This window comes from Diabrotica virgifera, chromosome 4 (assembly GCF_917563875.1).
Source record: "Diabrotica virgifera virgifera chromosome 4, PGI_DIABVI_V3a".
Classification (NCBI taxonomy): domain Eukaryota; kingdom Metazoa; phylum Arthropoda; class Insecta; order Coleoptera; family Chrysomelidae; genus Diabrotica; species Diabrotica virgifera.
In genome coordinates, this window is record NC_065446.1 from 118,584,059 (window position 1) to 119,160,774 (window position 576,716).

The 576,716-nt window shown below is 33.2% G+C and overlaps 4 protein-coding genes and 1 long non-coding RNA gene across 11 annotated transcripts in view; 2 read left to right on the top strand and 3 right to left on the bottom strand.

Moving 5' to 3' along the window:
- Nucleotides 1-13,635: 13,635 nt before the first annotated feature.
- Nucleotides 13,636-478,965, bottom strand: LOC126883135 (acetyl-CoA carboxylase). Of its 5 annotated transcripts, none has more exons than XM_050648387.1 (36): nucleotides 478,727-478,965; nucleotides 301,945-302,073; nucleotides 280,543-280,608; nucleotides 263,623-263,767; nucleotides 174,377-174,494; nucleotides 166,974-167,222; nucleotides 155,413-155,593; nucleotides 134,356-134,558; nucleotides 121,574-121,783; nucleotides 121,344-121,514; nucleotides 108,153-108,315; nucleotides 107,590-108,070; nucleotides 105,446-105,549; nucleotides 104,182-104,393; nucleotides 93,894-94,140; nucleotides 77,135-77,358; nucleotides 76,359-76,459; nucleotides 74,526-74,943; nucleotides 68,788-69,058; nucleotides 64,721-64,964; nucleotides 62,939-63,148; nucleotides 51,882-52,032; nucleotides 46,186-46,422; nucleotides 44,711-45,116; nucleotides 42,553-42,782; nucleotides 36,127-36,394; nucleotides 33,147-33,355; nucleotides 32,947-33,090; nucleotides 31,230-31,350; nucleotides 30,806-30,999; nucleotides 29,371-29,506; nucleotides 29,137-29,314; nucleotides 24,316-24,664; nucleotides 23,646-23,816; nucleotides 20,479-20,622; nucleotides 13,636-17,089 (listed from the first exon to the last, which is right to left on the bottom strand). In XM_050648387.1, the coding sequence occupies exons 2-36, from the start codon at nucleotides 301,982-301,984 to the stop codon at nucleotides 16,970-16,972; spliced, it is 7,116 nt and encodes a 2,371-aa protein (XP_050504344.1). In that variant the 5' UTR covers nucleotides 301,985-302,073; nucleotides 478,727-478,965; the 3' UTR covers nucleotides 13,636-16,969. The 5 variants fall into 5 exon arrangements, with proteins under 5 accessions (XP_050504344.1, XP_050504341.1, XP_050504345.1 ...); XM_050648384.1 differs by lacking the exon at nucleotides 478,727-478,965 and adding an exon at nucleotides 330,159-330,460; XM_050648388.1 differs by lacking the exon at nucleotides 478,727-478,965 and adding an exon at nucleotides 330,059-330,077.
- On the bottom strand, nucleotides 54,638-61,629 carry LOC126883139 (uncharacterized). The gene is made up of 2 exons (XR_007697515.1): nucleotides 58,743-61,629; nucleotides 54,638-58,623 (listed from the first exon to the last, which is right to left on the bottom strand). It is a non-coding gene; the product is annotated as an uncharacterized LOC126883139 (long non-coding RNA).
- Nucleotides 330,620-412,546, top strand: LOC114343388 (uncharacterized). Of its 2 annotated transcripts, none has more exons than XM_028294204.2 (5): nucleotides 330,620-331,060; nucleotides 359,117-359,234; nucleotides 382,404-382,622; nucleotides 395,197-395,381; nucleotides 412,185-412,546. In XM_028294204.2, the coding sequence occupies exons 1-5, from the start codon at nucleotides 330,981-330,983 to the stop codon at nucleotides 412,477-412,479; spliced, it is 897 nt and encodes a 298-aa protein (XP_028150005.2). In that variant the 5' UTR covers nucleotides 330,620-330,980; the 3' UTR covers nucleotides 412,480-412,546. The 2 variants fall into 2 exon arrangements, with proteins under 2 accessions (XP_028150005.2, XP_028150006.2); XM_028294205.2 differs by lacking the exon at nucleotides 330,620-331,060 and adding an exon at nucleotides 358,665-358,876.
- LOC126883137 (putative beta-carotene-binding protein) lies at nucleotides 435,800-458,795 on the top strand. 2 transcript variants are annotated; one of them, XM_050648390.1, is made up of 5 exons: nucleotides 435,807-436,001; nucleotides 439,081-439,330; nucleotides 444,178-444,311; nucleotides 451,035-451,187; nucleotides 458,591-458,795. In XM_050648390.1, exons 1-5 carry the CDS (start codon nucleotides 435,944-435,946, stop codon nucleotides 458,740-458,742), a joined length of 747 nt encoding a protein of 248 aa, XP_050504347.1. In that variant the 5' UTR covers nucleotides 435,807-435,943; the 3' UTR covers nucleotides 458,743-458,795. The 2 variants fall into 2 exon arrangements, with proteins under 2 accessions (XP_050504348.1, XP_050504347.1); XM_050648391.1 differs by lacking the exon at nucleotides 451,035-451,187 and having other exon boundaries at nucleotides 435,800-436,001.
- Nucleotides 478,966-513,023: 34,058 nt separating the features above from the next.
- The window catches only part of LOC126883140 (DNA excision repair protein ERCC-6-like), a 75,596-nt gene continuing 11,903 nt past the window's right edge, over nucleotides 513,024-576,716 (bottom strand). The window contains exons 3-14 of the mRNA XM_050648393.1: nucleotides 567,536-567,824; nucleotides 567,330-567,482; nucleotides 565,235-565,362; nucleotides 555,675-556,030; nucleotides 549,395-549,568; nucleotides 548,438-548,599; nucleotides 543,928-544,173; nucleotides 540,790-540,993; nucleotides 532,313-532,474; nucleotides 531,650-531,974; nucleotides 518,387-518,686; nucleotides 513,024-513,252 (exon numbers count right to left, since the gene is read on the bottom strand). Coding sequence (XP_050504350.1) covers nucleotides 513,107-513,252; nucleotides 518,387-518,686; nucleotides 531,650-531,974; nucleotides 532,313-532,474; nucleotides 540,790-540,993; nucleotides 543,928-544,173; nucleotides 548,438-548,599; nucleotides 549,395-549,568; nucleotides 555,675-556,030; nucleotides 565,235-565,362; nucleotides 567,330-567,482; nucleotides 567,536-567,824 — 2,645 coding nt within the window. The 3' untranslated portion in view covers nucleotides 513,024-513,106. The remainder of the gene's footprint in view (nucleotides 513,253-518,386; nucleotides 518,687-531,649; nucleotides 531,975-532,312; nucleotides 532,475-540,789; nucleotides 540,994-543,927; nucleotides 544,174-548,437; nucleotides 548,600-549,394; nucleotides 549,569-555,674; nucleotides 556,031-565,234; nucleotides 565,363-567,329; nucleotides 567,483-567,535; nucleotides 567,825-576,716) is intronic.

Genomic DNA, 576,716 nt, shown 5'->3' on the forward strand with positions numbered 1-576,716 from the left:
TAACCTTTATTCAATTCACTAACCTCGTCGTTTCTCCTGATTCTCCAAGTGCCGTCTTCCTCTTGCACCGGGCCATATACTTTTTTTAGTATTTTTCTCTCAAATGTCCCGAGGGCTTCATCCCTTTTCGTCATTACCCACGTTTCACAACCATAAGTTACTATGGGTCTAATTAATGTTCTGTAAATAGTTATTTTGGTTCTTTTCTCTGATAATTTCGATAACGACATCATTGATATATCCTAATTATACAGGGTGTCCCGAAAAGAATGGTCATAAATTATACTACAGATTTTGGGGTCAAAAATAGGTTGATTGAACCTCACTTACCTATCTATATACAATAGTCCACACAGAGAAAGTTACAGTTCTTTGAAGTTACAAAATGAAAATCGATTTTTTTTTCATATATCGAAAACTCTTAAAAATTTTTTATTGAAAATGGACATGTGGCTTTCTTATGGTAGGAACATCTTAAAAAAAACAACAGTGAAATTTGTACACGCCATAAAAATTTTTGGGGTTTTGTTCCCTTAAACCGCCCCAAACTTTTATGTACGTTCCAATTAAATTATTATTGTGGTACCATTAGTTAAACGTAAACTTTTTTGCCTCTTAGTATTTTTTCGATAAGCCAGTTTTTATCGAAATGCGGCTTCTTTTTTAATATGTTTACATAAAAATTTTATGGGGGTTCGTTCCTTTAAACCTCCTAAATGTTTGTGTACGTTCCAATTAAACTATTATTGCGGTAACATTAATTAAACACAGTGTTTTTAAAACTTTTATGCCTCTTAGTATTTTTTCGATAAGGCATCTTTTATCGAGATGTGGCTTCTTGTTTAATATGGTTCAAAATATACTTAAAAATGTAGGGGAGAGATGGCTATAACAGGATAGTCTGGTAAAACGGGATACCAACGATAATTTAAAAATATGCGGCGCCATCTAATGACCGGGTATGTTAATCACTATGGATACCGTCTATTTGAATGTAGCAGGGGGTAGGGGGTTACTCTGATTAATGGTTAATCTGTGGCTTGTGGCAAATGCTAGTTTGAAAAAGTAAGGTTATGCTAATTAGTTTCATCCGTAGTTAGTTAAGAATTATTAAGTTTAAATCAACAAAATAAATACGGGTGAGTATTTTTTATGTTTCTCTATGTAATATGAGTGTGTTTTGAGATATTTGTGATTATGATAACTGTTTTTTTTTTTGTTGAAAAATTTCAAAACATTATTCAGTGTTTAGTTGGGTAAAATGGGATATCGAGTGGTTGGGTAAAACTTGATACTATCCCGTTTTATCCAACCAAAACATATAGGTTTTTTAACAGGCATATTTAATGTAATTTTTTTAGGGTTATTAAAAGATGGAAAAATATAAAAGAAAAAGTGATCGGCAGTCTTGGAATGAGGAAAGTATGCGCCAAGCATTGAAAGAGGTTATTGACGGAAGAATGGGATATCTTAAGGCTTCTAAAAAATTTGGGGTACATCGAACAACTATTAAAAACCGAGTAAAAAAAATAAAAATGGAACTGTTGAACGAGAAAATTCAGCAAAGAAATGACTAGGGCGTCACAGACCGGTTTTCACAGAGGAACAAGAGGAGGAGTTGGTGGAACACATTTTGTTAATGGAATCACTATTTGGTTTTACTTTGAATGACTTTTGAAGTTTGGCTTCTGAGTTAGCTCAACGCAATGGATTAGGATTAGATAATCCATTTAATAGAGACAAAAAAATGGTCGGTAAAGCTTGGTGATACAGCTTTCTAAAAAGACATCCAACCGTTAAACTTCGTACCCCTGAGCCAACATCTCTAGCTAGAGCCATGGGTTTTAATAGGCCTGTCGTAAAATAGCTATTTGTATAACAAGGGAGGAAAGTGCTACTTTTCCTCCCGAGAATGAAGTTTACTGCCCGACGCGTAGCGGAGGGCAGTAATCATTCAAGGGAGGAAAAGGCACTTTACTCCCATGTTATACATATGGTTTTTCCACCTTCCTCAAATAACAAGTAATTTTTTCATTTTTACTTAATTTATTTATGTAACTAACCAACAAAAATTATTAGAACTAAAACTAACAAGTACGTACAATATAACTGTCAACTGTCAAATATAAGTCAAAATAATAATGTAAACATTGTTAAATCAAAATAAAAATTTACGGTTTTTTACCATTCTGCAAAATACAGAGTGTTTTATAAATAAACGTTAAAATGTATAGAAACTTACGTAATAGAAAATAGATATTGTACAGGGCGTCAATAAGTTACATTTCATGAATGAAATACCATGACGTCACTTTTACTTTTCCTCCCTAGGGAGGAAAAATATTTTCCTCCCTAGGGAGGAAAAGTACAACTTTGCTCCCTACAATCAGGTCCGGGAAAGTATACTTTCGGTAGAGGTAGGTGGAAATAGCTATTTGTATAACAAGGGAGGAAAGTGCTACTTTTCCTCCCGAGAATGAAGTTTACTGCCCGACGCGTAGCGGAGGGCAGTAATCATTCAAGGGAGGAAAAGGCACTTTACTCCCATGTTATACATATGGTTTTTCCACCTTCCTCAAATTAATAACAAGTCATTTTTCATTTTTACTTAATTTATTTATGTAACTAACCAACAAAATTTATTAAAACTAAAACTAGCAAGTAGGTACAATATAACTGTCAACTGTCAAATATAAGTCAAATTATTAATGTAAACATTGTTAAATCAAAATAACAATTTACTGTTTTTTACCATTTTGCAAAATACTGGGTGTTTTATAAATAAACGTTAAAATGTATAGATACTTACGTAATAGAAAATAGGTATTGTACAGGGCGTCAATAAGTTATATTTCATAAATGACGTCACTTTTACTTTTCCTCCCTAGGGAGGAAAAATATTTTCCTCCCTAGGGAGGAAAAGTATAACTTTGCTCCCTACAATCAGGTCCGGAAAAGTATACTTTCGGTAGAGGTAGGTGGAAAAATTATTTTCCACCTATCTCTACCGAAAGTATACTTTTCCGAACCTGATTGTAGGGAGCAAAGTTGTACTTTTCCTCCCTAGGGAGGAAAATATTTTTCCTCCCTAGGGAGGAAAAGTAAAAGTGACGTCATGGTATTTCATTCATGAAATATAACTTATTGACGCCCTGTACCTATTTTCTATTACGTAAGTATCTATACATTTTAACGTTTATTTAAAAACACTCTGATTTAACAATATTTACATTAATAATTTGACTTATATTTGACAGTTGACAGTTATATTGTACCTACTTGTTAGTTTCAGTTCTAATAAATTTTGTTGGTTAGTTACATAAATAAATTAAGTAAAAATGAAAAAATGACTTGTTATTTGAGGAAGGTGGAAAAACCATATGTATAACATGGGAGTAAAGTGCCTTTTCCTCCCTTGAATGATTACTGCCCTCCGCTACGTCGGGCAGTAAACTTCATTCTCGGGAGGAAAAGTAGCACTTTCCTCCCTTGTTATACAAATAGCTATTTTCCTTGCTTACTGGCGTGCTTGAAAAATATAAAATAACACCTGAACGATTTACAACGTTGACGAAACGGGTATAATGAATGTGCCAAATAAAAGATCGAAATGTTTGTCATTGCGTGGAAAAAGGCAAGTTGGGTAGATATCTTCAGCTGAAATTACTATGGAAATTTGCATGTGTGCTTCTGGTGTATTTACGCCGCCTACCTTCCACCTGGCAGTAAAGCTTTCTATCATTCGTCAGAATGGACGCAAAAAGAAATTTTTTCTAATTGGTTTAGTCATTTTATTGAGTTTTCAAAACCCTACAAAGAACATCCTGTTCTTTTACTTTTGGACGGACATACGACCCACACAAACACAAAAAATATTGACCTCATAGAGAAAGCTAGAGATATTGGTGTTGCAATGTTGTGCTTCCTTCCGCATACCACGCATCGATTGCAGCCTCTAGACGTCAGTTTCATGTCACCACTCAGTACTTGTTATACGTCAGAAGTTCAAAAATGGATGCAGCAACATCCAGGTCGACCAATCACAGTCTCCCAAATAGGAAAACTTTTCGGAAACGCATATATGAAAGCTGCTAGCGTCCAAACTGCTGTGAATGGGTTTAGAAAGACTGGCATTCAACATCTGAAGCCGGAACTTTTTGAAGACTGGAAGTTTGAACAAGCTGAAACCACAGAAACACCGATGGGATGATTGGTCCCGTTTTAGAAAATAATCAACGCTCTCCACCTCGTACACCACCATTATCACAAAACCAAGTTTATGGTGATGCAGAAAATGAGAATTATCCAAATGCATTGCCTTCAGATACTTTTACACCACAAAAATCTTCTTAGGTGCTTAAAAATAAGGAAAATTGTCATATTACTCCTCCTCCTCTTTCTTGCAAAAAGTTCTATGCTAATGCGATACCCTCTTGTTCGTACTCTGTCAATAAATTTCAAGTCAATTCCAAAGAACTAGTTGCCCTTCCTCACGCAGAAAGAAAAATTAACCCTAATGATAAAAGGGGAGGAAAGACATCTGTGTTTACCTCAACACCTTATAAAGAAGAGCTGGAGAGGTATATAGGTAAAAAGCCCATCAAGAAACCAAAACTAAATTTGGAAGAAAAACAAAATTGGAAAGGCAGAGGAAAAAATAAGAAATATGTTCCAAAACCAAGAAAAGAAAAAGAGAAAGAAACAAAAGGGGTAGCAGTTCAGATGATAAAGACGAAGCCGAAGTTTCCATTTATTGCTCGGAACGGTATTCCAAATAAAAATCAGATTTGGGCTCACGAAGCTTGCGCCGGGGTAGAGAATGATGTGAGCCATACTCATGCAACTTTTGTCGGTTTTAAACTATAAATTTATTTAATATTAATGTTAAGTATATGAATAACGTTTTATTTTTCAAGTCAATATATAACTTCAATATCGTCTTTATTCACATTCAAAAACCATCCCGTTTTGCCTTACCCGACCAGGTGGACAAAACGGGATACTTTGCCATTTTTTTAAAAATTGACTTTTTCAATGTTATCTTCAAACTATTTAGGCGTAACTATACTTAAACGTAGGAAGTGATCAATGAAGAAGTTACAGTTAAAAAGAAGTAGATGTAAATGGCATAGTCAAAGAGTTATGAGTCACATATAACGTTAGCTATCCCGTTTTGTCCAACCCTCCCCTATATTATAAATAAATTTTCATATTTCTCTATATAGTACATTCAGTCAAGCAATTCTCCTCGCAATTCTAAAGGACTTCATGGAATTGTTTGAAATTTTAACAGTAGCTCAAAAATGATGCAAATAACAAACCTGACTTGGTGCCAATGCTTCCACCCCGGGGGTGAATGCCACCCTTTCTCGGGGGTGGAAATTTAAAATTTCAAAATGACACCGGGAATCGATAGAGAATTGAATTTTATGAGGAAAATGTAGAATACAATTTTTTACTTAACTTAATAATTTCTGAGTTATTCGCGATTGAAGATTCCAAAAAAACACGTGTTTCAATAGTTCTTCGCGAATGACTCGAAAATTACGCATTTTCAGAAAAAAATCGTTCTTATTGAAATTGTAGATTATAAAGAAAACAAAGAAACTAGCCAGTTTTAATTAAATTTTTTAGATAATATTAAGCAACTAATGAGTCATTGAAAACGAATTTTTTGTTTTTCGTAAATTTATGCAAAGATTTGAGCTCAAATAACGGAAAAATGATTAATTCCTTATAGAAAATGCAAATAAAAATTTTGAACAAACATTTTTAGACCTTCAAAATAAGCTTTGATCGAAGCCTCTAGCATGAAAACTAAGCAAATTATGACGAAAATTAGTCAAATACCTCGAATTTATAAAATAAAAAATGACGGTAAAATGTATGCCGTGTGCGCAAAATTAATATTAATCGTAGCCCATGTAAAATTAACTTTATTTGTGTTCCGAAAACACGTTCCAAAAGTTTAAATTATTTAAAACAATTACATTTTGAAAAAACTTGTTTTAAGTCAATTTCTTTTTTTTTAGATTTTTCAAAATATACGTTATTTTTTCAATATTATTATATCTCAAAAACTATTGAATTTATAAAAAAAAGTGTTCTGACTAAAAATTTAGCTTTTTTACCGATAATTTTGCTTTTTTGATATTTTGCAATTAAAAAGGATTTAGCTCAATTTTTATGGCATACAAATTTTATAAATCTATATCATTATATCATAAGCAAAAATTCATTTTCATTTTCTTAACGAATTCCACTGGCGAAGCGTCCATGTAACCACTGTTAGCATTGGTAACAGTTAAAAATCTTGCAAATAAATATGTATTTTATGACGATGAATAATTCCATTTATTATTTTATTTTATTTTTACCAATAGAAATATATTATTATATTATGTGTTAATAGTACCTAATTCAGTAAATAGCCAGACACACGAAAATATTGGCGAGTTTATGTGACTCAGTTGCACTTTATTATATTCTGTTACCAGTCTCATTTGTAGTGACAATGAATGGTTATTTCGCTGTCGCTCGGGCGGCTCGGGACCGGCTAGTGTGAAAATTTTGAAGGAGCGATGGGCGTAAGCGCGCTGTGTATATCAGTAGGGCTGTTACCAGATTTAAATTTGCTAACAGTACCTATAATAAAAAGTGTGCGTGCAGTTCACCATGGATGAGTGTCGCTGCGTAATCGATCAACTACTTGAAAAGTAATTCTGATTGAAAAATAAAATGAGATTATTGAAAATGAAAGACCTATTTTAAACAATTTAAAAAATTGTTTATTTAAAAATTGATATTTTAAATTTAGTTGGTACAGTGAAAATCCTTGGTTATGTGGTTGCAAGAAAAATAGACTGTATTGTTGGCCATGTCTTCTGGTTTTTACAGAAAAATGGGTGGACCAGGTTCACGATTTAAATAGTTTTAGAGTTTTAAAAAAGAGACATGAAATTTCTCCGTTACCTACATGTAAGATGTATACCCAATTTGATTCAGTTTGGCAAAACAAAAATCAAAAGTTCTCTTAACCAAGCATTTAAAGCAATTATTGCTAAACATAATGAGTTTGTTAAAAAAATAGATAGGTACTCGTATATCCTTAGCTCACTTAGAATAGATATGTACCGTATGTTTTTTGGCCGAACAAGAATTAGCGTTTCGTGGTCATTTTGAGGGCGACGACTCTGACATTCGAGGCAATTACAGGGAATTGTTAACATTATTGCCAAAAAAGATCAAAAATTTTGCCAACATCTAGAAACATCAACTGTTTTTTCGAGAGTTTCAAGTGATATACAAAATGATATTATTGAAGCTATATGTATATACATTTAGCCATATCTTCATTTTTTTAAATAAGATTTTTTGCATCTGGTTTTGGTAACACTTTAGAAAAAGTCACGCGTCGCCACTGACGAATTCCATTACTTCAAGCTTTTAAAAAGATTTTTTCCCTAATTTTTATGATAAGGGGTAGTTTTTAGGGGTTGAATCAAATTAAAAACTTGTATGTATCAGGTTTTTTATATTTAAATCATATATATACACTCGCGATCATAAAAAACGGGTCACTCGATGAATTATTCAAGTTGGATGTCTCGAATTTTCTAAACCTGTTGTTCGATTTGAGTGATTTTTTTAGTACGTTATAGCCTTAGTCTTTAAAAATATCGCTATATTAATATTGTTGCTAGACAGGTAAATTTTCATTGTATACCGGGTGTAACAATCATACTGTGTTTATTCCTCAAAGTTTGAAACACCCCGTGGAATGTTTTAGCATAGATAAAATATTGAAATTAAAACTCGATTGTAGCCTTAGGCTTTCTTAACCTTTTCTTTTTTGGTTTATTTGTTTATGTTGGATAATAAAAAAGTTAGGCACCTTAACAACTAACCATGTTCTTCATCAATACAGGGTGTTTCTGAATAAGCGGTACAAACTTTAAGGGGCAATTCTGAATGAAAAAATAATGACCGTTTGCTTTATAAACGTATGACCGCAAATTCTTCGGTTTCGAGATACGGGATGTTGAATTTTTTCTTACAAACTGACGATTTATTTATTGCTCTAAAACGGGTTGAGACATGCAAATGAAATTTGGTAGATGTTAAGAGTTAGTTATGGCGCATTTTTTGACATACAATTAAGAATTTTATATTCACCATTGGCGTGCATACGGGATGTATCTAAAATGTTTATACCCGTATGCACGCCAATGGTGAATATAGAATTATTAATTGTATGTCAAAAAATCCACAATAACTGCTTCTTAAAACCTACCAAATTTCATTTGCATATCTCTATTGGTTTTAGAGAAATTAATAAATCGTCAGTTTGTAAGGAAAATTTCAACATCCCGTATCTCGGAAACGAAGCATTTGCGGACATATGTTTATAAAGAAAACTGTCATTATTTTTCATACAGAATTACCCCTTAAAGTTTGTCGCACTTATTTAGAAACACCCTGTATTGATGAAGAACATGGCTACTTATTAACGTGCTTAATTTTTTTATTGTCCAACATAAACAAATAAATCAAAAAAAAAAAACAAATGTTAAGAGAGCCTAAGGCTACAATTGAGTTTTAATTTCAATATTTTATCTACGCAAAAACATTCCACAGGGTGTTCCGAACTTTTAGGAATAAACACAGTATGATTTTTACACCCGGTATACAATGACAATTTACCGGACTAACAGCAATATTATTATAGCGATATTTCTGAAGAATAAGGCTATAACATACTAAAAAAATCACTCAAATCGGACAATAGGTTTAGAAAATTCAAGACATCAAACTTGAATAACTCATTGAGTGACCCGCTTTTTATGATCGCGAGTGTATTTTTTCTATTTAAAATCGAAAATAAAATGATTTCACAATCTCAGCCATTTTTTTAATAACTGTGTGAGGGGTAGTTTTTAAGGGTAGTTACATATAAAAATATCGAACTATTAGTTACATTGTAAAAAAACAACAAAAATTTAACACGTTTAAACATATTGATGTCTATAATTGCTTCCATTTATTAATTTTCATACCTACACCCGAGAGGGTAGAAGGTCTAAAGATTATATATATATTAATTTTCAATTTTTTTCTCAGTTTCATTCTTAAGGGTAGTTTTTGGTGGTTGCATTATTAAAAAAATTAAGTGTCAGATTTCTTGTACTTGAAGGAAAGAACTTCTCCTATTACGATCCAAAATAAAAAAATTGCATGTTTCTTGACCATATTTTTTGAATATTCTTTGTATGAGGGGTTGTTTTTAAGGGTTGCTGAGCTGTAAAATATCAAAATATTGTTGATTCAAAACAATCATTAAAACTTTAATTCATTAGTTTTCAATTTATTGGAGTAAGGGGTAGTTTTCACCCCTTAAAAATAAAAAGCATACTTTCCAACCAAGTCAGGTTTGAAGAGGAGGGTAAAATGAACTTAATTCCAAATTTTCAAGAAGATCGATGGAGGCAATTAGAATTGCGAGGTATGGATCCATTTTAAGCTTTAATGATTGTACTAATAATCGTACTTAACCATATACAAATATGTGGTAGATATGACAAACATTCAAAATATCTCAATAAAAACTGGATTTTCGAGAAAGTACTAAGAGGCAAAATAGTTTTAATTGTGATTAAATTGTGTAATATGAAGGTTTTATAAGAGGACGTAAGTTTTTCACTCATTTTTTATATAAAAAAATCTTATCTTAAATACGTCCTTTTAGGAAGCTCTGATGATGGCACGTTATGTGTCGAAAGTACTTAGCTGATAATAAAATATTTTTTACACACTATCAAAAGTTTTTTGAAAACATACACCTGTTTGCCGTTTTGACCAGTTTTAATTGTGTTTAACTAATAGTACTACAATAATAATTTAATAGGAACGTACACAAAAGTTTAGGGGGGTTTAAGGGAACAAAACCCAATAAAATTCTTATGGGGTGCACTATAATTTTTTTAAGATGTTCCTGCCATAAGAATGCCACGTGTCCATTTTTAATAAAATATCTCTATGTTGATTTTTTAACCAAGAGGAGTAAACTAAAAAGACAAATTCACACCCAAGAAAGTTACTAGAAAAGTCACCAAATTCATCTTCTTTTTTCGTTGATCATATCACCTTTCGATGATAATCCATACATATTATATTATACTAACACATCGCTAAAGAGTTCTAAAAACAACTGTTTTTATATAAAAGTAGACTAAAAATCCAAAAATTAAAGGAATAATGCAGAAACACAAAAAATCGCCGATATATTTAATTAACCTATAAAATGACGGAAGTGCCAAAATTTCATAAATTTCATTAGTGTCAAAATTTAATAACAGTGGAGTAAACTTGCCTGCGGTTGGACCAATTAGAAACAAGCATTACGGCGCGGTAAATTTTAATCACTCCTCTTGGTTAAAAAACAAACAATAATAGTTTTCGATAATATATTGGAAACATTGATTTTCATTTTGTAACTTCAAAGGGCTGTAACTTTTTTTATGTGCACATTTGTACTGAGGTAAGTTAGGTTCAATCAACCTATTTTTGACCCCAAAATCTCTGGTATGATTTATGACTATGACCAATCTTTTCGGGACCTTTTCAGGGTATATACCAATGACGTAGATGCTAGTCAATGAGAGCAAGAACTATTTGGATATTACCTCCAAATTCTATCCTACTGCATGGATTTTAATGACATTTTGGGAATAGCCTCTACTTATCTCCTAATTCAAAGTGTACCCTATATACTATGGCGATTTTATCTTGGGGGCGGTTCCTACCCCTTCTCGGGAGTGGAAAATTTTTTGGTTACAATAACCACGGAAGTGGAGAACCCAATTCTAAGTAAAAACTATTGTATAATTTTTTTTGAAAACTCAATACTTTTTGAGATATTCGTGGTTGAAAATTGGTCATTTTCATTGAGACATAACACCTTTTCGAACGATTTTTGCGAATACCTTAAAAACTATGCACCTAACTAAAAAAGCTATATAAAATATTTTTGTAGCTTATAAAAAACAAAGAGATTCGTTTCTTCATAAATCTTCTAGTTATAATACAAAAAGAGATATGGTAGGTGAAAACAGTTTGTTATTTTGGTGCATGCTCAAATCGGTGTATTCAACTTGAAATAACAGAGGAACGGTCGATTTTAGGTGTATAATGCTACCAATACCTTTTGTAGTGCTTGAAAAGACCTTAAAAATGAGCAACATTAAATGTCGATTACATTCAAACTAAGAGAGATATACTGCAAAAAAAATTGATGACTAATGTATTTTAAGAAAAAATGAAAAATATATAAATTTAACCCCTCATCCACCAGAATTTAAATGCATCGTTTTCTTTCTACAATACCTTTAATTATAGTGTTATTTCTATGTTCAAAAAGTTGGACGGGTTTAAAATGATTGGTTTTTGAAAAAATAAGATCAAATAATATAGAGCGCATTTTTAAATTTTCTTAAAAATCTTCCTTTTTCTCCAAGTAACTCGAAAATTATAAGAGATACAGTAATCAAAAACAAAACAAATTTTTTATCTAAAAAACGCTACATTTTTGTACGATATCTTTTTTTCGTCGATCGGACGGCCAAGTTGGCTGAGGCGCAGTCGATCGACAAGTTTAGTGGATTTGCGATCGTGATTCGAGCCCCAGCCAGGTCATTTGAAATTAATAAAAAGCTAATGTCGTAGTATAAAATTCAATAGAATCTACGACTTGGTGTGGAATAAACTGGCGTCTGGCCTATGGAGGAGCGGTAAGGCAAGGGCTAAGGGCTTGCGGCTTGGTGATACTCCTCCATAGATCCCTACCGAAGGTCGTTGACGCCTAATAACGGTGTATATATCTTTTTTTCGTATGTCTTATTATTTTCGACTTACATGGAGAAAAAGGAAGATTTTTAAGCAATTTTAAAAATGCGCTCTATAATTTGATCTTATTTTTTTTAAAACCATTCATTTTAAACCCGTCCAACTTTTTGGGCATAGAACTAACACTATATTAAAAGATATTGTACAAGAAAAACGAGGCATTTAAATTTTGGTGGATGAGGGGTTAAATATACTTCTCATTTTTTATTAAAATACATTAGTCATCTTTTTTCTGCAGCATATCTCTCTTAGTTTGAATGTAATCGACATTTAATGTTGCTCATTTTCAAGGTATTTTCAAGCACTACAAAAGGTATTGGTAGCATTATACACCTAAAATCGAACGTTTCTCTGTTAGTTCAAGTTGAATACACCGATTTGAGCATTCACCAAAGAAACAGTTTTCACCTACCATATCTCTTTTTGCATTATAACTAGAAGATCTATGAAGAAACGAATCTCTTTGATTTTTCATAAGCTACAAAAATGTTGTTACTTTTATACTTTTTTAATTAGATGCATAGTTTTTAAGGAATTCGCAAAAAAACCGTCCGAAAAGGTGTCATTTTTCAATGAAAATGGCTAATTTTCAACCACGAATAACTCAAAAAAATTGAGTTTTCAAAAAAACATTATAGAACAGTTTTGCTTAAAGTTAGGTTCTCTAGCCACCTCCATGGTTATTTTAACCAAAAAATTGTCCACCCCCTTGAAGGGGTGGGAACCGGCACCAAGATAAAAGCGCCATAGTATATAGGGTAGACTTTCTTTCTTGAGCTATTCCCTACTTACTGTGAAAATATCAAGTAAATCGATGTAGTAGGATGGAATTCGGAGCCAAATACCCTCATTGACTGCCCTAGTATCACGTAAATATATTATTAATCATACGTCAAGGGTACGAAAAAAAGGAAAGCGATGAATAGCCCTATTCTATAACTTTATTCCTTATCATTTTGACCATAAATGCTGTACCATTTTCCCTTGCTGCTTGTTTACTCCCGAGTAGAATATTGTGTATTTTTTTTTTCTTTTTAATATTTCCTTCTCCCTTCCATCTTATTTCTTGTAGTTCTAGAATGTCGATTCTGTATCTTAGCATTTCTCTTACTATCAACCTTTTCCATTTTCGCTGGTCTCGACAATGTTTGAGCATTCCAGGTTCCTAGTTTTACTGTTTGTTCTTGATTTTTCATTTTCTATATCTGTTTAGCATACTTACAAGGAGGCAGTGGATAAAATTAAGATATCTATGATGGTAGCCAATATGAAAGGACATGGTACATGAAGAACATATATTTTTCTTATGTTTGATTCATTGTCCTCTTTCAGTGCTAGTTTCGTCATCACGTTTCCATCATCGTTTACTTCAGATTTATTTACAGTCTCTTTAAATCCCATAGATGCATTTTCCATATGCGTTAGGTAGGTTGTTTTAGTGATAAGAGTATGTAGTTTGCTCTTTTCTATGTCCCACTTTTACATTGGATCCCAGTTTCTTGGTCTTCGCACCGTATTTTTCTTTTGGCTTACTTGCTCCAATTTGCCAGTTTTGTATAGGGTTCTTACATTCCATGTTCCTATAAATATGTCCTCTCTTGTGTTTATCTTCCGTTTTCGCTCTTGTCTTTTTTTAACCCCATCGCATCAGCCATTTTTATTTAGAAACTGTGGATGATGTTTGCAGTTTTTGTTGATACTTTGTATAAAAAAGAACGGGTACATAAAACTAAACATATTAAAATACTTTATTAACAAATAAAATATTAACAAATATTAACAACAAAATTGACAAAATTGAGGGAAATAAATAAACAAACACTACTTTGAAGTTACTTACAGCATTCTAACCAAAAATAACAGGTCTAAAATTGTACAAAAATAATTGTTATACAAAAATAATTGCTTCATATCCAAATATTTACATAATCGAGCAGAACATGGTTTTATACAGGAAAATGTGAGTAAGAAACAAAATGTACAACAAAATCATCATTCACTATTTTTAAATATTTCAATATTTAAAACCCACTTTTCACCAATATGTATATTACGAAAATCAATGTGTTCAATCCAAACAAACAAATATAAATTTAACGAAGTTGTTACAGTAATATAATTAAGACCAAAAGACAATAAAGAACTTTTATCAATAAAAAACAAAAAAAAATAATAGCATAAGACCGTTCGTGATTTAGAAACAATTTTATGAGAAGTGATTCTTCACTTGTCATCGACATATTATTACTGCTCTCCGGCATGTTGGATCCGTGACACTCGAGGTCTTTTGAGAAAGATATTACTATTATTTTGCATTTTGTGCCAAGAGCTGGATTGGAGGACAAACAGGGCCGGACCTTCGAGAAACGAACATACATCTTGCAATAGTGCAAAGTATTCAAAGCGTCTTTCTAACACAGTTTATAGTCCGAGAGCTAGACTAGAAGTATATTATGAGTATGTATTTGAACAGTATGAAAATATTATGTAATCCCCATTCAGGAATGAATACAAATTCGAATACCTGGCATATCGTGGAGAAGAGTTTTGGCTTTATTGTCCCTTGAATTTTTTAAGTTCTATTATTTAGGTAGTTCTTGAGGTATTTTAATATCTTCTAATTTAACCACTACTCTCTTATCTCGTAAATATATCTCGTTCATTTCTGTTCGTTCTTTTTGCATCCATTTGTGAACAGTCGTTCGCTTGATGTTATCAGTACGTCTGGTTTGTGGTCTGCACCTACTTCTCTTATTTTCTCTTGGTCCCAATTCAACAATTCGCTTCGTCCAACGGTTATCTTCCATTCTTCCTATGTGACCTGCCATAACTAGCCGATGCCGCAGCATCGGCTACTGTATTACGTGACATAAAATAGCGCTGTTGTCGATAAACGATAAAACTTCTGTATGTACCATTATTTAAAAAATAGGTATTCAATCCCTTGTTAACAATCCCAGTCTATAATAATGTATACTTAAATTTACAATTTGGTATACAGCTTGGTTGATACACGTTGATACGTGCATGATGCATTGATGCCTGATTGTGGAAAAAAAGATATTTTTAAGTTTCTGCACTGTATTTTCTTAAACATTTAATAAAATATTAAAAATTCTGAAACTATTTTAGTGTATTAGGTATTAAGTTTTAATATTAGGTATAAAAATCCACTTAGAGTGGCCATATTGCTGGCACTATGTTGGTAATATGGCCAACAGCAGTATTTTTTAAATTATATCATAAATATCGTATTTTTATAATTTTTTAAAAATCATAAAATAAATATATCTTTAGATAATCTATATAACTGTAATATCAGTTACTCTTTAAAAAAAATTGAATTTGGCATCAAATACAGACAAAAGATTTTAAGGTACCTGCACATATTATTAAGAATTCTGCTCTTTACTTATGTATATATTACCTTTGGAAAAATCTCCTCACGTGTGGCTACCCACTTTACAACAACTATCAAAAATAAGACAAATTAAAAAAAACCTATCGCCCGCCAGGTAACCACAAGAGATTCTTATAAAAATATACATTTTAATATCAAAACTAGCACCTCTATTCTTATAAGCTTGTTACTTAAAAGATCTAACTACTCTTTCATTTTGTTAACCGATAGTGCAAATAAATTAAGATATTGTTCGAACGAAACTTGCTAAAGTATATTCCAATAATAAAAGAAAAGACTGTTGAATTATTCTTTATATAACTGAAGTCTTAATAATTGCCATATAATTTATCAGCTTAACTGTCGATTGAAAAAGTGGAATATATTGCTGATTGTGACCCACGGAGACTCCTTATCATCTAACTCCGAATTCAATACAGTACAGTCGGTATAAATTGTGGTTATTTTCGTGCCGTTTCTCATAGAGGACTCTCGAAAAATATTCAAACTGAATTTTTTTGTGTACGGAACTACACAAAGCTGTCATTAAAGTGACAAAAAAGACAAAAGATAATCCACGTAGAGATTTTCTAAAACTCTTTGAAGGGCATAAAATATTTTGATATTGGAAGTAGTTCTCTATTAATTTGTTTTCTTTTATAAAAGTATTTTCAGAATTTATCGTAACTGCTTTGCTGTATTTATTCACTGAATATCTTAAGTTTAACAAAGATAAACATTATAATAATCGGTAAACAAATATTTATTGGTAAAATAAATTAAGATAAATAATGTGCCTTGAGATAGATGCAATGACAGATGACAGTTAAGATTTTCAAGATAACCAACTGAAACAATGACGTCACATGAATATATTCCTTCTGCAATCTACGACCAGATTAATATCTCCCTGTATTTACTACGGCAATGGAACTACAGCAACCATTGACATATTAAGCGTAGACTCGGCATACTCACCAAAAAAGCGTAATTCGGAAACAGCATGGAAACAGTCGATAGGTGGCCTATCTATATCTTTTAACCAAATAATCCCGCGCATGTGACAGACAAAGATGGCTAGACCACTCAATCCTATGTCGGCGTTACACCTCAATGCATTGAGTGGGATATCCCTAGCCAAGTATATCCTTAACATGTCTCTGACAGCAACAGGGCTTTTCATTCACAGTCAGTTGTTTCGAGCTTCTATCATAATATGTCGTATAATCCGTTTATATTAATATTATACAAAGATTATACAACACATTGTGACAGAAGCTCGAAACAAATGACAATCGATGAAAAGCCCTATAAGTGAACTATGATGTACATTGACATTCGTTTTACGTTTAGGGTTTTGTCTACTCTTCGCTGTTATAGCGCCACCTACACCTAACCAACAATCTAAAAATCTTTAGGATGGCGTAGCTAACTTCAGTTTTATACTTGCTAAACTCGACTTTAAATCAATTGTTAAAAACTCAGTTTTCCCGTCTATTCTTTGTTTGGTGTAACCTTATTGGCAAACCTTGAAATCTATTGATAATATCAAATGAAAAATGAAACTAACTACATAGTTTTGGTTTTGCTTACTTGTTGCCGTATTATTAAATAAAAATTCCCTGAAGTATAAAATTCTAAGAAAATATCAGTCCTATTTTGTACAATCTAATCTATATTTTCTAGCGAACCTAATTGGGATAGTGTTCGTATCACTTCTGCTTTTTGGTTGTCACTTAGTTTTTCTATTATAGCTACGACCGCATCTAATGCGACATCTGGACAATCCTATAAAAAAAATTAAACATTAGTTAAAAGTAAACAAAAGTAAATATTGGAATATACTATTCAACAAGTGGCGCAAGGGTTATTGTCGCGTTCTTAAGTTGGTAAGCGCAAAAGGACACCTCACACATCTTATGGAAAATATAATGTCACTCAAATGAAATAAAATTTACATGAATAGATGCATCCTGAAATTTCAATAATTTGATACCATTGCGCCAACTCTGTATTTTGATTAACAATGACAAGAGCGTAAATTGATCAAAATAAGTCTAAAATCAAATAGGAATGTACGTGTGTCAAAGAGAGAAAGAAGATCTTGTGATTTGCGTACTCCATAAATCTTTTTGAAGGATTAAGGCAGATGCTTACTCTTATATTTTCCTATTATTATTGATAATAAAGTAGGTATAATTTGGTTAGTTGTACCGCCTCTAATCAGCTTAAGCTAGTGTTGAATAGACTGTATTAAATAGCCACTAGACTAATATTATTTATGAATGCCAGTTTAATGGACTTCAAAATGTGATATCGATAAACTTTAATTACAATTAACGCCCTAATTAAACAAAATTCAGAGTTGGCGCAATACTATAAAATTATTGAAATTTCAGGACGCATCTATTCATGTAAATTTTATTTCATTTGAGTGACATTATATTTTCCATAAGATGTGTGCGGTGTCCTTTGCTTGCAATGCTTTTTAAATGCATACATTTTTTCGAATCCTGAGAAAACTGTTATAATAAAATGACGTTTACTAAACGTCATTCAATGTTTACATATCAAAACCGTGCGTGACTTGTCCCAGTAGAATTTTATAAGATTGGATTCTTCAACAGATCTCTTACGAATTTTATGTTAGGCTGATAGTTATATCTATTATAATTGAAAAACAAGTGCTCACTATAAATAAAATTCGTTAAGAGATTTGTTGAAAAATTTTACTATAAAGGAGGCAAAGAAAGTATTTTCCTTGGATTTTTTTAATTGTCCGTTCTTCTTGTTCTAATGTAGCAGCCAAGAAAGACAATAAATTCTTCCAAATCCTCATAGGCCATTTTTCTTTTCACGCTGTGGTTATCGAAAAACTGTTAGCCCAATCGGGTTAGCATTTCACCTTGCATTACGAGCTGCCCCAAATTTTATTTTTCTAATCTTTAGGGGGGTCAATAGTAGTGTAAATTTGAAATCTTGACTGAAATCCGCCGTTGCGTTAGCCACCATCTTGATTTTAAACAAGAACCGTTTTTGCTCAATATCTCCGCCATTTTCTACTTTTCCACAAAAATTATACCAACTAAAATTGTTGAAAATGTGAATTTCTATAATTTCTTTTATTACAATTTTTTCGTGCGGTCAATATTTTCCGAGTTATGGCGGAAAATAGTGACAGTTAGAGCATAATTATTGAATTATCTCGTTTATTATTAGTTTTACGACGAAATGTACCTATACAAAAATAGAGAGAATTACATTTTACACAATTTTGATATCTTTAATTGTTTTTGCTAAAATAAATATTTAAGGTAGTACAACGGAAGTATGTACGCGGTAAAGGAGCGAGCGTAAGACCGGATTGGTTTCATAGCAATTCTTTTTATTCAATATCTTCGCAATTTTCAACTTTTCGACAAAAAGTGTAAGGGCTGAAATTGTTGCAATAGCGATATACTACAATTTTTCGAGAGAACCAGTGGCAGGTATACGAGGGGGTGAGGGGATGGGGAAATTCCCACAATAGGGTCCAAAATTAAAAAAAAATTGTTAACATCAAAATATCGACAGACACATTCAACCAATAAACCGGCTAGTTAATAAAATTAAGTGAACTTAATGCATATAAGTAATTTTTATGTCTTATGTAGTTTGGTTAGTGTTTCATTGAAAGATTCAAAAATTGTATAAAATATAATTCTCTTTATTTTTGTTAATGTACAGTTATGTCGTAAAGTTAATAATAAAGGAGAAAATTCAATAATTATGTTTCTACTCCACTACCAATATTTTCCCCCTTAACTCGGAAAATATTGATCTTATAAAAAAATTGTGCAAAAGAAATTGTCAGATTCAATTGTCATTTCCAACAATTTTAGTTCCTACCATTTTTGTCGAAAAGTTGAAAATGGCTGAGATATTAAGCAACAACGGTTCTCCTTTAAAATCAATATGGCTGCTAACGCAACGGCCGAATTCAGTCGAGATTTTAAATTTACACTATTATTGACTCCCCCTAAAGCTTGGAAAAATAAGATTTGGGGCAACTCAGAAACAACATTTAATTCAATAATTATGCTCCCCCATCCCCTTTTTACTATTTTCCCGCTTAACTCGCAAAATATCAATCGCACGAAATAAATTGTAGGAAATTATAATTGCAACAATTTTAGTTTCAGCCATTTTTGTCGAAAAATTGAAAATGGCGTAGATATTAAACAAAAACAATTGTAAAACCATACGGGTCTTACGCTCGCGCCTTTACCTCATACGTACTACCTTACATATTGATTTTAACAAGAAAATGATAGTAAGTATCTCTATTTTTGTATTTTTGTCGTAAAACTAACAATAAACGAGATAATTCAATAATTATGCTCCGTCACTATTTTTCGCCATAACTCGGAAAATATCGACAGCACGAAAAAATTATAATAACAGAAATTATAGAAAATGACATTTTCAACACTTTTAGTTCTTATATTTTTTGTCGAAAAGTTGAAAATGGCGGAGAGATTGAGCAAAAACGGTTCTCGTTTAAAATCAAGATGGCGGCTAACGCAACGGCGGAATTCAGTCGAGATTTTAAATTTACATTACTATTGACCTCCCCTCTGATACTACTAAAGATTAAAAAATAAAATTTGGGGCAGCTCGTAATGCAAGGTTAGACCTGTTATTCGTCTAACCAACTGGACTATGTGAACTTCTACGTAGACTGCGATGAGTCCGGGACTCCAAGTGCGAATACGAGACTGAGACTGCCTTGTTCGCGACGAGTCTCGTCCTCGACTCTCTAATACATTTTGGCCTTAAATAATTAGAAATAAAAATACATCATCTTCGATATGCTAGAAGAAATATGCCCAATTCTAGGTAGCAAATAACCCGAATCAAAAAATTACGTTCAAATTATCTTGACCGCTATCCAACCTGGAAAAATGCATATGGCAACAGAGGACGGTTAGATATAAGAATCAGAAATGTTTACTATCTCATATGACTTTCTTTGCTATTTAAAAAAAATTGATGGTCAATATTGTCACCTGAAGGTGGCAGCCACACGTGTCCGGGCAATTTGGTTTTAACGTTAAAATAAACTAGTTGACAGGGAAAAAAGACTATCCTTTCACTGTATTAAACACTTCTAGAAATAAAAAAATTCGAAATCTTACCTCTAAAGTAGATTTAATATTATTGAGAACTGCGTCTTTCTTTACAGCATGTATATTGTGGCTAATAATGGATTCGTGTGAGGGTTTCTGTAACTGCTCTTCGATCCATTGAACTACTACTTCATTCTTGTCCCATTTGTATCCCTAAAAATACAGACAATCTATTCATTGGTCCTCACTTTCTCCCCGTTAATTGTGGCATTTGCGAATAGGATAATTATAAACGTACCCTTTCCTTAATGGCTCGTATAAATAAAAATGAGAATGTAGTTTATACTCCAAATGTTGGAGTAGGTACATACTCCACGTGGTAAGAATAAAAATCAGAAGTAGATACTCAGCTTGAGTCGGTACTCTTATGTACAGTTTGTTTTGAGAATACAGATACTCATTTTTGATATGAAAAAAAAATGTCTTTATGCTCTTTATGATGAGAATATACTCAGTAAATTTGGAGTCTAATAATTACCAGACTTCAGTTTGATGGTGGCAAAGCTATGGAGAGTTCATGTAAGTTGCGTTCAAAAAAATATTATAAACCAAGAAGTACAAGAAGAACCTCAAGTAGCACCGAACGGGTTAATTAAGTCTTTTAAGGATGCTTTAAAACTGTAGAATAAAACTAAAATTAAAACCATTTGGTTTTTAAGTAAACCTTAAGGTTGCAATAAAACCGCTTTCAGCATAAAAGGGCCCACTCTGAAAGAGGTCAATAAAACCACAAATAAAAACCTTTTTAAAACTTTGTTTTCTTAAGCAACTGGTTTTAAAGCTGCTGTGAAGGTGCTTTTAAAACTATGTTAAAAGACACTTTTTTAAGTGCAGGCAGTTTTATAGCAAACCCAAAAAGGTTTTTTTAAATGGAGACTTTTAAAGACAATTTACCATATTAAATGATCCTTTAAACCCATATACTCCATATAGGCCAACAAATTTTTACATGTGTTATGATAGGTAGATACGTATTTGTAACCATAAAATAATAAAAAGTACCTACTTTGTTATTTCGGACTGTCAAGGTAGAAAAGCACTTGCGCGCCCAACTTTATTGATAATGTTAACAAAAAGAGGTCTAAATAACTCACGCGCCCTAACATTTTTGACTACTGGCGATTAAAAAATAAAAATAATAAAAAAATTTAAATCCGAAAAATATTAATTTGAAAGAAAAATAATGTTATCTACAATTTTAATGTTTTAATGTTAAAATAAGTCGAATTTATGTTTCTAAGTCGCTTGTTTATAATTTTTATGTAAGCCTTATATTGTAACCTATCATGGCTTTCAGCATCTCCAGAAAGCAATATGGCCGAAATCCAAATAAAACTATTTGGTCTATCGACAGAGAATTGTTAAGATCACATGGTTTTATTTTATACCTTTCCAGGAGCATACATCCTACATAAAAGCAAGGTTGCCTTGGAATTAAAACCGTTTAGTTTTAATGCTGCTGTCAATAATGCCACTCGGTTTTAATGTGAATCTAACCTAAAATCAAGGCGTCGTAGTGCTGTGTGTGTGTTGTATCTTTCTTTTAAAATGACCAGTTCGTTTATATTTTAAGTAAGTACTTGCGACTTATTTCTTCCATACTAAATGTACTTCCACTTTTTACAACACATTACACCATTGTTTCCTCTAAAACAAATGACCGACCATTTTGGACATGAAAGAAGAGGGGATGAGTTTAGTTTTATTGTTTCTAACAAGAAGCATAGTTTAGTCTTTACGATAACCACATTGATTCAGTTAAGAGCGTTTGGTTTTAATATAGCCTACTAATTGCTTTTAAGAAAGCAACTTTAAAGAAAACTAAAAACATAGTTTTAAGGCATATGTTTTACTGACATAATAGTCTTGAGGTCAAGTAGTTTTAATAATAGGTTTTATTACTCATATTAGGAGAATCTTTAAAACTGCAATAAAACTAAAAAGTAACAAACTAGAATCTAATAAAACCAAACAGTCCGGAAGTTCTTCATAAAACTGATTAGTTTTAAAGTGAACTGAGAATAAACCATTTTAAAACTACAATAGACAAATTATCTATTAAGGTTAATTAGTCTTATTTGATACTCTTATTAGATACTTTAAAACTAGTGACAAATGCTTAACAGTTTTGAAGTTCTGGCAGTATATCTACAAGGTAACTTTAAAACCATATCTTCTTAGTTACCACAATAAAACCTTTATAAACCTTAAATAAAACTAAAATGTTTTTATTGTGCTACTTGGGTACTTGTGATCGTGACTTTAAAGTATTATATCGATTTAATAAAGAAAATGTTGAGTGGTTTTAGGATAATTTTTTTAGTGAAGAATCGGAATAAACAAGATATGGGGCTATACGTAACTTTGATAAAATGAATACATATTTTTAAGACATGTAGGTGATCCAGGATTTCGAACAGGAGTGGGAGAATATATGTGTGTTCATCAAACTACCGTGTGTAAGGTTGTGACACAAGTGGTTGACCAGATGATAGAAAAATGCGCATGTTCGATAAAATTTCTTCATGGTCCGGCGGATTTAATAGAAGCTAAGCTAAAGCAAGATGAAACAAAGTACATATTTTCATGAGAAGTGGGTGAGATCGATAGCACCCACATAAAAATAAAAAAACACCTCTTCATGGTGATGAATATATCAATCGCAAAGGATATCACAGTATCAACGTTCAAGCCACTTGCAATGAAGATGAGTGGTTTACAGGCATGGACGCATGATGGCCAGGATCCGTCCATGATTCACGGATATGGAGCAACTCACAAATTTATAACATTGTTTTAAATGAGTTTAGGAAGTCAAAGGCAATAATTTTATGAGATGAAGGTTATGGCGTAGTACCGTGGTTAATGTTGCCCTTTAGAAATCCAGATACTCCTGCAGAGCTTGCTTATAACAAATTATTTACAAAGGAGCGTGTATTAATTGAAAGATGTTTTGGACAACTAAAACAATGATTTCTAACGATTTAGAAATTAAATAGAGAGTATCTACTCTTATGTACTGTGAGTAAAAGCTCATTACATCACAATATTTTTATTCAGATGAAATGGAGTGTAAGTTTAAACTTACAGTTTACGCTCTTTATGCTCATACTCATGAGAATATACTCGGAGATTATACTCCGTTTTTATGCATACCACCCAATGAGTGAACTTACCTCAGCAGCACCTTTGTCTTCCACAAACCACCTCCTGAGCATTGCTTCACCTTGTCCTACTGCCAATTCAGGTTGGACTTCCATAAGTGCTTTGATTACTCTTTCTTCTAGTAGACGTCTCCTCAGTCGCCAATAGATTATTTTCCTAGATTTTCTCCACGGTACAATTTCCTAAAATATATTTTTATACAGAAACTTTGCTTTAACTCAGTACAAGATTTATGTACAGTTGTGGTCATTGAATAGTTTAAATTGTGGCCCTTTAATATCGAACGAAAAATTTTTTGAATTTTGATCCCGTTTAAATACGCCTTTTACGTTAAAGTGACGTTACCAGTGGCGGACACAGAATAATTTGATTAGAATTAAAGAACCAAAATAAAATAAATCTATTCTGCAAAATGTAATAATGTAAATTATTGAGTTTGGCAATTGCTGTTGGTTTTACGCATCATTCAAGTACCTATATGAATCTAATAATAGCTTTTTTTTAATTTTTCAATACGCGCCAAAGTTTTGAAAAGCGATTTGACATTTAGTAAATCCATACGGCACTGCGATTCTAGAGTCTTATATTACAACTTTACTACACCTTACAGAATAGAACAACTGAATCAAAGTCAAAATTTAATTTTATACATCGAATGATTTTGATTAAAAGTGTACTTACACTGATAGCCCCTTTCTCTAACATCCTCTCAGGAGTATCGTGTAGATCTGCGAAATGTACAGACACTTGATGGTACATGGGTAAAAGGAAGTTTTCTCTTTGTTTGATTTTCTTTTCTAGCTCAACTACTTCTGGAGGTTTCGGCCTTTCGACGGTGGCAGTGATGCTGGCAGATCGTTCACGAGGTTGTGTAATGCTAGCAGAACGATCTCGAGGAATTTCCCTCATTATTTGGTTGACTTGCTCGTCTAATTCTTTGATGGTTGGATCTACGCGGTGGATAGCTTTGATGAGATCCTTTTTACGGAATTTAATTTCGACTATACCTTCGGGTTCCAAAATACCACCCCTAAAACAGTAAAATGTAGAGTATACTCCATAACTTTTGGAAACTGTATTCATTTCAAAGATGAGCGCGTATAATAGGGACTTTGCACATTTTATAATTCAATAATGTTCAATTTCGTTTAAAAATAAGCTTTCCAAAATTTCACCCCTCAAAAACTCATAATAACTTGTCAATACAAATTTAAAATCTGCTTATTTAAATAATTTCAAACGATCGAAAAAGAACGAGAATAATAGGGAACTTGCACATTTTTTTATTACATAATAATGTTCAGTTTTGTTTAAAAATGAGATTTCCAAAATTTCACGCTTCAAAAACTCGTAACAACTTAAAAATACAAATTTAAAGTCTTCTGCGGTATAAAATAGTTCAAACGGCTGTGACGTCACATAGTTTTATTATATAGTTATGATTATGGTTATATTTAGGTATATTCTTCTTCTCCTTCTTTAGTTTATTGGCCTCCACCTACTTGGGTATTTGGCCAGCTCATCGTCGCGGAATAAGGGAAACATATTTATATTCTAATGACATTTATCGTATGTCATTGTAATAATATATACCAGTTTGTTGAGATTGGAGTTTGATACAGTTTTTGAAGGAAAGGAAAGAAGGTTTACTACGGAAAATAAAACCATTTTGTAAAAGTACAAGTTTTCTATGAATAGTTCAAACGATCAAAAACACTTGTGAGTCACATAACTTATTTTCTACTGACGTTTGTAATGTGTAATTTAATTAAAATTTTATACAATTTTGTTTACTTTGTTGGTGCAGAATGTAAACATATAACCGGATGATGTCAAGGCGCGTTTTGGGCTGACTGGTATAATTTGAATGTTTAATCATCTTTAGGGGCCAAACGAAAGCCAAGCAAAACTTTTTTATCTTTGATACATGTTTTAAATTATGTTCTGTTGTGATTTATAACATTTTTTCCAATTTAAAATTTTATGCAAGTTCCCTATTGTGATCAGACAGACAGATCCTGTCTTGTATGAAAGTATAAAGCATTTTGTTTACATTGATGTTTTGATACAGTTTTTGAAGAGGTAGTATTGAATAGGGAACTTGCACATTTTTTTTATTACATAATAATGTTCAGTTTTGTTTAAAAATGAGATTTCCAAAATTTCACGCTTCAAAAACTCGTAATAACTTAGAAATACATATTTAAAGTCTTCTGCGGTATAAAATAGTTCAAACGACCCGTGACGTCACATAGTTTTACATTAGTTATTATTATGGTTATATTTCGCTGTGTCTAGGTACACGCTAACGTGTACGGAAATAAAAAAGTTAGGTACACGCGAATTAAACTTCATCAAGCCAGTGACGTCATTATTTAGCGTGCGCAGGGACTGTATATTTTGGTACATGCTATTTTGATATGTTTAGTGTTTGTTTGATAGAAAAATATTTGTTAAGGGAAGGGAAGCAGAACTATTCGGATGTTTCAAACTTAATTATAATAAATCAATGTATATATAAAAGTATATATTTAGGTTAGCAAAATAAATATATGTATTTAGTTGACATGACACGTACAAAATATTGTTAAAATAATTTTTATACGTAAGTTAATTATTATAATCAACTATTCTAAATGGGAAATAAGCCACAATTTAACTAAAAAATGATTTTATTAACGTTTCGACGTCCAAATTGGATGTCATTGTCAAAATACAAAAATTAGTCAGATTAAATAAATTATTAGAAAAAATTTTTACTAAGCAACAACATTTTTGTTTAATTTAATAATATTTTGTATTTTGACAACGACGTCCGATTTAGACGTCGAAACGTTAATAAAATCATTTTTTAGTTAAATTGTGGCTTAGTTCCCATTTAGAATAGTTGATTACAAAAATGCAACAAGGAAATAGCTTCAGAACAAGTTAATTATTATTGTGAAAGCTTTACGTCTTCCTTTTATTTTAATTTTGGACGGTAATACTATTTCACTTATAACTAAAAAAATATATATTAATTTATAGTCTCTTAACTTTTTCATACTGTTTTAAAATGTTGTTAAACTCATTAAAACAACTAAATAATTGTCCACACTGCATAGTTAATTGAAAAACAAACACTAAACAAATAAAAAATAAGAAATCTCTTTACTAATCAATATTAAAATTAAAGTGTAAACACAACACGATTAAACAAATTCCAACACTCTGACACTCTAACTTTTTTATTTGCGTACACGTTAGCGTGTACCTAAACACAGCGTTATATTTAGGTATATTCTTCTTCTCCTTCTTTAGTTTATTGGCCTCCATCTACTTGGGTATTTGGCCAGCTCGTCGTCGGGAATAAAGGAAAACTATTTATATTATAATGGCATTTATCGTATGTCGTTGTAATAATATATACCAGTTTGTTGATATTGGAGTTTGATACAGTTTTTGAAGGAAAGGAAAGAAGGTTTACTATTGAAAATAAAACCATTTTGTAAAAGTACAAATTTTCTATGAATAGTTCAAACGATCAAAAACACTTTTAACTAAGTCTAATCGTTCGCTTCAATTTTTCGGCCAGACAATTGTATGACTTTAATTTTGAAATTATACTGAATTTTTTAAGAACTCCGACATTAACAAGCAGGTGTTATTAACATTTAATTATAAATTATTAAAGCTATTGAATAAATACTGATTTTAAAATTAATCAGTCCTTATTTACCACATTGGAACGATCCAATTATTAATCACCAGAAAAATCCAGGTCCGGATTAACAAAAAAACATAAGGTAACTGTGATCTTGAAACAACACCCTGTATATTGAAATTTTCAAAATTTGTTTGCACATTTGAAAAGAACACAAAAATTTGAGTTTATCGGTTTGCTTTCATTTTTTGTGAAGGGAATTTAATGACTTTAATTTTGAAATTAAATATATTGATTGATACTTTTAAGAACACTGAAATTAAAAAGCAGATTTTTAAAGCACTTTTAACAATAAATTATTAAAGTTATTAAATAAATACCCATTTTAAAAATAATCAATATTTATTTACGAAATTCGAACGACCCACTTACAAATCACAACAAAAATCCAGGTCCGGATTAACCAAACAATATAAAGTAATAATTGTAACCTTGAAACAACATCCTGTATATTGAAATTTACAAAATCCGTTTGCACATAGCTATGAAAAGAGCCAGAGTTTTTGGCCAGACAATTTAATGAATTTAATTTTGAAATTATGTCGAAATTTTTAAGAACTCTGGGAACTCATAATAAAAATTTCGATATAATTTCAAAAGTAATGCCATTTAATTGTTTGCATAAAAAATTAAAGCGGGACATTCTGTTTTTCGTGCTCTCTTCAGGTGTGCAAACGTATTTTAAAAATTTCAATATACAGGGTGTTTTTTCAACGTCACAATTACTTTGTATTTTGTTGTTAATACGGACCTGGATTTTTCTTGTGATTAGTAAGTGAGTCCTTCTAACGCAGTAAATAATATCTGATTATTTTTAAAATTAGAGTTTATTCATTAACTTGAATGATTTATTATTAAAAGTGCTTTAAAACCTGCTTAATAATTTCAGGGTTCTTTACAATTTGAATATATTTAATTTTAAAATTAAAGTTAATCAATGTTTGCACAAAAAATCAAAGTGAACCGATAAACTCGGATTTTTGTGGTCTTTTCAAATGTGCAAACAAATTTTGAAAATGTCAATATACAGGGTGTTGTTTCAAGGTCACAATTACTTTATGTTTTTTTTTTGTTAATCCGGACCTGGATTTTTCTTGTGATTAATAATTGGGTCTTTCCAATGAGGTAAATAAGTATAGATTCATTTTAAAATGAGTATTTATTCAATAACTTTAATAATTTATAATTCAAAGTTAATAATACCTGCTTTTTAACTCATTTGATCCCACGACATTTATTTTTTGATAATACAAAATTTTTTTGAATGCACTTGTTGAACCTGGGTTAAATAGTAAAAATTCATTGTTATTTGACATAAAAAAATTTAATTTTTAGCAACAAGTAGGTGTACTCATACGAGTACAACGGGCTGATCGGGAGTCAAAATATAAAACATTGTATAAAAATGAAAATGTTTTATTTTCTTACAGTGTAAGGTACATACGTACTTTGGGATATCATGTATTATAATCTAACCAGCATGAAATTGTACAAAACAATCACGTTTCAAACACATAGTCACTCCACACTTTATACTATAAGTCCAACGCACTTTGGTGGCATAGGCTACATCTAAGTTGTTTGTCTATTTTCTTTGGAAATCATCACTTTTATAATTTTTAAAACATTAATTGTCATTAATGTAACTGAATGTATTTTTTCGTAGCAACGAAGGGCATCTGACGTAATATACTTGACGACGGGAAATTATCAAAAATTATCAGTTTAATTTAGATTTCTGTAGCTTTCTATTGGTCAGAATCTCCTATGAATGAAATAATCATTGAAATCCAACTTACCTGCTATCATTATCTGCAAACATCTCCATATACCTAGAATTAATAGTTGGATCTACGACGGCCCAAGCTCCTCCTCGAAGTTCACCGTTAGGTGGAATATATATAATAATTGGTTGTTTGTATTCCCTTAATCCGTCCACGATATAAGCACCAAATTTGACAATCTGTTCGTACATATCTGAAAAGTACCAAAAAATCAGTATTTAATATCAATTCACTGTAACTTAAATATACCTTTCATTCCTCCACTGAAACCTCTCCAATTGGCGAAGATTATTAATGGCAGATCTTCTCTAGAAAAGTCTTTAATAGCTTGAGATGTTTTGTAAGCAGAGTCTGGGAACCAAACTTGACCAGCTTGAGACACGGTCTGAAACAATGTAAATATTAATACATATGTAATATAATTAATGTGTTTCATGTAATATATCAATGTAATATTAGTATAGTCGTAAATATGACAATTTTGAGCGATTAAAATGAGCAGTAGCCATAATTACAAACACTTGGGGCTTGATTTTAGAGCAACATATTGCTATGAATAGATAATGTGAAGTCACATCCAAACAACCAATGCATTTTTTATATCTTACTCTAAGCTCTAGGATTTTCTTTTTAACGTTTATTTTATTTCCTCTCCTTGCTTTGGTCCGATTGTTGATTTGATATAAGGAATTCTAGAGGTTATAATGAGACCTTCATAATTATTTCCAACTGAAATATGTGCGATATCATCGTCGAATGTAGTAAGAGTATCCTAATTTAGTTCGGAGGAATCTCCGATGTATAAAATACATAGAATTGGTCCAAGGACACTTCCTCGTTGGACACCAGCAGCAAAGTATCATAAAACAAAGCATTTTCCTTCTGGATTCTGAAATACCTGTCGGATATATACAGGGTGTCCACAAACTCTCCCAATAAACAACGGCCGGAGATTCCTCAGATAATTTGAAGATAATTTAACATTATTCATCTAGTCCGAAAATGCTTGCTAAAGGAACCAGAACTCTTTAAATATGGCGTCTTGTAATTAGTTTTTTTTTAAATAGCTACAGAACGGTTATATTTAGAAAAACGAAAACTGCTAGATGAATTGGGTTAAATTATCTTAAAATCATCTGAGGAATATCCTGTCTTCGTTTGTGGAGAGAGTTTCTGGACACCCTTTATAATTCTAGGAATAGCAAGTACGGTTTTGGTAAGTAGAATAATAGCGTAGTATATGTATTAACCCTTTGATGCCACAACTTGGGATACATCCAGCAAGACAGTGGTGCCAACTTACAATATAATTTGTGAATTATTATCTTATGAATAAACATATCTGCCAGTAGTGAAGAGTTCTCTTCTTAAAGTTAGTCAAAATTTTATTCAAGATCCACAAATGGGCGATATTGGTTTGGAGAAGACCAACAAATGTACTGCATAACGCTGATTTAAGAAAATAACCCTACAAAGTATTTTAATCTCGAAAAGCACCTCGTACATATTTAGTAAATACGGAAGGACACCTATGTGTAATTTGAATCCTCTAGAGGGCGAAATATAGGTTTCGCCTAGGATGTAATAAGCCAAATGGATGCAGTATGGGACGGTAATAACAGATGGATGAAAATTATATGACGTTGAATAATAGGTATCCAGAAAAAAGTATTGAATAGCTTACCCTTGATTCAGAATCCAAATTGGCGGGATCAGCAGGTAGCGTCAGTTCTACAGTCCTAGTTTCTACTGCAATAACTCCCACAGGTATGCCTCCCAATCTAGCTCTACCAGCAACCACGGTCTGGGCCCACGGCTGCATTATTTCCGCCCAGGAACCTTTATCGAAGAATCCACTCTCCCAAATGTTACCGTCGTCTAAAATATAAAATGTATTTAGAACTATTTATTGCCGCATAGGCTCACCAGCCCTTTATGTTTCGTGAGTGTATATGAGTGTATATGTACAGTAAAAGAACATTTTCCGCATATATCCGAATGACTGCATTATCTCAGGAGAGTACCGGTCAGACGGGGGTCACAAGGTCACAAGAATTCTATAACATTCTATAAAAATAATTATGTAGATAAAAATACTTTGTACTTACTGGGAGACTGTCTTCCTTCCAGCATCCACCTTGGATCGTAAGGTGTCTTTGTTGGAGTGAAAATAACTTCCCTGTCGATTGGATCCACTGGACTAACTATTGGTACGGGAGACATTTTGTCCTAAAAACAAACATTGTTTATAGACTTCTACTATGGGTTAATTTATATTGAATGCTATATTCAACACATTTACTTTTTGTTCGATTAAAAACTTTAACGATAGAAAGAATATGCTCTAAAGTCTGTATATTTCAAAAATAATTTAAATAGAAACTATAACCTAAAAAATGATAAGATGTCGAATGAAAGCCCCCGATGGTGTATTTCCGTTTTCGTGTTCATTTTACGACAGCGTCGTTTTGAAATAGACAGGGAAACGGCAAGACATATTTGGTTTCAAACAAGTGTTGATTTGAGAGAACCATCCCCGAACTACGTACGGGTTTGTATTGTACCGAAACATGCGGCTTTGAAATTCTACATACCAGTGCGCAGTCCCACGGGCAATGCTATGTCTATTCGTTTCAAGTGTTGTTTATTAAAATTACTTTTACATATATATATTTGTGTTTTATACAACTTCAAAATTCAAAAAATTTTATCATTTATATATAACTCTACTACCAATATTTCCTATCTACCAATTTTGCGCAAAATGACATATTTAACGAAAACATTTTTATTCGTTGGATCTGCGGAAACAAAACATAATTTCGTAATATCAAAGTTTCCTTCTTTTTTCTTTATATTTTTTTAAAACTCAAAGTAGTACTAAAATATCCTATCTTAAAAAAACTATTATGATAACTATACATTTTTTTTGTAATGCACAATAGCACTTTACTGTTCTATTAAAACCACGTACATAAAATCACAAATATGTGTTAAATTAGCACCTATCTGCATCACAAATTGTTCAGCTGAAACTAAAATACGTTTTTAATAGAACAATAAGTATTTTTGTGCATTGCAAAAAATGTCTATAATTAAATTAAGTACATATCATAATAGTTACTTGATAGTATTTTGGTACTACTTTATGTTTTGTTTCCACAACTCCAACGAATGAAAATTGATATATAAATGATAAAATTTTTTGAATTTTGAAGTAGTAGAAAACACAAATACATTTATTGGAAAGCGCTTTTTTTACAAATGCAAGTTGATAAACAACACATGAAACGAATAGATGTAGTAGTACGCACTAGTATGTCGCATCCCAACGCCGCACGTTTCGGTACAAACCCGTGTGTAGTTCGGAGGTAGCTCTTTTAAATCAACACCTGTTTGGAACCAAATATGTCTTGCCGTTTCCGTGTCTATTTCAAAACCGCTCTGTCGTAAATGAACACGTAAACGGAACTACGCCCCCGATCACAGGACTAATTTCGGCATATCATAATTTTATTAGTGATCTTTGGCCTAGATAATCGAAAAAAAGCAATTAGATCATTGACCAACAAAAATAATATAAAACATACACATTTACATACTATTATCTACTATGAGAAAGCATTTGACACTGTTAAACATGAGAAATTAATTTATTTTGAATAACATAAGTCTATCTGGATGGGAAATTCGAATAGGCAATAGCATCTTGGAATCAGTCAGCTAATATCAGAAGAAGTTCCTGTTAAGAATGGAGTTTGACAGGGATATGTACCTCTATATCTTATGAAATAAGCGACTTTCTACAGAATGTTCTATGCTTACCTTTGGAATATATGAAAGCCATCTACATATTGTGAAAATGCCCTCTAAATCGGTTTGGTCCGTTTTGTGAGTGACACCGTTGTTGTACATTATTTGAATTCCTCCAAGTTGATTATTTGAGGCATACACTTCTCGTCCCAGCAACTAAAAAAATTCAATAAAATATCCGTATCTAAGATTGTAATCTTAAAATTTTTTACTTTATTCAAAGCAGCATATCCGGTGAGAATAATAGGAGAATTTTCGATTTGAATAGTTCTCTGTCCTAGACGAACTAAGTAGGAACCAATACCAATAGCTCTGCAAGTTACCATCGAGATAGTAACCACTTCTTCATAAGCTGCAGATGTTTCACCGGCTATCATACCGGCGTATTTCAAGTTTTCAACACCTAATCCATCCTCTTTGCCTAAAAATATATGGAAAACATTAACAACAACATTTACATACATAGTAACATATTTACATAGTAACAATATTTACACAGTAACAATATTTACATAGTAACATAACTATACGTTCATATTAAGTATCGCTCTATAGCTAAGAAAAGTAATGGCAAAAATAAATACTCATATTACCCTCAATAATATCTTATAGTGCAGCTATGTGTACGCTTTTACAGTGATAACACATTCAAAAGCTCTCTATTACTTACAAATGAGATCATTTTGAAAAAACTTTTTCTGCAGCCGTCCCGAAAATAAAACTTTCGGTATGATTTATTAAATCGAAAGTACCATTTTACACAACTCGTACCGAAAGTAGCTACTTTCGGGACTAATTTTTTCACTTTCGGGACGCTTTTTTCACTTTCGGGACGATTTTGGGTAGCTAGGTAACGGCTTTGACAATAACATCAACTTTGTATTTTATTATGACAATGCTTGTGATTTAAGATTTGTGTGTGTTTTCGCTCAGTTTTTCAAATTAATAACTCAAAAAATAGTAAAAGTACTGACACGTCTAACACTAATTTCAATACTGCCAGTTCTGTTAATATTTCTAACAATATCAATGTAAATAATTGTTATAATTAATTAATTAATTAAATAATTGTTATAACAGTTAGTAAAGTTACATAAGTAAAGTTTATCCATGTATTATTTTTTAACATACAAAACGGCTGCAGAAAAAATATTGTACGTAACACGATCCAAAAGTGATTTTACGAGACTCCAGGGATTCCAGGGCGAGCCGTAGGCGAGTCTCGTAAAAACTTCCTACTCGTCTCGTAAAATATCACTTTTGGAACCTGTTACGTAAATTACTATTACAGTGGTTTTTCAAAATGATGGATGTTTTTCAAAACAGTGGTTTTCACTGTTTCGGGCTCAATGGATAAATACATGTTTTACCATGTGTTCATTTGAATTGAATTTTACCACATAGTTTTACATTGATAATATAATATGTGTGATTTTCAAACTATTAGGAGTCTAATTTAAATAAATCTTTTGCTTAAACAAACTATACATTTCCATTTTTAAGGCTTCTTACAGAACAGATAATAAACTGCTAATAAACCTCCATTTCTTTGAACAATGTTACTCCAATTTCAAATATATACCTCAAAAGTATATATGTACTTTTGTAAATTCCTGTTTCACATCATTTAACACAAATCAATGACGTAGGATGTGTATGGCAGTCTCTTTCTCCATTTCGCACTTTCTGCGCCATGGTTCATTCACCTTACCTAGTTTGTATAGGTGATTTCTTAAACGGCAATGTTCAGTCACCATTTCAGTGACCGTTTTCATCTCTCGTTTATTGAGGTTCATCAAATTGTTCGAGAATTTCTTATCAATATTCTTGATTGTCTGGATTTGTCCTTACGCGCTTCTCCATTTCTTTTGATGTTTCCTTATTAGCCACTGCTGAACCTCGTTTTTCCTAGCATCTTTAGTGACGCCACAGAAAGGTTCTGAGTCTAAGGTTTCTCTCGAACCTTGTTTTGCCAACAGATCTGCTCGTTCATTGCATTGCCAACAGATCTACTCGTCCATGCACCCTTTTATCACCCGGCATCCAGAATAATGAATAATGACACTTTACTGTCTTTTGCCAGGTTGTTGAGGAGATCTTTGCAGTTCCTCATCAGTTTTGATTTGGATGAATCTTGGACCTAAACATCCCGTTAGTTAGCATAGTAATTCAAGAAAGAGCCAACAGACACCACGAGAAATTGGAAGGCCACCCCAACCAATTAATATTACCACTACTGCAGCCACCAAACAACAGAAGATTACGAAGATTATGGCCCATAGATCTTCGCTGAAACTGAGGTGAAACCGCTGGGTGATGTACCTCATAACGCCATTTTATTGTACAATACTATAGTTGATATAAGTTATTGTACTTGTTAACAAATTAACTCATAGAATATGTAATTCTGATTGTTAATAAATGCTTACAAAAAAAAATATTTGTATATGGTTAAGTACGATTATAGAGACCTGTTAATAATCTGAAAATTTATCTGTAATTTACATTTTCAGGTATATTTTAAAAAAGAAGCAACATCTCGATAAAAGGTGACTTATCAAAAAAAGACTAAGAGGCAAAAAAGTTTTAAAAACACTGTGTTTAACTAATGGTACCACAATAATAGTTTAATTGGAACGTACACAAACATTTGGGGGGTTTAAACCGCATCTCGATAAAAACTGGCTTATCGAAAAAATACGGAGGCAAAAAAGTTTTAAAAACGTTGTGTTTAACTGACGGTACTACAATAATGAATTACTTGGAACGTACACATAAGTTTGGGGGGATTTAAGGGAACAAAACCCCCATAAAATTTTTATGGGGCGGACAAATTTCACTATAATTTTGTTTTAAGATGTTCCTGCGATAAAAATGATACGTGTCCATTTTCAATAAAAAATCTTTAATAGATTTCGATATATTGAAAAAAATCGATTTTCATTTTGTAATTTCAAACGGCTGTAACTTTTTTTATGAACACATTTTTGTACTAAGGTAAGTTAGGTTCAATCGAACTATTTTTGACCCCAGAATGTGTGGTATAATTTATGATCAATCTTTTCGGGACAGCCTGTATATGAGTAAAAAACTATTTTATATTATAAATAACTTTACTTATCAGTAGAGCCATTGACACCTTTCGGTGTTGGGCCTAATATTGTAAATAAAAGAGTTTATATTATATCTTACCTATAATATCCGTAATTTTGTATCGAGATTCTCCCTCATCTTCAATTAAAACAGCCCTTACCGAATTCGTGGAGCTTACTTTGGCATAATCTTCGGGAGTCAGGTATAAATATCTGAAGCCTCTATCCGGCTCCTTATTATCTTCCCATGCAACCCTGAATATGGCCTTTACTTCTTCTGCTAATCCGATTCTGGCACCACTGTTAGCCGAAAGATAAATTCTTGGAATCTTTAATTTCCTTGCTATCTCACTCGCCAATCCATATACCTAAAACATAAAAGTGCAATGTTAAATAGATCAAAAATCAACAACTCGGGAGTGGTGAACTCATTTCGTTTGTAAGGGGTATAATTTTAGAGATAAAATTGTGCATGTGATTAAAACACCCGTATACTGGTGTCAACATATTATGACATCAACGTTAATGGCAACAAGTTATACCACCTCAGAATCGCTGATGACATCGTGATTATAACGAGACCATTCAAAGAACTACAAACTATGGTGTAACAACTCACAGACCGCTCCCAATACGTCGGCTTAAAAATGGATATGACAAAAACAAAAACAATGAAAAACACAGACGACTACAGACGTATAAGTGTAAATAGCGATGAGATAGAACAAGTCCAAGAATATATCTCGAGAATCTGCACACTACTCGGCTTCTCGTCCTTGGCACTCTTTCGTTGGGTCTAGTAAGCTATATAAATATTATCTTATTTGATTTGTTAATGCCCTTCTCCTTTAACACAGTTCAGTTTTGGTTTAGTTTATTAATTTTTTCTATTGTCACTACAAAATGAGCTCCTACTGTTCGTGACCCGTCAAAATAGCCCGGTGAAAACAGCCCCGTCAAAAAAGCCCCGTCAAAATAGCCCGAACACAAAATAGCCTCGACAAAATAGCCCGCCAACAAAATAGCCCCGACAAAACAGATCGCACACAAAATAGCCCCGGTCAAAACAGCCCTGGCTAAAACAGCCCCGGGCAAAACAGCCTCTTATAAACAATTACATAATTAAAAAATGAATAACCATTTTCAATTTCGTTGCAAAACGAAAATACAGCCGAACCATATTCCAGTCCAATCAGAGAGTGCTGCAAGCACCTCTACCGGTTTCGAAACTTATTAGTCTCTCATCAGGAGGCACATATGCTGCTCTCCCTGATACAACCAAAACAAACCCCAGCGTGCAGTCCCGAATTGCAACGAACGAAATGGCATAGATGCCCTAGCGGCAACTGCTAGCAAAAGATAAGTTTTCACTCTAATGGCATATAGCATATCCCACCAGAATGAAAACAATGGGAACCTTCTCTGGTTACACCTCCGAGGCTTCTACAATTTGCAAGCCATACGGATGCTGAGACTAAGGAAGATGAGGGAATTCTACAATTTACAATTCACGTCCCATCTGCTCAGCGCGGTAAAGTTCCAACGAGACTGGTTCCCTTCATACTCCACACAGAGTAAATGTAAATAAAAAATGAATAACCATTTTCAATTTCGTTGCAAAACGAAAATACAGCCGAACCATATTCCAGTCCAATCAGAGAGTGCTGCAAGTACCTCTACCGGTTTCGAAACTTATTAGTCTCTCACCAGGAGGCACATATGCTGCTCTCCCTGATCCAACCAAAACAAACCCCAGCGTGCAGTCCCGAATTGCAACGAACGAAATGGCATAGATGCCCTAGCGGCAACTGCTAGCAAAAGATAAGTTTTCACTCTAATGGCATATAGCATATCCCACCAGAATGAAGGGAACCAGTCTCGTTGGAACTTTACCGCGCTGAGCAGATGGGACGTGAATTGTAAATTGTAGAATTCCCTCATCTTCCTTAGTCTCAGCATCCGTATGGCTTGCAAATTGTAGAAGCCTCGGAGGTGTAACCAGAGAAGGTTCCCATTGTTTTCATTCTGGTGGGATATGCTATATGCCATTAGAGTGAAAACTTATCTTTTTTCAATTACATAATTATTTATACAAGGTGTCCAAAAACTTTTTTTTAAATTTAAATTATTTGACGAAAAGGAAGAATGTATTTAATTTATTTAATTTAAAATGCATTTTACTGTTGCCCGAAAACAGAAAAAAATATTTATATCATAAATAAACATTGATTTTCGCTTAACTTAAATGTTCAAACTTCCAAGAGGCAGGGAAGACAGGACTCGAGTTCTCTGAAAAGACCATGTTTATTTCATGTGGTTAAGATAAACATCTGAACAGAGGATAATTACCATTTCCGAAAAAATGTATTTTTAAGGAATTATTTCATGATGAATTCTGAAGGGAGCTGTTTTGTCGGGGCTATTTTGTCGGGGCTATTTTGTCGGCGGAATATTATTCCGCGGCTATTTTGTCTGAATGCTATTTTGTCGGAGCTATTTTGTGTGCGGGATATTATGTCGGAGCTATTTTGTCGGAGCTTTTTTGACGGGGCTATTTTGACGGGGTACCCCTACTGTTACCTTATTAATACGTAAATTTAATAGTAAATATTACTTCTCATTTGGGTCTTTTCTCAAAGGTCTACCTTTGTGGTGGACTTTTTGTAATCGGTTGTATAATCGTGATAAGATCCTTTTTTGTCTAAAAATGTTATTTATTTTCTGTTGTATATTGTAATATTCTGTTTTTGACAAAATAAACCTTTTGTATTTGTATATCGTATTTGTATTCTGTATTTGATATGTAATCTGCCTAGGCCAAATTCTGAAACTTATCAAAGAGAACTGAAGTGGAAATCACTGGAAGAGCAAGATTGGCATGAGCTGGAAAATTGGGATTGATACAGTTCACCAAATATAGCTGAAAGTCTGAAAATAACCACGCCCATGATGCGCATTCGTCATCCGACGGATCTCGCACTGAGCGTCCACTTAATATCTACCGTTTGTGACGTGAACAAGTCGGTACAGTCTGCGAAACATTTTTTGTAAGTACGAACCGCAAAGGAGAGTAATTTCCAAATTTGTAAATCTGTGTTGTTGTACCTATATTAAACATGGAGTTTAAATCGAATCTGAAGGGAAAAGTTTTAAATAATCAGACACGGGAAGTGATAGCAAATGTGATTCATTTTATGAGAAAGGAAGCCAAAGACAATGAACTGTGTAGAGATTTGAAAAAAGTGCAGGACCGTGTGGTATTGGCAACAGGTGTTAGTTTACGCAGCGTTCAAAAAATTGCTCGGGAAATGCAATTAATTAAAGACGGCGAATGTTCCTCATTTGTAACTCAAAACAAAAAGAGGATAAAAAGCGCTTCAAAAACGTGCTTGGACAATTTTGATATAGGTCGTCTTCGACGTTATATAATGGATTTTTGTATAACACAAAAACAAGTGCCAACTGTAAGACGCATACACAGAACATTTGCAGAGGAGTACAACTACTCAGCTTACATAGAAAGCCTACGAACAGTAATTAGAAAGATGGGATTTCGTTGGCGAAAAAGCAGAACTAATAGAAAATTATTAATGGAAAAGCCCAATACTCAACATCTTAGACTGAATTTCTTACGTAATATGAAACGTTACAGGAACGCAAATCGCCCAATTATATACATGAATGAAACATACGTCTATTCATCTCGTACCTACCAAAAGAGCTGGTCTGATAGTTCAAACAAGGGCCTACAAAAACCAGTATCTAAAGGACAGATGCTTGTGATAGTGCATGCTGGAGGTGAAAGTGGTTTTGTTAAAAACGCTTATCTGCGCTACAAACCTACTATAAAAAAAGGAGATTATCATGATGCAATGAACTACGACAATTACAAAAAGTGGCTTCAGGATAAGCTGATACCAAATTTGCTCTCGAACAGCGTTTTAGTGATTGATAATGCACCGTATCACAACGTACAAACTGAGAAATGTGAAACTATGTCTTCAAGAAAAGCAGAAATGCAGCAGTGGCTGACAACTCGAAATATTTCGTTTACAGATTAATTATTTAGTTTACAGATAAATTGACCTGTTCTCATAGTTTACACTTTTTTCATACTTTGGGTAAATATTCAAAGATAAAGGCCGCTTTTAACAAAAGGTACTGTACAAAGACACCATATTTATGCTTCACTTGAACCGAACATCTAATTTCTATTAGTATTGCATTAGACGATTTTATTACTACTTTATTACCCTACTGCTTACGCCCTTTTTCTCCGAAACCTTTTGGTCAATGTAATGGTAATATAAAGTACCTATAAATGGTCAATATAAAAATATAATTTTTGGTTTATAATGCCATAATTTATAGCAACACAAGCGGTTTTTGTTGGATCTATTTTATTACATCTCACTTTGTAGAACAAATACCACAAATATACTGAAGAAAAGTAATGACAGTAATAATAATTGTGTACGGGACCTATTAAAAACTATTCAAGCTTTACGTTTCTATATTTGTGTCTCCGATTGTACCTATATTTTAAAGTTCACCCGCGCGTACAGGCTATCTTTTTCCTTCCGAGTGCGTTCTCACTTCATTGTTCGCGCAGGCAGTTAGAATTTCAGACTTTCAGCTATTTTTGATGAACTATACTTACGAACCGTTAAATACCTCAATACTTAAGTAGCAAATTGTTCAACCAGTGCATCCTTCCTACCATGACATATGGATGTCAAACATGGACGCTAACCAAGGCAAATATGAAAAAACTAGCCACAACAGAAGGGGTAATGGAAAGATCAATATTAGTTATAAATATGACTGTCAGGTCAACTGGGTAAGATTAAAAATAAAACGAGGATATCACGACAAAAATTGCCAAACTCAAATGAACCGTCGCAAGCCACACAAGCCATAAAAGGACCAATGTTAAAACGCCTCAATACAATATTGAAGACTGAAGACCTTAAAAAAGTAGACGACCAAGAGCAAGGCTACAGAAAAGATGGGTTTATGATATTAAAAAAATAGCCAGGACAAATTATTGGAAGTATGCTGCTCAGTATAGAGGTCGATGGAAGAAGTTAAGACAGACCTACGTTCAAAAATGGAAGATTTAAGACTAAGAAGAAGACACAAAATTCACAATAAAAAACCAACAGGTATAGGCCAACCCTGTACACAACTCAATCACATATTACCAATCGATGAATAAATACTAATAACTGTAAGCATTGTAATCGTGAAGTACGAGTTTTCGATAAAAAAAAGCTTTACCAAAGCCATCAAAATAAAAAAAAATAATAAACACTATAATTATAATATGTACCTGATGTATGCATTTATATTTAAGTACGTAATTAGCATGATGTTGAAAAATGGATATAATTTCGGAGTCATTAATGTAAATGCAGCAAAAATATAAGAAAATAGTGAATAAACTCTCACTCCAATGACAGGTTATTGGCCAAGAAGAAAAAGAAAAAGTGAAATACTTAACCATTCTTCTTGATCATTTCACGTAGTTGATTCAAGTCGATACTAAGAAGCGTAGGAAATACTTATCAAAGATGATGTCTCTAAATATAATTTTTAAAGATATCAAAAGAGCCTAGTTCCTGTTTTAACACATTTTTAGTTAACATGGATTTTTTCGGTGTCGGAAAGTTGGTCGAGATCACTTGGTCGACGGAAAATTAGTCGACAACATTTGGCCGACAAACATTTGGTCGACAAACAGTTGGTCGAATGCACAATTATTCATCGAATGTACAATTCGTCGACGAACATTTGATCGAATGGATTTTTCGTCGACAAACTCCAAAGGGAATAATACATGGCGGAAACACGCCAATATATAAAGTTAGTTTCTTTGTACCATATAAAAAAAAATTATTTTATAGATGGCCAGTCCTTTGGATAAAGTGTGAAGGGAAGTTTATTCTCACGATTTCTTTACTTTTTTATTGATATTGACTGATTATTGCAGTCGAAAACATTGTACGGAAATGCTTCGATTCCCTAACAATTTATTTACCTCAGCATCTTGCATATTTCGTCTTGTCCGCAAGTGCCCCCAAATTTGACTTGTCCGGAAATGCTCCGTTCGCAAGTGCGCCGACACCAAAAAGAATGATACAGCATCACTAATTAAAATACCGGTTTATATTTGCTGTCTACTTTCCCACCGCAGCCAATTTTTTCATTAAATTTAAAAATAATTTAGAAAAAAAAATTAACAAAACCCCAAAAAAAAATAAAATCAGATATATATAATACAATATTCCAGTTAACAAAATAAAAACCAATAATCCGACGTTTGTCACCATTAATCACTTTATCCTAAAGATAAATAACAGTTTATCGACGAAAAATCCATTCGAACAAATGTTCGTCGACGAATTGTACATTCTATGAATTGTGCATTCGACCAACTGTTTGTCGACCAAATGTTGTAGACTAATTTTCCGTCGACGAAGTGTTCTCGACCAACTTTCCTAGACCCGGATTTTTTAATAATCACCTTATCTTCACGCGGCCCAAAAGATCCAATCAAGTAGGTAACGTCATTGGAAATAACGATAATGTCTCTACCGGTTGGATATTCAGGTGTATACAGAGTGAGTCTCCACGCTACCATGCCTACGTTATTTTCTCCCGGCACTCTCTTTTGTTCGATCAGTCTACTTTCAGTTTCTGGGTCCAGAATGAGTTCCACGATGTCCATCAACTTGTCTGGAATTGTGATGTTTTCTGAAACAGATAAAATCGTGTAACATAAGTTAACAAGGCAACAGAAGGCAACAAAATCACGTATTACAGTCAGCAATATGGACTTAATATAAACGTAAAGAAAACAAAGCTTATGATCGTCAGCAAGAAAAAGATAACAGAAGGTCAACTCTATATCAACCAAACCCCTGTAGAAAGAGTGAGGCACTACAACTACCTCGGCACCATAATAAATGAAGAATGGACCAATAACCAAGAAATAAGAGCGCGCATCGGAAAAGCTAGATCAATCTTCAACCGTATGGGGGCGTTTTTTAAGAGTCACAATCTTTCTCTTGGTATAAAAGTAAGAATGCTGAGATGTTACGTCTTCTCTGTCCTTTTTTATGGTGTTAACTCATGGACCTTGAACGAGGATATGTGCCGAAAGTTGGAAGCATTTGAGATGTGGCTATATCGGAGAATTCTTAAAATCCCATGGACTGATAGGGTCACAAATGAGGAGGTTCTTAGAAGAATGGGGAAGAACCGAGAAATACTAACCACCATCAAATCTCGAAAGTTGGAATACTTTGGACACATTATGCGAAATGAATCCAGATATGCCCTCCTACAAGCCATCCTGCAAGGAAAAATATTTGGAAAGCGAGGTCCAGGAAGAAGAAGAACATCCTGGTTAAAAAACCTCAGAACCTGGTTCAACACAACATCTGTGCAGCTTTTCCGCGTTGCTGCAGATAAGGTGAAGATTGCCATGATGATCGCCAACATTCGTCACGGATAGGCACATCAAGAAGAAGAAGAAGAAGAAGAAGAAGGCAACACGACATAAAAACATCCACATAGAGCAGTAGAGAGAACAACATTACCACGATATATAAGAGGCAGAGGACTCATGGACATAGGTGAGCAACTGGATAAACGGGTTTCTAATCCAAGGACTTATTTTCAGGCGCAGGCTGAGACATCTACTGTACATCGCGCAATAGATCACACAACACCGCTTAAACTGAATAAACAAGAAATGCACATAAACCACCTGTCTAAGCAAAAAAAAAACAGAATAAAACCAATAGTACAAGATAACGACGAAGTAGAAATTCTCACAGAAGAAGAAGTACAATAAGAAATTAAGAACCTATGAAACTGAAAAGCAGGAAAAGAAGATGAAATAGCAGTGGAATTAAAATACGGAGGAAGAGAATTATGTAAAGAAAGAAACCAGCTAATACAACAAATATGGACACAAAACAGACTACCAGACGATTGGAACAGAGGTATACTATGTATACAGTGATGAGCGAGCTAATAACCGGCAAAATAGCACAAAAGATGGAGAACGTATTAAGTTTTTTAAGATTAAGTTAAGAGTTGGGAAATTTAGCGACATTAACCTATAAATTTACATTATATTGATTGTTTCCCACCTTTAGACGTATCGCACGAATTTGGAAATTACCACTGCCACAGTGAAATTTTTAGTTGACATACTCCTCTGATACGTGTAAAGTTGGGAAACAATCAATATAATGTAAATTTATTGGTTAATATCGCTAAATTTCCCAACTAGACTAGTTTCATTTCTTTTTATCTCACAACTTAATGCATAGGACATATACAGAGATGCCTACAATCAGATATGTTGAGAAGGATAACTAACTGGACACTATTATGGCCCAGGTGTAGAGGAAGACCTAGAAGATGGCTGGATGAAGTGCAAGAATAGGAAGAAATGGAAAAGAGTCACGACGGCAGCAAAGACACACAGACAGAGGAGTAAGAATAGGATTTTGAACGCCATGGCGTTAGCTATAATCCCTAGGCATTGTAATGCTTAATGAATGAATGAAATAAGCCTAACCAAACTTTACATTGACAATGTAAAATATCACGATTTTTTTAGTTGCTGTATATAATACCTTTACATGTTAATATAAAATATAACTTACCATTCAATCTTGCTTGCGTGAATTGCTTCCACTGTAAATCCACCACTTGTCTGAACATATCGGGGAAATCGTAAACATATGTGGTTCCGATAGACTGAGCTTGGAATCGTTTCTGTTGGAGATAGTCTTTGGGAATGTATGGGGTCGAAATGGGTAAGCCGTGCATTGGTCCTTGCTTATCTCCGTAAGCTTGGAACTTGATAATACCCGTTTCGGCATCAGGTACCTCGGTATACATACTAATATCTAAATAATAACCACTGTCGTTTGCTATACACAATCGAATTTTGGACGTGTTTGCGTTAGGCGACGGCCTAATTGTTAAGTTTATTTCAGCTTGCAATACCCTAAGTTTCCATAAACGAGGTCCGTAGCGCATTACGAGATTTGTAACAGCTTCTTCAATCTGTAATTCAAATACAAATTTATATAGAGTAGAATTTTAATAAAATTAATTGAAATCATGTTTTATACAAATTACATAAATTCAAACTGTCTTCTTTAAGCTTTTTACTTTCTTATACATGATACTGTAATTGTGTTTCACAACACTGTAATTTTTTCAGATGTTAAAGTACTATATATCTAACTTACGACTACATGTTGATCTTTACAGAAATGTTACCAGTATCCATATCTACACGCAATTTTAACAAATGAAAGCTTAAAAATGGAAAAGCATAAAAAAACTGAAACACAAATTACCTAGACATACTTTACCATTATTCAGATAAAAGGTATGATTTAAAATTAGGAAAAGCATTTATAATTGAAAACTTGAAAACAGGATATAATGTGGTTGTGTTGTGTTACAAAATGAAAATCAGCTGTTCTCTTCACTGGACATCTGAATTGTCTGCCAGATCTACAACTATTGTTTCTCCTCGTCGTATGTGGTTAACTTTGTTCAATTATCATTTTTTCTATGTGCTTTACATAATTAGCCCAAATTTCAGATGTTGCTACACTTAGAGCAAGATCGTTCAATAGTTTTTTGACTGCTGTATCTCCGTGTCCATTTTCTCCGATCATAGTACTATTTGCAATTCCGCAAATTAACTCTATCGGATTGTATTGACAGTGATAAATATGGAGGTGGTCTTAATATCCAATGCCCATTTAATTTCAGCAGTTCGTTTATAACGTACTTGGCGTTTTGTGGCTAAACAACAAACACTTAATAGCTCTGTTTTGCAGAGATATTTTTTAAAATTGAAATTTTTTACTTTTGACCACTCCTTTACCTAGGATTTTGTCCGAGATCAATTTTTCTACCAGAAAAATATATACTAACAGAGATATTAGAACAATAATTAAAATAATTGATCCAGTAAGAGACCATAGTGTTGTAAGACACGTCACGTATAAGTAAAAGTAAAAATGTTTTCATAAAAACAGTTTTAATTAGTTTATTTTATAAAAATTGTTTATAAGAATACACCAAAAATTTAAAAACAAATGACAAATAATCCTACCTTGGCTGGATCCATAATAACAGTTGGAATAAAATTAAGGAAAATGTGGTTGCAATCAGTTCTTTTCGATTGTGGATGCGAGAAAGCGATTTCCAATTCATCCATAGCCTCTAAAATTACTCGTTCACCTTCGTTTTGTAGATATTCAAAAGATGCTTCTTTGGTAATAAGATCTGAATGTCTGATAATAGATCGAATAAAGAATCGGTAATCTGTTATTTCTTTTCCACCAGCTCCCTAAAAATTAAAAAATTAGTATCTTTAATAAGCTTTAATATAAATAGACTAAACACAAACACATTCTGTCACATTAAAAAAAGAATATATTAAACAAAAACTGTCGTTAAGATGACACGCTTGTTATAGATTAAATATTAACTCCCAAAGTTGATTGTAGCTTTAAAATTAGTTATCGTTAATTGGAGATTATAGTTCTTCTACTCTAACTTTTCCCATGCATGACATTATTCACGAATTACTTTTTATACTAGGTATATTGTTTACTCACAGAAACTAGTATCGCCAAATTAAGTCGATTGTCCATAGACACCGCAATAAGTTAAACGAGGATAAACAACATGACATGTCTTTGATACCTTTTTTAATATGAATTTTGACGTTTATAATTTTCAATGACAGTGACATTAGTGTATTTGTCGTGTGTATTGTATATTGGCATTCATTATTTATTTGGTTTTATATTAATAAGAAAATAAATATAATATTTCAGTTAAATAAAGGAAGAGTTGCAATGCTGCCTTTTGGGTTTTCCAAAGACGAGTATTATTACCTAATAGCGTGGTGTTGACAACTCAATTTCTGAAAAATTTGCACTTGTATCACTGTTTCCCCAAAGGTGCGGTATATTAAAAATATTAATTGTTTTTTATGTAACTCACTCGATAGTTTTGTATTTCTCAACCTTAGGCAATATTAAATCTTCTTAACAACTTTTTGGTTGTGACTTTTTTTATTTATTTATTGCCGTTCTATATTTATCTTTATAGGTTAGTAATAGTCGGTATGATGTTCAAGATGTTTAAAGTTGAGTCCATCAATCTCCTCAAGAGTGAAAAAAGATTAAACACTGCAATAAAATAACTTTTGACATACATATGTCCATAAAGTAACGCATAAATTCATTATTCCAGTTTGGCCATTACATTTAAGTCAAAATCAATGTTTGTTTTTTAAATAAATTTTTTTATGTTTTCTGACAGCAGTAAAATGTATTTAGAATTAAACATACATTACATGCATTCATTTTTTTCTGTCAGTTAATTAAATTTAAAAAAACATTTTGGGCACCTTGTATAAATAAAAATGTTAATGTGTGTATTAGTGAATAGAGAATTAAATACCCTTTTAAATGAGCTATCACATAACCCCTATTCTCATTTAAAAAAATCATCGACTACGTCATCACGCCCAGATGGATGACGTCACTAGTATAACATATATACCAAAAAATCGTAATTTAAAAATAAAAATCTACCTGTTTCGGGATTTTTCCTTAAAGTGGCCGGTTTACGAAATAATTTTTTGCGTTACTTTATGGACGCACTGTATATACATAGATAACGTACATTGACAGTAAGATAGTAATTATCATATAGCAAAGTATGTATCAATGATATTACACATCGACTATATACAGTATGTCCCTGTAAGTTGTATCCATATGGAAAACTTTTTTATTATTAATTTTACGAAAAAAAGTCATTCTTCATAAAAAGCTCTGCATGGTCCAAAACCTAAGATTCAACCATCAGATATAAAATTTTATGAATATTATACGAGGTATGTCAAAAAGTTTGAATTTCACTCAAGAGTAAAGTAGCTTTATTTTTCACAATATTGAAAATTGCTATTATAAAAAGTTGTTTGGAATTAAAAACTATATTCTAATATGCAATTACATCCTTCTAATTGAAAATTTTTTTTGTGAAAAATTATGGATAACTAACATTTTTTTCAGTTATTTCAATTCTGATAACTCTTTTATTATTAATTTTACGAAAAAAAGAGATTCTTAATAAAAAGTTATGCATGGTCTAAAACCTAAAATACAATCATCTTATGTCAAATTTTATCAATTTTATACAAGGTATGTCAAAAAATATGAATCTGGCTCAAGAGTAAAATACCTTTATTTTGCACAATATCGAAAATTGTTATTATGAAAAGTTATTAAGAATTAAAAACCATGTTTCAGTATGTAATTACATCCTTCTTATTCAAATATTTTGAACTATAAAGGTACTTTAATTTTGATCTAAATTAATTTTTTTTACACACCTCGTATAAAATTGACATAAGATGGTTGTATTTTAGGTTTTAGAGTATTTTAGACCATGCAAAACTTTTTATTACGAATCACTTTTTTCGTAAAATTAATAATAAAAGAGTTATTAGAATTAAAATTACTGAAAATAATGTTATTTATCCATAATTTAAAAAAAAAAAAAAATTCAGTTAGAAGGATGTAATTGCATATTAGAATATAGTTTTTAATTCCAAACAACTTTTCATAATAGCAATTTTCAATATTGTGAAAAATAAAGCTACTTTACTCTTGAGTGAAATTCAAACTTTTTGACATACCTCGTATAATATTCATAAAATTTGATATCTGATGGTTGAATCTTAGGTTTTGGACCATGCAGAGCTTTTTATGAAGAATAACTTTTTTTCGTAAAATTAATATTAAAAAAGTTTTCCATATGGATACAACTTACAGGGACATACTGTATATACAGGGTGTCCCAGACTAATTTACCAACGCTATATCTCTTAAACGAATAGAGATTTTCGAATGGGACAAAAAGTGGTATATTCTACTTGTAATACACTTTAATATGGCGTAGAAAAAAATCATCCACTAAATATTCATCCCTTAGTTACAACCCCTAACTTTAATTTTTTTAATAGCACCCTGTATATTTTTTTATAGTTTTGGAGGTGGTCTTCTATCGTCTATTCAACACATTTTTTGAAAATAAAATCGGTTTGTAAATAACCCAGAAAATATCAGTTTAGTTTTGTTAATTATGTGTCCCAGACTAATTTATCCAGGCTATATTTCTTAAACGAATAGAGATTTTCGAATGGGGTAAAACTGATCTATTACATTTGTAATACACTTTAATATGGCGTAGAAAAAAAAATTATCAGCTAAATATTCATCCCTTAGTTACAACCCTAATTTTATTTTTTTAATAGCACCCTGTAAGTTAGGGATGAATATTTAGGGAATGAATTTTTTCTACACCATATGAAAGTGTATTACAAATGTAATAGATCAGTTTTTGTCCCATTCGAAAATCTGTATTTGTTTAAGAAATATAGCCTGGAAAAATTAGTCTGGGACACATAATTAACAAAACTAAACTGCTATTTTCTTGGTTATTTACCAACCGATTTTATTTTCAAAAAATGTGTTGAATAGACGATAGAAGACCACATCCAAAACTATAAAAAAATATACAGGGTGCTATTAAAAAAATTAAAATTAGGGGTTGTAACTAAGGGATGAATATTTAGGGGATGATTTTTTTCTACGCCATATTAAAGTGTATTACAAGTAGAATATACCACTTTTGGTCCCATTCGAAAATCTCTATTCGTTTAAGAAATATAGCGTGGGTAAATTAGTCTGGGACACCCTGTATATTTACTATATATTTTTTTTTCTCAGGTAGCTGTAGCTCCTTAGTGTGGCTGTGTTGGTTATAGCCCTGAATCCAACGGGGTCTTCTAGCATTTTTGCCACAATTGGGCACTTGCTCCTGTAGTGATCCTCGGCTATATCGTACTGATGACGACTAACGAGTCAGAAACACGTGTCTGCGATTGCATTACATCATCTCATATATTTTGTGTATTCTTTATACCATGTTGCGAGCTTTGCCAATATTTTTCCTTATCTATGTATATTTTTATATATAGTAAATATAGTATATATAGAAAAACTATATATATTTTTATTATTCTTTGGCCAATTTTCTTTTAAAAACTGGTTGTTAATACATTTGAACACTACCTATAGTATTAAAACTGTACGTTTCTAATTGAGTAAAAGAAAAGAATAAACACATGGCTTATTTTTGCAAATATCACCATGTTCCTAATAGTTTTTCTGTTTTTACGTTCACCAATGAACTCAAAATACATTCCAATGCACTAATATGAAAACAAACTTTTATTGTTAAAAATACTTAATTTCGTTTTTGTCCAAAGTAAACACTTCCATTTTGATCAACATTTTGAAAAAAAAAGCATTTTCTAGAACGTTATTGTTAATCTTTTCCATGTGCTCGCAATTTTAATAACCATGTTGTTATCTTCAAAGTAAACAATTTAAAATATTTACAACAAATGTAAGCAAAAACACAAACTCTGTGTTTTAGCCGAAATTGCAATAAAATACCTATTTAATTCCATAATATCTCACAGTTTGCTCAATACAATTTCAGCTGTCAGATTTCTCTGGAATGCCATTTAATAATTCTCGATATGGTCAAAACACACCAATACGTGGTAACTAAGGGAAGACAGCGAAAAAGGCATACAATATTATTATTTTATAACATTAATGACTACTGATTTAACAGCTAACGGTTCGATATTAATATTATTTAATACAAATAAAAATGTATACCATTTTTATTCAGTTGCAATGCGAAGGCAAAACAATATTATTTTCACTCAGAATACGGAGCGCAGTCCAGCACTCTGAATCGACGATTTTCGACTCTTATTTGAGTGTCATCGGAGAGACGTAGGCCTGCTGCTCCATAATCGAAGTGATCAACCATGAAAGCTTACCCCCTTAAAAGCTTAAATGGGGGTTGTGAATTGCATAGTGTAGAATTCCTTCCCTTTTGTCTTCACTGCAGCATCCATCTAGCTTGCATATTGTAGAAGCCTTGGAGGCGTCACCAGGGAAATGGACCAATAAGTTTTCAATTTAAAAATCTTTTAGTAATATTTTTAATATTTTTCAATATTATTAATGTTGCTATTAGGATCGAAAACTTTAACTTTCAATTGCCAGATGACGCTAGTCACCTAATCCATACACGGCAGTTGCAATGTGGGGGTAAGCTTTCATGGTTGATCACTTCGAGTATGGAGCAGCAGGCCTACGTCTCTCCTATGAGACTCCAATAAGAGTCGAAAATCGTCGATTCAGAGTGCTGGACTGCGCTCCGTATTCTAAGTGAAAAATAAGATTGTTTAGCCTTCGCATTGCAACTGAATAAAAATGGTATACATTTTTATTTTTATTTTATATTAGTATTACACCTATAGAGTAACTAGGTCCATTATCCGTTGGAACTTTACCAAGCTGCAGACGGGAGTTGTGAATTGCATAGTGTAGAATTCCTTCCCTTTTGTCTCCACTGCAGCATCCATCTGGCTTCCATATTGTAGAAGCCTTGGAGGTGTCACTAGGGAAATGGACCAATAAGTTTTCAATTTAAAAATATTTTAGTAATATTTTTAATATTTTTCAATATTATTAATGTTGCTATTAGGATTGAAAACTTTAACTTTTAATATTATTTATTTCATATGTATTTCATCCGATACACTAAAAAAAACGTTGTCCACTGCTGATATTTTGTCACGTCATGAAACGATAGTTTTTGTGTAGGAGAGTAGTAGTAATAATAATTGTCAACGTCACTTACTCTTGCTTTGCCAAGATACAAATGCATCTTTTGGTTGGAAGTTGGTAAAGCCTCTAAGCTGTAGGATCTCATTCTGTTCATCTCTAACTGGAAGGCACAGGCTGGTTCCAAATGGCGATAAATTCTGTCTTCCACGAAACCTTCTCTAGCTCTAGAAGGTAAATATATTGTAGATTAATGTTAAATATCAATAAAAAAATATAAAAAAAATTTTTTTAGGAAACGCTTTTCTTTAGTTACGAGTGACTAAAATTAAAAATATTATAAAAAAATCAACTAAAAAGCAAGAAATAAAAAAAATTCAAACACATTCGTTAAGGCTATGGGTACATAATTCGCAAATATTTTACGTGTATCCCTACTTTTTCTGTCTTTACACGGCAAATTACGTGTAGTAAAATTCACACTGGTGTGGATATGTAAACATTACTAGAATGTCATTCTACTTGAAAATGTCATAATTAATTTAAAGAGATGGCTTTTGAATGTTCTTGGATAACTGTTATTTTTATAATTGCAAATTATTAATTCAGTTAATAAATGTGATAATTTTTTCACTAACTATGTTTTCAGTGATTGTAATAATTTATTTGTACAACAAAAACTAATAATCAATCGAGAAAAGAGGAAAAGTGTTAAAGTGATTTTTTAATAATATGTTGTTATTTTGGAACGCTTACAATTTTGAACATCTCTAACAACAAAATACTTGGATCACAGGATATATCTGATGTATTCTCTGCTTGGATCTTTCACAAATAATACACAATAAATAACTTTTTATTAAGTTCACGTCTTAAATCAATTATTATTTATCAAATACACTATATATCAATAATATTTAATCAATTTCTCAAAATATTCCCGATGCAATGTCAAATATTTAAAATTGTCACTGATTGTCAGTGTCTGACTGACAATATATGCTGACAATATTATATTCGGTTGAGTGCGTTGTAAGACAAAGACAGATTTGGAAAATATTACCACGGCATTGTGTTCATTTTTTTCAAATCCTGAAAAAACCAATAAATATTTTTGAAAAATTTAAACGCAGAATGAAAGACTAAATTATTACCGAGGGCCGAAAGTCCCTTAGAATAAATAAAAAGTTTATTTTGAATGAGATATTGGAATTTAAAAATCACACTAAATTTTCTCTTAGTTTTTTCACCCCTGTAACTTATTAAAATAAACATTGTAGAAGTTCTCAGGGACTTTCGGCCCTCGCTAATAACTAGAGTCTGTAGCACCAAACAAAAAGAAATTTCGCAAGGCTATGATTGGCTACAAAATCCCGGCTTGCGATTGGTTAGAAAGCTCAGTGTGAACATAATATAACCAAAGAATACTCCATCCAACATATAACCTAAAATTTAAATTTTATTTAGTTGACAGTTGTTTGTTGTTTTAATGTCTGTGCAATATCCCAAAATATAGAACAATAATAATAATAATTATAATGATTTCCTAAAGAAATATATGCTTTAGAAAGATGTGTTATAACCACAGCACACAAACAGTAATTACTAACACAGAATGAAATGATGTCTGAACCTAGCATGGATAATTGAAAAGCACAAATAATCTGAACATAGATTATTAAGGAAGCCGACCCGCATAGGGATAAGGCAAAGATAATGATGAATTTGATAAATTTTTTAACTGCAGATCATACAGGTCTCTATGCAGATGATTCAACAATTACTGTTCAACTGAAGTAGGAACTCATATCCAAAATGAACTTGGTAGCACAGGAATTTACAACCTGGTGTAAAATGAACTCTTTAATGGTATATGTATATGCAAAGAAAACTATTTGTATGCAGTGCTACTCGTGCAGTAAGCCATCCCATGATTATAAGATCACAGTTAGTTCTGAGGAAATACCTTTTAGTGATACAACAGTATTTCTTGGTAGCATTCTAGAAAGTAATATGACATGGGATGAAAACATTGGGTGCGTTCGGACGACCATAGCGGCTGGCTGTCAGCAGAAATTGGCTGAGTGGATGTATCCAGCCGTGATAGGGAAAACTTAGTAAATCTCTCAGCGGCTGGCTTCCAGCGGTGACGTCTGACAGCTACTGCTGGCTCAGCTGTCCAGCCGCTGTGGTCGTCCGAACGCACCCATTACTAAAGTCTGCAAAAAAATGAATAAGGGTTAGTATGCGATCCTTCAGTTGAAAACTCTATTTAATACCAATCAATTGATAAGTGTGTACTATGCATTGGTTTACTCATATAATATATGAGTCATATTATAGCCTATAATGTTGTCTTGTAGGGAAACTCTTCTAGAGTTTTTGTAACTAAAAAGAGAATTCTTAGATTGATATTTAATATCTACTATCGATAATAGACAATCATGTCGTAAATATTTTATTGAACAAAGACTGACTTTCCATGCTTTATACATTTATAAGTGCATTATTCATGTTAAAACTAAATTTCAAAATTTTACTCTCAACTCTATCATAATTACACGACAAGGCACGGGAGGTTGATAAGCGTGTGTGTAAACATTTCACAACTCTTTTTGATACTAGTCCTGATTTTACAGGATCTAAATTTTACAATTGTTTGCCACTTGATATGAGAAATGAAAATAATATTCAAAAATAAATTAAAATCATGCTTGATCAAATTATGTGTTTACAACCTAAATGATTACTTTGACTTAATAAAAGACTACAAGGAATGAGGACCGCTGGGTTCAGAGACGCTCTGTATTGCATAATATCTTTTTTTATTAATTTATAGTTTGTTGATTATGTTTTATATAATTGTCCTGTATGACTTGTTGATTATGTTCTATGTAACTACATATATGGCTTGTCCTATACTACTGTGCTTAGAGAAAACACTGTATCTGCAAAAATTAAATTTTTACTTCTTTCTAACCCAAATGTGCATATATATCTTATTTGCTTACTAAAAATGACGTAAGTTAAACCAAAACACATTAAACACACTGCATCTTATGCCGTATCTTGTGTAAATGTATACAAATACTTAAACAAAAATCGATTTTACTCAAATGTGATGTCTATGCAGATATGGTGTTTTCGCTAATCATGGCAGTAGGTATATCACACTGTCATCTGAATGAATTAATAAATATATTCTATTCTATAAACAGTATTACATTTGCTTTTGTTCATTGTAACACAAATTTATTTTGTAGGAACCAATCTTTAGTTTTCGTAAACAAATATTTAAAATTTTCTATTGCTTTCTAGTTACGTTTCTTTATGAGTGTTTCCATGTTTTCTGTAGGTATCTGGTCTTATAGCATCTTCAAAGTATTTTAATTGTTGGACCTGGTGGTTTGTTAAATTTGAGTTTGATCACCAGTCTGACTTAATTTTCAAGTATATCAGGTTGTTTTCTGTTTTGTTAGGGGTTTAGTGAATGAGTTCCTAGAGTTGATCATCTTTATATAGATCCCTGCTTCTCTATTTGTTCTCAGTATTCCTGTGTATTCTCCAATAGATATGCTCTTTCATTCTCTACTCATTCTATGTAATATTTCAAAATATACTTGAGATGTACTTTTTGTAAATTTTGTAAAATAAAATAAATTTCTTTTAGATAAGTATGTGCTTTTATTTCATAAAACTTATACATAAAATAATATTTTTAACTATGGAAAATAGTGCTTTAATACTTACACATATTATTATAATCTACAAGCTACAGAAAACCCCTGGTCATATTATATTATTTTAATATGTTATTAGTTGGAAATTATAATATTTATTCAAAACATGAGAACAGCTAGTACTGCCACAATTATTGTAATTCTGTATGTATGAAATACATTAATAGCTGCCAAATATACAAAATGAAGTATGTACTGCGACAAATCTACATGAAGCTTTTAATTTAATAAAGTTTATGTAGTGGAAGATAGCTGTCAACCATGACAAACTTCAATTCGTTTGGTTCAAGAAAAGAATAAACATGTTGGAAGAACAACCTGTCCTTAATCTTTAACTCATAAATAGAGTGGAAAAATAGCTACAGGTCACTCTAGATCTAGACAAAGTGTGTGTATGTGTGTGCAGAACACTAAGAATTTGACTAAATATTACATTTGGCATTTTTCAAATTAAAAGAGATACATCAGATAGTAGTCATGTCTTGAAAAAATTGTGTCTTCTATGAAAATAATTGAATCCCATACTGGAACAATGTTTGCGTAACCACAATATTTGTATGTTGGTTTTCCAGGAACAAAGTTCTATATGTGCAAAATAATGTACTGCCGAGCATTGGGAATATTAAAAGACTTTACTTGATGCATCCTATAGTCTATCATGTTATCCTCATAAAGTTCCTTTTTTCAAATCATTACTACTTGCATATTTTTCTCAAGTTGTCGACAAAATCTGATTTGGCATTTACAACATTGTTCCTGCATAGGATTCAATAATAAAATAAAAATTTGAAATTGAACTATTTTGGTAACACTTGTTATATTTAATGTTTTGTCTTACTATATTATACAAGAGGAAATATCTGCATCTAATAATAACAATAAAGGTCTGCATTTTTTTGTTCAAATTCAAACAATACACAAAATATAACATGATAAAATATATTCATATATCGTCGGCCTCAGTGCCAAATCTTGTACATATGTGCATGTTGTGAGATTTTTCAGGAAATGAAAAAAACTCATATATTTTTTATCTTTATCAGAATTAACATCATTTTGCTGAAATGTGTTAAAAAGTACTATACTCTTTAAATTTAGAAATAATATTAAGAAGATTATATCAGTACAGTAGAACCTCGATTATCCGTCAGGGCACCGGACCAATGGTATGACGGATAATCGAAAAGACGGTTAACAGAATATTAAAAAAAATTAAAAATTCACAGTACAACTCTCAAATTTCATTTGTATGGTTTGTTTGACAATATAAGACGGATTTGTGTTCGTACAATCAAATCGATTTAAGATATTCTGAAATTTTTGTTTGTTTTACTGTTGCTTCACATTTTGCGACGGCTGAATTTCTTAATCGGCATAAGATCATGCAATCTACTTTATTGGCTTCTTGTTGAGAATACCACTCGATGAATTATTGCATATTCGATGCAGCTTCTCTAGATTATTTATGCAAATCTTTGTCAGTTACAATAAGTTCATCAACATAGCTACAGTCAAATTCCAAGTCTGCGTCAGCTTCTGAATCTGTTTGGTCCGCCTTTGTTGCCATTTCAACGATTTCTTTATCTGTCAGCAATGGATAGCCGTTTGTGTCCTCATCACAAATCAAATTAATTTTTTTTTGTTTTTTTACATTAAAAGTTTTGCTTATGTAGTCGATACAACTTCTGTATGTACCCTGACAGTTAACAGAGGTGACGGTTAATGGAGAGACGGATAATCGAGGTTCGACTGTATTATGTTTTAATTATAAATAAAAAAATAGTGGATTTTGTCAATAATGTACATATGAGGTTTGGCTCTGACGATGACGATATACCTCTATGCACAAAATACTAAGAAAAAAATGCTGAAGATCAGTTGGTACCGATTTCAAGAAATCAGCACCTAGACTTTTCATCTTAAGCAAGAGAAAAAAAGCACAAATTGATCATTTTTAGATTAATACATCAATAAAAGTAGCAACATTAAATCTTCAGATTAACAAGGGTCTACACAACCTACCTGTATATTTGGCTAAATATCGTTACATAATTTGTAGCATCATCCCATAAGCACAATGTAAATATGAATGAAAAGATTGCGTTTATCTCAAAACTTCGTTTTTTTGGTGTTAGGCCACTGTTGCTCTGTGCCTCTTATGTCAGTTCTATAAACAGTGATGAGTGTAATAAATTAAGTTGTGAGATAAAAAGAAATAAAACTAGTGTAGGTGGAAAATTTAGCGATACAAACCTATACATTTATATTATATTTATTGTTTTCCACCTTTAGATGTATCGGACGAGTTTGGCAACTGCCACTGTGACAGTTTTAGTTGAAATACTCATCTGATACGTCTGAAGGTGGGAAACAATAAGTAAAATGTAAACTTATAAGTTTTTATCGCTAAATCTCCCACCTCCACTAGTTTCATTTCTGTTTATCTCACAACTTAATGTTTCCCACTTTTGCGTTATTTTGCCGGTTATTAGGGCGCTCATCACTGTATAACTTTTTTAAAAAGATATGTTGGTAGTGAGTTTTTGATAATTTTGTGGAACAGACAAGCAGCATGTAGAAATCTTCTCTTTTCCATGCTCAACCATTTTACATGTTTTAAATTTGTGACAAATAGGCTGGTGTCTTTTGAACCCCCCGAATTCTTCCTCTGTCATCTGATCGAATACAATGTCCATTCCACGAATATACGTCTGTTCTAGACCATCGTGACAACGAATATGTTAGTGTGCAACATAAGAAGTACGAAACTAAATTGCAAATTACATTCTTGTTTATTGTAATAATTTTTAGAGCCATTTACTTTCGTACTTCTTATGTTGCACACTAAAATATTTGTTGTCACGATGGTCTAGAACAGACGTATATTCGTGGAATGGCCCATACACAACATCACCATAGTTAAATTTTGATAGGACTAAACTTTCGCAGTTTACTTTTTACTTTGTATGACTGACGGCAGCGATTATGATTGTTCGATTCAGCAAAATTCTTCTTAAACATCCCCAACTTTTGATGAACTATCTTCTCATATTCAGTGATATTTTATTCATTGTCTTTCTAAAAATAGTATATCTGATTAGAAAATTAACATTTCTGTAGCAATTTCTGTATTTCAAGCAATTATTTTTTAATGTGACTATAAATCCTTTATACCTCTAAAATATTTCATTACTTACCAGTAAAATGTTATCTATCTATGCCCTCAGTTTCATTTATTTTGCTTTCAGACATATGCAGCTCTTGGGTTCTCAAGATTTTACATCTCATTTTCTATTTAAATATGTTACATCTTTCTAAAGCATATATTTCTTTAGGAAATCATAAATCATTATAATTATTATTATTATTGTTCTATATTTTGTTTATTTTGTTGAATATTGTACAGACATTAAAACAACTGTCAAATAAAATTTAAATTCTAGGTTATATTATCTTAAATCTTATCATCACAGTCAGCTTTCTAACCAATCGCAAGCCGGGATTTTGTGGCCAATCATAGCCTTGCGAAATTTCTTTTTGTTTGGTGCTACAGACTCTAGTTCGCTAATAACGTAATCTTTCATTCTGCGTTTAAATTTTTCCAAAATACTTATTAGTTTTCTCAGGATTTGAAAAAAATGAATCCCCATTTGAATAGCATTGCAGCCGAAAATACGTTCCGATCCTCTTAAAGAAAAGCGTGGGGCGAAAACCGTTTATTCGATGAAGATGCGCCCTACGCTTTTCTTTAACGAATGTGTTTGAATTTTTTTTATTTCTTGCTTTTTAGTTGATTTTTTTATAATATTTTTAATTTTAGTCACTCGTAACTAAAGAAAAGCGTTTCCTAAAAAATTTTTTTTTATATTTTTTTATTTTTTACTTTTTAGTCTAACAGTTTTCAAACATTAAAATATATCATGTTTATTAAAATATATGTATAAAATATAACATGATTAACAAACATGAAAATTAGTCGGAATCGGCCAAAAAATTTAATCTCTATTGTTTATTTATGAAGCATAATGTAAACAATTAACGTAAAAAGTGAAATTATGTATAGTTCATATAACTAGCTACAATCTCTAAAACTTTCAAGTTTCTTCATTGTAAAAAACTAGGGAATTTAAGCATTTTCCATTCAAATCGTGTCTTTTTATTTAAACAATTAATAAACATAAAATTTTTTTATTGACTATTCGTGTATTGTTCCTGCGAATGCATATGTCTGCAAATTTTCATTCATTTTCATTGAAGAAAAGGCAGTCAAATTAACGTCTAAATATTTGACACAAACGATTGAACTAAAGAAAAGTGCTTAATAATAAATTACATTCAATCTACTGAATAAAGAATTGAATGACCGTTCAAATGGGCTATCGCATGTCCCCTATTCTCATTTAAAAAATCATCGATTACGTCATCGCGCCCAGATGGATGACGTCACTAGTATGACATATATGCCAAAATATCGTAATTTAAAGTCGCCTTTTTACGAAATAACGAATTTATTCTTTTCATTTGCATCGTACTGTATAAACAAATATATGAGTGTTCAAAATTTAAAACTTTATTGTTTATTTATGACGCATAACGTAAACAATTAACGTAAAAAGTGAAATTATGTATAGGTTATATCATTAGCTACAATCCGTAAAAGCTTCAAGTTTCTACATTGTAAAAAACAAGAGAATTTAGGCCTTTTTCCATTAAAATCGTTTTTTTTATTTAAACAATTAATAAACATAAACAAAAATTTTTTGTTGTCTATTCGTGTATTGTCACCGCGAATGCATATGTCTGCAAATTTTCATTCATTTGCAAATACGTTCCGATCCTCTTAAAGAAAAGCGTGGGGCGAAAACCGTTTATTCGATGAAGATGCGCCCTACGCTTTTCTTTAACGAATGTGTTTGAATTTTTTTTATTTCTTGCTTTTTAGTTGATTTTTTTATAATATTTTTAATTTTAGTCACTCGTAACTAAAGAAAAGCGTTTCCTAAAAAATTTTTTTTTATATTTTTTTATTTTTTACTTTTTAGTCTAACAGTTTTCAAACATTAAAATATATCATGTTTATTAAAATATATGTATAAAATATAACATGATTAACAAACATGAAAATTAGTCGGAATCGGCCAAAAAATTTAATCTCTATTGTTTATTTATGAAGCATAATGTAAACAATTAACGTAAAAAGTGAAATTATGTATAGTTCATATAACTAGCTACAATCTCTAAAACTTTCAAGTTTCTTCATTGTAAAAAACTAGGGAATTTAAGCATTTTCCATTCAAATCGTGTCTTTTTATTTAAACAATTAATAAACATAAAATTTTTTTATTGACTATTCGTGTATTGTTCCTGCGAATGCATATGTCTGCAAATTTTCATTCATTTTCATTGAAGAAAAGGCAGTCAAATTAACGTCTAAATATTTGACACAAACGATTGAACTAAAGAAAAGTGCTTAATAATAAATTACATTCAATCTACTGAATAAAGAATTGAATGACCGTTCAAATGGGCTATCGCATGTCCCCTATTCTCATTTAAAAAATCATCGATTACGTCATCGCGCCCAGATGGATGACGTCACTAGTATGACATATATGCCAAAATATCGTAATTTAAAGTCGCCTTTTTACGAAATAACGAATTTATTCTTTTCATTTGCATCGTACTGTATAAACAAATATATGAGTGTTCAAAATTTAAAACTTTATTGTTTATTTATGACGCATAACGTAAACAATTAACGTAAAAAGTGAAATTATGTATAGGTTATATCATTAGCTACAATCCGTAAAAGCTTCAAGTTTCTGCATTGTAAAAAACAAGTGAATTTAGGCCTTTTTCCATTAAAATCGTTTTTTTTTTATTTAAACAATTAATAAACATTAACAAACATTTTTTGTTGTCTATTCGTGTATTGTTCCCGCGAATGCATATGTCTGCAAATTTTCATTCATTTGCATGGAAGAAAAGGTAGTCAAATTAACATCCAAAGATTTGACGCAATCTATTGAAATAAATAAAAGCGTTTAAAAAAAGAAGAATGTGTGTAACTTATTAAATTTAAATTAAAATACATTTTACTGCTGTCAGAAACCAGACAAAAATGTTTATATCACAAATAATCATTGCTTTTCGCGTAAATTAAATGTTAAAATTTCCAAGAGGTAGGTGGCTGGCGGAAGCTGGCTTGAATATTTAATTTAATCGAAAAGCAATGTTTATTTCTGAAATACACATTTTTTTCTGTTTACGGGCAACTGTAAAATGTATTCTGAGTTAAATAAATTACATACATTCTTCTTTTTTGTCAAATAATTTAATTAAAAAATTGTTTTTGGACACCCTGTACAAATAATTATATTAATTTTTATATTACTGAATAAAGAATTGAATGACCTTTCAAATGAGCTATCGCATGTCCCCTATTCTCATTTAAAAAAATCATCGATTACTTCATCGCGCCCAGAAGGATGACGTCACTAGTATGACATATATGCCAAAATATCGTAATTTAAAAATAAAATCGACCTCTTTTGGGATTTTTCCTTAACCCTGGATTGCTACACTTATTTTCTAAACTCAATCTGCTACATCGAGGTACAGTGGTACCCCAAATAAAATCGACCTAAAATATTTATATATGTATGTTTTAAGAACTTATGACAAAAACAATCTTAAGATAACATGCTAAGAATTTATTTTGTATACAAAAATATTTTATTATATTATTATTCACAAGTTTATTTTCATATTTTCTACACCTACTCCTGCAAATTGGTGTAACTTACAAACAAGGTTGGGGTACAAGTGTACCCCAGGTAGCATTCCAGGGTTCAAGTCGCCTTTTTACGAAATAACGAATTTATTCCTTTCACTTGCATCGTACTGTATAAACAAATATAGGAGTGTTCAAAATTTAAAACTTTATTGTTTATTTATGGCGCATAACGTAAACAATTAACGTAAAAAGTGAAATTATGTATAGGTTATATCATTAGCTACCATCCGTAAAAGTTTCAAGTTTCTACATTGTAAAAAACAAGAGAATTTAGGCCTTTTTCCATTAAAATCGTTTTTTTTATTTAAACAATTAATAAACATAAACAAAAATTTTTTGTTGTCTATTCGTGTATTGTCACCGCGAATGCATATGTCTGCAAATTTTCATTCATTTGCATGGTAGAAAAGGTAGTCAAATTAACATCCAAAGATTTGACGCAATCTAATGAACTAAATAAAAGCGTTTAATAATAAGAGTATATTATATAGATGAAGAAAATTGTTATGGACTAGGTGTTTAAATATAGACGGAATGTAAAAAATGAAAAAAATGTAAGTGTTAGCATGAAGCATACTATTTAGTTTACGTACATACCTGTAGGTGAAGAATTTGGGTGACTGCTTGTGTTTAAGGGGCGAAAAGGTAATCCTTCGAATGTGTCGAGCGAGCAGTTCGTCCTTATGTCTTGCACAGAATGCAGCAAACATTTTACTCATAGTCGAATCGTCTTTATCCCCATCGTCTTTGATGCAAACCATCAGAATATGGTTTGGTTCTTCGATGACATGTTCATCCGTACTAGGCCTAAAACAACACATTAAAAATTAGATTAATAAGCACAAAACTCTTAACTTAACTCTAAGTAACAACGGTTGATGATTTAGCAGATTGTTGTAACTTTCTAGCAACTCTTATTTATTTAGGGAGAAATACTATATTTTCTATCTTTCCATTTTCATCGTCCTATCCAGTTTTATTTAAATCGACATTACCCGAGTGGATTGATATAAAACTAGCCTTTGATAGAAAAAAAACTGTTTTTGGGATTAAATCGATTTATTTCTTAACATAGTTCCCTTTTAGCTCGATGCGTAGTAAGACGATGTTCCAATTTTTTTATCCCATCCGAATAGTACTTTTGCTCGAGCTCTTGAAAATAGGCCGAAGTTTCAGCGACGACTTCATCGTTTGTTGCGGAACGGCGTCTTCCGAGCTATTTTTAGGTTTGGAAACAGGAAAAAGTCGCTGGCGACAAGATCTGGGGAATACGGTGGGTGTTCGCCCAATTCGTGTAATTTTGGCATGGCGAAGGCCGCTCGGTGAGCCGGTGCGTTGTCTTGGTGAAAGAGCACTTTTTTGCGTGCCAAACCGGGACGTTTTCGACACAATTCGGCATCGAATCGATCCAATAATGCTGTGTAGTACTCGCCATTGATTGTTTTTTCCTTTCTCCAAGTAGTCGATGTGGATGATACCTTCCGCATCCCAGAAAACAGTCGCCATCACTTTGACGGCCGAATATGCACTTTTTACCTTCTTCGGCGGGCCTTCGCCGCGTTTGCGCCATTGATTCGACTGTTCCTTAGTTTCCGGTGTGTAACAATTCACTCAGGTTTTATTAAACGTGATATATCAGCGAAAAAAATCCTTCAGATCGAGTCGTATCATCGACAAAAGCGTCTCCGAAGTGGCCACACGTTTTCGCATTTGGTCGATTGTCAGCAAACGCGGCACCCATCGCGTGGATAGATTTTTCATGTCCAAATGATGATAAATAAATGTTGTGTATGCGTTCGTAGGAAATGTTTTGGGCCTCTACTAACTCGCGGAGCTTGATTCGACGATCTGTCATAATCATGTCATGTCATAACCTGTCATAATCAAACTTTATTGATCTTTTCCGGCGTGGTGACTCATTTGGCCTCCCGAGACACTCATCATTAAAAACACTCGTACGACCACGAACAAATTCAGCTTTCCAAAATTTTACTATTGCTAACGAAGGTGGCAGCTTCACCATATATTTCGTCCAGGGTTTGCACATTCGTTTTGTCCTCTTTGTGGAGGAATTTAATCACCGAACGATACTCAACTTCTCCGTTTTTCCGAAAACATAAAAGTTGTTTGCTTCTGACGGCTGTCAAAACCGAACTAATAGTTTCTTTTGGCTTAAAATTTTAACAGACGTCCTGTCATGATTGGCAAATGTCAAAACCGAGAGCAATTCAGTATCAAGTAATCAAAGGCTAGTTTTATATCAATCTCTCCTTGTATGCAGTAGGTATTTAATAGGAATTCTTTAACAGAATGAGACAAAGCAATTTGGAAAAATCAGTGATGAATAAATAAAATACTTTAGGTTTTCATTTCTATTACCTTCTAACTTCCAAAGACAAACTGACGTTAATGGAAGTGCTATTTCCCCTAGATTCTGAGCCGCTTTCCACCGCATTTAAGTCTTTAGCTGAAATTGCAGCAGGGCTTGCAAAATCTTCAATCAAATCCAAAATTTCATCAGCACTTTGCTCAAAATGTTGCAAGTTGTCGAAAGCAGCCATGCAACCGGTTCTATGAAAAGTGTCGACAATCTTTACTTCGTTGGGGTCTGGTTCAACCGGTTCTGAAAATAATGTATGTTAAAATTAAGCATATATTAAAGAAAATATGAAAAGTCCCAGATGCAAAATTCATTATTAAAATAATAAATATTAATTTAAATCTGAAACTTTTCGTGGAAACCACTTTCTGGTAACATCCTTAATCTCTGACTTTTACAATGTATAAGGCACGAGACGACGAATAAAGAAAGCGAAAAGGGCTCTACAATATGCAGTCACGTTCCGCCTTACTCGTCTAGGAAAGATGGTTCCAAGTACTCAAAATCTGAGAAAAGATAAAAGTGAAAGACAGTTTAGGTTTCAATTCGGTTTAGAGGTGATGCACCATCCCATACGGCCGTTTATGTCTCTTATGACGTCTTCAGTGGGGCTACATGAACACCTCTGAATCGAAACGAAACCAAACTTTTTTTTATTAACAAAATCGCATCAGCCAAAATTGGCTATTAGCGAAACAATAGTAGCCAACAATAATTTTCATTAAATTTGTATGTTTAAACATTGTATGAAATGTTATGTAGCTTGGCCGATGACACTTTCCACTTCTTTCCACATATAGCGCACTTTACGTTTGACCGCCGCTTTCACATCCGCACTCGTAAATGTTTCCGTACACTCCGCACTATCACTAGTTGCAGCTTCTTTTGCAGCGTTGTCTGCCTCTTCATTTCCTTGGATTCCAATATGGGATGGTATCCAGAGGAATATGATAATTGTTCCATTCAGTTGAGCGGTATGAACTTCTTGTTTTATTTTGATGACCAAAGGATTAGATGGGTAGACATATTGGATTGACTGTACAGAACTTTGTTGTCATATCATACTCACAGACTGTACAGAGTCTGTGAGTATGATATATTTGGTATTACTGGATGCGTTGACAGCAAGGGTGGCCTGGTATAGAGCGTATAATTCAGCAGAGTAAATGAAGTACTCTGAAGGGAGTTTGTATTTATTTGTTGATGTTGGGGTTATGACTGCAGCACCAGTGCCTTCATTTGATTTAGATGCATCGGTGTATTGTGTATACTCCTTGTAGTTGTGAAGTATATCATTGAAGGCGGATTTGATTAACTGTGGGTTTGTTGAATGTTTATCGAAAAAAATGCGGTGTTAGGCACTGAGGGTTCTTTTCCTGAAGACAAATTATATCTGGATTGTGTCTGGACAGAATTATTTGGAGCATCGGAAGGTTATTGTAGAAACCGTTAAGAAGAAACAGTAGCGATCAACAGGTAGCGAAAACGCGTTCCAAGATTGCGGTTGTAATTTTGAATATTTTTTCGAGATATTTGGCACACTTATTCGTAATATAATAAAGAATGGCGGTACAGAGCCCATTTTGAAAAATATATTAGTATGTGGAAATTACTCTGTAATTAAATACGATATTAAAAAAACGAACCTGTACCGCCATTAAGAAGAACAAAAAAATACACTTTCTTCAAATAAACTTTTTTATCCGATGCCTAGATTTTGTGTCATTTTGGAACTACTAAAATTTTTTATTTCATTAGTAGTTCCAAAATGACAGAAAATCTAGGCATCGGATAAAAATGTTTATTTGAAGAAAGTGTATTTTTTTGTTCTTCTTAATGGCGGTACAGGCTCGTTTTTTTAATATTGTATTTAATTACAGAGTAATTTCCACATATTATTATATTTTTCAAATTGGGCGCTGTACCGCCATTCTTTATTATATTACGAAAACGTGTGTCAAATATCTCAAAAAAATATTCAAAATTACAGCCGCAATCTTGGAACGCGTTTTGGCTACCTGTTGATCGCTACTGTATCACCTTAATGTTCCATTGCAAAATTGATGAGAAGCCCATTTATAATAAATAAAACTGAAATTTGGGATTGTTACAGAAGTTCACGATTCTATTCTTGAGAAAACTCACTTTCAGTCTCTGATGCCTCAGTATCCGAGTAAGTCATCTCTAAATGTTGCAGTAGTTTCTTTCTTATTTTTGTACATCTAACTTTAATGGATCTTTGTTTGAAATACGGGTATATTGCTGTTAGCATTTCCACTGAAGCTTCAAATTCGCTAGTGTAGTTTTTTATGATGCTGACTGGGTCCTGTGCACCATAAACATTTTCAAATAGATCGGATATTTGATTAAAATCAAGAACAAATGAAGCTCTGAGATGAATGCCTTGGTCGGTTCCATGAGTACGTGAGTTGGAGTCTTTCCCTTACTTTTCTTTGGTTTTTTAGCTGGAGCATCATTAGGTTTAACAAACGGCTCAAGACTTGGGTTTTCTGAATTAGCATCTTGCGCTAGAGGAGGTGTAACAATGTCATCCAAACTGCGTTTTGAGCTATTGTGCGTAGACTGGGTTGTATCTATATTGATAATTGGTTGTGAGGTTGGAGTTTTTGAGGGGTTGGTTGAAAGTATTTGGGAAGGTGTGGGTTGCGAAGATGATTGGGAGTGGGGGTTTTGGTTATAATTTTCAGAAACTGATTCTTGGATTGTTTTGCAATTTGCTGCGGTATGGCCTGGCCTTTTACATGAAAAACAGATCAAGGAATCTTGTGTCAAAAAAATCCTGTAGTTGGTGTTATCATAATTAATTAATATGGATTCAGGTATAGGGGCAAGCGGTGGTGTGATAAAAATTTGTCGTCTAAAACTATAAACGTGGTTAAATTCCGGCAAACCAGCGCTTATCTTGAGAAATGACATAGGAGACATGGTTTGAAGGCCCAATTTTTCAATTTCTTGAGTTAATACAGTACGTGGAATGGTGGGACAGGCGTTTGACAGAATTAGTCTTTCTGCTGGAGTGATTAGTTTGCGTGCTTAAACTTTTTGGTTGTTGATTTCTATAGACCCTCCATAATTATTCATGAAATGTTCAACAACATTTTTGTTTGCAAGGTACATGCACACTCTGTTGTTAGAAAGCCTTGATGAAAATAGGATATTTTTGGGCTCGATCAACGTTCCTAGTGAAATCAGGTAATCTTGAAGTTTAAGGTTTTCAATGGATGGGAATATAATGGCTTGCTCTTTCGTTGGGAATTGTTGTTCAATCAAAGCAGTAGAATAAGTTTTAGTAGTGTTTTCCATTTGAGCGCTCCTGTAGTCAGAAGTCCCGGCAGTCGGATTTGACATATTTTCTTTATTATTCAAAACTAAGTAAAACGTGAAATACGGACCTGTCTTACAACAGGTGATTTTATCATGTCGTTATAGATAACGAATAGACGTGTTTAGGGTTTTTTTGTATCAAACCGACTTCTGATAAATAATAAATTCCAGTGGAATGACTTGGTTTTATATAATTTTAAAGAGTACTTACGTACAATAGTTGAACGCACTCATACACTTATATATGCGAAAATAAAAATTTTTACTCATTAGATACTATCTAAATAACTGTTTTTGTTTGGAGCTGACAAGTACGCACCAACTAGTATACTTGCCAGGACCGAACTCCTCGTCTCTTGCCTTATAAATTGTAAAAGTAAGAGATTAAAGATGTTACGAAAGTGGTTTCCACGAGAAGTTTCAGATTTAAATTATTATTTATTATTTTAATAATGAATTTTGCATCTGAGACTTTTCATCTTTTTAACAGATGTCGCTACAGCGTCCTATAAGCGAATTATAATGATATTTTTATAATTCAGCTTAAATACACAGTTTGGTTTCGTTTCGATTCAGAGGTGTTCATGTAGTACCACTGAAGATGTCTGGAGAGACAGAAACGGTCGTATGGGGATGGTTGACCACCTCTGAATCGAAAGAAAACATACATTGTCTTTCACTTAAGCATCTATGTTATTAATAATAAACGATTTTGACATACCTTCTGAAGATTCCATAGCGGCGCTCAATTTAATTAACCTATTGGGATGTGAAGGGGGTAAGGTAAATGTGAAATGAACTACTGGTACTTCACCACTAAGTTCCAAATGCTGCAGACAGCTAATGTCATAACTTGTAAAAGCTCTTCTGACATATACCTCGAGGGCAGCATTACAGACGGCTCTGTTGGTATGGTAAAAGAAATCGTGGAGAATGTCGAAGATTGAAGTTTCGGATACGATCAATTTTTGAAGGTTTTCAGGGTGGAATTCCTAAAATTTAAGTAAAAATGTTAGTAAAATAAGAGAATATGGCTAAAGCAATTTCAATCAACGTACTTTCTAATGTTTATATACGAGATTAATGAACTTGTGTATGGAGAGGGTAATGGACTACAGATCACAAAATTGGTTTTGAAAACTCTAGAACTATATTAGCACCATCTGTTTATATAAAATAAGGATTATCCGAGACCCATCGAGATCAAAAACACCCTGATTGGCACAATAGAAGAGATGATGGCAACGAGTTACCATCAACATATATCTCCCTCCAATCACCCAGCAATCCAGGTAACGCCGTCAACAATTTTCGCCCCACATCCCACCCATATACCATCTCGACGAACCATGTCACTATTAATGGTATAAAAGGACCATTTCAAAATATGGAGAAGTGGCAGTAGAGCAGTAAATAGTGAATTGTATCATGTCTGTTAGCCCGATCAAAGAACAATCTGACCAAAAAAAATAAAGGAAGGATGAAAATTTGGGAATAGGTACAGTTGAGTCCGGGAATCTTTACCCGTGCGTCATCATTTAAAGCATACGAAATAAGTCGAGCAAAAACAAGTCTTAACAAATTTCAATTTCCGACTTATCATCGACATATTTCGTATGCTTTAAATGATGACGCACGGGTAAAGATTCCCGGACTAAACTGTAGTTGAAATTGTCTATTATTATATAAGAAAAAGTTTACAATCCTCCATTTTACAAAAATGGAGGGGAACACCCCATCTCGAAGGTGAAAAATATGCATTCAAAATAAGACCGGAATTGGATAAAATGACTAATTCTAAACAACTTTTGTTCTATAGAGTTTTTTCGATAAGTCAATACTTTTCGAGTTATTTGCGAGTGAATATGTTAATTTTTAACAAAAAAAAACATGTTCTTGGACGGTTTTTCGGAGATAACTCAAAAAGTAAGTATTTTATTGAAAAAATATTCTTAGCAAAAATATAGCTTATAAAAAATTGAAATAAAAATGGTGTATGCACGAGGTCTGTAGACCCAGTAGAAGCAGAGTTGTAGCTAATGAAAAGTAGGTTCTTCTTCGTCAAATTCCAAATCGAATATTTCAATGTAAAATAACCCAAAAACGGAGCACTTTTCTGGGAAAATTCATTTTAACTTTTTTAAAGTGTTTAAAAAAAGGTTTATTTTTGTTTAAAAAAAAAACTTCTAACATTAAAAGTAAGTGAGTTACGCTCAAAATATTGTTGGTCCCTTTTATTTTTTCATAAAAAAAATCGCGAAAATCACCCCCTAATTAGCATCACAAATAAGTTTTATCATTACCACTTGACAAGTTACTTTGCTTATGTATTATTTATATGATCTGTAAGTTTCATTGGTTCAAAGTGCTCATTTTCGAAAAAGCTGTAGTTAAAATGGCTTGAACGAGTTACTAATCACGAGATAAGGCAAAAAATCAAAAATACATATTCAGAAAAGCAAAACGAACATTTTATTACCTACTCTTTGAGATTTTTGGTGTTACTAATAATTTTTAAGTTAATTCCATAAAAATTCCATTTTTTTTTCAAAATTAACAAAAAATGTTTTATTTTAAACACATTTTTTTTTTCAAAAATAAGCACTTGGAACCAATGAAACTTATAGATAATAATAAACAATACATAAGTAAAGTAACTTGTGAAGCAATAACGATTAATTTCATTTAGGAAGCTAGGGGATGATTTTAGCGATTTTTTTTAGCAAAACATAAAAAAGACCAGCAATATTAGACCAGCACTTACATTTAATGTTAGAAGTTTTTTTAAAAAACAAAAATAAACTTTTTTTTATACACTTTAAAAAAGTTGTAATGAATTTTCCCCAAAAAGAGCTCCGTTTTAGGTTATTTCAAATTGAAATATTCGGTTTGGAATTTTACGAAAAGAACGCCCTTTTCATTAGCTACACCTCTGCTTCTACTGGGTCTGCAGACCTCATGTATACACCATTTTTTTTTTTCAGTTTTTTATAGGCTATATTTTCGCGAAAATACTTACTTTATAAGTTATCTGTGAAAAACCGTCCAAAAACATGTTTTTTATTTGTAAAAATGAACATATTCACTCGCAAATAACTCGAAAAGTATTAACTTAGTGAAAAGACTCTATAGAACAAAAGTTACTTAGAATTAGTCACTTTATACAATTTCGGACTTATTTTAAACGTATATTTTTTCACCCCCGAGAAAATATTTTTCACCCCGTATTTCCCAATTTTTGTAAAAGGGAGGGGATGTAGAATTGTAAACTTTTTCTTATATCGTAATAGACAATTTCAACTACCTATTCCCAAATTTTCATCCTTCCTTTAATTTTTTGGAGGTTTTCGTAAAATTTTGTGTTCCCTGATCGGGCTATGTGTACTATACTGAAATTTAATAACCACGTCGTCACCAGCAAAATAGAGATGGCTATTTCCTTAAGTTTTTGAATATTCTTGGACAATCGTTACTTGCATAATCGCATAAAATTGTTCATTAATTTAATTAATAGATTATTTCATTCATAGAGATTTTGATCAATAGAATGCTACAAAAATAAACATTTCAGCGATTATTTCATTCATAGAGATTCTGACCAATATACTTTCAATCGTCAAATATTTATAAAAACTTTGTGTTTAAATGTACTAATTTGTACTTACATAAATAAATTACAATAAAATTTTGGTGTTGAACAGTTTTATTCATGAAATAATCGCAACAAATTGCACTCGATCTCTAAAATTAATATAGAATTTTAGAGCTCTTGTGCAATTACTACTGATACTTCCTCGTCGTTAAGTATTACGTCAGATGCTCTTCGTTGCTATGCAAAAATGAACATTCAGTGACATTAATGACAATTAATTTTTTACAACTTGTCAAATAGAAGACTATAAACAGATTTAGCCTATATTCAGGCGAAGATATCAATAAAATATTAGTTAAAATGATCTAAAAAACAGTTTTAATCACCTTACCTAATTACATTCGAACTCTTAAAAATTACCGATTTGTTTTGCCCTCGTGACACTTTGGCATAATTTCACGACCCGAAGGGAAGTGAAATTAAAACTGTCATAGCGTCAATCGGGATACAAATCGATAATTTTAGAACTCTCGTGTAATTACTATCTACTGATAATTTTTTTGATTATTTCATTCATAGGAGATTCTGACCAATAGAAGGCTACAGAAATAAAAATTAAAGTGATAATTTTTGATACTATCCCGTCGTCAAGTATATTACGTCAGATGCCCTTCGTTGCTACGAAAAAATACATTCAGTGACATTAATGACAATTAATGTTTTAAAAATTATAAAAGTGATGACTTTCAACCGTCAAATATTTATAACAACTGTGTGTTTAATTGTACTAATTTGTACTTACATAAATAAATTACAATAAAATTTTGGTTTTGAACGGTTTTATTCATAAAATAATCGCAGCAAATTGCACTCGATCTCTAAAATTATTATTGAATTGTTGCCCTCGTGACAGTTTGACATAATTTCACTCCCCTTCAGGTCGTGAAATTAAAACTGTCAAAGTGTCACTCGGGAAAAATTCGATAATTTCAGAGCTTTTGTGCAATTACTACTGATTATTTCATTCATAGGAGATCCTGACCAATAGAAAGCTACAGAAATAAAAATTAAACTGATAATTTTTGATAATTTCCCGTCGTCAAGTATATTACGTCAGATGTCCTTCGTTGCCATGAAAAAATACATTCAGTGACATTAATGACAATTAATGTTTTAAAAATTATTATAAAAGTGATGACTTTCAACCGTCAAATATTTATAACAACTGTGTGTTTAATTGTACTAATTTGTACTTACATAAATAAATTACAATAAAATTTTGGTTTGAACAGTTTTATTCATGAAATAATCGCAGCAAATTGCACTCGATCTCTAAAATTATTATCGAATTGTTGGCCCTCGTAACAGTTTGACATACTTTAAACTGTCAAAGTGTAACTCGGGAAAAATTCGATAATTTTAGTGCTCTTGTGCAATTACTACTGATAATTTCTCATCGTCAAGTAGCGCGACACATGTCCTTCGTTGTTACGCAAATTTAAAATTTAATAAAAATTCAGTGACATTAATCACAATTAACGTTTTACGACTTGTCAAAAAAAAACACCACGAGCAGGTTTAGCAAATATTCAGGCAAAGATATCAATAAAATATTAGTTAAAATGATTTAAAAATACAGTTTCATTCGTGAAATAATCTTACCGAATTACACTCGAGCTCTCGATTTGTATCACCCTTCACGACAATTTGACAAAACTGTCACTTACGACACAAATAGATAATTTTTTCACCAGCTATGTATTCAGCGATTTCAACAATTTATATACTATGCAATAAAAACTAATAATTGAGAAAAGATAAAAATTGATAATGATTTTAATAATATACTGTTACTATGGAATGAGTAGGTAGATAAATTTTGAACATCTTTACCAATTAAAATACAACTACTATATCATTGTATATGCGCCCTGCATCGCTTATTGAAATTTAGTTTAGTAAAGTGATATGGAGACACAGGAGTCTCAAAGTCCGATTTATGAAGACTCCAAAGATGGAGTCGAAAACAAAATCACACGTGTACAACGGGAAACTAAATAACTCTTGATATTAGTTTTTCTTTTTTAATATTTTAATTTCAGTTGTAGTCAGTTAGTAAGAGGGCGTAAACTACAAACTGGATCTCGTCCCCAAAACGGTACGTCCCAATGGCTAATAGGGACTAGGGAGTGTCATATGTATACAGAGTGGCCCAAAAGTCTGGAAACGGCCAATTATCTCGTAAATTGTAACATTTTACATTACAATTACATTTACAATAAGTAACATTTCGTAACGATCTGACGTTAAATTTCCTTCGATAAAAAATGGCCCAATTAACTGAGTACCTACTATACCTGACCATACATTTAATTTGTGTGGCCTCCGAGTATGGTTTTCATGCATCCAGTGTGGATTTACGTCACTCCAGTACCTTAAATTGTACCCATTTACACTTCCGCACAGTGAAAAGGTTGCTTCATCGGAAAAACATATTCTGTTAACGAAACGGCAAATCTGGCAACATTGCAAATATCAAATATGGAATCTCCGTATTCCAAAATAGGTGTACCTCAAATTTTGTACAATTATGTCTAGCAATTTACGAGATAATTGGCCGTTTCCAGACTTTTGGGCCACTCTGTATATAGGACAATAAGACAGACAGAAAGGGAGCCCAAGGACTATCTTGAGAAGAAAGAACATTAACATCGAATATTACACAGCATTATTGGAGTATTTGAAGGAAGAAATTTTGAAAAAAACGGCCACAAATATAATGTGAATCTGTTGATGAGTACAATCGAATTTTGTCTAAAAGCTATTGTTTTATCAGTTAGTGTCATGAGATCAAAAATGTGAATTACCTGTCCATACATATCTACAGCCGATAAGAAAATGCTCTCCATTTGGTTGTGTCTCAACTCATAGGCAGGTTGATGAGCAGCGATTAGCACTTGTCTAGCCCTCAGTGCCACTCTGGAATGTTCGCTTCTATTTAGAGACGTCAGTTCTGTAAGACAGCTGGCTAATTCGTCCGTTAATCCGGGTTCGTTGCTCCATAGATGATCGATGAGCATCGTGACGAGGAGATTCTTTTTCGAGACTTGACTGTGCGAGAAGATCGTTGCTGTTACGGCGGACATATCGTCTTTGTGTTTGTCGCGTAAGAGTGAAACGCATTTGTCGTAGGAACTGTGTTGGAATTGACTTTCGACTTCGTAATATTGTTTGAGCAGTTCTTGGACGGCATGCTTCATGCGGCCACGAATGCCATTTCGATACCTAAAAAATGTTACAACAAAATGAAGAAGTGGTTTTTTGAACTATCTAAATTTCTCTTATTTTCTTATTTATAATTTTTCGAAGAAAATTGTTACAAATCCAATTACTGAATATCTAATTTCACTTTATGTTTTAGTTAAAAGGTAAAATAAAAGATCACGTATTGACAGATAGTTGAAAATATTAGAGTACTAAATCGTCAACATCGTATCTGGATCACATACTTTGAAATGATAAATAATACTCTGCTACATGTCACCATGGAAGGAAGAGTAGAGGAAAAAAGGGCTACGAAAGAAAGAAGAAATCTTGGCTGGGGAATATCAGAGATTCGACTAACCTTAGCGTTGAACAGATAATTCACGTTGTAAAGGACAGAGAAGCGTTTAAAGAAGACGGCACCTTTGTTAGAAGATGGGACAAGAAGAAGAAGAAATCGTCAAACAAGCATATTATATTCCTATCTTGTATACTACTATATTCTATCTTGTATTTCTAACTTGTATGTGGATATAAGTGTGAAGGCATAATTTCGATGTTAAATTCAAATTCGAGTGACATAATATTAATATACGACGCTTACTTCAAAGTAGCAAAATTTCAGAGTCCTAATAATCAATTATTGATACATCAATTTCTCCCTGATATTTTATTATCACACCGATATCACACCGTGAACAGCCGTAGCGCAACGGTATGACAACTGGTCTCATAAGCCAGAGCGCCTGGGTTCGAGCCCCAGCACAGACAATGCATTTTTCATTCCTAAAAATGAGCTGTTCACCGTGCCTCGGGGAGTACGTTAAGCCGTCGGTCCCCCTGGGCTAGTGTAACATCGACACTAGTTACTTGAAACAGGGTTAAAGATGTAAATGGCTCTGGAACCTGTCCGAAAGGATCTCCCCGGCAATAATGCCATACGATATTATTATTATCATCACACCGATATTTTTAAATGAGCTCTTATAATTTACTAAGGCCCGGTTTCACCAACAACAAATAAATCAATGAATAGTTATTCGTCGAATAAAATTTATGAGACGTTTATATTTTTATTTTGTTTCAATATCATTTTGATAATTTAAAGTTAAACTGACGAATTTACCTTCTTATAAATATTTGCAGTGAGATTAACTTACTAATTTATGCGGAGAGTAAATATTTATTTGATAAATAAAATAAATCTTATTTGACGATAATGGGGAAATGTCAGTTTATTGGTCGAATAATTTTATTCATAGAATAAACTACTATTTGTCGTTGATGAAGCCGGCCCTAAAAAATATTACATTGACAATGTGAAGTCATAAATTTCACGTCATGCAGCATAGTGATTACGCTGTTATCAAGAGCTCTTTGTGTTTTTTTTTCTGTAACTATATACTATTGAAAAAAAATTATTATTGAATACTCACCTTTGAACAAGTTGTATGATTCCTTCGGTGGCTAAGAAGAAGGCATCTCTTTCGGTTCTCTTAGTCATACTTGCTGCATGAGTGTCAATAACACTAGCAATCTAAAAAAAAATAAACAATAATAAGTACCACGAGAAGCACAATAAAAAGGAAGTTTACTCTTTTGTTGTAAGTTATTATCATTTAATATATCACAGAACATATTAACCGAATTGAAGTACATTTTTTTAATTTTATTGTTCTCTATGTTCCCTATTATACGAAAAATACGACAATGCCGTGGTGACAATGTCATATTGGACAACTAATACATGATGTACAACGGACTTCGCAAGAATGTAAACAATACATAAAACATTGCATTTTAAAGCCCCAACATTTTAAAGTTAAAATTTATCAGAAAAATTTAACATAGCTATTTTAAACCGTAGGAAGTGGGAGAAACATGTTTTAAAGGGCATAGTGATATTAGGTGCCCGAAATTTAATAGTGGAAGTAACTCAACGGAAGAGGTTCAAAATTGTTGTCAATCTTATTGTTTTTATTGACCTGTCGTCTTTTTTAGCATTTGAAAAAGTAAATCGAATTTGGAGTAATTGGTTTAAATGGCAGTTTACCATTTTTATTGGGTATAAGCCACAATTTTACTTCAAAATTTTTTATTCTAATGTTTTGACGATTCAGAAATTGTTTTCAAAATACAAAAAAATTAATTAACAAAATTTATTATGATTTCAATAGTCCAGATATATGCTCATTTGTAAATATACACTTACTTGTTGACTAGGGAATTGGGCCAAAACGGACGTGATATTTCTTTCATACAAAGCCATCAGTCTTCTAATTTTCTTTTCGACGGCTGCGGGAATACGACCGGAAATAGATGCCATCACTTCTTGAAGTTCCAACAGAGGAAGGCTAGGATCCCTCAATGATGACATAAACTTCTCAATAACTTCTCTCAAGCGTGGAGCGTTGTATGGATCAGGTAAGCAATAACCTAAAAAATGAAAGAAAAATGGTAAACTAGACGATCATACATTAACTAATCACCCAATCTCGGGTCTTAATTTTCAAGTTAATTTCAACGAATTTAATAATTTCTAATAAATAATTATTAGCCCAATAAATAACCGTTTTGGAGTGTAATTTTCAGGGGCAACTCCGAATTACATGAAAATTTGGATTTAGGTTCTACTTACCCTGCACTTCAAAGATGAATTTGTGCCGTTGGTTGCTTTTACTTGGGGGATGAAAAAATATATGTTTGAGATAGGCCCGGAAATGAATAAATTAACTGATTATAAGCAACTTTCGTAGTAGAGTTTTTTATGCAAGTCAATACTTTTCGAGTTCGAGTTTAATGTTTATTTTTCGACAAAAACTACGTTTTCAGACGGTAGCTTATAAAAATACTAAAAAACTGGTGTATCAGTAAAGTCCATAAACCGAGTAAAAGCAAAGTTGTAGCTCATGAAAAATACGTTCTTATTCGTCTAACTCCAAATCGGATATTTCAACGCGAAATCACCGAAACATTAAGCAATTTTCGGGAAAAACTTATTGACATTTTTTTAAGTGTTTTAAAATAGCTTTATTTTTATTTGTTACAAAAGTTTCTAGCATCAAAAATAAACAAGTTACGCTGAAAAAAAGTTGGCCCCTTCTTTTGGTAAAAAAATCGTAAAAATCTCATTGTATTTAGCACCCTAAATAAGATTAATCGTTACCGCTTTACCATTTACTTTAAATCTATGTATATTGTTCATATTATTTGTAAGTTTGACCGGTTTGAAGTGGCTGAGAGCCAATCATGCTCTTACGCCATCTTACATGCATAGAATCCGCTCGTCAGATACTCCTAATTGTACTTGTGGCAAAATCGGAGATCTAGCACATATCATATTAGAATGTCATTTACAAATAAATAATATAAACGACCTTTATAAGGAATTAAAAGATTTAAAAAGTTTTTTCCCAATAAATCTTAATACTTTTATTTACAAATGATATGGAAATTATCCATCTCATTTATAAACATGTTAAATTATGTAAATACAAGTTGTAAATGTAATATGTACTGTTATATTTCTATTTGATATGAAAATTAAATTTTGATAATTATAAACAGAATTCAATTTAATATAAAATATTTTCAATTTTCTCAACCACGGGCATATAAATTTAGAACAACCTGTATACAACAAATTGTTATATTTAATTTTAAGAAGTGATTAAACGAAACTCGGGACAATGCGCTTAGAATAAACAAAGTGAATGGCGCGTACCATTATCGTTGTTCGCGGAAGGTTCGATCATTAGCCTATGCTAAATAAAACTCAAGTGAAATCGATAATAGGTCATTATCGTTGTTCGCGGAAGGTTCGATCATTAGTCTATGCTAAATAAGACTCAGTTGAAGTAGATAATAGGTCATTAAATTTTGTAAATAGTAGAAAGTAATTTTAGAATGGGAATTAACTATTTTTTTTTGAAATCCATTAAGCATATTTAGAAAGATTAAAAATTGGTTTTGAGGAATACTGCGAATGAGAGTTGGTGGTGGAAGGTTGATTTGTGAATCTGGAAGGGATATTTAGAAAGTAGGGGAATGAATGACAAATAGAGAGCAGAATGTTTTGAGCTGTCGAGAAGTGAAGTCCAGTAGTAGACGGTAGTGTACGGAGAGTGAGAAAGCCGGTGTAGTTCCGTGAGTGTGGAGTATCTATCGTGGAACGAGAGGTAGGCCAGGTCGAGAGTAAAGAACCTCCTTGAGCCAAGAGTGTCCCGGTAGCTGATTGAAGTTTCGAAAAAGGTAGAAACACGGCATCACGACAGAAGCAGGAACGAGAGCTATACGAGCTAGTTTTCAAAGGAGAACATTACTGGAAGCCAGGACGAGGTTTTGATCGCAGCCAAGGATAGCAGGAAATGGGTCTTATGTGAAGACATTCTCAGTTCACCAGAAAAAGGTCAGTCTCATTTGTTTGGACATGAATGTATGGGTTTTTCGTATTAAATACCACATTTAAAATTGAAGAACAAAATCAATAATATCAGAAAAGCTTCATCAAACTTAAATAGAATTGTTGCTAATAAATCCTAATAGTTAAATGTTAATAAAAACTTTCAATTGGAAACCAAAAGGAAATAAGATTCCCATGTGTAAATGTTATTTTTAAGAATAATAAGATATAGCAAATATTAAGCAGTGATTGCCATTTAAATAAAATAAACAATATTTTGATTATAATTGTAACCCATATGTGTGTATTATTTTACTCTTTTCTTTCCTATCCCGATTAGGAACCATTGAGAAATACTTGGAAGCCACGAGAGTAAGTAATTAATTTTATAATTCGCCCTGAGATTGAAAACATATTGATATGTGATCTGGTAAATTAATTAGATTATGATTAATACATTGATTAAATTAAATGACATATAAGAATATTATCTCATATCAATAATCAAGATCACATCAACTGTCGTCCAACGTGGAAAGCATGGAAAAATATTTCTAGTGGCAAATTTGAAGGATAGAAAGAGTAAAGCCGGTATTTGAAAATTTATATGCCTGTGGTAAAAAGTGAGATACTTACATTTGATAACATAAAATTTTAGATCTCTTTAGGTACAAATTTACATAACTGATTTAATATTTTATTTTTACGATATTTACATTTGATATATTTATTGACAATTTATAATATTTGGGTGAGAAAAAGTCGTCTTGGTAACATACTAGTAAAATTTCATATTTGGCGGGGACAGTACTTCTTGAAAACAAATGTCTGTGACAAGAAGCCAAAGCAAAGACAACAAAAAACAAAAAGAACATTCAAATCAAGAGAATAATTCAGACCAAGAAGATATTTTAGACACGACAATCATGGCATCAGAACAGCAAGTATTATCAGGAATAGATAAATTATTACAAATGATGCAACTCCAGTCACAAAGAATGGAACAGAAAATGGATGAAACACAACAAAAACTGGATGACAATCAAAGAGAAACAAAACAAGCAATGGATGAAGCATCAAAGAAAATGGATAAAGTGGATCAAAAAATGGATGAAACACAACAAAAAATGGATGAAACACAACTAAAAATGGATGAAACACAACAAAAAATGGATGAAACACAACAAAAATTGGATCAAAAAATGGATGAAACAAAAAGAATAATGCAAGAAAATCAGAAGGAAACAAAACAAGCCATAGAAAAGAACAACAAGAAAATGGAGGAACGCATAGAAAAGTATGAAATGAAAATTCAAGATAAAATAAAGGAACTAGAAAATTTGGAAAATAAGTTGGAAAATGCTATTCAAGTAGACAGAGAAGAAGTGGAAAAAAGAATCACAGAAATAGAAAAACAAGTCACCGAAAATCGGACGCAACAAAATGTAGGAGAAAGAAGAGAAATGGTTATACATAGCACAGATGACGTGAAGATAAGGTTTGGCGGGGATGTAAGAAGATTACACCCAGTGCCGTTCATAAATAGCCTGAAAAAGAAAATACAACACATCGGAAATTTCGAAACAGCAAAAGAAACTATCAGAAACCATCTCAAATATGAAGCAAGCCTATGGTTCGATAGTAAAGAAGAAGAATTCGGCAATTGGCAACAATTTGAACAAAAATTTTTGAATTATTTCTGGGGAAAGGTCCAACAATTGGAAATTAACAAAGAATTGCAAAATGGGAAATACAATGATAGGATGGGTGTATCAGAAAGGACATATGCTTTGCAAATTTATAATAATGCAAAACATTTACAATATAATTACTCATCGGAACAATTAGTCGAACTGATTGCAAGACATTTCGAGGAAACGCTGGAAGACCATATCACATTGCAAAATTACAAAGACATAGATAGTTTATGCCAATTCCTACAAATAAGAGAATCACGTCTAAGAGAAAGAAAATCAAGAAGGTCGCGAGAAGATTACAGGCCCCGAGAAACACAAGATTACAGAGATAGAAATCAAAATAGGAGGGACTATACAAGACGAGATTTTAATCCCAGAAGGGAAAACGAAAATAGAGACAACGGAAGAGGAAATTATGAACAAAGAAATAGGCAATGGAATGAGGACAGAAATCGAGAATACCAGAATAGAAACACCACACGCTCAAATCAAGAAAACAGAAATAATGGTAAACAAAATGAACAGGGATATCGAGAAAACCGAAAATACCAGAATAGAAACACCACACGCTCAAATCAAGAAAACAGAAATAATGGTAGACAAAATGAACAGGGATATCGAGAAAACCGAAACAGATCCGACAGACCAAGAGAAAATAGAAGAGAAGTAAATAATACCCAGACAGATGAATATGACGGAGAGAGACATTATGACGAAAATATAAACAACGATGAGCAACCGGCGTCTTTTCACGACGGCGCTCACTAAAAACCAAAAATCAAACAGGAATCTTTTGTCACCCCAAGGAGTTTATTAAATTGGCAGGAAACAACGAAAAGAAAAATGGAGTTAATTTAAAATTTGTGGATGGATTTATCAATGAGAAACCAATTAAAATTATGATAAACACTGGATCTGAAATAACATTGGTCAACAGAAAACTAATAGAAGAAGTTAACTTAACAAATTTAATTTACAAAATACCTAGGGTAAATTTAGTGGGCGCAAACAAACGGACATTGGCAACTATAAATGAAGGCATACGAGTAATGGTACGACTGGGTAAGAATATGTATGCACTACAATGTGTAATAATGCCAAACATGTCACATGACATGATAGTAGGAGTTGACGAATTGGCAGAAAAACATGTAGTGATAGATTTTAAAAATAATACGATGAAACTAACAGAAGAAAGAGAAAAAGAACAGGACAAGGAACATGAGAAACAAAATACGGACGAATCAGGTAAAGAACAAACAGTGGAAATGAATTTGGCAGCGAAGCAAGGACAAAGAAAAAAAAGGAGAAAAGGTCAGAAAAAGATAAAAGAAAATGAAACCTGTGGATCCTCAAAAGAAGAGTTGAGCCCAGAAGAAGAAAATTTGAGAGTATCAGAAACAAAGGAAACCTGGGATTCCTCAAAAGAAGAGACGAGCTCAGGAGAAGAAGAAATAAAGCAAAAAAATGAAAGTGAAAAGAATATGATTGAAACAGTGGTATTTGAAGAGGAGGTATATGCAAACGAGGATGCAGAATGCACGGTAAACATGTATGAAGAATCTGAGAAAGAAGACAGAAAATTAATATGTGGAGAAGGGAAAGAAAAAGAATTGCGGTTGATGTTAAGAAACTACGAAAATTTGATCAATGAGGAAAACAGAGTGGCTAAAAAGTACGAACATTCATTTGAGGTGAAAAACTTGGGAAATTTTCGATCAAAGACTTACCCGATTCCATACAAGTATCGACAAGAGGTGAAAGAAGAAATAAATAAAATGTTGGAAGATCAAATCATCGAAAGATGTGATTCACCGTATGTTAACCCGATTGTGATAGTAAAGAAAAGCAATGGAGAATTGAGATTATGTTTAGATGCCAGGAATATCAACCAGCACACTGTATCACAATATGAATCACCTCTAAACATCGAGGCCATTTTTGGAAGAATCACCGGGTCACACATATTTTCGAAAATTGACTTAAAACACAGTTTTTGGTTGATACCGTTAGCTGAAAAGTGTAGAAACTACACCGCTTTTTCTATTGATGGTATTGTCTACCGGTTTAAGGTAGTGCCATTTGGATTGCAGAGTGCTTGTGCTGCACTCGTCCGAGCTCTACATACCATTTTGAATCGCCATGAAGATTTCATAGTTCATTATATCGATGATTTATTAATTTTTTCACAAGATACTCAGAGTCATCTGGAACACATAGAAATAATTCTGAAAGAATTGGACACAGCGGGATTGAAATTAAACATTGAAAAATGTCAATTTTTTCAAAAAGAAGTCATTTATTTGGGTTTTCAATTGGACACCAAAACAGTAAGATTAGCCGAAGACAGAGTCAAGCTCATAGATGAATACCCAAGACCAACGAATTTGAAAACATTGAGAGGTTTTCTTGGCACGATAAATTATTTTAAAAAGCTGATTCCCGATTTGAGCCAAAAGGAAATCCCTCTGATAAAATTGCTTAAAAAAGGAATAAAATGGAATTGGAAAAAAGAACAGGAGGAAGCTTTCGAAACATTAAAACGAGAATTCGCAAAAGGAACGAAAATATACCACCCCATTTACAATTTACCTTTTATACTCCGAACTGATGCGTCCATACAAAAATTTGCAGGAGTTCTGTCTCAAATACAAAACGACCAAGAAGTGCCGATATGTTTTATATCTCGAGTGACTAAAACACATGAGAGAAAATATAGTGTTACAGAATTGGAGTTTGCCAGTGTACTATATTGCGTAAACAAATTGAGGTTTTACTTATTGGGAGCAAAATTCACAATCGAAACAGACCATGCAGCTTTAGTACATATCATGAAGAATAGATCAGTAAATAATAGAATACATAGAGGCATTCTATTATTACAGGAGTATGATTTTGAGTTCCGATATACAGGGTGTCCCGAAAAGATTGGTCATAAATTATACCACAAATTCGGGGGTCAAAAATAGGTTGATTGAACCTCACTTACCTATATACAATAGTGCACACAAAAAAAGTTACAGCCCTTTGAAGTTACAAAATGAAAATCGATTTTTTTTCATATATCGAAAACTCCTAGAGGTTTTTTATTGAAAATGCACATGAGGAATTTTTATCGCAGCAACATATTAAAAAAAAAATATAGTGAAATTTGTGCACCCCATAAAAATTTTATGGGGGTTTTGTTCCCTTAAACCCCCCCAAACTTTTATGTACGTTCCAATTAAATTATTATTGTGGCACCATTAGTTAAACACAATATTTTTAAAACTTTCTTGTCTGTTAGTACTTTTTTGATAAGCCAGTGTTTATCGAGATATTTTGAATATTTGTCGTATCCACCACATATTTGTATATGGTTAAGAATGATTATAGACACCTGTTAATAATCTGAAAATTTATTTATAACTTAAATTTTTTGGTATATTTTGAAAAAGAAGCCATATCTCGATAAAAGTTGACTTATCAAAAAAAGACTAAGAGGCAAAAAAGTTTTAAAAACACTGTGTTTAACTAATAATACCACAATAATAGCTTAATTGGAACGTACACAAACATTTGGGGGGTTTAAAGGAACAAAACCCCCATAAATTTTTTATGTAAATATAGTAAAAAAGAAGCCGCATCTCGATAAAAACTGGCTTATTGAAAAAATACTAAGAGGCAAAAAATTTTTAAAAACGTTGTGTTCAACTAATGGTACCACAATAATGAATTAATTGGAACGTACACAAAAGTTTGGGGGGGTTTAAGGGAACAAAATCCCCATAAATTTTTTATGGGGTGGACAAATTTCACTATAATTTTGTTTTAAGGTGGTCCTGCCATAAGAATGATACATGCCCGTTTTCAATAAAAAATCTCTGAGAGTTTTCGATATATTGAAAAAAATCGATTTTCATTTTGTAACTTCGGAGGACTGTAACTTTTTTTATGAGCACATTTGTACTAAGGTAAGTTAGGTTCAACCGAACTATTTTTGACCCCAGAATGTGTGGTATAATTTATGACCATTCTTTTCGGGACACCCTGTATAAAAGGGAAAGACAACATAATAGCCGACGCTCTAACACGGGATGAGGACACCGGAAAAAAGGAAACAATTACTCTACAGGTGGGACTAAATAGATTAATACAAGAAGAAGGGATATATTCGTTAAATGAGATAAGGACAAACCAGGAAGACCTAGAGGAAAGAGAAAAAAGAAGAGCGGAAGTAGAAAATAACATATATTTTAAGAGAATAGACGGAAAGGAACTATATTTAGTGACACAGACATTGGCCGAAAAGATAATAAAGAAATTACATGAGGACAATGGGCATATCGGTAGCAGAAAAGTTTGGCTCGTTTTTAGGGAAAATTACATCAGCCGACAGGATTACCGCATTGCAAAGGAAATTACCCAGAAGTGCGATGTATGTCAAAAATATAAGAGTCGGAATTTCAAAAACGAAAATGTTGCCAAAAATATTGAAGCCCGAAACAAACTAGACATTGTAGCAATAGATATGTTAAGCGATCTAATTATGACCACTAAAAGGAACAAACATATTCTGGTAATGGTGGATGTGTTTTCAAAATACGTAAAATTATATAGTTGCCGCACCACAAAGGGGGAAGAAATATTAAGAAAAATCGACAATTTTATAGCCATAGTAGGAACACCAAAAAAGATTCTACTGGACAATGCAACGTATTTCCGAAATGATAGTTTCAAGGGACAACTTCGAGAACGAGGAATAGAGACAAATTTTGTCAGCATCAGGCATCCACAGAGTAATCCTTCGGAACGATTCATACAGGAAGTGACGAAATTTCTTCGCATTGCAACAGATGGTCAACATCGCCACTGGGACAGGAAAATGGTGGAAATAGAAAGGTATCTAAATACAATTCCGAGCACAGTAACAAAAGAGACCCCAGAATACATCATGAAGGGTGTACTGCCGATAAGGCCATGGGAAGACCAAGATCCAAAAGAATATCAACAGGTGATTGAAACCGTACAGAGAAGATTACGGCGAAGCAACGAAAAATATATCCAAAGACAGGAACAAAATAGAAAAAGAAGACCAGTGACTTTCCAAAAGGGTGAAAAAGTACTCGTGAGGGCATTACGAGTATCAAATCTTCCTGGGGGCATTTGCGCAAAATTGATGCCTGTTTTCGAAGGCCCGTACATTGTGAATAATGAAAATGGGATAAATAGTTATGAGTTGAGGCACAGGAACTCGGAAAAGATCCGAGGAATTTATAATATTCACGATGTATACAAATATCACGAATAAAAGACAGATACATGAAGTAGATAGTAAGTTAGGATATAAGACGTAGATTAAAGTAAGGAAATATACAGAGAGTTGGTTTTGCCTCGAGAAAATTTATTTAAAAATGCAGATAAATTTTATCGAATACAAGGCGGGGATTTGTTATATTTCTATTTGATATGAAAATTAAATTTTGATAATTATAAACAGAATTCAATTTAATATAAAATATTTTCAATTTTCTCAACCACGGGCATATAAATTTAGAACAACCTGTATACAACAAATTGTTATATTTAATTTTAAGAAGTGATTAAACGAAACTCGGGACAATGCGCTTAGAATAAACAAAGTGAATGGCGCGTACCATTATCGTTGTTCGCGGAAGGTTCGATCATTAGCCTATGCTAAATAAAACTCAAGTGAAATCAATAATAGGTCATTATCGTTGTTCGCGGAAGGTTCGATCATTAGTCTATGCTAAATAAGACTCAGTTGAAGTAGATAATAGGTCATTAAATTTTGTAAATAGTAGAAAGTAATTTTAGAATGGGAATTAACTATTTTTTTTTGAAATCCATTAAGCATATTTAGAAAGATTAAAAATTGGTTTTGAGGAATACTGCGAATGAGAGTTGGTGGTGGAAGGTTGATTTGTGAATCTGGAAGGGATATTTAGAAAGTAGGGGAATAAATGACAAATAGAGAGCAGAATGTTTTGAGCTGTCGAGAAGTGAAGTCCAGTAGTAGACGGTAGTGTACGGAGAGTGAGAAAGCCGGTGTAGTTCCGTGAGTGTGGAGTATCTATCGCGGAACGAGAGGTAGGCCAGGTCGAGAGTAAAGAACCTCCTTGAGCCAAGAGTGTCCCGGTAGCTGATTGAAGTTTCGAAAAAGGTAGAAACACGGCATCACGACAGAAGCAGGAACGGGAGCTATACGAGCTAGTTTTCAAAGGAGAACATTACTGGAAGCCAGGACGAGGTTTTGATCGCAGCCAAGGATAGCAGGAAATGGGTCTTATGTGAAGACATTCTCAGTTCACCAGAAAAAGGTCAGTCTCATTTGTTTGGACATGAATGTATGGGTTTTTCGTATTAAATACCACATTTAAAATTGAAGAACAAAATCAATAATATCAGAAAAGCTTCATCAAACTTAAATAGAATTGTTGCTAATAAATCCTAATAGTTAAATGTTAATAAAAACTTTCAATTGGAAACCAAAAGGAAATAAGATTCCCATGTGTAAATGTTATTTTTAAGAATAATAAGATATAGCAAATATTAAGCAGTGATTGCCATTTAAATAAAATAAACAATATTTTGATTATAATTGTAACCCATATGTGTGTATTATTTTACTCTTTTCTTTCCTATCCCGATTAGGAACCATTGAGAAATACTTGGAAGCCACGAGAGTAAGTAATTAATTTTATAATTCGCCCTGAGATTGAAAACATATTGATATCTGATCTGGTAAATTAATTAGATTATGATTAATACATTGATTAAATTAAATGACATATAAGAATATTATCTCATATCAATAATCAAGATCACATCAGTACCTACTAACTAGGCATAATTTGTTAATGTGGCTTGAAAAAATTAAAAAGAAGAAAAAATAATATATAAAAAACACATAGTAAAATAATCATAACAAAAAAAAATAAATAAAAAAATGAAACAAAAATAAAAAAGAAAAGAAAAATAAAAAAGAAAGTAAAAAAGTGTTTAGCACAAATTAAAATATATTAAAAAACACAGTAAAATAATTATAAGAAAAACAAAATAAAAAGCAACACAATGTACCTATGTATCTAAAAATAAAATTGTAGTATGTACTTATGTTATGAAATAAGAAATTTATGACTATGAATCTGCAATCAATCACAAACAAGTCTGACTAATTGGCTTTGCCAAAGCCATTTTTCAGAAAAAAAGTGTTTATTTCCGAAAAAATTGGTTTTACTTAAAAAAAAATTCTAAAAATTTTGGAAATTTTTTTTTTTAAAATAACTTAAAAATTATTAGTGATACGAAAAATCTTAAAGGGTAAAAAAATTATATTTTGGTGTAATGAATAGATAGTTTCATTTTGTTTTTCTGCAAGACAAAAAATTTGTTAAGCTATGGCTGTTCAAGTTTGCATACACTCGTGTTTGGTGACTCGTACAAGCCCTTTCAACTATAACCCTTTCAAAAATAAGCATTTCAAACCGGTGAAACTGACAGATAATATAAAAAATAGATAAGTAACGTAAATTGTTTGTAAAGCGGTAACGATTAATTTCATTTGAGGAGCTAAACACAGGGAGATTTTCATGACTTTTTACCAAAAAAAAGGGGGCCAACTTTATTTTGAGCGTAACTCGCTTTTAATGCTAGAAGCTTTAGTAAACAATTAAAAATAAACCTTTTAAAAACTTAAAAAAGTTTAAACATGTTTTTCCCGAAAAGTGCTTTATTTTTTGGTAATTTCACGATGGATTCGATTTGGAATTGGACGAATAACAACGTATTTTTCATGAGCTACAAATTTGCTGCTGCTGAATCTATAGACCTCATGAGTACACAACTCTTTTAGTTTTTTTCTAAGCTACATTTTTGCTAAAAATATTTTTTTTAAATAAAATATTTACTTTTTTTGCTATTTGCGAAAAACCGTCTGAAATGTACATTTTTGTCGAAAAATAAACATTTTCAATCGCAAATAACTCTAAAAGTATTGCCTGCATAAAAAACTCTATAGTGCGAAAGTTTCTTATAATCAGTCAATTTATCCATTTCCGGGCTTATCTTGAACGTATGTTTTTCACCCCCCGAGAAGGGGTGACTGTCACCCCCCAAGTAAAAGCAACCAACGGCACAAATTCAACTTTGAAGTGGAGGGTAAGTAGAACCGAAATCCAAATTTTCATGCAATTCGGAGTTGCCCCTGAAAATTACACGGTATCGCCGTATTTCCCATTAATTTACTGGGCTATATGTCGTTGTGAACCGAAACAAGAGCCGTTTTATTTTAGTTAGTTCAGAGAGCGCCAAAAGCACTATAACTAGTTTCACTCCTTCTTAGGGTAAGAACAGAACAAGTGGGTCGCGGTGGAGGTGGAGGTCGCGGTCGATGTCGATATCCATGTAAAACAAACACATTGTAGTGAATGGAAGAGACCAGAGCAGGTAAGTCGCGGTGGAGGTTTAGCGCGATGCCATCCAGGAGGTTTACATCGATGCTTTTGAAAATAAAATGAGTTTGTTTTACAATTATGTCTACTGCGCGGCCTACAAGGATGCTTCCCTGTGATTGGTCCGTTCGAAGCCAAGTTGTCATTACCTGCGCTATCTGAGTTGATACTTTTTATATAATCCCTTTTTTTGTATTCAGTTTATTTTTGAATTTCTAAAGTCATTAAATTCAGTAAATTTTTGAAATATGGAGGATCTGATTATTTACAGCTGACATTTCATCACTATCATCACTTGACTGACACAACATCGCAAAAGCAGTCTTTTTGTCATTCAAATTTCATTAAACTACTTTACTTGATAGTGGTTCTAGCTCGACTGACAGCGCAGGTGACCTGCTTGCTATGTGCTGTCGACATCAACCGCGACCTACACCTCCACCTCGACCCACTTGTTCTGTTCTTACCCTTAGGGTTTCTTCAGAAAGCGCATATTTGATTCTCTCTGAACCACTAAAATTGGGGCCGCTGGCCTCGGTTCGCAAACGAAATAACATGATGACATGGATGTCGTGGCGGCATCTGCTAAATACAACGCTCATGCTAACAATGAAATAATTATTTATTATTTTTATAGTTCTACTCCTAACTGGGTATTGGGAACTAATCTTTGTTGGAATTTTATCGTGCTGGACAGGCGAAAAGTGAGATGCAACCTGATAGATCTTCCTCGACCTTCTTAGCTCCGGCAATTCGTTGGCTTGCAAATTTTAGAAGCCACGAATGGTGGAACCAGAAGACTAGTTCTAATAAAGTTTTATTTTTAATATTGTTAATAATAAAAGTAAAACTTTCGTTCGTATTTAGCAGATGCCGGCCTGGCATCCATGCCATCATGTTATTTCGTTTGTGAACCGAGGCCAGCGGCCCGAATTTTAGTGGTTCAGAGAAAATCAAATATGCGCTCTCTGAAGAAACCCTAAGAAGGGTCGAAATTAGTTATGAGTGCTTTTGGCGCTTTCTGAACTAACTAAAATAAGACAGCTCTTGTTTCGGTTCACAACGAAATTATTATTTATTATTTTTATAATTCTATTCCTAACTAAGTATTGGAAACTAATCTTTGTTGGAATTTTACCGTGCTGGACAGGCGGGAAGTGAGATGCAACTTGATAGATCTCCCTCGGCCTTCTTAGCTCCGGCAATTCGTTGGCTTGCAAATTTTAGAAGCTACGAATGGTGTAACCAGAAGATTAGTTTTAATAAAGTTTTATTTAAAGAAACAGGATTATGCCTCGGAACAGGAATGATTTCATTACGACGACCAACGCGAGAAAAAGGGCAAAGAATTTATGGAAAAAGAAAAATATACTTCGCATCGGTACTTGGAATATAAAGTCTCTAAACACAAGAGAGCAGGAAATGACAAAAGAGCTTGTAGAAAAACATATACACATATGTGCACTACAAGAGACCAAGAAAAAAGGAAAGGATCAAATTATGCTGGATGACTATCTGATGATTTACAGTGGTGTTGCAAAGGATACAAAAACCAAGGAAGGAGTCGCACTGCTAGTTGACAGAAAATTTGTACACCAAGTACAAGAGTGCCGATATATCTCCGAAAGAATAGTTAGTGTAAAAGTCAAACTGGATGTCAAACCTCTGAACATGATAGCGATCTATACACCTGAGAACAACAGGGATGCCACCATAAGAGAAAACTTCTATGAACACCTTCAGACTGTAATAAACGAGATCCCAAATGATGAATATATAATCATTATGGGTGACATTAATGCCCGTGTTGGCAATGACACAGTTCCGGGAATAAAACAGCGATATAATGAAAATATCCGAAATGAAAACGGAGACCTTCTGACGGACCTCTGCAGCATAAATGAAATACGAATTAACAATACATTTTTCCCTCACAAAGAACAATACAAATACACTTTTGAAAACACTAGAGGACAAAGATCTATGATAGACTATATTCTGTCGAATAGAGAGTTACACCCGTCTCTAATCTTGGATGTAAGAGCACTAACATCAGCAGAAATAGGAAGCTATCATAAATTGGTATTGTGCAAAATCAGAATGAAAACATATATGTGATACCAAAACAGCAGAATACACCATCAAAATTAAAGTCGAAAGCTTACAGAACGACTCCACAAGATACCTATTCCAAAAAAGACTAACGGAAAAAAGCAGCAACATGTATATCACAGAAAGTGACGGAGTCGAAGAAAGCTGGGCAAAAATTAAGTCTAATATCTTAGCCTTAGCCAAGGAAGTTCTTGATGAAAGAAACATTAATAAAAATAAATCGCTTCCAAGACGAAGAACTCCATGGTTTCGTACAGAAGTGAAGGAAAAATGTAAAAAGAAGAAAAAATCTTACCTAAAATACATGTCAACTAAAACACAAGAGGCATACGATAATTATAAGACTATAAGAAACGAAACACATTCAGTAGTAAGACGAATAAAAAATGATCACTGGGAACGTTTTTCGAAAGAAATGAAACATGATTTTTATGGTCTCCCAAAAGGAAATATGTCGCTTTATAAGAGGTCAAAGAACGGAGGTAAAGGAACTAATAGAACCAAAATACATAGAAAAGGATACATGGATTGACTATCTAAAAAAGCTCTATGCAGAGGAAGAACAAATGATGCTAGAACCGGAAACACCAGAAATTACTACAAATGAAGATGTTAATATAAGTCCACAGGAAGTACGAAAAACACTCGAAAAGCTGAATAACAGAAAAGCTGCAGGATGGAATACCAAACGAATTACTGAAATATTGTGGAGCAGCAATGACAGAACAATTAACAACATTAATTAACAAAATCATAAAACACAATAAAATATCGGAAGAATGGAGAACGAGCGAACTAATTCTACTATTCAAAAAAGGAGATAAAAAGCAGCCAGAAAACTACAGAGGTATCAACTAGGGTATTTAAAAAAACTTACAACTAAAATCTTACAAGACGTAATGAATCAGAGGATAAGTTTAGCAGATGAACAACAGGGTTTTCGTACTGGAAGATCGTGTACAGATGCAATATTCGTCATAAAGCAAATTACTGAGAAATCACTAGAGTATAATAGACCAGCATTTCTATGCCTGATTGATTTAAAGAAAGCATTTGACAGAGTAAAACTCAAAGATGTAATCCATCTTCTGTATAATAGAGAAATCCCTCTAGATTCTAGATATCATAAAAACTATTGAGAACATCTACCAAAACAACAAAATGGAAGTCAGAATAGATAGACAACTTACAGAACCCATAGATATAGGCAGCGGAATAAGACAGGGGGACTCATTGAGTCCTATGCTTTTCAATTTAATCATGGATGAAATCATCAAAAACGTCAACAAAGGAAGAGGATATAGAATGGGAAACAAAGAAGTAAAAATACTCTGCTACGCAGACGACGCAATATTGATAGCCCAAGATGAAGATAGTATGCAAAAATTAGTCCACAGATTTAACATAAGAGCAAAAGAATTCAATATGACAATTTCATCTCAGAAAACCAAAACAATAGTAATCAGTACAGAACCAATCAGATGCAAAATAGAAATTGATGGTATCAGTATTGAACAAGTAATGGAAGTAAAATACCTTGGAATTACATTGTCAAGTTACGGAGACCTAGACAAAAAAGTGAGAAATCAAGTACAAAAAGCAAATATCAAGGGCACCTTTAAGACAGGATGCCTTAATAACACTATATGGCGAAACCGACATATTAACACTGAGATTAAGTCAAGAATTTATAAAGCCAGTGTAAGACCAATAATGACATATGCATCAGAAACAAGACCCGATACAGCCACAACACAATGACTACTGGAAACGGCAGAGATGAGAGTACTGAGAAGAATTACAGGAAATACACTGAGAGATCGAAAGAGGAGCGAAGATATTAGAAGACAATGTAACGTACAGTGTATAAACGAATGGACACTAAATAGAAAAAAAGAATGGAACAACCACATAACCAGAATGGGGGAGACACGTGTGGTCAAAATAACAGGAGATAAATCACCAATCGGAAGAAGAAGTATCGGCCGACCGCGCAAAAGATGGAGTGACAACCTTCCATAGAGGTATCAATCCGTAAATGAACAAGCAGAATTGCTTATAAAGAGGAAGAAGAAGAAGAAGAAGAAGAAGAACGTTTTATTTTTAATATTGTTAATATTGAAAATAAAACTTTCGTTCTTAATAATTTCTGTTCAGAGATAGTCATATATGCACTTTCTAATGAGAATAGAACAAGTTTCGAAACCAGTTAAGGTGCTTATGGCGCTCTCTGAACGAACTGAAATATAAGACGGCTCTTGTTTCGTTTTACAACGAAATGATGATTTATTAAAAATTTCTATTTACCTCCAAGAGTATTTTCCAAAGCAGTCCTGAAACTGCTATGAATACGATTGAGTTTTTCTGGAACGACAGGAGATACATCCAAATCTGAGAAGGGCCCCTTGTATAGGACGGCTTTGGTTACGAGACTAGGATCGTCCAATTCTAGAGATGCAATAATGGAACCTGCGTCTAGGACAGCTCCTGCACGCTTGACGTAGCTCACTATACCTGATTCGTTGGCTGTTAAGGTCATAACCATTTTCATAACCTAAAATGTAAAATGAAGTCATTATCCATACAAAAACTACGATTTTCTTCCTATACACTATTTACCACTTCGTTACTTTCAGCATTATTAATAATTTAAAATGATTAACCGATATAGTCTAACAGTAGACAATTGAACCAGCTGTGGGATTACGAACACTCGATACGAATCGTATCCGCCATGTTTTACCGTAAGGCGCTACGTATCGATTCGTAACGAGTATCGAGTGTTCGTAAGCCCACGACGGTGTTTTTGACTAAACGTATGAGATTTGACAGGGTTGGGCTCAAGTGAAGATTTGGACTTAAAAGAATTTGTCAAAATTTATGTCGATCGTCGACAGAAAAGGCACTTGAAGAAGGAAATATTTTAATCCTACATCCGAATGAGCCATTATTGTTTCTATGCATATTAAAGTTTTGGTTATAATATTCTCCGAACTTCTTCTAATGGTACCTATCCGATCCGGAGGTAGGTGATCCACGGCTCGTAAGATTTACAATCATATAATCTTCGGATTTTATACATTCGTTTTTTTTTTAAGAATTTATTTATAGAAATTGATTATTTTGGATAGTTGACTGATGACGTATAACAATTGACGTATGACGTTTGACAGTTAGCGATTGATGGATGAAATTTTACGTTTTGAGGAGTTAAATTAAAAGAAGATCACCTGTCTTACCTATCACACCTGGCGATTCATCAAAGCATGCCGCTTTTTCCCACGATCGTCAGTATTTTACGATTTTTTAAATACAAACCGTGGTCACGGGAGTCATTTGAATCGCCTTTGCAACGATGCAATTATTTGAATATTTATTTTCAAATGGTTAATCCAAACTATTGGCAATTAACTTATAATACATGTTTAGTTGATAGAGAAAATGATATGTGTTATACATACTGTTTAGTTTTCAATTAGATATACGCACGATAAATGGCAACACTGCTTTCCCGCTACTGCCGATTCTACTGTCGCACCGATTCATTCAGTCATTCGTCATTCTACAGTGGCAATGCAACTCATTCTCATACACAATGTTGTCGATTTTATCGTTTCCTTCATTGGGAATATCTAATAAAGCACTAAACAGTGTCTATAAGTAAATATTTAAAAAGGTTCTGAAATTATTTTTTTTTAACCTTTCGAACTCTTTCTGAAACTTTTTCTGGTAGCTTGTCTAGGAGTTACATATTGTGTTTATTGGGACCGTGCAAGTTCGGCAGAGCGACACCTGGTTTCATAGCTCAGCGACATTTCTAGCACTTTTAATTATATTGGCCAATTATATTAGTCCTGGTTGCTGGATAATTGTCTCAAGGCCATAGCCCAAAAAAAAAGAATAAGAAGAAAAAGTAAGATTGAGGCTCCTCGGTCAAATAAAATACCAAACGTCAGACCGCGTATTTTAAATTTAAGAAATATTTTCCAAAAATTTAATATTTCTAAACTAGACATTATGCTTTCGAGGTGTGAACAGTTTCTGTTTTGCAGCAGTTAAAGTTTGCCACTAGTTTAGGGTCTAAACCTAGCTAACAACCGCCGGTGTTGTTGCTTAAGTGTTTGCATATAGGTAAGTTGAGCATTTTTGCTTATATATTTTTTTTTTCAAGCGGCTTTCTTTTATGCTATTTTGCTTGCTCTTTTTATTTCTTTTTGCTTTCTAGTTATTAATACTTCATTCACTGGTTATTTCTTACAATGAGTGAGGAGAAGGGGGGCTCAGTCCCCCTTATCCTGATACTTCTTCTCCGGCTAAAATTGCAATGACTAATATTTCCGAAAAAAATCAAAATCAAACTTCCGACAATAATTCTCAGGAAGAAAAGAGGTTAATACATACTCCGAAAAAGATCATGGACCTTTTGTAGTATATCTTGAATCTACAAATATACCGAATATAAAAATTGGCACATTCAATACAATTAAAATAGCTCGAGATATATTCAACCTCAAACTTAATGACGTTAAAAAAATAGATAGTAAAGGGCTCAATAGAGTTTCAGTTGAATTTGCCAATTTTCACTCGGCTAACATGCTACTTAAGAACACTCAACTTCTAAATCAGGGATACCTTTTAACTTCGTAACCTGCAAAGGTATCGTCAGACGGATTGATACAGATATTGATGAAAAAGAACTTCTTCGGTGTTGCGATACAGGAAATGACATTGAAATTTTACATATAAAAAGATTAAATAGAAGAGTAATTAAAGATGGAGTAAGTTCTTATGAACCCACAGGTACGACCCTATTTACATTTCGAGGCGTTCTTATGCCCAAAACTGTGTTTTTTATGGCATACCAAGACTAGTGGACACATATATTGCCCCAGTGACACAATGCTATAACTGCCTTAGATTTGGCCACACAAAAACAAACTGTAAAGGGAAAGAACGATGTTTTAATTTCGGGGAAAACAAACATAAAGACGTATGCATGACAAAATGTTTTTACTGCAAGGACTCTCACAAATCTATTGACAAGAGCTGCCCAGAATATACCAGAAAAAGAATATTAAAGAACTCATGGCGTATGAAAATTTGACATTTTTTGAGGCAAGTGAAGCCATTCCAAAATCATACATCTCAAACAATAAATTTATTTATAACCCGAGAGATTTTTCAAATTTTAAAAATAACAGCAGACCATTAGAAAATACTCCTAGTACCAGTACAAATAATTCTAACAACATAGAACCATCGCAACGTAGAACAAACAATTTTAGATCATCTACAGTAAAACGTTCCTTTCAACAGGTGGTTCTGAACTCCGACAACAAACGGAGAGTCGTGCAAAAACGTCAAGATAAGCAACCAAATGAAAAGAGTACATATACACAGCAATTAAGACCAGAAAAGCCAACTTCTACCCCCACTAGCTCATTTTCTCGTTCAGAACCTTTCAAATCAAGAACCTTAGCTAATTTATCACAAAACTCCAATCAAGTCTGGCAATCCAGTGCATCGCAAAACTTTCAAAATATTGATACCTTTTCTTCAAATGACTTTTTAAACTCATGCCTAAATTTTATTAGTAATACATCATCAGAAAACTTAAATTTACTTAAAAACCATTTATTTTCCCGATTAAACGTAGAGTCATATATGGACCAAGAGGATAAATCTGATTCTGATTTTAATTAATTAAACATACAGTCGGAAAAATGAAAGAATACCCATGAACGAACATATAAAACACGCTGTATTTTCCTGTCACCGTGTCACAAAGAAAATTGTCCAGCGCAAGTACATGTAATAATAATTATTACATGTACTTGCGCTGGCCAATTTTTTGTATGACACGGTGACAGGAAAATACAGCGTGTTTTATATGTTCGTTCATGGGTATTCTTTCATTTTTCCTACTGTATATCAAATCACATAATCATGAATTCAAAAAAGAAATTAAAAATTATTCAGTGGAATATTAGAAGTATCAAATCAAACAGGGAAAACATAACGAACTTAATTTTTAAAGAAGACCCTGACATAATTGCTATTAATGAAACTTGGCTTAAACAAGATTTTAATTTTTCTTTGAAGTATTATAATGTTGTCAGACAGGACAGAGATGACGGTTATGGTGAAGTAGCTACTTGTATCAAGAAATCTATTATTTTTTCTACAATTCAGAAGTGCAACTCAGACCAAATCCAATACATAACAACAAAAATTGGTAACTTATACACAATTAACATTTACTCCAATACAAATAATGCCATAACTCTTCCTTTCTTGAGCTCAACAATAGAAAATATACCTACAGACAACTTAATTATACTAGGTGATCTGAACTCTCACCATCCCCTATGGGATAAATGTCCTACCAATAAGGGAGGAAAAAATATTTATGATTTTATTTTTGATAAAGAACTAATTATCCTAAATGATGGGTCAGCAACATTGTTTCAACCTCCTAATAATAATCTTAGCGCTGTAGATCTAGCCATAGCAAGTAATAATATGGCTCTATGTTCTACTTGGGGTGTCATACAAGATTGTGGAAATAGCAACCATTTCCCCACCTTTGTCATAATAAACAATGAGTTTAACAAAAATGATAGCATCTATACACAAACATACAAAATGAGAAATATCAAAAGAGCAGACTGGTATACATTCCACACTGGAATGATAACAGGAATGCTTGATTTACCGGTAAACTCTAATTACAATGAGTTTTTGAAGGTAGTTAATCAAGTCGCAGATAACTCAATTCCCTATAAAAACTGTAGAACACAGGGTAAACCTTCAAATCCGTGGTGGGATGAAGAATGTTCACTTTGGATTAAAAGCCGCAAACAGGCAATTCAAAACTTTAAACAATCTGTTTCCTTAGAGAACTATATAAACGCTGAACGTATAATCGCCCAAACTACACGAAACCTCAGAATTAAAAAAAGAAATAAATTCATAAACTTCTGTGAATCATTAAATAAGGAATCTAACACTACCTATGTTTGGAATAAAGTTAAAAAATTCTCAAATAACAAAAATTACGGCCAGACATTTCATAACCCCGCAGATAACATTAAAACAGAAATTCTACAGAACATGTCTGCAGTTTTTATTGATCCAAATTTTGAGCTTGACGATATAAACGAGCAAGTTTCCCCTTTTACAATGTGGGAACTTAACAATGCTGTAAATAATAAAAAAAATTCGGCACCAGGTATGGACGACATTCCTTACCTTATGATAAAACATCTACCACTACAAGCTAAACATTTTCTGTTGAACATCTACAATAATTGTCTAAATGGTGACAACCTGCCTGAAGATGGGAAAAACCATAATGTTATAAATATCTTAAAGCCACACAAAAATCCACTCTTAGCCAGTAGTTTCAGACCAATAGTTTTATCCTCATGTGTGCTTAAAACATTAGAAATATTAATCAAGAATCGCCTAGATTGGTCCTTAGAACATAACTATTCATTCACCAACCATCAGACAGGTTTTAGAAAAGGTAGAGGCACTGCTGACAACTTGACCCTCCTTCATTCCACAATTGTGGAAGCCCTTGAATTCTCCCAATCGGTTTTGGCCATCTTTCTTGATATTAAAGCAGCATATGATAATGTCAATATATATACAAACTTTATAGCAAACTAAAACTTCGAAATATTCCATCTGCAATAAATAATATTGTGTTCAAAATTTTACAGAACAGACTTTTATATTCAAGATCTAATGATGGTGACTTTTTGGGACCTTTCATGGCAACTAAGGGGCTACCTCAAGGTTCTCCCTTAAGTACCATTTTGTTTAATATTTATATAGCAGAATTGTTTTGTATTATCAATAATGAAGTTAAAATATGTGGATATGCAGACGACTTGGTTTTGTATATTAAGGGATATGATATCCAAAGCATGGTAAGTAAAATAAACAAAGAATTGAAAAACACATTATACTGGCTTGCAGAACATGACTTGTCCTTGTCCAAAGACAAATGTGAAGCTGTATGGTTCACAAAGGGTAGGCGAAGAGATAATCTAACAGAAATCAAAATCAACAACACAACCATTTCTCTAAAAAATGAAGTGAAATTTCTAGGCATAATTTTTCATAAGCATCTATCATGGGACTTACATGTTGACAATATTATACTCAAGGAAAAGAAAAATATTAACATCCTACGTGCAATATGTAGAGTCTGGTGGGAAGCTGACCCACGAACACTCGTAATGGTTTTTAATGCCTTGATCAGATCTCACCTCGATTATGGTTCCTTCCTATTCAACCCAATATCACAAAAATGCAACAACAAACTCAATAAAGTATTTTTTGAGGGACTTAAGATATGTTTGGGGTGCATGAAGTCTACACCAAATTTGGTAATTTTGGCAGAGTCTACCCAAATGGACCTAGAACATAGAAGATTATTGTTAGCCTCTAAATTTTTAAGTAAAATCATCATTATTGAGAATCATCCCATAATCTTACTCCTCATTGAAATACGTAAAAGACTCATAAACAAACCTAATTTTTATACAAGGCATAATGTTCCATACTTAGTTTCGGCATTAGAATATTTTTTTCCATATTTTAAAAAAATATACAAAAGCACAAATTTTCCATGCTATAAATTAGACTATGATACACTAATGAATCCACTTCCAATTCTAAATTGTAATATCAAAAAATATGACCCGATGATTAAAGAAAAATTCCTTATGACTACTGAACAATATGGGAAAGACCATACCTTTATATATACTGATGCCTCAAAAAACAAAGAAAGGGTAGGTTTTGGGATATGCATCCCGAGTATTGAATATAATTTCTCCTCAAGACTTCCTGGAGCTCTAAGCATAAGCAAAGCAGAGAGTATAGCAATACATCAAGCGGTGGAAGTCGCAACTACAAAACATCTAAAGAAAGCTATAATATTTTCTGATTCGCTCAATGCAATAACCAATGTTAAAACATGTAACATATCTGCTTCAGCAGATATAAGGGCCCTAAAAACAAAGAAACTTATATCTTCAGCCAATGAGAATGGCACCAAAATTCTCCTTTCCTGGATACCTGGACACTCTAATATATTTGGTAACACCCAGGCTGACATACTGGCAAAAATAGGAAGAGACCTGAATGTACCAATGGAAGTACAACTGGATTTCCAGGATGCCCTATCAGTCATCAGAGGAAAAATTACAAAAGAGTACCAAGAAAAATGGAAATCTTTAGTCCAGAAGAAGACTTCGCAATACAAAACAATTCAAGACTTCTTTCCCACAAAACCTTGGTATTCAAATTTTCCATATAGAAATAGAAGACACACTACCACCATCATTAGAATGCGCACAGGCCATTGTTTAACAAAACAACATCTGTATAAAATGAATATAAAAGATAATCCTTTTTGTGAATGTGGTCGCCTCGAGGATCTAAACCACATCTTTTTTGAATGCCCGATTAATGTGATTTATGCCTATTCTGTAACTCATTTCGATTATAGAAGTCAGGAAAATTGAATAGAAGTGGCCAAGTCGAATAGAAATAGTCAAAATCGGTATTCCATAACTCCCTCGGAATCTCTACAATCGGAATAGTGAATAGAAATGACTTCGACACCATTTACCCTGTCGAAATTAGATTTCGATAATCGGAATTGTGTTTGACGCAAGCGCATTGTATTTTGTTTTGACGTTTATATTTTATATCTACTAAAAATCATTTATTACTAATTATTTATCATTATTTATAGTATTTTTACCTTTTGTATCTGCTTAATTTTTAGTCTGTGGTGGTATTTACCTAGGGAATTGTACATTTAATTTAAACATGTACGAGTATGCATCAAACCTAACCTTAAAATTGATTTGGCATCCGAAATTCAGATTCTGAATGCTGGATCTGAATGTTTGCCAGCCACAGTGTTGCCAAACATTTTTTGTTAATTTCTTGTACAATTTCAATCAATGGCATAATGTACAAGAATAGATTGTACAAGAACGTTTAAAATATAAAGATAGACTTATAGCGTTGATTGATAAATATATTATACCAGTTTACTTGTATTTGTATTAATTAACGCTTATAGAAAAGAAAATAATTATATAAAAGACGCCGTTTTTGGGAAAAGTTGTTTATCAGTTATTTTAGCTGGAATCAAATCTTAAGATTGTATATATTAGTAATATCTTACATTATACATCTTAGCTTCATTTATCTTTTTTATTTATCAGTTTATCTTCTTTTTTATAACAATTTTAATTGACTTTGATTTAAAACCATTTGTCATCTTTTGAGGTTTTTGTGCCCAATATTTACACTAACATTTTATTGTTTACTTTTAAAAACTTTTCTTTTTTGTCATTTCAAAACTATTTTTAAAAAAGCAACTTTATGTAATGTGATACTATGAAAAATTGAAGATATGGCAACGGTGTCTTATTTCAAATTTAGAACCAGTAACAAACGGATCACAGAACACTAATTTCGCTTGACAATGCGGGGTTGCCACCCCCGCTTGACCGCGTGAAATAGAAATTGCCGATTTCGATTTAACTTACTTACGATGTGAGTTACAGAATACCAATCCAAACACGAAAATGACGCGATAGATATCAAACATTACGATTTAGGGTAATTACGATTCGACTTTGTCATTTCTATTCGATTTGTTAAAAGTTACAGAATAGGGCGATTGTATGTATTAAATAAATTTAATTATTAAAATGCAGTATTACAATTAACATACCCACAATTAATTAAATTCACTTTAATAATTGCATACCATATCAATATTGTGGAGCAATTTTTATGCAGTAGAGACCTTAGTTTGCAACTCAAAATCCGAATACTACGTTCATGTGTTTTCGGTGCTGCTGTACGGGGTGGAGGCCTGGACCTTAAAGAAAGAAATAAGCGATCGACTTGAAGCATTCGAGATGTGGACCCATCGAAGAATATTAAAAATAAGTTGGGTAGATAGAATAACAAATTTTGAGGTCCTCAGAAAGGTGAAAAAGGATAAGAAAATTATGAATACGATTAAGGCTATGGGTACATAATTCGCAAATATTTTACGTGTATCCTTACTTTTTCTGCCTTTACACGGCAAATTACGTGTAGTAAAATTCACACTGGTGTGGATATGTAAACATTACTAGAATGTCATTCTACTTGAAAATGTCATAATTAATTTAAAGAGATGGCTTTTGAATGTTCTTGGATGACTGTTATTTTTATAATTGCAAATGATTAATTCAGTTAATAAATGTGATAATTTTTTCACTAACTATGTTTTCAGTGATTGTAATAATTTATTTGTACAACAAAAACTAATAATCAATCGAGAAAAGAGGAAAAGTGTTAAAGTGATTTTTTAATAATAATATGTTGTTATTTTGGAACGCTTACAATTTTGAACATCTCTAACAACAAAATACTTGGATCACAGGATATATCTGATGTATTCTCTGCTTGGATCTTCCACAAATAATACACAATAAATAACTTTTTATTAAGTTCACGTCTTAAATCAATTATTTATCAAATACACTATATATCAATAATATTTAATCAATTTCTCAAAATATTCCCGATGCAATGTCAAATATTTAAAATTGTCACTGATTGTCAGTGTCTGACTGACAATATATGCTGACAATATTATATTCGGTTGAGTGCGTTGTAAGACAAAGACAGATTTGGAAAATATTACCACGGCATTGTGTTCATTTTTTTCAAATCCTGAAAAAACCAATAAATATTTTTGAAAAATTTAAACGCAGAATGAAAGACTAAATTATTACCGAGGGCCGAAAGTCCCTTAGAATAAATAAAAAGTTTATTTTGAATGAGATATTTGAAATTAAATATCACACTAAATGTTCTCTTAGTTTTTTCACCCCTGTAACTTATTAAAATAAACATTATAGAAGTTCTCAGGGACTTTCGGCCCTCGCTAATAACGTAATCTTTCATTCTGCGTTTAAATTTTTCAAAAATACTTATTAGTTTTCTCAGGATTTGAAAAAAATGAATCCCCATTTGAATAGCATTGCAGCCGAAAATACGTACCGATCCTCTTAAGATAAGAAAGTTACAGTATCTCGGACACGTTATGAGAGCGGACAAATATGTGTTACTACAAAACTACAATGCAGGGAAAAATACAGGGAAAACGAAGTATTGGAAGAAGACAAATCTCCTGGCTCAACAATCTGAGAAAGTGGTAGAATTGCTGTTCCGTCGACTTATTCAGAGCTGCAATCTCAAAAGGGAAAATAGCTGTGATGATTACCAACCTCCTTAGAGGAGACGGTATCTAAAGAAGAAGAAGAATGTTAATGCCCGATTTCATAATGACAGTAGGTATGAAATATGTCAATGTGACAATTTCAATTGACAATATGAATTATTTAAGAAATATGCTAGGAAAGTTATAAGATTTCTCCGCTACTAGCGCACGATCGTTTCTCGTATCCCCTCCAAGTACTTGCACACAGCGAATAGGGCCTAGGGCATGTAGGCAATACGCCAATTGTGTCTTAAACCAATGTAAACTCGTTCTTCTTACCTCGATTTCTGCATACGCTTGCCCTTTGTTGACATGACCTCCATCCTCTATTACAAAACCAATAAGTTTACCAGCTGAGGGAGATCTTAGGATAGTAGGATCGTTTTCTTTGTCGAAAATGCAAGTTTGGTTACCAATCACTATACGATAGCGGTCTACTTCTTCTTTCATGTAAGTTGTGAAGGAAGCACCATCCACAGATAATAAAATTCCTAAAAAAATGAATATCATAAATCTAAATTCTACCAAATGTTACTATAAGTAGTACTAGAACAATACACTGCGACAAAAAAACTTTTTAAATAATATTGGGAAACTCTACATGTTTCGTAATAAGTTTGGTCATTATATATTTAGAATGAACTTCTTAACACGTTAAGCACCAGGGCAAACATTGACATTCAGCTGTGCAAACCAGTTTGTAAATTTTGTTTTTATTTTGCTGGTGGTTTTTGAGTAATAAAATTTGGTTGCAATAACTATTTTTTCAGACCTATTTTTATTTTGCTGAATTATTTTATATGTATCCCATTACATAAATATTTAGTTGAACTTTTAAATTGTTCTATTTTGTGGTAAATAAATATTATCAGAAATAACCCAATGTCATTTTTGTGTTCAAAATTGCCACAACGCACGGTGAAATAAAATAGTTAACCAGCATCTGGCATCAGTTAAAACTGAAAATTGTAATCACTTACGGCGGTCACTGATGACCGCTACAGACTTATTGGTAGGTTAAGTGTCGGTCACTGATGACCGCCCTGGCAGTTAACGTGTTAAGGGATTTTCAGGATAGAGTCCTAAATGAAAAAAAAAAAACCGGAAATGGTACAAAGTTTGTATGGAAGTTGCTCTTTATTGGCTCGGCGAAGCATAATATTGCCTACAGCACGACCAAATTCACTTTGAATTTGAGATTTGGATGCGCACTGTTGTTGACGTTTGGCTTTTCCACATTTTCTGAATTTCTAAGGAATAACTGACAAAAGAAATCGGACCCAGTGTACGAGTTTGCCCATTTTATATAAAAGGTCTAAGCAGAGCAAACAATCTAGTGGAGGAGTGCCCGGTCAGATCCTACGATGACAATTCGTCAGATTTTTTAATGGCTACCAATAAGCTGAGTGAATATATCGGTCAATCGAATTTTTTTTTTGTAAACATTAATTATTATTTACTATGTATTATCCTCTTTATTTATTCACAAAAACTGTGATGTTGCCATAAGCTAAATAAATAATACATATAAAAAAGTACCTACCACCATCATTTAGACGATGAATTTCGATTTCCTTAAACGATCCGTTCATTTGCAGAAAATAGGTATTGGCCCCACTTTTCGTTGCTTGTACTTTGTATTTATTGCTAAAAATTAAAAGGAATTTAAAGTAAACTGATGAAAATTTATGACGTTGATCGCAAAATGGGCAACCAAAAATATATGATGAAATATACGAAGAGATACAATAGCAATACAAGAAAACTACGAATTATGCTCAATTGCCCAATTAGTGCAGTCACTGAAGGTGGATATGAGCTATTACCTCCGATTTCGTTGAACCTCCATCGATTTGCATGAAAATTGGTGAGTGGTTAGATGATATCTCAAGGAACAAAGGTGACATGGTGCCAACTTGCGCTTTTACCCTGGGGGTGAAAATTATTTTATTAAACATAACCCCACAATTCGATAGAGGGACAAGTTATAAGCAAAATTTGTTATATAAAGTTATTAAAATAAATCAAAACCTTTTGAGTTATTAAAGATCAAAGATTTTAATTTTTCGTGAGAAAATGCATGTTTTTAACCGATTTTTTATAAATAACTCAAAAACTATAGGTTTTTACAAAAAAGTTATTATTATTAAAATTGAGGCTAATAGAAAATCAAATAAACTCCTTACTAGAAAAATCTTTCAATGTTAACTAAAAGTGAGTTATAGGTAATTGAATGTATATTTCTTTCGTCGAGTACCCAAATCTAAGTATTCAAGCTTAAATATCGGGAAAATTATGAATTTTATAACATAAACTTATTAAACATTTGTCAAAGTTCTTAGAAATATCTATTAAATAAGCCCTCGAACAAGTTAATAGCATTAACATTTATGCACCAAAAATGTTTTAAAATTTATCTTTTAAAAATTTTTCCAAAAAATGTTATTGTTTTTTTGTAAATAACTCCGTTGATTTTTAAGATATCAGGTTCACCTAAAAACTAATTAAAAGTTGATTTCAAGAGCTATTAAAAAACGTCAAATTTAGTCTTTTAAACCTCTTACTTTTTTTAAAAATAAAAGGTTAAATAGCCCCGGTTACATGGTTCTCGCAGCGAAATTGAAATTTTAAACGTTTCTATCTCGGTTATTTTTTACTCTACAGAAATAGTAAAATGGGTAAAGTATTTGGAACAGAAAAAAACTAAAATTTAGTTATATATCATTTTTTACGTATATTGAATATTTTTTGAGTTATTATCAAAAGAACATGAAAAGTACGATAATTTTAAAAATTCTGATTTTTTTAAATTACATCTTTTTTTCAAAAATATGCATTCTAAACCGGTCAAAATTGTTGAAATCATTAACTATGTTAACCTAAAGAAATTCTTGTGAGGATTACAACCAATTTTAATTTTTGTGGAAATGGCGTATGCTTTATTTTTCAGTTTTTCCTAAAAAAATCGAAAGGGTTCTCTTATTTTCATCATAACTTGCTTAATTTTGATGCTATTAACTTCTACTGGAGCTCATTTGATAGGTATTCCGAAGTACTTTGACAAGTGTTTAACAAGTATATTCTATAAAATGCATCGTTTTCCCGTTATGTAAGCTTGAATACTTGGATTTGAATACTCGTCGAAAAAAATATACATTCAATTACCCGTAACTCACTTTGAAATAACATTAGTTTAGTTCTTTAAGTGGGGAGTGTATTAAATTTTTCATTATCTTTAATTTTGGTAATAATAACTTTTTTACAAAAACTTATAGTTTTTGAGCAATTCGTGAAAAACAGCTTTAAAACATGCATTTTTTTTAAGAAAAAATAAAATCTTTGATATTTAATAACTCAAAAAGTATTGATTTATGTTAATAACTTTATAAAACAAATTTTGTTTAGAAGTTGCCCCTCTATCGATTTCTGGTATTATTTTTAATAAAAAAAGTTTCACCCCCCGAGAAGGGGTGGCATCCATCCCCAGGGTAAAACCGCAAGTTGGCATAATATCACCTTTATTCCTGGTAGTATCTTCTAACTACTCACCAATTTTCATGAAAATCGATGAAGGTTCAACGAAATCTAAGGTGAAAACCTTCAGTGACTCCACTAAATGTTGAAATTCCGACACTATAGATTAAAATTTAATATTTAATATTATTACTGTATTTTAAATAGACATACCCATCATTAATCAGTTCAACATCCATCACATTAGTTAAAGTATTGGAACCTGAGATTTGTCCTTTTTCTAAAGAGGTCTGGAACTCTTGGAATGCATTGGTGATGGAAATATCAGCGATGAGAAGAGCACCACAAATGACCCCTAACATAATATCTGGTTTTTCTGATTGCATTCTTTCAGATATCAGAATATCCAACCATGCTGTATCAATGGTGTTTTCCTGGAAGCTCTTGGTTTCCAAAAGTGTAATCAAGTACTCAACAGTCGTTCTGAAGTCTCCTCTGATTGACAGCTCTTTGAGGGCGATAACCAAATTCTCTCTGGCTTGTTCTCTGTTTTCTCCCCAAGAGAAACAATGACCGAACTGGGAGTCGGCAAATTCGTGCAGACCTCCTGAAGCAGCTACGGAGAAATAACCCCAAACGTTCTTTGACGAACGGAAATTAAGTTCTTGAACGGTACCAGAGCTGGGTTTGAAACCTGAAATATTTATACTTAAGACGTCATTCTTATTTAAGATATTTAAACAGTTGAAATAGTGGGAATATTCCTTAGCTCTTACCTTCATCGGGGTTTTCTGAGGTAATTCTGGCAGCGATGACATGTCCCCAGGGTTGTGGTTTGTGTCTGGGTTGATCAAAATCGATTTCACTCATTCCCCACGGCGATTCTCCGTACATTAATCTGATATCCTTAATATAATGTAGTGGTAAACCCATGGCAATCTAAAAAACATATACAAAGGTTTTTATAAATAAAAGTTAAACTGAATATGACAAAGATTGCATGATTTGTCAGTCTTTGTGTGCTTGAATTGGTAAGCAACATACTTTGGCGTCATTTCGACCTCGTTTAGTCTCATCCGGGTAGATAAATACAAACTGAAACACGAAGCCCAACATCTCTAGAACATATACTGTTCTCTACAACATGTACTGGCTAAAATACATCCAAGCCACAAAAAGTTTTTCTGGAAGATGTAAATTTTTGCATATTTAGTGTAGCGAAAAGTACAGAAAAGATAACTAGTAATTTGTTTTCGTTCATGCGAAAACTACTATCTACAGTGAGTAAAGTCATGACAAGGATGATACTACAAAGGATAAAAGAAACTATAGACCAGTTGTTAAGACCAAACAAAGCGGGCTTCAGAAGTAATAAAGCATGCACAGATTATATCAACACATTAAGAAATATTGTAGAACAAACAATGTTAAGACCAAACAAAGCGGGCATCAGAAGTAATAAAGCATGCACAGATCATATCAACACATTAAGAAATATTGTAGAACAAACAATAGAATGGCAGAGCAAGATCTATATAAATTTCATTGACTTTAGACAAGTCTTTGACCGGATTAACAGAGAAAAAATGTGGGAAATATTAAAGAGATATGGAATTCCATTAAAATATATAAGAATCATCAAAATGTTCTACGAAAATTATCCCGCGCAAATCATGCACAATAGGAAACTCACAGAACCAATCAACATAGACAGTGGGGTCAGACAAGGGTATATTTTATCTCCAACCATATTTTTGATCTTAATCGACTGGGTCATGAAGAAAGCAACGAAAAATAATACATGAATTAGATGAAATGCTTTCGGTCAGCCTGAAGATCTAGACTCTGCGGATGATATATGTCTGGTGTCCGAAAAAGGCAACATATGCAGAAAAAAAAAACAGAAAAGGTAACAAAAGAAGCAAGAAAATAGGATTAGAGACTAACACAAGAAAAACCAAACTTATGAAGATAAATACGGAAAGAGAAGTGGGGATATTCATTGAAGGAGAAGAAGTAGAAAATGTACAGAAGTTTTACTATCTGGGAAGCATAATTGACGCTAGCGGTGGAACAGTAAAAGAAATTAATGGAAGGATAACTAAATCCTAGAATGCATTCTATATGCTGAAGAAAACATGGGAGTCCAATAAATTAACAACCAAAAAAATCAGGATATTTAATACAAATGTAAAGAGCATTTTGCTATATGCAGCAGAAACTTGGAAATTAGATCATAGATTATAGACTATTAGAAAACAGATGCCTCAGACGAATATTGAAAATATATTGGCCAAATCGGATAAGTAACAAGGACTTTTGAAAAAAAACTAATCAAGAGCCGATAGTCAAAACGATGAATAGAAGCAAATGGAAGTTTATTGGACACACATTAAGAAAAAATGAAGATGATATAACCAAACAAGCCCTGGATTACCAACCAACTGGAAAAAGAAAACAGGTAGACCAATGACATCCTAGAAAACAAATATTACCAGAGAACTAGAAGACAACGGACTAGAAGGGACCAAGAGGAGTAAAGTAGTAAGCAGTTTCGTTCATGGCCATCAGAGTAGATGGCACTTTTGTACGCCATACTTAGGTGGGAAAATTCTAGAGAAATGGTTACTAGTCTAGTAAAATAAAATTACACTACATGTAAATCAAAATGTTAATTCGTACAGGTTGAAACAAATTTTATATCAAAGTTTAGGTGGGTACAAAAGATATTTTCAAGAAAGTATCCAAATCATACAAGGGGATCATTGGTTAAATAATTAAAAACGGGTCATTTTTGCAAAAAAATTACTTTTTAACTGCTGAGGTCATTTCAATTACTAATGAAGGTCTATAGGATTGTTTTCTGCAAAGTTGAAGGGTAATATTTCACATAAGACTTACAAAATTAAATTTAACCCCCTATTTATTTAAATAATTATACATAAAATTTTAAAAACAAATTTGCAAAAAATTATATTTAGCGTTTATAATAAGCACTATAAAATATCTTATTTTACAGGAGAAGTTGCGCTATGTTATCAGTATTAATAAAAAAAAATGGTTCAAAAATATTTAATATTTTTTGAGATATTGAATTTGTTTATTAAATGTTACTCCATTTTCAATTGCAAAAACGCGGTTGTTGCCAAAGAAATATTCACCTGTAGTAAATCTTATTATTTTTATGTTTATGTATATTTTCGATAAATGTATTGATAAATTCAAATTTCAATTAAACTTCCCCCTAAAATGGCATTTGAAAATTATTTAAATTTGTTTATAATTTGTTTTTTTAATAACGTCGCGGGGATTAAATATTTTGAAATGCCGTTTCGATAATTGGGTTCCTGGGAATTTTTCACTAATTAACAAATTGTTTTGTCATTTTTTCCTCTTTTTTTTCCTTGGAGTTACTATTACTACGGTCCCTTCTAGGGTTAAGTTTCATTAAGAATGTCGAATCTCTAAGTTGTAGATTCTAGACCTAAAAATATTAAGATTGGTCCAAAATCACTTAAATAAAATGTGGCTACTTACTGAGTTTTGTTTAAAAATTTAAAAATTATTTTTACCAAGTACTTCCAAACTATTTGACGTATCCTTATCATACTTGGCAGAAAGTGTGAGTACTATACAGTCTACTAAATTGTGATAAATAAAAGTTTCTAGCTACTACCAGAGGCATACGACAGGGAATAGTTAATGGTTGACCCTTCCCAAATTCTACGCCACTGAGGGAATTACTATTTTAGCGAAATTTTTCGATTCTCCAATACTTTCTATGTAAATAATATACTCTTTACTGGTAACGATTAAGTCATTCGTTTTCGAGATATTGGACGTTAAAAATGAAACGGCATAGTTATTTTGATTCATTCATTTATTCATTTTAAACTTCCAATATCTCTCAAACTGATGACTTTATCGATACCAATAAAGGTATTTACATACAAAGTATTGGAGAATCGAAAAATTTCGCTAAAATAGTAATTCACTCAGTGGCGTACAATTTGGGAAGGGTCAATCATTCACTATCCCCTGTCGTACGCCTGTGGCACTAGCTAGAAACGTTTGTTAATCACAATTTAGTAGGGTGTATAATAACCACACTTTCTGCCAAGTATCATAAGGATACGTCAAATAGTTTTAAAGTACTTGGTAACAATAATTTTTAAATTTTTAAATAAAACACCCTGTAACTCAGTAAGTAGCCACATTTTATTTAAGAGATTTTAGTTAAATCTTAATATTTTTAGGTCTAGAATCTACAACTCAGAGATTCGACACTCTTAATAAAATTTAACCCTTAGAGGGCCCGTAGTAATAAAACTCCAAGAAAAAAAAAAGAAGAAGAAAAAACGACATAAAATTTTGTTAATTAGTAAAAAATTCCCAGGAACCCAATTATCGAAACGGCATTTCAAAATACTTAATGCCCGCGACGTTATTAAAAAAACAAATTATAAACAAATTTGAATAATTTTCAAATGCCATTTTAGGGGGGGGGGGTTTAATTGAAATTTGAATTTATCAATACATTTATCGAAAATATACATAAAAATAAAAATAATGAGATCTTAAGCAGGTGAATATTTCTTTGGCAACAACCGCGTTTTTGAAATTGAAAATATAGTAACATTTAATAAACAAATTCAATATCTCAAAAAATATTAAATATTTTTCTACCAATTTTTTTTTGCTTAATACTGGTAACATAGCGCAACTTATTCTGTAAAATAAGGTATTTTATAGTGCTTATTTAAAACGCTAAAAATAATTTTTTGCAAATTTGTTTTTAAAATTTTATGTATAATTATTTAAATAAATAGGGGGTCAAATTTAATTAAGTAAGTCTTATGTGAAAGACTTTCCCTTCAACTTTGCAGAAAAAAATCCCATAGACCTTCATTAATAAGGGAATTACCTCAGCAGTTAAAAAAGTAAATATTGTGCAAAAATGACCCCTTTTTAATTATTTAAACAATGATCCCCTTGTATGATTTGGATACTTTCTTGAAAATATCTTTTGTACCCACCTAAACTTTGATATAAAATTTGTTTTAACCTGTACGAATTTACATTTTGACTTTTTTTTATTTTATTAGGCTATACCTCGAAATCATATTAATAGGAGCATTCACAGATGTCTATCATCTATCTCTCGTTAAATCTAAATCTCAATCTCATCGCCCAAAACTTTTTTCTCAGGTGGGAAAAAATTCTAGAGAAATGGTTACCGCGAAATCATATCATCGCCCAAAACTATTTTTCTTTGTATCAAAGGTGTCACTGATAAAACAGGTGAAATAGGTCAAACATATCCAAGAATTCAAAACAGAATCCATGAACATTCCACTTCAGTTCACAGTTTTGATTTATTTTCAACCCTAGACCAATATCACCTCTAAACAAGTTACAACATCGATTTTGAAAATTCCCGAACTAAACTTACGTGAAGAGAAATCGGCCTACTTAAAAATTTGGTCATTTTTGATGTCTCATATTTCCTAAACCTGTTGGTCGATTTAAGTGATTTTTTAAACATGTTATAGGCTGATTCTTTAACAATACTACTCTAATAATATTGTTGCTAAACAGGTAAATTTTTATTGTATATCGGGTGTACCAATCAAACTGTGTTTTTTTCTCAAAGTTCGCACCACCCTGTGGAATATTCTAGTATTTATAAAATACTGAATTAAAACCCAACTATAGCCTCAGGTTTTCTTAACAATCTGTTTTTTGATTCATTCGCTTATAATAAAAAAGTTAGGTACTTTAACAACTAGACATGTTCTTCATCAATACACGATGTTTCTAAATAAGTGCGACAAACTTTAAGGGGTAATTCTACATGAAAAAATAATGACAGTTGGCTTTGTAAGCGTATGTCCGCAAATGTTTCGTTTTCGAGATACGGGATGTTGAATTTTTTCTTACAAACTGACGATTTATTTTATTGCTTTAAAACCAGTTGAGTTATGCCAATGAAATTTGGTAAGTTTTAAGACGTAGTTATTGCACATCTTTTGACACACAATTAAGAATTTAATATTTACCATTAGCGCGCATACGTGTAATATGATCGATCATATTACCCGTATGCACGCTAATGGTGAATATGAAATTCTTAATTTTATGTCAAACAATCCGCAATAACTATCTCTTAAAACCTTCCAAATTTCATTTGCAAATCTCAACTGGTTTTAAAGCAATAAATAAATCGTCAGTTTGTAAGAAAAAAATCAGCATCCCGTATCTCGGAAACGAAACATTTGCGGATATACTTTTATACAGCCAACTGTCATTATTTTTTCATGTCGAATTACCCCTTAAAGTTTGTCGCACTTATTTAGAAACACCGTGTATTGATGAAGAACATGTCTTGTTGTTAAAGTACACTTCGCGTCAAAAAAAAAAACTGGTACAACTCTTATAACCGAAAATCGTGTTTTTCAAGTTGTGTAAGTTGATCTTGTCACAAGTGTCATTCTAATTTCTAGGGCAACGTTGCTAGTTCAACGAAAATATTATATCAAACTAGGTAAAAACGGGGCTAAGTGACAGACCGCATTTTTTAATATACTAAAAACTAAAACAATGGTAATTTTCCGTCATCTCAATTAAGTATCCATACATTGATTCGTGTTTTATTATAATTTATGAAAATATTTCAATTCAAAAAAAATTTTTTCTCTCTGATTCTGGCCTTGGTTTGGAACTAGAACCTTTAGCGACGTAATTGTATAACTTATCACTAACTCAGGTGTAATGTGTAGTGTGTGTGTTGAGTAAGTGTCTTGTTATTTTGCAAAGTCGACGTCATTGTCTTTGCAAAGAGACGCTAATTGTATCCGAACGTCTGCGTTCCCTCCGGTGAGTACCGATCCCACAATTCAAAAATAATGATAGATATAAATCTTGACATAACTTTAAATTATTATGTTTAATGTCAAATCGAGAGTGTGATTGGTTTCTCGTAAATTGTAGGACAAAACTGCATTAAGTTGTGTAGAATAAATAAAACACACTGGAAAAATTAAAAATTTAATTTGAAATTAATACAAAATGAATAACTTTTACAATGAACAAGTATGGAATTTAAATATAAATATGTATTACAATTCGAAATATACATTTTAAACGTTATTTTTTTGTATTTAGATTTAGTGCAATTCCGTTATTTGTGATGGCAACAACGAAGTGATTCACGAACAATAATTGTCAGTCTGAACACAGGTTTACATTGGGAAAAAAAAGTGTACCAGTTTTATATGACGCGAAGTGTACCTAACTTTTTTATTATCTAACATAAACGAATGAATCAAAAAACAAAATATTAACAAAACCTGAGGCTATAGTTGGGTTTTAATTTCAGTATTTTATAAATGCTAGAATATTCCACAGGGTGATGCGAACTTTGAGAAAAAACACAGTTTGATTGGTACACCCGGTATACAATGGAAATTTACCTGTTTAGCAACAATATTATTACAATGGTATTGGTAAAGAATCAGACTATAACATGTTCAAAAAATGACTTAAATCTGACAACAGGTTTAGGAAATATGAGACATCAAAAATGATCAAATTTTTAAGTGGGCCGATTTCTATGCACGTTAGTTTATATCCACTATTTGTTTCTATAAACCAAAAATTATCCGAGAAGCCATTAAGTTTGAAAAGCGACCTAATTGTCTTAATAGAAGAGATAACAGCATGAGCATTGTCCGCTCAATCTACCAATCCAGCCCCATAGACTATTCCAGACTAGAACCAGCAGTAGTGCAGTGAGGAGTGAACTACAGAAGACAGTATGTCTCTTGAACTTCTGGTAACAGCGCAGGACTTGTATTAATTTATGATTCACGCATAGAAGAAAGTATCTTCGGATCCGCTGAGAAGTTATCCTGTTATTAGGATAAGTTCGTATACTCTATGTAGTTTATGAGTTTTGCATAAAAAGTAAGAGGTTTCGTTACATATGATGCTAAAACTTCAGTAAATATGAAAATTGTTTGTTAACAAACCCAACATAGAAATTCACAAGAAATATCCTCTTCTATAAAAGCGAACTGCGAATCTGCTTGCAGACGATGCAATACTAATATCTCAAGCAGGGGTGGGCAAATACTTTTAAGCGCGGGCCAAAATGAAATTTTCAAAATGTCTCCGGGGCCGAAGGACTATACCCAGTATGTACGCTAATGTTTTTGGTGGAGGTTTTTCTCTGCCCAAGAAATTTTTTTGACAAAAATACTGTAAGTATCATTTTAAAGCATTTGGAGAAAGACATTTGACTGTTAATAATAATAAATTGTCTTTCTGGTGTGTACATGCGAACAATTTGTTACCAGTACAATTACGAAATTTTTAATATGGTCCATTATATTAAGCCATAACAAGGATCCAGATAAAAATGAAATTCGATCAAGAATAGAGTAATCAAGAGCAGCCTTTTTGAAGATGAGGAAATTTCTGAGTAACCAAAGATTCAATCTCCAAATCTAATATCGGATGGTAAAATGTTATGTCAAGTCAACTATCATAGACGAAATTCAAAGGAGACAACTGATCTGGTATGGTCATGTACGACGACAATGGACGACGACAGGCTGCCAAAACAAATTTTAAAATGGACGCCAAGGGAAAGAAGGAAGAGAGGAACGCCGAAACAATCCTGGCTAGGCGGCATTCAGAAGACAATATCGGAAAGGAACCTTCACCCTGACGAATGCAACGACGGACGAAGCTGGAAACTGGCAACCGGAAGACGGATAACGCTATAAAAAAACCGGGATAATAATAAAAATTATGTCCACTATCTTCTTCTTTATTGGATTGTTAATGCTGACTTAATGAAAAAGCTGCAAGCTTTTGAGATGCGGCTTTTTAGGGGAATTATGAAAATACCATGGACCAATAATATTACGAACGAAATGGTGTTGCACAGAATGGAAAAGGAACAGAGAACTTTTGACCATCATTAAAAGGAGAAAGACTGAAATTTTGAAATTAAAAATCACACTAAATTTTCTCTTTTTTTCACCTCTGTGATAAACATTATAGAAGTTTTCAGGGACTTTCGGCCCTCGGTAATAATGTAATATTTCATTCTGCGTTTAAATTTTAAAAAAATACTTATTAGTTTTCTCAGGATTCGAAAAAAATTAATGCATTACGCTTTTAAAACAAATTGCTTGCGGGATTTCTCAATGGGCCGGATAAAATAAGCAAAAGGGCCGGATCCGGCCCGCGGGCCGGCTTTTGCCCACCCCTGTCTCAAAGTGAAGGTGATTTACAACGTATGCTGCACCAATTTAACATTTTTAACCGCCAGAAAATTTAACATGTTTATTTCCCCAAACAAGACAAAATGCATGGTCATCATCATCATCATCAGCCCATAGTCGTCCACTGCTGAACATAGGCCTCCTCGAAAAACTTCCATTCAGATCTATCCTACGCTGCTGCAATCCAGTTGCTACAAATCCTCTTTATGTCGTCAGTCCATCTTGTGGGTGGTCTTCCCGGGTTTCGTCTATCCGCTCTCGGTCTCCATTCCAAGATTTTTTTGGTCCACCTATCATCTCTCATTCTAGCGACGTGTCCTGCCCACTTCCATTTAATTTTGGCTATGTGTTTTATTATGTCTTCTACACCACTTCTACGAATTTCTTCGTTTCTTACCCTATCTCTTAACGTTATGCCCAACAATGATCTTTCCATTCTACTTTGCGTCACTTGTAGTTTTCGTGCAGATGTCCTTGTTAGGGTAAGTGTCTCTGCGCCATATGTAAGAATAGGCAGGACACATTGATTAAAGGCTCTTCTTTTTAAGCTGATAGGTATATCACCTTTAAAAATATCACGTAGTCTATTATGCTGCCCATCCCAGAGTTATACTTCTTAGCAGCTCAGCAGTTTGATTGTCTCTGCTAATTTTTACCGTATGACCAAGGTATATGTAGCTGTCAACAACTTCAATTTCGACGTCTTCTACCTTTAAAGGATGGCTCGGAACTAAATTCGTCATCATTTTGGTCTTTTGGTAATTAATATTTAGACCTACTTTACGTGCTGCATCGCGGAGTTCATTCAGCATATCATTGGCAGTTTTTAGGTCATCTGAAATCAGAACAATATCATCTGCGAATCGTAGATGACTAAGCATCTCACCATCGATATTTATTCCTTTATTTTCCCATTCCAGTGATTTCAAAGCATGTTCAAGTATAGTAATGAACAACTTAGGCGACATAGTATCTCCCTGTCGAAAACCTCTCCTGATATATATCTTATTGGTATGACAGTGCAGATTTATAGTTGTTGTAGCATTTCTGTATATATTTTCTATAATATTAGTGTACAGCTGGTTCCTAAAAAAACTGATACGACTCTTAGTAAGATTTGATCATTTTGAGCAGTGTATGATTGGTCTGACATTATATTATATTTATTATGACAGACAAATAATAAAATAAACAAACAAACAAACAGCCATTTTTTGAGGTTGAAGTTATCTGACAAATTTGAAGATTTGGCAGTGACAGTAACAGTATGTAAATAATAAGTATTTATCCTTCAAAATATAATAAATTAAATATAATTAAAGTCATATTCATTATATCACACCTCATCAAAAGCTTTTTACAAGAACATAGTCAGCGATTTTGATATGGCTTAGAGCCAGACTACATCAAGATCGCCTATAAATCGTGCTGGTAATTGCCTTGCAGCGAGACCAAAAACAAAAAGAAGAAGAAGAAGAAAGTACACTGCTCAATTTTCTACAAAATACGCTTTAAGAGTCGTATCAGTTTTTTTTGGAACCAGCTGTATGTATGTTTTTTTTGGAACCAGCTGTACCTATGATCAATTCGACACTCTTCCAATGCATTAAGTAGTACGGGCAGTTCGATAGTATCAAACGCTTTATTGAAGTCTATAAACGTTAAAACTAGAGGTCTATTGTATTCAATTGATTTTTCAATCAACACTTTGATGCACTGTAGGTGGTCATTTGTACCGTAGTTGGGGCGAAAACCAGCCTGTTCTTTTGGTTGGTACAGCTGAAATTTTGCTTCCAATCGATTGGTTATTTTTCTGGTGTATAGTTTGTATAAATGGTTGAGTAGAGAAATTGGCCTGTAATTCTCTAGGTTCATGTTGCACCCTTTTTATGCAGAAGAATTGTAATTGAGTTATTCCAAGCTATAGGAATTTTTTGACTATACAAGCAGAGATTGAAGAGGTCTTGTATTTTTTTCAGAAGAGAAGTTCCGCCAAGTTTTATAGCTTCTGTAACTATTCCATCATCTCCCGGAGCCTTGTTGTTTTTCATTTTTTGGAGTGCATATTGTATCTCATCTTGAGTAATTTCTGGAATATCCTCAGATCCCTGGCTTTGTACCTTGTGTCTATTTTCTGGATTTATGACATTGTTAACTTGGTTTGTGTATAATATAGTGTAGAACTCTTCGACTATTCCTAGTATTTTCTGTCTGTCTGTTGTTATCTCACCATTTTTATCCCTAAGCTGGAAAATTTCTTTTCTACTTGTCGCCATTTTTCGTCTCATTACCTTCATGCTCCGGTTTTGCTCTATAGTATGTACTATTTTTCATGTTTAAATTTCCTAATATCTCTTCTCACAGCTTTCGATATGTCTTTATTGAGTGCCCTAATGGTTTGTGGATCAATGTCCCTTTCACTTTTTAACTGTCTTTTGGTCTTTGGGCAAAAACGTGCTTGTGCCAGTTTAAGCGTATCAACTATTTGTTTGTTCAACTAATCGACATCGTTTGATATTATGGTGTGATCAAGAGTGTTATTGATGTAGTCTCCAAATGCTGTTTCGTCGTGTGGGCGTGTCCAGTGAAAGTATTTCTTTTTTAATATATTTATGGCTTCTATCTAAATGAATTGGTATCTCAATGGTAGCTCTAACCATCCCATGGTCAGTGTTTGTCGAGAATCTATTAAGAACGGTCACATCTTTAAATATATATTTTTTATATGTAATAAAGTAATCTATTTCGTTGCGGGTATTACCGTCTGGGCTCCTCCATGTCCAGCGTCTGTGTAGCTTTTTGAAGAAAAAGGTATTCATTTGATAAAGATTATTCTCTAGTAGAAATGACAAAAGCATTTCACCTCTCTCATTTCTACACGGACTTCCGAAATTTCCCAGAGATATTTCCGATGCATCTAACTGTGTTCCCATTTTTGCGCTGAAATCACCACACAATCATGACAGTGTAGTGGGCATTATTCTCTCTTATGGCTTCTAATATATCTTCGTAAAATTGTTCTACCTCTTCGTCACGATGGGTTGATGTTGGTGCATAGACTTGTATGAATTTCAGAATGAATTTCTCAGATATTGCTTTTACTAACACCACATTTTTGGAGAGTTTCTTGTGTATTATGATGCCTACTCCTCCTACAGAGATGTGTTCACTTCCCATATAATAAAGTAGGTGACCAGAGTTTAGTTTCGAGAGACTCTCCTCGTCTTCTTACCTCACTGAGTCCGACTACGTCCCATTTAATGTTCTGTAGTTCGTTTTCTAATTCCAGTAATCTGTCTTCCGACTCTAACGTTAAGCGTTGCAACTTTCATCGTAAATCGCTTTGTGATTTTCTCAGGTTGTGTCAGAACTTTGTCCCCCCCCCCCCCCAGAATCCGTGGGACAGACTGATAGATCAGTGTGAGACTCTAGGTTTTGAACCCTACTCACCTGGGGTAATCTTCCTTTATTATCTGACATTTCATTCTTCGAGGGAAAATGGCAATTTAAACCGCCGCGCTTGCCAGCTTGCCATGCGTGTTGGCGAGTTTAAGAGGAAAGAATAGATAATGTGAATAAAATAGTGACCCGTCTGCCCTCGGAAACCTAACAGCCATTCGGGGTCGGAAGAAAACATTTCACATAGATCAAAGAACATTTCACTTAAGACCAGTTGAAGAAGAGTGAAATGTGAAGGCACCCATGACTCGCCAGGTGCGATTCATGAGCGTATGAGTATTTATGCATATTGTGTTCCCGCTCATACATCGGGGTAGTGACTACAGACTGTATGGCTCGTCCAGCATGCCATAGCATGTACAACTGGGGGCACGACATACTGCGCTGCAAACCTTGTACCCCCCGAAGTCCATGGCCTGACCTATATGCTAAATGCATGGTAATAACAGCAAATCCAATAAGATGTCAATTGGAGCTGGGTCAGATAATAGAACAAGTGATGGAGTTTAAATATCTAGGCATCACACTATCTAGCCACGGAAGGCTTGAAACAGAAGTGGAAGATCAAGTGAATAGAGCAAATAGAGCTGCAGGTTGCCTGAATGACACAATATTGAGAAATAAAAATATCGGAAAAGAAATGAAAGGCAGAATTTACAAAACCGTCATCAAACCAATGACATACACGGCAGAAACACGACCCGACACAGAGAGGACAAAAAGATTGCTCGAAACAGCGGAGATGAAAACACTTCGGAAAATCGATGGTAAGACTATATGGGACAGAGCTAGAAGTACAGATATACGACGGAGATGCAAGGTGGACAACATTAATAACCGGGTAAGAAACAGAAGAATATAATGGAATGACCACATAAGCCGAATGACAACAAATAGGACAGCGAGACACGGTTCCCCAATAGGAAGACGATAAGTGGGAAGACCACGAAAACGATGGAATGACAACTTACTAGAGGCACATTGAAAAAACAGAGTCATGTCTATACAAAAAAAGAAGATAGAAGCGAACGGTAAAGACCTACTCTGTACATCCCTCTACCCTGCACACGATATTCTCTTCTGAGAACAAAAGATAATATCCTATTATAAGTCTAGCAAAAATATTCGTAAACATACATAAACAGCTTCGTTTTTATGAAATGCCCACACAAAGTATCGAAAATGACAACAACTGGACAACAATTCTTGACTTACCTGAAGTTGAGCAGCTGGCAAATTAACATCAGACACCATCTCTGTACAAGGATGCTCTACTTGCAATCTAGGATTCAGCTCCAGGAAGTAGTATTGACCAGAGGGATCGTACAAATATTCTACGGTACCTGCTGAGACGTAACCGACCATTTTTGCTAATCTTACAGCCGCCTAGAAAAAATTTGTGTAAAATAATAGAATAAAACAATATTATTTCTTAATTTACTTACTTTTTCCATAGCCTCAAAAACTGACGGTTCGGCTATAACAGCTGGAGCTTCTTCAATGATTTTCTGATGCCTTCTTTGGATGGAGCAATCACGTCCGAATAGAGAGATAGCATTGCCGTACATATCAGCAATCAATTGTACTTCCAAATGCCTTGCGCATTTGGCCAATTTCATCACAAAAATGGGAGAACCTGGAATTTCTGTTTGTACCTAAAATAGAAAAGTTTTTCAGACTCATATTAGTGCGGCCGATAAGTGAAACAATTGTGCATTTAATGATATAAGCATACACATAGTTTCAAAAGTTATGCATCACCCCTCGTATTCACGATGTTTACGCTTTTATAAATCCGTATCTTTATCACATATTTAATGAGATATTTTTATAAAAAATATACCATTTTTGGTTTTTTATTTTATTGGATTACCTACCCATTTAATTGACCTGGTTTTGCCAAGGTGTAAATATTTGAAAAATTTATTCTGGTGAAATTTTTGAAAACGTGATTAAAAATGAATCGTTCTTTAATTTCTGAGTTGGACCGTATATGAATAATCGATTTAGTTGAAGAAGGCAATTCACAGGGGTTCGTGGCGGAAAGAGTGGGTGTTTCTCAGAGTGATGTCTCACGGATATGGAATAGGTTCCTGGAGACAAACTCGATACGGGATAGAGTTCGGTCTGGTAGTCCAGAGTTAGAAATGATCGACAGAATAGATATATCAGAATTTCCATCTGTAGAAATTCTTCTATGCCTGTACCAGCCCTCCAAAGAGAATTCAGGCATGCTACAGGAGTCAGAGTATGGTTGTCTACAATAAGAAGAAGAATTTTAGACTCAGGTTTGAGGCGTCGACCAATAAGAGTTCCTCAGCTACAACCTAGACATGTTTTGGACCGCATCCAGTGGGCTCAAGAACACATACAGCTCCCCCAACAGTTTTGGAATTTTGTGCTTTTTCAGACGAGACCATAATCTGTTTAAATAGTGATAACCGGCGAATTTGTGTGTGGCTAGTTGTGCAGCTCTTGTTGGCTCTCGCCACACACGAATTCGCCCGTTATCACTATTTAAACAGATTCTGGTCTCGTCTGAAAAAAACACAAAATTCCAAAACTGTTGGTGGAGCTGTATGTGTTCTTGAACCCACTGGAGGCGGTCCAAAACATATCTAGGTTGTAGCTGAGGAACTCTTATTGGTCGACAACTCCTCAAACCTGAGTCTAAAATTCTTCTTCTTATTGTAGACAACGATACTCTGACTCCTGTAGCATGCCTGAATTCCCTTTGGAGGGCTGGTACAGACATAGAAGAATTTCTACGGATGGAAATTCTGATATATCTATTCTGTCGATCATCGGTAACTCGGGGTCTACCAGGCCGAGCTCTATTCCGTATAGAGTTTGTCTCCAGGAACCTATTCCATATCCGTGAGGCATCACTCTGAGAAACACCCACTCTTTCCTCCACGAATCGCTGTGAATGGCATTCTTCAACTAAATCGATAATTCTTATAAGGTCCAACTCAGAAATTAAAGTACGATTCATTTTTAATCACGTTTTCAAAAATTTCACAAGAATAAATTTTTCAAATGTTTACACCTTGGCAAAACCAGGTCAATTAAATGGGTATTCAAATAAAATAAAAAACCAAAAAAGGTATATTTTTTATAAAAAAGGTCCATTAAATATGTGATAAAGATACGGATTTATAAAAGCGTAAACATCGTGAATACGAGAGGTGATGCATAACTTTTGAAACTATGTGTATAATTTGGACCACATAATATACTACACGTATAAAGGTTCAAATTTAGATATGTAGTACATTCTTTCACGGTTTTTGCTGTAAATTTTAAAGAACCGCTTGGATTGACATGAAATTTGGCACACGCATAGCTAACATGTCAAAGAAAAAAGTGATATGGTGCCGATGTGTGCTTTTGCCCCGGTGGGTGAATTTCACCCCATCTCGGGGGTGAAAAAATATATGTCCAAGATAAGTCCCGAAATGGATAAACGGACTAATTTTAAGCAACTTTTGTTCTATAGAGTTTTTTCACCAAATCAATACTTTTCGAGTTATTTTCAAGTGAATATGTTCATTTTTCAACAAAATAAATACAAAATAAAAAATATAGTAATGAAACACAGACCTACTCACAATCATTTAATTATACTTTGACGACCGGTTTCGATCTCTACAATATACAGATCATCTTCAGGTCGGCGTTACAAGTAGTTAAATGCTACAATAAGAGAAAACTTGTGTTAGAACAGTGTCTGATTGAAGAGAAGTTAACAGAAAGCAAAATTTAAAAATTTTAAAAATTTATTAAAATTTTTTTGAAATAAATTTGATGATTTTTTTATAAATTTTTATAAATTTTTAAAATTTTTAAATTTTGCTTTCTGTTAACTTCTCTTCAATCAGACACTGTTCTAACACAAGTTTTCTCTTATTGTAGCATTTAACTACTTGTAACGCCGACCTGAAGATGATCTGTATATTGTAGAGATCGAAACCGGTCGTCAAAGTATAATTAAATGATTGTGAGTAGGTCTGTGTTTCATTACTATATTTAATATGGACTCACATATGCAACCCATTCAATATTTACAAAATAAAAAATAAAAACGTGGTTACGTTTTTAGACGGTTTTTTCGCAAATAACTCAAAACGTAAGCATTTTGTCGAAAAAAATATTCTTAGAAAAACTATAGCCTATCAAAAAGTGAAAAAACTGTGTATATATTAGGTCTCTATACCTAGCAAAAGCAGAGTTATAGCTAATGAAAAATACGTTCATATTCGAAAAATTCCAAATAGAATGTGAAATATCCAAATAATGAAGCATTCTTTGGGAAAACACATTACAACTTTTTTAAAATGTTTAAAAAAAGCTTTATTACTGTTTTTATAAAAAAATTTCTAACATCAAATGTAAGCAAGTTACGCTCACAATAAAGTTGGTCCCTTTTGTTTTGGCAAAAAAAAAATCAGGAAGATCACCCCCCAATTAGCAACTTAAATGAAATTAATCGTTACCGCTTCACAAGTTACTTTACTTCTGTTGTGTTTATATGATTTGTAAGTTTCATCGATTCAAAGTGCTTACTTTTGAAAAAATTTGGTTTTAAAGTAAAATTTTTTTAAATAACTTAAAAATTGTTAGAGATACCAAACATCTTAAACAATAAAAAAAGTCAGCTTTACTTTTCTGAATATTTTGTATTTTTTTGTTTTTCTGTAAGACAAACATTGGTTAAAATTCGGTGATTCTAAATTTGCATACACTCGTGATAAGTGACTCGTTCAAGCCCTTTTAACTACAGCTCTTTCAAAAATAAGCACTTTGAACCGATGAAATAATCAATACGTACGCGAGTAAAAAACTTGTGAAGTGGTAACAATTAAGTTCATTTGAAATGCTAATTAGGGGGTGATTTTCCCGATTTCTTACCAAAAAAAAGGGACCAACTTTATTTTGAGCGTAACTTGTTTACTTTTGAGGCTAAAATTTTTTTTTTAATAAAAATAAGCATTTTTTAAACACTCTAAAAAAGTTAAAATGAGTTTTCCCCAAAAAAGTGCTTCGTTTTTTGGTTATGGCGCGTTAAAATATTCGATTTGGAATTTGACGAATATGAACCTATTTTTCATTAGCTATAACTCTGCTTCTACTAGGTATAGTGACCTAATATATACACCATGTCTTTCACTTTTTTACGTGCTATATTTTTGATAAGAATTTTTTTCTCGACCAAATACTTACTTTTTGAGTTATTTGCGAAAACCCGTCTGAAAATGTGGTTATTTTGTAGAAAAATTAACATATTCACTCGCAAATAACTCAAAAAGTATTATTTTGGTGAAAAAACTTTATAGAACAAAAGTTGCTTCGAATTAGTCATTTTATCCATTTCCGGACTTATTTCGAATATATATTTTTCACCCCCAAAAGGGGGTGAAAGTCACCCCTAGGGCAAAAGCACACATCGGTACAATATCACTTTTTTTCTTTGACTTGTTAGCTATGTGTATGCCAAATTTCATGTCAATCCAAGCGGTTCTTTAAAATTTAGAGGTTTTGCAATATTTTTCCTTTAAAGAACGTACTAATGGCCATCTCAGATTTTGAATTTTACAAAAATGGTAGGCATTCAAAATGGCGGCTATACGTATGTGCCTAATAGCACGATAACTTTCGAACCAAAAGTCCGATTTTAACCAAATTTGATATATAGATTTCTTTTTTGATTTATAAGATCGAGTTTGTGAACCGGAAGAATCGGCTTACCGGAAGTTATGGTTTTCCTTGTTTTTTATGTAAAAATAAGTTTTTTCAAAACGATCATACCACCATTGAAAAGAGCGTAAACATATTCTTTTTGAACTTACATGCTTCTTATGAGCATATTTTCCTGTAAACATACACATTTTAAAGCAAGTCGAATTTGGGTAAATATTTGTATTGGAAATTATAGATTATTATGGGCCGATGGGAAGTCATATAATAATTCATAGGAGGGGAGTCGGTGAGGCAATTATTTCAACAGACGCAAAATGCGTTATCGTAAAATGGGGTGTAGTTGACCGTTTTTCAACTTCAACTAAAGATATTTTCTAGATAACAAAATAAAATGTATTATATATATTTTTGCATAATATGTGTATAGGTCTTAACTTTAATTTCAGTATAAAAAACAACTGGTATTTTAAAAAACCAAACTTAGAAAAATTAAATTGCTTCTTTGGTCTATGGTTTTACTTAATAAAAATGATTTTTAGTTAACTGGGGTGAAGATAAACACACTAAAATGATTTTAAATTATAATAAACATTTTAATCAACTTTTTATTACATAAAGAAAGTTACTTATTTAAAATTATATGCAACCAAGTCCAAAACAAAACACAACTCGCCTCTTCGGCAAATTTTTGGCGCATTTAATACTTTTATTATGTTACTTAGAGGAACATTGTCTTCGTCAAGAATATCAGGCCATATAAATTTTCCCAATTTTGAGAGTTTTAGGGCCGGTTGTTCGAACGCTAATCAACAATGATCATTATCAAATAATTAATTACTGTCAATGCCAGTTGTTAAAACATAATTAATTACAATTCTGAGACTATAATCAATTAATATAACAATAATTATTAACATAATTAATAATAAATCTCATAATTGTAATTAATTATGTTTTCAGCAACCCAAACAAAGTTGACATTGACAGTAATTAAATATTTAATAATGATCATTGTTGATTAGCGTTCGAACAACCGGCCCTTAGGAAATTAACATTAGCTTCATCATCTTTAATCGCTGAAATTTGTCCTGCAAAATGTTTAATATTCTTCTTAGTTTGATATTCTATTACAACCCATGAATTTGCTTGTATATTATTAATGTGAAAGTATTCTGTTTCCTCAGCAATATTACTTTGAATATCTGCAAGTTCATGGTCTTCTTATCCTTATGTGAGCTCCACACTCTCGCCGAAGTCGATCGAGGTTCAACAAGTACGAGAGTGTAGACGGCCACCTTGTGCAACTTTGTCTCGCTTCGTTCTACTTCCGTTCTTTGTCGGTCTGGCGCGTCCGAGTCAAAGGGACCTTTGTCGGTATCGCACCGCTTGAATGTGTTCCTCGCGAAGTAGAACTACGAGTGTGTAGAGAGGTACTTCGGACTTCGGTCAACTTTGGCGAAGTAACTTCGCTGAGAGTGTGGAGCCCGCGTTATGCTTATACATACTCGGCATTTTACAAATCTATTGTCGATAAGTAGGTAATTATCTTTAAAAATATTTTACGCGTCAGCTCCCGTCCGCGTTTCAAACTACGAAACAATAAAGCAGCGTCGATTCAATGTAGGTCCTGCAAGTTTTGACCTGATGGACATCTTCACCCCGGCGGTCAACTTCGCCCCAAATTTAAGCGAAAAGTGCATAAGTTGACAAATTTGAAGATTGTAACGAAACTTAAAAATTCATTCAAAATTAGTAACTGGTATTTTTATCTACAGTTAATGATTCGTTGAAATATTACCAACAGTTGCCAATAATATTTTTAGTATAATGATTTTTATAACAAAGTTTAAGAATATTCATTTTCTTACAAATTAAGTTAATAATTTCGAGGCCGCGTTTTTGGTATATACAAGAAAAAACTCTTAAATTTTACATAAAATATGTTCAACATACATTTACAATGAACAGAATTAGCATAAAATTTACTAATATTAATAACAAAAAAAAATAAGCATGTTTGGAATCATTTTCAAACTTTTCAGTCAAATTCTCCCCAGCGGTCAACTACACCCCATTTTACGGTACACTAAAGTAGTGTAAAAGAAGCCTAAATGTAGTGTAATGTGCCTAAAGGAGTTTCATGTTTTAGTGTAAAGGTCATGCATAAATGAATCTTCAAAAATAATAGTGAAAATAAACTAGACGCAGGTTCCTCGGTCGGTGTAATTAAAAGAAGTAATTTGATCATAATGCATGTATTTATAATACTATACTTATAACAAACTATGCTGAAAGCTACAATGTATAATGATGCTATTCAAGGTAATATATTATTAAAAACAAATATCGCCATAAGCACAAAGTGCGGTACAAAAGGTACGATTCCGACATCGACGGCAGCCGGCAACTGCAAACGGCAGTTACAGTTGTTACCATGACATACGTATTGTTACATATATTTGTTACCATGACATACGTACAAATTAATAGTGCAAAGTAAATACGTATGTCACGGTAACAACTATAACTGCCGTCTGCCGTCGATGTCGGATTCGTACCTTAAGACAGCCTTCCTACACTGCCGTGCTAAGCCCAAAGGCGGTAACTGATTTTTTATCGAAAATGAGATTTTTGTATTTCTAGGTAGGTTTCATTATATTATGATGCTTCTACAACTCCAAAGACTTTGTAAATATATTCTAGATGCCCATTACAGTGGAACCTCGATTATCCGTCTCTCCATTAACCGTCACCTCTGTTAACCGTCAGGGTCTGTATATAAGTTGTATTGAGTACATAAGAAAAAATTTGAGTCATCAATTCATTTTTTTAGCACTTCGATAAGTCAAACGAAATTCGCTGAAATGTACAATGCGGTAAAACCATAAAATGAAGTTATGGCTGAATTAACTGTTTGGTTTTCGTTGCCTAAAGATGACATAAACGAATGGTTAATTTGTGATGAGGACGCAAACGGCTATCGATTGCTGACAGTTGATGAAATCGTTGAAATGGCAAAACAGAGGCTGACGAAACAGGTTCAGAAGCTGACACAAACTTGGAATTTGACGGTACCGATGTCGATGATGCTTTTGCAACTACTGACAAAGATTTGATTAAAGATGCTAGAGAAGCTGCATCGCACATGCAACCATTCATCGAGTGGTATTCTCGGTAAGAAGAATCCAATAAAGTAGATTGAATGATCTTACGCCGATTAAGAAATTCAGCCCTTGTAAAATGTGAATCATCAGTAAAGCAAACAAAGATTTCAGAATATTTTAAACCAAATTCGACAATATTAACACGAACACAAATTCCTCTTACATTATCAAACAAAACATACAAATTAAATTTGAGAGTTGTATTATCAATTTTTAACTTTTTTAATGTTCTGTTAACCGTCTTTTCGATTATCCGTCATACCCTTGGTCCGGTGCCCTGACGGATAATCGAGGTTCTACTGTATAATACTTCTGCAACTCCAAGAACTTTTTAAATATATTCTAAATACCCTGTTCTACCCTAGAAATACAACAATCTCATTTTCGATAAAAAATCAGTTACCGCCTTTGGGCTTAGCACGGCAGTACAGCGATCACACAGTCGTGTGCAGCCTTTCTTGAAGCCACACCGAATTAGTTCTCTGCATTCTTGAGAAGCCTCTGATAATGTATTATACAACATATTTCCAATCCACCTTCAACTTATTTCTTCCAGCCCCAATGCACCGGTGACGAGATCACTGGGGCTGCGACCATCACTCAGGCCCAGCAGAAACTAGCTTGGTAGGTCGCGTTTTTTGTGTGCTGAATGAGAGCATCTTGTGTCTGAGGAAGATTGTCGATAGCTCTACATTTCTGGCTGAACAGGTGTTTTTGCGTTTCATTAACCGACTCATGAATGCTAGAACGATCATATTATAACAATACTACAAACATCTCTAATCATAACCAACATCATTTGGCTCTACAACTCTATGTGAGTCTTGGCCGCGTTTACTATTTCCCTCCATTGTTGTCGGTCCTGAGCAGCTATTTCCCATTGCTGTACTCCCATTTTGCGTAGATCACTGGCTATTGTGTCCTTCCAACTCTTTCTTGGGTGACCAATTGACCTTTTACCATCGGGCCCTTTCCAAAATGTGGCGTTCAGAAGACTTTCGGTCACTCGATCTTAGCACGTGGCCCGTCCATCTTATTCGGTTGGCTTTAATGTAGCGTACTTTTCATCTCCATGTCTCCATATACTGTATGGAGTTCATCATTGTGTCTTCTTCTCCATTCTCCTGTTGTATCTTCTCTGCAAGGCCCATAGATAGTCCGCAGTATCTTTTTTTCAAGTACCAGTAATTTTGTCGTTTCCCGCTGGTTCAGAGTCCATGTCTCGCTTCCATACGTTGTTGTGGGACGAATTTTTGATTTTGATTTAAGTACGGTCATTAATAAGTAATATGCCCTGTTTCCTGCAATGATCCTGGCTGCCACGTCCTTTTCATATTTATTTTCAGATGTTATGATCGCTCCCAGGTACTTGAATCCTTTGACGACTTAAAGTTGTATTCATTAATTGTTACGTTTTGTCTAACCCTTGGTGTTGGGTTCTTCGTAACCATCATGTACTTGGTCTTGTCCTCGTTGACCTTAAGACGAACTGCATTGGCTCCGTTCTCGAATAGGGTGAAAACTTCTTTCGCATATCTGGCGGATTGTGCAATTGTGTCCACGTCATCCGTAAAGGCCAATAGTATTTTTGATCTCTCTACTCTCTAAACCTCTCTAATAATGGTTTCAATAAATCTTGTATAGTTTGCTGAGTAGGTCTGTCAGACAATGCACAAAACGTTGTGGTAATGTCTGGATATGCATTCCAAGTGTCCCATTGTACCCTCTTTAACAACAGAGTGAAGGGCTACACATTGAACGGCACTGAGCTCGGGCTTCAGTCGGTTAGAGGTGTATTGGTCGGGGTTCTAGGGCTCAAATATAAGAGATCAGAGGGTGAGGTACGAGAGAGAAAGAGAAGAGGAGAAGATAAGAAAAGAGAAGAGAATTTTGGGCGCCACCTATCGCTGGATAGGAATTATGAGGAATAGGGAAAGTTAAACGGTACTAAAACGACAAGAAAAGATAATACATATGAGGCGAAGGAGATAGGATATGAATAATAATACGCGGTTGCAAAATATACTTTAGAGAATAGCGGGTATTTATGTCGCGCGGTAATCACTAGATATCAAAAACACATATACACACGTACATATAAAAAAATAAAAAACAACATAATACCTGAAAGAGAAACAGAAATATACATGCAACAAAATAAATAATCAGATAGATATGACGAAATAAAAATAAGTAAATATTTGAGTTAAAAATTATATTGTGATGTTCAAAGTATATATAAAACAAGTAAAAAAAAACAATGATTAATGGTTCTGTCGTAATTTCTATTGAATAATTATCTTTCCGCAACGTAATAATATTCAAATTGATATTCTCAAGACAGGTGAGAAACTTAAAAAAAAATATATATAGTTATGTTTATGGCGATTTTCGAACGAAAATAGGAGAAACGAGTGATTATTGAGTCTTGAGAATACGTTAAAAAAAGTTTGATAGTGATCACTATACGTATATATAACATCTATAGAAAAAAATAGTCTACCTGTGATAAATCGATTGGTATTATATCGTATGTATATTTAACTATTCCGTACAAATGATATTCTCAATTATTGTCTGTTTGGTCAAAGCCACAATAAACAAGTTATAAATGAACCAAAAGGCACTAAGCTTCCGAGTCAATAACCCACTTTTAATAGGGGTCTTAGGTAAATCCACAATGAACGAATAGTGTTAAATCATAAATCTCTGCTGGTGTATTGTATGAGGTAAGTACTTACAATATCGGCTCGTGCCAAACCAGGAAGATCGGCTTTATTGCCAAACAAATCGCAGCTCAAATGGTTCCAGTGATGATTACGGTATTTACCAGGTAAAGGGATGATGAAATACTCGTACAAAACTCAGCAGAGAATGATGCCGTAAACAGCTAACACAACCAGCAACGAAATAGGTACAGGTGTCAGTGAACAACGCATCAGAAAACAGTACGACTAAACCCAGGATTACGTAGCAAACAGAATTGACTGGGTCTGTAAGAACAGAAGAGAATTTCTTTTAGAATATGCTCTAATAGTTGGAGATCAAAGGGGAATCAAGAAATGCAATAAATTAATTGTACTTACCGCTACTTTTTTGGACGTACTTCTCTCACACGAAGACACAAGGAAAATGAATTTGTAAGTGACTCTGAGGGCTAGATTCAATTTTTAGGGATGAACGCGAAAGAAGGGGTATTAGGCAAATAAAGTCCGTATGGCATCTGGAAGAAGTGACGTTTAGGAATCTCACAACTTTCTCTTGCTAAGCGAACATTCTTTTATCAGCTAACGGCTCCTTAATAGTTCGTAGAAATTTTAGTTTGAGAGAACAAAAAAAAAGACAAATTCATTGTTAGGACAATGAGAATATGCGAGTACAAAAATAGGAAGTTGCCTCCTACGGATTTTATGGGAGTATTTCTGCAGAAGACACATACCACCTAGAGATTTCGAAATTAGAGCATATGAACAAGGTTGATTCTTTACCATAGGCGTAGCTAGAAAAATTTTGAGATGATTTATGATTTATAAAGAGAGATTTCACACATGCTACACCATGCAGTATTTTTCCCTTTGCCTTCCAAAGAATGATACGATATACAATAACCAGTAATAGCGTGAAATAATGGCAAGGCAGTACAGTGATCACGACCCAAAGATCTTGCCAAGTCATGCGCAGCGAAGATCCGGTAGTTCAGCGTATTTCAGCATTAGTATATCCTTGCAGCACAGCATCACTTAAATGCAGTATGATCTAGTGTCTGCTTCTTCGTGTGTGCAAGGAGCTAGTCTCAAGACATCTTGACGATTTAGTTAGAACGTCACTACCGATTGTAGTAATTACCTGCTTGCCGGTATAAATATCTGCTATATATTTAGCTAAAAATATAAAAAATGCAGCCTTATTGTCGTCAACTCTGAGAAACTCCTCGCAGTTTTTGGGAAGTGGACTTTTAGGTTGAACACGCTTCCGAAAACCTTTTCCTCATTTGCTTCTTGTTTCTCTCTTCAAGCTGTCGGGCATGTATACATCCCATACGAGATCTATTATTTTTACACTTTGAAGAAGAGATTTGATATAAGGTACAAATACACTATTAGCATAATCCTCAAAGGTTTTTGTTAATCGTGGTCGCAGCAAGTAATTGCAGCATTGTCAATGATTGTTATTTCAACAGCTGGTTTTCTATTTTTAGTAGGCGAAAAGAAGCCAACAAGTCAGATTTTGTTCCAGTTCTTAGAGTGCCCAAATTAGAGAGTGTTGGAGGATAAGCGTGGTTCTCGTATTTAATAATTCGTCCAAGTCTCCATTACGTGTTTGTGATGCAATATACAATCTCGAAAATAAAGAGAAGTCATTCTTCATTGATATCATCTGTAACAGTTTATTTGATTTCTCACGAGGTGGCTGACGGCTGAAGAGGTTCAGATTGTTACGTTTTATCGGCTCTGATATTGGTTTGGTTTTATCGATAAGCTTCTCGCTCATATAATTCATACTACTTAATTCCAATTGTTTCAATATTTAATAATGTGTCTGCAACTGTCATATGTACAATATTTCTGCTGTAAAGTACCAGTACATCAGAGCCATTTTCACTGAATGGGTTTCCTAGATCTTGCATTACACGAGTTAGTAGTTAATACACTCGCAGTTGATATCTTTCGCAAAAGCCATATGCGGATGCTTTTCAGCTTCATGGTGACGTTGATCTTTTTAGACTTGCTTTAAAATATGTAGTTTTACAGAAATATATGCTCATAAGAAGCCGTGTTAAGTTTCGCCCATAAGAAGCCATGTGTCTGAAATTGTGTCCTGAAGAAATACATGTAGATATGGGTTATGCATTTATTACTTAAATGGTAATTAACGTAAATAAAAAGTTCCAAAAATTTTCCAAAGAAAATTTTAACGCTTTTTTCAATGGCGGTATTACCTTTTTGAAAAAATATTTACAGGGTGAAAAAATTTAAAAAATGTTTTTACCTAAAAAACAGGGAAAACACAACTTCCAGTAAACCGATTCTTCCGGTTTACATTTCTTATAAATAAAAAAAAGTAACCTATATATCAAATTTGGTCGAAATTGGACTTTTCGTTCGAAAGTTATCATGCTATTAGCCACATATGTATAGCCGCCATTTTGAATGCCCGCTATTTTTGTAAAAGACAAAATCTGAGATGGCCTCATATCTAAGTTTGCACCTTTATATGTATAGTATATGTGGTCCAAATTATATGCTTCTATCATTAAATGCACAATTCTTATAATATTTGCACGAATCTGCCGCACTATATTCTTCGAAAATTCTTTATTTGCCGCAACCCAGTTGTTAATAACAATAAACTTGTCTTTTTACCTGTCTAAAAGCTGCAGCAAAATCGTCAGCATGTTCTACTTTTCTGATACCTTTACCACCACCACCTTCTGAAGCCTTGATCATAACAGGAAAACCGATTTTGTGAGCTGCTGCTAGACCTTCTTCAGCAGTTGATACGCAACCTCGAGCGAAGAGCTCTGATGAAATCTTTATTTTCTTTCCACTATACTGGGCAGTTAAACCTAAAAGCATAAGAAACATTTAGAATACTAAAATAATTTGAGTTCTGTACAATTTTTATAGGTTTATTTATTTAGACTTACGAGTTAATTCGTTCCAAAGAAGACTAAGAGTACAATCTTAAGTGTCTTTTTTACATCTGTTATAGATTTATTTGCCTATACATTTTGTTTTTTTAAATATTTTTATCGACTTTGTCTTTCTTGTTTTTATTATGAGCATTCTATTTATGTTTTTTTTTTCGAGTATTTAAAAACAGTAGCGCCAATTTTTTTGTATACTAGTGTTCTCTTCCATTTCTTTTTTTTGCTTGCTGTTTATCTTTGGCGTGTTCCCTACTTCTCTCGCAACCCCGCCCATTATCTCTAACGACTGAGCAACGGTGCCTTCGAGACAAAAAGTAAAGTAGTATCCTGATCCTCCCGATTACGAATAGTTTGGTTCACTGTTTCTGTTCCAATATTGTATGGGAACATCCATAAACTACGTCGTAAAAAATTTGGACTTTTAATACCCTCTCCCCCAACCGTCGTAAAGCGTCGTTTACAGACCAGCCCCCCCATGGCGACGTCGTCATTGCAATTCACCCCCTTTCAGTGATTTAAAAAAAGTTCAATGTTATGTCTGTTTTTTTAAATCAACTGAAACTTTATTTACGAATGTATCATAACAAGAAAAATTAAGGGGGTAGGCGCAAAATCTTGATCCAATGCTGTTTAAATGCATTAATTTTTTCCAATCCTAAGAAAACTAATAAGTATTTTTGACAAATTTAAACGCAGAATGAAAGATTCCGCTATTACCAAGGGCCCAAAGTTCTTTAGAACAGTGGTTTTCAATGTTTTTGAACAATGTACCACCAAAATTCTTATAATTATTTTTTGGTACCACCTAACTGAAGTATCTATGGAGATAGATAATCTAATTAACTACAAATATGCTGAATTTTGCTGTGGTTTTGCGTTTTGTGTACCACCGCGCCTAATGAAATGTACCACCAGTGGTACATGTACCACAGATTGAGAACCCCTGACTTTAGAATAAACAAAAAGTTTTTTTTAAAACTTACTAACGACTTACTAACTAAATAGAAAACAATATTTTATTTCCATTCGTTCGTTTAGAACGATTGTTTCACACACAGTATGCAACACATAAATGAAGTAACAGTTTAGTACTTTTTGCTTTCAGACGTTCTGCATAGAAGTGCTTGTAAACCCAAAGAACAATGTTTTATCGTTTGTTGTCCTGTACAAAAATGCTACCTAATATTATTTAACAATGTGACTGACAAAAACGAAATGAAAAGTATGCGATAAAAGTATCTATAATAGAATTCTTTTTAATTTTAACAAAGGTATATGTATTCGTTGTAGTTTGTTTTATTTTCAATTTCATTTCAAAAACTATACGTTTATATGAATATCTGATACTTTAATGCTGGTAGAAGCTATTATAGTAAAAATTATATTTATAGAGACAATAGCAACAAATTTAAACATACCAATATATTAAACGACGTCGCATTTTCACCCAAACCCTATCCCCCCTGTCGTATACCAAGCCCCCTCCCTCTTATTAACGACGTAGTTTATGGATGTTATAGTGGAAATATAGTGGCAGCTTACGAGTACCTGGGCACGCTTATAATATCAATCTATTTAAAATAGAACAAAAACAATCGAGAATATGTACTATGCAATAAATAATATGATCATGGGAAAAGCAACTGACCAACAGTTGAGAAAAAAAAGAAAAATAAAAACCGAACTGGTTTGGACACATAACTAGAATGGACGAGGTATTAATAAATAAAATGATTCACAAAAAGGCAAAAAGACAGAATAAGAAGGGGGTGTCGTAAAAGTGGAATCTATTGAATAAATCCAGGAAATCGGTATTAATTAATGAAACATTGCAACAAATGAAAGAAATCCGGGAGACCTGAAGAGCTGGTGGAAGAAATGAGTAAAAGATGAAAACACCCGATAGTCTCAGAGGGTGTGAGGAATGCGAGAAGCAAATGATTTTAGAAACAATGTAGTGAATACAATCTATTTGCACTCATGGTTTTGCACAATTTATTTTTAACAGGTTTTGTCACAGAGAAAGTAATAGGAAAAAACCCAAAAACCCAGACACAAAGACAAAAAAAAATACTTAAAAAATGGTTTATGGAGAAGATGAAATAACAAATTTGATCTGACAAAAAAGTATAAATACTAAAAAAGTTTTGAATTATATCACTCTAAGAATCCTCTTCGATGTGGATAAAAGTAGAAAGCGACAAAATGTACTCCAGAAACAACACTTTACTCCAATGAAGGGAATTTGTGTACACCCTGTATTAAATAATTATATAGCAAAATCAAATTCCTGTTACAATTATTTTTTGTCACATTAAATATTTATTACTTTTTTTGTAGGAATATAATCCAACCTTTAGCCTGTTCCATTAAAATGGTTGTCTAATTTAATTATTTAAAGTTTTACAATTATGCGGAATATACATATAGTTAGGGAGCTGATCTAACTAGATCTAGGAGTACAACAATAGGGAAAATAAATTTTTAAATATTAAAATGATATTCAAAAACATAAGATAACATGATCTTAAAACGCTTGCATGCGAAAAAAACAAATATTTTTAACCCGTACGCTAATTACGACGCTTTGAAAATGCTATAAAATTCAAATATCTTAGGAGGCTCTTGAACGTCCTTCTATTGGTTCGACGTCACGGGCCACGGTCAACCGGGCCTAGCAGTCGGAAACAACGCGATGGTAGGTATCACGGGTATATAACATTTTAATCGTCTTTAATGGAAAATTCCTAGGAATTATTTATGTTCATCTTATACATTGTAATAAGTAGTTTCCCAATGAGCTTAGTTTTAAACTGAAATTGATTAAGTTGAGTGCTACTTTGTAAAGAGTTTAAAACGCATAATATGACGGACGAGGGTTTTTCAAAAGGTCAATCTGACTAACTTACCTACCGTTGATGTCTTCATGGTGGCAACTTTTATAAAAAGTAGTGCAAGCTATTCTATTGGAGAAATGCGAGGTGTCAAGGCAAATAAGTAAGAGTTATTAATAAGCATGTTTAAACCGTTTATAACAATAGTTTGGTACCATTATATTATAGTATACGGTTTACCCCGTGGGTTTGATCTACCTACCTCTAATCGAAGGATTTCGTATATCCTGGAAAAGATTGTGTAATTTGCATTATAATAAAGATTATATTTTATTGTAATGTTTATTAGTACCTACTGGAGCCTTTCATTATTGTGTTCAAAGCCTTCTGAGAAAAGATTATGGTGATTAGCAGACGTACCGATAGAACGTGTACATAGCCAACAAAATCCTTCTTTACAAAGTTAATAATACGCATAAATAAGAAGAATCATTATTGTAATTTTACAAGGTAATATCTTTATCATCTCAGCTTATACTTACACCGCACCCCTCGGTAGACCGCATACTATAGTAGCACCAATACTTTTTAGTTACTCTTACTTTTATTACTAAAAGTTTTGTTTATTTTTAAGTTACTCGTTTCTTCTTTGTTCTTCAACACAAGAAACGACAAAAGTAATTTCATAAAAAAGAACTTTTTGATACATGTCAACAGAGATAAAATGTTAATATTTTGCCTCTCATAGAAAAAAATCATTTTTGCCACAGAGTAAAACAAGATATTTCAACTATATTAGTTATCTATGGGCAAACTGCATTAAATGCAATAGCCCACCGAACGGGCAAACGATACAAATGGCCTGTGACGTCAGAGCCCAGCTCTCGCTTTTGAAGCTGTTTGAAACGGAAATTTTAGGCGCGGAACTTTGACCATATGTTGTACGTACACTATTCATTGTTAAGACGTAATATTTTGAATATAACATTTTAAAACATAAATTAACAATTTTATACAAAACAATTTTTTAGTGCAAGTTCCCTATTGTACACCATCGTTGAAAACATATTGTATATCTGTAGAAGTGATATTATGTAACATCGGATAAATAAAATGTAAGCTTGGGTAGGCAGTATTTGGTGTTTAAATAGTAATTCTTTATCATTTTTGCACATTCTGATATTAGAGCAGATACGTTAGCTAGACGCTGACACGATATGTTTAATGTATCTTATGATACATCAACGACAAATGACGCAAATGACTATGACGACTATGATAGGAAACCGCCATTCACTTGCCGGTGAATTACAAACCGCTTACATTCAGACCGCCGGTGTCCCATTTAGGCGTTGTGTTTATAAAAATGCTCAACTGGGACACTGACGTCAAGGGCACTCTTGAAAGGATAAGAAGACGAGCTAATCGCCTAGCAGCTCAATGTGTTAAACACGGTTAAACTAAGGAACACCAAGCCGTGTAGTCTTCTGCAAAACTATATCAAACGCCATCAAACACCAGATAAACACCGTATTGGTTGTCGAATGAAAAATTTTGACCAATATCCCAACAATGCAAAGTCCGATCCATTCTCTCAGTACGAGATACGTTCTAAGAACCATCCAAGGGCCCAAACCCGAGCAAAAGAGGTCCTTGAAACTCCCTGCCATTACCAGGGCAAGTGCTCTCCATGTTTCCCAAGCAAAAAGTTCCATTCCCGCCAGCTAAGTTTCTCAACTTAGCAGAAAACAAACCTCCTGATGAGTAATTTAGCGCCCTAGAAGCTATCCCCTACAATACCGTAGATAAACTGTAAATCCAAAAATGTTGAATCCAATCAGTTCCCATTGTGCATTTGGTAACACAGTGAAATCCCTCTCTCCAGAATAAACATGCAGTGCCGCCCAAAATTAACAATTATTTGTTGTAACCAGTGGCGCACCCGGGGGGGGGGGGTTTGAGGGTGAAAACCCCTTCCAGGGCATATGAAAAATATATAAAGGATAGTAAGAAAGTGTAACTTTCACAAACAATACAAAAAAAATTCGGTGCCCAAGCCAACACCTCCAGAAGAAAATACTAGGTGCGCTACTGATTGTAACCACACAAAAATAACTAAAAATTCTCACACATTCAACAGGAAAATAAAGTAAGTTAAAATAATTGAATAAAAATAAATCTTTGGTGTAACAACAAAAATAACAACTAAAGATATAGGTAAACATGAAATAACTATTTTATAAAAAATTAACTTTTCGCGCCTTCAGTTCAGAAAATCTTTTTATAATATGATGAATATCAATTTTTATTTAATACTGAAGACTCTATCGAGATGATATATAAATTTTCTATAAAAATTTATAAACATTTTTATAAAAACTTATAATTTTTTTTACAAGTTTCAATTTAGAAAATGATCGTTCAGCAGTGGCATCAGATATGGGCAGAGTGGGCAGAATGCGAAGAGCTATTAGAAAATTGTGTAAATTCGTTTAAAAATATAAATTTTAAAATTTTACAAACATCACTATTTAATTCTTTTAACAAAGGCAGACGCTATAATATAATTTCTTTACACAAATCGTTTCCCGCTATATCTAGATAATCATTAAATCTCATTTTTTTACAAATTTCTACAAGAAAAGTTTTAATTTTGAGTTTTCTGTAATGTTGTTCAAATTATATAAAAATTTGAAAGAATCAATATAATTTTCCAATAGGGAAAATCTTTCATTTACTGATATCAATGCTGGGTCGAGAACACAATAAAAGAAATGAACTTTGTATGATATTTTAGGATCCAAAATCAGTTCGCCTTTATGTTTTGTAATCGAACCGTCTGATTTTATTCCGACGCCGTAGCTGTGGCTGGTTGAAAACTAGGCTCCACGTCCAGTTTCTCTGCAGTTTCATTTGCTGTGGTAATAACAAAATTAAATCGTATAAGTTAACTGTGTAAGTTAACTTTCATCAGAACTTCATACCATATCATATTATGTAGACTGAGCTTATGAATATAAATGTTGATATTTTATCTCCTAAACATCTAGCTTGATACTTTGAATCAAGATCAAATTTATCCGAATGTGTTATATTACACAAAACATCATAAATGTCTGCCAAATTTTTGTACAATAGCTTTAAAGGAAAAATTCTGCTGGACCGGTGCCTTGGTGCCTGCATATCTGTAGGTACAGGAGTTTTTTGTTTATGCAGATTGTATAAATCAATACGTAATGTGCCTACCTTTGAAGTTGAGTTATACAGGGTGGCAAGGTCGGTAAATGGGTAAGAGTTATTTTGACCGGCGTAAAATTTTTGTAAAAACTCTAGTGGCGCCCCCTAATTGCTGGCATCTGTGTGCGCCGCACACATTGCACACATTGCACACGTGGACGGCGCGGCCGTGCTAACCTGTACCTTGCTATTTTCTCTTTATCTTGTTTCTGGCAATTGAAGCCACTTCAGGAAACTAACGTCATTCGAACCCACAGTTCTGACTCTTGTTAAAAAAAAGGAGCAGCCATTATTTAAAGAGGCGTAATGTCTAAGCGAGATTATAATAACTTCAACCAATTCTGCGAAAAAAGTGTAAAAGATAGTTATCATTTAATTTTTTGCGAGCCTCCTTAGTGTTATCTTATTTAATCTATTTATTTGTAATGCACGGATCTTTTTTTAAAAGATCATAATCTTTTTATAAAAAGATTTTTCTGTTACGAATTGAAACTACCTTCTTCTTCTTTAACGTCGTCTCCAAATCGCAGGTTGGATATCATCATAACTATCTTTATTCTATTTACCGCTGTTCTATGAAGAGTTCTATAGAACTGCATTTAAACCAGTCCCATAAATTCTTCAAACATGGCACTCTTCTTCTTCCTGTACTCCTTCCTCCTCTTATCTTTCCCTGTATTATCAGTCTAAGGGTAAGAACAGAACAAGTGGGTCGCGGTGGAGGTGAAGGTCGCGGTCGATGTCGATATCCATGTAAAACAAACACATTGTAGTGAATAGAAGAGAACAGAGAAGATAAGTCGCGGTGGAGGTTTAGCGCGATGCCATCCAGGAGGTTTACATCGATGCTTTTGAAAATAAAATGAGTTTGTTTTACATGGATGTCTACTGCGCGGCCTACAAGGATGCTTCCCTGTGATTGGTCCGTTCGACGCTAAGTTGTCATTACCTGCGCTATCTGAGTTGATACTTTTTATATAATCCCTTTTTTGTATTCAGTTTATTTTTGAATTTCTAAAGTAATTAAATACAGTACATTTTTGAAATATGAAGGAGGATCTGATTATTTACAGCTGACATTTCATCACTATCATCACTTGACTGACACAACATCGCAAAAGCACAGTCTTTTTGTCATTCAAATTTCATTAAACTACATCACTTGATAGTGGTTCTAGCTCGACTGACAGCGCAGGTGACCTCCTTGCTATGTGCTGTCCACATCGACCGCGACTTAACTAGCAGCATCCACTGAGACCTAAACCTCCACCTCGACCCACTTGTTCTGTTCTTACCCTTAGCATTTCATATCGCTGTCCCCTCATTACGTGTCCCAGATATTGTAACTTTCTTGTGTTCATTATTTCGTATTATTTGCCCATTTCTCGCAATTTTCGTGTTCGTTTTCTTCTGATGTTGAATCTCATGATACACCCTTATCACGACAGTGAAATTAGTTCTTCCCCTATTAAGGTACTAGTACACTTTAGAAGACCAAAAAATAAGCATTTTTTCAAGATTTTTTTTCTCAGAACCTTTATTCAAAATGAACATAAAACTTTTTACATATTAATATGTAACTCTTACAGAATACAAAAAATATATCTTTTTTCATTTATGCACGTACACTAATATTGTAGAGGGCGCCAAAGTCGAGGCCTCGAAAAAAATTAGTTCCGATGGCGGACAGTTAATCTCAGGATTGGGATCTCTGAAACAAAAAAATCGTACAGCGTTTGAAAAAAGAAGGTTTCTTACGTGACAATTTACCACCGTTAGTGAAAAATTCCGCAAAAAGAAGATTTTACGGAAATCTGAATTTTTTTTTTGAAAAAATCGCCCATTTTTCTTTAGTTTTTCATGGTTAAAAAATATTTATTTTTATTTTTTGGTAAATTGTGGTAAATTGTCACGTAAGAAACCTTCGTTTTTCAAATGCAGTACGATTTTTTTGTTTCAGGTATCCGAATCCTGAGATTAACTGTCCGCCATCATTTTTTGAGGCCTCGACTTTTGCGCCCTCTACAATATTAGTGAACGTGCATAAATGAAAAAAGATATATTTTTTTGTACTCTCTAAGAGTTAGATATTAATATGTAAAAAGTTTTATGTCCATTTCTAATAAAGGTTCTGAGAAAAAAATTCTTGAAAAAAATTATTATTTTAGATCTTCTAAATTGTAATAGTGGGGATTGGCAACGTAGCGCTAAGTGTGTGAATATTAATTGTATTTTGCTCCTGCATTAAACCCGTTTTTCGCGAAATGCAGAGTAAATCAATTATAGCAAACGCATAAAGTGTGAAATTAAGGGAGTAATCTTTGCGCAGAACGAAAAATAATAAACTAAATATCGAAATTGTGCTCCAAATCGGCAAAAATAAAAGGTAAGTGTAACACATAAACAAATACAACGTCATCGATATTACGATATTCGAAGTGGAATCTCGTTCGATTGGAACGCGGTGTTGCCAAGTCGACAGGTAAGTCCTGTAACTAGGGAGGATCGAAATAGTATATACTGCTCAATATAATTTTATCAAAAAAAAAAAAGAAAAAAGTAAGACGTTACACTGAGAAAGGTTAAGTTTCTGAGGAGATAGTCCGAACGAGACCTTTATCGCAGTGAAACGAACCATTTGTAATGAGCAGAGAAGATAAAAAATACGAAGAGCTATTTCGAATTGAAAGTGACGGTACCACGACGGACGAAAACGACAAGAAGAGAAAAGAGGAAGAATTGGAACGGGCTTTTAACAAAAGCGAAAAATAAGCAGATCTCCCTCCTACAGAAAGGAGAAAATGGAGGATAATGTACAAAAAATTATGGAAATGATGGCAGCAGTAAGTTTAAAAATCGAGGAACAATCAAGAGAACTTAGCGAGATGCGTAGAGAGCAGAAATAATATAGAGATGAAATAAGAGAGCTACGACAGGAGAATATAACATTAAGGGAAGAAAACACGAAACTAAAACAGGCAGTTTATCAAATAGAAGAACGGCTTGAAAGTTTAGAAAATCAAAAAAGGCGGAAAATATAATTATACATGGTTTGAACATAGATACAAATGGCCCAGATATCCTAAAACATGCAATGAAAAATTTTCTGCAGACAGAATTAGAAGTAGATGTACAAATAGAGAAGGCTTTGAAGTTAGGAAAAAAAGTTTGTTTGGTTGAGCTTGAAAAGGAAGACGATAAAAGAAAAATCATGCAAAACAAAACCAAATTGAGAAATCGCGAAGAAGGTCTAGTTTATATCAACGATGACCTATCAAAGAACGACAGAATTGTACAGAAACGTGTCAGACAAAAAGCGCAAGATCTAAGAAAGGAAGGGACAAAAGTGAAAGTAGGATATAAGAAAATATATGCCGATCATGGAATATGGCGCTGGGATGGAATGAACCAAACGTTGGTGGTAGAAACCAAAGCAAAAAACTAAGCAATAGCAATGAAAGGAAACAAATGATGACGAAAAATGCAAAGAAGAGGATTACGAACTATGGAAATAAGACAAATCAAGACAGCAATAAAAAAGAAAAGCCGAAAAATGACAAGATACAGTTTGCAACAGAGATAAAGAAGACGGAAACGACGCAAGCAATGGACAAGGCAATAAGCAAAAATAACAAAAAGAAAATAAAGTTAACTTGGGTACTTACATGGAATGTAAGAGGCACATACGAAACAGGAAAACTCAAAGAATTAATTAGAGAAATTAAAAGATATAATGTAGAAATAATAGCTTTACAAGAGACAAAACAACTGGGGACAGAAATAGTAGAAATAGAAGACATGGTATTTTTTAAAAGCGGGGGAGAAACCAGAAGGTTAGGAACAGGTTTTATAATACAGCGAAAATGGAAGGAAAGAGTAATGGCATTCCAACCAATATCAGATAGATTATGCACAATAAGATTAAAAGGGGACAAACGAAACAAAAGTATAATAAATGTACACGCACCGATTGAAGATGCCACAGAAGAAGAAAAAGATGAATTCTACGAGCAATTGGAAAGAGAATATGATAAATTACCAGGGTTTGACATCAAAATAATAATGGGAGACTGCAACGCCAAAGTCGGAAAAGAGAATATATACGAACACATAATAGGGAAATATAGTAAGCATGAGGTGTCGAACGATAATGGCCAAAGAATAATAGGCTTTGCAACAGAAAGGCAAATGGTGATAAGAAGCACACAATTACGCCGAAAAGATATATATAAAGGAACGTGGATTTCCCCTGATAAAAAGACAGTAAATCAGATAGACCATATTTTAATAGAGAAGAAACATGCAAACAAAGTAATAAATGTAAAGAGCATGAGAGGAGCGGACTGTAACTCTGACCACTACTTGGTGAGAGCAGAATACAAAATCGAGCATAACATAAAGAAAAACAATAAAACAAAAGAAAAAATTGGAAAACAATTCAACATAGGACTACTAAAAGATAACAACACACAGAAGAAGTATAAACAGGGAATAACCAAGAGACTAATCAGGGAACAAGAAACGTCAAACCCAGACAAGCAATGGGAAAATATCAAAGAAGCAATCTTGAACACAAGTAAAGCAATCCTAGCGAAAACCAAAAGAAGACACAAAACAAAAGATTGGTATGATGAAGAATGTCAAGAAGTAGCAGAAGCAATAAGAAAGGTAAGACTCAAAAATCTCACAAATGACGAAGAAAGCACTAGAGAAGAATACAGAGAATTGAGAAAAATCATGAAAAGAAAATGTAGAAGCAAAAAGAGAAAATACAACGAGAACAAACTGAAAGAAATAGAAGAAAAATTTCAAAGAAAAAGAAATAAGATCATTCTACCAGGAAGCAAAAAAAAAATGGAAAGAGGATATCAAAAAAACAACCCATATATGAGAGATGATAAAGGGCTGTTGCTAAATGAGCCGGAAAAAATAATGGAAAACTGGCAAAACTATTTCACAGAACTGCTAAATAAGAGCGAAGTACAAAAGGAAACAAACCATGAAATTGAAGATGATCAGATAGCAATAGAAATACCCACAGAACAAGAAATAAAGAACGAAATAAAGAGCTTGAAAAATAGCAAAAGCCCAGGAATAACAGAAATATCGGCCGAAATGATAAAATCAGGAGGGAAAAGATTACAGAGAGAGATATATGACCTGATAAAAAGAATATGGGAAGTAGAAAAAATGCCAGAAGAGTGGGCCATAGCAAGGATATGCCCTATATATAAAAAAGGTGATAGAATGCTATGCGAAAACTACAGAGGCATCGCACTATTAGAAATAGTTTACAAAATCTTGGCACAAAGTATAAGAAAAAGGCTAAGTCAATATTCGAAAAAAATACTGGGAGAATACCAGGCAGGTTTTAGAAACAACAGATCAACGACTGACCAAATATTTACCTTAAAAGAAATACAGACTACCTGTTACGAACATAAAACAGTACTATATGCTTTGTTCATAGACTTTAGACCAAGCAGGCTTACGACACAGTAAATAGACAGCAGATGTACGAACTGATGAAAGAATTGGGGATACCAAGTAAAATTGTCAGGATGATAAAGATGACGATGGAAAACACAACAAACGAAATAGCTTGGAAAGGGTATACATCCAAAAAGTTTGAAACCAAGGAAGGATTACGACAAGGAGACCCACTATCAACAACGGCATTCAATCTAACATTGGAAGGAATAATCAGGAAAAGCAGAATAAACATGGAAGAAACGATATTTAAAAACGGCCACCAATGCATAGCATTTGCAGATGATCTGACGCTATTAGCAACAAGCAAAAAAGAACTACAAAAGTTAATGAAAAACATAATAACAGAAGCCAAAGAATTCGGACTTAAAATAAATGAAGAAAAGACAAAGTATATGATAATGGGAGAGATCCAAAAAGAAAAAGAGAAACATCATAGTACAAATAGATGGAGAAAAAACATACTCGTTCAAAAGAGCCAAAGAAATTATTTACCTGGGAGCCAAAATAGATGAAAATGGTCATGAAGAAGGGGAGATAAAGGCAAGAATAGCTAACGGAAATAAAAAATATGGAGCATTACGCACATTATTGAAATCCAAATACGTATCAAGAAAAACAAAAATAAGAATTTATAAGACAGTTATCAGACCTACAGTAACATACGCATGCGAAACATGGGTGCTCAAAAAGTCAGAAACAGACCTTTTAGAAAGATGGGAGAGAAAAATGCAAAGAGCAATATATGGAGGTGTGAAAATAGAAGGTCACTGGAGAAGAAGAACCAATAAAGAATTGGAAGAACTATATCAAGAGCCAACGATCACGACGATCAAAGCACAGAGAATACGATACTTGGGGCACATCGAGAGAATGGGAAGTAAACGAATGCCAAAAATGGTACTCTCACGAAGACCAATACAAAAGAGGAGGAAAGGCAGGCCAAGGAAAAGATGGAAGGACAGTGTGTATGAAGACTTGAAGAAAAGTAACTTTGAGAGATGGAAAGAACTAGCATTGGACAGGAGGAGATGGAGAGATGTGGCGAAGGAGTGTATAAAAAGACTGAAGTGTAATTAAATAAAATGTATAAGTTTTATAAGTTATGTAAGTTATATTAAGTTATTTATTATATTATTTATGTAATCAGAAATGTAAACATTTTAGCCCTAGGCCTACAAGGCCTGTTGCGCTTAATAAATAAATAAAGTGTACTAGTACCTAAACATTAAGGTATTAAAAGGAGGAAAAGGTTCAAAAATTAAGTCACACCTCTCTACCTATATAAGAAACAATATAACTTGGTTACTTTATTCTGTGGAATAATTCACACCACAATTTTACTTTAAGAATTAAAACAAAGAAAAGCAATGATATACATTTATTACGTTTTTGTATGTTAGGTTAATTTAATGAATATTTTATGTAGCTCGCTATTTTTTACAAGGAGTAATGTGAGAAAATGCATCAAATCAGGTTTTAACGTTATAATTATACATATTTTAAACAAAAGCTTTTCATTGTATTTAAAAAAGAATGCTTACAAATATACGGTTTTAATATTTAATAAGGGGTATTTTATTTATATAATTTATCTTAATACGATCTGGTTTTCTATACCGTAGTAATATCCTCCTAATATATTATGTTTTTAAGTTAATTAGCCAGATTTTTACCTACAGTAAAAGTGATAAGTGTAGTAGGTCATAAAAATATGTGGCTTTTTATACTTTTTGTTACTTTATCAAGATTAAATGTATCTATGTGAATTGTTACTTCAAAATGTATTATAGCTGTCTGATTAGCAGTTATCTACCTATTTTATCATTGTAATTGTTCGAATGTCACAGAAAATAATAAATACGATGATACAACTCAATATAGTTACAAAATTACAGTCACTAAGTTCTTAGAAACTATGGTGACGTTTCAGCGGTTTTTTGGATCTTCCATTTGGTACACAAAAAATATCATAAAGAGGAAAATTGAAGGAGCTAAGTTTTGATAATGACTCTCTCGGAAGAGTGTGAGTTTAACCGTGAAGAAAGTAAGCGACAAGTGATTTGTTATTGTGTTCATTATAAAGAATCCTTTAATGCCAACGTCGCATCGAAAAAGCACCCACCTGGTTTGCAGAAGAGGATGCATCCACAATGTGTCTTTTGTCATCATCAATCTCCTTGCCTTTATCCTTGTTTAAAGAGTTGACTATCTAAGAACTTATAAAATACCTCTAGTTGCAAGGTTATATGAAAGCAATGTTCGATAAGTACCGAAATTTGTATGATTATTGCTCTTTTTAATGTATAATAACTAATTTTGATCGTAGACAGCTCCTCTGCACATCTATCTGTACTGTATTGTGTATCAATAATTATACACATATATGACAGACTTAAAGTTTAACGTCGACCACGAACGGCTAAAAGTAAAGGAGCTGTACTAGACAGATTATGACGTAGTTTGTCAGGTCTTCGAAGCAGCAACACTTCTTGATTTTATCGTTGGAATTGAACCCACATCCTTCGGCACAAAAAGCGATGTAAATAGACCGCGTTTAATTAATGGGGATAGATAAATCGGCAATAGCGGAACTACAACGAGAAAATAATTCGTCGTGTTTGTGCGTAGTGACTATATTATTATGGCAAGAAAAGTTGAGAAGATATCCAGCTATTATCGAAAAACAAATTCGGAAGACATATTTTGCAATATAAAATTGTTTAAGAATATATGGAAAGTATCCAGGTATAAGTAAAAATCCACGAGGAAAATAAAATTCCTGTAGCTGGCTGTATACATACCATAAATCACAAAAATACTAGATCCTTTGTAAAAGGTATATTTTGATAGTCAAATAGGGGTTACATCACATAACAGAACGTGTTCGGATTAATAAATCCATCATCAGTGTTAAAACCCTAAAATAGGTATACCCTATTTAATTAAAAAAAAAGTGATTTAAAATTTTGACTAAGGTTAAAAAATTGCAAGAGGTCATACTTAAAATAACGTGCATGCCTGAGCCACCAAAATGTTTTGGGTAAAAACCCGTTGAATGATCAACTTTTTTAGATTTTACTACATACATATTGTTGTTAATACTGTACGATATTGCAAATATTTCTGGATATTACCCAGGACAACACAGGACTCTTCCCACGTGTGTGTAATATAAAAAGGAATGAAACCTCACATATTGGAGTTAAATGGCAACTGAAGGTGAAGGAACCTTAGAAGGATGTCAAAAACAAACTGTCAATGTAACGTTAGGAACTGTTGTATTGTTACTTCAGCCAAAAAATATAAAGTTTATATTGATATTTAAAATAAAACAGTATCGAATATCCATATGTTAAGGTTAAAATTATTCGACCCTAAATGTAAAAAACTGTGAAATATTCAATGATTAAATAGTTGAATAGGAAGACATGATATTTAGGTTACAGGTAGTTATACAGTTAGCGTTACTTATAGTTGTTACGGCAGTAATGTGAACACAATAAACTTGGAAAAATTATTAAGGTCTTTTACATTAAAACGGAAAAGGAAAAATGCAAAAAGAGCTGAACAACAGAATTGCTAAAATATCACGACTATAATATCACTCCCTGAATTCAGGTTTCATGAGCAAAAGAGAAATTAGTAAGAAGACAAAAGTGTCTGTATATAAGACAATATACCTCCCTACTTTGCTATATGGAAGTGAAACATGGACGCTAACTGAACGGGAGAAGAGCAAGATACAATCTTCCGAAATGAAGTATTTACAAAGAGTAGAAGGAGTTACGCTAATGGACAAGGTAAAAAATGAAACGATAAGAAACAACCTAGATGTTGAGAGTGCCAACAAAGCAATAGAAAGATCACAACTAAGATTATTTGGTCATTTAAATAGGTTAGATCCACGTAGACAAGTCAAGGTAGTTTAGGAAGCAAAGGGAATTGGTACAAGGAGAAAAGGAAGACCGTGTCAACAATGGAACGATGCTGTGGGAAAATCACTACAAAGCAGAAACCTCACATGGGAGGAACCCAAGAGAAGGACATCCAACAGAAAACTTTGGAGAGAGATGATTAGGAAGTAAAAACAGATTTCTCGACACCTCACGGTAGAAGAGATTATATATTATAATACATTAAAACGTCTAGGACAACGAGATTTTGTTTAATGTGTACATAAATGTACAATTCTAAGATATTGATTAGTGTGAGTGTTTTGATGACTGATAATTTGATCTAATTTGTTAAATGTAAGTGAACCCAACAAAAATTGAGAAAGATGGAGTATTTAGTTTGGCTAAAGAAATGTTGTTATTATGTGTGAATCAAAATGAGACTAAAAACAGATTGACGAGACTGAGCACTCGAGAGACCTGACATCAAATTGCTTGAAAATAAATGAATGAAAAGGAGGAGGTGTGGAGGATCAGGGTCGTCGGATGTGGAGATAATCAATAATGTAGAAGATATAATGGATTTTTAAGCTTGAAATATCCCTAGATCTAGGGATCCCTGGATCCCTAGAAACAATGTGTGTATGTTTTGTACGATACTAAGTTATTGATTAAGAGGGAGGAGTGAAGTATATAAAGGAAGAAGGTGGGTGACGAAATGTATTTTGATATTGGACCGTGGATGATGTATGGTGCGTTGTGTTGTGATTGTTATAATTGAAGAGCTGTCTAACCGATAAGCTATGAGATGAGACTAAGGAAGATGAGGCCGGCTTGACTGAAGATCAATTCTTAGAAATGTGGGGGTATATAAAGGCTTAAGAAAAATTTTGATGTAGTACAGTGGAAGTGAAATTATGAGAATGTGGAACGATGAAATCAGAATGAGATATACTAAGAATGTAAAGTAATATGTTGCTTATCGAAAATTTGGATTGGAATAGAAAAGTAGATGATAGTTGTAGATGATGAAGCAAAGAAGATGAGAGAATTGTAGATGATAAGGGTTATGAAAAAAGTTGACGATGTAGGGGTCGGAAATCTCGATGAACAGACGCATGGCGATTAACACAATTGGGACTTCTTTGCTTTTCTTTAACTATTTCTAAGTTCTGATACAGGTCCAATTTCAGGAAAATATTTTGAGGAATATTATGTAACAGTGAGACGTCTTCTGGGATATTAAGAGTATCTTTGTTTTGTATGAAATGTTGTGAGAAAGTAGAAGTGTTTTCTCTTTTGTCATGTTCTAGTCTAGGGACCGAGAAGCTGGTGATCTACAAGTTCTCCCTGTATATGTAGAGCATTTTAATTAATCAGAGCAATGTAATCTGTACACGCCGCTACGATTCAACTATCCCTATCAACTATATGAATCGTAGCAGCGTCTACAGATTTCAATGCTCTGATTGTGATGCTACATATATAGGGAGAACCTGTAGATCACTAGCTTCTCGCTCCTTAGAACATAGCAGAAGAGAGAACACTTCTACTTTCTCACAAGACGTCTCACTGTTACATATTTCTTAAAAAAAAACTTCCTGAAATTGGACCTGTATGAGGACAAAAATAGTTAAAGAAAAGCAACGAAGTCTCAATTATGGTAATCGCCATGTATCTTTTAATCGAGATTTCCAACCCCTACATCGTCAACTTTTTTCATAACTCATAGCATCTACAATTCTCTCATATTCTTTGCTTCATCAACTACGACTATCATCTACTTTTCTATTCCAATCCAAATTTTGGATAAGCAACATATTACTTTACATTCTTAATATATCTTATTCTGATTTCATCTTTCGTACTTCACCAAATTTTTTTCCTAAACCCTCATATACCACCACATTTTTAAGAATTGATCTTTAGTCCAGCTGGCTTCCTCTTCTTTAGTCTCATCTCATAGCTTATCGATTAGACAACTTTTCAATCATAACAATCGTAACACAATTCACCGTACATTATCCATGGTCCAATATCACAATATATTTCGTCACCCACCTTCTTCCTTTGTACACTTCACTCCTCCCTCTTAATCAATAACTTAATATCGTACAAAAACTACACATATATTGCTTCTAGGGATCCAGATGTCTTTCAGGCTTAAAAATCCATTATATTTTCTACGTTATTCAATGTTATTGATTATCTCCACGTCCACATCCAACCACCCTGATCCTCCACACCTCCTCCTTTTCATTAATTTATTTTCAGGCAATTTATATCAGGTCTCTCGAGTATTCAGTCTCATCAAGCTGTTTTTAGTCTAATTTTCATTCACACATAATAACAAAATTTCTTTAGCCAAACTAAATACACAACAATACACAACAGTTCCTAACGTTACATTGACAGTTTGTCTTTGACATCCTTCTAAGGTTCCTTCACCTTCATTGGCCATTCAACTCCAATATGTGAAGTTTCATTCCTTTTTACATTACAACCACGTGGGAAGACTCCTGTGTTGCCTTTTGTAATATCCAGGAATGTTTGTAACATCATACAATATTAACAACAATATGTAGTAAAATCTAAAAAATTTGATCACATAAAGGGTTTTTACCCAAAACATTTTGGTGGCTCAGGCATACACTGCACGCTATTGTAAGTATGACCTCTTATAATTTTCAACCTTAATCAACATCACTTTTTCTTAATTAAATAGGTTATATTTATTTTAGGGTGTTTAACACTGATGATGGATTTATTAATCCGAAAATGTTCTGTTTTGTGATATAACTCCTATTTAGGGACTTTTAAATGTACCTTTTCACCAAAGCTGTTCACAACCCTTTTAGAACACACATTTAAGAAGGCAGATCTAAACGAATATGGTATCAATATAAATGGAGAGAAGCTCAGTCATTTGAGATTCGCAGATGACATTGTCCTTATAGCCGATCGTATGGATGATGCAATAATTAGTCCTGTCGCCAGGGGGGGTACAACGGCCTCGTTAATTCAGATGGACTTACTCAAGTTTTTTTTTATGTATTTTGACCCGTAGAACACGAATTTTTTGGGTAACAGTTGATCCGGATGTCGATAAGATTGTTATAGACCAAGAACTTGAGGAATCAAATAACAGCGATTTTTGGCAAAACAAAACAATATTTTGTATTTTTTGGGCCATTTTAAGTAAAAAATATTTCTACAAGTTTTTTCGTAGGATGCACAGTTTTCGAGATAAACGCGGTTGAACTTTAAAAAAATCGAAAAATTGCAATTTTTGAACCCGAATAACTTTTGATTAAAAAATAAAATAGCAAGTCTGCTTACCGCATTTGAAAGTTTAAGTCAAATTATATCGGTTTTGATTATTTGCATTGGTAAAAATTTATTTTTTTATTGTTTAACAAAGCTATAAACACGTAGGGTTTCCCGTGCTTTTACATGCGTTTTAACGCATGTAACGTAGAAATAGTCTTGATTGCACTAGTACCTATTCTACCTACTCGTTCGATTTTAAATGAGAAATCATAGAAACATCACTCACGCACTAGTTGTTTGTAGCTTTGTTTAGCAATAACACAATAAATTTTTAGCAATGCAAATAATCAAAACCGACATAATTTGACTTGAACTTTCAAAGGCGCTAAGCAGAATTGCTATTTTATTTTTTAATCAAAAGTTATTCGGGTTTAAAAATTGCAGTTTTTCGATTTTTTGAAAGTTCAACCGCGTTTATCTCGAAAACTGTGCATCCTACTAAAAAACTTGTAGAAATATTTTTTGCTTAAAATGACCCAAAAAATACAAAATATTGTTTTGTTTTGCCAAAAATCGCTGTTATTTGATTCCTCAAGTTCTTGGTCTATAACAATCTTATCGACATCCGGATCAACTGTTACCCAAAAAATTCGTGTTCTACGGGTCAAAATACATAAAAAAAATTTGGGTAAGTCCATCTGAATTAACGAGGCCGTTGTACCCCCCCTGGCGACAGGACTAAATAATGTTGAACAAATTATATTACGCTTCCTTAGAGGTCGGACTAAAGATTAATATCAACAAGACGCAAATAATGACTAATCTGGTGCTAAATCGTAATATTGTTGTTGATGGAATGGATATTGAGCAGACTACATCTTATAAGTACTTAGGACATGAAATTCGGTTGGGACGAGATAACCAGACGTGCGAACTCCCACGTCGCATAGGATTAGCCTGGGCAGCGTTTGGTAAACTTAACTATGTATTTAAATCGGACTTGCCCATATGCCTCAAAAGGAAAATCTTTGACCAATGTGTGTTGCCTGTACTCACTTATGGAGCCGAAACATTAACACTAACAAAAAAGGTACTGAACAAGATTCGCGTAACTCAGAGGGCTATGGAGCGCCAGATGTTGGGTGTCTCCCTGAGAGACCGAATCCCAAACGAAGAAATACGCCGTAGAACAAAAACAACAGACGCTGTCGAAAAAATCGCGTCGCTTAAGTGGAATTGGGCAGGACACGTCGCCAGATTGCCAGACAACCGATGGACAAAACGTATTGTCGAGTGGAGGCCGCGAGAAGAAGCACTACGGAGCAGAGGACGCCCACTAACCAGATGGGCCGATGATTTGAAACATGTTGTCGGTAACTGGATGCAAGCCGCACAAAATAGAGATGAATGGAAAGAGCTGAGGGAGACCTATGTCCAGCAGTGGACGCGTACGGGTTGATGATGATGATGAAATGTACCTTTTACAAAGAATCTAGTATTTTTTATTTGAAAAGTTCTTCTTTTGGGAGAAAATAATTTCCAGTTAGTTGACGACTATGTATTTACGAGCACTCAGCAAAAATAGCCCCACAAATAGCAAAAACCAAAATTTAACTGTGAATTTTACGCTTTAATTCAATAATCAAGCACTGGATTGAACGTTTACACTATTCCAATGGTGCTGGAATGAGCGAGCTGGAATGAAAAATAGATCGTCATTCCAATCAAATGGACTAGATTGATCACTGGAATGGTACATTCCAGTGCAGGTTCAGATCATTTCAGCAGCATTCCAGCGCTCGACTGGAATAATGTGAATCAGACATTACGCAAGAAACTATATTGGGGAACGTTCAAGTATTACGTAACACGATTTTTGACCCGCTCTCCCCTATGTAACGCACCGTAATAGAGCGTTTAACTATTACGTAACGCAATTTTTGAAGATTTTTGACCCTCCCCTCCCCCAACCTGCGTTACGTAATACTTGAACAGCCCCTTGAAAAATATAATTAATATTATCGAAAAAAAAGAACGACTTACCTGAACCAGACCAAGGTAGCGTAGGTACTTCCGCCGTTTGAGCAACCAACGAGGAAGCGATCTTATCTCCCAAAGCCCACATAGCTTTTTCGCTTGGACCAATAAACACGACATTGTTTTTGTGCAGCAACTCAGGTAATTTCGGGTTCTCGGAGGCGTGTCCCCAACCGGCCCACACAGCCTAAAAGAAGTTTAAATTATTTTCCATTTCATTACCACCAATTAAAAAAAATATCTCTGGTGCAAGTAAGCCTTGAACCGTTTCTGACATTTCAAGAAAAAGCTTTATTTTAAAATCTTATGTAGAAACCAAGCTAAACCACCAGGTTCTTGTTTTATGTGTCGATGTTCACTTTTAATAGTCAAAAGTGGCTTGTTCTTAAAACCAGGAGGTATATGTACCTACTACAAAAAAAGCCAAAGGTCAAAACCGAAAAAATGCAATAAGCGTAATCACAAATACCCATAATATGTAGTTTCAAAAGTTATGCATCACTTAAAATTATGCTCATTTTCATGGTTGATTTTTTCGTGAACAGATTAACGGATTTCGCTATTTCTTTTTTATTATTTTAGATTTTTTTTAGTATTTACACAGTTGTACAAAGGTTTACTCAAACTTATTTTTGAACTTATCCCGGGTGGAAGAAAAGAAATGTTTTTCCTATGATAAGTTTGAGACGCCCTGTAGGAAGGACAAGGTATAAGTGTGGGTATACATCAAAATCTTATTGTAGTCTTATGTTTTGTGAACATTTTGTTTTTTTGATGTCCCTGATATCTTTAGAAACAAAGAAATTAGACGGTTTTATTCTTTAACATGGCGTGTTTTAACTGAAACAAAACTAAATTAACAATAAAAAAACAGTTAACAAAACTCTAAAAACAGAAAGGCACCTAACGTTAACAATTCTAGTCGACACTTTAAGATTTATTTGTCGACTAAATGAGCGGTATGCACAGCGCAACATAACGAGAGACGAGATTGTTTAAAGGAGGCTCTGTGATGTTTTGGGGTGGAATTTTCTTGAGAGTAAGTACGGATTTGGTGTCTACGTAAAAGTTCTTTAAATAGTAAAAGGTATATTGCACATATTTTCTTTCTTTGAAAACTTTGTTCCTTACGCACTATATTATAGGAAATAATTTCATTTTAGTGGTATGATAAGACATTGTCTTCTCACGTATCGCATGTCCTCAGTTAAACACATATTAACCCTCGTAAGGCGGTGCTTAGATTCTTACGTAAACAACGGTGCGGGGTGCATTTGCACCCCATCTGTATATCCATTTATTTTATATGTGAAGCGTCGGGGAAATTAATTTGAAAGATAATTATGACTTATTTATTATAGTACGAAACATAATTTTACAAAAAAAGTACTCATTTCTTCTTAAAAAAATATTAACGTCGCAAGACAAACACATGAAATTTTTCACAGAATGAGTAACACACAGTTTTTACACACAATACAATTATGCCAGGACTTTCGGTCTTTTTTCTCTGACATAAGTAACACTTACCTTGTCACGTAGCTCTGTCAGCTCCAGGTGGAACATCAGAAACGTCCAATTCAGAATACGATGTTTTCATCATTTGCACCCAAAAGTCATTTTTTTCAAAAAAGCATGTAAACATAAAGAGTTTTAAATGCTGTAATGGGTGGAATACGTTTAGAATTGAATTTAATAGGAATAAAAAATGGACAAAAATCAAAAAAATTTATTAAAAAAGATAGGTGAGAAAAACGAGGTCTGGGGTGCACCTGCACCTCCTTACGAGGGTTAAAGAGTAAAACTGTCTAGTTTCTTTGTTATTAGAGATATCAGAAAAAATAAAAAAATAAAATGTTCAGAAAATATGAGACTACAACATAATTTTGATGTATTCACTAAAAAAAATATTGTACATAGTACCAATGAAGGCCAATCATTGACTTTTTTTACATTGATTCAATGAAAATTTTGTTAATACAGTAAACACGTAGTCATTAAGTAATGACCATATTCATTATTACAATGTAATTCTATTCATTAAAAAATATTGAATAGAATCATTAATTCAATGAATCGTTTTATCGATCCAATGACTTTTTTCATAATACTAATAATTTGTTCATTGTATATATGAAACTATACATCGAGATTATGCGGTTAAATTAATGAATATAAAACGTTGCATTAATGTACAGTGTTCTTCAAATTATGACCTCGTTTATTGAATCAATGAACGCATTTCTTGATTTAATGTTTAAGATAAAATATAATTCTGTTAAAGTAAACCGAACCGATGTAAAAGTACATCAATTTAATGAAGCGAGATCATTGTTTTAATGTAATGTACCTGAATCAATGATCAATACATTGTAGCAATAATCTTGTACATAAACCTGTACATTTTTTGAAATGTTATAAGTGTTTCTATTGGTGCGAAAAACTCACGTGATAACAGTGAATCAACCCTGCAGACTCCTAAGACTGGTTTGGCACTAGTAATTTGTCTGTTCAACGTGCACAGACCACATTAATAGAGAAGAAAAGTTCTGCGATTTGGTTGATTTATCTAAGGTATGTATTTACATATATTGTTAACAATTATTAAATTATTAAGTTGGATTTCTGTAAAAAAAGTTGTATTTCTATTTTTACTTTTGCAGATTGATAGCAGATTAATATGGAGTGGCATTTGGAAATGGACATTGACTTATTGATGGAAGGGACATCAATTTCGAAAGAATTATTTCCTTTCTTTAGTGTGAAAGTCATATCAAGGAAAAGCAAATAAATTTTATTTGAAAAGGCTACCCATGAAGACATTACGGAAGGTAAATATTTCATTATTCAATCCTACTTACCTAGTAATAATTAATTTTTGTTCTCTGTAAATTCTTTGAAAAGCTAATGCGACACTTAGGTAAAAGACAATAGGAACCATTTGAAAATATTTCTAAATGGTATAATCCTATAAAAGATTAATAAATTAAATCTTTATGTGATTAAACCGCAAATAATTGAAAAATATTATTAACTCCTGCAGTTGCAGTCGGTAGTATCAAAATAAATTTTTTTCAGGATAAATTAAAATATTTCTGTAATAAAAAGGGCACCCAAAAATACAACTATGTACCTACATTAATTGTCGATGGAAAACATGCAGTTCTCCTTTGGGTTCTGCAAGGATATTTTGTGCCAACTAATAAAAGGGTTAAAAAAGATCTTAATGGGCAAACAAATATAATACAATATACCATCAAAGATTCCCAGGAATCATTCTTATACATCAGGAAGTGTAAGACCATATTATATTTTTGAGATCAAAGAAAAATGACATTCAACCATTAATTACTGCCAGAGGGATATGTGTATATTTTGACGATAGTAGGTACACATTTTTTATTTATTTAATCTGGATTTTCCTTCCACGTCAGAAATTCAGTTCTCTGGAATTTTATTAAATATTACATATTGCTCTTTTTCAAAAGTCCATATAAAATCTGAAGCTTTGAAAGCAAATCCAGAAAAATAGTTTAGATAATCTAATAACAAATAAGTCTGAAATTATCTGCAATAAATATTGATTCTAGATATTTATAATTTTTTATATTGTTCATTATTATTAAAAAATTACACAAGTTATATTCTTACAATATTCAATATACTTATAGAGAAACAAAAATTTACTGAAGTTTCAGAACTTTTTAGATATTTTCATCCTGTTTGATTTTTGTATTAAATAAGAAGAATCAATTTCTGCTACATATATTTAGTTATTCAGTTTTTTCCAAATTAAATTATAAAAAGTTGTGTATTAATTAAAAATATATGTTTTTTTTCTTTAAACTTATAGATACTTAATTATAATTTGAAAATCTGCAAAAAATCGTCGCTTCAACCTATATTATTTGTAATACTTATGTAGATTGTAAGTCGTCACTTTGTTTACTTATTAACTATTTGTATGTTACTCAGTGTACCTGTTTATACTTATATTAAAACTTCTAAAACTTATTTTGAACATTATTTTCATCAACTCTATTTCCTACTTTCCGTTTCCTATTTATGGCTTGACAGTAACCACATTTGATCATTTCGATGTTTTAACACACTGAATCAATGTAAACGTCGTGTACCTATATCTACGTACTCATACGACCAAACAATGTAAAATAGTTTTTAATTCAATAATTACATTCATTAATATAATGCATATATTTCACTGTATCAATGTACCGATACATTGATTTTTAACTAGAAAGTACATTGAATATACGTACTAATTCATCAAATTAAAAACTAATGTTCATAGAATTAATGAACTAATTCGTTAATCTAACGAACATCATTCTTTGGGTTAATGTATCCAATTCGTAATATTAACGAACTTTTTATTGGTTAATGTTTTTGAGCATTAGTTAATGTATCTACTTACATTGGACCAATGATACTGATCTTTGGACGAAAATTAATGCTCACCGTTTTTGAAACAATGTTTTTTTCATTATATTTACGTACTTTTTTGGTTCAGTGTTATGGTGCTTCCCAGAGGTTTTTTTCATTGTGTCTCAAGTGACAGAAAAAAGGTACGTCCGTGATTATAGACATTTAAAACATTTGTTCTAGTTGTTGGTAGATGGCGCTATATCGGAACAAAATGATTTACCTATTACATAACTATATTATGATATGACTAAAATCTAAGGTTCTTCTCAGCCTTTCAGTGTGTCATTAATTTTGACGTCATATATGATTTTAAGAATGTAGGGAATCATTGCATGACATTTTAGTTAAATCTGACAGTTATCAGAATCGTAATCGGCCGAATACGGAAAGGTTATTGCCCTTTTATTTGCAAATTGGGTATGCTTGAAATATTGATTTCAACCCCAATCCCTCATGCTAGAAATATTTATGTATGAAATTTAATAAAAAAAAAATGTTTCATCCAGCAAGCAGATGGGTACAGATCGACCTATATTCGGATCTTAGACTATTTGTTCTTTTAACAATCATAAAAAGTGAAAAAATAATTTTTTGCCTATCAAAGGATTCTCATACATTTTAGAGAAAAATTGTTCAAATAATTAACGTTGTAAATCATAAAAAGTTCTTTGATTTATAAATGTTAATAACTTTGTTTTTTTTTATAACGACATGCAATATACTGTTATATTCCTATTTGACATAAGAAATAAAAGTCTATAGTTATATTTAAAATTCAAATAAAAATAAAGGTTTTCGTTTTTCTCGACCGCGGGCATGTAAATTTGGAACACCCTGTAAAAAACAAATTTTGTATAGGTAGTTTTTAAGAAAGTGTTTCGGAGAAGTGTTTACGAACCCCAGGAACAATACGACTCAAGTAAACAATTAGAGTGATGTTTAAAAAGAAAGTGTTCGTGGAAAGGTTGTCAATAACCACCGATAACTCATATTCTAGTAAATAAGATAATAGGTTATTAAATTTGTAAAGAGGATTAATGTGGAAAGTAAAATTGAAATGGGGAATATTATTTTTTCTTGAAATCCATTAAGATATTTAGAAAAAGGAAAGTTTGTGTTGGTAAATACGGATAATTGAAAGTTGCTTGGGATTGGTTGATTTTTGAATGCTGGAAGGGGTATTTTGGAAGGAGGAGAATGAATGAGCAATGAGAGTCAGTGTGTTTTGAGCGATCGAGAGGCGAAGTTCAGTCTTCGAGAAGAGTGTACAAAAAAGTGAAAACGCCGGGTTCGTTAGTTTTGTCTTTAAAAAATAAAAAGTAAGATATCGTGGAACGAGTGATAGACAGAGTCGAGATAGTATATAACTCCTTGAGTCTAGAGTATCCCGGTTTTGTTGCAGTGTTTGAAAAAGGTAGAACACGGCATCAGGAGAAGGCAGGAACGAGTGCTGTACGAGGCGTAGTTTTCAAAGGAACAGAGGCATTACTGGAAGACTTGGACGAGTCGTTAGATCGCAACCCAAGCCAATAGGAAACGTGTTTTGCGTGAAGACATTGTCAAATCATCAGTAAAGGTCAGTCTAATTTGTTATGACATGAATGTATGGTTTGTGTATTAAATACCACATTGAAAATTGAGCCACACAATCACTATTAAAAAAATTTTATCAAACCTAAATCAATTTGTTACTGATAAATCATAATAGTTCATTATAAATAAAATAAATTTGGAGACAAAAAGAAATAAGATTCCCATTTTTTGTAACTGTTGTATTAAATAAAGATAGAAAGATAAGATATAAGAAATATTAAGCAGTTATTGCCATTTAGATAAAATAAACGATTTTTATAATTTCTAATTGAAATCCGTATGTGTGTATTATTTTACTCTCTTTTATCTATCCCGATTAGGAATCCACTGAGAAATACTTTGAAGCCACGAAAGTAAGTAATTGATATTATAATTTAGCCCTGAGATTGACACTATATTGGTATTTGATCTGTTTGATTAATGAGATAATTATATAGATAATATATATAAATTACATTACGTATTTTTTTATGGGAAATAAGCCACAATTTTACTAAAAAATGAATTTATTAACGTTTCGAAGCCCAAATCGGGTTTCGTTGTCAAAATACAAAATACTATTAAAATAAAACAAACATGTTGCTAAGTAAAAAAATTCTTCTAATAATTTATTTAATCTGACTCATTTATATTGGCAATTCAGACGTATATTATACATTTTAAAGTAGAAGACTTTAAAATGATATCGCCAATATTTATGAGTTGCGTTCCTGGGACGACTTTACTAAAAGATCGTTCATTCGATTACATGAAATCAATCCCAACTCAAGAATATCCGTCGCAAAAAAATCATAGCATGTGATCTGTCTTTAAAAAGACAACCAAATGCAACGATGACAGTAAAATTCTCGCGTTAGAGATTCCATAGTAAATATCATTTTAAAGTCTTCTACTTTAAAATGTATAATATACGTCTGAATTGCCAATATAAATGAGTCAGATTAAATAAATTATTAGAAGAATTTTTTTACTTAGCAACATGTTTGTTTTATTTTAATAGTATTTTGTATTTTGACAACGAAACCCGATTTGGGCTTCGAAACGTTAATAAATTCATTTTTTAGTAAAATTGTGGCTTATTTCCCATAAAAAATACGTAATTATAAAAATGCCACAAGGAAATAGCTTCAGAACAACATAAATTACATCTGAGAACATCATTAGATTTCAAAAGTAAGATCACAACAATACATTATTTTAGTTAGAAAGACCATTTTGTTGTTAAATTAAATTAAAATATTTTGAATTATGTTTCCGGTTTTTTAGAAAATGTTTTTTAATTATTTTTAGGTATTTTTAATATTTTTTTCTTTTGTGTTACTACAATTAAGAGAGAGAAAATAAAATTATTGATTTAATTATTCCTATGTATTCAATAGTGATTAGAGAGTCTCTGAAAATCATAAAATATTTACTTTTTTTTTATTTCTTGCGGTTTATTAAAAAAAAAATAGGTGTGATCTTCCAGGGTTAAGCTTTCAAAAAAGGGCAACCTCAGACTGTGCAAATGGAGAGGAATCGAATAACTTTGCTTACCGCCCTATATAAAATTTTCACGACCATCAAACTGAAAAGATTAAACAATGTTGAATTTCAGGCTAATCAAACAGGCTTTAGACTAGAATCCTCCTGCATAGGCAACATTAATACTTTGAGGATAATAATGGAACAATCGGTTGAATGGAACACCCAATAAAAATGCCCCCGGTATAAATTTAGTTTTAAAATTTAACATTGTTGCCGATAGTTCTCAGCTCAATTTGTAGATGAGTCGCCTTCAATTAAAAATGGTTGGACTATATAATATACCTTGAAATTGTGGCAATTAATGTGTTATTAAGGTGTTAGTCCCCTGTACTTTTCCGTGGCGGCATTTTACAAGGAGCATCAGCATCATATTAACGGGTTAAAACTTTTTAATCCTTCACGATATATCCCGTCTATAAGTTGGATCATAAAATTTAGATCTTTATTTAGAATTTGTCCAATTTGCAGCTCTTAATGTTAATAAACAATAAAAATATGATTGTAAGAAAAAATGCTAAGAAAAAAAAACGAAAGCTTCTCATTGAGCTTCCTTACCAGCGTGTGACATAATATATGTTAACGTTATTTTAAATGTTTATAAGCTAAAAAGTCAGCCCTTTTCAAACTGTTTTTTAATAACAAATGTAATAAAATGTTTAAGTGAAAGTCAAGATGATTCAGATTTGATTACAGAACAGGGCCTCTACTATTAGGCCTGGATCCCGCGTAACAAAAAAGAATTTATTAATAGCAAGCTGAAAATTTGTTAATAGCTTAACGGTGTCTAGTCGAACAAACTTTGATGTTCGGGAACACTGGAACAGGGGAAGTTTTGATTGTGGAACAGGTTACAGGTTTCGAATGTCAGGCTACGAAAACGTCCTATGTATTTTGTCGGACAGAACGTCCTATGTCACCCTTTTATGAAACTCTCATGTAAAAATCAGACTGCTATTTATCAACAACAAAATTCCTGTCATTTGATATGCTCCACGTCCCGAACTTATTAAAATGCTCAACATATTTGTCGGATAAGCATTTTATCATATATTATACATAAAGTTTGCTATTGAATAAATTTAAAAAAACCTGCTAGTTTTCACAATCACAAACTTGCCAGGATGACACGTTCCACAATTAAAATTTCCTCTGTTCCAGTGTTCCCATGCATTAAAGTTTGTCCGACTAGACACCGTTAAGATATTAACAAATTTTCAGCTTGCTATTAATCAACTTTATTTTGGTAATCGGGATCCAGGCCTATATGTGCTTATACGTATTTCGGCTTTAACTTAGACTCATCGGAGCACCTGTTCCTGTTAGTTCCTGCCTCTTTTGACTAAAATGTTCAAGATTTTTTAATATACCTCAAAAATGAAGCGTCAAATAATCGCTTGCGATTTACAAAATACCTCTACGAGTGACTGTTTGGACAAGTAGAGTTCTTTAAATAATCGCTCTCTGGGATAAACAAATGGCATAACATAAACTATTTGGTCGGTGTATTTGAAATTTAGCACACTCTAATAACCCAGTAACTGCCACGATTTTAAGTAATAATATTACATGTCGTCATGCAAAATACAAAGTTATTAGCGTTTATAAATTTCGATGACGAGGATAGTTTCAAAACTGTCGTTTTGTAATGGCTCTCAAATCAGGGGGATAAATAAATCAGAATTATAAATAAAAGTGTGGCCTTTTTTGCAAAACTAAAATAATTGTCATAATCACCAAGTCTACATAGTAAAACGATATTTAATTAAAAAAACCGCCCCATAGGTACATTATATATTGTGTAGTAATAGAAAGAAAAAAGTTTTTACATTTATCACTAGGAACATTTCAAACTGCCGCTCTTAAATTGCTAGTAATTTAAGCACAACTCATAATGATATAGCCGACCTATAACAACGAAACAAGATCACAAAAATTTAAAATTGACAATATCTCAAAAAGATAAATAAATATTTTACAATTAGGTGAAACAAAGTAGGCAATTAAAAGTAATTCTTGTTTTTGGATCATTAACTTATTTATGACTTTAGAAAACTATATTCTCGTCATTACATTCTGTAATCTATCTATACCATATGACATATTTAGTGGCAGGGGAAAGTCATTACACGGAAAGCAATTATATTGTGAATTTTACGACGGTGTTATAAAGTGATAATACAAACTATATAACAATACATTTATGAACACAATATTTACCCATAAAACATTAGGAATATATATTTTAAATAAGTATAAAATCGACTATTATATCCAAGTAATCCCATTGTATGGAAAAGGGAATATGGCAATAATAAATTCGTGTTAACAATTAAAATTATGTACGAGGAATACATTCTTTCCAGATAAAAATACCACTAGCATTAGGTACTAACCTATATTTATTATATAAATCAAATTTGGAAACTACCAGTACCCTTTGAGACTAAGTACCCTTTCAGACTAAGACACTTTCCACTCATGGGAACACGATATTGCTGTTCACAACGTGTTTGTAGGCTTCAAACAGGCATACGACTCAGTCAAAAGGAACAAACTATACTATATATTGGCTGAATTGGCAATACCACACAAGCTAATAAGACTCATTTGAGCCACAATGGATGAAACTCAGGCATGTGTACGAATACAAAACCCCCGGACAGACTTTTTCAAAATTTCGCAGGGACTAAAGCAGGGAGATGGGCTGGCTGGACATTGTTTAACCTGGCACTGGAGTATGCGGTTAGGCAAATGCAAACTGGACGAGGAAACCTACTGACCAACCGAACGGTTCAACTGGCCGCTTATGCCGATGATATTGATATTATGAATAGAACAACAGGAGCACAGTAAACATACGCAAAGTTAAAAGCACAAACAAAAATGCTAGGTCTGGAAATTAACACAGAAAAACAAAAATAATGACTCAGACGAGAAGAAATATAGTCCCACAAAACATTATACATGAAGATGACATTGAAACGGTTGGAAAGTTTACATACCTGGGAGTAGAAATATATGCAGACGGATCAGAAGATGGAGAAATACGGAAGAGAATAACGCAGGCAAACAGGGCTTATTTTGCCCTCTCCCATATATTTCGGTCTAAAAGTGTCCGCCGAAATACAAAGATGAGAATCTATAAAACTTTAATTCGACCAATAACATGCTATGGCAGTGAAGCCTGGGTCCTGAAAGAAACATCCAAAAACAAACTCAACACATTCGAAAGGAAAGTACTGAGGAGAATACTAGGACCTGTGAGGGAAAACGGAATCTTCAGAAGTCGATACAACAACGAACTTTATCAACTTTATAAGGAAGCACCCCTGTCCGACTTCATTAGAATACAAAGATTGCAATGGACCGGACATGTGATAATAATGGGAGAGGATAGACTACCCAAAAGAGCACTGAATGCTAGAATGCGGGGAAAGAGACCGGTTGGAAAGCCAAGAAAGCGCTGGGAAGACACAGTAAACAGCGACGTGCAAGCCCTTTTACAAAGCTGGAAGTCTTTGGATTGATCTCTCATTGAAGGAAGAGAGAATGGAGGAGGAAAACCGCCCCAATTAATTGTCCCTTGTGACACGTTATAAGAATAAAGGAAATTCACCACATTACTGATTATGGTGATCGGAAACCAAGAACCACGATAATAAAGAAAACAAGGCTGTCAGGCGGCTTCGTGGAGACCTGAGCCCCGTACTTCGGGGTGCAGGGTGCCTCTTGCACCAGTGTCTTAGAATCTATTTATTATACCAATAAATAGATTCTAAGTTCTATGTATAATAATCATGGATGTACCTTTTTTCTGTCACTTCCAATTTAATACGTCAGAGAGAATTCGATAAACTATGACGGACTGAAAAAGGGTTTGGTTTGAACTATATATTATACAGCATTACTGACAGTTTGACCGCAATATATGTAATATACAAATATGATTTATTTACTGTTTCAATAAAAAGACTGCTATATTCAACCACATAAAATCTTACCTGCACTTGACATCTGACAGCGATGTCTACAATGAGTTCGACATTGGCGTAATTGTTGTTGTTGGTTCCGCCTGGTACTGGAACGTAGTGATCGGCCATTTTGATGTACTCGGCGTTGGCCTTTAGATCTTCGGGAGTCACCATTACGACGAACCTTACTGCCCTTTCGTTTTTGAACATCTCGTATGACCATCTTCTCACTGATCTCATACATTTTACTGCTGCTATTCCGTTGTTTGCTATTAGTACCTGTGAAAAATGTATTTCATTGAATATAATTATTATTAGGAAACAGAGGCAATATATGTAACTGACAAAATCCCCACACAATATACCACAGCCATTAGCTTATTGTACATATCCCATTAACATTTAGAGTCTTCGAGACTTCGGCAGATCTGTTTCATATAAGCTCACCGCCAACCCTCAATACCTAGGAGTCACTCTGGATAGAATACGCTTGTCGCTTGTTTAAAATGCACCTGGAGAAAACCGCAACAAAGCTAGGAATCCGCAATTATATCATACAGAAGCTCTGTGGGTCATCATGAAATCATCAGCAGGTAAACTCTGACTTGATACTTCAGGGCTAAATACTGCCCTCCTGTATATCTCAAGAGCGCCCATACAAAAATTATAGCCTTATCCTCCTCCTCCTAAGTGCCTTCTTTATTGAGGTTGGCGATCAATATGGCAAATTTCTCTCTGTTCTGGGCTTGATGGATTAAGTCATTCCCTGTTGTGTGGGTCCAATTTCTGATGTTTCGGAGCCAGGATTTTTCATTCTTCCTATACCCCTTTTACCTTCGATTTTGCCTTCTAATATTACCTGGAGCTGCTCAAATTCTATATGGCGCATTATGTGTCCTAGATATGACGTCTTTCTACTTTTGATTGTGTTGACCAGATGAGGACGTGTGTTCATTATTTCCAGTACTTCTTCATTTGTAGTTTTGCTGGTCCAGCTTATTTTTAGCATTCGGTGGTACATCCACATTTCGAATGAATTCAGTTTGTTGACGTCATACTGTTTTAATGTCCAGGTCTCACAGCCATATAGTAACAGAGACCACACATAACACTTTAGTGTTCTCAATCTTATTGTGACTGATAGCTTGGGGTTACAGAGCATTTTACGCATGTTCATTAAGCCAAATCTTGCTATTTCAATGCGTCTTCTAATTTAGCTGACTGTTTAGCTCTCTGCCCAGGTATATGAAGCTTTGGGAACTCTGAAGGGTGATACCATTGATTTGTATGTTGGGTGTAATTTGTTCATGGGGGTTCTTGTGGAATACCATGATTTTGATTTTGGAAAGATTAATATCCAAGCCCAGTCTGTGACTTTCTTCTGATAGTATGTTCATCAATATTTTTAGTTGGTCTTCTGTTTCCGCTAATACTACGGTGTCATCGGCATATCTTACATTGTTAATGATAATTCCATTGACTCTGGCACATTCAGAGCGATCTTCAAGCGAAGCTCTGATTATATGTTCGGAATAGACGTTAAATAGTAGAGGGGACAGAATGCACCCTTGACGCACTCCTCGTTCTATGTTTACATAATTGGTATTTCCGTTGTCTGCTCGAACACATCCTGTGTGGTTCCAGTGTGTATTGCTTATTATAACTATGTCGTGTCCGTCCAGCCCTACTTCTTTTAGCACCTCAATCAATTTTTCGTGTCTAATACGGTCGAAGGCCTTTCTATAATCGACAAAGCACACAAATAAAAAAAAGCTGTTTTTGAACCTCGAGATACCTTTCTGCCATTAATGTCAGTCCCATAATTGCTTCTCTGGTGCCTGTACCTTTTCTAAAACCATATTAAGAACGACTCAGGTATTCTTCACACTAAATTCTCTTCACATAAATTACTCGCATAAAAATCTTAGCGGAATGACTCATTAGGGATACAGTTCGATGGTCTTCACATTTCCTTGCTTTTTGTTTTTTAGGAAGAGCTATATATGTGGATGTTAGCCAGTCATGTGGTAGAGTGCCATGTTCATATATAATGTTAAAGAGGTAAGTTAATTTCCTGACAGCATCATCACTAAGGTGTTTAAAATGTTCGACTGTTGTTAGATCTTCGCCGGGTGCCTTGTTGTTCTTTGCGTCTTTTATTGCCCGCATAACTTCTTCGGTTAGAATATTTAGTTTTCCATCTGTATCTATTTGTGGGGGCTCTTCTGTTCTCTGATCACCAAACAAATCTTTAAGATATTGTTCCCATATTTAGCCTTATACTCAGCTTAATACCATTACACGCCTAATATATGGAACGATAAAGTCTATTCTTCTAAAGGTGTTTATCTTCTAGAGATGATGGCGACCACATTGATCCATCTTATTCTATTCACAGCAGCTCGAAATAGATCAGTTGACGTTAGACCAGTTCACTTCTTAAGATTGGCCAGCCAGGATATACGTCTACGTCCAGGGCCTCTCTTGCCTTGTAGAATCAACTGTAGAAGTCGGTATTTATTATATTATTACGCATAATGTGGCCGAAGTAAGCAAATGTTCTGTATTTTACGGTGTTAATAATTTCTTTGTCTTTTCTTAGCCTCTGGAGAATAGTTATGTTAGTTGTGTGGTGTATATGTTACCGGCCAAACCCGATTTCAGGACAAACGAGTTTGGCCTAGGCCAAACTAGTTTGTCCTAAGCGCGGTAGGATAAACTAGTATGGCCTAGGCCAAACTAGTTTATCCTGATATAAATACACACACTTCAGGCCTAGTCAACACTTAACTAGTCTGGCCTAGGCCAAACTAGTTTATCCTGAAGTGTATGTTTTTATACCAAGATAAACTAGTTTAGCTTAGTCTAAACCAATTTAATCTAGTCGAAAGTAATTGATTACAGATTGGTTGCTGACTTAAACGTAAGTTTAGAAGACACTATTAAGAGTTGTAAGACTTTTAAGTATTTAGGGTAAATGATAAATCGAGATGGCACCTGTATGAAATATATAGAAATGAAAATAGTACGGGGAAAACAAGCCACGAAAGCACTCCATGGAGTGATATGGAAGAACACTCTAACTAAAGAAAACAAAAAAGGATTTTTCAGGGCATAATGCTGAATATTACCCTACAAGAGCGGAAGAATGGCCAGTGACAACAATAATACGAAATAAAATAGGAGCAGATGAATTGGAGTTTATGAGAAGGTACTACAAATCTACAAATCACCAGGTAGAATAGAATAAGAACAGGGGAAATATGAAACAGCATAGAAGTAGAATGCTCAATTACAAAAAAGTTGTGGTAGTAAAAGTAGAGCCAGAGAATGCCGGAGCACAAGTGGCCGAAAAAATTACTGGACTCGGACTCGCGGGGAGGAAGACGGAGAGGAAGACCTGCTATGAGATGGAAAACTTATATAGGAAAGGCTATGGTAGATAGAGACCTCAGAGATGGCGACTGGGAGAATAGAGTGTTATGGAAGACGAAAACGGCAAACTCATAATGGAAAAACGCCAAGAAGAAAAAAGTAATTCAGCGAACTAGTACGGCTTAATAATATAAATAATAAATTGAATAAAATACTTTGTTCTTGGAAAAATATTCATTTTTATTAAAATTATAATTATTCGTAACAAACAAACAAAAGACGGACAGACAGCCTAGGTCAAATTTCTCACCTTTAGTACCATCCTTGGATTATAAGCAACTATTTTCAATGGGAAATAAGAAACAATTTTACCAACAAAATGATTTTATTAACGTTTTGATGCCCAAGTCGGGTGTCGTTGTCAAAATACAAAATAATACTAAATTAAAGAAAAATGTTGTTGCTTAGTAAAAAATTCTTCTAATCATTTATTTAATCTGACTCATTTATATCGGCAATTCAGACATGTATTATACATTTTAAAGTAGAAGACTTTTGACAACGACACCCGACTTGGGCGTCGGAACGTTAATAAAATAAAATCATTTTATTGGTAAAATTGTGACTTATTTCCCATTGAAAATAGTTGATTTATAAAAATGCCACAAGGAAATAGCTTCAGAACAACATTGGATTATAAGCTTTTATTTGTCATTTTACCTGGTATAATGAGGGAGCAGTTGAGTTCACGTACAGACAGACAGACAGGACAGACAGACGGACGGACGGACAGACGGACGTGGATAATTCAACGTTTTCACATTTTTTCAAAATTGGCAAAAACAATATTAATTCGTACTTGATTTTATTCGTAAGTGTATCTTTTCTTTTAATTTTTGGAGAAAACCTCATTCTTTTATTTATTATTTTTTATATTATTTAAGTATACAAGAATATATTGAATTATAGCATGTATCAATATCTTCATTCGATGTATCATATACGATACAATATATCGATGTATAATTTTTTTTGCTATCCCTATTGGGACGTGATTTGGGGATTACCCGCATGTAAAAGTCCTTACATGTTCGCTAAATTAATTTTGACTCGGCTAACTTGGTCTAGACCAGGCTGTACTAGTTTATCCTGAAGTGTGAGTCTTTATTATATCAGGATAAACTAGTTTGGCCTGAAGTGTGTGTGTTTATATCAGGATAAACTAGTTTGGCCTACGCGCGATAGGACAAACTAGTTTGGCCTAGGCCATACTTTGGCTTAGGCCAAACTAGTTTGTCCTGAAATCGGGTTTGACCGGTAACATATATATGAGAACCTCAACATACGACGGTAGCACAACTTTTCAAATGTCTCCAATCGTTTTATGGCATCTTCTGTAAGACTCTAGCTTTCTACTCCGTAGAGGGGGACACTAAAGACGTAACATCTAAGAATTCTTATGCGTATATTGATACTTAAAGATAATTTTCAGAGAATCATCCTGTTAAAGGCAAAAAGAGTTTCTGGCTTTTTCAATGCGAATTTTTATTTGGTAGCTATGATACCAAGTATTCTTAATATTGCAGCCCAAATAGCATATTTTCTCCACTATTTCTAATGGTGTATCGCTTATTGTAATTTGGGCGTTTATGTTGGTGTTTTTACTAATGATCATTATTTTTGTCTTCTTACAATTTAGTTTTAGGCCGTATTTGTTACATGTTTCTACAACATTATCCATAATCCTTTGGAGCCCCTGCGCACTATTTGCCAGCAATACTGTATCGTCTGTATATCTAATATTGTATAAGTTGGCCATTTACTGCAAACCAGACTTTGGTATAAAGTGTATACTAAAAGAATACTTGTATGTAGTGGTGCTTGCTGCACTCTCTGATTGGACTAGGATATGGTTCGACTGTATTTTCGTTTTGCAACGAAAATGAAAATGGTTATTCATTTTTGATTTACATTTACTCTGATTGGAGTACGAAGGGAACTATTCTCGTTGGAACTTTACCGCGCTGAGCAGATGGGACGTGAATTGCAAATTGTAGAATTCCCTCATCTTCCTTAGTCTCAGCATCCGTATGGCTTGCAAATTGTAGAAGCCTCGGAGGTGTAACCAGAGAAGGTTCCCATTGTTTTCATTCTGGTGGGATGTAGAATAGCATTATGTTGTTTTATATGCCATTAGAGTGAAAACTTAGTCTTTTTGCTAGCAGTTGCCGCTAGGGCATCTATGCCATTTCGTTCGTTGCAATCCGGGACTGTATGCCGGGGTTTTGTTTTGGTTGGATCAGGGAGAGCAGCATATGTGCCTCCTGATGAGAGACTAATAAGTTTCGAAACCGGTAAAGGTGCTTGCTGCACTCTCTGATTGGACTAGGATATGGTTCGGCTGTATTTTCGTTTTGCAACGAAATTGAAAATGGTTATTCATTTTTGATTTACATTTACTCTGGAGTACGAAGGGAACTATTTCGTTGGAACTTTACCGCGCTGAGCAGATGGGACGTGAATTGCAAATTGTAGAATTCCCTCATCTTCCTTAGTCTCAGCATCCGTATGGCTTGCAAATTGTAGAAGCCTCGGAGGTGTAACCAGAGAAGGTTCCCATTGTTTTCATTCTGGTGGGATGTAGAATAGCATTATGTTGTTTTATATGCCATTAGAGTGAAAACTTAGTCTTTTTGCTAGCAGTTGCCGCTAGGGCATCTATGCCATTTCGTTCGTTACAATCCGGGACTGTATGCCGGGGTTTTGTTTTGGTTGGATCAGGGAGAGCAGCATATGTGCCTCCTGATGAGAGACTAATAAGTTTCGAAACCGGTAAAGGTGCTTGCTGCACTCTCTGATTGGACTAGGATATGGTTCGGCTGTATTTTCGTTTTGCAACGAAATTGAAAATGGTTATTCATTTTTGACACTTGTATGTGTATACTGACTAACGCATCGTATTTTCGTTTCAATTAACTGTATTTATTTTTCGCAGGTATCAACAGTGCATCGTAGCATCGTCGATACCTTCGCCTGTATTGAATTTTACTTTTTCTTATTCATAGTAGGGAGCAGATAATATTATTTTTGTTATTTATTTATTATGAATACATTTTTATGAAAATTAAACTTGTGTTTTACTGAGTTTGGTGTCTAACACAGCTACCCGTTACAATATAAACAGACGCTTGTACTAACAATTCATTCCTAACCCAGTTAGATATTTATACTTCTTTATTTATTCTTTTTTTATTGACAGCATTAATACGAGGTTCCCTATGCCTATTCCCTATTCTAGTCATTCGTAAAAAAAGTTTCCATATGCCGCTGAAAAAGAGTGCGACGTGCTTGGAGAAGTCTGGCAACACCGCCTTACACATAAACTTTCCCTCTCTCTTACCCCACGACTTTCGCCTGGCTACTTAGCTCAGTGTCGGCCTAGCCGAAGATAGAGGTGGCGGTCGCTATTACCGCCAATGTGAAATTCATGCTTTGATACGTTTTTTAAAAAAATGCAAAATGGATTTCACCTATTGACATTCATCGTCAGTTAATGCAAGTTTATGGGTAAAAGAACATATCTGTTCGACACGTTCGCAAATGATCGGAAAAAATCGCAAAAGATCGGAGTGGAAGGCCTTCAGATTCATCGTGAATTTCCGTTCGGCATTCACTAAATTATCTACACCATTGGCGGTAACACCGACCGGGACCTCCATCTTCGAAGGCTGCTGGACAGACACGAACAATGCAGGGAACCATAAGCGGCATAGGGAACCATTTGTTACGAATGACCTTTGCGGTAATAGCGACCAGGAACTCGATCTTCGAAGGCTGTTAGGTCGACACTGAGCAATGCAGTGCAGTGATGCGATAGTGGCGGAGTAACTTTTTTCTTTGTAATATTGATGAGCATTTCTACCAGCACAATTCAGAGGATATCGTAGATTTTAATAAACCACCTCCTCAACCGAATACCGTCTCGGATTCATTTTCCGTTCCGCATTTTGATAATATTTTAAACCATTGTAATATGAAGAGAATCAGTGTTGACATACCTTATTAATAACTCTAGTTCCGTTAAACCTCTTTACGAATTCTTCTGGGGTAGCTACTGTGAAGTTCTTTTCTTCTGTTCTGGAATGTAGCATAACAGTCCCTTGGGACATACTAGGCCTGCAAAACAAAAAGAAATAGGTTAACGTAAGATTATTACACAAATCAGAACTGCAGAATGATTGTTTGCTTCAAACAGCAAATAAATCGGACACGGGACACGTAATTGTCATCGTAGCATTATCGAAATAATCGAAACATGGTAACATAAGGACTTTTTTGTACGGATTAAGAAAAAACGGGGAAACTTCCAAGAGCGTTTCAGTCAGCAATATGTATTACTTAATTTTTAATTTACTAATGGTGTGACGTAAAGTGAACAACTTATTGTAATTGGCTACACCTGTCGGCTATTGTAATTATTCCATTAAATTGCATGTAATTTATTTTTTACTTCACAGAAACAAGGTGGACTATCTAACAACAGAACAATTAAAAAAAGGAAAATAAAATGTATAATTACTATTTTTAATTAAAATATTTGTAAGTAGTATAATTAGGATTACATATACTGACACACATCTGTAAAAATTAGGCATCAGTAAGTATCCAAAACTTCCATATTAAACATTATAATATAAATAGGTATAACTGCACCAACAGTGCTGTTAGGTAGACCGGGTAGCTTAACAGTACTGTTTCCGGTTCCAAACCCGGATAATGGAGGAGGAGTCCTCAGCAAGGATAGCTTCCTACTTATGGACCATACATATTTTGCTCATAGAGATAGGATTATGTCTCGGAACAGGACGGGCATAGTCCTGTAAAAAAGAATAGTAGAAAAATCCAGAAATTCATATCATCCAAAGCGATCGAGTCGAGGAAAGCTGTGCAAAAATTAAAGCAAACATTTTAGACTCGGCTAAAAAGCCCTGGGCGAAAGAAAGATAAATGAAAGTAAGTCTCTTCCAAAGCGAAAACTACGTGGCTCTGTACGGAGGTGAAAGAAAATAGAAAGTAGAAAGAAAAATAAAGGTTTATCTGAAGTAGCTCTTCTATCTAGATCTAGAAGATCGCCTTCAAAGACTAGTTCACAGATTTCATGTAAGAGCAATAGAAGTTAACATGACGAGTTCAACTCAGAAAACTAGAGCAATAGTAATCAGTAAAGACCCAATAAGATGTAAACTGGAAGTCGATGGAGTTAGCATTGAACAAGTATTATTGGAAATAAAATACGGATTTCACTGTCCAGCGATGGAGACGTTGAGAAAGAAGTAATAAATCAAGTACAAAGAGTAAACAGATTAGCACGACGATAGCTTAATAACACTATATTATGTAACCAACACATTAACTGTAGATGAAATCAAGAATCTATAATGCCAGTATACGGCCAATAATCACGTAAAAATAGCATGGGACTAATCACCACATGGTAGAAGAAATATCGGCCGACCGCGCAAGAGATGGAGTGACAATCTTCCACAGAAACAACCACCCGCCCGTTTTGTGTTTTGTAAATTCTGCCATTCATTATTTATTTTCCGATATTTTTATTTCTCCATATCGTGCCATTAAGGCAACCTGCGCCTCTGTTTGCTCGATTCAAATGCTGATTTTCCACTTATGTCTCGAGCTTTCCATAGCTAGATAGTGTGATGCCTAGATATTTAAACTCCATCACTTGTGCTATTATCTGACCCTCAAGCTCAAATTGACATCTTACTGTATTTGCTGTTATAATCATGCATTTTGTCTTTTTTGGGGAAATTTACATGTTAAATTTTCTAGCGGCTATATTAAATTGGTGCAGCATACGTTGTTAATCATCTTCACTTTGAGATATTAGTATTGCATCGTCTGCATAGCAGATTATTTTTAAGTTGTTTTCTCCCATTTGGTACCCTTTTTTAGTTCTTACTTTTTTTTATTATTTCATCCATGATCAGGTTGAACAATAAAGGACTCAGGGAATCCCCCTATCTCATCCCATTGTCAGCTTCAATTGGGTCAGTTAGTTCATCTTCTACTTTTACTTTTATTGTGTTGTTCTGTAGATGTTTTCGATCGTTTTAATTATTCCTAGAGGTACCTCTCTTGAGTATTAAGTACAATTGGATAACGTCCTTCTGGCAATATGAAAAGACAGACAGAAAACGATATGAAGATATATTAGACATCTGGAAAGCATTACATTAAAGATAATATTCCAAGAACAATAATTTGCCATTTTAACCAGTAGTAAAGTAGTAACAAGATAACAGTTTTTATCATGGATTTGAATACTAAGATGCGGCAGACGGATATGTTAGGGCGGCCATACAGGACTGCTGGGGCAGTAGTTTACCACTGAGTGACATACAGGGACAGCTCGAGCGGTCGTCGTCGACATCTGGGGCGGTCGATTGTTGACTACCTGAGTTGTCTTTTGTCGCCTTGCAACCGCTCTCGAGCCGTCGACAGTGTTGTTGACAGCTTAACCCAGATATGCCCAACGTCCTACATATAGAACGCCTGAAGCAAGTCCGATCCTGTCTCATTCTTGCCCAGTAACTAAATGCTGACAACAGGTAATCGATCTCTAGGAACCACCCGATGTAATAAAATATAAAAGACTATTTAGTTACAGTTAGTTCTTGTACACCATAATATTTGTGTAGTTAACATCAAAAATTGTGTAAATTTGAAAATGGCGGAGTATGGTGTTTCGTTCGCAAGGTAAGCATTTGTATTTGTATTTTTAAAACTATATAAATAATATTTTAATATGTGCATTTTAGCGTAAAAAGAAGTATATTTAGCAATATAAGATCAACAGGAATGTACAAATATATTATAATATATTTTTGAACCTCTTTTCCACAGCGTCCTACATGTAGGACGTTGGGCACATAACAGTACTACATACAAACTTTATTTTTGCGTAAATTACATGCTTTTATTCAAAATATATCAATATTTTAGCATATGTCATGTATATTTACACTTCCAGGGGTTTTTCTCTAAATGATGCACTGGCTATGCTGGAGGAGGAGGAAGATATGATAGAGCACGTTGAGTCATTGACTATTTCTCCGCCAGAAAATGCCACGGATTCTCAAACTGATGAAGATTCTGGTGACGAAGACACGCTTACCATAAATAATCTACCTGCTAAACAGCTTAGAGCGCCTGCTGAAATAAATTTTCATAAATATAATACAAGGCAAAACATTTCCTCTAATACAGAAGATGACAAAGATGCCCCATCAGTGGAAGAATATGAAACGCCATCAAAGAGAACAAAAACAATAAAGAGAAAAAAGATTTATAAATGGGAAACCGAAGATTTGGTGTATGATGGTGAAGAATTTAGTAACGATGAAGAAGAAATGCCTCTGCAAACCCCTTTAGATATGTTTTCTTTATTGTTTGATGACAAAATATTGGACCTAATAGTTGTCGAATCAAATCGATATGCAGGGCAACAAAACCATTGCATGAAAATAGAAAAACGTGAGATAAAAGCATCCATTGGAGTGTTATTACTCCAGTTAGGCCATTGTTCGATCACCTCAATGCTGCATTTTTGAAATTTGGTAAATGTGAGGAAATGCACTGTGTTGACGAAGCCATGGTACCATATTACGGCCGCCACGGCTGCAAACAATTTATTCACAATAACCAATTCGCTATGGCTACAAACTTTGGGTAGGAGCAAGTAGATTAGGCTACGTAAATTGGATGGAACCTTACCAAGGTGCTACCACAAATATTAGCGAAAAGTATATTGATTATGGAGTAGGGCCATCTGTTGTTTTGGAGTATGCTGACGTTTTAAGAACTAGGTGGCATAATAAACGGATGCACCTATTTTTTGATAATTTCTTTTCCACGTTATCTTTGTTAGAATTGTTATCGGAGAAAACTTTCAACGCTACCGGAACAATACGTGAAAATCGCATACCTAATGAGCCACTAACAAACTCAAAAGAAATAAAAAAGGAAGCTCGAGGCGTTTTCGATTTAAAAAAAAAACAGAAAACCAGAATATTATTGTCGTGAAGTGGCATGACAACAGCATTGTCACCCTGTGCTCAAATGCAGTAGGCGTAAACCCCCTGCATAGGGTAAAAAGATTTTCACGAAAAGAACGGACAAATATTCAGGTAAGTTATAGTTTTTTAGATTATTATTACAAACGCATTTATTTTTTATTTTCAACAACATGCTTAGTTTCATGACATTTTATAATATTTTAGGTGTCGCAGCCACATCTGATAAACTTGTACAATGCAAACATGGGCGGAGTAGACAGATGTGACCAAAATTTGAGCCTTTATAGAATTTCACTGAGGAGCAAGAAATGGTATTTCCCGCTAGTGGCACACTGCATTGATGTAGCTCTGCAAAATGCTTGGCAGTTGTATAGACAAAGAGGTGGGGACCTTGATCAGTTAAGGTTCCGAAGACGAGTAGCCACTACGCTATTATTACAAAATAAAAAAAAAGAAACACATTCGAAAGGTCAAAATCATCTACCGAAGGTTTAGACATTAGGTTTGATCGTATGGATCATTTGGTAATTCCTCAAAATAAGCAAACACGCTGTGCACATTGCCATGAAAAAACAACCACCAGATGTTCAAAATGCGACAAAGGACTCCACGTCAACTGTTTTTTGGTATACCATACAAAAAGTGTATAGTTAATGTAGGTACCCTTAAGTGCCCATCGTCCTACATATAGGACGCCCAAAATTTTGTATATTTATCAAAAAAATAAATTTTATTTTCGTCTAATATATTTTAGTTTACCCTAAATTAAACAATTATAAGAAAAAAATAATTAAAATCACAAGTAGTCATAATGGGCATATCTGGGTTAAAGTGGTCGCGATTGCTCGACCTGTCATGTGTATGGCAGCGAATATGTAATAAGATTATAGTTCAACGCGCGGTAGCTGCTTCAAGCAATCGATCTCAACTGCTTGAAGCTATCCGTGTACGGTCGACCTTAGGGTTTCTTCCTGGCAAAAACGCTATATAAATTCATTGAAGTTCCACAAAACTCAAAAAATATATCAAATATGTAATTTCTAGAATTTAGATGATTTTTTGTTTCTATGAGTTTTGATATTTCTGGCCGTTCTATTTCTTGTAGGATGTTCTATTTTTTCTTTCAGTGGCGTCACACAAGCATATTCGATGCACAGGAAACACGTACATATTCTGAGCTTTTTAATCAGCAAATCACTCTAAAAAGAAGATTATTACAAGAAAATGGAAAATGACCCCACCTACATAATCTGAATTATTTTATTTGATGTTTCGACGCCGACGTCCAGATAGAAAACTGTAATTTTTTATTCTACTCTACACAAAATAAAACGCACTAACAATAAATCTTACTACAATGAACAATATTAAGAAGATAAATAGACCAGTAAGGATCTGCGAAAAAACGTCTATTTTTGGATGTGAGAGGTGGCATTCGGATTTTTGCAGATAAAGTTAGGTGACACCTTCAGTAATAATAATTGACTCATGCTTCTTCTCAAATATGCCCGGAACATTGATCAAAAAATTAAAATATTTAGAAATTTCGAAAAACATCGATTTTTTTTCTGCTTTCTTTGCTTATAACTTTAAAACGATTCGTTTTGGAACAAAATCGTAGAGAAATAAAATAAAGATAATTGAATTTTGTATGATATACAACTGGCAAAAAATGTCTTAAGGTATTACCTTTTCTGCAATATAGTAATAAATACAAAATAAGGGGGCAAAATAAGTCTGTTGTTATTCAATATTTTTTAACCACTTTGGTGGCACTTAGAACCTTAGTAATTCGCTTAGGAGATTCTTTGTAACATACTTAAATCGTGTACCAAATTTCATTAAAATCGACCTAATAAATTTTGCATAATAAATTTGCAATCTAAATGTTTTTAAAAAAGTTCAAATTTTTTAAAATCTTTCTGAACAAAAAGTAGACCATTTAGAAGTTGGCTAATTTTTTTACATATAAAGAGGTGCTCTACCTATCTAATACACTTTACAGAATTAAAATCGGATTATTTAAGTTTTAAATGTTTTAAATTTATAAACAATTTTTTGGCTTATAAACAAATAGCTTTGTTTAATAATAAAAAAATTAATTTTGAGCAATGCAAATAATTAAAACCGGTATAATTTGACTTAACTTTCAAATGCTGTCAGCAGAATTGCTATTTTATTTTTTAATCAAACGTTATTCGCGTTCAAAAATTGCAATTTCTCGATTTTTTGAAAGTTCCACCGCGTTTATCTCGAAAACTATGCATCCTACGAAAAAACTTATAAGAACTTTTTTGCTTATAATTACCCAAGAAATACAAAAAAATACAAAATGTTTTATTTTGCGAAAAACGATGTTATGTAATTCCTCAAGTTCTTTGTTTATAACAATCTTATCGACATCCGGATCAACTGTTACCCAAAAAATTCGTGTTCTACGGGTCAAAATACATAAAAAACTTGGGTAAGCCCATCTAAATAAAGGAGCCCGTAGCACCCCCTCCTGGCCACAGCACTAATTTGTTTATAAGCCAAAAAATTGTTGATAACTTTAAAACATTGCTGAGACTGCTTAAATAATCTGATTTCAATTCTGTAAAGTGCATTAGATAGGTGGAGTACTTCTTTATATGTAAAAAAATTGACAAATCTTTGTATGTTCTAGTTTTTGTTGTGCAAGATTTTAAAAAATTTTAATTTTTTTAAAAAAGTTTGGATTGCAAAATTATTATGCAAAATCTAGTAAGTCAATTTTAATGAAATTTGGTGTACGGTTTTAGCACATTACAAACATTTTCTAAGCGAATTAGGAAGGTTCCAAGTGTAACCTAAGTGATGAAAAATCATTGAATAAGGACAGGCTTGTTTTGCCCCCTTATTTTATATTTATTGCTATTTTGAAGCAAGGCTGATAAATTAAAACATTTTTAACCAATCGCATCTGATAGAAAATATAATTATCTTTGTTTTATTCCTATGATAGGACTTTGTTCTATAGGAAAAAAGTAGAAAAAAAAAACGAAATTTTTTGAAATTTTTAAATATTTTATTTTTTTTATTAATGTTCCGGGCATATTTGAGAAGGAGCATAAATCAATTATTATTAACGAAGTTATCACCTAACTTTATCCGCAAAAATCAGAATGCCACCTCTCACATCCACCTAAAAACAGATCCTTACTGGTCTAAAAATCAGCAGCCAAAATAATACCTATTTTTTATAGATCACCTTTTACACCTTTAATTGAATGTTAAACTACTCAAAATTATCCAAAATTGTACATTTTTTTTTAATATTCGAACTTACGTTAATGAGTTCTGATGGTTTACACGAAGTCTCAATCTGTCGTTGATCGGGTGCTCATTCCACTTTTCTTCCAGGTTCTCGCTGGAGCTCTCGACGTGAGTAAGAGTAATATCCGGTAGTCGTAGCCCTTCATCATCTTCTCCCTCGCCAATTACGAACCTCTTGCTATTCCTTCTTCTCAAGTTGGCCTTCATCTTGATGTAGATATCTTCCCAATCTTCACAGTTATCCAATATATCAGCACTTTTTGTTTCGCGGCCGGAATTTATCGAAGTGTAGATTTCTTGTTTAGTTTCGTCGTTGTCGCCGATTGGCGGAGCGAGACTTTTAAAAGGGTATAATAACGAAAAAGCAAAATCAAAAGAACGGAAAGTTGATCTTAGCCAATTTGTCATAAGGTACAATCAGTTTACCCGCCTTTATAAAACATTTTGGTACTACTTCATTCACACTTCCTGTAACGAATGAAATACTAGTAAAGTAGAGGTACTTATTTATCTTGTTATATTTGAAACGTTTGTTTTTAATATGTACTATTATTTTTAATTGACGTCATATGTTTTAAATGTTCAATTAAATAGTTCGTATCGAAATACCTTTCTTTTATTGTAAATATACTTGAGTAAATCGACTCAAAAGCAAGATTTGAGATTACACCTCCTGTTTCAATTTAAGAAGTACGAAAATAAAAATAGGTAATGTGCAAACAATTAATTTATTATTGAACTTACAAAAACAGCTATTGGTATTTTGGATGACGCATTATAAAAACAATATGCAATACGAATAGAGTTTCCTAAATATTCATCATTGGAATGAACGCAAAAAGTACGTTATGAACAGAGAAATAATCAATTACAGAATGAATTTCTTTATTTTTCAGTATTTGATATTAACATCCCTACTACCCGACTACCCATATTCCTGAAAAGGAAAATCTTTGACCAGTGTGTATTGCCTGTACTCACTTTATGGAGCGGAAACATTAACACTCACAAAAAAGGTAGTGAACAAGATTCGCATAACTCAGAGGGCTATGGAGCGCCAGATGTTGGGTGTCTCTCTGAGGGACCGAATCCCAAACGAAGAAATACGTCGTAGAACAAAAACAACGGACGCCGTCGAAAGAATCGCGTCGCTCAAGTGGAATTGGGCAGGACACGTCGCCAGATTGTCAGACAACCGATGGACAAAACGTATTGTCGAGTGGAGGCCACGAGAAGAGGCACTACGGAGCAGAGGACGACCACCAACCAGATGGGCTGACGATCTGAAGCATATTGTCGGCAACTGGATGCAAGCCGCACAAAACAGAGAAAGATGGAAAGAGCTGAGGGAGACCTATGTCCAGCAGTGGACGAGTACGGGTTGATGATGATGACCCCTACTACTAATTACACTTTCCAATCGATTTCGCATTAATTTATTTCCATCCATGGAAATGCGTGCTCAAAACATACAAGAACCTACTAGTATAGTATAGTTGATCTAAAACATGGCATAACCCAGACATCCAAAGTGAAAGTTATCCTTCAACACCAAATTTTTCTATATGGTCCACACAATGTCCAGAAAAAAGTCACACCATTTTGAGCGTCGGTTTTGGGGGGGGGGAGAGGGGGGAGAAATCGGTAAATTCGTAGTTTTTTACGTTTTTCGTCAATATTTCTAAAACTATGCGGTTTAGCATGAACAACCTTTCATACAAAATTGTTCTACATTAAATTTGAAGTAAAAAAGGCCCTATGCATAATCTTTCTAAAATGCATGGTTCCAAAGTTACGGAGGTAGTATAGTATAACTGGTCCAAAAAAAGGCCTAACCGAAACATCCAAAGTAAAAGTTTTCCTCCAGCACCAAATTGTTCTGTATGGTTTCACATATTGTTCAGTAAAAAGTTACACCATTTTGAGCGTCCGTTTTGGGGGCAGATGGGGGAGAAGTCGGTAAATTAGTAGTTTTTTTACATTTTTCGTCAATATTTCTAAAACTATGCTTTAGCGTAAACAATGTTATATACAAAAATGTTCTACATGAAATTTAAAACAAAAAATCTTGTATACATAATTGATATAACATCAACGGTTCCAGAGTTACGGAGGGTGAAAAGTCGAGGTCTTCGATACTTTTTATATTTTTTGGGCAATGTATGGTATAACTATACCAAAAACCCAGACATCCAAAGTGAAAGTTATCCTCCAACACCAAATTGTTCTATATGGTCCACATATTGTTCAGAAAAAAGTCACACCGTTTTGAGCGTCGGGTTTGGGGGGGAGAGGGGCGAGAAATCGGTAAATATAAAAAGTATCGGAAACCTCCACTTTTCACCCTCCGTAACTCTGGAACCGTTGATTTTATAACAATTATGTATAGAACCTTTTTTGTTTTAAATTTTATGTAGAACATTTTTCGATAGAACATTCTTTACGCTAAAGCATAGTTTTAGAAACATTGACGAAAACCGTAAAAAAAACTACTAATTTACCGACTTCTCCCCCATCTCCCCCCCAAACCGGACGCTCAAAATGTACTAAACAATATGTGGACCATGTAGAACAATTTGGTGTTGAAGGAAAACTTTTACTTTGGATGTCTGGGTTAGGCCTTTTTTTGGACCAATTATACTATACTACCTCCGTAACTTTGGAACCGTTCATTTTAGAAATGTCAGTTCTGTCAAAGAATACCATGAAGTCACTTGCTTCCATACAGCCATGATGTGAACAAGTCAAATTGAGCTCAATGGTACCTCGAGCATGAAACATTTAATATTTTAAACATCAATGTTTAAATTCACATCATTTTTCTATGTTCCTATGACGGATTAATTGCAAAAGGTTTTTACCCAAATATTTTTTACTTTGGTGGTTAGCATGTTAGATTCAAGCAAATACTGATGATGATCGGTCAACCGATTGAAAACTACGTTTTGTTTTGTGATGTAGCCCTGTATAGGGATTTTAACAAATATACCTTTTATAAAGGATTTTATGGTTTTTTTAAATATTTTATTGATTATTTCATTCATAGGAGATTCTGACCAATAGAAAGCTACAGAAATCTGAATTAAATCGATAATTTTTGATAATTGCCCGTCGTTAAGTATATTACGTCAGATGCCCTTCGTTGCTACGAAAAAATACATTCAGTGACATTAATGACAATTAATGTTTTAAAAATTATAAAAGTGATGACTTTCAATCGTCAAATATTTATAAAAACTTTGTGTTTAATTGTACTAATTTGTACTTACATAAATAAATTACAATAAAATTTTGGTTTTGAACAGTTTTATTCATGAAATAATCGCAACAAATTGCACTCGACCTCTGAAATTAATATAGAATTTTTGCCCTCGTAACACTTTGACATAATTTCACTCGCCTTTGGCTCGTGAAATTAAAACTGTCAAAGTGTCACTCGGGAAAAATTCAATAATTTTAGAGCTCTTGTGCAATTACTACTGATAACTTCCTCTGAATATTTGCTAAACCTGTTTCTTGGTCTCTGTGACAAGTTGTAAAACATTGTCATTAACGTCACTGAATGTTCATTTTTTCGTAGCAACGAAGGGCATCTGCCGTAATACTTGACGACGGGAAATTATCAAAAATTATCAGTAGTAATTGCACAAGAGCTCTAAAATTATCGAATTTTTCCCGAGTGACACTTTGACGGTTTTAATTTCACGACCCGAAGGGGAGTGAAATTATGTCGAAAGTGTCACGAGGGCAAAAATTCGATAATAATTTTAGAGATCGAGTGCAATTTGCTGCGATTATTTCATGAATAAAACTGTTCAAAACCAAAATTTTATTGTAATTTATTTATGTAAGTACAAATTACTACAATTAAACACACAGTTGTTATAAATATTTGACGGTTGAAAGTCATCACTTTTATAATTTTTAAAACATTAACTGTCATTAATGTCACTGAATGTATTTTTTCGTAGCAACGAAGGGCATCTGACGTAATATACTTGACGACGGGAAATTATAAAAAATTATCGGGTATAATACCACAAGAGAGTGAGAATAAATTGAAAATAATGCGACAGTTTTTCGAAAATTTGTTGTCTGGCAATAGACACGAGAGCCCGCAGGGCTTGAGTGTGACAATAAATTTGAGTAAAATGAAGCATTATTTTCTTATTTATTCTTACTGTCGTGCGATATTAGTAAGATTATTTTTTAATACGTATATTATGGATATTTTCTTAAATGTGACAGTTGTCAAAACTAGGAAACTGGTTGCCATTAAACAGAAACAATCTACTTAAAAAAATTATATCGGTAATTTTCTACAGTAGGTATAGACCAGCGCGCATCTGTAAAAATATTGGTACATTTGGACGTTGAGAGGTGACTCAAATTTTTTTGCAGAAATTGCTTGAAAATAACTCAAATAGTAATATTTGAGTTATCCTCCCTCGCAGAAAGTTCCGGAACATTGTTTAAATAATCAAAATGTCAAAAAATAAAGGAAAAATTTGACTTTTTTCTTCGTTTTTTGATTATAAAGTATTCATTTTCGAGAAAAGTTGTATTGACATAAAAGTTGCGTAATTAAATTTTCTACAATATAGAATTGGTAATTTTTTTTAAAAAATAGTCACCCTTGTTGCAAAATAGCAATAATTGCGAAAAAAAACATACAAAAACAAGTATACGCATTTTACGTTTTTCAACCATTTATGCTACACTTAGCACCTTCATATTTCACCCAGAAAAACTTTATGATACAGTAAAACAATACTGTAAATTTCATTAAGATCAGTTCAATAGCTTTTGCAATCCAGCTTTCGCAAAAAAAATTCATTTTTTCAAAATGTTACAGGACTGAAACTAATGCAGATAGCAAGTTGAAATTTTTTTTGCGTATATAAGTGTACTGTACCTTTCATTTGCAATTTGCAAAATTAAAATCGATTAACTACCACGGCGTCAGGAATTTTTTAAATAAACATTAATTATTGGTGCTGCGCCCAGGGCAGCGGATAGTTTGCTCTGATTAGGCATTCCAATGAGCATTGATAATGATTGATACATTTTAATTTTTATTACATTTCGATATAAATAAATAAATTTGTTTATTCCAAAATAAAAACACATACTCTATCCTTTGAAATAACACTTTTGTTAGCAAAAACTTTCTTTGTTCATATATTTTAACTTAGAGAATAAAAGTTTATTATTTTTAAACATATGCAATTGTTTAAACAATAATAAAATTAGTTTTGTGTGAATCGAACACCGCTGTCCTGCGCGTAGCACCAATAATTAATGTTTATTTAAAAAAATCTGACGCCGTGATAGTTAATCGATTTTAATTTTTCAAATTGCAAATGAAAGGTACAGTACACTTCTATATACAAAAAAAATTCAACTTGCTATCTGCTTTATTTTCAGTCCTGTAACATTTTAAAACAAAGACCTTACAAACAAAGACCTTCAGTTGCCTCTCAGATTGAGGGCTCTAAGATGCTACATATTTTCTATATTGCTATACGGAATGGAAGCTTGGACATTGAAGAGACAACACATAAGAAGAATAGAAGCGTTCGAAATGTGGTGTTACAGAAGAATATTGAAAATTCAGTGGGTTCAAAGGATTACCAATGTTGAAGTGCTACGACGTTTAAATAAGGAGTTAGAAATTATGAAAAGTATAAAAACTAGAAAACTGGAATATTTGGGTCACATTACCAGAGGAGAAAAATATGAGTTGCTGAGAATTATTATGCAAGGAAGGATCCAAGGAAGAAGAGGCATAGGAAGAAGACGCATCTCCTGGCTGAGGAACCTTAGAGAATGGTTTAACTGTAGTTCATTACAACTATTCAGAGCAGCAGCCAACAAAGTGACCATAGCCATTATGATATCCAACCTCCGATAGGAGAGGGAACTTTAAGAAGAAGAAGAACATTTTAAAAAATGATTTTTTTTGCGAAAGCTGGATTGCAAAATTTATTTTGCAAAATCTATTGAACCGATCTTAATGAAATTTACAGTATTGTTTTACTGTATAATAAAGTATTTCTCGGTGAAATATGAAGGTCCTAAGTGTAGCATAAATGGTTGAAAAACGTAAAATGCGAATGCTTGTTTTTGTATGATTTTTTCACAATTATTGCTATTTTGCAACAAGGGTGACTATTTTTTTAATTTTTAACCAACTTCATATTGTAGGAAATTTAATTACGCAACTTTTATGTCAGTACATCTTTTTTCGAAAATGAATACTTTTAAAGTTATAATCAAAAAACGAAGAAAAAAATCGAATTTTTCCTTCATTTTTTGACATTTTGATTATTTAAACAATGTTCCGTACCTTTTTGAGAGGGAGGATAACTAAAATATTAATATTTGAGTTATTTTCAAGCAATTTCTGTAAAAAATTTGAGTCACCTCTCAACGTCCATCTCAAAACAGATGGGCCCTGGACTAGTAATTCTCAGTATAAGTTTAATCTGATTGGACAGAATTAAACACGTGATCAAATATCTTACTATACGATTGGAAGTTAAAATCGTCAAAAAATAATCGGGTATAATATCACAAGAGAGTGAGAATAAATTAAAAATAATGCGACAGTTTTTCGAAAATTTGTTGTCTGGCAACATACACGAGAACCCGCAGGGCTCGAGTGGCTATTGCCCAATGACAACAAATTTAAGTAAAAATGAAGAATTATTTTCTTATTTATTCTTACTGTCGTGTGATATTCGAGTTAAAATCATCAAAAAATAATCAGTTTAATTTTTATTTCTGTAGCTTTCTATTGGTCAGAATCTCCTATGAATGAAATAATCAAAAATTATTCTATAATTTTTATTTCTGTAGCTTTAGCTATTGGTCCGAATCTATTAATGAAATAAACGAAATACTAGTAGCCGAAGTGGTAGGCAAGTGAAAAAAATAGAAACGATTTATTATGAAAATCCACTTTGAGGTACTGGCAAAAAAACAATTATATTTTTTATTATTGCGCATTTTATTGCTTATAATTTGCTTCTGGTAAAAATAATTTATTCTAAACATAATTAAAACATAAAATTACACAAAAAAAGTTTTAACAATTTCCTTGGGCATTTATTTCCATTACAGATTTTATCACAGCAGACAAACAATAAATTTTAAAAATACTGAATACTATTAGAGGAAACATTTTTAATGCAATATACATATTACATACTATGTATTATATTTGCATATTTTTCTGTTTAGCTATATTATCATGTTAGTCCATCTTGTGGGGCCGTTACCGTAATAAAAATTCTGATTCTAAAGTTTCTGATTCGGTTTCTTTGCTGATTTCTTTTCAACAAAGTCTCCTTTAAACAAATCAAAAAGGTGACGGTCAAAATTTTTGGGCAGAAATAGTCTAAACAACTTTTTTTAATCAAATTCAAAAGATCACTGTCTTGTTCCGGAATTTTTTAGGGTTTTTGAGTCATTTTAAACAAAAAAGGTCTGTGTCATTTTTCTCAGAAGTGGATAGTTTGCGAGTTATAAGCGATTTAAAATCTGAAAAATACGAAAATGCGCATTGTCGAGGCTTGAAAACTCAAATGTAAATTATTATTTTTGAGGTTGCCAAATGCCTAAAAAGTTTAAACATTCAATTTCAAGATTCATGCGCGTCCACTCGACTTTTAAGATGCCGCGCGGCAGCGGCGCGCCTCCGTCCGTCGTACTATATGGTGCGTCTCTGTCGCCCTTATACATATTATACGTACTTATGCGAAAAAATCCCAACAAATACTTGAGATTTATTAAAATTTTATAATTTATTATTTAATGACATCTTCTTCTTGTGGTGTTGTCTCATTTAGTAGAGGTTAGCGACTGCACTGGAAAATCTGTCTCTGTCCAAGGCGGCTTTAAACAAAGATGTTGAATCAAGGCCGGTGAAGTCTCTGATGTTCTAAGCCATGAACTCTGGCGACTACCGGGACCCGTTTTCCTTTAATTCTACCCTGGATAATCAGTTGCGCGAGGCGGTATGTTTCGTTTCTCATTATGTGTCTCAGGTAGCTAACTTTTCTAACTTTGATAATCTTCAGCAGCTCCCTAGTCCCTATCTGTACCTATTCTCCTCAGAACACTTTCGTTGGTGGTGGTGGATTATTGACATACGTTATTGACAGTTTTTTTTTAATAATTTATTTATTTACTAAATTAATCATTGCCAATGTGCTAATTAAATACGCCAATAACATAGTGCGACAGATACTCACCAGTTATTGCGAAGAGCGGTGGCTTAAAAAATCGAGTGAACTCGCATATTTAATTAAAAACCATCGGTCTAAATTGAAATAAGCCCCAATTACTCTCCTGAATCTTGGAATTGAATTATTAAACTTCAATTTAGACACTTGGCAACCCCAAAAGAAATAATTTACGAGTTATCAAGCCTCTACAATGCATATTTTGGCATTTCAGATTTTAAATCGCTTATAACTTGAAAACTACCAACTTTTGAGAAAAATCACAAGAACCTTTTTGCTCAAAATAATACAAAAAACCTAAAAAAAATTTGGGGCAATAAATATGGAATATTTATTGCTCCAAACTCGAAAACTAGCAACTTATGCGAAAAATTACAAGAGACCTTTTTTGTTTAAAATGATACAAAAAACCTAAAAAAATGTTGGAGCAATAAATATGATCTTTTCAAGTTGTTTCATAAAATTGTTTAAACAATTTCTGCCCAAAAATTCCGCTTGGCACCCTTCAGATTTGTTTAAAGGGGACATTTTTGATCAGGAATCTACAAAGAAACCGAATTAGAAATTTTTTCATACGGGAGCGACCACACGACATGGACTATTTTGTTATTGAATGTTGTAGCTGTCAAGGATTTTTTGACCCTAAAAAATGTTTGAAAGGTGGTCATTAAGGTTTATTTAATTACTTAAGTGCTAATTAATTTTATGGTGTTTCGGAGTAAAATATTGTAAACAAATTAATGAAGCAAGGTTTATAATTAGAAATTCTAAGTGATGTTTTCTCAATGTGGCAAAAAGTTAGATATTTTAAAATGTTTGTATATACTTGGCTTGGTCACGGTCTCCGCAAATTTTGTAATCCATTTTAAAAATAGTTCTAGGCTACCTAGGTACCTAAAATTTTCAGAATAGTTTAAAACTAGCTAACAATGCAATATTTAACTGCTATTATACAGGGTGATTGATTAGTGGTGTAAAGCTCCGTAGATCCGTTATAGTAATGGATAGCGATAAAAGTTAATAACAAAAATTGTAGCCAACTTTGAACTTGATATTACAAAATTAGTTAGAATGTTACAGGGTGTTCGATAACATAGTGACAGATCAAAGTTATGTTTTTTTAAATGGATCATCCTGTATTTTATTTTATATTCGACATCTTCTTAACTTCTCCATTACAAAAATATAAAGGTCTACTATGTTATACAGGGTATTTACAAAGTTATAACCAATTTTATATGAAAATCGTAACAAGTTTAACTTCCTGTATAAATAAAAATAATAGGTCTGGATCCCGCGTATGAAAAAAAAGTTGCTTAATAGCAAGCTGAAAATTTGTTAATAGCTTAAGGGTGTCTAGTCGGACAAACTTTGATATATGGGAACACTGGAACAGGGGAAGTTTTAATTGTGGAACACGTTAAAAATTTGGAACGGCCAGACCACGAAAACGGCACATGTATTTTGTCCGACAGAACAGACTTAAACTCTCCGAACAGAGATTAAACTCTCATGCAAAAATCAGACTTCTAATCACCAAATGGGCGTTTTAATGAGTGGAACATGTGGAATATGTCAAATGACAGGAATTATGACAGGTGATAAATAGCAGTCTGATTTTTGCATGAGAGTTTAATCTCTGTTCGGAGAGTTTAAGTCTGTTCTGTCGGATAAAATAAATGTGCCGTTTTCGTGGTCTGACCGTTCCAAATTTTTAACCTGTTCCACAATTAAAACTGCCCCTGTTACAGTGTTCCCATATATCAAAGTTTATCCGACTAGACACCCTTAAGCTATTAACAAATTTTCAGCTTGCTATTAATCAACTTTTTTTTCATACGCGGCATTTAACTTTCAAACTGACAATTTACGATTACTGATTATCAATATGTAATCAAAGTTGGCTACAATTTTTGTTATTAACTTTTATTGCTATCTATTACTATAACGGACCTACGGAGCTTTACCCCACTAATCAATCACCATATATGGATAAATCTATTTTTTTTTATTTCAAACTATTTTAAAAATGTGACTAATGCAATGATATTTTAAAGTACGTTAATAAATCGATATTGTTCGTCCGCTATAACTTTTCCCATGCGTTACGATTCATTTTCAAAAAAATTAAGTCAAAACATAAAGTAAAAACTCGATTGTGGTGGGCCAGTTGGTCTGTGCCCATTGAACTGGCAAGTACCTAGCATTTTCGAGCAGGGAACCATGTTGCCCTCTGAGCATGCGTTCTATTATATCTAACAACATCGACTTGTAGCCACCATGTTCTAGTAAAATAAGATATTTAAACCATATATTATGGGGTTACCAGTTTAAATAGTGTGCTAGTTTCAAACTACTCAGCAGAATGCACTGAAGATGTTCTGAATTAGAACGAAAACGTTTTGCAATCCATTTGGATGACTTTTAAATAGTTTTTTAATAAACGATTTTATACCAGAATACAAGTTGAAGTTTTTTACTTCTGTATGAGTTTTTTAAACTATGGTATACAGCCAACTATTGGGTCTTTTCCCATTGATTTTAAGTTAATAAAGTCTTATTACAATACTGGTCCAAGGAAAAGGAAGGCCAAGAAAAAAATCAATTGTATGATAATCTATAGTACCAGAAGAAATTGAGGAGGGTGAGGCATAAATGTAACTTGATATATTATTTGTACGAGATGCAAATCAAATACGTCGTTTACTAACAAAAAAAAATCAAAATAATATCGGTTCACGCCATTTTAATATAGTCCAGAAAGCCACTGCGCATTCGCTAGGAAAAATATTCTAATTCGGATTTTTTGCACAATCTTACTCAAAAAGGACTCCTTTTAACAAATTTGCATGTTGCCAGGACCAAAAGGTGGTCAAACATTTTTTAAAGGTTTTTTTTGTTTTTTTCCTAAAATTATTTTTTTTGCATGGAAAAAAGTTTTTTTAGGTTTTTTGGATCATTCCAAACATAAAAGATCTTTAGTGACTTTTCTCTAAAAATGATAGTTTTTGACATATAAGCGATTAAAAATTGAAAAATTGCGAAATCGGCCATTTTTATCCCTCAAAAACTATGTGAAAAACTGAAAATTTGAATGTTGCCAAGGTAGGTAGATATTCTTTAAACATCGATTGATGAAATCCCGAAGAGTTTTTTGCAATACAATATTCAAAACTCCTTTGTTTTTTAACTGCTAATCAAGCGTGCGCGACACTATTTTTCACCGACAGCCGACAGTATGGTGCAAATGAAAGGAATAAATTCGTTATTTCGTAAACCGGTGACTTTAAGGAAAAATCCCTAAATAGGTCGATTTTTATTTTTAAGTTATGATATTGTGGCATATATGGTATACTACTGACGTCATCCGTCTGGGCGTGATGACGTAATCGATGATTTTTTTAAATGAGAATAGGGGTCGTGTTGTAGCTCATTTGAAAGGTTCTTCAATTCTCTATTCACTAATGTAAACATTTAGATAATTATTTATACAGTCCTTCTACTTCTTTTTTTGTCAAATAATTTAATTTAATAAAAATTTTTTGGACACCCTGTATAAATAATTATGTAAATGTTTAAATTACTGAATAGAGAATTGAGGAACCTTTCAAATGAGCTAGCACACGACCCCTATTCTCTTTTAAAAAAATCATCGATTACGTCATCACGTCCAGATGGATGACGTCACTAGTATACCATATATGCCACAATATCATGACTTAAAAATAAAAATCGACCTGTTTCGGGATTTTTCCTTAAAGTAGTCGGTTTACGAAATAACGAATTTAATCCTTTAATTTACACCATACTGTCGGTGGAAAATAGTGTCGCGCACGCTTGATTAGCAATTAAAAAACAAAGGAGTTTTGAATATTGTATTGCAAAAAACTCTACGCGATTTCATCAATCGATGTTTAAAGAATATCTACCTACCTTGGCAACATTAAAATTTTCAGTTTTTCACATAGTTTTTGAGGGATAAAAATGGCCGATTTCGCAATTTTTCAATTTTTAATCGCTTATATGTCAAAAACTATCATTTTTAGAGAAAAGTCACTAAAGATCTTTTCTGTTTGGAATAATCCAAAAAACCTAAAAAAAACTTTTTTCCATGCAAAAAAAATTTAGGAAAAAACAAAAAAAAAACGTTTAAAAAATTTTTGACCACCTTTTGGTCCTGGCAACATGCAAATTTGTTAAAAGGAGTCCTTTTTGAGTAAGATTGTGCAAAAAATTCGAATTAGAATATTTTTCCTAGCGGATGCGCAGTGGCTTTCTGGACTAATAGCACTTTATACATTTTAGGTAATAGGCGGTCCTTTACAGTGAGCCAGATGTAACAAAAGACGTATTCACGATGCGTTTTAGAAAATTAAAATTGGACAGTAAAAATATTTTGATTCTTATCTAATATAAGGTCGATCAGCACCGATCTGTTTAATGAATAAAAATTATTGAAAATGTATAAACATTTTCAATTTCTTTGCAACACGAAAATGCAGCAGCTGCATAATACTCTGGTTAAATCGGAGAGTGAAGGAAGAGTCTATACCGGTTTCGGAGGTTTTTTACTCCTCATCAGTAGTCCCATATCCTCTTCTCTCTGATTTCTCCACGTATCATGTTTTGGGCCCTTCCGAATTGCAAAGAAAGAAATGTCACGGATGAACTAGAGCCATCTGCCGAAAAAGAAAGTAAGTTATCAATCGTAGTAGCACAGAAAACCACAATAAATATAGTCTCCATGCCACCAGATTGACAACAGGTGGGATACTTTCTTTGGTTACACCTTCTGAGATTTTCAAAATTAATAAATTAAACAGGATGCCGAGGAAATTAAGATGAGAGAATTTTAAATAATTCACAACTCATCTGCTCAGCGTGGTAAGTTCCAACAAGAAAGATTCCTTAATACTCCTACAAAAGAGTAAATGAATTAAAAATGTATAAACATTTTCAATTTCTTTGCAACACGAAAATGCAGCAGCTACATAATACTCTGGTTAAATCGGAGAGTACAGGAAGAGTCTGTACCGGTTTCGGAGGTCTTTTCCCCCTCATCAGTAGTCCCATATCCTCTTCTCTCCGATTTCTCCACGTATCATACTTTGGGCCCTTCCCAATTGCAAAGAAAGAAATGTCACGGATGAGCTAGAGCCACCTACCGAAAAATAAAGTAAGTTATCAATCGTAGTAGCACAGAGAACGACAATAAATATCGTCTCCATAGCACCAGATTGACAACAGGTGGAATACATACTTTCTTTGGTTACACCTCTTGAGATTTTCAAAATTTATAAATCGAACAGGATGCCGAGAAAATTAAGATGAGATAATTTTAAATAATTCACAACTCATCTGCTCAGCGTGGTAAGTTCCAACAAGAACGATTCCTTAATACTCCTACAAAAGAGAAAATTAATTAAAAATGTATAAACATTTTCAATTTCTTTGCAACACGAAAATGCAGCAGCTGCAGATCAATATTTTGACAATTATACTCATAGGCGCGCTAAATGGCTGAGCCGTCTCATTTTCAATTTCAAATATCTCGAAAACTAATGATTTTATTGTTACGAATGAAGAGTATATTATTTGCGTAGAAAGTATTGGAGAATCGAATTATTACGCTAAAATAGCAATTCCGCCAGTGGCGTAGAATTTGGAAAGGGGTAACCATTCACTGTCCCCTGTCGTATGCCTCTGGTAGCAACCAGAAACCTTTGTTTATCATAATTTGGTAAAGTGGTACAGTACCTACACTTTCTGCCAAGTATGACAAGGACATGTCAAATAGTTGTAAAGTACTGGGTAAAACTAGTTATTAAATTTTTAAATAAAACACTCTGTAACTCAGTAACGAGCCACATTTTATTTATTAATGAATTATCCTGTATATTTACACTGTACTTCCTAGGCCCATATGATTGTTCCTCCAGATAACGTCACGTAGATAACAGATACCGTGTGTTTACTTTTAAATTAGATATGGGTACCTACACCCAATACATGGCAACACTGCTTCCCCGCTTCCCACACTTGAGTCGCGCCGATCCGCAGATTTATTTAGACCGTCCGCACACGGGTCGACGCTCGAAGTGGTCAACACGTTTACAGTCATGGAAGTAAGTTTATTTTATTTGCCTCCTTCGTCTGTTTCTAGGTGTTTAATATAAAATTCGTTGGGGAAGTAGACAAATACCCTCAATAATTGTATAATGCTCATTGTATACAAGTTATACTAAAAATGTAACAATACCGTACTTTTCACAGATCGAAATAATCGTTTTGGTTGATATATAAAAAATGCGTTCTTCCTGGTTGAAAGATATGAGCAAACTGAATCGACTGGTGTGCGGAGAGCAATCGCTTGTGCCGAAGGGCTCGTGCAAGACGAACAAGACTCGCGAACTTCGAGACGTGTCTTCAATCGACCCATGTGCGGACGCTCTTAGTCATTCGTCCATTCTACAGTGGCAATGGCAATACACCTCATTATATAAGCAAAGTTGTCGATTTTAGCGCTTCCTTCAATCGCCTATCTCTAATCGAATACTAAACGTATGGTATCATTGCTGCTCTGTTAGTCTGCAACACACACCGCTAGTTTGCATTACATTCCGTAACCTCTTCCTGACGCTTTAACTTGTTTTATGACCTTATTCATTACCAAATTAAAGTGAATTTGATTGATACTGTCTCCCTGTCTTATTCCTGCCTGTACAGGTATTTTTTTAGTTGGCCGATTTTTTGTTCATCAAATGTATTGTCGTTGGTATTCATTTCTTAATGCTTGCTCGAATCCCGGGATCTATATGTCTAGATCTTAATAGTTTAGGGACATCTGAAAGTCTACTCTGTCAAACGTCTTCGTAAGATCCACGAAGATGTACTTAAGCAATTTTGTTGAATTCAATTGCTTTTTCCACTATCTGGCGGAAAATGAATATCGCAAAAAAACACGCAATTCCTCCGTCAACTTTTCTCCAACGTACTTCATTAAGCATTAATGCCTGGTTGCACTAACAAATTTTAAGCTCCAGCTTAGCCCAGCTCAGCTTATAGATGATAACTTTCTAGATTATGTCTTTAAACTCAGACAGCAACTTAAGCTGAGAATAACGGGGACTTGAGATTAACATCGGTTCAAGCTGAAAATTGATCTAGAGCTGAATGGTGTTCAACGTTTATGTTTCATAAGCTGAGCTTAAGACACGTCTTACGTTTAAGATCTGTTGGTGCAACCAGGCATTAGTTACTTATTCAATCCAACTCCGGCGCTTTACGGTTTTTTAGTTTGGATATCGTTGTTTTAATCAGTTCGGTTGTTACTTGTCATTCACTAGTAATTTTGTTTTCGGTATCCTTCAACTGGTCTTTCTCTTGATTGAGTTTTTCAGTGTTTTCCCGTCCATTTGTCGACATTTTGCTGAACTGTATGTATTCATTGACCGGTTTCTTTCGATTCCTAAGCATCATACTTTTTCTGTCCCGTAGAGGACCGTAGATCGTGTTCTATTTCTGCTGATAATTTTTCCCAGTAGCTTTTTTTAATTGAATTCTTACACTTACGTCATTTCTTACCGTCTTATAGCCCTCGTATATAGCATTATTGCTTCTAAATTTAGGAATGATTTTCTCTTCTTTCTGTAAGTTTTTGACTTGATGCGTCAATTACAATCTGTATATATGGTAACTGTTAGGTGTCAATTGTAAAGTTACCTTATCATATACGAAGTAATTTAATGATATGAAAAATCAATCCGGCATATTAATTTGTATTATATTTTTGTTTATTCGCCATTCCATTCGCCGTACTTATTTAAAATATTAATGAGAAACAAGACTAGCACATAAAATAACAATTAAAATATTCAGATGTTTATCTATTAGCGACTCGAAAACAAGCATTTGCCGGAATTTTTTGAGAACTTCTCTGACATAACGGCAATAATAATATAAGATTAGACGAGTATGTAATTATTGGTTACTGCCGTACCGACTAAAAGATTGTAACAGTACTTCTAAAACTTGTTTCTTACAATCTGTCTGTCTTACCTGTTCCAAATCATGTCTGGCGTTTCACAACAACACAATATACGACATTACAATGCCATTAACAGAAAAACTATTTAGGGAGTAGTTCCAACAATGAAAATTATACAAAACTAATAAACATTTTCATGGGTTAATGAATAAACAGATCGGTAACAGTTTGTTGTTAAACCCAGTCCGAAGTTTGACGAAGAATGTCCTCGGTTAAATCCTGTTCGACGGATATTCGAAAAGAGAACAGTAGCTATTAAATTAACCGCGTTATTTTTGTTATATAATTTTTATAAAAAATATTAAATTACCTCTAGTTTGACTGACTACATGTATTACGAGGGTATACCGAAAACTCTTAACTGTAGTCCAAGAAATGAAGCTTAAAATAGGATAAAACCTCGCAATTTTTACAGAATAGACCGATTTGCATAAAAATTTTGGATTAATTCACCTTACCCTCTGCTTCAAAATCTATATTGTGCCGACGCGGGCGCTTTAAAATTTCTAAGGGTGAAAACTACCCCTTATTGCCAAAATCTATAAAAAAAAAGCTCAAAAAGAGTGAAATTTATTCAGATGAATTAAATAATAATTGTATGATACTTTAACTAAAATTATTAACTATTTCAACCCTTTATAAGTTCATTTTTAAGGGTGGGAACTACCCCTAATTGCTCAAATTTATAAAAAAGCTTAAGGAGGATAAAAAACAGGAGGGCAATAATAATTGTCTGATACTTTAACTAAAATTATTAACTATTTCAACCTTTTAAAAGTTCATTTTTAAGAACTAACCCTAATTACTCAAATTTATAAAAAAGCTTAAGGAGGATAAAAGCTCAGGAGGACAATAATAATTGTCTGATACTTTAACTAAAATTATTAACTATTTCAACCCTTTACACGTTCATTTTTAAGGGTGGGAACACCCCTAATTGCTCAAATTTATAATAAAGCTTAATGAGGATAAAATTTGGATCGGATGATTTAGGTAATAATGGTTTAATATTCTTAATATAATTTCTGAGTATTTGAACCCTTAAAAATTTATTTTTTTAAGAGTGAAAACTACCCTGCATTCCGAACTTTACAAAAAGTTTATAAACAGTGAAATTTCGTTAAGATGAATTGAATAATGATTTTTTTGATGCTCCAAGTATAATTTTTAAATATCAACCCCCTTCAGAATTAATTTTAAGGTTTGAAAGTAGCCTCTTAAGATAACAAAATTTGGTGTGAGTTACGTAATGATAATCGAAACATAAAATTAATACAACGCTCTAATATTATACAGTGTGTTCCAACGAAAATTTGACACCCCCCCCCCCCAGAACTCAGAAATTCTAAATTTTAAAAAACACGTCAATTTGTATTGGAAGGGACGAAGTTTCATGCAAAATTCATTCCCTTAAATGTAACCCCCTACTGCCCCACATCAACCCCCAGTTTTTTTTTAAATAGCAAGTGTGGTCGAGTGGCACATCATTTCAAAGGTAATTTTTTTTCTCTATACGACACTGTATTTTTTTATTTACGGAAAAACTTTGAAGATAATTTTGAATTTAACTAATTTATTGGTTGAACATCAGTAATAACAAAAAACATAAAATTTCATCAAATTGACCAATTAAATGTTCGAAATGATCTCCTGTGACCTCCATACAACAATACAGTGTATTTTTAAAGACTCTTCGTACATTTGCAAATCAATCCGGTGTCAATAATCGGCATTCTGTCACAATTCTTTGTCGCAACTCTGCAAGATCTGCAGGCGGAGTGACGTATATTTTTGATTTTAGGTATCCCAAAAAAAATCCAAACGCGGAAGATCCGGTGATCTGGCCGGCCACTCTATTGGACCCCTTCTGCCAATCCAACGCCCTAAAAAACGTTGCATTAGCATCCATTAGCAAAGATACGTCCCGACAAATCGCAGAAAAAAAGTAAGACCAAGAAGATGGTGGAGGCAAAACAGAGGTCTGCAAGCAAATTACTTATAATATCGCAAGCCTTGGAAGCTAGGATATGAAAAACAGCGACATCTGTAGTAAACTCGCTATAGATGATATATTTCACGTGAAAGTAAGTTGGCTTACCTAGTTGAAGCAAATAACTTAGAAAATATAGGGTAACATCCACTCATCCACTTGTACATAAGAACAAAAACCGCAATATTATAGACAATCTCTTAAAAAGAAAAAGACTTCAAGCTAAATAGAACTAAAAAATGAGTATTTAGAATGTGAAATGATTGAAATGAAGTCCTAGAACCGGAAGTCGATATTTGAACTATTCGTGTAACTTTGCGTCGATTGATATACGATACTGATATTTCACTAATTTTGAGTAATTTTTGTCAAACTTCCGGTCATCACTTTTTAACCGGAAGTAATATAAAAGGGACCGTTCAAGTATTACGTAACGCAAGTGGGGGGGGGTCAAAAATCTTCAAAAATTGCGTTACGCAATAGTTAAACGCCCATTAGAGTGCGTTACGTAGCGGAGGAGGGGGGGGTCAAAAATCTTCAAAAATCGCCTTACGTAATACTTGAACGCTCCCAAAACGGAAAATATATATTTTTTCTCGTATTGCTAAAGCGCGTAGAATAATACATCGCTTGTACTACTTCGGCAACTTTAAAACCGTACTTCCAATTGCAACTCTTTAACTGGAAGTCCGAGGTCAAATTTCTCACCTTAATACCATCCTTAGGTTATAAGCTCTCATTCGACACCTCATTTGTCATTCTGTATGATAATTCAAGGTTTTCATCATTTTTAATGCTGTAAAATGGGTGCAAACAATAATATAGATGCAGTAGAGTAAAGCGGAATGAAAAAAGTTAAGGGGCTGAGTGGTGTGTTGTGTGACAGAAAGATTCCAATGAAAGTAAATGTTGGACAGTTAAAAAAAAATAGAAATAACGAATGCCTGTGACGGAACTAAGAATGCTTAGATAGATGAGTGGAGTGATAAAAAGGAGAAAATTAAGAATGGATATAATATTAGGATCTAGGGATGTCGCCAGTTGATGCTTTCTGAGAAGCTTCAGATGCCAGAAGCTTCAGGGCATGTTCAACGTCAAAATAAGAATCAGCAAACACGAAGAATGGCAGCTATGTATGCCGTTGCTCCCGCTTGGAGGCGCTAGTGTAGTTGGAGGTCAACGTTTTGACAATTCGTGAATTTTGTATATGGTGTTTTTGATTACAATTTAATAAATAATAAATTATGGCCGAAAAATACGGATCTTAGACTGTTTGTGCGTTGAAAAACGAATTGAGGAGAAGGAATGCGAGAGTTACTGGAAAAAAAGGAAGCCCTTATCGAATGATAAACTATATTAATCATCGTCTCATGTTTTATTTCTATAGCTCAGAGGGTATTTATTTGGTATTGACTCACTCCCCCCACGAGTCTGACAACTGTGTATATGATATCTGCCTTACTTTTTTATCAATTTAAAATTGACAAATAAGTGCGATCAGCATTAATTTTTGTATTTATCTCATTTAAAAATGTGATATTTTCAAAATATGGCCACCATGACAGTTGCGCATTTGGTGTAAATTTGGTTTAAGCATGGGTAGAGCGCAGTTGATTATGCAATGTTGCCTTATTTAAAAAAATTATAATTCCTTATGGAAATATAGAATGGGTTAATTTAATTAGTAAGTATAATTATTTGGGTGTTTGTCTACGTGAAAGGCGACCTTAAATTCTTTATATTATTTTCGATTAGGTTAGGTTTGATCAGGTTATGCTTTAGTCATTTTAAAGCATATTTTAAAGGTAATATGTCACTTAAATTTTCAGTTATTAACTTGTTTATATTATTTTCGATGACGCTAGGTTAGGTTTGGTCACTTCATACTCAACTTTTTACTCTATAATATTTTCACTCCATAAAAAGCGATTGTAGATGTGGCAACAGTGTGAACGTATATAGAATTGCATATCTTAATGCGTGCGTTTATAATAAATTTTGATCTGAGTTTTATAGTGAAGTATTCTATTTTTTACAGTTGAATCTAGGGGCAATACGTAATCTGTTTCAACAAAATGTTTATTGCAGATACGTGCATTTATTGTCGGAACATATTTATCCCTTCTTATTAGGTACTACAATCCACTTTTTTCTCATCAAAATATCTTTCGGAAACCTGTGTCCTGATGTTGTCGATGAGCACAAATGCACGGCACAACATTGAGGGATTTTATTTTCTCAAGTTTAATTCACACAGCGAGACAAATATGCAATATTTACTAAAAAATAGATTGATTTGAAGTGTTGACGTGACTTGACCCCCAACTACACGAGCGCCACCTACTTTGAGCTTTCAAGATTAGCTGCCATTGCTGAATTGTAATTCCGCGATTCTGGAAAACAGGAGGAGAGGAAGACCAAAGAAGGAATTAGGACATGTTTGTAGAGCGGATTATATTGGTATGGCCCAAAAGATGGAGAAATGTAATTAGAACAGCAGATCCCGCATCGTATAAGTGCAAAAAAGAATGAAAGGTGTACGCAACTCTAAATTTCAAGACGATGTTTAGTACTGTATTCTGAATCTGAATATTTTCTATTTGAAGCTGTATTTTTATCAGGATCCAATTTTTAACTGTTTGAAATATGTTTTACAAAAGTTCAACCTATATACTTAATAGTGTAGGCGCAAAATTTGCTTGCAATGCTTTATGCATTCATTTTTTCGAATCCCTTAGAATAAACAAAAGGATTCTTTTGAATAAGATAATTAAAATTAAAAATTACTCAATTTTCTCTTTTTTTTACCCCTGTACCTTATTCAAATAAACATTATAGAGGATTTCAGGGACTTTTGGCCCTCGGTAATAATGTAATCTATTGTGCTTTTAAATTTTTCAAAAATAGGTACTAATTAGTTTTCCCAGGATTCGAAAAAATTTTTGCGCCTATCCACTTAATAATTATTACAAATAACAACAAAATAAATAAAATTAAGTGCATATATTTTTATATTGCATTAGTTATTGCCAATAAAATACTGTAAATAGATTACTAATGTTTTTATATACTTAGGAAAAAGTCGAATATTTACATAATAAAACGGTTTTTTATGCACGGTTACAGCAATGACGACCTGTATTTATTAAATTATGTACTTTACGTGATATTCTTATTTTTCATAGTAAGGCTTTTAAATGTTTTAAGAAGATTAAAATGGCGAAAGGAAATTTAAACATTTCCACAATCTTCCCATTCGACAAACTTTCTTTTTACAATGACCTCTTTCGACAGAGTTCATAGTTGGTAATATCAATAATTATTATTAGAAAATATCTTCTTCCTAAATGTCATATGCATCTATTTGTATTTGTCCGTCTTTGGACGGCGCAAAAATTCCTCCTGCATTTCGAATCCTGTATAAAACTCTGCATCTCGCAGCCACGAATGTTGACTTCTTCCTGTACCTCTTCTTTTTTCTACTCTGACTCATACTTATGATCTTCCATTATATTATGACCCAAACTCCCAAATAGGAAGTTTTTCGTTAATAGATTTTAACAATTCAGGCTCGGTTCTAGCACTTCTTAACACTTTTTCGTTTGTCATATCATCAAACGTACGTAGTATCTCAAGGGCATCACACTCTAGAATAAGTATTTTTGTTCTATTTTTTGTTTCTATATCACTATCCAGTTTATCGTTTATACAAAAACCAAGATATTTGTCAAAACTTGTCAGCTGTTTCTAGTGGTTTAGTATCCACTAAGATTTGGGTGGTTGTTGTCTAATAATGATCACGAGTTTTGTTCTGTCAATAGTGATTAGTGTAGGAAACAAAGGTTGAACCTTGCAAAATGGACACAAGTCCGGTTTTATTTTTTTTCTGGTATATCAAGGGGTGCTTATTATAAGACTAACTTTTTCTGAAAAAATTTCGCCCCGGAACCTCCCTTTTCACCCCTTTAAAGGGGGTAACTTGTGGTTTTTGCGGAACGTAGCCCTTCCTGTAACTTTTACAAAAAATTTCTTTTATAGAAATATGAAGAGGACTATATTTTCTACGATTTATTTCCAACACCATCTCTCTATCATCCACCGTTTAGCGGGGGTGGCGCCCTAAAGTTGACAAGTTTTTAAAAAAGATGTTTTAAAAAAAATATATTTTTCCCTAACTGTAACGGAAATTAAGAAGAAGTCCTGCGGAAATTATTCACAAATAATTGACTGATTTTTTGGTATAGGTTTTACTTAAGGGTAATTGCCCTTTTTTTAATGACAGGGTGTTACATTTTAAAAAACCTCTTTTTATACCATCTGAACCGTTTATGCTAGAGTAAAAAGACTTTCAGCAATTACCCATGTACTGGTGCTATTTACAAATTTGTATAATGCACCCCAATTTTTTCCCCGGAACCACCCCAAAAAAAAGAAGAATTAATAAATAAATTGATTTTCTTGGAATCCTTCACACACAATGCCCTTTATTAATATGCTTCATACATCATTTTGTGGACGTTATTATTACCCATGCATGGACATCAAAATCAATTTCCTAGTGCAACCCCTGAAGCAAAAAAAAAATAAATAAAATGGGGGGTTGAAAATTTTTTTTGTTTTTTTCCTTTTGATCCATATGGGCATATGCTTCATCAATAGTGCTTTTCAAAAATATATATGGTTATTGCAACATCTCTGCGAAAACCACCCCTATCCTTGAAAATATACTGCAGAAACTACCCCTATCCCTTGGCGAGCATGTTTTTACGATTTTCTCACTACCTATGTATTCTTTTTAAACAAAACTTATACAAGGTTAAAGACCACTATTTACTCTAAAAATTATGTCCTATTCATTTTTTCGTATAAGCAACCGTTACGCCACAGTGGCGCCGTAAACCTCATATATGCTTTGGCGGGCTCCAGTTTTTTTTTCGTCATCTGTTCGTTTTATTGATAAAGTACTTATGCAAAATAAAACAACACAGTGTAACCTACAAATTATGACTTATGCACATTTTACATTCTTTGCTCCCCAAAGCCACAGTGGTGGCCCAAAATAAATTTTTGCATATTTTCGCCACCTACATGCATTTTATTGCATTAATGCTACCTTAACAGCACAATATTTACCCTTAGGTGGTCGCTACGCAGTGGCGGATCCAGGGTGGGGTGATGGGGGTGATCACCTCCCCCCTCTCAAACCAAGTGATATTATATTCAAAGATTATAAAAATATTCATTTATTTTATAGAAATTTAACCAATTGGCATCCCCCTCTTAACGATGCTGGATCCGCCACTGTCGCTAAAGCATAAAAAGTCATTCTTATAAAAATAATATTAATATAATATAAGTATTTCTATAAAAATAAATGAATATTTTTATAATCTTCAAATATAATATCACTTGGTTTGAGAGGGGTGGGGGGTGATCGCCCCCATCACCCCTCCCTGGATCCGCCACTGCTTAGTGACCACTTAGGGGTGAATATTGTGCTATTAAGGTAGCATTAACGCAATAAAATGCGTGTAGGTGGCGAAAATATGAAAAAATTTATTTTGGGCCACCACTGTAGCTTGGGGAGCAAAGAATGTAAAATGTGCATAGGTCATGATTTGTAGGTTACACTGTGTTGTTTTATTTTACATAAGTACTTTATCAATAAAACAAACAGATGACGAAAAAATAAACAAAAACTGGAGCCCGTCAAAGCATATATGAGGTTTACGGCGCCACTGTGCCGTAACGGTTGCTTAAACGAAAAAAATGAATAGGACCTAATTTTTAGAGTAAATAGTGGTCTTTAACCTTGTATAAGTTTTGTTTAAAAAAAATGAATAGGTAATGAGAAAATCGTAAAAACATGCTGGATAAGGTATAGGGGTAGTTTCTGCAGTATATTTTCAAGGATAGGGGTGGTTTGCGCAGGGATGTTGCAATAACCATATACATTTTCGAAAAGCACTATTGATGAAGCATATGCCCATATGGATCAAAAAGCAAAAAACAAAAAAAAATTTCAACCCCCCATTTTATTTATTGTTTTTGGCTACAGGGGTTGCACTAGGAAATCGCTTTTAGTGTCCATGCATGGGTAATAATAACTTGCACAAAATGATATATGAAGCATATTAATGAAGGGCATTGTGTTTGAAGGATTCCAAGAAAATCACTTTATTTATTAATTCTTCTTTTTTTTTTGGGTGGCTAGGGGGAAAAATGGGGGTGCATTATACAAATTTGTAAATAACACCAGTACATGGGTAATCGCTGAAAGTCTTTTTACTCTAGCATAAACGGTTCAGATGGTATAAAAAGGGGTTTTTTAAAATGTAACACCCTGTAATTAAAAAAAGGGCAATTACCCTTAAGTGAAGCCTATACCAAAAAAACAATCATCTATTTGTGAATAATCTCCGCAGCATTTCTTTTTAATTTCCGTTACAGTTAGGGAAAAATATATTTTTTTTAAAAACATCTTTTTTAAAAACTTGTCAACTTTGGGGCGCCACCCTTGCTAAACGGTGGATGATAGAGAGATGCTGTCGGAAATAGATCGTAGAAAATATAGTCCTCTTCATATTTCTATAAAAGAAATTTTTTGTAAAAGGTACAGGAAGGGCTACGTTCTGCAAAAACCATAAATTACCCCCTTTAAAGGGGTGAAAAGGGGGGTTCCGGGGCGAAATTTTTTCAGAAAAAGTTAGTCTTATAATAAGCACCCCTTGATATGTCAGAAAAAAAATAAAACCGGACTTGTGTCCATTTTGCAAGGTTCAACCTCTGTTTCCTACACTAGATGTTTAGGCCAAAATCTTTTCCTATTCTGTCAACATCACTAAGAAGTCCTTGTAAATCCTTCAATCTATCTGCATGTAAGATAGTGTCATCAGCGCACCATTTATGTTGTTTATGTGTGTTCCATTTATTTTTATTTCTGTTGTTGATTTTGCATCACTATATGGAATATTTCCTCTACATAAACATTGGACAGTAGAGCGGATCAAATATAACCCTGGAGTAATTCTTTTGTTATTTGCATTTCTTGAGTTTACAGTAACTTATTGCAGTAAGTTCAACTTTCTTAGTGTGTTTCTACTATTATTTAATGTTTTATACTATCAAAAGTTTTTTGATAGTCTATGAATGCTATAAAGACGTCCTTCTATCTATTGACCTTCATTTATCCAAAGTTGAACGTAGGCCTCCCCCTTATTTTTCCACTCCTCTCGGTTCAGTGCTAATCCTGTCCATCTGGTCCCTGCGTATCTTTTTAGGTCATCTGACCATCTCATCAGTGGTCTGCCCTTTCCTCTTTTGCGGTCTCAGAATCTCCAGTGGGTTATCGCTTCATTCCATCTTCCGTCTCTTTGTCTGCTGTTGTGTCCTGCAAATTTCCATTTGAGAGTAGCTGCATGTTTGTTTACGTCTTTTACTTTGGTTTTCTTTCTGATCCATGAATCCATATTCTTCTTTTTATCACTTAGCTTGATATCTTGCATCTGCTTAGGATATAGCTCATTTTTCCGAATGTCACCAATGTCTCCTTTTTATTTCTGCTGTTTGATTTTATTTACTCAGTTTACTCCTTAAGTTGTCCATAATATTTTTGGGCAATTAACTGCATCTCTACAGTACATCTGTTCTCTGGTGCCCATTGCGTTTAAAAAAAAACTAAAAAAACTAAAAACTAATTATGTAGACATAAATAAGGCTCCTTGTGCCAATGATGCTGCCATCTAATGTTACTATTCAAAATTACATGTTCGATAACAATATTTTTATTTTGAAGAAAGCATATTATATGAAAAAGATGTACCTATTGTAAATTTTAAAGATCTTATCTATACAAAAAGAATATATTTTATGATAATTATGCAGAAGGTATAGGTTATACAATTTTAAGACTGTCACCATATTATTGTACTTTTAATCCTAAAGAACACATGTTGGATCAATTAAAATCTGGCATTAGGAGAAAAAATGTTGCATCTAATCTACTCTAAGCGTTTCTGTAATTCAACTTATTAATAGTGAAGTACAAAATACTAATATTAGCAGCTGGCAAAATGCATTTGCACATATAAAAAAAGTTGAAAATTCCTATCTACATGTAGATAATTTTCAAAGTATGTATTGTAATTGATAGTGATAGTGACACTGACCTCAAACATTTATATTTTTGTACAGCTGTAGGTATTATTGTAAATAAATGTTTAATTCATAATTTGATAAATATTTCTATGCTTTATTTCTTCAATTTTGTATGTTCATGTGCCTAACTTTTTTTTATATAAAAATTGAATTTATAACTCTAAATTTTCTATGTAAATCGGGATATCTCGTATAAAATTAGTAGGGTCCTTGGTCTTATTACTTGGTTTACCGCTTATACCCACAATTAAGGCTGGTATACATGAATCCAGTAAGAAAGCAAGCTAAAGTGGGCAGGTGACTTGCCATAAGTTACTTTTGTAAACGTTTACTTGAGTCATATTTTAAGGCAAAGAAAGTAAAATATGACTCAATAGTCCAGAGAAATAAGATTTTTCTCGTGACACATCCCCCTCCAGGCCGAAACCAAATTTTTTGAGTAGTATGGACATCTATATTATTAACCTATATGTTTCCTGCAGCCGATTTTGATGATATACATAGTTATAAACAAATGAAGATCAAAAAACGCTAAATTTTCGCTTTTTTCGTATATTACCAAAAAGTTAAGCACTTTAAACAAATTTGAGTATAAGAAACTCATAAATCGTATAAAAAACTTCAATATGGCGTTCGCTGAATATGTCCATCCTTATTGGTTGCTTAGAAAATTGCAAAATAAATCATAAATTTTGAGTTTTTAAAAATATTCATAACTTATGTAAAAATTAACTTAGAACCTTCTTATTACACGGAATGCTGATACTTCTTGTACTTAAATTATATTTTAAATGTCAAAGCAATTGGTCAAATAGTTTAAAAGTTATTTAATTTGTTTATCCCAAATTCATTTTTTTTTGCAACACTACAAGTCAGAAAATTATGAGGCTACAATCATACTTCGGACAGTTTATGAAAGAAGAACATTTATACTATTACCATTATTAAAAATAAATGACAAAAAATAATTTTAAACAGTGTAAAATTATTTTGAAAAAACATGTCCATTTTTTTTGCTTACTTATAAACAATAACTTTTTAACCATTACCTGTAGAAAAATTATTTTTTCATATTTAGAAAGACTGAATTTTTATACACATTTAGAAAGAAAAACAACTGTCCTAGGACAATTAGTGACAAAATTAGCCCCCCCCCCCCCATTTATTCAATTCACATGTTTTTGCAAAATAATTTTGCAATATTTATAATTATTTTTTGTAATTTTTTTTAATTAAATTAATACTGTAAATTTCCTTCTTCCATAAACTATCCAAAGTATTACTGTAGCTTCATCATTTTCTGACTTACAGTGTTGCAAAAAAAATAAATTTGGGAAAAACAAATTAAATAACTTTTAAACTATTTGACCAATTTCTTCGAAATTTAGGGTATGAATTAAGCACTATAAGTCTCAGCATTTCGTGTAATAAGAAGGTTCTAAGTTAATTTTTACATAAGTTATAAATATTTATAAAAACTCAAAATTTATGATTTATTTTGCAATTTTCTAAGCAACCAATAAGGATAGACATATTAAGCAAACGCCATATTGAAGTTTTTTTATACCGTTTATGAGTTTCTTAGTCTCAAATTTGTTTAAAATGACTATTTTCTTAGTAATAGACGAAAAAAGCGAAAATTTACCGTTTTTTGATCTTCATTTGTTTATAACTATGTATATCATCAAAATCGGCTGCAGGAAATATATAGGTTATTATTATAGATGTCCATATTACTCAAAAAATTTGGTTTCGGCCTGGAGGGGGTTGTGTCACCAACAGGCTATTTTTTTCCTTATTTCTCTGAACTACAAGTAAACGTTAACAAAAGGTAAGTAACTTTTGACAAGTAATCTGACCACTTTACTTGCTTACTTACTGGCTTCATGTATACCGGCCTTAATGAATAAAGTCTATAACAATTATTATTGTGAACATGGTATGTATACATCAAGGACTCACCTAGAAAATTTTAGGTGCGCCCTAAAAGCTGAAATTTATTTGACCATTTTAATGGTAAGGTGTATTTCCAAAAAGATATTTGAAGAAAAAGAGATAAAAATCTTTCAGGACAATACCAAAAATAATGCTAGACTTGAAGGACAAAGTAGCCGATAAAAGAAAGTACAGAGTACAGAACGTTAATGATTCTGAAGAGAAACCTTAATATAAAATAAAATAAATAAAGTAAGTCAATGTAAATTGCCCTATGATAGAATCATCAACAAAAATAATTCAATACTTACATTGTTTTTATACTATTATGTATTTTATGATTTAACCTTACACTTGAACAAACTGTCATGTTGACAAATGTCAATAGTTACGATGTATACCCTTTTTAAATTTGAGACATATTTTCGCGATGTCAGAATAAATTATAAATACATAGTTAAGTTTGTTTTTCGGAATGCAGTCTGTACGAGAAAGTTAGTAGTGATATTTTAACAAGTTACAAGTGCCATTTTAACGATGTAAAGACGAAAATTGCGATAAGCGTTCGATACAGTAAAGCACGACATGGAGATATTAAACAATATGGGTGTGGCGACACGCTTCAATTACTATTTTGCTAATTTTAATTTTTAATAACTTTTTCAAAATGAAATAATACGTCCCACTTTAAAATTCACAAACCATATGCATAAAGGGCCTGTTAAATTTTAAGAAACGAAATATTCAGTATTCAGATAACATGCCTTCTCAGCTTTTAAAACACCAGATGTTGATGGCCTGTTCAGTTTATGTATGGGAAACGCAAATTCCATAATAGATTAAAGGACGATAAAGGGTCAGTCTCCTTATATCAATAAATCAGTCTTCAACTTCTTTAAAAACCACAGAAATGTAAAACTTATGTTTTTAGTTCATCCACAGGCAGTCTGACACAAACCCTCGTGCCGCAAAGATTAACAAACCCTCTTACGAGATATAAGCACGCCTTTTTAACCAAAAATAAATAAATATATTATTGTTCGTTGTCTTACACTTATTGTAATTTCATTTAATTGTTTCCGTAAACCACCAACGGAACAATTGGAATAAATACCTTTGATTTAAGAATTGTTGCAATCTGTACTGGAATCACACATCGTCTATCCGGACAGAGGCAAGAGAATCTGATGATATCAAAATCAAACGTGGGATCCGTCAGGGATGTATACGATCACTGTTCAACATAAACTCTAACGAAATCTTTCAAGAAACAGTGGATGATGTTGAAGATGGAAATCGAATTAACAGAGAATGATCAATAACATAAGATACGCAGACGACACGGTGGTATTCGCTGACAGTTCTGAAGCCCTCCATGAGTTAATGAATAGAATCACAGAAGTAAGTCAGAGATACGGACTTTCACTAAACACTAATAAAACAAGGAACAGTAATTTGTACGAATCACTGTGCACGGTCAACAAATAGAAAGAGTAAAAACCTTGATACGAACGTACATGATAATTGGGACCATTCTTTAGAAATCAAATGTAGGGTAGAGAAAGCAACATTTGCATTTCAAAAAATGGCTAAGCTATGCCAATTTGGCATTCAAATGCCATGATTTATCAATACCCACAAAAATCAGGTTACTACGTAAGTTATATTTTTCTTATACTGTTGTACGGAGTTGAGTCGTGGACTCGCATAGACGCCACCTGCAAAAAATTGAGGCTTTCGAAATGTGGCTTTATCGTCGAATCCTTAAGATAGCTTATACCGACCATGTTACTAATCAGGGCGTTTTGTTGAGAATGTAAAAAGAAAAAGAGCCAATATCGAATACCTCGGTCACATCATGAGGAACAGCGAAAGATATGGACTGCTGCAACTAATCTTGCAGGGAAAACGTGGACCAGGCAGGCGAAAGATTTCCTGGCTGAAAAATCTACGTACGTGGTTCAACACAACCACTGCAAATCTTTTTCGAGCAGCAATGTGCAACGCCAACATCCGACGGATAGATGATTTGCTAACATATAGTATAGTCAACGAAAATTTTTCGTGGCGTATTATCTACTTTGAAATATTGGGGAAGACAAGCTATACTGCAGGGCAATGGAATAAGATGCGTATGTTGGCTAGTGACAGTGACGTCATACGATTAAAAATCAAAATATCGGAGAGTACCACAAATTCTTCTTCTTAGCCTTCTATCGTTCATTTTTGGACATAGACCTCTCCCAACTCCTCCCATCGATCTCTTATCCTGAGTATACTTTCAATTTGTTCCAGCTATTTTTTTGATGTCATATAGCCACCTCATCTGTGGTCTTCCTCTCGGTCGTTTACTTTGGTAAGGTCTCCAATGTTGTACTGTTGCATTCCAACGTTGGTCTTTTTGTCTAGCAGTGTGGCCTGCGAAGCTCCATTTAAGTTTGGCAACTTTTGTTGTTATGTCTTCGATTTTTGTTTTTGATCTTACCCAGTCGTTCCTCTTTCTATCCGACTGTCGGATATTGTTAATAATTGTGCTTTCTGTTGTGACTTATTCATAGTTGCCTGAGTTAGGTCCAGGTTTGACATCCATATCGCGTGATAGAAATGATGTACCTACTGCTTAAGGCCATCGGTACATAATTCGCAAATATTTTACGGGTATCCCTACTTTTTCTGTCTTTACACGGCAAATTACGTGTAGTAAAATTCACACTGGTATGGATATGTAAACATTACTAGAATGTCGTTCTACTTGAAAATGTCATCATACATTTAAAGAGATGGCTTTTGAATGTTCTTGGATAACTGTTGTTTTTATAATTGCAAATTATTAATTCAGTTAATAAATGTGATAATTTTTTCACTAACTATGTATTCAGTGATTGTAATAATTTATATGTACAACAAAAACTAATACTCAATCGAGACAAGAGGAAAAGTGTTTAAGTGATTTTTTAATAATATATTGTTACTATGGAACGCTTACAATTTTGAACATCTTTAACAACAAAATACTTGGATCACAGAATATATTATCCTGATGTATTTCTCTGCTTGGATCTTCCACAAATAATACACAATAAATAACTTTTTATTAAGTTCACGTCTTAAATCAATTAATTTATCAAATACACTATATATCAATATTATTTAATCAACAACTCAAAATATTCCCGATGCCATGTCAAAGATTTAAAATTGTCACTGATTGTCACTGTCTGACTGACAGTATGCTAACAATATTCTATTCGACTGAGTGCGTTGTATGACAAGGATAGATTTGGAAATATTACCACGGACATTGTGTTCATTTTTTTCGAATCCTGAAAAAACCAATACATATTTTTGAAAAATTTAAACGCAGAATGAAAGACTATATTATTACCGAGGGCCGAAAGTCCCTTAGAATAAATAAAGTTCATTTTGAATGAGATATTTTAAATTAAATATCACACTAAATTGTCTCTAAGTTTTTCACCCCTGTAACTTATTAAAATAAACATTATAGAAGTTCTCAGGGACTTTCGGCCCTCGCCAATAACGTAATCTTTCATTCTACGTTTAAAGGACATCGCACACATCTTATGGAAAATATAATGTCACTCAAATTCAATAAAATTTATACGAATAGATTCGTTTTAAATCAACGGTCAAATCTTACCATTGCGCCAACTCTATATTTTCAATAATAAGAGCAGAAATTTATATAAATAAATCTGAAATCAAATGGATACGTACATAAGTTAGAGAGAGAAAAAAATATTTTAAAACACCCAAATTGTCGGTACTCCATAAATCAGAGGATTAGTTTCACTAATTCGCTTAGGCCCAGCGGGGGTTTAAGCTCTTTTGAATAGCACCCAGAGCAATAATGATGGTAACTGACACTTTTACTGACTCAAAAAATGTGATTTCGATAAACTTTAATTGCAATTTGCGCCGTAATTAATCATAATTAAGAGTTGGCGCAATGATAAGATTTGACCGTTAATTTAAAACGAATCTATTCGTATAAATTTTATTGAATTTGAGTGACATTATATTTTCCATAAGATGTGTGCGATGTCCTTTTTCAAAAATACTTATTTTCTCAGGATTCGAAAAAAAAATAAATCCCCATTTGAATAGCATTACAGCCGAAAATACGTACCCATCCTCTTAAACACATTGTTTAAGTATTGAGGTATTTTGTGGTTTTTAAGTATCCAAATCCTGCCCTTGCCAGTCTTGCTGTACTAATGATTTTCACACTTAGGTTCTCGTGGTCAAGTCTCAGAATTTGGCCTATATTCTTGGACTTGTTCTATCTCATTGCCATATACAGTGATAAGCGCGCTAATAACCGGCAAAATAGCACAAAAGATGGAAAACGTATTAAGTTGTGAGATAAAAAGAAATGAAACTAGTCGAGCTGGGAAATTTAGCGATATTAACCTAAAAATTTACATTATATTGATTGTTTCCCACCTTTAGACGTATCGGACGAGTTTGGCAACTGCCACTGTCACAGTGACAGTTTTAGTTGACAATACTCCTCTGATACGTCTAAAGGTCTGAAGAATCAATAATGTAAATCTTTAGGTTAATATCGGTACATTCTCCAGCTCGACCGGTTTCATTTCTTTTTATCTCACAACTTAATACGTTTTCCATCTTTTGTGCTATTTTGCCGGTTATTAGCGCGCTCATCACTGTATAGTTAAACGTCTGGTGTCATATGTGTTTGTCATATTAATTTTTAGGCAGCTGTATTCTGTCTTCAACAAAAAAAAAACAGTTCTTCCAAAACTGCGCAGTCACGAATGTTGTTTGTGTCGAGGTCTTCTCTTATCCTCTACTTTAGTTTGCAGTGTGACCTGCGTTATCATATCTTTAAAAGTAGCATCTATCGTAAGCATTTAAAATACGTTTCTAATATGCCAGGTCAGTAAAATTTTTATTAAGCTGCGGCATATCCACATTTCGAATGCTTCATTGCAGTTTCAATCTTATCCTCTACTTTAGTTTGCAGTGTGACCTGCGTTATCATATCTTTAAAAGTAGCATCTATCGTAAGCATTTAAAATACGTTTCTAATATGCCAGGTCAGTAAAATTTTTATTAAGCTGCGGCATATCCACATTTCGAATGCTTCATTGCAGTTTCAACATCCTCTGCTTTGGCAACCAAGTTTCTACATTTAGTCTAGTCGCAACATAGGGGGTCCCGTGGACACTTTTAGGTCGCCGCGATTTGATGGTGGTATTATAGGTTTTTGGGTTGCTGAATCCAATGGAAGTGGTCTGGAAGCCCAAATGTCGTGCGTTTAATTGTTATTAACAAATTATGGTAAAATTAAGTGTTTTTCAGGAATTATTAGAAGCCCTGTAAATAAATTAATAGTGTTAAGGTCTTCTGTGGTGTATTTTTGGTCGCTGAATCGAATGCGACTACTCGCGATTACTCAAAATGTGTTCTTATTTTGTTAATAACAAAATAATTTTTCATTCGCCGAAAAGCTCGAAATGCGTTATCTACAGCAAGTTTGTAGTCTTTTTCATAGTATTTTTATAGGCTAAATCGATTGTCACTAGTCGTGATAGCTTAAACCACGTTCCGACTTTGTTATTAATAAATTATTGCAAAAATAACGGTTTATAGCACGTTTACTCACGGTTTTTGCTCTAAATTTTAAAAAACCATTTGTAATGACATGAAATTTGGCATGCACGTAGCTAACATGTCAAACAAAACAAGTGATATTGTGCCGATGTGTGCTTTTACCCTGGGTGTGAGTTTCACCCCGTTTCGGAGATGAAAGAAGAAACCTTTAAAATAAGTCCGGAATTGGATAAACTGGTTAATTCTAAGTAACGTTTGTTCTATACAGTTTTTTCACTAATTCAATACTTTTCGAGTTATCTGCGAGTGAATATGTTCATTTTTCAACAAAAAAAAACCAAATAACTCGAAAAGTATTGACTTAGTGAAAAAACTGTACAGAACAAAAGTTGCTTAGAATTAATCAGTTCATCCACTTCCGGACTTATTTTAAAGGTTTCTTTTTTCACCCCCGAAAAGGGGTAAAAAAGCAGACATCGGCACAATATCACTTGTTTTGTTTGACATGTTAGCTACGTGTATGCCAAATTTCATGTCAATCCAAGTGGTTTTTAAAATTTAGAGCAAAAACCGTGAGTGAACGTACTATACACCGTTATTTTTGCAATAATTTATTAATAGCAAAGTCGGAACGTAGTTTAAGCTATCACGACTAGCGACAATCGATTTAGCGTATAAAAATACTATGAAAAAGACTACAAACTTGCTGTAGATAGCGCATTTCGAGCTTTTCGGCAAATAAACTATTATTTTGTTATTAACAAAATAAGAACATATTTTGAGCAAGTAATTGCTACTAGTCGCATTCGATTCAGCGACCAAAAATACACCAGAGAAAATCTTAACACTATCAATTTATGTACAGGACTTCTAATAATTTCTGAAAAACACCTAATTTTACAATAATTTGTTAATAACAATTAAACGAACCACATTTGGGCTTCCTGACCACTTCCATTGGATTCAGCAACCCAAAAAACCTATAATACCACCATCAAATCGCGGCGACATAAAAGTGTCCACGGGGCCCCCTATGTTGCGACTAGACTAATTCTAATGTACTATTTACGTTGGTGACCAGGCTCCATTTGCGGTACTGGTTCAACATACTATTTAATAACGTAATCGCAAGTCATCTTCTGTTGTAATGCCTTAACTCTTCTGTATCTGTAATGTAGGTTCTGATCTTATGCGAATCTAAAATAGTTTCTCAGTGAGTAAGCTAGTTCCTAGTTTTTCCAAAACTTTAATTCTCAAAATATTTTATTTAATCTGCAGATGACATGAGATAAAATAAAAAGCGGAAAAATAACTTTCAAAGTTATCATTCAATAAACAGTTTATTTTGCTGATAACATTTGTTGATAATTAAATTCATAGTAAAATATTAGGTGAACTCAAACACAAATAATATTGTACACCTGAAGCTTAAAGTCTAAATTTTGTTGTAGCGTAGTTTGCTAAAAAAAATTAATTAATCACAATAATTGAAATATAGGATGTTTGATTAACTATGTAGTATGCAAAAATAATTTAATTCGAGAATGTGTAATAGGTGTTTAAGAAAATGATGAATGGGTTGCATATGCACAAGTATGCGAGGCCATTTTAAATGAGTTGAAGAAATAAAATTCAGTCTTACTAAAAAGACTTTACTAAAAACAGATTGTGATTGTAAGTCTGAATTTTAATTTATCAGCCCAAAGGTTTAAGAATTTAAATAAAAATTAAGTATCCTATATATTTTATACAACCGATGTTTCTATTTTATTTTGCAGAATGATTATTTACTTGAACACATTAAAGGGTAAAAAACAAAGTTCCTGCTATTATCAAAGCGTTAAAATATGCTAGAAATACAATTTTCTGTGTTTTTCATAATATTTTAACAAACTTTTGTTAAGCATTAGAACATTAGGTTTGTAAAAAAATGTGCTTATAGAGAAAGAAGAAATAATTTGTTGGAGGAGGCGATATTTAAGAGAAATTCTAAAACTGAGAAAGAAGAGAAGACACTATTTTTTTATCTAGATGAATCATGGATTAATGAAGAATACTTTGCAAGAAAAGTTTGACAAGATCAACAGACTACAAAAATGCTCGTCCCAGTGTTTACGGAAGGTTTGTATACCTACTGAATTTAAAAAAATCAAGGTTTGTTATTATTTGCTTCAAACTATGCGAAAAATACCATGAAGAAATGACTTCTAACGCCAGAATTTGACATAACAAAAGGACTAAAACAAGGATGTTGTCTGGAAACATCCTTCTGGTACTTGGAAAAAGAAATGACAAAAACATGGGCATACCTTTGGATGACGATACAACGTTGTATACACTGTCATTTGCAGACGATTCAATTGTTGTAGCACAGGATATAGACGATATGGCATATATGACGCAAGATGGTAGAGGAATACAAAATTTGGAACCTACAAGTCAACGTAAGCAAAAAAGGAAGGAAAGCAACAGCGATGTTAAATGGAGTGCATAGAGCAATAGACAACGAGAAGAAAAAGCGAAATTACTATAGTAAAAAGCATTTTTGTGTGTAGTTGCTAAGTACCGCCTTTAAAAAACGGACAGAAAAATTACACTTTTATAAAAAAGAACTTTGTATAATACCACGTTTTGATTATTTATAAGACACAATATAAAATTATAAACTATTTTGTTGTTCCAATTTCTATGTAAAAGAATTGTGTAATCGACTTTAAACTTGTATAAATTAAAGAAAATGTTTTACACACAATTTTAAAGGAAAAAAAAATAGGTAATGCCCGGATTTGAACCGGGGACCTCTCGATCTGCAGTCGAATGATCTACCATTGAGCTATATTCGCTATTGATTTACGTATTTTACAATGGGATATACAGGATTTACGGCGGGTATACCAGTAAGGAAGTTAATTGGACCACCGGCATCCGGAAAGCGATGAGCGCGCGAGACCTCAGGGATGACCTGTGGCAAAATAGGAAGGAATGGAATTTGGGAATCGGACAACGCCGCAAGACGTTCTAAACCGATCATATATATATATATTTACTCCCAGCGTATGAAGTGAGCCACATATCAAAAGAAACTGCGGTTGAAGTGAGGTCCTGTACAAAGTGAGGTCCAGTATACGGACCTCACTTAGTCAATCAATGTAAGACTTTTTCGTAGACATGTACTGATAGCAAACACTGTTTTTTTACAAAAAAAAGTGGGACCTCACTTTGTATGGTCCACATCAATTTTTAGTTCAGAGATTTTCCGCATAGAAGCGCTGACTTTGGCGTATATTTTCTAACCATGTATATTCTATGCCCTGTTGAATAACTTACGATACACATAGTGAGGACCATACAACTGGCAACATCTGTTCAACCAATCTTTAAAACAGTGGATCGTCAATCGTCGCATAAATTCAAACAGTACAAAAATGTTTAATACTTTAATACTTTTTGAGAGCCTAGGCGCAAAATTTCGGTCGAGTTCTTTTTAAACGCATTTATTTTTTTCGAATCCTGAGATAACTAGTAGGTATTTTAAAAAAATTTAAACGCAAAATAGAAGACTACATTATTCCCGAGGGCAGAAAGTCCCTTATAATGAACAAAAAGTTTCTTTTGAATGAAATATTTAAAATGAAAAATCAGACTATTTTTTTCACCCCTGTGACTTATTAAAATAAATATTTATAGAAGTTCTCAAGGACTTTCGACCATGGATAATACAGTAATATTTCTTTCTGCGTTTAAATTTTTTAAAAATACTTAAGGTTTTCTCAGTATTCGAAAAAAATGAACGCATTTAAAAATAATTTGAGCGAAATTTTTGCGCATATGCTCTCAGAAAGGCTTAAAATACTATAAATTTTTGTAATCAGTATTTCAATAGTTATTTATGATATAAGTGTTAAAAGTACACGTTTAAGGCACGCATGTGAAAGTTTGCAGAATGAGCGATAGCGAGTTCTGCAATTCACATGAGTGCCTTAAAAATGCACTTTTTAACAGGCATATCATGCAATATTTTTTCTGCAAACGTAATTACAGGACAATATCTACAAAAACTTTTACTTGAACTTGACTGACATTCCATTTTTATATTTTTTTGACATTACATCAAAATTGCCTATACGATCAATACGAATTGCAGTGCCATAAAAATTTTAAAGCACTAGTGCCTTAAAGCAGCGCCGGATAAAGGGGCGGGCGAGCCGGGCGACCGCCCGGTGCGCCAGAATTTGGGGGCGCCAAATTTTGAGAGACGCTGATATATAAATATAATATTTACCCCCCTCCGTGGCTCAGTGGTAAGAGCGCCTGCCTTTGGATCGAAAAAATCCGAAAGGTTGGGGGTTCGAATCTCACCAGTGTCGGAAATTTTTCATTTATTATAAATTAATAAATGAATATAGTTTCTGTCCTCGTGGGATCGGTTCTCACCGGAGGGACCGCAGACGTTCGGATACAATTAGCGTCTCTTTGCAAAGACAATGACGTCGACATTGCAAAGTAACAAGGCACTTACTCAACACACACTACTTACACATGACACTAGGTACCTAACTGTTCAAAATTACCGTACCTACCATGCCAATGGCCATTAGTTGTCGAGCCATTAGCTAAACAAAAAAAAAATATAATATTTTTTACATTCATTATTTTTTTGGACTTTCTAGATTATCTTTGGGTTAAGATTACTCCTAAGACAATTAACATTAAATAATTGTAACAATAAGAAAACTATTTCTAGCTCACAAAAATTCTCTAATAAAAATAACGCAACCTAAAAATTGTTATGGCTTTTAAAGGTCATTTGTCAGGTAATACCTATCACTTTTATGGTATTACAATGTTATACATACATACTTAAAATACACGAAGATCAGATTTACGAAGTATCAACAAATTTATGAATAGTCAGTGATATTATTATACTGCTGCTTGTCATTATAGCCTCAATGGTTAAATAGTTTTGTCTTCCTGTTCTGTAAACTTTGCTTTATCAACATTGTCGTGTGTCCGTGGGCGTGTAATTTGAAATAAAAAAAAAACAAACCAGGTATATCTATATGAATTAGAATTGACAAGTTCTTTTTCATAATATGAATATATAGAAATTTATTTCGAATACTTTGTACGCGTTAAGATGTTTCACTTTTTGCATAAAAACGGCACGAACGACGTATGAAAAAAAGGAATAATAGATTTTTTATATATCATAAATTGAACGAGTAATTCCAAAATGATTTGTTATTTGAAATATCTCAGTGGCGTACTATGTTTTTCTTTAAAAAAATTCACACCATTTCAACAGTAGATATAAAATTATTAATTTTATGTCAAAAAATGCGCAATAATTACCTCTTACAACACATCAAATTTCATTTGCATATCTGAACCGGTTTTAGAACAATAAAGAAATCGTCAGTTTGTAAGAAAAATGTCAACACCCCATATCTCGGAAACGAAGTATTTGCTGACATACGCTTATAGAGCAAACTGCCATTATTTTTTCATATAGAATTACCCTTTAAAGTTTGTCGCATTTATTTAGAAACATCCTGTTTTTTCTTGACCACCCTGGATTTCCATAGTTTTTCCTGTATTATTTCACTTGCCCGTTATTTTCAGTTCTTTCTGTTTTTCCAGTCCTGCAGGTTTCTTTTCTAATATTGCTTCGTCCATTTTATCTCTAAAAGATTTTCGGGGTCTGTCTCTCTTCCTTCTTATATACTCGATAGGTTATAATGTTAATATAATGTTATATGTTACATACATTTATATTGCAATTCAGTTTGCTCAATTTTCCTCCCGAAAAATTCCCCAACCAATTCAACCTATAAAAATTTTCCCATGTGCTTTCAAATTACCCTAAAAATGGGCGAAAGTACCCCAATCTGGCATCTCTGATTCGTCGCTCGTTTGGCTCGCGTCAATTGGGATATTCCCAAAACTCCCAAAAGTGATGATCCTACCGATCTACCGACATGTCCCTAGGATCTATCGAGTTTAAAAAAATATCCAAATGACATATTTTACTTAAGAGAAAACACTAGCGATCAACAGGTAGCGAAAACGCGTTCCAAGATTGCGGCTGTAATTTTGAATATTTTTTCGAGATATGTGGCACACGTATTCGTAATATAATAAAGAATGGCGGTACAGAGCCCAATTTAAAAAATATATTAATATGTGGAAATTACTCTGTAATTAAATACAATAGATATTAAAAAAACGAGCCTGTACCGCCACTAAGAAGAACAAAAAAATACACTTTCTTCAAATAAACTTTTTTATCCGATGCCTAGATTTTGTGTCATTTTGGAACTACTAAAATTTATTTTATTAGTATTTCCAAAATGACACAAAATCTAGGCATCTGATAAAAAAGTTTATTTGAAGAAAGTGTATTTTTTTGTTCTTCTTAATGGCGGTACAGACTCGTTTTTTTAATATTGTATTTATTTACAGAGTAATTTCCACATATTAATATATTTTTCAAATTGGGCTCTGTACCGCCATTCTTTATTATATTATAAATACGTGTGCCAAATATCTCGAAAAAATATTCAAAATTACAGCCTCAATCTTGGAACGCGTTTTGGCTACCTGTTGATCGCTACTGTATCACCTTAAAAATAAATTCGATAAACCAATTCATCATTTATTGCCATCAAAAAATTTCAGTAGGTAGTATTTTTTAACACGTTTGTATAATACCTTTCATTTCCTAAGAATTATGTATTATTTAAAAATTACATAATGGAGATTCCTAATCGTATTTCGGTATTCACATTTCATACAAGAGTCTCAAAGTACTCAAGTATAAACAATTTTTAGATGATTTTGGGAATATCGATTTCAAGCATCGTCACTTACCTTTTTATGTAAATATTCATGTGTTTCATAAAAGCTGATGTGACACTTTCGTCCAGTTCTTTATTAGTAAATAAAAGTTGAATTATGGTTGTTTGGGTTAATAATTACTTCGCATTTATAATACATATAGTAGGGGAGCAAAGTATGCTAAATGTGCAGTCACTCGAGCGCTTTGGGGACCTATTGGGTTGTGATTATTAGGTTCTAAAACCAAAAAAGTTAAGTAAAATTTTCCATTTTAGTGGGGACTTTCCATATTTTAATTTAATTTTCCATTTCCAACACCCGTTTTCTCCGATTATAGCGCCACCTACCCGTAATTAGAAAAAACGTTTCGAATAAAAGTTGCTTATTTTTACGCAAAGAATCCAAATCTGAAATAAAAAAAAGGAGTTCCTATTTAAGATTTTAAAGTAAGCCCCCCCACCTCCGTGGGGGTCGTGTTTGGTACCATTCGATAGATTTCAGAAAAAATATTCAGAAATTGTAGTATATTACCTATTAGCAGTTACCGTTAAGCCGGGTCCAGACTATGTAACAAAACATGTTAAATAACAAAGTTTTGTAACTTGTTACAAAATTTTAAATAAACAAGTTTTAAAACACAGTGTTGTATAACATTTTTCTGGTTATATAGCATGTTTTATGTTATCCAGCAGATGTCGGTAAACATCAAAGAAAGTTATAAAACCGCACCGCGACTGATCTACACCTAAAAACATGTTATTGAAACATTTCTCTGGCATAGTACCTACGCGAGCAGCAACCGTTGGAGTCATATCGCCTTGTTCATTCTGGAGTGATTGTGCTAGATTTTTCTTTGCTCTGTTCACGTAGGGTTATTTACGCGATGAAATTGTCGAAAGAACTGACTACTCATTTAATTGAGCTATTTCGTAAGTAACGAGTATTATGGGATTGCTATGGGATGAGCTACATTTATTGATTTAAAAAACAAATAAAAAACACGATGAATAGACTGAAATAGAAGTGAACATAGATACAGAAACTATAGTTAAAACTAATGCACGTACGCCTATAACTCAAGCCAACAAAAGAAAAGCAGTATGCGGAATCTTAACAGCAAATCGGTGCAAATCAACTCTAAATTTGACATAAATACTATTCTCTACAGAGCAGAGTGTTCAGACATAAAACCTGTAACATTCACTTCATTCGCTACACAGATGCAGACTGCTTCATCAGCTACTCAAACAGGCACTCAATCATACAATATATCTGAGCCTTTCTATTCCGTCCACTACACCTACATCCGCTACTTCTCCAGCTACACCAATTCAAACAGACAGTGACACTCAATCATGAACAGGTGAAGACGATAATACTGAGGAATTAAATTTTACACAAATGTTATACTTCCTCTCTGAAACAATGAGTAAAAAGTTTAAAAAATATACTTTGCTATTAATATAACTGTTAAGCTTTCTCTTATTGGAATTGCATCTCGAAATGTCTTTCCTGCCTATTTTATGGCCGATTTCATTTATAAGAAATTCAAAATCAGAACTTTCTATTCTTAAGAAGTTTTTAAAACTGCCATCACATTTAATGTCTCCTGTCGATGGGTCTATGTTATCTCTTTCCAGATCAGCTAAAAGAGCTATACCACTACCTATATTTTGCTCGAGCTGCTAATGAAGGACACATCCAAAATATTAATTTAACACGCCGGTGTCGCCTCCACAATATTACACAAGCTGCTGTTGCTATGAAGAGATCCTCCATACTTATATGACGCAATTTTATATACTACCTAACCTACCAGCTATCCATCTAAAATGCTGCAAAATTTATGCGCATGTTGTTGTTTTGTTTTTTGTTATATAGTCTGGATACTCATGCTATATTATAACAAGTTACATAACAAAGTTGTACAACAAATTTGTTGTACAACTTTGTTATTAGCATGTTTTGTTACATAGTCTAGACCCGGCTTTAGAAGTTCCCCGTTTCAGGAAAAAATATTGTCTTAAGAGCGATAGCCTAGTGACCTAGTGGGTAGACCTCGGGTCTCGGATTCGTAAAGCAGAGGTTTCGATTTCAAATCCGGGGTGTGGATCTCCGATTTTTTTATTTATTGTTACTGCATTCATGTCTGTAGACAATGTTGCAATCTATTATGAGCACAATAAAAAAATATAGTAATAAAATAATAAATAAATATTTCAAAAAAAAACAAGAAAAAAAATACAATCACTGGAAGCGAAACTAAACAATACGGAAGAAATATAACCACTGGATTCGGAACTGGATATGGAACTGGATAATATTAGAAAACTGATATTATAATATGTAAGCAGTACGAGCCTAGTAGGCCCATGGCTTGATGTACTATTCTTTTCCACTCCCTTTTGTCAGTCGCTTTTGTTTCCCAGTTCCTTAAGTTAATTCTTCTCATATCTTCTCTAACTCCATTACTCCATCGTGACCTCGGTCTTCCTCTTCGTCTTTTCCCTGCCAATGCACTAGATAGTACCATTCTGGGAATTCTAGATGGAATCATCCTCTGCACATGGTCCAACCATCTAAGTCTTTGCGCCTTAATTACTGCTAGTATGTTAGGATCTTGATAGAGCTCAGTTAGTTCCTTATTTGTTCTTCTTACCCATTGTCCATTTAAGTTTTTCCCACCGAAGATTTTGCGCAGTATTTTCCTCTCCCAAACTAATAACAACTCTTGATGTTTTTTTGTTGTGACCCATGTTTCAGAAGCATACGTTACTATCGGCCTTATTACGGTCTTGTAAGTTCTTAGTTTTGCTCTTCGTGATATATATTTACTTCTTAACAACCCATTAAAAGCAAATATAGCGCGGTTGCCCGACATAATTCTCTTTTGTATTTCTTCTTCACAGTTAGGATCTCTTGTGAAGACAGTTCCTAAGTACTCAAATCTCTCAACTTCTTCGAATTTATACTGTGTTCCCTTCGCTGTTGTCATCGTTATGTATTGCCCCCGAACGAATTGCTTATTTGTCCATTCCATATACTTTGTTTTTGCTTCATTTATATACAATCCTTTGGTTGCTGCCCTCTCCTCAAGTTTCATGACTGTTTCTATAAGTTCTATTTTGCTCCTAGCCAAGATTACCAAATCGTCTGCGAATGCCAAGCACTGATGTTTTTTGTGGTAGATCAGACCTGTTCTATTAATGTTTGCTTCCTGTATAACCTTTTCTAGTAATATGCTAAACATTATAGACGATAATGGATCACCCTGCCGCAGTCATTGTTTGACCTCAAAGCTTTCTGTTATAGTATTGTTTATCTTGACTTTATCATACTGATATATCATACTGATATTTTTTAAAAACACTAATAATATTGATATAAAATGTTAATCAATTTTATTTATTGTTATAAGAATCAAAGGTAAATATGATTAGGCGAATAAAGCCTTAGGTTTCGCAGTCAATATCCCAACCACACACACATGTTGCAATCTATTTCAATACGGTTTATAGTACAAACTATACATTTAGTATCAAAATAGTGGGATATATTTTTTTAGTTGAGGACACTTGGTCACATTGCATTGTTTCAGGATAAGGTGAAATATCTTCAATAAATGGAAAAAATCATGTATGTCATATATTATAATACTTTCTATACTCTTAATATGTAGTCTCGTATAAATGTGTAGTGACATGATTTTAAGTATAAGACAATTTTCAGAGAAAATAGAAAACTAAAACTATTTTAAAATGATTATTCGAAATAAAACATATGCACATATTCACTGTATTTGCCATCTAGTGGAGTAACTGTAAAATTAAGTCAGTAAAAAAGGTACATTAAGTTTAATTAAATTAAGTAAATCATCTTGTATACTAAAATTAAGGTTGGAAAATTGTCGTTTCAAAATGAAAATCGACAGGGGCAACAGTACCTATACTAAAATACACTCTGTATAGATAATTATGTCAAAGTTAATAATACTGGATAGAGAATTGAATATCCTTTCAAATGAGCTAGCACACGCCCCTATTCCCTATTTAAAAATAAGGGGTGGGGGAAATGGAAGGGAGGGGGTTGACAAATGACAGATATGTATGTACCGTAAAAACTGTGTTCCCCTTAGATCAAAAGTGGGGCTTTTATATTTATATGTTAAGTTCAATATAAATTTCACATAACTGAACTATCACTGTTTCCTCCATTTTGATTATTATTGTTCTCAACTAACGCTATTTTCAAAATTCTTGCTTTCCTATCCATCTTTAACTTAAATTATTAAAAAATATAAAACTATTTCTTTATTAACGCTAGTCTCCGATAAGGCTACCGTGATTTAATGCTGAGGTACTAAAATGTTATAAAATTAACAAACAGTACGAGCAAGAACAAAGAGTCCACATCCTTCTTATAACTACAAGTGACTGAAACATCGAAACAATGTATATACAGTCTCACTTTAATAGCTGCGTATAATGGCCTCACTTGGGTGGCAATATACTTGAACAATACGGGACACATATACGTAATTTTTTTTGTGTATACTCGTCATTTTTTAATTGCTATTTACTTGTCAAGGTCACTATGAAGAGTTGAAACGATTATGTCTACGTTTTCTACCGGTCCTCACTAAGTGCGCGTAATGTCAGGACCTCACTTTGATATCTGTGCATAAATATATATATATACCAGTAAGGAACGAATATCTATATACCCTAAGTTTTGCTGACGACCAAATAGTGATCGCACAAGACGAAGATGACCTCAGTTTTATGATGGGGAAACTGGAATAGGAATATACAAATAATGGGATGGAAATAAACAATAAACCTAAAGAAAACTGGATACCTAACAACGGAGAATACAGAAATAAAACACCTGAAAATAGACGAAGGTAAACAAATCAGAGGTACAAGTATTTAGGTTTTATAATATCAAACACATGGAAGTGGGCATTTTCATTACTGTGGTAAGGTGGAGAAAAAGTTTTGGAACAGTTTAATACGGACACTTTTAGGCGACAATTACTATATTAGATTGATACGGCTAAAACACTGCGATGGGGAAGGCAACGGGAAACCACCCCATTTTAATCCCTAGTAAAGTTATCATGAAATCAATTAGTGAAACGAATAACATTACTGATCATGGGCTGCGGAACTCAAGATCCGGCAGGGGAAGGAATACAAAATTAAACCACAGGGCTTCCCAGGTCGCTACAGCGAAATCCCTGTGAGCAAAACATCACCAGATATAAGATGAAAATGAAGAATCCGTATAAAATAGCTACATGGACTGTACCAACTTTATATGAAGCCGGTAAGCTGAGAAATCTACTCTCTGAAATGGACAGACTAAACATTACTATCATGGGGGTATGTGAAACAAGATGGCCAAATACAGGGAATTTCATAGCACACGGATACGCCGTTTATTTTTCTGGAAATCAAGACCATATGCATCGAAACGGAGTAGCAATAATTATGAAACAGCATATTAATAAATATGTGACTAACTTCATCCCAATGTCAGACAGAGTAATTTTAATACAGCTGAATGCTAAACCTGTAAATATAAATATCATCCAAGTTTATGCTCCCACTACAGATGCAGATGAGCAGAAAATGGAAGAATGCTACCATCAAATAGAAGAAGTGCTAAAAACAACAAAGAAACACGAAACAACAATAATTATGGGAGACTTTAACGCTAAAGTTGGACAAAAGATGACACAAAACATCACCGGAAAGTTCGGCTTGGGAGAGAGAAATCAAAGAGGTGAGCGTCTAATAGAATTCTGCCAAGAAAATGACTTCGTCATTACAAATACCTGGTTTCAACTTCCAGAAAGGCTTTCCTACACGTGGAAATCCCCTCAAGATGGACATCAAGGTAAAATAGTACGGAATCAAATAGACTACATCCTAATAAACCATCGATTTCGGAACAATATTAAACATGTAAGAATTTACCCCGGCGCCGACATAAACTCAAATCATAATTTACTCTGCTCCAAAATACAAATTAAATTAAAGAAACTAACAAAGCCAACTAAACCTATTGTTTGTTTTTTAACCAAGAGAAGTGATTCAAATTTACCGCGCTATATTGCTTGTTTGTAATTGGTCCAACCGCAGGCAAGTTTACTCCACTGTTATAAAAATTTGACACTAATGACATTTATCAAATTTTGACACTAGTGACATTTCATAGGTTAGTTAAGTTATATCGGCGATTTTTGTGTTTTCTGTGTTATTCCTCTAATTTTTAGATTGTTAGTCTGCTTTTATATAAAAAGCAGTTGTTTTTGGAACTCTTTAGTGACGTATTAATTTAATATATTTATGGATTACCGTTGAGGGCCGACTAGATCAACCAAAAAAGAAGATGTATTTGATTATTATTCTAGTGACTTTCTTGGGTGTGAATCTGTCTTTTTAGTTTACTCCTCCTGGTTAAAAAATAAACTATAGTAAGATATATCTCGACCCCCTTAAAAACACCCAAACGCGCGAACACATAGCACAGCAGATAAATAGTAAAATGCACAGAATATCAAATATACCAAATAGTCCTGTCGCCAGGGGGGGTACAACGGCCTCGTTAATTCAGATGGACTTACCCAAGTTTTTTTTATGTATTTTGACCCGTAGAACACGAATTTTTTGGGTAACAGTTGATCCGGATGTCGATAAGATTGTTATAGACCAAGAACTTGAGGAATCAAATAACAGCGATTTTTGGCAAAACAAAACAATATTTTGTATTTTTTGGGTCATTTTAAGCAAAAAATATTTCTACAAGTTTTTTAGTAGGATGCACAGTTTTCGAGATAAACGCGGTTGAACTTTGAAAAAATCGAAAAACTGCAATTTTTAAACCCGAATAACTTTTGATTAAAAAATAAAATAGCAATTCTGCTTAGCGCCTTTGAAAGTTCAAGTCAAATTATGTCGGTTTTGATTATTTGCATTGCTAAAAATTTATTGTGTTATTGTTAAACAAAGCTACAAACAACTAGTGCGTGAGTGATGTTTCTATGATTTCTCATTTAAAATCGAACGAGTAGGTAGAATAGGTACTAGTGCAATCAAGACTATTTCTACGTTACATGCGTTAAAACGCATGTAAAAGCACGGGAAACCCTACGTGTTTATAGCTTTGTTAAACAATAAAAAAATAAATTTTTACCAATGCAAATAATCAAAACCGATATAATTTGACTTAAACTTTCAAATGCGGTAAGCAGACTTGCTATTTTATTTTTTAATCAAAAGTTATTCGGGTTCAAAAATTGCAATTTTTCGATTTTTTTAAAGTTCAACCGCGTTTATCTCGAAAACTGTGCATCCTACGAAAAAACTTGTAGAAATATTTTTTACTTAAAATGGCCCAAAAAATACAAAATATTGTTTTGTTTTGCCAAAAATCGCTGTTATTTGATTCCTCAAGTTCTTGGTCTATAACAATCTTATCGACATTCGGATCAACTGTTACCCAAAAAATTCGTGTTCTACGGGTCAAAATACATAAAAAAAACTTGAGTAAGTCCATCTGAATTAACGAGGCCGTTGTACCCCCCCTGGCGACAGGACTAAAACGAAAACAGAACTATTAACGAATGTTGGTACGATATTCAAAACTCGATTTTAGAGGACGTAAGGGAATCTTTAAAAACACCTACAATGTTGGCAAAAAATGAATGGATGAAGCAAGAAATTCTAGACTTGATGGAAGTTCGACGAAAATACAAAAATATAAATATTATCAAATACCGTGAAATTAACAAACTCATAAAAAGAAAAATTAAACAGGCTAAAGAATCCTGGCTCGAGAATTCATGTAAAGAAATAGAAGACCTCCAAAAAAAGCATGACAGTTTCAACCTCCACAAGAAACTTAAATATACCTCCGGAATTAGAAAACAGAAAAATGCTCACGTACTTAAAACCGCACACGGAAAAATTTGTGATCACGAACAACAGTGCAAAGAATGGGAGAGACACATCAGTGACTTTTTTGACGATGCTTCTCGAGAAAATGCTCCAAATACTACCTGTGACAACCAATTAGACAGAGGTCCCAGTATACTGAAGTCAGAAGTCATAAAAGCAATACAACAAGCCAAAAACAATAAAGCACCTGGACCAGATCAAATCCCTGTTGAGCTACTTAAACTTTTGGATGAGGAAAACATTACCTACTTGACTACTTTCTTTAACAAAATTTACAACGAAGGAAAAATACCAGATGATTGGTTGGAGTCACTGTTGTATAACATTACCAAAGAAAAGCAGGCCCACCAAATGCAGCGATTTTAGACTAATCAGTTTGATGAGTCACACACTTAAGATACTTTTACGTATTATACAAAACCGAGTATTCCTTCTGTGCGAAACTAGAATGGGTAATAAGCAATTTGGATTTAGAAATGGTCTAGGAACTAGAGAAGCACTATTTTGTATGCGCGTTCTATTACAAAAAAGTTGTGAATTCCGAAAGAAGGTTTATGTTTGTTTCATCGACTTCGACAAGGCATTCGACCGAGTACAACATGATACACTTTTCCATTGCCTGCAGGCAGCAGGACTTGACAACTACGGTATAAGACTTCTGAAATACTTATATTACAATCAAGTAGCCTCTATCCAAATTGGAGACAGTCGTACTGAAAAACTGCCGATAAAACGTGGAGTACGACAAGGTTGTGTTTTATCACCCACCCTTTTTAATCTGTACTCTGAAGAAATCTTTAGGGAGGCTTTGGATGACAGACAAGAGGGAGTAAGGCTAGGCGGAGAAGTAATCAACAATATTAAATACGCTGACGATACAGCCATTCTTGCTGAAAATTTACAAGATCTTCAGACACTACTAAATCTAGTCAGTGAAGCAAGCTATCGGAGAGGCCTTAAAATCAACATTTCAAAAACAAAGTGGATGGCAGTTGGAAAGATTAATATAGATCAAGGTCAGCTTTCTCTTGATGGAGAGGAGTTAGAACGGGTAAATCATTTCAAGTACCTTGGCAGCTGGTTAAATGTAAATTGTGACTCTGATGAAGAGATAATAACTAGGATCGAAATATCACGGAAGGCTTTTATGACCTGGAAACCAGTTTTATGTAATAGAAACCTGTCGATGAATATTCGAAAGAAGTTGCTGAAATGTTATGTGTGGTCTATCCTATTGTATGGTTGTGAGACATGGACGTTAAAAGCCATAATGCTAAACAAAATAGAAGCATTCGAATTGTGGTGCTATCGACGAATCCTAAAGATATCGTGGGTTTCGCACACTTCCAATAAAGATGTTCTTCAAATGATGAATTCGGAACGTCTGCTCATAAGCATCATAAAGAGGAGAAAAACAGAATACTTCGGCCATATAATTAGAGGACCTAAATACCATCTGCTTCGCCTTATAATACAAGGAAAAGTGGAGGGAAAGAGATGGATTGGTCGAAAGAAACTTTCATGGCTGCGTAATATTAGACAATGGTGTGGCTGCACAGTAGAAGAATTATTTCGCGCAGCAGCCGATAGAGAGAGATTTCAGGAAATTGTAAACATGATGACGGCCAACGTCTGAATACAGACACGGCACCTAAAGAAGAAGAAGAAAAATATCAAACAAAGGAACAATTGAGGAAGATATAAAAAATAGACTAGGACAAACAAGAGACTGCATACAAAAATTGAACCCGATACTGTGGGATAAGAACATCAGCATAAAAACAAAAAGAAGAATATTATATATAACAATAAAACACTGAAAACGTTTGTTTTCTATACTTCCACAAAATTTATTACAACTAAGTGACTACAGCTGTTTCGGCAGAGTGCCTTTCTCAAGTGATATAGTTTACAATATGTTTGCCTTTTTAAGTCTTTAACTGAAGAGGTTTAGGAGTGGGGAGAAGTTAACAAAATTTTAAACTAAAAACTCCATAAGAAAGCCCTCAAATTAGTGTATCCACCACCACAGAAAGAACCCAGTACCTTCTGCTCTCTCACATATACTGGCAAGATAACAACAAAAATAGCCAGATACATAAAAAAGAAAGGAATAACACCAGCCTTCAGAACTAACAACAACTTAAGTAAATATATTAAGAACAATAAAAGCCGAAAGAGAAAGCAACTACAGAGTGGTGTGTACAAACTAACTTGTGGTGACTGTCCGAAAACTTACATCGGTCAAACTGGCAGAACCTTTGACAAACGGATAGCAGAACACAAAAGGGCTTTCAACAATAGAAAAACAGACACTTCTACATACGCACTTCACCTTCTAGATCATAATCATTCTTTCAATGAAGAGTTTCAAATTCTGCTTATCCAAAATAAAGGCCTTAAGCTCTTTTTTAGAATCTATGGAAATTAATAAATTGAAAATACAGACATAATTCTGAATGACCAACTCGAGACAAACAGCTCCCCACTCCTCAACCTCTTCAGTTAAAGACTTAAAAAGGCAAACACATTGTAAACTATATCACTTGAGAACGGCACTCTGCCGAAACAGCTGTAGTCACTTAGTTGTAATAAATTTTATGGAAGTATAGAAAACAAACGTTTTCAGTGTTTTATTGTTAGATAAAATGAACTTCCATCAAGTAACGGTCGAATCCATCAATTATTATTAGAATATTATATTATAATACCATGACAAGAAGTATTGTCACTTATGGGTGTGAAAAGTGGACAATAAATAAGAAAACCAAAAATAAAATAAGAGCAACAGAGATGGAATTCCTAAGGAGAAGCTGCAGAGTAACAAGGAGAGATAGAATAAATAACATAGACATTAAGAGAAGAATGGGAGTGAACTCAGACATAATAGACTACATTGAACAGCAGAGACTAACCTGGTACGGACATGTCAGACGAGCAGACCAAAATCGTTGGATAAACCAAATAACAGAGTGGAGCCCGATAGGAATAAGGAAGAGAGGTAAATCCCGAAGATCCTTCAGAGACGAAGTGGACGAAGCAATGGAGAGAAGAAATCTACAGGAAGGGGACTGGTAAGACAGAAAGAGCTGGAGAGAACGGTTGAGTGAAGGAATACAGCGAAAACTGTGGAAATCCTTAGTATATATACAAAGGGATCTAAATATCATTGCATTATTTACTTTTAAAATGGTTTAAAATTCAAAATAATGCTAAATGCATCCATATAAAAGCTGATGAATAATGCATTCTTATCGAGTTCTGAGCTATTCTGAAAATTTCAGGTGTCTAGGTAGTCTGGAAGTATGTTTAAAATGGATTACAAGATTTTCCGGACATAGTGATAAAGAACAAGTATATAAAAATTTAAAGCACTCATGGGAGTGCCGACAGAAGTGAAAACTTCTTATAGTATATAAATTTCAATGCTCAATGCTTTTTCCCCCATCCAAAAAGAAGTGCTTTACCTATAGTATGTACGCGTTGCGTACGTTCTATGCTATTTATATATACATACACATAATATATGTATATACGTACGAAATTTAGTTCGGCAAAGTGATGACAGTCGCAAACTCAATATTTTTCCCCATCTAAAAAGTTGACAACGTCCGTAAAGAAGTTTTCAGTTCAAAAATTTATTTCTTCGAAGCAATGACGGTCGCTAGTTTAATACTTTTTCCCCATCTAAGAAGTGCACAACGTCCCTAAAGAAGTTTTCACTTCAAAAATTTATTTCGTCGAAACAAGGACGGTCCCGATGAAGGTCGCTTATTCAATAATTCTTCCCCATCCAAAAAGTGCACAACGTCCCTAAAGAAGTTTTCATTTCAAAAATTTATTTCGCCGAAGCGATGACAGTCGCTAATTCAACACTGTCTCTCCATCTAAAAACGGCACAACGTCCCTAAAGAAGTTTTCCCTTCAAAAATATATTTCGTTGAAGTAATGACGGTCGCTAATTTAATATTTTTCCCCATCTAAAAAGTGCAAAACCTCCCTAAAGAAGTTTTCATTTCAACAATTTATTTCGTCGAAGCATTGACGGTCGCTAATTTAATATTTTTCCCCATCTAAAATGGGCACAACGTCCCTAAAGAAGTTTTCACTTCAACAATTTATTTCGTCGAAGCATTGACGGTCGCTAATTTAATATTTTTCCCCACCTAAAAAGGGCACAACGTCCCTAAAGAAGATTTCACTTCAAAAATTTATTTTCGTCGAAGCAATGACGGTCGCTAATTCAGTACTTTTTCCCTATCTAAAAAGGGCAAAACGTCCCTAAAGAAGTTTTCACTTCAAAACATAATTTCGTCGAAGCAATGACGGTCGCGGTGACGGTCACTAATTCAATACTTTTTCCCCATCTAAAAGTGCACAACGTCCTTAAAGAAGTTTTCACTTCAAAAATGTATTACGTCGAAGCAATGACGGCCGCTAATTCAATACTTTTTCCCCATCTAAAAAGGGCACAACGTTTCTACGGAAGTTTTTACTTCAAAAATTTATTTCGTCGAAGCAATGACGGTCGCTAATTTAATACTTTTTCCCCATCTAAAAAATGCACAACGTCCCTAAATAACTTTTAACTTCAAAAATTTATTTAGCCGATGATGGTCGCTAATTCAATACTTTATCCCCATCTAAAAAGTGCACAATGTCCTTAAAAAAGTATTCTCTTCAAAAAATTATTTCGTCGAAACAAAGACGGTCGCGATGACGGTCGCTAATTTAATACTTTTTCACCATCTAAAACTTCACAACGTCCCTAAAGAAGTAAAATTCAATAAAAAATTTTGGCTTGGTAAAAGGTATATTAGTTTAAAAAGACCCTATAGGGCGACAAACATAGAAACAAAACGTTTTCGCTCTGTAACAAGAGCATCATCAGTGTTACAAGAACATGGTGAGCCAACCAAAAAATACAAAGGTCTTTCAAAAACAGACTAAAAGTCTTATATAGTTGCTAACATGGCAAAATCCAAAGGATGGATAAAATTCCTATGGCTACGGCCCTAGGGCAACATATGACTCCCACACGTGGTAAGTGGGTCAAAAGGTAACTTTAGGTCATTATGTTACAACAGGTGACAGGCAACTTTGTTTCTATGTTTGTAGCCCTATAGGGGCTTTTTAAACTAATATACCTTTTACCAAGCCAAAACTTTTTATTAAATTTTACTTGTAATTAATGGTATACAGCCAGCTACAGGACATTTTTCCTAGTGGGTCCCTAAAGAACTTTTCACTTCAAAAATTTATTTCGTCGAAACAATGACGGCCGCGATGACGGTTGCTAATTCAATATTTTTCCCCATCTAAAAAGTGCACAACGTCCCTTAAAGAAGTTGTCACTTCAATAATATTACTATTATTATACGTACATTATAATAATATACGTACAAAATTTATTTCGTCGAAGCGATGACGGTCGCGATGATGGTCGCGAAATCAATCCCTTTTCCCCATCCCAAAATAGATTTTACATTTATTTTAAATTTAAATACTTCTACACAATTTATATATATACATACACATAATAAATATACGTACAAAATTTATTTCGCCGAAGAGATGACGGTCGCGAAATAAATCATTTTTCCCCATCCAAAAATAGGTTTTACATTTATTTTAAATTTAAATACTTATATGCAATTTATGTATACATACACATATTATAGATACGTACAAAATTTATTTCGCCGAAGAGATGACGGTCCCAAGATAAATCCTTTTTCCCCATCCCAAAATAGGTTTTATATTTATTTTAAATTTAAATACTTCTATACAATTTATATATACATACATTATGTATGTATATATAAATTGTATAGAAGTATTTACATTTAAAATAAATATAAAACCTATTTTGGGATGGGGAAAAAGGATTTATCTTATAATATACCTATACTCATATGTACAAAATTTATTTGGCCGAAGCGAAATACTTAATAAATAGCATAAGCGATGACGGTCGCGAATTCAATGGTTTTTCCCCTATCCAAAAATCGCACAACGTCCCTAAAGGAGTTTTCACTTCAAAAAAACGTTTTAAAAAGACTAAGAGCCAGAGATGGACTAGGTACTGGTGACGAGCGTCGAAAAAATCAAGACTAGAAAGGAAATAAAATAAAAAAATCACACAAATTAAGAACGTAAAACATGAGATCACAGATAACATACGAACCAAACAATCGATATGATACGGACATGTACAAATAATGTACTATCACAGAATCTCCAAGAAATGATTAGAATGGAAACTGAAAAGAAAGAGAAAACGGGAAAAAGCACAAAAAAGTTGGAGAGAGGACGTTGACTAAGACATGTGGAAAAACAGAGTTGAATGAAGATTAGGAAATCGCAAGTCATGGGCACACATTTTAATGCGATGTGTATATTTTATCTTGGTATTTACACACTCAATGCTCTTAGATTAACTAAAGATTCTCCCGTTAAAGTACTGTAGATGCCAAATTATCATTTTTGGCAGTTTGTTAAGGTTGTTTATAATGGTAGTCCTATATGAATGAGGTCATTACATCAAACAGGTATCATAACAATAAAAATAATATTATTATGGAATTGTTATATTACGTGTTGTATTCTACTGTTGTGATAGCGGTTTGAGTTGAGGTAATAATCAAATTCAAATAGAAATACCGCCTCTCATAATAATTTGGTAATTTGGTATTTATGGCACTGATAAATAAACTAACAAAACGGTTGTTAAGGGTCATAATTTGAATGAGTAATGGGTGTATAAAAAATGCCGACAATTTTGGTGATACTTTAATATCTGAAGCAAAATATCGAAATAAAATTAATCAGCAATGACACCAGAACTAGGCCTAATAATTTAGAATACTTTCTCAATCCTTCTGCAGGAAACATGCATGTAACGTATTCTACCAGTTCAGAAAACGAAGATAGAAATCTGTATTAATTTTCTGGTGATGAACCAACTGAAATACGGCCTGTTAACAAGTATAAAAATAGGAAAAGACTTCGAAATCCTTCTCAACATAAGCAAACAGCTTGAATGAAGCTCGAAATTCTGGACAGCGATGTGTGTCAAAGAAAGGAAAAATTGTCGAATGTAAAACATTTCAACATCACTAGAAGAAAGTCTTTGTTTCAGTCATTTTGGAAAATGGGAGATTTCAAGAGACAAAATTATTTTTTCTGAGGCGTGATACATAAATATGCAGTTAAGAAAACAAAACCAAAAAAGGACGGGATGACTCAGAGATCTTTGATCTTCTTAGTATAAATATTACTTGAAACCAAACAATGAATTATCCGTTATGGTTTATAAGAAATTCTTTCTTGATACGTACAATGTGTCTAAGGGAAGAGTTTCTCGCACTTAAGAAAAACAGAAGACGGTAGGTCTCCAAGAGACGACTATCCAGTCATTCCCTTCATACCAAAATTATTACAGGAGGAAAAATAAAGCTAACAGGAAATATCTATGCAAACCGTTGAACCTAAGAAAAATTTACGCACTCTGTTGAAAAATGTTATAGTAGAGCACCCAATATAAGGTCGATCAGCACTGAGCTGTTTAATGGATAAAAATTATTGGATATGTAATTTAGTATGTTAACAATTATAAAAAACAACGGGTGTCCGATCTAATTTTGTTCTGACTATAGTTAATTAATAATTGAAAAATGACTTTTTTTATATAAATAAAAAAAATTTCAGCCCGGGCAGATATTATTTCAGATTCTTTGGATCATTCTAAACAAAAAAGGTCTTTTGTGATTTGTTTTCTTAATGTTGTTCTGAAGTTATTTCCTTGTGGCATTTTTATAATTAAGTATTTTGTATTTTGACAACGAAACCCGATTTGGGCTTCGAAACGTTAATAAATTCATTTTTTAGTAAAATTATGGCTTATTTCCCATAGAAAATACTTAATTGTTTTCTTAACTTGATCGTTTTCGAGTTATAAACAATTTAAAACTGAAAAAATAACGAAGGATGACGATTTTCAAGGGTCAAAAACACAAGTAAACAATATTATTTTTGTAATCATTAAGTACCTAAATTCAAGTTCAAACCTTCTTCATCAGGTCTCGATAAGAATTTTGGCCGTGTTTTATTCTAAACTACACTCACCCGCACAAATCCGTCACTAAAATGTTTTGATTAAGTTTGACAATTTATAACTTTATTATTTGTACTCTGATTTTCAAGATTCTTGCATCAGTTTGTACATGTATTAATATCGTTTGTTATTATTCCAGTAAAAAAAATTTTGCTTACATGGCATTATACGGAGGTGAATGGAAGCGTTGTATTTTCTCCTAACTTTAACAAATTCTGTGGAAAAATTGAAGAGGTGATTTTGTTTCATAGTCCTGTCATATTATCCCGGCGGCATTACTAAATTTTTTTTTGAATTATCCGAATAGGTATCTCTTTTCTTGTAAGAGCTGTACAATTTCTTGTAAATAAAAACACTGATTGACTCATAAACATAAATATCTTTAATAGAGGTTAGATTGATATGATTAGAATGGCCCGCATGCAGCACAGATCTCAATCCTATTGAGAATTTATGGGATGAATTAAAGTCTAGCTATTCGAAGTCATCCTAGGCCTCCAGAAAATTTGGTACAGTAATTTTAGTGCGTTTGATATTTTTAATTAAATACACCTTCAAAGCAGTGTTTTTATTTACAGCTTTTACAAGGAAAGAGATATTCGGATAATCTTCTTCTTCTTCTTGTAATAGGACTATGTCCTGTTTCTTCTGTTACAGTCTTTGCTGCGATCCAGAGCTCCAACTCTCGTACCATCGTTTTTTGGGTCTTCCTATGGGTCGCTTGGTGTTGGGCTTCTGTGTTTTCGCCCAATGCGCCATACGTTCAGGGTCCATCCGATCTACGTGGTCTCTCCACATGCGTCGTCGCGCTCTTGTCCATCTCACTACGTCTTGAACGCCTAGCTCTCTCAATGTGTCTTCGTTTCGTATTCTATCTCTGAGTGTGATACCTCTTATGGATCTTAGGGTTTTCATCTCTGTTGTTCTCATTATTTGTTTGGTCTTTGTTGTCTCGGCCCTTGTCTCAGCTGCGTATGTCAGTACGGGTCTAACACATGTCTTATAAATGCGGACTTTGCTTTCGGTGCTCATATATTTATTCCGCCAGATTATATCCCTCAGGAAACCATATATTCTCGCTGCTTTCGTTGCCTGCTGTTTTGATTCTTGCCACAGATGCCTGTCGCTAGATATTTCCACACCTAAGTATCTGCAATCCATTACCTATTCGATTATATGGTCGTCCACTACTAATTTACATCTAATTGGGTTCCTGGATATTACCATCGACTGGGTTTTCTCTTTGGATAGTGTCAGGTTATACTTTTCGGCGGTTATTTTGAATTTTTGTAGTAGGCGTTGTAAGTCATCTTCGTTTTCGGCTATTAAGATTGCATCATCTGCGTAGCAAAGTATTCTCATGGTTCGGTTACCCATTTTGTATCCCTGATTCATTTTGTTAACACTACCTATAACTTCATCCATTATTAAATTAAATAGGCATGGACTGAGGCTGTCCCCTTGTCTAATGCCTGCATTGATTTTGATTTCTTCCGTGAGCCCGTGTGTGGTTTTAATTCGTGTTTTGTTGGATCTATTGAGCTCTTTGATTATGTTTCTATACCTCTGACCTATGTTTTTCTTTTCAAGGATAGTGAGGACGTCCTTTAATCGTACTCTGTCGAATGCTTGTTTCAGATCTACAAAGCATGTGAACATGGGCTTGTCGAATTCTATTGATTTCTCAACTAATTGTCGCATTATGAAAATAGCGTCTATTGTAGATCTGTTTGGGCGAAAACCCTGTTGTTCTTCCGATACACCGGCTTTCTTATATATTTTTTGGGATAGAATTTTTGTCAATAGTTTTGATGTAGAATTGAGTAGTGTAATTCCTCGGTAGTTCGTAGGATCTGTCTTTACGCCTTTCTTGTAGATGGGTATTGTTATACTCTCTCTCCATTCCTCTGGTACTGTCATGTTGTTTACAATTTTTTGGAATAATGTTGTTATCTCTTCTATTATTTTTGTACCTCCGTATTTAATTAATTCATTTGGTATATTATCCGGACCTGGTGATTTTCTATTTTTTGATCTTTTGATTGCTTCGTTTACTTCTTCTTGGGTGATGTTGTCATTCTCTGTTTCTTCTTGCTGAATGTTTTGTAGGTCATTTCTTTGTACTTCATTATTATCGTCGTTACCGTCTTTGTATAGATTCTCGAAATGAGTTACCCATTCTTCTGGTTTTATTGCGTTAATTTGTAATTCAAAAAACAAAATTTTAGGGATACATCCAAGATAATACAAAAAAAAGTATGAAATAAAATCAGCCCTCCAATTTTTCCACAGAATTTTTTAAAGTTAGGAGAAAAAACAACGCTTCCATTCACCCCCGTATAATGTCATCCAGGCAAAAAAAAATTTGTTACCGGAATAATAACAGACGACACGAAAATATGTACCTACCTAAAAACTGATGCAAGCATCTTGAAAAATTTTAAGTGGCGGAATTTTGTGCCGGTGAGTGTATATTTTTTTAATTGTTAATGAGGAAGGTTTCTTATGAGAAGACGGGCATTAACAACTAAAAAACAATGTTTTAAAATGAAATAAGTCCATAATACTTATCAAGAACTGATAGAATAAGGTGCGAACTTGAATTTAGGTACTTCGTAATTTCAAAAACGATATTTTTTACTTATGTTACTGAGCCTTGAAATTCGTCATCTTTGGCTCTTTTTTCAGTTTTAAATAATTGTTTATAACTCGAAAACGATCAACTTAAGAGAAAAATTACGAAAGACCTTTTTTGTTTAGAATGAACCCAAAAACTGAAATAATATCTGGCCGGGTCGATTTTTTTTATTTATAAAAGAAAAAGTGATTTTTTTATTATTAATTAATTATTATAGTCAGGACAAAATTAGACCGGATTGTTCTTTATAATTGTTAACATACCTAGTAATACCTACTTAATTACATATCCAATATTTTTCATCCATTAAATAGCTTGGTGCCGATCGACCTTATATTGTATCTCAGACTATTAAACTGAGATCGGAGACATTCAATAAAAGGAACACTTTGTTTTATAGATATACATTCAATAAAAATTCAACTTGCATTTTTACATTCCTAAGAAAGAAAAAATCGAATGTTCCGATATATACAAAATTAAAATATCTAACCCTGATTTGAGCCCGGAAGATAAACGAATACTTAAAATAGCCTAGTAAATGAACGGGAAATACGGCGATATCGTGTAATTTTCAGGGGCAACTCCGAATTGCATGACAATTTGGATTTAGGTTCTACTTACACTCCACTTCAAAGTTGAATAATTTGTGCCGTTGGTTGCTTTTACTTGGGGGGTGACAGTCACCCCTTCTCGGGGGTGAAAAACCAAACGTTCAAGATAAGACCGGAAATGGATAAATTCATTGATTATACGCAACTTTCGTTCTATAGAGTTTTTTTATGTAAGTCAATACTTTTTGAGTTATTTGCGATTGAAAATGTTTATTTTTTGGCAAAAAATTACTTTTTTAGACGGTTTTTCGCAAATTCCTCCAAAAGTAAATATTTTTTCGAAAAAAATATTTTTAGCAAAAATGTAAGATAGAAAAAAAAACGAAAATAGTTGTGTATTCGTGAAGTCTATAGATCCAGCAAAAGCAAATTTGTAGCTCATAAAAAATACGCTTTTATTCATCCAATTCCAAATTGAACATTTCATCGTGAAATAACCAAAAAAATTAAGCACTTTTCGGGAAAAACCCATTTAAACTTTTTTAAAAAAGCTTTATTCTAATTGTTTATGTAAGTTTCTAGCATTAATGATAAGCGAGTTACGCACAAAATAAAGTGTGCACCTTTTTTTTTGGTAAAAAAGGATCATGAAAATCTCGCCATGTTTAGCTCCCCAAATGAAATTAATCGTTAACGCTTTAGAAATAATTTACTTTACTTATCTATTTATTATATTCTGTCAGTTTTACCGGTTTAAAGTGCTTATTTTTGAAAGGGTTATTGTTGAAAGGGCTTAAACGAGCCACTAATCACGAGTGTATGCAAAATTTAAACAGCCATATCTTAACCAATTTTTGTCTTACAAAAAAAATGAAATCAGCATATTTTTAGCAGCAAATCCTACATTTTTGTACTCTGAGATTTTTCATATCTCTAATAATTTTTAAGTTATTTTGAAAAAAAGGAAATTTTTCCAAAATTTTTAGAAAATTTCTTTTACTATTAAACCAAATTTTTTCTAAAAAGAAGCACTTCAAACCGGTTAAACTTACAAATCATATAAACAATACACATACGTTTAAAGTGAATGGTAAAGCGGTAACGATTAATTTTATTTAGGGTGCTAAATAGAGGGAGATTTTTACGATTTTTTAACAAAAAAAAGGGGGCCATTTTTTTCCAGCGTAACTCGTTTATTTTTGATGCTAGAAACTTTTTTAAACAATAAAAATAAAGCTTTTTTAAACACTTATGTTAATAAGTTGTTCCCGAAAATTGCTTAATTTTTCGGTGATTTCACGTTGAAAGATTCGATTTGGAATTAGACAAATAAGAACGTATTTTTCAAGAGCTATAACTTTGCCTTTACTCGGCTTACAGACTTTACTGATACACCATTTTTCTGTTTTTTTTTTTATAAGCTACACTTTTGCTAAGAATGTTTTTACGACAAAATATTTACTTTTTGAATTATTTGCGGAAAACTGTCTGAAAACGTAGTTTTTTTGTCGAAAAATAAACATTTTCAATCGCAAATAACTCGAAAAGTATTGACTTACATAAAAAAACTCTATAGAACGAAAGTTGCTTATAATCAATGAATTTATCCATTTTCGGTCTTATCTTGAACGTTTGGTTTTTCACCGCCCAAGTAAAAGCAACCAACGGCACAAATTCAACTTTGAAGTGGAGGGTAAGTATCCGAAATTTCATGCAATTCGGAGTTGCCCCTGAAAATTACACTCCAAAACGGTAATTTACTGGGCTAAAAGGGATTATGAGCTTCAAGGAAAAATGACCGAAATCTGAACCATTCAGAGGCAAAGGATTCAAACTGGAAAAATCAGTTTCACAGTCTTAGAATAGAAGGACCAATAGTCGGCAATAAACGTATTATATTTTAATGTCTTAAAATTCTTAAATGTCTTATTTAAATTACTTAAATGAAACTCTTATCTAAATCGCTGGACATCTGTTACGTCTTTTACAAGAAATATACTACATAATATTAATTTGTGTTCTTATGGCATTCCATTTAAAGACCCAAATCCGACAACAATGTTTGGTATTACTAACCCACTTACGAGATTGTAAGACTCTTTAATTAAATTTAAATTATTCAAAAATCTAAACACTAAAATCGAAATTAAGGACTGTAGGTACTTAACAACATCTGGTATTTTATATATCATTTCATTAAAAAAATAATATAACTGGTTCTCTGAAATAGATGGAAATTTAAACGTTTGTAATAATATAACCTTAAATTTCAGTACTCTACTTTACATCATTCCATAAATTATAAACTTTTAAAGGCTCACTATACTAAACTAATTAACCGACTATCACCACAACTTAACGGAAAACATTCACTTATTGAGAAAAAACGAATTCATATTATGTTATACTAGGCGTATTGATGTTTTTCTATTTTCCAAAACGAAACGTCAACGACAATACACGGAACTGAACTGACACGCGCAGTTTCCCAACATCGACTGAAAAATATTATTCATGGAGTTAAAAATTCAACAAGTGTTGTGAAGACGCACCACGCGAATCCAAAAACACACGGGAGCCGCGAGCCAATCAAAATCTGCAAAACGGTATTACATCAGGTCATCCTAGCATTGTTGCCAGATGAACTATAAAGAATTCCTGCCGAAATGGATATAGAGAGGAATTATTATTGTAAAGAGTTTTTAATTTAAATATTGCAAACAATTGAAAACTTAAATTATTTCTAAAAAAGAATATTGGCCACAGTCTCCAGTATACAACAATGAATCCGAAACACATATAATAGACAGATTTTCTTTGTGAAGTTACATCTTTGACTAAAATGTTTATATAAAGTCTATTAGTACATATATCTTATTTTTAAACAGTGAGCACGTAAAGGTTGAAATAACTTTATTTTTTCGTGAATGGACGATTTTGGAAATAAATCCCGAAACAGGTCGATTTTCAACGAAAACATTTCGTTTATAAATTCGCAAAAGTGTGTGTGTTATTGTGTTGTGTTGCCACTCCTGCAATACTCAGATCAGATTTATCGATGGATTCTTATGTAGTTTTTTCTTCTGAATCCAAATCTGAAAACGGCATTTCGATATTTCTAACCGTCTTCGAGATAATCGACATCAAAGTCTAAAATGTGACGTCACAATTGTTTTATTTTCTGCCGACACACTACACGTCCAGCTGAAATCGTTGCTATACTACATTCGCTCTCGCGAGATTTTTTTTGAGACATTCGGAATAGGAAACCTACAACACAAAAATTCCTACTTCACACTATTAACTGCTAAAATCAACTCAAATCAACTTAATCTTTCATTAAAAAAAGAAGAATTATTAGAAATAGTGGGAGTGTCTACTAATCTCACAAAATTTTGTGAAGTTTATTTCTACAAAATATTTTTATTTTGTACAATAAATAATTTTCTCATTTGCTACCAATACATTATAATGGTTTAAATAAATAAATATTGATTGGCCTAAGGTTTATGTTATTTTTATGTCTGTTTACTATTAATAATATTGGATATGAGCAGGTGCCTTGGTTTTGTAGTAATTTCCAGTCACTTCTGACAACTGAATTTTTCAAAAAAGAAATTACTAATGTCAGTGTCAAAAAAAATCTCGCGAGAGCGAATGTAGTATATTAAGTAGGCTAGTTTTTTAATCTCGATTTGTTAAGCAAAGCATAGGTTATTTACATTTGAGTTTGACACTTGGTGAATGTCAAACTAAATTTTAAATAAAGTATTAATAAAACATCAATGACATTTGATAGTGAATTTAATTATTATATAAAATAAATAAGATGTTCAAAAATACAATTTGAGTATAATATTTTTAAAGCAATAATTTATTAACAGCTTTAAAAAGGTTTATAGGAGTATACGGCCTCCCCTTTATGATAAATGGACTGTTCCATTTGCTATGAAATTAAAATATAGTCGGTTCGCTAAACTCGACACAACTGGCTAGTGATTTTAGTAGGTAATTTTTTTGTTTTTGCGAATTTTGACAAAATTGACAAAATTACTAATTATTTAGTAATTATTAACTAATTAATAATTATGTTTTTTGCCAAATTGGCAAAATTATTGACTAAAATCACTAACCGGTTGTGTCTGAGTTTAGCGAACCGACAGTATATGAAATAATATTGTTTGGTATAAAACATTATGGTCTGATATGTGCAATTACATCCTTCTAATGGAAAAAAATATTTGAAGATTTTTCTCAAATTATGGATTGGTATACCAACAACATTTTCATTTATAACTCTTTTATTTTCAATTTGACGAAGAAACGTTATTCTTCATAAAAAGCTCTTCGTGTTCTAAAATTTATGATGCAACCATCATATATAAAATTTTATTAATTTTATACGAGGTATATAAAAAATATGAATTTCGATCAAGAGTAAACTACCTTTTTGCACGATTGATCATTTTTGACTGTTGACCGTGACAGTTTTTACGTCAGTAGGTGACATTTACTAGCAACTCGACGGTAAGTAATCCAACTCGACGGTAAGTACTCCAACTCGACGGTAAGTAATTCACTTACCGTCGAGTTAAAAAAATTCCTTAATTTTAATTTATTTTTTGAAGGAATAAAGAAAACTAACGAATTATTTATTAATGTTGAAACTTATGGTAAAATTTGTTAAATTATTTAATGAAATCCCACTTGTTTGGGCTGTGGTTTCACTTCTAACAGAAACTCCTGCAGAATCGCATACATTAGTAGTATCCAACATTTTTTCTCTTCAAATACGCGATCAAAGTTGAAAACTTGGAAATATCAATGCCATCATAAAGAAAAACGGTGGATTTAATCATTGAATATTCTGCCCAGAGGCTTCCAGGAGCTTTCAACTGCATGTGTCTTTGAACGAAATATGCCAATAGAGTCTTTTCTTCGATTCTTAAATTCCTGCCTTCGCACCATTTTTAAAACTTTGGTAGGTATTTTGATAACGGATTTTGGATTTTTCGGGAATAATTGCGTAACACCCTTCTTCCCAAGCCCGTTCAATTTCTTCAAATTCACTTTCGCTCATATTTTAATTTATAATAATCAAAATTGTACTTAAAATTATTGACAACTAAATAAAAACTCAATTCTCCATTATTGTTATGCACCCTAGTTACTACCTAACAACCAAAGTATCTATCTTGATAAAATGAATGAAACTAGTCAATATGACGAAAATGTTTAATTTTATAATTTATAATGGTATCAATCGTGCAAAAAACGTTATAAGCATGTCGAACGTTAAGGGTAACCGATCTCAGACAATAATTGGAGTCGTCGCTCCGCTCCTCCTCCAAACAATTGTCTTCGATCGGTATAAAACCCTTACCGTTCTCCATACTTAATATACTATTTTGCACGATTGATCATTTTTGACTGTTTACCGTGACAGATTTTACGTCAGTAGGTGACATTTACTAGCAACTCGACGGTAAGTAATCCAACTCGACGGTAAGTACTCCAAATCGACGGTAAATAATTCACTTACCGTCGAGTTCAAAAATCTCTTAATTTTAATTTATTTTTTGAAAGAATAAAGAAAACTAACGAATTATTTATTAATATTGACACTTATGGTACAATTTGTTAAATTATTTAATGAAATCCCACTTGTTTGGGCTGTGGTTTCACTTCTAACAGAAACTCCTGCAGAATCGCATACATTAGTAGTATCCAACATTTTTTCTCTTCAAATACGCGATCAAAGTTGAAAACTTGGAAATATCAATGCCATCATAAAGAAAAACGGTGGATTTAATCATTTAATATTCTGCCCAGAGGCTTCCAGGAGCTTTCAACTGCATATGTCTTTGAACGAAATATGCCAATAGAGTCTTTTCTTCGATTCTTAAATTCTTGCCTTCGCACCATTTTTTAAAACTTTGGTAGGTATTTTGATAACGGATTTTGGATTTTTCGGGAATAGTTGCGGAACACCCTTCTTTCCAAGCCCGTTCAATTTCTTCAAATTCACTTTCGGTCATATTTTAATTTATAATAATCAAAATTGTACTTAAAATTATTGACAACTAAATAAAAACTCAATGCTCCATTGTTGTTATGCACCCTAGTTACTACCTAACAACCAAAGTATCTATCTTGATAAAATGAATGAAACTAGTCAATATGACGAAAATGTTTAATTTTATAATTTATAATGGCATCAATCGTGCAAAAAACGTTATAAGCATGTCGAACGTTAAGGGTAACCGATCTCAGACAATAATTGGAGTCGTCGCTCCGCTCCTCCTAAAACAATTGTCTTCGATCGGTATAAAACCCTTACCGTTCTCCATACTTAATATACTATTATAGTTCATAACATTTAAATTAGAATGATATAATTGCACATTAAAACATAATTATTAATTCTAAACTACTTTTCATGATAGCAATTTTCCATATTATGAATTAAAATACGTGAATAAACAAAGTTTTCGTTATGATAATGCTCGCATTTTCAGCTTGTTATTTTTAAATTACGATTTTTTGGCATATATATCATACTAGTGACGTCATCCGTCTGGGCGCGATGACGTAATCGATGGGGGTCGTGTGCTGGCTCATTTGAAAAGCTATTCAATTATCTATGTAGTAATATAAACATTAACAAAATTATTTATACAGGGTGTCGAAAAAATTTTTTTTAAATAAATTAATTGACAAAAAGAACAATGTTTATAATTATATCTATCTAAATCAAAATGCATTTTACTGCTGTCAGAAAACAGAAAAAAATATTTACTTGACAAATAAACATTGCTTTTCGCTTAAATTAAATGTTCAAACTGCCAAGGGGCAGGTGGGTGGCAGCTTGAACATTAAATTTAAGCGAAAAGCAATGTTTACTTGTCAAATTACATATATTCTTCTTTTTGTGTCAATTAATGTAATAAATAAAATTTGGACGCCCTGTATAAATAATTATATAAATGTTTATATAACTGAATAAAGGATTGAGGCACCTTTCCACGAGCTGTCACACGAGCCCTATTCTTATTTAAAAAGCATAGATTATTTCATCACGCCCAGATGTATGACGTCACTATACCCTGTTTTTACACTAGGAGTAAACTCAAAAGACAGATTCACACTCAATAATGTCGCTAGAAAAATCACCAGATTCATCTTTTCTGGTTGATCATGTCGGTCTTCGATGATAATCCATAAATATTATGTTACCTACATATATAAACCTTTCCTTGACCGTGCGGGGTATTTTAGGTACCCCAGATGTGGTTTTGTTTTTATAACTTTTCAAAATATATTTTTTTTCTCCCTCCAGGTAATCTTAGAAAATACATTACCAAATCGATTTTTTATAAAAATTATTAGATATAATTTCAATGTTCTACTAAAATTGAAATTATAATTACTTGGGGTACCTCCGTTACCACGCATGGCCTACTGCGAATTGAAATCAAAGGGTCAGTTGACACCGGAAATTACAGAAAATCAGACAGAAAAACTAAAACATCATGTAGTACATTCAGAAAACTGATAGTAGGAAATCTGTATATCCTAACTGTAAAAATAATGAATAAGAGCAAATTCTAATAAAAGGTCAAAATAAAAAAATGTACATTGTTTGATAACAAAAACAAATTATTTCAGTGACTAGTACTTTACTGTATAACTTTACAAACGATAGTGTACAATTTAAATGATTTATTAAAGTATTTTAGTGGGGTACCATAGTTACCCCACACGGCTTGAAGCGTAAGTTTTTGTAGCACGGTTCCGGAAAGATTAATACGTCGCTCGCTAAAGAGTTCTAAAAATAACTGTTTTTTATAAAATGCAGACTAAAAATCTAAATATTAAAGGACTAACGCAGAAAACACAAAAAATCGAAGATATAACTTTATTTAACCTGTCAATTTTAAATGCCATTAGTGTCAAAATTTGATAAATATCAATAGTGTCAAAATTTCATAAGAGTGGAGTAAACTTGCCTGCCGTTGAACCAATTACAAATAAGTATTACGGTGCGGTAAATTTGAATCACTCCTCCTAGTTTAAAAACGAGGTAGGTATAGTATGATATATATGCCAAAAAAAATCATATTTTAAAAGTAACAAGCTAAAAATGCGAGAATTATCATAACGAACACTTTGTTTATTTACGTATTTAAATTCATCAATATCTATAGGTATACCATAAATATTTATACATCAAAATACATCAAAATTTTAATAATTTTATAATAGAAAAAAATATTTTACCCTTCCTTTTTTTGAGACAAAAGGTTTCATTGTACGTTTAAACTATTGTTTATGTAGGTATTCAAACTATTGAATAGATCCTAATTTTTTGAATTATAAATACAAATAAAAATACCTTCGTTTCGGATAGCGAAATAATTCAACAATGGAATCTACTGCTAAAAAACGCATTAATGTTTTAAAATAAAATAAGCCAAAAATATTCATAAAGGCTGATAAGAATGTTTAAACTTGAATTTATTCACTTAATGAATTCAAAAAGAACATTTTTTACTTGTGATTTTGAACCCTGAAAATTCTTCATTTTTCGTTTTTTTTTCAGTTTTAAATTAGGTATTTATAACTCGAAAACGATCAACTTACGATAACGATAAAATTACGATATATTTTTTGGTCAGAATAATGGTCCAAAAGACCTAAAATATTTGTCCGTGCCGAAAAAATTATTTTTTACGATTCGTTTAACAAAAAGTTGTTGAAATAAATTACGGCCACTTTTCGCATGGGCGACCTCTTGTACCTTATTCTGGGGTATCTTGTGAAAATGATTATGCAAAAAAATCTCATGGAAATATTTTTCTGGACTCACCCGAGCTATTCGCCCTGTTTACAATCCTAATAAGATTGGAAAGAATTCTAAAAAGAAAAGAGATAGAAGACAGTAAATCGTTAAACTGGAAAAACACAAACAAGCTGAGTTGGAAACATTGAAAAATCCATAACAAATAACAAACAAATTAAATGAGTATTTTTGTAGGTACGTTATTTAAAGAATTTTGAAATAATCATATATGTTTTATAATTTCAGAACTAAGACTTAGAACTAATAACACACTTTTTGAGGTACCTGAGGTAGTAGCAATTGATATAGGAAGATGACATTTAAGCAATACCCTATCAGCCTATCAGCTGCTATTGACCAAATCCGTATTTACATATAAAATAATTAAATATATAGCCCAATTTATAGCTTTGCCACGGTCTTATTTCACAACATTTTTTTTAAACTGTTAATTACCTAGTGATCTCAAAAAGGAGATCATTTTCTAGTGTCTAAGCACAGACCCATCACTGTAACAAGTGTGGTCTCTAAAATGATTGAAAAACTAATTTTTGATAAAATATTAAAGTTTCCTAACAAATATGATATTTTGAATAAATGGCAACATGGTTATTCCAAAACACGTACATGTATTACAGTAACTTGCATTGTTTAAATACATCCACACGACTATTATAGACCAGGGAATTTATCACAAAATAAATCAATTTTTAAATACAGCTATAATTCTACAAATATCTAATTTATGATCCACAGAGTTGTTATTTGGACAATTTAAGTAAAATAAAATTTGGTACAGTTAATAATAATAGTTTATTTGTTTTAAATTTTTCAAATCTAAGAAATTTCAGTAAAAGTGGCAACACAGTACCACGAACAATCTATTACATCTAAAAGTGCGTAACAATTCGTGATTTTTTATCTTGCGGTAGGTAGGGGTCATCTCTACGGTTTTATTGCCCAACTATTTTTCAAGTTTAAGGCCGGCCGTTGTATGAAAGAGAGGTCCCCAAGTCGCAGTGCAACAGAGAGAAAAGATTCTTTCCCGAGAGATGCTGCCTCTATCGGAGAAATAACGCAATATATATCTAAGCGAAGCGCGGACTCCAGACTTTATAGTCAGCTGATAGTTTAGTTTCAGTACAGAGAGGTATGCAGGTGCGGTCTCGCTAAGATGACTCGAAATCGTTTTATATATGAGGTGCGAACTTTTCATTTTCTAGGAGGTTTAAGGACGGGTTCTCGCTGAAAATTTTACTCGGATAAATACTGTGCTCGTATCTCGTGGTAAAATCTAAACCAAAAGTATTGGAAAAATCTATTTCGCATATTGGTTCATCATAGTTTGTTACCTACTTCTCATGTCCCAATATTATAAAATTATACCAGGGAAGAACAATTATATCACTCAAATTTGTCTAATTGTCTAATTTAGAATGAAAATGTAATTAATGTTTAGAACATTTAATGAAAGCTTATAACCAAGGATGGTACTAAAGATGAGCAATTTGGTCCGTCGGTCTGCCTGACCGCGAATATAACTCCTCCGTCACTGTACCAGGTAGAATAGCGAATGAGGTGTCGAATGAAAGCCTATAATCCAAGGATGGTACTAAAGCTGATAAATTTGACCAAGGTTGTCTGTCCATCTGTCCGTCCGACCGCGAATGTAACTACTCCGTCATTATGCCAGGTAGAATGACAAATGAGGTGTCGAATGAATGGTTATAATCCAACGATGGTACTAAAGATAAGCAATTTGGTCCGTCGGTCTGCCTGACCGCGAATATAACTCCTCCGTCACTGTACCAGGTAGAATGACAAATAAGGTTTCGAATGAAAGCTTATAACCGAGGATGGTACTAAAGATGAAAAATTTGACCAAGGCTGTCGGTCCATTTGTCCGTCCGACCGCGAATGTAACTTCTTCGTCATTATGCCAGGGAAAATGACAAATGAGGTTTCAAATGAACGATTATAATCCAACGATGGTACTAAAGTTGAGCAATTTGGTCCGTCGGTCTGCCTGACCGCGAATATAACTCCTCCGTCACTGTACCAGGTAGAATGACCCATAAGGTGTCGAATGAAAGCTTATAACCAAGGATGGTACTAAAGATGAGAAATTTGACCAAGGCTGCCTGTCCATCTGTCCGTCCGACCGCAAATGTAACTTCTCTCCGTCATCATGCCAGGGAAAATGACAAATTAGGTTTCGAATGAACGATTATAATCTAACGATGGTACTAAAGATGAGCAATTTGGTCCGTCGGTCTGCCTGATCGCGAATATAACTCCTCCGTTACTGTACCAGGTAGAATGACAAATGATGTGTCGAATGAAAGCTTATAATCCAAGGATGGTACTAAAGATGAGCAATTTGACCAAGGCTGTCTGTCCGTCGGTCCGTCCGACCGCGAATATAACTCTTCCGTCACTATACCAGGTTGAATGACAAATGAGGTGTCGAATGAAAGCTTATAATCCAAGGATGGTACTAAAGGTGAGAAATTTGACCAAGTACTTCCGGTTTTACAAATGGGACCGGAAATACTGTTTTAAAGTCACCGGAATAGTAAAAGTGATATATTATTCGACGAGCCTTCGCAAGGCGAGAACAAATATATACTTCCGGTTTCATGAGTGTCTTTCCGTCTGTCCTCCTACATACAACTCCTCCGTATTAATACAGATATAATGACAAATAATGAGGTTTCGAATAAAAGATTATAACACAAGGATGGTATTAAAGATGAGTAATTTAACATCGGACTTCAGTTTTAGAGTTGCAACCGCAAGTATCTGTTTTAAAGTGACTCAAAGTATGGTATGAATGTAAATGAATATGATCCAAAATTAGTAAAATCGTATATGAATCGACGCAAAGTTACACGAAGAGTTAAAATATCGACTTCCAGTTCTACTTTCGATTACTTTGGATGAAAACCTAGGACTTACGAAGTCCAATTACTTGTTAACACATGCTCTTGTGAACATGAACGGAAAGAAATAACACGAGTAGCGTTCATCAGCAAATCATCAACGGCTGATAGCAAAACTCTACGAAACTATATATACGTTATAGTCTAAGATCCGAATATAGGTCGACCTGCACCCATCTGCTTTCCGGATGAGACATTTTTTTATTAAATTTCATACATAGACAAAAACGACTTGCATGGCTTGCCTATCAGATTCGTGTCATAGCTATCCTTAAGGTGGGGTGAGCTTAGAGTTTGAAATAAATATTTCAAGCATATTTTTTTGAATTTTTTTGAACTTATAATAGAATTCTTAAAATCCCATTGACTGATCGGGTCACAAATGAGGAGGTCCTTACAGAAGAATGGGGAAAAACCGAGACCATCAAATCTCAAAAGTTGGAATACTTTGGACACATTATGCGAAATGAATCCAGATATGCCCTCCTACAAGCCATTCTCCAAGGAAAAATATTTGGAAAGCGAGGTCCAGGAAGAAGAAGAACATCCTGGTTAAAGAACCTCAGAACCTGGTTCAACTCAACATATGTGAAGCTTTCCTGCATTGCTGCAGATAAAATAAAGATTGCCATGCCATGGAGATCGCCAACATTCGTCACGGACAGGCACAGCAAGAAGAAGAGGATAGAATTATTTTATTTTTAAATTAAATAAGCATATTCACTATAATCGTTGATTGATATATTGGACGGCCTCTAATATCTCAATCAACGCTATAATTCAATGAATTAAAAAAAAATAAGGAAAAATATTAAAAAATAAGCCAACGCTCAGTGAATCATGTGAAACGAAAAGATCAAAAATATTTTATTAGCTTTATGAGTATTATGAGTTTATCGAGCATAAATCTGTCGAGTTTTTTCAGTTATAACGATTTTTGACTTTTTGGTATTACTCAGAAGTCAAAACAACCAAATTTTTGCTCACGAATGGGTGAAAATCAACATATTTATTATAATAAAAAATAAGCATAAACAAAAAAAATTGTATGTGCAATTTTTGTATGCACGTTAAAAATTCGGTTAAAATTCACATTCTTATTCCAGTCAAAACACAATAATTAACAAGTCGCTGATGTGGCATTTCGATCATCGACCGAGAAACACATTAAATTTTTATTACTGGTGTTGATAACGTGAACGGTATCAAATATCACATAAAAAATGTGGCAGAGTCTCGAAGAGTTATAACGCCATTGATGATGATGATGACCAAATACTTTTGAAATTACAAAAATGAATAGGTTTTTTTGTATTACAATCAAGATTATCGTTTTCAGGACAAGCAATTATCATCACAAATAGGATGTTTTGAACAGGGTTATTCAAAGCAGAGTGCTGCATGCACGATTTTTGAAAGAACTCACAATTGGAATTCGATATTTGGTAATCGAAATTACAATTCATGCTTAAATTTAATTGCTAATCACTATTTTCGTACCAAAAACCGGTTTAATGGCGATTGCTATAATAGCCCTATCTATACCTATAACCCATCTGCACACTAATGGAACGCAGATTCAGATAGAGCGCGTTAAACAGCCTTGCTACCTGGGAACTATTATAAATAATGAGCAGTAGAGCAAAAAAGTTGAAAATGGTGGAGGTATTTAGCATCAACGGTTCTCCTTTAAAATCAATATGACGGCTAACCCTTCAGCGGAATTCAGTCGCAATTTTAAATTTACACCACTATTGAACTCCCCTAAAGGTTAGAATTATAAAATTTGGGGCAGCTCGGAAACAAGATTCAATTCAATATTTATGCTCCCCCACCCCTTTTTAATATATTCCCGCTAACTCGGAAAATATCAACCGCACGAAAAAAATTGTCAAAAAGAAATAATTGTAGGAAATCATATTTGAAACAATTTTAAATATTCGTAAAAAAAATGAAAGAGATCAAAATTCAAAATTATGTAAAAGTTAATTCTATCTACTAAGTTCTATTTTTGTATTATAGGTACCTACATTTTTGTCGTAAAACTCATAATTAACGAGACAATTCAATAGTTATGCTCTAACTCTAACCTCTAACTGTCACTATTTCCCCCCATAACTTGGAAAATATCGACATCATAAAATAGTTATTTTCCTAACTAGTGCGGAAAGTGATAATTTCACGCACGAGACTGCCGTTGACCCGAACGACGCGATAGCGGGCGAGGAACACACTTTCCGCACGAGTTAGGAATAATATTTATTCTAGGGCCGTACGTTTGGAAAAAGCCACAAAAAATAGAGTTATATCGATTTTTATTTAGAAGTGAAAATACACAAATCAATTATTTGACAAGGTTGTCAAAAACAAACTTTCAATATTAGTTTATTGCATGTATTATAATATATTATAATGCAATATTACAAGGTATTTTACTTTCCCGCACGTCGTGCGTGAAAGTGCAACTTTCGGAAACGAAATGCGTGAGTGAATCTTTAGTACCATGGTTGGATTATAACCGTTCACTATACACTCGTCACCTCATCTGTCATTCTGCCTGGCATAATGACGGAGTAGTTACATTCGCGGTCGGACGGACCGATGGACAGACAGCCTTGGTCTAATTTCTCATCTTTAGTACCATCCTTGGATTATAAGCTTTCATTTGACACCTCATTTGTTATTCTACCTGGTACAGTGACGGAGGAGTTATATTCGCGGTCAGGCACACCGACGGATCAAATTTCTCATCTTTAGTACCATCGTTGGATTATAACCATTCATTCGACAACTCATTTGTCATTCTACCTGGCATATTGACGGAGTAGTTACATTCGCGGTCGGACGGACCGATGGACAGACAGCCTTGGTCAAATTTCTCAACCTTAGTACCATCCTTGGTTATAAGCTTTCATTCGACAGCTTATTTGTCATTCGACCTGGTACAGTGACGGAAGACTTATATTCGCGGTCAGGCAGACCAACGGACCAAATTGCTCATCTTTAGTACCATCGTTGGAATATAACCGTTCATTCGACACCCCATTTGTCAATCTACCTGGCATAATGACGGAGTAGTTACATTCGCGGTCGGACGGACCGATGGACAGACATCCTTGGTCTAATTTCTCATCTTTAGTACCATCTTTGGATTATAAGCTTTCATTCGACACCTCATTTGTCATTCTACCTGGTACAGTGATGGAGGAGTTATATTCGTGGTCAAGCAGACTGACGGACCAAATTGCTCATCTGTAGTACCATTGTTGGATTATAACCGTTCATTCGACCCCTCGTGTGTCATTCTACCTGGCATAATGACGGAGTAGTTATATGCGCGGTCGGACGTACCGACGGACAGACAGTCTAAATTTCTCATCTTTAGTACCATCCTTGGATTATAAGCATTCATTTGACAACTTTATTGGGCAAAAATATTTCTTGGGGATTTTTTGTCCGGGATTTTTTGCGGGGATATTTTGTCAAAAAAAATTGTGGGGATTATCTGTCCGGGATTTTTTGTGGGGATTATTTGTCCGGGGATTATTTGTGGGGATTATTTGTGAGGATTATTTGTGGGGATTTTTTGTCCGGGGATAATTTGTGGGGATTTTTTGTCCGGGATTATTTGTCCGGGGATTATTTGTCCGGACCCCTAATAAACTCATATTTGTCAAGTACCGAAATTTCCTAAGGAAAGTTTCAAACGGGCCATTACGCTCCTGAATTTTTTATGTTTATTTAATTTTTTTCGTAGCGCCATCTTATACATAATTGCTACATTAACAGAGCTTAGATTCTTACAGATTCCTATACTTTTTGTGTATTATATGTACAAGATTTACGTTTCACATGCCAATTTCTATTAATTCCAGAAATTTATTTTAAAAGTACACCACGCAAAAAGTACTTTATTAATTCACATTTTTTTAACGTTACATCCTTCCGTTACATGTAGGCTAGTGCTAAACGGACTTTTATCATGAAATTCATTTAAATACTTGAGTAATTTAGATATAAACGCTCTTATATTTATTGAGAAAAAAGCAAAACTTTCACATTTTTTTATAAACAATACACAACAGGTAGGGTAGCAAAAATATGGCTGTAATTAGCGAGATATATTGTTAGTAGGTTAAGCATTTTTCGGTATACATATATGCTCTAGATTATGAGTGGTGTACTTTATAAAGGTGATGGGATCGCCTATACTTGTAACATTACCAATGGCCGGCCTTAAGGCAAATATTATGTATGTGATTGGAATTATCTATGAATGATTGCGAATTAGGCAACAAACACTTTAATATATTTTTAGAAATTTATTGATAATATTGATTGATTGCCGCGTGCCCAACCGATGATCTTCAAATTTATAATGGAGAATTTGGATAAACTTCTACAAAAATTATGTTATATTAATACAGGGTGTTTCAATTAATAATTTGGAAATATTATTTCAACTAGTCCGAAAATGCTTCCAATGAAGCTAGAGCTCTTTGAAGATGGAGTCTTGTAATTAGTTTTTTTAATAACTCTAGAACGCTTCTTAGTCCGTTCTTTAACGGTAAAATATTGCAAAATATCTAAATTTTAAAGAACCGCTTGGATTGACATGAAATTTGGCATACACATAGCTAATAAGTCAAAGAAAAAAGTGATATTGTGCCTATGTGTGCTTTTCCCCCGGGGGTGAAAAAATATACGACCAAACTAAGTCCAGAAATGGATAAACTGATTAATTGTAAGTAACTTTTGTTCTATAGAGTTTTTTCATTAAGTAAATATTTTTCGAGTTATTTGCCAGTGAATATGTTCATTTTTTCAACAAAATAACCACACTTTCAGACAGTTTTTCGCAATTAACTCAAAAAGTACAAGTATTTTGTCGAAAAAAACATTCTTAGCAAAAATATAGCTTGTAAAAAATTTTAAAAAATGGTGTATATATCACGTCTCTATACCTAGTAGAAGCAGAGTTATAGCTAATGAAAAATAGGTTCATATTCGTCAAATTCCAAATGGAATACTTTAACGTGAAATAACCAAGTATGAAGCACATTTCGGGGAAAACTCATTACAACTTATTTAAAGTGTTTAAAAAAAGCTTCATTATTGTTTTATAAAAAAAATTTTGCATCAAAAGTAAACAAGTTACGCTCAAAATAAAGTTAGTACCCTTTTTTTGGTAAAAAAATCGGGAAAATCACCTCCTAATTAGTATCTCAAATGAACTTAATCGTTACGACTTCACAAGTTTCTTGACTCGTGTATGTATTGTTTATATGATCTGTAAGTTTCATCGGTTCAAAGTCCTTATTTTTAAAAGGGCTGTAGTTAAAAGGGGTTGAACGAGTCACTGATCACGAATGTATGCAAATTTAGAAACACCAAATCTTAATCAATTATTGTCTTACAGAAAAACAAAAGAATACAGGATATTCAGAAAAGCAATACTGACTTTTTTGTTTTTTTGAGATTTTTGGTATCTCTAACAATTTTTAAGTTATTTTGAAAAAAAGCATATTTTTCAAAATTAAAATTTTTGAAAATTTTTTTTTGAAACCAAATTTTTTCAAAAATAAGCACTTTGAATATATGAAACTTACAGATCATATAAACACAACATAACTAAAATATTTTGTGGAGCGGTAACGACTAATTTCATTTAAGTTGCTAATTAGGGGGTGGTCTTCCAGATTTTTTTTTGCCACAACAAAAGGGACCAACTTTATTTTGAGCGTAACTTACTTAAAATTGATGCTAGAAACTTTATATAAAAACAGAAGTAAAGCTTTTTTTAAACCCTTTAAAAAAGTTATAATGGGTTTTCACCAAAAAGTGCTTAATTTTTTGGATATTTTACGTCAAAATATTCTATTTGAAATTTGGTGAATATGAACCTATTTTTCATTGGCTATAACTCTGGTTCTACGAGGTCCAGAGACCTCACGCGTACACCATTTTTTTTACTTTTTTACAGGCTATATTTTTGCTACGAACGTTTTTTTTTCGGCAAAATACTTACTTTTTGAGTTATTTGCGAAAAACCGTCTAAAAATGTGGTTATTTTGTTGAAAAATGAACATATTCACTCAAAAATAACTCGAAAATAACTCGAAAAGGGTTGACTTGGGGAAAAAGCTCTATAGAACAAAAGTTACTTAAAATTAGTCAGTTTATCCATTTCCGGACTTATTTTGGACATATATTTTTCCACTCCCAAGAGGGGGTGAAAGTCACCCCCAGGGCAAAAGCACACATCGGCACAATATCACTTTTTTTCTTTGACATGTAAGCTATGCGTATGCCAAATTTCATGTCAATTCAAGCGGTTCCTTAAAATTTAGAGCAAAAACCGTGAAAGAATGTACTATCTACATATTTAGAAAAACGATTCATAAATTACGAATTTCTAGTACCGGCCATAGGCGTCGTATTTGGGTAGGGCAACCAAATTTCTCGTATTTGGTTATTGTATCGCATAACTTTTTTGTATTTAACTTCGAAGCAGTTTTGACACTGGATTATTAAATTGTGAGGTATTCCATTACCACCATTTTGAGAATTGAAATGACAGCGTGAACTCTAGAGAGGTAGGCTCAGTATGATGACTTAGATGTTAGATGAAAAGAGATATATTAAATAGAAGATAATAAAAGAGGATAATAAAAGAGGGCGCCAACGAGTTTTTAACGAAGAAAACAGGTAAAACAAATAGAAGAAAATTATTAATGACATATTAGAGAAAATAAAGTAAAATAATTATTTAAAAATAAAATAACAAAGATGTGACGTTTGTAACGTTACATAGTACTAAAAGTCACTCTTGCTTTAAGTAGGTAGGATACACCGTTTTCTAGAAAAATAAATTTGAAAATTTTTCGTTTTTTGAATTTGAACAAAATTTGAAAATTTTTTTTTTCAAAAAAACCGTGTATTATACCGACTTAAAGCAAGAGTAACTTTTAATACTAGAATACCTAATAATTTAATAAGCTAGTGTCAAAAATGCTTAAAAATTAAAGACACAAAAAATAATGCGATAAAATAACCGCTGATCTAACCTTAGCCGCTTTGACCGGTACTAGGAATTCGCAATTGATGAAATCGATTCATCTCTGAAAGATAAATAAACGTATTACCAGTTTTAAAAACCGTCGTTTTTTAAATATTATTTTGTTGAAATTTTTTTAAATTCAAAAAACGCAAAATTTTCCAATTGATTTGTATAGTAAACGGTGTATTTCACAGTTTTCAAACTTCAAAGAGCTCCATTGGTACTATTTTCGGACTAACTAGGTGATTTGGGTTAAACCTCAATATTTTGAGCCCAGGAATCTACAGTTAAAATATTTCCAATTATTAATGAAATACCCTGTATATCTAATAATAATCAACGGATTTATTTGAAAAGCATCTAATATCTAATATGTATGTATAAGGATCGAAGATGGTAACATACCTAAAATGCGTGGGCAAATATCTAGCTGTTGGTTTTCTATAATTTGTTACAATACGCAAGACAAGATCTACCAGCAGGAAATCCACTCTGGTCTTATATTGAAATAGATCTTGCACTCAAAAAAATTTAGTTCGTAATATTGATTAACAGTGATTATTGAATAGTATTTCGTTGTAACAACAATTTAATTTTTTGTTTCAACGAACTTTTAGACATTGATGAATGTATTTGGTTATTGTCACAATGATTGAATAATAATTGTGAAAATAACTGAGATAGAGTTTATTTGTATCAACTAATTGTAGTACATAATAAATAAACCCAGTTTCTCACTGAAGTTGTTTGTCACATGGACTACCACTTGTGCGTGAGGGTTAGATTTTGATTATAAGAATTAAACAACATTAATTTATCTTAAAGTTAACAAAAAGGTACATTTATCAATAACACTCAATTTATTCAGCCAATAAGTTAGTTTCGTATATTTAATAAATAATGGTAATTCTTTCTAAAACACTTTCTTGATTTCGTAGGTGATAAGCAATTACATCGGTTTATCGTGACAACGTACAGATTTCATTAAAAAAAATGTACAAATGTTGTTAATATAGAGTAATATATGATTATTCCATAGATGTAAACTGATTGTTATGACAACGAATGCATTAATCAATCTATTACTGCGCTTAATAACCACAATCAATGCGTTCATGGTAACAATAAACGCAGTTGTTGAAATAATAAATGTTTTGCTTGACCATTTGAAATGTAACGGCTTTTCCTTATCGTGATACCCCGAGTTTCTCTGTGTTACCATTGTTTAAAAAATAATTCTTTGTTAAACCATGCTGTTACCTCTGCCGAAGTGCCGAATAATTTCATTTCGTTTCCAAGTGTAGTCCGTACTGGAAGGAAGTTTTCGTGTGTCTATTATCGTATTAATTTTTTTCTAATCCTGAGAAAACTAATTAGAATTTTTGAAAAATTTAAACGCAGAATAAAATATTACAGTATTATCGAGGGTCTGAAGTCCCTGAGAACTTCTATAATGATTATTTTAATTAGTCACAGGGGTGAAAAAAAAATGTAGTGACTACCGAACCAATAGCTTGATGAGTCATAGATGATGAGTTTTAAAGATATTTCTACGAATTTTGCACTCTAGGATGTACCAAGAAATAGAAGACCAGCTTGGTGATACACAGTTTCGATTCCGCAATAACCTTGGGACCAGAAATGCACTGTTTAGTATTCAGGTTATGGTACAGAGATGCAGAGATATCGGACATCCGGTTTATATGTGTTTCATTGAGTTTGAGAAGGCCTTTGATCGAGTAAAACATACTGAAATGATTGCCATTCTTCAGAAAGTGGGTATTGATGATAAAGATCTACGCATTATTAAAAATTTTTACTGGCATCAATGTGCAAACATCAGGATTGGCCGGGACACGTCTGAAGAACTTCAAATACGAAGAGGAGTGAGGCAGGGCTGAATTTTGTCCCCACTAATATTTAACATCTATTCTGAGTTTGTTTTCAATAAAGCAGTGGATAATGCTCAATGTGGTATCAAAATGAATAGCGTCAATATTAGTAATTTGAGATACGCGGATGACACGGGGTTAATTGCGAGCAATTATGAAGAACTTCAACATCTGATAAATAGGATTACCACAACGTGTGATGAATATGGACTCAAGCTAAACACCGCAAAGACCAAGGTGATGGTTGTCAGTAAGACGCCAATTCGACCGCAAGTAGTAACAGCTTATGGTGAACAATTAGAGAGAACTAGCAGTATCACCTACCTTGGTTGTAATCTAAATGAGAACTGGGACATGAACACAGAAATTATTATACGTATAGAGAAGGCCAGAGCTGCATTCTTTAAGATAAAAAACTTTTATGCGGGAACAACATTACTTTGAATCTGAAAATTAGATTAGTGAGATATTATGTGTTCTCTACTCTTTTGTACGGTGTCGAAGGTTGGATTTTAACAGATAACTTCTCAAAAAATTGGAAGCCTTTGAAATCTGGGTATATCGGATAAGTTGGGTGGATAGAATTCGTAACGAAGTTGTTTTGCACCGGGTGGGAAAAGTCACGGTAGTCGTCAGAACAGTTAAAAATTGAAAACTTTGGCCGAATATTTTGGCCATGTTATGCGACACCCAGAGAGATATAATATACTCCAGTTAATAATACAAGGCAAGGTAGACGGAAGAAGAGGGCCAGGTCGAAGGACGTGATGGCTTAAGAAGAATGGTTTAACATATCCTCTTGAATAAGAGAGACCTGAGAGAATGGTTTAACATATCCTCTTCATCCCTTTTCCGAGCTGCTGTCAACAAAATTACTATAGCCAATTTGATAGCCAACGCTCGATAATCGAGCACGGCACATGAAGAAGATTCGCTATTGGCTTTTTATTGCTTATTAAGCAGTTCTAAGGTATTCCCAGTTAAACTAACTTACTAGGTACCGTTTCGACGAACCGAAACGTTAACTTTTTCATCCTTTATAGCATTCTTTCCGTACATTAAATTGATAAATCAAAATGCTACTTACTTCAGTTTTTTTCTCTTTTCGAACAATTCTTGTTTGGCAGCAGCACTCCATCCCGAGTAACCTCCTTGGCCGTCTGAGGGAGCAGCTGGAGGGGGTGCATCTAATTGATCGTTCTGTAAAAATACGTCCTTCTCTTCTTCATCACCTTAAATACAATAAAATAATTAATTAATAATAAACCACATATAAGTGATAAACGGCAGAAGATAAAAAATGCGAAGAACAAGTATCCTGGACATAGGTGGATTCCGCGATGCCTTAAGTTGTGCTCACTACGGAGAGAGAGTGTACGAATATAAATACCAGGGAGCAAGGGTCGGAGCGAAGATACACTCCATTGCTCTCCGTAGTGAGCAAACCCTTAGGCACTCGAGATGCTCGCTGGCCATATGCTTATACAGAGGTGCATGCACGTCAACTGTGACGTATATATTTGTTTTATCGACTACAAAAAGGCATTTGTTATAGTTTAACATATAACATATGCTTATGCAGAGATGCATGGACGTTCACTGTGACGTATATATTTGTTTTATTGACTACAAAAAGGTATTTGTTATAGTATAACATGATAAGCTCATAACCATCTTGAAAGGAGCGGAATTATATGATAGAGACTTGAGATTCATATATAATTTATATTACAACCAAACTGCCAACACTAATGTGTATGACCAGTTGACAGAGACAGTCTCCATAGATAGAGGAGTGAGACAAGGATGCATTCTGTCTCCGGTGTTATTTAATACAGTCTGAAAAATGAAAGAATACTCATGAACGAACATATAAAACACGCTGTATTTTCCTGTCACCGTGTCACAAAGAAAATTGTCCAGTGCAAGTACATGTAACAATAATTATTACATGTACTTGCGCTGGCCAATTTTTTGTGTGACACGGTGACAGGAAAATACAGCGTGTTTTAAATGTTCGTTCATGGGTATTCTTTCATTTTTCCTACTGTATGTACTCTGAACATATCTTCGAGCAAACACTGGGAGAACTACAGGAATGCGTATTAGTCAACGAAGTGCGTCTAAACAACATTAGATATGCATATGGCTAAGTACGTAGTAGTCAGTAAGCGCAAAATATTAAATAAACGGCTTTTGGTTGACCAACAACCAACTGACACCACGCATACCTTAGTACCAACATAGACAGCCAATGGGACCACTCTACTAAAATAAAACAGCGAATAGGAAAAGCAAGATCAGCGTTCGTAACGATGGGACCTCTTTTCAGAGGTCACGATTTACCATTTTGTACTGAAATCTCTATCATCATATGCTACAGTAGGAAAAATGAAAGAATACCCATGAACGAACATATAAAACACGCTGTATTTTCCTGTCACCGTGTCACGAAGAAAATTGCCCAGCGCAAGTACATGTAATAATTATTGTTACATGTACTTGCACTGGACAATTTTCTTTGTGGCACGGTGACAGGAAAATACAGAGTGTTTTATATGTTCGTTCATGGGTATTCTTTCATTTTTACGACTGTATGTATTTTCTACGTTATTATACGAAGTAGAGGCCTGGACACTTTCTGAAGCTTCTTTAAGAAAACTCGAGGCCTTCGAGACGTGGTGTTACAGACGCATTTTAAGAATTTCATGGGTACATCGTGTGAATAATGTTGAGGTTCTACGTAGAATGCGTATGAGGAATGAACAGAGATATAGCTGGTTACAACTCATTCTTCAGAGAAAGGTATTTGGAAGGAAAGAAAGAACTAGGGAGAAAAAGAATATCTTGACTTCGAAACCTGCAAAAGTGGTTTAATACATTTACATATGTGCAACCGGACTATTCCGAATTGCAGCAAGCAAAGTTAGGATAGCCATGCTGATCGCCAACATCCGGAACGTATAGGCACCGTGAGAAGAATCCACATAACAGCAAAAAAAAATAAAATACTTGAATATTGAAACGACCGATGTTATTGAGTACATTGGAAAAGTATATTAATAAACTGAATTCGCTCTATCGAGATTCACTTTGACACTGACGTTAGTAATTTCTTTTTTGGAAGGTTCAATTGTCAGAATTGACTGGAAATTACTACACAACCAACGCACCTGCTCATTCATAGCCAATATTATTAATAGTAAACAGACATAAAAATAACATAAACCTTACGCTAATCAATAATTATTTATTTACACAATTATAATGTATTGATAACAAATGAGAAAATTATTTATTGTACAAAATAAAATTATTTTGTAGAAATAAACTCCACAAAATTTTATGAGATTAGTAGACACTCCCCCTATTTCTAATAATTCTTCTTCTTTTAATGAACGATTAAGTTGATTTTAGCAGTTAATAGTGTGAGGTAGGAATTTTTGTGTTGTATGTTTCCTATTCCGAATGTGTCAAAGTGAATCTCGGTAGAGCGAATTCAGTATAACAATAATTTGGTCATGATTGACATTGTCATTGGGATACCGTTTCAAGACTTTGACGTTTATGACACTAATATGAAACCTGGGAGACATTGAAATTATTTATATTTGTACTGCATTGAGTTTTTTACGTTTAATAGTTTTTTTATAAAACAGTTATTGTTGTTATAAAATAGTGGTTTATATAACAGTTTTTATATAATAGTTTAATAGTTGTAAAATAGTTTATTTTAGTTGTATTTTCCGAACATTTTGCTGTTGACATTGTGTAGCTTTTAGCTGTTGAAGTTCTTTAACGACTTTATTTAGTTTTAAGCAGTGAATAAATAAACCTGAGTGAATATTTTCAAAATCTGTTGGTATATAGATCTATTTTCCCTCAAGGGGTATGAGTTAACCTACAGTAGAAAAGGTTTTCCAAGGCTAACTAACATGGACATAGTTACTTATTTTTAGTAATAGTTTCTACACAGGTCAACAAATGAAGGCATTTAAGAGTTTTAATTCTTACAAATATTTTGAGGCAGGATTTGTATACAGGGTGAGTCATGAGGAACTGTACATACTCCTACCTCGTATAGAGGCCCCTATGGGGAATAACAAATGACCATTAAAAAGTGTCTGCTCCCATTGTTTATTAATATACAGGGCGAGTTTCGCAATTTTGACAGAAATTTGTATTCGTCATAATTTTTGAACGGTGAGATCGATGTGTCTCTTATTTTGGTCAATCGTTACACTATTACCACCTAATGAACTGATTTATTCAAACTAGAAAAAAATCAGGTCCTGCTTTAAAAAAATTAGTTCGTTTGGGTCTTAGAAAAAATTTCACCCTGTATACGCTTTTTGAAAACTATAATATGAATTTTACAAATTAGACAAATAGGCAATTAAAATGACATATTTATTTTTTTCCCCACACGATTACTTATTTTTTTATAAAAAAATCAAATTTGAGTATGAATTAAAAGTTTGGTAAAGTGAACCATAAACTTTTATTACAAAAATTAATTTTTTTTGAACAAATATTTAACTTATGTTACAACCCAATCAACTGATTTATACAAACTAGAAACAAATCAGGCCCGGATTTAAAAAATTTGTTGGTTTCGGTCTTAAAAAAAATTTCACCCTGTATAAGCTTTTTGAAAACTCTAATATGAATTTTACAAATTAGACAAATAGGCAATTAAAATCGCATATTCATTTTTTCCCCATACGATTACTTAATTTTTTATAAAAAAAATCAAATTTGACTATGAATAATTAGAAGTTTGGTAAAGTGAACAATATTTACTAGAAACTAGATTTAAAAAAATTAACTTTTATTACGAAAATAAATTTTTTTTTGAACAAATATTTAATTTATGTTACCACCCAATCAACTGATTTATACAAACTAGAAAAAAATCAGGCCCGGATTTAAAAATTACTTCGTTTTGGTCTTAGAAAAAATTTCACCCTGTATACGCTTTTTGAAAACTCTAGTATGAATTTTACAAATTAGACAAATAGGCAATTAAAATGGCGTACTTATTTTTCCCCTCACGATTACTTAATTTTTTATTAAAAAATCAAATTTGTCAAAATCGGAATTTTGCCATAAAAATAAAAAAAAATTAAACGTTTTTCTCAAAATTAAAAGCTTCACCATTTTTTTCTATACCACGTCAAGATCTAAAACCCATAACACTTCTCTTTGGACTCTATAGTTTAACATAGACGTGATCAAATATATAAATCTTAAATTTTTTCACTTAATTTTTGCGATTTAACTTTGCAATTCACGAATCTGCACCTTTTATTTTTAAAAATTCATAACTTTTATGAGAAGAAGACGGAAAGTCTACAACAATTTTCATATTCACAATGGTAAGAGATATGTGCTGTAAAATTTCAGAAAAAAAAATATTAAAATGGAACAGAGTTGTAGCGAGTTAAACCGTGATTTCATTTTTTTTTTCAGTTTTAGGTTAAAATTCCGATTTTGATAAATTTGATTTTTTAATAAAAAATTAAGTAATCGTGTGGAGAAAAAAATAAATATGCCATTTTAATTGCCTATTTGTCTAATTTTTAAAATTCATATTAGAGTTTTCAGAAAGAGTATACAGGGTGAAATTTTTTCTAAGACCAAAACGAACTAATTTATTAAATCCGGGCCTGATTTTTTTCTAGTTTGTATAAATCTGTTGATTGGGTGGTAACATAAGTTAAATATTTGTTAAAAAAAATTAATTTTTGTAATAAAAGTTAATTTTTTAAAATCTATGGTTCACTTTACCAAACTTTTAATTATTCAGTGTCAAATTTGATTTTTTTATAAAAAATTAAGTAATCGTGTGGGGAAAAAAATAAATATTCCATTTTAATTGCCTATTTGTCTAATTCGGAAAATTCATATTAGAGTTTTCAAAAAGCGTATACAGGGTGAAATTTTTCTAAGACCCAAACCAACTAATTTTTTTGAAGCCGGACCTGATTTTTTCTAGTTTGAATAAATCAGTTGATTAGGTGGTAATAGTGTAACGATTGACCAAAATAAGAGACACATCGATCTGACCGTTCAAAAATTATGACGAATACAAATTTCTGTCAAAATGCGAAACTCGCCCTGTATATTATTAAACAATGGGAGCAGACACTTTTTAATGGTCATTTGTTATTCCCCATAGGAGCCTCTACACGAGGTAGGAGTATGTACAGTTCCTCATGACTCACCCTGTATAATTGTGGAGCTATTAAAATAAATAATTTCATCATAGTGGTTGGTAATGTAAGTTTAAATTTTATTAGCTCTAATAAGGCATGGTTCAGCTCAGATATCTTCAAAAATTGCATTTTAAAGAATTTGTACCAGCAGTGAAAACATTTCAAGAGAAGACACTGGGAATACTGCCGGAAGAGGTGAAATGTTTTTTGATTTTAGACAATTCTCCTCCCTCTGAAAATATTCTATGATCAAAACATGGCAACTTTAGTTGTATGTTTTTGCCAAAAAATACATTGCTTATTCAACCTATGGATCCGGAAATAATTTTAGCAACCAAACGAATATACCGCAGAAAGTTTTTAGATGAAGTAATTACAGTAGAACCCCGTAAATCCGAACCCCGCTAATCTGAACTTTCGGCAAATCCGAACCAACGGAAAGTGAAAAAAATTTAAAAATTCAAGACAAAAACTTAAAAACATGTTTATTATACAGAGTAAAGCTAGAAAATTGGACAATGTAGGATTAATAGGACTTTTGACATAAAAATAAATATTATACTTTAATATATAGGTTTATAAAGTGTTTATAAAGGTTAAACACAAACTTACTTTGGTTCTCTCATAGTCAACTTGAGTACAAAAATATTGTCCACACTCTTCCGAGAACGTTTGGCTACTAAAAATCGCAATGAAAGCTTTGAACTACTAGTTAAGGCTATAACTTTCGGATAATCCGAACTTTTCGGAATCCGAACAGGCTGTCTCCCCAATTATTCGGATTTGCGGTGTTCTACTGTATATGATGAAGATAACGCAGAAGATACAAGAGGGCAGCATACCTTGCAAAACTTAACTGCTACAATTTAAAATCAACAATTTGACAAGTTTGCTACAGCATGGAAAGTGCTGCAAACATTAAAAAAGTGGTTGGAAGAATTTGTTTGATGGCCATACATTATATTTAGGAGGGAAGTTCCTGATTTCTGTAGTGTAATACATAATAATGCCGAAGAGGAAGTAACCCTCACCGCTGGACTCCACTTGCGATTTGTAGTCCCGAAGATTGAACACATTGTTTCAAATACAAGTCAATCCATGATTATTTGGTCGCAAATGGATTGACTTGTATAGGGCTTTTCATTCACAGTCATTTGTTTCGAGCTTCTGTCATATTTCGTATAATCCGTGTATAACATTAATATTAACATAACCTTATTGCAGTATATTAACGCTGTCTCAGCAAGAAAATGTATACCTTTTCCAGCATTAAATCGACTCAATCCATATTTAGTACAAGGAATATTACTTCTTGTATAGGAAATCAATCTACCTCGATAATATCTGTAAAAGGACGTCCTCAAGGAGGAGTCTTAAGATCTCTATTGTGGTGGATAGTGGTTGAAGATCTTTTAAAAAGGTTTTTTTTAACCAGATGATATAAAATAACAAAAAATTTATAGTCATAGTAGTTGGAGGTATTATTGCTGACAGTGTACAAATTACCTCAAACTTAGTAACGACCTGGTGTTCAAAAGACTTAGGAGTAGTAAATCGAAATAAAACGACACCTGATTCATTCACACTTAGGAGGAAATTATCCTCTGACTATGAATACATTTACTTTGTTGTTTTTGTGTCTTCTAACATGTCTTGTAATATGTCGTAGTCATGGTAGCCCCCACTTTTTAATGTCGTACAATATCATGCTTATTCAATTAATTGATTCCATCGTTTAAATGGGGTAGTGATGCGCATTATAAGGTGTTGCTTCCAGATAACACCTCTAGCCTCTCCTACTCAATTCCCATTCTCACCTCCAAGAAGTATGATCTTGATCACACGGTTGAACCCTGGTAAACCTGAGCAACCCTACTGGAAATTGGGTAACCAACCCCAATTGAAGGTAGGGTCAGGGCAGACGAGGAAGGGAGAAACCAAAGCTTTTTCAGAAGCTATAGCCAGCAGCCCTGGCACTGGACTCAGGCGCAATAGGCCGATAACCTGCTCACCTTAAACTCCGCTATCACGAATGCTAGAAACAATGAACAAACCGGACGGGCCAACGAACAACGACAAAAGTTACGAAATAACGACTCAACGATGGATTTACGACGGGGAACCTGAAATGTCCAAACCATGCTGCAATGCAAAGTATTGCACATAAACTACAGAAGTATGAAGTGGACGTAGCAGCTCTCCAAGAAATCAGATTTAAAGGACATAGTTGCATAAATAAAAAGAATACAGTATGTTACAGTATAACGCAAGCAAACAGAGCTTATTTTACCCCTCCCATATATTTCGGTCTAAAAGTGTCCACCGAAATACAAAGATGAGAATCTATAAAACTTTAATTCGACCAATAACATGATATGGCAGTGAAGCCTGGGCCCTGAAAGAAACATCTAAAAACAAGCCCTACACATTCGAAAGGAAAGTACTGAGGAGAATACTAGGACCTGTAAGGGAAAACGGAATCTTCAGAAGTCGATACAACAACGAACTTTATGAACTTTATAAGGAAGCACCCCTGTCAGACTTCATTAGAATACAAAGATTGCAATGGGTCGGCCATGTGATAAGAATGGGAGAGGATATGCTACCAAAAAGAGCACTGAATACTAGAATGCAGGGAAAGAGACCGGTTGGAAAGCCAAGAAAGCGCTGGGAAGACACAGTAAACAGCGATGCACAAGCCCTTTTAGGAGTCCGTGTATGGAGAAGAGCAGCCTCAGACAAGCAAGAGTGGAGGCAAAAAATAAAGGAGGCCAAGGCCCAATTTGGGCTGTACTGCCGTAGAAGAAGAAGAAGATGAACTACTATGGAGCAGAAAGACAAGGATACTTTGGAGTGGATTTTATGGTAAGCCATAAATGCCGCAGGTCGGTATTGTGTTTCACTCCAGCTAATGAAAGAATGCGTAAAATACGCCTAAGGGGAAAATGTTATAATATTGCAATTATTAATATTCTGGGTGATATGAACGCCAAGCTGGGAAAGGAGCTAATCTATGCACAATGCTTTGGTAAGGATAGATTACATGATATTACCAGCAACAAAAGTATAAGAGGGGTACAGTTGGCAACGGCAAATAAACTCAGAGAGTTAGTACGTGTTTTCCCCATAAAAATATTCAATAAGAAACCTGAATGATACCTGGTACTAATAAATTTCAAATCAATCAGTATATGATCAATCAAATTGATCACATAATAATATTCAAACGGTGGGCAACATCCGTAACAGATATTAGATCTTATAGAGGCGCAAATTGCGATTCGGACCATTTGTTGGTTATATCGAAGATAAAACGAGGAATATCAATGGTAAGAAAAGAGAAAGGCGTAAAACAAAGGAAATGAAACACATATATGTTTAAAAATCATAAATAGAAAAATGAGTACAAGCAGAAAATAAAAGTAATATTAAATGAAAGAGAGGAACGAAACAACAGGGAAGACGAATAGAATGTCATCCAAACGACAATTACGAATACAACAAAGGAAATATTAGGTGAAACCTCAAGCAAAAGAAACGAGGAATGGTTTTGACCAAGATTGCCAACAAGTAATAAATAGCAAAAATATAGCTAGACAGAAATGTCTACAGAGGAATTCCCGATTGAATAGAAGAGCATATGAAGAACTGAGAAAAGATGCAAAGAAAATATGTAGAAGGAAAAAGAGAGAAATGTTGAATAGAAAAATACAACAAATTACAGATTATAATAACAGAAGAGAGACTAGAAAATTTTACAAGGAAACCAAACAATACATACAAGGATACATGACAAGAACAACAGTTTGCAAGGACAAAAATGGGGCAATTATCAACGAGAAAGAGGAACGAATGAAAAGGTGAGACGAGCATTTTCAAGAGCTCTCAAACCGGTAGAAATGTTTTAAGAAGTGGAAGTAGGATATTGAAGATGGTTCAAAAAGTTCGTCAATTAAGTACTAGGACCATTACTGAGCATGTGGACATTAATAAAGAAGAAGAGACACAAACTGAAAAGTCTCAGATTCAGAATTCACCATTATAACAAAAATTAATATGGTAAATAGTTAAATCTGAAACTTTTCTTGTTCGAAGTTCTTTCTGGTAAATCCTTAATCTGCGACTTTTACAATTTATAAGACAGGAGACGACGAATATAGAAAACAAAAAGGACTTTACTATATGCAGTCACATTCTGTTTTCATTCGTCTAGGAAAAGGACAGAAAGAAACTTCCTAGTACTCAAATCTGAGTAAAGATAGAAAGTGAAATTTAATAAAAAATTTTCCTCTTGGTAAAAGGTATATTAGTTTAAAAAGCCCTAAAGGGCTACAAACATATGAACAAAACGTTTTCGCTCTGTAACAAGAGCATCATCAGTGTTACAACATGGTGAGCCAACCAAAAAATACAAGGCTTTTCAAAAAACAGACAAAAGTCTAATATAAATAAATACATCGAAAAATCCAAAGGATGGATAAAATTTCTAAGGATACGGCCCTAGGGCAACATATGACTCCCACACGTGGTAAGTGGGTCAAAAGGTAACTAGGTCATTATGTTTTAAGAGGTGTCAGTTGCCTGCCACTTTTGTCTGTTTTTTGAAAGGCTTTGACCTTGTATTTTTTGGTTGGTCACCATGTTCTTGCAACACTGATGATGCCCTTGTTACAGAGCGAAAACGTTTTGTTCATATGTTTGTAGCCCTTTAGGGCTTTTTAAACTAATATACCTTTTACCAAGAGGAAAATTTTTTATTAAATTTCACTTGTAATTAATGGTATACAGCCAACTACAGGAATTTCTTCCTTGTGGATTTTTAAAGATAGAAAAGTAACAGACGGTTTTGCTTGTTTTCGATTCAGAGGGATGCACAATCCCTGGACAGCTATTTATGCCTTATAGGCTTCCTCCGCAGAGCAAGGGAAATTTCAAAGATCATTGAAATCCCCATTGGGACGCAATTCAGCAACATCTCTTAAACAAACTGAAAAGTCTCAGATGGAATTCACCATTATAACAAAAATTGAATGCAAACGGAATGTGACTGCATATAGTAGAGTCCTTTTTGTTATCTATATTCGTCGTCTGCTGTCTTATAAATTGTAAAAATCACAGATTAAGGATGTACCAGAAAGAACTTCTAATAAGAAAAGTTTCGGATATAAATAACTACTTACCATTTTAATTTTTGTTATAATGGTTGAATTCTGCATCTGAGACTTTTCAGTTGAAAAATCATGGTGATTTCAATGATCTTTGAAATTTCCCTTAAACAGATGGGCTGCTGGCTTTCGCTTCAGAGGTGTGCACGTTGCTCTGCTGAGGAAGTCTATAAGGCGGAAACAGCTGTCCAGGGATTGTGCATCCCTCTGAACCGAAAACAAGCAAAACAGTCGTTTACTTTACTAAAGAGAGACACATTTTGCAGAAGGAACTACACATGAGAAAAGTGTGTTGTAAGCTTATGCTTGGACTCAAAACGGCGGAACGGAAGATTTATCGTAGGATTTTGTTCTGACATCCTGGAATGCATCGAAAAAGACTCACACTTCTCATCAAAGGTTATTACTTGTGAAGAGACATGGATTTTTAATATGGACTTGAAACTAAGCTGCAATCCATGCAGTGAAAGACTACAAACTCTCCGAGAGTGAAAAAGCTAGGATGAGCAAATTCAAGACGATGCTGACTGATATACGTAGTGTAGCTCACATGTAATGGGTACTGGAAGGTCAGATAGTTAATAAATATTACTATTTAGTGGTTTTACGAAGAGTCCGAAGAACAAATTCTCCTGGATTTTCCATCACAACAACGCGCCGGCTCACAAAGCGCACTCTACAAGGACTAGTTGGAAAAAAATTAGGTCACAGTAATGAACTACCTGCCTTATTCGACAGATTTAGCACCCTACGACTGTTACTCTTAAGATATATCTAGTCCCTTTAGTCTAGTCTAGAACCTAGTAAGATATATCTCAACCCTTTTAAAAACACCCAAACGCGCGAACACATATCACAGCAGATAAATAGTAAAATGCACAGAATATCAAATATACCAAACGAAAACAGAACTATTAACGAATGTTGGTACATACAATATTCAATAGTCGATTTTAGAGGACGTAAGGGAATCTTTAAAAACACCTACAATGTTGGCAAAAAATGACTGGACGAACCAAAAAATTCTAGACCTGATGGAAGTTCGACGAAAATACAAAAATAGAAGCTATTTCCTTGTGGCATTTTTATAATAAACTATTTTTAATGGGAAATAAGCCACAATTTTACCAAAAAAATGATTTTATTAAAGTTTCGAAGCCCAAATCGGGTTTCGTTGTCAAAACAGTATTTTGTATTTTGACAACGAAATCCGATTTGGGCTTCGAAACGTTAATAAAATCATTTTTTTGGTAAAATTGTGGCTTATTTCCCATTAAAAATAGTTTATTACAAAAATAGAAATATTATTAAATACCGTGAAATCAACAAACTCATAAAAAGAAAAATTAAACAGGCCAAAGAATCCTGGCTCGAGAATTCATGTCAAGAAATAGAAGACCTCCAAAAAAAGCATGATAGTTTCAACCTCCACAAGAAACTTAAATATACCTCCGGAATTAGAAAACAGAAAAATGCTCACGTACTTAAAACCGCAGACGGAAAAATTGTGATCACGAACAACAGTGCAAAGAATGGGAGAGACACATCAGTGACCTTTTTGACGATGCTTCTCGAGAAAATGTTCCAAATACTACCTGTGACAGACAACCAATTAAACAGAGGTCCCAGTATAATGAAGTCAGAAGTCATAAAAGCAATACAACAAGACAAAAACAATAAAGCACCTGGACCAGATCAAATCCCTGTTGAGCTACTTAAACTTTTAGATGAGGAAAACATTACCTACTTGACTAAGTACTTTCTTTAACAAAATTTATAACGAAGGAAAAATACCAGATGATTGGTTGGAGTCACTGTTTATAACATTACCAAAGAAAAGCAGGCCCACCAAATGCAGCGATTTTAGACTAATAAGTTTGATGAGTCACACACTTAAGATACTTTTACGTATTATGCAAAACCGAGTATTCCTTCTGTGCGAAACTAGAATGGGTAATAAGCAATTTGGATTTAGAAATGGTCTAGGAACTAGAGAAGCACTATTTTGTATGCGCGTTCTATTACAAAAAAGTTGCGAATTCCGAAAGACTGTTTATGTTTGTTTCATCGACTTCGAGAAGGCATTCGACCGAGTACAACATGATACACTTTTCGATTGTCTGCAGGCAGCAGGACTTGACCACTACGATATAAGACTGCTGAAATACTTATATTACAATCAAGTAGCCTCTATCCAAATTGGAGACAATCGTACTGAAAAACTGCCGATAAAACGTGGAGTACGACAAGGTTGTGTTTTATCACCCACCCCTTTTAATCTGTACTCTGAAGAAATCTTTAAGGAGGCTTTGGATGACAGACAAGAGGGAGTAAGGCTAGGCGGAGAAGTAATCAACAATATTAGATACGCTGACGATACAGCCATTCTTGCTGAAAATTTACAAGATCTTCAGACACTACTAAATCTAGTCAGTGAAGCAAGTTATCGGAGAGGCCTTAAAATCAACATTTCAAAAACAAAGTGGATGGCAGTTGGAAAGATTAATATAGATCAAGGTCAGCTTTCTCTTGATGGAGAGGAGTTAGAACGGGTAAATCATTTCAAGTACCTTGGCAGCTGGTTTATTAAGAGTAAACAGTAGCGATCAACAGGTAGCGAAAACGCGTTCCAAGATTGCGGCTGTAATTTAGAATATTTTTTCGAGATATTTGGCACACGTATTCGTAATATAATAAAGAATGGCGGTGCAGAGCCCAATTTGAAAAATATAATAATATGTGGAAATTACTCTGTAATTAAATACAATATTAAAAAAATGAGCCTGTACCGCCATTAAGAAGAACAAAAAAATTCACTTTCTTCAAATAAACTTTTTTATCCGATGCCTAGATTTTGTGTCATTTTGGAACTACTAAAATTGTTTATTTCATTAGTAGTTCCAAAATGACACAAAATCTAGGCATCGGATAAAAAAGTTTATTTGAAGAAAGTGTATTTTTTTGTTCTTCTTAATGGCGGTACAGGCTCGTTTTCTTAGTATTGTATTTAATTACAGAGTAATTTCCACATATTATTATATTTTTCAAATTGGGCTCTGTACCGCCATACTTTATTATATTACGAATACGTGTGCCAAATATCTCGAAAAAATATTCTAAATTACAGCCGCAATCTTGGAACGCGTTTTGGCTACCTGTTGATCGCTACTGTATCACCTTAAATGTAAATTGTGACTCTGATGAAGAGATAATAACTAGGATCGAAATATCACGAAAGGCTTTAATGACCTGGAAACCAGTTTTATGTAACAGAAACCTGTCGATGAATATTCGAAAGAAGGTGCTGAAATGTTATGTGTGGTCTATCCTATTGTACAGTTGTGAGACATAGACGTTAAAAACCACAATGCTAAACAAAATAGAAGCATTCGAATTGTGGTGCTATCGACGAATCCTAAAGATATCATAGGTTTCGCACACTTCCAATGAACATGTTCTTCAAATGCTGAATTCAGAACGTCTGCTCATAAGCATCATAAAGAGGAGAAAAACAGAATACTTCGGCCATATAATTAGAGGACCTAAATACCATCTGCTTCGCCTTATAATACAAGGAAAAGTGGAGGGAAAGAGATGGATTGGTCGAAAGAAACTTTCATGGCTGCGTAATATTAGACAATGGTGTGGCTGCACAGTAGAAGAATTATTTCGCGCAGCAGCCGATAGAGAGAGATTTCAGGAAATTGTAAATAATATGATGACGGCCAACGTCTGAATACAGACACGGCACCTAAAGAAGAAGACTGTTACTGTTCCCAAAAATCAAATGCTGCTTGAAAGTAACTAGCCACGAGTCAGGAGAGAACGTACAACTAAAATCGACACAGATACCCCAACAGCCTATCGGAAGATGACCGAGAGCACTGTTTCGCACAGTGGAAGGTGGAAGGTTAGCATAGAGCAGTGTAGTGAAGCGGAAGGAGAATACAATAAAGGGGAAAAATTAAATATAAAAAATTGCTAATCTTACCAGACCTCGCATCACTTATATACAGGGTGTTTGGTAAAGAATGGGCCCTAGCTTAACCTCTGGTTCCTGAGGTTAAAATAGGCCGATTTAAGCTAACTTACCTTAGTACAAAGTTTATAATAACCGAGATACAGGGTGTCAAAGTTAAACTTTTTTTTTTATTTATTGTTGAATATTTCCTGACAGGTATGAGATAACAACATGAAATTTGGTATGTGGGGGTTTTTTGGGTCAAGAAAACTAAATTCCCTACCAAAAATTATGTATTGCCCAGAGGGCGCCACATACACCTTTCAGCACTCATTTATTACGTTCAATTTTTTTATCCCTCACTCTGTATAATTTTGACATTAACATTTTTATTTTCCTATTAGTTTTACTTAAAAAAGGTATACTTCTTTCATCTCCCTAAACTCAACCGTTTTCGAGATAAACGCATTTTAAATCTGCGATACACCATCATTTTTAGCATAATATCATTGTAGTTACACCCGAAAAGTAACTTAAAACCATAAAATTATCCAAAAATGTATCGCAAATTTCTTCAAATGGAATTTGCGATGCAATGACATAAATTTGAGAACTGGCACAATTATTATGGTTTTAAGTTATTTTTCGGGTGGAACTACAATGATATGCTAAAAATGATGGTGTATCGCAGATTTAAAATGCGTTTATCTCGAAAACGGTTGAGCTTAGGGAGATGAAAAAAGTATACCTTTTTTAAGTAAAACTAATAGGAGAATAAAAATTTTAATGTCAAAATTATACAGAGTGAGGGATAAAAAAAATTGAACATAATAAGTGAGTGCTGAAAGGCGTATGTGGCGCCCTCTGGGCAATACATAATTTTTGGTAGGAAATTTAGTTTTCTCGACCCAAAAAACCCCCACATACCAAATTTCATGTTGTTATCTCATACCTGTCAGGAAATATTCAATAATAAATAAAAAAAAAGTTTAACTTTGACACCCTGTATCTCGGTTATTATAAACTTTGTACTAAGGTAAGTTAGCTTAAATCGGCCTATTTTAACCCCAGGAACCTGAGGTTAAGCTATGGCCCATTCTTTACCAAACACCCTGTACTGTTATTTATGTAGGTACCGTACGCAAACATGTGAAATAGAAAATTAAAAAGAAATCCTTTGTAAAAGGTATAAAATTTTTTTTATTAAAAATCCCTTAAAAGGGCTACAGTTGCCATTAAGTCATTGAAATGTGATCAACTCAATTTGGATCCCACGTGTTGGCAAACCTGTATACTTTACCTTAGGGCATTATCCTGTTTGCCATGTGACCATCACAGGCCTTTTTATTGAAGTATGCACTTTTAAGGCATCTATATTTTATGTAAAGGGTTTTTACCCAGATATTTTTCTTTTGTGGCTCAGCTAGCATCCAGTTTATCGAACACTGATGATGATTTTTTATAAAAATCGAAAACGTTTTGTTGTGATGTAGCCCTTTTAAGGGATTTTTAATAAAAAAAATTTTTATACCTTTTACAAAGGATTTCTTTCCAATTTTGTGATTGATGGTATACAGCCAACTACAGGAAAACTTTTTCTTTTCCTTGTGGATTATGTGAAAAAGATTTTTTTTATGGCATAGATATTAATCATTCGGCCAGTCGCAATTAGATCAGAGTGTAATGTGTAGTGTGCTTGTTGAGTAAATGTCTTGTTACTTAGTAAAGTCATAGTATACTGCTAAAGAACCAGTAGGATCACTCCACGAAAATCCTTTGTCCTCTATGTTATATTTTGGTGACGGCGCATCAAATATTTTAGTCCTTCGCGCAGATTAATGACACCTTAAGCGCTGGTTTCCTCGAAAGCGGTGCCGACAACCTGCGATCGTAACACTGCGATGAATGACATCATAAAAAACTGTACCATGCAAAATAATAGCGTTGGTTTCCAACGATGCGTTGGAAGCCACCGCTTACTGAGCTTGCACATTCCATTGCCCCAGTGAAGAACCTTGAATTTTTCACAGTAATCTGACGTAATTCATCGCAGTGCTACGGTCGCTGTTTGTCGGTGCCGCTTTCGACGAAACCCATGCTTTACGGCATCCTACGTTTCCTGTGATTGATCGTTATCGTCGCGCATTCAAAATATTGTCTCAGCAGTAGATTGCAAAATTGGAACCATCAAAACTGGAGAGTGAATTAACTGATTCTTTAGCATTAAACTGTGGTAAAGTCGACTTAATTGTCTTTGCAAAGAGACGCTAATTGCATCCAAACGTCTTCGATTCCTCAGGTGAGTACTGATCCCACAAGAAATTACTTTAATTTATTAAATTTTTAATAAATAAAATTTCCTACCCAGGTGGGATTCGAACTCACAACCCTTGTTTTCACAGGCAGGCTTTACCGCTGAGCCACAGAGGGTATTGTGAAATAGATGACATACGACAAACGATCATTAACATATTTTAACAAATCACAACAAAAAAGTAAAGAATGAAGATAGTGAAGTTTTTCGTGAATATTAAACTGCGGATCACTGAAAGAAAAAAAAATAAAAGATAAAAACATAAAAAGGAAAATAAAGACGAATGAACAAGGCTTTTTATTGATGATGATGCTGACAATACCCGAGTTTCAAAATAAAAAAGGCTTACCTATGATCCACTGTGCGTTTTCGTGACCATTTTCAGTTGTATGATTCACATTTTCTGTTTCCGACTCTAAAAAATGGATTTAGTTAAAAAGATTATAACAAATTTTGCGGATGAATGATACATGGTGTTATTTGAGATGTAAAATTGTGATTGATGGCAAAGTAGTAATAAAAATATCAATTGCACACTAATATCAGTTCTGGTATGCGAAATAATAATGACAGAACAAAAAGCCCATTAAAAACTCTTACAATTTTAGAAACAGATAGCAGGATTCAAGGGACCAGAAAAACAACGAATTCATAGGCAAAACAGCTGAACAGTTGAAAATGATTCGATATTAGGTCGATCTGCGCAGATCTGTTTAATGGATAAGAATTATTGGATATGTAATTTACTATATTAACAATAATTATTAAAAACAAGGGGTTCCCCATCTAATTTGGTTAATTAAAAAATTACTTTTTTTTACAAAAAAGATTTGGACCCGGGGAGGAATTATTTCAGATTTTTTGGATCATTCTAACTAAACACAAAAGGTCTTTTGTAATTTTTCTCTTAAGTGAATCGATTTCGAGTTATACACAATTTAAAACTGAAACAAGAACGAACGATGATGATTTTCAAGGGTAAAAAACACAAGTAAAAAATATCATTTTTATAATGATCAAGTACCTAAATTCAAGTTTAAACCTTCTTCTATGAGGCCCCGATACGAATTTTTGCCATGTTTTATTCTGAAATACATTTTTTAATAATTGGTAATGTAATGAGGAAGGTTCCTTATGGTATGACGGGCGATTAACAACTAAAAACAATGTTTTAAAATAAGTCACAAAACATATTTGGACATAAGTGCAAAATACCTATCAAGAACTGATAGAATCAGGTTTGAACTTGAATTTAGGTAGGTATGTACTTCGTAATTTCAAAAATGATATTTTTTAATTACGTTTTTGAGTCTTGAAAATCGTCGTAATCTTTCGTTATTTTTTCAGTTTTAAATTGTTTATAACTCGAAAACGGTCAACTTAAGGGAAACGGAACAAAATGCAAAATTTTGACGCATGTCAAAATTTTCAATGTGTTTTAATTGTATTCATTTTTTTCGAACCCTGAGAAAACTAATAAATATTTTTGAAAAATTTAAACGAAGAATGAAAGGCTACATTATTGCCGAGGGCCGAAAGTTCCTGAAAACTTCTATAATGTTTATTTTATTAAGTTACAGGGGTGAAAATAAAAGAGAAAATTTAGTGATTTTTAATTGCAAATTATTTCATTCAAAGAAACTTTTTATTTATTTTAAGGGACTTTCGGCCCTCGGTAATAAAGTAGTCTTTCATTCTGCGTTTAAATTTATCAAAAATACTTATTGATTTTCTCAGGATTCGAAAATTTTTTTTTCTGATTTTGGCTTTGGTTTAGAACTAGAACCTTTAGCCACGTAATTATATAACTTATCAGGGGAGTAATGTGTAGTGTGTGTGTTGAGTAAGTGTCTTGTTACTTTGCAAAGTCGACGTCATTGTCTTTGCAAAGAGACGCTAATTGTTTCCGAACGTCTGCGGTCCCTCCGGTGAGTACCGATCCCACAAGGACAGAAACTATTTTTCATTTTGAAAAAAAAAAAAATTAATATCTACATTTAAAACACATTTTTGACATAAAAAACACATTTTTGACGAAAAAAATTAATATCTACATTTAAAACACATTTTTGACATACGTAAAAATTTTGCATTTTGCTTCGGTCCCCTTAAGAGAACAACTACAAAAAACTTTTTTGTTTAGAATGATACAAATAATCTAAAATAATATCTGCACGTGCCGATTTTTTTTATTTACAAAAAAGTCATTTTTAATTGTTAACTAATTTATTAAATATAGTCAGAACAAAATTAGATCGGGTACTCCTGGTTTTTTATAACTGTTAACATACTAAATTACATACAGTCGGAAAAATGAAAGAATACCCATAGGCCAGGGTAATAAGACAAAAATATACCCCGTTCGTGACACTTCAGCAGCCAGGATACTGAAGCGTTTTTTCGACAAGTAATACCTATAGGAACAAATTGTAACTATTTCCTGCGTAGGATCTGGCGGCCATTTTTATTTATAAACAATTAACTGTCAAAAAATGGCATTTTTCCCTTTTTTTTTTCAAATCAATCGAAAACAGTGAAACTCATGATTTTTTTTAGTATAAATCTCTTTCAGATTATGGAAAAAGCTTTAAAATGACATATTACAAAGTTTGATATACTCATTTATTGTTCATATAATTGCAAAAAAAGGTCGGAATTGCAAAAAAAAATTATTTTCGCAATAAGTGTTGTAAAAATTAGTGTACAAGTTTGAAATATTTGTCAAATGAGGGTTCTTTGGAGCTTAATATGTGATAAAAATTTCAAAGCGATTCATTCAATTGTTTAAATTTTATTCAAATTGTTTATCCCAGAGAGCATTTTTTTGCTCTCTGGTCAGAGAGCATGACGTTAGAACCATTCCACAGGTGTCAAATGAAAGAGCATGAGCTATATTTTCAACTTGATTTAAAAAAGCGAATAAAAAATGCATTTATTAGTAATAAATAATTATGCAAAAGTATCGTAAATCTTTCCTTATAAACTTTTTGGATAAGTTTTTCCAAAAAAAATTAACTTTTTTACCCTGTTGTAAGTGCACAACTACCAAGTAATGTTATTTATATCATAATTGATAAAAAATTGTAATAAATATATATAATTTCTTACATAACAAAATAAAAAGTTTATAAGGAAAGATTTACGATACTTTTGCATAATTATTTATTACTAATAAATGCATTTTTTATTCGCTTTTTTTAAACCAAGTTGAAAATATAGCTCATGCTCTTTCATTTGACACCTGTGAAATGGTTCTAACGTCTTGTTTTTCTGACTTATGTTATTGCAAAAAAAATGCTCTCTGGGATAAACAATTTGAATAAAATTTAAACAAATGAATGAATCGCTTTGAAATTTTTATCACATATTAAGCACCAAAGAACCCTTATATGACAAAAATTTCAAAGCTGTACACTAATTTTTACAATAGATATTGCGAAATTAATTTTTTTTACAATTCCGACCTTTTTTCGCAATTATATTAACAATAAATGAGTATATCAAACTTTGTAGTACGTCGTTTTAAAGCTTTTTCCATAATCTCAAAGATATTTGTACAAAAAAAAACATAAGTTTCACTGTTTTCCATTGATTTGAAAAAAAAGGGAAAAATGCCATTTTTTGACACTTACTGTTTATAAATAAAAATGGCCGCCAGATCCTACGCAGGAAATAGTTACAATTTGCTCTTATAGGTATTACCTGTCGAAAAAACGCTTCAGTACCCTGGCTGCTCGAGTGTCATGAGAAAAACCTTATTACCCTGGACTACCATGAACGAACACATCAATCACTTATTTTGTATTTGCTGTCTTTTTCTATAACAAACGTTTGTTATTCATAGAAAAAGACAGCAAATACAAAATAAGTGATTAATGTGATCGTTTATGGGTATTCTTTAATTTTTCCGACTGTTGTGCTTATCCAATAATTCTTATCTATTAAACAGATCGGTGCAGATCTACCTTATATCGTATTTTTGTTGTCTTTTTAATTTCTTTTATGATTATTAAAGAATATCAAGAGTTGATAGGTATCTATTTCCGATGATAGTACAACGCGACTTTGATTTTCGTTTTGTTGTTAGTGTTAATGTGTTTAATTATGTTTAATATTCTGCTTGGCCGGCTTTTTTCTTTTAGTAATTGTAATAATCTTCTAATCTCACGTAATTCCACACACAATATGACACCATCACAGCAGAATCATAGCAAAAGCAAAAAGGATAATAGACTACGTCGCGCGTCATCTACACGCAAGAAATGAAACAAAATATGTGAAATGAAGCAAGTTAGCGTGGACAGAAAATAGAGCGAAAATCGGAGAAAACCGGTTCAGCAAAACCAGATAGAATATTGGAAAAGCTAAAGAAAAAATATTGAAGAAGGCAGAAAACATATGCGGCAACTTATCAATAAAAAATTAAATAAAAAAGACGATATTGTGAAATATACAACATACTAGAGTTGTGGAAAGAAATATATGGACAATGAAGAAACTGAAGACACAGAAGCCGAAGAAATTATAAAACAGAAAAGGGGAGAGAAAATCAATCGGAAGAAATAAGAACTGAACAATTAGAAGAAGCAATCAGTAGAATAAAAGTAGAAAAAGCCAGTGCAGCAAATAAAATTAATCCCAAAATTATAAAGTGAAATAGGCATTAACAAATGCAAGACTATAAAGGATAACAGAAGCAGAATATTGGGGATAATATTCGAGTGTTCTGCAAAGAACAAGAATTAGAGATGGTGACAACTTACGAGTATCTGACATGAAATATATCAATACAATAAATACCAGGGAAATTGTCTATAATTCAAAATAGCACGTATATAACGCAATCACAATGCCAACACTTCCAAATGCACGAGAGACATGAGTTATATACTTACATAAAAGGTACGAATGCATCAGATATAAATCAACAGAGAATAATAGCTGGAAAGACGAAGATGGAAGTTGGATAGGAAAAGAAACGAAAATATTAGAAACAAGTTCAACAGGTAGGTACTCATAGCAAAAAAATAGAAAAAAACTTAACTGGTATTGAACACCCAACTGAACATCAGTTAGGTGATAGAGGCCAAATGCATGAAAAAAGAAGAAGACGTAGGACTAGAAGAGGAGTGGAAGGAACAAATCCAGGAAACCGGGATTAAAAGAGGGAAACAGATGACGAAAATGGAAGAAGAACGGAAGGCGTGGAAAAATTGGGTAAAGTTGGATAGATGCCAGTAACATCTGACGCTCTTACATCACTATAAGAGCTTCTAAGAGTACCGTCATAGCCACCTTTACTTTACAATCCATGAAGAGAAAAAGGCAACGTCGCAATTGATGACGTCGGTAGTCTGACTTTCGGACTACAGCTTTCGAAAGTACGATTTTAAAGTACAAATTCTGGTAAAATTTATAGTATTTTTTCAGTCGAACAAGAAAATATTATTAATTAGAAGTTTGTACAAAATAATATTAAAAGTAATTCCTTGTAAGTAACGTTTATTATACAAAAAAAAACCAATAACAAGAATATAAACGGGATTCATTTTTTTTTCGAATCCTAAGAAAACTAATAAGTATTTTTCAAAAATTTAAACGCAAAATGAAAGATTACGTTAGGACCGAAGGCCGAAAGTCCCTGAAAACTTCTATGTTTATTTTAATAAGTTACAGGGGTGAAAAACTAAGAAAATTTAGTGTGATTTTTAGTTTCAAATATGTCATTAAAAAAACTTTTTATTCATTCTAAGGGACTTTCGGCCCTCGGTAATAAAGTAATCTTTCATTCTGCGTTTAAATTTTTCAAAAATACTTATTAGTTTTCTCAGGATTCGAAAAAAATGATTACATTTAAAATACAGGCGTCAAGATTTTGCATTTTGTTCCTTCCCACTTAAAGTTTGTCGCACTTATTTAGAAACACCCTGAATTGATATAGTCGGTTCGCTAAACTCAGACGCAACTGGCTAGATATTTTAGTCGATATTTTTTTTGTTTTTAGTCAATTTTGCAAAAATTGGCAAAATTACTAACTATTTAGTGATTATTAACTATTTAGTAATTATTTTTTGCCAATTTTACTAAAATTGGTAAAATTACCGACTAAAATATCTAGAAAGTTGCGTCTGAGTTTAGCGAACAGACTATAAAGAACAAATCTAGTTGTTAAACATAAGCGAATTAATAAAAAAACAGAATGTTAAGAAAACCAGAGTCTATAGTTGGGTTTTAATTTCAGTATTTTATAAATGCCCGGTACACCATAAAAATTTAACTGGTTAGCAACAATATTATTACAGCGGTATTGTAAAAGAATTAGGCTATAACATATTAAAAAAATCACTTAAATCTGCCAACAGGTTTAGGAAATATAAGACATTAAAAATGACAAAATTTTTAAGTGGACGGATTTCTATATGCACGCAAGTTTATATAAAAATATATTATATTGAACTAAAATCATCTTAATAACATACCTTTTAATGTTCTTTATAATTTGGAGCACGAAATATTGTAAAATATTTCAGTTTCTCTGTAAATACAGTGAAAATTATTTAAAAACAAATGAGAACTGTCAGAAATAATCGGTCTGCCAATAGATGTTGCCAAATTTCAACTTCATGGCTTGTTAAGTAAAGGTGGCTATGGTACCGTACGAACACACATTACTACGAATCAAAATATTTAAAAAAAACTTCCATAGCAAGAACCCCGCAACACTCCTTATGGAAAAGTGGTCCCGGTCAAATTTAACGAAACTTTGATAGTCAATGATAGTCCTCAGTGAGTAGATTAAAAAAGTCCATGGCACCTAGGTCTAAAAAACTACTATTCTCGAGCTACAGCCTTCTGAAGTTCTTAAATTCAAGTACTCGGTTTACGTTAAGTTCACTAATAATTTACGGCCAAGTGAATGAAAATATCTATTACTGAAAGAAAAGAGACTCATTTTCTTCATGCATATTTGCGTGTTGCATATGAATTTGAGGTCAAAAATAGATGCATCGTATTTTAGTCTTCAGAAAACCTCCGAAACTGAAGAAGTGCGATAGAAAATGTGCTGCTGGAGTGACATAACAATTATTATCATGTTTTCATGAATGCTTCACACTTATTCAATACCAGCATAGCTGCAGTTTTACCTTTCCTTTAGAAAACTACTGAACAGTGGCGGATTTAGGGGGAGAAAGGGGGATTTCCCCCCGTAACACGGTCCAGAATTAAAGAAAAAATTATTGAAACATGATTATTACACTGTTGTTCAGAAGCTATTTCCTTGTGATATTTTTGTAATTATAATACACGCATACCTCGCTTTACGGCCTAGATACGTTCCACGAAACATGGCCGCAAAGCGAAATGCCGTATAACGAATCAATTATTATAATACAAATTCATAAAAATTTAATGGGATCGGTTCCAAATTTGTTAAATATTTAAATCAAAAATACATACAAAAAAAGCACATACACTATATAAAATAATATTAGATTCCAGAAACCAAAAATAATCTACACACTCCAAGCTTTCTTGTTGTATCTCCATTTTATTATGATTATTATTATAAATCATATTTGGGCATAGGAGCGAGCTCCTATTATGCCCAAAAACAAAGAGAAATATCATTTTACAACTAATACAAATTAAGAATAAAGTTAAAAATTAACAAACATCAAATAAAAATACTGAAACAATAAAACAATGCCGCCCTAAAACAATTCAGTCCTGTAAAGCTCCCATAATGTTCAAAACAAAGAAAAATATCGTTATAAAAACTAATAAAAATTATAAAGCTTACAATTTCAAACAAAATTCTGAAACAATAAATAATGCCGTCCTAAAATAATTCAGTCTTGCAAAGAAAATAAAGAATTATCAAGTCTATTTTTAAAAATGTTAACACTAGTTGCCGATATGGTGTCTTCATCTAAGTTATTCCAGATGTTAAATATTCTGTTTGGTAAAAATTCATTCTGGATCTTGTTGTCGTTTGTTCCCTCTTTAATTTATAACGATGACCTCTTAATCGTTCGTCTGGATTTAGCGTAAATATTGTGTTAAGGTTTCCAAAATTATATTTTAAAATACGGAAGGATATGATTAGGTCACCTCGAAGACGTCGATGCTCAAATGCTGTTAGATGAGCCAAGGATAGTCTATCTTCATAATTAGGTCTTACACGGCCAAATGCCAGTCTTGTGGCTTTACGTTGAACATTTTCAAGTAAGACTTTATCACGGTTAAGATCTGGACTACACACTGGCCTGGCAAACTCAAGAATAGGTCTGACGTATATAGAGTAAAGTTTACTCACTGAGGTTAGAGATATTCGTGTAAAACATTTGCGGATTAGAAACAGTTTGGAATTTGCACGTTTACACACGGACACTATATGGTCAGACCAATTTAAGTTACTGTTAACTATCACTCCAAGATCTTTGTGGGAGGTTACTGACTCTATGGGATGCCCATTAATAAAGTACGGTAGTAATGGGTTATTTTTGCCAATATGTAGTATGACGCATTTTTCAATATTCAGTGGAAGTAACCACTCTGAGGACCATTTGAATATCGCGTCAAGGTCGGTTTGAAGAACATGTTGGTCAATAATTGGATTCACATATAATTTAGTATCATCTGCGTAAATGGAAACCTTACTGGATACAACAAGAGGAAGATCACTAGTGTATATACAAAATAGTAGTGGTCCAAGTACTGATCCTTGTGGAACTCCGCTCTTGACTGGTTTGTCCAGTGAATAAGCTTCCCCAACACGAACTCGGAAGTACCTGTCTGATAGAAAATTTTGAATCCAAAAGTTTAACTTTCCGCGGATACCATAGTGATCCAATTTAGCTAGTAATCGACGTTTGGGAACACGATCGAAAGCTTTGGAGAAATCTAAATAGACTACATCAACAGGATGTCGATTGTTTAAAGATGATGACCAGTCACTTATACAATGAAGTAAGTTTGTGATCGTTGAACGACCCTTGATAAAACCATGCTGCTGGTGAGGGATGACATTTTCTTGAAGGAAGAATTCAGACATAGCTTCAGAAATAATGGATTCCATGACCTTGCCGACAATAGGAACTAGGCTGATTGGACGATAATTATTGCAGTTAAGTTTATTTCCTTTCTTGAATATAGGAGTAACCGAAGCCAATTTCCATGACGAGGGAAGAGAACCCTGATTAAAAGAAGTATTCATTATAAAGGATATAGGAATGGCTACAGACTCTGCACACTGTTTAAGGAAAAATAAAGTTAGTCCGTCTAATCCAGGTGATGAATTATTGCGTAGTTTCGACAAATGTTTAATAACATTTAACGGGTAAATGATTTTTATTTAGTCCTGTAATAGGCCTTGGATTTTTGGACAAATCAGAAGTGGTTTTAGCTTAAAATCACCAGTGGCATTTGCAACAAATAGCAAAGTTAATCGTTTTTAAGACCATTTATAAACAGGCGCAGATTTTTCGGTTCTTGAAATGTACGTGCGATCAGGCATTTGCTTCCAACAAAGTCCTGTTTTGTCTACGTTAAACCCTTGTTCAAGTTTATAACCACCTTTTTCTATAATTCCCTTTAAAATGTTAAGATATTCCTTAGATGCGGCCTCATCTCATTTTATTTTCAAATTATGCATAAACAAGTGGAAATAGAAAAGAGTGTGCATCGAGATTGCGTTTGCTCGAGAATGACAACATGGGGCCGTTATAGCGAAACATTTTAGGCCGTAAATCGAAACCGTGCCGTAATTGAACAGGGCCGTTATAGCAAAATGCCGTATACAGAGCGGCCGTATAGGTATGGGTGTAATAATAATAGTCTCCCGTTTTATACCGCTAAAGCGGCTTTGGGATTATAGCAGGGTAGTCTGCTATCTCTGGGGCCTACGGTATACAAGGAAGGTAACAGGGCCAGTGCTACGCTTCAACCGCCTATTATTACCTCTGGTTTTACCCAAGGTACTTATTTTATTCAGGCTGAGTCGACCTGGTGCCTGTAGACATGTTTAAAAATGTCTAGATGTTCTCGCCGGCACTGGGAATCGAAACCCTGCCTACCTGCGTAGGAAGTCAGACATCTACCGCCTGAGCTATCCGGGCCCATTATTTTAATATTAATTAGAATAATTCATTCATCATTCAGAATTTTAATATGAATTAACGATAATTTTTTCATAGAAGATTGTAATTAATATTTCGCGTTTACCTACTACCATGTATGTACTTTGTTTTTTCTTTTAGTATTAAGTCCATTTTCTTTACTCATATCTGATATGCTGGAGATTATTTTTTGCAAATCATCTAAGTTATTTGCAAAAACTACTGCTTCGTCGGCATATCTAATGATGTTTACAGGCACTCTATACTGCGCATACGTGAAATGTCTTGTTCTGCTCTAGCAGCACTTTTTGTGGTTGTTCCTCAATTTTCTGAATGCGCTTCAGTAGCAGTGGCGGAACATTTGCCATGGGAGAGGGGACGACTTCCAATAAAACACCAACACCTAAATACATAAAATAGATAAACCCGAACTACAAGACATAGATAATAACATGTGCAATAAGTTCCCTTAATTTTCCTAACTGTCGAGTTAATTGGGTTGAATTTGTTTGTCTGTAGTAAGTTTCATGTCAGCTAATATATTTTTTATGTTTCGACAATTTTTTCTTTAATTCTGGACCGTGTTATTATCGGTGGGTATTACCCTATTCCCCCTAGATCCGCCGCTGTTTTTTAAATATAAGGCGGAACTGCAGCTATACTGGCATTGGATAAGTCTGAACCATTCATGAAAACATGATAATTCTTATGTATATGTAGCAACACATTTTCTATCGCACTTTTTCAGTTTTCTGAGTACTTTTCGGAGGTTTTCTGAAGACTAAAATACGATGCATCTATTTTTAACCAGGAATTCATATGCAACACGCAAATATGCATGAAGAAAATGAGTCACTCTTCTTTTAATAATAGATATTTTCATTCACTTGACCGTGAATTAGTGCACTTAAGGTAAACCGAGTACCTGCATTTAAGAACTTCAGAAGGCTGTAACTCGAGAATAGTTTTTCAGACCTACGTGCCATGGACTTTTTTAATCTACGCACTGAGAACTATCATTGACCGAACTTTCATTAAATTTGACCGGGGCCACTTTTCCATAAGGAGTGTTGCGGGGTCCTTTGAAAGAAGAAAAAATTATGTATCGTTGCGAGTGTCTTGTATGTTAGGATTTGTTCAACTTGGCAGATAGAGCACCAAAATCTCCAGGGGCGGACATCTCCGTGGGGGACAAAGGGGTGGCGGACAGGGATGAATACGCAAATTAAAAGAGGTGAAAGTTGCGGTTTTTTAATGACGCTGGTGATCGAGATAGTGCACCAAAATTTAGGAATAAGTAGGTCATGAGGTAACTAAGCAAAATTCTCAGGGGCGGCCGTGGGGGACAAAGAGGTGGCGGACAGGGGTAAATATGCAAATTTAGTCCATTTACTCACGGTTTTTGTTCCGAATTTTATAGAACAGCTTGGATTGCCATGAAATTTAGCATACACATAGCTAACATGTCAAAGAAAAAAAGTGATATTTTGCTTTGTCTGCTTTTGCCCACGGGGTGAGTACAACCCCTTCTCAGGGGTGAAAAAACATACGTTCAAAATAAGCCCGGAAGTGGATAAACTTACTAATTCTAACCAACTTTTGTTCTAGTTCGAGTTTTTTCATTACGTCAATACTTTCTGAGTTATTTGTGAGTGAATATGTAAATTTTTCACAAAAAAAACACGTTTTTAGACGGTTTATTGGAAATAACTCAAAAAGTAAATATTTTGTCGAAAAAAATATTCTTAGTAAAAATATAGCTTATAAAAAAGTGAAAAAAAATGGTATATGCATTAAGTCTGTGGACTCTAAGCAGAAGCATAGTTGTAGCTAATGAAAAGTAGTTTCTTATCCGTCAAATACCAAATAAAATATTTCAACGTGAAATAACAAAAAAATGAAGCACTTTTAGGGAAAAATTCACAACTTTCTTAAAGCGTTTAAAAAATCTTTATTTTCGTTTTTTTTTTAGTTTATAGTTTTTAATAAAGTTATGTAGTGTGTACATATATGATTTGTAAGTGTCATCGGTTCGAAGTGCTTATTTTTGAAAAAAATTTATTAAGCTAAAAATTTTTCTTTGTTTTAAAATTTTATAAAGGATTTTTTCAATAAAATTTAAAGTAAAGTAATAACGATGAAGCGGTATAACGATTAATTTCAGTTAGGACTTGATGATAGCTAATGATTTTTCTGATTACTTTTAAAAAAAAGAGATAAACTTTATTTTGGGTGTAACTTGCTTTTGATGCTATAAACTTTAAAAAATAAAAATAAAGCTTACTTTAAAAAAGTTTTCCCCAAAAAGTGATTATTTTTTGGTTATTTCACGTTGAAATGTTCGATTTGGAATTTGACGAATATTAACTTATTTATCACTAGCTACAACTCTTCTACTGGGTCTAGAGACCTTAAACGTACACCATTTTTCACTTTTTGATAAGCTATATTTTTGCTAAAAAAATGTTTTTTTATAAAATACACACACCGGCAAAATTAGCCGAACACCTTAAAAATGGGACATGTTTGATGTAACAAATTTCCTAAACCTGTTGTCCGATTTGAGTGATTCTTTTAGTATGTTATAGCCTTATTATTTAAGAATATCGGTGTAATACTATTGTTGCTAGACAGGTAAATGTAATTTTATACCGGGTGTAAAAATCATACTGTGTTTTTTTCTTAAAGTTCGGAACACCCTGTGGAATATTCTAGCATATATATAATATTGAAATTAAAACTCAATTATAGCCTTAGGTTTTATTAACATTTTCTTTTTTAATTCATTTGCTTATGTTGGAAAATAAAAAAGTTATGTGCTTTAACAACTATCCATGTTTTTCATCAGTAAATCCCCATAGTATGGGAGGAAAGTATGCTAAATTTGCAGTTACTCGAGCTTTATGGGGACCTATTGGATTGTGAAGAGTGGGTGCTAAAACCAAAAAAAGTTAAGTTAAGTTTTCCATAAAGTGTGGGACTCTCCATTTTTTAATTTAATTTTCCATTCCATTTCCACCAATCGTTTTTTCCGATATAGCGCCATCTATCCATAATTGGAAAAAATGTTGCGAATAAAAGTTGCTTATTTTTACGTCAAGAATCCAAATCTGCAATAAAAATTGGGGGATTTATAACATGACGCAATCGACGTCAAACGGCAGTTCAAACCAAAAACCGGTTGCAAAATGTTCGTGGAACCACCATAAGTGAACGCACAGGAAGAAGGAGACTTAAAGAAGCCGGTCTCAAGTAATGTGTGTCAATAAAAGCTCCCAGACTCCAGATACACCCTCATGCAGCGCGACTATAATTTGGTCGAGTACATCAAAATTGGAATGATAATACGTGGAGTCAAATTCACTTTACGTACGTGAGCCGTTTCTGTGTAAATTGCATCGACGGTAGAGAAAGATTGTATCGACGCCAAGGAGAACGAAATGCCCCTTTCAATAATTTTACTAGGACCGTATCTTTTGGTGGAGGTTCAATTATGGTGTGGGGTGGTATATGTTTGGGAGCACGAACAGAGTTAGTGGTGATTGATGGTGGAGCATTAACAGCAGATAGGTATAACAGAGACATTCTCCAAGACCATGTGGTACCTTTTGCACCATACATTGGAGACAATTTTATTTTAATGCAGGATAATGCGCGCCCACACGTCGCACGCTGTGTAAGAGACTTTTTATTACAATTGGGTGTAACAACGATGGATTGGCCAGCGTGTTCCCCAGACCTAAACCCAATAGAGCATGTATGGGACATGCTAGGCAAAAAACTTAGGGCACGGATTCCTCCTGTTTTAAACAGAGAGGAAGTCAGAATTGCTTTGATTGAGGAACGGGCGAGACTGCCTCAACAACTGATTGATAACGTTATCAGAAGTATGACAAGACGAATGACTGCAGTTGTAAGGGCTCGTGGGGGAAACACACGCTATTAAGGCTGTTTTATCAGTTGAAGCACATTGCAATGTTAAGTGGGCGTATCACTTACTTTCGTAGACTGGTTACGTCAGACACACGTGACCCCCTACTTGAAATTGATTTGAAGTAGGGAGTGCGACCGACAATTCGATCTTTACTCAGTGGCGCCGGCGGACAAGTATTTTAATGACAACAAAATGCATTATTCTCCATTCAAATTAGTTTTGTCGGGAATACCTTTTTAGATTGATTTTATCGTAGGTAATATTTTAAAAAGAATTATCACATTTTGTCACATAGTTTGGCCTAGGTCAAACTAGTTTATCCTGATATAATAAAGATTCACACTTCAGGATAAACTAGTACGGCCTTCTTCTTCTTCTTCTTGTAGTGCCTATCCGTTTCGGATGTTGGCGGCCATCATGGCAATCTCTACTTTTCACACTGCTGCTCTGAAAAGATTTGTAGTGGTTGTGTTGAACCACGTACGTAGATTTTTCAGCCAGGAAATCCTTCGCCTAGTACGGCCTAGCCTACACTAATTTAGCCGAGTCGAAAGTAATTTGACGAACATGTAAGGACTTTTATATGCGGGGAATTATCAAATTACGTCCTTTATAATCCAAGGATGGTACTAAAAGTGAGAAATTTGACCTAGGCTGTCTGTCCGTCGGTCCGTCCGACCGCGAATATAACTGCTCCGTCACTATACTAGGTGGAATGACAAATAAGGTGTCAAATGAAAGCTTACAATCCAAGGATGGTACCAAAGGTGAGAAATTTGAGCTAGGCTGTCTGTCCGTCGGTCCGTCCGACCGCGAAAATAACTGCTCCGTCACTATACCAGGTAGAATGAAAAATTAGGTGTCAAATAAATGCTTATAATCCAAAGATGTTATTAAAGGTGAGAAATCTTAGCGAGGCTGTCTGTCCGTCTTTCCGTCCGATCGCGAATGTAATTCTTCCGTCAATATACCAGATATAATGACAAATGAGGTGTCAAATGAAAGCTTATAATCCAAGGCTGGTACTAAAGGTGAGAAAGGACCCCGCAGAAACCTTATGCGAAATGGCTCTCTGTCAAATGCTCTGATACTTTGGATTCTGGTAGTCCTGGATATGTAGAACAAAAGACTTCATGGGCGCGTAGCTCCAAAAAATTATAGTTCTGAGATATAAGCCTCTGAAGTTATAGGTACAGTGAGGACGTTTGAGTTGAAATAAATTCATTTTCTCGAGAATGGGAGACTCTGGAGATAAATTACGAATCAACTCGATTTTTATTTTTAAATAATAATTTTTTGGCGTATATATCATACTAGTGACGTCATCCATCTGGGCGTGATGACGCAATCGGTGATTTATTTAAATAGGAATAGGGGTCGTGTGATAGCTCATTTGAAAGGTAATTCAATTCTCTATTCACTAATGTAAACATTAACATAATTGTTTACACAGGGTGGCCAAAACTTTTTTTTAATTAAATTAATTGAGACAAAAAGAAGAATGTATATAATTTATTTATTTCGAAATACATTTTACTGCTGTCAGAAAACAGAAAAAAATGTTAATTTGAAAAATAAACATTGCCTTTCGCTTAAATTAAATGTTCAAACTGCTAAGAGGTAGATGGGTGGCAGCTTTAATATTGAATTTAAGCGAAAAACAATATTTATTTATCAAATAAACATTTTTTTCTGTTTTCTGACAGCAGTAAAATGTATTTCGAATTAAATAAATCATATACATTCTTCTTTTTGTCTCAATTAATTTAATTAAAAAAAAATTGGGCACCCTGTATAAATGATTATGTTGATGTTTATATTAGTGAATAGAGAATTAAATAGCCTTTCAAATGAGCTATCACACGACCCCTATTCCTATTTAAAAATATCATCGATTGCGTCATCACGCCCAGAAGGATGACGTCACTAGTATGATATATATGCCAAAAAATTATAATTTAAAAATAAAAATTGACCTGATTCGTAATTTATCTCCAGAGTCGCCCATTCTCGGGAAAATGAATTTATTCCAACTCAAACGTCCTCACTATACCTAGATCTTCAGAGGCTTATATCTTAGAACTATGATTTTTTGGAGCTACGCGCCCATGGAGTCTTTTGTTCTACACATCAAGAACTACCACAATCCTAAGTTTCAGAGCATCTGACAGAGAGCCATTTCCCATAAAGCTTCTGCGGGGTCCTTTGTTCTAGGACTTCCGGTTCTAGACGCTCACTTCAGGCCAAACTAGTTTGGGCTTTAGTAACATTCTTGGATTATAAGCTTTTATTTGACACCTCATTTTTCATTCTACCTGGTATAGTGACAGAGCAGTTATATTCGCGGTCGGACGGACCGACAGACAGACAGCCTAGGTCAATTTTGTCACTTTTGGTACCATCCTTGGATTATAAGCTTTCATTTGACACCTCATTTGTCATTCTACCTGGTATAGTGACGGAGCAGTTATATTCGCGGTCGGACAGACCGACAGACAGACAGCCTAGGTCAAATTCCTAATTTTTAGTACCATCCTTGGATTATAAGCTTTCATTTAACACCTTGCTGAAAAATCTACGTACGTGGTTCAACACAACCACTACAAGTCTTTTCAGAGCAGCAGTGAGAAAAGTAGAGATTGCCATGATGATCGCCAACATCCGAAACGGATAGGCACTACAAGAAGAATAAGAAGGCCGTACTAGTTTATCCTGAAGTGTGAATCTTTATTATATCAGGATAAACTAGTTTGGCCTGAAGTGCGTCTTTATATCAGGATAAACTAGTTTGGCCTGAAGTGTGCGTCTTTATATCAGGATAAAATAGTTTGGCCTAGGCTAAACTAGTTTGGCCTGAAGTGTGTTTATTTATATCAGGATAAACTAGTTTAGCCTACGCGTGATATGATAAACTAGTTTGACCTAGGTCATACTAGTTTATCCTAGGCGGTTAGGACAAAGTAGTTTGGCCTAGGCCAAACTAGTTTGTCCTGAAATCGGGTTTGGCCGGTAACATATACATTATTTTAATATATTTATAGGTTGCAGTTACATAAGAAAAGTATCCAATTGATGAATAAAACACAAATCGTGGATAGTAGTATAATTTTCTGTCTTATTTTAAAACACCCTGGGACTCATTTCTTATCTTGTCAACTTATATCCCTAAACTAATGTAATACTTAAAAATACGCGTAAACTAAAGAACTTGTAACTTATACCACTAAATTAAGTACTTAAAAATACCCGTAAACTAAATAAGTTTAATGTTTTCAAAATAACTAAGAATACTGTAAACTGTAAACACTAAGCAAGTTGATGAAGAAAATACAAGAATGAATAACTGGAAATGGATTCTAATTCAAGCGAATTGACTGACTGACCGTACGTTCATGAGATTTGTCGTCACGAAGGCGATAACGATGAAACTAAGTGCCAATGCTGCGTAACACGTTTCATTATTAGATTTCAATATTTTTAGCAAATTTTCTTCAAAGTTGGAACACGCTTTTCTCGATTATTACTGGACACAGAAAGGTGAAAAAAAAATCAACGATTACAGAAAAAAAAACTCTTTCAAGTGATGGGAGTAAAAAGTTTGGTTATAATAGAACGTTAAACATTATAATCTAATTTTTCAACAGAATTTTCAAAAAAATAAAAAAAGTAAAACCATCATTTTAAAGGCAACATAATTTCGAATAACGTGTCCAAATTTCGAGACATTCTGTCGGTAAATAACAGAGAAAACACTGTCCCTAGGTTTTGGTGCACCGATAAAACAGCCTTAAAGCAAAAAAAAAACGCATAAAAATATTAAATATCATTAAAGTTCAAATTGTACAATAAAGTTAATGTGTTTAAAATCCGTATTTTGTTTAAGTCTAACATGTGTGTGTTTTATTTCTTCTTAAACAGATTTCATATTGTACTACTATTGTCAGAGGCGGCTTTACCTATAGTGCAGGGTGTGCAGTGCACACGGGCGCCGGGAGGTTAGGGGCGCCTAACATCAAAGAGCGGGTCCTTTACTTTGTTTCAACATAAAATATGAATTTTTTTTTAAATAGGAGGCGGAAGATGAATCAGTAACTTACGCGAAAATATATTTTAAAGTAAACTTCTACTATTACGTATAAGATACCGCAACTACTAAATTTGACAAACGCTTCGAACTTTTAAAGCAAAATAATGACACTTTTTCGTTCCTTCAAAAATTAAAGCACTGCAGTAAGCGGAGCGCCGCATACTGCAAACTTTTTATCGGCCGATAGTTTAGTCGGGATGGCCTGTTAGTGCGCATACCGAGCCAACTAAACAGTCAGGTTGGTGAAGAGGGCGCACGCTATTAACAGCCGACCGACTATTCTCGAACGATTTAGTACTAAAGTTCTTATTTGACTGTTGAAGTTAGTAGTCGCACAATGAAAAAATTTTCCAGAAATGTTATTATCGCTCTCATATAATGGAGGAGGAAATCCAAGAAGAGATTCCGAGAGTATTGAGCGCATCCAATTTACAGTGAAAGAAATAAGACGACGCGACGGTTAAAAGTAACAGACGTAATCCAGAATATTGTCATGTTAAAATGGAACTGGCAGGACACATAAGAAGAATGGAAAATAACTATTGGACGAAGCAAATTCTTAAATGGCGACCAACGACTAGCAAAATAAGTAGAGGCAGACCTCAAACAAGATGGACTGATGACATCAAGTGAATGGCTGGTCACGAATGAATGCAAAAAACAAAAAACTAAAATGAATGGATACACCTAAGGAAGGCTTTCTTCTGGCAATGGATAGAATAGCTGTTGATAATGGTGATGATGCATTCTCAGTGACAGATTATTTAGTGAAAAATTCTACACAATGTATTCTAAATGACTTGATTACCCAAAAAAGTTTTTCGCCTTTTATCGGATGATCTTAGTCACCGTCAATGAACTAGTCATGCTTATTGGGCCATGCAGGTTTCTACAATTAACGATTGTGAATTAGACGATGCCATTTTCTCGCAAAATGTTACAAAAATATTCGGATTGGATACCAAACTAGGAGAGAATTGAACTATCGACCGATAAACAATCGTCGTGTGTGCGCAAGTCCTAGTTAGCTCACACTGATTAAACTGTCGGCCGATATTTGGTCGACAAATTAGTTTGAAGGCAAACTATCTGCCGATAAAAAGTCTGCAATCTGTCTCTCTTTTGGGTAGGTTGTTCTGACGCCGTGAATACCTATTGGGTCCCGACATTCCTATTCGACTATTCCATTTTGACTGCGCATCTACCAAAGGGCGCCAAAGCATCGACTGCACACGGGCGCTACATGGGCTAGAGCCGCCTCTGACTATTGTAATACAAATTCAAAATACTTCACCAATGTTCGTATTATGATGTTATCTAAACAATATTATCAATATATAGACTAGAGAGAAAATACTTAAATTTTATGGTTCTTCCTTAAATAAGCCGGTGTGTGTATTAAATTGTTAATTTCTCTTAGCCTAGTTTAGGATTGTTTATTAAACTAAGCAGAAAATGAGGAGTTATTGATGGAAAACATGGCTAGTTGTTAACGCACATAACTTTTTTATTATCCAACATAAGCAAATAGTGAGAAACCTTGTACCCTGTAAATGTACCTCTACCATAATATTGGTTCTTAATACAGGGGAGTTCGTTAAGGGGGGTCCGAAAAAAAATCTATCCTTAGAAAAATTCGAAATCGTCAGATTAAGATAAGGTAAGTTAAGTACATGCAAAATAGTGTATATTTCAAAAATCTGACGATTTGAGCGGGGTCTAAGAAAATGGGTGAGTCACAAAGTTTCACAAAAAAGCGAATATTTCGCGAAATGAACGTCAGATCGAAAAACTAAAAAATACGTGTTCAATATTTTTCAAAAGTCTATCGAATGATACCAAAAACGAACCCCCACGGAAAGGGATGAGGGGTAAATTAAAAATTTTAAATATGAACCCTGCAATATTTCGCGAAAAAATGAACATTAGATTGAAAAACAAAACTCCAATTTGGCTTTATGCAGGGTAGATCAACAACAGATGCAATTTTCATTATAAGGCAGTTGATGGAAAAATACAGGAGTAAAGAAATGAACGCTGGTATTCATTGATCTTGAGAAAGCATATGATAGAGTTCCTCGAGAGATTCTGTGGTGGGCACTCAATAAGAAAGGAGTCCCTGGTGAATATGTAAAGATTGTGAGAGATATGTATGAGGGAGTAACGACTAGTGTTAGGACAGGTGTGGGAGAAACTGATAAATTTCAGGTAAAAGTAGGATTGCACCAAGGCTCGGTGCTTAGTCCTTATTTATTCTCATTAGTTTTGGACCAGATAACAACGAAACTACAGGGTAGCCTTCCATGGTGCCTAATGTATGCTGATGATGTAGTGTTAATAGGAAATAGTGAAAGAGACTTAGAACAAAAACTGGAACAGTGGAGACAAGCTCTGGAGGAAAAAGGTTTAAATCTTAGTAGGACAAAAACAGAGTATTTGGAATGTTCATTTAAAGATGGAGTTACTACAAATAAAATGGTATCTTTGGATGGTGAAATGATTGTGAAAAGCAATAGTTTTAAGTACCTAGGATCGGTATTACAGAGTAATGGAGAAATAGATGGAGATGCATGCAGTAGAATTAGGGCTGGATGGATGAAGTGGAAAGAAGCGAGTGGTGTGTTGCGTGACAGAAAAATTCCAATGAAGCTGAAGGGAAAATTCTATAAAACAGCCATAAGACCGGCTATGATGTACGGAACTGAATGTTGGGCAGTGAAAAAGAAAGAGGAACAACGAATGTATGTGGCGGAAATGAGAATGCTTAGATGGATAAGTGGAGTGACAAAGAAAGATAAAATTAGAAATGAGTATATTAGGGGAAGTCTAGGTGTGGCACCAATTGATGCCAAAATGAGAGAGCATAGGTTAAGATGGTTTGGTCATGTTCAACGTCGAGACGTTAATCACCCAATACGAAGAATAGCTGAAGTGCAGATTCCTGGAAGGAGTAGGAGAGGAAGACCAAAGAAGACCTGGGGGGAGACGATAAGGCAGGACATGTTGGTAAAGGGGATTAACATTGATATGACCCAAGATAGAATTGTGTGGACAAATGCAATTAGGGAAGCCGACCCCGCATAGGGATAAGGCAAAGAGAATGATGATGATACTAAAAGAATCACTCTAATCGGACCGCTGGTTTAAGAACTTCGAAACATCAAACATGTCCCATTTTTAAGGTGTTCGGCTAATTTTGCCGGTGTGTGTACTTACTTTTTGAGTTATTTGCGAAAAACCGTCTAAAACCTAGATTTTTTGTTGAAAAATGAACATATTCACTCGCAAATACCTCGAAAAGTATAGACTTAGTGAAAAATCGCCATAGAACAAAAGTTTCTTAGAATTAGTTAGTTTATCCACTTCCGAACTTATTTTGAACGTATATTTTTTAACCCCCGAGAAGGGGTGAAAGTCACCCAGAGGGCAAAAGCACACCTCGGCACAATATTACTTTTTTTCTTTGGCATATTATCTATGTGTATGCCAAATTTCATGTTAATCCAAGCGGTTATTTAAAGTTTGGAGCAAAAACCGTGAGTAAATGGACTACTATAGGAAAATATTGATAACGATAGTAGTAACTGATTGAAAGAACTAAAAATATCTTACCTAAGATCCACTGCCCACCTTCCTGAGCCTGTTCAGCCATATCCGTTGTGATGTTTGTTGTTTCTACGTGTTCAGTTTCATTCAGTTGCGTTGAAGGAGCCGGAGAATGATCTGGTGCTCCACGGTTTCCTAAAAGAGAAAAAAACCACATGAATCGCGATCGCGACAATACATTCGCAACTATATTAACTACATAAGAGTACGACAGGTTATCGAATGTCGGTTCATACTCCAGATAAGACGACCTTGTCACTTACTTAAAAGAGTTCGCAAGTTTTTATACATATTTCGACGCAAGTCCAGGAAAGTTTTTATCGATTTAGGAAAGTAAACAAATACTTAAACTCAATCCGAAAATTTTATAATAATTTATAATGTTCATTCTTCTAAAAGTGGTCTTCACTATTTGATATCTGAGAATCTTAATCGTGTTTTTTTTATAACGGAAACAAAACTATCGTATGATTTAATCTGAACTGCTTCCTCATGGATCTTCTTCACTTGCCATATCAGAATTATCTGACGTTGGCGGTTACCATTGCGAAGATTTCTCAATCTTCTGTAATATGGAATAATTGTCCTGCATTTGATATCTGAGTCCATTCACGAATGTTTTTTTGACCAAGAAACTTGTTTTCTTCCTACACCTCTAGGGCCCTCTATTTTGCCTTTAGCGAAAGGCCACACGGGCGATAATTTACGGCGCCGTAAGAGCAGTAAACCTGACGAGGCATTGGTTGACTAACTCCTATTTCATCTACAATTGGTGGAGGAGTTAGTCAACCAATGGGTTTACTGTCCTGTACTCAGAGGCGGCTTTACCTATTGTGCAGGGTGTGCGGTGCACACGGACGCCGGGATGTTGGGGGCGCCGAGCGCCAAACGGCGGGTCCGTTACTTTGTTGCAATATAAAATATGCTTTAAAACGATTAATGAAAAATTACAATGGCACTTTTGGCACATTAGCGCGATCTATAGATTGCCCCCGCCTGGCTGTCCGTCCAACGGACGGGCTGCAATCTTTTGATTTGATGTTTCCGAAATCGGTTGTGGAACGTATAAAGGTCAAATTGCTTGGGACTTGTCGGGCATTTTCAAAGGCGCTTTTACACGTGTCGCAGGGTAATTTTGCCAAATAAGCTTTGACGGAATGAATTAAGTATTATATTTAAGTTAACAAGTAAATACAAAGTAGAGCGGCTCTTCTTTTGATTAAAATTATTTAAAAGGCTTTTATTACTACAGAACGCGGAGTCAACATTGTCGCAAAGTTAATTGACAAATTTATCACTAGTAAGTATTGAATATGAAATAAAAATTGAAGTAAGTGATATTATTCAAGATTTTGCTAATGCAAAATTACGAAATAGTTATTTTCCTAACTAGTGCGGAAAGTGATACTTTCAAGCACGAGACTGCCGTTGACCCGAACGACGCGATAGCGGAGTTCGGGCAAGCAGTCAAATGCGGGGAAGACACTTTCCGCATGAGTTAGGAACAATATTTTTTCTAGGGCCGTACGTTTGGAATAACCACAAAAAAATAGAGTTATATCATTTTTTATTTAGAAGTGAAAATACACAAATTAATTCTTTGACAAGGTTGTCAAAACCAAACTTTCAATATAATGGGTTACCACGACGACGACATTGGTTTCCATGACGACGATTCAAAACCATTCGTCGAATTATCGCGCTATTCGCCATTCATCGAATTATCGCGCTAATTTTATTAAAACATGAACACAATAAGATAAATTTGAAATAAATTAGTAAATAATATCTAAATATTAGTTTATTGCATCTACTATAATATATTATAATGCCATATTACAAGGTATTTTACTTTCCCGCACGCCGTGCGGGAGAGTGCAACTTTCGGAACTACGGGCGCTACATGGGCTAGAGCCGCCTCTGTGTACTGTGTGTTCTTTCGCTTAGGCCAGACACGCGATAATTTACGGCGCCGTAAGAGCAGTAAACCCATTGGTTGACTAACTCCTCCACCAATTGTAGATGAAATAGGAGTCAGTCAACCAATGCCTCGTCAGGTTTACTGCTCTTACGGCGCCGTAAATCATCGCCCATGTGGCCTTAGGCTACGGCTCCACTGGCTGGAAATTGACGCTAGCAGTAGCCGCAAAACGAACTTAAGGTTCCGCAGAACGGAATAGGAATAGCCGAACTGTACCGACTACAGGACTTGTGCGTAGTCGGTTCAGTTCGGCTATTCCCATTCCGTTCCGCGGAACCTTAAGTTCATTTTGCGGCTACTGCTAGCGTCAATTTCCAGCCCGTGGAGCCGTAGCCTTAGCCATAAGGCTACGGTCAGACAAGCGACAATTTACAGCGCTGTAAGGCTACGGCCATACAAGCGGTAATTTACGGCGCTGTAAAATTACTGTATCGTCCGCATATCTAATCACAATAAGTAGTTCCCCGTTGATTTTTATTCCATATGGCTCAAGTGCCATAGAGATGCCTCAAGTGCCTCAAGTCAAAGAACCGCTCAAGTGCCTTTTTAAATAACTAGTCCGAATCAACATTGAACAATGTTGACAATAAAATGCAACTTTGTCTGACTCTTCGTTGTATGGAGATTTCGTCGGTGTAGTATCTCCAATTTTTACGATAGTAGTTTGATTCCATTACAAATTTTTAATGACACGAATATCTTTGTCATCTATTCCTATATTCAGCATCTGCATTAATTTTACATGATGTACTTTATCGAATGCCTTTTTTGAAGTCTACGAAGCATACAAATACATCTTTAATTTGGTCACTGCATTTTTGTAATAGGATGTTTAGCACAAAAAGTGCCTCCCTGGTTCCCATGCCATTTCTAAAACCAAATTTAGTATCTTCACATTTGCGTCAATTCTGTTGTGAAGTATTCTTAAGAAAATCTTAAGAGTGTGGCCCATGAGGCTAATTAATCGATATTCTGAGCATTTTCTCGCATTGTGTTCTTTAGGTATTGCGACAAAGATGGATTTGAGCAAATCTGTGGGAATCACTCCGGTGTTATAGGACACATATACGGTGTAACAAAAATACAGGTCATAAATTACACCACATATTTTGGGACCAAAAATAGTTCTATTGAACCTAACTTACCTCAGTACAAATGTGCACATAAAAGAAGCTACAGCTCTTTGAAGTTACAAAATGAAAATCGATTTTTTCCAATATATCGAAAGCTATTTGAGATTTTTTATCGAAAATGGACATGTGGTATTATTATGGCAGGAAAATCTTAAAAAAAAATTATAGTGAAATTTGTGCACCCCATAAAAATTTTATGGGGGTTTTGTTCCCTCAAACCCCCCCAACCTTTTGCGTACGTTCCAATTAAATTATTATTGTGGTACCATTAAGTTCAAAAATAATGTGTTAAAGTAGCGAATTTTGCAGATTTCTCGGACATGAGTTAAATCGGTTATTTTTTGAAAAGCACTATCAAATCTAATATCTTAAATAAAACCATTTCATTAAAAAATCTTATATTATGTAATTATATTTATGATTTTATTGTGGAATGTAACGGTACTGTGCAGAATAATTATTTATGGAACAGTTCGTGAAGTATGCTTTTTGCGAACGCACGCGATGTTTAGAGCACGAGCGACAACGGAGCGAGTGCTATACATAGTCTTAAACTATATTCCATGGAATAGAAGAAGGAGAGTAAGACCAGCATTAGAATGGAGAGAAGAAATCAGGAATCAGAGGAATAATGAGAGATAGAGCCATAAATGGGGAGGAATGTACCGACCGAAAAAGATGGAGATCGAAATGAGAAAAGTGACACAACCCACAAAAATGCATAATTCCAGTTATCTTGTTAAAGTGACTTCAAATATCTTATACTTTTACCAGGAAAAATGTCATATAGATGTTTATTTCCAATTTGGAAATATGTATGGCGGTAGTGTTATTATTGCTTTGGCGGTAAAATGAATACTTTTATTCCAGAACAATGACACTTTTCAGTTATGCTCTGACATTCGACCTGAACTTATCGTTATTTAACACAAAAACCGTCGTATTTCGAGAAGTGTCCTATAGGTATTTTTCGTTATTAAAAAAAAAAGTGAATCAAAATATTGGTCTTTCTCTTTGTTAAATTAGATATCAGTTTTTTTGGTTTTGCTTCTTGGACAATTAGAAACATTCACTTTTTCATATTCTTCGTTTTTAATTTATAAATTTTAGCAGTTACTGTTTAAAAAATCTATTTTTGTATCTCCTGACAAAAGTTACTTTTTGAGTTGGGACAATTTTATTTCGGATGAGCGATATAATATTCGATGCAAAAAATGTGCAGCAGTAATTTTGAGAACACCTGGTATATTTATTCTTTAATTCGTTCGCGCATCAAAGTTGTATTGTTTAAAAATACAAATCATTGGTTATCGTATTTGTCGAATGACGCAGTGTATTTCTAATAATGTTCATTGAAGCGTGTACAACGGAATGTTAACTTGTGAAAATGCAAATAAGGTCAAAAAGGTCTTACATGTCGATATCAAATTTTATACACAAGGTTATATCTAATTTAGTGTAATATTCGAAAAACAAGACCAAAAATTTGGATTTTTTAATAAACATAAGGTGGTAATCTGTTAAAAAATACATAGAATAATTTATATACAAATACACAAATAGTGCGTCACAAGTATGACCTAATTTGTGTTAAAATCAACAAGACAGCTACATACAAAACACAATCGAACCAGAAACCAATATTGTATCCATGGAATGATTACTACACAGAACAAAGGCAACAGAAAATGATCCAGTTCCAGAGATATCTGCTTTCATTCCTTCTGGCTATTGATACTGTGATTAGATAGACAACTAACAATCAGTCTAAAGAACTCGTGTAGAATCCCATACTGCAATATACAATTACCTAATTAACGACAACCTGAAATAAATGAGGCATAATATTTTCGCATTAGATCAAATGATCTTAGAAGCATGCATCAGTGACTTCTCTAAAGCCAAATAAAGACTTGGATACACTATCACACAGCCTTCTGATCATACAGCAGGACGACTGTATGACAGTGGAATATACCTTGTCTTGTAAATGCCGCAGTCCACACCTGTCCGTCGCTTCCGCCGTCCGCCGACATTACTAGCTATTCGTATTCATGCTGCGGGACGCTTATCGTTTGATGTTATAGCCGTCCTGCTGTATGATCATATCTGGTGGGATAAGTAACCTCCTTTGCCGATTGGCGCACTGCCATCTCACAAAAAACATTACTTCTAGAAATTCTAACCTTTTTTAGGCACACATGTCAAATTTTAGCGCGATCCGCCATTAGGATATTTTTTACAGCTGCATAAAGTTGACGTGCTTAGAAAAATGAAGCATATGGAGAAAAACGATTTTAGATCTCTCATTAAACATTACTATTTGAGAAATACAACGGCGAAGGAAACAAAAGGAAACCTGGAAAAATTTAAGTATAGGACTAATGCTCCTTCAGACTATACTGTCAAATATTGGTGACGTGAATTTCGTAATGGTAGTATGTCTACATTGGCTGAACCACGTACTGGACGGCCCACCTATGCAGTTACACCGGAAAATGTGAAGAAAGTCCCAAAATGGTTTTAGCTGATCGTAAAGTGAAGGTACGTGAATTGGTGAGTCCACAAGAATTGGCAAAGAGCGCACCATATTTTGAACGAAGTTTTGAATACGAAAAAATTATCCTCCCGAGATGGGTGCTGCGTTTGCTGACCATTGATCAAAAACATGATTTGGATCAAAGCAGTGTTTGGACCTTACGAAGCGCAATCCGTCGGACTTTTGGCGTCGATTGGTAACCGTTGATGATACTTGCATTCACTATTACACACCAGACAACATAGTGAACGCAGGGTAGTGGAATTAAGCCGGCAATAGAGCTCCGAAGCTGTCAAGAGTCGATCAATGAGTAGGAAAGGTCATGGCCACTGTATTTTGAGATTGCAAATGCATAATTTTAATATCGTGAAAAAGGTAAAACGAGCAATAGAAAATATTATTGTGCGTCACCGCACAAACTGAAGTGGGAACTCAGTGAGAAACGGCCCCATATGCAGAAGAAAAAAGTATTGTTTATTCAAGACCATACATCGACTCACAAGAGCGTTATGGTTATGAATATGGCAAAAATTCATGAGTTGGGGTTCTAATTTCTTTCTCATGCAGCTTATTCTCATGATTTGTTTCTCTCCGATTATTATGTGTTCCCAAATCTGAAGAGATGGCTCGTAAATAAAAGATTCAGCTCTAACGAAGATGTAATTGAAGAAACAAACAGCTATTTTGCAGAGCTTCCAGAATAGTATTATTCGCACGGCATAAAAAACTTATAAATCGTTGGACTCGTATTGAGCTAAAAAGAGACTAGATCGAATGCAATAAAAGATTTTTCAGGAAAAACATGTTTTTCATTTCAAAGAAGGTTACTTATCAGACCGTCTAGTAATAGGATCGGAAGGGTATATGATACGTGTGTCTGGGCCTTAAGTCAATAAAATCATTGAACAAGATTACTTACAGAATTCGAGACTGGACAAGTTAAATCAAAGCTGAATAGTTGATGTGCAACTGAAGTTGTATAGTTTTTCTTCTTTCATTCGATTTTTAATTTGGTACTTGTTTACTTAGTCGATTTCTTTCAGTTCTGAGTAGCTATATGTTCTTTCAATTTTGAACGACCCGACCGTACAAATCCGAAATACAAAATTAAATAATGAGATAGTACTATTCAAATTCCCTCATTAAAATTTAAAAGATATTTAAAAAGGAAAGAAAATCAAATAAACAAAAAAAGTTCTGGATGAACATATTGATGTACACATGTACAAGCTTATAGATAAAAATGTACTCCGGTCAACTTACACATCCGAGGTTACAAAAATTACAATCAAGCTGAAAATTGGCAGGATTGTTCAAAATACCATCAAAAATGAAATCTAAAAAGTCCTCATAAATCCGACCCGAGCTAAAAAATTAACGCGATGTCAAAGGTCAACTAATATAGTTTTTAGCGATTTTCAGCGAAACGGTAACTTTTATCATAAAATTAGTCCTAACAAAAAATGTAGATTAGATAATTATCTATACAAAATGTATTATTACTTTTTTTTCTAAGACCCACCGTTTTTGAGATACAACGATTCAAAAAGTTGTAATCGTCATAATATGCGCACACGTTTCCACACCACCTTTGAGGTAGTGTACTTAGCACGTTTTTTAACGTGGTTTCCCCAGTAGGCCTATTCCACGGATCTGTTATGATTCTGTTTAATTTGAAGCTATTGAATAATTGATATTGGCAACGGTTAAAAATGATAAAAGTTATAAAAAGCGGTATAAGTTAAAAAAAGGGAAATTTATCCAACTGGTTCATAATTTTCTAATACTTCTGCTTCCTCTTCTCCTTGTTCTTCTTCTTCTTCACCTTCTAGTTCTTCTTCTTCTTCTTGTTCATCCTGGGTGCAAGTAAATTGTCTATGCCTCCTCGATAGAATCAAATGAATCCTCAATTGTTGGTGATTCAACATTGGAGCACGACAGGTTTTGACAATTAGTGCATGCTATCGAACAAAACAGTCCAACTTTTTTGCAACCACATTTAGCGCTACATCCCTTTTTACAGTTGCAAAAAATTGTGTTCAGGAATTTTTTCAGCGCAGGTGGGAGTAAAGTTTGAATTGGATCTAATTATAACTGTCGACTAATTTCCATCCCCAGTCTTTTGGATCTAGCTGATAACCAAGCCACACTTGGAACTTGGTAATATACCCGAAAAAGATGTTGATCAGCACTTGTTTTTTATTTCGAGTACTTTTGGAAATTATTTCTAAACATGCATATCGAAACTTATCTAAGCACGTAGTTTTTTTAGGCGCTCCATACATTACAAATTCAATAAGACGCATGAGTAAGAAGAATTATTATAAGTTAATACTTTGTCATATTAATTTACTATTTGTGTTGGGAATACGCCGTAAAATTGAAATAATAATTCTTATTATTTTCGCGTTACATTCACTTGGTAAAGATTTTTTTGTTGGCACTGTAATATAATACAGCTTATTCATTGCATCCCTCGGTAGACCGCAAGCTGTATAGTAGAAACATTATCATATTTATAATATCTTATATTATTATGTGTAATATAAGTTAAGTTGACCGATAGAACATTATGTTTACTTGTATTACAGCTTCAGTGGTGTACATATATACGTGGTGTACTAATGCATATTATGACGATTAGAACTCTTTCAACTTTTTGAATCGTTGTATCTCAAAAACGGTGGCTCTTAGGAAAAAAGTATTAAGACATTTTTTATAGATAATTATCTAATCTACAATTTTTGTTAGGACTAATTTTGTGATAAAACTTACCGTTTCGTTGAAAATCCCTAAAAACTATATTTGGTAACCTTTGACCCCGCGTAAATTTTTTAGCTCGGGTCGGATTTATGAGGACTTTTTAGATTTCATTTATGATGGTATTTTAAACAATCCTGCCAATTTTCAGCTTGATGGTAATTATTGTAACCTCACTCCTATTTTTGAGTCTAACTAGACCGGTCTAATGGTATCAAATCATAGTGCCTACGCCTACAACTTTATACCTTTTTCAAATTGAAACCAGTTAAACGAATAATAGTAAACAAACAAGAAAACTACAAAAAGAAAACTACAAGAAAAAATACAAAACTCCATGGTACGACGAAAGTGTGAAAGCAAATCAAAAGAAACAAGCTTTCCTAAAATACAAAAGAGTGCAGACACCGGAGGCACGAGAAGACTACGTGAGAATCAGGAATAGAGTAAACCAAGAAGTAGATATCAAAAAAGAACACTGGTAGAAATTTACCATTTTACCATTTACTCTATGGATCCCGGAAAAAGGCGTGGAAGATGATAAGGAGACAAAAAAACAGAAATGAATGAATTTGTACCGATAGATAACATCACGGAGGAACAATGGACTGAGCATTTCACGAAATTATATGGAGAAGGAGAAGAAGAGAACAGAGAAAGAAACATTAACGAAACTCACGTTTCGTTAGTAGAATACTAATATCAAAAGAAGAGCTACAAGAACGAATAAAAAAATTAAAAAATAGAAAAGCACCTGGTCCTGATAAGATAAACAATGAACTGCTAAAATATAGAAGAACAACACTACTCAAATGGCTCCTAAAATTATTCGTCGATATAATAAATACCGGAGTAGTACCAGCGGAATGGAAGGAAAGTCTCCTGCTACCGATACTTAAAAAGGGAGACTAGAAAAATCCTGAAAATTATAGAGGCATTAGTCTGATGAATATTACATTCAAATTGTTGACGACAGTCATAAAAGATAAAATCGAGGAGAAAGCGAACATAGCAGATGAACAACAAGGCTTCCGGAAGAACCGCAGCACAATAGAAGCAATTTTTATTATCAGACAAATAACAGAAAAGTCTATTGAATATGGAAAACCAGCATATCTGTGCTTTGTAGATTTAAAAAGTGCTTTTGACAGGGTGACGCGAAATGACATCTTAAATTTATTACAAGCTGAACAAATATACCATCAGATAATAAGGATAATAATTGCAATTAACAAGAACAACAAGACCATAGTTCTAATGTCAACAGGAGAAACAGAATGCATAGAACTAAAAGGAGGAATCCGCCAAGGAGACTCGTTCAGCCCATTGTTATTCAATATGGTAATGAATCAAAGAATTCACGAAGTAAGAAAACGAATGGATACCACCTGGGAGTGCATAAAATCACGATAGTGTGCTATTCTGATGATGTAGTACTAATTGCTACTAACGAGGATGACCTACAAAGGAAACTCCACACCTTCAATATCACAGCAAACAAACTTAATATGAGAACATCAGTAGAAAAAAAGAATGTGTGTGTACTTTGTACGCACGTAAGAAGTTATACTTCTATTATATGATTTCAACGAAATTAATATACTTTAAACAGTTTATTTATATTTTATTTAAATATTAAACTAATTTTAATAATTACTACTTTTCAAAAATGTTTATTAAAACAGTACCAAAAATTAAAAAAAATAAAAGACTAAAACACACACAAACACATTGAAAAATGCAACAAATGATTTCTGAACAATAATTGTCGGAAAAATTTTTAACTAAATAAGTATTTTCTGAAAAAAAAATTATATAATAAATATACTTACAATCATAAAATGTATAAAAAAAACAAAAAAATAAGTTTCTATTTGGTTTCGAACCCGCTTATGTTTGCGCAGTTAGTATTGGAATTCATTCATCTTACACTTCTACCCACTAAGACACCTGCATCATGTGGGAAGATCGACGAATTAAACGGTTTAAACTTTTGACAGTTCTGAATTTAACCAAATTATTTTAATTTTTGTAGAATATTGAAATATTAGAGTAAGAAAACAATATTTTAGGTGAATATTGACAGAAATTTTGATGGTAATCAAATTATATAAATCAAAGCATTACATGCTATTTTGATAGGTTCATTTTAAATTTTCCAAATAGGTAGGTACCTATGTAATTTTTATTAGGATACTGAAACATTTACAATTATTACGTACCTGTCGCTTTTAAAAACTATTTAAAAAGTACCTACAATTATAAACTTGCTTTTTTCTCTGCCATCACAACAATAAAAACTAATATACACAACATTTGTTGATCCATAATCTACAACAATTATTGACAGATGATTTTAACACCCAATACGATCCCGTATAACGTTTGAGCGACTAAATATACTGTCATATAATATACATAACGATAACTGACTAATATACTGTCGGTGTGCGCATACGACAGGGAATGTAAAAATTAACCCTCGTGCCTAAAGAAGTATAACTTCAAAAACTAAACGTATAGTGATCAGTAAAGAGCAGCATAGATGCAAACTTGTAGAACACGTAAAGAAATTCAATTACCTAGGAGTAGAAATCACTAGTGACCGGAATATCAGAACAGAGACCACAAGGCAAGCAGCAAAAGTAAGTGGTTGATTCCGAGAAACCATATGGAGAAACAAATATCTGACCACGGAAAGCAAAATGAAAGTATACAAGACAACAGTAAGACCAATCCTAACATGTGCAGCGGAGACAAGGAAGATGAAACAAATCAACAATATTGAAATGAAAGTATTACGCTGAATAGCGGGCATATCATTCAGAGACAGATAAAGCAACAGAAATATACGCGAACAATGCAAAATTCAAAATATTAACAGGTGGATAAAAACAAGGAAAAAACTCGAACGAACATGTAAACCGAATGGGACCAGATATTAGCGAACTTCTGTAAAAACAACAAGCCGTATAGCAGAAGACCTGTTGGAAGGCCGCTGAAAAGGTGGAAAGACAATGTACAGTCAACAACAACTGAAACAGAATACGAGGCAGACAAACAGGAGTAATCCTAGTCGCACGAAAAAGAAAAGACAAGAAAACAATATAACACGATGCAAAAAAATGTAATAAGAAGAAATAATAAACCGGCAGTGGCAAAAACTGAAACAGTGGACACGAGCTCTGGAGGAAAAAGGTTTAAAACTTAGTAGGACAAAGACAGAGTATTTGGAATGTTCATTTAAAGATGTAGTTACTACAAATAAAATGGTATTTTTGGATGGTGACATGATTGTGAAAAGCAATAGTTTTAAGTACCTAGGATCGCTATTACAGAGTAATGGAGAAATAGATGGAGATGCATGCAGTAGAATTAGGGCTGGATGGATGAAGTGGAAGGAAGCGAGTGGTGTGTTGTGTGACAGAAAAGTTCCAATGAAGCTGAAAGGAAAATTCTATAAAACAGCAATAAGACCGGCTATGATGTACGGAACTGAATGTTGGGCAGTAAAAAAGAAAGAAGAACAACGAATGCATGTGGCGGAGATAAGAATGATTAGATGGATGAGTGGAGTGACAAGAAAGGATACAATTAAAAATGAGTATATTAGGGGAAGTCTAGGTGTGGCACCAATTGATGCCAAAATGAGAGAGCATAGGTTGAGATGGTTTGGTCATGTTCAACGTCGAGTCGTTAATCATCCAATACGAAGAGCTGCTAAAGTGCAGATTCCTGGAAGGAGTTTAGGGAGACGATTAGGCTGGACATGTTGGTAAAGGGGATTAATATTGATATGACCCAGTATAGAATTGTGTGGAGAAATGCAATTAGGGAAGCCGACCCCGCATAGGGATAAAGGCAAAGAGAATGATGATGATGATGATGAATAAACCATCAGTGGCAATGGTATTAGGAAAAGCAAAAGCAAAAATTTCAGCCACGTTTGGATAACCTGGTATTTATGTACTTGATAAGTTCTATAAATTTTTAATCTACTTCCGTCAACTTTACAAACAATCGATTTTACCGCTATCGCTTTTTATGCAAGGGTTATTATACGATATTGATAATATCTCTTGGTGGCTGTATAATTTAATTCAATAATTTAATTTATTAATTACACGCTAAAGAAGTTAAGTTCTACTGCTTTATATCCCAGGAAACTAAGCATTTAAAAATAGAAAAATTAAGCCCAAACCAGACGGGCCACTCTGCAGCGCTACTCTGTGGATCCACAGAGTGGCTGAAACAGGCGATTTTCTAGCGCCGGCGACTACGCTGCGAAGTGGATCGTTTGGAAGGGTGCGGCGTGTAATGTAATGGCTGAGAAAAAAAAGTTTGTTCAAATGATTAAAAACTTGCCGGCTAATATTTTTTTAAAAAAGTGTGTTCGTCAAAATCAGTGTTTGTAATGTCCATAGTTTTAAATATTTTATAAAATTTCCACGCTTTTGAAAAAATACCAATAAACTCCATAAATGGAATTAAGAAGAACCAGACAAAAACAGCTATATCACAGAAACAAGCACATACAAATTCAACCAATACATCTGGTATCCTACAGGCGTAAAATAGTTTGATACAACCTGACAACTGAGTGAAAGTGAAAAACATGTTAGTTTGCAACCCTCTTTTGACGGATATATTATCGTTTTGTTTTCAACAACAAACAATAAACCCTTTTTTGACCTAGAATGGGACCCCACTATTTAACATAAATAAACAAACAAGATTGTGAGTACCTATTTGTTTTGTTCAGTTCAAATGCATCCAATGTATTCATATAATAAAATTAAATATATATAGAGAAAACATTGCTTATGGGATTTATTCTTTTGAAGATGACGTCCCACGGTTTTCCTTTTAATGCCCTATAAATATGCCATCGGGTTCTTTTATCACATATTATATTCGGTCTGTTTTGCACTTCAATCAAAAACTGTTCCGAATCGAAATTCATTTTAGGTGCTCACCCTATAACCTCTCGTAAACATCTGCGGCAGCTACAAAAGTGGTCCGTCTGAATTGGGTTTGTCACTAGTGGACGCCACTAGCAGTGACGCTCGGCGACTGTTGCCGGCTACACTCGCTCGTCTGGGGTGCGACTAGACCAGGGTAATAAGACAAAAATATACCCCGTTCGTGACACTTCAGCAGCCAGGGTACTAAAGCGTTTTTTCGACAAGTAATACCTATAGGAACAAATTGTTACTATTTCCTGCGTAGGATCTGGCGTCCATTTTTATTTATCAACAATTAACTGTCAAAAAATGGCATTTTTCCCTTTTTTTTTCAAATCAATGGAAAACAGTGAAACATGAATTTTTTAGTACAAATATCTTTGAGATTATGGAAAAATCTTTAAAATGACATATTACAAAGTTTGATATACTCATTTATTTTTAATATAATTGCGAAAAAAGGTCGGAATTGCAAAAAAAATATTTTCGCAATAACTGTTGTAAAAATTAGTGTACAGGTTTGAAATTTTTGTCAAATGAGGGTTCTTTGGAGCTTAATATGTCATAAAAATTTCAAAGCGATTCATTCAATTGTTTAAATTTTATTCAAATTGTTTATCCCAGAGAGCATTTTTTTTGCAATAACATAAGTCAGAAAAACATAACGTTAGAACCATTCTACAGGTATCAAATGAAAGAGGATTAGCTATGTTTTCAACATGATTTAAAAAAAGCTAATAAAAGATGCATTTATTAGTAATAAATAATTATGCAAAAGTATCGCAAATCTTTTCTTATAAACTTTTTGGATAACTTTTTCCAAAAAAATCAACTTTTTTACTCTGTTTTAAGTGCACAACTACAAAGTAATGTTATTTATATAACTGATAAAAAATTGTAATAAATATATATAATTTCTTATATAACAAAATAAAAAGTTTATAAGGAAAGATTAATGATACTTTTGCATAATTATTTATTACTAATAAATGCATTTTTTTATTCGCTTTTTTAAACCAAGTTGAAAATATAGCTCATGCTCTTTTATTTGACACCTGTGGAATGGTTCTAACGTCATGTTTTTCGACGTTAACGACTTATGTTATTGCAAAAAAATGCTCTCTGGGAAAAACAATTTGAATAAAATTTAAACAATTAAATGAATCGCTTTGAAATTTGTATGACATATTAAGCACCAAAGAACCCTTATATGACTCAAACATTTCAAAGCTTTACACTAATTTTTACAATAGATATTGCGAAATTAATTTTTTTTGCAATTCCGACCTTTTTTCGCAATTATATTAACAATAAATCAGTATATCAAACTTTGTAATACGTCATTTTAAAGCTTTTTCCATAATCTCAAAGATATTTGTACTAAAAAAAACCATAAGTTTCACTGTTTTCCATTGATTTGAAGAAAAAGGAAAAAATGCCATTTTTTTGACACTTCATTGTTTATAAATAAAAATGGCCGCCAGATCCTACGCAGGAAATAGTTACAATTTGTTCCTATATGTTTTACCTGTCGAAAAAACGCTTCAGTACCCTGGCTGCTCGAGTGTCATGGGAAAAACCTTATTACCCTGGACTAGACGGCCACTCTACATAAGATCCCACGGTAAATCATCGTCAGCCACTCTGTGAATCCACAGAGTAGCGCTGCAGAGTGGCCCGTCTGGTTTGGGCCTTACTGGCGGCTATTTTTCAACTGGAATATCTGGGAGAAGTCAATAGAAAGGGCGTACCATCTCGTGGGTATCGAAATTTTTATTGCGTCATGGTTTTTTATTACAGTCCAGAGAAATTAGATTTTACCCGTGACACATCCCCCTCTAGGCCGAAACCAAATTTTTTGAGTAGTATGGACATCTATATTAATAACCTATATGTTTCCTGCAACCGATTTTGATGATATACATAGCTCTAAACAAATGAAGATCAAAAAACGCTAAATTTTCACTTTTTTCGTCTATTACTAAAAAGTGAAGCATTCCAAACAAATTTGAGATTAAGAAACTCGTAAACCATATAAAAAACTTCAATAATGGCGTTCGCTGAATATGTCTATCCTTATTTGTTGCTTAGAAAATTGCAAAATAAGTCATAGATTTTGAGATTTTATAAATGTTCATAACTTATGTAAAAAAAAATAAGTTAGAACCTTCTTATTATACGAAATGCTGAGACTTCATGTACTTAAATTATATTTTAAATTTCAAAGCAATTGGTCAAATAGTTTAAAAGTTATTTAATTTGTTTATCCCAAATTAATTTTTTTTTGCAACAATAAAGTCAGAAAATTATGAGGTTACAGTAATACTTCGGACAGTTTATGAAAGAAGAACATTTATACTATTAACTTAATTAAAAAAAAATGACAAAAAGTAATTTTAAACAGTGTAAAATTATTTTGCAAAAACATGTCGATTTTTTGCTTATGAACAATTACTTATAAACAATTAGAATAACTTTTTAACCGTTACCCGTAGGAAAATTATTTTTTCATATTTAGTACGTTCTTTAAAGGTAAAATATTGCAAAACCACTAAATTTTAAAAAACTGCTTGGATTTACACGAAATTTGGCACACATAGCTAACAAGTCAGAGAAAAAAAGTGATATTGTGCCGATGTGTGCTTTTGCCCTAGGGGTGAGTTTCACCCCCTTTTGGGGGTGAAAAATATATGTTCCAAATAAGTCCGGAAATGGATAAAATGACTAATTCTAAGCAACTTTTGTTCTATAAAGTTTTTTCACCAAGTTAATACTTTTCGAATTATTTGCGAGTGAATATGTTAATTTTTCTACAAAATAACCACGTTTTCAGACGGTTTTTCGGAAATAACTCAAAAAGTAAGTATTTGGTCGAAAAAAAATTCTTCTTAAAAATATAGCACGTAAAAAAGTGAAAAACATGGTGTATATAATTAGGTCACTATACCTAGTAGAAGCAGAGTTATAGCTAAGGAAAAATAGGTTCATATTCGTCAAATTCCAAATCGAATAATTTAACGTGCCATAACTAAAACACAAAGCACTATTTTGGGCAAAACTCATTTTAACTTTTTTAAAGTGTTTAAAAAATGTTTATTTTTGTTTTTTAAAAAAACTTTTTAGCATCAAAAGTAAACAAATTACGCTCAAAATAAAGTAGGTCCTTTTTTTGGTAAGAAATTGGGAAAATCATCCCCTAATTAGCATTTCAATTGAACTTAATTGTTACCACTTCACAAGTTTTTTACTCGCGTATGTATTGATCATATGATCTGTAAGTTGCATCGGTTCAAAGTTCTTATTTTTGAAAGAGCTGTAGTTAAAAGGGCTTGAACGAGCCACTTACCACGAGTGTATGCAAATTTAGAAACACCGAATCCTAACCAATTTTTGTCTTACAGAAAAACAAAAAAATACAAAATATTCAGAAAAGTAAAGCCGACTTTTTGTATTGTTTAAGATTTTTGGAATCTCTAATAATTTTTAAGTTATATTTCACATTGAATTTTTGGACTATTTGGAATTTTTCGAATATGAACCTATTTTTCATTAGCTATAACTCTGTTTTTGCTAGGTATAGAGACCTAATATATACACCGTTTTTTCCACTTTTTTATAGGCTATAGTTTTGGTAAGAATATTTTTTTCAAAATGCCTACGTTTTGAGATATTTGCGAAAAACCGTCTAAAAACGTGGTTATTTTGTTGAAAAATGAACATATTCACTTGCAAATAACTCGAAAAGTTTGATTTGGTGAAAAACTCTATAGAACAAAAGTTGCTTAAAATTAGTCAGTTCATCCATTTCGGGACTTATTTTGGACATATATTTTTTCACCCCAGAGATGGGGTGAAACTCACCCCTAGGGCAAAAGCACACATCGGCACCATATCACTTTTTCTCTTTGACATGTTAGCTATGCGTTTGCCAAATTTCATGTCAATCCAAGCGGATCTTTCAAATTTACAGCAAAAACAGTGAAAGAATGTACTAATTTAGAAAGACTGAATTTGTATACACATTTAGAAAGAAAAACAATTGTCCTAAGACAATTAGGGACGAAGTTAGCCCCCCTTTTTTTAACTCACATGTTCCTGCAAAATAATTTTGCAATATTTAGAATTATTTTTTGTCATTTTTTTTAATTAAGTTAATAGTGTAAATATTCTTCTTTCATAAACTATCCAAAGTATTACTGTAACTTCATCATTTTCTGACTTATAGTGTTGCAAAAAAATTAATTTGGGAAAAACAAATTAAATAACTTTTAAAGTATTTGACCAATTGATTTGAAATTTAGGGTATGATTTAAGCACCAGAAGTCTCAGCATTCCGTGTAATAAGAAGGTTCAAGTTAATTTTTACAAAGGTTATGAATATTTATAAAAACTCAAAATTTATGACTTATTTTAAAATTTTCTAAGCAACAAATAAGGATAGACATATTCAGCCATATTGAAGTTTCTTATATGATTTATGAGTTTCTTATTCTCAAATTTGTTTAGAATGCTTCACTTTTTAGTAATAGACGAAAAAAGCGAAAATTTACCGTTTTTTGATCTTCATTTGATTATAACTAAGCATATCATCAAAATCGACTGCAGGAAACATATTATTATAGATGCAGGTTATTATTATAGATGTCCATACTACTCAAAAAATTTAGTTTCGGCCTGGAGGGGGTTGTGTCACCAACAGGATATTTTTTCCCTTATTTCTCTGAACTATTAACATTTTAGCAAAAAAGCGACTTTTTTCATTCATTTCAATTTTGTTACCCATTGCTGCGCACAGGAAGTTATTTGAAAATTCACAAGGAATAGACTTGCAACTCCTTGATAACACAATTGTATAGAGAAGGCAAAAGAGAGAGAAACTATTCAAACTTTCGTAAAAGATTCAGACCTGATTTTAAAGCAAGTCCATTCAAAAGCACAAAAACGAAAGAAGCTAAGCAGATCTATTAGTCCAGGCTGTATCGTCGCCCATTGGCCTGCCGAAATGGTGCATCTTACTCGGACTCACATTGACGGCCGCCTCAATACGCTCTTAGCGCTTATTGTTAATAATTAAAAATAACAGCTTAGTAATAAATTAATGACACAAATTTCTTCAGGATCAGGTAGGAGCTTTAAATTTTGATCTAGTCACTTTCTGACTTTCAGTAGTAATTGCACAAGAGCTCTAAAATTATTGAATTTTTCCCGAGTGACATTTTGATAGTTTTAATTTCACGAGTCGAAGACGAGTGAAATTATGTCAAAGTGTCACGAGAGCAAAAATTCTATATTAATTTTAGAGATCGAGTGCAATTTGTTGCGATTATTTCATGAATAAAACTGTTCAAAACCAAAATTTTATTGTAATTTATTTATGTAAGTACAAATTAGTACAATTAAACACACAGTTGTTATAAATATTTGACGGTTGAAAGTCATCACTTTTATAATTTTTAAAACATTAACTGTCATTAATGTCACTGAATGTATTTTTTCACAGCAACGAAGAGCATCTAACGTAATATACTTGACGACGGGAAATTATCAAAAATTATCAGTTTAATTTTTACTTATGTAGCTTTTTATTGGTCAGAATATTCTATGAATGAAATAATCAGTAGTAATTGCACAAGAGCTCTAAAATTATTAAATTTTTCCCGAGTGACACTTTGACAGTTTTAATTTCACGAGCCAAAGGCGAGTGAAATTATGTCAAAGTGTCACGAGGGCAAAAAGTCTATATTAATTTTAGAGTTCGAGTGCAATTTGTTGCGATTATTTCATGAATAAAACTGTTCAAAACCAAAATTTTATTGTAATTTATTTATGTAGGTACAAATTAGTACAATTAAACACAAAGTTTTTATAAATATTTGACGATTGAATGTCATCACTTTTATAATTATTAAAACATTAATTGTCATTAATGTCACTGAATTTATTTTTTCGTAGCAACGAAGGGCATCTGACGTAATATACTTAACGACGGGCAATTATCAAAAATTATCGATTTAATTCAGATTTCTGTAGCTTTCTATTGGTCAGAATCTCCTATGAATGAAATGATCATAATAATAATTTTTAACCGAGTTATTAAGTCTTGAAAATGGCCATTTTCGCGTTTTTCAAATTTTAAATCGCATATAACTCGACAACTATCAATTTGAGAGAAAAATCACAAGAGACATTTTTCGCTCATAATGACCCAAATAATCTAAAAAAAATTGAACGAAGTGAAAAATTGATTTTTTGAATTTGTTTAAAAAAATTGTTGTAACAATTTTTGTACCGCGGCACCACCCGGCACCCTGTGGATTTTTTATATGGACCTCTATTTCAGTAAGTTTGTGCAAAAAAAAACGAATCAGAATAATTTACCTAACGGGGGCGACGATATAGGCTGGACTATAGCGCATCAGAGTGCTATCGGGGAGGAAGTGGATAGTTTGGAGTATTGGGGCGGGGTGGAGTGATTCCCGCTTACACCAGTTGGAGTTCAACTCCAGTTTAACCTGAACTTTTAGTGAACGTCAGTTTAAAGTCAAAATCGTCTTTCTCAATTCAGGTTCAACCGATGGTAGTTTAAACTTGAACGAGGCTTGAACGCTGGAATTCGGCCGTCCAAAGATTCTGAACCCAGTTCAGATAATTCCATGGATTACGCATGCGTTGTATTAACACGAAACGCTGCCATAATATAAATATAACCTATTTTATTATATTAAGCCTAACGATAAAAGATAACATTATTTTTGTTTTTATAACATGTATTTATAATTATTAAAATGACTATTTGACTATAAATACTTAAATTTAACTTTATTCAAAAACGGCATAAAAATGGTAGTTCAAAATGGCGACAGTTTTTTACCTTTTGCCATTTCTCGAAAGCTGTAGTACGTGCACTGACATGAACGTGCAATGAGAAATGCATTCCAAACAAAACCGAAGCTCACCGGTGAACCTGGTTCAACTGAACCATAGATTATCGCAGGTATGAGAAATCGACCCTTAAGGTAGAATTCCGCACCAAGCGACCGAGACAGGAGACCGCGACAGGCGACAGATAGGTCGCGATAAACGATAGTTGGTCGCTCTTCTCGGTCGCGGGCTGCAGAACTACCCTGATATAATTGCATTGAGAGCTGTCGTGGGGAGACCTCGCCTATCTGTCGCCTGTCGCGGTCTCCTGTCTCGGTCGCTTGGTGCGGAATTCTACCTTTACTCCTCCTCGCCCACATGAATTGTATCACCCGAATGTCATTCAGAGCTACACCAAAAAAATATAACTGCATAGATTAAATAGAGAAATAAAAAAACATGTAGTGAGGTAGAAAATAAACATGTATCTGAAAAATGATAAGAACTGGAGAAGCATACAAAACGTTATGAACCCCATGAGCTTTACAACAACATCCGATATATAGCTAGAGAATTTACACCAATCACACAAATAATAATGGATTAAAACCAGAAAATTATAAATGACGAAACAAGGATTGCGGAGGTACCTATGGAGGAAATACTGTCAAAGACTGTATGCAGATGATCCTCAGGATATAAATCACGACGAGTTCACTGCAGAATGAAGACCCAACATATTAAAGTCCGAGGTAGAAAATGCAATTAAAACGCTAAAGAATCGAAAATGTCCTGCTGCAGACCTAATCACAACAGTGATTTTAAAAGAGACAGAAGTGTTTGGAGTAACTGTTATACACCAGGTCTGTAGAAAGATTTGGGAAACTGGAGAGTGCCCCGAGGACTGGACAACGTCCACTTTGATTTCTATCTTAAAGGAACTTAAGGCTCTATTTCATGTAATCCAGTTATCAGAAGAAGACTTGTCCCAGGAGGAGCACAAAAGAACATATCTTTTAACAGGCAACTAATAGAAATAACTCGTGAATATAGTACCCCTATGCATATTTTTATGTCCTTTATGGATTACACAAAGACCTTCGACAAAGTGAGATGGCATCATCTACTGTCAATAGTAGCGGAGATAGGGACACTTCACCATTTAATTCAGCTGATAAGACGTTTATACGAAAATAATAAGTGCACAGTAAACATAAACAACACAAATTCCGGTAATTTTAGAACAAAAGCCGGTGTCAGGCAGGGCTGCATAATCTCTTCAACTCTCTTTAATATCTACAGCGAATACATTATGCGAAAGATACTAGACATTTAGAGGGGTGGAATATCGGTTGAAGGATAGAAAATCGGTAATCTGAGATATGCCGATGACACATTAATAATCGCTTCAAAACAACAAGTTGAAAACATAATGAGACATCTGTAGAAGAAAAGTAAAGGGTTCAGCTAAATAGAAATAAGATAAATATCATGATAGTAGACAGAGCAGAGAACAATCTTCAACACATTATAGAGATTCGAGATTTCAAAGTATTAAAATTTAATACTTTCATATAATTTCATGTATTTTTATTTAACAGTTTCATATACCTGGGGTCTCTCATAAAAAACGAAGGGTGATGCGATGGAGAAATGCGTGCGTAGAAGGTTTACCATTACAAGAACGAATGAATAGCCACATATGCATCCGAAACGTACTTAGGTCGTGAAAAAAAAAGATATAAAAATAACTAGAGGCTTTTGAGATGTGGGTACACCGCCGCATGTAGAGAATATCCTGTGTTAAACATAGAACAGATGTATCAATACCAGAACAACTCAAAATAAAAGATATATTGCTTAAACAATGACAACAGAGATATTTTCAGTATTCTGGACACATTTCCAGAAAAACAGGTACGATAGAAAAACTAATAATCTAAAACAGAGTTGAAGGGAAAAGGCCTAATTGAAAAACTCCAAACCGTTGGTTGGATCAAATAAAAATACTGTTGAACCGAGGCTTACACGAAGTCGAACAACTAAACTAGGACATGATGAAACGGAATTGTAAAAAAGTTTTATCATTAAAATACAAGGGGAATGCCCAAAGTATAAGGGAACTAGGAAGACCTCGAAATTACTAGTTTAAGCATATACGATAGTGGACCAACAAAACATCGAGAGAATTGTTTACATTTAAATAATGTTCATAAAAACATATATCTCACAATAAAGCACTGAAAAACGTTTGTTTTTCTATACTTCCACAAAATTTATTACAACTATGTTATTACTACAGCTGTTTCGGCAAAGTGCCTTTCTCAAGGGATATATTTTACAATGTGTTTGCCTTTTTAAGTCTTTAACTGAAGAGGTTGATGAGTGGGGAGCTGTTTGTCTCGAGTTGGTCATTCAGAATTATATGTGTATTTTTCAATTTATTAATTTCCATTGATTCTAAAAGTGATAGCTTAAGGCCTTTATTTTGAATATGTAGAATTTGAAACTCTTCATTGAAAGAATGATTATGATCATTAGACAAATAGCAGTAAACAATGGCTATAACGAACAAACAGTTAACAACATTTTAAACCAAAAACTCCATAAGAAAGCCTTGAAATTAGTGTATCCACCACCACAGAAAGAACCTAGTACCTTCTGCTCTCTCACATATACTGGCAAAATAACAACAAAAATAGCCAGATACATAAAAAAGAAAGGAATAACACCAGCTTTCAGAACTAACAACAACTTAAGCAAACATATTAAAAACAATAAAAGCCGAAAGAGAAAGCAACTACAGAGTGGTGTGTACAAACTAACTTGTGGTGACTGTCCGAAAACTTACATCGGTCAAACTGGCAGAACTTTTGACAAACGGATAGCAGAACACAAAAGGGCTTTCAACAATAGAAAAACAGACACTTCTACATACGCACTTCACCTTCTAGATCATAATCATTCTTTCAATGAAGAGTTTCAAATTCTACATATTCAAAATAAAGGCCTTAAGTATCACTTTTAGAATCAATGGAAATTAATAAATTGAAAAATACACATATAATTCTGAATGACCAACTCGAGACAAACAGCTCCCCACTCCTCAACCTCTTCAGTTAAAGACTTAAAAAGGCAAACACATTGTAAAATATATCCCTTGAGAAAGGCACTTTGCCGAAACAGCTGTAGTAGTAACATAGTTGTAATAAATTTTGTGGAAGTATAGAAAAACAAACGTTTTTCAGTGCTTTATTGTGAGATAAAATGAACTTCCATCAAGTAACGGTCGAATCCATCAATTATTAAAAACATATATTTTTAAAAAGATAGAGAACGTAAATATAAGACAATGAAAACTACATATAAGCAGAGTGAATCAAAATCTACCTAAACAAATACTACCTAATTACAAACCGGAGGGAAAATATGCATAGCCTGCCTCTTTAGAATATAGAATAGAAAAATTAGGTACTGTTTAGGTCATTTTCAGTTAAATGTTATAGATTAATAACAACAAATGAATGAAGAACAACAAGTGGAACTCATAACAACAGAGAAATTAGAGAAAGCCATAGAAAGAGTAAAATTAGGCAAAGCACCAGGCAAGGATCATATCACCCCGGAAATGATAAAATTCATGGGAATAGAGGGAATGGACAGCATGAAAGAACTAATGAATGATATCATAAATAGAGCAGAAATGTCAAAGGACTGGAAGAAAGTCATTATATTACCAATACACAAAAAGGGAGACAAGAGAAACTGTAATAATTACCGAGGTATCGCCTTATCAAGTATCCCTGGGAAGGAATTCGCAAGAATATTAGAGATAATAATAAAAACCCGAATAGAAACAACTATGGAAGATACACAGTGCGGATTCAGGAAGAACAGAAGCAAGCAAGACCTAATATTCACAATAAGACAAGTAAGTGAGAGGGTAATCAATAAGAATAGAGAGATACATATAATATGCTTCATCGACCTGGAAGAGGCGTTTGATAGAATCCGAAGAAAGGGCGTATGGAAGCCACTAAAAGAAAGGGGAGTTGACAGGAACATAATAGAAGTAATAAAGGATATGTACCAAAATAATACAAATACAGTAAGAACCAATAACGGGGAATCCAGAGAATTTACTACAAGTCAAGGCGTCAAACAGGGACACGTGTTGAGCTCACTACTATTCTCAGTGGTACTGGATGAATCAATAAAGAAAGCCAAGAGTAGAATGAGGAAACTAACTTTAGAATACTGACCAATGAAACAGACTCAACTATCGGAGCTACTATTTGCAGACGACATGATAGTGATAGCAGAAAACAGAGAAGTGTTGAATGGGTTGCATGTGAGAGTTCATTTTAAATGAAGTAAAAAGACAGACGTACTCTCAATCATTTATTGTAACTTCCGACGACCGGTTTCGCTCTCTAAAGTATGCAGAGCATCTTCAGGTCAACGGTTACAAGTCACTAAATGATTCGGATACAAGGAGCTACTTCCTCAGTATTCATTAACATGATATTTCTGCTTAAGTTATGCTAACGGGATATGGTGGAATAGATGGAGAATGTTGCAAAGGTAAACAAGTTTATGGGATTTGGGAATTCTTGAGGGTGAAGAGATAGTTGGTGAAAGACAACCAACAAATCTGTGCCTGTTATTTTGTTTGTGAAGTAAACTACAGTGAATGTCATATATACAATTTTTTTAAATGTGATGGTTTTAACGATTTTTATTTCTAATTATTAAAAGATTTTGTTTTTATTTATATTTATTAAAAGACTTCTATTTATTAGTGTATGTGTTAGTGTAAGATTGACAACGTTTGGATCAAAACGGGTCCTAAAAAGGGAACTAACTCATTTTTGTAAATTTTACAAAAAAAAAACAAAGTGGAAAAATTGATAACTTTAACTTAAAACCAATACAGTTAAACAAATGCAGTGCTCCTGACCAATCTTAAATTCCCACATTATTTGTTGTATCGTCTTGTGTCCTTTGTTTTATTTTAATTTTGATGTGAATTTACTTATTTATTTATTGACGAATTTTAAAACACAATGTAGATATACCCCCAAAATATATTTTATTACTATTCCTCTCTTCTATCTGATTCAATAGTTTAATATTTCTTCACTGCTTATATCATTATAACATAGTATCAATTTACAATCAATTACTTTCAACTGAATTTTAATTCCTTCCTTTGCTTTTCTACTCTAATTCTCCACCCTTTAATTTATATCTCAACTTCATGTACCTACATTGTTGTATATCAATTCACATATATTACTGTTTTATTATATGACTGCTAATTTACTCTTTTAGCTACAATTTTTAAGCTTTCCGATTTGTCATTCCTTATACGACCACTACTCCTCTCATTAAAACATCAAGGAGTACTGACCTTAACAATTTAGGATAGAGCTACACATCCATATCTAACATACATATTAAATATCGACCCGTTTTGATCCAAACGTTGTCAATCTTACACTAACACATACACTAATAAATAGAAGTCTTTTAATAAATATAAATAAAAATAAAATCTTTTAATAAATAGAAATAAAAATCTTTAAAACCATCACATTTAAAAAAATTGTATGACATTCACTGTAGTTTACTTCACAAACAAAATAACAGGCACATATTTGTTGGTTGTCTTTCACCAACTATCTCTTCACCCTCAAGAATTCCCAAATCCCATAAACTTGTTAACCTTTGCAACATTCTCCATCTATTCCACAATATCCCGTTAGCATAACTTAAGCAGAAATATCATGTTAATGAATACTGAGGAAGTAGCTCCTTGTATCCGAATCATTTAGTGACTTGTAACCGTTGACCTGAAGATGCTCTGCATACTTTGGAGAGCGAAACCGGTCGTCGGAAGTTACAATAAATGATTGAGAGTACGTCTGACTTTTACTGCATTTAAAACAGAGAAGATTTACAGAACAATCTTGAAATCCTAGAAGAACTATCAAACATAAAATATGAAATTCAAAACAGAGAAAACAAAAACAATGATAACTTCAAATACGAGGAAGACACACGCAATAGAATTAGATGGGAAACAACTAGAGCAAGTGGAACATTTTAAATACCTAGGAGTAATAATTGAATCAAATGACGACCAGGAAGCTTATTTAACACTATGAAAACAACATATTTTGGGAAAAAATAGATACCGGAGAAAGTAAAAACGGCAGTCGTTAGATCAGTAGTTAGACCCACAATCATGGATACAGCAGCGAGACATGGACACTGACGAAAAAACAAAAATCCAGTCAATGCTATGGAAATGACGTTTCTGAGGAAAATAGCAAACAGAAAGAGAACAAACAAAATACGAAACGAAACAATTAGACAATACCTAAAACTAGAACCAATCAATTAAAAAATAGTAGAGGGACAACTTAGATGATACGGACACGTGTGTAGAATGTCGAACGAGAGACTAACAAAACGAGTGTTCGAAACGAGAGTGCAGGGGAAAAACAAAAGAGGAAGACCAAAAGTTATGTGGGTAGATGAAATCAGAAAAGAAGTGGAGAAGAATTGACATTGGAAAGTGCAAGAAACCTAACACAAGATCGGAAAGCATGGAGACAACAATGCCAAACTCAACTCCACCAACCTTCCAATATGTCTGAAGGTGGGAAACAATAAGTAGAATGTAAATTTATAGGTTTTTATCGCTAAATATCCCACCTCCACTAGTTTCATTTCTTTTTATCTCACAACTTGATGTGTTTTCCACCTCTTGCGTTATTTTGCCGGTTATTAGTGCGATCATCACTGTATACTCTTCAGTTAGTACAGGCCTGAGCCTCAGCTTCAAGAAGATAAAATGGATGCTGATAAGCAAAAAAGCAACAACCTGCTCGATCGTTACGGATAAACAACATACTAATCGATTATCCAGTGGAAAATAGGCAGTAAGCGTGGGCCAGGCAGGAGAAGACACTCGTGGCTAAAGAATTTCCATGTTAATAGCCAACGTTCGCAACGGGCAGGGCGCTTAAAGAAGAAGAAGGGGAGTGGTCTGAGAACTGGACAACGTCCACTTTGGTCCCTATCTTCAAAAAAGGAACTACGCCAGACTGCAGGAACTACAGCTTTAAGGTTCATACGCAAGTAAGCTTCTACTTCATGCAATCCATTATCAGAAGAACAAGCGAGATTTGTCCCAAGATGAGCACAAAAGAACATTTATCTTCTAATGTCAGGCAGCTAATCGAAAACAACTCGTGAATATAATAATATGTAGTACCTCTATGCCTGTGTGCTTTATGGATTACACAAAGACCTTCAACAAAGCGAAATGGCGGTATCTACGGTCAATAATAGCTGAGATGGGGCACCTCACCACTTAACACTTAAAGACATAAGACAGTACACATAAAACGAGAAAATAATAAGAGCACAGAAAAAAATAAACAACACATTCCGGTAATTTCAGAACAGAAGCCGGTGTCAGGAAGGGCTGCATAATCTCTCCAACTCTGTTTAATATCTACAGCGAATACATTATGCGAAAGGTACTAGACATTTGGAGGGGTAAAATATTCGTTCCATAAAAACACCTACTTTAAGAAAGATAGAGAACAATTCCACAATGTCATAGAACAATTCACATAACACTGAAGAAGGACACGTGGGAATATGGGAATGAGATTTCTCAGAAGAGTTGAGCATTATAGGGCCTGATAGACGGAGAAAATAAAAAACGAACACAGAACACAATGAAAACAACATACAAGCAGAATAAATCAAAATCTACTACCTAAACAAATACTAATTACAAACCGAAAGTGAAAAGGTGCATAGGATGCCCCTTTAGAATGTAGAAAATCTAGATAATACTTACTGTTTAGGACATTTAGGTTAAGGACCAAAAATTAAGGTTTTCAGTTAAAGTTTATAGGTTAATAACAACAGCCTCTCAAAGAAAAAAGTTATAAACTTACTGTTTTCGTAAAATAAGTTGGCTTTAATAAAGTAGAAGATTAATCCAATCGCGGAAGCTGCAGTGAGAACGTCAAACCACGAGAACATTCACAGCCGCGCGAGAGTAATCACTAATTGCAAAAACCGATTCAAAACTTACAGATAAGACAGCTATACTCTACAAGCGATTTTCTGTTTATAATTATTTTCCTATCATCGAATAACCTTGCTGTGAAGAACTTTTGTCCAAAATACCCTTGATTGACATTAGCTTGCGGAGATCCAACGAAAAAAGCGTGCTCGACCTGTGATAACGAGTGATATTTTGTTATAAAATCGTATGGCAATGGTATGAACATACGATTGGAATTGATAATAGGGTATTTGTTATCGTTCAAAGCGATAATTTAAATAAAATTGTAGGTACTTAAAACGTACACACTAGTTGAATTGCATAATTACATACATTAATGAGACACTTGAAATACATTTTTGATGCTGAAAGTGGTTCCTTTTTGAAGTATCACATATGTTTAACGGTGATACTCATTAAAAGATACAAAAGAGTTTTGTATACATACCTATAAGTACCGATGATCGGAAGACAATAAGACGAAAAATAGAATGTACGACTATATTATTTTAAAAGACCTCTTTGGCTGGTGGTTTTAATAAAAAAATTAATAAAACTGTCTCTTTAATAAAAGGACTTTGAAGAAAAAAGACAGTGGTAAATTGTAAAGTCTGAAGAAATACCTAAGCAAACTTGTGTTGGCATTCATGCCGGTGACCAAAAGTGAGGAATTGAAAGTGACATTAGCTCGTCTTGGAAAACAAAATATATGGCTCAGGAGATAGCGTTGGACAATCCTGAGCTCAAAGCCAGTCGCGAATGGAGTACCACGAGTGACTCTCACAGTTGGTAAGGAGTTCAAATAGTCTGTTCTGCAACGTGCTGTCATATTAGCAATGTCTTATGCTTCTTCTTTATGTGTCGTCTTCTACCAAAAGTTAGTGACCATCAAACAAATAGGTTTCTCTGTTTTGTGTCGGTATTTGGAACCGTTTTTTTAAGTTTATCAGCCAGGATTTTTTTTTCTGGTCAAATCTTCTGCAGTTCCATGAAACTACAGTGAAACCTCGATAAGTCGGATTAATCGGGACCTCGGCCGATCCGGGTTATCGAAAATCCGGGTTAGCCGGAGAATATGGTAAAAATTAATAAAATACATATAAATAAAAAAAAATATAAATTTTTTTAAGAAACGCTTTTCTTTAGTTACGAGTGAATAACATTAAAAATATTATAAAAAAATCAACTAAAAAGCTAAAAATAAAAAAAATTGAAGAAATCTAACACATTCGTCAAAGAAAAGTGTGGCGCGTCTTCATCGAATAAACGGTTTTCGCCCCACGTTTTTCTTTAACGAATGTATTAGATTTCTTCAATTTTTTTTTATTTTTGGCTTTTTAGTTGATTTTTTTACAATATTTTTAATGTTAGTCACTCGTAACTAAAGAAAAGCGTTTCTTAAAAAAAATTTTTATATTTTTTATTTTTTACTTTTTAGTCTTACACTTTTCAAACAGTAAAATATATCGTCATGTTTATTAAAATATGCATAAAACATATGATGTACAAACATGAAAAGTAGTCGGAATCAACAAAAAATTTGAAACTTTATTGTTTATTAATGAAGCATAACGTAAACAATTAACGTCAAATTTTGTACAGTTCATGTATTTAGCTACAATCTGTAAAAGTTTCAAGTTTCTTCATTGTAAAAAACAAAAGAATTTAAGCATTTTGCGTTAAAATCGTTTTTTATTTAAACAATTATTAAACATAATTTTTTTTATTAATTATTCTTGTATTGTTCCCGCGAATGCATATGTCTGCAAATGTTTAGTCATTTACATTGAAGAAAAGGGAGTCAAATTACCGTCCAAAGATTTGACCCAAACGATTGAACTAAAGAAAAGCGTTTAATTAATTATTACGCCAAAACGAATTCTAATGTTAATTGTAGCACAAAACGTCTCTACCGGTGGTTTTTATAAGACTACGATAAAAACCCGAATTTTTTAATTCGAATTTTGGTTGAAGTTTTGTTTCGTATCGTATTGAAATTTGACACGAATAAGCGCCGATTTTTATATAAACAAATATATGAGCATTCAAAATTTGAAACCTTATTGTTTATTTATGAAGCATAACGTAAACAATTAACGTAAAAAGTGAAATTATGTATAGTTCATATCATTAGCTACAATCCGTAGAAGTTTCAAGTTTCTACATTGTAAAAAGCAAGAGAATTTAAGCATTTTCCATTAAAATCGTTTTTTTTTATTTAAACAATTAATAAACATAAAAAAAATTATTGACTATTCGTGTATTGTTCCCACGAATGCAAATTTTCATTCATTTGCATTGAAGAAAAGGCAGTCAAATTAACGTCTAAAGATTTGACGCAAACTGTTGAACTAAATAAAAGCGTTTAATGATAATAAACAAATACACAATATAATTGCAAAAACATAAAATAAATATGCACAATACATCTAAATGACGTACACAGTTGTCCACAGTATTATTTATTTCTTGGTAAAAAACTCAAGTAAAGTGAAAAAATGTTTGTTTTGTCTGATCAAAATCAGGGTTAGCCAGACTTCCGGGTTATCGGAGGCCGACTTATCGGGGTTTCACTGTACCACTATAATCTACACCTACAGCATAAAAAAACGGCATTACTGTGACAACATAGACATGGCACTCATTCAAAAACTGTGGTCAAATGAAGGTAAGATAACAGGACTAAATATTATGAATAGGAGCTAATTACGGGTACATCAGATACCAAAATTCTTCTTCTTTTTGTGAAGACATGACTCTGTCTGTTGTTCAATATGCCTCCAGTAGGTTGTCATTCCATCGTTTTCGTGGTGTTCCCACTAATCGTCTTCCTATTGGGGAACCGTCTCTCGCCATATTTACTACTCTATTTGTTGTCATTCAGCTTCTATGATCGTTCAATTCTACTCTTCTGTTTCTTACCCAGTCCTTGATACCAGTACTCCACCTTGCATCTCCGTATCGCATATCTGTACTTCTAGCTATGTCCCATAGTACTTTGCCATCGATTTTTGTAAGGGTTTCTGCTGTTCTAATAGGATTCCTGTTGTTCCTAGCATTATTTTTGTTCTCTCTATGTCTATATTCACTTTGATCTTTCACTTCTGTTTCGGGCTTTCCCAGGGTTGTTTCGTTTTAAACATTTTGTTTTAAACATGTTTTAAACATGTGTATATGTTTAAAACATGGTTTTTTTTCATTTTCTTTATTAACCCGGGAGCAGTCGCGCTCACTTATGTCACGTAAGTATTCGCGCGTAGAGAAAAAATCTCACAATACGAATTTAAAGCAAATTTCTATTTTATACTCTTTTTATTTACTTGTTATGTTAAAAATGTATAATTCTAACAATTTTAAAGCTAATTGGTTCTCACCAAAGCCATAAATTCCACACAAAAAATAAAAAAATAAAAAATAAATAAAAAAACATTAAAAAAAATTCCCACGCATTACTACAATCTTTATCGAGACACTTACGAGTGGAAAATTATGTTGCAAACTTTTTCATCGATTTATCACGGAAAAGAATAAATGTGAGATTTTTTCTAACGGCGCGACTGATCCCGGGTTAAAATAATAAATAAATATGAAAAAAATTATCAAATACATTATACAAACTTTTTAACATACAGATTATTTATTTATTAATAACCGAAACTTAACATAAATGGAAAAACTTAAAACATTTTGCATACAAGAGTTAATAAATTTCTCAAAACTGTTCCAGTCTCATAGTAATCTTGTAATCTAAAATTAGCAATCTGATATCACGTCATCACTGATGCAATTAAGCTCTTTAAAAATTAAAACCAACTTAGTAGCTTTGACATTGCCTAGCCGATTACGTAGTTTGGAATGGTAAACCGTATGTTGAGGAGAAGAGTATTTCTATGTTGGGTGACGATGCATTAGCTGTGTGGAGCTGTTGAGCAAGTTCCAATGCTGTAGTATTTATATTTTTCATAGAACGCCACCATGTCTGTGGTATTACATTCTAAATTAAATGTTTAGAAAACATATATGGTGTAAACGGTACACACTTTGCCTGGTAATTAATAATAATTGGCAATGCTCCTGGATGATAATATATGGATTTTAGGTTTATTTCCACTAAAGCGCTTATCAAGCAAATTTGCCAAAAAACGAACCGGGGTCAAAGCCATTTTTGCATGTTTCAAAAAAAAAACACTCAACACCACAATAGCTATTTGTATAACAAGGGAGGAAAGTGCTACTTTTCCTCCCGAGAATGAAGTTTACTGCAGTAATCATTCAAGGGAGGTAAAGGGATTTCACTCCCATGTTATACATATGGTTTTTCCACCTTCCTCAAATAGCAAGTCATTTTTTATTAGAACTAAAATAGAAAATTTATTAGAACTAAAACTAACAAGTAGGTACAATATAACTGTCAACTGTCAAATATAAGTCAATTTATTAATGTAAACATTGTTAAATCACATTAACAATTTACTGTTTTTTACCATTCTGCAAAATACAGAGTGTTTTTAAACAAACGTTAAAATGTATAGATACTTACGTAATAGAAAATAGGTATTATACAGGGCGTCAATAAGTTATATTTCATGAATGAAATACCATGACGTCACTTTTACTTTTCCTCCCTAGGGAGGAAAAGTACAACTTTCCTCCCTACAATCAGGTCCGGAAAAGTATACTTTCGGTAGAGGTAGGTGGAAAAATAACTTACAGTAGGCGTTATTACAATAGCCAACTTGCAATGGTAATTTATAAATAGTAAATAGTCTGGAGTTCCCCAGGCAATAGCTCCTAATTGCAATTGGTTTTCTTATCTATTAGGTTAAAGAAAAGTTAAAATCAAAGTTATTAATATTATGTTTAAGAAAATATGATTTAAACAGTGTTTTTTCTACATTTTATTTGTTTAAAACATAAAATTTAAAATAAACAAACGCATGTTTAAAACAAAAAAAATGTTTAAAATAAAAAAACATGTGTTTTAAACATGTTTTATTTGTTTAAAACATAAAATTTAAAAACAAAATAAAACATGTTTAAAACAAGAAAAAAAACGTTTAAAACAAAAAAAAAAACATGTGTTTTGTATAGAATTAAAAAACATGTTTTTTTGCAACCCTGGGCTTTCCGTAGCTACAGCTAGATAGTGTTTTATCTCATCCTCCAGCTACAATTTACATCTTAGTAGATTTGCTCTTATAACCATACATTTTGTCTTTTAGGAAAATTCATGTTAATGTAGTAGTTAGATATGTATGTTTGTTGTATTCTAGTGATTTCTCTTACACTTGCCTTATTTTAAACGCCGTCCACACTCTCGCCGAAGTCGATCGAGGTTCAACAAGTACGAGAGTGTAGACGGCCACCTTGTGTAACTTTGCCTAACTTCGTTCTACTTCCGAAATCTGTCGGTCTGGCGCGTCCGAGTCAAAGGGATCTTTGTCGGTATCGCACCGCTTGTATGTGTTCCTCGCGAAGTAGAACGAGTGTGTAGAGAGGCACTTCGGACAACTTTGGCGAAGTAACTTCGCCGAGAGTGTGGAGCCCGTTTTAAATATAGCTTCGGTACATGATCTAAAACTAAAACGACTAAAACCTTGTTGTTCTTCTGTTAATATTATAATTTTGTTCAGTTTATTTGTTATCACTTTGGTTGTTAACTTTAGTGTTGTGTTTAATAAGTTAATTTCTCTATAGTTCTCCGTGGTTCCGATATGTCTTCCTTTTTGAAGAGAGGTATTAGGATGTGATCTCCATTCCTGTGGTATTCTATTTTTTTCTATTATTTTTTGGATTAGTTTTTCCAAATGTTTGGACATATCTGTCCCCCCGCACTTTATGAGTTCATTCGATATTATGTCCTCTCCTGGTGATTTTCTATTTTTTAATTTCCTTAATGCTTCTTTTACATCTGCTTCTTCAATGTTTATTTCTTCGTTTGTTGTCACTTCAGGTGTTGGTAGTTCGTTATCGTCACCTTTAGCAAACAGAGATCGAAAATAGTCTGCCCAAGTTTCCTTCTGAATGTGTTTCGTTTTTATTAGTTCGTTCATCTCTTTTCTTTGTCATTTGATGATTCTCCATATTTCTCTTTGTGTTCCGTAGAAGTCGTGTTGCATCTGTTTTGAGAAGAAGGGTTGGCAAAAACCAAGGTTTTTTCGAAAAAAACCAAAAATACAGGTTTTTTGGTTTAAACCAGGTTTATTTGGTTTAAACCAGGTTTATTTGGTTTAAACCAGGTTTCTTTGATACAAAGTACCTATAATAATTCTAAAAACTTTAAAAATGATTAATGCCCGGTTGCCCCAACAGATCTTAAGCTTAAGTCGAGAATATCATAAGAATTAAAATAATATAATTATAGTATATTACAATAAGAATACCATAATATAATAATAGATATAATTGATAATAAGGTAAGAACCTAAAATTATGGTGCAACGTAAGTGATACTCAAGGAGGCCCTATCTATAAGTAGAGCTTAGCTAAGCTGGAGCTTAAGATCTGTTGGTGCAACCAAGCATAAATTATTTTATAAAATTAACTAATAAACAATGAAAAAAACTATTAAGACAACTTTTATTTTTATTTACACACACAAAAAATTAATATAACAAAAAACATCGTCAAACGTTATAATATTCAAAATAACTAAGTTCAAAACTAAAAAATAGAAATTATTTTCTTAATTTTCTTCATTTGCGGCAGCTGTAGTAAAAACTTCAAATAAAAACACCAGTTTGGAGGCTCAGTAAAAAAAATAAAAATAAAAAACCAGATTTAAACTAACTGGTTTTTTAAGAAAAAACCAGTTGGTTTAAACCTGCCAACCCTGTTGAGAAGCTACCCCAGTGTTTTCTTTTTATTTTTCTGACAAAAGTATTCGTTTCATTTCTGATTAGTCTATTGTGTTTGTTGTGTTCTGTTTTGTAAAAAAGCTTTGTTCTTTTCTTCACATTTAGTCACTTCACATGTCTAAACCATGGCGTTTTCTTTTTATTTAATGTTAGTGTTCGTTACTTTCCCCTCTCCATTTTTAAGTTATTGTAATAATTGTTCTTTTCTAATTAATATTCATAGTCCAAATCCCAAAGGCAAAACAAATGATCTGTGAATGATCTGAAGGTGTTTGCTCTCGTATTGGTCAAACAACTGATACATTATAAGCGGCATTTTATAGATAGATAAGACCTTTATCGACACTTAAAAATATATGATCTCTGTTTATAAACAAATATAATTGATTTTATGTTGTAAATTTATATTATTTTGGTTTTATTAACATTTTATATAATAACCTATGTAATTAAACATATTGAACGCAAATGAGGTTTAAACGTTACGAAATTTGCGGGATCCGTTTCAATTTATCCATTCGTCTATTTCAACATCTTTAATTTTATTTTAAAAAAGAAAAGAACGAATATAATATGTACAAAATATAGCATACAATTTGACAACAGAGCAAAATGAAACAACAGCAATTTTAAGAAGATACATCAGCAAAGTAAGTACACCGCATAACAAATTCTAATTCTTCTTCGGTTTTTTCCCATTATGAGTTCGCCGTTCTCGTCCTCCACAGGACTCTATTCTCCCAGTCACCATCTCTGAGGTCTCTATCTATCATAGCATTTCTTATGTGAGTCTTCCATCTCATAGCAGGTCTTCCTCTCCGTTTTCTTCCCGGCAGATCCCAGTCCTATATTCTCTTTGGCCACCTGTGCTCTGGCATTCTTTGTACATGTCCGTTCCACTACAGGGCTTTGTTTTCCAACTTTCTTGTAATTGAGCATTCTACTTCTATTCCGTTTCATATTTCCTCTGTTCTTATTCTATCATACCTGGTGATTTTTAGACACCTTCTCATAAACTCCAATTCAACTGTTCATACTATATTTCGTATCTTTGTTGTCATTGGTCATACTTCCGTTCCTTATAGGGTAATATTCAGCACTAGATCCTTTTTTTTTCGGTTAGAGTGTTGTTCCATATCACTCCATGGAGTGCATTCGTGGCTTGTTTTCCCCGTGCTATTTGCATTTCTATATATTTCATACAAGTACTAATTAAAGGCGGAAAATTATACATAAACAACTCTGTCTATGGGTTCCGCAATGGTATGGGTACCAGAGAGGCATTATTCTCCTTCAACGTGCTGACACAGAGATGCTTGGATGTTAACCGTCCTCTTTACCCCCTCCCCCCTCCCCTACCCTCCCCTCCAAGCACAGGTAGGTTTTCTTCCTATAGGTCTACAATAACTAAAAAAGTAGTCAGCTACCTGGATCTTTGAGTGTCCCGAGAAAATCCTTATTGCCCTGGACTATATTTAAAACTGGATACTCTTTGAATTATATGACCATCAACATATAACCGTGAATCTTGATGTGCCAAACGGCTAAACACCATGTGTCTGTTTTATAGACTACAATAAAGCGTTTGATAACGTAAAATAACGTAAAAATGGAAATAAAGAGAGGAGTCAGGCAAGGCTGCATCACCTCTATTATTTAACGCTTATTCTGAAGAGGTAATGCGAGAAACTCTGGAAGATGAAACAGTCGACGTAAGAGTAAATGGAGTCTTAGTTAACAACATCAGATATGCAGTTGATAAAGTAATAATAGCTGATAATTTACAAGACCTGCAAAGACTCATCAGTAAAATAGTAAGGTGTAGTAGGGAGTACGGACTCTCTCTCAATATCAAAAAGACGAAGTTTATGAAAATTAGTAAAAACAACCATAATACTAACGAAATCTTGATAGTAGAGGGCCAGCAGATCGAAAGAGTAAAAAAGTACACTTACCTAGGAACACTTATAACAGAAAATAATGACTACACTGCAGAAATAAAAGTCAGAATCAAAAAAGCACGTTTAGTGGAGTCAATGAAGGTTTTCACCTCCGATTTCGTTGAACCTCCATCGATTTTCATGAAAATTGGTAAGTATGTAGAGGATACCTCAAGAATCAAAGGTGACATGGTGCCAACTTGCGCTTTTACCCTGAGGGGGGGATGCCACCCCTTCTCGGGGGTGGAAATTATTTTATTAAAAATTTGTTTTAAAATAGTTTTTGAGTTATTAAAGATCAAAAGTTTTGATTTTTCCTGAAAAAAATCCATGTTTTAAAGCAGTTTTTCATAAATAACTCAAAAACCATAAGTTTCTTTAAAAAAGTTGTTATTACCAAAATCGAAGATAATATAAAAATAAATAAGCTCCTTATTCGAAAAATCCTTTATTACATACACAAAGTGAGTTATATGCAATTGAATGTATATTTTTTCCGCGAGTACTCAAATCTTAGTATTCAAGCTCAAATAACAGGAAAACGATGCACTTTGTTAAATATAGATACTAAACATTTTAATAAAGTACTTAAAGGTAACTATCAAAAAGCTATATAAGAAGTCGATAGCAAAAAAATTAAGCAAGTTATGATGGAAATAAGAGGACCCTTTCAGATTTTTTAGGGAAGAATGAAAAATGAAACATACGTCATTTCCACAATAATTAAAATTTATAGTAACCCATTTAAAACTTTATTTATTTTAACATGAATAATAACTTCAACAATTTTGACCGGTTTAGAATGCATATTTTTGAAAAAAAAAATACGATTAAAAAAAATTAGAATTTTTCAAATTTTCGTGAATTTCATTTTCTTTTGATAATAACTACAAGAATACTCGATATACTTAAAAAAATGGTAGAGAAAAAAATTTTAGTTTTAACTTTATTTAAGCTTTTTCTTTTTTTAATATTTTTTTACGACAAAAAATAACCGAGATAGAAACATTTAAAACCTAAATTTTACTGCGAGAACCATGTAACCGGGGCCATTTCACCTTGTATTTAAAAAAAAAATAAAGGATTTAGAAAATTATGTTTAATACAGTGTTATAGACCGTTTACTTAGATCTGTAATGGTTTTTGGATAAATCTCATATTTCAAAAATTAACTGAGTTATTTTTAAAAAACCAATAACATTTTCTTTGAAAAAATTTTATAGCGGAGATTTTGTATGTATACAGGTTGTGGGAAGTCCAATTAGTCGTTTGTTGTAGGAGATACGAAAAAAGTTTATCTGGGTGAGATTGGGGCATAGATAATATCAGAATTTAAATACATTTCCAAATATACAGGGCCACCCATATTGACAGGGTGAAACAAAATTATCTTTTGTTTAATGGAACACCCTGTATATTTTTACATTTTTGGATTCTCCTCTATGTTTTATTTCTTAAAATATCAGGTTTTGTGATGTTATACGAAGTAGTTTAAAAGATAATTACGTTTTTTTTTCAAATTTCATAGCAATATTCACCCCCTGTATAATTGTAGTGATTTGACATCAGAAAATCAATTTATGTTCAAGTGATTTTTAATATAGTCTATTATTGTTAAAAATTATTAATCTAGCAAAACGTTTAATTTTAGCTAATACAGGGTTGGTCGAAACTGAATGAGTGTTTTCTCAAAGTTTGAGAGTATGAGTTTTCTCAAACGGAGCAGCCTGTAATGAGCATTATAATGAAATGCTATTGTATGGCACTTTATTATTTCCCACCCTGCCAGTGAGAACTGAATTTATTATTGAAATCCCTAACTTTATGTCTTTAATTATTTTAAATATTGTAAACGATTACAAAACAATCAAATTCAATTGAAATGAATAACCAGTGTATATCTTCCACATTTACTTCATATTTAACGTAGCCTGTACCATAAACATTGCACAGATTATTATCCCTGTATAGCAACGATATACCATGAATGTGAATTCATACTTGAGAAATGTCCTATATCCAGTCTCACAATAAAAAGGGATTCTTCACACATAATATATATGCAGACAAAATCAGCCAAAGTGATTTGCGATATCTAATTAAAGGCCGTACCAAGTTGGTTTTGTTGAATATAGCATAAAAGCACGACGATACTTTAGTGATAAGCGTATTTTTCGTAGTAGCTATAGTATGTTGTTTTATATTATGTATTACCTATATTAAAAAAATGCAAAACAAACAAAAATTCTGCTTTTCTTGTAGTTGTTTTTTCGTATAGATATTGTTTTATATTGTAGTGTTTTAGTATGTTCCGTTTGTTTGTAGAATTATATTTAATTAGATTTGCTTTAATTACTAAAATAAATAAATTTTCAATTATATTTTATGTATTTGTGGAAAAGGAAACCTAGCATTAGCGGCCACATTTCTATAACGGCCAATTGTTTTCTGTTTTTAGTGGCCGTTATTGGCAGGTTTTACTGTACCAATAATATTTTATTAGATTATGAAATATTATTTAAATAAAAAATTTATAAACTTGATAAAAGAAAGTTTGCTTAGAATTTACTCCTCTATCTAATTATGGGGTTATTTTTAATAAAATAGTGTTCACCCATGAGAAGGGGTAACATCCACCCCCAGGATAAAAGCGCAAGTTGGTACCACATCATTTTTGTTTCTTGGGGTATCCTCTAACTACTTACCAATTTTCATGAAAATTGATGGAGGTTCAACGAAATCAGGGGTGAAAACCTTCAGTGACTGCCTTTTTGGAAATATAAAAGAATAATTTTTTTCGTTATTGTCGATTTGCTAATTTTCTGATTTTTGGTTGCTATAAGGTTTGAAAAATTAATAAAAATTATAAATCATGCACATAAATGTAAAAAAAATATTTATTTTACTTAATTAAACGAGATAGCTTGAGCCAGAATGCTGAAATCTGCATTTTTATCATTAAAAAAAAAAAGGTGGATTTCACCCCTAAAATGCAGAAAGCGCAACTTGGTGCCATATCACTTTTGTTTTTTGAGGTATCCTCTAACTAATCAACAATTTTCATGAAAATCGATGAAGGTTCAAAGAAATCGTGGGTGAAAACATTCAGTGACTACACTTTCAGAAATATAGAAGAATAAGGTTTTCGTGATTTTCGACTTGTTAATTTTCGGATTTTTGGTTACTATAAGGTTTTAAAAATTAAAAAAAAAAATGTAATTCATGCACATAATTATAAAACAAATATTTATTTTTCTTAATTAAAGATTACTTGCGCCATAATGCGGAAATCTGCATTTTTTACAATTTAAAAATAGGGGTGTATTGCACCCCTAAAATGCAAAAGCGCAAGTTGATGCTATATAACTTTTATTGCTTGAGGTATCCTTTAACTACTTACCGATTTTCATGAAAATCGATGATGGTTCAACGAAATAGGAAGTGAAAACTTACAGTGACTGCACTTTCAGAAATCTAAAAAATAATTTTTAAAAAATGGGTGTATTTCACCCCTAAAATGCAAAAAGCGCAAGTTGGCACTATGTCACCTTTGTTCCTTGAGGTATCCTTTAACCACACACCAATTTTTATGAAAATCGATGGAGGTTCAACGAAATCTGAGGTAATAACTCATATCCACCTTCATTGACTCCACTAGTTCTAATTTTATGAAAATGATAAAGGTCCTATCTAGCAAAGATTTAACATTAGCTCTTAAAGCACGCCTAACAACATGTTACGTATATGTACAGTGTACTATACTATGGAGTGAAATCATGGACGTTAAATGTAGACACCATGAGACGACATAACGCCTTTGAAATGTGGACCTATAGAAGAATTATGAGGGTTTCCTGGGTAGATAGAGTTACGAACAATGAAGTACTTAGAAGAATAGGTAAAGAGGAGGAAGTTGAACTTACAACTAAAAAAAGAAAGCTACAGTATCTCGGACATGTGATGCGGGGCGAGAAGTATGGCATCCTGCGACTCATAATGCAAGAAAAGATAGATGGCAGAAGAAGCATCGGAAGAAGACGAATTTCATGGCTAACGAACCTGAGAGAATGGTTTGGATGCAACTCAAAATAACTATTTAGAGCTACTGCCTCAAAAGTTAAAATCTCCGTAGCGGAGATGGCACCTGAAGAAGAAGAAGAACTCTGTCTACACACCCAGTGAAATACTTAAAATAGAACAAACAAGCGAATTTATACAACAAAGCTGTTGTGGTCCATGCAACCTCCTGTTCAAACCAAACAGACGGAAAACAAAAAAAAAATTCAGTCTGAACTAGGAAATCTAACCAACTGTCCTATCAAAACAGGAAAGCAGGAAAGGGATATTCTACCTATGCTATAACATATGTAACTGATTATGTATACAAAATGCTTGATAACAGTTTTTCTACATTAGCTATTTTCTGGATCTATCCAAGGCATTTGATACTAAGATATTAACAGCTGTTGGATACTTTGAAATATCTGGGAATAAGAGGTGCACCACACTTACTATTATGTATAAAGTTACTTAACTAATAAGACGCAAATGGTCAAAATTAATGACACAACTAAGAGCCAAGAAAAAATTCAATATGGTGTGCCTCGAGGTACTATCTTAGGTACCATACTTTTTATTATGTATATTGCAGGAATGGAAATAAATGGTAAAATTATCTGTTTTGCTGACCATACAGTTATTCTCTAGACTAGTCTAGACCACTATTTCTTGGAACGAACTGAAAAAAATTTTAGCAGAAAGAGAAGACTTTACGGAATTAGATATAAGGAAGAATCATACATATTCAAAAGTAGGAAAAAATAGGATATGGTATGCAAAACTCTTATTGTATATTTCGATATGTCAGCAATATTCTTAATTTATCTGACTTAAAAACTGTATACTATTCATTGATAGAATCTCGTCTTAAGGGGGTAGGCGCAAAATCTTGGTCCAATGCTATTTAAATGCATTCATTTTTTTCGAATCCTGAGAAAACTAATAGGTATCTTTGAAAAATTTAAACGCAGAATGAAATATTACGTTATTAACGAGAGCCGAAAGTACCTGAAAACTTCTATAATGTTTATAATAAGTTACAGGGGTAAAAAAAAGAGAAAATTTAGTGTGATTTTTAATTTCAAATATTTTATTCGAAAGAAACATTTTGATTATTCTAAGGGACTTTCGGCCCTCGCTAATAATGTAATCTTTCATTCAACGTTTAAATTTTTCAAAAATACCTATTATTTTTCTCAGGATTCGAAAAAAATGAATGCATTTAAATAGCATTGGACCAAGATTTTGCGCCTACCCCCTTAAGACGAGATTCTATCAATCAATAGTATACAGTTTTTAAGTCAGACCAAGATTTTACGCCTACCCTCTTAACCCCGAAACTAGCCCGAGATAATTCGTCTTGCACTTAATGTATCTACAATAACCAACCCGAGATATCTCGTTTTGAGCTATTTAGTGAAAAGGACATCGCACACATCTTATGGAAAATATAATGTCACTCAAATTCAATAAAACTTATACGAATAGATTCGTTTTAAATTAACTGTCAATTCTTATCATTGCGCCAACTCTTAATTATGATTAATTACGGCGCAAATTGCAATTAAAGTTTATCGAAATCACATTTTTGGAGTCTATACACGTGTCAGTTATAATCACTATTGCTCTGGGTGCTATTCAAAACAGCTTAAACCCCGCTGGGCCTAAGCGGATTAGTGAAACTATTATAATAAAATGCTTAAGAGCTCGAGAAGATTTATGAACTAACTATAATTTGGGTATTTTAAAATATTTTTTCTCTCTCTAACTTATGTACCTACCCATTTGATTTCAGATTGATTTATATCAATTTCTGCTCTTATTATTGAAAATTAAGAGTTGGCGCAATGATAAGAATTGATCGTTAAATTGAAACGAATATATTCATATAAATTTTATTGAATTTGAGTGACGTTATATTTTCCATAAGATGTGTGCGATGTCCTTTACGCGATTTTTTTCGTTCTTTCGAGCTAAGCTTTCGGAATTTGAACGAATTTAGACGGAGTAGTTGTTATAAGGTTTTATGGGGGGGGGGGCTTGTAAACGATCTCAGTCTGTAAACAACACGTGCTGCGTCTGGTTGTGAATACGTAAAGACATTTTATAAAATTGAATCGTTATTTTATTCATTATGAATTCTAGCCAGGGTAGGAAATATTCAGATGGCAGTTCTGAGCAAGATATATCCGCCGTATTCTCCTCCGGAGTGAAATGTTATCAAGTGACTCTTTTGTTGTCTAGTCTGCTTTTAGATGAAAAACGTACATACAATGCTCTATGCAAGGTAGACAGCAAACCCTTTTGCTCGCAGGTTTAGTGATGAGCGAGACTGGTCTTGGTCTTGCGGTCTCGGTCTTGCCTTTTGGTTTGCAAGACCAAGACCAAGACCAAACCTTGCAAGACTACTCAAGACCAAGACCAACCTGCAAGACTCTTGCACTTTTTTGCGAAATTGGTTTTTTATTATTTAACTTTATTTTTTTAGTTCAACAATATATACTGACATTGTAATAAACCTTAAACAATATCGAATTTTTAAAATACATAATATTTTGGTTATATTTTTAAGTCGTTTTGATTAAGTCAAACGGTTTGCATTTTCTAAACCTTCAAAGTGTACAGAAGGCAAGTTTTCAAAAGGTGACAGTTCAAGGACATTTGAAATTACTTGTAAGACAAAAAATGTAATTATACATATGATATTATGTAGATAGGGTAATCCAATTAAAAAAAATGCCATTAAAAACGGTTTTTATGTACCAGTAGTTTTCGCTTTTTTGTCTAATAAAAATACTGACACTTATTTCAATTCTTTCCGCATAATCGAGGAAAAATGTAGGTCGTTAAATTTAAAATTATTACCAAAAAATATCATAATAGATTTTGAAAAGGGATTCACAATGCTGTGAAAGCATTGTGGCCTGAATAAAAAATAACTGGTTGTCGATTTAATGTGTCAAGTTTGGTATCGCAAAATCCAAAGCTTAGGTTCAGTTTCTGAATATAATGACAAAAATTCCGATACGGGGAAATTTTTAAAATTATTTTTTGGATTAATTTTTTACAATCAACGAAAGTGAGAAGTTGAATTATTTGTGAAAATCCCGGATGGCAAACGCGTAAAGAATTTTACTGATTTCATAGTTGAAAACTATTTGGAAGAATCTAGGTTTTCCCCAGAAAGGGCCAGTACTACAAATAGTATGTGCCGCACTTGAAATGCATGCGAATCATTTCAGTGTGTTTTAAATTCTAGTTTTTACTACACACATCGGAATATTTTGAACTTTTTAAATGTCATAATGGGCATTCAATCCAAAAATATGCGAATAACTCGTTTTACGAAAGCAATGTAGTTTAAATAAAATTAAAGAACTGCAAGATAACAAATTACAGAATTAAGCGTTTATAACTCCCCATTAGGTTTAGTTATTATGTTAGGTATATAAATAGGTATGGTAAATATACATTATATTATGCTATTATAAATATACATGTATATTATGCTATTGAATGTATAAAAAGCAGGTTGTGTCTCAATTCAACTTAAAACTGAAATTTGAAAATAAACCTTTATACTTATTTGAAACATACTTTTTAATGAAATAATTAGGTAAATGTATAATGTTAAAATTGGTATCCGTTTGAAACTACATTCTACATTCTTTTAAAATTTTAAAGGAAAAAATATAGTTCTTCACATTTTATTTATTTCAATGTACATTTTATTCGAAATTGTTTGGTTATTACTACCAAAAAGCAAGACCAGCAAGACTCTTGCAGCAAGACCAAGAACAAGACCGGCTAGTGCAAGACCAAGACCAAGACTGCCTTTTAGCTGCAAGACCAAGATTAAGACCAAGCTTGCAAGAACAAGACCAAGACCAAGACTAGCCTGGTCTTGTTCTTGTTTTGCTCATCACTACGCAGGTTATTGAAGGATATATTATTTATCTAACCAAAACCCATCAGCGAGATATCTCGGTATAGTTATTATACATATTTTCAACCGTTAAAAAAATAACACAACAAAGTAAAAAATCAACATTGTATGACATTTTTGAATTCTGCAAGAAGTGAAGAAGCAAGTGCATTAATAAAAAAAATCAGTTTTTTGGAATAGTTTTTGGAGAAATAAATGGCTCGTTAAGGGGTTAAGATATGCAAATCTAGCATGGAGTGGAACATACGCTTCGCATTTCAAGAAACTTGAAATATTTCAAGGGATATTTCTGAAAATAATGCTAAATAATTAAAACCTATTAATACTTATCTAAAATACTTCACCAAGAAGAAAATCTTGGGATCATTCTTATATTAAGCGTCGTTTTCACGCTACGTCTTATTGTACGTTTTGTGTGCCATGCAAAACGTACGACAAAACGTACGTTTTGTGAATAAACGGATTTATTTTTTTCGATTCGACAAGACGTACGTTTTGCTGTTTTCACGCTACGTCTTATTGTACGTTTTGTGTGTCGACAAGACGTACGTTTTGCTGTTTACACGCCACATTATAAGCGTCGTTTTCACGCTACGTCTTATTGTACGTTTTGTGTGTCATGCAAAACGTACGTTTTGTCAATAAGCGGATTTAATTTTTTCGATTCGACAAGACGTACGTTTTGCTGTTTTCACGCTACGTCTTATTGTACGTTTTGTGTGTCGACAAGACGTACGTTTTGCTGTTTACACGCCACATTATACACTGGACAAAACGTACGTTTTGTCGTAAGTTTTGCATGACACACAAAACTTACAATAAGACGTAGCGTGAAAACGACCCTTTTTACACTGGACAAAACGTACGTTTTGTCGTACGTTTTGTGTGTCATGGAAAACGTACGACAACACGTACGTTTTGTTCAGTGTATATAAAGAAATGAAATGAATCGAAATGAAATCCAAGGTCAGATCGAAGATATGATGGGAAAAGCATAAGCGCCGGACTCCACGTGCGATTTGTAGTCGCGCGATTGTTTTGTTGCGAAGATTGAACACCTTGTTTGAAAAACGTTAATATGTATCTGTACACTTGACAAAACGTACGTTTTGTCGTACGTTTTGCATGACACACAAAACGTACAATAAGACGTAGCGTGAAAACGACCCTTAAGACTAGAAGGAAACGTCATGACTCATGACTGTTAAAGTTCCTAATGCAGAAAAATCTATTGGGAAACATAATTATACATACTTTGTTCGCAAAATAATTAATTGTTTATAAGAGATGTATAAAACGTAGATAAGAAAAATAAATTTATTTAATTTGGTCAAAACAAATTTTTATCGTGTATCTTATGTATGAAGAAACTGGAACTCTGTTTCCATTATTTTTGTAATATTATGATTATCCAAATCATGCCAAGGCTTTTGTGAACTTTTATTTTGTTAACCCAGATATGCCTTAAATCTACGCCTTATAGTACTATGATCACATAATTTTAATAAAATAAATGAGAGAGAGAATCCCTGTGCAAAATCTTTGGTCCTTCAGGGAATTCCTTTCATGTTTATTTATTTCCTTAAAAATTTTACAGTATGCTAATAATACATTTTTAACCATAAAAGGAAGTATCCATAGTTCACAAATGTGGTCTAGAGGTAAGTACTCGACTCTAAGAATGTACCACAAGGTTTATTAAAAAGTTAAATGTTAAAAATCTTTATTGAACGCGTTTCGGTTCTACAAGAGCCATCATCAGCAATATACAGGAAATACAAGACAAACTGACCTACAATGTATAATTGAATTAGATATGAAAAGGAGGCACATGAAGAAGGAGAAGGTTCAAGAGGTTGCCCATCCGAAAAGAGCTCCTAATTTTTAAAAAAAAAATGTTTTAACAAATTGTAAATATACTTTTTTTTTTCGGACCGTACAAAGGTTTCTTTTATTAGGTTTTTTTGGATTATTGTGAACAAAAAAGTCTCTTATAATTATTGTTCTCTTAAAGTTGATCGATTTAGAGTTCTAAACAACTTAAAACTGAAAATAAAACACGAAAAATGAGGACTTTCAAGACTCAAAACCACAAGTTAAAAATATTATTTTTGAACTGACCATGTACTTAAATTCCAGATCAAACCTTGTTCTATGTTGGGCTTATTTTATTGAATTAAAATTTTATTGATTACATTTTATTTAATTTAATTATTAAAACACGAAGTTTTAAAATAAAATAAGTCCAAAATCCTCATAGGGAACTGATAGAAGAAGGTTTGAACTTAAATTTAGGAACTTGATGATTTCAAAAATAACATTTTTACTTATGTTTTACATTTTTGAAAATCGAGATTTTTCGATTTTGTTAGTTTTAAATTGTTTTTAAATAACTCGAAAACGATCAACTGCAGAGAAAAAATATGAGAGACCTTTTTTGTTCAGAATAATCCAAAAAAAATGTAGCGACAGAAAAAATTGAGTTTTACAATTTATTTAAAAATATTGTTTAAATAAATTAGGACCCCTTTTGACATGAGCGAGCTTTAGAAACTTATCCTGGGGTTATGAAAGTTATTAAGAGAAAAAATCTCATGGGAACATTTTTTAGAACGAACCCGAGTTTTTCGCCTTTTCGTGTATCCACTCACTATTGTATAGGTCTGGATCCCGCGTATGAAAAAAAAGTTGATTAATAGCAAGCTGAAAATTTGTTAATAGCTTAAGGGTGTCTACTCGGACAAACTTTGATATATGGGAGCACTGAAACAGCGGAAGTTTTAATTTTGGAGCAGGTTAAAAATTTGGAACGGTCAGACCACGAAAACGGCACATGTATTTTGTCCGACAGAACAGACTTAAACTCTCCGAACAGAGATTAAACTCTCATGCAAAAATCAGACTGCTATTTATCACCAAATGGGCGTTTTAATGAGTTGAACATGTGCCGTTTTCGTGGTCTGACCGTTCCAAATTTTTAACCTGTTCCACAATTAAAACTGCCCCCGTTACAGTGTTCCCATATATTAAAGTTTATCCGACTAGACACCCTTAAGCTATTAACAAATTTTCAACTTGCTATTAATCAACTTTTTACTTTTTTTTTCATACGCGGGATCCAGACTTAGTACCCTTTTTGAAAGTAAATAAACATTTATTATTATTTCAGTCTATTTCCATTTTTTGTTTCATTGTTAGTGTAATAATATTTATACCGTTACCATAACAAAGTGACGAGTTAATTTTCTCAAGGTGTTTAATCATCAATGAAGTTGATAATAATTATTATCGGTGCGAAATTGAGTTAGTCCCATCATACTTGCCATTACAAGATTTATATGCTATATTGTTTATCACTTATTTATGTACCTTGGATAATTTCGACAAAAATAAATACTATTATATAATATAATAATCGCAGTTGCATGATAAAAACAAAGATAAACTCTTGTTGTACTCGTAAGTACATAAATACTGCGCAAAATAATACACAAGAATAAAATATATCTTATTATTGGTTGAAAGGTGATAAAATATAAATATTGATTTACAAAAAAAATGTAAATTTTTGGGTAATGTTTAGAAAATGATTACATTTGATGGAAATAAATATTGGTGAGTGGTGGGGGGTCAAACTGTTTTTTATGGCGTGTTTAAATTAAATATTATTTTATATGGGTTTAAACCACAATCGATTGTAATGAAAATGTCATTTTATGTAGTTAATTATAGATGGTGCGTCTCTGACTCTATTAACTTCTTCTATCTAATCAGCCCTAAACATCCATCCTTGGACATAGGGCTCCTCTTCCTTCTTCCATGCCTCTCTATCTTAGGCATTTTGCATCCATTTTGACCCGCGGCGTGTTTCTTTAGGTCTGACCATCGCATTTGAGGCCTTCCCCTTTTTGGTTTGTGATTCCACGGTCTCCAATGTATAATCATCTTAGCCCATCTTTCATCCTCTTGCCTTAGGGTTGGTTCGCGAACTTCCATTTAAGCTTTGCTACTTGGGTTGAGACATCTCTCACTTTCGTTTTGTTGCGGATCCATTCGTTTCTTTTCCTGTCTGTTATTTTAATGTTAATGTTCAGCTTTTGTCTTTCCATAGATCTTTCTGTCTTTGCTATTTCTTTTCATATTTTCTTTTATAAACGTCCAGGTCTGAGAGCCATATATGAGGACAGGGAGTATTTACATTTATTGAAGAATCTTGTTTTTAGGTATTGGATGTATTTTCTGTTATTTAGAATATAAGACAGTTTTGCGAATGATGACCAGGTCGGACGGACAGACAGACAGGCAGCCTAGGTCAAATTTCTCACCTTAGTACCATCCTTGGATTATAAGCTTTCATTCGACACCTCATTTGTCATCCTACTTGTTATAATGACGGAGGAGTTGTGTTTACGGACAGACAGACAGACGGACGTGGATAATTCAAAGTTTTCACATTTTTTCAAAATCGGGTTCAATTTAAACGTTTTTATTATTATATTATTCTTGTAGGTACATTTAACATTGATTGAAATTATGAAAGAAATAAAAAAAAGTATGGCAACACTGTGACGCACAACCATAAGAATCAGATGTAGGTTACATAGGGTGCATTAATATACAACCTGTCCTTCTTTTCTTTATTTGTTCGGTCTGATTTTCTTTATATAATGCGGGCTTTGTGTTACTTCTTGTGTGGTGTTTGGCTTGCTTTTGGACAGGATACCTACTACAATAGAAGAATAGAGGGAAGTCGAAGAACAAATAATCGAAACTCTCACACACAATGGATTACAAAACACAACAATGGACAAAATTAAAAATTTAATTTTCAACACTCACATCTGCGATACACAAAAACACACAGAATTTGATACCCCTATGCATTGCTATGACCCATAAGATCTAGAGAAATTGTTTTCATTGTTTGAAAAGAAACATAACGTAAAAAAAATTCAGGTTATAAAATCTTCCCAGAATTTTTCAGAATAATACTTTTCTTTTTTTGAGAACGATTTCCGGAGTGGAAATCGAAATGTCAAACATTAGTTAAATAAAAATGAAATTTTCTTTACACGAATAATAATTTTGGGTTAATCTCATTTAAACCTAATACTTAAATTAGACATGCCACAAGAAAACAATTTCAAATCGTTACAATAGGGCTTTTCAACGCTACTCATTTGTTTCGGGCTTTTGTCGTATGTCATATAATATTAATATATCTACGTCATACATCTTTGGTTTGTATAACTGGTATATACCAATAAAGTATGACGTAGATATATTAATACTATATAAATATGTCAAATGACAAAAGCCCTAAACAAATCGTCGGCCTAATATGAAAAATGCATAAGTCCAAATTATTCAATTTTAGACTTTCGATGGCATCTGTTAGCAATAGCATTATCCAAAAGCTATGTACGGCTCTGTTTTCTTCTAATATAGTTTACCAGATTTTGCTAAAATTGTAAAAATGAAATCTACATAAGTCCATTAGTTTTGAAAACCATATGAAATCTGCACAAGGCCCACAAGTTCGCTCGTGTTAGTGGCCAAACCGTTTAAACGTATCGATGCTTTTCTGATGTTTATACAATAAAAAGTCTTTTCATTGTAAACGGGTGAGTACCTACAGTGAACAGTACAGTACCTACCTACCTAAAAAGCTAAAAAGCTACTTATGCAGTTACGGTAAACGGGTGAGTACCTACAGTGAACAGTACAGTACCTACCTACCTAAAAAGCTACTTATGCAGTTAGTTTTTGTCTCTCCTGTAAAATCAGGTATTTTGGACTTACACTTTTCACATTAGGCCGACGAAATGAGAAGCGTTAAAAAGCCCTATTCGTTCTGAGCTTCGCTGGTATTGCCAACTAGTGAATTACTAACGCAATTTCGGCTGGAAATTTAATGAGAAAAGAGAAAAGTATTGCGAATAATAGCAAATAATTATTGTCTATTATATGATTTTAATGAAATATATATTTTTTAAACAGTTTAATTGTATTTTATGTAATTAATAGCCCGATCAGGGAACACAAAATTTTACGAAAACCTCCAAAAAAATAAAGGAAGGATGAAAATTTGGAAATAGGTAGTTGAAATTGTCTATTATTATATAAGAAAAAGTTTACAATTCTACATCCCCTCCATTTTACAAAAATTGGGAATTACGGGGTGAAAAATATTTTCTCGTGAGTGAAAAAATATACGTTCAAAATAGGCCCGGAATTGGATAAAATGACTAATTCTAAGCAACTTTTGTTCTATAGAGTTTTTCACTAAGTCAATACTTTTCGAGTTATTTGCGAGTGAATATGTTCATTTTTAACAAAAACAAAACATGTTTATGGACGGTTTTTCGCAGATAACTCAAAAAGTAAGTACTCTAGCGAAAAAATATTCTTAGTAAAGAATATAGCTCATAAAAAATTGAAAAAAAAAATGGTGTACGCGTGAGGTATGCAGGCCCAGTATAAGCAGAGTTGTAGCTAATGAAAAGTAGGTTCTTCTTCGTCAATTTCCAAATCGAATATTTCAATGAGAAATAACCAAAAAACAGGACACTTTTCGGGGAAAATTCATTACAACTTTTGTAAAGTGTTTAACATTAAAAATAAGTGAGTTACGCTCAAAATATTGTTGGTCCCTTTTATTTTTTGGTACAAAAATCGCGAAAATCACCCCCTAATTAGCTTCCCACATAAAATTAATCGTAACCGCTTCACAAGTTACTTTACTTATGTATTGTTTATATTATCTATAAGTTTCATTGGTTCAACGTGCTCAGTTTTGAAAAAAATTGGGTTTAAAATAAAACTTTTTTTTTAATTTTGAAAAAAAAAATGGAATTGTTTATGGAATTAACTTAAAAATTATTAGTAATACCAAAAATCTTACCTAAAGAGTAATAAAATGTACGTTTTGCTTTTCTGAATATTTTTCCTTTTTTGTTTTCTTGTTATACTAAAATTGATTATGCTATGGCTGTTATATGTATAATAATAGACAATTTCAACTACCTATTCCCAAATTTTCATCCTTCCTTTATTTTTTTTTGGGGTCAGGTTTTTCTTTGATCGGCCTATAAACTAATGCTGGAATATTAGTTTACTTCTTTCCTCCTTCAGATAGTTTCACAATTGTCGTGTAGATGGCGCTAGATTAATAGACTTATTATATTACAAAATGTTAAAAAAAAACAAATTTCAGTATTTAAAACGTAAGTATATTTAAGGTACAAATATATGCCACGGCTTTGGCCAACTAATATTTTTTTATTAATGTTTTTAAATTCAATGTTTTAAATTATTCACTTTGACATTTATGTCAAATTTCCAGCAAAAGTCCACTGGCTTGTCACTACTGGCGCTCACGAACTTGTAAATATCCCCTCTACCTACGAGCTCACAGCGGATAACAATAATATAGAATAATCATATCCTCGGCACAGTTTAATCAAGTATATAATATACAGTGATGAGCGCGCTAATAACCGACAAAATAGCTCAAAAGATGGAAAACATAATACATTGCGAAACAAAGAGAGATGAAACTAGTGTAGATGGAAATGATCATTATGATCGTATAAATTAAAAACAAAATAAGTTATCAATCGGAGTAGCACAAAAAACGACAATAAATATTGTTCCCATACCATCAGATTGACAACAGGTGGAATACTTTCTTTGGTTACAACCTTCCAAGATTTTCAAAAATTATAAATCATACAGGATGTCGAGGAGGAAATGATCATTATGATCGTATAAATTAAAAACAAAATATGTTATCAATCGGAGTAGCACAAAAAACGACAATAAATATTGTTCCCATACCATCAGATTGACAACAGGTGGAATACTTTCTTTGGTTACAACCTCCCAAGATTTTCAAAAATTATAAATCATACAGGATGTCGAGGAAATTAAGATGAGGGGATTTTAAAGAATTCACGTCCCATCTGCTCAGCATGGTAAAAGTTCCAACAAGAAAAATTCCCTAGTACCTACTCAACAAAAGAGTAAATGAATTAAAAATGTACAAACATTTTCAATTTCTTTGCAACACGAAAATGCAGCAGCTGCATAATACTCTGGTTAAATCGGAGAGTGCAGGAAGAGTCTATACCGGTTTCGGAGGTTTTTTCCTCCTCATCAGTAGTCCCATATCCTCTTCTCTCCGATTTCCCCAGGTACCATGCTTTGGGCCTTTCCGAATTGCAAAGAACGAAATGCCGCGGATGAACTAGAGCCATCTACCGAAAAACAAAATAAGTTATCAATCGAAGAAGCACAGAAAACGACAATAAATATCGTTCCCATCAACACCTGAGATTTTCAAAAATTATAAATCATACAGGATGCCGAGGAAATTAAGATGAGGGAATTTTAAATCATTCACGTCCCATCTGCTCAACGTGATAAAAGTTCTAACAATAAGTATAAATTAACATTAAATTACATAGTTTCCCACCTTTTGGTGTATCAGAGGAGTATGACAACTGTCACTGTGACAGTAGAATTTTATAAAATACTTCTGTCACAAACGTCTAAAGGTTGTATACGTAACATATAGTGCAGCCGATATGTGAAACAATTGTGCATTTAATGATAGAAGCATATAATTTGGACCACATGTACTGCACATATAAAGGTTCAAATTTAGATACGAGGCCATCTCAGATTTTGCCTTTTACAAAAATGGCGGGAATTCAAAATGGCCACTATTGGGACCGTGCAAGTTCGGCAAAGCGACCCCTATTTCTTCGCTCTGTACTTTTATTCGCACTTTTAATTATATTGGCCAATTATATTAGTCCTGGTTACTGGATAATTGTCAAGGCCATAGTCCAAAAAAATAGTAAGAAGAAAAAATAAGATTCAGGTTATGTTATGAAAACGTGAACAATTGTATGTAGTAAATAAAATTAGTTATTAAAATGGAGTACTGCACTCAAAATACAATTAATTAAATTTACCTTTATATAATAATTGCATATCATATCAATATTGTGGAGCAATATATAATTTTTCTGCTTCAATGACAGAAGGTATGAAATATACGTCAATTTGACAATTTCAATTGACAATATGAATTATTTAAGATAGTTGCAATATTTCTCCGCGACTCGCGCACGGTCGTTTCTCGTTTCCCTTCCAAGTACTTGCACACCGCGAATACATATGTCACTAATAGCATGATAACTTTTGAACGAAAAGTCAGATTTCAACCAAATTTGGTATATAGGTTCTTTTTTTGATGTATAAGATTAAGTCTTAAACCGGAAGAATCGGTTTAACAAAAGTTGTGTTTTTCCTGATTTTTATGTAAAAATATGTTGTTTTTTTTTCAATCCTTTCACCCTGTATATATTAATTTTTCAAAAAGTTAATACCGCCATTGAAAAGAGCGTAAAAATATTTGTTAGGAAATATTTTGAACTTTTTAGTAATGTTAATTACCATTTAATAAATGCATAACGTATCTTCACATATACCTATGTGCGACAGACTCGTGCAAATATTATAAGAATTATTGTGCATTTAATGGTGGAAGCATATAATTTGGACCACATATACTACACATGTATAGGTTCGAATTTAGATATAAGGCCATCTCAGATTTTGCCCTTTACAAAAATGGCGGGCATTCAAAATGGCGACTATATATATGTGACTAATAGCACGATAACTTTTGAACGAAAAGTCCGATTTCAGCCAAATTTGGCATCAAGGTTCTTTTTTTGATGAATACGATCGAAGTCTTGAACCGGAAGAATCGGCTTACCAGAAGTTAAGTTTTTACTGGTTTTTTATGTAAAAATATGTTGTTTTTGTTTCAATTCTTTCACCCTGTATATATTAATTTTTCAAAAAATAATACCGCCATTGAAAAGAGAGTAAAAATATTTTTAAGGAAATTTTTTGAACTTTTTAGTTATGTTAATTACCATTTAATAAATGCATAACGTATCTTCACATGTAAATATGTGCAGCAGATTCATTTGAATGCCCGCCATTTTTGTAAAACACAAAATCTGAGATGGCCTCATATCTAAATTTAAATCTTTGTATGTGTAGTGTGTGTTGTCCAAATTATATGCTTCCACCATTAAATGCACAATAATTCTTATATTATTTGCACGAATCTGTCGCACATAGGTAGTACCTACATGTAAAGATACGTTATGCATTTATTAAATGGTAATTAATATAACTAAAGAGTTTAAAATATTTCTTAAAAAATATTTTTACGCTCTTTCCAACGCCGGTATTACCTTTTTGAAAAATTAATATATACAGGGTGAAAGAATTAAAAAAATAAACAACATATTTTTACATAAAAAATCACGAAAAACACAATCTCTGATATACCGATTCTTCCGGTTTAAGACCTTGATCTTTTACGTCAAAAAAGGAAGCTATATACCAAATTTGGTTGAAATCCGATTTTTCGTTCAAAAGTTATCGTGCTATTAGTCACATATGTATAGTCACCATTTTGAACGTCCGCCATTTTTGTAAAAGGCAAAATCTGAGGTGGCCTCATACCTAAATATGAACCTTTGTATGTGTAACATATGTGGTCCAAATTATATGCTTCTACGATTAAATGCACAATCATTCTTATAATATTTGCACGAATCTGCCGCACATAGCTACATGTGAAGGTAAGTTATGCATTTATTAAATGGTAATTAACATAACTAAAAAGTTCAAAATATTTCCTAAAAAATATTTTTACGCTCTTTTCGATGGTGGTAGTAACTTTTTGAAGAATTAATATATACAGGGTGAAAGAATTGAAAAAAAAACAACATATTTTTACATAAAAAATCAGAAAAAACACACCTTCTGAACAGATTCTTCCGGTTCAAGACCTCGATCTTATACATAAAAAAAGAACCTATATACCAAATTTGGTTGAAGTTGGACATTTAGTTCAAAAGTTATCGTGCTTTTAGTCACATATGTATCGTCGCCATTTTGAATGGCCGCCATTTTTGTAAAAGGTAAAATCTGAGATGGCCTCGTATCTAATTTTGAACCTTTATATGTGTAGTATGTGTGGTCCAAATTATATGCTTCTATCATTAAATGCACAATTCTTATAATATTTTCACGAATCTGCCGCACTAATACTGTAACATTACATTAAATAGACGACTATGTAATGTAATGTTAATTTATACGTTTATAACGATCATTTCCACCTCCACTAGTTTCATCTCTTTTTGTTTCACAATGTATTATGTTTTCCATATTTTGCGCTATTTGGCCAGTTATTCGCATCACTGTATATTCGTTGGTTTAATGCTAAACAATCAATTAATTCACTCTCAAATTTTGACCGTTCCATTTTTGCAATCCACTCCACTGAGACAAAATTTTGAATGCGTGACGATAACGACCAATCACGGCAAACGTCGATGCCGCTAGCTGTCATTCAGCTACGCGAAGGACTAAAATTTTTGATGAATTTGGTGACATTGTTACCAAAATGGAACATAGAGAACAAAGGATTTTCGCAGAGTGACCCTACTGATTATTTAGCATTATAATGTGCCAATAGCTTGTCACTGTGAAAATGTATTTTTGACAGCGCCCTTCAAAGTCACCCCGAAGTTTTGAAAAAAAAAACTTCATTCAAACCAAAATATAATGATCTTTTACAGCTAAAAATAACAAATCGGGCGAAGAACTTGTAAAGAAAAGTTGTATAGTAAACCAGGCGACATAACTTTCAAAGGTTTAAGGAGAGAACGTTTTGGGAGGTTATGAATGAGAGTGATGTGTTTCGGTATGTAATAAAACACTTTAAATTTTATCTTACACAGCTTTAAGTTAGTATGTGTATGTGTATGTGTAGCATTTCCCCGGGAAGCAACGTCAAAACAGTCATTGATGTATCTCTTCTATCCCTTGCACTTTTATTGAGCACCACTAATTAAAATATTTTAGAATATTGTTCCATTTTTTCTGTTCTTGTAAGTTATATGTAATACCATTTAATATTAATAAAACCATTTATTTGAAATAGGTACCCAAGAAATCTTTTATCCACTAGTTACAACCATAAAGGAAACGACTTATCTTCAGAAAGAAAAAGATCCCAGAGAGGTACAGACGTTATCAATTTTATCGATAGAAATATCAGGGTAAGTAACCATACCAAATTTAGTAATTACTGCAATCATCATCATCAATGGCGTTACTCTTCGTGAGTCTTTGGCGTGAGTCGTGAATGTTGGTCGGTCCTGTGCCACTATTTCCCATTGTATCACTCCCATTCTCTCCATATCGTCTCTGACTGCATCTTTCCACCTTTTTCTAGGCGTTCCTAAAGACATTCCACCATCTGTCGGTCGAACTGGGGTCGTATTTTCGAATTCAATCGATTTTTTTCGTATACGGGTTAACTCGAATGAAAAATTTCGTATGCTAATCTGAATGTGTATTTTTAAACGTCCTTCCAAATGTTATACGCATACGAGAAGAATTTGCACCGACAACACTGCAAATTCGAACAACATTGAATTTAACCTTCATTTATTTGGCATCTGAAGAGTCACAGTGTTGCCATACTTTTTTTGTTTATTTCTTGTATAATTTCAATCAATGGTATAATCACAGTATTAAAAACAAATTTTATATTTGTTATAATATACTGGGGTATAATGTACAAGAATAAGATTGTATAAGAATGTTTAAAATATAAAGATAGACTTATAGTTTGAACAAATTATAGAAAAAAGCCATTTTTGGGAAAAGTTGTTAGCAGTTATTTTAGCTGGACTAGAATTTTAAGATTGCATATATTTGTAATATCGGTTTGCAAAGTCCGCTATTTTGTTTATTATTATTTTTGTATCCAGTATTTACACTGATATTTTTACTACTTTTTTGGTTTTAAAACGATTTTTTATCACTTCATACAGTGCGCTGGAATAAGTGTTAACCCCCCCCCCCTTATTAACTTATTTATTTTTAGCACATAAGCAAAAATCGCTCGGGCAGGTCGATTTTTAAAATATTCATAGTATGTTATAGCATAAATGTTTCGAACTTTACGCGGTCCCTCTTCAGGTGACAGGCATAACTTTGATTTTTTAAATGGAAAAGTGCATTATGTGATACCTCATTTAAAAGCTTTTGAAATACTGATTGCATTCATTTTTTTCGAATCCTGAGAAAACTAATAAGTATTTTAAAAAAATTTAAACTCAGAATGAAATATTATAGTATTATCGAGGGTCAAGAACTTCTATAATGTTTATTTTAATAAGTCACAGGGGTGAGAAAAAGAGAAAATTTAGTCTGATTTTTAATTTCAAATATTTCAGCCCTCCGTAATAATCTAATATTTCATTCTGCGTTTAAATTTTTCAAAAATACTTAGTTTTCTCAGAATTCGAAAAAAATGAATGCGTTTAAAAAGAATTCGACCGAAATTTTGCGCCAACGCTCTCAAATAGGAGTAAAGTATTATACATTTTTGTAATCAGCATTTCAAAATCTTTTAAATGAGGTGCCACAATGATGTACTTTCCCATTTAAAAAAAGTCAAAGTTATGCCTGTCACCTGAAGAGGGATCGCGTAAAGTTACTTTTCAAAACTTTACTCTTTTGGGGGTTTCAAAACTATTTTTTAAATTTAACTGTATGTAATGTGATAGAATAAAAAATTGAGGATATGGCAACGGTGTCATATGTCAAGCTTAGAGCTTAGATCCAATGCGTTTGTTTTTTAACCAAGAGGAGTGATTTAAATTTACCGCGCCGTAATGCTTGTTTCTAATTGGTCCAACCGCAGGCATGTTTACTCCACTGTTATTAAATTTTGACACTAATGACATTTATGAAATTTTGGCACTTCTGTCATTTTATAGGTTAATTAAGTATATCAGCGACTTTTTGTGTTTTCTGCATTATTCCTTTAATTTTTAGATTTTTAGTCTACTTTTATATAAAAACAGTTGTTTTTAGAACTCTTTAGCGATGTGTTAGTATAATATAATATGTATGGATTATCATCGAAAGGTGATATGATCAACGAAAAAAGAAGATGAATTTGGTTACTTTTCTAGTAACTTTCTTGGGTGTGAATCTGTCTATTTAGTTTACTCCTCTTGGTTAAAAAATCAACATAAAATACATACATAAAGTTAGGTTAGGTTAGGTTATATATATATATATATATATATATATATATATATATATATATATATATATATATATATATATATATATATATATATATGGTGGATGTGTGAATTGTTCGTAAGGGGATTTTTCCACATTCTCTATTTCATCCATTTATATATATATATATATATATATATATATATATATATATATATATATATATATATATATATATATATAGATATATATATAACTGCGGGTCTTCTAACAATCTGACCAAAAATGGTAACCTTGCTCCTGTAGTAATCCTTTTACAAGTTAACAAACAACTTTTTTAACTTGCTACACTATACTGACGAAGCCCAAATAGGCCGAAACACCGGTGTATATAGTTGCACAGAAATGTATGGAATGATGACCCTTCATCATTTTATATATTTTCAACTAAATTCACATTCACTTTACGAATATTAGCCAATGATTTTGCTTATTTATTTTTATATTTGTACTCGATTATCCAACATCATTTTATATATATATATATATATATATATATATATATATATATCAACCAAATGAAATAGAGAATGTGGAAAAATCCCCTTACGAACAATTCACACATCCACCATTTCGGGCTGGGAAAAATTTTTTGAATAGAATCAAAGATCCAAACACCAGTTCTTAGAAATATGTTTCGCCCTCTTCAACCTCTTTGGGCTCATCGGTAAAGATAAGAAGTTGAATATCTTTAGACACATTCCAATCAAAAAACAACATTCGAATCCTAGACATAGCAGGAGCGTAAATCTACGCCCAACCTGAAAATGACAGTCTCAAGTTTTAATTCCCTAATTACTTTAGAGTAAGTAAGATAATGTTTATGAAAAAACAAAAGATGTAGATCTTTGAAACACACTCAGTGATCAAAAGATCCACAGGTACTGGTTTAACGACCACTCGTACGAAATCAACCAAATGAAATAGAGAATGTGGAAAAATCCCCTTACGAACAATTCACACATCCACCATTTCGGGCTGGGAAAAATTTTTTGAATAGAATCAAAGATCCAAACACCAGTTCTTAGAAATGTGTTTCGCCCTCTTCAACCTCTCTGGGCTCATCGGTAAAGATAAGAAGTTGAATATCTTTAGACACATTCCAATCAAAAAACAACATTCGAATCCTAGACATAGCAGGAGCGTAAATCTACGCCCAACCTGAAAATGACAGTCTCAAGTTTTAATTCCCTAATTACTTTAGAGTAAGTAAGATAATGTTTATGAAAAAACAAAAGATGTAGATCTTTGAAACACACTCAGTGATCAAAAGATCCACAGGTACTGGTTTAACGACCACTCGTATTATAAATTGTAAAATTTTTTCATAAACATTATCTTACTTACTCTAAAGTAATTAGGGAATTAAAACTTGAGACTGTCATTTTCAGGTTGGGCGTAGATTTACGCTCCTGCTATGTCTAGGATTCGAATGTTGTTTTTTGATTGGAATGTGTCTAAAGATATTCAACTTCTTATCTTTACCGATGAGCCCAGAGAGGTTGAAGAGGGCGAAACACATTTCTAAGAACTGGTGTTTGGATCTTTGATTCTATTCAAAAAATTTTTCCCAGCCCGAAATGGTGGATGTGTGAATTGTTCGTAAGGGGATTTTTCCACATTCTCTATTTCATTTGGTTGATTTCGTACGAGTGGTCGTTAAACCAGTACCTGTGGATCTTTTGATCACTGAGTGTGTTTCAAAGATCTACATCTTTTGTTTTTTCATAAACATTATCTTACTTACTCTAAAGTAATTAGGGAATTAAAACTTGAGACTGTCATTTTCAGGTTGGGCGTAGATTTACGCTCCTGCTATGTCTAGGATTCGAATGTTGTTTTTTGATTGGAATGTGTCTAAAGATATTCAACTTCTTATCTTTACCGATGAGCCCAGAGAGGTTGAAGAGGGCGAAACACATTTCTAAGAACTGGTGTTTGGATCTTTGATTCTATTCAAAAAAATTTTCCCAGCCCGAAATGGTGGATGTGTGAATTGTTCGTAAGGGGATTTTTCCACATTATCTATTTCATTTGGTTGATTTCGTACGAGTGGTCGTTAAACCAGTACCTGTGGATCTTTTGATCACTGAGTGTGTTTCAAAGATCTACATCTTTTGTTTTTTCATATATATACAGGGTGGTTCATCTTATTCGCCTCGGTCTCTGTACGGAAAACCACTTGATATTTTAAAAAAATTTCTTCACAGAAATATACAGGGCCTTTAATACTACAACCTAAAAATAATGTGAAGTATACAGGATGTGTTCCAAAAAAGGGTGTAGTATATCAAAGTTATATTTTTTCTTATGGAATGCCCTATATCTGATGACATTATTGAATTGACCTTAAAACATAAGCTATACTTTCATAAGGGTTCCCTATACCTAAATACAGGGTGTTTTGATTTATTTCGATTTTTATAAAAATGTAAGGTTTTAGAAAAAAATAAATATCTACGAATCTAAGAAGCAGTAACAAATTCTTTCTTGGATCTTAATAAAAGACTATTTAGCATACTGAAACAGATGCTTATTGCAACAAAATTTCTTACAGGGTGGTCAAAATATGTGATTGTTCTATTAACAAATTCAAGCTGTAATAACTTACTTATTTTAAATGGAACACCCTGTATCTTACTAGTCTATTGCGTAGAAAATTTACTTAGCTTTCAATTTGTACTAGGGTTTCCTATACCTATTTTTTTACAGGGCGGTCAAAATATTAGAATGTTCTATTAACAAATTCAAGCTGTAATAACTTACTTATTTTAAATAGAACACCCTGTATCTTACTAGTCTATCGAGTAGAAAATTTACTTAGCTTTCAATTCTTATTAGGGTTTCCTATACCTATCTCCCTTCATTTTTTAAATATTTAAAGGTTTCCTAATTTGTAAGCTTTAAAAATTAGAATTACATAAGTACCTATGTCGTGTTTATGTACAACACATCACCAACACCAGCAATATACTTAGACAAGATACTGTCATTAATGAAATTTTCAGTGTTATCATGTAGTCACACAGAGTGTTGTATTATTTTAGTTGATTTTGGCCTACATGTGAAATTGAATAATACGTTTATTTTAAACTGCATACCCTATATATTAGATGCCGTATTCTGGAAGATATTTAAATTATATTTCATTCCGTATAAGTATTTTCCATATCTTAACCCAACGGTGATTAAGTAAATTTAAGAACGCCACTTTTTGTTTGAATCTTTAAATCGCAATTACAAACAATTAAATGCAATGGCTACTTTGACGAAAACGAGCCTATTGTACAAAAATATGTAAAAATGGGTATTTACAGAATAACATGGGAATTTATATCTACAGAATAACATGTGTATTGAGAATGTTAACATGGAATTGAAGAGATTTTAAATATCTTCCATTATAAAGAATAGAATATCGAGTATGTCATTTAAAATAAGAACACTCTGTGTGATTAAATGATAAAAATGTGAATTTTATTAATGAAACTATCTTGACTAAGATATTTAAGTATATTGCCGGTGTTGGTGATGTGTTGTACATAACCACGACATAGGTACTTAATTCTAATTTTTAAAGCTTACAAATTAGGAAATCTTTATATATTTAAAAAATGAAGGGAAATAGGTATAGGAAACCCTAATAAGAATTGAAAGCTAAGTAAATTTTCTACTCGATAGACTAGTACGATACAGGGTGTTCCATTTAAAATAAGTAAGTTATTACAGCTTGAATTTGTTAATAGAACAATCTAATATTTTGACCACCCTGTAAAAAGATAGGTATAGGAAACCCTAGTACAAATTGAAAGCTAAGTAAATTTTCTACGCGATAGACTAGTAAGATACAGGGTGTTCCATTTAAAATAAGTAAGTTATTACAGCTTGAATTTGTTAATAGAACAATCTCATATTTTGACCACCCTGTAAGAAATTTTGTTGCAATAAGCATCTGTTTAAGTATGCTAAATAGTCTATTATTAAGATCCAAGAAAAAATTTGTTACTGCTTCTTAGATTCGTAGATATTTATTTTTTTCTAAAACCTTACATTTTTATAAAAATCGAAATAAATCAAAACACCCTGTATTTAGGTATAGGAAACCCTTATGAAAGTATAGCTTATTTTTTAAGGTCAATTCAATAATGTCATCAGATATAGGGCATTCCATAAGAAAAAATATAACTTTGATATACCAATCTTTTTTGGAACACCCTGTATAATTCACATTATTTTTAGGTTGTAGTATTAAAAGCCCTGTATATTTCTGTGAAGAAATTTTTTTTAAATATCAAGTGGTTTTCTGTACAGAGACCGAGGCGAATAAGATGAACCACCCTGTATATATATATATATATATATATATATATATATATATATATATATATATATATATATATATAATGATGTTGGATAATCGAGTACAAATATAAAAATAAATAAGCAAAATCATTGGCTAATACTCGTAGAGTGAATGTGAATTTTCTTATTTGGTTCATAACTTTTTAACCACACTGTATATTTATTTTATATTTGGCACGCAAATATTATTTAAGATGTAGAATCAAGTAATTTATTTAAAATTGTAAATAATCCAGGGCCGGATTAAAAAATATTGGAAAAATGTTCCGACCCAAAAACAACACCCTGTACATTAATTTTTTTTTAAATAGATTTTGCATTTGAAAAAAGGATGGAAAACTAAATTTAATGGTATACTTTAAATTTTTGGCAAAATGATTTTTCTGGTTATATTTTGAATTTGAATTCTGAAATTATGCGAATTGCGAGAGCTCTAAGTAGAAAAAAAATTGAAATTCCACTTACAACTTGTTGAACACACTGTATATTTATTTTATGTTTAAAACCGAATATTATTTAAGGTACCCAATCAATTAATTTATTTACAATTATGAAAAATCCAGGTCCGGATTAAAAAATATTGGAAAAATATTCCAACCCAAAAAACACCCTGTACATTATTTTTTTTAAATGGACTTTGTATTTAAAAAGAGGATGAAAAATTAAATTTAGTGGTATACTTTGAACTTTCGGCAAAATGATTTTTCGGATAAAATTTTGAATTTGGATTCTGAAAATATGTGAATTGCGAGAGCTCGAAGTAAAAAAATGAAAATGTGACTTAATTTTAATTAATACCATTATTTAATTTAAATTGGTAAAATGTTAACATTTTAGTATTTTTTTATTATGGCGACAAATAATTCATAACAAATATTCACCTTTAATAATTAATGAATAAAAGAGTCCACAAAAAATACATAACTGTAATCAACGAACTATCTTAAAAATTAAAAAAACAGAAAAAGATTGCTGAAAAATAAGTTTTGGATATCTAAAATCCAAAGCTTATTACGAGGAAATAAATAGTAGGAAGAACTTCTTGACCGGATTCGAGACGCTCTCCAAGAAATGAAGAATAACCCCAACGAGATTAGGAAGTCAGTCAGACAAATAACAAAAAGGCCAAGACTTTGTCTTCAACAAGGTAGTGGCCGTTTTGAACAATTACCATAGTTTTAATAATTAATTTTTTTGAAAAATTTTTCTGATTTTTTTCTGTTTTAAGATCGTTGGTTTATTAAAGTTATGTATTTTTTGTCTCTTGATTATTTTTATTGTTATTTACTCTTTATTATTTATTCATGAATTATTAAAGGTGAATATTTGTTATGAATTGTTTGTCGCCATAATAAAAAACACTGAAATGTTTTGAAATGAAATAATGGTATTAATTCAAATTAAGTCACATTTTAATTTTTTTATTTCGAACTTTCGCAATTCACGTAATTTCAGAATTCGAATTTAAAATTTTACCAGATAAATAATTTTGCCAAAAATTCAAAATATACCGCTAAATTTAGTTTTTCATCCTCTTTTTAAACGCAAAATCCATTAAAAAAATAATGTACAGGGTGTTTTTTTGGGTCGGAACATTTTTCCAATATTTTTTAATCCGGTCCTGGATTTTCTATAATTTTAAATAAATTAATTGATTGGGCACTCTAAAGAATATTCGGGGTTAAATATAAAATAAATATACGGTGTGTTTAACAAGTTGTATGTCGTATTTCAATTTTTTTCTACTAAGATCTCTCGTAATTCGCATCATTTCAGAATTCAAATTCAAAATTTTACAAGAAAAATCATTTTGCCGAAAATTCAAAGTATACCACTAAATTTAGTTTTTCATCCTCTATTCAAATGCAAAATCCATTTTAAAAAAATTTAATGTACAGGGTGTTGTTTTTGGGTCGGAATATTTTTTCAATATTTTTTAATCCGGACCTGGATTTTTTTCAATTGTAAATAAATTAATTGATTGTCCACATTAAAGAATATTTGCGTGCCAAATATAAAATAAATATACAGTGTGGTTAAAAAGTTATGAACCAAATAAAAAAATGACAAAATAGATAAAACACACTATATCTTTGTTATTAATGAAGTAAGACCCATTAAGTATGGTATTTTTGAAACCGCCTAAGTGTCCTCTTTCTACAGTTAACGTATGTTACTTTGCCAATGAAACACCCTGTATAAGACCATAATATGACTAGCAGTCGCGTATGGAAGCGAAACATGGACGCTAACAAAAAGAGAAGTAAATAAATTGATGGTGTTGAAACGTAAAATCATTCGAGTGAGAATGGCCCTTGCAGAGATAGCGTGGCAAACGAATGGAGGCGCAGATACAATAACGAATAGAGTCTCTCTTCGTAAAGTAAAATCTAGTGAGATGTATTCGCAAAATTAAATTCCAACAGAGGGCGCTCAAAAGTTCAAAGATGGACGATAACTTTAGGAAAACAATTCATTTTGTCATTTGACCTCACAGTTCTAAAACGTTCAATTAGGTTAAAGACGACTCAAAATTATGTTTCATCTGTATGCATTCATTAAGATTTGATGCTAACTACTGATTTGTTTTTACCTCTTTTTCATAAAAAGAATCTGGCCCCCGATAATCACACAGCGGTTTAAAAATTATTAATCTATCTTAAAATTTCTAATTATGTTTTTAATTTAGTTAATAGGTACAGTACAATTTATTTTACACTAACAGATGACAATTTTTAATTAAATAAAAACTGCAATAGACGAAGCAACGAAGCACTAAAAATCCCAAAACCTAGGAATTTTGTGCAGTAAAATGAATCGTCATGCAACTTTTTGCAGTCGATTCGAGAGAGTGTCAGGCAATTTTATGATTTAAATTGATCTCCAGCAAAAATTTTTGTGCGTAAGTAAATGCATTTTCAAAGTGCATCTCGAAGAAATGGAAAATGAAAAATTTAGAACCAGGAAATATTGACGGGAATGAGTTCAATTTTTATACTTGGGGTTTTGGAGGTCACTGAACACGAATTTTGTGTGACGACGGTCTCCGAGGTACCTGGTGCCCAGGGTGGAACTCGTCGCCTGGGACGATCGAATAATTCGCCAGACGATCGGAAATAAAAATTGGATCGAAAAACTGAAAAATACGTGTTTAATATTTTTCAAAAATCTATCTAATAACACTAAACACGCCCCGCCCCTTCCAATTCCTGGAGGTGGGGTGGGGGTAACTTTAAAATCTTAAATTGAAACCCTCATTTGTTATTGCATTTTGGATTGTTTACGTAAAAATAAGCAGCTTTTATTTGAGACATTTTTCGAATTGCGGATAGATGGCGCTATAATCGGAAAAAAACGATTGATCGTGATACCATAGGTAAATTATAGAAACGGTCTAATATCCTGAGAAATACACTTTCAAATAAAAAACCAAAAAATACGTGTTTAATTTTTTTTAAGAACCTATCGAATAACATCAAACACGACCCTCCACTCCACCCCCTGGAGGTGGGGTGGGGGGTAACTTTAAAATAAAATAGGAATCCCCATGTTTTATTGCAGGTTTAAATTCCTCATGAAAAAATAAGTAACATTTATTCGATACATTTTTTAGAATTGTTGGTAGATGGCGCTAATAAATAGTGTTTTTCCGATTATAGCGCCATCTATCCATAATTCGAAAAAATGTCTCGAATAAAAGTTACTTATTTTTACGTAAGGAATCCAAATCTGAAATAAAAAAGGGGGCTCCTATTTAAGATTTTAAAGTTACCCACCCCTCCCCACCCCACCTCCAGGGGGTGAAGTGGAGGATCATGTTTAATGTTACTCGATAGGCTCTTGAAAAATATTAAATACGTGTTTTTTGGTTTTTTATTTGGAAGTGTATTTCTCGGGATATTAGGCGGTTTCTATAATTTACTTATGGTATCACGATAAATCGTTTTTTCCGATTATAGCCTCATCTATCCACAATTCGAAAAAATGTCACGAATAAAAGCTGCTTATTTTTACGTAAGCAATCCAAATCTGCTATAACAAATGGGGATTTCCATTTAAGATTTTAAAGTTACCCCACCCCACCTCCAGGGGGTGGAGTGGGGATCGTGTTTAGTGTCATTCGATAGATTTTTGAAAAATATTGAACACATATTTTTCAGTTTTTCGATCCAATCTTCATTGCGCGAATTATTCGATCGTTCCCCTTTGGAGACCATCGTCGTTATGAAATTGGTGGTCAGTGACCTCCAACACCCCAAGGGATATAAATTGAACTCATTTCCGTCAATATTTCCTGAGTTCTAAATTTTTCATTTTCCATCTCTTCGAGATGCACTTTAAAAATGCTTTTTCTCATGCACAAAAATGTTTGCCGGAGATTAATTTAGTTCACAAAATTGCCTGAGACTCTCACGAATCGAATGCAAAAAGTTGCATGATGATTCATCTTACTGCACAAAATTCCTAGGTTTAATGCTTCGTTGCCTCGCCTACAAACTAAGTAGGTGAATTTATTTTATAATAATTGTGTTTTGGAAATTATGAGGTGGTCGGAATATTTTGCATAAGAATGTACATTCTATGTACAGATATGTATACTACATTTATTTTATGTATTTATTTAATTTTGCTGTCGCTTAAACATTTAAAAATACTACGTTTAATACAAACGTTCAATTAACAAAATGTGTGATTTGGCATTGGTTAGTTTACGTCATTACGTAGAGTATAATAGGAACACCGAGGAACACTGCAATAGTTTTTTAAGTCAAAATCATACGATAGTACATTCTTTCACGGTTTTTGCTCTAAATTTTAAAGAACCGCTTGGATTGACATGAAATTTGTCATACGTATAGCTTACATGTCAAAGAAAAAAAGTGATATTGTGCCGATGTGTGCTTTTGCCCTGGGGGTGACTTTCACCCCCTCTCGGGGGTGAAAAAATATATGTCCAAAATAGTAAGAAAATGGGTAAACTGACTAATTTTAAGTAACTTTTGTTCTATAGAGCTTTTTAGCCAAGTCAACACTTTTCGAGTTATTTGCGAGTGAATATGTTCATTTTTGAACAAAATATGCACATTTTTAGACGGTTTTTCGTAAATAACTCAAAAAGTATTTTGTCGAAAAAAACGTTCTTAGCAAAAATATAGCCTATAAACATGTAAAAAAATGGTGTGTGCGTTAGGTCTGTGGATCTCGTAGAACCAGAGTTATAGGCAATGAAAAATAGATTCATATTCACCAAATTTCAAATAGAATATTTCGACGTGAAATATCCAAAAAATTAAGCACTTTTTGGGAAAACCCATTATAACTGTTTTAAAGTGTTTGAAAAAAGCTTTATTTCTGTTTTTGCAAAAAGTTTCTAGCATTAAATTTAAGCAAGATACGCTCAAAATAAAGTTGATCCCTTTTGTTTTGACAAAAAAAAATCGGGAAGACCACCCCCTAATTAGCAACTTAAATGAAATTAATCGTTACCGCTTCACAAATTATTTTACTTTTGTTGTGTTTATATGATCTGTAAGTTTCATCGATTCAAAGTGCTTATTTTTGAAAAATTTGGTTTCAAAGTAAAATTTTTAAAAAATTTAATTTTGAAAAATAGCTTTTTTTTCAAAATAACTTCAAAATTGTTAGAGATACCAAAAATCTCGAAAACCAAAAAAAGTCAGAATTGCTTTTCTGAATATCATGTATTTTTTAGTTTTTCTGTTAGACAAAAATTGATTAAGATTTGGTGTTTCTAAATTTGCATACATTCGTGATCAGTGACTCGTTCAACCCCTTTTAACTACAGCCCTTTCAATAATAAGGACTTGGAACCGATGAAACTTACAGATCATATAAACAATACATACATGAGTCAAGAAACTTGTGAAGTCGTAACGATTAAGTTTATTTAAGATATTAATTAGGGGGTGATTTTCTCGATTTTTTTACCAAAACAAAAAGGGACTAACTTTATTTTGAGCGTAACTTGTTTACTTTTGATGCTAGAAATTTTTTTATAAAACAAAAATGAAGCTTTTTTAAACACTTAAAAAAAGTTGTAATGAGTTTTCCCCAAAATGTGCTTCATTTTTGGTTATTTCACGTTAAAGTATTCCATTTGGAATTTGAAGAATATGAACCTATTTGTCATTAGCTATAACTCTGTTCTACTAGGTATAGAGACGTGATATATACACCATTTTTTCTTTTTAAATTTTTTACAGGCTATATTTTTGCTAAGAATTTTTTTTCGACAAAAAACTTACTATTTGAGTTATTTGCGAAAAACTCTAAAAGCGTGGTTATTTTGTTGAAAAAATGAACATATTCACTGCCAAATAACTCGAAATGTATTGACTTAGTGAAAAAACTCTATAGAACAAAAGTTACTTAAAATTAGCCAGTTTATCCATTTCCTAACTTACTTTGGACGAATATTTTTTTACCCCCAAGAGGGGGTGAAAACCACCCCCAGGGCAAAAGCACATATCGGCACAATATCACTTTTTTTCTTTGACTTGTTAGCTATGTGTATGCCAAATTTCATGTCAATCCAAGCGGTTCTTTAAAATTTAGAGCTTTTGCAATATTTTACCGTTAAAGAACGGACTATCATCGTTAATTACAACATAAACTGACCGCAAATATGTACACAAATTAATGACAAAGTCAATGTTTTCTTAGAGTTGATGCTTTTCAAATTCGCCACCAGACGTCGCCCACTTTGCGGTTCCTCGCCAATAATGGCCACCAATAGACTAAGTTGCGTAGGACATGTGACGCAGTAAGGACAATCGCCTTATAAACAATGTGTTTTGGGAAAGCCCAGGCGTCCTATTTTCGAATTTATTCGAGCATATTTCGCATACGAAGTTAGAAGAAATTCGCTCGAAATCCAGTTTCTTGTATTTTTGAATACTTCGTGTACGAATTTTTCGTATAGGACGACTCGAATGGGTATGAACCATTGTCATTGGGTATATATCATAGGTCATTTTCATACCATGGGTATGAATTGTTGTCATTTCAAGGTCATTTCAGTTGTCATTGATAGTATTAGCGGATAGTTTAATCGTTGTTGTATACAATATTTTTACATTGGACTTACTTTTCAATTGCTGGTTTAAGTAATTTTTCAGTAGAAATCAAGGACATGTACGATAATGCATTGAATATATATATACAGGGTGGTTCATCTTATTCGCCTCGGTCTCTGTACGGAAAACCACTTGATATTTTAAAAAAATTTCTTCACAGAAATATACAGGGCCTTTAATACTACAATGTAAAAATAATGTGAATTATACAGGGTGCTCCAAAAAAGAGTGGTATATCAAAGTTATATTTTTTCTTATGGAATGCCCTATATCTGATGACATTACTGAATTGACCTTAAAAAATAAGCTATACTTTCATAAGGGTTCCCTATACCTAAATACAGGGTGTTTTAATTTATTTCGATTTTTATGAAAATGTAAGGTTTTAGAAAAAAATAAATATCTACGAATTTAAGAATCAATAACAAATTCATTCTTGGATCTTAATAATAAACTATTTAGCATACTTAAACAAATGCTTACTTCAACAAAATTTCTTACAGGGTGGTTAAAATATAAGATTGTTCCATTAACAAATTCAAGCTGTAATAACTTACTTATTTTAAATAGAACACCCTGTATCTTACTAGTCTATCGCGTAGAAAATTTAAGTAGCTTTCAATTTATATTAGGGTTTCCTATACCTATCTTTTACAGGGTGGTCAAAATATTAGATTGTTCTATTAACAAATTCAAGTTGTAATAACTTACTTATTTTAAATTGAACACCCTGTATCTTACTAATCTATTGCGTAGAAAATTTACTTAGCTTTCAATTCTTATTAGAGTTTCCTATACCTATCTCCCTTCTTTTTTTAAACATTTAAAGATTTCCTAATTTGTAAGCTTTAAAAATTAGAATTAAGTACCTATGTTGTGGTTATGTAATCTCACCAACACCGGCAATATACTTAGATATCTTAGTCAAGACACTTTCATTAATAAAATTCACATTTTTATAATTTAATCACACATAGAATGTTCTTATTTTAAATGACATACTCGATATTCTATTCTTTATAATGGAAGATATTTAAAATCTTTTCAATTCCATGTAAACATTCTCAATATACATGTTGTCCTGTAAATATAAATTCCCATGTTATTCTGTAAATACCCATTTTTACATATTTTTATAGAATAGGCTCGTTATCGTCATAATAGCCATTGCATTTAATTGTTTATAATTGCGATTCAAAGATTCAAACAAAAAGTGGTGTACAAATTAGGAAATCTTTAAATATTTAACAAATGAAGGGAGATAGGTATTGGAAACTCTAATAAGAATTGAAAGCTAAATAAATTTTCTACGCGACAGATTAGTAAGATACAGGGTGTTCTATTTAAAATAAGTAAGTTATTACATCTTGAATTTGTTAATAGAACAATATAATATTTTGACCACCCTGTAAAAAGATAGGTATAGGAAACCCTAATACAAATTAAAAGCTAAGTATATTTTCTACGTGATAGACTAGTAAGATACAGGGTGTTCCATTTAAAATAAGTAAGTTATTACAGCTTGAATTTGTCATTCGAAAAATCTCATGTTTTGACCACCCTGTAAGAAACTTTGTTGCAATAAGCATCTGCTTAAGTATTGTAAATAGTCAATTATTAAGATCCAAGAAAGAATTTGTTACTGATTCTTAGATTCGTAGATATTTATTTTTATCTAAAACCTTACATTTTTATAAAAATCGAAATAAATCAAAATACCCTGTATTTAGGTATAGGGAACCCTTATAAAAGTATAGCTTATTTTTCAAGGTCAATTCAATACTGTCATCAGATATAGGGCATTTCATAAGAAAAAATAAAACTTTGATATGCCAGTCTTTTTTGGAGCACCCTGTATAATTCACATTATTTTTAGATTGTAGTATTAATGACCCTGTATATTTCTGTGAAGAAATTTTTTTAAAATATCAAGTGGTTTTTCGTACAGACACCGAGGCGAATAAGATGAACCACCCTGTATATATATATATATATATATATATATATATATATATATATATATATATATATATATATATATATATATATATAACAGGTATATAATCTTTGCTGAACAGTTAGGAAACAAGGTTGAAATATTGGGGTAGCAGCAATCTCAAAGAAAACTCTTTATAATAATTCCAAGCTTTCGATAATGTTTATTATCATCTTCAGGAAAATTATTTGAGGATGTAGAGCCTAGTTGTTAAATACTGACATAACAATGAAATTTTGTCTTGGTAAATAGTAAATAATATAAATTAAAGTAAAAACTATATAAAAACTTATAAAAATCTGAGTATAAAGCGATAAAAGCTAAAATATTTTTTTAAAAATTATGTATGTCTGATATATAATTTTTTAAAAAATATTTTAGCTTTTATCGCTTTATACTCAGATTTTTATAAGTTTTTATATAGTTTTTACCTTAATTTATATTATTTACTATTTACCAAGACAAAATTTCATTGTTATGTCAGTATTTAACAACTAGGCTCTACATCCTCAAATAATTTTCCTGAAGATGATAATAAACATTATCGAAAGCTTGGAATTATTATAAAGAGTTTTCTTTGAGATTGCTGCTACCCCAATATTTCAACCTTATATATATATATATATATATATATATATATATATATATATATATATATATATATATATATATATATATATATATATATATATAGATATAGATTCATCCTGGTCTTCTTCGGTATAATAGACTACTGGAATTATTCTCAAAAGGATTGAAATTTGATATTTACGGATTGGTAGTCATTACACAAATTTGCACCAATAACTAGGCTAAATGACTAATTTTCTGTACCACTTAACATGGTGTCTTAACCATATTACAAGAATGACGTCACCTAATCTAAAATTTTATGTTTGTTAAGATTCGGACCAACGACGCGTGTTGTAACGCGCTTCACTAGTTTGCCAATTTAAACGTCGGCAAAGAGAGAGTAGAAAATATAGAATAGTGGAAAGGAAAGAGAACACTGTTACCACCCAATGTAACTGTGCAATTAATAAAATATTTATTTTTTGATAAAATTGGTCAGAGCCAGAGTAAGAACAGTACACCACTAGTGTGGCGGTAGAAATTTTATTAAGTTGGTTAATTCATACCATAGGCCCAACACCAAAAGGTACAAATGGGTCTAATGATTAAGTAAAGTAAGTAAAATTCATACCATGATAAAAATATTAACATACCCTGGTTAAACCACTACATAGTAAAATTACCACGGCCATGATCGTAGCTCCGTCGGAAGAGTGAACGCTTTAGTACCTGTATGTTAAATTCCTTTGAACTGTATCATTTTACCGACAATTCACGGAAAAAAATGCGCCATTCCACAGGACAATAAAAATAGGGTTTGGTATTAGCCTAAGGATGATAAATAACAAATTTAAAGAGCAATTTCGCTCCTTCACATTGCGTTGACACCTGTCTTCAGTTTTTATCTTTTTCTGTTACATTTTTTTATTTCGCAATTGATCCGTCGGATTTCTTTTCTATATTTACAGTTTGTTGTATTTTCATTTCCAGTAGTTTTCCACCTTTCTTAATATTTGGCATCACCGCTTGCTCACCTCATGGCTTGTAAAAATCAACCAATCAAAGAGTTTTACATCACACAATTATTATTGTCGGTTCGAAGAACTCATAATACTCATACAGGGTGTTTCATTGGGAAAGTAACATACGTTAACTGTAGAAAAAAGACACTTAGGCGGTCTCAAAAATACCATACTTAATGGGTCGTACTCCATTAATAACAGAGATACTGGGTGTTTAAAGGTAGACTTCCGCACCAAGCGACCGAGACAGGAGACCGCGACAGGCGACAGATAGGCGAGGTCTCCCCACGACTGCTCTCAATGCAATTATATCAGGGTAGTTCTGCAGCCCGCGACAGAGACCAGCGACCAACTATCGTCTAATCGCGACCTATCTGTCGCCTGTCGCGGTCTCCTGTCTCGGTCGCTTGGTGCGGAAGTCTACCTTTATCTATTTTGCCATTTTCTTATTTGGTTCATAACTTTTTAACCACACCGTATATTTATTTTATATTTGGCACGCAAATATCCTTTAAGGTGTACAATAAATTAATTTATTTACAAATGTAAAAAATCCAGGCTCGGATTAAAAAATATTAGAAAAATGTTCCGACCCAAAAACAACACCCTGTACATTAAATTTTTTTAAAATGGATTTTTTAGTTGAAAAGAGGATAAAAAACTAAATTTAGTGGTATATTTTTAATTTTCGGCAAAATGATTTTTCTGGTCAAATTTTGAATTTGAATTCTGAAATTATGTGAATTGCGAGAGCTCTAAGTAGAAAAAAAATTAAATACAACTTACAACTTGTTAACCGCACTGTATATTTATTTTATATTTAACACGCGAATATTTTTTTAGGTGTCTAATCAATTATTTTATTTACAATTATAAAAAATCCAGGTCCGGATTAAAAAATATTGTAAAAATGTTCCGACCCCAAAAAACACCCTGTATATTAAATTTTCTTAAATGGATTTTTTAGTTGAAAAGAGGATGAAAAACTAAATTTAGTGGAATACGTTGAATTTTCGGCAAAATGATTTTTCTGGTCAAATTTTGAATTTGAATTCTGAAATGATGCGAATTACGAGATATCTTAGTAGAAATAAATTGAAATACGACATACATCTTGTTAAACACACCGTATATTTATTTTATATTTAACCCCGAATATTCTTTAGAGTGCCCAATCAATTAATTTATTTAAAATTATAGAAAATCCAGGACCGGATTAAAAAATATTGGAAAAATGTTCCGACCCAAAAAAACACCCTGTACATTATTTTTTTAATGGATTTTGCGTTTAAAAAGAGGATGAAAAACTAAATTTAGCGGTATATTTTGAATTTTTGGCAAAATTATTTATCTGGTAAAATTTTAAATTCGAATTCTGAAATTACGTGAATTGCGAAAGTTCGAAATAAAAAAATTAAAATGTGACTTAATTTGAATTAATACCATTATTTCATTTCAAAACATTTCAGTGTTTTTTATTATGGCGACAAACAATTCATAACAAATATTCACCTTTAATAATTCATGAATAAATAATAAAGAGTAAATAACAATAAAAATAATCAAGAGACAAAAAATATATAACTTTAATAAACCAACGATCTTAAAACAGAAAAAAATCAGAAAAATTTTTCAAAAAAATTAATTATTAAAACTATGGTAATTGTTCAAAACGACCACTACCTTGTTGAAGACAAAGTCTTGGCCTTTTTGTTATTTGTCTGACTGACTTCCTAATCTCGTTGGGGTTATTCTTCATTTCTTGGAGAGCGTCTCGAATCCGGTCAAGAAGTTCTTCCTACTATTTATTTCCTCGTAATAAGCTTTGGATTTTAGATATCCAAAACTTATTTTTCAGCAATCTTTTTCTGTTTTTTTAATTTTTAAGATAGTTCGTTGATTACAGTTATGTATTTTTTGTGGACTCTTTTATTCATTAATTATTAAAGGTGAATATTTGTTATGAATTATTTGTCGCCATAATAAAAAAATACTAAAATGTTAACATTTTACCAATTTAAATTAAATAATGGTATTAATTAAAATTAAGTCACATTTTCATTTTTTTACTTCGAGCTCTCGCAATTCACATATTTTCAGAATCCAAATTCAAAATTTTATCCGAAAAATCATTTTGCCGAAAATTCAAAGTATACCACTAAATTTAATTTTTCATCCTCTTTTTAAATACAAAGTCCATTTAAAAAAAAATAATGTACAGGGTGTTTTTTGGGTTGGAATATTTTTCCAATATTTTTTAATCCGGACCTGGATTTTTCATAATTGTAAATAAATTAATTGATTGGGTACCTTAAATAATATTCGGTGTTAAACATAAAATAAATATACAGTGTGTTCAACAAGTTGTAAGTCGAATTTCAATTTTTTTTCTACTTAGAGCTCTCGCAATTCGCATAATTTCAGAATTCAAATTCAAAATATAACCAGAAAAATCATTTTGCCAAAAATTTAAAGTATACCACTAAATTTAGTTTTCCATCCTTTTTTCAAATGCAAAATCTATTTAAAAAAAATTTAATGTACAGGGTGTTGTTTTTGGGTCGGAACATTTTTCCAATATTTTTTAATCCGGCCCTGGATTATTTACAATTTTAAATAAATTACTTGATTCTACATCTTAAATAATATTTGCGTGCCAAATATAAAATAAATATACAGTGTGGTTAAAAAGTTATGAACCAAATAAGAAAATGGCAAAATAGATAAAACACCCAGTATCTTTGTCATTAATGAAGTAAGACCCATTAAGTATGGTATTTTTGAGACCGCCTAAGTGTCCTCTTTCTACGGTTAACGTATGTTACTTTCCCAATGAAACACCCTGTATATCTGGATTTTTTACCTCGTGAGAGAAGTTTTAATTTCATTAGATGTAACATTACAAAGAAAAGGTGTCTGTTTCCCACCATTATAGGCTATTGATTATGTTCAAAATAAGAGAGCTAAAAGTAACTACAACGTTAACGGGATTTTATTATCTCATATGGTTAACGGTCCTCTAAATTTGAAAAAACCGCACATTTAAATGGGTGCGTTTTTGAGAAAGGCGTGAATTAGTCCCTAGATACAGGGCAAATTAGGGTGAGTTCTTTGCACTTTTGGTACAAACACGTCTACGGGAAAATGGTTCCAGGTTAAATTTACTATTGAAATATCACATTTTAAGGTCAAAAATGTTCTTTTTTTTACAAAAATATATTCAAAAGAAAATCAAGAAAAAAACACGAAAGAAAGCAATTTTGTACGCACCCCTTTAAATGGTAGCACTCCTAGTCTGGGCTGATTATCGGAGAATAGGGTATTTTTGGGAAAAATTATTTACCAGCAATTTTATTGCTGGAATCGAAGCTTATGATTATATATATTAATAATATAGGTATGCAAAGTCCGCAGATAGTGTGCTACTTTTTTTATTAACAAAATGGGCGCCCCCAAATCGTGTTTTTTTCAATTTTTGCTCCATAACTCCGAACATTTTAACTCTACACCAAAAACACCCTAATAAAAATTCACCGAAATTAAATTCTGCATATAGACATGTTTTTCCCGATCTGCTCCGACGAAAATTTTCCTCGGAAAATGCGGGTTTTCCCAACAAAATCTTTAAATTTCAAATAAAGTTCTAGATAAGAAATTATCTACCAATAGTTAAATAACTCGGTGACATAAAAGTTTTCTTGGTTTAGATTATAGTTTCAGAAGCCGGTGAAAATTAAACGAATATTTTAGCAACAATTCAATTGTTAATTAATAATTTACAGTCGCAATAATAACCAAAATAATTATGATACACTGTTCAAACTTTGAAATCTTATAAATATAAGATGCCTATTTAATATTTTGTCAACAAAATATAAATTTTTAATTTTTTTGAATAATCTTTAAATGTTTAAAAAAAAATAGTTATAAACAAATGAACGTTTCTCAGAAAGTTTTTATTATATTCTAATTTTAAAAAATAGGTAAAACGCGTATTTCAAAGATCTTGAAAATGAATGTTTTAAAACTTTTTTGCAACCATTTTCAAAAAAGTTATGAAATAGCAAAGTAAACATACGATTACTATGTTGTTTATATTTTTTTTTAATTCTTTCAAAGCGTAAAAGTGAGTTTAAAGTACAAGCTAATTACTTACAAAAAATATCGATTATTGGTTTAATGGTTACATTTGAATTTAAGATTATAAATTTTTTTTTTGTAATTTACACGCGCGAAAGCAGACTAATACAGTACCGTAGCTAATAACATTTTCACTCGAAGCGACAACCGGCCGCGACGTACGGTAGTTAATAAATAAAATTAAGCTTCGGCTCTGTATCAAGCCTGTTTTCGCGCTAAAAATTACAAAAAAAAACATTTTTAATCTTTGATTAATATATAACCATTGAACTAATGTTTGATATTTTTTGAGAGTAATTAGTTTGTACCATAAACTCATTTTTAAGCTTTGAAACAATTAAAACAAATTATAAAAAACGGAGTAATCGTATGTTTACTTTGCTGTTTCATAACTTTTTTGCAAATGGTTGGAAAAAAATATTAAAGCATTCGTTTTTAAGACCTTTGAAACACGCATTTTAATAATTTTTTAAATTATAATATAATAAACAATTTCTAAGAAATGTTAATTTGTTTATAACTATTTTTGTTAAACATTTAAAGATTATGCAAAAAAATGAAAAATTTATATTTTGTCGACAAAATATTAAATAGGCATCACATCTTTATAATATTTCTAAGTTTAATCAATGTTTCATGATTATTTTAGTTGTTATTGCGACTGTAAATTGTTAATTAACAATTGAATTGTTGCTAACATATTTGTTTAATTTTCACCGGCTTCTGCAGTTATAATCTATACAAAGAAAGCTTTTATTTCGCCAAGTTATTTAATTATTGATACATAATTACTTGCCCAAAAAATTTGTTTGAAAATTCGAGATTTTGTTGGGAAAACCCACATTTTCCGAGGAAAATTTTCGTCGGAGCAAATCGGGAAAAGCATGCCTCTATGTAGAATTAAATTGGGGTGAATTTTTATTTTAGTGTTTTTGGTGTAAAGTTAAAATCTTCGGAGTTATAGACCAATAATTAAAAACAACACGATTTGGGGGCGCCATTTTGTTAATAAAAAAAGTAGCACACTATCTGCGGACTTTGCATAGCTATATTATTAATATATAGGATCATAATATTCGATTCCAGCAATAAAATTGCTGGTATATAACCTTTCTTTGTACTTTACTAATTAGACCAGCGTATTATAACTATTTTTTTTTAAGTTTAAAGATTATGCAAAAAAACGAAAAATTTATATTTTGTCGATAAAATATTAAATAAGCATCTCATCTTTATAACCTTTATAAGTTTGATCAATGCATCATGATTATTTTGGTTATTATTGGGATCGTAAATTGTTAATTAACAATTGAATTGTTGCTAAAATATTCGTTTAATTTTCACCGGCTTCTGGAATTACAATCTATACCAAGAAAGGTTTGATCTCACCAAGTTATTTAATTATTGATTAATAATTACTTACCTAAAACTGTATTTGAAAATTAGAGATTTTGTTGGGAAAACCCGCATTTTCCGAGGAAAATTTTCGTCGGAGCAAATCGGGAAAAACATATCTCTATGCAGAATTTAATTGCGGTGAATTTTTATTTGAGTGTTTTTGGTGTAAAGTTAAAATCTTTGGAGTTATAGAGCAAAAATTGAAAAAAACACGATTTTCGGGCGCCATTTTGTTTGTAAAAGAAGTAGCACACTATCTGCGGACTTTGCATACCTATATTATTAATATATAGGATCTTATAATTCGATTCCAGCAATAAAATTGCTGGTAAATAACTTTTCCATGAATTTTGCTAATTAGCCCAGAGTATCCGCGGTTTTTCATATTTAGATGTTCATTGAATATATGAAACAATAAAACCCCGTTAATGTTGTAGTTCTTTTCTAAAATACATAATCAATAGCCTATTATTCGCGTTTCACCTTCTTGGTCTATTTTGTTGTAATTTTTAATTGAACCAGTAATTTTTATTATAGAGAGTTAGTGAAACACAGAAAATTGAGTACGATATTGAAGAACCAGATTACATTTGTTCTCGACATGGATCTAGAAAATCTAGTACGCCCAGTACAAAGTCCCCACCTCCGACAAAAAATAATAGGAGGAGTACACCCATAGTTGAGGAAAACCTACCAAAGCACACAGAAAACAAGACAGTAATGAAAGATGTTACCCAAGTATCAAATTCTTCACGAGTAAGCTAATGAATAACCGATTCCTCTTTCCTCTTCTTCAAGTGCCTCATCCTTTAAGAGTATTGGCGATCATCACGGCTCCTTTTACTGTGTCTACAGCGGTTCTGAAGAGGTTTATTGTTGTTTTCCACTCCACCACGGGCGCCCATATAAAAATTTTCAGGGTGGGGGGGCAGACGTGAAAATGTTGCACATTATATTTTGTATACTTTGGATAACCATATACATATAGTTAACAGCACCCGAAAAGCTAGGGGGGTCCACGGCCCCCCCTGCCCATGGGTATAAGCACCCATGCACTCCACTACTTTAAATTATTCAACCAGGACGTGCTTGCGTCGTCTCCCCGGACCTCTTTTTCCTTCCACTTTCTTTTGTATAACCAATCTAATCAACTCATATTTTACATTTCTTAGTATGTGACCAAAGTAGCTCATTTTCTTTTTCTACATAGTGTTGAGTATTTCTTTTTATTGATTTTATCTTTTTTATTCTTTCCGTGTTTGTAACGTGTGTGTCCATGATTACACATTCTTCGATAACACCACATCTTAAAGCTGGCAAGTCTTTTTTCAGTTGCTTTCGTAATTGTCCAGACTTTAACTCCATATAAAAGAACAGAGAATACGTAACATCTTAACACTCTAGTTCTAATTTCTTTTCCCAGTTTTCTATTGAATAATACTGATTTCATTTTATTGGAAGCGCTTCTGTCCATCTCAGTAGCGTATCGATAGATCCGCAGGCCGTGGTTCCAATTGGGATGCGCGCCCCCCGCCCAATAAAAACACACATCGTATATCAAAAGTTTTTAATAAACATTAAAGATAAAGCATCATATATTTATACAGGGTGTTTCAGTAATAATTGTCCACATAGTAACTGGAGAAACCTTGACACAAAATACGAAGATTTAACCTAAAACACTTAAATAAAATGTGGTTCCTTACTGAGTTACTGAGTTTTATCTAAACATTTAAAAAATATTTTTGCTCAGCATTTTAAAACTATTCGACGTATCCCGTTCATACTTGGCAGAAAGTGCGACTACTATACATCCTACTAAATTATGATAAACAAACGTTTCTAGCTACTACCAGAGGCGTACGACAGGGGATAGTAATGGTTGACCCTTCCCTAATTCTACGCCACTGGCGGAATTTCTATTTTAGTGCAATTTTTTGATTCTCCAATACTTTCTATGTAAATAACATACTCTTCATTCGTAACGATAAAATGATTAGTTTTCGAGATATCTGACATTAAAAATGAAGCAACACAATACATTAATCAAAAGAACCGTGTCGTTTCATTTTTAACTTCAAAGATCTCGAAAACTAATGACTTTATCGTTACGAATGAAGAGTATATTATTTTCATAGAAAGTATTGGAGAATCCAAAAATTGAACTAAAATAACAATTCCGCCAGTGGCGTAGAATTTGGAAGGGGTCAACCATTCACTTGCCCCCGTGGTACGCCTCTAGTAAGAGCCAGAAACGTTTGTTTAACATAATTTAGTATTTTGTACAGTACCTATACTTCTTGCCAAGTATGAAATGGATACGTCGAATAGTTTTAAAATGCTGAGCAAAAATAGTTTTTAAATTTTTAGATAAAACACCCTGTAACTCAGTAAGGAACCATATTTTATTTAAGTGTTTTAGGTTAAATCTTCGTAATGAACAAAATAGATTCTCAAATTGCATATTATATTATGTATTTATAAATAAGTTTGATAAGTACATATAGTGCAGCCGATATGTGAAACAATTGTGCATTTAATGATAGAAGTATATGGATTTGGGCCACATATACTGCACATATAAAGGTTCAAATTTACATAATGAACAGTACAGGGGAAAAACAAGGAATGTCACATTTTATACATATTGAGATAAACACCAATAAAGGTTTAATTCTTATGATATCTAAAAACTGCTTAGGAGATTCTTAGCAGAATTCTAGCAATTATTAGTCTATAATCTTAATATAATATTAATCTATATTAACTTATTAATTTAATAATGCAACAAAAAACTGCTAACATTCCTTATTTTTGTCCAGTGGCGTGCGGACAATCCTGGTCCTTCGCCTGAATACAAATTAAAAAAAAAATATATAGACTGAAAGGACATCGCACACATCTTATGGAAAATATAATGTCACTCAAATTCAATAAAATTTATACGAATATATTCGTTTTAACTTAACGGTCAAATCTTATCATTGCGCCAACTCCATATTTTCAATAATAAGAGCAGAAATTGATATAAATAAATCTGAAATCAAATGGATACGTACATAAGTTAGAGAGAGAAAAAATATTTTATAATACCCAAATTGTCGGTACTCCATAAATCAGCGGATTAGTTTCACTAATCCGCTTAGGCCCAGCGGGGTTTAAGCTCTTTTGAATAGCACCCAGAGCAATAGTGATTGTAACTGACAGTTTTACTGACTCCAAAAATGTGATTTCGATAAACTTTAATTGCCTTTAATTGCAATTTGCGCCGTAATTAATCATAATTAAGAGTTGGCGCAATGATAAGATTTGACCGTTAATTTAAAACGAATCTATTCGTATAAATTTTATTGAATTTGAGTGACATTATATTTTCCATAAGATGTGTGCGATGTCCTTTCTGGTTATTGTTCTGAATTGATAGTCTAGTCGATAGTACTCAATTTTTGCTACCACATGGCGAGAAAATCCAAAATTCATTAAAAAGTGACATTCCTTGTTTTTCCCCTGTACTCTTCATATGAGATACGAGGCCATCTCAAATTCTGCCTTTTACAAAAATGGCGGGGATTCAAAATGGCGACTATACATTGTGACTAATAGCACGATAACTTTTGAACGAGACTTCAGATTTCAACCAAATTTGGTATATACGTTCTTTATTTGATGTATAAGATCGAGGTCTTGAACCGGAAGAATCGGTTTACCAGAAGATGTGTTTTTCCTGATTTTTAATGTAAAAATATGCTGTTTTTTTTTCAATTCTTTCACCCTGTATGTATTAATTTTTAAAAAAGTTAATACCACCATTGAAAAAGCGTAAAAATATTTTTTAGGAAATATTTTTAACTTTTTAGTTATGTTAATTACCATTTAATAAATGCAAAACGTATCTTCACATGCACCTATATGCGGCAGATTCCTGCAAATATTATAAGAATTATTGTGTATTTAATGGTAGAAGCATATAATTTGGACCACATATACTACACATATAAAGGTTCACATTTAGATACGAGGCCATCTTAGTTTTTGTTCCTTTTACAAAAATGGCGGGCATTCAAAATGGCGACTATACATAATGTGACTAATAACACGATAACTTTTTAACGAAACGTCAGATTTCAACCAAATTTGGTATATAGGTTCTTTTGTTGATGAATAATATCGAGGTCTTGAACCGGAAGAATCGGTTTACCAGAATTTGTGTTATTCCTTTTTTTATGTAATAATATGTTGTTTCTTTTTCAATTCTTTCACCCTGTATATATAAATTTTTCAAAAAGGTAATAACGCCATTGAAAAGAGTGTAAACATAATTTTTAGGAAATATTATGAATTTTTAGTTCTCTTAATTACCATTTAATAAATGCATAACGTATGTTTACATGTACCTATGGGCGGCAGATTCGTTTTGAATGCCCGCTATTTATGTAAAAGACTAAATCTGAGATGGCCTCATATCTAAATTTGAATCTTTGTATGTGTACAATGTGTGGTCCAAATTATATGCTTCCACCATTAAATGCACATCAATTCTTATATTATTATTTGCACGAATCTGCCGCACATAGACATCTACATGTGAAGATATGTTGTGCATGTATTAAATGGTAATTAATATAACTAAAGAGTTCAAAATATTTGCTAAAAAATATCTTTACGCTCCTTTCAACGCTGGTATCACCTTTTTGAAAAAAATAATATACATTACAGGGTGAAAGAAATGAAAAAGAAACAACATTATTTTTAGATAAAAAAAAACAGTAAAAACACAAATTCTGGTAAACCAATTCTTCCGGTTCAAGACCTCGATGTTATTTATCAAAAAAGAACCTATATACCAAATTTGGTTGAAATCTGACGTTTCGTTCAAAAGTTATCGTGCTATTAGTCACATTGGGTGCGTTCGGACGACCACAGCGGCTGGATAGCTGAGCCAGCAGTAGCTGTCAGACGTCACCGCTGGAAGCCAGCCGCTGAGAGATTTACTAAGCTTTCCCTATCACGGCTGGATGCAACCACTCAGCCGATTTCTGCTGCCAGCCAGCCGCTATGGTCGTCCGAACGCACCCATCATGTATAGTCGCCATTTTGAATGCCCGCCATTTTTGTAAAAGGAACAAAAACTAAGATGGCCTCGTATCTAAATGTGAACCTTTATATGTGTAGTATATGTGGTCCAAATTATATGCTTCTACCATTAAATGCACAATAATTCTTATAATATTTGCACGCATCTGCCACACATGGGTACATGTGCAGATACGTTATGCATTTATTAAATGGTAATTAACATAACTAAAAAGTTAAAAATATTTTCTAAAAAATATTTTACGCTCTTTTTAATGGCCGTATTAACTATTTGAAAAATTAATACATACAGGGTGAAATAATTGAAAAAAAAAACAACATATTTTTACATAAAAACCAGGAAAAACACAACTTCTGGTAAACCGATTCTTCCGGTTCAAGACTACATCACAAAGAGAACCTATGTACCAAATTTGGTTGAAATCTGAAGTCTCGTTCAAAAGTTATCGTGCTATTAGTCACATATGCATAGTAGCCATTTTGAATCCCCGCCATTTTTGTAAAAGGCAAAATCTGAGATGCCTCCTATCTAATTTTGAACCTTTATATGTGTAGTATATGTGGTATATATTATATGCTTCTATCATTAAATGCACAATTCTTATAATATTTGCACGAATCTGCCGCACTAATACAAACCCCTAGGGAGATAAAAAGCTTAAATAAAAAAAATACCAAAAATAATACCTTGGATAACGGTGGGTTTGATATACTTAATCAAACGACGAGATTTTCTTAAAAAGAAATTAATAAAGCAATTTTCGCCAACATTTAAGGAAATAGACACCAATTTCGACTCCAATGCATTTTAAAAGCATTATTTTTTTTTCGAATCCTGAGAAAACTAATAAGTATTTTTAAAAGATTTAAACGCAGATTGAAAGATTAGGTTATTGCCGAGGACCGAAAGTCCCTGAAAACTTCTTTAATGTTTATTTAATCAGTTACATGGGTAAAAAAAGAGAAATTTTAGTGTGATTTTTAATTTCATGTCTCATTCAAAAGAAATTTTTTATTTATTATATAAAATTTTTTTAAAATATTTACTAGTTTTTTCAGTATTTAAAAAAAGTATTTAAAAAAAATGTGAACATACATGTTCACATTTGTGCGTCAAAACGTAACAATAAACACGGCTACATTTAGGACTGTACACTAACCACTCGCGAAAAATTTTTCCCCATTAGCTTTCGTTTTATTTAAAATCGCACTTTGCAAATGTCTGGTTTTATTATTATCTAATTGTGTAACACACTCACCAATTTTATCAATATTTTGATTCGGTTGATTATTTTTATCAAATATAATATATCGCTAGGAAAAAAGTTACTTACATTGTTGTTTTCTATTGGGACCGTGCAAGTTCGGCAAAGCGACACCTGGTTTCTACGCTCAGCAACATTATTCGCACTTTTAATTATACTAGCCAATTATATTAGTCCTGGTTACTGGATAATTGTCAAGGCCATAGTCCAAAAAAATAATAAGAAGAAAAAATAAGATTCAGGTTATGTAAAATACAATTAATTAAATTTACCTTTATATAATAATTGCATATCATATCAATATTGTGGAGCAATATATAATTTTTCTTCTTCAATGACTTCTTCTTCTTCTTAGCCTTCTATCGTCCACGTTTGGACATAGGCCTCTCCCAACTCCTTCCATCGGTCTCTATCCTGAGCAACATATTTCCAATTCGTTCCGGCTACTCTTTTAATATCATCAACCCATCTCATCTGTGGTCTTCCTCTCGGTCGTTTACTTTGGTAAGGTCTCCAATGTTGTATCGTGGCATTCCAACGTTGGTCTTTTTGTCTAACAGTGTGGCCTGCAAAGCTCCATTTAAGTTTGGCAACTTTTGTTGTTATGTCCTCGACTTTTGTTTTTGATCTTACCCAGTCGCTCCTCTCTTTATCTGACAGTCGTATACCTAACATTGCTCTTTCCATAGCTCTTTCTGTTGTAGCTAGTTTATTCATATTTGCCTTGGTTAGGGTCCAGGTTTGACACCCATATGTCATGATAGGAAGGATGCACTGGTTGAACACTTTGGTCCTCAAATATTGATGTATTTTGCGGTTCTTAAGTATCCAACCAAGTTTTCCAAATCCTGCCCATGCTAGTCTTGCTCTCCTATTAATTTCCGCACTTTGGTTTTCTTTGTCAAGTTTCAGGATTTGGCCTAGGTAGATATATTCCTGGACTTTTTCTATCTCACTGCCATTTATAGTTATGCGTCTGGGGTCATCTGTGTTTGTCATTATTTTTGTTTTCTTCATGTTCATTTTTAGACCGACGTATTGGGAGCTGCCTGCGAGTTCCTCTATCTTCAATGACAGTAGGTAAAAAATATACGTCAATTTGACAATTTCAATTGACAATATTAATTATTTAAGAAAGTTGCAATATTTCTCCGCTATTCTCGCACGATCGTTTCTCGTATCCCCTCCAAGTACTTGCACACCGCGAATAGCTGATGACGGAGATGTACTTGTACCAGGTGAAGTCGCTTGAAAATCAACAGTGGAATCATCATTTTCTTTGATTGCAACTCACCCTTCATCACATAATTTATTTTCACTATCACTTTCACTAGTCACCATATCAGCAACAGGATGGGAGGACGAACTTCCATTTTGCGCACTGTTGTGGGATGTAAAATATGATAATATTGCATTTTTTTGTGCATGCCGTTCTTATTCTCTTAATTCTTTGCATTTTTCGTTTTTCACTGCCACTTAAATGTTTGTAACTCATGATAATAACGAAACGATTACTTAGTAAATAAAAATAAGCTATTAAGAAATTTAATAAAACGACTAAATGATTAATGGATAGATTAATTGAACTAACTTTAAAATCACAGGACTGAAAAACAACACGAGCAAGCTATACTTCTTTATCTTTGCAGAAAACGGCATCAACATCTAACTAACTATTAAATTTAAAAGTTCATTTTGAATCAATATTATGACAAAACGTGACAATACCTACTATTAATTTTACCTCTTGTTAATCCTTCGGAGTGGTTAGTCCTGTCGCCAGGGGGGGTACAACGGCCTCGTTAATTCAGATGGACTTACCCAAGTTTTTTTTATGTATTTTGACCCGTAGAACACGAATTTTTTGGGTAACAGTTGATCCGGATGTCGATAAGATTGTTATAGACCAAGAACTTGAGGAATCAAATAACAGCGATTTTTGGCAAAACAAAACAATATTTTGTATTTTTTGGGTCATTTTAAGCAAAAAATATTTCTACAAGTTTTTTAGTAGGATGCACAGTTTTCGAGATAAACGCGGTTGAACTTTCAAAAAATCGATAAACTGCAATTTTTAAACCCGAATAACTTTTGATTAAAAAATAAAATAGCAATTCTGCTTAGCGCCTTTGAAAGTTCAAGTCAAATTATGTCGGTTTTGATTATTTGCATTGCTAAAAATTTATTGTGTTATTGTTAAACAAAGCTACAAACAACTAGTGCGTGAGTGATGTTTCTATGATTTCGCATTTAAAATCGAACGAGTAGGTAGAATAGGTACTAGTGCAATCAAGACTATTTCTACGTTACATGCGTTAAAACGCATGTAAAAGCACGGGAAACCCTACGTGTTTATAGCTTTGTTAAACAATAAAAAAATAAATTTTTACCAATGCAAATAATCAAAACCGATATAATTTGACTTAAACTTTCAAATGCGGTAAGCAGACTTGCTATTTTATTTTTTAATCAAAAGTTATTCGGGTTCAAAAATTGCAATTTTTCGATTTTTTTAAAGTTCAACCGCGCTTATCTCGAAAACTGTGCATCCTACGAAAAAACTTGTAGAAATATTTTTTACTTAAAATGGCCCAAAAAATACAAAATATTGTTTTGTTTTGCCAAAAATCGCTGTTATTTGATTCCTCAAGTTCTTGGTCTATAACAATCTTATCGACATCCGGATCAACTGTTACCCAAAAAATTCGTGTTCTACGGGTCAAAATACATAAAAAAAACTTGGGTAAGTCCATCTGAATTAACGAGGCCGTTGTACCCCCCCCTGGCGACAGGACTAGGTGTCTAACAAATTTGCAATTATTGATTTTGATGTCGACATTGCCGTCAAGGTAATCTACCTACCCTTATTGCAGTTTATGATAAGGACGTTTTATGGTTTATGAATATAACTCTTATTGTTCATTTCATGTATATTATTTCCTGTTCGTAAAATGAAATAATTTTAAAAAATTATTTTGTTTTTGCAATAAAAATTTTCTTTTGATGATCTTTTCGGGCCCCATTAAAATGCGAGCCCGAGGAAGGGGCCTAAAGGGCCTAGTGGTAAAATAGGCCCTGATTCTTCGTTTTTATTTATAAGTATTGTACCTACACAAAAATAAAAATTTATTAAGCAGTTACATTTTCTAGTATGTACTTGTGTAGTTCGAAATGTCCCCATCAAATTAGAAAAAAAAATAGTAAAAATCGGGTTAGAGCGGGCCCCTGGCCCTAGTTCTGAGGAACCCGCGGAACCATGCTCAGTACGCCACTGGCCATCTCAATGTGTCGTTTTATTTCAAGGCTGTGGTCCCATTGTTCATTAAGCTCACATCCCAAATAATTTTAGCTGGGTACGTTCTCTAAAGCTTTTCCTTTAACGTAGATCAGCGATTCTCAATCTGTGGTACATGTACCACTGGTGGTACATTTCATTACTTGCGGTGGTACACAAAACACAAAAAAAATTAAAATAGCAGTACTTAGTAAGTCTTCATAATACACTATAAAAATACAGGGTGTAACAAAAATACAGGTCATAAATTAAATCACATATTCTGGGACTAAAAATAGTTCGATTGAACCTAACTTACTTTAGTACAAATGGGCACATAAAAAAGTTACAGCCTTTTGAAGTTACAAAATAAAAATTGATTTTTTCCAATATATCAAAAATTATAATTATAATTTATGGGGATTTTGTTCCTTTATTTTCCACAAATTATCATTCTGGCACCATTAGTTAAACACAATGTTTTTAAAACTTTTTGGCCTCTTAGTAATTTTTCGAAAAGCTAGTTTTTCGAGATATTTTGAATATTTGTCAAATCCACCACATCTCGATAAAAGGTGCCTTATCGGAAAAATACTAAGAGGCAAAATAGTTTTAAAAACACTGTGTTTAACTAATAGTACCGCAATAATAGTTTTAAATTGGAACGTACACAAACATTTGGGGGGTTTAAAGTTTAAAGGCACAAAACCTCCATAAAATTGTTATGTAAACATATTAAAAAAGAAGCCGCATCTCGATTAAAACTGGTTTATCGAAAAAATATTAACAGGCAAAAAGTTTCAAAAACATTGTGTTTAACCAACGGTACCACAATAATAATTTATTTGGAACGTACATAAAAGTTTGGGGGGGTTTGAGGGAACAAAACCCCAATAAAATTTTTATGGGTGCACAAATTTCACTATAATTTCCTGCCATAGTAATGCCACATGTCCATTTTCATTAAAAAATCTCCATTAGTTTTCGATATATCGGAAAAAATCGATTTTCATTTTGTAACTTCAGAGGGCTGTAACTTTTTTTGTGTGCATATTTGTACTAGGGTAAGTTACGTTCAATCGAACTATTTTTGGTTCCAGAATATGTGATTTAATTTATGACCTGTATTCTTGTTACACGCTGTATATGTGGTACCAAAAATAATAAAAAGAACTGTAGGTGGTACATGACTCAAAAAGTTTGAGAACCGCTGACGTAGATTGTTTCGTCTTCAAACTTGTTCTTACTGACGATAATGATTTTTGTTTTTTTTTTGTGTTCAGAGCCATTGAGTATTGTATCGTTTGCATCTGAGATTATTCACTAGTGTTCCGTTAATTGATATGCTTTCATTGGTGTCTTCTAGGGCCTCTTTACATCTTTTCTGATCACATATTAAAAAGTAGAGGGGATAGAACACATCCTTGCCGTACTCCTCTTCTTATTGGAATCTCTTTAGATTTTTGTTGGTCTACTCGAATTATGGCTTTCTGATATTGGTATAAATTTGTAATGATTCTCACATCCTGATCATCTATTTCTGTTTTCTGTAATATGTTTGCAAGCCTTCTGTGTTGTATTTTGTCGAAAGCTTGCTCAACGTCAACCAGATATATGAATACGTCACAGTTAACATCTCGACACCGTTCTATAAATGTTTATATAGTAAATAATACCTCTCTAGTACCAAAGCCTTTTCTAAATCCCAGTTGGTTTCTTGTTATGCTATCGTCTAGTTCTTTGTAGACACGTTCATGGATCACTCGCAAGAAAACTTTTAAAACATGGTTCATCAAACTAATCCTCCTAGGTTCCTCACATTTCTCCAGAATTCATATAACAGTAATTTTTTCCAAATTTCCCCGGTATAGCAAATTTCGTTGAATAATTCTACTAGTATCTCCATGTGGTTCTCTGTTAGTCATCTTAAAAGTTATGTAGGTATTTCATCGGTCCATGGCTTTATGACTTTTTATACATTTTAGTTCTTTTTCAATTTCCCCTTTGGTGATTGTAGGTCCATTTCTACCTCTTGGTTCTATTCCATTCTTTCGTCGTCTTCAAATAGCTCTTTTATATATTCTTCCTAGTGATGTTAGAAGAGAATATTCTCAAGAGAATATTCTCGAGAACGAGAATATTCTCGAGAACGAGAATATTCTCGAGAATATTCTCGGCAAGAAAATTCTCTCGAGAATATTCTCGGCAAAAAATATTTCTATATTTTTAAAAACCGAAACAAAAATAAAAACTAGATACGGGTCAAATTATTATAATTTAAAAAAATATGTAGGTATATTTTTTTTGCCAATCCCATGAACCACTAGCAAGGGTGTTTACAGTGTCAATATTTATTGTTTTGGTGCAATATTAACGTGCAAGTATTTAGAATGGTGTTCATTTAAGCAGAGAAGGACAAGTTGAGGAAACTGAGTTTGTAGATAATTTAGCAACTTTAAAATATGGTGATGAGTCGGCTGAAATATGGAACACCATACGTTGTAAAATCAATTGAAAAACTAGACTTAAGTAACGTTTACACGTATCCAGTAACTGGCGCCAGTCTCACTGGAATGCGAGTGCTTGACTAAGACAGCGCTGGATAGGTTCGTTTACACGTATCCAGTAACTGGCGCCAATCTCACTGGCACTCTTATTAAAAATCCTAATACGGCCACTGAAACCACAGGTACGACAGCGCCAGCGACTGGAACGCTGTGTTTACACGTGTCTACAACCACTGGCACGGGGTTAGAGGGGACGCGGACGAGTGCCACTGGCACGAAAAATAGACCAGCCTTCTATTCGAGACAGCGCTGGCAGACAGCGCTGGACTGGAACAAAAAAGCGTTTACATGATGCCAGCACTGTCGTTCCAGTGCGACTGGCGCCAGTTACTGGATACATGTAAACGCGCCTTTAATGATATGGTGAAAAGGTACATGTTTCGGAACAAAATTAACTAAAATAATAGCCTTCATCCAGTGCAGCGACTGAAAGAAGTTTAAGTATTTATGGTTTTTTTATCCACTCCTCTAAAAGAAACCGGCTCACTGCTGAACGGTCTCGTAAGGTAACTTTTATTGCTCACAATTTAAAATTTTTAGACGTAGACCAATCCATGACTGAGCTGGCCACTCGTGAAAAACAAAATCCCACATCCCACAACTCATCAGTACATTGAAATGCAGATTGTAGATGACTAGGATGAGCTAATGATAGAAACAGATTCTGAATCTGAGGTCTCAGCTTTTATCATACCGCATCGATTATTTGCTGTTAGAAGAAAATTTCATTTTTTTATCATAGAAATTTTGTGTTTTCTGTTGTTCTGGTATTTTTTATATACAAAGAACACTGTTGTTTCGTCGTATAATTTTGTATATAAGATCATGATTTTTAAAACCCTCTTTTTCATCTTCAACAATATTCTTAAGTGCGTCATGGGGTTCATTCTCAGAACATTCTCCATATCGAAAATATTCTCGAGAATATTCACCGATTTTTCATTCTCGAGAATTTTTCAACACTAATTCTTCCCATCTATTTATTCTCTCTGCACTTTCAATGTTGTTTTTGTCCATTATGCTTCCAATACCTTATATGCCAATTGTTTCTTTTTAATTTTTCTGTATATTTTAATTTAATTAATGTGACTCCTCTTTACTGTCTAAATTATTTCTATTTATATTTTTAGGGTTCAAAAGGAAGTAACAATTCGCAAGGCAAGAACTTGTTCCAAAAATATCTTAACGAAGGTTTTCCAGAAACTGAAAATAAATCAAATGGCAATGGTTACGGAAAATATAATATAAAAAAGACAACGTGTAAGGCTTGTATGGAGAAATGGAGGGAGCCTTTGCCTACACCAAAAACTCCAAAGTAAGTAGTAGCCCAAGAGCCCGTGGCCGTTAGGCATTTTATATTCTATAAAAGCTGAACCCACCCCAGTATACTAACACAGCATAGGTATCAATGATAACTAGTGCGACCAACTGATAACTAGTGCGACAAGACTGAAAAAAATACTTGAAATCCGGGACTTTTCAATGAAAATCGGGCCATTTTTTATTTTTTAAATATAGGACTTTAATATCATCATTTTATTGATTATTTAACACTTTTATGTTGACAATGATATGTTTAATGGGATTACGCCACAATTGGTTATAATAATAATTATATTTTTGTTAGTTTTTGACGTTTCGACTTCCAATCATTCTCAAAAAAGGAAAAATTTGAAAATAAAGTGATGTTGGATTTCCATGTAAATATAACCTTAGGTTAAAAATATAATTGCCAAACAGGCCACAAAAAACAGCTTCAAAACATTTAAAAATCAATCCATTCATATTTTAAATTGACCTCAACAAACAAAATATGATGTATTCAATGTATTGTTGCAATCTAATTCTTTACATTGCTTATTTTTTAAAATCATAATTATTGTCGATTTTTTTTTCGTCCCAACAATTTAATTTGATGTGTATTCTTAAAATAACGAAAAAAAATAGAATTTTACCAAAACGTTAAAAATTCGGATGGCCCGGAAGCCTTTTCCGGGACGCCGGGACACGACTTCGTAATTCGGGCCATGTCCCGGATTTTTCGGGCTAGTTGGTCACACTAATGATAACCCATATTGCTCCTGTGGTAAAATGGGAGATCTACAGCACCTTATTCTTCTTCTTGTGCCGTCTTCTAACGAAGGTTGGTGATAATTTCTTTAAACGCTTCTCTATCTTTTACAACGTGAAATATTTGTTCAACACTGAGGTTAGTCCAATCTCTGATATTCCTCAGCTAAGAGTTCTTCTTTCTTCCCAAGCCTTTTTCCCCTCTACTCTTCCTTGCATGATGACGTGTAGCAGAGTATTTATCATTTCGAAGTAAGTGGCCCAGATACGGTGTTTTTCTTATTTTAATTGTGTTAATAAGCTTTCTGCCATGTCCATATGTCCTTGTCCATTCCAGTATGAAGTGCTGTGTCCAACAAACAGCACCTCATATTGGAATGTAAACAGCACAAAGTATTAAAATAATGTATGAAAAGATAATTGACTTAAATTGTCCTTTACTGATTAAAAAATAAGACTCAACTCAATTTTAACCTTACACCCCCTCCCCCTCCGCCATAAACGTCATTTTTCGGTTTTCATTTCTTTGTAGCTTTTATACATTTATAAAAGCTACAACATGCTACGAATTATCTTCTGATCACTCGCCTATTACTATTCACAGTTGGAACCCAGATACTTATTAAAGAAATATCTTCCTCACTTCATAACAGACGCACACACTGGCCAAAATTCAGATCTCTCCTGGAGAACAAGGTGTCTCTAGATATTCCACTAAAAACCAAAGAGGAACTTTTTCTTGCTGTGGAACAACTAACTACAAATATCCAATCAGCGGCCTGGCAAGCAACACCAACAATACAAGATAAACGCATAATAAATGACTGCCCACAAGTAGTTAAAGAAAAAATTTTGCTAAAGAGAAGATTGAGGAAAAGATGGAAACAGACCAGAGATCCTGCTGATAAACGTAGATTCAATAGTGCATCAAGGGAGTTAAAAAACTGTTCGAAGACCTCAAAAACCAATCACTTCAGTACTGTTTGGAAAATTTAGATTCCACTAAAGATGGCGATAATTCGCTATGGAAAGCCACGAGAAAACTGAAACAGTCAGAAACCGTCACCTCCAATCAGAAAATCGGACAGAGAATGGGTTCGTAGTGCACAAGAGAAAGCAAGTTGTTTTGCAGAGTATTTCTCCGAAGTATTTAATTGCTCCATCCCAAAATAGATTGTACATTTATTTTAAATTTAAATACCTCTACACAATTTATATATACATGCACATAATATACAACATAAGCGACGACGGTCGCAATGACGGTCGCGGTGACGGTCGCGAATTCAATGCTTTGTTCTCTATCCAAAAATCGCACAACGTCCCTAAAGAAGTTTTCACTTCAAAAATATATATACGTACAAAATTTATTTCACCAAAGTGATGACGGTCGCGATGACGGTCGCCAAATCAATTCATTTTCCCCATCCAAAAATAGGATTTACATTTATTTTAAATTTAAATACTTCTACACAATTTATATACACATACATTATAATATATGTATACGTACAATATTTATTTCGCCGAAGCGATGACTGTCGCGATGACGGTCGCCAAATCAATCCTTTTTTCCCCATCCAAAAACAGGTTTTACATTTATTTTAAATTTAAATACTTCTACACAATTTATACACACATACATTATAATATATGTATACATACGTACAATATTTATTTCGCCGAAGCGATGACGGTCGCTGACGGTCGCCAAATCAATTATTTTCCCCATCCACAAATAGGTTTTACATTTATTTTAAATTTAAATACTTCTACACAATTTATATATATGTTACAGTTCAAGTTGATTCTCAGTTAGAGTTGACTCCAACTAGTTGGAGTCAACTCCAACTGAAACGAGCAGTAAGTTGATTTTAAAAATTTAAATCAACTTTTACTAGTTGGAGTTGACTCTTCCTGGATCGATTCAGTAAATGTTGATTATACGAGAATCTCAAGTGCATTTTTGACGAGTGTGCGTTTCTTTGTTTTGAACGTTTCAACTACTTATTAGTCCAGCTGTACCGTCGCCCCCGTTAGGTAAATTATTCTGATTCGATTTTTTGCACAAACTTACTCAAAGAAATACATCCGTATAACATAGATAAGATTTCTGTTTGTGATCTGTGATGTTGGCAAGATATTGTTTTTGTTTTTCGTTCGTCTGCCGCCAAATTTTTGCTAGTTCATTTAGCGTTACCCAGGGTGCACCACATGGAGGCGAACTAGCATTACACCCCAAAAACTGAAAAACTGAAGTATCAGCTTTTCATCTAAACAACAAGTTGGCAAACAGAGAATTGCGAGTGTATTTTAATAACAAGCTGTTAAAACACAATAAATACCCGAAATACCTTGGGGTTACTCTAGACAGAACGCTCACATTCAGAGAACACCTGACGAAAACAGCAGCAAAATTGAAAACACGCAACAATATAATACAGAAACTCTGCGGCACTACATGGGGGTCCACAGCATCAACATTAAGATCCTCTGCTCTTGGCCTGATATATCCGGTGGCCGAATACTGTGCTCCAGTGTGGCTAAATAGCAGGCATACCCACCTGGTCGACACCCAACTAAACCGTACTATGCGTATGATAACAGGCACAATTAAGCCTACCCCTACAATGTGGCTACCTACCCTTAGTAATATAGCACCACCCAACCTACGCCGCGAACATGCATTGGTTAAAGAATATAACAAAATAATGGACAGTCGCCAGCTTCTAGTCCACAACGACATCCCCGATATTCTTGGAAACCGTCTCCGATCCAGGTTACCCCCTCTACAATCTGCTCAAGCGCTGCAGCAATTCAACTTTGACTTAAATACCCGATGGAGAGAAGATTGGGAAAGTAGGACAGATCCGCATTACCATAGTCTACCGGACATCATAGGGAAACCTGGCGAATTTGAACGTCCCCGTAAGATTTGGGCAGCCCTTAATCGAATTCGAACAAACTGTGGAAGATGCGCCGACTCCCTCCACAGATGGGGTAAACTCCCCTCGCCTTCTTGTGACTGCGGCGCTGCAAGACAGACGATCAGTCACATTGTTCAGGACTGCCCACGCAGAGCATACACAGGCGACCCTATAGACTTTGTAATGGCAACCGAAGGGTCAATCGAATATATAAAAAAATTGGACATCTGTTTGTGATGCATTGTATAATGCATAAATCTAAATATATTCTGTGATATACTTAAGCCATACGCTAAATAAATAAATCCGTATAACAATCCTTATAACAAATACACAGGGGGTCACGCGGTACCGCGGTCGAAAAATTGTTTAACCAATTTTTTTTAACCAAATTCACAAAAATAATTTTTATCTACTCTATCTCATATTATGTAAAGCAGCGGTTCTCAATCTGTGGTACATGTACCACTGGTGGTACATATCATTATTTGCGGTGGTACACAAAACACACAAAAACTTAAAATAGTAGTACATAGTAAGTCTTGATTATACAATCTAAATATATAGAAATATAATAAAAGAAACTTTAGATGGTACATGACTTAAAAATATTGAGAACCGCTGATGTAAAGGTTTTATTGTGTGAAAATTGTAAATATAGATAGCAGTACATGAAGGGTTTAAAGTGTGTCTGAGGTAACAATGTATTTTAAATCGGTTTTACTTTTTCGCACTGTTTTTTAGCACACTTTCATATAATTAAACATCCTTAACTTTCGCCTTCGGGAGGAAATCAGACACGCCCTTGCAACGGCAACTGAAATGCTCACATAACAGCGACCACGGAAGCAAAGATGGATGACAGAGAAAATATTGGATTTAATGGACGTCAACTAAAAAACAACAAATCTGTAGGAAAAGATGAAATACCAGCTGAGCTATTGAAGTTAATCAACGAGGAAAACTTAGACCTTCTTCTTGGACTATTTAATAATGTTTACAATACAGGGACTATCCCTAAAATATGGCTTGAATCAGTCTTCATACCACTGCCTAAAAAGAAGAATGCCAAATTATGCCAGGACTTCCGCCTTATAAGTCTATTAAATAACATTCTGAAGCTTTTCTTGCGTATTATACAGAACAGAATATATTATAAAATATGTGATGAGGTCACCGGTCAAGAACAATTTGGCTTCAGGAAAGGTATGGGGACACGAGAAGCAATATTCTGTCTTCAAACTCTGGCACAAAGATACAAAGATCAGCAAGCAGACCTTTTTATCTGTTTCATAGATTTTGAGAAAGCGTTCGATAGGGTGAAGCACAAGACCTTGATAGAAAGATTGAACGACATCGGAGTCGACAAAAGAGATTCTAAAATTATAGAGGCTATTTATTGGAATCAGACAGCAATCATAAAGACCAATGGTAATACGTCAAGGCCAATTGAAATACAACGAGGTGTTAGACAGGGTTGTGTGCTATCACCCATACTTTTAACGTCTACTCTGAGGTAATATTTGCAAACTCTTTATCGCATTCTTCAGGAGGAATCAGGATAAACGGGCAGAGAGTAAATAACATCCGGTATTCAGATGACACAGTATTAATGACTGATTCGGACCATAGTCTGCAGATACTGTTGGATAGGGTTACTGAGAGTTGTGAAAAAATGGGGATGAAGATCAATACTGCGAAAACCAAAGTTATAAGAATATCAAGGAACAAAAATTTACCTCTTCCAATAAATATGTGAAACACCAACAGCTTGAATACGTAAGCCAGTACAAATATCTTGGTTGCTGGTTCAACAATCAACTTGATTATAAACAAGAAGTCAAGAGCGAGAATAGAGGTAGCCCGACAGGGGTTTATCAAAATGAAAAGCATATTTTGTAACAGTAGCATTAATATCAGCCTTAGATGTCGTTTTCTGCATTGCTATGTGTGGTCAATACTTTGGTATGGAACGGAGGCCTGTACACAGCACAACACTGATGAACAAGTTGGACGCCTTTGAACTCTGGCTTTATAGAAGAGACTTAAAAATACCTTGAACAACCCACACCACCAACGAATATGTTCTGAGGAGAATAGGTACAGATAGGGAACTGCTAAAAATCATTAAAGTCAGAAAAGTTAGCTACCTGGGACACATAATGAGAAACAAAAAGTACCGCCTCAAGCAACTGATCATCCAGGGTAAGATTGAAGGAAAACGGGGTCCCGGTAGGCGCCAGATTTCATGGCTTACAAATATCAGAGACTGGACCGGCCTTGATTCAACATCTTTGTTTAGAGCCGCATTGGACAGGGACAGATTTGCCAGTGTAGTTGCTAACCTCCACTAAAGGAGAAAGCACCACAAGAAGAAGAACTTTCGCCTTGTCATGGTGATGACATGTGAGCAATAAATTACGAAAAAAGTTTTGACAGTTTTGTGGTTTGACAGAAGTTTGAATTTTTAAATGCCAAAATGGTGCAATGGTGCATCTCACTCGCACTCACATTGATAGCTGCGTCAATACGCTCCTAGCACTCATTGTTAATAATTAAAAATAACCGCTTATTAATAAAATAATAACAAAAATTTCTTCAGTATCTTGTAGGGGGGTCGTTAAAATTCGTATGACAGTAATGACAGATGACTTTTGCATATTGTATACCTACCTAATTACTAAATCTGTAAAGTTTTGATTTATTTTGTATGAATATAATTGCAAAACACTACAGAATTTTACTTTTTGACATAAATTTTATTAATAATAAGATAAATTTTGTACAATATTTTTAATAATTAAAGTAAATAAATTTTAATTTCACTCAAATAAATAATCGATTGCTGCCACTGACCACTTACATTCAATCTCGGTTAATTTGATTAATAATCGCGGCCGGTAAAGTAACATTCTTCTTTCAATACAACAAAGTGTTACTTTACTGCCGAAAATGAGGCAAATGAGTACAATAATGGATGATTTTAGTGACGTTTGGCGATAAACAATGATTTTAAACAAATTCGCTAAAATAATTTTTTCACTTCGTACAAATTTTTTTTAGCTCCTTTGGGCCTTTTTTCTCTAAAATTTACTGTTGTCGAGTTATTAGCGACTTAAATTTTTAAAAACGCCAAAATAACCATTTTTAAGGTTTAATAACTCGGTTAAAGATAATTATTGTGAAAGTCGAGCGAGCGGCCGTGGAGTAACGGCATAATTGCTGGCCTCATACGCCAGTGTACGTGGGTTCGAGCCCTGCCAAAGACAAACCATTTTCATTTCCAATAATGACACGAGCCGTCTCACCGTGCCTCGGAGAGCACGTTAAGCCGTCGGTCCCCCTGGGCTAGTGTACATCGACACTAGTTACTTGAAACAGGGTTAAAGATGTAATTGGCGCCGGAACTGTCCGAAAGGCAAAAATGCCATACGATATTATATATTATGAAGGTCAGAAACTAAAAAAAAATCAAAGATTAAAGCTACCTCTATAAGATCCTGAAGAAATTTTTGTCATTATTTCATTAATAAGATATTATTTTTAATTATCAACAATGAACGCTAAGCGTGTATTGAGGCGGCCGTCAATGTGAGTGCGAGTGAGATTCACCATTGGACGGCCGGAATGGTGCATCTCTTTAGCACTCACCATTGACGGCCGCCTAATACGCACTTAGCACTCATTGTTAATAATTAAAGATAAAGCTTAGTAATAAAATAGTGACAAAAATTTCTGCTGGATCTTGTAGAGGGGGCTATAAACTTTGGTTTGGACACTTTCTGACTTTCATAGTAATGGATTTTAACCGATTTATTAAGCCTTGATTAAGCCTTATTTTCGCATTTTTCAAATTTTAAATCGCGTATAACTCGACAACAATCAATTTTAGAGAAAAATCACAAAATACCTTTTTTTGCTCAGAATAACACAAATGATCTAAAAAAATATTGTTCGAAGTGAAAAAATTATTTTTGTGAATTTGTCTAAAAAAAATTGTTTAAACAATTTATCGATCAAGGTACTGCCTGGCACCCAGTAGATTTGTTATAAGGACCTCTTTTTGAGTAAGTCTGTGCAAAAATTTCGAATCGGAGTAATTTACCTACGACGATACAGCCTAGACTAATTTTGAACATTTTCAGTAACATTTAATTTCTAGAATCGGCTGTTTGTATGAATCAGAATCAACTTTTACTAAATGGCATTGGGAAGAGTATACTTTTCCTAGTTGGAGTCTACTTTTACTAGTAAATGTTGAATATAAATCTTCATTTTATATTTATAATCAACTTTTACTAAAACCAGCCGTTAGAGTTGACTCCAACTAGTTGGAGTCAACTCCAACTGGATAATCAACTTGAACTGTAACATATATACATACATATTTATAATGGTAGGGGAGCAAAGTATGCTAAATGTGCAGTCACTCGAGCGCTTTGGAGACCTATTGGGTTGTGAAGAGTAGGTCCTAAAACCAAAAAAAGTTGAGTAAAATTTTCCATTTTAGTGGGCGCTTGCCATTTTTTAATTTAATTTTCCATTTCCAACAATCGTTTTTTCCGATTATAACGCCATCTATCCATAATTTGAAAAAATGTTTCGAATAAAAGTTACTTATTTTTACGTAAGGAATCTAAATCTGCAATAAAAAATGGGGGTTCCTATTTAAGATTTTAAAGTAACCCCCCACCCCACCTCCATGGGGGTCGTGTTTGGTGCCATTCGATAGATTTTCCAAAAATATTGAGTAAGTGTATTTTACAGTTTTTCGATCTGATGTTTATTTCGCGAAATATCGCGGGATTCGTATTTAAAATATTAAATTTACCCCCCACCCCTCTCCGTGGAAAGTCGTGTTTGGTATCATTCGATGGATTTTTAAAAAATATTGAGCACATATTTTTTAGTTTTTCGATCTGTCATTCATTTCGAGAAATATTCGCACTTTTCTTGTGAAATTTTGGGACTCATCCATTTCCTTACGCCCGGCTCAAATCGTCAGATTTTCGAAATATACACTCTTTTGCATGTACTTAGCTTACCCTATCTTAATCTGACAATTTTGAGTTGTTTTAAGGACAGATTTTTTTTTCGGGCCCCCCTTAACGAACTCCCCTGTCTTATGAGCCAATATATAGTAGAGGTACATCTGCAAGGTACCAGGTTTCTCCCCATATGCTAATCTGACGCGCTCGAGTAACTGCAAAAATCCCCGCTTGGGCTCCCCTACCATAATATATACGTACAATATTTATTTCGCCGAAGCGATGACGGTCGCGATGACGGTCGCAATGACGGTCGCGAATTCAATGCTTTAACCCCATCCAAAAATTGCGATGACGGTCGCAATGACGGTCGCGAATTCAATGCTTTTATCCCATCCAAAAAGTGCACATTGTCCCTAAAGAAGTTTTCACTTAAAAAAAAAAAGAAAATTTCTTTGTAGGGTGCAATAAATTTAAAACATTTCAAAAAATTCACAAGCATAATTGAGGTTTTACAAAGTATGTCAATTTTTACAGACCCGTAGGTTGAGTGTACATAACCTCAAAATGCATTTTTGTTTTTTTTTGAAAAAAAAAGTATAACTTTTTTTGGAGATGGCTTCAGGTCGAATGTTTTTTTGTATATTTTATCAAAAACTGTGTTTGAACGTTTCTCTCATTTCTGAATGTTCTAAAGGACTCGGTTATTTCAAACTATACAATGAGGACGTTTGAGTTGGAATAAATTCATTATCTCGAGAATGGGCGAATTTGGAGAGAAATCCTGAGCTCTATTTTTATTTTTAAATGATGACTTTTTGGCATATATATCATACTAGTGACGTCATCCATCTGGGCGTGTTGACGTAATCGATTATTTTTTAAATGAGAGTAGGGGTTGAGTGATACTAGGGCGGTCCGATAAGTACTTAGCCTTCAAAAGAAAAACGAAAATTTTGGAAAAGTGGCGATTTATTTTTGAACGTAGATTTTTTTCAGCTCGACACACTTGACCCAACGATTCCCCACCTTCATTAACCCGTCTGAAACATACCATTTTTCGAGATCTTCAAAGTAGGCTTCCGTGGCGGTGATGAACTCTTTATTCGACTTAAACTTCTACCCGGCGAGTGACTTTCAAGTTTGGAAACAAAAAGAAGTCGTACATGCCCAATACTGGAGAATGCGAATGAGATGAAACAGCAGTTTTTAGTCCATTTCAACACATTTGGCCATGGTGGTGGCGGAGGTGTGAGCCGGACCGTTGTCATGGCGGAAGAGTATTTTTTCTTTGCCAATTAGGGCTGTTTTTTTCTAAAATTCGGCGTCAAATCGGGCCAATAACGCGGGACCGTAAAGCCTTATGATCGTTTTGCCCTTTTCCATGAAGTAAATATAGATCACACCTTATGCGATCTTCGCCCTCCTCGGAGCACGTTCGCGGGTTTACGTCCACTGTGTCGACTATTCCTTGATCTCTGGTGTAGGTGTATACCAGTGGAACCATGTTTCGTCGACGGTTATGAAACACGGTAGAAACTCATTTGGATTACGCTTAAACAGCATCAGACACTGTTCTGAAGTTGTCTCAGGGTTGCGTTTATTGTTCGGAGCTAAAAAATACGGCAGCTATCACGCCGACAGCTTTTTTATGCCCAAAATTTCATGCAGGCAGGCCCCGGGCTTAGGTGACTGGCGCCCTGGGCAAATGGTCTACTGGCGCCCCCTTTATTACTATAATGATAATGTAAAAGCAAATAATCTATGTTACTTATATTTTATGAAGTAAAATAAATAACAAGAAAACACGTCTTTCATACAAAAAAATGTAGACTTTTATTTCTACATAATTCACACTTCCAGCAAAGATTACAATTTAAAATTATATTTTTAAGATCCTACTTTGTACAAAGCATTTTAAGTGACAGATTTTTTTCTAGCCTTCAATTTGGCAAACTTGTTTACTACGTCAGAAAGATCTGTGCTTAGGGTTAAGTCTTTTTCACAACACAGTAACATGAGACAATTTAACTTGCTGTCTGAAAGAGCAGATCTCTTAACATTCTTCAGACGATTCAAAGCGGAAAATCCTCTCTCTGCAGAGCAGTTGGTGAGAGGTAAGGTCAGAAAAATTCTAACAGCTACTTCAAGATTTGGGAAAGTACTCTTCAATTCATTTTTTATTATGTATTCATACACGTCATGGATTCCACTAAATTCTTCCTGTTTTGTGTCAGATATTTTTTAGTGGGTAATTTATTTTTCTAATTTATTCTTATTATCTCTTTTATTTTACGCCCTCAAAAATTTGGCGCCCTGGGCAAATGCCCAGTCTGCCCATTTATAGCCCGGAGCCTGCATGCAGGATATGACCAACGAGATCTTTTGAGATGTCTACTGTCTCATCTCAGGGGCGGCCCGTCAGGGTAGGCAAGGTAGGCGCCGCTTAACCTCTTCAAATGTACAATAATAAATTATTTATTAATATAAATTACTTATTTCAAAACTGTAATTTATAAATTTTGTTACAATACCTAAGTATCTAAAAATCTAAAATAAAACAAAGCTACATTTTAATTCATCTCCGAAGTTGTAATAATTATTGTACGCTCCCCGTAGCGTAGCACTACTACCGCGACGGCTCTACCCTAGGGCAGGCTCTTAATTAGCCAGAATTCGCATTTTGTCTCACTCTTTACGCTAAGCACAGCCTCTGGCACAGCGCTGTGTCGCTTGCCTGGCCGTGGTCTGGTGGCAGCATTTCAAATATTTTCGGGCTATAGGTAGGCTAGATTTGTTTGCGCCTTTGACATTGGTTGTGCCGAGCTGCATCTCGGGACTGCCAATTGCATGTTTTAGGATCCTGACTACCAATTCTGAAAAAAACGAAAAGTTCGAATTTTGTCATGAAATTTGGTATGCGGGGTTAGAATAATATTTCTAACAATTTTTCCAAATAACTTTTTGCCATATCTCTAACGCGAAACAGAATATTGAAAATTCATCCTGTTTGTGAATTCGCAGTAGGCCGCGTTTAAAATTTAAATTTCAGTTGAGGATCTTAAAAAATGTAAACCATCAAAATGAATGACTGCAAAATTTCAAATCTGTATTTATTTTGATAGCCCAAATATAAGGGTCCATCTTAAATGCGACACACTGTATACAGGGTGTTTGGTAAAAAATGGGCCATAGCTAACCCTAGATTCCTGAGGTTAAAATATGTCGATTTAAGCTAACTTACCTTAGTACGAAAGTTGATAATAACCGAAATACAGGGTGTCAAAGTTAAACTTTTATTTTATTTATTCTTGAATATTTACGAACAGACATGAGATAATAACACAACACTTGGTAAACGGGGATTTTTTGGGAAAAGAAATCTAAATTCGTCACCAAAAATGATGTATTATCCAGAGGGCGCCACATACGCCTTTCAGCGCTCATTTAATAGGTTCAATTTTTTTATTACCCACCCTACATACTTTTTAAATCAAAAATTTTATTCTGTTAATATTTTTACTGAAAAAAGGTACATATACGACATTCATCTCGCTAAACTGAACCGTTTTCGAGATAAACGCATTTTAAATCTGCGAGGCAACATAATTTTTTGCATAATATCATTGTAGTTACACCTGAAAAATAACTTAAAATCGTAAAAATTTACAAAAATGTATCTCCAATTTCTTCTAATGGAATTTGCGATGCAATTACATAAATATGAGAACTGGCACAATTATAATGGTTTCAAGTTTATTTTTCGGGTCTAACTACAATGATATGCAAAAATTATGTTGTATCGCAGGCTTAAAATGCGTTTATCTCGAAAACAGTTAAGCTTAACGAGATGAATGTGATACCTTTTTTAAGTAAAAATATGAGAATAAAAACGTTGATTCAAAGAGTAGGTGGAGTTGGAGATAAAAAAACTGAACGTATTAAATGGGCGCTGAAAGACGTATGTAGCGCCCTCTGGGCAAAACATCATTTTTGGTGGCAAATTTAGATTTCTCATCCCAAAAAACCCCCGCTTACCAAATTTCGTGTTGTTATCTATCCCAAGTCTGTCAGGAAATATTCAAGAATAAATAAAATAAAAGTTTAAGTTTGACACCCTGTATTTCGGTTATTATCAACTTTGGTACTAAGGTATGTTACCTTAAATCGACAAATTTTAAGCTCAGGAATGTAAGGTTCATTCTTTACCAAACACCCTGTACCTATTTAGGTATGTACATATTATATTATACACTATATGTGTCGCCTACCCGTATACTGAGGTCACGAGCAGCCACTGTCTCATCTATCTCACACACCTTCAGTGAGTGGTCTACCAATACGAGATCGTGGATTTTTTCACATTATCCTCACTGGTAGCCGTTTTTGGGGCACCTGGAAGTGACTTATCAAAAACCGACGTGCTACCACGTTGAAACTTATTAAACCAATTTTTGACGACTTCCATCGAAGGATCAGAGTCACCGTTTACAGAATTCAAGCGCTTTTTGATTTCGCTGCGGGATTTCCCTTGCAAAAACTAGAATCGAATCCCCGGCAGGTATTGTTGTTTTTCATTTTTCTGAAATTCCCAGACACGCTAGCTTCTACACGCGGTCAAAACAAAACTACGATATTTTGACATAGGCCGTCTACAATAATTTATTACACGATGGTAGATTTCTCTTGCGACAGTGGCTCCATCGGGCGGAGAGGCTAAGTACTTATCGGACCACCCACGTAGCTTATTGAAGTTATACTTATTTAGGCGCGATTGAGTGTAAAATTTCATAATTCTGCGCGCATGCGCACACAGACAGTATGGCATTTAGTTGCTAAATCTTTCAAGTTATGTACAGTCACATAATCACATAATTATTGTAAACGTGGATTATACAACAAAACAAATTAATATTCAATGTAAATAAATAAAAACTTAAGAAATAGAGAACCAGAATTAAGTTATAATCATTTAAGATTTGCAATGCAAGAGCTTTTGCACTGCATTGTTTAATTATTAAAAAACGGCTCCGAACTCTTGGAAGAAGCCGATAGGTTTCTTTGTATATGTCTACAATAACAACTAAAAAAGTTGTCAGATACCTCGATTATTCCAAGTCGTGATAAAATTAGGTGAAATTTATATTTTGATAGTAGAGTAGAGGATCTTTTTATAGTAAAGTAAATAATAAAAACAGTAAATATAATAGAACAGATACTTATAGTAAAGAATATAAACAAATATCAAGTGTCATCACCGCAACTGTCAAATAAATGTTACCAATTTATTCTAAAATGTCACCTTCATTCAATTACAGTTACAGTGTGTTCCGAACAAATGTGCTTCGTAAAAACGCTTTATAATCCATTTATACAAATTAAATGAAACATATTATTGTGTATTTCTTTAGGTTAACATTAATAGAAATCTTCAATTATTTCTACGCGTATATAATAAAATATGTCTAGTGGCTGTAATTCTAGTGTACTCGGAAAAATGATTCTAAAAAAGAACACACCTACCGCCAAATATTTCGTGTTGGTATCATGCGACGTCACAGGCTATGACGCGGATGACGGGCAACGGTTAGTAAATTAGACGAAGGATATAAATATATCAGTGCAAGAAAAGGCGTGAATATATTAGTGTTCTTAGTAAATATATTTATTATATTTTTTGTGTCTTTGGATTTGTCTTCCTCAGGAGTAAGATGAGTATTATTAAAACATTTTATTGTATATTTATTATACTTCACCTTGTCTGTTTGTTACCGTGAACTGTCATTAGGTACGTCTGAACCGATACAGACACAGTCCTCGTAGCGTATTTGGTATAGCATTCGGCCAGAGATCGAGAGGTCTTGAGTTCGAGTCCGGAGCAATCCTATACTTTTTTTTTATTTTTTTGAAAGCGGTAAGCACAAAATTAGTTTGATGTTAAAAAAAATTAAAATAAACTGTTTAAAGTATATTTATTTTTAAGAAATCATATAATAGAAGTATAACTTCTTACGTGCGTACAAAGTACACACACATTCTTTTTTTTTGAAAGGTTATTTATTTCTCTATTTAGTAATATAAACATTAACATAATTATAAAGATTTTTTTTTATTAAATTAATTTACACAAAAAGAAGAATTAAGCAATTTATTTAATTCAAAATACATTTTACTGCTGTCAGAAAAACGGGTCATAATGTTTATTTCACAAATAAACATTGCTTTTCGCTTAAATTCAATGTTCAAACTGCCGAGAGCTCGGCAGTTTTAACATTGAATTTAAGCGAAAAACAATGTTTATTTCTCAAATAAAAATTTCTTTCTGTTTTCTGGCAGCACTCAAATGTATTTTGATATAAATGAATTACATACATTCTTCTTTTTGTCTCATTTAGCCCCGTATTCATAGTCGAGACTCAAGTCAGAGTCGATGCTCAAGTCCGACCTTGAACAAATTCTTATACAAATTTGTATACACATTTTTTCAAGGTCGACCTTAAGCATCGACTCTGACTTGAGTCTCGACTATGAATACGGGCCTTAATTTAATTAAAAACAAAATTTTGGACACCCTGTATAAATAATTATGTTAACATTTATTTTACTGAATAGAGAATTAAATAACCTTTTAAATGAGATACCACACGGCCCCTACTCTTATTTAAAAAAATCATCGAGTACGTCATCATGACCAGATGGATGACGTCACTAGCATGATATATACGCCAAAAAGTCATAATTTAAAAAAAAAATTGACCTGTCTCAGGATTTCTCTACAAAGTTGTTCCTTCTCGAGATAATGAATTTATTCCAACTCAAACGTCCTCACTGTATACAGGGTGTCCCAGACTAATTTAGCCACGCTATATCTCTTAAACGAATAGAGATTTTCGAATGGGACAAAAAGTGGTCTATTCTACTTGTAATACACTTTAATATGGCGTAGAAAAAATCATCCCCTAAATATTCATCCCTTAGTTACAACCCCTAAATTTAATTTTTTTAATAGCATCCTATATATTTTTTTATAGTTTTGGATGTGGTCTTCTATCGTCTATTCAACACATTTTTTGAAAATAAAATCGGTTCGTAAATAACCAAAAAAATATCAGTTTAGTTTTGTTAATTATGTGTCCCAGACTAATTTATCCAGGCTATATTTCTTAAACGAATAGAGATTTTCGAATGGGACAAAAACTGATCTATTCCATTTGTAATACACTTTAATATGGCGTAGAAAAAAATTATCCCCTAAATATTCATCCCTTAGTTACAACCCCTAACTTTACTTTCTTTTAATAGCACCCTGTAAGTTAGGGATGTATATTTAGGGGATGAATTTTTTCTACGCCATATGAAAGTGTATTACAAATGGAATAGATCAGTTTTTGTCCCATTCGAAAATCTCTATTCGTTTAAGAAATATAGCCTGGATAAATTAGTCTGGGACACACAATTAACAAAAATAAACTGATAGTTTCTTGGTTATTTACAAACCGATTTTATTTTCAAAAAATGTATTGAATAGACGATAAAAGACCACATCCAAAACTATAAAAAAATATACAGGGTGCTATTAAAAAATTAAAGTTAGGGGTTGTAACTAAGGGATGAATATTTAAGGGATGATTTTTTTGTACGCCATATTAAAGTATATTACAAGTAGAATATATCACTTTTTGTCCCATTCGAAAATCTCTATTCGTTTAACAGAAATAGCGTGGCTAAATTAGTCTGGGACACCCTGTATATTATATAGTTCCTAAAAACCTTGATCTATTTTGTTCTAAGTCTATAAAATGTTGTAAGTCTATAAAATGGAAAAAAATCCCCAAAATCCCCCTAAAAAAAACAAGTTTTTCGGATTTTTGAAGGTGGTTATACGAAACTATACATTCAGTGTGTGAATATTTTGAAATTATTGTATCCCACCTAAAACAAAAAAACGAAAAATGATGCTTTTGGTGGTAGGGGAAGGGATGGTAACTGTTAAAATTAAGCTGAGCTGTCTTATTTTTTAATTAAATAGAACGTAAAAAATGAAAAAAAACTGAATTCCTCGGGTGAGGACATTTTGCCTATTTTAACAGGCTCAAAAAATAGTTCAATAAGTTATTAATATACTTTTTTAAGAGTGAAGAAATCCAGCGTCGTACCCAATATAGAAGATTATCCTCTCAAAACGAACAGTAAGCACAGAGTCGATATGCTGATCAATAAAGAACTCTACACGCTGGACTCTTACAACAGAAGATTCTCGTCGAAAAATGGTGGCAGCAGATCTTCTACAAAAGACCGATCTAGTGATTCTCACGAATATGCCAACCGTAATCCCATGATTTTGGCTAAAAAACAACAAGAGATTCGAAACAAGGAGGCGCAGAAGAAGGTAGAGCGGTTTTTAAAGGAGCCAATTGAAAAGAAATGAAATGTACAATTGAACTTTAATATATATTGTAACAATCTAAAAAAATTAAATTTTTTTTCGATTAAAACTTTTGTGAAACCCAGTATACATAAAAATTAATAGCTTCCTATATTATTCATAAGAGATTTGCGTATTTAAATCTTAATTCGAGTGTTTGGTATCATTCGATAGATTTTAAAAAAATATTAAACACATATTTTTTTAGTTTCTCGACCTGACGTTTATTTCTCGAAACATTTGCTTTTTTCTTGTAAAACTTTGTGGCTCACCCACTTCCTTACGCCCCGCTCAAACCGTCAGATTTGTGAAATATACACTGTTCTGCATGTACTTAACTTACCTTATGGTAGGGGAGCAAAGTATGCTAAATGTGCAGTCACTCGAGTGTTATGGGGACCTATTGGGTTGTGAAGAGTAGGTTCTAAAACCAAAAAAAGTTAATTAAAGTTTTCCATTTTAGTGGGGACTTTCCATTTTTAATTTAATTTTCCATTTCCAACAATCGTTTTTTAGATTCTAGCGCCATCTATCCACAATTCGTAAGGAATCCAAATCTGCATTAAAAAATGGGGGCTCCCATTTAAGATTTTAAAGTAACCCCCAACCCCACCTCGGTGGGGAGTCGTGTTTGGTGCCATTCGATAGATTTTTCAAAAGTATTGAGTAAGTGTATTTTTCAGTTTTTCTATCTGATGTTCATTTCACGAAATATCGCGGGATTCCTATTTAAAATTTTAAATTTACCCTCGACCCCTGACCATGGGAAGCCGTATTTGGTATCATTCGATAGATTTTTGAAAAATATTGAACACATATTTTTTAGTTTTTCGATCTGTCATTCATTTCGCGAAATATTCGCTTTATTTCTCGTGAAACTTTGGGACTCACCCATTTCCTTACGCCCCGCTCAAATCGTCAGATTTTTTAAATATACACTGTTTTGCATGTACCGGGTGTCCACTTATATTTTCCCCCATTTTAACTGCCTATAACTTCTAAACGGCTCAAGATAGAAATATGCGGTTTTCGCCGAAATGTTTTATTTTAGCAAAAGTTTTGTTTGAATGGATTAAATTTTGTATATCGCTTTCAAAAAAAATTGGCGGATTTTTGAAAAAAACGTTGTTGACTTTTTCTAATGGAACACCCAGTATATTTTTCTGTAAATTGAAAGAAAGGTCATTCACCTATCCGGCAATATAAAGTTTTTCAAAATCGGTTGTCAACTCACTGAGTAATTAATTTTTAAAATGAGAGGTGCAACGTGGATATCGCATACCTAAATAACATGATTAAGCAAAAATTGATATTATGTTATGTGATTTCCACATTGCATCTCTCATTTTAAAAATTAATTGCTCAGTCATTTGACAACCGATTTTAAAATTTTTTATATCGCTGGATAGGTACCTAAATGACCATTTTTTCAAGTTACAAAAAGTATACTGGGTGTTTAAAAAAAAAGTCAACAACGTTTTTTTTTTCAAAAATCCGCCATTTTTTATTTAAAAGCGTTATAAAAAATGGTCATTTACCTAAAAACTTGAAAAAACGTTTATTTACCTATCCAGCGATATAAAAATTTTTAATTTTAACTATTTATAATGGGAAATAAGCCACAATATTATTAAAAAATGATTTTGTATTAACGTTTCGACGCCCAAATCGGGTGCCGTTGTCAAAATACAAAATACTACTAACATAAAAAAAAATTTTTTAAAATCGGTTGTCAAATGACTGAGCAATTAATTTTTAAAATGAGAGATGCAATGTGGAAATCACATAAATTGATATTATGTTATGTGATATCCATGTTGCACCTCTCATTTTAAAAATTAATTACTCAGTGATTTGACAACCAATTTTGAAAAACTTTATATCGCTGGATAGGTAAAGGACCTTTCTTTCAACTTACAAAAAAATATACTGGGTGTTCCATTAAAAAAAAAATCAACAAAGTTTTTTTCAAAAATCCGCCATTTTGTTTTCGTATTTGAAAGCGATATAAAAAGTTTAATCCATTTCAGCGAAAACCGCATATTTCTATCTTGAGCCGTTTTGAAGTTATAGGCAGTTAAAATGGGGGAAAATATAAGTGGACACCCGGTATTTAACTTACCTTATCTTAACCTTCGGATGACCAAACGGGGGAAATTTGGACCCCAGCGTATGTTTTTCTTTAATAAATTCAAAAGTATTTTCAATTTTTAACTCATTATTTTTTTATTTGACTTTAATATCATTCTAGACATCCTCATATTTTGAAATAACAAAAAAAATTATTTTACGAATAAAAAATATATTCTGAAGTTGATGCTTAGTAAAATACCGTCTATTATGTGTAAATCCAAGTAGTTTTACGCTAATGACGTCGACTTTGCAAAGTAACAAGACACTTACTCAACATACACACTACACATGACACTAATACTCATGTTGTGACTGGCTGAATGACAAAAAGTCCATGCCATAAAAAAAACTTCCTTTTTTTGTTAATTGTCATTTTTGACATTTTTGACCTGGGGTCATTTTTACCCCCTTTGGTCATCCGTGTAACAAAAAAAGGTTGGTCATCGGAAGGTTAACAAAAAAACACATGTTTTTGGACGGTTTTTCGCAGATAAATCAAAAAAGTAAGTATTTTAGCGAAAACAATATTCTTAGCAAAAATATATAGTTTTTGCTAAGAATATTGTTTTATTAATTAATTTTTTTAATTAATCTCCCAAAAACGGAGCTGTTTTCGGGGAAAATTCATTACAACTTTTTTAAAGTGTTTAAAAAAGGTTTTATTTTGTTTTTTAAAAACGCTTCTAACATTAAAAGTAAGTGAGTTACGCTCAAAATATTGCTGGTCTTTTTTATTTTTTGCTAAAAAATCGCGAAAATCACCCACTAATTGACTTTCCAAATAAAATTAATCGTTACTGCTTCACAAGTTACTTAACTTATGTATTGTTTATATTATCTATAAGTTTCATTGGTTCAAAGTGCTCATTTTTGAAAAAAATTGGGTTTAAAAAAAAACATTTTTTTTTATTTTGAAAAAAATAGAATTTTTTATGGAATTAACTTAAAAATTATTAATAATACCAAAAATCACAAAGAGTAATAAAATGTTCGTTTTGCTTTTCGGAATAATTTTGATTTTTTGTTTTTTTGTTAGACAAAAATTGGTTATGCTATGGCTATTCAAAATTTGCCTAAACTCGTGATTAGTTACTCGTTCAAGCCATTTTAACTACAGCTTTTTCAAAAATAAGCACTTTGAACCGATGAAACTTACAGATCATATAAATAATACATAAGCAAAGTAAGTTGTCAAGTGGTAATGATAAAATTTATTTGTGATGTTAATTAGGGGGTGATTTTCGCGATTTTTTTTTACCAAAAAATAAAAGGGACCAACAATATTTTGAGCATAATCAGTTACTTTTAATGTTAGAAGTTTTTTTAAAAAACAAAAATAAACCTTTTTTTAAACACTTTAATGAATTTTCCCCGAAGGATGCTTCGTTTCTGGGTTATTTCACATTGAAATATTCGATTTCGTTGCTTTTCATTAGCTAAAACGCTGCTTCTACTAGGTCTACAGACCTCATACATACACAATTTTTTTGGAAAAGGTGTATGTGAAAATTGCTCCATGGGAAGCCGAGAAAATGCATTTTTTTAACGTGTACCGATTTTGAACTTTGACATTACATTTTCTCCAACCTAATTTTTGATTGGAACTTTGTTATTTTTTGCAATTTTCACTAGTAATATCGATAGTTTTTATTATAATAATATATGTTATGAGTATTTTAAAGATATGAAAATTGGTGTGGAGAAAGAGGACAAAAATAAAAAGGTGATGGTTCAAAAAATATGATCCTATTGTTTATATCTTTGCCGTAAATGCAGGTCAACTTTAACCGTTTGTATCTCAGGAACCACAAATTACAATTAAACGTTTTTTCTTTTAAAAGAAGCGTCCTACCGCTTTTTTTTCTAGTACCGTTTTCATGAATTAATTTAATTTAATATTTCCCGAGATATTCTATTTGTTTATAAGTCAAAAAATTGTTTATAATTTTAAAATATTTCTGAGGCCGCTTAAATAGTTCAATTTCAATTCTGTAAAGTACATTAGATAGGTACAGTGTCTTTTTATACAAAAATCATAGTTATTCTTATGTAGGTACCATAATTATTGTGGATATTATAGCGACCGTAAATTTTTAATTAACAATTTAATTGTTGCTAAACTGTTCATTCAATTTCCATCGGCTGCTGGAATTATAATCTATAATCTATACGAAAAGAGCTTTTATATTAATGGTAGGGGAGCAAAGTATGCTAAATGTGCAGTCACTCGAGCGCTTTGGAGACCTCTTAGGTTGTGAAGAGCAGGTCCTAAAACCAAAAAAAGTTAAGTAACATTTTCCATTTTAGTGGGCGCTTGCCATTTTTAATTTAATTTTCCATTTCCAACAATCGTTTTTTCCGATTATAACGCCGTCTATGCATAATTCGAAAAAATGTTTCGAATAAAAGTTACTTATTTTTTCGTAAGGAATCCAAATCTGCTATAAAAAATGGGGGCTCCTATTTAAGATTTTAAAGTAACCCCCACCCCACCTCCGTGGGGAGTCTTGTTTGGTGCCATTCGATAGATTTTGTAAAAATATTAAATAAGTGTATTTTACAGTTTTTCGATCTGATGTTCATTTCGCGAAATATCGCGGGATTCGTATTTATAATATTAAATTTACCCCCACCCCTCTCCGTGGGAAGTCGTGTTTGGTATCATTCTATAGATTTTTAAAAAATATTGAGCACACATTTTTTAGTTTTTCGATCTTTCGTTCATTTCGCGAAATATTCGCTTTTTTCTTGTGAAACTTTGGGACTCGCCCATTTCCTTACGCCCGGCTCAAATCGTCAGATTTTTGAAATATACACTCTTTTGCATGTACTTAACTTACCTTATCTTAATCTGACAATTTCGAATTTTTTGAAGGATAGATTTTTTTTTCGGGCCCCCCTTAACGAACTCCCCTGTGTTAAGAGCCAATATATGGTAGAGGTACCTACATCTGCAGGGTACCAGGTTTGTCCCCATATGATAATCTGACGCGCTCGAGTAACTGCAAAAATCCCCGCTTGGGCTCCCCTACCATAAGGCTATGGGTACATAATTCACAAATATTTTACATCTATCCCTACTTTTTCTGTCTTTACACGGCAAATTACGTGTAGTAAAATTCTCACTGGTATGGAAACTGCAGATGTAAACATTAGGTTGGCAGTGACATTGTCATTAGAAAGGTAGAGATGGCTATTTCGGTTTCGTTCAGTTTTTGAATGTTCTTGGATAACCTTTACTTGTATAAATGATACGATTATTTTTTCATTAATAATGTATTTATTAGTGGTTACCATTATTTATATACTATACAAATAGTCGAAAAAGAAAAAAAGTTTATTAGCGGAAACAGAAGACCAACTTAAGATATGGATGAACATATTATCAGAAGAAAGTAACAGGCTGTTAAAGTCATTCTTCAGAGTTCCCAAAGCTTCATATACCTGGGCAGAGAGCTAAATACTCAACTAGACCACTGAAAAGAAATCATAAGGCGCATTGAAATAGCAAGGTCTGGTTTCATGAACATGCGTAAAATGCTCTGTAACCCCAAGCTATCAGCCACAATAAGATTGAGAACACTAAAGTGTTATGTGTGAATGTGTGGTCTCTATTACTATATGGTTGCGCGACCTGAACATTAAAACAGTATGACGTTAACAAATTGAATTTATTCGAAATGTGATGAACCGCTGAATGTTAAGAATAAGCTGGGCCAGCAGAACCACGAATGAAAAATTACTGAGAATAATAAACACACGTCCTCATCTGGTCAATACTATCAAAATTAGATAGACGTCATATCTAGGACACATAATGCGCCATAGGGAATTTGAGCAGCTCCAGGTAATATTAAATGGCAAGATCGAAGGTAAAAGGGGTTAAAGAAGAAAGAAAAAATCTTGGCTCCGAAACATCAGAGATTGGACCCACACAACAGGAAATGACTTAATTCATCAAGCCCAGAATAGAGAGAAATTTGCCATATTGACCGCCAACCTCAATAGAGAAGTCACTTAGGAAAAGAAGCCGAAAGTATCATTTTATTATTTTTCTTCGAGAAAAAAAAAGCGTTAAAACTCTCCGTAAAAAGCGAAGCCTTTAATTATAAAATCTTAAAATCATCTTTATTAAAATATGAAGCCAACATTTAATAATTCACTCAAGAAAATGGGCGGAATGCATAAAACGTAGTAGATGCTATTGCTTCAGCAAATAGTCATAGTTCAGAGAAATAAGGAAAAAAATATCATGTTGGTGACACAACCCCCTCCAGGCCGAAACCAAATTTTTTGAGTAGTGTGGACATCTATAATAATAACTTATATGTTTCCTGCAGCCGATTTTGATGATATACATAGTTATAAACAAATGAAGATCAAAAAACGCTATATTTTTGCTTTTTTCGTCTATTGCCAAAAGACTAAGCATTTTAAACAAATTTGGAAGAAGAAACTCATAAATCATATAAAAAACTTTAATATAGCGTCCGCTGAATATGTTTATCCTTATTGGTTGCTTAGAAAATTGCAATATAATTCATAAATTTTGAGTTTTTATAAATATTCATAACTTATGTAAAAATTAATTTAGAACCTTGTTATTACACGGAATGCTGGGACTTCTAGGTATTAAATCATACACTAAATTTCATAATAATTGGTCAAATAGTTTAAAAGTTATTTAATTTGTTTATCCCAAATTCATTTTTTTTGCAACACTAAGTCAGAAAATGATAAAGTTACAGTAACACTTTGGATACTTTATAAAAGAAGAAGATTTATGCTAATGACTTAATTAAAAAAAATTACAAAAAATAATTCTAAGTATCGCAAAATTATTTTGCAAGAACATGTCGATTTTTTGCTTATAAACAATTAAAATAACTTTTTAACCATTACCCGTAGAAAAATTATTTTTTCATATTTAGAAAGACTGAATTTTTATACAAATTTAAAAAAGAAAAAATTGTCCTAGGGCAATTAGGGACGAAGTTGCCCCCCCCTTTTTTAATTCACAGCAGCTTTCTTTATAACAATTACGAAGTCAAATCAGTCACATTTGAAAGAACATACTTGAGAGTTTTATTGTACCAAATATAAAAAATATATACTTTCAAACAAATCGTCCACAAAGCTTCAAAATGTGACCCTTAAAATCGGCCGGCCTTGAAACTTGGGAGATCGATGAGAAGGGGGAAGGAACTGTTAGCTGTATCTCTTGTTCTCGCCTATGGATTTCGACGTTTCTTTTTTTAATTTGTATGTAATTTTTGCGTACAATACGAGTATGCATTATTTAAATAAATTAATTGTTATATACACCATCAAATTTGTTTAAACAATTTTTTTTCAATTTTTTTTAATAATATTTGAAGTAATTTTAATTACAAAACATAAATATTTATGAATAATATAATTTTACATAGTTTTTTATTAAACTTAGTAATAATTCGATATCGAAAGTCCAATCGAAGTCCAATATATCGAAAATTTCTAGAGATTTTTTTATTGAAAATAGACATGTGGTATTTTTATGGCAGGAGCAACTTACAAAAAAAAATATAGTAAAATTTTGACACCTCATAAAAATTGTATGGGGGTTTTGTTCCTTTAAACCCCCCAAACTTTTGTGTACGTTCCAATTAAATATTATTGTGGTACTGTTAATTAAACACAATGTTTTTAAAAGTTTTTTGCCTCTCAGTACTTTTTCGAAAAGTCAGTTTTTATTGAGAAATTTTGAATATTAGTCAAATCCACCACATATTTGTATATGGTTAAGTACGATTATGGAGACTTGGTAATCGTATGAAAATTTATTTATAATTTACATTTTTAGGTATATTTTGAACCATATTAAAAAGAAGCCACATCTTGATAAAAGGTGCCTTATCGAAAAAATACTAAGAGACAAAAAAGTTTTAGAAACATTGTGTTTAACTAATGGTACCGCAGTAATAGTTTAATTGGAACGTACACAAACATTTGGGGGATGTAAAGGAACAAAACCCCCATAAAATTTTTATGGGATGCACAAATTTCACTATAATTTTTCTTTACGATTTTCCTGTCATAAGAATGATACATGTCCATTTTCAATAAAAAATCTCTAATAGTTTTCGATGTATTGGAAAAAATCGATTTTCATTTTGTAAATTCAAAGGGCTATAACTTTTTTATGTGCACATTTGTATTAAGGTAAGTTAGGTCCAATCGATCTATTTTTGGTCCCAGAATATGTGATTTAATTTATGACCTGTATTTTTGTTACGCTCTGTATAACTAATGTGTACGTTTTACAATAAAGGTTACATCAAATATTATTTAAAAAATTGAAAAAAAATTGTTTAAACAAATTTGATGGTGTATATAACAATTAGTTTATTTAAATAACGCATATTCGTAATGTACGTAAAAAGTACATACAAATTAAAAAAAGAAACAACGAAATAAATAATCGAGAACCAGAGATACAGTTAACAGCTCCTTCCCCCCTCTCGTCGCTATCCAAAGTTTCAACGCCGGCAAATTTTAAGGGCCATATTTTTAAGCTTTGTGGACGATTTCCTTGAAAGGAAATCTTTTGTATACTTGGTACATTAAAACTTTGAAGTATTTTCTTTCAAATGCGGCTAATTTTATTTCTTAATTGTTATAAACAAAGCTGCTGTGAATTAAAAATAGAAGGGGGTTAACTTTGTTCCTAATTGTCCTAGGACAATTGTTTTTCTTTCTGAATGTATATAAAAATTCAGTCTTTTTAAATATGAAAAAATAATTTTTCTACGGGTAACGGTTAAAAAGTTATTCTAATTGTTTATAAGCAAAAAATCGACATGTTTTTGCAAAATAATTGTACACTATTTAAAATAATTTTTTGTCATTCTTTTAAAATTAAGTTAATAGCACAAATCTTCTTCTTTCATAAACTGTCCAAAGTATTACTGTAACCTCATCGTTTTCTGACTTATAGTGTTGCAAAAAATATTAATTTGGGATAAACAAATTAAATAACTTTTAAACTATTTGACCAATTGCTTTGAAATTTAGAATATAATTTAAGCACCAGATGTCTCAGCATTCCTTGTAATAAGAAAGTTCTGACTTAATTTTTACATAAGTTATGAACATTTATAAAATCTCAAAATTTATGACTTATTTTGAAATTTTCTAAGCAACAAATAAGGATAGAAATATGTAGCGAACGCCATATTAAAGTTTTTTATATGATTTATCAGCTTCTTACTCTCAAATTTGTTTAAAATGCTTCACTTTTTAATAATAGACGAAAAAAGCGAAAATTTAGCGTTTTTTATCTTCATTTGTTTATAACTATGTATATCATCAAAATCGGCTGCAGGAAACATATAGGTTATTAATATAGATGTCCATACTACTCAAAAAATTTGGTTTCGCCCTGGAGGGGGATGTGTCACGAAAAAAGTCTTATTTCTCTGGACTATCACTACTTTGTAGCATTTTATTTTACATAAAAGTAGGTGCGTTTGTTGAGAAGAACTTACTACACAACAGAAGTACCTACTACTGACCAGAAGTATCTACTAAAAAGCGTAGCGCCAGCCGTGTCTGCATTACACCAATCGTGATGGAATTAGTTTTCCATGTGCTTGTGATTGGTGAATTCACATTTTAACGTACCAAATTATTAGAATTGTACATAAGTAAAAATGAGTGACTCAGATCCGAAGCGACAAAAGAGTTACGCGATGATAAAAATGAACAATTGTTATTTGTTAATCTTCTTCACAATTATTAAATGGTGATACCTCGGTAATTATTACAGTTTCTCTTGTCTTCTTTTTTGTGTATTGGTAGTATAATGTCTTTCTTCCAGTCCTTTGGTAATTCTGCTCTATTTATGATATCCATTAGTTCTTTCATGCTATCCATTCCCTCTGTCCCCATGAATTTTATCATTTCCGGGGTGATATGATCCTTACCTGGTGCTTTGCCCAATTTTACTCTTTCTATTGCTTTCTCTAATTCCTCTCTTGTTATGGATTCCACTTGTTGTTCTTCATTCCTTTCTTGTATCTCCCCTATGTTGTCCGTGTCTGCATGAGTTAGCTCTTTGAAATGTTCTCTCCATCTTTCCATTATTTGTTTTTCTTCTGTTAGTACGTTTCCATTCTTGTCTTTTATATTCGGCATCGTGTGCGCTTTCTTTTGTCTGAGTTGTTTTAATGCGCCGTAGAAGAGTTTTTGGTTTTCCCTATAATTTTTTGTCATTTTTTGTCCAAATCTCTCCCATGACCTTTCCTTTCCTGCTTTCACCGCTATTTTAACCTCTTTCCTTTTTTCTTTATATGCCTCGTAATCTTCCGGGTGTTTTGTACTTAAATATCTCTTCCATTTTTCTTTTTTGTTCTTTATTTTCTCTCGTATTTCTTCCGTCCACCATTCCGTTCTCCTCATGTTAGTATTTGCTATTTTTGCTTTCCCACAAGTTTCCTCAGCTGCTTTGATTATGCTGGTTTTTAGATATTCCCATTTTTCTTCTATATTTGTATTTTTTGCCCTACCTTTCAGAGTATTATCTAATTTTTCTTGGAATTTCTTCTTATATCTTTCCTCTTTTAATTTGTAACTTTTTATTTTTTTCGTTTACTACCTTTCTTCTCTTTTCTTCTTTTTCTTCTGTTGTTCTAATTCTCATTATTAGTAGATAGTGGTCACTGCCAATCTCTGAGCCTCTTTTCACTTTCGTATCCTGTACTCTTTTCCATTTGTTGCTGCTTACCAAAAAGTAATCTATGATTGATTTTTCGTTTCTGCTGTCTTGTACTCTCGTGTATTTGTGTACTTCCCTGTGTTTAAACTTTGTATTTGTTATAACTAGTTTGTTCTCCATACATATTTCTATTATTATTTCACCATTTCTGTTTAGTATTTCTTCTCCTTCTTTTCCCATGCACTCCTCTATTCCGCTGTTGTTGTTTCCGACTCTACCGTTTAGATCTCCCATTACAATTATGTTTTCTTCCCCATTATCAATTTGCATTTGGAGCTCCTCGAAAAATTTATCTTTCTCTTCCTTTCTTGCATCTTCATTTACTCCGTAGGCTGTTATTATTGTCCATATTTCTTCGTCCATCAGTTTTATTTTCACCGATAATATTCTCTGGTTAACATATGTTTCTTCTATAACGTGTTGTAGTCTATTCGGTGCAATTATTATCCCGGCTCCTTCTTTTGCTCTCTCTTTTGTATCCGCTCCTACCCAAAGTAACCAATATCCTTTGTGTATTTTCTTAAGATCTTTTCCTTTCATCTTCGTTTCCGTTATTCCTAGTATTTCTATTTTTTGTTTTATCATTTCTTCTACCAGTTCTTCCTCTTTTCCGTTGATGCTTCTCACATTCCGTGTTCCCATTTTTATCTCTCCTTTTTTCTGCAATCTAGCTTTCCCCTTCTTTTTATTTTCATCCTTGTTTACCTGTGCATCATCTTTTTCCCTATCGCTTTTCCCATTCATTGCCTTGGTCGCCATTGTTGTGTGTCCGGTCTCATTATTTTCTATTACTTTTTTGGAGTCCTTTCCCCGATGTTTCTGTGAATTTGTATAATTTTCTCATTATTATGGTCCCATTTCCACTCCTTCCCATTAATCTCCAGTTTCATATATCCTATCTTCGTAGTATTACCTTTGTCTTTTTCTTCTTTTGCCATTTTCCTAATTTTTGCTTGTATTTCCCTTTCCTTTCTTGTTAAATCTGATTCTATATACACCTTTTGTCCCTGTAGATTCTTAAGTTTTCCTTTGTTTTTTAGTACACTTAGCTTATCCGTTAGGTTTTCCATTTCTGCTACAAAAATTTGGTCTCCGATCTTCACCGCTGCTCTAAGTTTGACCTGTAATTTCAGATTTCTTCCTATGAAGTGTTCTACTGACTCCTTTACTGGTTTTCTGTCGTTAGGATCCAGTGTTAGGCCCTTTAATACTATATTATTTCTCCGTCTATCTTTTTCCAATTGTTCTATTCTTTTGTTTGCCATTTTCAAACCTTCTTCCAATTTTTTGTTGTTTTCTCTTAGCTCTTTAATATATTCCATCGTTTCCTTTTGGTCTTTCCGTATGGTTCTTAATTCTGCCATCATTTCATCATTTTTCCACATAACTTCCCGCATCATTTTTATCATCTCTTCATTTGTATCGTTGCTTTTATTCGGTGTTCGTCTCGTCATATTACTCTTTTCAAAATACAATTCATCCCCTTTATATTCGATTCTTCGTCGCTACTATATTCGTTCCTTCTATTGGTTTCCTTTCGAATTGTTCCGCCACTGGCCATTTTAAATTAAATTAGTAGATGTTATCGTCAGCACTCTAACATAAATATTAATCTGTTCATACGATCTGAATTGGACCAGAGAATTTTGGGGGTCCGGTCAATAATTCTACGCGAGCATAGAGATTTATAATGTGTAATGTGTAAGATAAACATTTTTGTAATTGATCATTCCCCGTACATTGTCCACATGGAAACTGGTGTGGCTTATTACTTTCTAACGCATCTTATTGGACAATACTGAAATGAAATTGGTCAAATTTTTCGGATATACTTAGGCTTAAAGCATATCGTTACCTCTCAAAAATGCCTTCTCATTTTTCAAAGCCGGCATGCAATATAAACACAAATAAACAGTGTCGTCGTCCGTCGTGATATACTTATAATTATTTTGTTTTTATATTAAAATTGTATTTTATTTTTTAGTTTTCAAATTAATAAGTACATTAAATGTCATTTGTATTGTGTACTTTTAATTATTAATTTTAAATTTTAATAAAAGTTAATACGATGTCAACTGGAACAGACGAATTTTTGGGGTCCAGTCATTGATTCTACGACGAGCATAGAAATAAATATAAACATTTTTGTAATTGATCACTACAGGTATTATCCAGATGGACGCAGCTGTGACATATTGCTGTCTAACTTATCTTATTGGGCATTGCTGAAGTGTAATTAGTCAAATTCTTCGGAAGTGCTTACGCTAAGACTTTATCGTTATTTGGCAAAAAATGCGATCTCGGGTTTCTCAGCGATATAACCAGTATCGTCGTAATGCGACAGTAAGCGCACGTATATTTTTAATTTTTTTTTTGCAAAAGGTAGGCTTGTGTTTTAAGTTATACAGTAGGAATAAGTTGTTGTAAATACTTATTAAATATGGCTTTTTGGCGACCGTTTGAATGTGATACCAACGAGAATACTAGTGACAATCCAATGGACGATTTAGGTATAGTATTTTTACTACAAAAACGTTATTACGTAGGTCAAAATTTTTGACGTAAGAGAACTGTCAAAACATTAGAATGTGAGTTTTCATTATTGTGTGTTTATTATAATCATGGCTTTTTTATAAACGAAAATTCCTTTTTAGCAGAAAAACAATTGTTAACATCTGTTTTATTAAAAAATGATTATCCTTTATCGTTTATAAATAAGGAATTGTCAAGATTGGATCGAATGGAACAGAACAACTTAGAACGGGATCCTACAACATTCACCAGAAATAATACGAGGAAAATATCAATACCATATATAAAAGGACTATCCGAGAAACTTAAAACAATAGGAAATAAATTCAACATTTCAACAACATTCAAAACAACAAACACATTGAGATCTATTCTATCTAAAACTAAACCTAACAATGATCAAGAAAGAACAAAGAATTGCATTTATAAAATACCTTGTGAATGCGAACAATTTTATTTAGGTGAGACATCAAGACCATTAGACGTTAGAATAAATGAACATCAATCTTATATTAAAAATAGAGAATTTGAGAGATCTCAAATATGTCAACACGCATGGGATAATGAACATAGAGTTCAGTGGAGAGATTCAAGTATAGTCCTGAAAGAATCAGATAGTAAAAAGAGAAAAATCAAAGAAGCGGCTCTAATTATGCTAAATGAAACCAATTGTGTCGCAAATTCCTCGGTAGAATGCAGTAGGATGTGGTTACCCATACTGAAAGAGGAAGTCAATAGAAAGAAAATACCAAGATTAGTAAGTCAATAATATCGAGCTAGTACATATTTTATATTTTAGTATTACTTATATATCTAGTATTATTAATATTATTTATAATTTAAACATGTTACAAGTCAGAATTTGGTATTATTTTTTGAGAGTAAATTAATGTAAGACCAAATACTTACGATGTCGGGATAGTATCACAGGTTTTTCCTGGTTTTCCCTTGTGATTTACTATGAGGTCTCTAACGCGAGAATTTTACTGTCGTTGCATTTGGTTGTCTTTTTAAAGACATATCACATGCTATAATTTTTTATGACGGATATTCTTGAGTTGGGGTTAATTTCATGTAATCGAATGAACTATCTTTCAGTAAGTCGTCCCAGGAACGCAACTCATAAATATTGGCAATATCATTTTAAAGTCTTCTACTTTAAAATGTATAATATATATCTGAATTGCCAATATAAATGAGTGAGATTAAATAAATTATTAGAAGAATTTTTTTGCTTAGCAACAACACTTTAGTTTATTTTAGTAATATTTTGTATTTTGACAACGGCACCCGATTTGGGCGTCGAAACGTTAATAAAATTATTTTTTTCATTTTAATTGTGGCTTATTTCCCATATAAATAATTAATAATGAAAAGTCACATTCTAATGTTTTGACAGTTCTCTTACGTCAAAAATTTTGACCTACGTAATAACGTTTTTGTAGTAAAAATACTATATGTAAATTCTTATTTAATTAAAACAATAATTGTTATTTAATATAAATACAGTATGGTGCAAATGTTTGGAATAAATTCGTTATTTCGTAAACCTGCGACTTTAAAGAAACATCCCGAAACAGGTCGATTTTTATTTTTAAACTTTGATATTTTGGCATATATATATATATCATACGAGGGGCGTCATCCATATGGGTGTGATGACGTAGTCGATGATTTTTTTAATGAGACTAGGGTCGCGCGATGTCTCATTTGAGAGGTTATTTAATTCTGTATTTAGTAATATAAATATTAACATATTTATTTGTAAAGAGTATCCAAAAAATATTTTTTAAATTAAATTGACAAAAAAAGAAGGATGTATTTAATTTATTTAATTCAAAATACATTCTAATGCTGTCAGAAAATAGAAAAAAAATTATTTGACAAATAAGCATTGCTTTTCGCTTAAATTAAATGTTCAGACTTCCAAGAGGTAGGTGGTTGGCAGGAGCTGGTTTAAACATTGAATTTTAGCGAAAAACAATGTTTATTTATTATATAAACATTTTTGTCTATTGTGACAACAGTAAAATTGTATTTTGAATTAAATAAATTACATACATTTTTCTTTTAGTCAATTTTTTTGTCAAGTAGAGTCAATTAATTTAATTGAAAAAAAATTTGGACACCCTATATAAACAATTGTATTAGTATTTACATTACTGAATACAAAATTCAGTAACCTTTAAAATGAGCTATCATACGATCCCTACTCTCATTTTAAAAATCATCGATTACGTCATCACACGAATAGGGATGACATCACTCGTATGATATATATTATGTATTAAAGTGTGTAAAAGTAGTATTTTATTTCCTTTGTTAAGCGCTTTCGACAAAATTGTCATCATCGGAGCTAATGGTCAATATAAAAATAAGTACCACTGCTTATGAGTCATAGAAACTACAATATGTAACCACTACCTATGCATGAGCATATTGTTGAACATTAGAATTCTAAGTGTATTACAATATGGAAGGCGAATTGGTCGTTTTCATGTAAGTATTTTATTTTTGTATTCAAATTGTAGTCTCGTTTCTTTAGTTTTGCACATTAAATTGCATATGTCGACACTTGGTGTCAAATTTTGTTTTTATAATTGTCCAACTGACATCGTAAGAACGTACAGTTTAAAGTCTATTTTTTATTTCGCACAAGTACACTTTTTATCTTTAACGATTATCGATAACGATAAGTCTTTTAAAAACCGGTGTTTTTATTGTGATAGGTTTCGATTCCGAATTTACCTTATCGCCAAACACACCGGCCCCACGCCCACAACCTCTCGCTTTGCCTGCCAAACTCAAACTATTCAAAAAAGGAGATAAAAAGCAGCCAGAAAACTACAGAGGCATCAACTTGTTAAATACTACATTAAAAAACTTGCAACTAAAATTTTACAGGACCTAATGAATCAGAGGATAAGTTTAGCAGATGAACAACAGGGTTTTCGTACTGGAAGATCGTGTACAGATGCAATATTCGTTATAAAGCAAATTACTGAGAAATCACTAGAGTATAATACACCAGCCTTTCTATGTTTTATTGACTTGAAGAAAGCATTTGACAGAGTAAGACTCTGTCTTTTGTATAACATCTGACATGACATCTTTTGTATAATAAAAAGGACCTTTAGATATCATAAAAACTATTGAAAACATCTACCAAAACAACAAAGTAGAAATCAGAATAGATGGACAACTTTCAGAACCTATAGATATAGACAGCGGAATAAGACAGGGAGACTCATTGAGTCCTATGCTCTTCAATTTAATCATGGATGAAATCATCAAAAAAGTCAACAACAGACGAAGATATAGAATGTGAAACACTTCTTCTTCCTTTTTTTGGGTTTCGATTTTTTTTTAATCATTTACCCAGTACATGTTATTGGTTATGCGCGTCTTGCTCAAGGCAATGCACAACCAGGTGTCCTGTCAACTTCAGATCTATTTTTTTTTTGGTCCTATGTGGTCCTTGTCCTTCTTCTTGTTTTTCTGTAGATAGAGGGGGAAAAGTGTTACAACATTTAAGGTTAACTTAAGACTTTTCTCGTTTGGGGGTAGCTTCCAAACATTTTCACATAGGTTTAGGGCTGGCTACCTTCGGTTAGGATTAAGGATTTTAAGGATACAAATATAATTTTTGACATTTTAGGAGATTTCCTGTATTTTCTGAAGTATTTATTTATTGTTATTGTTATTATTATTATTTTTTGAAAATTCTATAGATCTACTTGAAAAAATTTGATAAATTTATTGATTATCTTAATAACTTTATTCGAGGGTTTATATAAAATGCTCTGTAAAGATATTGGACTGTCTATTCCAGCTTTTATTAGTTCTAGATACAAATCCATATCTTTATGTTTATTTATGGGGCACTCAAAGATGATGTGTACCAATGTTCCCATAGTACCGCATTCGCATATCGGTGTTTCCGTTTTGCCTATTTTGTGGAGATAACAAGGAGTTTTGCAATGTCCACTTCGTAAACGATTAAGGTTAGTAATATTGTTCCTACCCAAATATCCACATTTGTTATACCAAGGTTTTATAGGGAAACTATCCTGCAGTCCATAATAGTCCGGATATTTACCTTTAATTTGGGAATACCAGTTATTGTAAAATTGAGTCAAGATGTTCTTTTTTGTAACACAAAAGATATCTGTGCTGATGTTTTTTACATCATATGGTACTCTTAATTCTCTCCCAATATTGGCCAAGCTATCTGCCACCTCGTTGCCTTTAATCCCCTGATGTCCCGGTACCCATTCTAATCCTATTGAAAATCCCATATTATTTGCATCTACCAGTAGTTTTTTGGTCATTATAGTTACATAATCCATTTGGTCCCATTTGTGACTAGATATTTTGGATAAGGCACTTTTTGAATCTACAAAGATCACTGCTTTCATGATTTCCTTTTCAATACATACCGACATGGCTTTGTATACCGCTATTATTTCAGTTGTGCAGATTTGTGTGTAGTTATGGAGTCGTGACGAATATTTATAATTGATGCTTGGGATGTAAATTCCAAATCCCGATTGATTTGTTTGTGGGTCTATTGATCCATCTGTATATACGTGGGTATGATTATTATATATTCCACCATATTTAGCTATGAACCTTTCGTTCGATTCAATTTCATATTTTTCAAATTCTAGACTTTTAAAATAATAAAAATGTGTACCATTTTTATTCGGCTGCAATACGAAGGAAAAACAATCTTACTTTTTAATTAGAATAAGGAGTGCAGCCAGTCCCTTTAACTGCAGTTTTCTGCTCTTATTGGAGCGTCATCAGAAGGAACGTAGGCACTGTTCTCCTTAATCCAATCAAATTGCATCGAAAGGTTTTCCCAAATATTGCAGCCAAAGTGATGGTAATGGGTGGCTAGCGCCATCTGGCCGTAAAAATACGAAGCAAGTTTTCAATCCTAATAGCAAATAATTAATATTGAAAAATATCAAAAATCACTAAAAGATTTTTAAATTGAAAACTTACTGGTACATCCCCATGTATACGCCTCCAAGACTTCTACAATTTGCAAGTCATATGGATGCTGCAGTAAAGACGATAGGGAAGGAATTCTAAACCTTGCAATTCAAATCCCCCGTCTGCAGCCGGCTAGGAACTGAAAGATGCACCATAGTTACTCTACTGAGTAATACGAAAATAAAATAATAAAAATGTGTACCATTTTTATTCGGCTGCAATACGAAGGAAAAACAATCTTACTTTTTAATTAGAATAAGGAGTGCAGCCAGTCCCTTTAACTGCAGTTTTCTGCTCTTATTGGAGCGTCATCGAATAAAAATGGTACACATTTTTATTATTTTATTTTCGTATTACTCAGTAGAGTAACTATGGTGCATCTTTCAGTTCCTAGCCGGCTGCAGACGGGGGATTTGAATTGCAAGGTTTAGAATTCCTTCCCTATCGTCTTTACTGCAGCATCCATATGACTTGCAAATTGTAGAAGTCTTGGAGGCGTATACATGGGGATGTACCAGTAAGTTTTCAATTTAAAAATCTTTTAGTGATTTTTGATATTTTTGAATATTAATTATTTGCTATTAGGATTGAAAACTTGCTTCGTATTTTTACGGCCAGATGGCGCTAGCCACCCATTACCATCACTTTGGCTGCAATATTTGGGAAAACCTTTCGATGCAATTTGATTGGATTAAGGAGAACAGTGCCTACGTTCCTTCTGATGACGCTCCAATAAGAGCAGAAAACTGCAGTTAAAGGGACTGGCTGCACTCCTTATTCTAATTAAAAAGTAAGATTGTTTTCCTTCGTATTGCAGCCGAATAAAAATGGTACACATTTTTATTATTTTATTTTCGTATTACTCAGTAGAGTAACTATGGTGCATCTTTCAGTTCCTAGCCGGCTGCAGACGGGGGATTTGAATTGCAAGGTTTAGAATTCCTTCCCTATCGTCTTTACTGCAGCATCCATATGACTTGCAAATTGTAGAAGTCTTGGAGGCGTATACATGGGGATGTACCAGTAAGTTTTCAATTTAAAAATCTTTTAGTGATTTTTGATATTTTTCAATATTAATTATTTGCTATTAGGATTGAAAACTTGCTTCGTATTTTTACGGCCAGATGGCGCTAGCCACCCATTACCATCACTTTGGCTGCAATATTTGGGAAAACCTTTCGATGCAATTTGATTGGATTAAGGAGAACAGTGCCTACGTTCCTTCTGATGACGCTCCAATAAGAGCAGAAAACTGCAGTTAAAGGGACTGGCTGCACTCCTTATTCTAATTAAAAAGTAAGATTGTTTTTCCTTCGTATTGCAGCCGAATAAAAATGGTACACATTTTTATTATTTTATTTTCGTATTACTCAGTAGAGTATCTATGGTGCATCTTTCAGTTCCTAGCCGGCTGCAGACGGGGGATTTGAATTGCAAGGTTTAGAATTCCTTCCCTATCGTCTTTACTGCAGCATCCATATGACTTGCAAATTGTAGAAGTCTTGGAGGCGTATACATGGGGATGTACCAGTAAGTTTTCAATTTAAAAATCTTTTAGTGATTTTTGATATTTTTCAATATTAATTATTTGCTATTAGGATTGAAAACTTGCTTCGTATATTTGCTTCGTATATATATCTAGACTTTTAATTGTAATGGGGTATAGAAGAGTTTTTCTTTCTACCTCATATATAGGATTGATTTTATATCTAATTATGTTTTTTGTTTTTTTGAGTATATTTGTATATGCTAGTGAGTAATCTGGTATGACCTTGTTCCTCCAGAATCTATTGTTTGCATTTATTGCTTCGTTTAGCTTATTTAGACTCTTTACTATGATATTGTTTTTTTCCGGCATTTGTTTGAGTATATATTTATGTGCTAGTATCTCCCTTCTAACTTGTAACGTTGTTACTGAACATTCTGCTTGCAATATTAAGATGGGTGTAGAACGTAGACAACCCGTTACGATTCTCAAGGCAACATTCTGTACTTGTTCCAACCTCATCATCAAACTTTTACTGCAGGGGTTTAAAAGATTGGCTGCGTAATCTAAATGAGATCTAACTATTCCTTTGTATAAACTCAAAAGGAATGTGAAACACAGAAGTAAAAATACTCTGCTAAGCAGATGACGCAATATTGATAGCCCAAGATGAAGATAGTCTGCAAAGATTAGTCCACAGATTTAACATAAGAGCAAAAGAATTCAATATGACAATTTAATTTCAGAAAACCAAAATAATAATAATCAGTAAAGAACCAATCAGATGTAAAATAGAAATTGATGGTATCAGTATTGAACAAGTAATGGAAATAAAATACCTTGGAATTACATTGTCAAGTTACGTAGACCTGGACAAAGAAGTGAGAAATCAAGTACAAAGAGCCAATAGACTGGCAGGATGCCTTAATAACACTATATGGCGAAACCGACATATTAACACTGAGATGAAGTCCAGAATTTATAAAGCCAGTGTAAGATCAATAATGACATATGCATCAGAAACAAGACCCGATACAGCCACAACATAAAGACTACTGGAAACGGCAGAGATGAGAGTACTGAGAAGAATTACAGGAAATACACTGCGAGATCGAAAGAGGAGTGAAGATATCAGAAGACAATGTAACGTACAGTGTATAAACGAATGGACACTAAATAGAAAAAGAGAATGGAACAACCACATAACCAGAATGGAGGAGACACGTGTGGTCAAAATAGCAAGAGATAAATCACCAATCGGTAGAAGAAGTATCGGCCGACCGCGCAAAAGATGGAGTGACAACCTTCCATAGAGTATCAATCCACCAATGAACAAGCAGAATTGCTTATAAAGAGGAAGAAGAAGAAAAAGAAGTATTTCTTGCTATTTCTATCCTGGCCCTTATTTCTGTTGTTTGATCATTATTGTCTGAAATCCAGGACTATCATAACATAGGGTGTTTTAAAGAAGTAATAATTTTGCATTTTTTAGTAGCACACATGTCTTAAAACTTTTAAGAAAAATCTTTATAATTGCTTTTCCGTCTTGGGTTTTTCCTAACACTTTGTACACGACCATTTACTAGTTCCAAACATAGTTCAAGAACAATTACACATTTTAAATAATTTTTAATGATCTGCCGAAATTGAAATTCGCAGTCGATGGTCAACCTGTTAGTCCAAGTAATGAAGCTTAAAATAGGACAAAACCTCGCAATTTTTACAGAATGGATGATAGATTTGCTTTAAAATTTGAGGATAAGCAGTGGATAGTGCAAGGATCAAAATCTATATGATGCCGAAAGGTGCTTTTGCCATAGGGGTGGTTCATTCTAAGCAAAAAATGTTCTATACATTTTTTTGATAAAATTAATAGTTTTCGATTTATTCGCTATTGAAAGTGTTAGTTAATCAGTTTTCTGCTAATAACTCGATTTTCTTCAAGAACAATAGTAATCGAGTTATACTTTATTATATGTCAGCTCTTCTTCGTCAAATGCTAAATATTGTAGTTTCAAAGTCAAAAGACGGATAAACTATGCATTTTTCGAGGATAACTTGTTCAAACTAATTTAAAATATTTAAAAATATCTATCTCCAGAAATACAAAAAAAATCTCTAGCTAAAAAGTTAAGTGACTTATAATAAAAGGAATGTCAGTCCCTATTTTTTTCAGCGAAAAAGTGATCGGAAACAACCTCATAATCACCACCTACATTAAAATTAGTCATTGACCTTATTTGGTCTTCTTTATTTGTGTATTATTAATAGGTTCTACAAGTTTGGCCGGTAGAATGATTAGTTTTAAAAAAAAATGGAGTTAAAAGCGAATAACGAATTTTTGTAGTTTGGTAAAAAATGCCCTTTTCTTCAGAATAGAAAGATTAGAATCACAGATACGAAAAAATGTTTAAATATGAAATTGTAGCTTATTTAATTCGCAAAAATTTGGTTTACAAAAAATTTTTCTGCGGCAAAAATTGAGTGAGCTATTGACAATTAAAACTTATATCATGCAAAACCCACCTTTACTAACCCTTTCAAAGTCACCTCTTTTTGCGACTGAGGTTTTTAAAACGATTTAATATTAATAACCTTATAGACCTTGTAAAAATCTACAAAATTCTTTTTTACCAAACCTTCTAAGACAAAAAATAAAAAAATTACGGTTAAAAATTCAATATATTTAAAAAAAATGGAGACATCCAATTGGAAGCACAATAATGTAAGTTAGCCGCGTTTTTAGTCATTGACCTAATTCAGTCTTCTTTATTTATGTATTATTAATAGATTCTAGAAGTTTGACTGGCCTAGAATGATTAGTTTTTAAAAAACTGGAATTAAAAGCGAATAACGAATTTTTGTAGTTTGGTAAAAAATGCCATTTTCTTCAGAATAGAAAGATTACTATCAGAGATACGAAAACATGTTTAAATATAAGATTGTAGGTTATTTCATTCCCAAGAGCTTGGTTTGAAAAAAAATTTTCTACGGCAAACATTGAGTGAATCGTAAATCAGTATCGAGAAACATTGATTTTTCGATATAAAACTAACACTTTCGATAGCGAATAAATCGAAAACTATTCATTTTATCAAAAACATGTATAGACCATTTTTTGCTTAGAATGAACGTTTTTATTAACTTTTGCGGTCAAAATATAATATAAAATTTCCACCCCCGAGATGGGGCGGCAACCACCCCCATGGTAAAAGCGCCTTTTGGCATCATATATATTTTGATCCTTGGAATATCCACTAAATTGCGAGGTGAAAAGCTTCGGTTCCTGGACTATGTATTGCAAAAAAAAAACAAGATAAATATCTTTTGAGTAAAAAAACAATTATATAAACACCTAAGCGAATTAAAATTTGATTATAAACTATCATGATATATTTGATTACAAATAACATTTTGAACATTAGGTATTCATAATTGCGACAACAAGAAAAATTAAAGTAATTATTGTTACCTTGACGAGGAACAAAAATAAAGTAATATATAAAGTATTGTTCTAATAGATGTACCACAGTTGTCCGTTTAAGTTTTAAGAGTCCAATATGAAGTATCTACTTGTGTTGTGTATGGTATGGGAGCTTTCCCAAGGAGCTATTAACCGTAAGTTTTTAAACTGATGCTTTAGTTATCAAAAAGATATTTTTATTTTCACATCAACAATTTCATAATCAGAAAAAAATCATACCTTTTTCTTCTTTTTGTATAAACATGACTCTTTTGTTTTTTCAATGTGCCTCTGCCTCTAGTAAGTTGTCGTTCCATCGCTTTCGTGGTCTTCCCACTGACGTCTTCCTATTGGGGAACCGTCTCTCGCTGTCCTTACTTCCTGTCCTCTATTTGTTGTCATTCGACTTATGTGGTCGTGCCATTCTACTCTTCTGATTCAGTTATTAATGTTATTCTAACTCTGTCTCATAGTGTCTTACCATCAACTTTTCGAAGCGTTTTCATCTCTGCTCTTCCTAGAACTCTTTTTGTCCTGTCTGTGTCAGGTCATGTTTTAGTGGAGTCACTGAAGGTGCATATGGTCTATTACCTCCGATTTCGTTGAACCTCCATCGATTTGCATGAAAATTGGTGAGTGGTTAGAGGATATCTCAAGAATCAAAAGTGACATGGTGCCAACTTGCGCTTTTACCCTGGGGGTGGATGCCACCCCTTCTCGGGGTGAAAATTATTTTATTAAAAATAAACCCATAATTAGATAGGGGGACAAATTCTAAGCAAAATGTGTTATATAAAGTTATTAAAATAAATCAAAACTTTTTGAGTTATTAAAGATCAAAAATTTTTATTTTTCGTAAGAAAAATGCATGTTTTTAACCGATTTTTCATAGATAACTCAAAAACTATAAGTTTTACAAAAAAGTTATTATTACCAAAATTGAAGCTAATAAAAAATTAAATAAACTCCTTACTAAAAAAACCTTTTAATATTAACTGACAGTGAGTTATAGGTAATTGAATGCATATTTTTTCGGCGAGTACCCAAATCTAAGTATTTAAGCTTAAATTACGGAAAAATGATGCATTTTATAACATAAACTTATCAAACATTTGTGAAAGTACTTAGAAATATCTATCAAATGAGATACTGAACAAGTTAATAGCATTAAAATTTATGCTCCAAAAATTTTTCAAACTTAATCTTTTAAAAAATTTTCCAAAAAATGTTATCGTTTTTTTTTTAATACCTCCGTTAATTATTAAGATATCAGGTTCACCTAAAAACGGTTTGAAAGGTAATTCCAAAGGCTATTAAAACGCGTTGAATTTAATCTTTCAAACCCCTTACTTTTTTAAAAATCACAGATTAAATGTCCACGGATACAATGGTTCTCGCAGCAAAATTTAAGCTTTAAACGTTTCTATCTCGGTTATTTTTCACCCTACAGAAATGGTAAAAAAGGTATAATATTTTATATAGAAAAAACTAAAATTTGGTTATTTACCATTTTTTTGTATATGGAGTATTTTTATATTTATTATCAAAAGAAAATGAAAATGACAATAATTTTAAAAATTCTGATTTTTTTAAATTATATCTTTTTTTCAAAAATATGCATTCTAAACCGGTGAAAATTGTTAAAATCATTACCTATGCTAATACAAAGACATTTTTGTAAGGATTACTATAAATTTAAATTTTTGTGGAAATGGCGTATGTTTTATTTTTCACTTTTTCCTAAAAAATTCGAAAGGGTTCTCTTAGTTTCGTCATACTTGCTTAATTTTGATGCTATTAACTTCTTCTGGAGCTCATTTGTTAGGTATTCTGAAATACTTTGATAAGTGTTTAACAGATATTGAATATTTAGATTTGAGTACTCATCGAAAAAAATATACATTCAATTACCTATAACTCACTTTGAATTAACATTAATTTAGTACTTTGAGTGAATAGTGTATTAAATTTTTTATTGTCTTCAATTTTGGTAAGAATAACTTTTTTGTAAAAGCTAATAGTTTTTGAGTTATACGTGAAAAACAGCTTTAAAACATGCATTTTTTTATGAAAAAATAAAATCTTTGATCTTTAATAACTCAAAAAGTATTGATTTATGTTAATAACTTAATATAACAAACTTTACTTAGAATTTGTCCCTCTATCGATTTTTGGTATTATTTTTAATAAAATAATTTTCACCCTAGAAAAGGGGGTGGCATCCAACCCCAGGGTAAAATCGCAAGTTGGCATCATGTCATCTTTGTTCCTTGAGGTATCCTCTAACTCCTCATCAATTTTCATGAAAATCGATGGAGGTTCAACGAAATCGGCGGTGAAAACCTTCAGTGACTGCACTATTTCTGCCGCGTATGTTTACTGCATTAAATTTGCTGCATTATAGGTCTGATGACTGTTTTGTAAATTCTGGCTTTTATTTCTTTTCCAATATTTTTATTCCTCCATATTGTTTCAATCAGGTAACTTGCAGCTCTGCTTGCTGTATTTACTTTATCTTCCAGTTTTATTTCTTTACTTGATCTATTTTTGTTTCGAGCTTTCCGTAACTCTCTAGGACGTATAGATATTTAAACACCATCACTTTTGTTCTATTATCTGGCCCTCCAGGTCTAGTCTAATCTACATCTTATTAGATTAGGTGTTATAACCATGCATTTTGTCTTTTTTGAGAAATTGACATGTTAAATTCTCTGGCGGTTATATCAAATTGGTGAAGTATACGTTGTAAATCTTCACTTTAAGAGAATAATATTGCATTGTCTGGATAGCAGATTATTTTAAGTTGTTTTTCTCCCATTTGGTATCCTTCGTACTTTTTTTATTATTTCTTCCATGATCAGGTTGAACAATAGAGGATTCAGGGAATCTCCCTGTCTTATCCCATCACCAGCTTCAATTGGGTCAGTTATTTCTTCTTCTACTTTTACTTGTATTTTGTTGTTCTGGTAGATATTTTCGATCGTTTGAATTATTCCTATAGGTACCTCTTTTGCGTCCAAGTAATGGATAGCGTCCTTTAATTAGACCAATCAAATGCCTTCTTAAGGTCTACGAAACAGAAATATGCCAGTTTGTTGTATTCTAATGATTTCTCTTGAACTTGCCTCACTATAAATGTAGCGTCATTTTTCGAAAACTATTCATAACTGACTTGGCTTTTACAATAGTTTTACAAAGATCTCAGTACAAAACAAAAATAGTAACTATGTTTAGCGAACTTTGTACGCAAGCTGACCTGCAAAAAGTCGGATCCTGATTTTGAACAATGCTTTACGAAAACACTAACCAGATTCCTGCCTCTTGTCATGAACGGTGTTCCTGATTTGGGAATTCCACCTCTAGATCCTCTGCAACTTCCAGAATTAGCTGTAGAACAGAATATTGCTGGTTTCGGTGAAATTTCGGCCAAGTTTACTGATTTGGAAGTTGAAGGATTCAAAGGCGTGGTATTCGATCAGATGAAGTAAGTTTTTACATTTTTTTGCTGTTTAATAATAAATTATTTTTTATTTATAAATACATTATACAGGGTGATTGATTATTGCGGTAAAGCTCACTAGATCCATTATAGTAATAAATAGCAATAAAAGTTAATAACAAAAATTGTAGCCAACTTTGAGCTTGACATTACAAAATTAGTTACAATGTTACTGGGTATTCGATAACATAGTGGCATACCAAACATGTGGTTTCTTAAATGGAACACCCTGTATTTTATTTTATATTCGAAATCTTCTTAACTTCTCCATCACAAAAACATACAGGTTTGTTATGTTATACAGGGAAATTTACAAAGTTATAAACAATTTTATATGAAAATCGTAACAAGTTCAATTCACTTTATAGTCCAATCGGCAGGTTGTGGAAAAGGGGCGTCACGACGAAAAATTCCGAAGTTAATGAAATTTTAGGATGTTGTTTGTACATGTTTACTGATGTCAAATCCAAGTTTTCGACCTCGAGGAGGTTGTGGAAAATTTTTGACGGCCGAAAAACCTCGAAATTTTCAGACTTGTTTCAGTTTGTCGCTCTTAACTCTAAAACGGTCAATCCTACGTGAAAAGCTATCATATAGTAATTTAAAGACGGCACAATTTCCCGTCGATAAAAAAAAAGTCCGGAATCGGTCCAACAGATAAACTTTTACGGGCGATCAAAAAATGACAATTTTTTCTAATTTTGTTAAAATCTGGCATAACCTCATTTTCAAAGTGCTGTAGCTTTACAGCATCACTCCCAATTGCCTACCCCCCCTCCCTAAAAGTTGTAGAGCATCAACAAGAGAGTTCAAAAACCACAAAAATTTTAAAATTGGCCTAATTTTTGAAATTTTAGAACCTGTTTTTTTAAAATTGGCGTTTCTCGAAAGTAGCTCCCACCTGGTTTTATGCTCTTTCCTGGGGCTTATTCAACCCTATAACCCACAATCGTCTCTGATACCATTCCGTATCGACCTAGGGACGTAATAAGGATTTACCTATGTATGTAGGATTATTGAAGATATATGTATTTAAATCTACCGTATCCATATTATCAGGATATTTCATCGGTCAGGATTTATTATCCTTTAGTAGAAAATATCTGTAGGTATAGGCCAGTGCAAATAGCGTAAAAAAATGGGTCAACTAAGAAATAATCCCGTTGTTCCAATTTTTAATATGTTTTTTGAACTGGTTCCCTAATGTAAAATCTTTTATTCTATCAAACTTACGGTAAAAGATAGAAGGTTATGAATATGCAACATATCTTGCTTTGAGCGAAAAATGCGCCTCTAAAGCTGAAAGAAGGCTGAAAATTTCTTAAATACTTTTTCTTCAATTCTTAATGAAACAAAAACGAATGTATAAATAAAAACTGATTGAACATATTTAAGTTGAATTTGTATTTGATACACAAAGTGATTAAAAAAATAAGGTTGCACCTACATTTGCGGTTTATTGATAGAATTGATAATATATACAAATATAAATACACGTAAATATTATACCGCAGAGTTAACACATTCAGTGCAGGACCCTAAAACCCGATTCATATTTTCAAGTTAATTTAAAACTTCAAACTCCTTACTTTTATTGCATTTATTTAATAAATTCATGTATATTTTATAACGGTTGTCAATATTATTTAATAAATACTACTAAAATCTGACTGATGTTATGACGAAAAGCAAAATAAAATTAAAATAAAATAGTTGTAAAAATTAGTGTTGTTTTGAATAAGAGGAAAAATATCCAAAATGTATATGTGAAAAAAAAACTAATTTGATTGGAAATTTTCATTTTATTTTCCAGAAAATAAAAACACTTGAATCAATGGCTATTGTTTATAAAAATTGAACACATTTTAAAGGAATTCCCTGACTAAAAGTTCACTTATCTTTTACAGGTATAAGTTGAAACTGTTTTCTATGCAACAATAGGTTAATCCTTTCAGTAGGCAAATGACCTTTTACTGAATAGTTTTAAGGTGAAAGCAATAAAAGCTAACGGGAAATACGTCAAAAGTAAGATTTGGTTGGGTCAATCCTCCCTTCTTTCTCCCTTCACCCTTCCTTTTCCCTCCTCCCTTTCGACCTCGTCCCTTCAGAAGTAAAAACAAATATAAATATTTAGCCAGTTGTGTAGAAGCCTCCCAAAGTATCGGGTCGTATTTATCGTGCGAAGTTTTCTACTTTTAAAAATCTTGAATGGGTTGCATGTGAGAGTTCATTTTAAATGAAGTAAAAGTCAGACTTACTCTCAATCTTTATTATAACTTCCGACGACCGGTTTCGCTCTTTAAACTTTGTAGAGCATCTTCAGGTCAAAGGTAACAAGTTACAAAATGCTACAAATAAAAACCAGAATTAGAACATTGTCTGGTTGTAAAAGATGCTAAAGATCCATATGATCAAGCCAATGTTGAATAACATACATAAAAGTAGCGAAATAGCATACCAATGCACATGCAAGCATTCTTGGGGGTGGTGATACAAAACTTCCCTCAAACGCGACAACATGCGCAGAAGTATGCTATACATAATCATGCAATCATAACGTGTCGTACTTACATTCGGATACAAGGTGCCATCAACTCAGTTTTCATTATCATGATGTTTCTTTTAAAGTTATGTTAACGGGATATGGTGGAATAGACGGGCGATGCAGCAAAGGTAAACAAATCTATGGGAATTAGGAGTTCTTGAGGGTGATGAGATAGTTGGTGCAAGTTAACCAGCAAATCTATGTCTGTTGTTATGTTTGTGTAAATCAAATTAGTGAATGACTTTTTACAATTTTTAATGTGTGTTGATTTTAAAGGTTTTATTTTATTTTATTTTAATTTTATCTATATTTATATGTATATTAAAGAATTCTATTTATTATTAATGTAAGATTGACAACGTTTGGATCGTAAATGTATTGAGTAATTATTGTGTATGTTAGAATTTGATTGTGCAGTTGTAAAAAGATTATTTTAAGGTCAAAACCAGATCTGTGACGTGTACTGCTCGTGTGGGACTATTGTTCTAATAAGAGGAGTAGGGTGATCGAAAGCTTATTAATTGTAGTTAAAATGCCATATTGGCAGTCAAATAATAAAATAATAAATAGCAATACAAAAGGTGGATTTAAATTAAATTAAAAATTAAAACAGCAATGTAGGCAAACAAAACATTACAATTTAATGGTGGAGAATTGCAAAACATCAAAATGAGTCCAGTTTAGTAAATTTTGGTGATCTGGCTGGCCATGCTACTGGTCCATTTAAAAATGAAAATATCTCAAAAACTAATAAATTTAAACATAGGGAATGTTATATAAAAATTAAAAAACGGTAATGGTACTTTCCAATAGTGATATAAAATACAGGGTGTTCCATTTAAAATTACTGAGAAAATAATGTACTTGCGTTTTAACTCACCCTGTATCTGATATACAGAAAATTAGCAATATCAATCATTTTTGAAAATTTTGACAATAAATAAAAAAATATGGCATCAATAAACCATTGCTGTTGTGCTTATTTTTATTTATACAGAGAATTGAACTTGCTACGATTTTCATATAAAATTGGTTATAACTTTGTAAATACCCTGTATAAAATAACAAACCTTTACATTTTTGTGATGGAGAGGTAAACAGGATTTCGAATATAAAATAAAACACAATGTGTTCCATTAAAAAAAAACATAAGTTTGGTCTGTCACTATGTTGCCTAACACCCTGTAACATTCTAACTAATTTTTTAATGTGAAGCTCAAAGTTGGCTAAAATTTTTGTTATTAACTTTTATTGCTATCTATTACTAAAGCAGATCTACGGAGCTTTATCACACTAATCAATCACCTGTATAGGGTTTTTCAGTCTGTTATAAATAAAACATTTTATTATTACTTAAAGCTTTCGGCTATTTGTAATGTTCAATAAGTACTTTAATATTTGTAAACATTACATAATACACTTAATATTTTATATTTACTTCTGCACTTGCTTATCTGATATGGAGTGCGAGAGTTATATTTGACCCTAAAGCAGCATGGCAAATATTTCAAAATAGAGTCGGTTCATGACCGTATTTAAAATATCTGACAATGGTGCATTTACAAAATTAAATCAATTTATTAAATTGTGATATACAGTATGTCCCTTTAAGTTGTATCCATATGGAAAACTGTTTTATTATTAATTTTGCGAAACAAGTTATTCTTCATAAAAAGCTCTGCATGTTCCAAAACCTTAGATTTAGCCATCAAATATCAAATTTTTTGAATATTTTACGAGGTATGTTAAAAAGTTTAAATTTCACTCAAGAGTAAAGTAGCTTTTTTTTGCACAATATTGAAAATTGCTATTATGAAAAGTTGTTTGGAATTAAAAACGATATTCTAGTATGCAAAGTTTAAATATCTTTTTGACTGGACATCTTTTGTAAACCAGTGTGTAGTTATAAGTCGGTTATTGTTGTTTTATAAATTGTAAACTGAAATTATGGAAGTTATTGAACATTTTACGGATATACTCGATTTCATGATCCGGAATGTACAGTAAGCAGTCATCGACAGTAGAAATGTAGAATGGTACTTTAATTTTTAGTGTTTGAGATGACTGTTGTCTCTAATATTTCCAAGACTAAGTTTATTAAGTATTAAATCGATTTTAATGAAATTTGGGGGACTCTTTTTAAAGATTTTCTAGGCGAATTATGAAGGTCCTAAGTGCAATGTAAGTGGTTGAAAAACAATTTTTCGGAAGAAATTAGAATGCCACCTCTCATATCTACCTCAAAACAGATCCGCCCTGGTCTAATCCCTTACCTCCTTATTTTTAGGGTGGACCCGATAAATCTATATGGAATAATTAAACTATCTATTCCATCGATTCATATTGAAACCGATTATAACATTAATGGTAAAATAATGGACTTGGTAATTAACAACAAAGGACATTTTTCAGGAAATTTCAGTAAGTATTGACCCACGGTTTTAACATTTCTCCTTGTTTTTGTAGAAATTAATACGGATTCGTCGATACTGTTCGACTTAGCTCTGCTGGTTTAGTTTTACAAATTTCAAGTATCCGCAATAAAAATAATCTTTCAGTTTCAAATCAGGTGAACCAGGAGGCCATCCAATACTACCGAATCTATCAATCCATCGTCCGAGAAGGTCTGATCTAAATAACACGTAAATTTTACAAAAAAAATGAGCTGAAATTCCAACTTGCTGAAGCCATATCTCGTTAAAATTGGTTTCAAACTTATTTATTTGTGCAACTTTGCGTGAAGATGTATGTGAATTTTCACTAATAATACCACTAGAGGTCAAATTATTTCCGGAAATTTTTTTGAGATCATGAATATTTTGAAAATTTCCCGAGTCGCAGACGAGGGAAATTTTCTAAAAATATTCATGATCAAAAAAATATTTCCGGATATTAATTTGACTTCGCGTGGTATTCGGTAAGAAAATTCCACACCAAATTTGCATTTGAAAATCCAAAGCTGCATGAACAGATTAATAGCGCGCCATAGCTTTGTCAGCAATTATTTAGGCTTTCAAATTCGTAATTTCTACTCATTGTAGTTGCATGGGAATACCATTTCAAGATAGAAAATAGTATATTCTTCAATTTTACATAAGTTTTGAGCAACTACAAGTGATAGAAAATGAATCAAAACTAAATTATGTAAACAAATAAAAACCAGTCTGTCAAAAATGTTCTGTTATTGTAAACGTCAAAAAATTTCCACTATAATTCGCTGTTGGGTACCCCACGAGCAAAAAATTTCCGATAAAATACCTCCGTTGCCATGGTGATCTGTCAAAATAACGTATTTTGATTGGTTCAAAATTACAGGTGTGGAATTTTCAACGAAACTCTGCATTAAATCTAAAGTTTAATTGTAATTTATAACAGTTTTTAGTCTACCTGCTCGAATGCGGTTTTTTACTCGACCGATTTCCTCAAAGCACTTTACAAATTTTTGTACCGTCGGTCGCCTTATAGGAGAATGGTTTGGGAAAGTATCATTGACCAAGTTCACTACTTCACTATAAGATCATTTTCTATCGCGGTAGTATCGCTCTATTTTATCAAAAACCACTTTATTGTAGAGTTTTTAAAAACTTTTGATTCACTCTATACAGACACAGAACAGACTCTTGATTCAATCTGTACATATTTATTGTAATGTACATATTTTTATAGGGTGGAAGGCACTTACGGAATAAAACTATGTCTGTCCTTGTTTTAAAAAATTATAAAAAACGCTGAGCCCCCTCGATTTTTATAAATGTGTGCTTTTTAGATATAAATTTAAATATACAGGGTGATTCACGCAAGCCTAGCATAGTCCATAAGCTTTATTTTTAATGGAACACCCTGTATATGCTTATATTTTAAAAGCCGCTTAACAACCTGATTTTAACGAACTATATCGTGTGTGGTGTATTATGAATAATACAGGGTGAAATTTTGAAATTATAATGTATGGAAACCACTTACAGAATAAAAATTTTTTTGTCCTTATTTTAGAAAATTATAAAAAAAAACGCTAGGATACGTCAACTTTTAAATTCAAATATGCACTGTTTAAACATACATTTAAATATACAGGATGATTCACACAAGTCTAGCATAGTCCATGATCTTTAATTTTAATGAAATACCTTGTATACTTTTATGTTTTTAGAAGCTGCTAAACAGCCTCATCTAAAAAAAAGTGTATTATCATCTACAACCGCCTCTTAGAAGATGCTCTGCAGAATGAAAAGGCTTTAACTACGGGAACTAATACAGAATTGGAAAAGTACACGGTATCTATCAAAAACAAAATAAGCTACGCTTATAAAAAATCCTGTCCGATAAGGATGGTCCAGGAAAGTCGCGAAACCAACTCTTGGTGGTGCGCCGAACTGGAACATCTTAGAAAGACAGCAAGAACTGCTTTTACTAAAGCAAAACGCACCAAACTCAAAGAGTATTGGGATATTTATCAATTAAACCTCAGAGAGTTTAAGAAAATCTGCAGACAAAAACAAACTACTGTGAAGAAATCGAAGATTTTCCGCAAGCTTCCAGGCTACAAAAAGCGATCTCAAAAGATCCACATCGGTATATCAGTATATTAACAAAGGAAGATTGAAGTAAAACTTCTAACCTTTGCGAAAGTGCTGAGGTCCTGATGAAAACACACTTCCCCGGTTCTAGTGCCTCAAAAGCACCGAACTGGACGGAAGAAATAATCATACCCACACCGAATCACTGGCATCTTGCCAGAACATTAATTAGTGAGGAAAAGATAAGATGGACCATATCGTGCTTCGCCCCTTTCAAGTCACCAGGGCATGGACGTATAAAAATAACTCTTTATTTATACGTCCATGCACCAGGGCCTGACGGCATATATCCAGCCCTACTACGGTGGGACTGGATACTCTGTAGCCGCACCTTGTGGGAATGTTCAGAGCCTCCTTGGCTCTGAGATATATTCCTAGAAAGTGGAGAGAGGTACGTGTCGTCTTCACACCAAAACCAGGTAGGATGGATTACACCCTACCGAAGGCTTTCCGACCAATTAGCCTAACATATTTTCTCTTGAAAACGATGAAAAGGCTATGCGAGAGGTACATAAGGGATGAAGTTCTAGTTCATAACTCACTTCATCCAAATCAACATGCATATACTTCGGGAAGATCTACCGATTCTGCACTGCATCAAGTAGTAAGAAGAATTGAAAGATCGCTGGATAATAAAGAATCCACCCTAGGTATATTCATAGACATTGAGGAAGCGTTTGATAAAACAACTTTCCCAACCATCACCTAACAGCTCAATGTCAGGAATGTCCCCCTGGCCGTGAGCGAATGGATATTTAGTATGCTCTCCAATAGAGCAATAAGCATAAATGTAGAAGACGTTTCGGTTAGAGGAATGGTTACGACGGGGATGTCCACAGGGGGGGGGGGTGCTATCACCACTCCTATGGAACATAGTTTTGGATACCCTGGTTGACCAACTCAGCAAGAACGGTTTCTACACAATAGCCTAGGCAGACAATATAACCGTCTTGCAAAGCGGTAAGTTTGAAAACACACTATGTGAGAGATTACAAGTTGCTCTCATACTAATAGAAACATGGTGTAAGGAACACTCATTATCTATAAATCCAAAAAAGACAGAGATGGTCCTCTTCATCAGAAAAAGAAGGATCACGGGCTTAATACCCCCTAGGATTCTAAACTGCAGTCTGAAATTTTCTGAAGAGGTGAAATACCTTGGTATTACTCTCGACATGAAGTTAACATGGAACTCTCACTTAGATAGTAGAGCTAAAAGAGCATATATTGCCTATGAACAGTGTCGGCGAACGGTCGGACGCACTTAAGGCCTTTCGCCCAGGGTGGTCGCCTGGATCTACACTACTGTCATTAGGCCACTGCTAACTTACGGAGCTATTACTTGGGTACCAAAAGTGGCAACAGGCAACAGCGATCAACAAACTAAACCATATTCAACGGATGGCTTGTCTAAATATAACAGGTGCCATGAAGACAACACCAACTGCTGCAATGGAGTTGTTCATTGGCATCACCCCTTCAGACATATGTTTCAAAGAGGTAGCTCTGGTGACGATGATGAGATTACGCTCAGCGAGTGCAAATATTGATGTAGGAATGGGACAATTGAGATGTCGTTTCTGGCGGGGTGAGCTGGAGGCACTGGCCCAGCTACATGCGGGCCATGGATGCGACTCAATTAAACCTACGTTTGTTTTCGACAAACCCTACAAAATCGAAACAAGACAACATAAGGAATCAAACGTGGCAAATGCATATTGCATCTACACCGATGGCTCCAAAACGGAAGAAGGTTCAGGATGCGGGATATACTCCAGATCACTGAACCTTAGTATAAAATGGGGTATGGGCAAAAATGCCAGCGTAATTCAGACTGAACTGGCTGGTATCTCCATAGCCGCAAAAGAGATAACCCGGAAAGGTATAGCCAGTAAAACCATAATAATCTGCATAGACAGCAGACAAGCGCTAACCCTGGACAGACCACGTGTCATATCAGGGCTAGTAATGGAGAGTCATGAGTCACTAGTCAAAGCTTCGGATGGTAATACCATCATTATGAGGTGGGTTAAAGGACACAACGGAAATAAAGGCAACCGCATTTCTGACCAGCTAGCTAGGAAGTCAGCAGACCTAAGACTCTTAGGACCTGGTGATCTTTTTGGCTGGTCAACTGCAACAATCGCGGAAATTGCCAAATGTCACTCCCACCCGCAAACCGTGAAAAGATGGGAAGAAGGGCCAGGATGTAGACTTGCCAAGGTACTAAGGAACCTTGAGAAGTCAGGATCAGAAAAGTACTTGAGAATGACCACGAAAAACCTACGCTTGACAGTTGGTTTTTTAACTGGCCATTGTCAACTAAGAAAACACCTCCACACAATGGGGCTAGTAGACACACCTCTGTGCAGGAGGTGTGAACGATATGACTAAACTGTTGAGCATGTCCTATGTGAATGTCCGGAGTTATCGTCAATACGAGAGTATGCGTTCGGCGAGCCTTGGCCTACACCTGCCGACATAGGGGAGATATCCCCTGGTGCAAATGGCATGATGGATAATGAACTAAGGGCGACAACCCCATGGGAGGATGCACAATGGGTCAATTGTGGCCTAAGTGCTGTGGGACTTGACTCACCCTCCCTACTCTACAGATGCACTGTTTAAACATACATTTAAATATACAGGGTGATTCACACAAGTCTAGCATAGTCCATGATCTTTAATTTTAATGAAATACCGTGTATACTTTTATGTTTTTAGAAGCTGCTAAACAGCCTCATCTAAAGAAAAGTGTATTATGTAGGGTGTATTATAAAAAATATTAGGTATAAGGTGAAATTTTAAAATTATTTAAAATTTTCAAGATACATAATAGTTATTTATGTTATAAGTGTTAAGGTGATACAGTAGCGATCAACAGGTAGCCAAAACGCGTTCCAAGATTGCGGCTGTAATTTTGAATATTTTTTCGAGATATTTGGCACACGTATTCGTAATATAATAAAGAATGGCGGTACAGAGCCCAATTTGAAAAATATATTAATATGTGGAAATTACTCTGTAATTAAATACGATATTAAAAAAACGAGCCTGTACCGCCATTAAGAAAAACAAAAAAATACACTTTCTTCAAATAAACTTTTTTATCCGATGCCTAGATTTTGTGTCATTTTGGAACTACTAATGAAATAAAAAATTTTAGTAGTTCCAAAATGACACAAAATCTAGGCATCGGATAAAAAAGTTTATACGAAGAAAGTGTATTTTTTTGTTCTTCTTAATGGCAGTACAGGCTCGTTTTTTTTAATATTGTATTTAATTACAGAGTAATTTCCACATATTAATATATTTTTCAAATTGGGCTCTGTACCGCCATTCTTTATTATATTACGAATACGTGTGCCAAATATCTCGAAAAAATATTCAAAATTACAGCCGCAATCTTGGAACGCGTTTTCGCTACCTGTTGATCGCTACTGTTTCCTCTTAAAAGTACACGTTAAAGGCACGTATGTGAAAGTTTGCAGAATGAGCGATAGCGAGTTCTGCAATTCACATGAGTGCCTTAAAAATGTACTTTTTAACACGCATATGATACAATATTTTGTCTACAAACGTAATTACAGGACAATATCTACAAAAACTTTTGCTTAAACTTGACTGACATTCCATTTTTATATTTTTTTGACATTACATCAAAATTGCCTATACGGTCAATACGAACTGCAGTGCCTTAAAAATATTTTAAAGCAATAGTGCCTTAAAGTAGCATTTTTAACGCTCGTATGGAGTGCTAAAAATTGCATTTTTAGCACGGTTGTATAAAAAATACATTTCGTACATAAAATGCTGAAATTAATAATTTATCATACTTTAAATAATGGTATTATTTTTAAAATTATCTAAATAAAGACATACATTTTCTAAACTAAGTATCAATATATTTTGTTTTGTATTTATTGTCATCACGCGATTTATAAATAATTTCAAAATTTCACCTTGTATTATTCATAATAGACCCATAATACATTTTTTTGAGATGAGGTCATTAAGTAGCTTATAAGAATATAAACTATAAAGGGTGCTTCATTAAAACTAAAGATCATGGACTATGCTAGACTTGCGTGAATCGCCCTGTATAATGAAATTTATGTTTATAAAGCGCCCATTTGAATTTAAAAGTTGACGTGTCCTAGTATTTTTTATAATTTTGTAAAATAAGGACACAAACAATTTTATTCCATAAGTGGTTTTTATACTTTATAATTTCAAAATTTTACCCTGTATTATTCGTAATACACCCTACATTATATTGTTCATTGAAATCAGGTTGTTAAGCAGCTTTTAAAAATATAAAATATACAGGGTGTTCCATTAAAAATAAAGCTTATGGATCCTGCTAGGCTTGCATGAATCACACTGTACATTAATATTTATGTTTAAAAAGTGAAAATTTATATATAAAAATCCACGGGTCTCAGTGTTTATTATAATTTTTTTAAACAAGGACAGAAATAATTTTATTCCATAAGTGTCTTCCACACTGTATATAAAAATTATATGTGTAAAAAGATATGAAATGTATATTTTTCAAAATTTTCAGGTGAATTAAGAATGTCCATGAAAATAAGTCTTGCTACGTTTAAGAAGGAAGACGGTCAAGACTATTTTAAAATAAATAAGCTGACTCAAAATATCAAAATAGGCAACGGTCACATCAAATTGGAATCAAAGGATAAAAGTTTCCAGCCTATGTGTAAGAATATTATTTTTCATTCTACAATAAAACTCTACACTTTCTGTATAGTCTAAGACCTAGTGAACCCTCCGAGTAACGGTCGTCCTGTAAGACTAGAAATTTGTCTAGTGATAATTCATAGCACACCAAGTCTAAAAACCATGACTTGTCAGGCATCAGCCGTGCACGTGTATCTACCAGGTGAATCGAAAAGTGCATAGTTTAGGGGTAAAATAAACTTTTTCCTGTAAGGTTTAAATTTAAGTATGTGTTTGAGTAAATCATTTAGAAGAAATGTGTACAATGACAGGCGATTCTGAAGAGCATAAGACCTTGCCAGGCGAGGGGAAAGATTAGGGGTTTTCCTAAAATTATTTTTTTTGCATCAAACACATTTTTTTATAGGTTTTTTGAATCATTCCAAACAGAAAAGGTCTTTAGTGATTTTTCTCTTAAGTTAATAGTTTTTGTAGCGATTGAAAGGTAGATATTATTTATATTATTTAAACATTTATTGATGAAATCCCAAAGAGTTTTTTGCAATACAATATCGGAAACCCCTTTGTTTTTTAATTGCTAATCAAGCGGGCGCGACACTGTAGTATAAGTGAGGACGTTTGAGTTGGCATAAATTCATTATCTCGAGAATGGGCAAATTTCAAGAGAAATCCTCAGACAGGTCAATTTGATGATAATCGATAATTTTTTTAAATGAGAGTAGGGGTTGTGTGATAGCTCATTTGAAAGGTTATTTAATTATCTATTCACTAATATAAACAATAATATAATTAAAAGACTAAGTTTTCACTCTAATGGCATACAACACATCCCACCAGAATGAAAACAATGGGAACCTTCTCTGGTTACACCTCCGAGGCTTCTACAATTTGCAAGCCATACGGATGCTGAGACTAAGGAAGATGAGGGAATTCTACAATTTACAACTCACGTCACATCTGCTCAGCGCGGTAAAGTTCCAACGAGACTGGTTCCCTTCATACTCCACACAGAGTAAATGTAAATCAAAAATGAATAACCATTTTCAATTTCGTTGCAAAACGAAAATACAGCCGAACCATATTCCAGTCCAATCAGAGAGTGCTGCAAGCACCTCTACCGGTTTCGAAACTTATTAGTCTCTCATCAGGAGGCACATATGCTGCTCTCCCTGATCCAACCAAAACAAACCCCAGCGTGCAGTCCCGAATTGCAACGAACGAAATGGCATAGATGCCCTAGCGGCAACTGCTAGCAAAAGACTAAGTTTTCACTCTAATGGCATACAACATATCCCACCAGAATGAAAACAATGGGAACCTTCTCTGGTTACACCTCCGAGGCTTCTACAATTTGCAAGCCATACGGATGCTGAGACTAAGGAAGATGAGGGAATTCTACAATTTACAACTCACGTCACATCTGCTCAGCGCGGTAAAGTTCCAACGAGACTGGTTCCCTTCATACTCCACACAGAGTAAATGTAAATCAAAAATGAATAACCATTTTCAATTTCGTTGCAAAACGAAAATACAGCCGAACCATATGTGCCTCCTGATGAGAGACTAATAAGTTTCGAAACCGGTAGAGGTGCTTGCAGCACTCTCTGATTGGACTGGAATATGGTTCGGCTGTATTTTCGTTTTGCAACGAAATTGAAAATGGTTATTCATTTTTGATTTACATTTACTCTGTGTGGAGTATGAAGGGAACCAGTCTCGTTGGAACTTTACCGCGCTGAGCAGATGTGACGTGAGTTGTAAATTGTAGAATTCCCTCATCTTCCTTAGTCTCAGCATCCGTATGGCTTGCAAATTGTAGAAGCCTCGGAGGTGTAACCAGAGAAGGTTCCCATTGTTTTCATTCTGGTGGGATATGTTGTATGCCATTAGAGTGAAAACTTAGTCTTTTGCTAGCAGTTGCCGCTAGGGCATCTATGCCATTTCGTTCGTTGCAATTCGGGACTGCACGCTGGGGTTTGTTTTGGTTGGATCAGGGAGAGCAGCATATGTGCCTCCTGATGAGAGACTAATAAGTTTCGAAACCGGTAGAGGTGCTTGCAGCACTCTCTGATTGGACTGGAATATGGTTCGGCTGTATTTTCGTTTTGCAACGAAATTGAAAATGGTTATTCATTTTTAATAATATAATTATTTATACACGGTGTACAAAAAAATTTTTTTATTAAATTAACTTTGATTAAATTTGACAAATAGAAGAAAAAATTTTCTTGTACATCCTGTATAAATAATTATGTTAATGTTTATATTACTGAATAGAGAATTAAATAACCTTTCAAATGAGCTATCACACAACCCCTACTCTCATTTAAAAAAATCATCGATTACGTCATCACGCTCAGATGGATGACGTCACTAGTATTATATATATGCCAAAAAGTCCTAATTTAAAAATAAAAATCCACCTGTCTGAGGATTTCTCTTGAAATTTGCTCGTTCTCGAGATAATGAATTTATGCCAACTCAAACGTCCTCACTTATACTACAGTGTCGCGCCCGCTTGATTAGCAATTAAAAAACAAAGGGATTTCCGATATTGTATTGCAAAAAACTCTTTGGGATTTCATCAATCAATGTTTAAAGAATATCTACCTACCTTGGCAACTTTGAAATTTTTAGATAAATGTCCGATTTTCAAAATTTTCAATCTTATATAACAAAAACTATTAACTTAAGAGAAAATTCACTAAAGACCTTTTCTGTTTGTAATGATTCAAAAAACCTAAAAAAATTTGTTCGATGCAAAAAAATAATTTTAGGAAAAACCCCTAATCTTTCCCCTCGCCTGGTAAGGTCTTATGCTCTTCAAAATCGCCTGTCATTGTACACATTTCTTCTAAATGACTTACTCAAACACATACTTAAATTTAAACCTTACAGGAGAAAGTTTATTTTACCCCTAAACTATGCACTTTTTCACCTGGTAGATACACGTGCACGGCTGATGCCTGCCAGGTCATGGTTTTTAGCCTTGGTGTGCTATGAATTATCACTAGACAAATTTCTAGCCTTACAGGACGACCGTTCGTCGGAGGATTCACTAGCTCTTAGACTAGTAACAGGTATAATTTAAAAACGTACAAAAAGTATAAATTATTACTAACAAAAGAAGCTTCTCGATGTATAACCTCCTGTTCAGTTCTTCAAAAACGTTATACGGGTCGCCAAAAAAACTAGAATATAATGTTTTATCTCCCATCAAGGGAACTATAATTGAAGGATTTTAATTTTTCCTCGAGGTATTTCTCTTGCGTACAATAAGTGGATAACGTTATTTAATTTGACCTTGTCAAATGCCTTCTTAAGGTCCATGAAAAAAATATGCAGATTTGTTGTATTCTAATGATTTCTCTTGCACGTGCCCTATTATAAATATAGCATCGGTGAATAATCTTCCCGACCTAAAACATTGTTCTTCTACTATCCATTTTGGATATTAATTAGTGTTGTATTTAATAAATTAATTCCTTTGTAATTCCCCGGTCCGATTTGTCTCCCTTTATGAAGAGAGGCATTTGGATGGTTGATCCACATTCTTCGGAGTTCGCCTCTATTATTTCTTCCTATCGGGCTCCACTCTGTTATTCTGTTTATCCAACGTTTTTGTCTACTCTTCTGACATGTCCGTAACAGGTTAATCTATTCTGTTCTACGTAGTCTAATTTATGAGTTCATTACCATTATTTTCTTAATCTCCGTTATTTATTCTATCTGTTCTTGTTACCCTGTAACTTCTCCTTAGGAATTCCATATCTGTTGCTCTTATTTTGTTTTTGGTTTTCTTATTTTTTTACCAAATGTTACTTCTTGTGATGATACTTCTTGTCATAGTATTATTTATTCTTCTTTGTATTTTTATACTCATGGTCTTATTCCGCATGACCTATTGTATTTTTCGTATCCAGCCTCTTGTTTGTCCTAGTCTATTTTTAATATTTTCTTAAGTTGTCCCTTTGTTTGATATTATGAAACCTAAATACTTGTAAAATAAGATAGTCTTGCCTTCGCATTGCAACTGAATAAAAATGGTATATATTTTTATTTTTCTATTAGTATTACTCCTATAGAGTAACTAGGTCCATTTCCGTTGGAATTTACCAAGCTGTTACGGGACGGGGGCTGTTACGGGACTTGGAATTTACCAAGCTGCTGGACGGGGTTGTGAATTGCAACTTTTAGAATTCCCTCTTGTCTTCACTGCAGCATCCATGTGGCTTGTAATTTTCAGAAGCCATGGAGGTGTCACCAGAAAAATGGTGCAATAAGTTTTTCAATTAAATATATTTTAGAAATATTTTTAATATTTTTATTAGGTTAAAAAACTTTGACTTTCATTTAGCAGATGTCGCTAGGCACCTACTCCATAAGTTCAATTGCAGTGCGAGGACAATTCTCGGAGGTTTGTCACTTGGGGCAGAGAACAGCAAACCTACGCTTCTCTGATGATGACTCCAAATAGAGTCGAAAATCGTCGATTTAGAGTGCTGGTTTGCGCTCACTGTACTAAGTGAAAAATAAGACAGGGCCTAGAGCACGCCAAATAGAATTCTATTTTGCTGACGTCAGAAAATAGAATTTCATAATGGGAGAATCGACGGTTGCTAGGCAAAGTGACGTCACTAAAATAGAATTCTATTTGGCGTGCTCTCGCACCAGTTTTCCCTTTGCATTGCAACTGAATAAAAATAGTATGCATTTTTATTTTTCTATTAGTATTACTCCTATACAGAAACTATAGACGAGGCAACGAAGCATTAAACCTAAGAATTTTGTGCAATAAGGTGAATCGTCATGCAACTTTTTGCATTCGATTCGTGAGAGTTTCAGGCAATTTTGTGAACTAAATTGATCTCCGGCAAAAATTTTTGTGCATGAGAAAAAGCATCTTAAAGTGCATTTCGAAGAGATGGAAAATAAAAAATTTAGGACTCAGGAAATATTGACGAAAATGAGTTCAATTTTTATTCTTGGGGGTTTTGGAGGTCACTGAATACGAATTTCATGACGGCGATGGTCTTCGAGGTACCTGTGCCCAGGGTGGAACTCGTCGCCTGGGACGACCGAATAATTCGCGGGACGATCGAATAATACGCGAAATGAAGATTGGATCGAAAAACTGAAAAGTACGTGTTCAATATTTTTCAAAAATCTATCGAATGACACTAAACACGACCACCCCACTCCACCCCCTGGAGGTGGGAAATATAAACCCCATTTGTTATTGTAGATTTGGATTGCTTACCTAAAAGTAAGCAACTCTTATTCCCTTATTCGAGACATTTTTTAGAATTGTGGATAAATGGCGCTATAATCGGAAAAAACGATTTTTTCGTGATACCATAGGTAAATTATAGAAACGGTCTAATATCTCGAGAAATACACTTCCAAATAAAAAACCAAAAAATACGTCTTTTATATTTTTGAAGAACCTATCGAATAACATAAAACACGACCCTCCACTCCACCCCCTGGAGGTGGGATGAGGTGTATCTAACTTTAAAATCTTAAATAGGAGCCCCCATTTTTATTGCAGATTTGGATTTCTTACGTAAAAATAAGTAACTTTTGTTCGAGACATTTTTTCGAATTATGGATAGATGGCGCTATAATCGGAAAAACACTACATATTTATTAGCGTCATCTATTAACAATTCTAAAAAATGTTTCGAATAAATATTACTTATTTTTTCATGAGGAATCCAAATTTGCAATAAAACATGAGGAGTCCCATTTAAGATTTTAAAGTTAACCCCCATCCCACCTCCAGGGGGTGGAGTGGAGAGTCGTGTTTGATGTTATTCGATAGGTTCTTGAAAAATATTAAATACGTATTTTTTGGTCTTTTATTTGGAAGTGTATTTATCGAGATATTAGACCGTTTCTATAATTTACCTATGGTACCACGATAAATCGTTTTTTCCGATTATAGCGCCATCTATCGACAATTCTAAAAAATTTCTCGAATAAAAGTTGCTTATTTTTACGTAAGCAATCCAAATCTGTAATAACAAATGGGCGTTTCCCGTTTAAGATTTTAAAGTTACCCCCACCCCACCTCCAAATGATGGAGTGGGGGGTCGTATTTAGTGTCACTCGATAGATTTTTGAAAAATATTAAACTCGTATTTTTCAGTTTTTCGATCCAATCTTCATTTCGCGTATTATTCGATCGTCCCGCGAATTACTCGATCGTCCCAGGCGACGATCTCCATCCTGGGTACCGGGTACCTTGGAGACCATCGCCGTCACGAAATTTGTGTTCACTGACCTCCAAAACCCCCAAATATAAAAATTGAACTCATTTCCGTCAATATTTCCTGAGTTCTAAATTTTCCATTTTCCATCTCTTCGAGATGCACTTTGAAAATGCATTTTCTCATGCACCAAATTTTTTGCCGGAGGTCAATTTAGTTCACAAAATTGCCTGACACTCTCTCGAATTGAATGCAAAAAGTTGCATTAAGATTCATCTTACTGCACAAAATTCCTAGGTTTTGGGCTTTTTAGTGCTTCGTTGCTTCGTCTACTAGGTCCAATTCCGTTGGAATTTACCAAGCTGTAGACGGGGTTGTGAATTGCAACTTTTAGAATTCCCTCTTGTCTTCACTGCAGCATCCATATGGCTTGCAATTTTTAGAAACCACAGAGGTGTCACCAGGAAAATGGTCCAATAGGTTTTTTAATTAAATATATTTTAGAAACATTTTTAATATTTTTATTGGGTTGAAAAACTTTGACTTTCTAAATACTTGTATTTGTCTGTTCCTTTGATTTGCTTACCTTCGTCTATATTCAGCTGTTTTATTTCTGTATTCTCCATTGTTAGCTATTCAGTTTTCTTTATGTTTACTTCCCTCCCATTCTTTGTATATTTCTGTTCCAGTTTTCTCATCATAAAACTGAGGTCATCTTCGTCTTGTGTGATTACTATGTGGTCGTAAGCAAAACTTGTATTGCAAATAGGTACTCGTTTATTACATGGTTGCAGGGTTGTTTCCAGGAATATTTTGAACTGAGCAGGGGATGTGGAGTAGCCCTGTAGCAGTTCCTTTATCGTCTTAAATGCATATTCGGCGTATCTATTGCAATCGGCATATTCTATTGCCCGTTTTGATAGCTACATTGTTATTTTTGTAGAGTGCTTTTACTGCTTTTATTTTTATTCGTGAAACTTTGATGTCTTCCATTGCTTCCCATAGCGTGGTTCTAGGTATGAGTCATAGGCTTTCTTAAGATCTACAAAAGCCAGATGTACGGATCTATTTTTGCCCATTCTTTTTTCTAGTAGTTGTTCATAATAAAGACATAACAAACATAATACATATAGATAGATGTAGAGTATATTATGTAAGATTGTTGCTGATTTAATAGTCTGTTAATAAATAACATTTTTACTTTTTTTAGTGAATGTGGCGGCAAATATTTTCAACAGCAATCCTTCGGTGATTTTGAGTACAGCCAGTGATATGATTAATGCTCAGTCCATACAGATGACAAAGGAAAAGTTAAACGAGCTTTTGGGCTCTTTCCCAGCTTCTGTTTTGTTACCAGAATAAAAAGCAAAATGTTATATACGGCTGACCGTAGTGTAAATAAAATATTAAGTTGAGACATATGTCGCATTTAGGAGACGAAAAAGTGACAGAGCGGTTCCGCAACTGTTGGGAATTCGTTCTCTGAATGTGGCGCTACTTGCGGGACGTGTTACGGAACGGTCGCCATGACAGTGAGCTCATTTTAATACAGCTACCTCCGTCCAACGTATGCTACTTTTGTGAATTTGTCAATAGACTTGTTGAAAGATGGCGTCAAGTACTAAATATCAATTGGAAAATAGCTTCTTCTTCTTCTTCTTCTTCTTCAGCCTTCAGTAATCTGACTTTGGACATAGGCCTCCCCCAATTCAATCCAGTTTTGTCTATTTTGCGCCACCTGTTTCTAATTGTGTCCTCCAAACTTCTTTATGTCATCAGCCCATCTCATTTGTGGCCTTCCTCTGCTCCTTCTTCCTAACCACGGTCTCCATTGTTGTATTTCGTGATTCCATCTTTTATCCTTCAGTCGCGCATTGGGTCCTGCGAAGCTTCGTGAAATAGCACAGTCGATAAACAGTCGATAACAATTTATTGTGCAGAGGTCAGTATATAACCTCACATATAAGAGAAAGTAATACGCTGTTATGCTGGGGCCACAGTAACGTTAACGTCTAACGTTATCGTATCGCATTATCGTATTAATTAACACACCAAAAATGATGGAATAAACTACGCGTTAAAGTAACTGGCCACACTGATTTTAGCGCGTAGTCAGCAGAAAACGCGATTTTTAATCCAATTATTGTCAATATGGAAGTCGAAGCTGCTAACGTTGTTATATTTTATGAGTGCTAATTATTATTTTATGAATTTATTATTTTATAAACGGATCAAGCAAAAACCAAGACTCAAAAGAAAATGGTGGATGATAAAAATGCACAGCAAACGAACGCGGTAATAACATCAAATGCAAACCAGCTTGTTTTATATACCTCATTCGTTCTCATGCCAGATTTTAACTATTTTTTTATATTTATTTAAATGGGTCCTATAGTATCCCATAAGTGTGTCTTTTTTTCTTTTTGAAATCTTCTACCGTCGCCGGAAAAGATAATGATTGCACAATTCGACGCCAAGCGTCACCATGAATACCACGATTTTTATGTGATTTTTGTCGGGGAGCCCATAAACAAGGTTCTGTTTCAAACACTGTTAAAAATTCAATTATTTTCTCATTACTTCACTCCATTTTCGTAGAATAAATAGTATGTACCTATTTCACAAAACAAATTACTCTGCTGCGCTGCAAGCTAGAACTTGTTGAAACAGTGCAACTGCAGCCACAACAACTTGCATAAGTAACTCCTTTGTAGTGTCGAAAGAAACCGACACCCGATCTATCGCCCAACGTTTAACGGCATTAATAATGGTATTAACTAATTAGCGTGCTAAGTTATGGCTACACCTAATGCGTTAGTCAAATAACGCGTTAATTAACGGCATTAAACGTTACTGTGGCCCCAGCATTAAGAATTTATAGAGTGGAGCGTTCACAAGACAAAACACAACTGTTACCCCTCCATCGGGAACTGCTCCCTCACTTTTTCGTCTCCTGAATGCGACCATAGTTATTTAATGTTATATTGCCTCCCTATACCTAGTATATTTTTGTGTAAATTCAAGAATTTATAGCCTGAATTAGTGTACCACTACAATAGTGTATAATATGTAGCCTATACTAAAATCACAATCAAGATGCAGTACATTTAAACAAACCGAGACATGTTAACTGTTACAAGGAGCACTTCTGAATCATGATTTACAATGTATAAAATTTGCAAATCATCATTTGCGTTTTAAAATGTATATACATTGTAAATCATAATTCAGGAGTGCTCTTTGTGACAGTTAACGTGTCTCGGTTTGTTTACTTCTACTGCATCTTGATTGTAATTTTAGTATAGTGTCTAATAGCCTAATGTAATAACCAAATATTTTGCGGTATCGGCATATGGTATTCAAGTATTATTTACATTAACAGGATTGTGTTGTTTTTTCTTCTTTGTACATTTAGTTCAGTTATTAAAAGTGTGTTAACAGAGGCTTGTAGTTTTCTTGCTGCTTCCATGGTCTTCAACTACGTCCAAGACGGCAGTATCATCAGCAAAAGTAGCTATTGTGTTATGATCTAATTCAGAGATATCACTAGTGTATAATAGGTACAGAACTGGTCCTATCACACTACCTTGTGGTACATCTGCATTGTTTTCTTTTAGTTCCGAGTAGGCTTCTTGTTGCTTAACCCTAAAAACTCTATCTGATATATAAGATTCCAATAGTTTGGTATATTGTCTTGGAAAAATTCTGCTTAATTTGTATTTAAGTCACTCGTGCCATACTTTGTCAAAAGCTTGGGCCACGTCGAGGAAGACAGCCGACCAAACTTGGACAAAGAGCAAACCCTTGATGGCCATACATAGGCGGAGTGACGTGGACTGTCCGATCGTTTGTCGGTAAATTAGCACAGTTCAAAAAAGATCAGAAGCTTGGAACGGACCCTTCCAACTCGGCATCGGCTGGTACGGTCAGTGCCGTGGTAATTGCGTGGTCTAACGACGTTGTGTTGTAATTTTTATCATTGTGTGAATTAACCAACCTACAAAAATTTCTACCGCCAACACTGGTGGTGTGCCTTGATACTCTGGACCTCTAGGGGACAAGATGGTCCGACCGATTGTATCACAAAGTAAATATTGATTAATATTACAGTTAGACCAGGGCGCATCTGTAAAAATATTAGTACATTTGGACGTTGAGAGGTGACTCAAATTTTTTTTGCAGAAATTGCTTGAAAATAAATCAAATAATAATATTTGAGTTATCCTCCCTCTCAAAAAGGTCCGGAACATTGTTTAAATAATAAAAATGTCAAAAAATTAAGGAAAAATTCGATTTTTTTCTTGGTTTTTTGATTATAACTTTAAAAGTATTAATTTCCAAGAAAAGTTGTACTGACATAAAAGTTGCGTAATTAAATTTCCTACAATATAGAATTGGTTTAAAATTTAAGAAATAGTCACCCTTGTTGCAAAATAGCAATAATTGTGAAAAAAACATACAAACACAAGTATTCGCCTTTTACGTTTTTCAACCATTTATGCTACACTTAGGACCTCCATATTTCACCCTGAAAAATTTTATGATAAAGTTAAACAATACTGTAAATTTCATTAAGATCGGTTTAATAGATTTTGCAAAATAAATTTTGCAATCCAGCTTTCGTAAAAAAAATTCATTTTTTCAAAATGTTACAGGACTGAAAATAAAGCAGATAGCAAGTTGAAATTTTTTTTTGCATATAGAAGTGTACTGTACCTTTCATTTGCAATTTTGCAAAATTAAAATTGCTTAACACCACGGCGGCAGGAATTTTTTTAAATAAACATTAATTATTGGTGCTACGCGCAGGACAGCGGATAGGTTGCTCTGATTGGGCATTCCAATGACCTTTGATAATGATTGATACATTTTAATTTTTATGACATTTCGATATAAATAAATAAATTTGTTTATTGCAAAATAAAAACACATACTCTATCCTTTGAAATAACACTTTTATTAGCAAAAACTTTCTTTATTCATATATTTTAACTTAAACAATAAAAGTTTATTATTTTTAAACATATGCAATTGTTTAAACAATATTTCACAAACAATAATAAAATTAGTTTGATTTTTATGGAATTAAAAAATTAAAATACAACAAAATATAGAGTAAGAAAATAATATATTAGATAAAGATTGGAAGAAATTTTGGTGGAAATCAACCTGTGTGAATCGAACACCGCTGTCCTGCGCGTAGCACCAAAAATTATTGTTTATTTCAAAAACTTTCTGACGCCGTGGTAATTAATCGATTTTAATTTTGAAAATTGCAAATGAAAGGTACAGTACACTTCTATAAGCAAAAAAAATTCAACTTGCTACCTGCTTTATTTTCAGTCCTGTAGCATTTTGAAAAAATGAATTTTTTTTGCGAAAGCTGTATTGCAAAATTTATTTTGCAAAATCTATTGAACCGATCTTAATGAAATTTACAGTATTGTTTTACTGTATCATAAAGTTTTTCTGGGTGAAATATGAAGGTCCTAAGTGTAGCATAAATAGTTGAAAAACGTAAAATGCGAATACTTGTTTTTGTATGGTTTTTTCGCAATTATTGCTATTTTGCAACTAGGGTGACTATTTTTTAAATTTTTAACCAATTCTATATTGTAGTAAATTGAATTACGCAACTTTTATGTCAGTACAACTTTTCTCGGAAATGAATACTTTTAAAGTTATAATCAAAAAACGAAGAAAAAAATCGAATTTTTCCTTCAATTCTTGACATTTTGATTATTTAAACAATGTTCCGGACCTTTTTGAGAGGGAGGATAACTCAAATATTATTATTTGATTTATTTTCAAGCAATTTCTGCAAAAAAATTTGAGTCACCTCTCAACGTCCATCTCAAAACAGATCCGCCCTGGACTAAGTAACGTTGGGTGCCAACATTACTCTTTTACTCTTTTATTTTTCTATTAAGCGTGCCGCGTGTCACGCCACACTCCATGGGATCCTATCTTAACACAACTTCAGCGTGCGTTAATATTTTAATAGAAGAAAATTAGTGTTAGCCAAATCTTCTAATAGTCAAAACTAGGTAAAAGTGAAGAATTATAAACACAAAATAAATAAAGAAAGACCATCTATTGCATTTTTGTATCTTTATAAAAAATATATAATAAATAACTAAAAAATGTAAACAAACATTGAAAAATATTTTAATAAAGACAGAACTTTTTAGGTTATTGATCCCATCTAAAACCAGTTTTTTACTTCGTTTATTAAAAATATTTAAACAATTTTTTTACTAGAAAAAATATTTGTGAATGGATTTTGATTTACATAACCAGTATCTTCAAATTAATATTGACAAAGAGATTACTAACCTTCTCAAAAGTATTATTTTGAATAGACACAATAAATTTAATGTAGTGGAAAAATGTAGGTATGTACTCTGAAAATGATAAGCCTCTTACCAAGTTCATCGAAATATGCATGTATTACATTTTTTAGGCCCTAACACTTTTTCAGAGTATGCAATGTTATTTTTTGATGTGTAGGGGGTTAAGCAAATGAAATTGTCGACAACTTTAATCTATTACTTTTTATCGTAAAATGGAAAGTAAAAAGTTATAAACAAAAATAACTGAAAATTTTTGAACAAATTTTCTTTTGGGCGTTATAACTTTTTTTCTGGTAATTTTATAATAAAATGACATCAGAGTAATTTTATAGAGGGTTTTTCAACGAATAATTTCCATTACAAATTTGTTTAATTTCATTATTTTATCTGCGTTTTATAGCGCTCCCAAGGTTTTTGAAAACTCCTAAAGACACGTATTCATTGCGTTGGTGCTCCATGCTCCGTGTAACTACTCCAATGGATACGGCATGCGGTCCTCTGCATAAACCGCCACCGATTGGGATACGTGCCTTAAGAATATGATAAAACGAACCATTAGGCTTAGTTTCCCATTATACCTATATTTTTTTATCCAAACATACAATTTATCATTTTCTTTACATTCCTATGTTATTGTTAATGTAACTCTTGGTAATATCAGTAATATCGACCCTTTTCCACCACCTATGGGGTAGAGTCTGGTTCTACTTGAGTTTACATGTTTTTCCTTTAAGCATGGTACACCCTGTGTCTTAATTTAAATACTAATTAACAAACAATCACTTGTATTAAGATACTAATACCATTCTCAATTATATTCTAAATAATATGGCATTGTATATGATGCAATGCTATGAAAGTGAATGTACTGTTGAAAGAAACAATTTAAATTTCTTTAGCCATTATGTCGATGCCTCAGAAGCCAATCCGTGTAAGTCAATAAGTGTTTAAAATGAGATACTTACTAAGATGTTTCTGACAATAGTTGCATAAATATAAGTAGTTATTAAAAACAAATAAACTGTCTTTATTTATCATAATAGGTGTAACATATTCATAAATACAAACAAGGAAATAATAGTATTATTATACAGAGAGCACGTAAAGGTTGGAATAAATTCATTTTCTCGAGAATGGACAATTTTGGAAAAAAATCCCGAAACAGGTCGATTTTTATTTTTAAATTACGACTTTTTGGCATATATATCATACTAGTGACGTCACCCATTTGGGCGTGATGACGTCATTGATGATTTTTTAAATGAGAATAGGGGTCGTGTCATAGCTCATTTGAAAGGTAATTCAAATATCTATTCAGTAATATACACATTAATATAATTATTTATACAGAGTGTCCAAAAAAAAATTTAATTAAATTTATTGACATGAAAAGAAGAATCTGTGTAATTTATTTAATTCAAAATACATTTTACTGCTATCAGAAAACAGGAAAAAATGTTTATTTGACAAATAAATATTGTTTTTTGCAAATTTAATATTAAAGCAGCCACCCACCAGCCTCGTTGACAATTTGAGCATTTTATTTAAGGGAAAAGCAATGATTTTTTTTTATTTTTTTTCTGTTTTCTGAGCGCAGTAAAATGTATTGTGAATTAAATAAATTACACATATTCTTCTTTTTATGTCAATAAATTTAATTAAAAAAAAATTTTTTTTGACACCCTGCAAAAATAATTATGTTAATGTTTATATTACTGAATAGAGAATTGAATTACCTTTCAAATGAGCTATCACACGACCCCAATTATCATTTAAAAAATCATCGATGACGTCATCACGCCCAAATGGGTGACGTCACTAGTATGATATACAGTATGTCCCTGTAAGTTGTATCCATACGGAAAACTTTTTTATTATTAATTTTACGAAAAAAAGTTATTCTTTATAAAAAGCTCTGCATGGTCCAAAACCTAAGATTTAACCATCAAATATCAAATTTTTTGAATATTATACGAGGTATGTCAAAAAGTTTGAATTTCACTCAAGAGTAAAGTAGCTTTATTTTTCACAATATTGAAAATTGCTATTATGAAAAGTTGTTTGGAATCAAAAGCTGTATTCTAGTATGCAATTACATCCTTCTAATTGAAAATTTTTTTTTTTGAAAAATTATGGATAACGTAACATTATTTTCAATTATTTTAATTCAGATAACTCTTTTATTATTAATTTCACGAAAAAAAGTGATTCTTAATAAAAAGTTCTGCATGGTCTAACATCTAAAATACAACCATCTTTTGTCAAATTTGAAAAAATATTAATTTCGCTCAAGAGTAAAATACGTTTATTTTTCACAATATCGAAAATTGTTATTATAAAAAGTTATTCAGAATTAAAAACTATGTTTCAGTAATGTAATTACATCCTTCTAATTGAAATATTCTGAACTATAAAGGTACTTTACTTTTGATCTAAATTTATCTTTTTTGACATACCTTGTATAAAATTGATCAAATTTAATATAAGATGGTTGTATTTTAAGTTTTAGACCATCCAGAACTTTTTATTAAGAATCACTTTTTTTCGTAAAATTAATAATAAAAGAGGTATCAGAATTGAAATAACTGAAAAAATAATGATATCCATAATTTCTCAAAAAAAAAAAATTTTTTTTCAATTAGAAGGATGTAATTGCATATTAGAATATAGTTTTTAATTTCAAACAACTTTTCATAATAGCAATTTCCAATATTACGAAAAGTAAAGCTACTTTACTCTTGAGTGAAATTCAAACTTTTTGACATACCTCGTATAATATTCAAAAAAATTGATATTTGATAGTTAAATCTTAGGTTTTGGACCATGCAGAGCTTTTTATAAAGAATAACTTTTTTTCGTAAAATTAATAATAAAAAAGTTTTCCATATGGATACAACTTACAGGGACATACTGTATATGCCAAAAAGTCGTAATTTAAAAATAAAAAATGACCTCTTTCGGGATTTTTTTCCAAAATCATCCATTCTGGAGAAAATGAATTTATTCCAACCTTTCCGTGCTCACTGTATACATATTTTATAATAATAAGTGTTATATCTTATAAGTCATTTTTTGGGAGAATGTGACTTACACCGTTTGACTTCTGAGGCATCCATGTATTAAATTAAATAGTATGCTACCCATCAAGGCAACTTGATATGGAGGTAAAGTTGTTCCTGTGCATGTTTTGTTTATGGATTTTAGACATGCATATGATAGGGTCGATAGATTCAAAGTGTATTGAGCAATGGAACATATGGGTATACCAAGAAAATTTATCAGACTAGTAAAAACGACACTAATAAATCTGTGAAATTACTTGGCACAGTCATATATTTCAGATTAGTCCATGTGGTGAGACCGCTCCCGTCTGAAAAAAATTTCTGATTCGGTTTCTTTGTGGATTCCTATTCAAAAATGTCCCCTTTAAACAAATCTGAAGGGTGCCGGGCGGAATTCTTGGGCAGAAATTTATCAAACAATTTTTTTAAACAAATACAAAAGATCATGTTTTTTGCTCTGGAACATATATTTTTAGATTTTTTGGGTCAATCTAAACAAGAAAGGTATCTTGTAATTTTTCTCAGAAATTGATAATTTTGGAGTTATAGGCGATTTAAAATCTGAAAATGCGAAAATACGCATTTTCGAGGCTTAAAAACTCATATTTAAGTTAGTATTTTTGAGGTTGCCAGATATTTAGATTGAAGACTGAACATTCAGCTTCAAGATTCTGAAAAGTGATCGCGTCTAACATTAATTTATACCGTTGTTTTTTAATTGTTAAATATTTAATACCGATTTTTTGGCCGGTGCGGCGCGCTCCATTTCAAAAATCTCCTATTTTCATGCGAAAAATATTTTTTCTAGATTCTTTGGGACATTCTAAATAAAATAAGTTTTTTGACATTTTTCTCAAAAGTTAATAGTTTTTAAGTTATAAGCGATTGAAAATCCGAAAAATGACAAAAAACGCATTTTCGAATTTTAAATCGCTTATAACTTTAAAACTATTAACTTTTGAGAAAAATGTCAAGAAACTTATTTTATTTAGAATGTCCCAAAGAATCTAGATAAAATATTTTTCGGAGGAAAATAGGAGATTTTTGAAACGGAGCGCGCCGCACCGGCAAAAAAATCGGATAAACACGCATATTTAACAATAAAAAAAAACAACGGTATAAATTAAAGTTAGACGCGATCACTCTTCAGAATCTGGAAGCTGAATATTTAGTCTTCAATTTAAGTATCTGGCAACCTCAAAAATACTAATCTGAATATGAGTTTTTAAGTCTCGAAAATGCGTATTTTCGCATTTTTCAGATTTTAAATCGCCTATAACTCGAAAACTATCAATTTTTGGGAAAATTTACAAGATACCTTTCTTGTTCAGAATCACCGACAAAACTCATAAATATATGTTCCGGAGCAAAAAAACGTGATCTTTTGCATTTGTTAAAAAAAATTGTTTAAACAATTTCTGCCCAAAAATTCCGCCCGGTACCCTTCAGATTTGTTTAAAGGGGACATTTTTGAATAGGAATTCACAAAGAAACCGAATCAGAAATTTTTCCAGACGGAAGCGGTCTCACTACATGGACTAGATCAATTTACGGTTACAAAAGGCTTGAGGTTGAGGCAGGGAGATCCGTTATCCTCAACGTTATTCAAGTTAGTGTTAGAAACTGTAATCAGAAAATGTAGTATGAAGATGGAAGAAAAATCAAGATTTTAGTGTGGGGTTTGTAAGCGGTAAACATTAGAATTTTAAAAGGGTGAAAAATTTTGTATACCTGGGTGTAGTATTTCATGAAAATGAATAAGAGAATTGGTAGCTCAATTTCAGAATAGCAAAAAGGAACAAGAAATTAGCCAGTTTAAGAGCACAAATGAATTCAAAATATGTTTCTAGACAAGGCAAACTCAGAATTGATATAAAACAATAAGTAGACGCACAGTAACATATGTCTGCAAGGCATGGACATTAAATAAGAAGAACGACGATACTCTTGAAAGATGGGAAAAGAAAAATATTGAGACATATATTCGGAGAAAGATAGAAGAAGGATGGAAGAGAAGAACCAACAACGAATTTGTACAAAGAACCAACCATCACCTTGTTCGTCGAGTCACAAATGCTCAGATGCTTCGCTTAGGACATGTAGAAAGAATGACAGAAAACAGGATGTCTAAACTAGTTATGACCATGAAACTAATCGATCCCCAAAGAAGTAGACCCAGAAGGAGGTGGATTAATAAAGCGGAAAATGACCTTAAACAAATGAAGGTGAGTAGGGGAGAGTTGGATAAAACGGGATAGTCGGATAAAACGGGATACCTAGCCTAGAGACCCAACTAGTGCTGCTATCAATCGGACAATGACGAAAACTTGTTCTCAGTCGTCAATTTAACATTCTCAGTTCGTTTTACCTCGATGCCATTATTTGATGAAAAGTTGTTGTGGTTAGAATTGTTTGACTCAATTTTTTTGGTACTTTATACTTTTAAGTGCGTTGCTTTCTACATTACATTGCCTACATATCTAAACATATAATTTCGGTGACTATTACATTTAATTAAGCACTCATTAACGAATATTCTCATGTGTCGTCTATCTAATTTTACTTTCACGTTTAGGCAGGAAGCATTTTTGTTTTGAAAAATGTCTGAGTTGGACAAAACGGGACACTTATAAGTTGGATAAAATGGGATACAGTTTTTTATGTCCCGACCAGTGGTTTAGGAAATTCAAGACATCAAACATGTCCCATTTTTAAGGTGTTCGGCTAATTTTGCCGGTGTGTGTAGTTTATATAACCTCATCTCAAAAAAGTGTATTATGTAGGGTCTATTATGAATAATACAAGGTGAAATTTTGAAATTATTTATAAATTGCGTGATGACAATAAATACAAAACCCAATATGTATATTGATACTTAGTTTAGAAAATGTATGTCTTTATTTAGATAATTTTAAAAATAATACCATTATTTAAAGTATGATAAATTATTAATTTCAACATTTTATGTACGAAATGTATTTTATGTATCTTGAAAATTTTAAATAATTTTAAAATTTCACCTTATAATATTTTTTATAATAGACCCTGCGTAATACACTTTTTTTAGATGAGGCTGTTTAGCAGCTTCTAAAAACATAAAAGTGTACAAGGTGTTTCATTAAAATTAAAGATCATGGACTATGCTAGACTTGTGTGAATAACTCTGAATATTTAAATGTATGTTTAAACAGTGCATATTTGAATTTAAAAGTTGACGTATCTTAGCGTTTTTACGTATCTTAGCGTTTTTTTATAATTTTTTAAAATAAGGACACACAAATTTTTATTCCATAAGTGGTTTCCATACATTATAATTTAAAAATTTCACCATGTATTATTCATAATACACCATACATGATACAGTTCGTTGAAATCAGGTTGTTAAGCAGCTTTTAAAAAATATAAACATATACAGGGTGTTCCATTAAAAATAAAGCTTATGGACTATGCTAGGCTTGCGTACATTTAAATTTATATCTAAAAAGCACACATTTATATATAAAAATCGAGGGGTCTCAGCGTTTTTTATAATTTTTTAAAACAAGGACAGAAATAGTTTTATTCCATAAGTGCCTTCCACCCTACACAGTGTGTGTTCCAACGAAAATTTGACCCCCCTGCCAGAAACACAGAAACCAAGAGTTTCTTCAGAATTTAAAAAAAGCATGTCAATTTGTGTCCAAAGGGGGAACGAATTTTCATGCAAAATTCGTCCCCCTTTCCCTGCACCGCATCAACCACCAGTTTTTTGAAGTTATACTTCTTTACCGGCGATATGAGGGTGAATTTTTATATGTTAAAACCTATGATCCCGGCGCATGCGCATTATAACTTTGTTCTGATTGGATGTTCAAATGACATGTCAAAAATTATTCAATATGGCGGCTGTGGCACAGCTGTACGTAGTTTGATTATTTATGGTTGTTGCGTTTTGAAATTTGTGGGAAAAGAAACAAAGTTAGTTAATAGTTATAAGTACTGCCTTTTTAAATAGTTTTCATATACCTATATTTTTGGACTTTTGGACTATTTTGGACAAGGAAAACTCATTCTAATTTGGGAAGTAGTTTTTATTATAATCATATTGTAATTATACATTTGGATTAGGTTGGAATACATACATTTATTTTCTCAAGAATGGGGATTTTAGAGAGAAATCCCAAATTAGGTCCGATTTTTATTTTTAAATTATGATTTTTTGGCGTAGATTTATTTATCTAGTAGGTATGTAATGCTTTGATTTACATACTTAATTTGATTAAGTATGTATACATACTATATATAGGTATACATATACCCTATCATCGAACAAATTATGGTATGAATTTGCCTATAGAAAGATACTCGAGATATGTTAACCAACTTCATTTGGAAATATTTGATATGTCTGAAAGTGGGTTCAGGGCTCAATTTAATAGAATCAATTTCATAGAATAATTAATACTTTAGTTTAGTGTAAAACTTTAATTATAAATTTAGGGTTGTAATGTTAATTGTTGGTTGTTTGAACATTGTTGCAGGTTGAATTATTTTTGTTGTTTTTTGATTATATTTTTTTCTCAATCTATTACATACATCTTACATTTTACTATTTGTTAATTGTAACTGTTAATGGGGTTTTCCCGTAATATTAATAAATAATTAATAAATAATAAAATCGGTTGAATCAAAGAGGGTGAGCACCGTGGGGCGAGCACCAACGTATCCACTATGTGGAGCTGCTACACCGAGCACGGAGCACCCACGTTTGGATACGTACCTTAATATATTGGAGTTGTGGATTCCTTGTGTCGCCCACTCTCTAAATTTAGTTTCAAAAGCCGCAACTGAGTGTTATCATGTATTAGCATAGCACAGCATTCTTTAATTTCTTAGAAGAACTAACTATATGTATTTTTCACTTCCTCTACATATATACAGGGTGTCCAGAAACTCTACCGACAAACGAAGACAGGAGATTTTTTAGATAATTTTAAGATAATTTAACCCAATTCACCTAGTCCGAAAATGCTTCCTAAGGGAGCTAGAGCTCTTTGAAGATGGCGTCATGTTATTGAATGAAAACTCGTTATTTATACCCCGTTTAGGCTTAAGCCTCTTCAGGGTGAAGGATCCTCCTTTTCAGGAGTGTGGGGCAGTGGCGGCCCGTGAGGTAGTGCCATAGAGCCATGGCACTACCTTGCTAACTATGCAGAAACATATTTTTTATCTTAAAAACATTTTAATGCCTGTTTATTTTTTTTGTGAATATTTCTCTTTATTTTTATAAATTATATCAAATCTGGCAACTGTGTAGCGCAATGCAAATCTACCGACTCTGGCCACCCACAGCTGACCGGATAAAGGATGAAAATCATAAAAATCCCAGGGCCGAACGGCATAGTGGCTCGTGAGAAAAGAGAAAGATTGTATGAGCATCCTGTGTAAGTGACAGAGAGAGAGCGGTATTGCACTTTTAACATACGTTTAAATTGGAGTCTCCGTGCCAGGCTCGAAATCTCGAAAAGGAAGTTAGTGGATCTTAAGATACAATGTTTTAGATCTACATATTTCTAGTTTCTTTACGCGTTCGCTTGACGCTATTGTGTTTATTGTCTACTACTGTATTGTATATTTGTGTTTATACTCTACTATATTTTTTAATTTGTAATTATTAGTTAGTGCGTTGTGATCGTGGGTGTCGTAGGTATAAAAATAATATTTTGATTATTTTCTACGTTTAATTTATTTATTGACAATGAATCAAATTAGTATATTAAAAAACTCTTTTGGTGGTTTTTCGTTAGAAAAAAAAACTACAAATTAAAGAACTCGGTCGGCCTTTACCCGATTTAAAAATTAAAAAACAAAGTGGAAATGGACAAAAACTTCGTTGTCGTAAGTTTAATAAAATTATTTATGATAAAAATAGCTGGTTGTGTGGTTGCGAACAAACTAATAAACTCTTCTGTTTTGTATGCGTTTTGTTTGGAGGTGACGAGACTTGGTCAAACAAAGGCACCGATGATCTTGTACATATATGGGAGAAATTGAAATCCCATGAAAAATCTAAAGTGCACATGAATAACGTTTTTAGCTTTTCAATGCTTGGTAAGTTAAATATAAAAACCCAATTAAATTCAGCTTATCGTGATACTCTATTTATATTTTATATCCTTTTTGACCATATCGTAAAACCGCCACAAAAAATTTAGGCAGCTGCCCGGATTCTGGCACTACCTTCCTAAAGTTATACGAGCCGCCACTGGTGTGGGGAGATTGCGTAAGCTTTTGAATGTTAGGTGGTGTGTGGAGAGGCAAAGTTGCCAGTGGATGGGGTTAGAAGGTGGTTTTAGCTCAGAAGCAGTAGAAGCGATACAGTGGCGGCTCGTGACCTCAGTAAGCGGGTAGGCTACACATATACTTCGGGTAGGCGACAAACAATATCCTACAGTTTGTAATACATTTTGAGCCGTCTTGCAATACTAAATGTAATCTATGAGCGCAACAATGTGTAAAAATTGCTTTTGGAGCATCTACTTTAATTTTTGATTGTAATCCGTTTAAAGAGCCAGCCATTACACTTGCACCATCGTAAAATTGAGCAATTAATTTATTTTTGTAATCATATGGCTCAAGCACGTTTGAAATTAAACTATATAGAGCGTCTGCAGATCTATTATCGCTAACATCAAAAAACCCTGACCAACCTGAGTTACCTAACCAACTTTGTTAACAAAACGGATTGTTAAAGTACACTGTGATTTTTCGGTTATATCAGTAGTATCGTCAGCTAGTATAGAAAAAAATTGACTTTCATTAATTTCTGTTGAAATTTCATTTTTTACGTAATCGGCAAGACAATCTATTAAATCATTTTGTATTGTTTTTGACAAACCCGTGAACACCCCTTCTATTTTTTAACATGATCCTGGATTTCCTGATCGCGTTTAACTACTAAATTAAAATTTCTTTAAAATTACCCATGTTTGAAGAATTATGGCTCTTATCACGACCGCGAAATGTAAGTTCTTGTTTTGCTAAAAGAATTGTAACATCAATTTTTTCAACTTCTTCAATCTTTTTCAACTTTTCATTATATATCTTATTAGATAGAGAAATATGTCCAGCGAAAGCACTGTCAGTAGTTTGTAAGATTCATGTTTTTTTACACTAGCTGATAAATTTTTCAAATCTGAATATCCCTGACTCACCCAAACATTTTGCTTCAAATTTGAGAGCAACAGACAAGGCCAACAGAAAAGTGAATTTTTAAAATAACTTCCGCTTAGCCATTTATGATTTTCATACCATATTGTTTTAAACGATCTCGAAAATGGTTGATTGTCTTTTGTCTTATCTGTGGATAAAATTGTTAAATTTTGTAAAGGCCGGCCCATTGAAATAATTACTAATCTTTCTTGATTTTGGCGCCTTGAAAAAGGTGTCTCGATCAAACTGCATATTACATCGTTTAAAATATTCATATTCGATGACTAAAGTTTTTCCACCAATAAAACTAACACACCTACGTTTCAACAACGTCAAATATTACTTATTTTATTTATGTATCAAATAATAATTTACTATTCGAATAAATTGATAAGTTAACAATTAACCTCGCTTTAAATTTTTAATTATCTATATAATCTAATAACACATTATTCAGTTTTCATAAACAAATTTAAATTGTCCTACCTAGTTTTATTCAATACTTAACCTACTAATAACAGCCAAAATCAAAAAACAATTATTTTAAAACAGTTTCACAAGACACAAGAGAAGCAACTGATAAAATTTTGTAGGTCCGGCTATAAGACTCTGTGCCTATCCGCCCGTTCAAAATCCGCCGGCCTGCAGCAGGCCTGCTCGCGTAAACAGAGAGAGATCGCACGTCAATTCGGTGTTGGCGTCGTTCTATTTCAGGCTACGTTCCCGAGTGCCTGACCAAGGAGAATATAGAATCTATACAGTACTACTGATACTACAAGGAGCGTACAATAATTATAACTACGGAGAAAATTTTTTGGATATTTTTAAAAATAATTTGGATAATTTTTGCTATTTTATTGTAGATATTGTGTCAAAATTTATAAATTACAATTTTGAAATAAGTAATTTGTATTAATAATTTATATTATTGTACTACATTTGAAGAGGGTAGGCGGCGCCTACCTTGCCTACCCCGACGGGCCGCCCCTGAGATAGAAGTTGCCGTAGCCCAGTAAAGCGACCAGTCAGTCAAGGAGGTTCCAAATCTGTCACCACAGAGGAACGGCTCTTAGATCAGCGTGTGGGGATGCAGCTTAGTTATCTGCGATACATTAAGGGAGTTTGTTCTAGAATTTCGTAGTACTCATCGGGTAGTTCGTTTCTGGCCAATTGTAGAAGATTGGCCGGAGGGAATGGAACTTTGTTTTTGGGGGTCCCGGTGAGTATGTGACCTTGCCGATTGCAAGGGGTAGTTAGGACATATTTTGCTCTGTGATTGTTACCATTAATCGTACGAATGACGTATTTGTTGCTGAGAGAACGTATTCTCTCGTTGATAGGGGGCATTTTTGCGAGTGGGTGTACCAATACCGACGGATATCTCCAGTGCTTCCTGAGGCACCGTCATGTTATTAGTTTTTCTTAAATAACTCCAGAACGCTTCTATTTAGAAAAATAAAAATTGGCATGCGTATTAACTTTCCAGAAATGAATCGATTCCACCCATTGTGAATTTCTAGTACCGGTCATAGGCGTCCGTTTTGGGTAGGGCAACGGTTATTTTATCGCATAACTTTTTTGTCTTTAACTTTTAAGCACTTCTGATACTGGATTATTAAATTGTGAGGTATTCTAGTACTAAAAGGTACTCTTGCTTTAAGTCGGTAGGACACACCGTTTTCTAAAAAAATCGATTTGAATGTTTTTCATTTTGGGAATTTGAAAAATATTTTCAAAAAAAAACGATGTATTTTACTAAATTAAAGCAAGAGTAACTTTTAGTACTCGATTACCGCATAATTTAATAATCTAGTGTCAAAAATGCTTAAAAATTAAGGACAAAAAAGTTACGCTATAAAATAATTGTTGACCTACCCATAACGGACGCCTATGAGCGGTACTAGAAATCCGCAATTAATGAAATCGATTTATCTCTGGAATATAAATTAATGTACCAGTTTTCGTCTTTCTAAATAGGTTTTTTTTGAAATTTTTCTTTGACATTTAAAGAACGAAAAATTTTCAAATCGATTTTTCTAGAAAACGGTGCGTCCTACCGGCTTAAAACAAGAGTACCTTTTAGTACTAGAATACCTCACAACTTAATAATCCAGTGTCAGAAATGCTTAGAAGTTAAATACAAAAAAGTTATGCGATAAAATAACCGTTGCCCTACCCAAAACGGACGCCTATGACCGGTACTAGAAATTTACAATGAATGGAATCGATTCATTTCTGGAAAGTAAATAAGCATACCAATTTTCATTTTTCTAAATAAAAGCGTTCTGGAGTTATTTAAGAAAAACTAATTACATGACGCCATCTTCAAAGAGCTCTAGCTCCCTTAGGAAGCATTTTCGGACTAGGTGAATTGGGTTAAATTATCTTAAAATTATCTAAAAAATCTCCTGTCTTCGTTTGTCGGTAGAGTTTCTGGACACCCTGTATACAACTTGTTAACAGAATGTTTAAAAGCTGCGTCTTTAAGCGACAGCAACGCAGACCGTGGCAAAAATATTATTGTTCCTAAAAGTGCAAATACTTCTTGATAGTTATAGAGGTGATGCCGCAAAAGAACTAATTAAAGGTTATAATCAGATTAAAGGAGCATTATCCAAAATTTCGGAAGACGAATAATTTAAAACTCAAGACGCAAAATTTAAATTTTAAGACGCAAATGGTTTGTACCTATAATCGAATGTGTTTACTGGAAACAGAAAGGATATTAGGGAAGACAAACAGCACAAGTCGTATTCTTCAAGATCCAAATATTGACCTTAATTCAGGAGTGGCAGCACTTATGACTTACATAAATTATACAGTCAAGATGTGACAATTTCGAAAAATATGAGAACATCAGAGAAGTTTAGAACTCAAAATTTCATCGCTATAATAGATCACTTCATTACCTCTTTAACTCAGAGGCTGTCTACATATGAATCCATTCATTCCAATTTTGGATTTTTACATAATTTTGGAAAATTGAAAATTTAACTCTTAATGAAATTTGAAGCTCACTCACTAAAGCTTGCCAACATTTATAGCAATCATTTAGATGAAAACTTATGTGTCCATCTGGTACAGTTTGTAAGATTCTTCAATGCATTTAAAGAGGAAATCAGCTCATCAAATATAAGCAAAGAACTTCAAATGTACGAACTGCTAAAAGAAAAGAATATGAATGATGCTTTTAAAAATGTTGAGGTGATACTTTGTTTAATTTAGTTCTGATGTTAACTAACTGCAGTGGATAGAGATCATTCTCAAAATTTAAGTTAACTAAAAATCAACTTCGGTCTATGATGGGCCAAGATCATTTGAATCATCTCTCTATAATGAGCAGTGGCCACGATGTCTTAATGCAACTAGATATGTCTCACATAATCAAGAAATTTTTAATTAAAATACCTCGAAAACTTCCTGGACTTTAACCATACATCTTACTATTACTTTTAATATTTTACTGTAACAAGTTACAGCTCTTGTACTTTTTATTATTTAAAAATATATTTATAAAAGTAGATCAACATTTTTTTAATGGTAGAAGGTAGGGCCCCCACACCAATTCTGCCCAGGGGCCCCCACTGCCTTAAATCCGGCTCTGCTGCAATACAGACCTTAGATTAGAACTGAAAGTAAGAGCTCTGAGATGCTACATGTTTTCAATTCCTCAATAAACACAAAAATATGAAAGTTACAATATCTGGGACACTTAATCCTTTCAGTCACCATGCTCGTTTAAACAAACATCAACTTTGTTACGATTTTTTGGGTATTTCTTTTACATGCGCGACTCTTGAGTCACCATGGTCGTTTTAACAAACATTAATTTTTTTCAAAAATATATTGTTTTTATGAGGTATATGATATAAATTATATACCTCAACCTCCAAGTTTTAAATTTTTATCTTTGCAAACAAAAACTCATGACTGAAAGGGTTAATGAGGGCACATCGATATGAAATGCTAAAATTGATAATACAGGGAAAGAGAAGAGGAGAAAGAGGTATAGGAAGAAGGAGAATGCCATGGTTGAAAAATTTAAGGGACCGGTTTAAATGCAGTTCGATACAACTTTTCAGAGCAGCAGTAGATAAAGTAAAGATAGTGATGATGATATCCAACCTAAAAGTGGGAGCTGGAACTTAAACAAGAATGATTAAAAAAACACAAATTTAAAGGAGTTAAACAGAGTTTAAAGTGCTGGAAACTACATACTTATTATAGAATGTTAATTGACTATATTGTAATACTTAGTAGTTCAATGTGGCTACCTCGAACAGAAGAGGTTAACCTGGTACGGACATGTCAGAAGAGCAGAGTGATGGCCCCATAGGAAAAAGGGAGAGAGGCAGACACCGAAGATCCTTCAGAGATGAAGTGGACGAAGCAATGGAGAGAAGAAATCTACAGGAAGAGGACGGAAAGAGCTGGAAAGAACGGTTGAGTGAAGGAATACAGTGAAAACTGTGGAAATCCTTAGTACATATATATTTAGTAGTTACTTTCTTACCCTATATCAAAGAGACAGTGGTTTTATTAATATTATACTGTTGACCGGAGTATACAGACATTATTGTTCATAACACTAGTTTACTAAAGAATAACAGTTGAGCAATGTTTACAAATTTTAGGAGATGAAGAGATTGATTCCTAGGTAATATTTCCCGAAGAGGGTTGTTTTAATGAATTAAACATTACATAATTTCAACTTAATATTAACATACATGGAACACTTACCGAAAATGTTGCCAATGTTGTTGAAATATTTTTATTTGGAGTACTTAACCTATAAAACTTTCACCCACGACAATCGATCTATTCTCGCGGGTTACTTGATGAACTGGTTAAAAAATCATATCGACACGTAAATACGGTATTTGATAAATATTTAGTAGCTTATAAATATGTAAAGGATCAAAAGTTCTTTAAAAAAATGAATATAAAAGAGAATCACAGCAACAACTTCTAAACTTCAAACTCGCCATTCACCTCACGATCAAAACAAAACACAACAATCATGGTGGTGGGGTGGAAAACGCGAGCACGAGAGTTCTCTTAACCATCTGGTTGGTGCGTTGGATATTGCGTGATTTTTCACCTTGTGACCAGGGCCGGATTTAAGGGGTGCGGAGGCCCTCCAAAAGCACCAAACGTAAAAAAAATCACATTATTCACAATTCACATAGAATACAGAATTATTTTTAAATGTTGAAATGGTTGCAAGTGTGAGTTCATGTCACACGGCCTATTTTACTTCAAATCGAGCCAGTGGCGTAGCGTAGTAGGGGCGGCAGGGGCGGCTCGCCCCGGGCGGCACTATTTAGGGGGCTGCAAAATTTAACAATAAATAATAAAAATATTTTGTAAATATTTGAACCATTTTATATTTTTATCGCAACTACAAATTTGGACCGATTGAAAGAAGCACGGAATTTTTCATTACTTATTTTGTGACGAATTCGGAGAATTCCTTTTCTTTGAATGATATTTTGTAGCGACTGGCAACAACGTCTATACTGACTTGTGGAAATTCCCCGTTTATGAGTAACAATCAGCACAACTTTTTTCGGCACAACGTTGCATTCTTTTTTTTTTTTTTTTTCTCATCGATACATCGTTGGGAAGTTCTGATAGCAGCTACAGGCAAAAGAAGGATTCAAGACATACGGTGGAGTGCAAGAGGCGATGCCGTAAATGTGACATGGCATCATTACAACGACATTCTCGTCACTTTGGAAAAACTGACAGAGGCAGGTGAAAGCTTAAACACGAGGACAGATGCAGGTGCTTTACTAGTTTCGACGCAGTCATTTTCCCTTCTTTGTTTTTTGGACCTGTGGCAACCTGTGCTACATGAAGTGAATGATGCACAAAAATATTTACAAACAATAACAAGGGGACTTGACATAAGATTATGTGCTCAGAAAGTAAATGCTTTGCAGATGATATTGACAGAGAAAACAGAGGAATGGGAAAATGGCGCTGTAGGTTATGCAAAAAATATGTGTGAAGAACTTCGAATTTCCATAAAACCTCGGAGGCGCATAACAAGAAAGCATATTTTTGATGACGGAACTAGAGGTGATAACTTGTCTTGTGAAAATGAGTTGAGACGAAAGCTGTTTTCTTCGTTAGATAGAGTTATTGTAGAAATTCGTGAGCATTTTCAACAGATACAGAATTGAACGGATAAGTTTTCTTATGGAACGCCGGCTATATTATTAGATCCATACCACAATGAATGTAATCTAGACCTAGACTACGCATCTGACGAAATTGACGAGTAGGGTTTCAAGCTGGAAAAACTTCGACTGCGGACTTTCGTTGCTGCTACAGGCAACGAAATTGATTAATGCAGACTCACTTGAATTATTTAAATTTATTGTTAAATCCAAGCTGGAAGAAACTCTGCCCAATATTTTAATAATGTTCCGAATATTTTTCACAGTTGCTATAAGCAATGCCAGCTGCAAGATGAGTTTTTCAAAATTAAGGTTGATTAAAAATTATTTAAGATCGACAATGAGTACTCTAAGACTAACTAATTTGGCTATTTTGTCTATTGAGCAAGAGATTGATAGATTAGGGTGATGAGATAGACATTGACGGTGCAATAAAAGACTTTGCTCTTAAAAAAGTAGATGTATAAATTTTTAATTAAAGACGGAGGTTTTGTTTTACATTCTAACAAATACTCATATTACTTTTCAATAAAAATAAAAATATAACATTATAGTATCGTTCTAGTTCTAATTAAAAATTGATTTTATTTAATTTTCTCGATCGTCAAGGTGTACCTAATCTGAAGTAATAAGGTCCTAAGTTATATCAATGTATCTAATTGGTTAAAGTAAAAGAATTTTTGTATTAATAAACGTGATTGTAACTTAGATAAACTTTCTTATTTAATCCAACCTGTATAATGCAAAATAATGATGACTGTTCTCGCCGAAAAGTTCTCTATAATTAATGTATGTAATGTATAGGATACAATAAATTAAAATACCTAAATAAGAGGGCGGCAAAATTGTCAGGCATTATACGATTTTCGGGGCCCCTAAATATAATTTAATATTGATACTAGAGATGTGCTTGTAAAGTTCTTTAAAATGTGTCACTTCTTCCACTAAATCATCAACATCGATATCGTTCTCATATTAGGTAATAGTTTTCAAGTCTACTGTTTCACTATTGTCTGTGAACAATATGTTAGAAAATATCGTTTACAGAATCATAAGCATATTTTCGTATAGATAGTTGCCCAATTAAAGTATCACAAATAGGTAAAAATCTATTTGTTTTAAAATTTTCATGTCCTTTTAAAAAAATTGATAAAAACGGTTTATGGGTTCATGATTATCGTTATCATTTATTATTTCCTGTTCGTAAAATGAAAGAATTTTGAAAATTCATGTTGTTGTTGCAAAAAAAAATTTGGTGATCTTTTCGGGCTCCATCAAAATGCGGGCTCGAGGCAGGTGCCTCACGGGCCTAGTGGCAAAATATAGGACCGCTAGTTCATGATGACAGTTTATGTTCCATCATCAGGCCCAATAGGGCTTTTCAACGCCTCTCATTTGTTTCGAGCACTTTATTGTCATAATATCGCCGGCCTCATATGAAAAGTGCTTAAGTCCAAATTAACAAATTTTACAGGAGACGAAAAAAACTGATTTAAAGAATGATTTTGACTTAAAACTTTATCTTATTTGACACAGTTACTTAGAATAGTGTCCGTCAGCCTTCTCATAAAGATAGATCTATTTTTAAAATATTATGGACAACTGGATTATACTTTACAAATGGAGTTAGACAACTTTCATTTTTGAAATAAGTAAACATTTTGGAGTTAGGCACATTTAATAACGAAAATATACGTAACTCCATAACGTCGCCAAAAATAAACTGTGAAAAATGCTAAGTCCCACAAGAAACACAAATGTGGGGTTTTAAGGATAATAATGCGACTTAAATGTAGTTAACACAAAAACTATAATAATATGAACAAATTGAATTTACCTTCAATAAGTTTACACTATTTCCATGAAGATATGTTAGCTTATAATACTTTTCTTGAAGATATAACACAGCAGCGCAGCAAAAGTACATCTAACCTCAATGACAATGATGGATTTTGGCAAGTTTCATGTGATTCACCCAACGCCGTTGAGTTGAATTCTTTTTTGTGGTTCTAGCGACATCTATTGACTGTTTTGAACTTTTTTGTCTTGCTATGCATGCGTACCATAAATATTAATCTGATGGCGCAAAAATCTCATTTTTGCTTATTTTGGGACTTAGGCACTTTTCATATGGAGCCGACGATATGTCGTACCTACCTATATATTAATAGGTTTGTTCTATCAAACAGTCAAACTAGTCAGAAACCGTCAGCAAACAGTTGGTCAGTGAGAGAACATAATACAGTCACCCGCAGTGCTATCCCCTCTACTCGCGCTGGTCCACTATTCGCTAATGGTTTCAAACCGTTTGAAACTGATGCTAGAACAAACCTAATATTATACTTACCATATACTTACGACATACACAAAAACTATCTAAAATCCATAGATAATAACACAATAGATTAGGTCAGATCCGAAAAATAGCGTAACGTGGAGCAGTTCGGGTCGGTGGTCTATCTATCTCTCTCTACCGTCGCTTAGCTTTCTCTCTCTAGCATATGATGGCTGCCGCCTCTGTGTCACTGTCGTTACATTACTCCCACCTCTTGGTAGATACGCTCACACTCGCACGATAGACAAAGATAGCTAGACCACTGTACTTGATATTGGCGTTAAACCCCGATACATTGAGTGGCATATCCCTAACCTGATCTATTGTTGACATATCTCTGTATCCCGAAACAAATGAGAAGCGATGAAAAGTTCTATACAGAAGTTTGTTTAAAAATTAAATACCTGTTTTAATTTTAATTTTTAACTCTAGTTTGTATAATTGTCTATACTTTTGTATTTTAGCTCATAGATTTGTTTAATTTTCAAACAAACTCCGATTCGTTGAACCTCCATCGATTTTCATAAAAATTGGTGAATAGTTGGAGGATACCTCAAGGAACAAAAGTGATATATGGTGCCAACTTGCGCTTTTATCCTGGGAGTGGATGCCACCTGGAGTGAGATTTTAATTTTTCGTGAAAAAAAATAAAGCGGGTTTTCCCAAATAACTCAAAAACTAGAAGTTTTTACAAAAAAGTTATACCCAAATTAAAGCTAATAAAAATCTTAATACATTATTTACTTGAAAAACCTTTTAGTCTTAACTTAATTTAAAGTGAGTTATAGGTAATTGAATGTAGGAAATGGAAATGGAAAATGTTTTTTCGGTGAGTACCACCCAAATTTAATTGTATTATTGATTCTTAAATAACGGGAAAACGATGCGTTTTATAACATAGGTAATAGGTACACTTATTAAAAACTTGTCAAAGTACGTACCTACCTACTCAAAAATACCTAAGTATCAAATGAGCTGCAGAAGAAGTTGATACCATAAAAATTTATGCTCTAAGAATAAAAAAATGTGTTTTTTTTTAGAAAAACTCTGTTAATTTTTATGATATCAGGTTCATCAGAAAACCGTTTAAAAGGTAATTTCAAGGGCTATAAAATTATATCACACAATCTTTTAAAGCGCTTATTTTTCAAAGATAAAGATTAAAGAGTCCCGATTTACATTTACATGGTTCTCGAAGTAAAATTTTGGCTTTGATTGGAAGTGGCTAGAGAACCGAATTCTAAGCAAAAACTGTTCAATAATTTTTTTTGAAAACTCAATAATTTTTTATTTATTCGTGGTTAAAAATTGGCCGTTTTCATTGAAAAATGACACCTTTTCGGTCGGTTATTTGCGAATACCTTAAAATTTATGCATCTAACGAAAAAAACTATACAAAACATTTTTGTAGCTTATAAAAAACAAAGAGATTCGTTCCTTCACATATCTTCTAGTTAGATTACAAAAAGAGATATGGTAGGTGATAAGAGTTTATTTTTTTGGTGCATGCTGAAATCGGTTTATTGAACTTTAAATAAAAGAGAAACGGTCGATTTCAGTTGTATAATGCTACCAATACCTTTTGTAATGATTGAAAAGACCTTTAGAATGAGCCACATTAAATTTCGATTACATTCAAAGTAAGCGAGATATGCTGCAAAAAAATTGATGACTAATGGAATTAAAAAAAAATGTGAAGTACATTTAACCCCTCATCCATCAGAATTTAAATGCATCGTTTTCCTTCTACAATACTTTTTATTATAGTGTTATTTCTATGTTCAAAAATTTGAACGGGTTTAAAATGGATAGTTTTTGAAAAAAATAAGATCAAATTAACGAGCGCATTTTTAAATTTTCTTAAGAATCTTCCTTTTTCTCCATGTAACTCGAAAATGATAAGAGATTTTGTTTTATGTTTCATTATTGTATCTCTTATCATTTTCAAGTTACATGTAGAAAAAGAAGATTTTTAAGGAAATCTAAAAATGCGCTCTATAAATTGATCTTATTTTTTTTTAAAAACCATTCATTTTAAACCCGTCCAACCTTTTGAAACCGTCCATAATACTATAATAAAAGCTATTGTAGAAGTAAAATGATGTATTAAAATTCTGGTGGATGAGAGATTAAATATACTTCTCACTTTTCTCTTAAAATACATTAATCATTAATTTTTTGCAGCATATCTCGCTTAGTTTGAATGCAAAATACCTTTAAAGGCCGCGTCTCACCATCAAATAATTTGATCAAACAGTTTGAGCAAACTCCGGAAGTACGTCAAAGTGACGTCACAATTGCAGTTTTTTTGAAATTCTAAAAATCTGTGCTCTCACTGTCAGTCTAGTTTGATCAAATTTTTTGTATTGAGTTGTCTAACTTGTTTGTACTTTATTTAAAATTAAAATTTTTCTCACAATAAAACACTGAAAAACGTTTGTTTTCTCTACTTCCACAAAATTTATTACAACTATGTTATTACTACAGCTGTTTCGGCAAAGTGCCTTTCTCAAGTGATATATTTTACAATGTGTTTGCCTTTTTAAGTCTTAACTGAAGAGGTTGAGGAGTGGGGAGCTGTTTGTCTCGAGTTGGTCATTCAGAATTACATCTGTATTTTTCAATTTATTAATTTCCATTGATTCTAAAAGTGATAGCTTAAGGCCTTTATTTTGAATATGTAGAATTTGAAACTCTTCATTGAAAGAATGATTATGATCTAGAAGGTGAAGTGCGTATGTAGAAGTGTCTGTTTTTCTATTGTTGAACGCCCTTTTGTGTTCTGCTATCCGTTTGTCAAAAGTTCTGCCAGTTTGACCGATGTAAGTTTTCGGACAGTCACCACAAGTTAGTTTGTACACACCACTCTGTAGTTGCTTTCTCTTTCGGCTTTTATTGTTTTTAATATGTTTGCTTAAGTTGTTGTTAGTTCTGAAAGCTGGTGTTATTCCTTTCTTTTTTATGTATCTAACTATTTTTGTTGTTATTTTGCCAGTATATGTGAGAGAGCAGAAGGCACAGAAAGAACCACAGAATCCACCACCACAGAAAGAACCCAGTACCTTCTGCTCTCTCACATATACTGGCAAAATAACAACAAAAATAGCCAGATACATAAAAAAGAAAGGAATAACACCAGCTTTCAGAACTAACAACAACTTAAGCAAACATATTAAAAACAATAAAAGCCGAAAGAGAAAGCAACTACAGAGTGGTGTGTACAAACTAACTTGTGGTGACTGTCCGAAAACTTACATCGGTCAAACTGGCAGAACTTTTGACAAACGGATAGCAGAACACAAAAGGGCTTTCAACAATAGAAAAACAGACACTTCTACATACGCACTTCACCAGGGCCGTGCGGTGCTATGATGCGGTGAGGCAGCCGCATCAGGCGGCATCACAAGGAGGGCGGCATAATCAATAAAATCAAAATACAAATTGAGCCATTCAATAATTAAAAATATATACAGGACCAAGAGTCAGCCGAAAATATTTAACTGGTGAAGGTTAAACAGAACTTATTTTGTCAAATTTGGAAAAATTAGTTCTTGATTTAAAACGGCTCAGAGGACAAGGCTATGATAACGGGGTTAATATGAAAGGAATAAGAAAGGGTGTGCAAAACAGAATATTTGAAAAATATCCGAGGGCGTTTAACGTGCCCTGCGCATGCCACGTTAGTCATAAAGGACGCAGCGTCTTCTTCTACAGAAACGACAACTTTGTTTTTTGTATTATACAAGAACTGTACACTTTTTTTCTGGTTTTACAAAGCGTTGGGAAGTTCTGAAAAAAACATGTTTCACAACTAACACTAAAACCGTGGAGTACTACTAGATGGTTAAGTCGAATAGATGCATTGAAACCTCTAAGATTTTAATTTTGTGAAATATATAATGCCTTATTCGAAATAATAGAAGACGTCAACAATGATTCAGAAAGTAAAGTTAAAGCACGAGGATTAGTAAAAAATATTAACAATTATAAATTTATATGCGGTGTAGTTCATGGCATGATATTTTATTTCATGTAAATTCAGTCTCGAAGATGTTGCAACATGTAACTATAAATTTGTCAGAATGTGTAAAAATGTTCTCAAAAACTATGGAAAATATGAAAATTTACTGACAATTTGGCTATGACCAAATGAAAATTACTTATAGTAAAATTGCAGAAAATCTTTTAAATAAGTTCCGAATTTCCTGCTGAAAATGAATATTGAGGCAAGAGAAAAATTCGTCAATTTGATCTGTGGATCAGCTCTCAACAGAAAAAGATAAATTTAAAATAAATTTTTTTATCGAAATTTTAGACATTGTCTTTAATTCTTTGATTGATCGATTTTCGCTTTTAGAAAGTCATAATAAAAATTTTAAATTTTTATATATTTTTAAATTGAGGGAAATATAAGAAAAAGGAAAAGGAAAGATGATAAAATACTAGAAAAATATTCATTCAATACTTTACATAGAAAATAGAATCGGATATAGAGGCAAATGATTTTCTAGAAGAATTATTGCATGATTTATCCCAAATGATACCATACTCCATGAAAGCTTTAGAGGTTTTGAACTATTTGTACCAAAATAACCTAATTTCTTTATACATAAATATAGTTGTATTATTAAGGGCCGGTATTATCTGTCCCGATTAAATCCCGGTTAGAGGAATTTTGTCATGCGATGTGCAGAAAGTTCCGGCCCTAAGAATTTTATTAACACTATCTGTCTCGGTAGCTTGAGGAAAGAAGTTTTTCAAAATTAAAAATGATTAAAAACTATTTACGAAGCTCAATAAGACATACAAAACTAAAAAATTAGCACTTATTTCAATAGAGTCCTCACTAGCTGCTACTTTAGACTACACCAATCCGATTGACGAGTTTGCCAAAATTAAAATCAGAAGGATAAAATTGTAATTTTCATAAATGTTATTTAATGTTAATACATATTTAATTTAATTTAAAGTATGTTTTGCTTTTAAAATAAAAGTTTTCGTTCATTTTGTGTAATTTCATCTAGGGGCGGCATTTCGAAGACTTGCATCATATTGAAAAGATGTACTGCACGGCTCTGCACTTCACCTTCTAGATCATAATCATTCTTTCAATGAAGAGTTTCAAATTCTACATATTCAAAATAAAGGCCTTAAGCTATCACTTTTAGAATCAATGGAAATTAATAAATTGAAAAATACAGATATAATTCTTAATGACCAACTCGAGACAAACAGCTCCCCACTCCTCAACCTCTTCAGTTAAAGACTTAAAAAGGCAAACACATTGTAAAATATATCACTTGAGAAAGGCACTTTGCCGAAACAGCTGTAGTAATAACATAGTTGTAATAAATTTTGTGGAAGTAGAGAAAACAAACGTTTTTCAGTGTATTATTGTGAGATAAAATGAACTTCCATCAAGTAACGGTCGAATCCATCAATTATTTAAAAATTTTTCATTATTATCCACAATGAACACTCAGGATGTGACGCCACTAACTGTCACTTTCAGTTTGCTCAAACCAGTTTGATCAAATTATTTGATGGTGGGACGCGACCTTAATATTGCTCATTTTAAAGATCTGTTACAAAACTGACTTTACGCGGTTGACTTTACTATTATTTATGTTTTTAGGCACTAAGTCTAATTTTAGCTGACTTTATTTATTTTTTAATAACTTACTTCTAAACAAATGAAAGACACTGAATTTATATCTTTTATTTTACAAACTACGATATCAAATTTATGTATTACACTAAATCTATTAATTTATTTACATAATTACAAGACCAAAAATATCGCGCCCGATACATATCAAGTACACTGACGTATTCAAATTTACAACTCACTGCGAATTTCAAAATTCCTCTTATTTATACAATGCTTAATCATCTCGAATACAAAAGAATGATCCAGAATAAACGAGTATTTACATAATAACTTAAAGCACATAAAAGCGAATTTTCTAGTACAATAACAAAAGAACAATTATTAGAAAAAGATATGTTAACAACTCGGTCGAGATCTTTCTTTAAATTAGGGTCTCTCATAAATCAATCAATTACAGGTGCATAAATCATTGTATAAAAAAAGGTTCTTGGTTTGGTAAACATCTTCGGCGCCTGTTAGTCTGGGAGCTGAAAACAGTAAGGTGACATATAATTGTGTCACAGATCTTTTTAAGCACTACAAAAGGTGTTGGTAACATTATACACCTAAAATCGACTGTTTGTCTGTTATTTCCAATTTTAATACATCGATTTGAGCATGCACCAAAAAAACAAACTATTTTCACCTACCATATCTCTTTTTATATTATAACCAGAAGATTTATGAAGGAACTAGTCTCTTTGGTATTTTATAAGCTACAAAAATGTTTTATATAGTTTTTTAGTTAGATGCATAGTTTTTAACATATTTACAAAAACCGTTCGAAAAGGTGTTATGTCTCAATGAAAATGGCCGCAATTTTCAACCACGAATAACTCAAAAAATATTGAGTTTTCAAAAAAAAATTATAGAATAGTTTTTGCTTACAATTAAGTTTTCTAGCCACTTCCGTGGTTATTTTAACCAAGAAATTTTCTACCCCCGAGAAGTGGTGGGAACTACCCCCAAGATAAAGCACACACCGGCATAGGGTAGACTTTGAATTAGGAGATAAGTAGAGGCTCTTCCCAAAATTTTATTAAAATCCATGCAGTAGGATAGAATTCGGAGGTAATATTCTATTTTTGCTCCCATTGACTGGCGTATACTCACTTTGAATTAATAGGTACCTGCTAAAAGGTTTTTTAAGTAATAAATTTATTTTGAATTTTTATTAGTCTCAAGTTTAGTAATAATAACTTCTAATAATCTTAATAATAATCATACATCTTATCGTGTTTATTCGAATATTTTATTGCATTTTATTTTATTGCAACAAGTACCTACTTGTTGCTTTCTGCTCTTGTATTTTTTTATTATTTAAAAATATATTTATTAAAGTAGATCAACATTTTTTTAATGGTATGACGTAGGCTCCCTACGCTAATTCTGCCCAGGCGCCTCCACTGCCTTAAATCCGGCTCTGTTTGCGACGCAGTATATTTTGTAACATAATGGGTAAAGTAAAACGTATTATTAAGGTCTATTGTTGCAGATTTTCGTATTCAATTAAATTAATAAAGCCAACAACCCAATAAAAAATTTACAGTGGAATGTAATATAAATTATAATGGGCAATAAAACAGATTCAGATTTAGGTAATGAAGATGAAGGTTCTTGGTTTTGTCACCTTTCCAATTCCAATGTTAAAAAAGGAAAATATAATAATAATTATAAAGTAGTAATACGTTATGTATATTATATTGTTACCTATTATTTTTCTGAAGCTAGATATTTTCTTTGTATCATCTTATGTATTCTACTATTTTATTTGGAAATAACGCCACAATATAAGTTTAAAATTAAATTTATTTGAAGGTACGTGTCCACTATGTTCGCGAACCTCTTGCGCTCCGCGCTCCCTGCAACTGCTCCAGGAGACGGCATGCACCTCTCTACATATAAAGTAGCGTATTGGTAGATCCGCAGGCCCTGGTTCCAGTTGGAATGCGTGCCACGTGCCACCACCCGATAAAAACACACATTGTACCTATATCAAAAGTTTTTAATAAACATTAAATATAAATCATCATATAAAAACTCAAGCTAATTTAAAACAGTAAAATAATATTATTCCTATCGTTTTTCATACTGGCATGACTGATCACTTGTAAATTTTCCTACTATTTTTTATATAATTTTCATATGCTCGGGGGGGGGGGGGGAGGGTTACCCTCAAAACCAACGCTAGGCCAAGGAGGTCTTACGTAAATTACATGAATATGTAATTTACGTAGGTAATACGATCAAGACTGCGAAACAGAAAGAGAACACTGAACACTAAAGAACTCCGCCAGATTGACATGGATCAAAAACCCATCAGAACAAAACATGGAAGAATACAAAATAGCGAGCAGCCCAACGCAACAAATATAAAGCAGAAAAATGACTGGTTTCGCTGGAGGATATTGAAAAAGACAGAAAAAGCCATAAAAAAAATAGTTATAAAAAAGCCAGAGCAGCCAAAAATACGTCCCGCATTAAAACAAGAGGGCTAAGAAACCAAAAAGAAGAAACGGTATTTGAAGACATACAGATCACAGATCAGCAGAATATGGGAGGAATATTACGAAAAAATGCTATTCAGTACGAAGGTAACACCCTCTGATGAAGAAATAAGGTCGTACAAGATAACGGCGAAGTAGAAATTTTCACAGAAGTACAAAAACAAATGAAAACCTAGGAAATGTAAAAGCAGCAAGAGAAGATGAAATAGCAGTGGAATTATTAAAATACTGAGAAAGAGAAGTACATAAAGAAAAAAACAAGTGCAAATTTTTCAAAAATTGAGGAGAACACAACAGATAAATGCACCTAATATTCATAGACTTCAAAAGCGGTTTTGATACAATAAATCGGAGCTAGAGAATGTTGGAATCCCATAAAAATGAAGACATATGCAATAGTGAGCCCTAAGAACACCACAGCAAGGATCAGTTTCAACGGAACAACTTCTAAAGAGATCAATGTAAACAAAGGCGTGAAACAAGGTGGCTCTATCTCCCCGACACTATTTAACCTTATATTGGAAGTAATAATAAGGAGGATAAACTTTGCAAACAAAATCATTATTAGAGATCAATTTCAACTAGTAGTAAATGCAGATGATCTAGTCATTATAGCGAAGACGAAGATGACACTTATAAAAGCAGTAGGAAAATTAGAATATAAGGATGCGAAGAGAATAGTACTAGAGATAAACCAGCACAAAACAATAGGGAAGGACGACACTACAACTCAGAAATATCTAATAACACAGAACCATAAATTTGAAACTGTATACACTTTTGGCTACCTGTGAGTAACAACAGGAAAAACCGGAAAAGTGAGAACAGAGGAAAGAATTCTGAAAGGCAAAAAAACATAATATGGAATGAATAGAAATCTGCTGAGAAGCAAGACTCTAAGTAAGAGAACAAAGATGAACCTATATAAGACCGTAGTAAGGCCGGTTGTTACGTAGGGGATGGAAACAACGCCGATTGACAAGAAAGAGGAAGATAGCCTTCTGTGAAAGAAAAATAATGAGAACAATACTGGGCCACAATGTAACAAGAGAGGGAGAAATAAGAATGAAAACAAATGCCGAAATTGAAGAAGAATTAAAGAGAGAAAATATAGTCAGGTACATAAAATCAACCTAATATAAATACGGGACATTTAGGCGTCCCAAGAGACATTTTCAGGACCCCGGGACAAATCGTTAAAAAACGGGACAATCCCGTTTTTACGGGAAGTTTGGTCACTCTACTATATTATATATATATATATATATATATATATATATATATATATATATATATATATAAAGAAGTTTGGTATTATTGACTGACAATATGTAGACTTTAGTTTTTTATTGAGGTTGCAGTCATTTATTTCTAAGGGGCAGGGTAAGAGAAACTCTGTGTTATAATCAAGCTTTCGCAAAATTTATTTGCTTCGTCAGGATTAGCTAAAATTATTATATAGTTATAAATAAATACAACGAAATGAAAGAACATTGCATAAAAATTAGTAAAAAAATAGACCAAATGTTATGGACAAACTTCTGATAGAATGGACTGTAATATATTATATTAAAAACTTCTTGTATTCAGCTAAAAAATTAATTACAGATTGTCATTAAAATTATTAGATTGATTGTCATAATATAAAATCACATTTTTTAACAATTTGTAATTAATTTTTTAGCTGAATACAAGAAGTTTTTAATATAATATATTACAGTCCATTCTATCAGAAGTTTGTCCATAACATTTGTAATTAATTTTCACTGCCCAGTGTTCTGTAGAGTCGAATGCCTTTTCAAAATCTATAAATGCCATATATATGGGTATTTGGTATTCATTCATTCATTTACATATTCATTTGGTATTTAATATATTTTTGGTTATTGGGTATTTGGTATTCGATATATATGTGTATATACATCTATAACTTCTAAAATTTTAAAATGCACAAGCAAGTAATAATCAAAAATCTATTTCTTAACAACTTAAAATCAAATAAACAAATACCTATGAGTGTCTTTTTGACATTATTTAAGTGTCTTTCTGGCATTAGTCAAATTTAGAACTAAATTAATAAATCATATTTTTTATCATGAATTGTAAAAATTGAAACATTGGAACTTGAAAACCATTAGGATAAAGATTTTTTTTAGATATTTTTTTAGATATTTTATGTTTTGTAGAAATGTCAAATTAAGGAACAAGCCTCACGTTGTAAGTTTTTGTACTAATTTTTATGCAATGTTCTTTCATTTCGTTGTATTTATTTATAACTATATAATAATTTTAGCTAATCCTGACGAAGCAAATAAATTTTGCGAAAGCTTGATTATAACACAGAGTTTCTCTTACCCTGCCCCTTAGAAATAAATGACTGCAACCTCAATAAAAAACTAAAGTCTACATATTGTCAGTCAATAATACCAAACTTCTTTATAATTAAAGATGGGGTTCTACGAAAACATCAAACATAGGTATGGACCTGCAACTGAAAGGTTACTAAAAACTTGGGCAAAATATAACAGCAAACTGGCATCTTTACAAAACAGAAAAATATTCTTAATCAAATGTAGAAAACACCAGCTGTATCCTAACCACATTATAAATGATATTTCTAATACCAACAACCTACTACACCACCGAGGAGGAAGAACAGGACAACAAGTACAATGTTTTAATTTAAATTTAAAAAAACAAGTTATTAATTTAGAGATAAAAGCTACATTTTCAGACATAAACTTTTTAGACAAAAATATGACAACCATTAAAGATAAATTACAAAATTTACTACCACAACATATTACAAATGAATTTTTTCGCAGGCAAAAAATAGCTTACAACACAATATTTCATAATATAAAACAAAATAACAGACTTAAATTTGAAAATCTGAAAGTGAAGGCTTATAACTCTATTACTTTTAAAGAAAAATGGTTTAAGAATTTGACTAATATTGAATTTCCTTATAATGTAAGAAAAATACTCGCATTAGGTCCAAAATTCTGTTTATTACCAACTACTAAAGATTTCAAAATTTCTAATATACTAGCGGATATCGAAAGTACAATAACTAGATTTTCTGAAAATGAAAAAAATTTAGTCAGGGCACAATGCACTAACATCATAACTAACTTTTTACACAAAAATAAAAATAATAGTCATTTTTTAAATAGTTTATATTATGAATGTAAAAAATTCATCAAAGAACACCCTGAGATATACATTGTGAGAAGTGATAAAGGAAATGTAACTGTTGCTATGTACAAAGAGGACTACTATACAAAAAGTTATGAACTTTTAAATGACACTAAATTTTATAAAAAATTAAATCATAATCCAACAAGTACCTTACAACAGAAAGCCAACAAAATAGTTACTGAATTAAAAAATAAAAAAATGATCACCAAAGAAGAAGCCTCAACTCTCACCATATATAACTCAATTACACCACGGTTTTATGCACTACCAAAAATACATAAACCTGATTTGGCAATGAGACCAATTGTATCATCTATTAATTCACCCAACAGTAAACTTGCAAAATTTTTAAATTATATTCTTACAAAATCATATAACTTAGATGATAGTTTCTCTATACAAGATTCTTTTCAACTAAGTAATTTTATCAATAACTATCAACTACCTAACAACTATATTTTAGTAAGCTTTGACGTTATATCTTTATTTACTAATCTACCTCTACATGTTATCAATAACAGCATTAACAGACACTGGCATGAAATCGAGCTAAATTGTAAAATGAACAAAAAAACTTTCTTAGATATTTTGGGGTTCATTTTTGATTCTAATGTATTGATTTTTGATAATACATTCTACAAACAAATTTTTGGTACACCCATGGGCTCTAGTATTTCATGCATACTATGTAATTATGTACTGGATGATTTGGTCAAGGATTCTTTAAATAAATTGCCTTTTTATATTCCATTTATTAAACGATTTGTGGATGACTTAATACTTGCTTTACCTGCAGATAAAATAAATGAAACTTTACAAAATTTTAACAACTATAATGAACATCTAAAATTTACCTGTGAAGGGGAAATAGAGGACAGCATCCCATATCTAGACATGAAAATCAAACGAAATCCACAAAATATATTAAGCACTACATGGTACAGGAAACCTATAGATAGTAATAGATTTATCAACTATCATTCACAGCATCCACCTCATATGAAAATAAATTTAATAATAGCTCTAAAAAACAGAGTCACTAAATTATCTCACACTAGCAACATCAACAAAGGATTACTGGAACTAAAAGACATTTTATTGGAGAATTCTTACCCAATTAAACTAATAAACAAATTTTTATTTAATATCCCTAATAATAGAATGACTGATACGCATATAACAACAGAACCAGATAACCAAATTTTACAATCCCAATTTACTTATACATCACTACCTTATATACCAATATTAACACCTAAATTAACTAAAGTATTTGCTAACCACTCACAAATTAAAATCGCAACTAAAAATGTAAAAACATTGGGAACACTATATACAAAAACTAAAACACCTATTGGTATTATGGAAAACTCAAATGTAGTATACAAAATACCATGCGAAAATTGCGATAAGTCATACATCGGACACACATCCAGGAATTTAATAGGTAGACTAACGTCACATAAAAGCGATCTTAGAAATAACAAAAACACATGTGCATTAGTAGATCATGCAATAAATAAAAAACATACATTCAAATTCAATGAAACAATGATACTAAAACACGAAAATAATTTAAATAAAAGAGAATTTCTAGAAATGGTGTGCATAAATAAATATCAATGTGTGAATAAAAAAACTGACATAAATAAACTGAGTAACATCTATAATTATATTCTATCTTTCGATAACTGATATTTTAATTCAAAAATAATAAATTCCCTGACAAAATTTCAAAAATTAAATTAAATTTTCAAATTTAACACCACTTTAATTTGTTAAGAAAACAATAATTAACAAATATATATGTGTATGTATGTATGTATATATGCGTGTATATGCGTATATAAGTATATGTATGTATATATGTATGTATATCTATCTATTAGCCTTGCGACATCCAACATTGAACATAGGCCTCTCTTCCGCTCCTCCATCTTTCTCTATCCTGAGCCATGTATCCATTTTTAGCCGGCTTGGTGTTTTAGGTCATCTACCCATCTCATCTGTGGTCTCCCTCTCTTTCGTTTATATGTCCATGGTCTCCACTCTGCAATAATTTTATTCCATCTTTCGTCTTTTTGTCTAATCGTATGACCGGCGAATTTCCATTTTAGTTTAACTGTTTAACGAGTAGCATCTTTAACTTTTGTGATATTTCTTACCCAGGAATTCCTTTTTCTATCAGACAGTCTTACGTTGATCATTTGTCTTTCCATTGCTCTTTGTGTTTTCGCAATTCTGTCCATATTCGCTTTTATGAACTTTCCATGTTTGATATCCATATGTAAAGACCGGAAGGATACATTTGTCATAGATTTTCGTTTTTAGATATTGAGGGTATTTTTTATTCTTCAATATGAAGCTGAGCTTACCAAACGAGGCCCACGCTAACTTTGTTCGTCTCTTTATTTCTACTATTTGGTTGTCTATATTCAATTTTATTATTTGTCCCAAGTATATGTATCATTCACTTCCTCTATTTGATTTTGTTTAACTACGATTCTTAACTCATCTTCTTGATTTGTTATTACTTTTGTTTTGCTGTAATTCATATTTAATCCAACTTTACTGGCTTCTTGGTCTAATTGTTGTATCATTATTTGTATTTATCCCGTATCTGTAGCGATAAGGACGATGTCGTCAGCGTACCTTAGGTGATTTAAATATTGGCCGTTAATAATGATTCCATATTCTTCCCATTGTAATCTCTTAAAAATGTTCTTCTAGTGCTTGGTTAAAGAGTTTCGGCGAAATCGTATCTCCCTATCTAACGCCCCTTTTGATAGATATGAGATGTGTATTCTGTTTTCAAGTTGGATCGTAGTTGTGACCTTACTATATATATTAGAGATTATTTCTGTATACCTGTAATCTACTCTGCTATTGTGTAGTGATTGTTTCACTGCCCAGTGTTCTGTAGAGTCGAATGCCTTTTCAAAATCTATAAATGCCATATATATGGGTATTTGGTATTCATTCATTCATTTACATATTCATTTGGTATTTAATATATTTTTGGTTATTGGGTATTTGGTATTCGATATATATGTGTATATACATCTATAACTTCTAAAATTTTAAAATGCACAAGCAAGTAATAATCAAAAATCTATTTCTTAACAACTTAAAATCAAATAAACAAATACCTACGAGTGTCTTTTTGACATTATTTAAGTGTCTTTCTGGCATTAGTCAAATTTAGAACTAAATTAATAAATCATATTTTTTATCATGAATTGTAAAAATTGAAACATTGGAACTTGAAAACCATTAGGATAAAGATTTTTTTTAGATATTTTTTTAGATATTTTATGTTTTGTAGAAATGTCAAATTAAGGAACAAGCCTCACGTTGTAAGTTTTTGTACTAATTTTTATGCAATGTTCTTTCATTTCGTTGTATTTATTTATAACTATATAATAATTTTAGCTAATCCTGACGAAGCAAATAAATTTTGCGAAAGCTTGATTATAACACAGAGTTTCTCTTACCCTGCCCCTTAGAAATAAATGACTGCAACCTCAATAAAAAACTAAAATCTATATATATATATATATATATATATATATATATATATATATATATTATATATTATATATTATATATTATATATTATATATTATATATTATATATTATATATTATATATTATATATTATATATTATATATTATATATTATATATAGGGAGATAAAACGCTTAAATAAAAAATAGCAAAAATAAAACCTTGGATAACGGTGGGGTATCTTTAATCAAACGACGAGATTTTTTTAAAAAGAAATTAATAAAGCAATTTTTGGCAACAGTTAGTAATAGGCGTAAATTTCTGCTACAATGTATTTTAAATGCATTCATTTTTTTTTCGAATCCTGAGAAAACTAATTGGTATTTTTTTTAAATTTAAACGCAGAATGAAAGATTTCGTTATTACAGAGGGCCGAAAGTCCCTGAAAACTTCTATGTTTATTTTAATAAGTTAAAGGGGTGAAAAAAAAAAAAGAAAATTGAGTGTGATTTTTAATTTCAAATATACCATTCAAAAGAAACTTTTTATTTATTCTAAGGTACTTTCGGCCCACAGTAATAAGCTGGCGGTAATAAGACAAGCCCGTGGTATCCAATAGACGCCGTAGGCTGCGTACAGCATGTATTGGAGACCACATCATTAGATCACGGTCTTAGCTCTTAGATATTTTACACTGTAACTGTACTGATTAAACTTACTAACTGCAGTGACTGTTTCCACACATGAAGGGCGAAAGTTCTGATCCGTACCTGTTAGTTCAGTTGTCCTCACTTTTGTCTATATTTAGAATTTAATTTCAGTTATTTTGTAAGAATTACCTAAAAGTAGGTAAAAGCTGAAGAATGAAGGTGCTATAAATACGAACAAAAGGAGCATCGAGCATCTCATTTATTGTCTTGGGCATATTTTATAACCCTCCGTATAAAACTTACATTGAATATCTCAATTTACAAATTTCTACAACTTTGTAGTTTTTACAACAACTATTCATGGATCGTGCTTATATAAACACAAGTGTTTGGGTTAGTAGGTACAGGAGGTTATTCTTTAAACAAGTGTTGAAACCACGGCTTTGGTTTAAGCAGGTAAAAAGAGTACAGAACCTGACAAAAACGTTCCCTATGTTTCTTAATAAATTTTGTTTTCAAATTCTTTGATAAAAGGTATTCTTCGTTTTTATTTACAATTACCTACACAAAAATAAAAATTTAATAAGCAGTTACATTTCTTAGTGTGTACTCATGTAGTTCAAAATGTCCCCATCAAATTATAAAAGAAAGAAACAAAAACCCGGGCCTTGGTTCCGTGGAACCGTGCTCAGTACCCCACTGACCGCCATCGATTGGAGCGCTGAGACGGAGCTATGTAGAGCAGATGCACGAGCGGAAGAGAATCACGAACATAGTGGATACATGCCTTTAAACGCCACCGATTGGAGCGCGCGTCGTTGCATGGTTCGGGAGCGCGGAGGTATCCATTATGTGGAGTAGTTGCCATTATGAACAAATAATTCTGGTTTTTAGAAAAACCATTATCTCGACGACGTTTCGGCAAAATCACACTTGCCATTGTCAAGTCAGGTAGTTCCGCTTCTCGCTGCTGCTTGAAGTAGAAGTCTACTGAACTACCTGACTTGACAATGGCAAGTGTGATTTTGCCGAAACGTCGTCAAAATAATGGTTTTTCTAAAAACCAAAATTATTCAACGCGGAGTCAAACCCGAAAAACCGAAGAAAGCATACGAAGGGTACAGGCAAAGAAGGTGCTATCTATATCAATTTTTTCAGAAAATAAGTTTCTGGTCCCTCTGTTAGCCAGAGATCTCGACTACCATTATATAAATCAATTACCGCTATGAACGTGTTCAGTCAGGAATAACAACATATTTTAATTTCTTTAGTCAGGTTAAGAAGGTGGCAAGTCCGCGCGGTCCCAACGAAAAAAGTGCTATATGTCACGTTGTGTACACGTAGGCTGATGCCATCACTGTAATTCCAGCAAATTTAGTAATAAATAAACGATATTTCGTCAGTGAATAAATAATTACAAACACCATAGAGTCGCAACCTTTAAAAAACCATTTTTGTCGAAACTTATTATTTTGACATAGCACCTTCTTTTCCTGTACACCCTTCATATATTATACAGTGTATGTAGTGCGTCTGCGTAACTTGGAACCATATGGGAAACTTTTTTATTATCAATTTTACGAAAAAAGTTATTCTTCATAAAGTGCTCTCCATGGTCTAAAACCTAAGATTCAATCATCAGATATCAAATTTTATCAACAGTATACGAGGTATGTCAAAAAATATGAATTTCGCTCAAGAGGAAAGTACCTTTATATTTCACAATATCGAAAATTGTTATTAAGAAAAGTGGTTTGGAATTAAAAATTTTGTTATAATATACAGTTACATTCTTCTAATTGAAAAAAAAATATTTTGAATTTATTTTTCAAATTACGGATACACTTTCAAATTTCAGACAATTTCAAATTACGGATTCATCATTTTTATTACGATAACTCCGGTATTATTAGGTTTATGAAAAAAAAGTTATTCTTTATAAAAAGGTCTGCGCATAGTCTAACAACTAAAGTGCAATTATAAGTTATTCAATTTTTTCAGTGTTACACGTTGTATGTCAAAAAATATGAATTTCGCTCAAGAGTAAAGAACCTTTATTTTTCAACAATTAGAAGGATGTAATTTCATATTGAAACATAGTTTTAAATTCCGAATAACTTTTTATAATAACAATTTATTTTCAATATTGTGAAAAATGAAGGTACCTACTTTACTCTTGAGCGAAATTCATGATTTTTGACATACCTCGTATAAGACTGATGAAATATATTTGATATCTTATAACTGCATCCCAGTTGTTAGACTATGTAGACCTTTTTATAAAGAATAACTTTTTTTCGTAGAATTACTAATAACTGAGTTACCGTAATAAAAATGATGTTGGGTATCCGTAATTTGAAATAAGTTTCAAAATATTTTTTTTCAATTAGAAGAATGTAACGGCATATTTCAAAAATTTTTAATTCCAAACAACTTTTCTTAATAACAATTTTCGATATTCCTCTTGAGCGAAATTCATATTTTTTGATATACCTCGTATACTGTTGATAAAATTTGATATGTGATGATTGAATCGTAGGTTTTAGACCATGCAGAGCACTTTTTAAAGAATAACTTTTTGTCGTAAAATTGATAATAAAAAAGTTTCCCATATGGTTCCAAGTTACGCAGTTACGCAGACACACTGTATATAAAGAAATATAAATATGAAGAGGTGTTGACAAGGGTATATACTTTCACCGATGTTACACTCGGCAGGCATATTAAGTAAGGCAATGGATGAACAAAACGTAGGCACTAGAATTAATGGCATGATCATAAATAACCTGAGACATGCTAATGATACAGTTATTTTAGCCGAATCACATGAAGACCTACACCTACAGATAGGTCTTCTTCTTTACGTGCCATCCCCGCGACGGAGGTTGGCAATTATCATATGGCTATTCTGATCTTAGATGCTGCTGCTCTTATTTTATCCCCTATTTTACATATACGTTTTTTATCTATACATTTTTATCTTTACACTGTTTTATGAATACTTATTTTCATCTTATTTTATTTAGTTGTGTACACTCATGCTTCCTTTTATTTTAACCTTTTTTTCATATACTTTTCTTCTGTACACAGTACTCAATGTTTTATTTCTGGAACAAATTAAAAGAATAACTACTACTCAGTCGGCTCCACTGACATAGTGTAGAGATAGGGTCAGCAGCGGGGCATCCGAAGTAACGTTTGCTAAAAATATTCGCTGTGTCTAGGTACACGCTAACGTGTACGCAAATAAAAAAGTTAGGTACACGCGAATTAAACTTCATCAAGCCAGTGACGTTATTATTTAGCGTGCACAGTGACTTTATATTTTGGTACACGCTCTTTTGATATGTTTAGTGGTTGGTTTTTGTTTGATAGAAAATATTTTTATTAAGGGAAGGGGAAGGGAAGCAAAACTATTCAGATGTTTCAAACTTAATTGTAATAAAAGAATGTGTAGGTATATAAAAATATATATTCAGGTTATCAAAATGAATATAAGTTAACATGATATATACAAAATACTGTTAAAATAATTTTTATACGTAAGTTAATTATACCAGTTTATATTGATGTTTATTTTTGCTGTGGTGTTTATTTTTATTTATACAGGGAGTTGCACTTGTTACGATTTTCATACAAAATTGGTTATAACTTTGTAAATACCCTGTATAACATTATAAACCTAAATAAACCCAAATAAAATAATAAACCATATATTTTTATGGAAGTTAAGAAGATTTCGAACATAAAATAAAATATAGGGTGTTCCATTTAAAAAACATAAGTTTGGTCTGCTACTATGTAATCGAACGCCCTGTAACATTGTACCTAATTTTGCAATATGAAGCTCAAAGTTTGCTACAATTTTTGTTACTAACTTTTATTGCTATCTATTACTATAGCGGATCTACTGAGCTTTATCACACTAATCAATGGCCCCGTATATTTTATCTTATTACTTCTGCTACCCTTAATCACGAATTTTTGTCCTTTATCTTTTTCATACTGTTTTAGAATGTTGTTAAACTCATTAAAAAGAACTAAATAATTGTCCACACTCCATAGTTAATTTAAAAAAAAAACTCTTTACAAATCAATATTAAAGTGTAAACATAACGCGATTAGACAAATTCTAACCACACTCTGACACTCGCAATACTTACAGATACTTAATACCACAGCATACACGCGGCTCAAATTAGCGTGTACCAAAAAACCCAGTCATAGTACACGCTAAATAATGACGTCATTAACTTGATGACGTTTAAGCGTGTAGCTAACTTGATTATTTGCGTACACGTTAGCGTGTACCTAGACACAGCGAAAAATATTACGTACCGGGTATCCACGGCTGGAATGAGGAGGTTTTGGTGGGTAGGCAGTTGCGTTTTCACGATTGATTCGCTCGGATTCACGGGTGTCTGAATCGGACAAGCGCACTGAATCCCACACACCAGGGTAGAGGGCAGAACACCAGTTTCTTGGGGTGCTGCGGTCTACTCTGTATTCCCTCAAGTTAAGCAAACATGTCATGAGATTCTTCTCCTTCCTAAACTTCCTTGCCCTGGATTTTCCCTTGTATAATTAATTGAAGTATATTGTATCTCTCATTACGCATAACATGCCCCAGGTATTGCGGCTTTCATGTCTTGATGGTTTCCAATATTTTCATTCTTTTGTTGACTCTTCTCATGACTTCGTTGTTTGTTACATGCTCGGTCCATTATATCTTCAGTATTCTTCTATTGACCCACGGTTCAAATGCTTCCAACTTTTTAGCAGTCGACGCGTTAATTGTCCATGCTTCTATGACGTAAAGCAGAGTCGAGAAAATATGTCACCTTGCACAAAGTACCTTTCTCATTTTATTGAAGTTTGTTCGTGCTTTCTCTATTCGAACTTTGATTTCTTTGGAGTAATCGTTTGTGTGATTAATTATTGTGCCAAAATAGTTGTAGTTTTCAACTTGCCAAGTTTTACCGTTAATAATTGTTAGACTTTCATCATTATTTTGGATTTTTGATAGGTACTGATCCAGATAGGTACCTACTACTTAATAAAGTGAAGAAAATGGACTATCGCTCAACATAAGCAAGACGAAATAATATATATGATAATAACAAAGACAACTATGAATCAGCCTATTGAAAGAGTAAAAGAATTCAAATAGGTACCTAGGTACAACCATTAATGAAAACAATGGCAGCTCTCACGAAATACGAATGAATCGAACAGCAGTGGGAGCACGCAAAATAGAATTCTATTTTAGTGACGTCATGTTGCTAAACCGTCGATTCTCCCATTATGAAATTCTATTTTGTGACGTCAGCAAAATAGAATTCTATTTGGCGTGCTCTGGGCCCAGGCCAGAAGCACATTTACAAGAATGAAGAGGCTTCTCTGCTGTCGAGACTTGAGCCCTCGAGTAAAAAATACGACTGCTGAAGTGTTATATGCTATCCGTATTATACTATGGGATAGAAGCGTGGATACTGAAGAAAATTGACGCGGGGAGACGACATTCGAGATGTGGATGTACAGTACGTTTCAAAATATTTTAGAAAACCTTAATCTTAAGCTTATTACAAAGTCATTTGTATTTGAATTGTGTGGTGAAGTTTTTGGTCCAGGTAGAAATTAATAAATTTTAATCTATTGTACTTTTAATCATTATACCTGCTATTCAGTATGTTCACTACTCAAAATTTAACGATACTACTCAAATACAAATGACTTGGTAAAATAGGATTAAGTTATGATTTTGCTAAAATTAGAATAATCAACGTAGAGGTAATGAGACAGTATTTAAATCAATCTTACCAAATACTCTAAAATCAAAAACCTTCGATCAGTACGTATTGCCAGTAATGCCAGTTCTGACATATGGAACTAAAACTTGGGCTTTAACAACAGCGTAATCCACAAACTTCAAGTGACTCAGAGAACTATGAAACGGAGACTGCTCAATATTAAGCTCAGTGATCGCAAATCCAATGAAAATATAAGAAGACGAAACAAAAGTAACATATATGCGATCCAGAAGATTGCCATGTTAAAACAGAATTGGGCAGGACGCATAGGAAAAATGGAAGACAACCGTTGGACATAGCTTATTCTCGAATGGCGACCAAGGGCAAGCACAAGCAAAGCAAACTAACGGATACAAAAAACAGCGAACAGATATGAACGGACACACCTAAAGGCAGGCTTACATCGGACGAAGCATTTAATAGCTGTTGATGATGATTTCAGTGGCGACGCGTGACTTTTTCTGAAGTGTTACCAAAACCAGATGCAAAAAATCTTATTTAAAAAAATGAAGATATGGCCGGCGCAAAATTCCGCCACCCAAAATTTTTGATTAAGTTTGACAATCTATAACTTTATTATTTGTACTTCGATTTTAAAGATTCTTGCATGAGTTTGTAGGTACATGTATTGATGTCAATTGCTATCATTCCGGTAACAAAAATTTTTTGCTTAGATGGCATTATACGGGGGTGAATGTTTGTTGTTTTTGACAACATGAATGAATGTTGTTTTTCTCCTAACTTTAAAAAATTCTGTGGAAAAATTGGACGGCTGATTTTGTTTCATACTCGTTTTGTATTATCCTGGAGGTATCACTAAGGTCTTTTTTTTTAATTATCTGAATATCTCTTTTCTTGTAAGAGCTGTAATTAAAAAACACTGCTTTGAAGGTTTATTTAATTAAAAATATCAAACGCACTAAAATTAACAAAACAAAACAAATTTAACAACAAAACAATTCAATAGCGGGTATGTCCACCTCTTGCAGCAACGACTGCTCGCAATCTGTTTAGCATCTAATAAAGATGTGTTTTCCTTGCCTGGGGAATAGCCCGATATTCCTCTACCAGGGCCATAACTGTACCAAATTTTCTGGAGGCCTAGGATGACGGCAAATAACTTATTTTATTCATTCCATAAATGCTCAATATGATTGAGATCTGGGCTGCATGCGGGCCATTCTAATCTTATCAATCCAACCTCAATTGTATTGTATGAGTCAATCAGTGTTTTTATTTACAAAAAATGGTACAGCTCTGACAAGAAAGAAGATATTCGGATAATTCAAAAAACAAAATGTTGGTGATACCTCCGGGAAAATATGATAGGACTATGAAACAAAATCAGCTATTCCATTTTCCACAGAATTTTTTAAAATTTGGAGAAAATACAACGCTTCCTTTCATCCCTGTACAATGACATGCAAGCAAAATTTTTTGTTACCGGAATAATACCAAACAATATGAATACATGTACCTACAAACTGGTGTAAGAATCTTGAAAATCGGAGCACAAATAATAAAGTTATAAATTGTCAAACTTAATCAAAAATTTTGGGTGGCGGAATTTTGTGCCGGTGAGTGTAGCTTCAATAATATCATTTTGTATATCACTTGAAGCTCTTGAAAAAACAGATGTCTCTAGATGTTGACAAAATTTTTGATCTTTTTTGGCAATTAATGTTAACAATTCCCTGTAATTACCTCGATGCGATTGTCAGAGTAGTCGCACTCAAAATGACCACGAAACGCTAGTTCTTGTTTGGCCCAAAAACATACAGTATCTATTATAAGTGTGCTAAGGATATACCTATCTATTTTTTTAACAAACTCCTTATGTTTAGCAATACTTGCTTTAAAAGCTTGGTTAAGAGAACTTTTGATTTTTGTTTTGCCAAACTGAATCAAATTGGGTATACATCTTACATGAAGGTAACGGAGAAATTTCATGTCTCCTTTTTAAAAACCTAACACTATTTAAATCGTGAACCTGGTCCACCCATTTTTCTGTAGAAACCAGAAGACATGGCCAACAATACAGTACTTGCAACCATAATATAACCAAGGATTTTCACTGTACCAACTAAATTTAAAATATCGAACTACTTTTGTTGATTCCTTTTTTAAATTGTTTAAAATATGTCTTTTATTTTTAATCTCATTTTTTTCTTCAAAATTATACAAGGAGAATTACTTTTCAAGTAGTTGATCGATTAAGAAGCGACACTCATCCATGGTTAACTGCACGCACACTTTTTATAGGTAATGTCACCAATTTTAAATCTGGTAACAGCGCTACTGATACACAGCGCGCTTATGCCGTCGCTTCTTCAAAATTTTCAGTCACTAGCCGGTCCCGAGCGCCAGCGTGGGTATATAACCATTGTAACCAGAAATGAGTCTGGTAACAGAGTATAATAAAGTGCAACTGAGTCACATAAACTCGCCAATATTTTCGTGTCTACGAGTAGTTGGCTATTTACTGAGTTAGGTACTATTACCACATAATATAATAATATAGTTCTCTTGGCAAAAATATTGGTAAATAGAATTATTCATCGTCATAAAATATTTATTTGCAAGATTTTTAACTGTTACCAATGGTAACAGTGGTTACATGGACGCTTCGCCAGTGGATGATTTCAATATTTAAACCTCATATTACACGTTTGGTCTTATTTACAATGTTAGTTCACCGTTGTTTCGTTTAATTTTATTTTATGTCCTGTGTTTATGACCGGTTCTGTTAGGGATACGTAATCTTTTTTGTTTCGTGTTCAGGTTCATTTCCGTCTAACCTGTATTCTTCTATGGGTCTGTCCGATGTATGATTTGTCGCAGTCGTCACAAGGGATCTTGTATCTTCAGGAATAGATGTATCCTTTTGTTTGTTATTTGTTTTCCTGAACCAGACCATCTTACTTCGCTCATTCTCATGATGTCCATTCTCATTGTTCTTATCTTGCCTTATAGCTTAATAATTAGATACTATTCCATAAATCTTTGGGAACAAGGTCTAGGGAATATTTACAATTTATGTGTTGTTAAAATAATCAAAATAAATGGTAAAAACTAACTAATTTAAACACACAGATACGGTATCACTAGTATAAGAATTGTTAATGTGACAAGGTTTGTTTTTACCTCATTACAATTTCAAATATATGCGATGTTTATTACATGTTAGTTAGTAAAAGTTTGTCCTTGACGATAAACCTATTTAGTGCTTACTTAAAATAAATGACCTATTCTGACAAATACGCATTGTCTATTCCGTGTGTTGAAACACAGAGTTTTAAAAGTTTATTTTCTTCTTACTTTAATAAATTATATTATAATAAGATAATACATATTTATTATAATTATTAAATTATATTGGGTTAGTTATTAGCCTAATGAGCCACTTACTTAAAACGTTTTTGAAAGTGAGACACAGCAGAATATATAAAAAAGTGCGAAGAACAGGTGTCACGGACACAGTTTGGATTCTGCGATGTCTTAGACACGGCAGAGGCTCTATTCGCTGTCCAAGTACTTATGCAGTGATGTTAACTGTGACGTGTATATTTGTTTTATCGACTACAAAAAAGGATTTTATAGAGTAAAACATGTTAAACATATAACAATCTTGAAAGAATCGGGATTAGATGATACAGACTTGAAACCGGACTAATACGAAGAGCAGCAAGTACAGTTATGATAGCCACGTTAATCGCCAACATCCGGAACGGATAGGCATCGTAAAAAAGGGTTAGTTAGTCTGATCAAATTAGAACAATAATTATTACTTTGAATCTAACATAAATTGACTGACAGAGTTTCTTTGATTTTGTGAAGTCACTTCACTGAATTAAATTCATCGTTAAACAACTGTCTGTTTTTAACCTATCAGAGATAACGTGGCATGATGGTATACAAAATGTAACGTCGGACTCACAGTCCGCAAATCCAGAAAAGGTCCAGAAATCAAATATATTCGGAAAAACGGTGTGAGAACTTGTTATATATTTAAAATAGACAAAAAACATTTGCACACAAATTTATTATAATTTGTATATAAACTCTTGCTTTGAAAATACAAGTTAACAGATATAATATCCTTTTCACCAGACCCGGCCACAGGGGTGGGGGAACTGGGCGGCTGCCCAGGGAGGCAAATTTTAGAGGACAGCCAAGTTTTTAAAATGAATTAATAATAAATTATGTTTTTTATTATAAAAAAATCAATATTATGAACAAGAGCGGCAAAATGCAACTATAAAAACGAGAATTAAATAGGTAAGTGAAACCATAATAAATGCAAGGTTTCATAGATGTGCCGTTAACAATTTTATTGTGTGTCTGTATTTCGTTTGATTGTATAAGCTTGAAGGTATTTTACTGTGTTTAGTTTTTTTAAATAAATTTATATCAAATGTTGTACAGTGTAGTTTCCGTACCGTGTGTGCTAGGATACTATTAAGTGTTTGGATGGTAGTCACTACTGGTAGGGGAGCCCAAGCGGGGATTTTTGCAGTTGTACCTTGTACCCTAAAAATGTACCTCTACATATTGGCTCTTAATGCAGGGGAATTCGTTAAGGGGGAGCAAAAAAAAATATATCCTTAGAAAAACCGAAAAATCGAAATCGTCAGATTAAGATAAGGTAAGTTAAGTACATGCAAAACAGTGTATATTTCAAAAATCTAACGATTTGAGCGGGGCGTAAGGAAATGGGTGAGTCCCTTCACAAGAAAAAAGCGAATATTTCGCAAAATGAATGACAGATCGAAAAACTAAAAAATACTTACTCAATTTTTTTCAAAAATTTATCGAATGATACCAAACACGACTTCCCACGGAGAAGGGTGGGGGGTAAATTTAATATTTTAAATACGAATCCCGCGATATTTCGCGAAATGAACATCAGATCGAAAAACTGAAAAATACACTTATTCAATATTTTTGAAAAATCTATCGAATGGCACCAAACACCCCCAAACAGAGCCCCCATTTTTTATTGCAGATTTGGATTCCTTACGTAAAAATAAGTAACTTTTATTCGAGACATTTTTTCGCATTATGGACAGATGGCGCTATAATCTAAAAAAAAAAACGATTGTTAGAAATGGAAAATTAAATTAAAAATGGACAAGTCCCCACTAAAATCGAAAAGTTTACTTAACTTTTTTTGGTTTTAGGACCTACTCTTCACAATCCAATAGATCCCAAAGCGCTCGAGTGACTGCACATTTAGCATACTTTGCTCCCCTACCAAAAAGAAAAAGAGAGCAGATAGAGAAGGAGATTGAAACAAAAAGTCTTAAAATTTCCCTATGTAAATTAAACCGTTACACATTGATGCTGACAATATTGCTCAACCTAGAGAATATAAAGCTGCCGCCGCTCCCTTTGAGTCTGACAACATTCACCCAGACCTAGGCCTATCATCTCCATCTACGTCTGCTGCCGCCCCCTTCCAGTACAACGACAGTCACCTAGAACTATCATCAGCATCTTCGTATTATGCCGCCCACGCTCAGTCCAACGACAGTCATCTAATCTAGGACAATCATCAGCATCCATGTCTGCTGCCGCTCCCTCTCAGTCCAACGACGGTCATCTAGAATCGTCAGCATCTACGCCAGCTACTGATAAAACTACTACTACAGGTAACAATGTTATTATTGATTATGCTCCAGCAAAGTGGCCCAAAAAAATTAATGATTTTGTTAGAACAACTTTGGTAACAAAAAAAATATCTGATTGATGAAAAAAAGAGCACACTTCGTGGTTGTAATTCAGCTGCTTACCAATGAATCTTTTTCTTTTGTAAAGTCGATTCGCTAATCTGAGACTTGAGACACAACCGTCTAGTGACGTTGGTAATTTATTTTTTTGGGAAGTTAAGTTGCTAGACGTGACTGGAAATTACTACACAACCAAACATACCTGTTCATACCCAATTTTATTAATAGCAATCAGACATAAATAACATAAACCTTACACCAATCAATAATTATTTATTTGCACCATTATAATGTATTGATAACAAATGAGAAAATCATTTATTGTACAAAATAAAAATATTTTGTAGAAATAAATTCCACAAAATTTTATGAGTTTAGTATACACTCCCATTATTTCCAATAATTCTTCTTTTTTTAATAAAATATTAAGTTGATTTGAGCAGTTAATAGTGTGAGGTAGGAATTTTTGGGTTGTATGTTTCCTATTTGGAATGTGTCGAAATGAATATCGGCTGAGCGAATTCAGTATATATACATGAGCAATACTTTTAATTTTAGATCACTTTTGTGGGGAGAGGGGTCAGCGGATTTTTACCAAATTTTAGTATACAGTGATGAGCGCGCTAGTAATCGGAAAAATAACGCAATGGTTGGAAAACATAATACGTTGTTAAATAAAAAGAGATGAAACTAGTAGAGGTGAGAAATTAAAAATAGAAACCTATAAATCTATATTATTTTGATAGTTTCCCACCTTTAGACTTATCGGAGGAGTTTGGCAACTGCCACTGTGAGAGTCTGACTCCGATACGTCTAAAGGTGGGAAACTATCATTATAATGTAAATTATCTATGTTTCTGTTGATAATTTTACAGCTCTACTAGTTTCAGCTCTTTTTATTTCACAACGTATTATGTTTTCCATCTTTTGCGTTATTTTGCCGGTTATTAGCGCACTCATCATTGTATTATTGTACCTTAAAAAAGTAGCCTTTTTAGCCCTCTAGGTGACCTTGGGCCTGAGATATGCCCCTCTTTACGCTATATTTGAAGAACTATACTTCTGAACACAGAGGACCGATTTAATCGCAGAATATCTCATTCATCTTGCTATAATGTCACCTTTTTGAAGAAATAATTTGCAACACTGTGTAAAGGATACGTTGTATTTTATAGGTTAAGAAGAACGAAAAGAAAATTTTTTGATTTTCAACTAATTGTCAAAATTTAATTAAACGAGGAAAAAAATATAGAAGCCGACAGATGAAAGGGTTTTTAAATACCTTTCAAACAAAATTTGTAAATTAAAATCCTACTAGTATATTCCAAGATACAGCTATTTGAAAATAGCAAGTTTTTCGAAAATCTCACTTTTTGTCATTTGTAAACTGATAGTACTTTTTCATGACAACCCCAAATTGCATAAAAATGAAGGTGAAGATAGTTATATGTATATAACAATCCCTATTTATTGAATTCCTTAGCCCGAGCCTTAAATTATTTTTTTGACATAAAAATTGAAATTTTTGCTTCATAAGTAAGCCATTACACTTTGACGTTAATGTTTTCTCTCATCTGGTCTATTATTCTCCAATATTTAAATACAACGAGCTTTTAAAATAGATAAAAAACCTAAATTTTAACAGATAATTTAAAGCTTTAGGTGCTCGGAACCAAAGTTCTGGCAGTTTTAATTTGATCAAATTAAATTTAATCTGATGTATCAAATACGTGCACATTACATATTTGATACCTACATACGTACACTTCCCGTCATAAAAAACTGGTACACTTTTTTTCCCAATGTAAACCTGTCTTCAGACTTGACACAATGGTTCGTGAATCACTTGGTTGTTGCCATTACAGATAACGGAATTTCACTAGATCTAAATAAAAAAAAAACGTTCAAAAATGTATAAAGTTTTTAGATAGGAGATAGGTATTATTTTTATCATCAAAAAACCGTATCTAATAAATTTAATAACCAAAGAGAGCGTTGTTAATCTTAAAAATCCACTTATAACTGAAAAATTAAACGATTAAACATAATAAAAAGCAATAGGTCCAGTCCCCGATGACTTATTTAATTAGGTACATACCATCAGTCGGATTTGACAAGTTGGTCAAAGTAAATTTTTAACGATGCCACGTCAATTAAGTAAGAAGTAAACGCTGTATGCATTGTCTTGTATTGTTTCTGATACCGTTTCTGATATGTCAAAAAAATGCATAGTGTCATACACAGATACAAGAATTTGTGTCAGACACAGATTCTTGTACAAGAACTGCGCCAATTTCTGCGCAAAGAGCAAAAACGTAAAACCTGCTGGCTGCTGGTAAAACATCTAAAAGTCATAATGGCGGCTGAAAATGGGATCGTATGTCTTGATTAATTTATTTGTGTTTTTGTGGGTATAATTTATAAATCTTTTATTGATACTTAATATACCGTTTGGTATGGACTACTGTTCTACTAATAACCATATATTTAGCTCCTAATAGTAAAGTTCAAACTATAACTTTGGGTTTCATGTTACATAATTTTTTAATAGAGGAAAATACAATAGTTCCTAATTTGGATCAAACTGAAGATAATTCTAATGCAAATATTTTTGCACAAATATCAAAACAAAATAAAAACACAAAAATAATCAACCTCAAACAGTCAACGTAAAAATTCTGGTTAACATTAAAATGTTAAATTTATAAGTTTTAAAAGTTTATAAATTTTATAAATTCCTAAATCATTTAACGTTACACAGGGTGACAAAAACAAAATTTCGACCAATCACGTGCCGAATTTCATACAATTTTCGATACAAGAACTTGCATAGTGTCATACAGGACGCAAATGTACGTACAAGAAACGATACAAGAAAATGTATATAACTTTCTAATATCAGAAACGATATTAGAAATGATACAAGAAAATGCATAGTGTCATACAGCCTTAAGTGTGATAAAACGAGAATAATTTCTAAAATAGAAGATGGTTGGTCTGTCGGACAACTGGCTCAAGAGTTCAATAATATTTTCGTTGAACTGGCAACGATGCCCTAGAAATTAGAATGACACATTTGACAAGACCAACTTACACAACTTGAAAAACACGATTTTCAGTTATAAGAGTTGTGCCAGTTTTTTATGACGCGAAGTGTACAACAAATGTTCAATTTCTTTTTAATCTCAGTTAATGATGGCGTTTCTACCTGTTCATCAGCTCTCTGGTATGTTCTATTTTCAGTATTGGTTGTACCACGTATATTCAACAGACCAATAAAATATCCTTTCCAGATCTTCAAAATTTCAGCTACGTCTGTTGTATCCTTATGTTCATTCTTGAATACATTGGTCTGTGGGACATGTATCCTTTCGTTATGTTCTTGATCTCTCTGTAAAACTCCTGGCCGTAGTTTATGGTTGCATATTTTTCCACGATGAAATCAAAATCATAACATAATAAATTAAAATCTAGTATAAAAGTTTATTTATCAAAATATAAATCACAGCTGTTGAAACATTATAAATAAATAATTAAAAATATCTTTCACCACCTCCAGTTATCTACTCTGGATTTCCTGAGCGCTTCCAAAGACTTCTCGGCTCGAATACGGGCTTCTGTGTGTATTCTGAGACTACCTCCTCGACATCCTTCTTGTACTATGGAATCATGCTGAACAGCTCCAGAAACACCTAACGAAAAAAGCGCTTTTTAAACAGTAAAACTAACGAAACTATAGCAGAATTTGACAAATTATGTATGAGACATTTTCTACACCTTTTGTTCAATTTTTCACATGCAGAAAATTATACAGGGTGTTTCATTAATAATTGTCCATATAGTAACTGGAGAAACCTTAGCACAAAATACGAAGATTTAACCTAAAACACTTAAATAAAATGTGGTTCCTTACTGAGTTACAGGGTGTTTTATCTAAAAATTAACTATTTTTGCTCAGCATTTTAAAACTATTTGAGGTATCCTTTTCACACTTGGCAGGAAGTATACGTACTGTACAAACTATTAAATTATGCTAAACAAACGTTTCTGGCTATTACCAGAGGCGTACGACGGGGGAAAGTGAATTGTTGACCCTTCTCAAATTCTACGTCACTGGCGGAATTGCTATTTTAGTTCAATTTTTGGATTCTCCAATACTTTCTATGAAAATAATATACTCTTCATTCGTAACGATAAAGTCATTAGTTTTCGAAATCTTTGAAATTAAAAATGAAACGACACGGTTATTTTGATTAATGTATTGTGTCGCTTAATGTTTAATTTCAAATATCTCGAAAATTAATAATTTTATCGTTACGAATGAAGAGTATATTATTTACATAAAAAATATTGGAAAATCACAAAATTACACTAAAATAGCAATTTCGTCAGTGGCGTAGAATTTGGAAAGGGTCAACCAGCCACTATCCCCTGTCGTACGCCTCTGGTAGTAGCTAGAAACGTTTATTTATCTTAATTTAGTAGAGTGTACAGTACCTACACTTTTTTCCAAATATGATAAGGATACGCCAAATAGTTTTAAAGTACTGGGTACAAATAATTTTTAAATTTTAATCATATGAATCATATTATCATAAATTAATCAAAATAACTGCCGTTTCATACTTAACTTCAAATATCTCGAAAACTAATGACTTTATCGTTACCAATGAAGAGTATATTATTTACGAGCAAAATATTGGAGAATCTAAAAATGGCACTAAAATAGTAATTCCTCCAGTGGCGTAGAATTTGAGAAGGGTCAACCATTCACTATCCCCTGTCGTACACCTCTGGCAGCAGCTAGAAACGTTTGTTTATCATAATTTAGTAGGGTGTATAGTAGTCGCACTTTCTGCCAAGTATGAAAAGGATACGTCAAATAGTTTTAAAATGCTGAGCAAAAATAGTTTTTAAATTTTTAGATAAAACACTCTGTAGCTCAGTAAAGAACCACATTTTATTTAAGTGTTTTAGGTTAAATCTTCGTATTTTGTGCTAAGGTTTTTCCCGTTACTATATGGACAATCATTAATGAAACACCCTGTATTATATTTTTCACTGTATCATTCGATAATTTCGACCCTCAATTTTAAAAAATTATTTAAGCCAACCCTGAATACCAATTACTACGATCTCCATCCTGTTCCCCACCCCGTTAGATATACAGATGTTTTTGAACTGCAAACGGAAGATTCTCCCCCTCGACTATTGACCACCACAGGCAACAGAAGTGCAAAGATAACTCTCTCCGGTTTTGACCCTTGTATAGAATAGACGCACGGTCTGTTCTATGCTGTTAGTTACCGCGTGGTGAAAAGTAACGCTGTACCTTGTCTCTCTTGTATTGACCTCCATAGGCAACAGACGCGCAATAAATCTCTCTGGGATACAGCTTTCCGTATAGCACCACGCGAAAATACCGCGAAAAGCTATCTGTTTTCTCCTCTTGAAGGCAATATATGTGCTTTTTCGGTCTATGTGATAACGACTACTCAAAAAGAAACAATCTTCTTTCTTTTTATAATTGATGGATTCGACCGTTACTTGATGGAAGTTCATTTTATCTCACAATAAAACACTGAAAACTTTTGTTTTCTATACTTCCACAAAATTTATTATTTACAACTATGTGACTACAGCTGTTTCGGCAGAGTGCCTTTCTCAAGTGATATAATTTACAATGTGTTTGCCTTCTTTCTTTTTACTTCTTTCTTTTTCTTCTTCCTCTTTATAAGCAATTCTGCTTGTTCATTGGCGGATTTATACCTCTATGGAAGGTAGCCACTCCATCTTTCGCGCGGTCAGCCGATACTTCTATCGATTGGTGATTTATCTCTTGCTATTTTGGCCACACATCAGCCCATTCAGCTTATGTGGTTATTTCATTATTTTTTCTATTTAGTGTCCACTCGTTTATAAACTATACGTTACATTGCCTTCTAAAGTTTTCACTCCTCTTTCGATCTCTGAACATATTTTCTGTAATTCTTCTTAGTACTCTCATCTCTTCCGTTTCTAGTATTCTTTGTGTTGTGGCTGTATCGGGTCTTGGTTCTGATGCATACGCCATTATTGGTCGTATACTGGCTTTATAAATTCTTGACTAAGTATATCTCAGTGTTAATATGTCGGTTTCGCCAGATAGTGTTATTAAGACATCCTGCCAGTCTATCTGCTTTTTAAATAGAAACAGACTGTTTGACTTGTACACACTTCTATACAAATAAAAACGGGAACTGGTGTATGTTTTCAAAGACTGATAGTGTGTAAATAAATTTATTAAAATCAGCTAAGTACTTTCAGCATTTTTAATGCCATCATCAGAGCTATCGTCTTATAATTGTAACTACCTCAAATGAAGAGAAAACTTTAAACAAACACATTAATTTAAAAATTAACCCAGGGATCTAGCCACTGGTCAGGGTAAAAACCCTTAAATGTATAAAATAATCACATTTAATGTGTCTTTAAAAAATGGCTACCATTTTTACAATCAACAGCTGTTACTTTTTTTACAAACTGTTTTTTTTTAAATTACAATGTGTTTGTTCAAAGTTTTCTCTTCATTTGAGGTAGTTACAATTATCAGACGATAGCTCTGATGATGGGATTAAAAATGCTGAAAGTACTTAGCTGATTTTAATAAATTTATTTACACACTATCAGTCTTTGAAAACATACACCAGTTCCCGTTTTGATTTATTTGCTTTTTGTACTTGATCTCTCACTTCTTTGTCCAGGTCTCCGTAGCTTGACAATATAATTCCAGGGTATTTTATTTCCATTAATTGTTCAATACTGATACCATCAATATCCATTTTATACCCTATTCCACGAATATACGACCCTCTTGGATTATCTCGACAACGAATATTTTGCTGTGTAAAGTAAGAAGAATGAAAGTAAATTGCAAATTACATTGCTGTTTATTAACATAATAATTATTAGAGCCATTTACTTTCGTACTTCCTATGTTGTACACTAAAATATTCGTTGTTGCGATAATCTAAGAGAGTCGTATATTCGTGGAATGACCCCATACATCTGATTGGTTCTTTACTGATTACTATTGTTTTAGTTTTCTGAGATGAAACTCATATTGAATTATTTGGTTTTATGTTAAATCTGTGGACTAATCTTTGCAGACCATCTTCATCTTGGACTATCAATACTGCGTCGTCTGCTGTATCCATCTGCGTCGTCTTTCCCATTCTGTATCCTCTTCCTTCGTTGAAGCTTTGATTATTTTATCCATGATTAAATTGAACCGCATAGGACTCAATGAGATGATGAGTCTCCCTGTCTTATTCCGATGTCTATTGGGACCGTGCAAGTTCGGAAGAGCGACACCTGCTTTCATAGCTCAGCAACATTTTTAGCACTTTTAATTATATTAGCCAATTATATTAGTCCTGGTTACTGGACTGGATAATTATCACGGCCATAGCCCAAAAAAGAATAAGAAGAAAAAGTAAGATTGGGGTTATGTTAGTAAAAGGTAAACATTGTACTACAATCAAAATACCATTAATTAAATTTACTTTAATAATTGCATATCAGATCAATATTGTGGAGCAACATATAATTTTTACAATTTATAACACATCATTTGCGAAATCCCATTTTCTTCCATGACAGTAGATATGAAATATACGCCAATTTGACAATTTCAATTAAAAACTTTAAGAAATATGTTAAGAACGTTGCAAGATTTCTCCGCTATTCACGCACGATCGTTTCTCGTATCCCCTCTAACTACTTGCACACAGCGAATATAAAAAGAAATAATAAAGTGAAAAAATATCGCTAATCCATACGAGAAACAACTGCGTGTGAAACCTGCATGTGAAAATTATCGATGCGCGTGTGAAACAGTGATATTGTTGATAAGCTGTTTTATCAACTTAATTTAATTGTCTGTATAACATAATTACCTCTCTCAATGCCTTTAAACCACACGCTATAATACAGTCCACAAGCTCTAACTGTGCACCTTTTATGAAATAAATACCTAATAGAAAATAGTTCATGCCTTCCACGTCTCATCGCAGCATACGTTGAAAATACGCACCAGTGAATCATGGAAACTTTTTTTGGGCATCTACAGTCCGTCTAATATACTTACCGTTGCACGTCATTATGTAAGTCAGAGATCTAAGTTGACATAGTTGCCAAAATATAAAAAAATCCTGAATCCATTTTAAATCAAATATATCACATAATTATTACGAAGTGGATTATACAACAAAACAAATTTAGATTCAATGTAAATAAATAAAAACATTAGAAATAGAAAACAAGAGTTAAGTTCTAATCTTACGTTAAAGTAAATAATAAAAACTATAAATATAATAAAACAAATACTTACACTACAGAATAAAATCAAATCTGAAGTGTCATCACCGCAAATGTCAAATATATGTTACCAATTTATGCCAAAATGCCACCTTCGTTCGATTACAGTTACAGTGTGTTCCGAACAAATGTGCTTCATAAAACATAAAAACGCTTTATAATCCATTTATACAAATTAAATGAAACATATTATTGTGTATTTCTTTAAGTTAACGTTAATAGAAATCTTCAAATATTATTTCTACGCGTATATAATAAAATATGTCTAGTGGCTGTAATTACAGTGTACTCGGCAAAATGATTCTAAAAAAGAACACACCTACCGCCTAAATATTTCGTGTTGGTATCATGTGACGTCACGGGCTATGACGCGGATGACGTGCAACGGTTAGTATATTAGACGGAGTATAGTTGTATACTACTTAATACACTTTAGTATAAACCACCTGAATGTAGCGAATAACTTACCTTTTTTCTGAAACAGTTTTCCCAGGATAAAATCATCCGGTTCTGCACTTTCAACTGACTCTTTACTTTTTTTCTTCTTTTTAATCTCTACTTTAACCAATCCTTCTACATGCTGACCATCAACTCTTCCAGATTTATTTACGGACTTGTCCTTTTTCTTGAACTTGTCTATAAATTTGTCGGGTTCCTTAGTTATCTTTAGTTTGGCCGTTCTCGCTTCCTCTGCAATTGTAGTTAGTTCCTTGGTTTGTTTGAGTTTGTTATGCAGCTGAGCAGTCTTCTCGGAATATTGTAACGCGTCTAAAATAAGGAAATCACAATAACAGAGTAATTAATTTTCTTATTATAAATACAATTTTTTCAGTTTCTTGATCACAACGAATGATATGTGATTTATAAACACTAATTAAACATGCTATTAGTAAGACGAGAATGAATGAAGATATTAGAAATGAAATAGAGAAATATTTTTCTACGGCCGTGCTAAAGCAGCCTTTTTCCGGCACGCATTTCGTTTTTAAAAGTTGCAGTTTCCCGCACCAGTGCGGGAAAGTAGAATACCTTGTAATATGGCTTTATAATATATTATAATACAGGCAATAAACTAATATTTAGATATTATTTAATAATTTATTTCAAATTTATCTTATTGTGTTCATGTTTTAATGAACTTAACGCGATAATTCGTTGAAATAGAATTATTGTTGTTATATATGTTGACAATAACAATGGTTTTGAATCGCCGTCATGGTAACCAATTTTATTGAAAGTTTGGTTTTGACAACCTCGTCAAAGAATTTATTAATTTGTCTATTTTCACTCTTTGTCTATTTCACTAAATAAAAATTGATATAACTCTATTTATTGTGTTTTTTTTTTCCAAACGTACGGCCCTGAAAAAATATTGTTCCTAACTCATGCGGAAAGTGTCTTTTTCTACGGCCGTGCTAAAAGAGCCACTTTCACGCACGCATTTCGTTTCCGAAAGTTGCACTTTCCCGCACGGCGTGCGTGAAAGTAAATTTTTCCGCACGGCGTGCGGGAAAGTAAAATACCTTGTAATATGGCATTATAATATATTATAATACATGCAATAAACTAATATTTAGATATTATTTACTAATTTATTTCAAATTTATCTTATTATGTTCATGTTTTATTGAAATTAGCGCGATTATTTTATTTATAGGAGACTCTGACCAATAGAAAGCTACAGAAATCTAAATTAAACTGATAATTTTTTAATGATTTTAACTTCCAATCGTATAGTAAGATATTTGATCACGTGTTTAATTCTGTCCAATCAAATTAAAATTATACTGAGAATTATCTGCTGTAGAAAATTACCGATAGAATTTTAGAAGTAGATTGTTTCTGTTTAATGGCAACTAGTTTCCTAGCTAAGACAACTGTCATATTTAAGAAAATATCCATAATATACGTATTAAAAAATAATCTTACGAATATCACACGACAGTAAGAATAAATAAGAAAATAATGCTTCATTTTTACCCAAATTTGTTGTCATCGGGCAATAGCCACTCGAGCCCTGCGGACTCTCGTATCTATTGCCAGACAACAAATTTTCGAAAAACTGTCGCATTATTCTCAATTTATTCTCACTCTCTTGTAATATTATACCCGATAATTTTTGATAATTTCCCGTCGTCAGGTATATTACGTCAGATGCCCTTCGTTGCTACGAAAAAATACATTCAGTGACATTAATGACAATTAATGTTTTAAAAATTATAAAAGTGATGATTTTCAACCGTCAAATATTTATAACAACTGTGTGTTTAACTGTACTAATTTGTACTTACATAAATAAATTACAATAAAATTTTGGTTTTGAACAGTTTTATTCATGAAATAATCGCAACAAATTGCACTTGATCTCTAAAATTAATATAGAATTTTAGAGCTCTTGTGCAATTACTACTGATAATTCGATGAAATAAAATTACTTTGACATAATATTTAAAACTCAGATCAGTAGACAATTGCAATGGTTTTGAATCGTCGTCATGGAAATCAATATCGTCGTTGTGGTAACCCATTATATTAAAAGTTTGGTTTTGACAATCTTGTCAAAGAATTAATTTATGTATTTTCACTTCTAAATAAAAATTGATATAATTCTATTTTTTGTGGCTTTTTCCAAGCGTACGGCCCTACTATTCCGCACTAATTAAGAAATAGTTATTTTCCTAACTAGTGCGGAAAGTGATACTTTCACGCGCACGAGACTGCCGTTGACCCGAACGACGCGATAGCGAAGTTCGGGTAAGCAGTCGAGTGCGGGGAAGAAACTTTCCGCATGAGTCAGGAACAATATTTTTTCTATAGCCGTACGTTTGGAAAAAAGCCACAAAAAATAGAGTTATATCAATTTTTATTTAGGAGTGAAAATACACAAATTAATTCTTTCACAAGGTTGTCAAAACCAAACTTTCAATATAATGGGTAACCACGACGACGATATTAGTTTTCATGACGACGATTCAAAACCGTTGTAATTGTCTACTGATCTGACTTTTAAATATTATGTCAAAATAATTTTATTTCATCGAATTATCGCGCTAATTTCATTAAAACATGAACACAATAAGATAAATTTGAAATAAATTAGTAAATAATATCTAAATATTAGTTTATTGCATGTATTATAATATAGTATCCCGAATGAAGTACGTGCCTCCTAGTGGCGGGATACGGGCAACAATACATTGGCTTATAGGGCAGTCCTTACAGTAGGGATCCTGGCCTATACAGAAAAATGCAGGCGGGTGTGGGGTAATACTGCACTTTGGTTGCATTGGTGGTGTATTGGCTAAACGTGCAGGACAGGGCAGGGTATGGTGCTGATAGAAAAGGCATTCAGGCATCAAATATCCAAAAATCTTTTTAGGCCATAATAATGAAAAGACCTTCTCCAAACGAAATAAAAACTTATACTGAAATGATGGCATCTCCTGAGGTAAAATGTTCCGGAAGTAAAATGAGCCTCCATTCCGATCTTCGGGTGAGGACTATCTCAGGGGGAACACCATTGCAGGTTAGAAAAATCAGGATAGGGTCTTGGAATCTTGGTAGTCTTACAGGTAAGAGTCTGGAGTTAGTGGATGCGCTCAAACGAAGAAGAGTTCAAATTGCTTGTATTCAAGAAACTAGGTGGAAAGGACAAAGGGCGAAAGAACTAGGTGATGGATATATATTGTGGTATGTAGGGAGTAGTAACACTAGAAATGGAGTTGGTATAATTGCTGATAGTGAAATGAAAGATAACGTAGTAGAAGTTGTAAGAACGAGTGATAGAATGATGTCAGTGAAATTTGTAATTGATAAAGAGGTATTGAATGTTGTGTGCGTGTATGCTCCTCAAACAGGTCTGGGTGAGAATGAAAGAAGAGCTTTCTATGATCAATTAGGAGACGTACTGAGTGATATTCCAGCGGAGGAGAAAGTTATAATAGGAGGTGATTTAAATGCACATGTGGGCCAAGCCAAGACAGGATATGAAACAATACATGGGGGATTAGGCTTTGGAACTAGAAATGAAGCTGGAGATGACATGCTAGAATTAGCAACAGCATTGGATATGGCGATTGTTAACACATTCTTTAAAAAGAGAGAAACTTAACTTATTACCTACAAAAGTGGACAACATCAATCCCAAATAGACTACTTCATGATAAGGAGAGAAGACATACGTGAATGCAAGGACTGCAAGGTAATAGTTAGTGAGACAGTAAGCCAACAACATAAGCTGCTTGTTCTGGACATCGAAGTAAAAAGCGAAACTAAACAAAAATATCGGAGAGGACCACAAAAAATCAAGTGGTGGATGCTAAAAGATGAGAAGGAAGGTCTATTCAGGGAAAGAATAGTAGAAAAAATATGTTGGAACATGAAAGGAAGCCCTAACACAATTTGGAGAAAAATGGCCAATATTATTAGAGAGACGGCTATTGAAATACTTGGGAAAACGTCAGGAAAGAAGTTTGAGGATAAAGAGACTTGGTGGTGGTCAAATGAAGTACAAGGAAAAATACAAGAGAAGAGAAAATTATCTAAAAAGTGGTAAGAAACCAGATCGGACATAGATCTTCAAAACTATTTGGTCGCCAAAAAGGAAGCGAAAGTAGCAGTAGCAAAAGCTAAAGCAAAAGCGTATTCAAACCTATACGATCAACTTGATACCAGGGAAGGCGAAACAAAGATATATAAAATAGCCAAACAGAGAGCAAAGAAAGCAAAAGATTTTAATCAGATTAGATGTATCCGAGATGAAAATAATAAAATACTAGTTCACGAAAGGGATGTCAAAAAGAGATGGAGAAAGTACTTTGACAGCTTATTAAATGAAGAATTTGACAGACAGCCTGTAGAGTCAACGGAGACAGTAGCAGCAATGGTCACCAAAATAACCAACGAGGAAGTGGCTCAAGCCCTTCAAAAAATAAAGAAAGGAAAAGCGGTAGGACCAGATGATATTCCTGGGGAAGTATGGAGAGCATTGGGAGAGACAGGAACAAGGTGGCTAGCAGGTCTATTTAATAGAATTATGGTAGTTGGACAAATGCCAGACGAATGGAGAAGCAGTATACTGGTACCTGTTTACAAAAACAAGGGAGATATACAACAATGTACAAACTACATGGCTATAAAACTGCTTAGCCACACCATGAAAATATGGGAAAGAGTAATTGATAGACGGATACGTGAAGAGACCGAAATATCCGAGAATCAATTTGGCTTTATGCAGGGTAGATCAACAACAGATGCAATTTTCATTATAAGGCAGTTGATGGAAAAATACAGGAGTAAAGAAACAAACGCTCATATGGTATTCATTGATCTTGAGAAAGCATATGATAGAGTTCCTCGAGAGATTCTGTGGTGGGCACTCAATAAGACAGGAGTCCCTGGTGAATATGTAAAGATTGTGAGGGATATGTAGGGAGTAACGACTAGTGTTAGGACAGGTGTGGGAGAGACTGATAAATTTCATGTGAAAGTAGGATTGCATCAAGGTTCTGTGCTTAGTCCGTATTTATTCTCATTAGTTTTGGACCAGATAACAGCGAAAATACAGGGTAACATTCCATGGTGCTTAATGTATGCTGATGCTGTCGTGTTAGTAGGAAATAGTGAAAGAGACTTAGAACAAAAACTGGAACAGTGGAGACAAGCTCTGGAGGAAAAAGGTTTAAAACTTAGTAGGACAAAAACAGAGTATTTGGAATGTTCATTTAAAGATGGCGCTACTACAAATAAAATGGTATCTTTGGATGGTGAAATGATTGTAAAAAGCAATAGTTTTAAGTACCTAGGATCGGTATTACAGAGTAATGGAGAAATAGATGGAGATGCATGCAGTAGAATTAGGACTGGATGGATGAAGTGGAAAGAAGCGAGTGGTGTGTTGCGTGACAGAAAAATTCCAATGAAGCTGAAGAAGACCAGCTATGATGTACGGAACTGAATGTTCGGCAGTGAAAAAGAAAGAGGAACAGCGAATGCATGTGGCGAAAATGAGAATGCTTAGATGGATGAGTGGAGTGACAAAGAAGGATAAAATTAGAAATGAGTATATTAGGGGAAGTCTAGGTGTGGCACCAATTGATGCCAAAATGAGAGAGCATAGGTTAAGATGGTTTGGTCACGTTCAACGTCGAGACGTTAACCACCCAATACGAAGAATAGCTGAAGTGCAGATTCCTGGAAGGAGTAGGAGAGGAAGACCAAAGAAGACCTGGGGGGAGACGATAAGGCAGGACATGTTGGTAAAGGGGATTAACATTGATATGGCCCAAGATAGAATTGTGTGGAGAAATGCAATTAGGGAAGCCGACCCCGCATAGAGATAAGGCAAAGAGAATGATGATGATGCATGTATTATAATATATTATAATGTCATATTACAAGGTATTTTACTTTCCCGCACGCCGTGCGGGAATATTTACTTTCACGCACGCCGTGCGGTGCGGGAAAGTGCAACTTTCGGAAACGAAATGCGTGCGGGAAAGTGGCTCTATTAGCACGGCCGTGGAAAAATAACTATTTCCTAACCAGTGCGGAAAATGATACTTTCCCGCATGCGATTGCCGTTGACCCGAACGACGCGATAGCGGAGTTCGGGCAAGCAGTCGAGTGCGGGAAAGACACTTTCATCATGAGTTAGGAACAATATTTTTTCTACGGCCGTACGTTTGGAAAAAAACTATTCTACTCAATTTTTATTTACGAGTAAATACACCGTACAACAATACGTAATACAAAATTGTATGCAAATGTAATCATTTGGAAAAACAAGAATGTCTTTACTTATTGGTTCGTAATATTGAATGTAAACGAGCAATTCGTGGCATTTTGCAAATGTATCATTGATGCAAGCTGATCCTTGAATTGTTCAAATACGTTCTCTGACAACGTTGTCAAAACAAAATTTTCAATAAAATAAAATTGATTTTCATGACGATTCAAAACCACTCTTATTATCTATTTGACTTTTGAATATTATGTCAAAATAATTTTAGTTCAACGAATTACCTGTAGTAATTACACGAGGCTCTAAAATTATCGAATTTTTCCCGAGTGACACTTTGACAGTTTTAATTTCACGACCCGAAGGGGAGTGAAATTACGTCAAAGTGTCAGGAAGGCAAAAGAAATCGATAATTTGTAAGAGCTTTGTAAGGTAGTAATTCGGTAAGATTATTCCATGAATAAAACTGTCTTTTTAAATCATTTTAACTAATATTTTATTGATATCTTCACCTGAATATTTACTAAACCTGTTTTCTTGGTGTTCTCTGTGACAAGTTGTAAAACATTAATTGTCATTAATGTCACTGAATGTTCATTTTTTCGTAGCAACGAAGAGCATCTGACGTAATACTAGACGACGGGAAATTATCGAAAAAATTATCGGGGGTAATTACACAAGTGCATCAAAATTATCGATAATTTACTTGAAATCGTATTGCTTAAAAACTACTAGGGTTCATTTTCATATTTTGGCAAGAGCCCGACTCCGAAGGAGGAGAAGAAACAAAGTGGAATGAAGTAAACACTTCTGTTGTATATAGGTATATGAATTTATTAAAATTCTTAAAATTTATCCACGTGGAAGTGGAAAATGTACAAAACGTTTTCGGTCAAACTGGCCATCAGTGTAAACCTGGAAATAAGTAAACCACTTAAATTAAAAGCAAAAGGGTGAAATTTTGACATTTTTGAGGAAATTCATAAAAACCTAAAAACTTATAGACATTATGGTGAAGATATACTTTGTTAGAAAATACTATTAAATTCTGTAAATTGAGTGAAATATTTGATTATAATATTTATGAATAATTCATTCAGAATTTACTTTTTAACATATTATGCAACCATCCATACTCTATCAAAAAACTATCTGTTTTAAATACTTTTAGACAATTTCAATAATATTCATTCATTAAAATTATCACTACTTTACTGTAACTAAATTTAACTATTTTCCACTCAGTTAATTTTCGACAAACAGTTTATGACGTCACACAGTATAAGAGCAGAATTTTGCTATTAATTTCAGTTTTAACTAATGAGTATATTACAGCTCATTAACTTTAATTTACCAATTGGAATTCATAATAAATATTTTTAATACTTCCATATATTCAATACACCAGTTAAATAAAATAGTAATTTTCTTTATTAAATTTTCGGATGACAGACAAAAAATCCACCTACCTGTGACATCTTGTCATACATTTCTGGTACCAATCTGTCTAGCAATTAGTTGGTCGTTAACATCTCACTTGAGCATTACCTTGTGCAATTTTCGAGCAAGGATGAAATACATCCACATGTTAACTTAAAAAATCTTAAGACATCGACTTAATGTCGACTGCTTTTTAATGTCTAATGTAACAATAATGTAATTTAGAGGTTTTTACAACTATTGAAGTGCCTAGTTTCAACTACTTGTACACTGGACATAAGTAACCACATTTTATATTTTTTCAACTGTCAAAATTTCACCTTTTTGCTTTTAATTTAAGTGGTTTACTTATTTCCAGGTTTACACTGATGTTGGTCAGTTTGACCGAAAACATTTTATACATTTTCCACTTCCACGTGGATAATTTTTAAGAATTTTAATAAATTCATATACCTATATATACAAAGAAGTGTTTACTTCATTCCACGTTGTTTTATCGAAGGTATACATCCAACTACAGGGTTTACCCCTTTTAAAGTTTTAAAGAGGAGAAGAAAATTACTCGAAGAAAGCGAAACTATCAAATGAAGAAATAATAATTTTCTAAACAATTTAATTAACAATACAACAAAACCCAATCTTAAAAAAACTAATAATATTAAAGACACAGTTATCATAATTGTTTACATTATTTCCAAATACAGTGATGAGCGCGCTAATAACCGGCAGAATAACGTAAAAGATGGAAAACACATTAAGTTGTGAGATAAAAAGAAATGACACTAGTCAAGGTGGAAGATTTGGCGATAAAAACCTATACATTTACACATTGTTTCCCACCTTTAGACGTATCGGGCGAGTTTGGCATCTACAGTGACAGTGCCAGTTTTAGATGACATCGTTGATTGAGGTATTGGATACCTCAATCAACGATGACATACTCCTATGATACGTCTAAAGGTGGGAAACAATAAATATAATGCAAGTGTATAGGGTTTTATCGCTAAATCTCCCACCTCCACTAGTTTCATTTCTCTTTATCTCACAACTTAATATGTTTTCATCACTGTATATATATATTTGCAAATATATGAAATGCCAAACTGACATATTAAATAAATAGAGCTGTTGTTAGTATGTGGTTGTCAAATTCAACAATTAAAAACATGAGAGTGCAATTTACGTAGACAATTTTTAGCTCAAAAATACTGCATAAAGCTAAGAAACACTGAGTCAGACCTTTTAACAAATCTGGCTTTATTAAACATGGAAAACTTAACTAGTAAATATTGGAGAATAAAAAATTCACGACCACTAACAGATGCATTCATTGAAACTAGGAATTATACAGATTTACACAACAGTAAATTATTACCAATTTATAAATTTCCGTACAAAACTTTGATAAAAAAACCCAGAATCATAATTCCTAAATATACAGAATCAAATCATTTAAATAATATTTTAGTAAAATCTATACTACACACAGTATACATTAGGATTACACAGTAATTTATACAGACGGTTCTAAAAATCAAACAGGAGTAGGATGTGCTATGTATGTGCAAAATACCCATCAACATAATAATTACAAATTATCTAGTATTAGTAGTATTTTTACAGCTGAGATTATAGCCATCGAAAAAGCTCTAGAATGGATCAAAGAGAATAATATTGAAAAAGCTGTGATAATAACAGACTCCAGATCTGCAATATATGCAATTGAAAATACTGATTTTAGTTCATACAAATCAAAAATTTTATGTAATATAAAAAATAATTTGTCTAAAGTGGAAGTAGTATTTATATGGGCAAAAGGGCATGCCGGTATACTGGGTAATGAGAAAGTGGATGAGTTGGCCAAAGATGCAATAAAAAAAGGTGAGATACTAACTCACATCTTATCGACAGATGCAATAAATGACGTCAAAGTTAGAATAAATAAAATATGGAAAAAAGAATGGAAAAATATTACAAGCATGTCAAAAAATTTATATTTTTCTTTACATCAAGAACTTCCTCCGCCACCTGAATACATATTTAAATATAACCTGCCAAAGCAAGATATTTCTACTATCGTCAGATTAAAAACTCGACACGGGAAATATGAGGCACATCTGCACAAATTAGGAATAATTAATTCATCAGTCTGTTTTTGTGATAATGTTTCGATTAGAGATTTAAACCATATTTTCTTGGAATGCAAAATTAACGAGAGATATATAAATCAATTATATTACAATTTACGACAAACACAAGTTCATTTTCCAATTAGTATAGAATATCTACTAAGTTGTCATAAAATGGAAATATTTAAATTACTCATAAACTACTTGAAAGAAACAAATATAATCATTTAAGTGATTTATGAAATATAATCATTTAAGTAATATAACAAAACTAATAAATTGAGGTAAAAATAAAATAAAAATCTGGCTAACGGACTCGCATCCAAGCCATTTTTCACACACACACACACACACACACACACACACACACACACACACACACACACACACACACACACACACACACACACACACACACACACACACACACACACACACACACACACACACACACACACACACACACACACACACACACACACACACACACACACACACACACACACACACACACACACACACACACACACACACACACACACACACACACACACACACACACACACACACACACACACACACACACACACACACACACACACACACACACACACACACACACACACACACACACACACACACACACACACACACACACACACACACACACACACACACACACACACACACACACACACACACACACACACACACACACACACACACACACACACACACACACACACACACACACACACACACACACACACACACACACACACACACACACACACACACACACACACACACACACACACACACACACACACACACACACACACACACACACACACACACACACACACACACACACACACACACACACACACACACACACACACACACACACACACACACACACACACACACACACACACACACACACACACACACACACACACACACACACACACACACACACACACACACACACACACACACACACACACACACACACACACACACACACACACACACACACACACACACACACACACACACACACACACACACACACACACACACACACACACACACACACACACACACACACACACACACACACACACACACACACACACACACACACACACACACACACACACACACACACACACACACACACACACACACACACACACACACACACACACACACACACACACACACACACACACACACACACACACACACACACACACACACACACACACACACACACACACACACACACACACACACACACACACACACACACACACACACACACACACACACACACACACACACACACACACACACACACACACACACACACACACACACACACCACAACACACACACACACACACACACACACACACACACACCACACACACACACACACACACCACACACACACCACAACACACACACACACCACACCACACACACACACACACACACACACACCACACCACACACACACACACACACACACACACACACACACACACACACACGAGTGCAATTTTCGATTTCTACTATGCAATTATCGCTGTAAGTAAGCGATAATTGTTGAGTAGACAAATGGGTGAGTGTAATTTTCAGTAGTAATTGCACAGGAGCTCTAAAATTATCGAATTTTTCCCGAGTGACACTTTGACATTTTTAATTTGTCAAAGTGTCACGAGGGCAAAAATTCGATAATAATTTTAGAGATTGAGTGCAATTTGCTGCGATTATTTCATGAATAAAACTGTTCAAAACCAAAATTTTATTGTAATTTAATTATGTAAGTACAAATTAATACAATTAAACACACAGTTGTTATAAATATTTGACGGTTGAAAGTCATCACTTTTATAATTTTTAAAACATTAATTGTCATTAATTTCACTGAATGTATTGTTTCGTAGCAACGAAGGGCATCTGATACTTGACGACGGGATATTATCAAAAATTATCAGTTTAATTTTAATTTCTGTAGCTTTCTATTGGTTAGAATCTCCTATGAATGAAATAATCGCTGTAATTTTTATTTTTGTAGCTTTCTATTGGTCAGAATCTCTATGAATGAAATAATCGCGTTAATTTCATTAAAACATGAACACAATAAAATAAATTTGAAATGAATTAGTAAATAATATCTAAATATTATAATATATTAAAAAACCATATTACAAGGTATTCTACTTTCCCGCACTAGTGCAGGAAAATACAACTTTCGGAAAGGAAATGCATGCGGGAAAATGGCTGTTTTAGCACGGCCGTAGAAAAAAGCTTAATACAATATTAAATTAATAGTTTTATGATGGAGCCTTATTCAGTGGATTTTATAAAAGAAAATACAAATAGTTTTGAAAATAGACTTCTTATAAAAAGAATGGTCCACCTCGGCCATTTATCGGAGATGAACTTGGTACAAGAATGTGCTATAAAAAACAAAAAGTTTAAACGTTGATTTAAAGTTCAACAATATAAAAAAAACTTCGTGGTTGTACGGGTGTGATAAACTACATTCTTTGTTTTGTTTCCCATGTTTAGTATTTTCGAAAAATGAAACTATTTCTTCAGAGTGGACAAAAACGGGCGTTCGGGATTTATCTCATTTATCGACAAAAATTAAAAAACACGGATCTCCCCAAATTCATTTAAAAATGAATTGCAACTCTCAGATACTGGCAATATTGATGTTCGCCAATTATTAAATTCTGGGTATAGGAAATCAATTAAAGACTTTAACGACCTAGTTAAAAAAAATCGTTACATTTAATACCGTCTTATCGATTGTGTAAAATTTTGTAATTAATCATAATTAAGAGTTGGCGCACTGATACGAAATGACCGTTAAATTGAGACGAATCTATTCACGTAAGTTTTATTGAATTTGAGTGACATTATATATTCCATAAGATGTGTGCGGTGTCCTTTAGACAAAAAAGGGGCGAGGCCCCAAAAATGTTTCGCCTGTGCCGCCATTGCCCGCGGCTTTTATTCATCGTTTCTATAATTACATTCCTTATTTGAACACCTATTTTGAATTACCACGAACCGCCACTGGTTATTTTGACCAAAAAATTTTCCACCCGCGAGAAGGGGTTGGAAAGGGTGGGAACCACCCCATGATAAAATGATAAAAGCGCACATCGGCATAGAGTAGACTTTGAATTAGGAGATAAGTAGAGGCTATTCCCAAAATTTAATTAAAATCCATGCAGTAGGATGGAATTCGGAAGTAATATCCTGTTTTTGCTCTCATTGACTGGCGTAAATAGATAGAAACGAAAGTGCTCACTAAATTAGTCACAATGAAGTAAATAGGTCAATCCACTATAAGGCTGAATGATCAGGTAATATTTCGTATAAAAAATTGTAACTTACCTGAGAAACTGACAATAGCATCTCGATCATCAATTTTGTTTATAGTAGTGTTTTCCTCCTGCTTCTCTTTCTCTTTATTATACTTATGTAATTCTCCGACTTCCAAAGTTTTCATCTCTTCGCGTTTTTCTTGTTTTTCCGCCCTCTCTGCTTCCAATTCCATTTGCATAACAGTTGGTTTTTTATTAAGGCTTTTGGCTATTTGTTGTGCTAAATTTTTCATTTGTTGGATTTTGTCTTCCGTAAAACAAGATTCGGCATCTTTTGGCGTTTCCTTTCTTTTTTTCTGCTTCTTCGATTCCTTCAATCTATCTTGAATTCTAACCTAAAATTAAGGATTAATATAAATATTACTAACCTGGAAGATATTACTCCGCCAGAACATTATATCAATGGCTTAGTATAAAAACATTGTATGTACAATTTTACAGGAGAGACAAATAACTGAATTTCTGCATACTCTAACCTCTAAAAACAAAAAACTATCTTTTTCACACATAAATTTTTCACATTTCAAGTTAGACTAGGACTAGAGTATGCAGAAATTTAGTTTTTTATCTCTCTTGTAAAATTGTTTGTAAAATGAGATACAAGGTTTTCATCCTAAGCCACTGATATAGGCAATAAGTGAAATATATGAAACAAAATAGCAATATAACTTACTCTGGAATTATGAAAGATATTGACTGTTTCCGGATTTGCATCTACTGGTTCCTGTAAGGAAAATAAATCAAACAAATCCGATGATCTAAAAAATTTGTTAGTTTTGGGATCTAAAAGAATTTTGTTGCTAAGAAGCTGTTTCCATACTTGCCGCTGATACATCTACAAAAAATAAATAAAAACTTTAAACAAAAACAAGGGAAATAAATTATATAAATATTATTTCTCCCATAATTCTTATCATACAATTGAGAACACGGTTTCTACCTTCAGACTTACAATTATCCTTTTAGAACGTGACGGATTATTTGACAAGTCCATAATTCAAACACAGTTGTTGTCGAGTTTCAGAAGCAAAAGTCTATATATCTTTAAGCGTTAGTGAGAAAAACTGGATATTGAAAATTTGGTTCGAATTAAAAATTTTGTTTTTGCTTTCAGACTCCATGTTAAGAATCTCAATGTTATTGTGAATTATATTTAACTTACATAACGCCTGATCCAAACGTCGCGTTTAATGTGTTAAAATGAGACAAGTTATTTGACTGGTTCTTCCAAATGTCCTTTACTTTTAAGATGATTTTCACTTAACACTTTCATTTAATATTATTCTAAATAATCAATATCAGCCCGTATACAAACTTTTTTTAACGGCATATACAGTTGAGTCCGCGAATCTTTATCCGTACGTCATCATTTAAAGCTTACGAAATTAGTCGATGATAAGTCGGAAATTGAAATTTACTAAACGCAACAGCAAGCGACAGTAAGTGACTTGCTGTTGCGTTTAGTAAATTTCAATTTCCGACTTATCATTGACTTATTTCGTATGCTTTAAATGATGACGCACGGGTAAAGATTCCCGGATTCAACTGTACCGGGTGTCCCAATAAGAATGGCTCTCGGCCATATCTCAGGAACCGTTTATAGTACAGCTTTGAGAAAAAAATATTTATAACAAAAGTTGCATCGGGAAAAGCCTGGAAATTATCTTCATAATTGTAGGTCCACCGCTAGAGGGCGTAATTGAATATCAAAAATTTAAAAATCAAAATTTTACAAAATTTACCTAATGAAAGGGCATTGGAAATCTAATCATCGTATTCTTAATAAAATTCTGCGCATATTTGATTTCACAAGTTTAAGTCTACCTTTGCAAATAAGAGGTGGGGTGAGTGGGAACCTTCTTATGAAAAAATGGCCGTAAGTCCGGTTCTGCTAAATCGAATTTTGCATACTTGGTCTTGTTGAGAACAGCTCTTTTTCGTCAATGTAAGTGTCTTATTTTCGAAATAGCCTAATAAATAATATGCAAGCTAGGAAGCGTTATTTAATTATTTTCAGAAATCTAGTTTCCTTTGGAAAATGTTAAATACAAGTATGCATTTTTAATCGTTTATTACAAAATTAGACCAAATTAGCAACATAATACCGAAAACCGCATGTCGATACCTTTTTGCTATCTCGAGATACCTTAAGAAACCTGTAAATTTTAAACAACTGTTAATGTCACCGGTAAACCAAGTTAAGGAAAAGTAGTGTGCTATGGAAAAAACGAAGAAACATTTTCCAGATGTAAACGTATATAATTAATTAAAACAACAATAAGACAAACAACACTATAAAATATAACAAAGAAATAAAAGCAACTACTTACTTATTCTTAGTGACTGCCTAAATGTTTAAATTGTTGCCCATCATTTTCGATGCAAGCATTTACTCTTTCAAGAGTAGATTGAATAGCAACATATTTAACTGTTTTAGACTTTTATTTATGGGGACGGATTAAAGACCTTGTTTTTGCCACTAGACCCACTACTCGAGAAAACATGATCTAGAATCTAGAAAATACGAAACGCCATTCAAAGCATTGCGAAAGCAGAAATTGAGACTGCTGTTCAATCTACTCTTGAAAGAGTAAATGCTTGCATCGAAAATGATGGGCAACAATTTGAACATTTAGGCAGTCACTAAGAATAAGTAAATAGTAAATAGTTGCTTTTATTTCTTTGTTATATTTTATAGTGTTGTTTGTCTTATTGTTGTTTTAATTAATTATAAACGTTTACATCTGGAAAATGTTTTTTTGTTTTTTCCATAGCACACTAATTTTCCTTAACTTGGTTTACCAGTGACATTAACAGTTGTTTAAAATTTACACGTTTCTTAAGGTATATCGAGATAGCAAAAGGGTAACGACATGCGGTTTTCGGTATTATGTTGCTAATTTTGTCTAATTTTGTTATACAGGATTAAAAATGCATACTTGTATTTAATATTCTCCAAAGAAAACTAGATTTCCGAAAATAATTAAATAACGCCTCCTAGCTTGCATATTACTTATTAGGCTATTTCGAAAATAAGACACTTACATTGACGAAAAAGAGCTGTTTTCAACAAGACCAAGTATGCCAAATTCGATTTAGCAGAACCGGACTTACAGCCATTTTTTCATAAGAAGGTTCCCACTCACCCCCACCTCTTATTTGCAAAGGTAGACTTAAACTTGGGAAATCAAATATGCGCAGAATTTTATGAAGAATACGATGATTGGATTTCCAGTGCCCTTTCATTAGGTAAATTTTGTAAAATTAGATTTTTTATTTTTGACATTCAATTACGCACTCTAGCGGTGGACCCACAATTATGAAAATAATTTCCAGGCTTTTCCCGAGGCAACTTTTGTTATAAATGTTTTTTTCTCAAAGCTGTACTATAAACAGTTCCTGAGATATGGCCGAGAGCCATTCTTATTGGGACACCCGGTACATTAATCATTCAGCCAGTCGCAATCAGATCATAGGTTATCACTAGCCCAGGGGAGTAATGTGTAGTGTCCGTGTTGACTAAATCTCCTGTTACTTAGTAAATTCGACTTCATTGTATTTACAAAGAGACGCTAATTGTATCCGAACGTCTGCGGTCCCTCGGGGGAGTAACGATCCCACAAGGATAGAAATTATTTTCATTTATTAAATTTTTAATAAATGAAAAAGTTTGCACCCAGCTGAGATTCGAACTCACAATCTTTGGGTTACCACTAAGCCACGGAGTGGTTATATACAAAGTTAAAGTACACCAAAGAAATTAACTACCATATTTAATGCGAATAAACCAAAAATGGACGTCCGACTACGTTGGAAGTGGAAATCGAAACGTCAAATATAAAGTATTTTTATTAAAATTGTGTTTTTTTCCAACCCACAAGCTATTACTGCATAAAAATCCACAAGGAAAAAGTTTTCCTGTAGTTGGCTGTATACCATGTAATACAAAAAATAGTAAATCCTTTATAAAAGGTATATATTTAAAATCCCTAAAAAGGGCTACATCACAATCATATAACTAGTTTTCGACTGGTTTACCAGTCATCATCAGTGCTTACCTAAAATGAGTATAACCTGATAACATAATGCAAAGGTATTGAAATTTTGACTATGGTTAAAAAAGCTGTCGGTTATACTCACGTGAAGTTTACATGCTAACCACCAAGATATAGTTTAACAAAAATATGTGGGTCAAAGCCCTGTATAAGTGGTCCGTTAAGGAAACATCAGTTAAAAATGCCAATTAAAGCATGGATGTTTAAACTATTTTAATATTATGCCCTAGGTAACATCTGAGCTGTGGTGTGACTTGATTACAAGGTGAAAGTCTGGTAGCAAATGACAATGAAATAGGTGGAGACCTCAGAAAGATGACAAGACAGAAATAACAGTTCCACAGGAAGTTGAAAAATTAGCCTGTCATATTTAAAGACTATGGTTTACAACTTGTTAAAATTAGAAATGATGTAACAACACACTCCATTGTGAAAATTATCATTTGAAATTCAGTAAACTAAATGTTGTTAAAAATGTATTTGAGTATACTGTTAGTGGAGATGGATAGGCAACCCACATTACACAAATGTTAAAACATATTCGATAACTGAAATTAGTAATAAAATCTTTTTGTCAAAAAACCTAAGATTTAAAAAAGCAATTTTGTATTAATGTAAAGTTATCGAATTTATTTAACTTATTGACAGCTGTTGGGATTTGTGTAAATTTAAAAGAAATCACAATGGGGGCGACTGAGGTGTAAAAATGTCTTAAAATAATCTAGGGGGATGTATCATTAAGAAAGCACAAGCTTAAACTCAGGCGACTAATTCCTGAAGACTTCGCAGGCTGCCCGGATCCCTAAGGGTCCAAAAACCAAAACCGTCGTAAGATGATGACAATAGGGGCTGGAGATATGAAACGTCTGTGAGGAAGGTAATGAGGAAGGAACATGAACGAAACTTAGAAAGAAAATTAGGCTTTTGATTTGGTTTTACTATAGATAAGTGTTATATGTTGGTAATGACAGGTTTATTAGCTAGGGTGAGAATAGTGATATTTAGAAATATGATGGTGGGTTGTATGTAGATGAAAATTTATATAATGTGTATGTCTGTGGATGATGATGTCAGTAATTTATATGTATGTTATGGATCGATAAAAGTGGTTTGATGGCTGAAGATGAAAAAGGGATTATTGTGGCTTGAACCAGATGAATTATAAGTGTAAATGTGAACTAAGCAGTAGAAGGAAAGTTAAGTAATATTGTAAATGTGTTAAGAAAAAAGTTGTCGATGGAGTGGTCGGAAGTCACGATTGAATGAAACATGACAATGCAAAATTTAGGAAAAACACCTAGAAATGTTCCAGTCAACTTAAAAAACACCTTCCAACGGAAAATTTTGAAAAAGGAGATCTGTAACCATTATGGCAAGCTCAACTTTATTAATTGTAAGCTCAAGGTAACATATGACTCTTTACTTAGGCTTACCTTTTAACTTATCTTTAGGCTTTGATATTTTGGGTAACTTTCTGAATGATGTTCAGGACAGACTGGTCAGAGTAACCTTTATTAAATTCAATACACTAAAATCTAAACTCAACAATTTAATTCTCAAAAATTCTCATTTATCTAATAGAAACAGTAACAACAACACTAAATTTTCCCATTTTGAATTTCACCCCAGACTTAAAAATTTATCGACGGTTATCTTTGACAAAAAATGAATTAGATCTACTTCATCTAGGACTCAAATACTCCATTCAGAGAAAGGTCTCTGAAAAAGACCTCCAGAGTCTTTCAATTGAGCTAGATATTATTATTCAAAACCTCTCCGTTCCATTAAATCAAAAAACTTCAATCAGAAACTCCTGTTTCAATACTATTAATAAATTTAAACATAAATACATTTCATCTTCTAATAATTCCACCACTAATTTGTCATTCAACACTTCTAACAACGCCTCGTCTATTAATGTGCCTGCCTTTTCTCAGAACATAGTTCTGAACTCCAGCTTTCCTCAATTTTCTGACAAGCAACGTCAAAATCATCTTAAAACTCTTAATTCCATCAAAAATAAAGTCAAATGTAACAACTTAATAATAAGCAAGGCAGACAAAGGCAATTGTCTGGTTATTCTAGACCAAACTCTCTATATTGACAAAGTCACTACCTTTCTTTCTGATAATAATTTTGTTTCTCTCCCAGAAGATCCCTCCAAAAAAATTCATTAACAAACTCAAAGATAACCTCAAACCATTTACCGATTTTTTTTCTGAACAATTTGCACCTTACTATAAAATACCCAGTAATCCTTTAACACCAAGACTGTATGGTTTACCTAAGATACATAAAGAGGGGATCCCCATTCGTCCTGTTGTTAGCTTCATAAACACTCCTGTTTCCATTCTTTCAAAATTCATACTCAATCTTATTAACACCATGACGAACTTCAACCCTCGTTTCTCTGTCAAAATCACAAGTCATCTTGTCAACAATCTACAACAAATCCAACTTCGCCCTTACATTACCATGCTTTCATTTGATGTTAGCAACCTTTTTACTTCAGTCCCAAAACAAGAAACTATTAATCTGGTACACTCTTTTCTAAGAGCAAGTTCCATTACTACTTCTACTACTGATTCAATTATTCAATTATTACAATTTTGTCTAGCTCACGACTTCTTTGTATTCAACAATAAATATTACAGACAACCTGATGGTTTAGCCATGGGCAGTTGCCTATCTCCTCTTCTAGCTGACATTTTTATGGATCATTTGGAATCCGTACATATCATGAAAAATCCTGAAATTCTCCATTGGTATCGTTATGTTGATGATTGTTTATTGATCATCTCAGGCTACTCAAATACAGCTGATTTATTACTTTCTAAAATTAACCAAATCCATCCCAATATTAAATTCACCACGGAATTGGAGTCATCCCAATCAATTAATTTTCTTGTCACACAAACTTGCCGCCTTTCACAGTTACATACACCGTCTTGAAACCATTCCCTTATCACAATCCAATTACAATAAAGAATTAAACATACTGCGTCAAATAGCCTTTAATAACGGTTACGATCCACACATTATAGACAAGCTCATTCATAAAAGACAGCTTAAAGTCTTACGACATGCTGCGTTCCCCAGGGATTCGACAACCAAACCTACTTATGCTTCTATACCCTTTCACCAAGATAGACTATCTGGGGATATTTCAAATATTATCAAAAGATCAGTAGACAACATCCAAATTTCTTTTAAAGTATGCAACAATTTAGGACAATCTCTTTCAAATACCAAATATAGTATCAATTACATGAATCGTAGTGGTGTCTATAGACTACAATGTTCTGACTGTGACGCTACTTACATAGGAAGAACTTGTAGATCACTTGCTTCACGCTCTCTTGAACACACCAAAAGAGAGAACACCTCTACCTTTTCTCAACATCTTAAACACAAAAATCATACTTTGAATATACTAGATGATGTCGCTCTACTTCACAACATCCCACAGAAAGACTTCTTAAAATTAGACTTATACGACGACCTAGAAATAATCAAAGAAAAACAAAAAAGTCCGAATTGTGTCAACCGACATGTTTCATTCAATCGTGACTTCCAACCACTCCATCGACAACTTTTTTCTTAACACATTTACAATATTACTTCACTTTCCTTCTACTGCTTAGTTCACATTTACACTTATAATTCATCTGGTACAAGCCACAATAATCCCTTTTTCATCTTCAGCCATCAAACCACTTTTATCTATCCATAACATACATATAAATTACTGACATCATCATCCACAGACATACACATTATATAAATTTTCATCTACATACAACCCACCATAATATTTCTAAATATCACTATTCTCACCCTAGCTATTCAACCTGTCATTACCAACATATAACACTTATCTATAGTAAAACCAAATCAAAAGCCTAATTTTCTTTCTAAGTCCCGTTCATGTTCCTTTCTCATTACCTTCCTTACAGACGTTTCATATCCCCAGCCCCTATTGTCATCATCTTACGACGGTTTTGGTTTTTGGACCCTTAGGGATCCGGGCAGCCTGCGAAGTCTTCAGGAATTAATCGCCTAAGTTTGAGCTTGTGATTTCTTTCAAATTTACACAAATCCCAACAGCTGTCAATAAGTTAAATAAATTCGATAACTTTATATTAACACAAAATTGCTTTTTTAAATCTTAGGTTTTTTGACAAAAAGATTTTATTACTGATTTCAGTTATCGAATATGTTTTAACATTTGTGTAATGTGGGTTATAGTATTTTTACTACAAAAACGTTATTACGTAGGTCAAAATTTTTGACGTAAGAGAACTGTCAAAACATTAGAATGTGACTTTTCATTATTGCCATATTTATAATAAAGATGGCAGTAATGGAAAGTCACATTCTAATGTTTTGACAGTTCTCTTACGTCAAAAATTTTGACCTACGTAATAACGTTTTTGTAGTAAAAATACTATACCTATCCATCTCCACTAACAGTATACTCAAATACATTTTTACCAACACTTAGTTTACTGAATTTCAAATGATAATTTTCACAATGGAGTGTGTTGTTACATCATTTCTAATTTTAACAAGTTGTAAACCATAGTCTTTAAATATGACAGGCTAATTTTTCAACTTCCTGTGGAACTGTCATTTCTGTCTTGTCAACGTTCTGAGGTCTCCACCTATTTCATTGTCATTTGCTACCAGACTTTCACCATGTAATCAAGGCACACCACAGCTCAGATGTTACCTAGGGCACAATATTAAAATAGTTTAAACATCCATGCTTCAATTGGCATTGTTAACTGATGTTTCCTTAACGGACCACTTAACAGGGCTTTGACCCACATATTTTTGTTAAACTATATCTTGGTGGTTAGCATGTAAACTCACGTGAGTATAACCGAGAGCTTTTTAACCATAGTCAAAATTTCAATACCTTTGCAATTATTTTATCAGGTTATATTCATTTTAGGTAAGCACTGATGATGACTGGTAAACCAGTCGAAAACTAGTTATGTGATTGTGATGTAGCCCTTTTTAGGGATTTTAAATATATACCTTTTATAAAGGATTTACTATTTTTTTCTATTATTGCATGTTTATTAATTACCTTCTCTTCAATAGTTCCAGCAGTTAGCAATCTATAAATAGTAACTTGCTTATCTTGTCCTATCCTCCAAGCTCTCTCCCTAGCCTGAGTATCGGTAGCTGGGTTCCAGTCTGGATCATAGATGATAACCCTGTTGGCACCGGTTAGATTAACTCCTAAGCCGCCAACACGGGTTGTTAGTAAGAACACATCATAAGTGGTATCCTAAAATAAGATTTTATTAAATGAAATCTAAATTTAACTGTTAAAAAATAGTATATTATTCAACAAGCATGTAATGATGATTAAGTTTGTGACACGAGCCAAAGGCGAGTATCGTAATTCATCATCAGAGTGAGTAATAGCCATTACATGCGAGTAGAATACAATACTTTTTCGACGAACTTCTTTTTATTAGTATAAATATGGTATTGTAAAAAAATTTGAAAATTTAATTTTTTAAATCGTTTATTTTATTTTTAATTTTTAAAAATTTTTATTTTGTTTCGCAACACTCCTTATGAGTGTTTTTTCTTCATGCATATTTCTTATTCAAAAGAAATACTTATTTTCTTCATGCATATTTGCGTGTTGAATTTTCATGAATACTTCACACTTATCCAATACCGGAATAGCTACAGATTAAGGGAACTTATTTCATCTATTTCTTTAATGTAGTTACCTATTTTTAGGCTAGACATTTTTAACTAGACATTTTTAAAATGTTTATAGGCCCCAGGTCGACTCATCCTGAATAAAATGAGTACCTTGGGTAAAACCAGGGGTAAAAATAGGCGGTTGAAGCGTAGCACTGGCCCTGTTACCATCCTTGTATACCGTAAGCCCTAGATATAGCAGATTACCCTGCTATACTCCCAAAGCCACGTGAGCGGTATAAAACGGGAGACTATTATTATATTTGGAAATAGAGGCCCAGGGTGAAGAAGAATATCTTGGCTTCAAAACCTTTAAAAGCTTAAAATAAAGAAAATGGTTCAATACATCTACAATCGGACTATTTCGAATAGCAGCAAGCAAAGCTAGGATAGCCAGGCTGAGTGATAACATGCGAAACGGATGGGCACCGTAAGAAGAAGAAGCTAAGGTCATGTTATGCTCAATTTGAATCGTTTACGGCAAAATTTAACTATCTGTATATTAATTTATTTTTTTCTTTAATTTTGGACCATTTTGGGGAGATTTTCCATATCCACCCGTAGATCCGCCGCCACTGTTCAGTAGCTTTCTAAAGATAAGACGGAACTGCAGCTATGCTGGTATTGGATAAGTATGAAGCACTCTTGAAAACATGATAATTCTGTGGCGCTAGCAGTACATTTTCTATAGCACTTCTTCAGTTTTCTGAGGACTTTTCGGAGATTCTCTGAAGACTAAAATACGATGCATCTATTTTTGACGACGAATTCATATCCAACACACAAATTTGCATAAAGAACATGAGTCTCTCTTTCAATAGTAAATATTTTCGTTCAATTGCTCGTGAATTAGTGCACTTAACGTAAACCGAGCACCTGAATCAAATAACTTCAGAATAGTAGTTTTTCAGACCTAGGTCCCATGGGCTTTTTTAATCTACGCACTGAGAGCTGTCATTGACCGAACTTTCACTAAATTTGACCGGAGCCATTTTCCATAGGAGTATTGCGGGGCCCTAGATTGTAACGTAATAGCACGCAAGCTCATGTAACGTAATGAGTGAGTAATGAACTATTACTCAAGGGTAAAGTAATTTGTGTTATTATCTATTCAAAAATAGTTAATTATGAGCATGTTATTAAACAGTCGTAGAAAAAGGAATTTCATCATCATCATCATCATCATCACTGGCTCGACAGCCCTTTCTGGGTCTTGGCCTGTTCTAGGATTCTTCTCCACTCTGATCTGTTTCGTGCTTTTTTTCTCCAGTTTTTTATTTTTAAAGTTATTATATCATTTTCTATTTGTTCTAAATATCTCAGCCTCGGTCTTCCTCTTGTTCTTTTTCCTACTGGCATCTGTTTGAATATTTTGTTTGGTATTTCGCCTTCTTCCATTCTTTCTACATGTCCCATCCAATGCAGCCGTCCTATTTTAATTAATGTTGATATCCGGATCCTGGTATATTTCGTATAGTTCAAAATTGTGCCCTTATATATGTGTCGCAAGATTTTTCTTTCAAAGGTGGCTAGCAATGTTTCCTCTCTTTTAGTGAGTGTCCAGGTTTCTGAGCCGTATGTGAGTAGCGGTCCTATTAAGGTTTTGTATATTTGGCATTTTGTTTTCCTTGCGACGTTATCTGATCTTAGTTGCCGAATTAAGCCATGGTAACTTTTATTGGCAATAAATATTCGCCTCTTCACTTCCTCTGCTACGTTATTATCAGACGTGACTAGGGATCCCAAGTATGTAAAGTTTTTTACCCCCTCAATGTTGTATTCTCCTATTGTTATATTTTGTGGCTGCCTTATTTCTGTGTTTTTACTTACCTGCATATATTTTGTTTTGTTCTGGTTGATTTTAAGGCCACTATTTTGTGCAGCTCGTTCTATTTGATTGAATGCCTCTGTCATTTCTCTTCTTGATCTTGCGATTATGTCAACATCATCTGCAAATGCTAGTATTTGCACGTTTTTATTAATGATTGTTCCTCGAGTATTGACTGTTGTGTCCCTCATTATTTTCTCGAGTACGATGTTAAACAAGATGCATGATAGAGCGTCTCCCTGGCGTAGTCCCTTTTTCACATCTATTGTTTCCGTTAGTTCGTTTTGTATCCCGATTTTACTTTCTACTTTTAGATTCTTTTATCAGTTCTATTAGTTGTGTTGGTATATTAAATTCTTTCATTGCTTTCACTATAATAGTGAACTTTCACTAAATTTGACCGGAGCCATTTTCCATAGGAGTATTGCGGGGCCCTAGATTGTAACGTAATAGCACGCAAGCTCATGTAACGTAATGAGTGAGTAATGAACTCTTACTCACGGGTAAAGTAATTTGTGTTATTATCTATTCAAAAATAGTTAAGTATGAGCATGTTATTAAACGGTCGTAGAAAAAGGAATTTATAGTAAAATAATATAGCCTTTATTTTGTATGACCCCCTAAATCAATATTTTTTTCGCTTAAGAACTCTTTCTTTAAGAAAGTTATACTAACCATGTTGAATTTCTCAATTAACGGCTGTCTACTTCCGATGGAAGTAGTTCCATCCATTTTCAGGTACTTGTAGCCTTGTTGTTCTAAAAAATCTTGGAATATAGTTATCATCGATCTTCCTTGGGTAAATAATAACACCCGATGTCCTTGTTTCTTCCATATTTTTAACAAAGCAGAGACCACAATCATTTTACCAGACTTTTTATAGAAGCCAAAAGATTTTTCACCCTTAGAACTTCCAGGATCCTAAAATGATTATTTCTTTAACAGCAAATAAAACAAAAATTGATTATGAGAGACTTGCAGGATTAAATATACAAGGTTAGAATTTCTCATTACCTTTAAATTTTCTTTTAATACTATGCTTACTTCAATGCTTCTCCTTTTTGCCGATTTTCAAAACAATCGTTTTCCATAAACTTCAATAATATATAATACGTGCTCCATGTCTGGTGTCCGAAAAATGACAACATATGCAGAAAAAACAGGAAAGGTGACAAAAAAATAAGAAAACTAGGATTAGAGATTTACACAAAAAAACCAAACTTATGAAGATAAATACGGAAAAAGAAATGGTGATATTCATTGAAGGAGAAGAAGTAGAAAATATAGAGAAGTTTTGCTATTTCGGAAGCATAATTGACGCTAGCGGTGGAATAGAAGAAGAAATTAATGGAAGGATAACTAAAGGCCAGACTATATGCTGAAGAAAACATGTAAGTCCAATAAATTAACAATCAAAACCAAAATCAGGATATTCAATATAAAATGTAAAAAACATTTTGCTATCATCATCATGGCATCTACACTCCTAGCGGAGTGATTGCCGCCCTCTTTGGGCTCTTCCGATTCATTTGTCACGGTGAATCAATCCGCATTAACATTTTGGTTTTACAATTGGTTGTGTGACTTGGCATCTTCTACAATTTTCCTCCATTCGTTCCTGTTTTTGCTTCTGGTTACCCATTCTCTGACTCCCATCTTCTTAAGGTCCTCCACTATCTGGTTTTCCCATCTAGTTTTGGGTTATCCTCGTGGTCTGCCTGATACAGGTCTCCATTTGGAAATTTTCTTGATGACGGCTCCTGGATTCCTCCTTTCTATATGTGCCATCCATCTGAGTCTCTGTGCCTTGATAAATCTGACGATGTCTTCTCCTTTCAGAAGTTCTCTTACTTAGTGGTTCATGAGTTTTCTAAATTCATTATTACCTAAGTTTAGTGGTCCTGCTATTCTCCGAATTATTTTCCTTTCTAGGATCCTCAATCTTTCTTCCTCTTTCTGTGTCAGACACATTACTTCAGCACCATATGTGATTACTGGTCTAATTGCGGCTTTGTAAATTTTCAGTTTTGTATTCAGAGTAAGCTTCTTATCTTTGAGGAAGTTACTGTATTTCCAGTCGCTTCTGTTTCCTGCCTGGAATCTTTCATTAATTTCGATACTTCTATCATTAGTTCCATTAACTGAGACTCCAAGATATTTAAAATGTTCTACCTTTTCAAATTCATATTCACCAATATTTAAGCTTATCATATTAACTGGATTTTTTCTTGAGCATATTAGGTATTTTGTTTTGTTTTGATTTATTTCTAAACCCCTTTTGGATGCTTCTTTGCATAACTTCATAAATTCTTCCTTTAAACTGTTTAGGTTTCTGCTAATTAATGCTATGTCGTCAGCATACGCCACAAGTTGCGACGTCGATGTTATAATCGTACATTTTGCTATATGCAGCAGAAACTTGGAAATTAGAGAAAAAGATTATACAAAAGGTTTAAATATTTGTAAATAGATGCCTCAGACGAATATTGCAAATATATTGGCCAAATCGGATAAGTAACAAGGAACTTTAGAGAAAAACTAATCAGGAGCCGATAGCCAAAACGATAAATAGGCGGAAGTTTATTGGACACACATTAAGGAAAAATGAAAATGAAATGGTCAATCCATGCCAAGTGGTCCAATATAAATAAAGTTGGTTGCTTGTCTATTTTTAATATTTTTTATTTTTCTACCTCTTAAACTGCAGTCCATAGAGAGTACAGAATTCCAGTTATTTTATTTTTAAAAAATTTAGTTTGCCGATGACGGCCATTTTTGTTAAAGCGTATCGATCATTTTCACGGAAAGCATGGCTTCGCTCTTTAGCCAATATTTTCACTGAGTTTGTCCTAGAACAATAAATCAAAAACCAAACTTTTTAGAAAAGTATGCTCTAAAAAACGGTCTATAGCATTATTTAATTTCAATCTACCCTTAAGGCCTTAAATGAACCTCAAAGTTTGAAGAGGTAAACTGATAAAATTCCATTTTCAGCATTTTTTTAACAGCATAAGGCAAGCCGATAATGGTTTGTAATTTTTTTCTGCAAAAGAAATACGTACATACTTTAAATAAAAAAGTTTAAGCTTTGAGACTTGAGTAAATTTTTTCAAAAAAATCTCAAAAACGTAATTTTTTGAAAAATCTCAAAGTTTGACCCCTTATATCTCTGATGAGCACGGATGAAAAAATTTGAAATTTGGCTGAATGTTAGCCCCTAGCAAGTAGAATAAGGAGTAAAAATTTGGAGTGCCAGACTTACGTCATATAGGAGTTACAGGCCTGAAAAAATGGTCAAAAATCAATATGGTCAAAATTTGAACGTTTGCGGGCAGGGTAATTAAAATTCAAATAAACTGTCTAATGAAATAAAAATTAATCTATTTTCACCAGATTTCACAATGAATACAATTTTATACAGGGTGGGCCAAAGAAAAGAGTTCACCTTGATATTTGGCAGTTATTGGATTTTAAGGGAATGCCGAAACAGGTAGATTTTTATTTTTAAATTACAATTTTTTATATATATTTCATACGTCTCCATGACGTGTCATCGTCAATGATGTCATCCATCTGGGCGTGATGACGTAATCGATTATTGTTTTAATGGTAATAGGGGTCGTATGTTATTTCATTTGAAAGAGTGTTCAATTTTCTGTTAAGTAGTATAAACAATAATATAATTATTTATACAGTGTGGCCAAAAAATAATTTTTGAATTAAATTAATTGACACAAAAAGTAGAATGTATGTAATTTATTTAACTCACAATACATTTTATTGCTGTCATAAAATAGAAAAAAAAATTATTATTTGGCAAATAAACATTGCTTTTCGCTTAAATTAAATGTTCAAACTGTCAAGAGGTAAGTGGGAGGCTGTTTGTGATTTAATTTAAGCGAAAAGAAATGTTTATTTGTGAAATAAACATTTTTTCTATTTTCTGACAGCAGTACAATGTACTTTTAGTTGGCACAAGACCCCTATTCCCATTTAAAAAAAATCATCGATTACGTCATCACGCTCTGATGGATGACGTCACGTAGTATGAAATATATCCCAAAAAGTTGCAATATAATAAAAATAAAAATGGACCTATTTCGGCATTTCTTTAAAATCTAATACGTAACTATTGCCAAATATCGAGGTGGACTCTTTTCTTTGGCCCACTCTGTATAAATTCGTATTCATTGTGAAATCTGGTGAAAATAGATTAATTTTTATTTCATTAGACAGTTTATTTGAATTTTAATTACCCTGCCCGCAAACGCTCAAATTTTGACCATTTTGATTTTTGACCATTTTTTCAGGCCTGTAACTCCTATATGACGTAAGTCTGTAACTTTAAATTTTTACTCCTTATTCTACTTGCTAGGGGCTAACATTCAGCCAAATTTCAAATTTTTTCATCCGTGCCCATCAGAGATACAAGGGGTCAAACTTTAAGATTTTTAAAAAAATTACGTTTTTGAGATTTTTTTTGAAAAAATTTACTTAAGTCTCAAAGCTCAAACTTTTTTTATTTAAAGTATGTACGTATGTCTTTTCCAGAAAAAAATTACAAACCAATATCGGCTTGCCTTATGCTGTTAAAAAAATGCTGAAAATGGAATTTTATCTTAAAGGCCTTAAGGGTAATTTGAAATTAAATAATGCTATATACCGTTTTTTTAGAGCATACTTTTCTAAAAAGTTTGGTTTTGATTTATTGTTCTAGGACAAACCTCAGAAAAAATAATGGCCAAAGGGCGAAGCCATGTTTTCCGTGAAAATGATCGACACGCTTTAACAAAAATGGCCGTCATCGGCAAACTAAATTTTTTTAAAATAAAATGAATGCAATTTTGTACTCTCTATAGACTGAAGTTTAAAAGGTAGAAAAATCAAAAATATTAGAAATAGTCAAGCAACCACCTTTGGACCACTTGGCTTGGATTGACCCATAACCAAACGAGCCATGGATTACCAACCAACTGGAAAAGAAAACAAGGCAGACCAATGACATCCTGGAAAATAAATATTATGAAAGAGCTAGAAGACAACAAGTTAACATGGAAAGAGGTGAAAACCCTAGCCAAAAACAGACATGAATGGACGGGGACTGTGGAGACCCTATGTTCCAAATGGAACCAAGAGGAGTAAAGCAAGTACATAATTAAGTAAAAAATATTACCAACAAACTAACCTCAGAATTATTCTCATCCTCAATGTTTTCAGAAAGGTATATATCAGGGTGATTGCATATTTTTCGAAGCTTTGTAATTGCAACAAATACTCTGGCTCGTATTTGTTTGTCTGCAGACCAGTTTTTAACTCCTTTTCCTAGTATATGACTGATATCATCTCCCTGAAAAAATAAAAATATGATTTAGCAAAAAGTTTTTACAATTAGATGAATAATTACTTAATCTATGGCCATACCATACACATATGAAGTAGTTTTGTTATAAAAAATGGAAATCTTTTATTGAATTACAAATGTAAAGAATTTTATAAGAGACGCGATAAAACTGGAGAGACTGGAGAGAAAAATTAGAGTAAGTAATAAAAATTGAAGGGAATAAGAAAAAATTTAAAGGAATCAAGAAAAATTGAGGGAGTCAGAAAAAATTGGAAGGAGTCAAAAAATTGGAGGAAGAAACCATAAAATATGAGGAAGTGAGAAAAAATTGGGTGGAGTGACTATAGATGGCAATTGATTGGATCCCACGTCACATGGCAATGGGAAACATCACCATCATCATCATCACGTAGCGCTACAACCCTGGGTAGGTTCTGGCTGACTGTACAACTTTTTTCCAATTTGTTCGGTCTTCCATTGACCAAGGGTCAAATGGAATGTTCATTTTCCGGAGATCTGTTTGGATGATATCTCTCCATCGCATTCTGGGACGTCCGAGTAGTGTTTTGACTGTAAGAATCTCCTCCCCTACCAGTCTTACAAGTCTCTCGTTATGAAGTCTGTGCACGTGGCATGCCTTGTTAGTCGCTGTGATTTAATTTCTTGGACAATATCGGCGTCATTGTAGAGTGCTTTTAATCTGATATTGGTTCTGATCCTAGACTGGTTTGTGGAGATGTTTGTGTTAAAGGGAAACATCACTAGTAAATAAAAGAAATATAATATGAAACTCAGACTTACCAGTAAATAATCCATATACAACCGTTTCTGTTCAGCAGAAAGTGAACAGAACAACACTTGCTCAGTTTTATTTGGCAGCGAAATGTGATGTTGCACCTCGTTTTTTGTTCTTCTCAGCATATAGGGAGTTATTAGATCTTTTAAGGTGCTAGCTACTGACAACGCTGTGGCTTCCTACAATAATTTTTATTAGATTTACGCAGGTAGTAGCTAAAACTATTTTAGTGTTCGTTGAAATGAAATGTATCATTCAACTATATGTAGAATTGATCAAAATAATAGAATACTAACATCTACAGCGCCGAGGAATAGCACTTACAATATCACTATCATGAAAATGTTTCAATTGAATGTTTAGCAAAAGTTTCACAGCAACTTAGTGCAACATTTGAGCGAAACATCTAGTTTCTCCAAGACAATGGACCAGCTCACATATCCGTTATTGCAAGGCCAGAAGTAGATACAACCACAAACCATACATACTCATAGACGTTTCACGTAAATTGTCAAGGTCAAGACAACAAATTAGTTACCATTTCAATCCAGAGATGTCGCTGTCAGTAAATTCTCTTATCATATTTAAATTTGACAATTAATTTAAAATATTATTTTTTTATTTACTATCTATTTACTTCACAATCGTTTGGTTTACACTATGAGTTCGATAATCCCGTGCTGTGTTTGTAAAAAAAAAACAATAATTTGCTCCGTAGGTTTCCAAATCCTAAAAAGCACCTTCATCGATTTCAGTTTTGATTGCAGAAAATAAATAATCCTCAACTTAATTTAACGGATCCTGAAAGAGTTTATTCGAATAGACGAGTGTGTCATCAGCATTTCGATCGAATATATTTTTCGGAAGGTTGTAAAAGATTACACGCAAATGCAATTCCGACTTTAAAGTTATTAGGTAAGGTATTTATCTAAAAAATATTCCTACAAGTTCTACTTTCAAAAATGTTCATTCAACTAAATAAACTTGCGTTCATAGAAATCCGCCCAGTTAAAAATTTGGTCATTTTTGATGCCGCCGGTATACAATGAAAATTAACCTGTTAAGCAACAATATTATTAAATACAGCGGTATTGTTAAAGAATCAGGATATAACGTATTAAAAAATCACTTAAGGCTATGGGTACATAATAGGGAACTTGCATACATTTTTAAATTCGAAAAAATGTTATAAATCACAACAGAACATAATTTAAAACATGTATCAAAGATAAAAAAAAGTTTTGTTTGTCTTTCGTTTGGCCCCTAAAGACGATTAAAAATTCAAATTAAAACAGGTGGTCCAAAACGCATAGTGACGTCATATAGTTGTGCATGTACATTCTGCACCAACAAAGTAAACAAAATTGTATATAATTTTAAATTAGACACTATAAACGTCAGTAGAAAATACAGTTATGTAACGTCACAAGCGTTTTTGATCGTTTGAACTATTTTATATTGGCTAAGGGTTCTTCTAAACCAAGGCCAGAAAACAGAAAAAAATATATAGATTTTAAATTATCTTCTAAGTTATTATGAGGTTTTACCGCGTGAAAGTTTGGAAATATTATTTTTAAAGGAAACTGAATAATATTACGTAATAAAAAATGTGTAAGTTCCCTTATAGGTTTGGCATTCGTTTTGACACTGACACTCAGTTTTATAAATATATTTGATAATTTCTATTTCTGATATATTTGAGTGTTTTTAAGATATATTTTTTAAAATGACCGAAGAGGGTTTTTGTAAAGGGCAGTCTGATAACTTACCTATAGTTGATATGTGTATGGTGGCTACATATTTTCAAAAGAGTGAAAATTTTTCCGTCGGAGAAGTTCGGGGAGTTAAAAAGCAGATAAGTAAGTACATATATTATGTATATTATACTCCCCTTATACCTACTAATTTTATACTGTGATTTTATTCTGATTATTATTCTCATAAGTATTTAACGATAAAACTTAGAAGGTACACACTTCCTATTAAGTATAGTGATAAAAAAATGTCATTACAATATAAATATTTTCCCATATTTCGCGACGATGCTGTGGCCAAATACCCAAGTAGGTGGAGGCCAATAAACTAAAGAAGAAGAAGAAGAATATACTTACATATAACCCTCCCACATCACTGATATAACCATATAAAAAACTAATGTAAAACTATGTGACGTCACGGGCCGTCTGAACTACTTTAAAATAAAGAAGACTTTAAATTTGTATTTCTAAGTTATTATGAGTTTTTGAAGCGGGAAATTTTGGAAATCTCATTTTTATACAAAACTGAACATTATTATGTAATAAAAAAAAATGTGCAAGTTCCCCATTCGCAAATATTTTACGTGTATCCCTACTTTTTCTGTCTTTACACGGCAAATTACGTGTAGTAAAATTCACACTGGTGTGGATATGTAAACATTACTAGAATGTCATTCTACTTGAAAATGTCATAATTAATTTAAAGAGATGGCTTTTGAATGTTCTTGGATAACTGTTATTTTTATAATTGCAAATTATTAATTCAGTTAATAAATGTGATAATTTTTTCACTAACTAAGTTTTCAGTGATTGTAATAATTTATTTGTACAACAAAAACTAATAATCAATCGAGAAAAGAGGAAAAGTGTTAAAGTGATTTTTTAATAATATGTTGTTATTTTGGAACGCTTACAATTTTGAACATCTCTAACAACAAAATACTTGGATCACAGGATATATCTGATGTATTCTCTGCTTGGATCTTCCACAAATAATACACAATAAATAACTTTTTATTAAGTTCACGTCTTAAATCAATTATTTATCAAATACACTATATATCAATAATATTTAATCAATTTCTCAAAATATTCCCGATGCAATGTCAAATATTTAAAATTGTCACTGATTGTCAGTGTTTGACTGACAATATATGCTGACAATATTATATTCGGTTGAGTGCGTTTTAAGACAAAGACAGATTTGGAAAATATTACCACGGCATTGTGTTCATTTTTTTCAAATCCTGAAAAAACCAATAAATATTTTTGAAAAATTTAAACGCAGAATGAAAGACTAAATTATTACCGAGGGCCGAAAGTCCCTTAGAATAAATAAAAAGTTTATTTTGAATGAGATATTTGAAATTAAAAATCACACTAAATTTTCTCTTAGTTTTTTCACCCCTGTAACTTATTAAAATAAACATTATAGAAGTTCTCAGGGACTTTCGGCCCTCGCTAATAACGTAATCTTTCATTCTGCGTTTAAATTTTTCAAAAATACTTATTAGTTTTCTCAGGATTCGAAAAAAATGAATCCCCATTTGAATAGCATTGCAGCCGAAAATACGTACCGATCCTCTTAAATCATTTAATAAAAATCGCTTAATAATAGGGCTTTTCATTCACAGTCATTTGTTTCGAGCTTCCGTCATGTGTCACATAATATTAATATATCTACGTCATACGTTATTGGCATATACCAATGATACAAACCAAAGACGCATGACGTAGATATATTAATATTATGTGACACATGACAGAAGCTCGAAACAAATGACAATCGATGAAAAGCCCTATTGAAAACAAATTGGAATTCTGCTGTTGCTAATTCAAGCACTAGATATGGCGATTGTTAACACATTCTTTAAAAAAAGAGAAACTCATCTTATTACGTACAAAAGTGGGCAACATCAATCCCAAATAGACTATTTAGAAGACATACGTGAATGCAAGGACTGCAAGGTAATAGTTAGTGAGACAGTAAGCCAACAACATAAGCTGCTTTTTGTTCTGGACATTGAAGTAAAAAGTGAAGCTAAACCAAAATATCGGAGAGTACCACAAAAAATCAAGTGGTGGATACTAAAAGATTCTACAATATTTATCGTTTCCAGAAAATATCCTTTATTAGTTAAATTTTCAGTGAGGTTCATTTTTAAGGTGTAAATATTATGATTTCCGTTGACAATAACAAAAATGTGAGGTTAAAAATCCTTGAACCAACGTTTTTATGTATTTTTAGTATTTTTTATAGACTAACCAATAGACTAACAAATAAAATAGACAGTTATCAGCCAGCTGAACAAGCAGGTTTCAGAAAAGGGTTTAGTACCATAGATCATCTCCTCACTATGAAAATATTGATAGAGAAGGCAAACGAATACAACCTAGATTTATGTTTACCCTTTGTAGACTATGAAAAAGCGTTCGATAGTGTCGAGATATGGGCGATAGAAAAAGCTCTAAATAACAGCAGAATAGACTCCAGGTACAGGCAACTCTTACATAACATCTATAAAACAGCAACTATGACAGTCGAATGGGAAAATAAATCAAACAAAACTAATCCCATAGAAATACGTAGAGGCGTAAGACAAGGAGATGTAATATCCCCAAAACTCTTCACCTTAGCTCTGGAAGACGTCTTTAAAGAACTGGAATGGGAAGACATGGGTATCAACATAAACGGGAAGAATCTCAATCACCTCAGATATTGCGATGATGTTGTCATTATTACAACCAACCAAGAAGAACTAGCCACAATGCTGACTCAACTAGCACACGCATCGGAGAAGATAGGATTAAAAATGAACATGAGTAAAACCAAAATCATGACAAATACAAACGACAGAATAAATGTAAATATAAATAATGTCAATCTTGAGGTAGTTGACGAATATATACCTGGGTCAAATAATCAAAGCTAATAAAGAGAACCAAACAATTGAAGTACAGAGAAGAATCCGATTGGCGTGGGCAGCATTTGGAAAGTTAAGATGGATACTAAAAAGCGCAAAGATACAACAGTACCTAAAAACCCGTGTATTTGACCAGTGCATCCTTCCTGTTCTGACGTATGGCTCAGAAACATGGACATTAACAAAGGCCAACACAAACAAAATTGAAATAACTCAGAGAAAAATGGAAAGATCCATGTTGGGAATAAAACTACAAGACAGAAAATCAAACAAATGGATAAGAGAGAAAACAAAAGTAAAAAATGTAACTGAACATATAATAGGGTTAAAATGTAGATTTGTGGGCCACAATGCGAGACAGGAAGATAAAAGATGGAATGCTGAAATACAAAACTGGAGACCGTGGACAGGAACAAGAGGAAGACCTCAGATGCGATGGAAGGACGATATTGTAAATGCTGCAGGAACTAACTGGAAAAACGCAGCTAAGGACAGACGGAAATGGAAAGATTTGGGAAAGGCCTATGTCCAAAGATGGATAGAAATGGGCTAAAAGAAGAAGAAGAAGAAGTATTTTTTACATAGATAGTACTGTTAAAATAATTTTAAGTTACTGTATAATTGTATCGACATTCATTTTCATTTATTTTATTGTATAATTATTGAATAAAACATTGATTTGCCTTTCTGTTATTTATCTGTACCTTTTAATTCAAAAATCACACAAAATTTATTGTTTGAAACTTCCGCGTAACTAAAATTTGTCAATTTAGTTCTCATTCCAATCAAGAGATGGCGTTAATTCGATCCGAAAGATTAACATGGCCGTGAAACGTCTATGAGTATGTATGGTTTGTGGATACAACCAAATACCTGGGCATACATCTAGATAGAAGGCTCGCATGGAGGAAACACATCTTCACCAAAAAAAAGGAGCTTGGACTCAAACTGCAACAAATGAAATGTACTGGATCTTGGGTAGATAGTCAAGATTGTCAATTGAAAATAAATTAGTGATATACAAAGCCACAATTAAACCCATATGGACCTATGGCCTACAGTTATGGGGCTCAGCCAGCAACTCTAACTTGGAAATCATATGTTTTCAAAATAAGGGATTGAGAAATATAGTGAACACTTCATGATATGACCCCAACGAAAATACAGTAAAGAGGATAAAGAAAGACTTCTGAGTAGTGCACATCCTAATAATTTTACGAGTGAATTGTTAAGCATAGAGGGTGAAGTTCGCAGACTGAAACGTTATAAATAAACGGACCTATCAAGTAGATTTTAGAAACATTATAGCTGTTATACATGTTCATTTACTTTATTAAGTACTATCTACATATTAGTTGGTAATTTAGAAAGGAAAGTTTTCATTAGAATTCTTACCTGCATGTCCTACTTTACGAAAGTTCTAACTAACTAATTATACCTAATGCCAAAATTCAAGAATTAAAGTTTGAATTGCTACCCCATGCACCTTATTTGCCAGATTTAGCCCTCTCTGATTATTTTCTGTTTGGTTCTTCCAACCGTGAAGAAGTGATGTCGGTAATAAAGGGCCATTTTGACTATTTATTTAAGAAAATAAAACAAACCTGCATAGGAGTGGAATTCGTAAACCCTCCTTGTAAAATAGGGCTCGAAAAATGCTCTTGGAATGTCTTCATATTCCCTAACATTCCTGGATTTGTGTAATCGAACAGACTCCATAATTCTGTCAGATCGTTCTGCATTGGACTTCCCGTCAACATGATCCGGTGAGGTGTTCTAAACAATTTTATTGCTATGGTCGCTTTAGCATTGGGGTTTCGGATTTTGTGTCCTTCATCAAGAATTACGTAATGCCAGTTATAGTCCAAAAGTTCTGTTTGATATTTGATAATCGCTAAATATGTGGTTACGATTATTCCTTTCGTTTTATGCATGTCTTTGATAAACGCTGATTTGTTTCCTACGAGAAAATAAAAAATACACATTAAATATTATTTAAAAAATCCACGAGGAAAATAAACTTCCTGTAGCTGGCTGTATACCATAAATCACAAAAATACTAGATTTGTTGTAAAAGGTATATTTTAAAATACCCTAAATAAGGGTCGCTTAAAACAAAACGTTTTGGGTAAAAACCCTTTAAATGTAAACAATTATGTTATGTTACATGCTAATATAATAGTTTAAGGATGTTGCAGATATGCCTGGATATTACCCAGGGCAACACAGGACTCTTCCCACGTGGTTGGAATTTTTTTTGGAGGATTAAAATCGCACATATTGGATTTCAATGGCCAACTGACAACTTGCAGAGGTTTTAATCCTCCAAAAAAATTCCAACCACGTGGGAAGAGTCCTGTGTTGCCCTGGGTAATATCCAGGCATATCTTCTTCTTCTTCTTTAGGTGCCGTGTCTGTATTCAGACGTTGGCCGTCATCATGTTTACAATTTCCTGAAATCTCTCTCTATCGGCTGCTGCGCGAAATAATTCTTCTACTGTGCAGCCACACCAATGTCTAATATTACGCAGCCATGAAAGTTTGTTTCGACCAATCCATCTCTTTCCACTTTTCCTTGTATTATAAGGCGAAGCAGATGGTATTTAGGTCCTCTAATTATATGGCCGAAGTATTCTGTTTCTCTCCTCTTTATGATGCTTATGAGCAGACGTTCTGAATTTAGCATTTGAAGAACATCTTCATTGGAAGTGTCCGAAACCCACGATATCTGTAGGATTCGTCGATAGCACCACAATTCGAATGCTTCTATTTTGTTTAGCATTGTGGTTTTTAACGTCCATGTCTCACAACCATACAATAGGATAGACCAAACATAACATTTCAGCACCTTCTTTCGAATCCACTAAGGAAAAATTTCCTGTAGCTGGCTGTATACCATTAATTACAAGTAAAATTTAATAAAAAATTTTGGCTTGGTAAAAGGTATATTAGTTTAAAAAGCCCCTATAGAGCTACAAACATAGAAACAAAACGTTTTCGCTCTGTAACAAGAGCATCATCAGTGTTACAAGAACATGGTGAGCCAACCAAAAAATACAAAGGTCAAAGCCTTTCACAAACAGACTAAAAGTCTTATATAGTTGCTAACATGGCAAAATCCAAAGGATGGATAAAATTCCTATGGCTACGGCCCTAGGGCAACATATGACTCCCACACGTGGTAAGTGGGTCAAAAGGTAACTTTAGGTCATTATGTTACAACAGGTGACAGGCAAATATTCGAATATTCATCGACAGGTTTCTGTTACATAAAACTGGTTTCCAGGTCATAAAAGCCTTCCGTGATATTTCGATCCTAGTTATTATCTCTTCATCAGAGTCACAATTTACATTTAACCAGCTGCCAAGGTACTTGGGATTTACCCGTTCTAACTCCTCTCCATCAAGAGAAAGCTGACCTTGATCTATATTAATCTTTCCAACTGCCATCCACTTTGTTTTTGAAATGTTGATTTTAAGGCCTCTCCGATAACTTGCTTCACTGACTAGATTTAGTAGTGTCTGAAGATCTTGTAAATTTTCAGCAAGAATGGCTGTATCGTCAGCGTATCTAATATTGTTGATTACTTCTCCGCCTAGCCTTACTCCCTCTTGTCTGTCATCCAAAGCCTCCCTAAAGATTTCTTCAGAGTACAGATTAAAAAGGGTGGGTGATAAAAGACAACCTTGTCGTACTCCACGTTTTATCGGCAGTTTTTCAGTACGACTGTCTCCAATTTGGATAGAGGCTACTTGATTGTAATATAAGTATTTCAGCAGTCTTATATCGTAGTGGTCAAGTCCTGCTGCCTGAAGGCAATCGAAAAGTGTATCATGTTGTACTCGGTCGAATGCCTTCTCGAAGTCGATGAAACAAACATAAACGTTCTTTCGGAATTCACAACTTTTTTGTAATAGCACGCGCATACAAAATAGTGCTTCTCTAGTTCCTAGACCATTTCTAAATCCAAATTGCTTATTACCCATTCTAGTTTCGCACAGAAGGAATACTCGGTTTTGTATAATACGTCCGGGCTTATCTCCATGGCATCTCCATTGTATAATACGTCCAGGGCTTATCTCATCCAGGCATATCTACAACATCCTTAAACTATTCCACTTTATGGTATTGCTAGGTATGATCGTCCAAGTTCAGCTCATGGAGGCACACTAATTCTTTCTACAAATAATGATTTTTCTCTGGTAACAAAATATGACTTTCTATTAAGTGAAGCATTCTTTGAGTTTTCCTTAGTTTACAGTAAGTACCTTAATCTTTATATTATTTGTATTTATAGATCACCTGACTCTTCCGTGGAACTATTTTTTCAGAACCTGCTTAATTTGTTAGATGACCTGCCCCATAAAAGCATTTTATGCGGGGACTTCAACATTCATTATTCTGCTGCTTGTGCTACATAAATATCCCTGGTCAACATATTTTAATCGTATGGTCTAACAACGCACGTTGATTCTCCTACAAGGATTACGAAAACTTCATCTACCATAATTGATATTATATTGTCTCAGATTTCTCACCCCGTGAGGTGTGCGCTACAACTGTTAATGCGGGACTATCTGATCATGAAGCGGTTTATACGAAGTTTAACATCTTCAGCAAGCTCTCCTCAAAAACTCGACGTTTAGGCAGGATTTTTTCCGCATGGAACTTTCGTAAATTCCGGAAATTTATGCTTAACCTCTGAGTGGAACTTTCCTCCTATGGACGTCGATTATAATTTCAGTGATTTTTTGAATAAGCTTGTCTGTATCTTCAATAAAGCATTTCCTTTAATCACAATTAAGCCAAAACATCGCAAACCCTGGACTATCAAAGATGTCCGCATATCAGCCAAAAATATGCGTTCACTACTATACATCAAGAAATTTACTACCAACGTCTCTGTTACTGAATATTTCACCAAGTACAGGGCAATCTATTTAAAACTTATAAAATCAGCTAAAAAATTGTACTATCAAAATCGTCGGAGAAGCTCTAAAAGTGTTGCAAAAGAAACTTGGTCCATAATAAACGATCTTCGAAATAAAACTCACACAGCTCAAACATTTTCCCTTCCAGACCCAGAAAATCTAAATGAATACTTTGTTAATATAACAGTAAAGTATAACAGTAAAGAGTAAAAATATAACATCAACTATTGTGTCACAACAAGATCCCATTTCCTATCACCCTAATTCAGGAAAGGTCTCGAATTCATTCTTTATAAGACCGGTTGATAAATCTAAACTGATCCAAACAATCAACATCAAGTATCAAAAGCAAATCTTCCTGTAGTACCGATCCATAAAATTTTTTTAAATCTCCCAGACAATGTGTTGGGAGTCCTCATCTCTCTAATTAATGATTCTTTTGAGAAAGGTAAATTTCCAGAGTGCCTAAAGACGGCCATAATTATTCCTCTTCATAAGGGTGGTGAAAAATCTAATGCCTGCAATTATAGACCTATTGCGTTACTACCGGTACTCTCCAAAATTATTAAGAAACTCATAAAAGCCCGACTTATGTCCTTTCTGGTTGATAACAACATTTTATCACAAAATCAGTTCGGCTTTTTAAATAATAAATGTACCACCGATGCCATGTTTTCTGTACTACATGAGGTTTATCAAGCATTAAACAATAATCTGCACACTGCCACTGTTTTTTGTTCTGTAAATCCCGACATTTTGATTAAAAAAACTAGATTTCTATGGAACTCGAGGTATTTCTTTGAACTGGTTTCAATCTTACCTGGATAATAGGAAACAACTGATTAGAGCAAATGATACAGACTCTAGTCTCAAAAATGTTGTATGTGGGGTACCACAAGGTTCAGTATTAGGTCCTCTCCTTTTCCTGATTAATGATATCACTAGTTTAAAAATCGATGGAAAAGTTTTTCTTTTTGCTGATGATACCAGTATCACTTGGAGCAACTCAAATATCGCAACTCTTCATACTACTATAACTTCTGATCTACTCACAATAAAATCCTGGTCCGATTAGGGTCGATTCTCACTATACCTTCCGTTTACTTTCCATATCCGTGGCATTCCGTTTCCACAAAATATTATTAAATACAAATCATATAGTATATGCTCACTTTCCGTTACGTTTACCTACCATTCCCGAAGCTTTGCGTTCAATATCGGCCACGTATTTTTCGGCGACGTCTCGAATACCCTATGGATAGTGTGAATATTGCTATTACCTCGCGGTTCAGTCATGTATTTTTTTCTACGACAAAGTGTGACTTGTCGGGTACAGTATGGATTGGGGGAATACATAGCGGTTATGGATAGAGGGAATACATGTTGAGAAAAATTTGGACAAAAAAAATTTATAGAACTTGTACGACATGACTTTTTAATTTTGAAAATAAAAAATACAGTGATAATACATTTAAAGACGGCAATATTTTGGCCGGCTGTTGCCAAGGAATTAAAATATTTTCTTTCTTTATAAGCAATTCCGCTGGTTCATCGGCGGATTGATAACCTCTACGGAATATTGTCACTCCATCTTTTGCTTGGTCGGCCGATACTTCTATCGATTGGTGAGTTATTTCTTGCTATTTTGACCACACGTGTCTCTCTATTCTCCTATGTGGTTGTTCCATTCTTTTTTCTTCTATTTAGTGTTCATTCGTTTATACATCCTGAAATATATAGTCCTGAACATTTCAGGGACTACTTTCTTCGCTTTCCGGTGACACAATTATAATATGTCTGCTTGTTCCAACTGCGTCGCTTCACTAGAAACAAAGTTAGAGAACTATAGGTCCTTCCAAGTTGTGCGTTACCTTTTTTGCTTTCCGGTGACACAATTATAATATATCTGCTTGTTCCAACTCCGTTGCTTCACCAGAAGCGAAGTTAGAAAACTATAGGGTCTTCCAAGTTGTGCGTTACCTTTTTCGCTTTCTGGTGACCCATTTATAATATATCTGCTTGTTCCAACTCCGTTGCTTCACCACAAGCGAAGTTAGAAAACTATAGGCTCTTCCAAGTTGTGCGTTACCTTTTTCTCTTCCCGGTGACACAATTATAATATATCTGATTGTTCAAACTCCGTTGCTTCACCACAAGCGAAGTTAGAAAACTATAGGCTCCTCCAAGTTGTGCGTTACCTTTTTCGCTTTCTGGTGACCCAATTATAATATATCTGCTTGTTCCAACTCCGTTGCTTCACCACAAGCGAAGTTAGAAAACTATAGGCTCCTCCAAGTTGTCCGTTACCTTTTTCGCTTTCTGGTGACCCAATTATAATATATCTGCTTGTTACAACTGCGTTGCTTCACCAGAAACGAAGGTAGAAATCTATAGGTTCTTCCAAGTTGTGCGTTACCTTTTTCGCTTTCCGGTGACACAATAATAATTATTATAATATATTATCTGCACATTCCAACTGCGTTGCTTCACCAGAAACAAAGTTAAATTTTTAATTTATGAATGTTTTTTATATTGATAACGATTTCCGAAGTGAAAGTCGAAACGTCAAGTAAACTTGATTTCAAACTCGAATTGTGGCTTATGCCCAAATAAAATAGTAAATCTTATTTTGTATTTCTCACGCAGCGGCGCGCCGGTAAGACAAAAAATGTGAAATGACCTTTTTTTACATTGGTCCGCATGTATATTTTACATTTCTATTATTAAATTTTCTTCAGACCACATCATCAAGCCGGAAAAAACACGTGTATTCGAGTCAAAAATTTAGGGTAAAATGTTACCAAACCGGTACAAAATGTGTGGAATATTAAATGGGGAAAGTAAACGCGACGTCTAGTGAGAATGGTGGTTAAATTAATGGGAGGTGTATGGAACGGGTATGGGAAGTAAACGGAACGTATAGTGACAATAGAATTTTAATGGGAGGTGTATGGAATGGTTATGGAAAGTAAACGGGAGGTATAGTGAGAATCGACCCTTTACTCTCTTTTAACGTAGATAAAACAGTAGCATTATCATATAAAGGAACTCTTCAACCCTTACCTCTTCATAACAGCCATATCAGTATCGGTGATTCTGTTAAGTTTTTTGGTATTTTTTTAGATAGCAACCTTAAATGGTCCCTTCATATCGATGTGTTAAGCAAAAAACTATCCTCAGCTTGCTTTGCAATAAGATCTGTTTCGAAGGAAATGAATTTTCCAAAATAACATTTTTCTTTGTTCGAGTCCCATCTTCGATATGGTCTTCCTTTTTGGGGTTCTGGTACAGCTGTCCAATCCGATGTTATCTTTAAATTACAAAAAAGAGCAATAAGATATCTGTTTGGCCTCAGAAGAACAACACATTGCAGAAGCTACTTCAAAGATCACAAGATTCTAACACTACCTTCTTTATATATTTTAGAAACTGTTTGCTTAAATGTCTTTCCAGCAAGACCTAGACATGACTATTCCACCAGAAATTCTACCTTTGACATCTATTTACCGATCCGTCCAGTGAGTTAGTAAAGAAATCTATATTATATTCTGCAAAAAAACTATACAACCATCTCCCTCTACAACTTAAATCTGCAACAACTTTCCCCAAGTTCCGTAAAATGACAAAAACTTATTTATCTGAAAGACCATATTATTCAATAGCAGAGTTTCTTAACCAATAACTAAGAAATTACAGTATTCTTATATATAAGTAGAACCTTAATCTATATTTGAGTGCATCAATTTTTTTAAATTTTGCAATAGATTGTTACTGTCTTTTTTTGTTTCACTCCATTATATTTTATTTATATTGACAATTTATATAATTTTAGTAAATTGTATTTATTATTGTTTTTATTTATGATTCTTGTAAGCTTTGTCTATAAAATTGTTAAATTTTTCATGACAATAAAGCATATTTCTATTCTATTATATTAACATGTAACATAACATAATTGTTTACATTTAAAGGGTTTTTACCCAAAACATTTTGGTGGCTCAGGCATGCTATGATGATGGATTTCTTAATATGAAAACGTTTTGTTTTAATGTGACCCTTATTTAGGGTATTTTAAAATATACCTTTTACAACAAATCTAGTACCTATTTTTTAAATATTATTTGTTACAAATGTGTTACATTTATTGAAAAATTACAACAGTGGCAAAATTATCATAAAACACTGGGGTGCCAAATTAACCGGACACCTTAAAAATGGATCATTTTTGATGTCTCAAATTTTCTGAACCTGTTGTCCGATTTAAGTGATTTTTTTAATATATTATAGCCTTATTCTTTAACAATATTGGTGTAATAGTATTGTTGCTAAACAGTTAAATTTTCATTGTATACCGGGTGTACCTATCAAACTGTATTTTTTTTCTCAAAGTTCGCATCACCCTGTGGAACATTCTGAATACAAAATCCAACTATATCCAACAAAATGTTGAGAAAACATGAGGCTATAGTTGGATTTTGAATTCAGTATTTTATAAATGCTAGAATGTTCCACAGGGTGATGCGAACTTTGAGAAAAAAAATACAGTTTGATTGGTACACCCGGTATACAATGAAAATTTAACTGTTTAGCAACAATACTATTACACCGATATTGTTAAAGAATAAGGCTATAATAAATTTAAAAAATCACTTAAATCGGACAACAGGTTCAGGAAATTTGAGACATCAAAATGACCCATTTTTAAGGTGTTCCGGTAATTTTGCACCCCAGTGTACTTATGCCATAAGTAACATTGAAATTTGGCAACAGTGGCAAAAATATTTAAATTTCAAAGTGCCTAAGGCATTTATTTCATATATGAGTTTAATATTGATTGTCTATTTTTTTTTGAAAATATTTTTATCACATCTAAGTAAAATAAGTAATGTTAATATTATGATCAAATACTTAATCAATCCTTTAAGAGGCAACAGTAGCGATCAACGGGTAGCAACAAACACGGTCCAAGATTGCGGCTGTAATTTTGAATATAATAAAGAATGGCGGTACAGAGCCCAATTTGAGAAATATATTAGTATGTGGAAATTACTCTGTAATTAAATACAATATTAAAAAACGAGCCTGCACCGCCATTAAGAAGAACAAAAAAATACACTTTCTTCAAATAAACTTTTTTAATCCAATGCCTAGATTTCGTGTCATTTTGGACCTACTAAAATTTTTTATTTCCAACAAGAAATCGAACATATTATAACTAATAACTAATTAGGCAACATAGAGAAATTGTCACTGTCATTTTGTCAAACCTGCGTCAGATTTTCTCTTATCTGTTCTGTTATCTTTATCGATATCTGTTCAGTGCAGTAGTGTATTATTTTAAGAATTCATTATTGTTGTTTCATAGGAAAGTAGTGTTTATTTATAGTTAATTTGTTATATTTTTGTGTAATAGAACTAAGTTGTTGGCCTATTTGAAAAAATAAATTATTGTTAATTGTGAGTTTTAGTTATATGTAGGTAGGTAAGTATATTTTACGTAAAATAAAACGAATTCTAATGCGCGAATATAAAGTTTTAGGAAGATTTTTTATTCTAAAAATATTATCAATAGTTTAAAAAAATGTAAAAGTTCTATTTAAAAAAAAAAGGTTGAAACTAGTTAGTGCTTTGGGAGCGTTCAAGTATTACGTAACGCAGGTTGGGAGGGGGGGGGGTCAAAAATTGCGTTACGAAATAGTTAAACGCCCATTACAGTGCGTTACGTAGGGGGAAAGGGGGTCAAAAATCTTCAAAAATCGCGTTACGTAATACTTGAACGCTCCCTTTTGACGCTCTATGAACTAAATAAAATAAGACAGCTCGTGTTTCGCTTCACAACGAAACGATTATTTATTATTATTATTTCATAAAAATACCTATGTTAACATACAATTTTCACCCATTTTGGTTTATTTTTATAAATATTTATTTACTAATAACAAAATTGCTGTCTATTACTTCCATTTAGCGCGCCTATGCTCTTAAAATTATATTCTTCCTAATATAGGCCATTATTATATCTATAAATAGGCCCTCTATTTAACAGGTCGACAGTGTTGCCAGATCTAATATTATGGTCTGATCAAATAAAGATGGCCACATTCTAGCCAAACAAGACTAGACTAAACTTGTAGTGTTGCAAGCTCTAGCATTCTATATTCACTCCTAGGTATTCCAACCTTGTATATAATTTATTTTTAAAGCGATAAATTTAAATTTTACGATGTCTCACCTTGGTAACTGCCAGATTGATGCAGCACTCCTACTCTGAACTCTGGTGCCCAATCATGAAAATGTTTTACCCATTGGTGTATAACTGTTGCTGGACATACTATTATAGATGGCCCCAATCCATTAAACCTATAATATTGATATATTTTTAAAAAATGAATAACCATTTTCAATTTCGTTGCAAAACGAAAATACAGCTGAACCATATTCCAGTCCAATCAGAGAGTGCTGCAAGCACCTCTACCGGTTTCGAAACTTATTAGTCTCTCATCAGGAGGCACATATGCTGCTCTCCCTGATCCAACCAAAACAAACCCCAGCGTGCAGTCCCGAATTGCAACGAACGAAATGGCATAGATGCCCTAGCGGCAACTGCTAGCAAAAGACTAAGTTTTCACTCTAATGGCATATAGCATATCCCACCAGAATGAAAACAATGGGAACCTTCTCTGGTTACACCTCCGAGGCTTCTACAATTTGCAAGCCATACGGATGCTGAGACTAAGGAAGATGAGGGAAATCTACAATTTACAATTCACGTCCCATCTGCTCAGCGCGGTAAAGTTCCAACGAGACTGGTTCCCTTCATACTCCACACAGAGTAAATGTAAATAAAAAATGAATAACCATTTTCAATTTCGTTGCAAAACGAAAATACAGCTGAACCATATTCCAGTCTAATCAGAGAGTGCTGCAAGCACCTCTACCGGTTTCGAAACTTATTAGTCTCTCATCAGGAGGCACATATGCTGCTCTCCCTGATCCAACCAGGAAGATGAGGGAAATCTACAATTTACAATTCACGTCCCATCCTGAGTCTCAGCATCCGTATGGCTTGCAAATTGTAGAAGCCTCGGAGGTGTAACCAGAGAAGGTTCCCATTGTTTTCATTCTGGTGGGATATGCTATATGCCATTAGAGTGAAAACTTAGTCTTTTGCTAGCAGTTGCCGCTAGGGCATCTATGCCATTTCGTTCGTTGCAATTCGGGACTGCACGCTGGGGTTTGTTTTGGTTGGATCAGGGAGAGCAGCATATGTGCCTCCTGATGAGAGACTAATAAGTTTCGAAACCGGTAGAGGTGCTTGCAGCACTCTCTGATTGGACTGGAATATGGTTCAGCTGTATTTTCGTTTTGCAACGAAATTGAAAATGGTTATTCATTTTTTATTTACATTTACTCTGTGTGGAGTATGAAGGGAACCAGTCTCGTTGGAACTTTACCGCGCTGAGCAGATGGGACGTGAATTGTAAATTGTAGATTTCCCTCATCTTCCTTAGTCTCAGCATCCGTATGGCTTGCAAATTGTAGAAGCCTCGGAGGTGTAACCAGAGAAGGTTCCCATTGTTTTCATTCTGGTGGGATATGCTATATGCCATTAGAGTGAAAACTTAGTCTTTTGCTAGCAGTTGCCGCTAGGGCATATATGCCATTTCGTTCGTTGCAATTCGGGACTGCACGCTGGGGTTTGTTTTGGTTGGATCAGGGAGAGCAGCATATGTGCCTCCTGATGAGAGACTAATAAGTTTCGAAACCGGTAGAGGTGCTTGCAGCACTCTCTGATTGGACTGGAATATGGTTCAGCTGTATTTTCGTTTTGCAACGAAATTGAAAATGGTTATTCATTTTTTATTTACATTTACTCTGTGTGGAGTATGAAGGGAACCAGTCTCGTTGGAACTTTACCGCGCTGAGCAGATGGGACGTGAATTGTAAATTGTAGATTTCCCTCATCTTCCTTAGTCTCAGCATCCGTGTGGCTTGCAAATTGTAGAAGCCTCGGAGGTGTAACCAGAGAAGGTTCCCATTGTTTTCATTCTGGTGGGATATGCTATATGCCATTAGAGTGAAAACTTAGTCTTTTGATATATTTTTGTTTAAATTATCACCGCATCATTAATCTTAGCCTAATCAAAATAGATAATAATAGAAGAATTAGCTCATCTGGAACAATCATTGAAGAGGAAAATAAATCTACAAAAATATTTATAACATGCATTATAGCTGGTTCAGAAACTACATTAAGAAAGGCAAATTATTGTTTTGTGCAATTGTACAAAATATGTATATCAATAAAATCAATATATAACCCTTACCTGCCGTGACAAGAACATATTCTGCTGTGTTCCAAAGACAACAAAAAAGCAATAATCTGTACAGTTTTTCCCAAACCCATTTCATCTCCTAATAAACCTCCTGTAGCCTTCTGATGTATTTTCCACAACCATTTTATAGAATCTTGCTGATATCTGTAAAATTTTAATGTCAATCAAAAATTAACAACTATGAATGACCACATTACTTGTATAGTTTATTCCAAACCTTCATTGGTACCTTTAAACCACCCTTAAAACAATAGTCTTCTTCCTCATTATCATCTACATCTTCTATCTCTATTCTCTCTGACATTTCGTCTTGTAGGCCTTTGTAATACTTATCTAGCCTCGACTTATAATTCTCCCAAACTGCATCATCTATAACTTTTTGTAAATTATTCTGAGTTCTTTTTCTTTTAGTTTTAGGTTTATTATGAATTACTAAGTTATTTGTAGGATCTGCTTGAGAATTATGGCCCTCTTCATAATCACTATCTAAAAGCAAAAAATGTATTAACACGGGAATCACAATATTTATCAGTGCCAGGGGTCATGGGGGACCTGTGTGGCCCACCCATGATGATATAGACGGATATAGAAGGATGATACAACAACTCAGCAAAATCTAATAACACAGAACCATAAATTTGAAACTGTATCCACCTTTAGCTACTTGGAAGTAACAATAGGCAAAACCGGGCAGGAGAGAACAGAGGAAAGAATTCTAAAAGGCAAAAAACCATATTTATGGAATGAGCAGAAAGCTTCTGAGAAGCAGGACTCTAAGTAAGAGAACAAAGATGAACCTATACTTTTTCTCAGAGGCTTCTTTCAGTGCATCACAGTTTTTCGAGTTCTTTCTAATGCATTAAGTTGGAAGTGATAGAAAAAAGGTACGTCTGTGATTATACTCATTTATAACATTTATTCTAGTTGTTGATAGATGGCGCTATAATAAAAAAATAATGTGTGTGTGTACTTGGTACGCACTTACGAAGTTACACTTCTATTATATGATTTCAACGAAATAAATATACTTAAGACAGTTTATTTGTATTTTATTTAAGGGTGATCCATTTCAAATCACTCAATTTTGGATCAAAAAAACTTTTGGATCTCCGATTTGTCTGGAAATTGGTATATAGCTATATATTGGTATATAGCTATAAAATGTTATTTTATCCGATTTTACGGTGATTTGGTGTTTATTTAAACAAATTTGCATTTTCTATCGTAAAGTATTAATGGAAAACATAATATTTTAATAGAAGGGACTCAAAAATGTCATTTATGGCATTATAACAAGTTATTTTAATTCAAAATAAGTTTTTGATCAAATTTTATAGTGTATAAAACGTTAAACTACAGTTTTTACATTTTCCTCCATTTCCAAAATACATCATAATCGATTTGGCTGAAAATTTGCCCACAGATAGCCAAAACATAGGACTTTAAGTGGTTAGAAGGATTTGAATTATATTACAATACCAAAAAAGTTACATGCAATATCATAGTCAAAAATATAGGGTCTACTTTAAGTACAATTAACACGGAAAATATCGACCTCACGACAAAAATTGTTAAAAAGAAATTGTAATAATTGTAAATACGATTTACTTGGAACAGTTTCAGTTCCTACCATTTTTGTCGAAAAGTTAAAAATGGCGGACATATTGAGCAAAACAGGTTCTCCTTTAAAATCAAGATGGCGGCTAACATAACGGAGGAATTCATTTGCAATTTTAAATTTAGGCTACTATTGACTACCCTAAAGATTGGAAAAATAAAATTTTGGGCAGCTCGGCATGCAAGATCAAATGATATCCCGACTGGGCTAATTTACTTTTGAGTCTGATATTATTGCATGTAACTTTTTTGGTATTGTCATATAATTCAAATCCTTCTAACTACTTACAAGACCTATGTTTTGGCTATCTGTGGGCAAATTTTCAGCCAAATCGATTATGATGTATTTTGGGAATGGAGGAAAATGTAAAAAACGTTATTTTAACGTTTTCTACACTATAAAATTTGATAAAATAGTTATTTATGAAACAGTTCGTGAAGTATGCTTTTTGCAAACGCACGCGATGTTTAGAGCACGAGCAAAAATCGCGTAAGTTCGCAAAAAGTACTTCACGCACAGTTTCATACAATATTTTATCTACGATAAACAAATAAAAAATCTGTAACTCTTCGTCACTGGAATTCATTTCTATTCTACAATTTTTAGAACTGTGACATTTAAAAATTCTAACTTCTTTTAAACCACAAAACTGTCAAAACTTTTGTCGTAATTTATTGCTGACAAAGTCATTACCATGACAACGCGAAAGTTAATGATATTTGATTATATGAAAGTGTGCCAAAAACAGTGCGAAAAAGTAAATCCCATTTAAAATACATTGTTACTTCACGCACACTTTAAATCCTTCACGCACTGCTATCTATAATGACAGTTTTCACAAATTAAAAACTTAGAAATAATATGAGATAGAGTAGATAAAACTTGTTTTGAATCAAAATAACTTGTTATAATGCCATATAATGACATTTTTGAGTCCCTTCTATTAAAATATTATGTTTCCTTTGATACTTTACGATAGAAAATGCAAATTTCTTTAAATAAACACCAAAATCACTGTAAAATAGCATAAAATAACATCTTAAGAAAAAAATAAGAAAATTTTTTTGACCTTAAATATCTCATTTTTACATCAGCAGGAGCTATACACCAAGTTTAGGAAAAATTGGAGATCCAAAAGTTTTTGCCAGAGTGATGTGACATGGAATGTACCTTAAATAATAAACTAATTTTATTACTTACTACTTTCCAAAAAATTTTATTAAAACAATACCAAGAATTAAAAAAGTAAAAAAAAAATACGGAACACCCGGGTTCGAACTCGGGATCTCTCGGTCCCCAGTCGAATGCTCAGCCACAGAGCTATACTCGCTATGCTTTTAAATGATTACAAGATTTGTAGGCCCTAGCGGCAAAGACCAAGTGAATATGAATATCTATAAAAATGTTTTTGTTACGATATACAGCGTTAAAAGTAGATGTTGCTCTATAGTTGTACATACTCTATGTAATGACAGTTTAGAAGTTGTAAGGTAATGTCAGAAAATTATAAAATATAATGTCAGTCAAGTTTCCCATTGTCCTGTAATTAAGAATAAATTTTTAATCGTTGATGGTCATTTAGTTAGCTAGTTAGCTCACCTAACTCATTTTATAACAGGTTACGGGCCCAATTCACGTGGACTGTAAACAGGTGAAAAAATATGGCAACCAGCAATAACAATTATAAAATTCAAGTCGATAAACTTGAGGGTCCTGAAGACTGGGCAAAATGGAAATGGCACGTTTCGATGTTATTACGAGCGTATGCACTTGAAGACATGGTGAACGGTACGTGTAAGTGTCCCGAGGTTGCTGGAAATTCAACTTCATTGGAAGTAGAGAAGCATCAACAATGGTTAAAAGACGATGCAAAAGCGGCAAGTTTGTTAGCAGGTACGCTAGGAAAAACTGTTGCCGAGCTGGTGTTGACATGTACGCATGCTAGTGAAATATGGGACAAATTACGTGCGCGATTTGAACGTAGCAGTACGCAACGGTTAAACATGTTAATTGAAGCCTTTTTTAGAGTCCAGCGTGATGAAAAAGAAGATATTAGCACACATGTTGCGAAGTTGCAGAAACTGTTTGTAGATTTGAATGATGAATTGCTGAAGCATGATGAAAATGTTTTATCCGAAAGAATATTAAATGGTCGGATCTTATCAACTTTGGGTAAGGACTTTGATAATTTCAAAGATTTGTGGGATACGATACCATCGAAGAATCAAACTTTGAATTTATTGATTGAGAAATTGTGTGCCATTGAATTACGTGACCAAAGTACCACAGAATCTTTTGCGTTTGTTGCACGCAATAGCCCGACAGAAAAATACAAACAGAGCCAAAGTACAGCTACTACAAAGTCAAAGAAAAATGTACATCGTGCAAAAGAAAAATTTTCTTGTCACAGATGCAATAAATTAGACCATTGGGCGAGAGAGTGTCCATTGAAAAAATCTGCTGAGAATTTAGGCGAGAATAAAAGTAATGATGCTCTTTTTTTTAAGTGCCGCATCTAACAATTGTGTTGAAGCTGGGAAATGGTATTGTGACAATGGAAAATCATATCACTACAGATAAGCAATATTTCTCATCTTATACAGAATTTGCTGAACCCGAAAAGATATCACTTGGTAAGAAGGGTATATGTATGCTAGCCCAAGGACAAGGAACGGAGAAAATTCAAACGCATCTGAATAATAAATGGAAAGATGCTGAATTGAAGAATGTTTTTTATGTTCCTGAAGCAAGCGCTCATTTGTTTTCTGTGAAAGCTGCTGCACAAAGAGGGTTCGTTACAGTACTCGACAAAAAAGGTGTAAATCTACATGATAAAAATACTCTTGAATCTGTAATGATTGGGTACTTCAGTAATGACCTGTATGCACTTCATATACGTGTTATGAAGCCGACCAATCCCATTCAAGCAAACTTAGTCGAGTCAACAGATATGTTACAAGTGTATCATGAAAGATTTGGTCATCAGCATAAGCAACACGTAAAGAAAGTATTGAAGAAACTGAATATAGACATTGATGGGTGCAAAGAAAGCTTTTGCGATGGATGTGCAATTGGAAAAATGCATAGATTGCCATTTAAAACTAGGATCAATCGGCCACAAGTCACTGGTGAGCAGATTCATGCAGATGTGAATGGACCCATGTCTATAGAATCACTGGGAAGAGCACGTTATTACGTATGTTTTAAAGATGACTTTAGTAAGTTTCGGAAAGTTTTCTTTATGAAACACAAAAGTAAGGTATGTACCTTCTTAGAAAAATTTTTAAATGAAGCAAACACAAATGGCCAAGTTGTAAAGCAACTGAGATGTGATGGAGGGAGAGAGTTTGACAATAGAAATGTATATGAACTTCTTGCGAGTAGAGGTATAGAGCATTGCATCACTCCACCCTAGACATCTCAGCAGAATGGTGTTGCTGAAAGGGAAAACCGTACCATTGTAGAGTGTGCTCGTTCCATGTTAAACCCATGCAAGTTGTCCAAAGAATTGTGGGCATAAGCATGCAATATTGCAGTGTATCTTCTGAATCGCACAGGAAAATCATCAATTGAGAATAAAAGTCCCTATGAATTGTGGTATGGAAACCCAGTTGGGAGTTTGAAACATTTAAGAATATTTGGCACTGAATGTTATGTTCACGTAAACAAAAATTTTCGCAGTAAATTTGATGACAAGGCGATACATGGTTATTTAGTTGGTTACGTGAATGACAGGGATGGTTTTAGAATATGGATTCCATCTGAAAGAAGAATCGTATCGAGCCACGACGTATGATTTAAACCTGAGGTTACATGCAATTTGCAAATTTTTGAAGATAAAGCCGAATCAGTGAACCAGAATCAATCGGAATGTTTTAGTGTAAATGAAAACTCCGAAGAAGTGAAAAATGGTATGAATGAAATTGTGCAATCTGAGAATATGGAAAGTGCAGAAAGTTCGAGTGAAAATCAAGACGTGAATAGAGAAGAAAGAAGCGATGATGGTGTTCAAGAATCTAAGCGTTACAATATGCGTGTTAGAAAGAAAACAAAATTGTTTGGCTTATCTACTTTTCACGTTGAGGGAGAGTGTTACGATATACAGCATTAAAAGTAGATGTTGCTCTATAGTTGTACATACTCTATGTAATGACAGTTTAGAAGTTGTAAGGTAATGTCAGAAAATTATAAAATATAATGTCAGTCAAGTTTCCTATTGTCCTGTAATTAAGAATAAATTTTTAATCGTTGATGGTCATTTAGTTAGCTAGTTAGCTCACCTAACTCATTTTATAACAGTTTTAATAATTCTTATTATCTTATTCCCGAGGAAGACAAATCCAAAGACACAAAAATTATAATAAATATATTTACTAAAAACACTAATAACTTTTTTCACACCTTATTTTATTTGCACTGACACATACATAACTTGTAACGCCATACTGTCTGTGTGCGCACGTGCGTGGGGTTTTATAAAAATTCACTCTCAATTTTCCCAATCGCGCCTAAAGAAGTATAACTTCAAAAATGATTTACGTATTATCTATACGACTATAATCTGTACAATTTATACGACTATACAAATCAAAGAACATACCATTTTATAAATACAATAAACACGATTGATTTGTTTTTATACCAAACTGCAAATAAAAGGGTTATAATTGAAGCCTTTATTTGAAAAACAACAAATGTAAATTTTTCGCAAATTCGACTTTATGTATTCCTCTCATGGAATAGTAGTTTCTTTATTCATCTGACATATTCAGTTGTGTAAAAATCTCAGATGTCCGGAGTGAACTACATAGACCATTTGGATAGTATTTAGACAAGGCGAAAACGGCGGGTTCGAAGGGAAAAATATTCCCATGAGATTTTTTTGTATAATCACATTCGTGGGACATCCCAGAATAAGGTTCAAGAAGTCGCCCACGTGAAAAGTGGGCCAATTTTTTTTTAACAATTTTTTTTTTAATCAAATTGCAAGAATCAATATTTTTGGCCCAAACAATTTTTTCTTTAATTTTTCGGACCATTCTGGACAAAAAAGGTCTCTTATAATTTTTCTCTAAAGTTGATCGTTTTCGACTTATAAGCAATTTAAAATTGAAAAAAACGAAAAATGGCGATTTTCAAGGCTAAATAACTCGGTTAAGTTATTATTATGAAAGTCAATATATGACTAAATCAAAGATTAAAGCCCCCCCTACAAGATACTGAAGAAATTTTGTCATTATTTTATTACTAAGCTGTTATTTTTAAGTAATAATAATTAGCGCCATGCACGTGTGCGGGGCTGTAAATGCTGAGTGCGAGAGAGAAGCCATTCCTGCGAGAGTGCCAGAGTGCGAGAAGTCCAATTGTGCATCTTACTCGCACTCACATTTACAGCAGCGTCAATACGATCTAACCACTCATTGTTATTAATTAAAAATAACAGCTTAGTAGTCAATTAATGAAACAGATTTCTTCAGGATCATGTAACGGCGACTTTAAACTTTGATTTAGTCACTTTCTGACTTTCAAAATAATAATTTTGACCGAGTTATTAAGTCTTAAAAATGGCCATTTTCGCGTTTTTCAAATTTTAACTTGCTTATAACTCGAAAAACATCAACTTTGGAGAAAAATTATAAGATATCTTTTTTGTTCAAAATGGTCCAAAAAACCTAAAAAAAAATAGTCCTGGCCAAAAATATTGATTTTTGGAATTTGATTAAAAAAAATTGGCCCACTTTTCTCGTGGGCGACTTCTTGAACCTTATTCTGGGATGTCTCACGAATGTGAATATGCAAAAATATCTCATGGGAATATTTTTTCCAACGAACCCGCCGTTTCCGCCTTGTCTAATTAGAAAAACAACAGATGTCTGGGAAGTTTTTCTTGATTTGCCAAAATTTTAATTTTTGGACAAAGTGTTGTTTTTTAAATAAACAGTTCAATTTATAATGCAATGCCCTTTTCATATTTGGCTGATTACGATTCTGACAACTGTCAGATTTAACTAAAATGTCATGCAACGATTCTCTAAATTCTTAAAATCATATATAGGTCTGGATCCCGCGTATGAAAAAAAAGTTGATTAATAGCAAGCTGAAAATTTGTTAATAGCTTAAGGGTGTCTAGTCGGATAAACTTTGATATATGGGAACACTGGAACAGGGGCAGTTTTAATTGTGGAACAGGTTAAAAATTTGGAACGGTCACACCACAGAAACGGCACATTTATTTTGTCCGACAGAACAGACTTAAACTCTTCGAACAGAGATTAAACTCTCATGCAAAAATCAGACTGCTATTTATCACCAAATGGGCGTTTTAATGAGTGGAACATGTAGAATATGTCAAATGACAGGAATTATGACAGGTGATAAATAGCAGTCTGATTTTTGCATGAGAGTTTAATCTCCGTCCGGAGAGTTTAAGTCTGTTCTGTCGGACAAAATAAATGTGCCGTTTTCGTGGTGTGACCGTTCCAAATTTTTAACCTGTTCCACAATTAAAACTGCCCCTGTTCCAGTGTTTCCATATATCAAAGTTTATCCTGCTAGGCACCCTTAAGCTATTAACAAATTTTCAGCTTGCTATTAATCAACTTTTTTTTCATACGCGGGATCCAGACCTAATATGACATCAAAATTAATGACACAATAGGTAAATAATTTTGTCCTTTGATGTACCTTTTTTCTGTCACTTTTGACTTGACGCACTGAAAAAAGCCTCTGAGAAGCAAAATATAAAGGCTCGTTTTCACGCTACGTCTTATTGTACGTTTTGTGTGTCATGCAAAACGTACGACAAAACGTACGTTTTGTCCAGTGTATAATGTGGCGTGTAAAGCAAAACGTACGTCTTGTCGACATACAAAACGTACGATAAGACGTAGCGTGAAAACAGCAAAACGTACGTCTTGTCGAATCGAAAAAATTAAATCCGCTTATTTACAAAACCTGCGTTTTGTCGTACGTTTTGCATGACACACAAAACGTACAATAAGACGTAGCGTGAAAACGACGCTTAAGATCTGTTGTTACATATGGGATGGAAACAACAACAATTAACAAAAAAGAGGAAGATACCTTCTGAAATTTGAAAGAAAAATAATGACAACAATACTGGGCCACAATGTAACAAGAGAGGGAGAAATAAGAATGAAAACAAATGCTGACGAATTAAACGAGAGAAAATATAGGCAGATACATAAAATCTCTTCTTTTAGAATGGATAGGACATATACAGAGAAGTCTACAATCAGATATGTTTATTTGTTTATTTATTCATTGACGGGATACCACCCAATTAAATATATATTACCGGCCAAACCCTAATTCAGGATAAACTAGTTTGTCCTGAACGCGATAGGATAAACCAGTTTGGCCTAAGCCATACTAGTTTGTCCTAAACGCGATAGGATAAACTAGAACGGCCTAAGATAAACATTATAATATACCTACAAAACCAAAATAAATAGATAAACTGAATAAAATACCCTTTAATTGGAAAATAATCATTTTTATTAAAGCGATAATAATTCGTTGTTCAAACTAATGGACAATTGGCAATATAAACAATCATATTATAAAAAATATTCAGTACTGTTTTTTATAAAAACAATAATTATACTTCAAATTATTTTTCCATGGAGTGCTTTGGTGACACTTAAAATCGCGAAGTATCATTACTTTCTTGCACTTGCATTTTAAAGCTGTAGTTTATATCTGCTACCTCTTAAAAAGTTTGATGGCAGATGTCGAAT

Coding starts and splice junctions, on each gene's coding strand:
- LOC126883137 (XM_050648390.1), top strand. CDS start 435,944: ATGAAGTATCTACTTGTGTTGTGTATGGTATGGGAGCTTTCCCAAGGA. Junction 436,002..439,080: donor TTCCCAAGGAGCTATTAACC/GTAAGTTTTTAA, acceptor AACTATGTTTAG/CGAACTTTGTACGCAAGCTG. Junction 439,331..444,177: donor GTGGTATTCGATCAGATGAA/GTAAGTTTTTAC, acceptor CCTTATTTTTAG/GGTGGACCCGATAAATCTAT.
- LOC126883135 (XM_050648384.1), bottom strand. CDS start 330,246: ATGTTCTCGTGGTTTGACGTTCTCACTGCAGCTTCCGCGATTGGATTA. Junction 174,495..263,622: donor GAAAAGAGAAAAAAACTGAA/GTAAGTAGCATT, acceptor TTTGTTTTGCAG/GCCTAGTATGTCCCAAGGGA. Junction 45,117..46,185: donor TTATTATGGATCCAGCCAAG/GTAGGATTATTT, acceptor TTTGAATTACAG/ATTGAAGAAGCTGTTACAAA.
- LOC114343388 (XM_028294204.2), top strand. CDS start 330,981: ATGGCTCAGGAGATAGCGTTGGACAATCCTGAGCTCAAAGCCAGTCGC. Junction 331,061..359,116: donor ACGAGTGACTCTCACAGTTG/GTAAGGAGTTCA, acceptor TATTTGAAATAG/GTACCCAAGAAATCTTTTAT. Junction 382,623..395,196: donor AAGTATCAAATTCTTCACGA/GTAAGCTAATGA, acceptor TTATATTTTTAG/GGTTCAAAAGGAAGTAACAA.